This window comes from Mercenaria mercenaria, chromosome 12 (genome assembly GCF_021730395.1).
Source record: "Mercenaria mercenaria strain notata chromosome 12, MADL_Memer_1, whole genome shotgun sequence".
NCBI classification, from domain to species: Eukaryota; Metazoa; Mollusca; class Bivalvia; order Venerida; family Veneridae; genus Mercenaria; species Mercenaria mercenaria.
This window is the reverse complement of record NC_069372.1, coordinates 31,669,947-32,214,200: the sequence shown is the minus strand read 5'-3', so window position 1 is coordinate 32,214,200 and position 544,254 is coordinate 31,669,947. Positions and strand designations below refer to the sequence as shown.

General features: G+C 36.3%; 6 protein-coding genes across 16 annotated transcripts; 2 read left to right on the top strand and 4 right to left on the bottom strand.

Annotated features, from left to right (window-relative positions):
• Positions 1-26,811: 26,811 nt before the first annotated feature.
• On the bottom strand, positions 26,812-36,647 carry LOC123535067 (heparan sulfate glucosamine 3-O-sulfotransferase 2-like). Its single transcript, XM_045317598.2, has 2 exons — positions 35,875-36,647; positions 26,812-27,602 (listed from the first exon to the last, which is right to left on the bottom strand). The coding sequence occupies exons 1-2, from the start codon at positions 36,321-36,323 to the stop codon at positions 26,987-26,989; spliced, it is 1,065 nt and encodes a 354-aa protein (XP_045173533.2). The 5' UTR covers positions 36,324-36,647; the 3' UTR covers positions 26,812-26,986.
• A 23,120-nt stretch (positions 36,648-59,767) lies between these two features.
• On the top strand, positions 59,768-304,194 carry LOC123535409 (apoptosis-inducing factor 3-like). 5 transcript variants are annotated; one of them, XM_053519560.1, is made up of 17 exons: positions 59,768-59,836; positions 171,707-171,884; positions 208,650-208,770; positions 216,110-216,222; positions 219,525-219,634; positions 221,921-222,157; positions 229,805-229,891; positions 232,687-232,778; positions 250,106-250,236; positions 254,566-254,681; positions 278,310-278,445; positions 283,549-283,625; positions 287,134-287,251; positions 291,344-291,442; positions 299,161-299,236; positions 299,578-299,682; positions 302,740-304,194. In XM_053519560.1, the coding sequence occupies exons 2-17, from the start codon at positions 171,743-171,745 to the stop codon at positions 302,771-302,773; spliced, it is 1,794 nt and encodes a 597-aa protein (XP_053375535.1). In that variant the 5' UTR covers positions 59,768-59,836; positions 171,707-171,742; the 3' UTR covers positions 302,774-304,194. The 5 variants fall into 5 exon arrangements, with proteins under 5 accessions (XP_053375535.1, XP_053375536.1, XP_045173995.2 ...); XM_053519561.1 differs by having other exon boundaries at positions 59,780-59,816; XM_045318060.2 differs by lacking the exons at positions 59,768-59,836; positions 254,566-254,681 and adding an exon at positions 251,654-251,769.
• A 22,864-nt stretch (positions 304,195-327,058) lies between these two features.
• LOC123533927 (39S ribosomal protein L18, mitochondrial-like) lies at positions 327,059-381,586 on the bottom strand. 3 transcript variants are annotated; one of them, XM_053519558.1, is made up of 7 exons: positions 381,526-381,586; positions 381,252-381,327; positions 366,258-366,357; positions 348,853-348,930; positions 348,547-348,654; positions 343,220-343,337; positions 327,059-327,542 (listed from the first exon to the last, which is right to left on the bottom strand). In XM_053519558.1, the coding sequence occupies exons 1-7, from the start codon at positions 381,562-381,564 to the stop codon at positions 327,357-327,359; spliced, it is 705 nt and encodes a 234-aa protein (XP_053375533.1). In that variant the 5' UTR covers positions 381,565-381,586; the 3' UTR covers positions 327,059-327,356. The 3 variants fall into 3 exon arrangements, with proteins under 3 accessions (XP_053375533.1, XP_053375532.1, XP_053375534.1); XM_053519557.1 differs by lacking the exons at positions 381,252-381,327; positions 381,526-381,586 and adding an exon at positions 374,366-374,524; XM_053519559.1 differs by lacking the exons at positions 327,059-327,542; positions 343,220-343,337; positions 348,547-348,654; positions 348,853-348,930; positions 366,258-366,357 and adding exons at positions 377,407-379,281; positions 380,297-380,995 and having other exon boundaries at positions 381,526-381,571.
• Positions 381,587-388,964: 7,378 nt separating this feature from the next.
• On the top strand, positions 388,965-543,633 carry LOC123533603 (notchless protein homolog 1-like). Of its 2 annotated transcripts, none has more exons than XM_045315317.2 (13): positions 388,965-389,141; positions 394,984-395,140; positions 397,720-397,940; positions 411,638-411,794; positions 417,943-418,040; positions 431,759-431,795; positions 438,328-438,480; positions 440,709-440,844; positions 522,917-522,963; positions 532,612-532,814; positions 536,836-536,995; positions 541,618-541,688; positions 543,363-543,633. In XM_045315317.2, the coding sequence occupies exons 1-13, from the start codon at positions 389,053-389,055 to the stop codon at positions 543,373-543,375; spliced, it is 1,542 nt and encodes a 513-aa protein (XP_045171252.2). In that variant the 5' UTR covers positions 388,965-389,052; the 3' UTR covers positions 543,376-543,633. The 2 variants fall into 2 exon arrangements, with proteins under 2 accessions (XP_045171252.2, XP_045171254.2); XM_045315319.2 differs by lacking the exon at positions 388,965-389,141 and adding an exon at positions 389,234-389,352.
• Positions 450,185-460,004, bottom strand: LOC128547303 (uncharacterized). Of its 2 annotated transcripts, XM_053519550.1 has the most exons (3): positions 459,884-460,004; positions 459,111-459,239; positions 450,185-453,999 (listed from the first exon to the last, which is right to left on the bottom strand). In XM_053519550.1, the coding sequence occupies exon 3, from the start codon at positions 453,943-453,945 to the stop codon at positions 452,521-452,523; it is 1,425 nt and encodes a 474-aa protein (XP_053375525.1). In that variant the 5' UTR covers positions 453,946-453,999; positions 459,111-459,239; positions 459,884-460,004; the 3' UTR covers positions 450,185-452,520. The 2 variants fall into 2 exon arrangements, with proteins under 2 accessions (XP_053375525.1, XP_053375524.1); XM_053519549.1 differs by lacking the exons at positions 459,111-459,239; positions 459,884-460,004 and adding an exon at positions 454,125-454,202.
• LOC123533606 (uncharacterized) lies at positions 498,165-520,575 on the bottom strand. 3 transcript variants are annotated; one of them, XM_053519551.1, is made up of 3 exons: positions 520,241-520,575; positions 501,490-501,617; positions 498,165-501,058 (listed from the first exon to the last, which is right to left on the bottom strand). In XM_053519551.1, exon 3 carries the CDS (start codon positions 501,005-501,007, stop codon positions 499,625-499,627), a length of 1,383 nt encoding a protein of 460 aa, XP_053375526.1. In that variant the 5' UTR covers positions 501,008-501,058; positions 501,490-501,617; positions 520,241-520,575; the 3' UTR covers positions 498,165-499,624. The 3 variants fall into 3 exon arrangements, with proteins under 3 accessions (XP_053375526.1, XP_053375527.1, XP_053375528.1); XM_053519552.1 differs by lacking the exon at positions 501,490-501,617; XM_053519553.1 differs by lacking the exons at positions 501,490-501,617; positions 520,241-520,575 and adding an exon at positions 501,168-501,438.
• Positions 543,634-544,254: the final 621 nt, after the last annotated feature.

Genomic DNA, 544,254 nt, shown 5'->3' with positions numbered 1-544,254 from the left:
CATGAGCATGCCAATGCAACATTACAAAATGTCATTAATCAGCCACCTTATTTATAACTCCTTGATTCATGTAAAAATAATATGTTAGAAGGATCAAGAAAATAAAAAATTATCTATTTTTGATGCATAGAAAGTTTCAGCTGTAACATTTAGATGTTGAAGTACATTTCAAAGATATTCAACATGAAAAGGAAAAAGGTATTAATTTGGCATATTAAAATTGTTTAGTAAAGATCTCATCAATAATGGGCACAACAGCCATGCATATCTCGATATTTGATCCAGAGTCATCAAATCTCACAGCATTGTTATTCAGCAAGTGAAGTTGTGCACCTGATGTTTAAACATTATGAAACATTACAGTGTTTGAAGCATGAAATATTCAGCAGATGAAGTTATGCACGTTGGGTTTTGTTAGAGATGTCATTACCTTTGTGCTTTGATAATTTGGTGATATGAGATAGTAGGATTCTTTATTTTGTGCCCTCTAAATTGTGTTCATCCATTTTATTTAACTTCAAATAAACATTTAATAGATATTCTCATTTGAATACGTCAAGAGGGTGGCAAAGACTTTTGCAATAAATGCATAAATAGAAATTTAATGAAACACACCTGTAATCTTTATCTGTCTGTATTTGGTAGACAAATTTAATGTTGAACAAAAAAGAAATGATTACTATTCAGCAATTACCAATCTTTGAGCAAAGTTTTTAATTAGTAACTTTGTTTCCAGGAAATATTAGAGCATTTGTTAACACATATGACATTTATTTTGTTAACAATAAATTAATGATTAACACATTTGACATTTATTTTGTTAACAATAAATTAATGAATTTAGCATTCAGAATTTGAGTATATTTAGCATCTTGTGTTTTAGTTATTAGCATAAAAACAGTCAAATTTATAAGACAACAGCACAGTGTACGGGATCTTTTGAAAGAAAATATATGTGTATATGTACATTTACCTTAATTTTAGCTTTATCGATATTTAGTTTTAAGCTGATTTGTAATAGTTATAGTATGTGTGAGAGTGTGTTACCAGGATATATCAGAGCTAGGGGTACATCGAGGGTATTTTTCTCTGCACATATCGTCGAGGCCGGTAGGCCAAGACAGATATGTGAAGAGAAAAATAACGAGATGTACCCCTAGCTCTGATATATCCTGGTAACACACGAGCACTACATATTATAACTGTTTTATCACATAGTTTATCATTAAAATTTATATATTATTTTCATTTAAATTTGTTTATTATTATTTTTACTATTTTGATTCCCTTTCTGCGCCTCGCTGACTGAAACACTAAAACTTCTGTTTTAGAAAATGTGTTCCCCAGATAAAAGTACCCAACAAATTTCTGCATTGGTTTTAAATATTTGTATTTCATTGGCCAGACATTTTGTAAAACTTGTTGTTTTGTTTGTAAAAAAATCAAAGAAAAAGAAACATTTGAGAAATCTCAGAATTTCATATATTTCATGTATTTCTGAATTTGGCAATAACTATCAAGTTTTTGAAATATTCTAGTTTATTTATTCTTTTACTTTATAAATGTAGGTGTTTGTGACAATTCTTTCTCTGTGAACTGTAAATTGGAGCTAAAATCATCTTTTCTTTGAAAGGAAAAAATTATACTCCCTTGATAGGACCTCACTAGAGAAAAAGTGTTCCGATATATATCGGAACAGTTTTACTGTGCTGATATATATCGGAACGCTTTTTTTCTTATGAGATTTCCGTGTTGATATATATCGCAACAGTTTTGTAAGATATCAGCACAGTTTTGTAGTAATAATGTGTGTTACTATGTATAACATGCTGCAAAGATCAAAGGAAAATTGCCGCACTATGCGATAACATTGGTTATTACACCTTGAATATTGTAATGCTGCTATTCTCAAACAAAAAGTTGAACATATATCTAAGCCTTTGCAACAAGAGAAACACTATTTAGGGCCAAAACAGCACATACTGTGAATTAGGAACTACATTTCATTGACAACCACCTCTCCTATCAGATACAATCAGAAAGGAAAGAGTATCATCCAACAGTTTTGGGACTGAACGTGGTGTGTTTCTCAAAACAAATTGGTTTAAACCTTTAAATGAAATGTTTTATAATCTTACCTAGTACAATAGGAAAATTGCCATGACATAGTTGGTAAATGTCTAACCCATGAAACACAGGTAGTGACATCACTTATCAAAGACATTTCTTTAATTTATTTAGACTAAATTACTTATTAAAGTTATTTCAGGATAATTTTTATTATGGTATACTTTACCTAAATATTTACATAGTTTTTCTTAACGGTCTTTCTGCTTAAAGAATCATTTTTGTTTATATTGGTTAATGTTATTATTATATACAGTCAGTTAATTACCTGCATTTGTTTGTAGATCATCATCACACACTTGTTACAATTTATAGGCATGCATTTTTCCCCCAAAACTTTAAAACTGATTGTCTTAATTCCATGGATAGGGCTCCTGTCTTGGTAGGCTACATTAATTGGCTTTGCCCATAGTACTTGGCAATGCTGTACAATGATGCGGGTTGAGGTTTTTATTCATGCGCTGAGGCTAGATAGCAACAGATAGAATCTTTAATTCGGCAGCCATTTGTGGTTTGGACACTGCGTTTTTGCATTGCGTTGGTATGATATTGTTTGGGGTGTAGTTGCCACTGAGACTGATACAGATAGTTGTTAGCAAAATAATCATTTTTTGGCATTTGCAACACGTCTATCCTCCTTTCGCTCGGCTTATACTAATGGTTGGAATGAACTAGCTTCTGAAATTTAACAGGGTTAAGAGTGATTGTAAGGTCTTCTCCCAGTTTTAATGTTGGCGCTTGGCCCCCCTTTTAAGGGCCTTTAGAGCTGAGAATATAAATACATTTAGACAACTTCTTCTCATGAACCACTGGATATAGATGGCCATGATGACTTCCCAAAACACATTCGGTGTGCTCCAGTGATCTGTGTGTATTTTTCCATCTAGTTTTAAAGACCCAAGAAGCTTATAGTATTTGAACTGTTGGTCATCTGTCACACTAATTTTTGTAATCCACTTCTACTGCTTCTGGAACTTTGGACACCTGGAGCATATTATGCTTCTCTTCCCAAAGCTGCACATTCTATCTGAAACTGAGGTAGCACTCTAGGGCCATCATGATCATCTTGTTAGATTAAGCTGTGTTATTGAACTTCAGGTTTGCATCCTATCAGTCTGTCCGTCCTTACAACAACAATAAAAATATGTGAGGTATCTTCACAAAACTGTATGCAGCTTAAAGGCAATAAGGAGATAAAGTAATCTTATCTCATTGATAAAACAAAATTTGTATTACCTACAAGGCAAAGAGTAAAGAAAAGTGACACTTAAATTTCATCATGAAACCTGGTGTGTGAGACGCATGCTATAAGGATATCATTTACACAGAGTATTGAGAAGTTGGACATGCAAACTTTGTAACAAAATTTGATTTTTAAAAGAATTTTGACAAGTTCCTCTCACACATAAAGCGAAACAAGTTTCAGCAACGGTTACACCTGAAGGATTATTTCAATACAAAGGCATGCCGTTTGGAATGAAAAATTCACTTGCAACGTTTCAACCAATTGTAAATTCCATTATTTCTGGACTTAAAAAATGTGTTGGATACATTGATGATGTCATCATATACCATGATACTTGGCAAAATCTTCTTTCTTCAAAAGTGTCAGTGAGGCAAAGTTGACAATTAATGTATCAAAATGAATTTTGTAAAGCTTGTGTTATTTTCTTAGGTCATGTTGTGGGACAGAGTCAAGTAAAATCCATTGATGCTAAGTTGACTTTCCCTTTTCCTACTAGTAAAAGACAACTTAGTTTTCTCGGTTTGGATGGATATTACAGAACAATTTTGTCAACATTTTTCTTCAGTTTCTGAACCCTTAATAAGTTTACTAACTGAAAATTCAAAATTGGTCTGGAATGATAGATGTCAAAAATCATTTGAGAAATTGAAGGCCATACTCTAGAGATAGAACCTAAAAAATTCAAATTCATCTTTACAGGTTTTTTTCAGAGTGAAATGATAGCTAAGTGCACCAATTTTCTAAATATAGTTATGATTTTCCTCTTCTCCATGTCAAAAATAGAAATATTTGACATCTAAAAAATGACTTTCTCAAACTATCTGAAGCAAAATGGACAACTCTTGTATTGACAGTTTTTCAAAGATTTTAGGACTTCCCCAATTATAGTCTATATCAAAAGCTCCCACAGCTAATAAATTCAATAGAGTATAATGTAAGTTTACTCTACTTACAACATTTTGAAAGAGCCTATACTGAACTTCCTTTTGTCTTTTAATAAAGTCAAATTCCAAGACTAGCCAAGAGTCTAAACGCTTGAAAAATCCTGAGTGAAAGAGAATGACATGCTCTTTATTATAAGCTTACCAAAACCATACCAAAAATGTACCCTAAAGAAGTTATTAAAGATTTTATATTGTAAACAAACCCCTACACCATTTTACCATCAATATTTTCAACTCATGAATGCACTTAATTCAGGTGATAATCGTTGATATATTTGTAAATGAGAGGTCCCAACAAAAATCTTTTTTCAAGTTTTGTAAACAGTAAAAGTTTTAAATTAATGTGATATCTGAAATTAGAATCTATCCTATTACTTTGTTTTCAACAATAAATAAAACACCTTTTAGTTTGTTTAGGGTAGTTGACCTCTAACGAAAATCATCAAATAGAGTAATCTCCATATGCTTTTTCAGCATTTATTCGTTTTTCAAGGAAAGCAAATGATTGTGCTAGTTCCCTCCAGAGAATGTTTAAATTGAGAATTGCTTAAAATACATTACATAGAGTATCAGCTACCTTAACATGTAGTAATTACAACCACTACCTTAAACTATTGTAATTATATTTGACAATGAATTTTTGTTTTACCAATTTAACTTCTTTTGTTATTTCTCATTGTTGGATATATACATTTTACATTTTGATATATAAATGTTGTGTAAAGCGATGTATCACCATTGAGAACAATAAATAAATAATTTGGCTAAAAGATCAAAACTTAATAACGTTTCTTAATGTCGTTAGTTTTCTTCAAAGGAATGTATGCATTATTCTATATAATCTTCATGCATTACTAAACTTTCTGTCAGGGCCTCACTACAACTTACTAAATAACTGTCAGTGTAAGTCATGAGAAAAGCGTGCATATTGTATATTGAATACAAAGGGATTTTAAAAAAATGTAGGTCAGATTTTGTCTGTCTGATAAGTTGTTTGAAAAAGGACCTATCTGATTTTTCTTTCACTTTTGATAAATATTTAATGTTGGCTTCAGTTTATTGGTCAATTCAGAGTTGTCCCCCTTTGATTTATTTGGGAAGGTACCATCTCTACATACTCTAGAGTGATCCAGTACTTTTGGCACCAAATTTTAAAAGAAGCAGTAAAGTTAGCAGTAGATGCTAGTGATATTGGTGCTGGTGTGGTATTGCTACAAGAAGACAACTCTTGAATTAATAATCCTGCGTGTTATTTGTTAAAGAAGTTCAATAAAAATCATAGCAATTACTCTGCTATTGAAAAAGAGTGTGTAGCTCTTATTTTGGCAATTCAGCACTTCGAAGTGTATTTAAGTGTGGTCAATAACAAAATGAAAATTAACAATCAGAGATTGTTAAGATGGAGTCTTTTCATCCAAGAGTATAATTTGGATATTAATCATATCAAGGGCAAAGATAACATTTTACCAGATTCCCTATCCAGAATTTAAACAAAGTGCTCTGCACTTTATAAAAGATGAATGTAATTTAGTATATGTGTTATAACTGTAAATATGATATATTGAAGCATTCAATTTTTCTTCATGCTATATTTGTGTTTCATTTGTATTATGTAGTAAAATTAAAAGAAAGTTTTATTACATTAAAAGTTCTTTCCTTCAGGTGGGGAGGTGTTAATTACATGTAATTCCCCCTTAGGCTTTGCTTTATTGATGACTCATTGTTTACTGACCTAGTTTTGAAACATCATGTATGTCAATAAGTTATTTTTAGACTGTGGTTCTATAAACATTGTGTTTACACTATTTTAAATTCTGGATTTTTCTGAATTTTTCCCGATTCTTCATTTTATTCTTGTTCAACCTCCACGCAGGAATATTGTCAAATAACCATCCCTGCCTCAAAGCAAATCACGTGATGATGGTTCAACCATGTGATCCCAAAATGGCGACATGCTTGGCAACGCCTGGTAAATCAAATGCTTGCCATAATCTAAAGGCAAATTATGTCTCCCCCACCCCTGGGGGGAGACATTGTTTTTGCCCTGTCCGTCCGTATGTCACACTTCATTTCCGATCAATAACTGGAGAACCATTTGATCTAGAACCTTCAAACTTCATAGGGTTGTAGGGCTGCTGGAGTAGACGACCCCTATTGTTTTTGGGGTCACTCCGTCAAAGGTCACAGGGGCCTGAACATTGAAAACCATTTCCGATCAATAACACTTGACCCAGAATGTTGAAACTTCATAGGATGATTGGTCATGTAGAGTAGATGACCCCTATTGTATTTGGGGACACTCCGCCAAAGGTCAAGGTCACAGGGGCCTGAACATTGAAAACCATTTCCGATCAATAACTTGAGTACCACTTGACCCAGAATGTTGAAACTTGATAAGATGATTGGTCATGAAGAGTAGATGACCCCTATTGATTTTGGGATCACTCTGTTAAAGGTCAAGGTCACAGGGGCCTGAACATTGAAAACCATTTCCAATCAGTAACTTGAGAACCACTTGACCCAGAATGTTGAAACTTCATAGGATGATTGATCATGTAAAGTAGATGACCCCTATCGATTTTGGGGTCACTCTGTTAAAGGTCTAGGTCACAGGGGCCTGAACATTGAAAACCATTTCCAGTCAGTAACTTGAGAACCACTTGACCCAGAAAGTTGAAACTTAATAGGATGATTGGTCATGCAGAGTAGATGACCCCTATTGTTTTTGGGGTCACTCTGTTAAAGGTCAAGGTCACAGGGGCCTGAACATCGAAAACTATTTCTGATCAATCACTTGAGAACCTCTTGATCCAGAATGTTGAAACTTCATAGGATGATTGAACATGCAGAGTAGACGACCCCTATCGATTTTGGGCTCACTCTGTTAAAGATCAAGGTCACAGGAGCCTGAACATGGAAAACACTTTCCGATCAATAACTTGAGAACCACTTGACCCAGAATGTTGAAACTTCATAGGATGGTTGAACATGTAGAGTAGATGACCCCTATTGATTTTTTGGTCAGTCTGTTAAAGGTCAAGGTCACAGGGGCCTGGTCATGTAAAATCATTTCCGGAAACTTAATAGGATGATTGCACATGCAGAGTAGATGACCCCTTTTATTTTGGGGTCACTTGATCAAAGGAGAAGGTCACAGGAGCCTGAACAGTGACTTGAGAACCACTAGGCCAAGAGTGTTGAAACTTAGTGGGATTACTGGACATGCCAAGTAGATGATCCCTATTGCAGCCAACCATCAGTGTCTCTTTGACTTTCGCTCCTGACCCCTATTGACTTCTTGCCTATAGGACTTTGCATTGGGGGAGACATGCGCTTTTTTTACAAAAGCTATTTCTAGTTGACATTTATGTCACAACCTTTAAGAACATAATTAAAGTATTTAATGTATCTATATTTTGCAGTATGCCATTCGTTAAATTCTGTTACCGTCAGATAATTTCATTGTTTACATCTTTAGCTGGTGCGCGTCACAACACCAGAAAAAGAAGTAATTTTAGTATTACTCAAAGAAGTATAAAATAATAATACTGCATTATTTTATTTCTTTATATTTTTTTTGGCCCGTTTTATGAGCAAAATATATAATATTTAACTACTGAAGTAAAAACTTTGTGCAACAAAATTAAAACAATGAAAAATATAACTCGGCTGAAATTCTACTGTACCGATAAGGGGAAGTAACACTGCGTTGCAGTTTGATTCTTGGTGATACATGAAAGTGCTTGAACCTCCTATGATGCTGATTGGATTTAAATTTGAACAAGACAGGATTTAGACTACTCTTTCATATTATATTTGACTTTACGGCTAGTTAACATTTTTAAGGTATTGTTTCTTTTTCATAATAAACGTTTTTATTGTTAATAGTTGCCGGTTTGTTTTTCTGTTACCTTTAGTATTTTAAGTAACGAGCAATTGTTACACTTGGTAGTAAGTCGTAACACATGCATTTCATATAGTTTAAATTATCAAAACTAGATAGCTGTTGAAATCTAGTAGTAGATCTATAATGTAAAGCCTGTTTTAAAAGGGTTTTCTCTGAAAAATATACATAATATAAATTGCTTATACTATCTACGTATATTTAACAGTGAAAGTGCAGGCAAAATCATATTCATTGTTCGAGTCTGCTTTCAGATTATCAAGGTAGATAAAAATCAATTTTCTTTAGAGCATAGGTCAAAGTTATTGGTTATGAAAGAAATGTCCATTTATATACAGTGTCATTAAATAATTTGAACAGTTGTACACAAAATGCTTTTCGTACATTAACTGTAGTTATGAATGAGTAAAGTAGGGATAATCAAAAAATAAAAATGAAAAAGTACATGAGAAATTAAGTATTTCTTGGATGTTATATTTCAGATATCAGTATATATTTGTAAGATAAAAACATCTTCAAAAACTGCAGTGGAGCTAATAAGATATACACGGCTGATATTGTTATCCGCATATAAATGTATTTTCTTAGTCACTGCAGCACTCTACTTCGCAGTTCGAAATTAAAACATTTTCTGCAAGTAGGACTTAGGATTTATAGCTGATACAGTTAACATGTTGACATGCCAAAATTGCAACTGAATTCTCCTTTAATTTGTTTTTAATATTCATTGGGGGAAGTGCAAGAATGGCTGTCCCGATTACTGAAAACTTTGGCTGCCATCTTTTGGCCTTTTAGGTATATATAGGACACATTGAAAATTATCTTCCTTGAAACTGTTCGATTCTAGAATAATTTCACATTTTTTTTCTTTGGTGACCCTCTACCAAAGTTATTAAATTACATCACGATAACCCCAAAGAAACGTTTGATCTGTGAACTCAAGTGATAAGATCTGTACCTGTACCTTTGGAAGCATAGAATGCAACCAAGAAGAATAATAGCGGACTCGGTTTGATTGAGTCTGTTTGTGAGAGGTAATGAAATTTGCAACACCCCTCACGCCCCCTAGCACCGGCTTAGCTTAGGCGGAACTCTGTTACACTCCATCATCCCAAAGGACCAGAAAATGTAACAACACTGAAACAAAGGCCCAATGTGGCCCTCTTGCTGTAAAAACCCTGCCTCTATCGTCGTCCTTTGCGTCAACTTTTTATTTAAACATTTTCTGCTCTGAAACTACTGGTCATGATTACGCCCTGTATCTGTATCTAGCAAGGTCCCCTCATTTATACTAATGGTTACGCTTGATTGATTGTAGCGGCTGTCATAGCTAAACATAGAAAACCATCTTTAAGGGCTGTCACCAAACTTGATTTGAAGGATTTCTATAAAACATGGTAGAAATATTACCTGCTACAGGGAAATACGATCCTGTAAGTTTCTGTCAGATTGGTTGAGGAAAACAAGATTTATGGAGAACGAAGCACTATTTACCTTATATACATAGAGAATTAGTGTTTTCAATGTTCTGTTCGTCCAGAGTCTTATCTCAGACATGTTTCGAAAGATTTCAAAAAAAACAAAGTGGAAATGTTAACTGCCATAGAGAAATGCGGCCTGGCAAGTTTCAGGTGTTTGTAGAAGGTAAGATTTATGACCCTTTGTACTTTTTATATATCGAATAGAATAGTGTTTATTTCCTATCAATTAACCCTTTGGGCATAAAATATATGTATAACCATCATTTTCATATTACTAGTATATTAAACATATCACCATTCAAAAGTTAATTGTACATACTGTAAATATCAATTAGTTTATCTAACATACCATTAATCAACAGTTAATGGATATAGTACATACTGTAAATAACAATTAGTTTATCTAACATATAACCAATCAACAGGTAATGGATATAGTACATACTGTAATAACAGTTAGTTTATCTAACATATCATCAATCAACAGTTAATGGATATAGTACATACTGTAAATAACAGTTAGTTTATCTAACATATAACCAATCTACAGGTTATGGATATACAGAGAATAATAGGTTAGTGCCGTAGATGAGAAAATTTATCTGGCGAGGTGGAGGAGGTTATCGGGTGAGCCGAAGGCGAACCTGATAATGTCCGGAGCCGAGCCAGATAAACTTTCTCCATCTTAGGCTTATCAGTTTAGTTTATTGAATAAATCAAGGCCCAACTGGGCATGTGATATGACAATAAACAACAAACAGAATAGCACATACGAATGGCAAGAAAACAAAACAATAATGATCATAAAAAAAAGAAACAACTTATTTGCATGATATAATATGACAAAATACACAGTTGAATGGATGACAGTAAAACAAAGGACGAATATTGGAGAATGAGAGTCTGTATTACTGGTTAAAAAAAGAAATAATTTTCTTACAAAATATTGACAGATTTAACAATTTTGCCTTATCATCTATGTTCATTAACTGAGAGAACTTATAAGTATTAGGATATGAAAAATATTCACTATCAATATATTTATTTCTAAAATTATTAAAAAAAGGACAACATAATAGATAATGATACTCATCGCCTAATTGCTCAAGATCGCATAATTCACAGATTCTATTATTCCGATGCAAGTTATAAAAACGACCAGATTCAATAGGCATCTTGTGATTGTTACAACGAAATTTTAGAAAGGAAATAGCTAAATCCTGAGGCAAAATATTAAAATAACTTTCAAATCCAAACTAATTTTTATACAGCCGATAATTTAAACATTTACTAGATTCATGTACAAAAGAGCTCCAGTTTTGCATAAACTGGTCTTTAATTCTTGTTTTACATATATTTCTGAACTGATTAACAGAAACAGTATCTAATGGAAAATTATTCCAAAAGTTTGTAAGACCCAAACTATCTAAAGTAGTATGAATATATTTTAGCCATGGACATTTCAAGTTATGGACATCATATAATTTCTAGTTGTGGAATACAATACATGACAAATTTTATCAGATTTAGAATGCAACAGTTTACAACCAAAAATTTAATGCACGACTTTTTATTTGTAGAGATATAGGTAAAATACCCAGCTCCCCAAAAATCATAAAAGTAGGAGTAGATTGTTTAAGATTGAGGATTAATTTTATATACTTTAATTGAAAACGGTCAATATATCAATATTTTTCACAGCCCCAAACTTCAGACCCATACATGAGAATAGGGGCAACCATGGTATCAAATAAACTTAGCTGCATGTCAACTGGTAAGTTGAGCTTTCGACTTTTTGAAATCACAGCAAACATTGCTTTACGAGCTTGATCAACAATATCTTTTTTATTAACATCAAACCTACCATTATAAGAAAATTTAGTACCAAGATAGGAAAAATAATCTACAAATTCAAGTTCGTTACCTTCAAAAACAAAGAAGGTAGATTATTGAAACCTCTTTGGATTTTGCAAAAACAACAACTTTAGTCTTGTCGTATTAACTTTAAACACCAGGTTTCACAATAATGAGACATCGCATCTAAAGCTAATTGTAAATCAGAGGTACTTTCCGCCAAGATTACAGTGTCATCAGCATACAAGAGCATGAACAATTATAAATACACATCAACAACATCATCACTTAACATTTCTCTAACATTATCACATAAATATTGAAGACCATTGATTTTTTGTGACAAGAAATTGTTAAGGTCATTTAAAAACATAGAAGAAAGAATCGGTGATAAGTTTTCACCTTGTCTTACTCCGGTAGAGCTTGAAAAAAAGGCTGACAAATTATTATTCACTCTTACACATGACTTGATATTGGAATACATACTGTGTATTATTTTAAAACATTTACCATCAATATTTGAATTAAGAAGTTTTTGCCAAAGGGCTAATCTATTTACAGAGTCGAAAGCTTTTCGATAGTCCACAAAAGCACAGAATAGTTTCTTGTTTTTACTCAAATACAAATCTATTATACATTTAAAAGAAAATATATGATCAACTGTACTATAGCCTTTTCTAAATCCAGCTTGTTCTTCGCATAAAATATTTGAAGATTCGAGGAAAGTATTAATTCTAGCATTGAGTAAGGCAGTAAACAATTTACCAAAACAACTAAGTATTGTAATACCTCTGTAATTATCAGGATCGTTACATCACCCTTATTTTTATATAATGTAATATGACACCTTTGCTCCTTTCTTCTGGAAAAATACCAGAGTCAAGAATGATATAAATAATTTACAACAATAGGTAACATACAATCAGGCATGAACTTGAGATATTCATTCAAAATGTTATCAAAAGGAGATGAGGATTTATTATTCTTCAATGACTTAATAATTTTACATAACTCTGGCTCGGAAACAGGAACATTAATAATATGATTATCATCATTAACATTTTGCAGTACCGTAGGCAAAAACTGTGCATCATCCTGATCAGACACTACATTGAGTTTACTAAAGTGTTCCAAAAAGGTTTCTCTAGTAATATTGTTAACAACAGTCTTCTTCTCATCTGTATATTTATTAAGCATCTTCCAATAGGACTTTGGATCATTACTCTTAAGCTTTTTTAATTTCAAAACAATGATTCTTTGAAATTCATTCATCTTCTTATTTATTTCTTTTTTATATGATTTACTCTTATCCAACATATTGTTAAAATTTTCTTGACATCTATTTTTACGAAACTTATTCTTTGATGCAAAATAATCCTTCTTATGTGAACTACAGACATCATCAAACCATGGTTTATTAATTTTGTTATTACAACTCTTGTTGCCCTGACTAACAAAAGTCTTTATCATACCAGCTTGATTAGCTGCTTTGATAAAAATATCACTGACTTTCCCTGTCAAATTGTTAATCTTAAATATATTAAACTCATTACTTGAGATTACATTATCCAACTCAACTGAGATATCACTTATTTCTTGTTCATTAAAATGAGACAAAAATATGTTTTTATCACTTAAGTTCCAACAAGCACGAACAGATTCATTTTTATCATCATTGTACAAATTTATATTTTCAGCATCTGTATTCTCCTTTACACATAATATCTTGTAACTTAAATCAATAGCTCTATGCACATCTGATAACAAGGGATCAAATTCAAAAACTTTAAAATTTGAGATTTTTGGAAAATTACAATGCGACAAGAGAACATAATCAATAAGACTGTCATGAATTGTTGTAGGATTACCAACATATGTATCAAGACCACATCTACCGTTCCCGATTAAAAGACCTGTAAATTTGCACAACTCAATTAATCGTCTCCCATAATTGTCAGCTCTGTGCGTATCAGTGGAATAGCGCTCGGTTGGAAAACCAAGAACAGATAAAGCATTTATACCAACATTACGATAAGCAACATCATCAAAGTTAACATCAGCTATATACTTGTCAATATTTGTAAAATCCATAAGTTTACTAGTCTTAGCATTAAAGTCACCAAGAATACAAAAAGTAGCATCATCAAACTTACTTGAAAAATCTAAAATACATTCTTCAAGTTTATCAAATAAGCTTAGTGAGCTATACACAGAACATTCTATGGGTAAGTACACAAACCAAAAATACAATTATCATTTTTAAACTTAAACCACAACCAGTTTTCACAACATTGATCAAGTATTTGTATTTGATCATCAAGAGTGGACTTAACAAATAATCCAACACCTCCAGATTTACGTTTAGTAATACCTGGAACAACTGATACGGGGACTGGAAACCGGCATTTATCTTATCTCATGCTGTCGTCCAATCGAAGCGTATGCCGTAGGTTATTCTGCTATTACTCAAACACCCTTACGCCTTACAGTTTAACTCGTCCTTTCAGTGAAAATCTGGGAAAGCATTTGTTGAATTTTTTGTTGAAAACAAAAGTTCTGCCATGAAATTATTGCCTGCATCTGTTTTTAAATGGAAAATATCTACATTAATGTTACTTTTCGCCCTGTGAAAATGGCTAAATCTAGACTTGTCTTACCCAGAGAGAAAGATGTCGTTTTTTACATGATATTTGCCTTGTTGATTCGGAGTATTTAGAACAAAAAAATTTGGACATATTTTAATGAAAATAGCAAGTCAAAACTGTAAACTGTTGCCTGAAAATATTTGTTTATGATATGCTCTGTTCTTCACCATTTAAATGCGTGTTAAACTAGATGATTTTCTGCAGTTTTATCTAAAAGTTCGGAATACTAAATGTAACTTCGTTGTCGGCCTTTTTTTAAAAAAAAATATTGTTATTTTAATTTAAATACATTGTATTTTTCACACATCAGTTTTAAGATTAAATTTATTAAACTAAATTTTGGAGTTTAAACAACAACATTCCCTACGTTCAAGAAGAATGTTTGTTTCTGTATGTAGAAATCTGGCATTATAAACAGTAATTATAATTATGGCTCTACAAGATTAAGAAAAGTGTCAGCTTTCTGTTATTTTCCATTTTTTTATTCAAATCCAACAAAAATCGACCCTTTGATAAAGGTTTGAAGTTACGTGGTAAAATATTTCTTAAGGGAAATGAGCTCGAGTTAGTTCATAATAATTAAGCATATCACCACATGCAGTCGCATGCTGTTTTCGCTTCAGAATCCCTTTAGATCAATCTCTGATCATCTAATTATCGCCACTTAACATGTGACTGGTAAACCCTTTGAACAATAAGTGTTATAGCTCCATGATTAACATGAGGTAATATGCTAATTACACGCTAATCGATAGTGGCGAAAACAAAATATCGATCGCTAACGACTGGTCGATATTTACAGGTATGGACGACAGCATAATACAGATAAATGTATTGATTTATACGGAGTTTCTACTCCCCGTATTAGACCTTCCTGGTAATATCACGATTAACATTGTAAAAAGTATAACCACTAACCTATTATTCTATTTATCTTGTCATTACTTCATTTTCCGATATTTGGCAATTTATTTTACAAAAATAAGTGTGCGACAACCGCTTTAATCAAATTAATGACGTCATATTCGTAATGACGTCACTTATATAATGACGTGTTTACCGGCAAAATGGCAATAACTTCTTCGTTTTTGAATAAAAACTCATTATTTGACCACTCATTTTCTTAGTTCGGACATTTCCAACACAATGATGATGGTTTCGTTGCAAAATTTCTTATGACAACAATATCGATCATAAGGTCACATGATCAATTGACCGTATATCACTGGTCACATGATCAACTGACGGTATATCAAGAAAGATATACGGCACCCTGATATCGGGTCGAAAATACTGCAAGTGACAGGATAAAGTACATACTGTAAATAACAATTAGTTTATCTAACATATAACCAATCAACAGGTAATGGATATAGTGCATACTGTAAATAACAGTTAGTTTATCTAACATATAACCAATCAACAGTTAATGGATATAGTACATACTGTAAATAACAGTTAGTTTATCTAACATATAACCAATCAACAGTTAATGGATATAGTACATAGTTTATCTAACATATCATCAATCAACAGGTAATGGATATAATACGTACTGTAAATAACAGTTAGTTTATCTAACATATAACCAATCAACAGTTTATGGATATAGTACGTACTGTAAATAACAATTAGTTTATCTATCATATCACCAATCAACAGTTAATGGATACCGATATAGTACATACTGTAAATAACAGTTAGTTTATCTATCATATAACCAATCAACAGTTAACGGATATAGAACATACTGTAAATAACAGTTAGTTTATCTAACATATAACCAATCGACAGTTAACGGATATAGTACGTACTGTAAATAACAATTAGTTTATGTAACATATCATCAGCAGTTAATGGATATAGTACGTACTGTAAATAACAATTAGTTTATCTATCATATGAATCAACTGTATTTATAGAGTACATACAGGAAGATAACAACCAGTTCATTTTTAAACTGGCGAGTCTGCTGTCAAAACATTTAGCTAAAAGCGAAGATTGATCTCCTAAAATGTATTTTCTTGTGTCATAATCTAATAAGACATTTGTTCAGGTTTGTACAATGATATCATTATTATTGAACATTTGTGCCGACTGAATACGACTTTCTCGAATGTCATTGTTTACAATGCAGCTGGAAATGAAATTAACCTCATCTTCAATATCGTTACATATAAGCATACACTGTCTTTACATGCTATGTTGGTGTATCTGCCAGTTTTTTGGTGAGTGCATGCACTGATTCTGATGTTTCTCTCTAAAAATTATCAAAGAAAGATATTTCTCTTTACAATACAATTTTTAAAACTGAAATGTAAATGAAGTTCAAGTATAAAGTTTTTTCTCTTTTCCACGACTGTATATATTGCACTAAATACCATATTATTGAGGTTGGTTAGTTTGCTAACTTTTGCAAATGTTTCAACACAGATATAATAATACAAATGTACAATGGAAAGAAACTGATACTTTTGCGTAGTTCTAACGGCAGTTCATTCCAAAGTTTTGGACCAATAGTACAAAAACTTCTATCATTGAATGTTTTGCACTTGTTGTATGGAACAGCATAACGACATTCAGAATTTTCTGACGATCTCGAACCTTGTCTACTAGGAATATACTCTGTAAGCAATTCTGTTAAATACATAGATGCTCTGCCAGTGTGACAGTTATACATGAAACAAAGTATCTTAAACTCAATTCTTGCTTTCACCGGCAACCAATGTAAGTGATATAATGCTTGTTTAGAACGTATTGTCAAGTTTCCTCCTATTAAGGTCAAGATTTGCGCACATGTTTTGAATACGTTGCATCTTGCGCACCTCACAGTTAGCCACTAGTACACCATACAGTATGACATTGCAATAATCCAGATGTAAAATAACTAGATACAAAACTAAAATTTCAGTGGCTGCTTTTGTTAAATATTTTCGGATGTTCTCAATTCGTAGGTAATTCAACACGGCTGTACGACATTTGCGATTTACATGATCTGTAAAGTTCAAGGTTTCGTGCACCGAGATATCTAATTGTGCTTTCACGTTTGACATCATCACCAGCAATGTTAATGGAATTTGTAAAACATTCGTTCAACTGAGGTCTGCTACCAAACATAATAAATTCTGTTTTCGAAGTGTTCATTTTCAGTATGTTTCTATTCATCCAGTTATTGATTATAACTGCGCACCTTTCAAGGTCTCCGATCGCTTGTCATCAGCAAAACCGTAGACTGATATGGATTTTGGAATGACATCAAAAAGAGTTCCATCATAGGCGAGATACAGCCAAGGACCATTTTAGGCAGCTGCCTTGGGGCACACTGCATTCAAGATGGCGGTCTGATGAATATACATTGTTGATATTGATCTTACAAGTACGAGGCCTTAAATAGGAGTCTACCCATTGAAGAGCTGTATAACATTTTTTTATTATTATTATATTATTATAACAATAATTGTGCTTTTAGGACATCTAGAAGAATGTCGTGGTCGACAGTGTCGAATGCCACACTTAAGTAAGTCGCAATAAGGGCCTGACTTCCTTTTTCTTCGGCATACCACTTAGAAGATCATTGACCAACCGAAGCAGCGCAGACTGACAGGAGTGGTATTTCCTATATGCAGACTTGTTCTTAGGCAAAAGACTGTTTTGATTTACATGTTTGTTTAATCTGTAAAGAACAGCTTTCTTAATAGTTTTGATAGAAATGATAAATTACTCACAGGACGATAATTTGAAAGGTGTAGTTCAAGACCTGCTTTTAGCAAAGGTCTAACTGCTTGAAACACCTTGTTGTAATGAGAGATTCACCAATTTAGTGATACTAGAGAGAAGTTCATCTACATGTGATTCCAGAATATGTATTGGCAAAATATCTAACTCTGAGGACGTAGTATTCAATTCATTGATGAGCTTTTTCACTTCATCTTGTGTCAGTTCAGTAAATTTGATTAAATTTTGTATATCCTTGAATGAGGTTCAAAGTTTTGGTACTTACTTAACGTATTTCTGAGATTTTTGCCATGAAAAGTCAGCAATTTTTTCGGCCAGTGAATTATTAGACTCCTTGAGGCAGTGGGTTAATTTTCAGATTTGGTACCAGTTAGTTCATTTAGTTCAGATACCAATCCATACAGAGTCTTGGAATCACCTTTAGCTTTCTCTGTCTTTTCACTGAGTGTGTTTCTCTTTCGACGTTTGATTTCAAAATTGTATTCATTTCTTACTTGTTTATACGACTCAAACTGATCTGTTTTACCATAACGCCTCCCGTTGATGTACGCTCGGACTTTCTAACATGTTGTTTTAGATGTTGCATTTTTTTTTTATTAAACTACGGTTTGGGTGCTCTCTGAATTATAGTGTTGTTTTTTTTTCTTCTTTTAGGGGAGTGTGCTTATTCAGGACAGCCTCTATTTCCGATTCAAACTCTTTCACAAACTTGTTGATATTCTGTGAATCAACGTTTCAAGTTGCACTTAGGTGGCTGGAAAATTCTGATTCGTTCAAATCTTTGAAGCTTTCTAAATGACACGCTCCTACTAGTAATAGTCTCTTTTTTAACATCTAAGAGAACCTTAACAACACAGTGATCAGATAAAAATGGTCCAGGCTCACAGTTCTCTACATGAACACCATTAAGTGATTCAGTTATGATTAGATCCAAGCTATGTCCTCCTGTATGAGTACTGAAATCAACGTGTTGTTCCAGGCCCATTGCTACTAGGGAGTCCTTGAAATGTGTAATAGAACTGTTGTCATCGTTTATATGCAAGTTGAAATCACCCTTGATAAGTAAATTGTCATAATGTGATAAAATATTTTCGATGAAATAAAAAAAAAATCAGCAATGAACTGGTTACCAGTCGATAGAGCCGGGGGTCTATACCCACCCATTACGTGTGTGGTCAAATTTTTGAAAACGAGTTGCCAAATACCATATTCAAAGGTTCGAACAGTACCGTGAGTTACCCTTCGCATATTGATCTTGTTTCTACACGTGATCACAACACCGCCACCTTTTTGATTTTTTCTATTATTTACACTTAATTTATATCAATTCTGGTTCAAGTCAGAAGTTTCAAACTGATGCTGTTTCTCGTCCGAGTACCAAGTTTCAGTCAAAAGAGCGAAATCTATTCTCTCATCCCTGAGGTATTGGCCCACACAATCATCTTTGTTCACAACAGATCTGCAGTTCAGAGTAATGTAGGATACATGTTCGCGTATATTTTTGTTCTGGTTGCATTTCTTAGGGTATATCAACTTTTTTTAAAGTTTGCACCATTTTGTTTAGGAATTACTTTACTTTTACCACCTCGTTTACTTCTATGCTTATTTATATTTACTGAAACTACCATAACATAGAAGCACACACAGATGCAAAGTACATTCATATCCATTATATTCAATTTTCAGCACAATCTCAACACAAATAACAGAATTATTATGGTAAGGTTCAAGAGCAAAGAAAACACATCTGCCTCATACGACTACAGTGTAATTCTGCAAGTTTCAGATAAAAGAGCAATACTTGATCTATTTTTGAACACCTAAAATATACGTACCTAAAAAATTTCAAATGAACTTTGTCTGCAATGTTATCTTTATACATCGACTGTACATTCTCACTCTGTTTGCGTTTCGCTGTTTACATGTCCCCCAAAATTTCAGAAACACATGATAAAATAGGTTTCACCATTGAGTAAAATAAATGTAAATTAGTTCTAACCGGTGGTATGATCTGCGTTAAGTTTGAAATCTTAAAGAAACTTTTTAAAATCTTTCGCCTTAGAGAAAGTGCCGCACATTGTGAATATTACTCCAAGGTAGCTGTAATACTGCACAAATTCTAATTGCTCATCTTATGAACGTTACCCTGCTTGTTACAATCATAACATCAGATTTGTCGAACTCTTACAGTAGCAGTCTGATAAGGTTCCATCAATTGGATGTACATTCATGTACAGTAGTAGTCTGATAAGGTTCCATCAATTGGATGTACATTCATGTAAACAATATATTTTAATAAATCTTTTATTTATTACGCTACATACTTCTGGTTTAAAACATGTCAATTTCTCATTTTAAATCACCAAGAGTTTTGCCGTTCAGTAATCGCATTTGTGATGATATATGCATTGTTCTATCAATGTATAGAACATAGTGTTTTTATTTCATTTTCGGTCCGTCCGGAGTCACATCTTCGACATATGGTTTTAAGCATTTAAATAAAATGTGGTTTTTAAAACTATTATTGCGAAACTTGGCCTTGCAAGTTTGAGGAACACAAGTGTTCTTATCTAATGATATATCCTTTCCGCAGCCTTAACGTACTAAAACGTATTAGCGTCTGATGGCCCTTTCACGCTTTCGTAGAAACAACATTTATTACACGAAACTTATTTTGAAAATATTTCTGAAATGTCTGTGTCTGCAGCTCTCAAATACGGTTATATCTTACATCTGAGGCATATACTGACACTCTCAGACAACATATATATAGATAATATTCATAGATTAAAAGTTGACATGCTGTACTAAAGCCCAGGTAATTTCAATTCGTAATAAAGTGCTGAACATTGGCTCACCAATAGCAAAAAAAAAAAAAAAAAAAAAAAAGAAGTCCACGCGCATACATTTAGACGGGGTGACCCCTGCGCGCGTGACCCCTGACTATCTACGAATCAAAATGCGGCTTTCGTTTTCAAGTTTAGCATTTCTACTTTCATTTTATTTACTTCATGAAATAGCTGAAGGTCGAGTGACGTCATTTTCTGTGTTGTCAAAAACATACATATGCCTGGCGAGATTGCATAAATATGTGCTGGCCGTCCTAAGGTTATAGGATATTTCTTTGCAAATTGCATAGGTTCATTTTTTGCTATTGAATATTATGACCATGCTTAGTACATTTGTAACTTTCCTGGAGACTTAGGTACCGCATGCGTTTTGGTCACTGGGGTCAAGATCAAGGTCACTGTTCCTAAATACAGACAAATGTTTCTGTTCAGTAACTTCAGTAAAGAATATGGTAATGCGACCTTACTTGGAATTTAGGAACTTTGTTTGGAGACTATGGTTTTAGTTGTATTTTGGGTTGTTTGGGTTCAGGTCAAGATTATTGTCTATAGACACAGAAAAGTGTTTTTCTCAAAATAACTTCTCCGTGGCTGAGTGGTTAAGGTCGCTGACTTCAAATTACTTGCCCCACACCAGTGTGGATTCGAGCCTCACTCGGGGCGTTGAATTCTTCATGTGAGGAAGCCATCCAGCTGGCTTACGGAAGTTCGGTAATTCTACCCAGGTGATGAAATAATGCACGGAGGGGCATCTGGGGACTTCCTCCACCATCAAAGCTGGGAAGTCGCCATATGAGCTATAGTTGTAATTCTACCCAGGTGATGAAATAATGCACGGAGGGGCATCTGGGGACTTCCTCCACCATCAAAGCTGCGAAGTCGCCATATGATCTATAGTTGTTTCGGTGCGACGTTAAACCAAACAAATAAACCATATTTTCGGTTGTTTGTCTGTACTAAATATGGAAAATTGGTTTTCAATGGAATAGAAATTGCGACCAAAAATTTGGTATAATCTGTAGCTTTCATGGAGATCAAAATTCAGTTGCATTTTGGTTTGTTTTGTCAAGGTGTGATAGTGTTACTTTAAATAGAACAAAACATGTTTGTTAGTAACTTCAGTTTCACGGTGAGGATGCGTACACCGGATATTGCCATTAAGTGATAAGGTATTTTCCGAAAACGTGATTATTTTTCGTCAACAAGGTAAGTAAAACCCCGATTTACTATTGTATTATACTACTACAGAAGAAAAGAGCATTACTTTTCATAACTAGATACTGTGTATATGCTCTTACAAGCTTAAAATGAATCAATCATAAGTAGAAATGCTAAAATTTGTGATAAAATGACAAGTTTATCATTTGATAAATGCATGCCGTAAACACATTTGTCCCGATACCATAACCTATTTGCATTGTGGGGAAAATCTGAATCGTACGATTTATTTAGTTACATACAAAGAAAAAATGTGCAAAATTTCAGCTTTGTACATGTTCAAATCACGGAGAAATCGGTATTAAATGATCGTCGATGGTGTACTGTGTATTGAGCTTTCAAAGTAATATTTGTACTGTGTATTGCAGTTTGGTGTACTGAGTATTGATATTGAAAAACGTGCATATTTTCAGCATTTATGGTCATGAGATAGACATAGCATGTAATTCCATTGACCCAAATGATGGAATTTCTTTTTCTGTTTGCAGATGGCATTAGACTTCACAGCGAAAATAACAAGCACCAGTTTGAACACTGATATTACAACTTACAATTACAGCGGGATGCCAATAGTCACTCCGAGAAACTGTCTAAAGACTAGCCATTGCCGATAAAAGGCCCAGCCACAAGTTCAGCCGTGAAGTTTTATAATAATGTAACACAGGATATGATGACGATAAGAGTGGAAAAGGTCTCTCCTTATAAGAAGAGCAAACATGAAAGTATGTTATCCTTTTGCCTTCATACTACAAAGAGACGTAAGCCTTGGTCAATAGACGACCTTTATCGATTATGGTGTCAATAGTTCAAAGGTCAAGGTCGTAGGGGCTTTGAACTTTTAAAGTGGTTTCTTCTCAATAACCTTAGACTCATTTGACGTAGAACCCTCGAACTAGTTTCACTTGAAATTTTCTTAAAATAATGTAGTCAGAGCTATTTTTATTGCTTTAAATGCATTGTTCTGAAAGGTAATTAGCTCACCACTTGCTTCATACGAAACAAAATGGGTGCCATATGCACTGAGCAATTTGTTTTAGAAGTAGGAGGAAACAGTGCCATGTGTTATTCTTGCACACTTCATTTGCAAGATATATGTCATTTCTATGCAAACAATTCGTTATCATTGTTATGTGATCAGTTTCCCTGTTAACCAAAATAGTATATTTGTTGTCAAGGTCAACTTCGAACTATAACAAACGATCGGGAACGACTTGAAGATCATTCCGATTTGTTTTCTTCATGTATTCAAACTGTTGAATGTAAAATGTTTATGATCTTTGGTTTAAACATATTTATTCCCAACAATATACATAACTATTTTTATATACTAACATTACAAGTACAGTTGGTGGAAAGGATTAGAAAGAAAGTGTGTCTAGGTTTCAAGTCTGTTTAATAAATATTTCAATGTACATGACTATTTGTTCTTTATCAAAGTAAACCATACCTTTTACAATATTGCTTGTCAAATAATGTTTGGTAAAATAAATCTGTCACAAAAGAACCTATTTCAGTATCAATGCCCAGTCTTGTGTGGAAGTAATGTATCCGGTGTACGCATCCTCACCGTGCTTGTTGAAGAAGCTTATTTGTAATGTATTGATTACGTTCATTGAAAACACGCTCTTGCAAACAATTAATTGAGGTTATATATCCCAAAAGATGTTGCCTGGTGTACATCCCTATTCAAATGGAGGAAATTTACAATACTAAATTTGAAATCAAGTCATTTAGCTAAAACAGCTTAAGTATTTTAATAACAGTTTCTAACAGATGTTATAGAATTAAACACGTCTTATATTTTAAGCTCCACTATGACCTTGACCCAAGAAAACCAACATACAACAGAAACTTGGTCTCTGTGCAAGATACCTAAGTACCAAGATTAGTGTTGAGATTTATGTTTAATTCCAAACTCACGGTGAGGATGCGTACACCGGATATTGCCATTTAGTGATAAGGTATTTTTCGAAAACGTGTTTATTTTTCGTCAACAAGGTAAGTAAAACACCTATTTACTATTATATTATACTGTTATGGAAGAAAAGAGCATTACTTTTAATAACTAGATTCTGTGTATATGCTCTCACAAGCGTAAAATGAGCCAATCTTATGAAGGAACGCTAAAATTTGTGATAAAATGGCAACTTTATCATCTGATAAATGCAGGTCGGGGACACATTTCTCCCGATATCGTCACTTATTGTCTTGTGATAAAAATTCTGAATCGTATGATTTATTTAGTTACATACAAAGAAAACATGTGCAAAATTTCAGCTTTGTAAATGTTCAAATGACAGAGAAATCGATGATAAATGTGCGTCGTTGGTGTACTGTGTATTGCAAATATATGTACTGTGTATTGACCTGTATCACATTTTACTGTACTGTGTATTGTTTACATTATCGCTGATTTCTTTTAGAATAAATCTTACAAAATGGTTTACTTTGATAAAGAACAAATAGTCATGTACATTGAAATATTTATTAAACAGACTTGAAACCTAGACACACTTTCTTTCTAATCCTTTCCACCAACTGTACTTGTAATGTTAGTATATAAAAATAGTTATGTATATTGTTGGGAATAAATATGTTTAAACCAAAGATCATAAACATTTTACATTCAACAGTTTGAATACATGAAGAAAACAAATCGGAATGATCTTCAAGTCGTTCCCGATCGTTTGTTATAGTTCGAAGTTGACCTTGACAACAAATATACTATTTTGGTTAACAGGGAAACTGATCACATAACAATGATAACGAATTGTTTGCATAGAAATGACATATATCTTGCAAATGAAGTGTGCAAGAATAACACATGGCACTGTTTCCTCCTACTTCTAAAACAAATTGCTCAGTGCATATGGCACCCATTTTGTTTCGTATGAAGCAAGTGGTGAGCTAATTACCTTTCAGAACAATGCATTTAAAGCAATAAAAATAGCTCTGACTACATTATTTTAAGAAAATTTCAAGTGAAACTAGTTCGAGGGTTCTACGTCAAATGAGTCTAATGTTATTGAGAAGAAACCACTTTAAAAGTTCAAAGCCCCTACGACCTTGACCTTTGAACTATTGACACCATAATCGATAAAGGTCGTCTATTGACCAAGGCTTACGTCTCTTTGTAGTATGAAGGCAAAAGGATAACATACTTTCATGTTTGCTCTTCTTATAAGGAGAGACCTTTTCCACTCTTATCGTCATCATATCCTGTGTTACATTATTATAAAACTTCACGGCTGAACTTGTGGCTGGGCCTTTTATCGGCAATGGCTAGTCTTTAGACAGTTTCTCGGAGTGACTATTGGCATCCCGCTGTAATTGTAAGTTGTAATATCAGTGTTCAAACTGGTGCTTGTTATTTTCGCTGTGAAGTCTAATGCCATCTGCAAACAGAAAAAGAAATTCCATCATTTGGGTCAATGGAATTACATGCTATGTCTATCTCATGACCATAAATGCTGAAAATATGCACGTTTTTCAATATCAATACTCAGTACACCAAACTGCAATACACAGTACAAATATTACTTTGAAAACTCAATACACAGTACACCATCGACGATCATTTATCACCGATTTCTCCGTGATTTGAACATGTACAAAGCTGAAATTTTGCACATTTTTTCTTTGTATGTAACTAAATAAATCGTACGATTCAGATTTCCCACAATGCAAATAGGTTATGGTATCGGGACAAATGTGTTTACGGCATGCATTTATCAAATGATAAACTTGTCATTTTATCACAAATTTTAGCATTTCTACTTATGATTGATTCATTTTAAGCTCGTAAGAGCATATACACAGTATCTAGTTATGAAAAGTAATGCTCTTTTCTTCTGTAGTAGTATAATACAATAGTAAATCGGGGTTTTACTTACCTTGTTGACGAAAAATAATCACGTTTTCGGAAAATACCTTATCACTTAATGGGAATATCCGGTGTACGCATCCTCACCGTGATATATAGTATATCAAAACCCGATTTTTTATGGGGATGTGGTTTACAAACTCTGTAAGATTTTGGGTCATGGCAATTTTCCAGTTGTATTTAGTAAAGTTATTAAACGTTTTAATAAAAGAGGTTAGGACTCAACTATTTTGAGACATACCGCATGTTTGGTGTTCTTGGATGCTACGCTTGCCTCTTTGATTGTTTCTGACGGAACTGGTGGAGGATTGTATGACAGGTAGTTCTTAATTAAATCCCACCGGGACTGAGCTATTTTAATTTCTGTCTTCTGGCCTGTTTCGTCGGACCCTTAAGGGATTTTCCCTTGTTGCTCTATCTTCTGCAAAGACATTGAGTACATGCGTTTTAAGTTCATAAGGGTTGCTTTTTATATAAATATACATGAGTGTTTTGTGTTCTACGTAACATGTCTTCTGTTGCCATTGCATATGTAAGGGTTTCTTTGGCGGGGATAACTTATATTTACACTTTCCTGTGACTTCGGAACATGGTGGGTTTTGTGTGTGTATGTGTGGGGGGGGGGGGGGGGGGGGGTGCGGGAGTGGGGTAAGAGTGAGGTTAGGTGCACCATAAACCGGTGGTGGTTTTGCCACTTACCGTTCCATGCCGTTTTGAAAATATAAGTCTTTTTGTAGATAGAAAATGCTTTCTTCGGATGAAAAAAATTTATCCCGTTCGGCGGGCGATATCAGTTCACTTATTAAACTTAGTTGACCCTGCCAAACATTTAGCGTCAGGATGCCTGGTAAGCCTTTGTGGCCACTTGCAAATAGGTCGAAACAAAGTAACTGAAACGTTTTTACACATTGATTGCATTGAAAATTATTGAACTACAACATGTAATTGGTAAAAATCACCAAATTTCAATTAATATTCGAAAGATTAAGAAATGTAATTGAATTGCAATTAATTACAATTACATTTTTAAGCATCCAGGTCTGCCCAGAAGTATGATCACAATGAATAAATCCCTTTTAGAAATTTAAAGCAAAATGCGATTACCAGAAAAACTGCCTTTTTATCATTCGATAGAAGTCAATATTATATGGTTCATAAAAATTACGCAACAATGTTAGAGTCTTCTTATCAGCATAAGAATGTTGTCTCCCTTTGGAACTTCGGAAACATCTAAAAGGGGGTGTCTTTTGTTGCTGTAGGATACATGGAAAGCCCTTGGTAGCATTCATATAAATGATTTCTGCTGGAATTTGTATGTCTATACCTAAGAAATTTTGCACCACATTTAATTCCTGAACTGGGTTTCGGATTAAATTTTCACCGTCTACCACATGTATACTTTCCAAAGGAAAAATATCTAACCAACGTTTTAAATGATAAGCATAAAGACCAATGTTGACTGCAGACCACTTGATGTTAATGGCGCCGTCACGGCGAATAGCCCTGCTTTGGAATGTTACGCTGCTATTATATTCTCCTTTGCTAACAGCTTGAGTGAAATCCGATAGTGCACGTGTTACTGGATTTCTCACCACAAGTATGAGTTTGATAGTTTTAGACATGTTATAGATCCTTTCTGGTACTACCTCTGTGACAAAGTACCTGGGCGTCTTTTCAATTGTTAATTGGTCTACACCTGACCTTGGCATTTTTTGTCTGAAGTAAAATATACTAGAAATTGAATAAATAAATCAAAGTAATTAAAAATAATGCATCAAACGAATATAAGTAACTTTAATTAACAAGATAGCTATATGGAACTTTACAGTAAGTATTATAAGTTAAGTTATATCCAGGCTTATGTTTGTAAAGATTTATTTCCTAAATAGTGGTAATTACAACGTCAGTACAAAAGGAACAACCTCTACCTATCTGCCTGTTAGACATTAACCTGTCCAATCGCCATTTAGACATTAACCTGTCCAATCGCCATTTAGACATTAACCTTCCCGTCGCCATTTAGACTTTAACCTGCCCCGTTGTCATTTGTTTTTGAGAAATATTGATACTCTAGTATTATATCAGATTCTATACTTCAGAGATGCAAAAGGCACGACCAGGAGCGAGCTGCGACTTGGCCAATAGATACCTCAATCCACCAGAAACTGTATGGAGGCATTGAGGATCTTAGGCAAACCACAAGTTTCATCAAGGCTACTGGTCTGAAAGTGTAGATGCGAACGACAAGAAGAAGAAGAAGATATTAGATTCTATTTTAGGTTCTATTGCACGTGAACAGGAACTGAATTCGCTGGAAAATATATTACGTTAACAAAAAAAAAAAATGTCGATAACAACGCGCAAAAACAATGAATTCTCTTCATGGTTATTTTGATGTTCTAATTTCATAGCTTTTAACGCTCAGATCGCCAGGCAACTAATTTGAATAAAAAAAAATAATAACCTGCATGCCGTTAGTGTCAATGCAGTAGTTGTAGACCTATGTGGCTGTAGACCTACGTAGCTAACTTTGTAAGTGCCAAAACAGTTGTTGTAGACCTACGAAACTAACTTTGTTAGTGCCAAGACTATGAGCTGACTATGCTACTGTCAAGACTGTTGCTGTAGACCTATGTAGTTAACTATATTAGTGTCAAGACTGTTGTAGCTGTGCTATTGTCAAGACAGTTGTTGTAGACCTATGAGCTATTTATGCTAGTGTCAAGACTGTTGTTGTAAAACTATGCGTTAACAGTGTTAATGTCAAGACTGTTATTGTAAACCTATGAGCTAATTATGTTTGTGTTAAGACTGTTGTTGTAGACCTATGAGCTAACTATGCTAGTATCAAGACAGTTATTGTAAACCTATGAGCTAACTGTGCTAGTGTCAAGACTGTTGTTGTAAACCTATGACCTAACTGTGTTAGTGCCAAGACTGTTGTTGTAAACCTATGCGTTAACTGTGTTAATGCCAAGACTGTTGTTGTAAACCTATGAGCTAACTATGTTAGTGTTAAGACTGTTGTTGTAAACCTATGCGTTAACTGTGCTAGTGACAAGACTTGTTGTAAACCTATGTAGCTAACTGTGTTAGTGTCAAGACTGTTGTTGTAAACCTATGAGCTAACCGTGTCAGTGTCAAGACTGTTGTTGTAAACCTATGACCTAACTGTGTTAGTGCCAGGACTGTTGTTGTAAACCTATGTAGCTAACTGTGTTAGTGTCAAGACTTTTTGCTGTAGACCTATGAGCTAACTATGTTAGTGTCAAGACAGTTGCTGTAAACCTATGAGCTAACGACTGTTCTTGTAGACCTATGAGCTAACTATGTTAGTGTCAAGACTGTTGTTGTAAACCTATGAGCTAATTATGCTAGTGTCAAAACTGTTATTGTAAACCTATGAGCTAACTGTGTTAGTGTCAAGACTGTTGTTGTTAACCTATGAGCTGACTTTGTTAGTGTCAAGGCAGTTTTTGTAGACCAATGAGCTAACTGTGTTAGTTTCAATGATGTTTTTGTAGACCTATGAGCTAACTGTGTTAGTGTCAATAGCTTTGTTGTAAACCTATGTGCTAACTATGTTAGTGTGAATACTGTTGTTGTAAACCTATGAGCTAACTATGCTAGTGACAAGACTCTTATTGTGGACTTATGAGCTAACTGTGTTAGTGTCAAGATTGTTGTTGTAGACCTATGAGCTAACTTTGTTAGTGTGAAGACTGTTGTTGTAAACCTATGAGCTAACTATGCTAGTGTCAAGACTGTTGTTTTAGACCTACAAGCTAACTGTGCTTGTATCAAGACATTTGTTGTAGACCTATAAGCTAACTGTGTTAGTGTCAAGGCTGTTGTTGTATACCTATGAGCTAACTATGTTAGTGTCAAGTCTGTTGTTGTAAACCTATGAGCTAACTATGTTAGTGTCAAGACTGTTGTTGTAAACCTATGAGCTGACTGTGTTAGTGTCAACACTGTTGTTGTAAACCTATGTAGCTACCTGTGTTGGTGTCAACACTGTTGTTGTAAACCTATGTAGCTACCTGTGTTGGTGTCAACACTGTTGTTGTAAACCTATGAGCTAACTATGCTAGTGTCAAGACTGTTGTTGTAAACCTATGAGCTGACTGTGTTAGTGTCAATACTGTTGTTGTAAACCTATGAGCTGACTGTGTTAGTGTCAACACTGTTGTTGTAAACCTATGAGCTAACTGTGTTAGTGTCAAGGCTGTTGTTGTATACCTATAAGCTAACTATGTTAGTGTCAAGTCTGTTGTTGTAAACCTATGAGCTAACTATGCTAGTGTCAAGACTGTTGTTGTAAACCTATGAGCTGACTGTGTTAGTGTCAACACTGTTGTTGTAAACCTATGTAGCTACCTGTGTTGGTATCAACACTGTTGCTGTAGACCTATGATCGAGCTAACGATCTTAGTTTCAAGGAATTTCTTGTAAACCTATGAGCTAACTATGTCAGTGTCAAGACTGTTGTTGTAGACCTATGCAGCTAACTGTGTTAGTGTCAAGACTGTTGTTGTGGACCTATTGCGTAAATGTGTTAGTGTCAAGACAGTTGTTGTAAACATATGAGCTAGTGTCAAGACAGTTATTGTAAACCTATGAGCTAACTATGTTAGTGTCAGGACAGTTCTTGTAAACCTATGCAGATAACTGTGTTAGTGTCAAGACTGTTGTTGTGGACCTATGAGCTGACTGTGTTAGTGTCAATACTGTTGTTGTGGACCTATGAGCTGACTGTGTTAGTGTCAAGACTGTTGTTGTGGACCTATGAGCTAACTGTGTTAGTGTCAAGACTGTTGTTGTGGACCTATGAGCTAACTGTGTTAGTGTCAAGACTGTTGTTGTGGACCTATGAGCTAACTGTGTTAGTGTCAATACTGTTGTTGTGGACCTATGAGCTAACTGTGTAAGTGTCAATACCGTTCTTGTAGACCTATGAGCTAACTGTGTTAGTGTCAATACCGTTGTTGTAGACCTATGAGCTAAATGTGTTAGTGTCAATACCGTTGTTGAAGACCTATGAGCTAACTGTGTTAGTGTCAAGACTGCTGTTGTGGACCTATGAGCTAACTGTGTTAGTGTTAAGACTGTTGCTATAAACCTATGAGCTAACTGTGTTAGTGTCAATACTGTTGTTGTAGACCTATGAGCTAACTTTGTTAGTGTCAATACTGTTGTTGAAGACCTATGAGCTAACTGTGTTAGTGTCAAGACTGTTGTTGTGGACCTATGAGCTAACTGTGTTAGTGTCAATACTGTTGTTGTTGACCTATGAGCTAGCTGTGTTAGTGTCAATACTGTTGCTATAAACCTATGAGCTAACTGTGTTAGTGTCAAGACTGTTGTTGTAGACCTATGAGCTAACTGTGCTTGTATCAAGATAGTTGTTGAGGACGTATGCAGCTAATTGTATGGTAGTGTCAAGACTGTAGTTGTGGACATATGCGCTGACTATGCTATGCTAGTGTCAAAACTGTTGTTGTAAACCTATGAGCTAACTACGCTAGTGTCAAGACTGTTGTTGTACACCTATGCAGGTAATTATGTTAGTGTCAAGACAGTTGTTGTAGTCCTATGTAGCTAAATCTTCATCTCGTGTGCTATCTCGTGTCCACGAAATTCTTATGTAAACTGCTTAATTTCCTTCCTTCTACTTTTATCACTTGCATTTCCAGAGTTTGATAGTAATTTCGTTGTTTTTAAAATGTTTGCAATCAGTGCTAGATCTCTTCAAAGCATTTCATTTTGAGATTGCAATGCGTTCATAATTATGAAAATATTTTCATGTTCGCATTTTACATTTCCTTACATCGACAATAAGGTACCATTGCCAGTTGGCACCGTCATTTAAACTTTGAAATTTCCTGGTATTCGTGCTGTAGCAGTCTTTTAACTAGATAATTTCCTCCGATAAACTAAAACACTAAATTAACGAGTCTGTCTACATTTTACGAGCTTTCCTTAATTTGGACTGCTTTGAAAACTATGCCACAAAATAGCTAGGTAGCTATCACGATAATATTGTGAACATTCCAAGAAATGTGTGAATTTTTCTAAAAACATTTCAGCAAAACACAATATTTTCTATATATCTTATTTGTTTCCTGAAATTAATTTAGCGCAAATTTTCGCTTTAGTGCTTGAAACTGCCACGGGACACTTGGTAACTATCACGATAATATTCTGAACTGTCCAGAAAAGTTGTGCATTTTCATGAAAACATCATTGCAATAAATTATTGTTTTCAATATATGTTTTCTATTTCCAGGAAACTTTATGCTGTTGAGATAAAGTTTTTAGAAAAGTTCGAAATATCAAGATAATTAGTCCCCTACTGGTTGAAAACCAGTTTCGGGGACTATAGGAATGTGCTTTTCCGTCATTCAGTCCGTCTGTCAATCCACAATTTCGTGTCCGATCCATACCTCTGTCATCCATGAAAGGATTTTAATATTACTTGGCACAAGTGTTCCCCATGATGAGAAGACGTGTCATGCGCAAAATACGGACCCCTAGCTCAAAGGTCATGGTCACAATTGGAGGTCAAAGGTCAACAGGGCTTTTTTTCCTGTCCGGTCCATAACTCTCCCATCCATGAAGGATTTTAATATTACTTGGCTCAAATATACCTCATAATTTGACGATGTGTCATGCACAACTTTCAGAACTAGCTCATAGATCAAGGTCACACTTAGCAGTAAAATGTTAACATGGCATCAACAGGGTCTGCTTCGTGTCCGGTCCATAACTCTGTCATTCATTAAAGGATTAATATCACTTGGCACAAATGTTTCCCATGATAAGACGACATGTCAAGCACAAATCCCGGACCCCTGACTTAAAGGTCAAGGTCACAGTTGGGGGTCAAAAGTCAACAGGGCTTTTTTCCTGTCCGGTCCATAACTCTGGCATCTATGAAGGGATTTTAATATTTCTTGACACAAATGTTCCCCATGATGAGATAGCGTGACAAGCGTAAAACCCGGACCCCTAGCTCAGAGGTCAAGGTCACAATTGGAGGTCAAATGTCAATAGGGTTTTTTCCTGTCCGGTCCAGAGCTCTGTCATCTATCAAGGGATAACAATATTACTTGGCATAAATGTTCCCCATGATGAGACGACGTATCATGTGCAAAACACAGAACCCTAGCTTAAAGGTCAAGGTCACACTTGGAGATCAAAGGTCAATAGGATTTTTTCCTGTCCGGTCTTTGTTATGCAAAAAGGATTTGAATATCAGTTGGCACAAATATTCCCCTGGTTGAGACATGTCATGCGCAAAACCCGGGTCTAAGGTCAAGGTCACACCTAGAGGCCAAAGGTCAGATACAAGAATGACTATGTGCGGAGCATTTCTTCTCCATGCTTGGAGGGATTTTGATTAACTTGGCACAAATGTTCATCACCATAAGACAGATTGTCATGCACAAGAACCCTAGGTCTAAGGTCAAGGTCAGACTTAGAGGTCAAAGGTCAAATTCAAGAATGACTTTGTCCGGAGCATTTCTTCTTCATGCATGGAGGGATTTCGATGTAACTTGGCACAAATGTTCACCACCATGAGGCACCATTGTTTTTAGAATTACGTCCCTTTGTTTTACTATAAATATATTATATTATAACTTTTTTTTATAACTGGCCGTATGGAAAAATCAGTATGCATGTTACATCCAATTTTAAGGTGTATTTTGATATATCTCTATCTGGTAAAGAGTTTCTTGTGGACTTAATTATATAGAATATTTTTTTCTTTTTATGCCGACGCCATAAAATGGGGGAGGGGGCATATAGTGTTACCCCGATTTACATTCGGAACCTTTTCACGCGTTTCGGGCTTTATCGTATGGGACTTTTTGAACCGCCCAAATACGGAAAAAATATAGTTTTTTTTGTACGCACGTGCGTCCAATAAGATAATATATTGTACGGTCACGTGTTGCAAATGAACGTTCACGATTGGATAGATAAAATAGATATAGAATAACAAGCTATAATGTCCAGTGAGTATACTATCTTGTCAGAGTGACGTACTGTTTTGTTTAACGACCATCCTATTTGCTCAAAGTAACATTACATCATGTCCAGTGAGTATACTATCTTGTCAGAGTGACGCAGATAGTATTTTCTTTGAAAAAATAAGATGGTCGTTTAACAAAATAGTACTTCACTTTGACAAGATAGTATGTTGACTGGACACAATAGCATTTTACTTTGAGCAAATAGGACGGTCGTTAAACAAAACAGTACGTCACTCTGACAAGATAGTGTATACACTGGACAAGATAGTATGTTACTTTGAGCAAAATAGGATGGTCGTTAAACAAAACAGTGCGTCACTCTGACAAGAAAGTATACTCACTGGATATATAATGTTACTTTGAGCAAATAGGACGGTCGTTAAACAAAACAGTACGTCACTCTGACAAGATAGTATACTCACTGGACATGATATAATGTTACTTTGAGCAAATAGGATGGTCGTTAAACAAAACAGTGCGTCACTCTGACAAGATAGTATACTCACTGGACATGATATAATGTTACTTTGAGCAAATAGGATGGTCGTTAAACAAAATAGTACGTCACTCTGACAAGATTGTATACACACTGGACATGATAGCACATACTGTAAAGCACCAATATACGGGACTCTTATCCCAATGTTAGTTTTTTGTTTTTATATATTTCAATATCTTAATTGCAAACTTATTGCCGAAAACGCCTTTGATTTTTTATAGAGTAGTAGAGTAGATCTAATAGAAAATCATTCTAAAAAGGAATAGCAGATATTGTACACAAAAGGCCGTCTACTTTATAATAGTGTCCGGTGCTTGAAAATGCAGTACAGCGTATATGATATCCAGCGATATAAAGACTGTTCCTTTACACACTAATGCGATTGGACAGAAATTTGCGGCAAAATCTAATATTGACACAAGTGATTAATGTACGCTTAATATTAACAAACCGTAGATATCCACCATCAGAGAGAAAATTTGTTATTCAGACGATAATATAAAATATGTTTAATGTAAATCGTTATAATTAGTGTTTAGTCAGACAGAAAACGTATAGTAGATTCTATTTCAAAGCTCATTAAATGACAATGTTTTCACTGCTAACATACTTTAATCAACAGGTCCAGTCAGTTTGTGATCGGTAATAATCGGGTGTTTTTCAATGAATGCATTTCGATTGATTCTTTCTGCTTTAATTATATGCAAATAATGCGCAGATATTCGGGTAGATCTCATCAATACACATTTCAGGAGCGGATCCAAGATTTGGTTGGGAGAAGGCGATGACCTTCTAGACGTCCCTTGGAAATACTGTTCGCAAATATTCTCCAAATGGCTCAAACTGACGTTTATTTGACAAACATTAGGCCTAAATATTTGACACAATGTCATTTTTTAAATGTGTTAACTTAAAAATCAATTTGATCCAAAGGCTAGTTTTTAAATTCAACTGTCGTCCCGTCCGTCCGCTTAAGCAGTTATAAATACTTTTTGCGAGCAAGCCGAAGATTTTATATGTTGAATGACGGATGTTTCAACTTTAAGCTTTAAAACGGCATTCCCGCTAGGTTTTAAAGAGGCACGCGCCGGATGCGCACCTCTTCTGCTTCGCCCTTGAAATGGAAATTGTTTTGGAAAGCTTAGACACTAAATTCTCTACGAGACAAGGCGGTAAAGGTAGATGAATTAGATAGATTCACATGTCCCCATCCGCCGTGGCTTCAAACCCCACTTGGGACTTGCATGTACCTCGGCTGTTCTGCCCAGGTGCATGTGTGTGTCTGAGTGCTCGTAGCGGCACCGTTGGGCTTTACGCCTAATATCAAAAGCTGGAGAAAATCTACATTTTGCATATCATAACAGGTGGAAAAAATTCTTTCAAAAAGAAAGTTATTGGTCGGTCGGGTAGGTCCTAATTTATTGAAATGAAACAAACAGAAACTTGTTACCTGTACCACTCGAGGCCCATGTGATAATATCTGTCAAAGAAATGCGGTTCCGGTCCTGCTGCTTTAATGTTTGGATGAAGTCTAAGGTACTCGAGCAATGCACGTGTGCCACATTTTTTCACGCCGATAATGATTGCATTTGGCAACTTTCGAGTTATAGAAGAAATATTAAAATTGCTCGTACCGTCCAAAGCTTTACTGTTTTTATTTTTCAGCACCCGCGAGTGCCCCATTCGTAAGTCCAGATATTCAACATTACCTAAAGATGCATCTGTTTCTTCTCGAAGTAAAGTTTCGTTTTCAAATCTTGTCCATTCTGAAAGTTCTGTTTTAAAATCATTTGCCAAATAAGTTAGAAATAAACAAATAATCAAAAATACAAGAACCGCATTACGGAGAAATAAATTTCTTTGTTTTTTAGCTCTACCTTTCATATCTCCACTTCGCATTCAAATGCGCTTTGAAACTATAACAAATGGTATACACTCTCACGTAAAAGTTGTTAACATTGAGAAGCTTTCAAACGAAGGAAATACCACCCTTAAGATTTCCTTTTACACAACAAACATCGCGTTTCAAGTTCAATTTCAAAGGAAAATATCAGTCATCTGAGAAACTCGTCATCCTTTTCGGAAAAAGAATCGATTATAGAGCATGTCACGAAGATCAATTTTCTTTTATCTGAATTATGGTACAAGCGTATTATTTCAACCTAACATCACTCTATTTTATACAATAAAAGACTCCTTCGTTTAAGACAATGTTCCGGGCTATTTTACATATTACTCAGTTAAGTTCCACAATACTTCTATTGGAAATTGCTTCAGTTTGTCAAAGAGCTCGTTAGGAAAGCCGTAATGGCTTTCAATGATTTCCAATAAATGTTGACAGTCAGGTGTTTTGGGAAGCACGCTAGGCAATCAGTATCTGTTGCAACTACATAATACAGACAAATTCCTGATATAATAGCAGAAACGACATCCCAGTACGCAAATAAGCTAGCTAACATAAAGGTCCCAGATTACTCGCATTTACCAACATTTAAGCTTTGCTACGTTTTGATTATTAGAAGCGTTGTTTAAGTGGGAGAGTGGTACCTTTGAGTGATAATGGCCCTGGCAAGGCTATTATCTTCTTCCAGGGCCATTATCTCTCAAAGGCACTGCTCTCCCATGTATTTACCTGTTTATTACATGTGTACATATAATATAGTGAGAACAGTTAAGCGTGTCATTTCCATGGCTACTAGCATCTACTGGCATACATTTTTCAGCTTTTCAGTTTCTATTTATATCATATACTGTATGAAATCAAATGTCTTTATAATTGTACTTTGTTTCTTATAGTACAAATCGTGATTGAAGATTAGGAATTATTTTACGAAAAATAATCACGACGTTATACTCCAGAAAAGAAAACTAAATCTGAACTATTTGCTGTTTTGCCTTTATGAAACGTCATAACGTCACGTTAATTTCCCGTGCTATCGTCAGGGCCATTATCGATAATGGCCCCGGGACCCAATTATGATTTTACATTGTATAGGTTATTAGATTTGTATCGAGAAATATGCACGAGTTCTGCAGCGGAAATATTGCGCGACTTAAGGAGCGCAATATTATTCCGCGAAGAACGAGATGGAAATCTAATAATCTTTTTATTGCATACACATACTACACTTGTAATTATTATATAAATGGTATAAGTTTGTTCTTTAGCCTAGTCAGTGTGCCCAACCACGTGATCACGCTTCGTCATTTTGAGCTCGAAAGTGAAAGTAGAAAGGTAAACAAAAATTATAAATCAGGGCGTAAGATTTTTATTCAATATATAGAGGATAATTGTTGGTTTCGGTGTAATATCACGTTATAATTTCACCGAGTGTGCACCAAAAGTGATATTTTCACGAGTGGCGCAGCCACGAGTGAAAATAACAACTTTTGGTGTTCACGAGTGAAATTACCGTGATATTACATCGATACCAACAATTTTTCTGTTTATTTTATGTCTAAAACTCTACTTTTGTTGTGTTTATTTCAATAAAATGTCGAAATTTGCGGGAAATTTTATCAGGAAGCATCGCAAAGATGACGTCATTTTAACGACGTCATCGTCATATTGTTTCCGGCTTTCAGTATGCTCGGTAAACTTTTTGACGTTAATCCGGGTATCAGATTTGATAATTTTCACTGAGTGGCCAGTGAGTTTATCAGGATATAATTCACCGTTATATTTCGATAAACCACCGAAAAACATAAAATAAATTGTGTTAATAACATGCACATGATTCGAAACCTATTTGAAAGTGCTACCCCCGGAACTACGATTTCCCCACCAAAACCTTTTCGTTTAAACGCTATTCCTGTTCAATTGACTTGCAGTGAGAACACATCAGAGCGCACAATGTCGAAAGTGGTTGAACAGGAATAGCGTTAAACCGGGGTTTTGGTGGGGAACTTCGTTTCGGTGTAGTGAACATTTGTGTCAAGTTTCTTTGAAATCCTTTAAAATTAAAACTTTTGTACGCAGCCAGTCTTTTCAGACTTATAAATGACTATCATAAATAAGTATCAAAATTATCTATTAAATATTAAAAAGCATTTATATAGACCGTACTCTAAAAGTGATACGTATTTATTATCACAGTTGGTCAGGGCGGGTGATCACGTGACTTTTGTTTATGATCACATTGTGTCCACCTTAATGGCTGCCTCATGTACTGGAAGGATTTTTTGTATTTTTCTGCAATTTCTCATTACATTTGAATATATTTTACCGGCCATGTTCCAGCCAACATCTTTCCTGTTCCAACATTGTATCATGTTGCTATGTGAGTGTTGCCGTTTTTCCATTTACCTTGCAGAGATTTTCGAAGTGGTGATTTTTCTCTTGAAAAAGTATGGTCACATTGAGTCCCAAATTCCAATCTGGTTGTACTAAGAACCATACTTATAGACACAAGATAAATTTGTGAAGCTGGCATTAATCCTGACTTGTTCGTGCCTAAGAAAAATTCTAAGAAACTATGAAGACTAAAAATAAAAGTAGGGCACACAAGTGCATTAAAATATCTAAGAGAATGGATAATACTTCAGATCAGATCTGGAGCAACCTGATTAATACCAACTTCTCAAAGAAATTTACCATCATAGTAATCCTGAAAGTTATTAAAACTAATCAAATGTTGTAAAAAGTCTAAAATTCTATGTAAGATTATTTACACAAATACAATTTGCGACGGTCTAAAATTTTGCAACAGGTTTTGGCAACAGATCTTATTAACATTGGGTTTGTAAATAGGTATTTCAGCTGTTCATGTTCTGACAAATTCTTGAGGATCCCTTAAATCATTATAGATCTACATGGAACATTTCAAAATAACATGTTTCTCATCTTCCACATTATTTGGACAGAATGGGCAAATTCTATTTTCAACTTGTAAATTTTCATATCTACCACTTTCTATACGTATTGGTATAGCACCGAAATTCACATAAGGCAGATATGTTTTCTTTGCAAAATAATTTTACAATATTCCTCAACAATATATTCTGATTTAAATGTACAGTATGTCTTTAATTTATTGTTACCTTTACCACTATTTCTAGCTTTTCTATTGATACCGCTAAACCAGTCTTGAACACATTTTTTCCAAAATACATTTCTCAGTGTTTCCAACAACGTTTGACTTGTCATATAACTCTGTATATTGAATGTAATATTACACTCTTGAAATTTCTGTTTCAGATAGTAAAACCAATTCTTACACCGAAGTTTAGAACTAGCCCAGACTGCTATCCGTTTATTAACTGCGGTGTTACACAGACGGCAAACAAAGCCCGCGACAGTTTTCCATTGACGGACCATTGTAGAAGCCCAGGCGATCTCCCCAGCAAGAGCCAAGTTTTGAGTATACCTCCCTACTCCCAGATAGAACCGCATGGCTCTATTGTGAACAGCATCAATACAGGAAAATGACCTGTACCTCCAAATATCCGAACCATAACTAATAACTGGCCATACTACAGTATCGTAGAGCTTTGTGAACACGTCATATGGAACCCCGCTCATCACTTTACATTTGGCTATGACCAGACCAAGAGCACGGCTTGCACTTTATGCCACAGCTTTAACCATAACATTTAAATCTAGATGCTCATGCATTAATAATCCAAGGTAAGTATATCTATCGGCTATTTCAAGTGTGTCATTACCACATGTAAAAACCTGATCTGTTCTTGAACAACTAGGTGGTCTCAAATGTATGATCTTACTTTTAGAGATATTAATGTTCAAATCATTTAAAATGCACCAATCATGTAACGCATTCAACAGCTTGTGTAGATCAGCAGCATTTTCTGCTAGTAATACAATGTCATCTGCATATAGTAAGATCCATAAAAGTTCATCACCAATCGTAACACCTATGTCTAAAGATTTAAGAAAAACGGCGAGATCACAACTGAATAATAAAGGCGACAAAAATACAAGCCTGATTAAACAGCAAACCAAATCAGTAGAAAAACAATTTACTCTGATTGAAGCAGAGTATGTCGAGTATAGACATTTTATAGCATTTAACATTTTTTCCATATATACCAGTATTACATAATCTATTCCATAATTTACTTCTATTTATAAAATTGTACGCTTTACGAAAATCTATAAAGGCTGCAAAAGTTGATTGTTTTAATTTTTTCCTGGTATCTATTACATTATACAAAGATGAAGCTTGGTCTATTGTACTACACTATTTCCTAAATCCATTTTGTTTATCCACCAAAGTTCCATTGTGTTCTACCCAATTATTTAAGCTTTCATTTAAAAACATAACAATATAACATATACATTGCTGACGCAAGTGCTATTCCTCTATAAGACATAGGATCCCTAGGATCAGAAGCTGAAGATTTTTGTATAGGGTTTACAATACTTTTACCCCATACCGTTGGTACAGTACCATTATTAAAACAAGTATTAAAAAGTGCATGTAAAAATAAAATAGTAGTATCATTTTACAAAACTTCCCTTGGGATACCATCTATACCAATTGCTTTGCCACGTTTTGCTTTATCCACTGCCTTTGTAACGTCAAAAATAGAAATACTATCATTGAAAGCATTAACATGTACATTATTATGACTGTGTTCGTTGTCAAATCGGACAGCATCGTCAGTATCAAGATTGTTATACAATAATCTAAAACCATTTTCCCACTTACATATAACATCCTGTAGATTAGTAGAAATTGAACCATCTTCAAGAATAACTTCCATTGGAATCTTGTTAGACTTACTAAAACAAACACCAATTTTACCAATGGACTTCCAAAATTGTTATTATCAACATTACATTCCTACAAAAGTTCGTTTTGAACATTATACCAGTAAAAACGTTTAGATTTCTGCACTTCTCTATCAAAAATTTTGCGAGATTGTACATACTCAGATTTGCATTTCTTTTTACTAGCAACATTTTTACAGCTAAGCCGTATTGTTTCTTTTATACAAACATCTGGCCATAAATCAGTCAATTGTTGAGACCACCAAGGCTTGCCGGGTCTACGCCTCATTTTTGACACCAAAGGCAACAGTTTTAAAAGGAATCTTATCATACATATCCATTCTAATCAGTTCACACCAATTCTGATACACATTGTCAACATTTTCCTGATTAAAAACATTAGATTCCAATGTATTTATCAAATCAGTGACATTATTTAACAAAACTGAATCGTTCAAAAAACCTGTTGGTACATTGCTAACATCACATTTATCAAAGGAACACTGTTTTTAAGAATCAGCATCATCAGAATACAAAAACACGTCAGAATTGCTTTTAGATAATATACTCAAATTACATAGTACCATAGAAGGGTCGGGTATACTATATCTCATAAACGGACATGCGACACAAACGTTTATGCCCTTTATGCATATTTTTGAAAATCAAGGGCATCTGACTGATAGTAATCCAAAACAAAATCAAAGGTGCACAACTTCACATGCGTAATAATATTCCTATGACGTTTCGTGTCCCTAGGTCAAATACGTTTTGCGATATACATGTGCGACACAAACTTTTATGCCCCTTTTATACATATTTTTGAGTAAGTCAAGGGCCATAACTCTGGTCTGGCTGAGCGATATCTCTAAAAAAAAACACCAGGTGCACAACTTCACATGCAGAATTATATTCTTTTCATGTTTCTTAATCCTAGGTCAAATACTTGTTGAGATACATGCGGCACAAATTTAGGACCTTTTTATGCATGCTAGTATTTTGACTAAGTCAAGAGTCAAAACTCTGGTCTGGCTGTATGAGATCCAAATCAAAACATCAGTTGCACAACTTCCCGTGCTGAATAAAATTTCTTGGTTACTCTGGGTCAAATACTTTTTGAGAAATGCACGACACAAAGTCGGACGAACGAAAGGACGGACAAGGACAACACTAACAAAAATCTTTTGGATCAATAAATGTCTTCGTATATACTTTAAACAAGTGTCAATGATGAAAAGGTATCAATACAGAATGTATCTTAACGTCTAGTTAGGAAGGTCATAAATTAATAATGGGAAAGTAATTAAGAACAGGTGAAAATTTAATATTGTCACAAATTGACCTACGGGCCTTATTTTATCTGTAGTGTAAATGCAGGTATTGCATCATCTTTTTGTAAATTTTTGAGTTATTGAGGTTAATGTTAGATTTCACGCATGAAATACCTCTAATGTTTTTCTGTATTTCATAACTTAAATTTCCATGTAAATTTCCTTAAATTCGGTTCAGTAATAAGAAAGTTGATATTTTATAAACTTCAGTAATTCATGTTTTTATCCCCAAAACCACTATAATGGGCCTCAAATTGTCAATTTCAATCCGCGCCAAAGTAGTTAGATTCCCGGCTATATCGTGAATCCCGTGGAAATAAAATAGTCAAGAGTTTACGCATAGGCCGTGAATCCCATGAAATTTAGTATTTGGCGGGACATTACCCTTTATATAGACTGGACTAGATATGCCTTGCGCACACCACCTTCCGACATTATAGACGAATCTATGTCTGAATTATTTTCGTGCTAGAAATTTATGCTCGATCGAGCTTCTTCCGCCAGACGATTTTCCTGGTGATGTCATAACCCGGAAGTACAATGCCCGAGGTTCACTTGTCTTCACTCGCCTGGATGTGATATTCCCAGCGCAGAGCTTACGTCCCATGGTTGTGCCGTAAACCGCAAAGACGCTGATTTTTGTTATCCTCTGAAGTCAGCTCAGAGATGCAATCACCTACCACCATAGGGAGCCAATACGGAATCAACGTACTCACGGTTTAAAGGGACTTTATTTCAAGATACGTTTTGATATTGTTTGTGCTACTTAAAGTTCGCAATTAAATTAAAGAACTGTGACACGTCACTTTAGAATGGAACTGTAAGATCTTTTGTATCCGGAGATACTGAACTTTGATTTTTTTTTTCTTTCTTATAATCAGTTTTTTTTTATTTCATCTATTCATTGTAAATAATCATCTTATGTAAATAAATTTGTAAATATTGTAAAGGGTGTTGATTTGTTCTGATGGTTACTGTCGCCGGTACGGCCATTCCTGTCACAAATATGGCCCCAGACACACTTTTCTTCTACAATGTTGTTTTAACAGTTTAAATTGCATTTTTTTTTTCTAATTTGGAGTAAAATCCTAAACAGGTCTAATAATATAGGCGAGTTAAAAAAATATGGAATACAATACCTTTTCTTTTTGCGGTCAATTTTTCGCAGCCGCTGTCTGTTTTCAAAGCGACGCTGTGGCTCATTACAGTAACCCGGGCTCATCTCCAGCTAGAAGCTGAGACATTGTCCGATTATCTAAATCTCATAACTTTTTCAGCGTTTATTTAAATCACATTTGACCATAATGGCCTTTTTCTCCTCGGTTAACCTATCAGGCACGCACCGGGCACAAGTGCTTGGTGAGATTCTCATGAGTTCTCCCCGTCGACAGTTATCTCGGACACCGTGTACCTGGCGTCTTCATCAATTAGGTGGCTTACAGCAGCAATGTTCTTTGACGTCACTGCTGAATTTGGCCTGCCAGGACAAACCCTGTCTTTAAGGACTGCCTGGCCATTTTTAAATTTACGTACCCATCTGTAAGCAGTTTTCTTTGATACTGCAGACTTTCCATTTGAAGTATGCAGTTCACCCAGTAACTGCTTTGCAGGTATTTCTAAAGAACAACGTGCTTAAATGTACGCTCTAATTTCAGATTTTTATTTTGCTTAGTGTATATAACTACACCTCATACAAAACAAAAAGTCTTCGAAACCGTACGATAGTTTTCAATAAAACTTTGTAGGATTATCATCTATGAAAAACACAAGTTTCTTGCATGTCAAACTTCTACGTGTATGCGATTGTCATTACTTTTAGAATGGCCCTCTTATATGCACTCTATTTAAACTTTATTTGCCTTGCCTATGATATTTAGACAGCGAGATTATTCTTTGACAGTATAAAATTAGTGATATATGTATGTTGCATCCTTTTTTAAAACTGCGAGACAATGTGGAACCCCACCATTTTTACTGTAGATTCAGTTTCATTGGAACTCGAGACTTTTAAACCAAACTGCTTCCAGACCAGAGTTTAAAGGTGTTTTGCCAGTAAAAGAGCGAACAAAAGGTATATAATTATCTGGTTTACTAATAGTAGTTACTTCAAAAATAACAACATTAAGCTTTTATGTATCAATTGGAGTGAATTCAAGTAATCGCGATAGAAGGCATAATATTTGTTGATATATGGAAGTTTGGTCTGTAAAAGTTGTTTAGTTCAGGAGGTTGAAAGGTATTGTTCTTAAAATGAGAAGGAAATTCGGGTGTTTTTGAAGGGGTTTCAGGGGTTCTTGTTTGGATGGTTTTCCAGGGGTTCTGGTTTGGACGATTTTCCAGAAGTTACGGTTTGGGTGATTTTCCAGGGGTTCTACCATGGTATGACTGGTTTTCCAGGGATTCGGGTATGACTGGATGTCCAGAGCTTCGGGTATGACTAATTTTTCCAGGGTTCGAGTATGACTTGTTTTCCAAAGGTTCTGGTATGACTGATTTTCCAGGGGTTCGGGTAAGACTGGTTTTCCAGGCGTTCGGGTAAGGCTGGTTTTCCAGGTATTCTGGTAAGACTGATTTTCCAGGGGTTCAGGTAAGACTAGTTTTCCAGGTACATTATATTTTGGTATGACTGCTTTTCCAGGGGTTCTGGTATGACTGGTTTTCCAGGGGCTTGGGAATGACTGGTTTTCCAGCGGTTTGAGAATGACTGGTTTTCCAGGGGTTTAGGAATGACTGATTTTCCAGGGGATGAGTATGACTGGTTTTCCAGGGGTTTGGAAATTTGGTTGTGATGGTTATACAGGGGTTCTGGTTTGGATGGTTTTCAAGGGTTCTGGTTTGGATGGTTTTCCAGGGGTTCTGGTTTGGATGGTTTTCCAGGGGTTCTGGTTTGACTGGTTTTCCAGAGGTTCTGGTTTGGGGGGTTTTCCAAGGATTCTGGTTCTGATAGTATTCCAAGGGTTCTTATTGGATAGGTTTTCCAGGGGTTCTGGTTTGGATGGTTTTCCAGGGATTCTGGTTTGCAAGGGTATTAGTATCTGCTTAAATGTTACTAATGAAGTAACCCTTTCAAAAAGAGTTGTTCAGGAGTTCTGATTAGGACCGTTTGGTTTTCCAAGGGTTCTTGTTTGGATGGTATTCCAAGGGTTCTGGTTTGGATAGTATTCCAATGTTCTGGTTTGGATGGTATTCCAAGGGTTCTGGTTTGGATGGTATTCCAATGTTCTGGTTTGGATGGTATTCCAAAGGTTCTGGTTTGGATGGTATTCCAAGGGTTCTGGTTTGGATGGTATTCCAAGGGTTCTGGTTTGCATGGTACTCCTAGGGTTCTGGTTTGGATGGTATTCCAAGGGTTCTGGTTTGGATGGTATTCCAAGGGTTATGGTTTGGATAGTATTCCAAGGGTTCTGGTTTGCATGGTACTCCAGGGGTTCTTGTTTGAATGGTACTCCATGGGTTCTAGCTTTGAAGGGTATTAGTATTTTCTTAAATGTTACCCTTTCAAGAAGAGTTGAATGAGAGTGAAAAGGTGGCTACTGAAGTATTAGATAAAGCTACTGCTTATTGGATAATGAAAGAAGAACTACCAAACCATAAGATCAAATCGTTATTACAAAGTTTAGAAGAGGTGGCATAAAGGAAATGCAGCATTACCTGCCTAGATCCCAGCGTGTTTTACGAGAGATCTTTTTACCACTTGGCGGTACAGTGGACTACATTGATTGATGAAGCAAGACATGCAGTTCATTTTGGTCTCATGGCTGATTAGGTGACTGATATTGCAGTTATGGAGCAGATGTTAATTTTCATCCAGTTTAATAACAAGACAAGTGTTGAAGTTAAGGCAGCATTCCTGTCTGTAGTCAACCTATTAGGAGCGGGAACATCGACCGATTCAGCCAACATAACGGAAATAATATTGAAAACTTTGAAGCAGTTTGAACTCAATAAAATCAAACTGTGTGCCTTTGTTTCAGATAGGGCATCAGTGATGACAGGCAAGAGATCTAGAGTAAATACTATACTAAAAAAAAGTTAATCCAGAGTTAATAAAGGTGCGCTGCATTTGCAACAGGCTAGCACATTCCTGCGCTGATATGCTAGATAGTTTATCCTATATAAAAAGTGTTCATATCTGGCTGATGCAGCTCCGGAGAATGTATGAGAACTCTCCAAAGAAACTTTTCTGTGTTTCTCTAAACACCACTGGTGATGAAAAATCTAAAACTGACGTCTGAAGAAGTCACAACCCAAACTCACCTACTGCTTTGCTGCAAACCATGAGATCTTCAGAGGAAAAGGATGTTACTGCATAATGTCTCTTCATGAAAGTACATGAAATGAGGTTCTATTGCCACTATATATCTTCTCAGAGAGATTTTATCCCATTTGTTTAAACTCAGTCAAGTATTCCAAAAGGGACCTGCAATAGAGTACACAAAGGAACAACTAGATGTTACTGGAGAATTTTTGGCCAGTTTTCGAAAGGAACTGAGCTATTATGCCAATACAAGTTGTGTGCAAGTTTAATTAAAGCTGATTGCAAAATGTGGTCTCTGTCGTGTTCACAAGCCAAAAATAGCAACTTTTTGCCCTTTAAGAGGCCATAACTCTGGAACCCATGACAGGATCTGGCCAGTTTTTGAAAGGAACCGAGATATTATGCCAATATAAGTTGTGTGCTAGTTTGATTAAAGTTGATTGCAAAATGTGGTCTCTATCGTGTTCACAAGCCAAAAAATATCACATTTTGACCCTTTAAGGGGCCATAACTCTGGAACCCATAATGGGATCTGGCCAGTTTTCGAAAGGAGCTGAGATATTATGTCAATACAAGTTTGATTAAAGCTGATTGCAAAATGTGGTCACTATCGTGTCCACAAGCCAAAAATAGCAAATGTTGGCCCTTTAAGGGGCCATAACTCCTATATATGGCCCATTTTCTGTCCAGTTTGCCAGGAACCTACGTATTGTAAGAAATACGTACAATCTCTTTCAGTATGTGCACGAGTTGTAAGATCTTTTTAAGTATGCATGAACATTCATCATTTTTACATTTCATCACTAACAAAATTATATTCTTACAAAACATCCTTACTGCGAAGAGTGGGGACTAATGCCCTTCCAGCTCCAACTTCCCTTATATTCCCCTTATGCTATTGACAATGATTACACATTTTTCAGATGTCACCACTGACAATTCTTACTGTAAAAAGGCCGTGGACTAACCCCCTTTCACCTCTTAACTCCTCACTATCCTCCCCGTATATACCCCTTGTTTTATGATCTATTATTATTATTATTATTATACCAGATTTATATAGCGTCCTTTTTCATGATCAATTTCACGTTCAAAAGCGCTTTACATAGTTCAAATGCAGCCACACAGGGCGCATAATTCATCCTCTACTAGTACAGACACAGGGCGATCTGACCAGAGGGACAGAGTGAGACAAAGCCCCCCATGACAGATGGATCAGAAATCAGATAAAGGCTTGTCCGGCTAACTTAGCCTAGCTCGTTGCGAATAGACAGCCTGGTTCATTAACGTGCCCAGTGTATAGCACTGATACTGGCAAAGATTGTCTGGGTTCCTGACCAGTACACCTCTAGTTAGGTGAGAAACACTGAAAAGCGTTTCTGAAAATTCCCGAGTAGCTGCCGGGGATCGAACCCACGACCTCAGTATTGGAAGGCCAGTGTGCAAACCACTGAGCTATCTGTCCAATTTATCTACGATAAAATTTCATATTTTTTTAATTTCGCCACTTACAAAATTACATTCTTGCAAAATAACTCTTACTATGAAAATGCCTGGGACTTAGCTCCTTTCACCTCTAACTTCTCGCTATCTTCCCCGTATATACCCCTTATTTTATGATCTATGATAAAATTTCCTATTTTTTAAAGTTCGCCGCTTACAAAATTACATTCTTACAAATTAATTTTAACTGCGAAAAGGCCGGGGAATTAGCTCCTTTGATCGATTTAAATTTCCTATTTCCCCCGTATGTTCCCCTACTTCTATGATCTATGATAAAATTTCATTTCTTTTTTAATTTCGCCAGTTACAAAATTACATTCTTACAAAAAATTCTAAGTAGGAAAATACCAGGGACTTTGCCCCTTTCAGCTTCTACTACCTCCGCTCTTCCCTAATATTCCCCTTAAAATTGTTTTATGATCCTTGAAAAAATTTCATATTTTTCAAATTTCGCCACGTACAAAATTACATTCTGACAAAATGATTCTAACTATGAAAAGGCCGGGGCGGGGAATTAGCCCCTTTCATCTCTTTCTGTCTCCTATCTTCCCCGTATCTTCCCATTTTTTTCTGATCTGTGATAGAGTTTCATCTTTTTCAATTTTCGCCACTTACAAAATTACATTCTTACAAAATAATTCAACTTATCAAAAGGCTGGGAAATTAGCCGTTTCAGCTCCTCCTACCTCCGCGCTTCCCTAATATTGCCCCTGTTTTATGATCTTTGATAAAAGTTCATATTTTTCAGATTTCGCCTCTTGCAAAATTACATTCTTACAAAATAATTCTTACTATGAAAATGTCTGGGACTTAGCTGCTTTCATCTCTTACTATCTCCTGTCTTCCCCGTATGTTTCTCTCTTTTATGATCTATGATGAAATTTCATCTTTTTTAATTTTCGCCACTTATAAACTTACATTCTAACAAATTCATTTTAACTGCGAAAAGGCCGGGGACTTAGACCCTTTCATCGCTAACAATCTCCTATCTTCCCCGTACGTTCCCCCAATTACTTCTATGATGTATGATAAAATTTCATATTTTTCAAATTTCGCCACTTACAAAATTATATTCTTACAAAATAATTCTAACTATTAAAAGACAGGGAACTTAGCCCCTTTCAGCTCCTCCTACTTCCGCTCTTCCCTAATATTCCCCTTCTTTATGGTCAATAATAAAATTTAATATTTTTCAAATTTCGCCACTTACAAAATTACATTCTTACAAAATAATTCTAAGTACGAAAATGCCTGGGACTTAGTTCGTTTCATCGCTTACAAACTCCTATCTTCCCCCATACGTGGCAAAATGTGGTCTCTATCGTGTTCACAAGAAATTGTGAACGGACGACGGGCGGACGACGGACGGACGGACGACGGACAAAATGCGATCACAAAAGATAACCGGCTGTGACTAAAAAACGATCTGGTGCGCCTGTGATATATTACAGACTCCGGTATATACCGGATTCAAGCAATTTGAACAAAACATATCTTAAATCTATATATTTTGTAACCATGGTGATACTAATCCTAACATTTAGTCAGTATATTACGCATATTATACACTAAATGCGTGCGGACATGCAAAAAGAAATGCGTAATTTTGCCATGCGCTCCAATTAATCATTCCGGGCATGCACAGAACGGCTGCACCAGATCTGTAAGGTCATTCTCCGTTCAAAACCGATTGTTTCCACGATACGGGTACGGTACGGGGATTAGGAACAACGCCGAACCCCGTCCGTCCACTTTCCACTAAATAGATTTGGTGGTATTTAACCCTTCAAAATTCACAAAGTAAGTAAGTTTTGTCACTGCTGACTCTCACAGATTTGAAATATTTATCAGTACAATATGTATCTCACTGTGACTCAGTAAACATATCAAGACTCTCGAGCCCGTGCACGTCCCCCACCAAAAATCACAATTTCTTTTCACCTCTTTCACAAAGTAGTCAGGTCCCACCAGGTTATGTATCTGAACTGCCAATCTATAGTCAACAAAAAAAACACACACGAATTCTTTGTCCTACTCGACACTCAAAATCCAGACATTGTCATAGGAACCGAACCTTGGCTCACCAAAGACCACCTCACAAGTGTAACGATTACTGAATGCATAAAGGGAAGTAATTCCATTAATATGCAAATTTGTAAACCTGTCAATTGTCATTGGAGTAAAATGATAGTATAAGGCGCAATAAATCATCTTTGGTGATGAGCTAGCTTTTCACCGACGGGATTTGTGTGGCATTAAAACGTTACAAATGGTGGCAGCGGTGGGATGAAGTCAACTGCCGGACTGGAGTTGCCTTACCCATGCATTTCCTAGGCCAAATCTCGAGACGAGATTTCTCGGAGGGGAAAGTAATGTAACGATTACTGAATGCATAAAGGGAAGAAATTCCATTAATATGCAAATTTGTAAACCTGTCAATTGTCATTTGAGTAAAATGACAGTATACAGGCGCAATAAATCACCTTTGGTGATGAGCTATCTTTTCACCGACGGGATTTGTGTGGCATTAGAACGTTACACAAGTGAGATATTCCCCTCTTCATTAGGTTACACCCCATTTCGCAAAGATAGGCTTTCAGGTAAAGGAGGTGGCGTCTTCATTCTGGTCAAAAACAAATATACTTCGTCAGTACAGCAACAACTCAGTACACAGTGCGAACTGCTATGGGTTAAAATTAACATGAATGCTTCTCGGCCTCTATATGCTGCTGCCTACTACAGACCATGGAAAACGATCTCATGAGTCTAATTGAGTTCGAAAGGTCACTTGAACTTTCCAGACCCCTTAAGGGCACTAAATAGATTTTTGGTGATTTTAACACCCGCAACCTCACCTGGGACCCATAATACAGCCATACAGTACAAACACCCAATCCTATAATAAATTCCTTGAAATTATTGACGACTTCAACTTTACACAAATGGTCAACACTCCCACACGAAATGAAAACACATTGGACCTATTCCTTACAGCAAACCCAACATTAGTCGCCACAGTATCTGTCCTAGCAGGCATCTCAGACCACAACATAGTCATTACCCAGGGCCCGACTTAAACCATATATAAGCAAGCAAGTCCCCAGAAACATTCCATTATTCAAGAAAGCTGAATGGGATGTTTTCAAACAATTTATAAACAGCTCTAAGGTCAATCTCTTAAAAGATACAGAGGCTATTTTAGTCGAAGACCTCTGGATCAGGTTTAAACTCCTAATACAAGAAGGTATATCTAAGTTTGTCCCAATAAAAAAATAGGCACAAAGCAGCTCCTCCCACGTGTCACCCAAGATATAAAACGACTAATCAGAAAAAGGGACAAACTCTATCAAAAGGTCAAGTTGCACAGAGGTCAAAATCAGTATTGCAGGCAATTCAAAACCATCAAACACCTCATCCAATAAAAAATTAGGTTATCTTATGAAACGTACATGGAGAACATTCTTGTCATCCAACATACAGACAACTCGCACTCTTCTAAATTCAACACTAAGAAACTTTATCCACTCATAAAAAATGCCAGACAGGACAACCAAGGTATTGCCCCGCTAAAAGATCAGACAACTGGTAAAATTAACTCAGAAAACATTGGCAAAGCAAACATCCTGAATAAACAGTTTCAGTTTGGATTTTTTCCCGGAGTTTCTGCACTCTCATTGACCAAACTATGTAAGAATGCCCTTGGAAAAACCAAATACCCAATTATGGCTAATATCGTCATTGACCCCAGAGGTGTCCTGAAACTTCTCCAAAATCTAAAGGTGGATAAGGCTGCTGGCCCAGATTTGATTAAGCCCATTGTCCTGAAGGAGCTCCGATATGAGATCCTTGACATAGCATCACTGATTTTCCAAAGATCCCTAAATACTGGTCAACTCCCATCGGAATGTGTGTGTTTGTTTGTTTTGGGTTTAACACCATTTTTTCAACAGTATTTCGGAATGGACGAAGGCAAATGTTGTCCCACAGTTTAAAAAAATGTGATACTAGTGACCCCGCAAACTATATGCCCATATCTCTAACATGTGTTCTATATAAACTCTTGGAAGATATTATTGCTTCTCTAGCCTATCCTCACACTTCTCAAAACACAACATTCTATATGAGCTACAACACGGGTTCCGGGAAAAACGGTCCTGTGAGACCAAGCTAATAGAACTTGTTGATGAAATATCAAGGAATCTTTCCTAGGGTAAACAAACCGACCTTATCCTATTAGACTTCAGTAAAGCCTTCGATAAGGTCAACCACCTTAAATTATTATTCAAACTCCAAGAACATGGTGTCCCCAAACAAATCGTGTCTTGGATCAGGTCCTTCCTAATAGGTTAAAGATCAGTAATTCAAATCCTTCTTTGTTTCATATAAAAAACGAAAACTTCAGGTCGTCTTTACGTATCTTTAGAGAACATCTCTTTTTCCTACACCTATTTTTCATGAAAGTTCTGTCACAAATTAAAGAAAAAATGAAAAGGAAATAGGGGGTCATGTAGTTCCTAGTGAAATGCCAATCAGTTGTGGTCTGCTACCCTAAAAGAGGCGCATATTTGCTCTCATCCGCGCAACACCTACTTCCGGTTTCGATCTGCAAAACTTGCCATGTGGGACATGAAAACCGTCTCATTTCATGCAGAATGTATTCTAGTAGTGAAAAATGGTGATTAAAGCACTCTTTCTACACGAATTTGCGCAAAAAATGGGAAAATTAGGATCTATTTATTATGGACTTCTTTCGACTACACCACGGAAGCACATATACTGACCTTATTCCTAATAGGCAGATCCCAGTCTATCATGGTCAACGGTCATATGTCTGATCAAGTCCCTGTCACATCAAGGGTCCCCCAGGACTCTGTCCTGGAGCCCCTGCTCTTCCTACTGTACATAAACGATCTCCCTGATACAGTCACCTCTCAGGTACGGCTATTTGCAGATGACACAGCCGTGTACCTTGCAGTTTCCTCCCTCACAGATTGCCAAAGGTTACAAAATGAGTTTTTAAACTTAGAAACTTGTGAAAAAATGTTGGACATGGAATGTAACCCCAGCAAGTGCCAGGTCCTTCACATCACACGTAGCAGAAAGCCCATCCAGTTCCCCTATAAGCTACATGGTCAAACACTGTCCCCGGTTAAGGATGCAAAATACCTTGGTCTCGACATCAGCCACGACCTCAACTGGAACACACATATCAACAGAATAACAACAAATGCAAACAGAACACTAGGTTTCCTTAAACGCAACATCAGAACAAAACACGAAAACGTCAAAGCACTATCATACAAAACACTGGTGAGACCACAATTAGAATACGCTTCATCTGTATGGTCGCCCCACACACAGGTTAACATATGTAAGCTGGAAATGGTCCAGTCAGATGGGTTAAAAACGATTATTCACGATACACTAGTGTAACGGACCTACAGAACACCTTATGCTGTAGCACACTTGAGAAGAGACGCCTAGACTCCAAACTGGTCATGTTCTACAAGATTTATCACCATCTTGTAGCCATCCTGCTTCCAACTTACTTAGAAGTCCCAACCAGGTTAACCAGACAGATGCACCCCCTAAGTCTCCGCCAAATTCATGTCAACTCGGACTTCTTTAAATTCTGCTTCTTCCCTCACACCACAGTCCTGTGGAACAGGTTACCCCCGCATATTGCGACTCTTTCTGATCTTGAATCCTTCAAGCAGGCAGTGGCCCTGTTTCAGTATTAAATATAGCAATTGTTTTTAACCTTCTTTTACTCTATTACTGTTTTTAACATTTTAACAATCATGCTATGTCCCATAGTCTCACTATGTCTGGAAGACTTCTTCCAGTTTTACTTTTATTCTCACTAATACCCGGCGTGCACCCTGCCCATAATACTCGCCAGAGGCATGAGGTAGTAACCATAGATAGATAGATAGATAGATAGATAGATAGATAGATAGATGTAGGCTGATCACTACCAAATCAAATGTAAGCCTCTGCTGATCAAGTCACAAGTAGTCCAAATATAAATAGTGCTAATCTTTTTACATTTCCTAGTGCCTTTACTCAACAGCAACGTGTTTACTTTTACCCTACCGCGTTTCAGATACAGACTATTATTTACAATATGGCCGACGCTGGCAAAAATTTACTTCCGGTTTTGATTATCGTCCTAACTCTTGACGTATACCAGTACTATCCTACACATTGTATTAACAAAAATGATGTTTTTGGACTCTTTGACCAATATACACCAATTTCTCCACTTACTGAGACTCACCCGAACCAATATACATCGGCGTCGCGTAATTGTGACCAGCAATATAGACTGTCTCAAAATTTTGACTTACAAAGTCTGGAATTTAACATTGGAATTTATACTACCTTATACTATCATATAAAATACACTAAAAGACATATATGCCATTGTTTCAACTTGAAGCATGTCTGTAACTTGTATTTACTCACCCTGTGCGAGACATTGCACTTAACCCAGGCCCGGTGAGGTTCCCATGTGGAAACTGTAAAAAAAGCTGCTGCGAAAAATCATAGAGCAATCCTGTGTGATGAATGCGAGAAATGGCTCCATATTAAATGTGCTTTAGTGACACCCAAGGAATATGAAACACTAACAAACTCTGAGGAACCATGGTGTGTCAGTTTTGCAAGTTGCAAGCAGAAAGCTCAGTATTTAATTTTTCTGATTTTTTCTTTAATTCACGAGATGAAGACGGAATCAGTAAAAACTCGCCAAACTCATCTATTGGCTCCACAATGTCTGAGGAGGAGAATGGGACACTAGATTACCACCTGAGCGACAGCAGTGACCTAAACGAAAGTGAAAACAACTTTGACTTTTTGAGAAGTTAAGAAATCTTCGAAAAGGTAATCCAAAGAGACCATTAATTAATTGCACATTTAAATATAAACAGTCTTAGTTAGTCGATATGCTAATACTTTCTGAAACCAAACTTGATGATTCGTATAACAGTAACCTTATTGCTTTTAATGGATATAAAATGGAACGGAAAGACCGTAACAAACACGGAGGAGGTCTTCTAGTGTATGTCCGAGATGACTTACCCTTTAGACGAAGCAAAGAAGTGGAGTGCGATGGTTTGGAATCTATATGTTTTGAACTTTCTCTAAATAGGAGGAAATGGGGTATTTTAGCACTATACAAACCACCAAATTTTAAAAAGCAACAGTTTACTGATTCTATGATTGGTTTACTTGATAAACTTTTCCTTAACTTTGACCATGTTATGACAATTGGAGATTTGAACTTTGACCTTAGTAAAACTGAAAAATCATTGCCATTGCAGAATTTATGTGATACTTATAATCTTACAAATGTAGTTTCAGGTTTCACATGTCAAATGAAAAATGCTGCTCCCTCTTGTCTAGATGTAATATTAACAAATAGTACTCTTTTAGTCTGCAATACTATTAATTTTGACTGTGGACTCAGTGACTGTCATAATATGATTGCTACTACTATTAAAGAACAATGTGAAATCACTAAGCACAAATATGTACAATTTAGATCTTATAAATATTTTGACCAAAATAGTTTTAATGAAGATGTAAATAGAGTCCCATTCCATGTGTCCCATATTTTTGATGATATTGATGACATATATTGAGCAAACGAACTGCTGTTAAAAGAAATTATAGATGAGCATGCACCTTTTAAAGAAAGTAAAGTTAAACCACAAAATATACCCTTTATGAATGGAAATCTAAAACGGGCAATATACAAAAAAACGTCAGTATAGAAACCAATATTTTAGATATAGAAGTAGATCAAACTGGAACCTATATAGAAAACAAAGAAACTTATTTACTAAGATTAAAAGGGAGTATATGAAAATTTATTTCCAGGAACGTTGTGGTGGAGGTCCGAAATCTAAACATTTTTGGAATACTCTTAAACCTTTTCTTTCCAGCAAAAACACTAATAAATCAGATGCCAAAATAATCTTAAGTGAAAATGGTAATATCTTGTCATCCCAGGAGGAGGTAGGCAATATCCTGAATGACTTTTATGTCAACATTGCGAGAGATATTGGCATAAACAGTACAGCTGAAGTTGATATGTCCCATCCTAGTATTCGAAATATATGTGAAAACAATTCCTCCGCAGAAAATTTTGGTTTTACACCTATCACAAAAGAATATGTACATAAACTTTTGAGTAAGGTAAACCCCAAGAAAGCTATTGGGGTTGATAATTTGCCACCAAGGGTTATTAAAGCAGGTGCCGGATCTTTGGCTGGTCCAGTAAGTAATATTATAAACAAAAGTTTTGAAATGGCCCGTTTTCCAGACAGACTTAAAATGGCGCAGGTTACCCCGATTTACAAAAAAAGATGACCCGTTTCAAAAGAAAAACTACAGACCAGTCAGTATCTTATCTACTTTATCCAAAGTTTTTGAACAATCAATTAATGACCAGCTCTGCTCTTATTTTAGTAACATTTTCCATGATTTTTTCATCAGCTTTTAGACCAAAATTTGGTTGCCAGACAACCTTAAATAGATTAATTGAGGACTGGAAGAGTGCCCTGGACAAGCATGAGTATGTTGCTGCGATACTCATGGATTTGTCCAAGGCATTCGACTGCCTCCCACATAACTTGATTGTTCTTAAGCTACACGCCTATGGCCTTAATAACTCTGCAGCAGACCTCATGTTGGATTATCTCTCAAACCGCAAACAGCAAGTCAGACTTGGAGACACCTATAGTACTTGGCTAAATATTACTAAGGGCGTTCCCCAAGGCTCTATTTTAGGACCTTTGATTTTTAACGTTTTTATTAATGATATCTTTTACTCCATTAAAAGAGGCACTATTTATAACAACGCAGACGACAATACTCTTTCGTATAACAGTAACAATGTTCAAGAACTAAAACATACTCTAGAATCAGAACGTGAGTTGATGATAAAGTGGTTTGAGGATAATCATATGCAGGCAAATCCTGACAAATTCCAGTCTATTTGTATAGGTAAACAAACTTCTGAATGTATTAAACAATTTTCAATAGCTGGTAAAAACATAAATTGTGATAATCATGTTAAATTACTCGGCATAGAGATTGACTCACTGTTAAATTTTAATAAACATGTAACAAACATCTGTACCAAAGCAGCTAGACAATTAAATGTTTTATACAGATTAGGCAAATTTCTTCCTACCGAAACCAAATTACTTATATATAATGTTTCATACGATCTAACTTTAATTATTGTCATATAGTATGGCATTTTTGCAGTAAAGAGAATACCTCTAAGCTAGTAAAACTTCAATATAGAGCCCTGAAAATAGTGTTTATAGACTTTGAGGCAGATTATGAGATCCTTCTTGCCAGAGTAAATATGCCCACATTGCATGTTAGCAGATAAAGACAAATTGCTATAGAAGTTTTTAAGATTCTAAATAATATTTCACCTGTTTACATTCAAGAATTAATCCCTGTTAAATCAAGTAATTATAATTTCAAAAATATGAATACACTGGACGTACCAAGGGTAAATACCACTACGTATGGTAAGAAAAGTTTTCGCTTTGCAGCCACCCAGGTCTAGAACAGTCTTCCTAATGAACTGCGCTCAACCACAGATTATTCTGAATGCAAGAGACTTATCCAGGCCTGGAGCGGCTCAAAGTGTGCCTGCGCTATGTGTGTTTGAGTTTTATCTGTTGTACATAATTTTTTATCAGTTTTTGCCATTTAGTTGCTTTCTGTGCTTTTATTTTATTTTCTGGCATTTTAGTTTGCTTAATCATAACCATGTCATATGTTGCACTTACAGGCATCAATTGCATCTTGTTCTTTTTTCCTGTTATATCATATTTTTAAATTTATACTTTGTCTTAAGTATGTGCTTGAAAGCTTATATATAAATTTCTATTTGTTTAATGTTGCAAGCCTATTTTTTTTATATATGCTTATTTCTTTTAATACTATAGGTTCTTAACTTGTGCTTTTTTGCCTTTAACAGTATTATTGTGCTCTAATGAGGAACATGAGCTTGTTACTTCCCTTGAAAGGTTATATGATAAAGCACAAGGATAACCAAATATTACATTGGTCCCTTTCAGTTGGATTCCTCTGACTTTTTTTGTTATAACCTTTATCCAAGATGTTGCGGTTGGTCAAAATAAATATGCTTTTTATGTGTAGGTTTCTAAATAAGAATGATTATTCAAACTATATTTAGCAGAAGGCCACTAAAAGAAAACCTGTCCTTAATCATTTTCCAATCCAATGAAATTTAGTAAAGATATTGCTTTTGAAAATTACAAAGAAGTCAACGATAAAAACAGAGGAAGGACCAATCTACTTCTTGGACATAATCAGGGGAAGTAACTGACTAATGTTCCCCATTCTTAATCATGTGTATTATTATGTGCTACTTATGTGCTTTCTTATCCTTAGGCTGTTTGTTTGTATATTAATGGATAATCGGTTTATGTCAGATACAAGCTTCTAAGCTTATGTTAATTTTGTTATATAGGGCCGACTATAAATAAAGATTATCTTATCTTATCTTATCTTATCTTATCTTATCTTATCTTATCTTCAGTATGTATCACTTTGCATTCTGTCGAAATTGGCATGTTCCTATCGCATGCTAGGTAAAATTGGCGGCGTAAGAATTTAATGTCTCGAAAAGAGAAATTGAAAGAAGCGAAAAGTAGTAAATTAAGCGGGTTGTATTTAACAAACTATAGTTTATATAAAAGTTAACACCCCCTTTTCCTGTTGTTATATAGTTCTTTATGGGAATATAAGTCTCTGAAAATCTGATATGCTAGAAAATGTCGAAAACCCGTTATGAAGTAAGTGGATTTTATATGAAATAAAGAACAGCCGATTTTAGTGGTGTTCAGCCTGTAACACAAATAACTACCTGCGGGTGTTTTAAACAGAGTACGGGACCGTACGAATAGCAATCGTGCAGCATCGGGCATTTCCGTATACTCCGGTAAATATGCTATTGCGTAGCATAAAGGCCGAGGTGATCAGATTGTACGAATAGCTGAAGGCTATATACCAATAAAAGAAATTGTTCTTTGTTTCATATAAAATTCAGCTACTTCAGAACAATTTTGTTACAGTTTCTAGATTTTCACTCCGTCGTAGACCTATTTCCACAAGATATCCATACATTTGCTTCAAGAAAACGAAAAGAAAAAGGGATGTTGAATAGTATGCAGTGAAATGCAAGTCAACTGAAGTCAGGTACCCTCATATTGCCGCATTTCAGAAAGCGGTCCGCAGAATAAACACCCTACTTTCGTTTTCAAGTAAACAATTCAAAAACATGCAAATATGAGCATGAAAAGTGTCCTGTTTTATGTAAAATTCATTCCACGAGTGAAATAATGCCCATTTGGTCCCCGATTTACGCGCAAATGCGCGAAAAATGGAAAAAATAGGATCTATTTATTAGGGACTTCTTTCGATACACCACGGAAGCACATTTTGGACCGAATTACTGCATAATAATTACCTCCCCTTTTTTATGCCTCCCCATTTGCACAGATTTTTGCGTAGTCAGTATTTCAATTTGAGGGTAATATTTTAGAAATTGTTGACCACTTTTCATACATGGGTATTCAGTTTTCATCCAGTGGCAAGTACGGTAGAACTAAGGCTCATTTAGTTAATCAAGCACGTAAAACTATGTTCGCAGTTATTTGTATAAAATTTCCAGGAAGTTGTTTGTACCATGTTTCTGGACATAGTCGACCTAACAGCGAGGTGTCACTTTATTGATTTTCAGTTTACTTTTAACACTGAATTAAACTTTTATTATCAACCAAGGTAAAGTAATCGTACAGTGTTTGAGTCATTGAATTGTACGAACTACCTCTCTTGAATTGATAATTTGATCGTACCTCTTTTGACTAAATCTTTTAAAATTTCTCTTTTCGAAGTGGATATTTTGATATGAAAATGTGTGTTAGGGTATATTAAAATCATGCCCTAAATTATCAAAGCTGTATTTCCCAGATTTAAGTGTTTACTAAGTGTCTCGTCTGTTAGGCCTAAAAAACAAATTCCTTGTTTCCGGTAATATGCTCAAAAAATTAGGGTAGGTAGGTCGCAAAAATTTTTTTTTTGATTTTTTTTTTATTAAGGGAGACTTTTCGGAAATTATTTTTGTGTCAAAAAATGAATGTAAATAAGGGGGTAATTCAGTGCTCCAGCTAGCTATTTACAGCAGGGCGCATCGCCCGTTCCGAAATTCGTTCTGCCCTGTTGCCCCGCCAGGCACCCTGCCTGTTTTACAACCATTCATTTCCTTTTTAGCCAAACTTCCCTTTTTTGCCTCAGTGATTATAATAAACTGCATTATTGCCCCCTTTTTATCGAGTGATACACACCGGGGGGCATTGACATAATTAGCAAACAATTGCCTGCTGTGTAATCATGCTCCAGGCAGACCGTGATATATATTTTAGACTGCTCCACTAGCATTAAAATCACTGAACCTTGTTGTTAAAACAGTAAAGCAAACCAGTCTGAAGTTATTATTTTCGCGCCACCTGTCAAAGTGTACTTTCGTTTTCATTAACATAGTCGTAAATATCCGTTCATACACAACTGAAACTTAAGTCAAGACAACAGACATTTAAATCTAATTAATTGAAATCGATCAAAATCAAATTTAGGTAAGAAAATATTTTAATTCTACTGTTTTACAAGATTTTAAAATCGAAAGTAGGTTGTCTGCAGTTTGAAAATCGCTGATTTTTCACCAAGATTTCTTTGAAATTAGTTTAATAAGATGTAATGACAGGGTGCACTTTAATGTCAGATACTGTAAAATGCTGTTAATCTGTCTCTGCATTATAATATTTTTTCGAAAATACTGTTTACACTGGACATTAGGCAACTTTTAGAAAAGTGTAACCATACCGGGATACAAAATTTTGGATACCCAAAATATGTTCTATTAGAAGAGCTAAACTAGCTTTTAAACTGTCGTAAGTTATAAACTATGCCTTATTTTATTTATTTAAGTGGAAGTTTAAACTTTATCTTCTGTATGTTGCACTTATAAATTTATAAATATCAAGTACATGGAGAAGATGTGTACAGAAATTGTAACAAGTGAAATAGGCCTAAACACATAGATATTGTTTATTCAATATGCAATTACAAAAAAAAATGTTACAAGTTGATAATCAGTGCCAAGTAAACTACAAATAGCAGAATTTTTAGTTAATAAATAGGGGTATTAGAGATGACAAACATAGCCTATCAAAAGACAAAGTATGCCTTATACCATGCCTGAAGTGTGCAAAATATCATGCCTAAATTATGCCAAATTCCATGCCTAAAGTATGTTAAAATGCACTGAATGCATGGACCAGTTTTAAAATGCACTGAATGCATGGACCAGTTACAATTTTCAATTTTTTTCGCAGGGGGGTGGGGGTGGGGGGGTTGCATGTTCTCAGACCGACTCCCCTAGAAGTGCCCCCTTTCAGTTCCAGCACCCTGCCCTTTTTAGCATGCTCTCGGACCGACTACCCTAGAAGTGCCCTTTTCAGTTCCAGCACCCTGCCCTTTTTGAATCCTAGCTGGAGCACAGGGGTAATGCCTTCAGAGCATCAGTAAGTTGATTTCTAACATCACTGGACATGTTTAAAGCATAAAAAGTGCAGTTTTGCAACATTTTGTTAAAAATTTGAAAAAAATATTCTCCAAGGCCATAAAAACATTTAGGGTCGGGCCAAAAATTTAGGGTAGGTCGGGATACCGGAAACAAACATTTTTTTTTTTTACGCCTTTAATACCTCAAATTTGCATGGGTCCTTTAGATTTAATGGCAGGACCCTATGGAAATAATGCGCATGCGCATCGCGCCACTTCCAACTTCTCCTGACATGTAAATATGCTTTGTGTGTGCAGACGAAATGAAATATAGCATTTCTTGTAAAATACTTAAATTTAACTTTCGTACAGGGGTTCCATTTGACCCGGGACCCCGGGTCCGGACCTGGGAGATTTTCAAAAGACGCTCAAAGGACCCGGCATGATACTTGCCTGTGCGTCCTTCGGGACCCGGGGGCATTTTCCTTTGATGATCCTTTCTCTTATCGTTCATTTCCTTCAGTAAAACTATTTCCACAATAGACACGTGTATTCAAAATAAGGCCAGAGTTTTTTTATCTTTCGTTTTACGGGAGATTTTTTAAAAATGAGCAGGGGGAGGAGGGAATAAAAATAAAAATAAAAAGCTTGAAAGTGAGCATCTCGGAAAAAAATAAAAATAAAATAGATTTTTTTAAGATTTTTTTTATTTTGATGAACTTTCTTTTCAAGTTTTGTTTACTTGTGTTTGTGTCCAGTATTTAATATTGTGATGTATTGTTATGTTTTAAGACTATAAAAGCCATTTATACAGGTTGAACATTTAATAAAATTTTCATGCATGCTTGTGAATAAACTGCTTCAGGCACTGTAACTCACACTGGCAAGTCTTTAAAATTCAGAAAGCTTGTTTTACTTAATTTAAGTGGAAGACAAAAATTATTTTATCTGTTACAACAGCCACAGTAAATTTCAGTGACAGCAAGTAGAGACTAAACACGTCTGGTATAAAGTGGCTTAGTAGTGTAGTAGTTTTGGTGGTTTGGTTTGCTTGCATCTTCTGCTGTGTAACCTCTGCTTTTTATACATAATATTTACTTATTGTATCTTTCACCCATATCATCTTTAACGTGCTAACTTTACAGTTTATGCCAGCTCATAATATACTGGATTTTATCAGCAAAATAAAGTATTTAATAACTTTGAGTAACAGTCACAGTGCAGAGGGCAAGATTTTTTTTTCAGTGATGAAAAACGAAAGATAATCTAGCAAAAAGTAATCTGAAAATTTACCTCATTTAACTCTGTAATTTGCACCTTTTTATAATACACTTAGTTCAAGTACTGAAGTTGCTTCTGTAATTTGCACCTTTTTATACTACACTAAGTTCAAGTACTGAAGTTGCATCACTTTTTGTCAAAATATTGTCTCCAATAAAAAGTATTCTTTATTATTCTTTATACACTTATGAATTCTATTGAAGTTACAAAAGAAATGGACCATCTGTCTGAGATTTTGCCAACACTACCAGCTGCTTTATGCCAGACAGTCCCAAGCCTGTGTAAAGTGTGAGGGGTCACCATTGAAATAAAAATGTAAAAAAAATCTGCTGTTACAAACATTTATTTGTTCTGCAAACAACTAATGTTTGAATAAAATTTAATGTCAAAGCACCTTTGATATTGTATTACCTTTCTACAGCAGCTTTCTATGGCAAACTTGTAAGTTGAATCTATTGAAAACAAAATGTGAGTAAGACAATCTTTAGACAATTTAATACTTTTAATACTGTCACTTTTATGAAAGGAGTATTATGTACAATAGTATTATTCCCGAAAAATATATATTTGAAAAGTGTCTAAAAAAATCTGGACACAATCATCGTCCATCCACCCGTGTAGAAAGAGAGAAAAAAAACGTTAAAGATTATCGGTAATTATTCAGTGATAAACTAAGTAATGTTGACCTTGTTTTCATGATCAATTTACACCCCCTCTAAGAGCTAAAAGAAGTGTGTCAGTATCTTGACATCTGAAGCGGAGATCAAAGCGGTATTTTTGCTCGAGATTGTCATGGCATTACGTCATGTTTTCGCGCCATGTGACATATCACTGTCTGATCGTACCGCATCGGTTCTTAAAATTGCTGAGAAATAGAAATCAATAAAAAAATTCTTCTTTAATTTGTTATCAAAAGCGAATGTGCTATATCCCGTATAAAGGTAAATGTCTCAAACGATAGTTGCTATAGTGGATATCCTACCTCTGTGACCTATTTGCCCTCAAGGAATTTACATTATTGTTTGACAAGAAAAACTTTTAAATTGTTGGTCAAAAAATACATGTAGATCTACAAAGATTCATTTAAAACTTGTTAAAAACCGCTGTGACATCACATTGCTTTATTTTAAAATCGCAATTCTGTTTACGTTCACGAGGTCACGTAACCTATTCTGGCGCACTAACAGAAATCTGTTTGCCAAAAATCGTTTTACTCCATGTATTGTAATCGCAGCCTCTTTTTCATTATCTAAGATTTTTTTATTCTGTTTTTTGTACTTTCTGGTCAAAAGTCTGAATTTTAAGCCCATAGTATTCATCATTTATTTACTTTTAGAAAGAAATAAGTAACTAAGATCGCGCTGTTTGAATTTTTACAAATGATTATATGAAAATTCGACCTTTTTTATAGAATTTTGCCTACATTTCTGTCGATATCTTATTAAAATCATTATAGAATTCAAAAAGTATTATTTCTCAAGGGGAGATGAAAACTTGAAGCGAAAATATTAAAAAATGAATGCACTACGCACGGTTTTTGTGTACGTGTCGATGTAAATTAAATGTTACGATAGGTTACACGTGCTTGTGGAATGGAAAATTACCGGCATGACGTTTTGATATCTTTACGATTCGCGGGTAAATTCCAGTCAATCCAGGTAGCGACTGAACCATCTCAAAGTTTGTTGACGTTTTGTAGATGTAAATTCTGAATTTTGGTAAAGTAAGGACGTAAAAAATCCACTCGCCCGATCGGCCGAGTACACAGCGAGGTCCACTCGTCCTACTCAGACTTAACTCGCCAATGCGAGCAGGCGAGTGGAATTTTACACCCTGTTAATGCCGATAAATGTACGGCAAAACACGATATTTTGCACGCGTTAAACTCCCTTCCTGTGAAATTACGTCCAGGTGAAAATACACTTATTTTATTAACCAGGTTTTCAACGAAAACCTGAGTTATTAGATTGGGGTAGATGTCGGTCGGGCGGGCCGGCGGCGGTGGCGGCGGTGGCGGCGGCGGCGTCAAACTGGTGTTTCCGGTCAATAACTTTTGTTTCGGTAAAGATATTTGAATAAAACTTGGTATGTATGTAGCTTATATCAAGACAAAGGCTGGGATTGATTTTGGGGTTTCTGGGGTCAAGGTCAAGGTCACTGTTACTTAAAATAGAAAAAGGGTTTCCGGTCAATAACTTTTGTTTCGGTAAAGATATTTGAATAAAACTTGGTATGTATGTAGCTTATATCAAGACAAAGGCTGGGATTGATTTTGGGGTTTCTGGGGTCAAGGTCAAGGTCACTGTTACTTAAAATAGAAAAAGGGTTTCCGGTCAATAACTTTTGTTTCGGTAAAGATATTTGAATAAAACTTGGTATGTATGTAGCTTATATCAAGACAAAGGCTGGGATTGATTTTGGGGTTTCTGGGGTCAAGGTCAAGGTCATTGTTACTTAAAATAGAAAAAGGGTTTCTGGTCAATAACTTTTGTTTCGGTAAAGATATTTGAATAAAACTTGGTATGTATGTAGCTTATATCAAGACAAAGGCTGGGATTGATTTTGGGGTTTCTGGGGTCAAGGTCAAGGTCACTGTTACTTTAAATAGAAAAAGGGTTTCCGGTCAATAACTTAACTTAGGAATGAGCTATCATGATGAAACTTGGTGTATAGCAAACTTATATAAAGTTGTAGCTTGGGATTGATTTTGGGGTTTCTGGGATCAAGGTCAAGGTCATTGTTACTAAAAATAGGGTTAGGGTTAGGTTAGGGTTAGGGTTAGCATATCTTCTACATGCATGGAGGGATTTTGATGAAAGTTGGCACAATTGTTCACCATCATGAGACGGAGTGTCATGCGCAAGAACCAGGTCCCTAGGTCTAAGGTCAAGGTCACACTTAGAGGTCAAAGGATACAAGAATGAAAAGTTTGTCCGGAGCATATTTTCTTCATGCATAGAGGGATTTTGATGTAACTTGGCACAATTATACACCATCATGAGACGAAGTGTCTTGCGCAGTTCCATTCTTTAGAATTACTTCCCTTTGTTGTTACTATAAATAGCTTATATTGTAACTTTTTCATTACTAGACGTAGGGAAAAATCGAGACCACTTTTCTGTAGTACAACATGCATGTTACATCCAATTTTGAGGTGTATTTTGACCAATCTCTACCTGGTAAGGATTTCTGTGTGGACTTAAAATTATTTTTTTTGTATTTTTTTTTTTTTTTAAGATTAACTTCCCTTAGTTGTTACTATAAATAACTTATATTGTAACTTTTTTATAATTGACCGTAGGGAAAAACCAAGACCACTTTTCTGTGGTACAACATAGTTGTTACTTTCTAATTTTAGGTGAATTTTAAGGTATCTCTACCTGGTAAGGAGTTTTTTTGTGGACTTAGAAAAACAAAAGAATTACAGTGATTACTAAACAATCACAAAATTAAAATTACATCTGCAAATACAGGTGCTAGAGTAAAGAAATTTGCTGTGACGGGCGTATATTGTGACATTCTGGCACTCTTGTTTATTCTTATGAAAAGTGTTGAAAACCTGGTTTCGTGGCATTGCCGCGTTTCTTGTTTTCTTTGGGGCTGTAAACAACCGACCGGCGGAAAAAATAAAATAAAACTCGGGGAAAATGAATTTTAATTTTATTCCACTTTTGCAATATTTAGGACCGGCGCTCCCGTAAAACGAAAAATAAAAAAACTCTGGCCTAAACACTCGCGGTCATGCCCTCCTGCCTTTGATCTGCTAAATCCCGCCCTTTCTCCTGTAGACACGCCTCGCTGATTTTTTATCTGCAAGTTACGTTATGGCGAGTGCACATAGGTAAGAAGAATCAGTGAAGTGTTGAAATTAATTGATAAAGAGTATTGATCCTGTGTACTGTCAAAAAAGGCGCCAATTACTAAGTTATCCTAAGCAGCTGATTATCGAGCATGTGAAAAGTGCCCTGCAAGATTTTTTTCATGCCAACTTTAAATTAGACCATTGTTTAGTGATCATATCCTAATTTCAACAAGAAAATTCACAAATTTTGATGAATTTCGAAAGCAAAAATAAGTTTAGAATGTGCGTTCACGAGGCTTATTACACCCGATGTCATATGCATATTTCCAAAATTCCTTAAAAAAACTGACTTTCAATGCAGGTTTTAATGATATAAAATAGCATCATTATTTGTGGAACTATCTCTGATTTAGCTTAGATGGCCAAGTAAACTAAGCAAAAACTACTTTCCGATGACATTCCGAAAGTGTACCAGTATCCGGATAGTACATTTTGGATACATTTTTATAGAGTGTTATAGCACTGTTCTGTTATTAAAAATTAAATGAAATATTGAAGAAAAACCTAATTAAAATAACATGAATTTTGATAAATATTAGTTTACAATATGAGACTATATGATCTGAAACTGACATTTTTATTATGCTGTAACATGATCTTGGGTTTATTGTTTTCTTAGGTGAAGATCTATATGCGTATTACTAAATAAAAAAAAATATAGTAAATTATATGGACGTGTTGAGACAGGACTCCTGTATTTTGGAAAAGGACCCTTCAAAATTTAGGCCCAAGGGTCCTGGGACTCTTGGGTTTTCAGGTCTAGTGGAACCCCTGGTTGTATTTCGCTCTGTTGTTGAAAATCAAGCGTCCATTTGATCGTAAACAGATAAGCAAGGTTAAAGACTGAAATAAAGCGACTGTCTGATTTGGTGGTCGTCCGGATTTGGTGGTCGCTAGCCAGTATAGCGATTTCAATGACATTTTATAAAAAATACATTTTCCGTTTTAATAATATTACTTCATTTCTTAAGGCAATATCTTTCTAAAAATGTTAAGAAATTAGTTAAATTTATTACAAAAAACATTCTGTTCCATACGAGACTTAGTGTTTCTCCTACTTTTTCTCTCTTGGTGCAAGAAAAATTGTAAACAAAAGGGAGACCACTACTTCCAACAAGGGGATATAATTTTCAGAAATGCATAATTAGCAATTAATGTTTTAGTTACTTCCCCTTTTTTAGCCCACCATCATCAGATGGTGGACTATTCAAATCACTCTGCATCCGTGGTCCGTCGTCCTTACGTCCGTCCTTCCGTCCATTAACAGTTTCTCGTTATTGCATCTCCTCAGAAGCTACTGGGGGGATTTTAACCAAACTTTGTCAGAATGATGTATTGGTACCCTAGTTGTGATCCCCTGAAAATCAGACTGGTTCAACAATTTTTGAGTGAGTTATGGCTCTTTGTTTATTTTTATAATTTACATAGATTTATATAGGGAAAAACTTTGAAAATCTTCTTGTCCAAAACCACAGATTGATATTTGGTGCGTAGCATTATCTAGTGGTCCTTTACCAAGGTGATTCAAATTATTTCACTGGGGTCAAATATGGCCCCGCCCTGGGGGTCACATGGTTTATATAGACTTGTATGGGGGAAAAACTTTGAAAAACTTTTTGTCCAAAACCGGGGGTTTCCACTAGACCCGAAAACCCAAGAGTCCCAGGCCCCTTTGGGGCCCAATTTTTGAAGGGCCCCTTTTCCAAAATACAGGAGTCCTGTCCCAAACGTCAATATAATTTATATATTTTTTTATTCAGTAATACGTAGATTTTTTTCCCTAAGAAAACAATAAACCCAAGATCATTTAAACAGCATAAAAAAAATGTCAGTCTCAGATCACATAGTCTCATATTGTAAACTAATTTTATCAAAATTCATTTATTTTAATTAGGTTTTTCTTCAATATTTCATTTCATATTTAATAAAGAACAGTGCTATAACCTCTAGAAAAATGTATCCAAAATTACTATCCGAATACTGTTAACTTTCAGAATGTCATCGGAAAAAAAGTTTTTGTCAGTCTATTTGGCAAACTAAGCTAAATCAGGGGATAGTTCCTCAATAATGATGCTACTTATCATAAAAAAACGGCATCATTGAAAGTCAGGTTTTTTTTAGGAATTTTGGAAATATGCATAAAATTATGACTTCGGGTGTAATAAGACCCGTGAACGGACATTCTAAACTTACTTTTGCTTTCGAAATTCATCAAAATTTTTGAAGTTTCTTGTTGAAATTTCGATATGATCAATAAACAATGGTCTAATTTAAAGTTTTGGGATGAAAAAATCTTGCAGGGCACTTTTCACATGCTCGGTAATCAGCTGCTTACGATAAATTTTAAAAATTGGGCCTTTTTTGACAGTACACAGGATTTGCTTTCAATAATTTCAACACTTCATTGATTTCTTGTTACCTATGTGCCCCTCACCGTGACGTAACTTGCTGATAAAAAAACAGTGAGGCATGTCTACAGGAGAAAGGGCGGGATTTAGCAGAGATCAAAGGCAGGAGAGCATGACCGCGGTGTTTATTTTGAATACCGTGTCTATCGTGGAAATAGTTTTACTGAAGGAAATTAATGATATGAGAAAGGATTATCAAAGGAAAATGCCCCCTGGTCCCGAAGGACGCACAGGCAAGTATTCTGCCGGGTCCTTTGAGCGTCTTTTGAAAATCTCCCGGGTCCGGACCCGGGGTCCCGGGTCAAATGGAACCCCTGCAAAACCACAGGGCATAGGGCTTTGATATTTTGTATGCAACATCATCTAGTGGTCTTCTACTAAGACTGTTCAAATTATACCCCTAGGGTCAAATATGGCCCCGCCCTGGGGGTCACATGGTTTACTTAGACTTATATAGGGAAAAACTTTGAAAATCTTCTTGTCCAAACCACAATGCCTAGGGCTTTGATATTTGTAATGTAGCATCATCTAGTGGTTCTCTACCAAGTTTGTTCAAATTATACCCCTAGGGTCAAATATGGCCCCGCCCAGGGGGTCACATGGTTCATATAGACTTATATAGCGAAAAGCTTTTAAAATTTTATCAATAACCTACAATATTCAAATTCGGACCACATGTATATTTTGAGTGGAAAGATGAACCTTGACATATGTTGACCTTGATTTTGACCTAGTGACCTACTTCCACATTTCTGTAGCTACAGCCTTCAAATTTGGACCACATGCATAGTTTTGTGCACTGAAAAAAACTTTGACCTTGACATTGACCTAGTGACCTACTTTCACATTTTTGAAGGTACAGGCTTCACATTTGGACCACATGCATAGTTTTGTGTTCAGAAATGAAATTTGACCTTGATTTTGACCTAGTGACCTACTTTCACATAGCTACAGCCTTCAAATTTGGACCACATGCATAGTTTTGTGTACCGAAATGAACTTTGATCTTGAGATTGACCTAGTGACCTACTTCCACATTTTTGAAGGTACAGTCTTCAAATTTGGACCACATGCATATTTTTGTGTTTCTAAATTGAAATTTGACATTGATTTTTACCTAGTACCTACTTACACATTTCTCAAGCTACAGCCTTCAAATTTGAAGCACATGCATAGTTTTGTATACTGAAATGAACTTTGACCTTGAAATTGATCTAGTGACCTACTTCCACATTTCTCAAGCTACAGCTTTCAAATTTGGACCACATGCATGGACCACATGCACGGTGTTGTGTACCAAAATAAAATTTACCTTGATTTTGACCTTGAGCTAATCTTGAAATTTGGAACATTCAAAAATGGCTCAATGGTGGGCGCCAAGATCACTCTGTGATCTCTTGCTGGTGAAAGTAACAGAAAGTGAATAATTACTTCTCCCTTAGAATTTCATAACTTCCGTTGCGCATGCGCAGTAAATTCGAAGTTTTGGAGGCTGATCGCTTGTAAATGTGAGTTGATAATGATTTTATTTCTACAATAATGAAATACTTGCAAGGTAATCCATCATCTATAGAAATTTCTTATTTGCTGCTGTATTTATGAAGATTCAAAATCATATTCAGCATTCTTTGTTACTAAATAAAAGCAAAGTTTCACTGACGAATTTGTTCTTAAAGAACATGTCTTTTCCACCGAAAAAATCACAAGTGTATTCATGAATTTTCAAGCGAGCGGCACTTTGTACTTGCAATCGGCGGCTGCCATACAGTGAAACACCGCTCGCTCGAGCATCAATGACTGGAGCATCCAGGCTCGCTCGAGCAATTCATGTGGTCCCGGCCGATTTTCTTCTATTTTCTATCTGAAATTACCATGGCTGGGTCGAGCATCGATAACTCGATCGCTCGAGCATGACACCTGGTCCCTGTGTATTAATTTACTCTTTGTTGCTTCTGGCTAACTCGAGCAGAGGTGTCAAATTTTTTTGCAGCTTCGGCGATCAGAATGTATCGGTTAATTAAAAATTTTCGCACGTCGTGAAAATTGCGTTGTCTATTCCCCGACTATCTTAAATGTTTGTTTGTCGGTATATTTGATTTGATAATGAGATTAATTATTAATGAAAGGTTAAAGAAAAGTTTTATTGATCAAATATTGATCAATTACTGTTTGCTTTAGATTAAAGCAAGCATGTAGTTACTTATTACATCATAGATAACGTTTGTGATATGTTTTTTTAGCTCACCTGTCACAAAGTGACAAGGTGAGCTTTTATGATCGCGCGGTGTCCGTCGTCCGTCGTCCGTGCGTCAGTGCGTCCGTGCGTCCGTAAACTTTTGCTTGTGACCACTCTAGAGGTCACATTTTTCATGGGATCTTTATGAAAGTTGGTCAGAATGTTCATCTTGATGATATCTAGGTCAAGTTTGAAACTGGGTCACGTGCCGTCAAAAACTAGGTCAGTAGGTCTAAAAATAGAAAAACCTTGTGACCTCTCTAGAGGCCATATATTTCACAAGATCTTCATGAAAATTGGTCAGAATGTTCACCTTGATGATATCTAGGTGAAGTTCGAAACTGGGTCACGTGCCTTCTAAAACTAGGTCAGTAGGTCTAAAAATAGAAAAACCTTGTGACCTCTCTAGAGGCCATATATTACACAAGATCTTCATGAAAATTGGTCAGAACGTTCACCTTGATGATATCTAGGTCAAGTTTGAAACTGGGTCATGTGCCTCCAAAAACTAGGTCTGTAGGTCAATTAATAGAAAAACCTTGTGACCTCTCTAAAGGCAATATTTTTCATGGGATCTGTATGAAAATTAGTCTGAGTGTTCATCTTGATGATATCTAGGTCAAGTTTGAAACTGGGTCACGTGCGGTCAAAAACTAGGTCAGTAGGTCTAAAAATAGAAAAACCTTGTGACCTCTCTAGAGGCCATATATTTCATGAGATCTTCATGAAAATTGGTCAGAATGTTCATCTTGATGATATCTAGGTCAGGTTCGAAAGTGGGTCACGTGGCTTCAAAAACTAGGTCAGTAGGTCAAATAATAGAAAAAACTTGTGACCTCTCTAGAGGCCATATTTTTCATGGGATCTGTATGAAAGTTGGTCTGAATGTTCATCTTGATGATATCTAGGTCAAGTTCGAAAGTGGGTCACGTGCCTTCAAAAACTAGGTCAGTAGGTCAAATAATAGAAAATCTTGTGACCTCTCTAAAGGCCATATTTTTCACGGGATCTGTATGAAAATTGGTCTGAGTGTTCGTCTTGATGATATCTAGGTCAAGTTCGAAACTGGGTCAACTGCGGTCAAAAACTAGGTCAGTAGGTCTAAAAATAGAAAAACATTGTGACCTCTCTAGAGGCCATACTTTTGAATGGATCTTTGTGAAAATTGGTCAGAATGTTCACCTTGATGATATCTAGGTCAGGTTTGAAACTGGGTCACGTGCCTTAAAAAACTAGGTCAGTAGGTCAAATAATAAAAAAAACCTTGTGACCTCTCGAGAGGCCATACTTTTCATGGGATCTGTATGGAAGTTGGTCTGAATGTTCATCTTGATGATATCTAGGTCAAGTTTGAAACTGGGTCACGTGCGGTCAAAAACTAGGTCAGTAGGTCTAAAAATAGAAAAACCTTGTGACCTCTCTAGAGGCCATATATTTCATGAGATCTTCATGAAAATTAGTCAGAATGTTCACCTTGATGATATCTAGGTCAGGTTCGAAAGTGGGTCACGTGCCGTCAAAAACTAGGTCAGTAGGTCAAATAATAGAAAAAACTTGTGACCTCTCTAGAGGCCATATTTTTCATGGGATCTGTATGAAAGTTGGTCTGAATGTTCATCTTGATGATATCTAGGTCAAGTGCGAAAGTGGGTCACATGCCTTCAAAAACTAGGTCAGTAGGTCAAATAATAGAAAAACCTTATGACCTCTCTAAAGGCCATATTTTTCACGGGATCTGTATGAAAATTGGTCTGAGTGTTCATCTTGATGATATCTAGGTCAAGTTCGAAACTGGGTCAACTGCGGTCAAAAACTAGGTCAGTAGGTCTAAAAATAGAAAAACCTTGTGACCTCTCTAGAGGCCATACTTTTGAATGGATCTTCGTGAAAATTGGTCAGAATGTTCACCTTGATGATATCTAGGTCAGGTTTGAAACTGGGTCACGTGCCTTAAAAAACTAGGTCAGTAGGTCAAATAATAAAAAAAACCTTGTGACCTCTCGAGAGGCCATACTTTTCATGGGATCTGTATGGAAGTTGGTCTGAATGTTCATCTTGATGATATCTAGGTCAAGTTTGAAACTGGGTCAACTGCGGTCAAAAACTAGGTCAGTAGGTCTAAAATTATTAAAATCTTTTGACCTCTCTAGAGGCCATATTTTTCAATGGATCTTCATGAAAATTGATCTGAATGTTCACCTTGATGATATCTAGGTCAGCTTCGAAACCGGGTCACGTGCGGTCAAAAACTAGGCCAGTAGGTATAAAAAAAGAAAAACCTTGTGACCGCTCTAGAGGCCATATTTTTCATGAGATCTTCATGAAAATTAGTGAGAATGTTCACCTTGATGATATCTGGGTAAAGTTCAAAACAGGGTCACGTACCTTCAAAAACTAGGTCAGTAGGTCAAATAATAGAAAAACCTTGTTACCTCTCTAGAGACCATATTTTTAAATTGATCTTCATGAAAATTGGTCAGAATTTTTATCTTGATAATACCTAGGTCAAGTTCAAAACTAAGTCACTATGTCAAATAATAGAAAAAACGACGTCATACTCAAAACTGGGTCATGTGGGAAGAGGTGAGCGATTCAGGACCATCATGGTCCTCTTGTTTTTTAATGTCACGGGTTTGTTATTATCATGTATCACCGTTTCCTCTGCAAATGGTACCGATGACACTTGATACAATAAAACTTCAATTTTCCTTCGTATGTTGGTCAATGTTTGGATCGCTCGAAACGATGGATAACTCGAGCATTTTGCTCATCCCCTTGCGACGTCGAGCGAGCGGTGTTTCACTGTATTTGTTTGCATTTAAGGTCAAGGTCATTGAAATACCTAGTGTATAGGATAGCTTTGGTCATTTGTGATCGCGCGGTGTCCGTCGTCCGTGCGTGCTTGCGTCCGTAAACTTTTGCTTGTGACCACTCTAGAGGTCACATTTTTCATGGGATCTTTATGAAAGTTGGTCAGAATGTTCATCTTGATGATATCTAGGTCAAGTTTGAAACTGGGTCACGTGCCGTCAAAAACTAGGTCAGTAGGTCTAAAAATAGAAAAACCTTGTGACCTCTCTAGAGGCCATATATTTCACAAGATCTTCATGAAAATTGGTCAGAATGTTCACCTTGATGATATCTAGGTGAAGTTCGAAACTGGGTTACGTGCCTTCTAAAACTAGGTCAGTAGGTCTAAAAATAGAAAAACCTTGTGACCTCTCTAGAGGCCATATATTACACAAGATCTTCATGAAAATTGGTCAGAACGTTCACCTTGATGATATCTAGGTCAAGTTTGAAACTGGGTCATGTGCCTCCAAAAACTAGGTCTGTAGGTCAATTAATAGAAAAACCTTGTGACCTCTCTAAAGGCAATATTTTTCATGGGATCTGTATGAAAATTAGTCTGAGTGTTCATCTTGATGATATCTAGGTCAAGTTTGAAACTGGGTCACGTGCGGTCAAAAACTAGGTCAGTAGGTCTAAAAATAGAAAAACCTTGTGACCTCTCTAGAGGCCATATATTTCATGAGATCTTCATGAAAATTGGTCAGAATGTTCATCTTGATGATATCTAGGTCAGGTTCGAAAGTGGGTCACGTGGCATCAAAAACTAGGTCAGTAGGTCAAATAATAGAAAAAACTTGTGACCTCTCTAGAGGCCATATTTTTCATGGGATCTGTATGAAAGTTGGTCTGAATGTTCATCTTGATGATATCTAGGTCAAGTTCGAAAGTGGGTCACGTGCCTTCAAAAACTAGGTCAGTAGGTCAAATAATAGAAAATATTGTGACCTCTCTAAAGGCCATATTTTTCACGGGATCTGTATGAAAATTGGTCTGAGTGTTCGTCTTGATGATATCTAGGTCAAGTTCGAAACTGGGTCAACTGCGGTCAAAAACTAGGTCAGTAGGTCTAAAAATAGAAAAACATTGTGACCTCTCTAGGCCATACTTTTGAATGGATCTTTGTGAAAATTGGTCAGAATGTTCACCTTGATGATATCTAGGTCAGGTTTGAAACTGGGTCACGTGCCTTAAAAAACTAGGTCAGTAGGTCAAATAATAAAAAAAACCTTGTGACCTCTCGAGAGGCCATACTTTTCATGGGATCTGTATGGAAGTTGGTCTGAATGTTCATCTTGATGATATCTAGGTCAAGTTTGAAACTGGGTCACGTGCGGTCAAAAAATAGGTCAGTAGGTCTAAAAATAGAAAAAAACCTTGTGACCTCTCTAGAGGCCATATATTTCATGAGATCTTCATGAAAATTAGTCAGAATGTTCACCTTGATGATATCTAGGTCAGGTTCGAAAGTGGGTCACGTGCCGTCAAAAACTAGGTCAGTAGGTCAAATAATAGAAAAAAACTTGTGACCTCTCTAGAGGCCATATTTTTCATGGGATCTGTATGAAAGTTGGTCTGAATGTTCATCTTGATGATATCTAGGTGAAGTGCGAAAGTGGGTCACATGCCTTCAAAAACTAGGTCAGTAGGTCAAATAATAGAAAAACCTTATGACCTCTCTAAAGGCCATATTTTTCACGGGATCTGTATGAAAATTGGTCTGAGTGTTCATCTTGATGATATCTAGGTCAAGTTCGAAACTGGGTCAACTGCGGTCAAAAACTAGGTCAGTAGGTCTAAAAATAGAAAAACCTTGTGACCTCTCTAGAGGCCATACTTTTGAATGGATCTTCGTGAAAATTGGTCAGAATGTTCACCTTGATGATATCTAGGTCAGGTTTGAAACTGGGTCACGTGCCTTAAAAAACTAGGTCAGTAGGTCAAATAATAAAAAAAACCTTGTGACCTCTCGAGAGGCCATACTTTTCATGGGATCTGTATGGAAGTTGGTCTGAATGTTCATCTTGATGATATCTAGGTCAAGTTTGAAACTGGGTCAACTGCGGTCAAAAACTAGGTCAGTAGGTCTAAAATTATTAAAATCTTTTGACCTCTCTAGAGGCCATATTTTTCAATGGATCTTCATGAAAATTGATCTGAATGTTCACCTTGATGATATCTAGGTCAGCTTCAAAACCGGGTCACGTGCGGTCAAAAACTAGGCCAGTAGGTATGAAAAAAGAAAAACCTTGTGACCGCTCTAGAGGCCATATTTTTCATGAGATCTTCATGAAAATTAGTGAGAATGTTCACCTTGATGATATCTGGGTAAAGTTCAAAACAGGGTCACGTACCTTCGAAAACTAGGTCAGTAGGTCAAATAATAGAAAAACCTTGTTACCTCTCTAGAGACCATATTTTTAAATTGATCTTCATGAAAATTGGTCAGAATTTTTATCTTGATAATACCTAGGTCAAGTTCAAAACTAAGTCACTATGTCAAATAATAGAAAAAACGACGTCATACTCAAAACTGGGTCATGTGGGAAGAGGTGAGCGATTCAGGACCATCATGGTCCTCTTGTTTTTTAATGTCACGGGTTTGTTATTATCATGTATCACCGTTTCCTCTGCAAATGGTACCGATGACACTTGATACAATAAAACTTCAATTTTCCTTCGTATGTTGGTCAATGTTTGGATCGCTCGAAACGATGGATAACTCGAGCATTTTGCTCATCCCCTTGCGACGTCGAGCGAGCGGTGTTTCACTGTATTTGTTTGCATTTAAGGTCAAGGTCATTGAAATACCTAGTGTATAGGATAGCTTTGGTCATTTGTGATCGCGCGGTGTCCGTCGTCCGTGCGTGCTTGCGTCCGTAAACTTTTGCTTGTGACCACTCTAGAGGTCACATTTTTCATCGGATCTTTATGAAAATTGGTCAGAATGTTCATCTTGATGATATCTAGGTCAAGTTCGAAACTGGGTCACGTGCGGTCAAAAACTAGGTCAGTAGGTCTAAAAATAGAAAAACCTTGTGACCTCTCTAGAGGCCATATTTTTCATGGGATCCGTATGAAAATTGGTCTGAATGTTCATCTTGATGATATCTAGGTGAAGTTCGAAAGTGGGTCACGTGCCATCAAAACTAGGTCAGTAGGTCAAATAATAGAAAAACATTGTGACCTCTCTAAAGGCCATATTTTTCATGGGATCTGTATGAAAGTTGGTCTGAATGTTCATCTTGATGATATCTAGGTCAAGTTCGAAACAGGGTCATGTGCGGTCAAAAACTAGGTCAGTAGGTCTAAAAATAGAAAAACTTTGTAACCTCTCTAGAGGCCATACTTATAAATGGATCTGTATAAAAATTGGTCAGAATGTTCACCTTGATGATATCTAGGTCAAGTTTGAAACAGGGTCACGTGCCTTAAAAAACTAGGTCAGTAGGTCAAATAATGAAAAAAACTTGTGACCTCTCTAGAGGCCATACTTTTCATGGGAACTGTATGAAAGTTGGTCTGAATGTTCATCTTGATGATATCTATGTCAAATTTTAAACTGGGTCAACTGCGGTCAAAAACTAGGTCAGTAGGTCTAAAATTATTAAAATCTTTTGACCTCTCTAGAGGCCATATTTTTCAGTTGATCTTCATGAAAATTGATCTAAATGTTCACCTTGATGATATCTAGATCAGTTTCGAAACTGGGTCACGTGCGGTCAAAAACTAGGCCAGTAGGTATAAAAATAGAAAAACCTTGTGACCTCTCTAGAGGCCATATTTTTCATGAGATCTTCATGAAAATAAGTGAGAATGTTCACCTTGATGATATCTAGGTCAGTTTCAAAACAGGGTCACGTACCTTCGAAAACTAGGTCAATAGGTCAAATAATAGAAAAACCTTGTGACCTCTCTAGAGACCATATTTTTCAATGGATCTTCATGAAAATTGGTCAGAATTTTTATCTTGATAATATCTAGGTCAAGTTCAAAACTGGGTCACATGAGCTCAAAAACTAGGTCACTATGTCAAATAATAGATAAAACGACGTCATACTCAAAACTGGGTCATGTGGGAAGAGGTGAGCGATTCAGAACCATCATGGTCCTCTTGTTTTCATTATTAGTTTAAAATCCACATCTAAACAAACTTCCCAAGATTTTTTTACTATAAATCAGAATAATAAAGTATTCCCTTTTCAAAAACATTCAGCTTTATAAATTTCTATCAAATACTTTTCATTCACTGATGATTTTTAGCTCGACTATTCAAAGAATAGTAGAGCTATTGGACTCACCCATGCGTCGGCGTCCCAACTTGGTTAAGGTTTTGTATGTAAGCTGGTATCTCAGTAACGGTGACTAAGCGCCACCTGCCAAAAGTGTACTTTCGGTTTCGCTGACCTCAATATTTATCAAGCGATCAGAAAGAACAGATATTTAATTTTGAGGCAGTTTTGTGCTTACACTGATTGTTTATGCTTTTAAGTTTAAATACTTGCCTAACATGCAAAAAAAAATCGACCATGTTTTTAGCAAAAAATCAGAATGTATACAAAATTTTTGGACAAAAAAAATTTTCGATAAGGAATACCAGTCCCCAAGAAATGAGAGATTAAAATAGCGGTTCTAGTCCGTTTTTTAAACCCAGACAGATTTTAGAATCAACAAATCAGTTTTAAATTTTTTTTTGAAAATTTACATTTCATCACTGTAGTAGGTAAGTTCAAAGGGAAATTTTTGCAATTTAAAAAAATTTGATTTGCTTTCCCTTTTTTTGTTTTCCCCTGTTCCCAATAACATGGGAGTCCCCTTTGATAATATTTCAGTTAAAAACATGTAGTTTATCTTTTAAAATGAAAAAAAAAGGAAAGTAAGATAATTGCTATTTAAGAGAAAAAAATTTATAACCCAATTTTGCAAGTAAAATTATGAAAATTAATAATTTAATCATTCCCTCACCCGTAGTATAGAACAATAGTAAAAAACCAAAATGGGCCTTCCCCCAAAAAACTCAAATGCGGGGTACCAATAAATTTGCAGATTTCTGAAACCCCGGGTTAAGGTTTTGTATGTAACTGGTACTCAGTAAACCCCCTTTTTGGGGAAGGATTTAAACTTTACCATTTTTCATATGATAAAATGACCCACATTGCACAGGTTTCCTAACTCTAATTTGCTTTTTTTTCAAAAAATTATGCCCCTTTTTCGACTCAGAAATTTTGGTTTAAAGGTTTTTTTTTGTAAGCTGGTATCTCAGAACCATTTTTGGAAGGGTTGAAACTTCACCACTTATTCACTGTGATAAACGACCTAATTGCACAGGTTCCAAACTCTTTTTGCTTTTTTACAAAATTTTGTCTCTTTTCATAGAAATTCTTGGAAAGGGTTTTTGTATGTAAGCGGGTATCTCAGAAACCATTTGGGGGGAATGGATTAAAATTCACACACCTTTTTCACTGTGAAAAATGACCTACATTGCACGGGTTCCTAACTCATTTTTTTTTACAAATTATGCCCTTTTTGACTTATAAATTTTTGGTTTAAAGGTTTTGTATGTAAGCGGTACTCAAAACCACTTGTGGGAAGGTTTTGAAACTTCACACCCTTTTCACTTGATAAAAACCAATGCACAGTTCCCCCTAATCTAATTCTTTTTTAAAAAATTATGCCCCTTTTTTTGACTAGAAATTCTTGTTGGGTTTTTTGTAGCTGGTATTTCAGTATCCCCTTAGGGGAAAGGATTAAAACTTCACGCATTGTTCCTTTAAGCTGAAAAAAGCACTGTGAAATTTTCCAAAACCCCTTTTTCCCTTTTTTAAAAAATTTGGGCCCCCTTTTTTGATTTTTTATTCATTCAATTGAAAAGGGTTTTGAATAGTCCACTTTGCTGTCCTCCGACGCTCTTGTTACATACACCTGATTTAGTTAAAAAAGGGATACCCAAAATTTTTTAATTTGATCCCTTAAATATAACACAAAAAGCAAGATTTAAAATGTTTCAGAATGTCTTCGCATCCCAGTAAAAAAGAATAAATTTTATACAAAAATTCAAGCTAAAGTAAAATATTTATCAACCTATCCTCTATACCCAAATCCACTATACCCAAAGGGCCTGTATTGATTTGCGTTGCCCTTTTTCGATACATGGTTACTCCTATTGTCTTGACTTTTCGAGTAGGGGGGTTGAAAATTTAGATATTGATAAATTTCGTTGAAAAATTTAAAAATTATTATGCCCCCCCCCCTGGGGGGGGAAAATATTTTTTTTGCCCTGTCCGCCCCCCATCGTCCCACTTCATTTCCGAGCAAAAACTGGAGAACCATTTGACCTAGAACCTTTAAACTTCAACTGGTGTAGGGCGCCGGGGTAGAAAAACCCTTATTGTTTTTGGGGGTAATTTTCCCAAAAGGGCAAGGTCACCGGGGGCCCGAACATTAAAACCATTTCCGTCAATACTAAGAACCCCTTGACCCAGAATTTTAAAATTTATGTGAGATTGGGCATGAAATTTAATACCCCCCTTGATATTGGGCACTCCGCAAAGGGCAAGGGCACAGGGGGCCTGAAATTAAAAAACATTTGACAAAAAAAGGGGAAACCACTTGACCCCAATGTTGAAACTTCGTAGGAGATTTGGGCAGAAATAGAGATCCCTTTTTTTTTTTTTGTAATAATTTTATTTTCCCAAAACATACAGCACATTTACAACAAATACATTTGTGACAGTTTATTCTTTCATATTGATTATAAAACAAAATACGTCAATTATCTTCAAATATTTATTTGTGTTTATATATATGTCATATTATGGAAAAAATGTGATGGAAAAAAAGGAGAGAGTAAAAAAACAACAATAAAGGAGAAAAGGAATAGAAATGATAAATAAATAAAGAAAAATGAAGGTTGAGTTCTCGATAGAATTTATCATGTATGATAAAAAAGAGAAAAAATGCATCTTTTAAGCTCATACAAGGTATTAAAAGACAGCGATATTATTTCTGCAATAACTATCAAAAACTGACCAGTTTGACTGTGGTGTTAGAGGTTGTTATGTATTGTGCTATTCATGTTCTATTTTAATTCGTAGTTTCAAATATTAAAATAAAGTTGCAAAGACAGGTAAGAGTTTCTATTTTCACGGGAAAAATATAGGATTTCAGTAAAAAGTTATTAGAAAGTTTAGTACATTTCTAGTTGTCCGCTTACTAAATGGACCAAAACTGATTATTTTTAGATTAAAGTATGCTGAGAGTTTAAGGCACTTCTTAGGTAATCAGTTAATTATTCCAATATGTTGAGCATGTTGGCATTCCCAAAAAAAATGCTCTTGACTTCATACATGCATGTTACAAAAATGCATAGACTTGAATTGCTTAGTTTTACTTTGTTAACAGATACTATAGGGATATAAGGACAGTGAATATATTTGTATTGGAACGTTCTCAGTTTTGAGTCTCTAGTGATTTTTGAATAATTGCTGGTTATATAATTGTTCCATTTTATTTCTTCTTATCTATAAAACATCTCCCATTTGGCTTCATTTTTTAATTTTGTTTCCATTTTGTCTTCATTTGCAATTCATAAAAAAACTTATTTGGTGCTTTGTTTTAGACAGTGCTGAAGTTAAAGATTCATTTCTTCTATATATACGGTAGTTATTCTCTCATCTGTACTTTATATTTGTGGTAGGCATTTAATAGGCTGATGATACTTTAAATAATCTGTATTTTCCAAATCATAAATATACTCAAATTTGGAAGGAATAAAAACTCTTTGACCTTAGTCAAAGAAGGTTGTATTACTTAATGCTTTTTCTACACGCTTTAGAAAAATGTTTTTTGTTGAATTTATTTTATATATGAGTTGTCCATATGATTTGGACTTACTTGTTTCATTTATATTTTATGGATCATGCTAATAATATGGTCTTTTAAGAAAGTATTTTCTTTGCATATCATTCCCAAGTTCCATTTTTGTTAGATTACTTTCAAATATTAACGATCCTCCATTGTACATAGTATTTTTCGTAAAACAGTTCCATGCTCCTTTGTTGTTTTCTTCATTTATGCGTTTAACCCAACAGATTTGATGCATTCAGAAATACTTGAATCCGTCATTTTTAACCTCCTTCATCAAATGTGTTAAATGTAGCTCTCTTGAGTTTTCGGTTTATCATTTCCATATAAATTGAAACATTGCTTTTTTTTTCATTACTTTACTTGGGTGTGTTCGGTTAGCACTGTAAGCGGGTATATTAATTTAGGTAGGCAAAGTCTTTATAACTGTTCCTTTGCCGATATTTTAGTGTAATTTCTATGTTTGCCATTGTTTAAGACAGTTTTTTCAAACTATATTATCCGTAGGTTCCAGAGATTATTACCAAGTTTTGTCATTAGTCATTCGAAAAGATCATTCCTAGCCGTTTTTGCCTGATTCCGATGTCAAATAAATCTCTTGTATGATTAGTTGAAATTTTATGTTTTTTAATGATCACTTTAAAAACAGTAGATTTATCAGTAGTTAATTTTAAACCCGATACATGTCAAAATCTGTTATAACCATCAGTTTAGCGTTCAAGGAAGTCTGTTCCACTATTATCGAAGGTTTGCATCGTCTGCAAAGAGTGACTGTGTTTAATCTCTGCCCAGGATTTCTATACCTTTTATATCCCCGCCGATGAAAGCGGGGGAGGGGGGTATTGAAATGGCGTTGTCCGTCCGTCAGTCCGTCAGTATGTAGTCAGTCCGTCCGTTCCGTCTGTCCGTCGCAGCCATTTCTCAGTTAGTAAACTACTTGGTAGAAGAATTTCATGAAATTGAAATTAAACATGAACCAAACATACGCCGATGATGCCCGTCAGTTTTTTTTGATTGGTTCAATTTCCCTCAGAGTTAATGCCCTTGATTTAATAAAAAATGTCAATCTTGCAGCATTTCTCAGTAAACTAACAGGTAGAATTTCATCAAATTGAAATTAGACATGAACCAAGATACTGCAGCTGATGCCCGTCAAGTTTTTTTTGATAGGTCAATTTCCCTCAGAGTCATTGCCCTGGATTAATAAAAATGTACCGTACTGCAGCCATTTTCAGTAACTAGCGGGAGATTTCATCCCAACTTGGAAATAGACATGAACCAAGTACTGCGACGATGCCTTCAAGTTTTTTTCGATGGGTCAATTTTCCCAATAGTGATGCCCTTTAATTGTTTAAAATCCACAGATCTGAACATAACACCAACAAACCAATTGGAAGAATTTCATTAAAATTCTTTCATTCTTTTCCCATGAACATTATTGAAACATGTGATGTTGTCTACCTTAAACATGGTCACCACCTACCTTGGCCACCCCCGTCCCCATCACCCCCCCCAACCCCCCCCCAATTTTTTTTTTTTTTTTTTTTCATTTTTCGTTTTCTATCACATATTTTCTAATCAACATTAAACTGTTGTATCTTCACCCCACACCCCACCCAAAACAAACCATTAATGTTCTTTTAATTGATTTTGACTAAGAAATTATTTGCTGCTTGTAACATTCTTAACTTTTGCGGGATATTATTTTTTTGCCGTTCCTCAACTCTGACCCATTTCGGGGGGGGGGGGGGGGGGGGGGGGGGGGGGGCTCCCAATTCATCGCATTGATTGTTAGTTGTCTTGCGCATGCTTAATATTTCCATACAAATTATAAATCGCAGAGATGACAGTGGACATCCTTGTTCTTACGCCATATTTCGATTTGAAAAGATTAGACATGTAGCCGTTATAAATCACTACACTTGAAAATCAGTATAAAAAAGGTTTTACCCATTTTAAGAAGATTGCACCGCAGTTCAAGTGCTTCAGGATTTTAAAAATAAGTTAGGATCTAAAATGTCAAGGCCTTTAAAGTCAGCAAATAGGAGAAGCCCTGGTAATTCTTTTTGTTCAAATATTCAATATTTCAGATATTTATCTGACATTTTCACTACTATACCGTCCCTTGATGAAACCTGTTTGTGTACTTCTATTAATTGTTTGAATAATTGTTTAATCTGATTGAAAATTGCTTTGTTGCAATTTTGTAATCCACATTTAGCAAACTATTGGTCGCCAGTTGATAAGGTTTATAAATCCTTTTCATTTTTTGGTGATTAGTGAGAATTATCCCTCCGGTTCTGCATAATGAAATTTTACCATTGGTAAGAGTAGTTTATGGAACTGATGAGTTATTTTTTACGTTCCTGCCAGAAAGTTGTAAAATTGATTGTAATGCCATCTGATCCTGGACTTTTTGAGTTTCATTTCACTAAGGCATTGTAAACATTTTCCTCTGTCAGGATACCTTCACACACTGTTTTATTCATTGTCACTTTAATTTATTAATCATTGTGTTGGAAGAAGTCTGAACCATCATAGAAATTATCTTATTCTTATTTAAAGTTTATAAAATTTTTATTCCGTCTCTAAGTATCCTTTTTTGAGTCTGTTAGTTAATTCCTTTATTTTTAGCTTAAAAATTGTTTTTCTCTCTGCATTTTTCTTTTACAGACATTGCAAAAAATATTTACATTTTTTTCGGTTCCTTCAATATTGATAGCGTTACTCCTTAATATTGCTCGTTTATTCTTTTATCATATATATTTCAAGTTCTTGTTTTTTTCTTTTAATTTCTAGGGATATTTCCATCGCTATCGAACTGCCACTATGCATTAGATTCTAGAGTATTTTCTTTGACTAAAACTGCTCATTCTTTATCTTTAGTTTTTGATAGGTTGCAATTTTATTGTCTGATTGCTATTTCCCTTTATAAGGTCCCATAATATTGGGTTTAGCATCTTATATTTCAGTCAAGGTACATATATTTCTTTTTATTTTATTTTGATATTTATTTATCAGGAGTAGACTATTATTATTTTAAATATCCTGGTCCCTTTTATTTTCTAAAAATTTTACTGATTTTCGACCAATGATATGATCTGATTATAACTCGGTTTGCATTACAGTTATCATCAGGGTTACGCGGTTATAGAGATGAGAAAGTAGTTAATCTGCTAAATAACGTGGTTTGTATTTGAGTTGCCATGTGAATTGTGGTTGATGTGGCTTAAAAAATCTCCCAAATATCAATCGATTACGTACTCACTTATTCATTTATGATTTTTCTGCATTTTATGTTGTTTCCAAGTTGTCCATCATTTTTAGTACATGTCACCAAAGGACAAGGTGAGCTTTTGTGATAGCGCGGTGACGTCTCTCGTCGTATCCCGTGCGTCCGTAAACTTTTGCTGTGACAACTCTGAGGTCACATTTTTCATGGGATTCTTAGAAAGTTGGTCAGAATGTTCATATTGATGAATATAGGTCAAGTTCGAACTGGGTCACGTCCATTTCAAAAATAGGTCATAGAGCTAAAAATAGAACAAACTTGTGACCTCTCAAGGCCATATATTTCACAAGATCTTCATGAAAATGGTCAGAACAGAATGTTAACCTTGATGATGGATATCTGTCACGTTCGAAAGGGGAAGTGGGTCAAAAAACTAGCGTCAGAGATCTAAAAATAGAAAAAAAACCTTGTGACCTCTCTAGAGGCCATACTTTTTCATGAGATCTCATGAAATTGGTCCGAGGTTTATCTTGATGATATCTAGGTCAGTTCGAAACTGGGTCATGTAGGGTCACAAACTAGGTCATTGGTCTAAAATAGAAAAACTTCGTGAACCTCTCTAGGTCCATATTTCTCAAGCATCTTCATGAAATGGTCAAGAATGTTCACCTTGATGATATCTAGGTCAAGTCGAAAGGGGGTCAGGCGGATTAAAAACTAGGGTCAGGTGATATAAAAAATGAAAAAACCTTTATGACCTCTCTAGACGGCCATATTTTTATGAGATCTTCATGATATTGGTCAGAAGGTCATCTTGATGATATCTAGCAAGTTCGAAAAGGGGTAATGGGGGTGCAAAAACAGTCAGTAGATCTAAAATAGAAAACCTTTGACCTCTTCTAGTGGCCATATTTTCTCAATGGATCTTAATGAAAATTGTCGAATTGGTTTCACCTTGATGATAATCTAGGTCAGGTTCGAAAAATGGGTCATGTGCGGTTCAAAAACTAGGTCAGTAGGTTAAAAATAGAAAAAACCTTGTGACCTCTCTAGAGGCGATTTTTTCAAGGATCGTCATGAAAATTGGTCAGAAGGTTTACCTTAAAGATACTCTAGGTTCAAGGTCGAAAGGGTCATGTGAGGGTTAAAAACTAGGTCCGTCAGTAGATCTAAAAATCGAAAAACCTGTTGTGACTGCTCTAGAGGCCTATTTTCATGAGAGCTTCCAGAATTGGTTCAGACTGTTCATCTTGATGATATCAAGTCAGATTACAAAACGGGTCACGGGGGTCAAAAAACTAGGTCAGTAGGTCTAAAAATAGAAAAAACCTTTGTGACCTCTCTAGAGGCCAATTCTCAATGGATCTTTCATGAAAAATGGTGAGCAATGTTCAGCTTGATGATATCAGGTCGGTTTGTAACTGGGTCATGTGCGGTCAAAAAACTAGGTCAGTAGTCGAAGAATAGAAAAACCTTGTGACTCTCTTGAGGCCATATTTTTCACGAGATCTTCATGAAAATGGGTGAGGAATGTTCACCTGTGATGATATTCTAGGTCTTAGTTTAAAGTGGGTACGGCGTTCAAAAAATAGGGCATTAGGTCAAATAATAGAAAAAAACCTTGTGAACTATCTAGAGGCCATAATTTTCATGAGCTCTTCCTGAAAATTGGTCAGGAATTTTTGTCTTGATGATATCTAGGAGTCACTGTGCTCCAAAACTCAGGTCACTATGTCACAAAATAGAAAAACGATGTCATACTTAGTTGAACACTGGAGGTCATGGGGAATAGGAGAGTATAGGTGAGCGATTCAGGACCATCATGTCCCTCTTTGTATCTTTAGATTGATCGATAACTGTGTGAAGTCTCCTCGATTCGTAAATTGATGTCATCCATTTTAGATTTGGACTCATTTCTTTTCAAAAAGTTTTTGTTATTCTTCGTGTGGACGTATTAAAATTAAATAATGACTATTTTTGTTCATTTACAACAATGTTACAAATATCCCTCGTCCAATAATTTTCCTCATGACTAGTATCTTACCATTAAATGTACTATAAAAAGCAGTTGCCACTCCCTCAATCGTGATACTAGTTCCACTAAAATAGCTCTCCACCCCATTACGGTTACCAATGTATCAGTTGTGAAGGGGGTTGAATGTTGTTTCTGCAGGCGACAAATAAGGAATACTTTCTACCTGCAACCATGAAACTTTGTGTGCGGCCTTTTTTTGTGTTTCCTAACCCTTTTCATTAAAGTGCATATACTAACTGCCTCATGCGAATTTATTAAATCTAACAGTAGTTGCTTCTACAGGAACTCACAATTGCATTAAAGATATCATTATGACAAAAAAAGAGATTGAGAAGGAGGAAGGAAATATATATTTTTATATATATCTATATATGGGTCTGCCAAGCTTTCTTATATTTTGTCAATAACCAAAAAAAACTTAACAGCTAATAGTACAACATCTTTACTACTAATTTGTTTAATGCAAATGTTATCGACTTTTTAATTTCTTTTTTATACAACTAAAAGTGGTTTTAACACTTTTACTAGTCTTAAATCACATAGTACCTTATGTTCAATAACACTATTTATCAATTCAGCTGAATAGTAACAAAAAGTTTCCTTTCCTTTCTTTTCTTTACTACCAATTTGTGGCATTAAAATGCAGTTATAGACTGTTAGATTCAATCCGACGTGCTTTTCTGTTTAATCAACTTTTACTAGTCTTAAATCCTGTAGACTCAAATGCCATAGACTTCTCAATTTGAAACCTTATAACTGGTAACCTTCTTATTTCTCCTTTACCCCATCCACAATGTTGAGGGGCGTATCGTCATAGGAGTCAGTTTTGTCCGTTCCGTCCAGTTCCTCCCTCGCGTCCCGAAATCGATTTAATCTAGGCATACATAGGGATTTGATTCGCATTACATACATGCTTCATGCCACCTTATCATCCCACATCATGTGACACCGGTGCATAACTCTCTGGACACAAGCTTTTCATGAAATTATTGTACCCTTTTACTTAGGTATCTAAGGTTATATTTGTTTGTATTTTCCACTATCATCTCAGGGATACTAAATGGATTTGATTCAAATTAAACTAGATGGGTCCACCTCATCACACAACATATGTGACATAAGGGGCATAACCTCTGACACATTTTTTTATGAATCTATGCCCCTTCCTTTACTTTAGAATCTTACAGGCCGATTGTGAGTGTAATTTAAACTTTATCTCCGTTTACTACTGAATGGATTTTCGATTCAACTGAAGATAGATGTTCCCACCTCATCACCCACATCATGTGCCCCACATCTCGTGACCCAAGCGCAAACTTCTGGCACCAAGTTTTTATGAATTGGTATGTTCCCTTTTTGCTTAGAATTTAGGTTAATTTTGTGGATTTTCACCTATATCTCAGTTATTAATAAAATAGGAGTTGATCAAACTTAAAATAGTGTTCCCACCTCATCACCAGAGGATGTGACATTAAGGTGCTTTCACTCTGACATAAATTTTTTATGAATTAGTCCCCTTTGTACTTTAAATTTAAAGTTGATTTTGATGTATTTTACATATTCAATCAATTAACAAAATGGAATTTGATTAAACTTAAAATAGATGTCCACCCTCATCACCACAATCATGTGAACAAGGTTGCATAAATCTGACACCAAATGTTTTTCCATTGAATTGATTTGGCCCCTTTTATTAGAATTTAAGGGTAATTTTTGATTTTGGTATTTTCACATATCTCAATTACTAATGAATGGATTGATTCAGACTTAAATAGGATGTATCCCCAACCTCATCACCCACATCATTGACACAAGGTGCATACTCTGACATCGATTTTTCTTGAATGTGTCCCCTTTACCTAGCCATATTAAGGTACTTTTGATGTTGTATTTTCATATATCTCATTCGTGATTGTCTTAGAGCCAAAGGGATGTAACTTTTTTTAACCTTTCATTGTACTGAGTTTCTTCCCCGTGAAATCGGAATAGTCTAGTTTTAGAAATCCTATTTAGATTGTACAATATTTTAGGTGTTTCTAAATTTTTATTATGAAGTTATAGATGTAAAAAAGTAAAAACATGTTTCCGTGGTAAATGGTGGTATTTAAAGACACTTTTGTATTCCTTTTAGTTATTCTATACGTAAGAGATTTAATTATATTACTAGATTACTATACTGTATTACTATATGTGGAAGCCCAGGATGAGTAATCAAATAGTATTTTTAAGATTCCTTAGGGGTGGCCACGCTATTTGTGAACAGACGGTATGGTGGGCGGTTGGCAGTCAATCCTGTGACAGTTCTAGTTAATACTGAAATCATAACAAATAAGCTACCTATAGTGACTAAATGTTTAAGACACTTCTATTATTAATATTTTTAAAATCATACTATCTAATAGTTGTCCTTTTAATTGGTAGATTTGGTTGCTATTGGGTATCTAATTATTAATTATAGTCCTTAACTAATATGACCCCTATCTATAAACATAGGTTTACAAAGGGAGGTCTGTTTTAAAATTTATAAACACAAAAAAAAAGGACCCCTTCATAGTTATAATTGGTAGACTTGTTAATATTGTTTACTTTTTTCTTGATACTGAATTATAACACCCTTTCCAACAATAGTCTATTTTTAGTTTCAAAAACATTGCATTATATAATAGTTCCAATTATATTGTAGCTTTCTAAAAGAAATAGATCTTTTTGTCAGGCTGGTAGAAAAAGAAAACTTAAATTGTTTGAATATACGGGGAAAATAGAAGTCACAGTTATATACTGATAGACTTTTTTTAAAAATTAGTTTCCTTATTGTTAAGAGATGATTCATAACGATAAGAAACAACAATATGTGTCATAGATATACAAATTTAGTATATCGTAATTTTAAAATACATTACAAAAGAAGATGCTAATTTGTTTCATAAAATTTAAGTTATGTACTACTAAGAATATATTATAGCTTTCTAAAAAATGAATTTTTTCGAAGATGGCAAAAAAAAAACGTGAATAAGTATATTTTTTACTAAAATCCTTTATATACCTTTTTTTTAAAACATATTTTTACAACAAATCAGAAAAAAGAGTCAATTATACTGTCGAAATAGAAATGAGCATAAAATATGCTCCTTACTCACAATGTGTAACGAATATATATCTATTTTCTATCTTCAGGGTTCGCACAGGCCTTGAAAAGTCCTTGAATTCGATGGTAGTCCTTGGAAAAAACCTTGAAAAATGACAAAACCCCCAAAAAATCTGGAAAAGTACTTGAATTTTGAAAAATCCTTGTCCTTGAAAATATTCTTCCGTAACTTTGCTTTGCAAAAAGAATTAAGGCTTAAAATAAATCGGAGAAGGGAAAAAGAAAATAAATTCGTGAAATTGCAGGATCGGGTCACTCGTAGCTGTTATAGTGGTCTACCAGCCACACATTTTCGATATTTACAGAGTGCTATTTTACTATATCACCGTTGCATGTTTCCCTTTCCGTTTAAAAAATACGGGGAATAATAACTCGCAATTTTTAGCTATTTGCGAGTGTTTCCAGTGAATTAAAATGAGTAAGAAAAATAAACATTTTTACTCAAATAAGCGGGAGACAAAAGACGAATAAAACAGTGGCTGAAGCCCCATAGAGCAGACAGAACGAAGTGTATTTGTACGTCCCTGTGACAAAATTTTTTAGGTTATCATTAGTAGGAGTGCGTAAAAAATCACAAGAATAGTGAATAAACCCCAGCAAAATAGTGAATTACATCAATTCTAATAATCGAATTACGTCATTTTCAAAGGTGTGACAAGTGATGGTTGTTTTATTTTTGCATTACATTATAAAAGTTCTTCAGATTAGGTCGTGGTTTTGAAAAAAAATAGTGCTTGAAAAATTGTAAGAAGTCCTTGAAAAGTCCTTGAAAAGTACTTGAATTTTGTCTCTGATATTCTGTATGAACCATGATTATTCTTATATATACCAATTTTATGATAACTATTTTTTACCTAGACGTTTTCATTATCTATTTAAAATTAGTAATGTAGAACCTAGCGCTCTAAAAAATGTTTCTGTACTGTCAAAATTAAATGTTGAGCATCAAATTTGCTTTGCAAGTATCTTACTTTTACTGCTTTTCAGATATGTTCTTTATAGCAAATCAAAAATGTTAATGTATTGTTGAAATAAAAAATCGAGCATCCTATCGATTTTAGGGTCACTCTGTCAAAGGTAAAGGTCACAGGGGCCTGAACATTGAAGATCATTTCCGATCAATAATTAGAGAACCACTTGACCCAGAATGTTGAAACTTCATAGGATGATTTGTCATGAAGAGTAGATGACCCGTATCGATTTTGGGGTCACTCCATCAGAGGTCAAGGTCACAGGGGCCTGAACATTGAAAACCATTTCCGATCAATAACTAGAGAACCACTTGACCCAGAATGTTGAAACTTCATAGGATGAGTGTACATGCAGAGTAGATGACCCCTATTGATTTTGGGGGCACTCTGTTAAAGGTCAAGGTCACAGGAGCCTGAACATTGAAAACCATTTCCAATCAGTAACTTGAGTACCACTTGACCCAGAATGTTGAAACTTCATAGGATGAGTGTACATGCAGAGTAGATGACCCCTATCGATTTTGAGGTCACTCTGTTAAAGGTCAAGGTCACAGGGTCCTGAACATTGAAAACCATTTCTGGTCAGTAACTTGAGAACCACTTGACCCAGAATGTTGAAACTTAATAGGATGATTGGTCATGCAGAGTAGATGACCCCTAACGATTTTGGGGTCACTCTGTTAAAGGTCAAGGTCACAGGGGCCTGAACATTGAAAACCATTTCCAGTCAGTAACTTGAGAACCACTTGACCCAGAATGATGAAATTTCATAGGATGATTGGTCATGCAGAGTAGATGACCCCTAACGATTTTGGGGTCACTCTATTTAAGGTCAAGGTCACAGGGGCCTGAACATGGAAAACCATTTCCAATCAATAACTTGAGAACCTCTCGACCCAGAATGTTGATACTTCATAGGATGATTGTTCATGCAGAGTAAATGACCCCTATTGTATTTGAGGGCATTCCGTTAAAGGTCAGTGTCACAGGGGCCTGAACATTGATAACCAGTTCCGATAAATTACTTGAGAACCACTTGACCCAGAATGTTGAAACTTCATAGGATGATTGAACATGCACAGTAGATGACCCCTATTGATTTTGGGGTCAGTCTATTAAAGGTCATGGTCACAGGGGCCTGGTCATGTAAAATCATTTTTTTAAAAATAACTTGAGAACCACTTGACCTAGAATGTTGAAACTTAATAGGATGATTGGACATGCAGAGTAGATGACCCCTAATGATTTTGGGGTCACTTGATCAAAGGTCAAGGTCACAGGAGCCTGAACAGTGACTTGAGAACCACTAGGCCAAGAGTGTTGAAATTTAGCGGGATGACTGGACATGCCAAGTAGATGATCCCTATTGCAGCCAACCATCAGTGTCTCTTTGACTTCCGCTCTTGACCCCTATTGACTTCTTACCTATAGGACTTTGCATTGGGGGAGACATGCCCATTTACAAAAGCAATTTCTATTTTTTTAATTTGAAGCAGAGTACCCTAATAATATGCTGTATGGTGGTCTTAGTATTTTACCACTTTCAAGTCGTATTAAAGGTAGAGTGTTAACTTTTTGGAGCAAGGTAATAAACTCCAAAGAAGATAAAATTTGTAATATTTTGTACAGAACTTGTCTCTCACTCAGTCACTGTCTCAGAGGCAAAACAAGAAATTTAACTGGTTATGTTATGTAAAAGATAGTTTGGGTTCTCTTGGTATATCTAATTATTGGTTTGATCAGAAGATTCATTCTCTTAACTCCTTCAAAAATGTTGTTAACACTAGAATTAAAGATCAGTTTATACAAAATTGGAACCTTTCAGTTAATAACTCAAGCATTTGTTTAAATTATAGAATGTATAAACACAAACTTGTATTTGAAAAATATTTTAAGCTTTTACCTTTTGACCTTAGCATTTCACTTTGTAAATTCAGATGCATGAATCATCTGTTGCCAGTAGAAAAAGGTTGATTTGAAAACATTGCAAGAGAACAAAGAACTTGTCATCTGTGTAACAGTAACATTTTAGGAGATGAATTTCATTATCTTTTTAATTGCAAATACTTCAATGTTGATAGAAAAAAAAATGTAGATGAATATTATTATAAATATTCAAATACTGTCAAATTTTTTAACCTTATGAACAATGATAATAAGAATGCTTTGTTAAAACTGACTGTCTTCTGTAAGAAAATTTTGTCTGCTTTTAGATAAATAGTTAGTTCTTATCCTCCACATTATCAGTTACTCAATTTGTCATGTTTTACATGCCATTCTGATTTTGTTACTATGGCTTGTTATTGTTAGCTCACCTGTCACAAAGTGACAAGGTGAGCTTTTGTGATCGCGCGTCGTCCGTCGTCCGTCCGTCCGTCCGTGCGTGCGTGCGTCCGTAAACTTTTGCTTGTGACCACTCTAGAGGTCACATTTTTCATGGGATTTTTATGAAAGTTGGTCAGAATGTTCATCTTGATGATATCTAGGTCAAGTTCGAAACTGGGTCACGTGCCCTCAAAATCTAGGTCAGTAGGTCTAAAAATAGAAAAACCTTGTGACCTCTCTAGAGGCCATATTTTTCATAAGATCTTCATGAAAATTGGTTAGAATGTTCACCTTGATGATATCTAGGTCAAATTCGAAACTGGGTCATGTGGGGTCAAAAACTAGGTCAGTAGGTCTAAAAATAGAAAAACCTTGCAGGGGTTCCATTTGACCCGGGACCCCGGGTCCGAACCCGGGAGATTTTCAAAAGACGCTCAAAGGACCCGGCAGAATACTTGCCTGTGCGTCCTTCGGGACCCGGGGGCATTTTCCTTTGATAATCCTTTCTCTTATCATTAATTTCCTTCAGTAAAACTATTTCAACGATAGACACGTGTATTCAAAATAAACACTTGCGGTCATGCCCTCCTGCCTTTGATCTCTGCTAAATCCCGCCCTTTCTCCTGTAGACATGCCTTGCTGATTTTTTTATCAGCAAGTTACGTCACGGCGAGGGCACATAGGTAACAAGAATCAATGAAGTGTTGAAATTAATTGATAAAGCGAAATCCTGTGTACTGTCAAAAAAGGCGCCAATTATTAAATTATTGTAAGCAGCTGATTACCGAGCATGTGAAAAGTGCCCTGCAAGATTTTTTCATGCCATCTTTAAATTAGACCATTGTTTAGTGATCATATCGTAATTCCAACAAGAAACTTCACAAATTTTGATGAATTTCGAAAGCAAAAATAAGTTTAGAATGTCCGTTCACGGGTCTAATTACACCCGAAGTCATATGCATATTTCCAAAATTCCTTAAAAAAACTGACTTTCAATGCAGTTTTTAACGATAAGTAGCATCATTATTTGAGGAACTATCGCTGATTTAGCTTAGTTTGCCAAGTAACCTGAGCAAAAACTACTTTCCGATGACTTTCTGAAAGTGTACCAGTATCCGGATAGTACATTTTGGATACATTTTTATAGAGTGTTATATAGAGATAGGCCCTAAAATTTTCAATGATAGAATTACATTAAATAAAGTCTAGAAATTAATTTCCAAGTCCTTGAAATAACCAAAAATGATTTCACAAATGTGAAGTTTATGATAGTTTTGTTAATATCAATAACAGAAGTTTTAATTTTTAATTTAAAGTTGTGATCCAAAGACACAAAGTGACAAGGTGAGCTTTTGTGATCACGCGGTTTCCGTCGTCTGTCCGTGCATGCGTGCCTCCGTAAACTTTTGCTTCTGACCACTCTAGAGGTTACATTTTTCATGGGATCTTTATGAAAGTTGGTCAGAATGTTTATCTTGATGATATCTATGTCAAGTTCGAAACTGGGTCACGTGCCGTCAACAACTAGGTCAGTAGGTCTAAAAATAGAAAAACCTTGTGACCTCTCTAGAGGCCATATATTTCACAAGATCTTCATGAAAATTGGTCAGAATGTTCACCTTGATGATATCTAGGCCAAATTCGAAACTGGGTCACGTGCCTTCAAAAACTAGGTCAGTAGGTCAAATAATAGAAAAACCTTGTGACCTCTCTAAAGGCCATATTTTTCATGGTATCTGTATGAAAGTTGGTCAGAATGTTCATCTGGATGATATCTAGGTCAAGTTCGAAACTGGGACACGTGCGGTCAAAAACTAGGTCAGTAGGTCTAAAAATAGAAAAACCTTGTGACCTCTCTAGAGGCCATATATTTCATGAGATCTTCATGAAAATTGGTCTGAATGTTCATCTTGATAATATCTAGGTCAAGTTCGAAAGTGGGTCACGTGCCATCAAAAACTAGGTCAGTAGGTCAAATAATAGAAAAACATTGTGACCTCTCTAAAGGCCATATTTTTCATGGGATCTGTATGAAAATTGGTGAGAATGTTCAGCTTGATGATATCTAGGTCAGGTTTGAAACAGGGTCATGTGCGTTTAAAAACTAGGTCAGTAGGTCTAAAAATAGAAAAACCTTGTGACCTCTCTAGAGGCCATACTTGTGAATGGATCTCCATAAAAATTGGTCAGAATGTTCACCTTGATGATATCTAGGTCAAGGTTGAAACTGGGTCATTTGCCTTAAAAAACTAGGTTGGTAGGTCAAATAATTAAAAAACCTTGTGACCTCTCCAGAGGCCATACTTTTCATGGGATCTGTATGAAAGTTGGTCTGAATGTTCATCTTGATGATACCTAGGTCAAGTTTGAAACTGGGTCAACTGCCATCAAAAACTAGGTCAGTAGGTCTAAAATTATTAAAATCTTTTGACCTCTCTAGAGGCCATATTTTTCAATGGATCTTCATGAAAATTGATCTGAATTTTCACCTTGATGATATCTAGAATATCTATAAAGTTTAAAACAGGGTCACGTACCTTTGAAAACTAGGTCAGTATGTCAAATAATAGAAAAACCTTGTGACCTCTCTAGAGACCATATTTTTCAATGGATCTGCATGAAAATTGGTCAGAATTTGTATCTTGATAATATCTAGGTCAAGTTCAAAACTGGGTCACTTGAGCTCAAAAACTAGGTCACTATGTCAAATAATAGAAAAAACGACGTCATACTCAATCTCTTCTCAAAAACCAGAAGCCCTAGAGCTTAGATATTTGACATGTAACATTGCCTATTGGACCTCTACTAAAATTGTTCAAATCATGACCCCAGGGTCAAAATTGACCCCGCCCCAGGGGTCACTTGATTTTACATAGGAAAATCTTCAAAAATTTTGTAAAAATAAACAAGAAGGCCTAGAGCTTAGATATTTCACATGTAGCATTGCCCAGTGGACCTCTACAAAATTTATTCAAATCATGACCCATGGGGTCAAAATTGACCCCGCCCTAGGGGTCAGTTGATTTTACATAGGAAAATCTTCAAAAAATTTCTAGAAATAAAGCAGAAGGCCTAGATCTTAGATATTTGACATGTAGCATTGCCTAGTAGACTTCTACAAAATTTGTTCAAATCATGACCCCCCGGGGTCAAATTGACCCCGCCCCTTTGGGTTACTTGATTGTACATAGAAAAATCTTTAAAATTTTCTAAAAATAAACCAGAAGGCCTAGAGCTTAAATATTTGACATGTAGCATTGCCTAGAGGACCTCTACAAAATTTGTTCAAATCATGATCCCTGGGGTCAAAATTGACCCCGCCCCAGGGGTCACTTGAATTTACATAGGAAAATCTTCAAAAAATTTCTAAAAATAAACCAGAAGGCCTAGAGCTTAGATATTTCACATGTAGGATTGCCTAGTAGACCTCTACAAAATTTGTTCAAATCATGACCCCTGGGGTCAAAATTGACCCCACCCCACGGGTCACTTTATTTTACATAGGAAATTCTTCAAAAATTTTCTAAAAATAAACCAGAAGGCCTAGAGCTTAGATATTTGACATGTAGCATTGCCTAGTAGACTCCTACAAAATGTTTTCAAATCATGACCCCAGGGGTCAAATTTACCCCGCCCCATGGGGTTACTTGACTGTACATAGAAAAAATCTTCAAAATTTTCTAAAAATAAACCAGAAAGCCTAGAGCTTCGATATTTCACATGTAGCATTGCCTAGAGGACCTCTACAAAATTTGTTCAAATTGACCCCCCCCCCCCCCCCCCCAGGGTCAAATTGTCCCAGCCCCAGGGGTTGCATGATTGTACATAGGGAAATCTTCATAAATTTGCTAAAAATAAACCAGAAGGCCTAGATCTTAGATATTTGATATGTAACATTGCCTAGTAGACTTCTACAAACTTTGTTCAAATCATGACCCTCGGGGTAAAATTGGCCCCGTCCCAGGGGTTACTTGATTGTACATCGGAAAATCTTCCAAAAAAATTTCTAAAAATCATCAGTTTGACATTTGAAACATGTAGCTCATATTACTCAGGTGAGCGATCCAGGGTCATCATAACCCTCTTGTTGATTTTGATTACTAGATGAAAGTTATGTTTTTGGACTCTTACATGTATATTAAAGACAAATCAATTATTATGTTTTTGAACATAAAATTTACTGTAAGGTTTTATTGGGTGTTAAAGTCATGTCCTAGATTTTGACACATAACTATTTTTTCAGTTTTTGACCGCAGCTATTTGCATATTTTCTCCTATGCTGGTTCGGAACCAGTAGCCGGACAATTTTCATATTTCAGCTCCATTATTTCCTAAGAAAATATTTGACATATAAATGATCCCCCACACTGCACAAACTTCAGCTCCTTCTGCATTCGATGTAACAGCATCACGTTGTGACATAAAAATATGGGTTCCATGGGGCCTCAAATGGAGTCACAAAAATATAATATTTTTTCTATGAGGTAAACCGGAAGCCGGACAAATTTTTAGCCCACCATCATCAGATGGTGGGCTATTAAAATCACTCTGCGTCCGTGGTCCGTCCGTCCGTCATTCTGTCCGTCCGTCAGTCCGTCCGTCCGTCAGTTAACAATTTCTCGTTATCGCATCTCCTCAGAAACTACTGGGGGGATTTTGACCAAAATTTGTCAGAATGATGTATTGGTACCCTAGTTGTGTCCCCCTGAAAATCAGACTGGTTCAACAATTTATGAGTGAGTTATGGCCCTTTGTTTATTTCTACAATTTACATAGATTTATATAGGGAAAAACTTTGAAAACCTTCTTGTCCAAAACCACAGGGCCTAGGGCTTTGATATTTGGTATGAAGCATCATCTAGTAGTCCTTTACCAAGATGATTCAAATTATTTCTCTGGGGTCAAATATTGCCCTGCCCTGGGGGTCACATGGTTTATATAGACTTATATAGGGAAAAACTTTGAAAAACCTCTTGTCCAAAACCACAGGGCCTAGGGCTTTGATATTTTGTATGTGACATCATCTAGTGGTCTTCGACTAAGATTGTTCAAATAATACCCCTAGGGTCAAATATGGCCCCGCCCAGGGGGTCATATGGTTTACATAGACTTATATAGGGAAAAACTTTGAAAATCTTCTTGTCCAAACCACAAAGCCTAGGGCTTTGATATTTGTAATGTAGCATCACCTAGTGGTTCTCTACCAAGTTTGTTCAAATTATCCCCCTAGGGTCAAATAGGCCCCGCCCCGGGGTCACATGCTTCATATAGACTTATATAGGGAAAAGCTTTTAAAATCTTCTTGTCAATAACTACAACATTCAAACTTGGACCACATGTATATTTTTGAGTGGCAGATGAACCTTGACATGAGTTGACCTTGATTTTGACCTAGTGACCTACTTTCACATTTCTGTAGCTACAGCCTTCAAATTTGGACCACATGCATAGTTTTGTGCACCGGAAAAAACTTTGACCTTGATTTTGACCTAGTGACCTACTTTCACATTTTTGAAGGGACAGGCGTCAAATTTGGACCATATGCATAGTTCCGTGTTTCAAAATGAAATTTGACATTGATTTTGACCTAGTGACCTACTTTCACATTTCTCAAGCTAGAGCCTTCAAATTTTGACCACCTGCATAGTTTGATGTACCGAAAAAAACTTTAACCTTGACATTGACCTGGTGACCTACTTTCACATTTTTGAAGGTACAGTCTTCAAATTTGGACCACATGCATAATTTTGGTTTCGAAATGAAATTTGACCTTGATTTTGACCTAGTGACCTACTTTCACATTTTCTCAAGCTATACAGCCTTCAAATTTGGACCACATGCATAGTTTTGTGCACCAGAAAACACTTTGACCTTGACATTGACCAAGTGACCTACTTTCACATTTTGTTGTTGGTATAGGCTTCAAATTTGGACCACATGCATAGTTTCATGTTCAGAAATGAAATTTGACCTTGATTTTGACCTAGTGACCTACTTCCACATTTCTCAAGCTACAGCCTTCAAATTTTGACCACATGCATAGTTTTGTGTATCGAAAAAACTTTGACCTTGACATTGACCTAGTGACCTACTTTCACAGTTTTGAAGGTACAGGCTTCAAATTTGGACCACATGCTTAGTTTTGTGTTCCGAAATGAAATTTGACCTTGATTTTGACCCAGTGACCTACTTTCACATTTCTCAAGCTACAGCCTTCAAATTTGGACCACATGCATGGTTTTATTTACCGAAACAAACTTTGACCTTGAAATTGATCTAGTGACCTACTTTCACATTTCTCAAGCTACAGCTTTCGAATTTGAACCACATGCACAGTGTTGTGTATGGAAATGAAATTTGACCTTGAGCTTGTCAATAAGTCTTGAAATTTGGAACACTCAAAAATGGCACATTGGTGGGCGCCAAGATCACTCTGTGATCTCTTGTTTGATGATGTTTTGCTGTTATTTTGATATCGAAATAAGTTATTAAACTATTTTTACACATTTCTTTATCATTAATCTATTTAAAAATGAACATGAAAGATAACTCGACTTTCAACAGCAGCTACAAAAGCAATGAGAGGCTAACTATAAAAAAAACTCGAATTTCGTCCAACATTCTTGATAATTCTAATAGATATAGAATAAAACTAGTGCAAAAATCAACAGCCCTGCATTTATGTAACTATTACCGTGAAATTAAAAGTAGCACATAATATTAGCAGGTAATCAATATGTAGTCATTATTCCAGTCTATATAACATGCTTATCATTAATAAATACATCCAGTTTGTTTTATGTTTGCATTCATTATTTTTGTCTTGCAAGTTTTCTTGATTAGAAATACCGTTCTGCATAAAGATTGTATTGCACAATCTACAATGTAGTAACTTGCAGTGCAGACCTTATAATCTAAAACCGTGAAAATCTACCTTTAATATGAAAATTTTGTAGACAAAAGTGTGCAATGCGCAAAATGCACCCTGCACCTTTTTAGCAGCACCCTGTCCTTTTTAGCTCGACTGTTCGAAGAATAAGTAGAGCTATCCTACTCACCACGGCGTCGGCGTCACACCCTGGTTAAGTTTTTCGTACCAGTCCACATTTTGACAAAGTCTTTTGAGATAAAGCTTTGAAACTTTCAACACTTGTTTACCATCACCATGTCCAGTTATCGGCAAGAGTACATAACTCTGTCAAGCATTTTGACTGAATTATGGCCCCTTTTGACTTAGAAATCTTGGTTAAGTTTTTCGTACTTGTTCATATTTTGACAAAGTCTTTTGAGATAAGGCTTTGAAACTTTCAACACTTGTTTACCATCACCATGTCCAGTTGTAGGCAAGAGTACATAACTCCATCAAGCATTTTGGTTGAATTATGGCCCCTTTTTTGACTTAGAAATCTTGGTTAAGTTTTTCGTACCAGTCCACATTTTGACAAAGTCTTTTGAGATAAAGCTTTGAAACTTTCAACACTTGTTTACCATCACAATGTCCAGTTGTAGGCAAGGAGTACATAACTCCATAAAGAAATTTTTGACTGTTTATCCCCCCTTTTGGGGACTTGAAATCTTGGGTTTTAAGGGTTTTTCTTTACCAGTTATTTTTTGGGGAAAAAGTGTTTGACTTTGGTTTTGGGGAAGCTTTTATATCTTTTTTTTCGTTTAATAGTCTCTATTTTTTTAAAATAGGCAAAAAAGGTACGTAACTCGCTTGTCTTTTTTGGCTAAATTTAGGGCCCTTTTTGAATTTGGGAAATTTGGGGTTTCTGTTTTTTTATAGGTCCATTTTGGAAAGGATTTATCGACATAGGGCTTTTAAATTTTTTTAAAACCCTTTTTTATCTTAGGGTTTCCCCTTGTAGGCAAGGAGTACTTTCCCCTTCTGACAATATTTTGACGGTTTTTTGGCCCCTTTTTGGACTTTAAAATTTGTTCAGTTTTTTCTTACAAGTCGGGGTTTTGTAAAAAACCTTTTTGAACTGTCCCCTTTGAAACTTTTAACACTGGGTTTATAAAATTTGGTTTGTCCATTGTAGGCAACAGTACAAAATTTTGGGTCAACAAATTTGACTGAATTTATGGCTCTTTTTGGATTTGGGGAAAAATTATTTAAAATTTTTTAAAAAAGCCCAAATGTTGTGCCAACAATAACAAACATATTCCCCCATCAGGGTTTCACATTTTTCCCCTTTTAGTGCAAAAACTAATCGAAACCCCCAAATCCCGGGAAATTTTTTTTTTTTTTAACCATTTTGGGCTCCCCGGGTCACAAAGGGGACAAGGTGATTGCTTTGTGACGCGCGGGGGCCCCGGTTGTCCGTTTGGGGTCCGTCCTTTGCGTCCCCTTTGCGTGGTGCTTTCCGCTCCGTAAACTTTTTGCCTTGGGGACCACTTTTGAGGTACTTTTCCCAGGGGGATCTTGATAAAAGGGTTGGGTCAAAATGTTCACCTTGAGATATCTGGGTCAGGTTCAAAACCGGGGTCACGTGCCTTAAAACGGGGGCCAGGGGGTTTTTAAAAATGGGAAAAAACCTTTTGGGTTTTTTTTTTCCTCTCTGAGGCCACTTTTTTTCTTTGAGTTTCTTCATGAAAATTGGCCCAAAAAAACGTTCACCTGATGATTTTCAAAGGTAAAGTTTAAAAGGGGTCAGTGCCTTCAAAACTAGGTCAGTGGGTTTCAAAAAATAAAAAAACCCCTTTGTGACCTCTTCCTTTTAAATTCTAAAAATTTGGAAAAACCTTGTTCTGGTCCTCAAAGGCCCTTATTTTAAAAACGGGTCTTTAAAATTAAAAAAAACTTGGTCCCAAAAGGAATTTTTAAACCTGGCCCCCCTTTTTTTAATTTTGGTTTTTTCCAATTTTTTTGGGGAAACGGTTTTTTTATTTTTGGCCTGCAAAACCCCTTTCGATTTTTTTGGGTTTTTCTTTTGGGAAAACCCTTTTTGCGGGCCTTTTTCCTTTTCTTGGTTTTTTTTTTCCTGGGTTTTTTTTTGTTTTTGGGTTTTGGGTTTCCTGAATGTTCATCTTGATATATCTAGGTCAAGTTTAAATTAAAAAACGGGGGGTCCCCGTGGGGGTAAAAAAATAGGTATTGGTCTAAAAAAAAAAAAAAACCCTTGTAAATCTCTAGGGGCCTTTATATTTCATGGGTTTATAAAAAGGGTCCCCGAATGTCTTTTTTTGATGATTCTGGGTTTCAAGTTCGAAAGGGGGGTTATTTCCCATAAAAAACAAAGGGAAGTTAGGTCAAATAATAGAAAAACCTTGTGACCTCTTTGACCCCTTTTTTTTCAGGGGAATCTGTATGAAAGTTGGCGAATGTTCATCTTGAGATTTTCAAAGGTAAAGTTCGCGAAAGTGGGTCACGTGCCACAAAAACTAGGTCGTGGGGCAAATAATAAAAAAAAAACCTTTTGTGCCCTTTTAAAAGGGCCCCTTGCTTTTAATGGGATCGTATGAAATTTTGGTTGAATTTTCCCTTTTTATGATATTGGGTTTCAATTTTTCCAAAAATGGATAAGGTGGGGTTTCCAAAAAACAGCCCGTAGGTCTAAAAATAAAAAAAAAAAAAAATTTTGTGACCTCCCCAAAGGGCCATTTTATTTTTTAGGGGTCTTCATAAAAATTTGGGGTCCGGGAAAAAACCGTCACCCATGTTTGTATTTTAGGTCAAGTTCAAAAAAATGGGTCGTGCCTTAAAAAAACTAGGGGGGGAAAAATTTCTAAAAATGGGAAAAACCTTTTTTTGGCCCCTCTCTAGGGGCCCATATATTTACAAGATCTTCATAAAAAATTGGGGTCAGACGTTCACCTTGATGATACTGGGGTTCAATTTTCAAAAAGGGGGGGTTCCTTGTTTTAAAAAAAAGGGCAGTGGTCTTTAATAAAAAAAACCTTTGGGCCTTCTAGAGGCCAAAATTTTCAGGGGGATCTGTAGGGAAAGGGTTGGTCTAAAATTTTAAATCCTGTTGTTTATCTGGGGAAATTTTTTAAAAAAACGGGGGTCAAAGCGGTCAAAAATTATGTCAGTGGGGTCTAAAATTAAAAAAAATTCTTTTGACCTCTTAGGGGCCCCAAATTTTTCAATGGTCTTCATAAAAAATTGATCGGGAATTTTCCCCCTTGTTTGAATTGGGTTTCTTTTTGGGGAAAACCTGGGTTAGGTGGGTCAAAAAATGGGGCCCAGTAGGTATAAAAAAAAAAAAAACCCTTTTGTGACCTCCCTAGAGGCCATATTTTTTCCTGAAAATTCTTCATGAAATTTGTGAGAATGTTAAATTTGATGATTTTCTGGGGGAAAGTTAAAAAAACAGGGCAGTCCCTTTTCAAAAAACAGGTAAATGGGGTCAAAAAATTTAAAAAAAAAACCTTGGGGACCTCTTAGAAAACCATTTTTTTTCAATGGATCTTCATAAAAAGGGGTCAGAATTTTTTTTTAATTTTTTTTTGATAATATTAGGTCAAGTTAAAAAACGGGGGTCCATGGCTAAAAAAAAACTAGGTCACTTAGTAAGGTAATAAAAAAAAAAACCCCCTCATACTAAAAAACGGGGGTCATGGGGGAAAAGAGGTGAGCGATTTTCAGGACCTTCATGGCCCTTTCTTTTTTAATTTTTTTAGCTCACGGGAACGTAGTGAAGGGGGGGTAGACCCATTCACAATTTTTGGGGAACACAATAGAGACCACATTTTTGAAAATAAATTTTTTAATTCAAACTTCCCAACACAACCTTTTTCTGGCATAATTCTCAGTTTTTTTCGACCCGGGTCATGTGTTCCAGAGTTAGGCCCCCTTTTTTTAAAAGGCCAAAATTGTATTTTGGCTTGTAAACACGATAGAGACCACTTTTTGCAATGGTTTTTAAATCAAACTTGCACCAAATTTATTTTGGGCTTTAAACTCTAAAATTTTTCTTTAAAAAACGGGGCCATTTCCCCGTCATGGGTTTTTGGGGAATTAGGGCCCCCTTGGGGATTGACCCCGGGGGAAAGACCCAAAAAAAATTTGTTTTTTTTTTAATTGGAAAAAGATAAAAGAAAATTTTTTACATTTGTTTTTTAACCACTTCCCACACCCCTTAAAGTCACAAAAAGAGCTCTTTTTCCCTTTAAAAAAAACCGGCATAGTTTCCCGTCATGGGTTCTAGATTTTTACCCCCCTTAAAATTTTGGGTTTTAAAAATTTTTCTTTTTTGGGGCCCCTTTTCACCCCATATAGGGGGTTTTTTATTTATTTTTGATTTGATACAAGAATTTTTTCCTTGATGACCTCTGGGCCCAAATTTCCCGTTAACGGGGCCCAATGGATAAAAAAACTGGGGTCCCCCGGTCAAATCAAAGGAAAAAAAAGGTTTCTTAAATTTTGAGGCCACATTTAGCCCCATCTTCATGAAATTGGGGTAAAAGGTTTTTCGGGGATGTTTCCTAGGCCAAGTTCAAAAAGGGGTCTTTGGGGGCCAAAAAACTAGGTCACCCCCCCCAAAAATAAAAGGGGAAAGGGGCATTTTTAAAACACTCTATGGGCCCTTTTTTAAAATCCTTTTTTCATGAAATTTTGGTAAAATATTTTTTTTGTTTTGTTCCCTTTGCTAATTTCGAAACTGGGTCTTTTGTGGGGTAAAAAAAACTAGGTCACCGGGTTCCAAAAAAAGGGAAAAAGTTTGAAAACATTTGTAGAGGCCACATTTATGACCCTAGTTCCCAAAAAGGGGTTTCCGAATGCATCTTGATGTTTCCAAGGCAAAGTTTAACGGTGAGCGTTTTTAAGGGCCCATCATGACCTCTTTTTTTGGTTTTGTCTGAAATCTATGGAAATATTTTGACCCCATTCTAAAATCAATTCTCCCAATGGGTCAAGCATGCTGTCATCCAAAGTTTTGTTAGGGGTTTTAGAAAAACCCCCAAAATTAGTAAATTTAAATTTTTTCCCCGATTTTAGATGGTTTTTCCCGGAAACCCGGCCCAGAACGGGGTAGTAGGGGTTTACATTTCAAGGGAAGAGTTCCAAAATTAGGCATTAAAAATTCTACTGCTTCGAAAGACCTTTTTATCCAATTTGGGGGTTGGGGGGGGGTTTTTAATTAAGGGGGAATATTTGGGAATACAAAAAAATTTATTTAAAATTGTTTTAGGTTTTTTGAGATAGGAATATTTTGGTAAATTTTTTCTTGGAGTAGGGGTAGATCTAATTTCAAAATCAAAAATTTAGGAAAATGAGGAAAATTGATATTTTTTAAATTTTGGGAAATCAAAGGCAAAGGGGAAAAAGAGTTTCTAAAAAAGCTTATTATTTATTACCCCGATCCCTTGCTTTTGAAAAAAAATGTTTGTTTTGTAATAAAATTTGGGAAATTTGTTAGCCCACCTCACCCGGGGGGTTTGGGCTATTCACCCCACTCTGCGCCCGTGGTGGCCCCCCCCCGGGTTCCTTTCCTTCCCGGGTCCGTCCTTTCCCTTCCCTTTTTTAACCCAATTTCTCTTTTTATGCATCCCCCCAAAAAACTACCGGGGGGATTTTGACCAAATTTTGGGCAAAATAAAAATGGTTTTGGGTTTACCCTGTTGTGTCCCCGGGAAAAAATGGGGACGGTTTTTCAAAAATTTTTTAGTAAGTTAGGGCCCCTTTTGTTTTTTTCAAAATTTTACAAGTTTTTAAAAGGGAAAAATTTTAAAAATTTCTTCTTGTAAAAAAACCACAGACCCTGGGGCCCCTTTGGTTATTTGGTATGAAAGAATCATCTAGGGGGTCCTTTTCCCCAAGAGTTTTCAAAATTTTTCCTTGGGGCTTTTAATATGGCCCCCCCCCCAGGGGGTAGGGGTTTTTTTAATAGACTTTTTGGGGGAAAAAAAATTTGGAAAAAACTCTTTTTCCCAAAAACCCAGGGGCCTAGGGCTTTGTTTATTTTGTATATGACTTAATTTAGTGGTCTTCTATTTAAGATTTTTCCCAAATTACCCCCCTGGGGGGCAAAATGGCTCCCCCCGGGGGGGGTCGGGGGGGGGGGTTTTTCCCCACACCTGGGACAAACATAGGGAAAAATTTGAAAATCTTTTGGCCCCAAACCACAAAGCCTGGGGGCTTTGGCTTTTTGAAATGGGCTTCACTAGGGGGTTCTCTCCCAAGTTTTTTAAAATTTTTTTCCCCCTGGGTCAAATATGGCCCCCCCCTGGGGGGGGGGCCCAGGGGGTTTTATATGGGAATAGGGGGAAAAGTTTTTAAAATTTTTTGGCCCAAAAACCCAACTTTAAAATTTTGGCCCAAACATGAGGGTTTTTGGGGGTTGGGCAAGATGAACCTTGACATGAGTGACCGGGTTTTTTTACCTGTGCCTAAATTTTAATTTCTGTAGCTACAGCCCTTCAAATTTTGGGCCCCCTTGCCCTAGTTTTGTGTTACTGAAAAAAAATTGGGCCTTCTTTAAATTTTCCTAAATGACCCCCCTTTAAAATTTTTGAAGGGACAGGCCCCTTTAAAAATTTTGGAAACCCAAAAACCCAAAAGTTTGTTTTTCTTTAATTTTAAATTTTTCCTTTATTTTGGCCCCCCCCTATGACCTACTTTCCCATTTCTCAAGGAAAAGGCTTTTAAATTTGGACCCCAAAAGGGGGTAGTTTGGTCCCCCAAACAAACTTTGAACCCCTTTTCATTGCCTAAATGCCATTTTACATTTTTTAAAGGGGACAGGGGTTTTTAATTTTTAAAACATGCTTTTTTTCTGTGTTTGAAAATAAAAAAAATTTTTTCTTGATTTTTTAACCCAAATGACCTTTTTTCACATTTCTCGGCTACAGCCCTTTAAAAATTTTGGGCCCCATGCATAGTTTTTTGGGACCGGAAAAAAAAACTTTGCCTTTAAAATTGACCCCCGTGACCCCTTTCACATTTTTGTTGCACAGGCTTCCCAAAAAAGAAACCCCCCGGGATAGGATTTTTGGGGGCCCAAAACAAATTTTTTACCTTGGGCATTGACCCCAGGACCTATTCCATTTTTGAAGGGGGCAGGCTTTTTTTTTAAATTTTGGAAAACATGCATTAAAATTTTTGGTTTGAAGGAAAAAAGACCTTTATTTTTTAAACCCAGTTGACCTACTTTCCCCAATTTTGTCCTTGAAAAATTTATTTTAGGGGCAACTTTCACATTTTCAAGCTACAGCTTTCGAATTTGACCAACCCTGCAAAAAGGGTTTTGGGAGGAAATGAAATTTGACCCCTTTAGTTGTCAGGAAGTCTTGAAAAAATTTTGGGAAACTCAAAAGGGGACATTTTGGGGGGCGCCCAAAAACCTCTGTGATTTTGTGTGGAAATTAAAAATTATTTTTTTTTTTAAAAAAAAACGCCCGGAAAAAACCCCTAAATGTGGGGGGGGCTTTAGGGTTTCCTTTTTGGACACAATTTTTTTTTTAAAAAAAGGGGTGTAAATTTTCGTTTTTCTCGTGCCCTTTTGTCCCTCTATCCGTAAAAATTTTTTGTCAGGGTAAATTTTTAACCATTAAAGTTATTGACTTTTTAAAATTTGCAATAGGGAAAATGGCCCAAAGAGATGAATTTTGCAAATGTTTTGAACTGGGCTTTTGTAGGTCAAAGGTCAAAAGGGCCAAAGTTTAAAATATAAAAAGCTTTTTATTTGTGTCCGAAACAAACTTTTAAAAACCATGCAAGTATTGACTTAAACTTTGTTTTAGGTAAGGGCAAAATGAGAAGATGTGCAGAGCCAAAAACTGGGTCGGCCGGAAAGGGGGGGAAAAGGGCAAGATCACAAATTGAGCTTTAAATTTCAAATCGTTTTGTTACTTTCATGTCCGGGAAACATAACTTTTTAACCCTTCAAATTTATTCAGACCTGACTTTTTTGGTAGAAAAAAACTAATTTTGTCAGCCCTTTTTTTATCTTTAAAAACCCCAAAAAAAAAATTTTTTCCCGCACATGTTTTTATATAGGTATTGTGACTTTTCGACTACAATAGGTTTTTAAAGGTTTTTTCACTAATTTTAGCTCCCCTGGCAAATTTTGGGTCGCCCGAATTCCCAATTTTTCTGTTTTTTCCCGTTTCAGTAGGGGGCTTTCAGTTTTAATGGATGAAATTTTTTTGGGATAAAATTTCCACGGGTGAAAAATCTATTGAAGTTTGGGGAAAGGTTAAACTTGGGCAAAAATAGGTCACTAGGTCAAACAGTGATTTTTTTTTTTCAAGGGGGTGGAAAGGGGGCCCCCCGGTACAGAAAAAATTTTTTTAAAAAAAAAACCTCGTTTTTCTCAAAAAATTTTGAAATTTTTTCCCCTAATGTGTTTTTTGTCACCGTCACAAAATGGGCAAGGGGGAGGGTTTTGTGGGTCGCCCTGGGCCCTTTGGTCCGTGCGTCCCCCTTGGGCCCCTGCGTTGCGGGTTTTGCGGCTTTTAAAATTTTTTTTCTTGTGACCAACGTAGGGGTCACATTTTTAAAGGGAAACTTTAGAAGTTGGGGGTTTTTGATGTTCAAACTTTTTAAGTTTAGGTTTTAAGTTCCGGGAAAATGGGTCAAGTTTCCCGGTTTTAAAAACAAGGGGCAGTAGATTAAAAAGGAAAAAAACCCCCTTTGGGGGACCCCCTCTAGAGGCCCCTATTTTTTCAAGGATCTTCATGAAAATTTTGGGCAGCAAGTTTTGATGATATTCCTTTGGTCAAGTTCCCAAAATGGGTCACGTGGGGGGCCCCCAAAATAGGTCAGTAGGTTTAAAAATAGAAAAAAACCCTTTTGACCTCCCCTTTGAGGCCCCTTTTTTCTCAATGGAATTTTTCATGAAAATTGGTTTAGAATGTTTACCCTTTATGATTATTATCAAATTTAAGTTGAAAAAAAGGGGAAGGGGTGGGCAAAAAAAAAAGGGGTCAAGATCTAAAAAATTAAAAAAAACCGTCCCCCTTAAAAAGGGCCCCCAAGGGCCCCTTAAATTTTTTTTTTTTTTTTTTTTTTAGAGATCTTCATGAAAATTGGTCAGAAGTTCACCCTGATGATTTCTAGGTCGGGGTTCCCCAAAACAGGGTCACGGGGTTCAAAAACTAGGTCAGAAAAATCTAAAAAAAAGAAAAAACCCTTTTTTTTTACCCCCTTTTAGAGGCCATTTTTTTCCCAAAGGAAACCCTTTATGAAAAAAGGGGCAGAAATTTACCTTTGGGGATAGTAGGTCAAGTTGAAAATGGGTCACGTGGGGTCAAAAAACAGGCAGTAGAATATCAAAATAGAAAAAAATTTTGACCCTTTTCTAGAGGCCTATTTTTCACGAGACTTCATGGGAAAATTTGGGCGGGAAAGTTCCCTTGATATATTAAAATCAAATTTGCAACTGGGGGGCACGTGGGGTCAAAAACTAGGGGCAGTAGGTTCCCCAAAAATAAAAAAAAAACCTTTGGACTCTCTAAAAGGCCCTATTTCTCAATGGAAAATTTTTATGAAAAAATTTGGTTTAGAATGTTTTACCCTTGGGGGATTCTAAGTTTAAGTTTCGAAAACTGGGTCCACGTTGGGGGGGCAAAAACAGGGCAGAGGGGGTTTTAAAAAAAGAAAAAAAAAGTTTTTTTTTGACCTCTCGAGGGGGGCCATATTTTCAATGGTCTTTCATGAAAATTGGTCAGAATTCACCTTTTTGATTTGGGTCAAGTTTTTGAAATGGGCCACGTGCGGTTTAAAAAATAGGTAGTAGGTCTGGAAAAAAGAAAAACTTTTTTTACCTCTTAGAGGCCATTATTTTTTATGGGATCTTTACGAAAATTTTGGGCGAAAAAGTTTACCTTGTTTTTAAAACTAAAGGGCAATTTTAAACTTGGCCCCCTTCCAACCCCCCCCGCGGTCAATAATAGGGCAGTAGTCTAAAAATAAAAAAAAAACCTTTTGGGGCCCCTCCAGAGGCCCTTTTTCAAGGGGATTTCATTTAAAATTGGTCAGAATGTTTTTATCTTTTTGATATCTAGGGTGAAATTTTTTGGGGGAAACTGGGATCCACGGGGTGGTCAAAAAACTGGGGCAGTAGGGGTTTAAAAAAAGAAAAAAAACCCCTTTTGGTTTTCTTAGAGGCCAAAATTTTCAATGGATTTCATGAAAATTGGGGGAGGGAAATTTCCCGCTTGGGGGATATCTAGGTAAAAATTTGTAACTGGGTATGTTTCGGGGCAAAAAAAATAGGGGCCGTAGGTTTGGGAAAAAAAAAAAACCTTGTTTGGGGACCTCCCCTTAGGGCCCCCTATTTCTCAAGGGATCTTCAAAAGAAAAAAATTGGGGTAAAATGTTCACCTTTTATTATTAGGTAAATTTTAAAAAGGGGGGTTTCCCGTTTTCCCCCTTTAAAAAAAGGTCATTTGGTCAAAATAATAGAAAAACCTTTTGACCTCTCTAGAGGTCATATTTTTCAAAGGACTTCATGAAAATTTTGGGCAGAATTTTTTATCTTATGATATTTTAGGTAAAATTTGTCAAAAAAATAGGTCACTTTTTTCAAAAAATAGAAATTTTTTTAGTTAAAATTTCTCAGTTCAACGCTGGGTCATTTGGGGGAAGGGGGGCGATTTAAAGGGCCCTCATGGTCCTCGGGGGAAATTTCAGGTAAATATAAAGTACTTTAAAAATTACATTTTAAAATTTATTAAAAACAATGAGGTTTCCTTTTTTCCAAAAAAAAATGGGGGATTTCCTTTAAAAAATTGGGTTTCATAAATTTTTTATTCCAAAAAAAAATGAGGGTGCATTTTTAAAAGATTTGGCCCCCAAATGGGGTTTCACATTTCGATTGTTTTTTACATTTTTTTGGGTTTTAAAAACCCAAAGTGAATGGGGGCCAGAAAACCCCAATTTTTAAAATTGGGGGAAAAAGACAGTTTTTCAAATTTTTGAAAAAAAAGTCATTTTCCCGGTACCCCCTTTTATAAGGGAAAAAAAAATTTGCCCGTTCCAAAAACAAAGAAAAAAATTTTTGTAGCAATACGTTCGTAATCCATTTTTCGCCCAAAGGGGCGGGCATGGGCCTTCGTTAAGCTTTCCATTGTTCAGTCCGGGGCCCCTCTTTTTTCCTTACACCCCTGAAGCTGGTCTTTTTGCAAAAGGGTTTTGGGAAAAGGGCCCCTTTTCCCCGGGTCATGGGCCTGGTTTAACCCTTTCTTTCTCCGACCTTTTTGGGGTTTCCAAAAACCCTATGCTTGCGGGGTGGGGGGGGGTTTTGGGGTTTCCCCTCTTTGCAAATATGCACCAAACCACCTCCATTTGTGCAAGCTTTATTTTCCGCCAAAACTCAAGGTTTGGGGAAACCCTTTCCGGTTTTGGCCAGGGGTTTTTCTTCAGAATTTTTGGGATAGACAGGGGTTTGAGGAATATCTTTTTGGTCAGGTTTCCCCAAATTTTCTTGTTCGGGTTTTAAACCCAAAACAACCCGAGCTCAGTCTTTTTAATTGGGGTTTGGAGGTGAAGAGCTTTATCCCTTTTTTCGATGCTTTTGGGCTGTTTTTGCCCCCAGATATTCATGAAATTTGATGAGGGTTGTTTTTTCTTGATGAAATCTAGGTCGAGTTGGGGGAAAAGGTCATTGGGTTCAAAAACTTGGTTACCGGTTCAACAAAAAAAAATTTTTTCCCTTTTGGGATTTTTTCCCCAAACTCATGGAAAATTTTTATCAGGCCTTTATTTTTTTGAGGGAAAACTAGGGCCCGGTGGGATTAATTTTTATCTGGAGTCAAAAACAAGGGGGCCCCCCAATCAAATTTTAAAAAAAGCTCTGTGTATGCAAAGGGCCCTATTTCCAGAGTTTGGCCCCCTTTAAAGGGAAATTTTGTTAAAAAAAAAGACATTTTTTACCCCTTTTGGGGCGGCCTTTGTCAAAGATATGAATTAATGAAACCTTGATGGTTTTTTTATTCTGGTATAAACTTTTTGCAAATCCTTTCTTTTGTCTGGGCCCCCGCACCCTTTTCTTTGGGAAAAAACATGTAGTCAAAAAAAGCCCCTTTTTTCACTTTTCGACGCGCCTAGCTCAAAAAGTATTTCATATAAATTGATGAAACCTTGCATGATGACCTATGATGTTTTGGTCACTTCTCTTATACTTGTGGACCAAACATACAGGAGTGATAAGTGCCAAGCCTCATTATACATCTTATTGGCATGTTCTGGTTCAGGGATTTTCCATGGAGTTATTGATTTGTGTATCTTACAGTTTTTACACGACTTGATATATACATTGGGCTGGAGTTCACCAAACCTGAAGTGATCAGTGTGAAGCGTAGTTATACCCCCACAAACCAAGTACATGTATATAGGAGTGAGCTTGTTGGTCTGTCGATCCGTTGGTTTTTATGGGTTCTGGACAATAACTCATGAAAGGCTTGACAGATTAAAACAATTTTTGGTACACAGGTGTATCAGCATAAATTACAGGTCAAGTTCGACTTTGAGGTTAGTAGGTGAACTCCAGCCCAATGTATATATCAAGTAGTGTAAAAACTGTAAGATACACAAATCAATAACTCCATGGAAAATCCCTGAACCAGAGCATGAAGTCTAGCAGTTCACTGAAACGTTCCTCTGCATAATTACTTATATTTTCAGGATTTTATCATGGCAAGTGCTGTGTTGTGTGAGTTACATGGACATTTCAAGTTTCTACTACACCATAGATGTATTGCTTCACCAGATCTCAGATATATACTGAGGCACCGACCAGTTTGGTCTTGTGTAGCCAATTTTAGTACCTGCATGTATAGAAAAAGGGTTAAAACATCCTACAAATCACACACCATTGTCTCACAACAACACATGTTGAGGATAAATACTTCTTCTTTTACACATCTCACACAACAACAGAATTTGAAGTTAATCAAACATAAATGTATGCTTTTAACTTTGCCATGTCTACAGTTAATGAGATATTCTTCTGGGAACTCACACAGTGATACAGATGGAATTGTTACTGATATAAATGATGAGTATTTTGCAGAAGAAATGGAAAGTGAAAACAAGATAGAGAATGAAAATGGTATGCAGAAGTATAATGATGATGATATGATGGTGATAGAAGGGAATATAGACTATTTAACAGGATTCGAAACAGATTGGGTAAATGAGTGGGAGGAGATTAAAACCATGTTTTCTTGTTCAGATGAAAAGATGTTAAAACTACTTATGTGCTATCCAAGAATGAAAAATGTTGAACTTGTTAAGAGAGTTAAAGTTAATATGAGAATTCTGCTAGAAAAAGGTGTGTCAGAACGCAAGGCTTTTTCTTTGTTATTGTCATCCAAGGGCACCTTTCTGCAAGTGTCTCCATATGAATTGAGTACTCTCTTTCCTGAAGGTAGAATAAGAAAAACCTGGTACCATGATTTAAGATCTCACATGGAGTCAAGTTTAAAATTCTATGAGGATATAGATAACATAAAGTTTATTTGCGAGTTACTTGATGTTAAACATGACCTTATTGTAAAACTGACACCATTCTATGGATTGAAATATATAGAGGCTGAATGTAGGACAGTTTTATTGAAAGAGAAAGTAGATTTTCTTCTATCTGAGGGCCTCTCATCCAAAGATATTGCTTATAACTTGGAAATTTTGATAATCCCCATGACTTTTATGGGAAGAACAATAGATGAAATGAAGGCAACAGTTGGACAAGTATCAATACAGATATTAAAGTCAAAATACGAAACAAAATTAAATCAGAGGTATCGTTCCACGTTAAGCAAGGCTCCAATTCTTTTGGATTGTTCTATAAACACCTTCAGCAAACTGCAGAGAAAGTTTTTGAACAACATCAACCAGACTGATGCTATAAACGTGATAGATTATTTGTTAGACAGAGATATAGTTAAAGTAGAAATTGTGAAAAATCCTTACGTGCTTGGCTATAGACTAGAGCGTGTGAGAGAGTGTTTTGAGAAACATGTGAATACTTGTGATGCGGCAACACTTGATGGACAGAAAAAACTGTTAAACTTGATAGTATATAACCTGGACTATGGAGACAGTACAGTGTAAAATGTCTGTAGGTTCCTCATGACACTTGTATCCAATAGATGACACAAATCAAATTCTAATATGCTTGTCTTTGTTAAAACACTCTAACGCTAGAATGACGTCACGTTAACATGTGGTGACGTCAAAGTTTTTGTTGAGACCAAGAAAGACACTTCTATATTTTATCTACTTTTTTAGATTAAGGATAACATGGTGTAATAGGCCTCAGTTTCACCAAAAGCGTACATACAACTTAATAATTTAAGCTTTAAAAATGTCAAACGATAGAAATAAGGTGCATATTGACAAGTTATATAGTGACAGAAGTTCTCAAAAATTTCCTTTAGATTATCTCCCCTGATAATTCTGGTTTTTCATGAGTTATCTCCCCTGAAAATTAGAAAAAAACGATTTTCTCCTTTTCCCTACGGGGAATTTTAGATTTCTTTTTGATATTTGTATCATAATCATATAATGCAGCTTTCTACCGCGAAATTTTCTCGAAACTCAAGTTAGATTCTCATAATCAAAGAAATTACTGTAGGCGTACATTTATTAGCGCGGCAAAAATTTAGCGCAAACGCAATTTTTGGTGAAATATCTAATTAATGCATGGACGTGAATTAGCGCTCTTGCGAAACCGCTAATTTCTAATTTTAGCGCTGTCCGAGATGAAGATCTCAGAGATTTACGAAATTCACGAATTTTTTTGGAATAAACTTAATCGTCGAAAATTTTTTTTGTAATGTTTTTTCTGCCTTTAATTTTTGTAATACGAGTTTTGACTGTCTACCCCTTTAAAAACCGGAACTGTCCCGGGTTATGATTTTTAAGAAAGTGTCCCGACGTGATTTTATTTGACAATGAAATTTTTTAAATATACTTTAAAATGTTTATATAGCTTATGTTTACGCCCATTATAAAAAATTTTAAAAAGCGACATGACAAAACCCAAAGGGACAAAACATAAACACGCCCCAAAAACCCCGTTTGCGAAAATTGATCGATGCGCCCAAAAATCGCATGCGTAGTGTCGTGTCGGTTTTTTTGTCCTTTTTTTGGTCAAAAAAATTTTTGATCATACGATTTTGTTTTGATCAAAACTTTTTAATCTTTCAAAAAAGGGCTTTTACGTACTCAAAATGCCCAAAAAGTTTCGGAAATTGAACATCTTTACAAAAAATTTGACCGAAAAAAAAAATGATAAAAATTTAAAAATTTTCATTTTTTAATCAAAACGATTAAAATTTTAAAAAGTTTTTTACGTTCTTTAAGAATTAGTTAAGAGCCTTAAAAACGAACGATGGAATGCTCCAAGTTTTTGACTTTTTTTATCTCACCATAGAATAAAATACAATTGAATGAAAGTCCCAAAAAGAGGGGAAAAAACACTTTCATCTTTTTCCATAGTGAGGAGTTTGTTACTTCAAAAAAAGAAAAGTTACAATTGTGTTTGTTGGATATTTTTTAAATAAGGACAGAAGTCGAAAGGTTTAAAGTAGAAAGCGTTTTGGGGGATTTTGATACAAAAATGTTCGGTCAAACTGTAACCAGGGGGGGAACCCAAAAAAACCCCGAAAAATGCCGGGGGAAAAAAAATCCCTACACCATCATAGGGGCCCTTAGAATTACCATATCTAATAAACAAACTGAAAAAGAAACCCAAAAACCCTTCTCAAAAGAAAAACATAAGGGGCCAATAAGCACGTTATTATTGAAATTTTTTTTTACCGCGATCTTTTTTAAAGGCCCTTTTACCCCCAATAAAAAACCGCCCCGAGCAAATTTAGTTTTTTAAAATGTGTTTATATATTTTTGGATTAAATGATCATAAACACCCAAAATACATGGATGATTTTTTAAATTACATAATATTTTAATAAGTCCCACTAACTGAATTACATCTGTTAAAAAAGTTTTTACCTGTGAGATTCGTGTTCGGGGACTAAATTTTAAAAACCCTTTCCCAAAAACCCTTTCAAAGAACAATAAGGAAGGCATAAAAAAAAAAATAAAAAGGGTTTAAAATTTTATATAAGCCTTAAAAAAGAATACGTCGTTTAAAAAAAGCAATGAATCCCTTTTCCTAGGAGAAAAAAAGGGGGTTTTAAATTCCCGCCATGACAAGGTCCAAATTTTTTTATGAATTATCAAACCATCAGGTATGATGATAAAAAATTAAACGTTTTTTTTGAGACAATGGGGCCCCAGGGGTTTGTAAAAATTCTATAGTTTAAAACTACAGTAAGTGATGGGTTTGTTATTTTTTGACAACTCTTAAAAAAAAGGTTATGGGGGGTTGATTTTTTTACAATAACTCTTAGGCAAAATGTTTCCTTCTAAATAATCAAAATTTAAAAGGCCGATAGTATTTTTATACGGGGTTTGGGTCAAATTATCTCTGTTTTAAATTGTTTTAATTTGTTCATAATTACTAAAGGTTTTAAAAGTTCAACAACTTATGAATGACAAATACTTGGGTTTAAAAAGGGAAAAATAAAACCAGTCTATTATTTAAAAGTTTGCTATGATCAAACGAAATTGCATAATTTGAGTTGATACTGACTTAATAATCCACTAAATAACTTTTTTGTTAGCTGGGAATATTCTTAAATAGTGAGCTATTGCACTGCCCATGCGTCGGCGCCGAAAACCGCGCCGCCCCCGTTTTTGGGTTAAGGTTTTGTAAAAAAGTTGGAAACTCAGAAACCCATTATGGGAATGGTTTGAAACTTCACACACTTATTCACGTGACAAACTGATTACTTTTGCAAGGTTATAACTCTATTTTGCTTTTTTAAAAAATTTTCCCCTTTTTTTGGGACTTAAAAAAATTTTTTTTTTAAAGGTTTTTGTATGAAAAGGGTGGTAATCAGTAACCACTTGTGGGGGGAAATTAAAACTTCCATATTTAAATTAAATGTGAAAACTATCTCCCCTTGCACAGGTTCCAAAACCCCTTTTTGTTTTTTTTACAAAATTATCCCCCTTTTTTCGACTTAAAATTTTTTTGGTTTAAATTTTTTGTATTTTAAGGGCGGGAACTCTGTACTTAAAATTTGGGAATGGTTTGGGAAACTTAAAAAAATTTGTTCACTATCAAAATTTTACAGCACTAAGCAAGCCCCAAAACCCCCTACCTTTTTTTTTTTCAAAAAAATCCCCCTTTTTTTCGACTTAGCTTTTTTTTGGTTTAAAAATTTTTGTATGAAACCCTAAATTTCCAGTATCCACTAAAAAATTTGGTTTAAAAATTTTCAAACATTGTTCACCGCCTGATCTAACTTTACACTGTGAAGGCCCAAATTTAATTGGGCATTTTTACAAAATTAGGCCCCTTTGACTTAGCATTTTTTTGTTAAGTTTGTATGAAGCTGGAATTAAGTACCACTTTTTGGGAAAAGGAAATTGAAATTTCACACACTTGTTCACTGAATGATATGACATGTAGTACGGGTTAAATACCTTACGTTGCTTTTTAAACAAAATTACCCCCTTTTTTAAAACTTTTGAAATTAAATTAAATTTTGCCCAAGGCGTTAAAATGTCGACGTTGTGTCCTCCGACGGGCTTTTGGTTGTTTTGCCAATTTTTTAAACCTTCCCAAAATAATGTTTTTAAAAATTTTAGAAAAGGGGAAAACGTATCTTTTTTTTTGTCTTACTTAAATTTAAATTTTGAATAAAATTAAAAACCAAATATTGTTTAATTTTTTTTTCATTTTTTAAAAACAAAATTTTAAGAAAAAAAACAGAAATGCAGAAATGAGTGTTATCTGTGACAAAGAATAAATATTATTTGACTTTGAAACTTGTCTAGTTTTTGCCCTATATGCCCAAACTAACTCTTTGCCCATCAAAATTAAAATTTGGGTTGTAAACATAAAAGATACCAGGGGTTTGCACTTAATCGAACGGGGAAAAATTTTGTGTAAAGCTGTGTAAGTTTGGTCTGTACCTGACAACAGTTTTCACAAATGACTTTTTAAAAATACCACCCCCCTTTTAACGGAACCTTAACCAAAAATTTGTTGGGAGTCTTAATTTTGGGATGTTTTGAAGATTTTGACCAAAACCTTTGATATGTGAAAAAATTTTAAAGGGTAATTTTTTTCCCCTGAAAAGAAGAAAAGTGAAAATTAAATTATGTGCCCGTTTTAAATTTGTCGGGGCTTTTTGGTCAGCGTTTTTTTTCTGTCGGCTTTTTGGGTCAGTCGATGTTTTGTCTTTTCCGAGGTTTTGCGGCTCCCAAAAAAAATTTTATTGCCTACTTAACAGTATTGCCCTTTTTTAAATTTAATTATAATATTCTGGTGTTTTATTTTAAATTATGTTATTTAATAATTGCTGAAATAAAAGGGATTGTCCACATTTTAATCATTAAATTTCCCTTTTGGTCCTCCCTGCTTTTGGGGTTTTTAATACAAACTTCAAAACCTTTCCAAAAATGACGACGGGCAAAAAAGGGAAAAAGCCTAAGGTTTAGGAAAAAGGGAAAAACAATTTGATCAAATGAGAAAAAACACAAACAAAAGCTTTAAATATTTCATTTTGGGGATCATATTTTAAAAATTTAATAATATGAAAAATATCCCAAGGGAATATCTTTAAAAATTTTAAAAAAATTAAAAGCATGTAACTAGTGCAAACTCTCAAGAGAAATTTATTTGAAAAATTTCGAAAAAAACCTCATCAAATAAAAAATATGCCTAAAAAAGCGGGGACAAATTAAACGCGGACGGGAATTTTAGCGCACATTGATAGCGCAAAAAGCCCCTGTTTTTAGTACACCACTAAAATAATTGGGCCTACAGTATATTTTTCCCCAAGGGGCATCAATGTTAATTTCCCAATCCCGATTATCCCCCCAAAAAAAAGAAAAAATTTAAAAAATTTCTCTCGGGGGAAAATTTTTTTAATTTTTAAAATTGTCTTTAAAAGTGACCAATTGACATTAACCACCCACCCTGCAAAAATGTGTGAAAAGCACTCTTTTGCTAAAAAATTTTTTTCCCCTTAAGTAAAACTCAAAAAATTAAAAAAGGGGAATATTTATGATTGTTGGGTAAGAGAATCAAACCTTTTCAGGTCTGACAACTGAATTCTGGGGAAAATAATTTTAATTTCCCCCAATATTTTTTTTAAAAACCAATTGATAGAATGAAAAAAAAGGGGGGAAAGATAAAATGGTTTTTTTTTTGTAATTTTATGATGTATCATGGGATTCCCGGTGGTGAAAGGAGGGCCCTTGGGGCTGTATCCAAAAAAAAGTTTTTTTGCTCTGTAACTTGAAAATTTTTTCCCCCATAAATAAACCAAAAACTTGGTAAAAATTTTTAGGCAAAATACCCTTGTTTTTAGTAACCAGTTTAAAAACCTTAAAAAACCTTCAATTACATAAAATTTTGCAACATTTGCCCTTTTAAGCCTTTTAAACCCTAATTTTAATCAAAAGGTTGATGGGATAATTTTTTGGGCCAAGTTCAATAACCTATTTGGGATAGTCTTAATCACTTTTTGAGCATGGCCCAAAAATTTTTTATACCCCCGTTTGAAAAACGGGATGTTTTTAATGGAATCCCCCCCGGCCCATGCGGCGCCCAAAAACTTTTTTGGGAAAGCTTTTATTTCCTTCATGCATGGGGGGGATTTAGCACAAATTTTTCCACCATCATGAGAAGGAGGCCATGCGCAAGAACTAGGTCAGTGGGGGGAAGGTCACATTTAAGAGGTCAAAGGTCAAATTTCAGGAATGTTTTGTCTGGAGCTTTTTCTTTTTAAGCAAAAAGGGATTTTGATGAAAAACTCGGCACAATTTTCCCCACATGAGACGGAGTGTCAGGCGCAAAAAAAAAGGCCCCTGGGTTCAAAAGTAAAGATCACACTTAGGGGCAAAGGTCAAAACATTTCCGGGAGAAATTTCTTCTTCTGCATGGGGGGTTTTTGATGTTACTTGGCACAAATTTTCCCACCCCCCTGCCCCCCAGAGTGTCATGCACAAGAAAAGGTCCCTGGGGGTCTAAGGGTAGGTAACATTTTGAGGCCAAAGGTCATATACAAGAATGACTTTGCCAAACATTTCTTTTTTAAAGATGGGGTTTTTTTAGCCCAACTTAAAAATTTATGGAGAGTTTAACCGGCAAGAACCCTTCGCTGCACAAAGGGGCCGCAAGAGTTAAAACTAGAAAAATTTTTTTGCCCTGCTTTCCCCGATCAAACTGCAGGCTGGTTTCGTCTAATCTTCACAGGAGTGATCAGTACCAAGCCTATTGTCTTATTGCCAACACGTTCCGTTCCCCTTTGGACAAAAATGGCTGCAAGGGGCCAAAAAATGAAAAATTTTGCCCGCTTTCCAGGTCAAACTGCTGCCCAAATCTCATGATGGGGTATCAGTACCAAAGCCTGTTTGCAAATGGCAACACGTTCGTTTTTGGCTGCACAAAATGGCTGCCAGGGGCAAAAATTTAAAAAATTTCTTAGCCGGTTTCCAGGTCAAAACTGCTGGACAAAATTTTGAAAAAATTTTTAAAGGATTTGTTCGTCCAAGCCTAGAAATTGCCCCATCGCCGACATTTTCCCGCTTCAAAGCAAAAAAATGGCTGCCAGAGTAAAGTTAAAAAAAATCTTATCCTGCCCACAGGCCCAAATGTGGTGGATTTTGACAAAACTTAAACAGGAGCATCAGTACCAAACCCCTAGTTGTAAATATCTGGGCCCACGTTCTGCTTCGCTGCACAAAATGGCTCCCAGAGCTAAAGTTAAAAAAAATTTTTATCTGGCTGTAAAAGGGTTAAAACTGCGGCGGGAAATTTGACGAAATTTACAGGAGTATCAGTACCCCCCCCTAGTTATGCTTATCTTTTGGCACGTTCCGCTTCGCTGCAAAAAAGTGGCCACAAGAAAAAAAATAGAAAAATTTTTAAGCGGGCTTTCACAGGTCAAAACTGCCGGGAACAGATTTTGACAAAACATCCCAGGGTGTTCAGTAAAAAGCCAAGTTTTTATATCGCGGGACAAAAATTCCGTTTTCGATGCAAAAAAAGGGTTCAAAGTGGGGAAAACATATGTTTTTATGCCCAAAAAAAAACCTTTCCCTTACTTATTTAAATTTTTGTTTGTTTTAAAAATTTAAAAATTGTTATTCCTCATCATCACCCACAAAAATGGCACAAGGGTAAAAAACTCCCAACCATTTTTTAATAAATTTAAATCCTCCCTGTTTACTTAAAAGGGGTTCGGGTTATTTTTTTGGGTTTGCACTTTACTTTTGGGGCTTTAATTAAATGGATTTGATTTAAACTTAAAATTTTTGTGTGACATGATATCACCCACATCCCATGACACAAGGTTTATAGCTCTGGCCCCTTTTTTTTTCCATAAAATTTTTCCCCCCTTTTAAAATTTTTAATGTTTTTTTTGACGCATTTTCACAAAATCTCTTTTGGTTACAAAAGGGATTTGTTTTCTAAATTAAAAAAAATTGTCCAGCATTATCACCTACATCTTTTTGACATATGGGAAAAAAACGATACCTTTTTTTAATGAGTTATCCCCTTTTTTTATTTTAAAATTCGGGTTTAAAATTTTTTTGATGCATTTTCCCACCTTTCAATTTTCCCAAAAAAAATTTGTTTTAAAAACTACAAAACTAGTTGACTCCCTCATCCCCCACATCAAATGACACAATGATAATACGTAGAATTTTGGTTTAAATAAGCCCCCATATTTGAATATAAGCGCATATCAAAAGTAAGCGCCAGGGCCTTACCTTTTTTTTTTTTTTTCCGTTTTGGGGTTAATAAGCACATTAATCCCCTTCCCAAAATTTTTCTCAAAAATAGGCGCATATTCTTTTAATGGAAACAAAAACCAAAATCAGCAAAAAGACGTAATAAACGGAAATTTAAAACCAATTGTTTTTCATAAATACAGGAGCGGTGTTTTTACCTTTTGAATAGCTGAGGGGGTTTTAAAAAAGTTTTTTAACATCTTTTTTCCCTTGATAAAATACCCAATTTCGTTTTAAGATAATCATGTTTTTTGGGAATAGAAAATGTTCTCATTTTAAATGAAAATATAAGTTTGAATCCCAAAAAAGTTTTTTTGGTGTTGTCATTCCCGTTTGTCTTTTTTTTTTGAAAACGGTGAAAACAGAAGGGTTTAAAAATGCTACAGTTTAGCATTGAAAGTAAATTGAATTGTCCGAGGGGATTGAACATTTTTTGCAAATTATATATGACCCATTATGCTTTCATTATTTTATAAATACGAAGTTTAAAAGGAAGTAATAAACTCCCGAAAGTCCATGGCCATCTTTACTTTTTTTTTAAACCGGGGTAAGCAGCCCAATTTTTTCCAAAATATATCAAAAAATGGGCACACATGGCTTGTCTTTTAAGGGGGCATAGTTTTGGTTTAAGTATGGGGGCCTAAAAAAAATTAGGTGCAAAAAAAGTGTCACAAAAAATTATTATAAGGGGTTTTCGCTTTTTTAAAACCCAAATTTTTTTTACAGAAATTTCCTAAACCAATATCTTATGAATTTACCCCCCTTTTTGTTTAAAAATTTTTAGGTTAACTCTTCTCGGTTATTCCCCCTAACTTTTTGGGTTTCCAAACTTAAATAGTTGACCACATCTTTCATCCGAAATCAATGATTAAAGGCAAAACACTGGAAACCTTTTTTTAGCTAAACCTTTGACCACAATCGGGACAAAAGTACTTGATCTTCTAAACAAAGATCTGAAATGACCCTTTTCACATTCGTTTTCTGTATATTTTGGTTTTCCCGATTTGCGGTTTTTATTTTCGCAAATCTGTTTTTTTTTTAAACCCAATCAACGACTTTTTTTCAAAAGGCATTTGGCTAAACCCAAAAAAACCCGTCAAATGTAAAAGGGTGAGAAAAATGTGCAGTCAGGGGGGGAAATCAAACCCCGGGAAACCCCCGTTTTCAGGGTGGCCCTACCGACTGAGCAAACCCGGGCTGTTGACCCCCTTTAAATGTGAACAAGTCCATACCTGACAATGTTTTCCCCTAAAAAAACACAGGGTTTAGTCGCAATTTGGTCATCTTAAGAATTGAAAAATTATGAAAAACCCAGGCTAAATTATAGGTTTTTAGCTCACCTGTAAAAAGGACAAGGGGGAGCTTTTTTTGATGGCGGGGTGTCCTTTCCCCGTCCCCGTGCGTGGTGCGTCCTTTCCCGTAATCTTTTTGCTTGTGACCACTCTAGAGGCACTTTTTTCATGGGACCTTTTATGAAAGTTGGTAGAATGTTCATCTTGATAAATTTTCGGGGAAAAGTTCGAAACGGGCCCATGTCCCTTTTCCAAAATAGGTCAGGGGTTCTAAAAAAGAAAAACCTTGTGACCTCTCTAGGGGCCATATTTTTCAAAAGATCTTCATAAAAAATTGGTCAGAAGTTCCCCTTTGATGAATCAAGGTAAAGGGTTCGAAGGGGGTAAAACGTGCCAAAAAAAAATTTAGGTCAGTGGGTTAAAAAAAAAAAAAAACCTTTGTAAACCCTCCCCAAGGCCATATATTTCTTTAAGACCCTTTTTAATTTTTGGGTCAAAATTGTTCATCTTGATGATATCAAGCTCAATTTCCCCGAAACGGGGGTCACGTCCCTTAAAAAAACTAGGGTCGAGGTAAAATTAATAAAAAAACCCTTTGGACCTCTCAAAAGGGCCCACTTTTTTTCAGGGGAAATCTGTTTAAAAAGTTGATCTGAATGTTTTTTTGATAAAATATCTGGGGCTATTTCAAACTGGGTCCGTGGGGTTCAAAAAACAAGGTCATTGGGCAAAAAAATTAAAAAAAAAACCTTGTGCCCTTTCCCCTAGGGCCCATATTTTTCCAAGAATCTTAAAAAAAAATTGGGTTTCAAAGTTAACCTAAAGAATCTGGGTTTTAAAGTTGGAAAGTGGGTCAGGGCCCCTTAAAAAACTAGGTCGTAGGTCAAATAAAAAAAAACCCTTGTGACCCCCTAAGGCCATTTTTTTTCAGGGGATCGTAAAAAAAATTGGTCTAAATTTTTTTTTTTTTAAATGATACTAGGTCTTTTTCAAAAAGGGGGGTCACGGCCGAAAAAACCCCGGGGGTTTCATTTAGGTCAAATAATAGAAAAACCTTGTGACCTCTCAAAAGGCCATTTTTTTCCCATGGGATCTGTAAGAAATTTGGGTTGGGAAAGTTCCTTGATGATATCTGGGTCAATTTGAAACAGGGTCTGTCCCGGAAAAAAAACGGGTCAGTAGGTCAAAAAATTTAAAAAAACCTTGGGGACCCTCAAAGGGCCAAATTTTGTAAAAAGGAAATCTCCAAAAAAAAATTGGTCAGAATGCACCTTGATGATATCGGGGCAATTTTAAAACGGGGTCAGGGCCCTTTAAAAAATTTGGGTTTCAGTAGGTAAAATAAAAAAAAAAACCCTTTGTCCCTCCTAGGGGGCCTACTTTTCATGGGATTGTATGAAATTTGGTCTAAAATTTTTCATCTTGATGATATCTGGGCCAAGTTTAAAACGGGGTAAAATGCGGTAAAAAACAGGTCAGTAGGTCTAAAATTAGAAAAATCTTTTGCCCTCTCTAGGGCCATTTTTCAAGGGATCTTCATAAAAATTTTATCTGAATTTCACCTTGAGATTCTAGGTCAGTTCCCCGAAACTGGGCACTGCGGTCAAAATTGGGCCGAAGGAAAAAAATAAAAAAACCTTGTGACCTCTCAGAGGCCTTTTTTCCCATAACTTCTGAAAATTAGTGAAAAAGGGACCCCTTGATGATATCTGGGTTTAAAATTCAAAACGGGGTCACGTACCTTCAAAAAACAGGCAATAGGCCCAAATAATAGAAAAACCTTGTGACCCCCTAGAGACCATTTTTTCAAGGGGATTTTTTTGAAAATTGGTCAAAATTTTTTAAAATTTGAAAATTTATCTAGGTATGTTCAAAACGGGGTCCCATGAGTAAAAAAAACTAGGTCACATTAAAAATAATAAAAAAAAATGACTTCATCCCTAAAAAACGGGGTCATGTGGAAGGGGTGAGCGATTGGGCCACCCTGGCCTCTTGTTTAAAACTTCTCCCTTTCGATAAAAAATTTTGAAAGTAAGGCCCTGTTTTGGCTGGGGAAAAAGGTTCGCCAGAACGAGGCAATCAAAAGCCCCTCTTCGATCCAATTTATTGAGAAAAACTTATAAAAATTGCCCTTTGTGATCGGGGAAGCTATTGTGATCCCCTCACCGTCCTGCGTCGGGGCCCGCCGGGTTGTTGCCCACATTTTCCCTTTAAAACAAAAACCTTCCTAAACCATAGGCCGTTTTGAAAAAATTTCCCACGGGTGTTCCTTGGATGGTCTTTTTAAAAAAATTGTTAAAAAAGTTTTTAAAATTCCAAATAGAACTCTTTTTCCCATTGAGGCAACTGAAAGTTTTTAAGAGTATTTACATCTCAAGAGGAACATCAACATCTCATTTTTTTAAAACCCTTGTAAACAAATAAAAAGGGGGTTTAATTAAAGAAAAAAAAGTTCAGCTGCGATCCTTAAAATACACAAATATATCAGCAAAAATTTTGGTTTAGAATTAAAAATGATTTTTGTTTTGGTTTTTAAAAATTTCAATTCGGATTTCACATCCAGTTTTTAAAACATGGAAATTTAAATTCGAATGTGTGTTACAACATTTAAATTATTTCAGGCATTTAAGAAGAAAAAAAATTTCAATAACAAAAAATTTGTTGTAAAATTACACTTTATCCCGAAAGCAGTAGGTTTTGTTTACAAACTGCCAATTTCTTACCCTAAAAAAAGGCTCCTTTAAAAATTTTTTCTGAATATCCTCACTTTATTGTCCATTCAAAAATTTTTTCCCCCTTTTACTTAGAATTAGGTTATTTTTTTGGGTATTTTCACTATATCTCAGTTATTACTAAATGGATTTGATTCAAACTTAAATAGATGTTCCACCTCATCACCCACATCATGTGACATAAGGTGCATAACTCTGACACCATTTTTTTTATGAATTATGCCCCTTTTTACTTAGAATTTAAGGCTGATTTTGATGTATTTTCACTTTATCTCAGTTACTACTGAATGGATTTGATTCAAACTTAAAATAGATGTTCCACCTCATCACCCACATCACCCACATCATGTGACACAAGGTGCATAACTCTGGCACCAAGTTTTTATGAATTATGTCCCCTTTTTGCTTAGAATTTAAGGTTAATTTTGTTGTATTTTCACTATATCTCAGTTATTACTAAATGGATTTGATTCAAACTTAAAATAGTTGTTCCACCTCATCACCCAGATGATGTGACATGAAGGTGCTTAACTCTGACAAAAAATTTTTTATGAATTATGTCCCCTTTTACTTTAAATTTAAAGTTGATTTTGATGTATTTTCACTATATCTCAATAATTACAAAATGGATTTGATTCAAACTTAAAATAGATGTTCCACCTCATCACCCACATCATGTGACACAAGGTGCATAACTCTGACACCAATTTTTCATGAATTATGCCCCTTTTTACTTAGAATTTAAGGTTAATTTTGATGTATTTTCACTATATCTCAATTACTACTGAATGGATTGATTCAGACTTAAAATAGATTTCCACCTCATCACCCACATCATGTGACACAAGGTGCATAACTCTGACACTATTTTTCTTGATTTGTGTCCCCTTTTACCTAGAATTTAAGGTTAATTTTGATGTATTTTCACTATATCTCATTCTGATTGGCTTAGAGCCAAAGGGAAGTAACCTTTTTTTAACCTTTGTACTGAGTTTCTTCCCCTTAAATTCCAGGAATTAGTCTAGTTTTAGAAATCCTATTTTTAGATTTTCAATATTTTAGGTGTTTTTCTAACTTTTTTATTATAAGTCCTATGTAAAAAGTAAAAACATTTTTCCATGGTAACATGGGTCGGTAAGACACTTTTTTGTATTCACTTTTAGTGTATCTCTAATATTAGAGATTTAATATATTTACTAGTATTACTATACTAGTATTACTTATATGTGGAAGCCCAGGATGAAGTACTCCAAAGTATTTTTAAGATTCCTTATGGTTGCCATTCTTCTGTGACAAGACGGTATGGTGGGGGTATGAGTCACTCCTGTGACAGTTCTAGTTAATACTGAAATCATAACAAATAAGCTACCTATATGTGACATAAATGTTTTAAGACACATTCTATTATTAATATATTTAATCATACTATCTAATAGTTGTCCTATAATGGTAGATTTGGTTGCTATTTGGTATCTAATTATTAATTACTAGTTCTTAACTAATATGACACCTATCTATAAACATAGGTTATACAAAGGGAGGTCTGTTTTCAAATATAAACACAAATAAAAAGACCCCTTCATAGTTATAATTGGTAGACTTAGTTAATATTGTTTACTTTTTTCTTGATACTGAATTATAACATCCTCCAACAATAGTCTATTATTAGTTTCAAAAACATTGCATTATATAATAGTACCAAATTATATTGTAGCTTTCTAAAAGAAATAGATCTTTTTGTCAGGCTGGTAGAAAAAGAAAACTTAAATTGTTTGAATATACTGGGAAATAGAAGTCACAGTTATATACTGATAGACTTTGTTAAAAATTAGTTTCCTTATTGTTAAGAGATGATTCATAACGATAAGAAACAACAATATGTGTCATAGATATACAAAATTTAGTATATCGTAATTTTCAAATACATCTACAAAAGACAGACTGCTAATTTGTTTCATAACTTTAAGTTATGTACTACTAAGAAATCATATTATAGCTTTCTAAAAAATGAATTTTTGCGAAGATGGCAAAAAAAAAACGTGAATAAGTATATTTCTTTACTAATATCCTTTATATACCTTTTTTAAGACATATTTTTACAACAAATCAGAAAAAAGAGTCAATTATACTGTCGAAATAGAAATGAGCATAAAATATGCTCCCTTACTCACAATGTGTAACGAATATATCTATTTTCTATCTTCAGGGTTCGCACAGGCCTTGAAAAGTCCTTGAATTCGATGGTAGTCCTTGAAAACTCCTTGAAAATGACAAAACCCCTAAAAAATCTGGAAAAGTACTTGAATTTTGAAAAAACTCCTTGTCCTTGAAAATATTCTTTCCGTAACTTTGCTTTGCAAAAAGAATTTAAGGCTTAAAAATCGGAGAAAATGAAAATAAATTCGTGAAATTGCAGGATCGGGTCACTCGTATGCTGTTATAGTGGTCTACAGCCACACATTTTCGATATTTACAGAGTGCTATTTCTACTATATCACCGTTTGCATGTTTCCGTTTCCGTTTGAAAAAGTACGGGGAATAATAACTCGCAATTTTTAGCTATTTGCGAGTGTTTCCAGTGAATTAAAATGAGTAAGAAAAATAAACATGTTTACTCAAGTAAGCGGGAGACAAAAGACGAATATAAACAGTGGCTGAAGCCCTATAGAGCAGACAGAACGAAGTGTATTTGTACGTCGTGTGACAAAATTTTGAGGTATCATTAGTAGGAGTGCGCTAAAAAATCACAAGAATAGTGATAAACCTCAGCAAAATAGTGAATTACATCAATCTAATAATCGAATTACGTCATTTTCAAAGGTGTGACAAGTGATGGTTGTTTTATTTTTGCATTACATTATAAAAGTTCTTCAGATTAGGTCGTGGTTTTGAAAAAAAATAGTGCTTGAAAAATTGTAAGAAGTCCTTGAAAAGCGGTGAATAGAATGACCGGAAAGCACCGGATAGCACCGAAACACCGGAAAGCACTCAAATTTCTTATAAAAAACATATAAGGGATGTTCTGGGCGAGTTTTCAATGTTTTAAATCGATTTATTATTGAAAAAAACGTATAATTTGATTAAATTTGGACCAATTAACTTGCTTGTATCAGGATAGTATGATAATTGACAATTAGCGAGTGCTTTCCGGTCAGTGAAAAAAGAAGAAATATATATATTTCTGTTTGAAATATACTGCAATTTTATCTTTCTACATGCTTTTAAGTGGTTTTACTTATTTATTAAGTAATCTGTTTCACATAGATTTATATTTGATCAAACAAACACAAATAATAGTTTTGTTATTATCTCCCTTTATTTTTGAGTTTTGACGCTGAACCTGAAAAGCAAGCGAATGATTATATAGTTTTATTTCATAAAAGTATGACAACAACTGAAGATATTTCTTTCATGATAAATGTGTGGTCCTTAAAAGGACCGTTGTGTGGTCCTTAAAAGGACCGTTGGTTTTTATGCACTACACAATATTCTGCGTAGGCGGCACTGGTATTTGTGCATTCCATTGTTTCCCGGTTTTCTGCTTTCTAAATGCACGAGATCTTTGGCGTAATCTGCCGGAAATTTGACGTCTGGAAATCTTATGAAATTGTTTTTTTGCCAAACATTTATTGATTTCACCCGTTTCTGTCAAAACAAAGTTTAGTAGGCCCGACTCTTAAAAAATCCCCACGTGTCATTATTTCCGAAATGAACACGTGCTTACACCCTTTTTCTTTTAGATTATCAACAATTTCACAAATTCTCCCGACTATCTCTTTGGGGCTTGATGTGACGGTGATGTCATTTCCACCAATTGCTACTACCACGACCTCTGCTTTTTCTTCCAGCATTCTACCGTACAAGTCTGTATCCATTCTGTCTGTTCTCAGACCGCCTTTTCCATACCAACGTATATTGTAAGGAACATGTAAGCCTATTCGATCTTCGCAAAAAAATCGTAGACGTTTGATATAGCTATCGCCGAATAATACAACTTTAGCCATTGTTGTCATAAAGTAGACTGTCTGTAAAATATTTTTAAAACCTTATATATTATCTTGTCAGTGATATGAGTGATTAAATTAAAATTTGACATAAATCAAACTGTTTGAGTGAATACTTTTTAACCCTACAAATTGCTAGTGTCAGTTTAAAAAAAAAGCTGTTGTCTTTAATTACATTGTGTTGCTTGTTTTGATACTTAATTGCTGAATGAGTGATTTGAGTCGAATCCAACAATTAGCGGGTGAAAATCTCGGTTTTCATATATTCTGTTACAGAGTTATTATTAAGAAAAGTATCTATTAAAATTTAAATATGTTAAAAAGCGGTATAATTTGCGTTTCGATATAATCAAAAACAACACTGCGCATACCGTGACAGAAAAGGGAAGTAATAATAATAATATTATTTTAAAGTTTAAAAATTATGCGGCAGAAAAAAAAATCCTAAAAATTAATTAATAAATTAATAGATTATACATAATAACTTAATAAATATCTAACAGAATATATGACATCTGAAATGATCATAAGATATGGATAATGACAAAAACAGCAAAATATTTAAAAACATTTGGAAATAATTTCAGGTTTAGCGTCAAATACTTATTTGAGCCGCGTCATGTGAAAACCAACCTACTGGCTTTGCGACCAGTACAGATACATGGATCTGTACTGGTCGCAAAGCCACTAGGTAGGTTTTTCACATGGCGCGGCTATTTTATTGATTTATGAGTAATTCAGCGTACTTATTTACAAGGCATATTTTCTTACAGACTTGAGTCTGCTATGCAGTCAAAAAAGAAAACTGCCCTTAACCAAGTCGCAAAGTCTGAAAGGAAACTGCTACAAAGTTACAACATAGCTTTTTAGACAGATTGATGTTAAGTACCCATCAAGCAGCGAGGATCAAACCTCGACTGACATTCTTAGAATGTTTCATCCATCAAAAGTAGGGAACAGTGTCCCGATTAAAACCATAGGTGACGGCAATTGTCTTTATAGAGCAGTGTCTCTATGTTTAAATGGCTCAGAAGATCAACACGCATTGTTAAGATTGTTGTCTGCTTTAGAATTGATAGAAAACAAAAGTTACTACACTTCCAATGAATTCTTGCCAGACAACAGAATAGTCAAACATGAATTTTCAAAACTCCTACATGATGATAGTGATAAATAGTTTTTCTGGCATAAGACCAAATGTTTTGTTTTAAGTGCAGTGCTAAATCAAACCATTAAATCATATTATCCACCCTCAAAACTTCTCTGATTACACATCGGAAACCACTAACTTGTCGGGTAATAGGTTGAGGCTGATAGAGATATGGCACCAGATTGTGCATCATGTGGACACAGATGACAATGCCACATCACAGTTAGTTACCAAACCACTTTGTACCGCTCGGCCAAGTTCAAAAATAAGAACTGTTGAAAATGATGGAAGTACATGCTCGCTCAAAATTGACAGTCATTGGACGAACAATAATTGTGAATCCATGAACCATGTCCTTAAACAGGCCATTGACTGAAAGTCTCAACCATTGACAGACCTAGTCGACATTCTACATACCCTTGTTAAAGGTCAATTGGAGGACTTGCGCGGTGCCCTTATTGGGTCCGGCGAGTTCCGCTTGTCCCAAACCCATGCCCAGTTTCAGGTCACTAAAACTGAGTATGTCCAAATGACGACTCAGCAAAGACAGAAACTTTTCAATCGATTTAGGCGCCATCATATCCAAAAACAAGGTTACATGACATCGACAAATGGACAGTCTACCATTGTTGCTCCTCGCACACATGGTAAAAAACCAGGTCAACAAAAACGAAAAATCAACACCCGTACTGTGACTGTGGAAAAAACAAAAAGGGATAAAAGCAATGTACATATTATTAATAACTACTGATTAGGCTCTAGTGTGAATTACGATATCACTCTGGTGATCATCAGGCTACGGTATAGCCCTCACTACGGCTGAAATCAAAAATTATTTAATAACAACTGATTAGGCTCTAGTGTGAATTTACGATATCACTCTGGTGATCATCAGGCTACGGTATAGCCCTCACTACGGCTGAAATCAAAAATTCAGCAGAATGATTCTCGAGTGAGTATAACGATATCACTCTGTGATCATCAGGCTACAGTATGGCCCTCACTCGAGCTCATTTCCAGCTACTTCATTGCTAGTTATCCTTTCTGTCGGATTTGAGTCCGAATTGCCAATACATAATTTGTGTACATTTGTATATACAATGTAATAATATTTAAGTAGTAATAAGGAAATGTGCTTTACACATCTATTTTAAGTCTCAATCTGATCAAGTTTATATTAAATCAAGAAGGAGCTCGAGTGTGGCCCTCACTCGAGCTGTGATATGAAAAATATTATGTGTACATGTACAAAATACACCAATGCTGATGCAAATGCTATAGATCTACCATGAAAAAACGGATTAAAAATGAAATAAAACCAAGCAACTCTATGAAATGGATAATGAAATGTCATTCTATTACATAATAAATTAATAACTTTAATAACTTATCATTTTGAATAGTTAAATTAAGTCTGCCTCATATTCGATGTCTGTATTTGTTTTGTGTACATAATTTAAGACAATGTATTGTTTATATTGTGTGACTATTAATATTTCTGACACATGTGGTTGTTTTTATTCTGTGAATAATCATTATAATGTGTTCTTTTATATGTATGTTTTATGTATTAACTTTATTAACTTTGTATATAGAAATTGTGATCCGGAATTACTGACACTTAAGAAAAATAATAAAACTAATATAACATGTTATTTTTATCCTCTCTTCCGATAAGACCACCGTGATGAATTGGATTAACGCCTATTTAATTATCGCTAATATACAATCGCTGTGATTAAATTAGCACCTCGTTAACTATAGATGTACAATACACGATGTGACAAGTGCTTTCCGGTAACCTTGAATTTGCTTTTCGGTACACAAATACATATAATATTGAACGTAAACAAATGTAAACATGTCATATCATAAAATAGTTAAAGAAAAAAAATGTTTAGTAATTCTGGATCATCGTATTTTAATGTTTTTAATGTTTTTATATGTAAGTCTTGTCTTCAATTTGTGATCATAAAAGTTCAACAACTACGATGAATTTTACAGACCGTCATCTGCTTTACGTTTGTATGTATATTATATTCGTAGTGCTTGTACATGTTTGTATGTTATTTTGACAGTTTCACAAAAAAAATATGAAAATTGTTTTCAGATATGCTTTTTTTTTTTTCTGTTTAACAAGTTTATTTATTTTTAACACAGTTTTCTCAAAACCGGAAAGCTCTATTGAAATAAATATTATCAAATGAACGTAAATTATGAGACTTAATTTGACCAAATATTTATCACTTTTTATTACTTTTTCAATCATTACAAGTTAAACAGATTCAACGCTATGATTAAAGATTGCTTTCCGGTCGTGTTGATATATTCACGAAGTGAATGGACATGTGCGTCGGACATTTAGTTTTCATGTAGACATTGATAAATTCGCTTATAATCAATTAATATAATAAAACTTTAAATAATTATCTGAATTTCTGCTGCTCTTATAAATTCCAATTTCCTTCAAATATTATTAATCTCTTATAATTTAACAGGATCGCAGAACCGGAAAGCACTCGCGAAATGTCAATTATCATACTATCCTGATACAAGCAAGTTAATTGGTCAACATTTCATCAAATTATATCTTTTTTTCAATAATAAATCGATTTAAACCATTGAAAACTCGCCCAGAACATCCCTTATATGTTTTTTATAAGAAATTTGAGTGCTTTCCGGTGTTTCGGTGCTATCCGGTGCTTTCCGGTCATTCTATTTACCCCTTGAAAAGTACTTGAATTTTGTCTCTGATATTCTGTATGAACCATGATTATTCTTATATATACCAATTTTATGATAACTATTTTTTACCTAGACGTTTTCATTATCTATTTAAAATTAGTAATGTAGAACCTAGCGCTCTAAAAAATGTTTCTGTACTGTCAAAATTAAATGTTGAGCATCAAATTTGCTTTGCAAGTATCTTACTTTTACTGCTTTTCAGATATGTTCTTTATAGCAAATCAAAAATGTTAATGTATTGTTGAAATAAAAAATCGAGCATCCTATCGATTTTAGGTCACTCTGTCAAAGGTAAAGGTCACAGGGCCTGAACATTGAAGATCATTCCGATCAATAATTAGAGAACCACTTGACCCAGAATGTGAAACTCATAGGATGATTTGTCATGAAGAGTAGATGACCCTATCGATTTTGGGGTCACTCCATCAGAGGTCAAGGTCACAGGGGCCTGAACATTGAAAACCATTTCCGATCAATAACTAGAGAACCACTTGACCCAGAATGTTGAAACTTCATAGGATGAGTGTACATGCAGAGTAGATGACCCCTATTGATTTTGGGGGCACTCTGTTAAAGGTCAAGGTCACAGGAGCCTGAACATTGAAAACCATTTCCAATCAGTAACTTGAGTACCACTTGACCCAGAATGTTGAAACTTCATAGGATGAGTGTACATGCAGAGTAGATGACCCCTATCGATTTTGAGGTCACTCTGTTAAAGGTCAAGGTCACAGGGTCCTGAACATTGAAACCATTTCTGGTCAGTAACTTGAGAACCACTTGACCCAGAATGTTGAAACTTAATAGGATTGATTGGTCATGCAGAGTAGATGACCCCTAACGATTTTGGGGTCACTCTGTTAAAGGTCAAGGTCACAGGGGCCTGAACATTGAAAACCATTTCCAGTCAGTAACTTGAGAACCACTTGACCCAGAATGATGAAATTTCATAGGATGATTGGTCATGCAGAGTAGATGACTCCTAACGATTTTGGGGTCACTCTATTTAAGGTCAAGGTCACAGGGGCCTGAACATGGAAAACCATTTCCAATCAATAACTTGAGAACCTCTCGACCCAGAATGTTGATACTTCATAGGATGATTGTTCATGCAGAGTAAATGACCCCTATTGTATTTGAGGGCATTCCGTTAAAGGTCAGTGTCACAGGGGCCTGAACATTGATAACCAGTTCCGATAAATAACTTGAGAACCACTTGACCCAGAATGTTGAAACTTCATAGGATGATTGAACATGCACAGTAGATGACCCCTATTGATTTTGGGGTCAGTCTATTAAAGGTCATGGTCACAGGGGCCTGGTCATGTAAAATCATTTTTTTAAAAATAACTTGAGAACCACTTGACCTAGAATGTTGAAACTTAATAGGATGATTGGACATGCAGAGTAGATGACCCCTAATGATTTTGGGGTCACTTGATCAAAGGTCAAGGTCACAGGAGCCTGAACAGTGACTTGAGAACCACTAGGCCAAGAGTGTTGAAATTTAGCGGGATGACTGGACATGCCAAGTAGATGATCCCTATTGCAGCCAACCATCAGTGTCTCCTTTTGACTTCCGCTCTTGACCCCTATTGACTTCTTACCTATAGGACTTTGCATTGGGGAGACATGCCATTTACAAAAGCAATTTCTATTTTTTTAATTTGAAGCAGAGTACCCTAATAATATGCTGTATGGTGGTCTTAGTATTTTACCACTTTCAAGTCGTATTAAAGGTAGAGTGTTAACTTTTTGGAGCAAGGTAATAAACTCCAAAGAAGATAAAATTTGTAATATTTTGTACAGAACTTGTCTCTCACTCAGTCACTGTCTCAGAGGCAAAAACAAAGAAATTTAACTGGTTATGTTATGTAAAAGATAGTTTTGGGTTCTCTTGGTATATCTAATTATTGGTTTGATCAGAAGATTCATTCTCTTAACTCCTTCAAAAATGTTGTTAACACTAGAATTAAAGATCAGTTTATACAAAATTGGAACCTTTCAGTTAATAACTCAAGCATTTGTTTAAATTATAGAATGTATAAACACAAACTTGTATTTGAAAAATATTTTAAGCTTTTACCTTTTGACCTTAGCATTTCACTTTGTAAATTCAGATGCATGAATCATCTGTTGCCAGTAGAAAAAGGTTGATTTGAAAACATTGCAAGAGAACAAAGAACTTGTCATCTGTGTAACAGTAACATTTTAGGAGATGAATTTCATTATCTTTTTAATTGCAAATACTTCAATGTTGATAGAAAAAAAAATGTAGATGAATATTATTATAAATATTCAAATACTGTCAAATTTTTTAACCTTATGAACAATGATAATAAGAATGCTTTGTTAAAACTGGCTGTCTTCTGTAAGAAAATTTTGTCTGCTTTTAGATAAATACAATATGTCTGTAAATCTTCCGAAGGGAAGTATAGTACAAATCTGTGTTGAAATTTTACTCTTTATTTCGAATTTTCGGACACTTGTCCTTTTTCAAGAATATGGAAATATTTTTCTGACTAAGTAATATCCATGTAACATTTATATCACAGGAAATGAATAATGTTGACGTCCTGTCACTAAGACAGGACGTCAACATTATTCATTTCCTGTGATATAAATGTTACATAGATATTACTTAGTCAGAAAAATATTTCCATATTCTTGAAAAAGGACAAGTGTCCGAAAATTCGAAATAAAGAGTAAAATTTCAACACAGATTTAGATAAATAGTTAGTTCTTATCCTCCACATTATCAGTTACTCAATTTGTCATGTTTTACATGCCATTCTGATTTTGTTACTATGGCTTGTTATTGTTAGCTCACCTGTCACAAAGTGACAAGGTGAGCTTTTGTGATCGCGCGTCGTCCGTCGTCCGTCCGTCCGTCCGTGCGTGCGTCCGTAAACTTTTGCTTGTGACCACTCTAGAGGTCACATTTTTCATGGGATTTTTATGAAAGTTGGTCAGAATGTTCATCTTGATGATATCTAGGTCAAGTTCGAAACTGGGTCACGTGCCCTCAAAATCTAGGTCAGTAGGTCTAAAAATAGAAAAACCTTGTGACCTCTCTAGAGGCCATATTTTTCATAAGATCTTCATGAAAATTGGTTAGAATGTTCACCTTGATGATATCTAGGTCAAATTCGAAACTGGGTCATGTGGGGTCAAAAACTAGGTCAGTAGGTCTAAAAATAGAACAACCTTGCAGGGGTTCCATTTGACCCGGGACCCCGGGTCCGAACCCGGGAGATTTTCAAAAGACGCTCAAAGGACCCGGCAGAATACTTGCCTGTGTGTCCTTCGGGACCCGGGGGCATTTTCCTTTGATAATCCTTTCTCTTATCATTAATTTCCTTCAGTAAAACTATTTCAACGATAGACACGTGTATTCAAAATAAACACTTGCGGTCATGCCCTCCTGCCTTTGATCTCTGCTAAATCCCGCCCTTTCTCCTGTAGACATGCCTTGCTGATTTTTTTATCAGCAAGTTACGTCACGGCGAGGGCACATAGGTAACAAGAATCAATGAAGTGTTGAAATTAATTGATAAAGCGAAATCCTGTGTACTGTCAAAAAAGGCGCCAATTATTAAATTATTGTAAGCAGCTGATTACCGAGCATGTGAAAAGTGCCCTGCAAGATTTTTTCATGCCATCTTTAAATTAGACCATTGTTTAGTGATCATATCGTAATTCCAACAAGAAACTTCACAAATTTTGATGAATTTCGAAAGCAAAAATAAGTTTAGAATGTCCGTTCACGGGTCTAATTACACCCGAAGTCATATGCATATTTCCAAAATTCCTTAAAAAAACTGACTTTCAATGCCGTTTTTAACGATAAGTAGCATCATTATTTGAGGAACTATCGCTGATTTAGCTTAGTTTGCCAAGTAACCTGAGCAAAAACTACTTTCCGATGACTTTCTGAAAGTGTACCAGTATCCGGATAGTACATTTTGGATACATTTTTATAGAGTGTTATATAGAGATAGGCCCTAAAATTTTCAATGATAGAATTACATTAAATAAAGTCTAGAAATTAATTTCAAAGTCCTTGAAATAACCAAAAATGATTTCACAAATGTGAAGTTTATGATAGTTTTGTTAATATCAATAACAGAAGTTTTAATTTTTAATTTAAAGTTGTGATCCACAAAGAATGACAACTCTTGCCTTGGGCTAGTACTTATAAGTAGAGATCTATTAGTTAACTTCCCTTGCAATTACACAATTGAGTGGAAAATGAAAACTGTTTAAGACACAATATCATACTTTTTTGCACAACAAAATCATTAAGGATTTATTCATTTGTGTTTGATTTACCCCTCAAGACATGGTTCCTATGATTCTGTCAACTTACATATGGTAAAAAATTAACTTTTAACAAGCCAATAGTAAAACGAAGTACCAGTAGGTAAATAATAGTGCAGATAATACAGTTTTGCTTGTATCAAAATGTCACAATAGATCCACTTTTGTAATACAGAACACCTGGTAGGATTAGTAAAGGTGCAATTATATTGATCTCTATTTCCTATGCCTATGTTATAGCAGTGTTATAGCACAGTTCTGTTATTAAAAATGAAATATTGAAGAAAAACCTTATCAAAATAACATGAATTTTGATAAATATTAGTTTACAATATGAGACTATATGACCTGAAACTGGTATTTTTATTATGCTGTAACATGATCTTGGATTTATTGTTTTCTTAGGAAAAGATCTACGTATTAATAATTACTGTATAAAAATATAGTCAATTATATGGATGTGTTGGGACAGGACTCCTGTATTTTGGAAAAGGATCCTTCAATATTTGGGCCCAAGGGTCCTAGGACTCTTAGGTTTTCGGGTCTAGTGGAACCCCTGACCTTGTGACCTCTCTAAAGGCCATATTTCTCAATGGATCTTCATGAAAATTGGTCAGAATGTTCATCTTGATGATATCTAGGTCAAGTTCGAAACTGGGTCACGTGGGTTTAAAAACTAGGTCAGTAGATCTAAAAATAGAAAAACCTTGTGACCTCTCTAGAGGCCATATTTTTCATGAGATCTTCATGAATATTGGTCAGATAGTTTATCTTGATGATATCTAGGTCAAGTTTGAAACTGGGTCACGTAGGGTCAAAAACTAGGTCATTAGGTCTAAAAATAGAAAAACCTTGTGACCTCTCTAGAGGCCATATTTCTCAATGGATCTTCATGAAAATTGGTCAGAATGTTCATCTTGATGATATCTAGGTCAAGTTCGAAACTGGGTCACATGGGGTTAAAAACTAGGTCAGTAGATCTAAAAATAGAAAAACCTTGTGACCTCTCTAGAGGCCATATTTTCATGAGATCTTCATGAATATTGGTCAGAATGTTCACCTTGATGATATCTAGGTCAAGTTCGAAACTGGGTCATGTGGGGTCAAAAATCTAGGTCAGTAGATCTAAAAATAGAAAAACCTTGTGACCTCTCTAGAGGCCATATTTCTCAATGGATCTTCATGAAAATTGGTCAGAATGTTCACCTTGATGATATCTAGGTCAAGTTTGAAACTGGGTCACGTGCAGTCAAAAACTAGGTCAGTAGGTCTAAAAATAGGAAAACCTTGTGACCTCTCTAGAGGCGATATTTTTCAATGGATCTTCATGAAAATTGGTCAGAATGTTTACCTTGAAGATATCTAGGTCAAGTTTGAAACTGGGTCACGTGGGGTTAAAAACTAGGGCAGTAGATCTAAAAATAGAAAAACCTTGTGACCTCTCTAGAGGCCAAATTTTTCATGAGATCTTCATGAATATTGGTCAGAATGTTCATCTTGATGATATCTAAGTCAAATTCGAAACTGGGTCACGTGGGGTCAAAAACTAGGTCAGTAGGTCTAAAAATAGAAAAAACCTTGTGACCTCTCTAGAGGCCATATTTCTCAATGGATCTTCATGAAAATTGGTGAGAATGTTCAACTTGATGATATCTTGGTCAGGTTCATAACTGGGTCATGTGCGGTCAAAAACTAGGTCAGTAGGTCAAAAAATAGAAAAACCTTGTGACCTCTCTAGAGGCCATATTTTTCACGAGATCTTCATGAAAATTGGTGAGAATGTTCACCTTGATGATATCTAGGTCAAGTTTAAAAGTGGGTCACGTGCCTTCAAAAACTAGGTCATTAGATCAAATAATAGAAAAACCTTGTGACCTCTCTAGAGGCCATATTTTTCAATGGATCTTCATGAAAATTGGTCAGAATTTTTATGCGCCCGTTTGAAAAACGGGACTTATTATGGGAACGCCCCTGGTGGGCGGGCGGGCCGGTTGGCGGGCGGGCGGGCGGCGTCCACAGACCTTGTCCGGAGCATATCTTCTACATGCATGAAGGGATTTTGATGAAACTTGGCACAGTTGTTCACCATCACGAGACGGAGTGTCATGCGCAAGAACCAGGTCAAAGGTCAAGGTCACACTTAGAGGTCAAAGGTCAAATTCAAGAATGACTTTGTCCGGAGCATATCTTCTTCATGCATAGAGGGATTTTGATGAAAGTTGGAACAATTGTTCATCATCATGAGAAGGAGTGTCATGCGCAAGAACCAGGTCCCTAGGTCTAAGGTCAAGGTGACACTTAGAGGTCAAAGGATACAAGAATGAAAACTTTGTCCGGAACATTTCTTCTTCATGCATAGAGGCATTTTGATATAACTTAGCACAAATGTTCACCACCATGAGGCGGAGTGTCATGCGCAAGAACCAGGTCTCTAGGTCTAAGGTCAAGGTCACACTTAGAGGTCAAAGGATACAAGAATGAAAACCTTGTCCGGAGCATGTCTTCTTCATGCATAGAGGGATTTTGATATAACTTGGCACAAATGTTCACCACCACGAGACGTAGTGTCATGCGCAAGAACCAGTCCCTAGGTCTAAGGTCAAGGTCACACTTAAGGCCAAATGTCAGATACAAGAATGACTTTGTCCGAAGCATTTCTTCTTCATGCATGGAGGGATTTTGATGTAACTTGACACAATTATACACCATCATGAGACGAAGTGTCATGCGCAGTTCCCTTCTTCGAATTACTTCCCTTTGTTGTTACTATAAATAGCTTATATTGTAACTTTTTCATTACTAGTCATAAGGAAAAATCGAGACCACTTTTCTGTAGTACAATATGCATGCTACATCCAATTTTGAGGTGTATTTTGACCAGTCTCTACCTGGTTAAGATTTTTGTGAGGACTTACAATTTTTTTTTTGATTTTTTTTTTTTTTTTTTTTTTTTTTTTTAAGATTAACTTCCCTTAGTTGTTACTATAAATAACTTATATTGTAACTTTTTTATAATTGACTGTAGGGAAAAACCAAGACCACTTTTCTGTGGTACAACATAGATGTTACTTTCCAATTTTAGGTGTATTTTAAGGTATCTCTACCTGGTAAGGAGTTTTTTTGTGGACTTAGAAAAACAAAACACTTAGTTATTACTAAACAACCACAAAGTTAAAATTCCATTTGCAAATACAGGTGCTAGAGTAAAGAAATTTGCTGTGACGGGCGTATATTGTGACATTCTTGCACTCTTGTTTATCTTGATGATATCTAGGTCACATGTGCTCAAAAACTAGGTCACTATGTCAAATAATAGAAATAACGACGTCATACTCAGTTGAACACTGGGTCATGTGGGGATAGGTGAGCGATTCAGGACCATCATGGTCCTCTTGTTATAATTGTTGTCAGATGCCCTTATGGGCCTTGACTTGATTAATAAACTGTTAAACTGTATCATGCAATTTAACGATTTTATTAAATGTTTTAATATGGGTATGTTTTAATGTTTTTAGCCCACCTGTCACAAAGTAACAAGGTGAGCTTTTGTGATCGTGCGTCTTCCGTGCGTCCGTAAACTTTTGCTTGTGACCACTCTAGAGGTCACAATTTTCATGGGATATTTATGAAAGTTGGTCAGTATGTTCACCCTGATGATATCTAGGTCAGGTTCGAAACTGGGTCGCATGCGGTCCAAAACTAGGTCAGTAGGTCTAAAAATAGAAAAACCTTGTGACCTCTCTAGAGGCCATACTTTTCAATGGATCTTCATGAAAATTAGTCAGAATGTTCACCTTGATGATATCTAAGTCAAGTTCGAAACTGGGTCACGTGTCCACAATAACTAGGTCAGTAGGTCAAATAATGAAAAAACCTTGTGACCTCTCTAGAGGCCATATTTTTCATGGGATCTATATGAAAGTTGGTCAGAATGTTTATCTTGATGATATCTAGGTCAAATTCGCAACTTGATCAACTGCGGTCAAAAACTAAATCAGTAGGTCTAAAAATAGAAAAACCTTGTGACCTCTCTAGAGGCCATATTTTGAAATGGATCTTCATGAAAATTGGTCAGAATATTCATCTTGATGATGTCTAGGTCAGTTTTGAAACTGGGTTACGGCCATCAATAACTAGGTCAGTAGGTTAAATAACGAAAAATCCTTGTGACCTCTCTAGAGGCCATATTTTTCATGGGATCTGTATGAAAGTTGGTCTGAATATTCATCTTGATCATGTATAGGTCAGATTCGAAACTGGGTCAATTGCGGTCAAAAACTAGGTCAGTAGGTCTAAAAATAGAAAAACCTTGTGACCTCTAGAGGGCATACTTTTGAATGGATCTTCGTGAAAATTGGTAAGAATGTTCACCTTGATGATATCTAAGTCAAGTTCGAAACTGGGTCACATGCCTTCAATAACTAGGTCAGTAGGTCAAATAATAGAAAAACCTGCATGACCTCTCTAGAGGCCATATTTTTCATGGGATCTGTATGAAAGTTGGTCTGAATGTTCATCTTGGTGATTTCTAGGTCAAGTTCGAAACTGGGTCAACTGCTGTCAAAAACTAGGTCAGTAGGTCTAAAAATAGAAAAACCTTTTGACCTCTCTAGAGGGCATATGTTTCAATGGATCTTCATGAAAATTGGTCTGAATGTTCACCTTGATGATATCTAGTTAAAATTTGAAACTGGGTCACTTGCAGTCAAAAACTAGGTCAGTAGGTATAAAAATAGAAAAACCTTGTGACCTCTCTAGAGGTCATATTTTTTCATGAGATCTTCATGAAAATTGGTGAGAATGTTCACCTTGATGATATCTAGGTCAGATTTGAAACTGGGTCGCGTGCCTTCAAAAACTAGGTCATTAGGTCATATAATAGAAAAACCTTGTGACCTCTCTAGAGGCCATATTTTTCAATGGATCTTCATGAAAATTGGTCAGAATTTTTATCTTGATGATATCTAGGTCAAGTTCAAAACTGGTTCACACGAGCTCAAAAACTAGGTCACTACGTCAAATAATAAAAAAAAACGACGTCATACTCAGTTCAAAACTGGGTCATGTGGGGACAGGTGAGCGATTCAGGACCATCATGGTCCTCTTCTTGTGTGTCTCTATAGGTAGATGCGCATGAAATTCTACTCAAATTAATAGGATATTTAGGACAGTGTGATAACTTTTGACTGTCGCTGTCTCCAACAACCACCACTTTTTAGCTCACCTGTCACAAAGTGACAAGGTGAGCTTTTGTGATCACGCGGTTTCCGTCGTCTGTCGTCTGTCCGTGCATGCGTGCGTCCGTAAACTTTTGCTTCTGACCACTCTAGAGGTCACATTTTTCATGGGATCTTTATGAAAGTTGGTCAGAATGTTTATCTTGATGATATCTATGTCAAGTTCGAAACTGGGTCACGTGCCGTCAACAACTAGGTCAGTAGGTCTAAAAATAGAAAAACCTTGTGACCTCTCTAGAGGCCATATATTTCACAAGATCTTCATGAAAATTGGTCAGAATGTTCACCTTGATGATATCTAGGCCAAATTCGAAACTGGGTCACGTGCCTTCAAAAACTAGGTCAGTAGGTCAAATAATAGAAAAACCTTGTGACCTCTCTAAAGGCCATATTTTTCATGGTATCTGTATGAAAGTTGGTCAGAATGTTCATCTTGATGATATCTAGGTCAAGTTCGAAACTGGGACACGTGCGGTCAAAAACTAGGTCAGTAGGTCTAAAAAAAAAAAACCCTTTGTGACCTCTCTAGAGGCCATATATTTCATGAGATCTTCATGAAAATTGGTCTGAATGTTCATCTTGAAAATATCTAGGTCAAGTTCGAAAGTGGGTCACGTGCCATCAAAAACTAGGTCAGTAGGTCAAATAATAGAAAACATGTGACCTCTCTAAAGGCCATATTTTTCATGGGATTTGTATGAAAATTGGTGAGAATGTTCAGCTTGATGATATCTAGGTCAGGTTTGAAACAGGTCATGTGCGTTTAAAAACTAGGTCAGTAGGTCTAAAAATAGAAAAACCTTGTGACCTCTCTAGAGGCCATACTTGTGAATGATCTCCATAAAAATGGTCAGAAGTTCACCTTGATGATATCTAGGTCAAGGTTGAAACTGGGTCATTTGCCTTAAAAAACTAGTCAGTAGGTCAAATAATTAAAAAACCTTGTGACCTCTCCAGAGGCCATACTTTTCATGGGATCTGTATGAAAGTTGGTCTGAATGTTCATCTTGATGATACCTAGGTCAAGTTTGAAACTGGGTCAACTGCAATAAAAAAACTAGGTCAGTAGGTCTAAAATTATTAAAATCTTTTGACCTCTCTAGAGGCCATATTTTTCAATGGATCTTCATGAAAATTGATCTGAATTTTCACCTTGATGATATCTAGAATATCTATAAATTTAAAACAGGGTCACGTACCTTTGAAAACTAGGTCAGTATGTCAAATAATAGAAAAACCTTGTGACCTCTCTAGAGACCATTTTTTTCAATGGATCTGCATGAAAATTGGTCAGAATTTGTATCTTGATAATATCTAGGTCAAGTTCAAAACTGGGTCACTTGAGCTCAAAAACTAGGTCACTATGTCAAATAATAGAAAAACGACGTCATACTCAATCTCTTCTCAAAAACCAGAAGCCCTAGAGCTTAGATATTTGACATGTAACATTGCCTATTGGACCTCTACTAAAATTGTTCAAATCATGACCCCAGGTCAAAATTGACCCCGCCCCAGGGGTCACTTGATTTTACATAGGAAATCTTAAAAAAATTTTGTAAAAATAAACAAGAAGGCCTAGAGCTTAGATATTTCACATGTAGCATTGCCCAGTGGACCTCTACAAAATTTATTCAAATCATGACCCATGGGGTCAAAATTGACCCCGCCCTAGGGTTCACTTGATTTTACATAGGAAAATCTTCAAAAAATTTCTAGAAATAAAGCAGAAGGCCCAGATCTTAGATATTTGACATGTAGCATTGCCTAGTAGACTTCTACAAAATTTGTTCAAATCATTGACCCCCCGGGTCAAATTGACCCCGCCCCTTTGGGTTACTTTATTGTACATAGAAAAAATCTTTAAAATTTTCTAAAAAATAAACCAGAAGGCCTAGAGCTTAAATATTTGACATGTAGCATTGCCTAGAGGACCTCTAAAAAAATTTGTTCAAATCATGACCCCTGGGGTCAAAATTGACCCCGCCCCAGGGGTCACTTGAATTACATAGGAAAATCTTCAAAAAATTTCTAAATAAACCAGAAGGCCTAGAGCTTAGATATTTCACAAAGTAGGATTGCCTAGTAGACCTCTACAAATTTGTTCAAATCATGACCCCTGGGTCAAAATTGACCCCACCCCACGGGTCACTTTATTTTACATAGGAATTCTTCAAAATTTTCTAAAAATAAACCAGAAGCCTAGAGCTTAGATATTTGACATGTAGCATTGCCTAGTAGACTCCTACAAAATGTTTTCAAATCATGACCCCAGGGTCAAATTTACCCCGCCCCATGGGGTTACTTGACTGTACATAGAAAAATCTTCAAAATTTTCTAAAAAAACCAAAAGCCTAGAGCTTCGATATTTCACATGTAGCATTGCCTAGAGGACCTCTACAAAATTTGTTCAAATTGACCCCCCCCCCCCCCCCCCCCCCCCCAGGTCAAATTGTCCCAGCCCCAGGGGTTGCATGATTGTACATAGGGAAATCTTCATAAATTTTCTAAAAATAAACCAGAAGGCCTAGATCTTAGATATTTGATATGTAACATTGCCTAGTAGACTTCTACAAACTTTGTTCAAATCATGACCCTCGGGGTAAAATTGGCCCCGTCCCAGGGGTTACTTGATTGTACATCGGAAAATCTTCCAAAAAAATTTCTAAAAATCATCAGTTTGACATTTGAAACATTAGCTCATTTTACCAGGTGAGCATCCGGTCATCAAAACCCCCTTTTTTTGATTTTATTATAGATGAAATTTATGTTTTGGGGCTCTTAATGTATTTAAAGACAAATCAAATTATTTTTTTGAACAAAAAATTTATGAAGGTTTTATTGGGTTTAAAGTCATGCCTAGTTTTTACAATAACTTTTTTTTCATTTTTGCCCGCAGCTTTGCATTTTTCTCCAGTGTTGGGGAACCAGTAGCCGAAATTTCATATTTCAGCCTTTTTTCCTAAAAAAATTTGCATTAAATGTCCCCACACTGCAAAACTTCACCCTTCTCTTTTCGATGTAACGCACACGTAAAAAAAAATTTGGTTTTCCAGGGGGCCCCCTCAATGTTTTCACAAAAAAATATTTTTTCTAAGGTAAACCGGAACCCGGGAAAATTTTTTAGCCCACCATCATAGATGGTGGGCTATTAAAATCCTCGGCCCGTGGTCCGCCCCGTCCGTCTTCCGTCCTCCTCCGTCCTCCGTTTTTAAAATTTTCTCGTTATCGCATCCCCTCAGAATTTGGGGGGGATTTTGACCAAAATTTTCAGAATGAGTATTGGTACCCTAGTTGGTCCCTCAAAATCAGATGGTTAAACAATTTAGGAGTGAGTTAGGGCCCCTTTGTTTATTTCTAAAATTTAATAGATTTTTTAAGGGAAAAACTTTGAAACCTTTTTTCCCAAAACCAAGGGGCCCTGGGGCTTTGATATTGGGTAGCCATCTAGTAGCTTTCCCAAAGATGTTTCCAAATTTTTTCTCTGGGGAAAAATTTGCCCTCCCCTGGGGGTACATTTTTTATATAACTTAATGGGGAAAAACTTTAAAACTTTTGCCCAAAACCAAAAGGGCCTAGGCTTTGATATTTGTATGTGACCATTAGTGGTCTTCGACTAAGATTGTTAAAATAATACCCCTAGGTAAAATTTGGGCCCCCCCAGGGTCATAGGGTTTAATAGACTTAAAATGGGGAAAAATTTTAAAAAACTTTGTCCAAACCCAAACCCTAGGGCTTTGATTTGTAAAAACATAAACCTAGTGGTTCCCTTACCAGTTTTTTTTTTTTAAAATTTATCCCCCAGGGTCAATAGGGCCCCCCCCCGGGGGCCCACATCTTCATTAACTTTATATAGGGAAAATTTTGTTTTTTTTTTTTGGTTTAACCCTTTTTTCCAACAATTTCAGTCATTAACGGCGAGCAGTTAACCAAACCATTTTCCCGGGGTTTGTCCCATACAAACCTTTCCAGCAAGAAATCCCAAAATTTCCCCCCACATGAATTATAGAGGGGAGGACTAAGATTCAACACAAGTCTTTATAAAATAGTCGGGGAAACATACGCCCCGCCCGAGGATCGAACTCGTGCCCGCGACCCCGTGACCAACGCTTTTACTACTGAGCTAAGGGGGCGGCTATAGGGGGAAAAGTTTTTAAAATCTTTTGCAATAACTACAACATTAAATGGACCAATGTTTTTTTGAGGGGCAATGAACCTTGTATTGAACCTTGTTTTTGACCTAGTGACCTCTTCCATTTCTGTAGCTAAAAACCTTCAAATTGGACCAATGAAAAGTTTTGTGCACCGGAAAAATTTTGACCTTAAATTTTGACCTATACCTCTTTCACTTTTGAAGGAAGGCGTAAATTTTGGCCATAGCATATTCCGTGTTTCAAAATAAAAATTTGACAGATTTGCCTGTGCTACTTTCCATTCTCAAGCAGAGCCTTCAAATTTTTTGACCACCGCATAGTTTTATGTACCAAAAAAAACTTTGACCTTGCATTGCCCGGGGTGACCTATTCACATTTTGAAGGTACAGTCTTCAAATTTGGACCCTGCAAAATTTTGGTTTTTCGAAAGAAATTTGACCTTTGATTTTATTTTCCTTTTTTCACATTTTCCCCAAGCTATACAGCCTTCAAATTTGGACCACATCATAGTTTTTGGCCCCAAAAAACCTTTTTGACCTTGACTTCCCAAGGACCTACTTTCACTTTTGTTTTTGGGTTAGCTTAAAATTTTGGACCACATGCTATTTTCATGTTCAGAAAAAAAATTTGCCCTTTGATTTTGACCAGTGACCTATTCCACTTTCTCAAGCACCCTTAAAATTTGACCACAGCATATTTTGTGTATCGAAAAATTTTGACCTTACATTGACCTAGTGACCACTTTCACATTTTTTGAAGGAAAGGGTTCAAATTTGGCCCACATTTTTATTTTTGTGTTCCGAAATGAATTTGATTTGATTTTCCCCCCGTGACCTATTTTCCCCCTTTTTCTCAAGCTACACCCTTTAAAATTGGACCCAGCGGTTTTTTTTACCGAAACAAATTTTGATTAAAATTTGACTAGTGCCCTACTTTCACATTTCCAAAGCTCAGCTTTCGTTTTTGACCACATGCACATTTTTGGTATGGAAAGAAATTTGCCCTTTTAGCTTGTCAATGTTTTGAATTTGGGAAAACTCAAAAATGGCACTTTTTGGGGGGCCCCAAGTCATCTTTTCTCTTTTTTGATATGTTTTGCTGTTTTTTTGATATCGAAATATTATAAACTTTTTTAAAATTTTCTTTTCATTAATCTATTAAAAAAAACTAAAATAACCGATTTACACAGCTACAAAAAAATAGAGGCAAACTATAAAAAAACTGAATTTGCCCAACATTTTTGAAATTCAATAGAATAAAAAACTATGAAAAAATCAACAGCCCCATTATGTAACTTTACGGAAAATTAAAAGTAGCAAAAATTACGGGTAATAAATTGTAGTCTTTTTCCCAGTCTATATAACCCTTTCTTTAATAAATACATCCATTTTTTTTATGTTTGCTTTTTTTTTGTTTTAAAGTTTTCTTGATTAAAATCCCTTTTCTGATAAAGATTGTATTGCACAATCACAATTTAATTTGCAGTAGCCCTTATAATCAAAAAACCCATGAAAATCTCCTTTAATATAAAATTTTTGTAGAAAAAAAGGGGGGCAATGCGCAAATGCACCCTCACCTTTTAGCAGCACCCTGTCCTTTTTAGCCGACTGTTCAAAAGAATGGGGAAAGCACCCAACTCCCCACGGCGTCGGCGACACCCGGGTTTAAAATTTTTTCGTACCAGCCCACTTTTGGGAAAAAGTTTTTGAAAAAAGTTTTGAAACTTCAACACTTTTTTTCCCCATCACCGTCCGTTACGGCAAAGTACAAAAACCGTCAAGCTTTTGACTAAATTTAGGGCCCCCTTTTTTGATTAAAATTTTTGGAAAGTTTTTCGTACTTTTCTATTTTGACAAAGTTTTTGAGAAAGGTTTTGAAATTTTCAACACTTTTTACCAACCAGTCCTTTTGTAGGCAAAGTACAAACTCCACAAGCTTTTGGTTAAATTATGGCCCCTTTTTTAGCTCGTATTTGAAGAATAGTCGCTATTTTACTCACCCTGGCGTCGGCGCGGCGTCGGGGTCACCCTGGTTATTTTTTTCATGCAAGTACATACATAAACAATGAAAGGCATAAGCTTTTTAAATTATTTCTTTTTTCTGGTCAATTACCAAATTCCCGGGCCCCTAACTCGACATTTTTTGACAAAATTTTTGCCCCTTTTGGGCTTAGAAAAATTTGGGTTAAAGTTTTACATGCAAGTACAAACTCCAAAACTAAAGCAGATTGATTTGAAACTTCACAGTGTCTTGTTATAAACTAGTTTATAGCAGCAAGCCCATAACTCTGACTTTTATTTTTGCCAAATTAGCCCCCCTTTTTACTTAGAAAATTCTGGTTTAAAATTTTTTCTGCAAGTCATACAACATTTCTAAAAGCTATAGATTGAAACTTTTTTTTTTTTTTTTCACATCAAATTACCAACCCACTGGGCAAGTCCCCAAACTCGACATGTTTTTTTAGCAAATTTTGCCCCTTTTAGACTTTGAAAATTTGGTTTTTAAAATTTTACATGCAAGTTTTATCTCCAAAACTAATACAATATTTATTTAAAATCACATTGGGCTTCGGGGGGGATAAAACTAGTTTATAGGATCAAATCCCAAAATCGACCCTTTATTTTGGCCAAAATTTTGCCCCCTTTTTCTTTGCAAATTTTGGTTAAAGTTTTTCGTGCAAGTACATAAGCTATTTCTAAAAAAGCATAAGATTTTTAAAATATTTTTTTTTTTTTCTAGATCAAATTTTAAAATCACTGGATCAAGTCCCATAAAACCCCGGGAGTATTTTGGGGAAAATTTGCCCCCTTTTTGACTTTGAAAATTTTGGTTAAAATTTTTTCATGCAAGTTTCTATCTCCAAAACTAAAGCAGATATTGAAATTGAAATTCCAGTGCCTTCGGGGGGATAAAAATATTTTATAGCAGCAAGTCCCATAAGATAGCATTTTGGTCAAAAAAATTTCCCCCTTTTAACTTAAAACTCTTTTTATATTTTAAATTTTTTTGGGTAAAATTTTTTCTTCTGGTCAAATTTTGAAAGCCCACTTTGGGTTCTTACGACAGCCTTTTTGACTTGAAAAACTTGTTTTGTTTTTTTTGACCCTCCCAATTTGACAAGTCTTTTTAGTAAGCTTTAAACTTTAACACTTTTTACCCCCCCCAATGCCCGTTGAGGAAAAAGTACATAAATCCCTCAAGCATTTTGACTGAATTTGCCCCTTTTGACTTAGAAATCTTGGTTAAGTTTTTTGTACCAGTTATATTTTTTGGGAAATGTTTTTAAAATGGCTTGAAGTTTTTAAACTTGTTCAGTTAAAAAGCTTATAATAGGCAAGAGTACGAATCTTGTTTTTTTTGGGTGAATTGGCCCTTTTTTAATTTGGAAAATTTTTTCTGTTTTGTATATTCCATGTTTTGCAAAACATCTGACAAAATTTGGGTTTTAAAAATTAAACACCGTTTCATTATGATTTCCCTTGTAGGCAAAAGTACAAAAAATCGAAAATTTTTACTGAATTTGCCCTTTTGGGCTTTGAAATTTGTTCAGTTTTTTCTTACAATCATGTTTTGTCAAAAAATTTGAATGGCTTTGAAAATTTAACACTATTTTTCAAAATGATTTTTATCGTGGGAACAAAATAAAATCTGTCAAAATTTTGGGGAAATTTTGGCCCTTTTTGGACTTTGGGAAAAAAGTTAAATTTTTTTATATGTCCCTGTTTTCCTAAATATAACTTAAATATTTCCATCATGGTCAACTTTTCCATTAGGCAAAGACTAATCGAAATCCACAAAAAACAGGAAAATTTTTTGTTTAATCCATTTTTTTTTAGTCTGAAAATCAAAGGAAATATTTTTTACCCCATTCTCAATCAAAACTCGAAAAGCAAGCATGCGTCACCGACGCTTTGTTAGAGGGGCAAAAAACCCCCAATAGTGAATAAACTATTTTCAAAAGAGATGGTTTTCCGCAATGTCAATAATGTATAGTTGATTTCATTTACTAAATTTCAGAGATCTCAGATTTTGGCATTACAAATATTCTACGCTTCAAAGACCTTTATACAAAGTAGTGGTTTGGGATTGATTTTTTTTAAGAGGAATTTTTTGGGGAAAACAAAAAAAAAAACTTAATGTTTTAGGCTTTTTGAGATAGGAATATTTGGTAAAAAGTTTCGGGGGGTATGGATAACTAATTTCGAAAACAAAGTTGGAAACCTGAGGAAAAGATTATTAAAAAAATTTTAATCAAACGGAAAGGGGAAAAATTTTAAAAACTATTAGTTTTTACTCATCCCCTTTCTTTGTAAAAATGGGATTGTATTTTAATCCCTGCTTTGTTAGCCCCCCAATCAGATGGGGGCTTTCAAACACCGGTCCGTGGTCCCCGTCCCCTTCCGTCCGCGTCCCTCCCTCCGTCCCTTAAAAATTTTTCCCTTTTTCGCATCTCCTCAAAACTACTGGGGGGTTTTTACCAAACTTTTTTCAAATGATGTATTTGGACCCAGTTTGTGCCCCCCTGAAAATCGGATGGGTTTAAAAATTTTTTTTAAGTTATGGCCCCTTTTTTTATTTCAAAATTTCATAGATTTTAGGGAAAAAACTTTAAATCTTTGTCCAAAACCCCAGACCTAGGGCTTTGAATTTGGTATAAGCTCATCCGTTGGGCCCTACCAAAGATTCAAAAAAATTTCCTTGGGGTCTAATATGGCCCCGCCCCAGGGGGACGGGTTTTATATAACATAAAAAGGGAAAAACTTTGGAAAAAAATTTGTCAAAACCCCACCCGGGCTTTTTAATTTTGTATATGAAACATCATGGTCTTTACAAAAATTTTTTCAATTATCCCCCCAGGTCAAATATGCTGCCCCCCGGGGGCACATGGTTTTTCATAAATTACTAGGGGAAAAAAGTTTAAAACTTCTTTTCCCAAACCCCAAAACCTAGGGCTTTGGGATTTTTTAATTCATCATCTATGGTTTCTACCAAGTTTGTTCAAATTAAACCCCAGGGTCAAAGGCCCCCCTGGGGGGTCACAGTTATATAGACTTTTATAGGGGAAAAAATTTTTAAAACTTTTTTGTCAAAAAACCCTTTACATTCAAAATTTTGGGCCCCATGTTGGTTTTTAGTGGGAAGATGAACCTTTACATATTTACCTTTATTTTGACCCAGGGCCCTTTTCCCCATTTCTGTAGTACAGCCTTTAAATTTGGGCCACTTGCATAGTTTTGTGTACTGAAAAAAACTTTGACCTTACTTTGACCTAGTGACCTACTTTAATTTTTTAAGGGACAGCTCAATTTGGACAAAATGCATAGTTTTTTTGTCTGAATTGGGGAATTTTCCTTGTTTTGACCTCTGACCTACTTTCACATTTCCAAGTTTCAGCCTTTAAATTTGGGCCACATCTAGTTTTGTGACCGAAAAAAAACTTTGACCTTTATGACCTGGACCTACTTCACATTTTTGAAGGGACAGGCTTCAAATTTTTAAAACAAGCTAGTTCCTTTGGTTCTGAAAAAAATTTGACCTTGATTTTGACCTGTGCCTACTTTCAAAATTCTCGAGCTACACCTTCAACTTGGACCACATGCTAGTTTTTTGGGACCGAAAGAACTTTACCTTAAGAGACCTAGTGACCCCTTTTTACATTTTGTAGCTACAGGGTTCAAAATTTTGACCACATCAAGGTGTGACCGAAAAAAAACTTTTTCCTCATTTACCTAGTGACCTACTTCCCATTTTTTTAAGGGACAGGCTTAAATTTGGGCCACATGCATAAATTGTGTTTGAAGTGAAAATTTACCTTTATTTTTACCAGTACTATTTCACATTTTCCTTGAATTTATCTAGGACCTACTTTCACATTTCCAAACTAAGCTTTGAATTTGACCCCAGCAAAGTGTTGTGTACGGAAAAAAAATTTGACCTTTAGCTGTCAGTAAACTTGAAATTTGGAAAAATCAAAAAGGGACTTGGGGGGCGCCAAGCACTCTGTGATCTTTGTTGAAAAATATTTTTTTAAACCAAACGCGGAAAAATCCGTAAAAGTGGGAGCTTAGTGGTCCCTTTTGGACACATTTTTTTTTAAAACGGAGTATTTGCGAGGCTCGCGTTGTCCGTCTATCCTCATATTTCTTCGGAGAAAACTATAACCATAAATTATTTCTTTAAAAAATTTTCTATGGTAGATGGGGATGAATGATGTGCAGGGTTTTAACGGCTTGTAGGTCAAAGGGCAAGGTCACAATTAAAGTAAAAAGTCATCATTTTTTGTGTCCGAAACAAATTAATAACCCTGCAAGATATGACTTCAAACTTACTTGTAGGAAGGGGCAAGAGACTTGCGAGCACAAGAACGGTCTGAAGGCAAAAGGTCAAGACACAAATTGAGCTAAAATTTCAAATCATAGTTCTTTTCATTCCGGGCATAATTTTTTAACCTTCAAATTGCCCAACCTACATGTAGTAAAAACTATTATGTCACTCTTTTACATAACCTAACAACATTTTTTTTCTTGCACCTGATATTTATATGGTATTCTATTTTCAACACATATTTTAAGGTTGCACTATTTTGTGCTCCCCTGACAATTGTGATCGCTCGATGTCCTTTGTCTGTCTCTGTGCAGTAGGGGCGCATTTTTTCACTGGATGAAATTTTTTTTGGGGATTTTTTGCCACGATAAATCATTGAAGTTTTGATTATGGTCACTTGGGTCAAAAACTGGTTTCCTAGGTCAAACAGTGTTTTTTTTTTCCCTCAAATTTGTAAAGGGCCCGGGTCCCCAAAAAAAATTTTTGAAAATTACCTCGTTTTTCTCAAAATTGTAAATTTTTTTTTCCCCTTAATTGTTTTTTTTTTTAATACTAGTAAAATAATGACTTAAAACTTCCATTCATATATTTTTTTCCAAAAAATGGGGAAATTCATTTATCCAAAAAACAAATGAGAACCCTTTTTTAAAAACTTGCATTCATTAATTATTTTTTCCCAAAAACAAATGAGGATGCAATTTAAATGATTTGTACCTAAATGGGGTTACACATTACGATTGTTTTTCTACTATTTTTAGAGGTTTTCACACCAAATGTGAATGGGTCCAGCAGACCCAATTTGAAAATTGTGAAGACAGTTTGCAATTGTGAACAAGTCATATATTCGGTACCACTTTTATAAGGAAAAAAAAATCGCTGTCAAATCAAAGAAAAATCTTGTGTATGCAATACGTACGTAATCCTCTTCGCCCATGGTCGGGCATAGGGCCTTCGTTAAGCTTTCCTCTGTCTCAGCCGACCCTCTTTTTACTTAAACCAGTAAGCTGGATCTTTCCCAGTTCTGCATGAAGAGTCCTCTCCAGGTCATGACTGGAAACCTCTCTTTCTCTGACCTTGTGGGTTCCAATCCAGTGCTTGCCGGGTGATGTTGGATTACACTCTTTGAAATATATGCCCCATCCACCTCCATTTTTGCCTGTTTTGTTTTTCTCCCCAAAGCTCGGTTTGAAACTCGTCTGCCATATACTTCAAAAATTTCTGCATAACAGCGGTTGGGGAAATATCTTCTTGGTCAGCTTCCAGGTCTCTGTTCCGTGTAGCAACAGCAGCTCAGTCTTTATGTTGGAGTTGAAGAGCTTGATCTTTGTTCGTATGCAATAGGAGCTGTATTTTGCACCAGATATTCATGAAATTTGATGAGATTGTTTGTCTTGATGAAATCTAGGTCGAGTTGGAATATGGGCACCCGGGTTCAAAAACTAGGTTACAGGGGGCAAATCAAAAAAAAATTTTATCTTGTGCTTTTTTCACTCAATACTCATGAAATTTGATCAGACTGATTGTTTTGATGAAATCTAGGTCTGGTTGGATTATTATTCATCTGGAGTCAAAAACAAGGCCACCCAGTCAATTTAAAGAAAAGCTCTGTGTATGCAATAGGGCCCTATTTCCAGAGTTGTGGCCCCTGAAATAGTAAAAAATCACTTTTTTCCCCTTTGGACCCCTAGCTCAAATAGTATGAATTAATAAAAACCTTGCATGGTCAATTCATGGAAAAACTTGTGCAACTCCATCTTTGTCTGGCTCCCACCCTATTTTTTTGAAAAAATGTAGTCAAAAATGCCTTTTTTTTCATTTTGCGACCGCCTACCCAAAAAAGTATTTCATAAAATTGATAAACCCTTTGCATATGACCTATGATTTTTGGTCCTTCTCTAATTTGTGGACCAAACATACAGGATGATAAGTGCCAAGCCTCTTTTAACATCTTATTGGCATTTTCGGGGTTTGGGTTTTTCCTGGAGTTTTGATTTGTGTATTTTACAGTTTTTACACGATTTGATATATACTTGGGGGGCTGGAGTTACCAACTGAAGTGATCATGTGAAGCGTATTATACCCCCAAAACCCCAAGACATGAAAAATGGGAGTGAGCTTTTTGGTCTTCGACCTTTTGGTTTTTAGGGTTCGGACAATCCCATGAAAGGCTTGCCCGATTAAAAAAATTTTTGGTACACAGGGTATCACAAAAATTACAGGTCAAGTTCGACTTGAGGTTAGTAGGTAACCCAGCCCAATGTAATACAATAGTGAAAAAAACGTAAGATACAAAAATCAATAACCCATGGAAAATCCCTGAACCAGAGCAGAACTACATTCACTAAAGGGGTTCCTCTCATAATTACTTAATTTTCGGGTTTTATCAGGGCAATGCTGTTTGTGTGATTCATGGACATTTCAAGTTTCTTCCCAACCATAGATGTATTGCTTCACCCAGATCTAGATTATACTAGGCACCGACCAGTTTGGTTTTGTGTGGGCCAATTTTAGTACCTGCATGTATAAAAAAGGGTTTAAAACACCTAAAAATCACACACCATTGTCTCACAAAACACTTTGGGGAAAAATATTTCTTCTTTTACAATCTCACCCAACCAGAATTTGAATTTAATCAAACATAAATGTATGCTTTTTTAAAACTTTGCCAGTCTACAGTTAAAATTTTTTCGGGGAACTCACACCGTAACAGAGGGAATTGTTTGATATAAAATGATATTTTGCAGAAAAAGGGAAAGTGAAAACAAGATAGAGAATGAAATGGTATGCAAAGTAAATGAGATGAATAGGTGTAGAAGGGAATATAGACTATTTAAAAAATTCAAAAACAGTTTGGGGTAAATGAGTGGGGGGAGATTAAAACCTGTTTTCTTGTTCAATAAAAGATTTAAAAACATTTTAGTGCTATCCAAGAAAAAAAATTTAAACTTGTTAAGAGAGTTAAATTTAAATATGAAATTCTGCTAAAAAAAGGTGTGTCAGAACGAAGGCTTTTTTTTTTTGTTTTGTCACCCAAAGGGGAAACCTTCTGAAAGGTCTCCATAAATTGAGTACTCTCTTTCCTAAGGTAGAATAAAAAAAACCGGTCCCAAAGTTAAGATCTCACAGGGATAAAATTTTTTAAAATTCTAGAGGTATAGTAAAAAAAAATTTTAAATTTGCGTTATTTTGATGTTAAACAGACCTTATTGAAACTGACCCTTTCTATGGTTGAAATTATAACTGAATTGGACATTTTTTATTGAAAGAAAAGAATTTTTTCTTCTGAGGGCCTCTAAAACCAAAGATTTTTTGCTTATAATTTGGGAAAATTTTTGATAATCCCCATACTTTTAGGGGAAAAAACAATAGATGAAATGAAGAAACCCGTTGGACAAGTATCAATACAGATATTAAGTCAAAATACGAAACAAAATTAATCAGAGGATCGTTCCACTTTAAAGCAAGGCCCAATTCTTTTGATTTTCTAAAAACACCTCACAAACGCAGAGAAAGTTTTGAAAAACATAAACCAGACTGATGCATAAACGGATAATTATTTTTTAGACAGAGAATTTAAAGTAGAAATTGTAAAAATCTTACTGTTTGGCTATAACTAGAGCGTGTGAAGAGTTTTTAGAAACATGTAATCCCTTTGGCGGCAACATTGATGGACGAAAAACTGTTAACTTGATAGTATATAACCTGGAAATGGGACATACAGTGAAAAATGTCTGTTTCCTCATGCCCTTTGTACCCCAATGTGACCAATCAAATTCTAATAGCTTGTTTTTGTTAAAACCTCTAACGCAGAATGAGTCACGTTAACATTGGTGCGTCAAAGTTTTTGTTGAGCCCAAAGAAAGACATTTCTATATTTTATCTTTTTTTTAAATTTAAAGGAAAACATGGTTAATGGGCCCTTTTTTCCCAAAAAGCGTACAACAACTTATAATTTAATTTTAAAAATGCAAACGATAGAAAAAAGGTGCATATTGACAATTATAATGACAAATTTCCAAAAAATTTCCCTTTGTTACTCCCTGATAATTCGGTTTTTTCATGAGTTATCCCCCCTGAAAATTAAAAAAAACGATTTTCTCCTTTTCCCTAGGGGGAAATTTTTAGTTTCTTTTGTTTTTGAAATAAAAATCAATAATGCAGCTTTCTCCCCAAATTTTTTCTCGAACTCATTTAGATTCTCATAATAAAAGAATTACTGAACGACATTTATTAGCGCGGAAAAAATTTTAGCGCAAACGAAATTTTTGGGGTAAAATATCTAATTAAACATGGACGTGATTAGCGCTCTTTGCGAAACCGCTAATTTCTATTTTAGCGTTCCAATAAAGATCTCAGAGTTTTACGAAGTTTCCAATATTTTTGGGAAAATAAACTTAACTCGACTTTTTTTATGTAATGTTTTCTGCCGTAATTATTGTAAAACGATTTTACTGTCTACCCCCATACAACCTGAACATGTACCGGGGTATGACTTTAAGAAAATGGCCGACGTTGATCTTGACAAAGTTTTTTTCAATGATACTTTTAACGTTTTATAGCTTTAAGTTTTACGACTTTATAAAGTATAATGCGACTATGACAAAACTCGACAAAAAAACATCAACACGACAAAAAAAGCCGATGCGACAATTGATCGAGCACAAAAAATCGACAGTCGCATATGTCGGTCGTGTTTTTGGGCACATTTATGGCGAAAATAAATTTTTATCATACATTAATTTTGATCAACGATATCATTCATAACATTTACGTACTCTAAATGCCCCCAAATGATTCGAGTATTGAAACATCTTTACAATAAATTTTACCGAAAAAAAAAAATGATCAAATTTTAAAAATTCATAATTTTGATCATAAAATTTAAAATTTTTAAATATTTACTTCTTGTAGAATTAGTCTAAAGCACGATAATCGAACGATGAATGCTCCAATATTTTACTTTTTTATCGCACCATAGAAAGAAACAAATTTAATGCATGTAAAAAAGGCGAAAAAACACTTCATCTTTGCCAAGTGATGGATTTGTTACTCACAAAAACAAATTACAACTTTGTTTGATGGATATATTTTTTTAAAAAGGGCAGAACGTAAGGATAAAGTATAAAGACGTATTGGGATGTGTCTACAAAAGTTCAGTCGAGCTGTAACCATCGGGGAAACCCCCAATACCGAAGATGCCGGAGGAAAAAAAGCTACAAACCTCATAGGGCCCTTAGAATTCCAAAAACTAATAAAAAAACTGAAAAAGAAAGCAAGAACTTACTCTGAAAGTAAAACAAATGGCAAAAGCACGTTATTATTTAATTTTTTTTTAAAAAACCATCTTTTTTAGGCCCGTACCCCGGGCCCAAAAAAAACCGACCATGAGCGAATATTAGTTATTTAAATGGTTATTATAATTTTTTTATTAAATTGATCATAAACATCAAAAAACATGGGGATCTTTCTTAATACATAATATTTTAATAAATAACTAACTGAATTACATCTGTTGAAAGTTTTTTTCCCGGAATTCGGTTCTTTGGGCTAATAAAAACTTTGCAACAAGCTTTCAAAGAACAATAAGTGAAGCATAAAACAAAACTGAAAAGGTATATAATATAATGCTCTTTAAAAAAAATACGTCGATTATTTTGCAATGATACCCTTCCTAGGAGATAAAAAAAGTGTTTTACGCCCTGACAAGGTCCAAATTTTCTACTTGAAAATCTAAACTATCCTCATGGAGATATCAAAATTAAAGATGTTTTTGGGCAATGTGGGGCATGTTTTGGAAATTCTTATTTAACTACAGTAAATGATCGGGAGTTATTTTTTGCAACTCGTGAAAAAAGGTTTTTTGGCGTTTATTTATTACAATAATCTTTGGCTAATGTTTCCTTCAAATAAACAAAATTTAAAAAAGGGGGTATTGTATACAGGGTTTCAAATTTTCTCTGTGTTATTGTTTTATGCTTTTGTTCATAATTACTAAGGGATTAAATTCCAATTTTAATGACAAAAATCGGTTTTAAAAAGGGACAATGAAAACCAGTCAAATTTTTATAAAAATTTGCTTGATCAAAAAGAAATTGCTAAATTGAGTTGATCTGCATTTATAAACCACTAAATAGCGTTTTTTTTTAGCTCGACTATTTATAAATATACTATTGCCCCCCATGGTCGCGTCCGCATCCGCGTCCCGTCCCGATTTTGGGTTAAAGGTTTTGTATGAAAATTGGATCCAGTAAACCCCTTTGGGTGGTTGAAACTTCACACACTTATTCATGTGACAAAATGACTTACATTGCCAGTTTCCATAACTCATTTTGCTTTTTACAAAAATTATGCCCCTTTTTTTTTCGCTTGAAATTTTTTTTTAAGGTTTTTGTATTAAGCTGGGGGTAACTCAGAAACCAGTGGGAATGGATTGAAACTTTAATACTTTTCACTGTGATGAACTGATCTACATTGCACAGGTTCCATAACTCTATTTTGCTTTTTTTTCAAAATTATGCCCCCTTTTCCTAGAAAATTTTGGTTAAGGTTTTTATGTAACTGTATCTCAGTACTTACTAATGGAAGGTTGAAACTTCACATACTTGTTCACATCAAACTGCATGCACAAGCAAAGTCCCATAACCCACTCTCTTTTTTTTAAAATTATGCCCCTTTTTCGACTTAGCATTTTTTTGGTTTAAAATTTTTTTATGTAATCGATATCTCATACCACAATTGAATGGATGAAACTTCACACACTGTTCCCGTCATGATCTAACATACACGTGAAGGGCCCAAACCTACTTGGGGTTTTACAAAATTATGCCCCTTTGACTTACATTTTTTGTTAAATTTTTATGTAAGCTGTATCTCAGATCCAAAATTGGGGAAAAGGGTTAAATTTTCACACACTTTTCACTGTCAGATTGACATTGTAAAAGAGGTTCAATACCTCTACTTGCATTTTTCAAAATTATGCCCCTTTTTTTTAAATTTTGTATTTATTCAATTTACAAGGCTGTTGAATGTCACGTTTCTGGGCCTCCACAGCTCTTTTGTTTTGGGGCCCAAAACTTAAACCTTACCCAAAAAAAGTCTTAATTTATAAGGGAAAGTATATCATTTTTTTTCTTACTTTAATTAATTTAATGAATTTAAACCTATTGTTAACTTTTTTTCATTATTTACGAATATAACTACAGAAATCAGAAATGAGCTGTTTTTCTGTGACAAAGAAAGATATTATTTGACATGAAACTTGTCTATATCCCTATATTCCAAACTAAGCCTTTGTCATCAAAAAATTTAAATTGGTTGCACATAAAAATACCAGTGTTTTTCACTTAAATCAACTGGTGTTAAATTTTGTTCAGCTGTGTAAATTTGGTCGTACCTACAACATTTTTTACAAATGCACTTTTAATACCACCACCCATTAAAATGAACTTAACCGTAAATGTTCGAGTCTTAATCTTGACTGTAGAGATTTGACCGAACCTTTCAGATATGGAAAAATTCAAGGTAATTTTTCCCCCGAAAAAGAAAAAAAGTTAAATAAATTATTGTCATGTTATTTTTCGGCTTTTTTCGCGCAGCGTTTTGTCTGTCGGCGTTTTGCGAGTCGATGTTTTGTCTGTCGATGTTTTTTTCGCGCTCCCCCGTATAATATTGCCTACTAACTGTATTGTCTTCTTTAATTTAATTAAAAGTTGCGTGTTTTATATTTTGTATGTATTATAATTGCGAAATAAAGGGGTTGTCCACATTTTAAACCTTGAATTTCCCCCTTTTTCCTACATGCATTTGTCTTAAAACAAACGTTCACCCTTTCCCTTAAAAACCTGCAAACAAACGGAAATGCCTGAAGGGGATACGGAAAAGGTAAACTTTTGATCAAATGAGAAAAAACACAAAAAACAACTTAAAAATTTCATTTTGCGTGATCATATATTTAAAATAATAATATGAACAATATACAAGAATATCATACGAACCTTAAAATATTAGCAAGCAGTGTAACTAGTGCAAACTCTCAAGAGTATTTATTTGCAAAAGTTCGAAGAAAACCTCATCAAATGAAAATGTACCTGAAAATGCTTGGACAAATTAATGCGCGGACATGAATTAGCGCACATGTGATAGCGCTAAAAGCGCTGTTATTAGTACACCACTAAAATAAGTAAGCCTACAGTATATATTTCCCATAGGCATCAATGTTAACTTCAATACCGATTATCTCCCCAAAAAAAGAAAAAATTTGAAAAATCTCTCGGTGAAAAGTTTTTAATTTTGAATGTCTTTAAAGTGACCAAATTGACATATAACCACCCATCCTGCATAAATAGTGTGAAAGCACTCTTTTGCTATAAATTATTTCTTAAGTACACTCAGATAATTCAAAAATGAGTAATATTTATGATTGTTAGGTAAGAGAATCAAATGCTTTCAGGTCTGACAGACTGAATTCTGTGGAATAAGTTTTAATTTACCCCAATATGTTTTCAAACCAAGTTAGATAGAATGAAAAAAAAGTGGGAAAGATAAAATGTGTTATATTTTGTAATTTCTATGATGTATCATGGGATTACCGGTGGTGAAAGGATGGCTTGGGGCTGTATCCACAAAAGTTGTTTGCTCTGTAACTTGAGCAGTTTTTGCCCACTGATCACCAAACTTGGTGAAAATGTTTATGGGCATAATATCTTGTGTTAGTAACCAGCTTGATTCCTTATGAACCTTCAATTACATAAAATTGCAACATTTGACCTTAAGCCTGTTAAATCTAATCTTAATCAGAAGGTTGATGGGCATAATATTTTGGCCAAGTTCAATAACCTACTTGGATAGTCTTAATCACTGTTGAGTCATGGCCCTTTAATTTTTATACGCCCGTTTGAAAAACGGGATGTATTATGGGAATGCCCCCGGCATGCGGCGACCAAAAACTTTGTCTGGAGCATATCTTCTTCATGCATGGAGGGATTTAGCACAAATGTTCACCATCATGAGAAGGAGTGCCATGCGCAAGAACTAGGTCAGTGGTGAAGGTCACACTTAAGAGGTCAAAGGTCAAATTCAGGAATGATTTTGTCTGGAGCATTTCTTCTTTAAGCATAAAGGGATTTTGATGTAACTCGGCACAATTGTTCACCATCATGAGACGGAGTGTCAGGCGCAAGAACAAGGTCCCTAGGTCTAAAGTCAAGATCACACTTAGAGGTCAAAGGTCGATACATTGTCCAGAGCATTTCTTCTTCATGCATGGAGGGATTTTGATGTTACTTGGCACAAATGTTCATCACCATGAAACAGAGTGTCATGCACAAGAACCAGGTCCCTAGGTCTAAGGGCTAGGTAACACTTAGAGGCCAAAGGTCATATACAAGAATGACTTTGTCCAAAGCATTTCTTCTTCATGCATGGAGGGATTTTTAGCCCAACTATATGAAGTATGGAGAGCTAACCTGGCAAGTTCCGCTTCGCTGCACAAAGTGGCCGCAAGAGTTCAAACTAGAGAAATCTTGTCCTGCTTTCACAGATCAAACTGCAGGCTGGATTTCGTCTCATCTTCACAGGAGTGATCAGTACCAAGCCTAGTTGTGCATATTGCCAACACGTTCCGCTTCCCTGGACAAAATGGCTGCAAGAGCTAAAAATAGAAAAATCTTGTCCTGCTTTCACAGGTCAAACTGCTGACCAAATCTCGATGATGGGGTGATCAGTACCAAGCCTAGTTGTGCATATGGCAGACACGTTACGCTTTGCTGCACAAAATGGCTGCCAGTGCTAAAAGTAGAAAAATCTTAGCCGGCTTTCACAGGTCAAAACTGCTGGACAGATTTTGACAAAACTTCACAGGAGTGTTCAGTACCAAGCCTAGTTATGCACATCGCCGACATGTTCCGCTTCGATGCACAAAATGGCTGCCAGAGCTAAAGTTAGAAAAATCTTATCTGACTGTCACAGGTCAAACTGCTGGCTGGATTTTGACAAAACTTCACAGGAGTCATCAGTACCAACCCTAGTTGTGCATATCTGTGGCACGTTCTGCTTCGCTGCACAAAATGGCTGCCAGAGCTAAAGATAGAAAAATCTTATCTGGCTGTCACAGGTCAAACTGCTGGCTGGATTTTGACGAAACTTCACAGGAGTCATCAGTACCAACCCTAGTTATGCTTATCTCTGGCACGTTCCGCTTCGCTGCACAAAGTGGCCACAAGAGCTAAAAATAGAAAAATCTTAGCTGGCTTTCACAGGTCAAAACTGCCAGACAGATTTTGACAAAACATCACAGGAGTGTTCAGTACAAAGCCTAGTTGTGCATATCGCTGACACATTCCGCTTCGATGCACAAAAAGGTATACATAGTGGGGAGACATATGTTTTTATGACAAAAACACCTTCTTACTTACTTAATTGGTTTGCTTCAAACTTAAAATTGTTATTCCTCATCATCACCCACATCATATGGCACAAGGGTCATAACTCTCACACCACTGTTTCATGAATTATCCTCCCTGTTTACTTAGAAGGGTTCAGGTTAGAGTTTTGGTGCACTTTCACTCTTGGGCATTATTAAATGGATTTGATTTAAACTTAAAATAGTTGTGTGACATGATATCACCCACATCACATGACACAAGGTTTATAGCTCTGGCACCAATTTTTCATGAATTATTCCCCCTTTTAGAATTTTATGTTAATTTTGACGCATTTTCACAATATCTCTATTGTTACAAAAGGGATTTGATTCTGACTTAAAAGAATTGTCCAGCATTATCACCTACATCATTTGACATATGGGCAATAAATCTGATACCTATATTTAATGAGTTATCCCCATTTTTACTTTAAATTTCAGGTTAAAGTTTTGATGCACTTTCACTCTGTCTCAATTATTACCAAACAGATTTGATTCAAACTACAAATACTAGTTGTACTACATCATCACCCACATCAAATGACACAATGATAATACTGTAGAATCTGGTAAATAAGCGCATATTTGAATATAAGCGCATATCAAAAGTAAGCGCCTACGGCCTTACCGTTATTCCGTATGGGATAATAAGCACATGTCATGCCCTTACCATAATTTTGTCTCGAAAATAGGCGCATATTCTATTACTGGTAAACAAACAACAGATGCAGCAAAAAGACGTAATAAACGGTATTACACCAATTGTTTATCATGAATACAGGAGACAGGTGTTCTTACCTGTTGAATAGCTGATGGGTGTTAAAAGATTTTAACATCTATTGCCTGATAAAATATCAATCGATTACGATAATCATGCTTTTTGAATAGAAAATGTTCTCAGTAAATGAAAATATAAGTTTGAATACCAGAAAAGTTGTTTGTGTTGTCATTACAGTTTGTCATTCTTTTGTAAATCTGTGAAAACAGTATGGATAAAATGCTACAGTCTTAGCATTGAACAGTGATTGAATTGTCCGAGAGATTGAACATTATTTGCAAATTATATATGATCATTATGCTTTCATTATGTATAAATACTGTATGTATTAAAAGGAAGTAGATCACTGCGCATGTCCATGTCCATCTTTTACTTTCGTTTTTTAAACCGAGGTAAGCAGTCAATTTTCCAAATATATCAATAATAGGCACACATGGCTTGTCTATAAGTGCATAGTTTTGGTTTAAGTATAGGGGCATATCAAAATTAGGTGCATAAAAGTGTCACTAAAATTATTATAAGTGTATACGCTTATTTAACAGATTTTACAGTAACTCTCACACCAATATCTTATGAATTACCCCCCTTTTTGCTTAAAATTTCAGGTTAACTCTATCTCGGTTATTACCTAACAGATTTGATTCAAACTTAAAATAGTTGTACCACATCATCATCCGCATCATATGATATAAGGGCAAAACACTGGCACCAATTTTTAGCTCACCTGAGCCACAATCTGACTAAAGTACTTGATCTTCTAAACAAAGATCTGAGAATGACCCATTCACATTCGTCTTCTGTATATTTTGGATTTCCGATATTGCTGTTTTTATTTTCGCAAATCTGTTTTTATTTGAACCAATCAGACGACTTGTTTCAACAAGCATTTGGCTGAACCATCAAAATAGCGTCAAATGTCAAAGGGTGAGAAAAATGTGCAGTCAGTCTGGGACTCAAACCCGGGACCCCTCGCTTACAGGTCGAGTGCCCTACCGACTGAGCTAACCGGCTGTCTGACACCTTATGTGAACAAGTCCATACCATGACATATGATTTCTCTCAAAACACGAGGGCGTAGTCGCAATTTGGTCATCATAAGAATTGTAAATATGAAAAACCCAGGCTAAATTATAGGTTTTTAGCTCACCTGTCACAAAGTGACAAGGTGAGCTTTTGTGATCGCGCGGTGTCCGTCGTCCGTCGTCCGTGCGTGCGTGCGTCCGTCCGTAAACTTTTTGCTTGTGACCACTCTAGAGGTCACATTTTTCATGGGATCTTTATGAAAGTTGGTCAGAATGTTCATCTTGATGATATCTAGGTCAAGTTCGAAACTGGGTCATGTGCCTTCAAAAACTAGGTCAGTAGGTCTAAAAATAGAAAAACCTTGTGACCTCTCTAGAGGCCATATATTTCACAAGATCTTCATGAAAATTGGTCAGAATGTTCACCTTGATGATATCAAGGTCAAGTTCGAAACTGGGTCACGTGCCGTCAAAAACTAGGTCAGTAGGTCTAAAAAAAGAAAAACCTTGTGACCTCTCTAGAGGCCATATATTTCATAAGATCTTCATGAAAATTGGTCAGAATGTTCATCTTGATGATATCTAGCTCAAGTTCGAAACTGGGTCACGTGCCTTCAAAAACTAGGTCAGTAGGTCAAATAATAGAAAAACCTTGTGACCTCTCTAAAGGCCACATTTTTCATGGGATCTGTATGAAAGTTGATCTGAATGTTCATCTTGATGATATCTAGGTCTAGTTCGAAACTGGGTCACGTGCGGTCAAAAACTAGGTCAGTAGGTCTAAAAATAGAAAAACCTTGTGACCTCTCTAGAGGCCATATATTTCATGAGATCTTCATAAAATTGGTCAGAATGTTAACCTTGATGATATCTAGGTCAAGTTCGAAAGTGGGTCACGTGCCCTCAAAAACTAGGTCAGTAGGTCAAATAATAGAAAAACCTTGTGACCTCTCTAGAGGCCATATTTTTCATGGGATCTGTATAAAAGTTGGTCTGAATGTTCATCTTTATGATATCTAGGTCATTTTCGAAAGTGGGTCACGTGCCGTCAAAAACTAGGTCAGTAGGTCAAATAATAGAAAAACCTTGTGACCTCTCTAAAGGCCATATTTTTCATGGGATCTGTATGAAAGTTGGTCTGAATGTTCATCTTGATGATATCTAGGTCAAGTTCGAAACAGGGTCATGTGCGGTCAAAACTAGGTCAGTAGGTCTAAAAATAGAAAAACCTTGTGACCTCTCTAGAGGCCATACTTGTGAATGGATCTCCATAAAAATTGGTCAGAATGTCACCTTGATGATATCTAGGTCAAGTTTGAAACTGGGTCACGTACCTTAAAAAACTAGGTCAGTAGGTCAAATAATAAAAAAAACTTTGTGACCTCTCTAGAGGCCATACTTTTCATGGGATCTGTATGAAAGTTGGTCTGAATGTTCATCTTGATGATATCTAGGCCAAGTTTGAAACTGGGTCAACTGCGGTCAAAAACTAGGTCAGTAGGTCTAAAATTAGAAAAATCTTTTGACCTCTCTAGAGGCCATATTTTTCAATGGATCTTCATGAAAATTAATCTGAATGTTCACCTTGATGATATCTAGGTCAGTTTCGAAACTGGGTCACGTGCGGTCAAAAACTAGGCCAGTAGGTATAAAAATAGAAAAACCTTGTGACCTCTCTAGAGGCCATATTTTTCATGAGATCTTCATGAAAATTAGTGAGAATGTACACCTTGATGATATCTAGGTAAAATTCAAAACAGGGTCACGTACCTTCGAAAACTAGGTCAATAGGTCAAATAATAGAAAAACCTTGTGACCTCTCTAGAGACCATATTTTTCAATGGATCTTCTTGAAAATTGGTCAGAATTTTTATCTTGATAATATCTAGGTCATGTTCAAAACTGGGTCACATGAGCTCAAAAACTAGGTCACTATGTCAAATAATAGAAAAAATGACTTCATACTCAAAACTGGGTCATGTGGGAAGAGGTGAGCGATTCAGGACCATCATGGTCCTCTTGTTTAAACTTCTACTTTCGCATACAAAATGTTGTAAGTAAGGCCCTGATTGGCTAGCGGAAGGTTCGTCAGAACGAGGCTATCAATAGCACATCTTCAGATCCAATGTTATTGGAGAAGAACTTAGTCAAATTGACCTGTGCTCGGGGAGAGCTATTGTGATCGCTCACCGTCCTGCGTCTGGCATCCGTCCGGTGTTCGTCCACACTTTCCTTTAAACAACATCTCTTCCTAAACCACTAGGCCAGTTTTGATAAAACTTCACAGGGATGTTCCTTGGATGGTCTTCTTTAAAAATTGTTCAAAGAATTTTAATTCCATATAGAACTCTGTTTGCCATGAGGCAACTGAAAGTTTTTAAGAGTCATTTACATCTCAAGAGGAACATCAACATCTCATTATTTAAAACAGTGTCATCAAATAATAATTGGTGATATTAAAGAACAAAAGTTCAGCTGCGATCCTTAAAATACACATATATATCAGCAATAATTGGGTAGCAGTTAAATGATATTGTATAGGTGGTATAATTCAATTCGGACTACACATCCAGTGTTACATCATGGAAATTTAAATCTGTATGTGTGATACAACAGTTATTATTTCAGGCAGTTATAGTAGTAACAATTCTATCATCAGAAATTTGTTGTGATTACACATTATCCCCTGAAAGCAGTAGGTATTGTTTACAAACTGCCAATTTCTTAGTCGTAAAAAAAGGCTCCTATCAAATAGTTTCTGAATATCCTCACATGATTTGTCCATTCTAAAATGTTGATCAGATTGCCCATAAAAGTTATATTGGATTCGAGTGAATTTCAATTTTGGCAATTTTAATACTTTTTGTACACATGGGAAGAATTAAGTTCTCTTACCTACCCAGTCCATGAATCCATAATATGCATACCTTACCTTGAGGCCAAAAATGGGTAAAACATGTGATTAAAATTTAGCAAGTCTGTTGTCTAGTCTGTTTGTGCATTTTTAGGACAAATATAGTAAGGGCAATGGAACTACATACATGTGTTTGTGTAATACAATCTGACATTTGTAAAATACATGCTTTTGAGTTTATTAATAAGGGTTCAAGTCTTTGACATCCACACATTCACCTGTTCCGAAAGTTATGTAGAACCAGAGGCATAAAATATTTTATGCTTGTCCTGCTGTTTACCCTCATAACTTGTAAGAAATAAAGTATTGTTGACATGAATTTGATTTTAAGGAATGGTACATGTATATTGCTTCTATCAGTTATGGATAATGAAAACAATTTTCCGGCAGAGAAGGGGTACGTACATGGAACTTAATTAGGGCAAAAGAATCCTAAAGAGCTTACAAACTCTCAATCCAAGAAAACATGCATTAAAGGCTTACTTTTTATTTTCAAATAAAGTTGAAATACAAGAATATTATGGTACTGTTTATAGATCTTTTTTACTGATTGGTTTAATTGGTATCATCAGATCTATTTATTAAAAAGAAACTGAACATGGTAATGCATTTATTGTTATAAGATCCTCTCCCCATTTTGTTCAAATGAGGGCACTTGGGCACTTGGCTCCTTTTTGGGGCCACTAGAGCTAAAAAAAAAGAAAAACAAAACATTTAAGACTTCTTCTCATGAAACAAGTGATGGGTCTTCATCAAACTTGGTCTGTGGCACCTTTAGAAGGTTCTTTCCCAAATTTCTTCAAATGAGGGTACTTGGCCCCTTTTAGGGTCCATTAGAGCTAAAAATAGAAATACCTTTAAAAAGACTTCTCATGAACTGCTTGATGGATCTCTAAGAAACTTGGTCTGTAGCATCATTATATTAAGGTCCTATCTCAATTTCTTTCAAATGAGGGCACTTAGCCCCTTTTAAAGGCACTTGGCTACTGCATCAGGAATCGAACCCAGACCGCCGCCACAGTAAAGAATTTTTCCGCTGTCTTTACCAGTATACCGCTGTGGAGGATTTAGTGTTTGATACTCCTTAAATATACATAGTTATAATCAAAGCAGTTTACCTCAAGTAAAGTGTTACAAACGCTTTTCGATTTTCATTGTAAAAAGTAGTAAAAACTAGCAATTCTCATGTGTTTCCATAACATATAGTCTTCAGTAATTAAGTTTCAAAGCATATTAAAGAAATATAGCATTAATTGCCAGATATTTAAAAATATCTTTTTTTGTTGTGGAATGATCTGGAGGCCAGTGCCTTTAAGGGCCGCTAGTGCTAAGATTAGTGATACCTTTAAACGATATCTCATGAACCACAAGATGGATCTTCATCAAACTTGGTGTGTAGCATCATTATAAGGTCCTCTCCCAATTTTGTTCAAATGGGGGCACTTGGCCCCATTTTGGGGCCGCTAGAGCTGAAAATAGAAAAAAAACATTTAAAAGACTTCTTCTCATGAATCGCTTGATGGACTTTCATCAAAATTGGTCTGTAAGCAAGGTCCTCTATATAAGGTCCTCTCCCACTGTGCTGAATCTCTTGCTATTCACCACTGTTCAAGCTCCATCCAAACTCCTTCATGAACTGGAGCCAGTCAGCTATCTTGCATCCACTTTAAAGATTTAATGCCAAAATGTGTATTTCACTCTGACACAAACAGCAGTAACTTAACTGAAAAAGTAAAATGGACATTGTGTAAAATATCTTTTGATATTTATTTCAGGTTTGAGAGTGTGTAGAGATTAATGAAGGAAGATTGATGGCTATCTCAGGACACTGTGTTAGACAATACCTCAAAGCTGTTACAACTTCCTCTAACCCCAAAACACTTGCATTTAATTTACTCAACTTTACACAAACTTTATCTGCCAGTTGTTGGAGTAAAAGATACATATTTAAAGGTAAATATTCATGATTAATATCATTGCAGCCTTAAATAAGATCAAACCTGTCAGTGGGGAATATTATATTATTCATAAGTTATTTTTTTGAGGATGAGCTAATTGGTTTAAGTCTGGCTTTATCCAGCCGTCAGTCTGTCTGTTCATATCCTAAATTATATCTACAAAGTGATTTTAATATTATTGGATACATAATGTTCCCCATAATGAAAAAAACATGTTGTTTGCAAGGCTTAGCCCCTGTTTTCAAGGTCAAGGTCAAAGTTGAAGGCAAAGGTCAACGGTCTGTTTATTGTCTAGTCCATTTCTCTTCAATCCATTGAGAGATTTTTTTATATGACTTGGCACTTATGTTCCCTATAATGACTTGTCTGGTGCAAAGTTTATGGCCAAACATGCAGGTCAAATTCTTTTCCAGTAAATAATAAAGTACTAATGAATATTCTAATAACTTTGCCTAAACATTTATCATGATGGGTCAATGTGTATAATGCAAGGTCCAGACCTCTAATCATCATCATATCCTGTGTTTATTTGTTGACTGCTGCGGGTGTCCCAGTAACTAGGGTAGGCAGCAGGTGGCTAGATTGTTTAACACCCAGTCTCCATGCTTCTCTGTCATGTGGGTCAAAGCTGCCAAGGTTATAAGCCTTCAAGTCCCGCTTGACACATTCCAACCAGGTCTTTTAAGGTCTCCCACGTCCTTTGGAGTTTGGTATGGACATACTCAAGATTGAGTTGATGCATGAGGATGCACGAATGACATGGCCATACCACCTCAGGCGTCTGGTACGAATAGCCTCTGTCACCTCCTGTAACCCCAGCTTTGCGTACAGTGCTGCTATGGGTACGTCGTCATTGGGTTTGATGCCACAGATCCATCGGATCATTGACCTGTCGTTTCGACGGAGCCGCTGTAAATCTGGAGCAGAAAGCGCTCACGTTTCACTACCATGCAGTAGGGCAGAACGGACACAGGCATTGAACACTTTTCCACGAGTCTCTAACTCTAAAAATAACTTCACAGAAATGTTTCTTTGGTGACCTTCTACCAACTTCTTTCAGATCATTTCACTACAGTAAAAAAGATGGTCAACAGAGGGCATAGCCTTAGTATGACTATTGTGAAAACTTTGGAAGTCTTCTCACAATAATCTGCTGGCTTGATTTCAAAATAATTAAACACACGTTCCTGATGTGATCCACAGAACTCCTTCACTCCTTCATATTATTTTGTTTCTTTGAAAAACATAGCCACCAGGTAAGGGGGCAGTGCAGGTTTTCTTTTATTAGCTCACTTGAACTTTGTTTAGGGTGAGTTGCTAGTACAGGTGGATGCTCTTTCATCCTGGGTACATTGTTTTCTGTCAATATTTTTAGCTCATCTGTCACAAAGTGACAAGGTGAGCTTTTGTGATCGCACGGTGTCCGTCGTCCGTCCGTGCGTGCGTGCGTCTGTGCGTCCGTAAACTTTTGCTTGTGACCACTCTAGAGGTCACATTTTTCATGGGATCTTTATGAAAGTTGGTCAGAATGTTCATCTTGATGATATCTAGGTCAGGTTTGAAACTGGGTCACGTGCCTTCAGAAACTAGGTCAGTAGGTCTAAAAATAGAAAAACCTTGTGACCTCTCTAGAGGCCATATATTTCACAAGATCTTCATGAAAATTGGTCAGAATGTTCACCTTGATGATATCTAGGTCAAGTTCGAAACTGGGTCACGTGCCATCAAAAACTAGGTCAGTAGGTCTAAAAATAGAAAAACCTTGTGACTTCTCTAGAGGCCATATATTTCAACAGATCTTCATGAAAATTGGTCAGAAATTCACCTTGATGATATCTAGGTCAAGTTCGAAACTGGGTCACATGCCTTCAAAAACTAGGTCAGTAGGTCAGATAATAGAAAAACTTTGTGACCTCTCTAAAGGCCATATTTTTCATGGGATCTGTATGAAAATTGGTCTGAATGTTCATCTTGATGATATCTAGGTCAAAATCAAAACTGGGCTGTGTGCCATCAAAAACTAGGTCAGTAGGTCTAAAAATAGAAAAACCTTGTGACTTCTCTAGAGGCCATATTTTTCATGGGATCTGTATGAAAGTTGGTCTGAATGTTCATCTTGATGATATCCAGGTCAGATTCGAAAGTAGGTCACGTGCCATCAAAAACTAGGTCAGTAGGTCAAATAATAGAAAAACCTTGTGACCTCTCTAAAGGCCATATTTTTTATGGGATCTGTATGAAAATTGGTCTGAATGTTCATTTTGATGATATCTAGGTCAAGTTCAAAACAGTGTCATGTGCGGTCAAAAACTAGGTCAGTAGGTCTAAAAATAGAAAAACCTTGTGACCTCTCTAGAGGCCATACTTGTGAATGGATCTCCATAAAAATTGGTCAGAATGTTCACCTTGATGATATCTAGGTAAAATTTGAAACTGGGTCACATGCCTTAAAAAACTAGGTCAGTAAGTCAAATAATAAAAAAAACCTTGTGACCTCTCTAGAGGACACACTTTTCATGGGATCTGTATGAAAGTTGGTCTGAATGTTCATCTTGATGATATCTAGGTCAAGTTCAAAACTGGGTCAACTGCGGTCAAAAACTAGGTCAGTAGGTCTAAAATTATTAAAATCTTTTGACCTCTCTAGAAGCCATATTTTTTAACGGATCTTCATGAAAATTGATCTGAATGTTCACCTTGATGATATCTAGGTCAGTTTCGAAACTGGGTCCCATGCGGTCAAAAACTAGGCCAGTAGGTATAAAAATAGAAAAACCTTGTGAATTCTCTAGAGGCCATATTTTTCATGAGATCTTCATGAAAATTAGTGAGAATGTTCACCTTGATGATATCTAGGTAAAGTTCAAGTGGTTCAGCTTTGCCCCTTTTAGGGGTCTCTGAAGCTAGAAATAGAAATACCTTTAAACAATTTCTTCTCATGAAGTGATAGAATGTTCTGTTTTAAATTATAGAAAATGATTCATTATAAACTACAACAGATGGTCCATTATAAACTGGACAAGATTATCCATTTTAAAGTGGAGCAGATGTTTCTTTTTAAACTAAAAAAGGCGTTTTGTTATAAAAAGAGCAGGTGTTCCATTATAAACTAAAGAAGATGTTCCATTATAACATGGAGCAGATGTTTATTTATAAACAGGAGAAGGTGTTTCATTATAAAAAGGGCAGGTATTCCATTATAAACTAAAGATGTTCCATTATAAAATGGGTAGATGTTTATTTATAAACAGGAGAAGGTGTTTCATTATAAAAAAAAGAGCAGATGTTCCATTATAAACTAAAGATGTTCCATTATAAAATGGGTCAGATGTTTATTTATAAACAGGAGAAGGTGTTTCATTATAAAAAAAAAGAGCAGATGTTCCATTATAAAGTGGAGCAGATGTTTATTTATAAACAGGAGAAGGTGTTTCATTATGAAAAAAAGAGCAGATGTTCCATTATAAAGTGGAGCAGATGTTTATTTATAAACAGGAGAAGGTGTTCCATTATAAAAGAAGAGCAGATGTTCCATTATAAAGTGGAGCAGATGTTTATAAACAGGAGAAGGTGTTCCATTATAAAATGGGTCAGATGTTTATTTATAAACAGGAGAAGGTGTTCCATTATAAAATGGGTCAGATGTTTATTTATAAACAGGAGAAGGTGTTTCATTTTCAAAAAAGAGCAGATGTTCCATTATAAACTAAAGATGTTCCATTATAAAGTGGAGCAGATGTTTATTTATTAACAGGAGAAGGTGTTTCATTATAAAAAAAGAGCAGATGTTCCATTATAAACTAAAGATGTTCCATTATAAAATGGGTCAGATGTTTATTTATAAACAGGAGAAGGTGTTTCATTATAAAAAAAGAGCAGATGTTCCATTATAAACTAAAGATGTTCCATTATAAAATGTGTCGTGTTTATTTATAAACAGGAGAAGGTGTTTCATTATAAAAAAAGAGCAGATGTTCCATTATAAACTAAAGATGTTCCATTATAAAATGGGTCAGATGTTTATTTATAAACAGGAGAAGTTGTTTCATTATAAAAAAAGAGCAGATGTTCCATAATAAAGTGGAGCAGATGTTTATTTATAAACAGGAGAAGGTGTTTCATTATAAAAGAAGAACAGATGTTCCATTATAAAGTGGAGCAGATGTTTATTTATAAACAGGAGAAGGTGTTTCATTATAAAAAAGCAGATGTTTATTTATAAACAGGAGAAGATGTTCCATTATAAAAAGGGCAGATGTTTATTTATAAACAGGAGAAGGTGTTTCATTATAAAAAAAGCAGAATAATGTTTATTTATAATAAAAAAGCAGAATAATGTTTATTTATAATAAAAAAAAAGAAGAATAATGTTTATTTATAAACATGAGAAGGTGTTTCATTATAAAATGGAGATGTTTCGTTATAAAGTGGAGTAGGTGTTTCTTTATGAAACAAGAGAATGTGTTTCATTATGACCTGTTCCATTTTAAACTATAGAAGATGTTCAGTAATAAACTAGAGAAGATATTTCATTATAAACTAGAGAAGGGGTACTCTTATGTTACCTTTTTCAGTCCATTTTTGGCAAAAAAGTTGCACTCATAATTACTACAAAATGGACACTCCTATGTTACCTTTTTCAGTCCTTACGGTGAAAGAGTTACACTAGTAACTTGTATCACAATTGACTGTGCACTCTTGGTTATGTTATGTTTCAGTCACCATAATTTGAACTCCCAATATGTAAGTGATTTCTGTACCAGAGAATTTAGGTAATAAAATTCTTCATTATTATCAGCACAGCAGTAAATTTGACCAGTTATATAGTGCATTACTGGCCTGTATGGCTATTTATGATGTTACTGTAAATACTAGGGGACATGAACCAACATACCCTATAGTAACGATTTCATTTTGTTGATGTTCTTGATATTTAGTTCAACATCAAAAGGAACAAATATTTTATTTTGTATAAATTTATATATAGTTGTTGCAAAAAAGGGAGAAATTGTACTGGTACATGCGATTTGTTTTGCCTAATGAAATCTGTCATATTTTTATGAGAGGTGGTTGAATGAGCTTTGAATTCAGTATGGGATCTGGATTGGCAAAAAGTTGTAGAAAAGGTTTGCTATACATTTCTGTTTTACTATTTTACCTGTTTAGTATGTATGATACAGAGTCTGGTTTACTCACTCTGTAATTTCTTTTTAAACTAGGAAAAACACTATACTGACCTTCATAAATTAACAGTAAAACAATTAAACTTGAAGTTTTTGGTTTCTGATTTCATGGAATAAAGGTGTTAGATAAAAATCTTTAGTATCCCCCATCTCGCTGTCAGTCACACCTTTTCTTGTGGACAATCTACTACATGTACTACTGAATTTAACAAAACTTTATACAATGGTAGATAGCAATAATAGGAAGAGGAATCATAATCTCCCGGTTGAGTGAAAAAAGTAATAGTTAAAAGAGTACAAAGTGAGGTCTTGAGATTGTCCTCTGTCCTTCACTGTGTGTTGTCATATCACGTGCCGTCAACAGTTTTTTTAGCTCACCTGATCACGAATGGCCCAGTTTTGAAATAAATTGACAGCAGTTTTCCTAGGGTGAGGCCTTACCAAATCCCTTCAAATCATAAATGGATAAGGCTACCGTAGTTTTCCCAATATGACTATACCAAAAAATTTTGAATGATCAAATTGCTGGCTAGATTTCAAAATAGTTTCAAAGCAATGTTCCTTGTGTAACCATCTACTAAATTTCTTCAAATAATTCTGTTGCAATAAAAATATTGCTGCCTGTGGTCGGGGTTTGTTTTTCCAACATGATTTTGTTGAAAACTTTGAAAATCTTTTTTTCTTTCAAACCACTAGTCCGATTCAAAAAAATTTGGCAGCAGTATTCCTTTGCTGACTCTCTACCAAACTCCTGCAAGCTCTGTTGATGGCAGGGCTATTTCTCCATATGAAAGACTTTAAAAATCTTCTTTGAAACTACTCAATTTGAAAATAAGTTCGGAGTAACCTTATACTAATTTCCTTCAAATAATTCTCTTTCATTAAAAAACATGGCAGCCTTTGGACTGGGCTAGTTTCTTCTATGTGGTTGCCCGGAAATTTACTTTGAAAATCTCCGCTTAAAGTGCTGAAACAGCGTTGTTCCTTGTTCCCAAGCCATCATGACCCTCTTGTTTACTGTTTTACACTCTAAATGTGACAGTTTTAGTCCAGTCGTATTGAAACATAACCAGAATTTTTTCCCTCAGTAACTTAAACACATTGGTCATCTTTCTGTGGACAAATCAGAGGTCTTTGGTGAAATCATGAAAGAACTTTTGTACATTTCCTGCTTGATCTACATAAAACTTGGTCAGAATGTTTGTCTTGGTTAAATTTTGGTCCAGTTTGAAACAGTGTCATCTGGGGTAAAAAAAGGTAACTGAGTTAGATCCTAGATAAATCATGTTAACATTCAAGAGCCAACATTCTTGTACCCCAAAAGCATTTGGGGCAGTCTTTAGATTTGTCTGTCTATCTGACAAAATCTGTGTCACACATATCTCAAAATGTATTTTGTTCTACAGTCATGACACTTAATAGAAATGTTATTCAGCATGAGAGGTTATGCACTTGGGCTGCCCAAAGAACCTAAAAGTTTATCACACAAATCTTCAAACATATTTGACCTTAAGTCATGAAACTTTAAAGAAATGTTACTCATCATTTTAAACCTGTTTTTTTGTGAATTTCACTCAATAAGACCAGAGTTATGGTCCTTGACTTAGTCAAAAATGTGCATTAAGGAGCTGAAACTTTTTGTTGCAGATATCTCAAAAAGTATTTAACCAAAAATCATAAAATATGAAAGAATTTTTATTCAGCGAGTGATTGGATTCACTCGGCCAGACCAGAGTTATGGCCCTTGATTTAGTCAAAAATATGCATAAAAGGGCATAAAAAGTTTGTGTTGCACATACCTTAAAACAGCATAGGAATATTATTCAGCATGTAAAGTTGCACACCTGGGATTTTGTTCTAGGTTTCTGTTGGCCAGGTCTGAGTGATGGCCCTTGATTATATCAAAAATATGCATAAAAGGCATGGAAGTTTGTGTCCCATGTACTTCAAAATGTATTTGACTGAGAGTCATTAAACATTAGAGGATTAGAATGGCATGTGAAGTTGCACACCTAGAGTTCTATTTGGGATTTGTCTCAACCGGACTAGATATATGATCCTTGACTTAGTGAAAAATACACATTAAGTGCTTAAAAGTTTGTGTTGCATATTTTTTAGAAAATATTTTACCTAGGAATATTATTATTCATGTGAATTTGTGCACCTGAGTTTATTTCGGATTTCACACTACAGACCAGTAAATGACAAGTGTTTTCAAAGGGCCAAGACTATAGATCATAACTTAGGTTTCGAGATTCCTGGTGTCGTGACTCCAACCAGAGTATTTTATTTTTCATTTTTTTTTGTTATCTTACGATGATTTTAGTTTTCCACTTTACCACATAATACACACATCAAAAAGGTTTATGTTAAAGTGGCAATAACCAAAAAATTTTTCATTCAGTTTAAAGTTGTGGAAAATTTTCGCCCATCTCATATACAGGGAATTCTAGCATACGCCTTTAAAGATATTTCACCTAGGGTTATGAAACCATGTACAGTGGCATGACGTGGGGGCATCAGTGACCTATGACCTTCTTGTGTTTCTTGATAGGATGTTTTGAAGTATTAGGCTGGTCATTTTAACTTTTGGTGTTGAACTAATTCCAACAGACATTTTGGTGTGGAATAAGTAGTATGTAAGAAAATGAAACAAAGTCCTCAGAAATATCATGGCATTTTTTTTTGAGATATTGCATCTGAGATTCTGAAGTAACGTCTATTATGTATTGTGACTGTTCCTGTGTACCATATATTGTATTGTCCGCTACTGAAACGTCTGCTTTGAATATCAGAAAAAATCAGATATAAAAGATATTTTAAGATTTCTGGCCAGTACTGGTAGACTATATATTTTGTAATGCTTTATGATGTAAAGGAAGCTGTCCTTGAATATCACCTGATTTTCAGAGTTTGACTCGGACTTCTCTTGAGGACTTTTTTTCTGTATAGCCCATTTCACAGGAACTTCGGAATCTATCGGAAATTTTCGTAAAGTCATACCACGTGGAGGCTTATCAGCTGATTGGCTTGACCAATGAAATACTGGTTCTTAATTGTACATGACTGTTTTGTAATGGCGAGTGCTTCAGCAGCAGACGAGCGTCCTTTTATTGAATTAAAAGACGCTTATTCTACTGGAAAACTGCCTCAGTCAGAAAATTCAATATTTCTACTATTATTAGGTATTTCCTTCACACGCATTCGGATTATCGCTCTATTTGGGAAGTTTCTTTCGAGCTGTACACGACTGGACACGTCCGAGTAAGTATATACATGTATATTGGTACTGTAGCGTATTTAGGTCAAGTTCCGAGACAAAGAAAAGGTAGAAATCTAGTTGTGATTTTTTTTCCTGCTGGACTTCTGTCCTTGTATTTTCATGTCACTGCTCTCTGGTTAAACATACTGAATGATAAAATATAGAATAAATAGGTTTTAGATGACGTTCATGTTTTAAAAACAGAATTACGCGCCGTTGTTTACAAGTTTCATACCCACAATGTTTAGATTTATGTTACTATTTATAGCATATTACGACTGTATTTTGTACATGTATCCTCCAGCATTTAATTGGTCAGACGAATATGTGTTCGGATCATAATCGTTGATTTCCGTGGAATCTCGTTCAAAGCCGTAGTGAAATGGGCTATTGCATAAGGAACTAAAGATTATGAATCATCAATAAAACTTTAATATAACCTATATATAGCTAGGTATTTATAAGATTTGTCATTTCGTTCACTAAGTATTGGTCTTATTACTCAAACAACATTGGAAACACCTGATTTGATAAAACTATAGTCAGTGTTGTAATACATTTATAAAATGAGAAAGCAAAAAAAAAAAACAAAAAAAGAAAGAAAGAAAAAAAAGCAGTCATATGTTAATATTACATTTCATTGCTGGAGGGTAAAATTTAATTGCATAACAACATTTATTTTGTTACAGTTTTTAGAACATGACATTTTGTAGGATGATGATATCTTAATGATTAGGTTCAAATCAGCTTGAGGCTATATGAAATTTATTATATGGTTTTATCACTTATTATAAGCTTATATATTTCGGTGTAATTTTTCTGTCAGGATAAAACTCTGGGAAAAAAGATGTGTATAGAAACAAGGTAGAGTTTGGTTACTACTACTAGTGTTTGCAGATCAGATTGCCCTTTCGCCTTTTTTTAAATCGATAGAATGGCGATGCTGAAGCTATTTTTGGACCTAGTCTATACAGTTAACTCCGCCCTTCCAGTAAACATTTTTCTGATAAGGTAAGATTAATTTACGCATACACTGAATGAACTTGTTTACGTTGGCTGCATGACCGAGAATTTTACAAGATTAAAGGTTGATTTACGGTTATTTATCTGAAAAGTAAAAGATATAATAATCATCATTTAAATCTTAAATGAATGCACACTACATTAAGGACATAAATTATGTCACAGACTACATTTAGGTGGCGTGGATGTGAAAATAAAAATGGAACCCTCTAATACATTACAGGCATTGTCCTGCCTAAATTTCAGATAATGTATTGATTGTCAAAGGTAAAAAAGTCAGTAATTTCTTACGAAATATACGAGTCTAGAAATGGTTCTTCCCAAGAACAAAGACAAGGCTTATCAACTGCCTGTCTGTAAATAACTGAGATATTGTTTAAATAACGGGCATTAAACCCTTCAAATAAATAGTAGATAAATTACACACACAAAAAAAGAAACAAAAACAATAATCTAGGTATGAACTAAAAAACATAATATGGACTTAGATTTGCGATAGTTAAATTTAGACGAATCAGCAGATACAATATACTTTAATAGTGTGTGCTGGAAAGGTTGATACTGTAATCGGACCAAAGCATTGACATAAAGCGATATCCAAGATTTTATGATGCATTCTGCAGAATCAGACTTTTATGGATATCACAATTACACTCAGTGTTGTGTAGCTCAATGATTGTTTTACATTAAATATCTGTTATAAGGTCACTTACTAATTATTATTACGCAACAAAAACTAGTTCTGTACAACTACGCCGTGGCAGGAAATTACTATAGACGCAAATATTTTTCCTTCGTTGATAATAATTGTCAAAACAAACAAAAAATGCTGTTCCCATTTGGACATAGTTGAAATAGGAGTATTTTACTTTTTAAACAATGTATGCTGGATATGATTATATTCAGGTTATTGTACCTCTTTTCAATCAATAAAGTTACAGTGTATACAAGGACGGGGATACTGGGCCTATTTTTAGACATGTTGTAGAGTCAGAGCACGTGCTTTGTGTACACGTGTGTCATAGATAAGAAAGGATACATTCAACTCTTTCAAGCGACAAGGTGAGTACTGTAAAAAGCTTAGCGAATGGGGCGGGGTTAACCTGTCAGGATTACTCTTAAAATAGCTTCAGCTTTGTCGTTTTTGTGACGTAAACTTATAATTCTATCGACTTCAAAAAAATGTGAAAGGGCAACTTGATCTGCAAACAGTAGTAAAGAGTCAATAGAAGCATTTTTTATGTAGTGCAGAACAAACAGTTAAGGACTATGCTATTTCGACAATGCAAAATTCGTTTGTAAAACTGAGATTGTCGTAACAACGCGAGAAATGCACGGGGATCAAAAAGAAACTAATAATTATAAGAAAATGTATCTCTGAATAAATTATAAAGTATCAATGACACTCAAAAACATGTCCCAACAGTGCACTAGAAGAAAATGCATAGACATTTTCGGGGTAAGTATTTGGTACCGTAAGTATCTCATATATATACAATATATATATTCTTCAATCAAGGATATGTCGGTGTAAATGAGCTGAGCGTTAGCTTTCTAAGAAAACGTCGTTAAACTATGTTACACGAATCACACGTGCACCGCTCTTTTACAAAACTGTGTCCGCCACGTTTTCTTCAGTGAACGAAATAAAAGGAGTATTTTACCTTATATTTCCTTATTGTAGAGTACGATTGACTTTCTAATCTAAATAAAACATCACTTTTTTTATAACATCCCACTGTCCGATCTTTCTGATCACTTAACGATCACTCACAATTACAAAATAAAACCAACGTGTCATCAAAATTATCACTTTACACGGCTTCATGGACATCACGGCCTACTAACATTAAATTTGTAATCATGCGCCAACCAAACAAATGATGAAAGATCGGTACTTTTTCAAAGACATGTTTTATTTCCTGTAATTTTCTGATATTCTAACCTTCAAACAACCGAATTGTATGCACAGAAATAACGAAACATTTATGCAATATAGCTTTTAGTATAAATTTTGGATCTATCTTTTTCCAGCCCAACAACAGACATGTTTATGTCACAAACCCGGTCTGTCCTCGAAATCAGTGTCAAAGGTTACTAGAAAATAAATACAATAAATAAACAACCGCTTACTATGTTCTTGTAAGTCCTGTAAGATGAAACGGCTCGTGTTTATACATTCATATATATTCCGTATAGGGAACATTGACAATCACAAGTCGATCCTTACCACGAACATGAAAACAGTTACTTTTATGCCTTTGTTTACATTTCAAAAGTAACTATTCACATATACGTTCAAGAACGTAAATTTCGTGCTTTCCGACCCACATGGTGTGTAAACTTCTGTATTTAAAAGTATGGTGTATTCGGCAAACCATTTGTAACTTCTGACGTGGTAAATGTCATTGTCAGTTATGTTTACGAAATTTAATTGAATATTTATGTTTTATACTTGCAAAAGAAAAACTTGATGGCCATGGCCGCTGGCTTCGAATTCCTCGCCCATCACCGACGTGGGATCAAAAACCCACTTGAGGTGTGAAACTTTTCATGTAAGGAAGCCATCCAACTGAGGTTAGTGTCTCAATCTAGGTACTAGTCTGAGCCTCAAAAAATGTCTGGAGGGACCCCTGGAGCCTTTCACCACCAACAAAACCTAGGAAAAGTTCATTGTGTTGTTTCGGTGTTACTCACAATCAAACAAAATAAACATTGTTCCCGTTTTTGTTTGTTTGTTTTATATAAATGAATATGCAAAAAGGGTTTGTTTGTTTCAGTGTAACGTCAAAATATAATATTACAATTATATATCAACAGTGAACGCCACATGCATTATTTGTTCACGAGGGGTTATGCTTTAATCTTACAGGTAAAACAAATATATTCCTATTGTATAAAGGGTAAAGGTAAATATATATGTATATGTGTGTGTGTACTCGTGGAATTAAATGTTAAGTGTAAAAAGTATATATTCACAGTTCAAGTCATCCATGCTAAATAATACGTACGATAAGTTTGCTTTCTCACTGTCTAACATGTTCAAAATGATTTATTCGATTTTTATCATAGAGTTCTAGTTTATTTTTCACCTTAAATTAAAGCAAACGTGTTCAATATAATTTTAAACAAACTCTGAAGTTCAGTAGGTTGTAGCATTCTCTAGGTCAATGGTATTTTATTACCTTCTGTAGTCAGTCATTATCTATTGTAAAAAAAACTCTTTTTAACCAAAGTGGAAAAATTCAGGTACTTGAAAATGCAGCTTTCTAAAGTTAGAATTCTCGATGTCATTTGTCAGACATACCTTGTAAATAAATAATATTATTACAAAATTAATACTGCTATTTCTTTTGTTGCACTTTGCGGACTTATGATAAAGTTATTTATGTGCATCTGTTCACAACGAAGCACTGACCCTGAGGACTATGTATGGGAAAATATAAGAGTGAACTAAGTGTTGACTGAAAAAGGGCAATATTTATTTTGCCGAACAATACCTTAACAAATATATATTTTCACATATCTGGGCGAAAAATACCGCTTAACAAATATATATTTTCACATATCTGGGCGAAAAATGCCGCCATTGCAAAACAATACATTAAAAAATATATATATTTTCACATGTCTGGGCAGAAAATACCGCCGAAAAATACCTTAACAAATTTATATTTTCACATATCTGGGCGAAACATACCGTCCTTAACAAATAGATATGTTCTCATATCTGAATGGAGTTACAGTCCAATACCATAACAAATATATATATATTCACATATTAGGGCGGATATAACCGCCGAAAGCATATCAAGAAATGTAGATGAATTTGCATATTAAGAGAAATCTTTCAAAATTAGAAAATTGTCACTTGAAAGAGGAGGCAGAATGGCATGTGGTGGTAAGATAAAACCAGAAATTAGCCAAAATAAAATTAAAGAAAAAAAAGCGTGCTATTCACTCTTGAATGCTGACGAAGAAGGAAGATGCCGTTTCACGACTGGTTCAACGGTATAAAAGGAATTCATTGATTGGCTTTTACCGTAGTATATAAATTAACATATTTCAGAATAGGACCGATTTGCTCCAAATGTACAACAATGACATAAATAATTTTATCTACCTATAAAATTCATATATATCTGAGCAGTACAATTCCTGTAAATGAGCAATACGTAAGAGGTCAGGCCCCTCTCGCACACCATATCTATAGTTCGGACTTCTTTAATGTGTAAAGGCATGTGCACAAAAATGACAAATTTTGCCAACACCTGGTAAATTGTAATGTGTTTTTTAGAAAAGTAATAAACGGAAATAGAAAAATAGCTCTCAGCTCATTTACACGGATAGTTTAGCTTTATTATGTATGTTATAGTTTTTCGCAGTTATGCACGATGACATAGAATACTTACCCCGAAAATTGTGACACGAACATACTGATAACTTTTCCCACTACTTTTTAAATTAAAGTAAGAGTTCAGCACTTCATGGTTTTGATGTATTGTCACATTGGAATAACGTTTGTTTTACAGTAACTTCGAAATTAATTAGAAATAATATCATGTACCCCACCCACCTAATTCATAATTTCAAAATAGCATAGGCCTTAAAGGTGGTAAATCAATTTTGGTCAGCAAGTGGTCATTTACATTTATTTGTGTTCACCACATTCTTAATACATTTTTATATATATACATAATAATAATAGATTTTCAGTGGAAATATTTCTAAAATTTGATTTTCCTATCCTGGTTGCCCAACCAAGATTGTGTTATTTTAGCATAAGTATAAATTTAATAAACCTGTTATGCCTAAGAAATCATATGAATATAATGACTATTGTATTAAAGTTGACAAAGATGTACATTGACTAGTATATATTTTGCCAAAACCCATGAGAAATGAAAGTTTTAAAAATTATTATTACCTCTCTTTGCCTATATTGGTCGCGCAACCAAGATAGATTAAGAATAGATGAATAAGGAAGCTATACTCTGTTTTAAAACTTACCTTTTGTTTCAGATAGTTCAAATATCCCAATATCTATCACTACATATTATATTGTAAGAAAAAAAAACAGCCTGCTTTTTAAATACTTTTATATGAATAGGAGTTAATTGCATAATTTCATAAAAAATAATAAAATATACATTTGTAATAGGGGTCTAACTCTAGGTAATGGGCTTTTTTGTCCATAAATAAGTCTCTGACAAAATTTGTGAAAACTGATGTTGACCACTACACTTTAAACGCAAGATAAGATTATTTGATTCATATAATATCTATGAGCAGGCAATTTAGAAATTACTGTTTTAGATCTAACTAAATGGTTTAGTTATGCTTAAGATATCTGATGGATGAAGATAACTTTTAAGATGTACTTAGCTCACCAAATATGTGCAAGAGATCAATTGCTTGGCCTTTACACACAGATTGTAGTCATGCTGATAATAAATACTTGTCAGTTTAGAATAACACTTAATTTGGAGGTTTAATGGTAAGTTTTTAATAAAATCTTTTAGGACCTGTCTTTACTTGGATATACTGTGAGCAGTCCTCTTTCAGATTCTTTCAAGTCTTTAATATATTGTCGTTTGCCATGGTAACTGGCTGGAAAATCCTTAAAAATCTTTTCAGAAACTGCCAGCCTGTTTTCAAAATAATATCACAGACTTTTTTGTGGTGATGGGGGATGAGAGTGACCTAAAAGTTACTCAGGTGTAAAAAGTGTTCACAATTTTCCACTGTCAGAGTGAATTGGCAAACAGATGTTATGAAAATTAAAGTCATGATGTTCTCTTCACTTATGTCTATGTTTGTTTGCCGATACAGATAAAACACAATCATTTGATTTTAGCCCATTATTTTATTTTCCCCCACATTTTTCGAAGGAAAAATGGGAGTCATTAGAAATGGGCTGCATCCATCCGTCCATCCATCCTTCTGTCCTTCCTTTTCATTTTGTGTCTGGTCCATAACTCTGACATCCATGAAGGAATTTTGAACTACCGGTAACTTGACACAAATGTTCCCCATTATGAGAGAACAGGTCATGTGCAAGAACCAGGACACTGTTTGTGTCGACCAAGTTCGATAACTAGCCAAATCGGCCAAGGCACTTCGGAATTATGGCCCTTGAATTACCGAAAATAGGCCTTTTGAGCTGCTCGGGTGAGTTTTTGTGATCGCTCGATGTCTGGCTTCAGTCGTCTGTCTGTCGTCTGTCTGTCAACATTTAGCTTGTGTATGGGATAGAGGCTGTATTTTTCAACTGATCTTCATGAAATTTTGTCAGAATGATTACCTTGATGAAATCTAGGCTAAGTTCGAAAATGGGTCATCTTGGGTCAAAAAGTAGGTCACTAGGTCAAATCAAAGAAAAACCTTGTGTATGCGATAGAAACTTTATTTTTCAGTTGATCTTCATGAAATTTGGTCAGAATGATTGCCTTGATGAAATTTAGGTTGAGATTGAATATGGGTCATTTGGGGTCAAAAACTAGGTCATTAGGTCAAATCAAAGAAGAACCTTGTGTATGCGATAGAAGCTGTATTTTTCAGTTGGTCTTCGTTAAATTTGGTCAGAATGTTTGCCTTGATGAAATCTAGGCAGAGTTGGAATATGGGTCATCTATGGTCAAAAACTAGGTCACTAGGTAAAATCAAAGAAAAACCTTGTGTATGCGATAGAGGCTGTATTTTTCAACAGATCTTCATGAAATTTCGTCAGAATGATTACCTTGATGAAATCGAGGCCAAGTTTGAAAATGGGTAATCTGGGGTCAAAAAACCAAGACACTAGGTCAAATCAAAGAAAAACCTTGTGTATGCGATAGAGGCTGTATTTTTCAATTGACCTTCATGAATTTTGGTCAGAATGATTACCTTGATGAAATCTAGGCCATGTTTGAAAATGGGTCGTCTTGGTTCAAACTAGGTCACTAGGTCAAATCAAAGAAAAACCTTGTGTATGCGATAGAGGCTGTATTTTTTAAGTGGTCTTCATGAATTTCGGTCAGAATGATTGCCTTGATGAAATCTAGGTCAGGTTCGAATATGGGTCATCTGGAGTCAAAATACTAGGTCAATAGGTCGAATCAAAGAAAAACCTTGTGTATGCAATAGGGGCTGCATTTTACGCTGGATCTTCATGAAATTTGATCAGAATGTTTGTCTAGATGAAATCTAGTTGGAATTTGAATATGGGTAATCTGGGTCAAAAACTAGGTCACCCGGTCAAATTAAAGAAAAACCTTGTGTATGCAATAGGGGCTGCATTTTACACTTGATATTCATAAAATTTAGTCGGAATGATTGCCTTGATGAAATCTAGGTCAAGTTAGAATATGGGTCATCTATGGTCAAAAACTAGGTCACTAGATCAAATCAAAGAAAATCCTTGTGTAAGCAATAGAGACTGTATTTTTCAATTGATCTTCATGAAATTTGGTCAGAATGATAGCTTTGATGAAATTAAGGTCGATTTTGAATATGGGTCATCTGGGGTCAAAACTGGGTCGCTAGGACAAATCAAAGAAAAAAGTTTTGTATGCGATAGAGGCTGTATTTTTCAATTGAGGTTGATGAATTTTTTTCAGAATGATTGCCTTGATCAAATCTAGGTCAAGTTCGAATGTAGGTCATCTTGGCTCAAAAACTAGGTCAAATTGAAGAAAATACTTGTTTACACTTAAGAGACCACATTTTGGTCCAATCTTAGGCCAGCATTTTTTTATTTTCTGGTTTACGGGAGGTTTTTCAAAAAAAAATGGGTTGGGGGGGGGGGGACAAATAAAAATAAAACCCCCAATTTTGAGCAGTCGAGCAAATAAATAAAAATAAAATGTCAAAAAGGATACAATTTTTTTTATTTTTTGTACACCACAGAAGAAAGCCCGCAAGCTTAAATTGCATACACACTCACAAATAACTATTCTGAACTGGTTTATATTTCTTCATCTCAATATACTGTTGTTTTCTTTATGTGTAGCTTGTATGAATAATGCCATTTTCAAAGTCCCCAAGGATATGTATTATTTGTGCTTTTGTATGTTATCTATTTTGTAGTAAAAATAGACTTGTGGAAACATTTTTTCATAATAAAATATACAGATACCACAGTTAACATAAGAACACTGCATAATGTTTATCATATAAACACGAATAAAAACTGCTATTAAAATGGGGATATGCAATGACTACTTTAGGTCATGACCCTGCATACATGCATATTAATTGAATGGAGATGCAAAGTCTTAAAAAACAGGCATTGTCATACTAGAAAGCAAAAATTGCGAATTGATAAATATTATGCACACTGGCTTTAATATTAAATGGCATCTGATTCATCATATGCAGTAATTTAACCAACAACATCAATATTGTTGTAGCTTTGGTTAAGTTTCAGTGGCTTGAATATTGTTTTATATTTTGCCGACTGTAAATGGCACCTATATTGTACGACAAGACAAAACAATCTAAGTTTCGGTTCAGCTAAAATGTGTAAAATAATAACCTTATTGGCTGATGTTCAAACAACAGTTTCGGAGATAAGACTCTTCACTGAGAGGGAACTTGGACTTAGTAGGTTATGAGTCCGAAAAAACCCATTTATTACTGGATATGTCATTATGTGTTACTCAGTGTCAAAGGCACATGTGGCATATAGTGTCTGAATATTTATTCTTTCAGAGGGTCTTCTTACAGATTTTATTGGTATACTTCAAGTGGACATGAGAATATTGCTGTGGGAGTTTCATGTTTGATAATTATCTTTTGAGTTACAGTACCTGGCTAGAACTTAAGTCAAACTAATTTGACGCAATCCTAGGAACTACTGAGATAATCTTTTCATATGGGCAATATCTCCACTCGGTTAGATTGCCTGTCACAAATATTAAACAACCATTAATCTGACTGTCCAATTATTTTGACTAGTTTGAATTTTTTATCACATGTATCATTGTCAAGCATTTGCAGGGACATGTATCATTTTTAGCTCACCTGAGCACAAAGTGCTCAAAGGTGAGCTTTTGTGATCACCCTGTGTCCGTCATCCGTCCGTCGTCAACAATTTGACTGTTAACACTCTAGAGGTCACATTTTTGGCCCAATCTTAATGAAACTTGGTCAGAATGTTACCCTCAATAAAATCTTGGATGAGTTCGATATTGGGTCATCTGGGGTCAAAAACTAGGTCACCAGGTCAAATCAAATGAAAAGCTTGTTAACACTCTAGAGGTCACATTTTTGGCCCAATCTTAATGAAACTTGGTCAGAATGCTACCCTCAATAAAATCTTGGACGAGTTTGATATTGGGTCATCCGGACTCAAAAACTAGGTCACCAGGTCAGATCAAAGGAAAAGCTTGTTAACACTCTAGAGGTCACAATTTTGGCCTAATCTTAATGAAACTTGGTCAGAATGTTACACTCAATAAAATCTTGGATGTATTCGATATTGGATCATCTGGGGTCAAAAACTAGGTCACCAGGTCAAATTAAAGGAAAAGCTTGTTAACACTCTAGAGGTCACATTTTTGGCCCAATCTTAATGAAACTTGGTCAGAATGTTACCCTCAATAAAATCCTGGACGAGTTTGATATTGGGTCATCTGGGGTCAAAAACTAGGTCACCAGGTCAAATCAAAGGAAAAGCTTGTTAACACTATAGAGGTCACAATTTTGGCCCAGTCTTAATGAAACTTGGTCAGAATGTTACCCTTAATAAAATCTTGGACAAATTCCATATTGGGTCATGTGGGGTCAAAAACTAGGTCACCAGGTCAAATTAAAGGAAAAGCTTGATAACACTCTAGACGTCACAGTTGTGTCCCAATCTTAATGAAACTTGGTCAGAATGTTAATATTGATGATCTTAAGGTCCAGTTTGAATCTGGGTCATATAGGGTCAAAAACTAGGTCACCGGGTCAAATCAAAGGAAAAGCTGGTTAACACTTTAGCAGAGTTCTGCTGAGGCTGCGTTTTTGCGCCATTGGCGCAAAAAAAATATGAATGGCGCAGCAAATTTCGCGTTGGTGGGCCTTTGGCGCGCCAGAAAATCTGAAACTCGAATCCGATAACAATCGCTAGTTTGCCGGTCTTGCACGGTAGATAGACATACCTCCAGGGGAGATCACTGTGACGGATTTGAAAAAATAATGTGTCGTGATAATTGCACCATTATTGTATCAAAATGGCGGCCGCACCGAAAGGAAAAGCGATTTTGCACAATTTTTTCAGTCCTCCTGCCTCTAAGAAAATAAACCAGACTTTAGTTACACTGGGGAAAGATACAAATAGAAATGATACATTGAACAAAAGCGACGATTCAACTACATATGTCGCTGAACATTAAACAACAACCCCAGAATCACAGAGTGATCCGACCCCACCCAGTCAAGTAATTTGAGTAGAGCGAAAAAGTAAGAGTAAAACATCTGACAAACAGAGCTTTCAGAAGAAGTTATTGGTTGAGTATACATGGTTAAGTTATAAGGAAAAGAGAATAAATGGCATGAACTTTGTGTATAATTTTACATTTAAAAAAAAAAATACACTTCTTAAATGCATAAGAAATGTAAAGTCTTTTTAATGTAAAACTGGTTCTTTTTGAATGGCCCCAAAAGTTTCAGAATGGCCTCATGTTTTCAGGGTAGATGGGCCATGGGCCCATCATGCTGAAATCCTCGGCAGAACTCTGCTTTAGAGGCCACATTTAAGACCATATCTTAATGAAACTTGGTCAGAATGTTAATCTTGATGATCTTTAGGTCAAGTTTAAATCTGGGTCAGGTGGGGTCAAAAACTAGGTCACTAGGTCAAATCAAAGGAAAAGCTTATTAACACTCTAGAGGCCACAGTTATGACTGTATCTTCATGAAACTTAGTCAGGACGTTAAACTTTATGATCTTTAGGTCAAGTTCAGATCTGGGTCATGTTGGGTCAAAAACTAGGTCATGGGGTTAAATCAAGGGAATAACTAGTTAACACTTCAGAGGCCACATTATGACCATTAAGATAACTTGGTCAGAATATTAATCTTGATGATCTTTAGGTCAATAGGTCAGGTGAGCGATACACGGCCTTCATGGCCGTCTTGTTATATTGAAATTTCACTTTGTTTTGAACAGAACTACTGAAAATTGTGGTATTAGTTATTTTTTCTACTCTAACCCTCAAGACTTCAAAGTAAAAAAAAATGTGTTAGCAAGTTGATACTCACTTTTGCTCTTCCATTTTACCATTTCTTTGGTTTCTTTCCTTTTTATCAATTTTAGTCTTTTTCTGACAGTCCCACATGAATTTGACTGTTGTCCAATTATAATATACAGACAACAAATCTCGTACATTTCATACGCCAGATTTTACGCCAGATTTTTCAACATCTGGACAGCATTGATAGTGAAGGTCATTTTTTGTGATTATTTCTAATGTTGAGCTTTAGGTGCTGTAGTTTCTACTCAGATCCAATTTGTTTAAAATACTTGTTATCTGTGCCAAATTATTCCAAAGATTATTGTCTGTTAACTTGTATATATTTCTTATTTAACTTCACACAATTTACATTCACGGAGGCCGCCATTTTTCATGCGTCTTCTGATCATGATCGAAAACCTCTACCATACAGTTAAACTTTTATTTTTGGCAGCAGCAATTATGGATGGTCAGCGGGTAAAATGAAAATAAAAGTACTGAAAATGACTTTTATTTTTATTTTATTTTGTCAAAAAATAGGTTCGGCGCTCCCGTAGACCAGAAAATTAAAAAATGCTGCCCTTAATGAAAATTGGTCAGAATATTTGTTTCAATGAAATCACTAGGTCAAACATGTTTACAGTTACGGTGTGTTCCTCAGGTGAGCGACCTAGGGCCATCTTGGCCCTCTTGTTTAAAAAAGGTTTTATAAAGTTTTTACTGGCAAAGCTCTAATTCAGAGTCAAGCACTGAGAATAGTCGAGTGCACTGTCTTACAGACAGCTCTAGTTATCATAATAGGCACTAAGGTAATATACTAGTTTAAACTGTGTCATCTGATGGAAGCACTGGATATATTAGATGGTACTATAAAGGTAAAATCACAAACTAGACCTTGACTTTTCAAAGAAAAAGTAGAGCTATTGCACTTGTCCCGATGCCGCCATCAGCGCCGCCGTTGCCGTTGGTTAAAGTTTTTGATAAAGTCAAATATCTCGGATACCATCAAAGCTATTGATTTGAAACTTAAAGTACTTATTTACTATCAAAGTCTACACCAGGAGAAACAATCCTCATAACTCTGGTTTGAATTTTTACAGAGTTATGCCCCTTTTTTACTTAGAATATTTTGGTTCAAGTTTTTGATAATGTCAAATATCTCTGTTACTATCAAAGCTATTGACTTGAAACTTAAAATAGTTATTTAATATCAAAGGCTACACCAGGAGAAACAACCTCATAACTCTGATTAAATTTTGATGGAGTTATGCCCCTTTTTAACTTAGAATTTTTTGGTTACAGTTTTATATAACGTCCTATATCTCTGTTACTTTCAAAGCTATTGATTTGAAACTTAGAATAGTTATTTACTGTAAAAGGCTAAAAGAAGCAATCCCCATCACTCTGATTTGAATTTTGACAGAGTTAGGACCCTTTTACTGGCAAAGCTCTAATTCAGAGCACTGAGAAAAGTCGAGTTGTTAGATTTGTTTTGGATTTTAGCTCAACTGTTGAAAGAACTATAGGACTCACCTGTGTGTTGGTGTCCCGATTTGGTTAAGTTTTTATATAAGCTGGTATCTCAGTAACCACTTGTGGGAATGGATTGAAACTTCACACACTTATTCACTGTGTTAAACTGACTTACACTACACAGGTTCCATAAATCTGTTTTGCTTTTTTGCCAAATTACCCCACTTCTTGGACTTTTGTTTGACTAAGTTTTTGTTACCGTATTTTCCCGAATAAACGCCCCCGGGGGGGCGTTACATTTTCCAAAGAGGGGGCGTTCATTTGAGGTAAAAAAATAAAAAATGAAAATTTTTACAAAACTTAAAAACATTGTTCAAACCAACTGTAAAGTGTTTCTGTGTTGTTTAATTCCCCCAAAACGTAATTATTTGGCATCCAATTTAATGCAGTGTGTCTTAAAATTATGCATTTAAATACGGTACCTCATGTATTCCTTGACACACTCGCGACATTACAGTAACACATTACGTCATCATACCCAAACAGCTGTGTACTCCGATAACATTTTCCTTAGTACATGCGGGTAGCAATACACAATGTCAGTGGTTTGACACGCTGCTTATGTGCCAGCTTTTAAATTAAAAGTTATTAAAACTGCCGAAAAAAGGGTTAAAACTTTGCAGCAAATTTGTTTAAAGTCGACAGGAAGTTTGTGCGCGGGTGGTGCAAAAACAAATCAAAAATGGATTTACCATTTAATTTTCTATTTGATGATTGGATACGTACCGTACTTAGTATAAACGTTTTGGATTTAAGGTACATGGACTGTTTAAAAGTGTGTTTAATTCTTAATACATTGGATACATACTGTAAATTACTTATTATGTTGACTTATAAAAATGAGGTAGGTGAATTTTTTTTCGTTCTTGTTGACTTTTTCCCCTCCAAAACGGGTGGGGGGGGGGGCGTTAATTAGAGGGGGGCCTTAATACGGGAAAATACGGTATGTATATTTCAACTTTTATATTCATTCAATTGACAAGGCTGTTTAATTGTCAAGCATTGCTGTTCTAGGACTGATCTTGTTGAACTGATTGGTTTTATATTCCAGATAGCTTACAATAAACTGATGCTGTTGAGTGGGAAAGTGCATGAAAAATAAATAAATACTGATTCCTGCAGATCAAATAGGGACTGTTAAACAGACTGTGAAGTTGACATTTCAAATTATTCAGGGACAGATACAGCTGTACTATAGAAACTTGTTACTTGTTATGGGTAATTGAACTGAAATGCCATATAGAAATAATTACTGAAAAAATGAAAAAGAAATTACAAGTTCTGATTGGAAAAATACTCTATAAATTAAAATTGTTATAAACAGAAAATGTTAAATAAAATTCATCAGGGCGGATTAATACTAGTACACGTTTTGTATAAATTCAGATCCTGTTCATAATTATTAAGCTATTAATAAAGACTCTACGTGGCTACCCGCTCAAAATAAACTATTCTTAAGGTCAGGACAAACTTTACATTATATACAGTGTTTACATTGGAATCCACTGAAGTGTATTCTATATATATATCTGAAATACCTTTAAGGTAATTGTAAATCAATAAGTAAGGATCATATATGACTATAGAGAAGTAGGGTCCTAGTTTTACTCTCCAGTTGAAAAATATATGATCCTATGTTTGGTGTTTTCTTCAGTTGAAAGTGTAATTTTGTAAAGGAAGATATATAGATAATAATTTGTTGTATAGGAACAGCTCACCATGTACAGAAAGACTTATAGAGAGAAGGAAAAAGGTATCAGACTGTTCTTTATTGAATTGTGATGTGTATTAGAGTTTTATGTCATAGAAGTGATTTTAAAGAGGAAAAGTTTAAAATTGGTGAAGACGAGTGTCAGAAGTGGAAATATTTTTTTAGCTCACCTGTCACAAAGTGACAAGGTGAGTTTTTGTGATCGCGCGGTGTCCGTTGTCCGTCCGTGCATGCGTCCGTAAACTTTTGCTTGTGACCACTCTAGAGGTCACATTTTTCATGGGATCTTTATGAAATTTGATCAGAATGTTCATCTTGATGATATCTAGGTCAAGGTCGAAACTGGGTCACGTGTGGTCAAAAACTAGATCAGTAGGTCTAAAAATAGAAAAACCTTGTGCCTCTGTAGAGGCCATATTTTTCATGGGATCTGTATGAAAGTTGGTCTGAATGTTCATCTTGATGATATCTAGGTCAAGTTTGAAACTGGGTCACGTACCATTAAAAACTAGGTCAGTAGGTCTAAAAATAGAAAAACCTTGTGACCTCTCTAGAGGCCATATATTTCATGAGATCTTCATGAAAATTGGTCAGAATGTTCATCTTGATGATATCTAGATCAAGTTCGAAACTGGGTCATGTGCCTAGGTCAGTAGGTCTAAAAATGGAAAAACCTTGTGACCTCTCTAGAGGCCATATATGTCATGAGATCTTCATGAAAATTGGTCAGAATGTTCAACTTGATGATATCTAGGTCAAGCTTGAAAGTGGGTCACGTGCCATCAAAAACTAGGTCAGTAGGACAAATAATAGAAAAACCTTGTGACCTCTCTAGAGGCCATATTTTTCATGGGATCTGTATGAAATTTGGTCTGAATGTTCATCTTGATGATATCTAGGTCAAGTTCGAAAGTGGGTCACGTGCCGTCAAAAACTAGGTCAGTGGGTCAAATAATAGAAAAACCTTGTGACCTCTCTAAAGGCCATATTTTTCATGGGATCTGTATGAAAATTGGTCTGAATGTTCATCTTGATGATATCTAGGTCAGGTTCGAAACAGGGTCATGTGCGGTCAAAAACTAGGCCAGTAGGTCTAAAAATAGAAAAACCTTGTGACCTCTCTAGAGGCCATACTTGTGAATGGATCTCCATAAAAATTGATCTGAATGTTCACTTTGATGATATCTAGGTCAGATTTGAAACTGGGTCACATGCCTTAAAAAAGTAGGTTAGTAGGTCAAATAATAAAAGAACCTTGTGACCTCTCTAGAGGCCATACTTTTCATGGGATCTGTATGAAAATTGGTCTGAATGTTCATCTTGATGATATCTAGGTCAGGTTCGAAAGTGGGTCACGTGCCTTCAAAAACTAGGTCAGTAGGTCTAAAATTATTAAAATCTTTTGACCTCTCTAGAGGCCATATTTTTCAATGGATCTTCATGAATATTGATCTGACTGTTCACCTTGATGATATCTAGGTCAGTTTTGAAACTGGGTCACGTGCAGCCAAAAACTAGGCCAGTAGGTCTAAAAATAGAAAAACCTTGTGACCTCTCTAGAGGCCATATTTTTCATGAGATCTTCATGAAAATTAGTGAGAATATTCACCTTGATGATATCTAGGTAAAGTTCAAAACAGGGTCACGTACCTTCGAAAACTAGGTCAATAGGTCAAATAGTAGAAAAAATTTGTGACCTCTCTAGAGACCATATTTTTCAATGGATCTTCATGAAAATTGGTCAGAATTTTTATCTTGATAATATCTAGGTCAAGTTCAAAACTGGGTCACATGAGCTCAAAAACTAGATCACTGTGTCAAATAATAGAAAAAACGCAGTCATACTCAAAACTGGGTCATGTGGGAAGAGATGAGCGATTTAGGACCATCATGGTCCTCTTGTTTTAGCTCACCTGCTCAGGTGAGTTTTTGTGATCGCCCTATGTCCGTTGTCTGTCTGCGTCAACTTTTTACTTAAACATCTTCTCTGAAACTTCTGGTCAGAATTTCACCAAACTTGGTCTGTAGCATCCTTTTGAGGTCCTCTCTCAGATTTCTTCAAATGGTTCTGCTTGATTGATTGTAGAGGCTGCCAGCTAAAAACAGAAAAACTTTTAAATTGCTTCTTCTCATGAACCGCTTAATGAATCATTACCAAACTTGGTCTGTAGCAATCTAACGTTAGATCATCTTTCAGATTTGTTCAAATAGTTCAGCTTGACTGATTTTAGGGCCCACCAGAGCTTAAAAAGAGAAAAACGTATAACCTTTACCCTGCTAAATTTCTAAAATGGACTGGTCTATCATTCAATTTCGAAAAGGCTATCAGTAGAAAGTTTATAAAATACAAGTGAGATCGGATCAATGGGGGGATTTCTGCTCTAGAGGTGATGAAGTTAATGAGGACAATCCTGCCAAAGATCTAGTTGGGGAAACCAAGTAGAACATGAGAAAACAATTTTTTTTCGTCCCTGGTCCGAAGATAGATGCGCGCCGCACATGACCTTGACCTTGATTGGTTAAACCACTTCTGCTCTTGAACCACTAGATGGATCTTCACCAAACTTAAAGTGTTCAAAACTGGACCAATTTCCAAGTCCTAAAAGGGCCATAATTCAGCCAAAATATTTGACAGAGTTATGTAGAGACTGTTATAACAAACAAGTGATAAAAGTTTCAAAACCTTATGTCAAACAGTTCAGTACTAGTCCATGTCTTGTCAAAACTATTTGACATGTGGCTTTGAAACTTTGAACACTTGTTCATCTTGATGATCTCCATCTGTTTTCAAGGGTATGTAACTATGCTAAAGACATTTGGCTGAATGTTGGCCCTTTTTGGACTTAGAAATCAGGTATGTTTTTCATACCAGTCCATATTTTGTTCGGTAAAAAAAAAAAAAAAAAATGGGCATGAATAGTTTTCTCTATATGGCTACATGGAAATTTTTATTAATTTTTCTCTTCTGAAATCCCTGGTTAGATTTGAATATAATTTGATAGAACTTTTACAAAATTCCTTAAAATCATTCTGTTTCATCTAAAAACATTACCACAAGGTTTCACACAGGTTTTTTCTAATTGTAATGTGGAAAACTTTGAAAATCTTGACTTTTGAAACCACTGTCTTATATCAAATTTGACATCATAATTTTGGGTGATATTAAATAACTCAACAAAATGTTTTCAAATCATTATATTTAGTTAAAAGACATGGCAGCCTTTGGATGAGGCTAGTTTTCTCTATATGGCTATATGCTGTGGAAAACTTTAAAAAAATTCTGTCTGTCCGTTAGCAATTTTGTGTCTGGTCTGTAACTCATGAACCCCTTGAAGGATTTCAAAGAAACGACACAAATGTTCACCACATCAGTACAACGTGCAGAGTGCATGTTCTGGATGGCTTGCTTCAAGGTCAAGGTCACACTAAAGGGTTCAAAGGTCATATGAGTGTTTCGTGTCCGCTCTGTAACTCTTGACCCCCTTGAAGGATTTCAAAGAAACTTGACACAAATGTCCACCACATCAAGATGACGTGCAGAGCACATGTTCTGGATGGCTCGCTTCAAGGTCAAGGTCACACTTAGGGGCCAAAAGTCATATGAGTGTGTTTCTTGTCCGCTCTGTAACTCTTGCACTGCTTAAAGGATTGTAAAGAAACATGGCACAAATGTTCACCACATCAATATGACATGTAGAGTGTATGTTCTAGATGGCTTGTTCAAGGTCAAGGTCACACTTAGGGGTCAAAGGTCATTGCTCTGTAACTCTTGAACCCCTTGAAGGATTTCGAAGAAACTTGACACAAATGTTACACAAATGTTCACCACATTGAGATGATGTACAGAGTACATGTTTTGAATGGCTAGCTACAAGGTCAAGTTCACCCTTAGTGGTCAAAGGTCATACCTTTGGATGTACATTGTTCTGCATTGCGGTGCTCTTGTTTTAGTATTGAATCAATTTTATGGTAACAATTTTAAAAAATGTTCAGGTTTAGAAAAATCCATTCACTGGTAAATATGAGAAGAAACTGGCTCAATGCAAGTGGAACTTGCAGTAGTAGACTCTTCATACATGCCATTGTAGCAAAACTTTAATTTAATCAATGAAAATGGAGCTGAGGAAAAGGCAGAAGCCTTGTTAATGATCATGACAGAAGTTGATTTATTGTTAATCTGTCCTGTTCTGTTACAGTTCCACATTATGATTGTGTAAGCCAGCCGCTAGACAGTCTATGATTCAGGTTAACATGTACTGTTTTAACAAGACTTAAAACAGATGCAGTAAAATGGATATTAAACATTTTGTCTGTAGTGAAGTGCAGGACAAGTACAAATTGCAGGACAAGTGAAAGTTTCCAGCTATCTCTTTCCTGCAAAGAATTTATTAGGCGCTGATGTTAAATGTGTTTTCTTCAAGAGATGATGTGTTTTGTTTTCAGACCAGGAGGTCAAAAATCTGTCAGGATTGATTCTGTAGTTTATTTAGACATTCACACATGCTCATGTTGTAAAACATCTTACAGGGAAGTCAAAATGAAAAGGAACTTGACAGAAAACTAACCCCATTATTGTTTCCTGTCACACTGACCTGGCATGGAGCGCATTGGGTAATAAAAAGTATAATGCTTTGACCTTGAAGTGTAAGACTATATAAGGTGATTGCCTTTGGCAAACTTTTGATCCATATTGCTTAGGGGATCTGTAGGTCAAAGACCGCAGTGGCCAATAGCTGGGAAATTAATTGGGCATACAGCTGTTAAATTTCATAGCCTAGTGATTAATTGTCAGATGACGCATATTGTTGTTAGGGTAATTAGAACAAAGGTTAAGGTCACAGCATTATTGGGACTGAAAATTACATGCCAAGTTACCTCCAACAGGTCAGTATTGGGGGCATGTGTATTTAAAAGATAGCTCTTGTTTTATTGTCCCCAGCCTTTTCTGAGAAAAAAGAGGGGCGCATAGAAATTTGTTGCTCCGGTCCTTAACGTTGGTCTGTCCATCTGTATGTCACACTGCCTGTCTGGTGCATAACTGCCATCCTTGAAGGGATTTTGAAGGAACTTGGCACAAATGTTCTTCATAATAAGATGACCTGTCATGCAGAAGACCCAGACCAAGGTCACACTTAGAGGTCAAAGTTAAACAGGCCTCTTATGTGTCTGCCATTCGTCAAGGGATTTTGAAATTACTTGAGACGATAATAAGAAGACCCAAACACCTAGCTCCAAGGTCAAGGTCACAGGTTTAGAGCATTAGTTTCAGGTCCAGTCAATAACTCTACCATCAATCAAGGGATTTCTAGATCACTTTGCACAAATGTTCCCAATAATGTGACTATGTGTTGTGTATAATACCCAGGCCTCAGTCTCAAACATCAAGGTCACACTTAGAGGTCAAAGATAATATATCCTTTCTTTTGGTCTGGTCAATAAGTTTACTTAGCATGGATGGATACTAGTAACTTGACACAAACAATCACCATATTAAATTAATTTGTTGCATGTAAAAGACTTGGACCTCTAGCTTAGGACCCAGTTCAGCTTTAGAGATAAAACAGTTTTGGTATTTTTTTTGTCTGGTCTGTAACTCTTTTATGCATAGATGTGTATTTAAGTATTTGAATAACTTGCTTTAAATATTCACCATTACAAGACTATGTGTCATATGCAAAGGTCAAGGTCACAGGCACCCTTTTTAGGTTGGTACATAAATTACTTCCCTTTTTAGCTCACCTGTCACATAGTGACAGGGTGAGCTTTTGTGATCGCCCTTCGTCTGTCTTCCGTCCACAATTTCTTGTCTGCATGATAGTGGTTTCATTTATGATTTTTTTTTAACCAAACTTGCACACAACTTGTATCACCATAAGATCTTGGTTCTTTTCTTGAACTGGCCAGATCCCAATATCGGTTCCAGAGTTATGGCCCCTGAAAGGGCCAAAATTAGCTATTTTGACCTTGTCTGCACAATATCAGCTTCATTTATGATTTGAATTTAATCAAACTTGCACAAAAACTTGTGTCACCATAAGATCTTGGTTCCTTTCTTGAACTGGCCAGATCCCATAATGGGTTCCAGAGTTATGGCCCCTGAAATGGCCAAAATTAGCTATTTTGACTTTGTCTGCACAGTAGCAGCTTCATTTATGATTTGATTTTAACCAAACTTGCACACAACTTGTATCACCATAAGATCTCGATTCCTTTTTATGTGCCCTAGGAGACGTACACTGTATTATGTTATCGCCTTGGTGTCCATCTGTCTGTCTTTCTGTCTGCTGGTTAGCAATTTCCCTTCCGCTCTGTAACTCTTGAACCCATTGAAGAATTTCAAAGAAACCTGACACAAACGTTCACCTCAACGAAACGATGTGCAGAGCGCATGTTTTGGATGGCTCACTTCAAGGTCAAGGTCACACTTAAGGGTCAAAGGTCATTTTACTTTGTTTTGTGTGTATATTGCTCTGCATTTGCATTGCATTGCAGTGCTCTTGTTTTTATTAGCTCACCTGTCACATAGTGACAAGGTGAGCTTTTGTGATCACCCTTAGTCCGTCGTCAGTCCGTGCGTCCCTCTGTCAACAATTTCTTGTCTGCACAACTTGTATCACCATAAGATCACGGTTCCTTTCTTGAACTGGCCAGATCCCACTATGGGTCCCAGAGTTATGGCCCCTGAAAGGGCCAAAATTAGCTATTTTGACCTTGTCTGCACAATAGCAGCTTTATTTATGATTTGATTTTTATCAAACTGGCACACAACTTGTATCACCGTGAGATCTTGGTTCCTTTCTTGAACTGGCCAGATTCCTTTATGGGTTCCAGAGTTATGGCCCCTGAAAGGGCCAGAATTAGCTATTTTGACCTTGTCTGCACAATAGCAGCTTCATTTATGATTTGATTTTAACCAAACTTGCACACAACTTGTATCACCATAAGATCTCGGTTCCTTTCTTGAACTGGCAAGATTCCATTATGGGTTCCAGAGTGATGGCCCCTGAAAGGGCCAGAATTAGCTATTTTGACCTTGTCTGCACAATAGCAGCTTCATTTGTGATTTGAATTTAATCAAACTTGCACAAAACTTGTGTCACCATAAGATCTCGGTTCCTTTCTTGAATCGGCCAGATCCCTTAATGGGTTCCAGAGTTATGGCCCCTGAAAGGGTGGAAATTAGCTATTTTGACCTTGTCTGCACAATAGCAGCTTCATTTACGATTTGATTTTAACCAAATTTGCCTACAACTTGTATCACCACAAGATCTTGTTTCTTTTCTTCAACTGGCCAGATTCATTCATGGGTTCCAGAGTTATGGCCCCTTAAAGGTCCAAAATTGGCCATTTTGGCTTTTGCAGCCATATATAGACTTCATTTATGGTTTTATTTGATACAAACTTCCAAAATGTCTTCAACAACAATAAATCTTGGATTCCATGACAAATCAGATCCAATCATAGGTTCCAGAGTTATTTTATATCTGATTACCTCCCCTGATTGTAATCAAAATGGATTTATATCAGTAAGTACTTACAGGACTTATTTGAAATTTCATTATTGTTATTAGTTGGACTGAGACAATCAGGGTAGATAACTATGGACTGATTTTATGTCAAATTACCGCCCTTTATTTCATATTAAAATTGTTATATCTCCATAACTACTGAAGATACTGAACTGAAATTTCATTTATGTCAACAGATTTGGCAGATCCTTCTTTTGTCCACTTACAATATTTTTTTTTAATTACTTCTTTTTTATGTTACTATAAATAGCTTATTTTTAGTAACCTTTTTATTATTGGCTGTAGGGAAAACAAGAGACCAGTTTTCTGTGGTACAACATGGATGGTACCTCCAATTTTTAGGTGTATTTTAACATATCTATACCTTGTAAGATTTTTTTTTCTTTTTGGTTAAATTTCTTCCCATTGTTGTTCCTGTCTTTTGGACTTAGATATTTTTTCTGAGAACCTTCTTGTCCTCAAGTGCAATGATAACAGGTGAGCGATATAGGGCCATCATGGCCCTCTTGTTTATGATTAAGTAGTCATGTGTTCTTAGATCAGTTTTCCCACTAATTTGAAAATGAAATTATGTTTTAAGTAAGACAATTGATATTAATAGATATAAAAAGCTATTAACAATTGTAGAAAACCCAGGCACAACTTACGTCATTTTTATGATTTGCAATACAGGAAGTTGAAATGTAGATTGACCATTACCAGTATTAAACTTCTCTGGTGTGTAAATTTTAAAAAGTTAGTGCATTTTATTTGTTCATAAATTACCTCCTTTAATATGATAAAATAATTCATTATATTTTAAAATAGAATTATATTAAATCTTTTAGATACAGATATTAACCTTTGAAAGCATTCAAATGTTAACATGGCATGAACAGGGTCTGTTTCGTGTCCAGTCCATAACTCTGTCATTATGTCTCCCACCACACAGTGGTGTGGGAGACATATTTATTTAATCCAGTCTGTGTGTACGTGTGTGTATGTCTTTGTGTCTGTTACAAAGCTTGTCCACGCTCTAAGTCGAACATTTCTTATCCGATCTTCACCAAACTTGAACAAAATGTGTTTGCCAACAAGTGCTCGGCCAAGTTTGATCACTAGCCAAATCGGCCCAGGCACTTCAGAATTATGGCCCTTGAATAAGCAAAAAACACTCAGATTTTCTTGTGCATTTTTGCCCCCAAACCGGCACCTATACTACTTTTAAAAGTAGTATAGAGGTCCTTTTGGTGTCAAAAAAGCGCATGCACATGTGCTCTAAGTAAACAGTATATGAAGACTGACTTACTATTTAGATGATTAGGCAGTTGTGGGAGACATGCGCTTTTCTCAAAAGCATCTCTAGTTTATTAAGGGATTTAAATATTACTTGGCACAAATGTTCCCCATGATAAGACGACCTGTCATGCACAAAACCTGGACCCCTGGCTTAAAAGTCAATGTCACAATTAGAGGTTAAAGGTCAGTAGGTTTTTTAGCTCACCTGAGCACAAAGTGCTCAAAGGTGAGCTTTTGTGATCGCCCTGTGTCCGTTGTCGACCGTCCGTCAGTCGTACGTCGTCAACAATTTGACTGTTAACACTCTAGAGGTCACAATTTTGGCCCAATCTTAATGAAACTTGGTCAGAATGTTACCCTCAATAAAATCTTGGATGAGTTTGATATTGGGTTGTCTGGGCTCAAAAACTAGGTCACCAGGTCAAATTAATGGAAAAGCTTGTTAACACTCTAGAGGACACAATTTTGGCCCAATCTTAATGAAACTTGGTCAGAATGTTACCCTCAATAAAATCTTGGACAAGTTCGATATTGGGTCATCTTGGGTCAAAAACTAGGTCACCAGGTCAGATCAAAGGAAAAGCTTGTTAACACTGTAGTGGCCATATTTATGACCATACCTTAATGAAAATTGGTCAGAATGTTAATCTTGATGATCTGTATGTCAAGTTCAGATCTGGGTCAGGTGGGGTCAAAAACTAGGTCACTAGGTCAAATCAAAGGAAAAGCTTGTTAACACTGTAGTGGCCACATTTATGACCATACCTTAATGAAACTTTGTCAGAATGTTAATCTTGATCATCTATAGGTAAAGTTCAAATCTGGGTCAGGTGGGATCAAAACTAGGTCACTAGGTCAAATCAAAGGAAAAGCTTGTTAACACTCTAGAGGCCACTTTTATGACTATATCTTTATGAAACTTAATCAGGATGTTAATCTTGATGATCTTTAGGTCAAGTTTGAATCTGGGTCATGTGGGGTCAAAAACTAGGTCACCAGGTCAAGTTAAAGTTAAAGTTAGTTAACACTTTAGAGGCTACATCTATGATCATATGTTAATAAAACTTGGTCAGAATGTTGATCTTGATGATCTTTAGGTCAGTAGGTCAGGTGAGCGATACAGGGCCTTCATGGCCCTCTTGTTTCCTGTCAGGTCCAGAACTCTGTCATCCATCAAGGGATTACAATATTACTTGGCATAAATGTTCCCCATGATGAGACGATGTGTCATACGCAAAACCCACATCCCTAGCTTAAAGGTCAAGGTCACAATTGGAGGTCAAAGGTCAACAGGGTTTTTTTTTCTGTCCGGTCCATAACTCTGCCATCCATGAAGGGATTTTAATATTACTTGACACAGATGTTCCCCAAGATGAGTCAATGTGTCATGCACAAAACCTGGAGCCCTAACTCAAAGGTCAAGGTCACAGTTGGAGGTCAAAGGTCAATAGGGTTTTTTTTCCTTTCCGGTCCAGAACTCTGTCATCCATCAAGGGATTACAATATTACTTGGCATAAATGTTCCCCTGCATGAGACAACGTGTCATGCGCAAAACCCGGGCCCTTCGCTCAAAGGTCAAGGTCACAGAGGCCAAAGGTCAAATTCAAGAATGACTTTGTCTGCAGCATTTCTTCTTCATGCATGGAGGGATTTTAATTTAACTTGCCACAAATGTTCACCACCATGAGACACCCTTGATTTTAGAATTACTTCCCTTTGTTTTACTATAAATAGCTTATATTGTAATTTTTTTATTACTGGCCGTAAGGAAAAAATCAAAACCACTTTTCTGTGGTACAACATGCATGTTACATCCAATTTTTGGTGTATTTTGACCTATCTCTACCTGACAAAGAGATATTACATAGATTATTTTTATACACCCGTTTGAAAAACAGGACATATTATGAGAACGCCCCTGGCGGGCGGATGGGCGGGCGGGCGGCGTCCACAGACTTTGTCCGGAGCATATCTTCTTCATGCATGGAGGGATTTTTATGAAACTTGGCACAGTTGTTCACCATCATGAGACAGAGTGTCATGCGCAAGAACCAGGTCCCTAGGTCTAAGGTCAAGGACACACTTTGAGGTCAAAGGTCAAATTCAAGAATGATTTTGTCCGGAGCATATCTTCTTCATGCGTGGAGGGATTTTGATGAAACTTGGCACAGTTGTTCACCATCATGAGACAGAGTGTCCTGCGCAAGAACCAGGTCCCTAGGTCTAAGGTCAAGGTCACACTTAGAGATCAAAGGTCAAATTCAAGAATGACTTTGTCCGGAGCATATCTTCTTCATGCATGGAGGGATTTTGATGAAACTTGGCACAGTTGTTCACCATCATGAGACGGAGTGTCATGCGCAAGAACCAGGTCCCTAGGTCTAAGGTCAAGGTCACACTTCGAGATCAAAGGTCAGATTCAAGAATGACTGTCCGGAGCATATCTTCTTCATGCATGGAGGGATTTTGATGTAACTTGGCACAAATGTTCACCACCACGAGATGGAGTGTCTTGCGCCAGAACCAGGTCCCTAGGTCTAAGGTCAAGGTCACACTTAGAGGCCAAAGGTCAGATACAAGAATGACTTTGTCCGAAGCATTTCTTCTTCATGCATGGAGGGATTTTGATGTTACTTGGCACAATTGTACACCATCATGAGACGAAGTGTCATGCGCAGGTCCCTTCTTTAGAATTACTTCCCTTTGTTCTTACTATAAATAGCTTATATTGCAACTTTTTCATTACTAGTCGTAGGGAAAAATCGAGACCACTTTTCTGTAGTACAACATGCATATTACATCCAATGTTGAGGTGTATTTTGACCTATCTCTACAGGGTAAGGATTTTTGTGTGGACTTACAAATTTTTTTTGGATTTTTTTTTTTTTTAAGATTAACTTCCCTTAGTTGTTACTATAAATAACCTATACTGTAACTTTTTTATAATTGACCGTAGGAAAAAACCAAGATCACTTTTCTGTGGTACAACATAGATGTTACTTTCAAATTTTAGGTGTATTTTAAGGTATCTCTACTTGGTAAGGAGTTTTTTTGTGGACATAGAAAAACAAAAGAATTACAATAATTACTAAACAACCACAAAGTTAAGATTCCATTTGCAAACACAGCTGCTATTTGCTAATTTGCTGCGACGGGCGTATATTGTGACATTCTTGCACTCTTGTTTTAGGATTAACTTCACTTTGTTGATACTATAAATAACTTATATTATAACTTTTTTATAATTGGCCAAAAAACCGCCTCGGTAGCCTAGTGTTAGAGCGTCCGCTTTGAGTGCAGAAGGTCGTGGGTTCGATCCCTGGCCACGTCATACCAAAGACGTAAAAAATGGTACTAGTAGCTTCCTTGCTTGGCGCTCAGCATTAAGAGGATAGTACTAGGACTGGTCAGCCCGGTGTCAGTATAATGTGACTGGGTGGGGTATCATGTCATGTGTCTACGGCGTGATATTCCAGTGAGGCAGCACTATAAAGTTGGGCATTGTGCTCACTGCTACAAGTAGACACCGTCGTTCATATGACTGAAAAACAGTTGAGAAAATGTTAAACCCGAACACACACACATAATTGGCCAAAAAGATTCCATATGAAAATACAGGTGCTAGTGTAAAGAAATTTGCTATGATGTCCGTATATTGTGACATTCTAGAATGCTTGTTTATATTTATAGATGTTATGAAACAATCAACAACTGTAGGTTTTTGTATATGCAAATTTTAATCCAAGTGTTTTGTTATAACATATTGATTATATAGTACAATATTGTTTATACATCATTGACAGATATGTTCATTATGTTATTCTGCAGTAGAGAAAATTAGGTGCCTTCCAGTAGGGAACTTTGTATTGCATGGCAATACTTCATTCACTGGTTCATATTGGTTGGCAGCATCTTCTTTCAAAAAAGTAAAAATGACAGAATGAATACAGGTTTATTCATTGCAGGATCTTTTTGCTTTTGATGGAAGGGCCTTCAGTGTATTTAAAGTAAAAAACAATTAAAACTTGCTTTAACATCATAGCTGATGTTCAACCTGCAGGAAGTATACAGCAACAAAAACCAGTCTCTACAACAACCATCACCATGGCAACAGATATGATTGAAGCAGTTGTCTGTGATGCTGATGAGCTCAAGTCTGGAGAGTAAGTAATGCATACCTTTGAGGAACTTCTTTTTTTTATACGCCTGTTTGAAAAACAGGACGAATTATGGGAACACCCCTGGCGGGCGGGCGGGCGGTGTCCACAGACTTTGCCTGGAGCATATCTTCTTCATGCATGGAGGGATTTTGATGAAACTTGGCACAATTGTTCACCCTCATGAGACGGAGTGACCTGCACAAGAACCAGGTCCCTAGGTCTATGGTCAAGGTCACACTTAGAGGTCAAAGGTCAAATTCAAGAATGACTGTCCGGAGAATATCTTCTTCATGCATGGAGGGATTTTGATGTAACTTGGCACAATTGTTCATCATCATGAGACGGAGTGTCTTGCGCAAGAACCAGTTCCCTAGGTCTAAGGTCAAGGTCACACTTAGAGGTCAAAGGATACAAGAATGAAAACTGACGGAGTGACCTGCACAAGAACCAGGTCCCTAGGTCTATGGTCAATGTCACACTTAGAGGTCAAAGGTCAAATTCAAGAATGACTGTCCGGAGAATATCTTCTTCATGCATGGAGGGATTTTGATGTAACTTGGCACAATTGTTCACCCTCATGAGACGGAGTGACCTGCACAAGAACCAGGTCCCTAGGTCTATGGTCAAGGTCACACTTAGAGGTCAAAGGTCAAATTCAAGAATGACTGTCCGGAGAATATCTTCTTCATGCATGGAGGGATTTTGATGTAACTTGGCACAATTGTTCATCATCATGAGACGGAGTGTCTTGCGCAAGAACCAGGTCCCTAGGTCTATGGTCAAGGTCACACTTAGAGGTCAAAGGTCAAATTCAAGAATGACTGTCCGGAGAATATCTTCTTCATGCATGGAGGGATTTTGATGTAACTTGGCACAATTGTTCATCATCATGAGACGGAGTGTCTTGCGCAAGAACCAGTTCCCTAGGTCTAAGGTCAAGGTCACACTTAGAGGTCAAAGGATACAAGAATGAAAACTGTCAGAGCATTTCTTTTTCATGCAACTTGGCACAATTGTACACCATCATGAGACAGAGTGTCATGCGCAGATCCCTTCTTTAGAATAACTTCCCTTTGTTATTACTATAATGTTGTATTTTGACCAAGGATTTTTGTGTGGACTTTGAATTTTTATGCCCCCGAAGGGAGGCATATAGTTTTTGAACCGTCTGTCTGTCTGTCGGTCTGTCAGTCTGTCGGTCTGTCGGTCTGTCGGTCTGTCCGCAATTTTCGTGTCCAGTCCATATCTTTGTCATCCATGGATGGATTTTCAAATAACTTGGCATGAATGTGTACCACAGTAAGACGACGTGCAGTGCGCAAGACCCAGGTCCGTAGCTCAAAGGTCAAGGTCACACTTAGACGTTAACGGATAGTGCATTGATGGGCGTGTCCGGTCCATATCTTTGTCATCGATGGATGGATTTTCAAATAACTTGGCATGAATGTGTACCACAGTAAGACGACATGCAGTGCGCAAGACCCAGGTCCGTAGCTCAAAGGTCAAGGTCACACTTAGACGTTAAAGGATAGTGCATTGATGGGCGTGTCCGGTCCATATCTTTGTCATCCATGGATGGATTTTCAAATAACTTGGCATGAATGTGTACCACAGTAAGAAGACGTGCAGTGCGCAAGACCCAGGTCCATAGCTCAAAGGTCAAGGTCACACTTAGACATTAAAGGATAGTGCATTGATGGGCGTGTCCGGTCCATATCTTTGTCATCCATGGATGGATTTTCAAATAACTTGGCATGAATGTCTACCACAGTAAGACGACGTGTCACACGCAAGACCCAGGTCCGTAGCTCAAAGGTCAAGGTCACACTTAGACGTTAAAGATCATTTTTCATGATAGTGCATTGATGGGCATGTCCGGTCCATATCTTTGGCATTCATGCATGGATTTTAAAATAACTATGCATGAATGTGTGACACAGTAAGACGATGTGTCGCGCGCAAGACCCAGCTCTGTAGGTCAAAGGTCCTAAACTCTAACATCGGCCATAACTATTCATTCAAAGTGCCATCGGGGGCATGTGTCATCCTACGGAGACAGCTCTTGTTTTTTTTTTTTTTTTGTAAGATTAACTTCCCTTAGTTGTTACTATAAATAACTTATATTGTAACTTTTTTTATACGCCCGTTTGAAAAACGGGACGTATTATGAGAACGCCCCTGGCGGGCGGGCGGCGTCCACAGACTTTGTCCGGAGCATATCGCATATCTTCTACATGCATGAAGGGATTTTGATGAAACTTGGCAGAGTTGTTCACCATCATGAGTCGGAGTGTCATGCACAAAAACCAGGTCCCTAGGTCTAAGGTCAAGGTCACACTTAGAGGTAAAAGGATACAAGAATGAAAACTTTGTCAGGAGCATATCTTCTTCATGCATGGAGGGATTTTGATATAACTTGGCACAAATGTTCACCACCATGAGGCGGAGTGTCATGCGCAAGAACCAGGTCCCTAGGTATTTCATTAGTTTGTTCATCACAAATTTGTGTCCAGTCTGTAACTTTGTCATTCATCAGGGTCTACAAATGTTCTCTATAATGAGAAGATGTGTCATGCGCAAGACCCAGACCACTACCTTAAAGGTCAAGGTCACACTGTGGTCAAAGGTCAACAGATCTAGTCTGTAACTCAACCATCCATCAAGAGATATTAATATTTTCTGACACAAATGTTTCCAATAATCAACTGATATGTCATGTGCAACACCCAGAATCCTAGCTCAAAGTTCAAAATTACATTTGAAGGTTTAAGGTCCATAATGTTTTTTCCTCTTCAGTCCATAAAACTATCACCCTTTTAACATTACCTGGCATAAATGTACATGATAATGAGACTACGTGTCATGCATAACACATGGACCCCTAGGCCAAAGGTCAAGGTCAAGGTCACACCCGGAGGTCAAAGGAAATACTGTTTTTTTCCTGTCAAGTTCATAACTCTGTCATCCTTAAAGCAATTCTAATGTTACATGGAACAAATGTATCCCATAATAAGATGATATCATGCACAACACCCTAACCCCTAGCCCAATGGTACAAGTCACACTGAGAGGTCAAAGGTCAATAGTCTTTTTTCCCGTCCAGCCCATATCAAAGGATTTTGATGTTACTTGATGCAGATTTTCCCCATAATGATATGATGTGACTTGCACACACCCAGATCTCTAACTCAAAGGTGAAGTTCACACTTTGAGGTCAAAGTTCAATAGGGTTTTTGTCCTGTATAGTCCATAACTCTGCAATCCATTAAAGGATTTTAATATTTTTTGGCGAAAATGTTTCCCAGAATGAGACAACTTGTCATGCACAACACACAAACCTCAACCACAAAGTGCTCATGGTGAGCTATTGTGATCAGGCTGTATCCGTCGTCTGATTTGCGTGCATCCGTCAAGTCTTTCGTTGTCAACAATTGTGTTTAAACGACATCTCCTCCTGAAACTTGGCAGGGATGTTCCTTGGATGGTCCTCTACCAAAGTTGTTCAAACATTTCTGCTTGAATGCACATAGGGTCGGCCAAAGCTAAAAATAGAAAAATCTTCTAACAATATCTTTTCCTAAACTGATGGTCCGATTTTAAAATAATTTTACACAAATGGTCCTTGTGTGACCCTCTATTAAGATTGTTCAAATTATTCCGATTTGTCAAAAAACGTGGCCACCAAAGGATGTGGTTACTTTTCCCTATATGTATATGGTGGAAACTTTAAAAATCTTCTTGTGTGAAACTGCTGGCCTGATTTTAAAATAATTTTACACAAATGGTCCTTGTATGACCCTTTACCAACATTATTCAAATTATTCTGATTCGTCAAGAAACATGGCTGCCAGGGGGCGTGGTCACTTTTCCCTATATGTATATTGTAGAAACTTAGAAAATCTTCTTGTATAAAACTGTTAGCTCAATTTTAAAATAATATCACACAAATGGTCCATGTGTGACCTTCTACAAATATTTTTAAAACAATTTTGATTCGTTAAAAAACATGGCCGCCAGAGGGCGTGGTCACTTTTCATCAACAGTTTCTTTAAACAATATCTCCTCCAAAACCACTGAATGGATTTTGATGAAACTTTACACAAATGATCTCTGGGTAGCCCTCTTTCAAAGTTGTTCAAATGGTTTAAGTTCATTGAACATATGGGTCTTTTTGGTAAGAAATAGATTTCAGTTATCAGACTTTAAAAATCCTTTTCTCTAGAGCTTTGATATTTAGCATGTGATATAAGGGTTTGACTCTCTACCATAATTGTCCAAATTATTGCCCTAAGGTCAAAAATGGCCATGCCCCTGTGTATGACATGTACTTACTATAGACTTATATATTAAAAACTTGGAAAATCTTCTTCTCTGAATCAATAATAGCTAGAGCCTTGATATTTGGCATGTGATATCAGAGTTGTACTGTCTACCATAATTATTCACATTATTGCCCTAAGTTCAAAAATGTTTGTGACATGTATGAAATATAGGCTAACTTTGTATTTGTACCATTACGTTACACAAGCACACTTGAAGCCTTGTACACAGATGAGCACTTTAGTGTCAGTGACTCTCTTGTTTCAAAAGTAGTTTCTTGTTTATCTTTACTTTTAGCTAATACTTGTTATCCCCCGACGAAACTCGGAGGGATATAGTTTTGGCGTTGTCCGTCCGTCCGTCTTTTCGTCCGGAGCCATATCTAGGAAATGGTTGGGAATATTTATATATATCTTCATACACATGTTCACCACTATGAGTTTTTGCGGCCCGCCAAGTTTCAGTCAGATTGCCCTAGTAACACCAGAGTTATGGCCCTTAGAAGTTTCTAGTGTTAACTATATAGGCTACTATAAATATGGCAATTTCTGCATCATAACTTTTGATATATTTGACCTAGAACTATGAAACTTAAACAGACTTTAGATCACCATAATGTGGTTGTGTACACACAATTTCGTTCAGATTTATTTTGTAAATTAAGAGTTATTGCCCTTTAATTGTATTAAAATCCACATATTTGTACATAACAAACTTACCATTTGGTAGAATTTCATTAAATTTCTTTCATTCTTTTCCATGAACATTTATTGTAAACATATGAAGTTGTGTACCCACACCTGGTCACCCCCTTACATTGATCACCCCCCCCCCCCCCCCCCCCCCCCCCCCCCCCCCCACCAAAAAAAAAAAAAATTCCTTATTTTAGATTTTTTTCAAACAAACGCCATATACATGTTCACCACTATGAGGTTATGGGGCCCATCAAGTTTCAGTCAGATTGCCCAAGTAACACCAGAGTTATGGCCCTTAGAAGTTTCTAGTGTTAACTATATAGGGTACTATAAATATGGCAATTTCTGCATCATTACCTTTGATATATTTGACCTAGAACTAGAACTTAAAAATTATGAGCACTATAAGTGGTTGTTCACACATTCCGTGGGATTTCTTTGTAACTTCAGAGTATGCCCTTTAATTGTCTATAATCCATCACATTTTGTACAAATAAACTTACCGTTTGCAGAATTTCATTAAAATTTCTTCATTCTTTTCCTGAACATTAGTTATTAACATGTAAGTTGTTCACACAACTGGTCACAAATTGCCTTTTTATTGCCCACTTTGAAGGGGGCATATAGAATTTGCTCTAATCGTCCGTACGTCTGTCGAGTCACATTTGCATACTAGGTGGCTATAGGTAACAATGAGTACTCTATTTTTCTTGATGTCATTCATTGCTAAGGCTTTTATGTGGATTATTTTTCTCTTACGTGTGCTATAAAGAACAATAGAGGAACAAAAGAGTAGCCACATAAGTATCCATATGTAGGAACGTCCATCCGTCCGTCCGTCCTTCCGAGAATGTTGTGTCGCGCCTAGCTCCAAAAGTATTTGACGTAGAGTCACAAAACTTTACAGGAATGTTGTCAGCATGTGTATTGTGCACTGGTTTCGCGTCCGGATTCATGCAGTCATGTAGAAGTTTATGCCCTGACTTTGTACAAATTGGTCATTTTAGTGTTGTGTCGCGCCTAGCTCCAAAGTATATGATTAGAGTCACAAAACTTACAGGAATGTTGGTCAGCATGTTAGTTTGCACCTGTGGTTCGCGTCCAGATTCACCAGTATCGTAGATTATACCCCTGACTTAGTTAAAAATTGTCATTTTAAAGTTGTGTCGTGCTAGCTCCAAAAGTATTTGACCTAAATCACCAAAGTTTACAGGAATGTTGGTCAGCATGTGCAGTTGTGCACCTGGGGTTTCACATCCGGATTCATTCAGTCGTGTAGGAGTTATGACGCCTGACTTAGTTAAAAATTGGTCATTTTAATGTTGTGTTGCGCGTAGCTCCAAAAGTATTTAACCTACAGTCACCAAAGTTTACAGGAATGTTGGTCAGCATGTGCAGTTGTGCACCTGGGGGTTCGCGTCCAGATTAATTAAGTATTGAAGGAGTTATGGCCCCTGACCTGGGAAAAAATTGTCATTTTAATGTCATGTAGTGGGGGCATCTGTGTCCCATGGACACATTTCTAGTTTTTCATGACTTATTTGAGATTTTTTTCATACCTTCCTTGAATACTTGTCAACATGCAAGTTGTACCATTCCCCCCCACCTCGCATTTCAATTAAGTGCATTTAATTTTAAAAGCTAAGCTTATTACAGTAAGCATATCCTATTCAAAATAAATTCTTTAGTCAGGATCAAAGTATCATACATTTATTATGTACTCTTTAATTAAACATTTGTTTTCTGTTAAATTGATTTTGACTAATGAAATTATTTGCTTCTTATTAACATCCTTAACTTTTTGCCGGATATATTTTTTTGCCATTCTTCACCACAGACCCTTTCGGCGGGGGATAACAATTCATCAAATTTGTTTGTTCTTTTTTTTTTACATATATGACTTTTAACAGAAATGATGCTTGTGAAAAAATGAAAAGCTTTTTTCACATTTTGAATTTAATAAGTTTGGTTCAAGTTTTGTTTGTAAGATAGCATTTCTGCACTAGCTAGGGTAATGCATTGTTCTAGCAAAGTCTGAGAGCAAATTTCAGAACTTTAGCATTATACACTTCACATTATTATCTTATTTAAAAGATATGTGCCAAATTTTTGTCATTGGGTAAAATAGTTGTTTGTAGTTCAGATGAATTTGTCGCAAGGGCTCAGCTCAGATAATATAGTAAAACCCATATTGAGACAGAAAACAGTCTTCAGTTTTGAAGAATGTACGCTTCCGTTTTGGATGGCGTTAACTGTATAAACTTCTAAAAATGTCTGGGATTATGTTTTCATTTAGAATTTGATAGAGTTATGTATTGCCTATGTAGGATGAAGGAGGTAGATGTGGGAGGAGCAGGGACAGCACTGCTTGTTAGAGAAGGAGCAGACTATTTCGCCATTGGCCCTAAATGTTCACACTATGGTGCTCCACTGTCTAAAGGTAACATATTTTCCATTCTTTCAGTTTTGTCACAGATTTAACAGATTTAAGATGTGTTGCTATGCTTACAACAAAATTTGACAAAAACATTGGTGTTTAAGGATCATGAGGTAATAGTTCAATGTCATAGTGGCCTCTTTAGACTGAAAAGGACAAATATGGAAGTCAAACATTATAGGATGATTAGCTCAATAGGGAGAGCTTTGGTCTACGGATCGCGGGGTCGCAAGTTCGATCCCTGGGCATGGCGTATGTTTTTCTTGACGATTTGATAAAAGACATTGTGTCTGAAATCATTAGTCCTCCACCTCTGATTCATGTGGGGTCGTGAGTTCGATCCCCGGGCGTGGTGTATGTTTTTCATGACAATTTAATAAAAGACATTGTGTCTGAAATCATTAGTCCTCGACCTCCGATTCATGTGTGGAAGTTGGCAGTTACTTGTGGAGAACAGGTTTGTACTGGTGCAGAAACCAGGAACACTGGTAAGGTTAACTGCCCGCCATTACATGACTGAAATACTGTTGAAAAACGGCGTTAAACCCAAAGCAAAAACAAACAAAAAATCTGACAACTATTGCTTTGATTTATTTGGTCACAGATTAAACATATTTCATCAGTTATAGGATAGTAATTGTGGAATTGCACAGAAAGGTATACTATGTAAGGGGAGTCAGTTGTACAGTGGTAAGCATATTGACTTACAGTTACAGTTGTTGCTGATATCCCAACTAATGTTCAGTCCTTGATGATTTACTTAAATTGGTATCGTTCGCATGCAGTTGGTTCTGGTGAGGTAAATATGACACCTGCCATGGGCTTGTTGTGAAATAAGTTGTTCTAAATGTGGGGACATCTGTTGACTACCAATGCTAAATTATCAACCTTTAGCCCTTTTCATGATAGACACGTTCAAAGGCGCTTTACATGTAGCAAACGCAGCCACACAGGGCGTGAAATTCATCCTCTACTAGTACAGACACAGACCGATCTGACCAGATGGACAGAGTGAGATAAAGCCCCCAGAACAGATAGAGAGAAATCTTTTTTAGATACAGGCCTGTCCGGCTAACTTAGCCTAGCTCTTTGCAAATAGACTGTCTGGTTCTTTAACGTACCCGGTGTATAGCACCGATACATGCGAAGCCATCTTTCCTGGGAAGAACCAGTACAGGCCTCTTAGTTAGATGGGAGACACTCAAGAGAATCTCAGAAATTTCCAGTGCCTGGACTGGGATTCGAACCCTGGACCTCTGGATTGACTGTCAGGTTACCACTAGACCACCAGCCCACTATATGTCATCTGTCGGTCCAAACACACTTTTCTTTGAATGACATCTCCTCTGAAACCATTGTTGGAAGCTGATGAAACTTGGCCTGGATGTTCCTTGGATTGTCCTCTACAAAATTGTTCAAAGAATTTTATTCCATGCATATTGACACAGCAATGAAAAAGTAAAGAAAATCAAAATCTTCTCAGAAACAACTCACTGGATTTTAAATAATTTGACAGAAATGTTTAATTGGTGTCCTGCTAACAATATATTTTAAAATTATTCACATTTGTCAAAAAGATGGCTGCTAAATGAGAATGGTCATTATAAATCTATAAAATCTTGTCAGAAACTGGTTGCCGGATATCATAATAATTTCACAGACATGTTCCTTGTTCAACTCTCTGCCAGGACTGTTCAGATTTCCATTTTGTCAGAAAACATGGTTGCCTGGGGATGTGGTCATTTTTATCCCTTCCGTTCAAATGAAGCAGTATGAGGGGCATGCACTTTCTCAAAAGTAGTCTCTTGTTCTGAATATATTCAGAATCTCCCTGTCAGAAACTGTCAGATCCAATTTAAAATAATTTCACAAAAATGTTTCTTGGTTGACACACTACCAAGATTGTTATTATGTTTCATCAAAAAACAAGAAGCATGGTCAATATTTTAGCTCACCTGAGCACGAAGTACTGTTGGTGAACATTAAGGATCATTGGACGTAACTATGCCCTCTGTTGTCCACAACTCTTTAAAGAACATGCCGTTCTTAAGCAACAAGGCAACTTCAACCAAACTTCACATGAATGTTCCTAGGTCATCCTTACAGAATTTTGTTTGCCATGGCAACCAAATGGATTTTTTTTTTCTCAGAAACTCCTGCCTTGACTTTGAAGTAATTTCACAGAATTTCTTTTTTGTTGATCCTCTACAAAATTTCTTCAGGTAATTCTGTATCATTTAAAAATGGCCACCAGAGGGCCAGGCTAGTTTTCCCTATATGGTGTTTTCAAAGTAATTTAATAGTGCTCAGTATTCCTTGGGTGACCCTCTACCACATTCCCTGAAGCTCCCACCTGAATTTACTGCCAAACTCTACCACACCTCACCCAACATTTTTTGTTTAAATTTTATTTCAGTAACTTCCAAGACAATAATCTGTTCAAAGGTTTTAATAATTGTCTACATCCTTTTTAAGCTTTTGTGATCTGTCTGTGTTAAACAGAAGTCTCAAATCTTGTGGCAGATTTACAAAGTTTTTCCCCATTGATTATTCAACTTTAGTGAATAATAGCGAGATCCTTGTTTAGAGTACTTCTCAGGAATCCCAAGAGAAAATGTGCATATCTTGTGCATGCAATTTCACATCAACTGCTTGCTAGAGATCTAAGAAACTTCTCTGGAAGCTTCACTTCTAAGACGAAGCTTTTAATATACAAAAAACATAGTTTATGGAGCATCCATCGGTTTAACTGATATTTTCTTGTTTCTGAAATTAAAATTTACACTTCTGATGAAATTCAGGATATATAACTGATACATTTAACAGTTATCATGCAAACATGCCAAATTGCAGTCATGTAGGTCTGTGTAATTTCTCATTATGATCCATTTGTGAACATGTATCAAGGATATCAGTCCTAAATCCTAAAGATCATGGTGATCCTGTGCTGGGCTTGTAAGTATATAGAGGACACTTTGAAAATTATCTTTTTTTTTGAACTAATTAATTCCAGAACAGCCCTTGCTTCCAAAATTGTTAACTTATAACAAAAATATACCAAAGCACCAAAGAAACATGTCTTTAGATGTTTAATTCAGGTGAGCGATCATCATTGCTCTCTTGTTGAATAAATATTTTATTAATGATTAAAATCTTACACCATAGCAAAATAGTAAAATTACCTATAGATAATTGATTCTCCAATGTGGTTTCTATCCAGTACTGAGAAAGGAAAATTAATAAGTCACACCATCACCAAGACAGAACACCCAGTAAAATTAATGATATCCTGTTTCTGTTTGTAGGTGTTTTATGTAATGGAAAAGTTCGCTGCCCTTGGCACGGTGCCTGCTTTAATGTAAAAACTGGAGATATTGAAGACTTTCCTGGCTTGGACAGTATCCCATCATACCAGGTATAACTTTATTATAAACTCACTTGAGCACAAAGTGCTCAAGGTGAGCTATTGTGACTGGTCATTGTCCGTCGTCCGTCAACATTTGCCTTGTTAACACTCTAGAGGCCACAGTTTTGACCCAATATTTATGAAACTTAGTCAGAATGTTTGTCTTGATGATCTATAGGTCGAGTTAGAAACTGAGTCATGTGGGGTGAAAAACTAGGTCACCCGGTCAAATGAAAGGAAAAACTTGTTAACACTCTAGAGGCTTGTTCATGAAACCTGGTAGGAATGTTTATTTTGATGATTTTTAGGCCAAGTTTGAAACTGAATCATGTGGGGTCAAAAACTAGGTAACCCGGTCAAATCAAAGGAAACACTCTAGAGGCCACATTTATGACCCTATCTTCATGAAACTTAGTCAGAATGTTTATCTTAGGGGAAATAGGGGCTGCCTTTTTCACTGGATCTTCATGAAATTTGATCAGAATGTTTGTCTTGATGAAATCTATGTCAAGTTTGAATATGGGTCATATGGGGTCAGAAATAGCAAATTAAAGAAAACCTTTGTGTGTGCTATAGAGGCTGCATTCTTCTCTAGATATTTGTGAAATTTGTTTAGAATGATCCTCTTGATGAAATCTAGGTCAAGTTTGAATATGGGTCATCTTGGGTCAAAATCAAAGCCACCTGGTCAGATCAAAGAAAAACCTTGAGTATGCAGTAGGGGCTACATTTTTCACTGGATATTTGTGGAATTTGAACAGATTGTCTTGATCAAATCTAGACCAAATTTGAATATAGGTCATCTGGGATCAAAAACTAGGTCACTCTGTCAAATCAAAGAAAAACTTTGTATGTGCAATAAGGGCTGCATTTTTAATCTGATGTGCATGAAACTTGGTCAGAATGTTTGTCTCTGAATGAGTTTTTATCGGGGTCATGTGGGGTCTAAAACTAGGTCACCAGGTAAAATCAAAGAAAAAGCTTGTTTACTCTGTAGGGGCCACATTTTCAATTCAATCTTCATAAAACCTGGTCAGAATGTTATCAGGAAGTCTTTGGTGGTTTTGAATCTGGGTCATGTGGGATCAAAAACTAGGTCTCTAGGTCAAATCAAAGGAAAAGCTTGTTTACACACTAGAAGCCACTGTTTTGCTCTAATCTTAATGAATGAAAATTGGTCAGAATATATGTCTATGGATTAAAAATTGGGTCAGGTTGGGTCAAAAACTAGGTCACTAGGCCAAATCGAAGAAAAATCTTGTGTACACTCTAGAGGCCACACTTTTGCTCCAATCTTCATGAAACTTGAACAGAATGTTTATCTCCTTGAAAATCGAATGAGTTTGAAACTTTGTCATATGATGTCAATAACTGGGTCACTAGGTCAAACATGTTTACACTGTTATGGTGTGTTACTCAGGTGAGTGACCTAGGGCCATTTTGGCCCTCTTGTTTAATTTTGATGAAGATTTGTAAGTATAGGATTCCGGCTATAAACTTAATACTTTCCCTGGAGAAGATAGCAAAATGTATCTGTATGTATATTACATTTTCCAGCTAACATAATCTAACCAGTGCTCGATTGATGTTCCTACATGCAATTGACAAGTTCATGCATTATTCAGAAATGGAGGACAAATGACTTTAGATGTATATTGGTTATAGTCAATCAGATGACTTTAGATGTATATTGGTTATAGTCAATCAGATGACTTTAGATGTATATTGGTTAGAGTCAATCAAATGACTTTAGATGTATATTGGTTAGAGTCAATCAGATGACTTTAGATGTATATTGGTTATAGTTAATCAGATGACTTTAGATGTATGTTGGTTATAGTCAATCAAGATGACTTTAGATGTATATTGGTTATAGTCAATCAAATGACTTTAGATGTATATTGGTTATAGTCAGTCAAATGACTTGAGATATATATTGGTTATAGTCAATCAAATGACTTTAGATGTATATTGGTTAGAGTCAATCAAATGAATTTAGATGTATATTGGTTATAGTCAATCAGATGACTTTAGATGTATATTGGTTATAGTCAGTCAAATGACTTTAGATATATATTGGTTATAGTCAATCAAATGACTTTAGATGTATATTGGTTAGAGTCAATCAAATGACTTTAGATGTATATTGTTTATAGTCAATCACAACCTGGGATTCAATCCTATGATCTCCAGATTGGAACTCCTTCACTGTACTTACTGAGCTATTCATACTGGTTCTACTTTGTACATATTGAGTATTTTAAATGGTTTTACCATGTCAGTATCTAATTTTAGGTAGAGGTTTCTGATGGCAAAGTGAGGATTCGAGCAGACAAGGCCTTGCTTGCCAACACGCGGAGACAGAGGTCCATGTGTAAGGCAGCAGCTGGCAACAAAAATGTTGTGATTATTGGAGGTGGTCCAGCTTCAGTGGCATGTGCAGAGACCCTGAGACAAGAGGGGTTCCAAGGAACTGTCACAATCTATACAAAGGATAAATATATTCCTTATGATAGAATTAAGTTAAGTAAGGTAAGCATTTTGTTAACATAGCTTCCTCTTAGTTTAGGATTCATTCCCTGAAAATATAAATTGTAACCAGTTTGTGTGTCCAACACTAAGTCATTTTCCAAATGATTTGAAGAAGTTTGGCTCAAACTTTTGAAGTGTATCATTTGCACATATTGTTAGGATAAGTAAATGAATCATGCCTGTGTGAGTTATGACCCTTTAAAATTTTACAAAACACTATTTTGCTGTCAGAATAGGCGTCACACCTGGCTTCCTTGAAGTTTTACATGCATGTATGTTTAGCTGTCATTTAAAAGCATATATCTTTGAAACTTGTTTTATCTTTTTCTAGGTCAATTACCAACCTCAGTGGGTGAAGTCCCATAACTCTGACATGTATTTTGGCCAAATTAGGCCCACTCCGGACTAAGTAAATTCTGGTTAAAGTTTTGCATGTCAGTACATATAGGTATTATTTCAAGGCATATAGCTTTAAAACTTATTTTTCTTTTTTCTGTGTCAACAGCCAACTTCACAGGATCAAGCCCCATAACTCTGACATGTATTTTGGCCAGATTATGCCCACTTTTATACATGCAAGTTACTGTCTCCAAAACTAATACAGATATTGATTCGAAACTTCACATGTGTCTTTGGGACTATAAAACTAGTTAATAGCATCAAGTTCCATAACTCTGACATGTATTTTGCAAAATTATGTCCCCTTTTGAACTTAAAATCTTCTGATTAAAGTTTTGTTTGTAAGTTACTTTCTCCAAAACTAATGCAGATACTGGATTGAAACTATATAGATATTTTAACTTTAAGGATAATATTCCTTTGGCTATCTTACGAACAGGTCTTTTTAAAGGATATAGTCTTTTCTTTCTCTATGCATCTTAGAATTATTTATGTACCAAGCCAACAAGAACCATAACTTTTTATACGCCTGAAGGGACATATTATGTTATACCCCTGGTATCCGTCCGTCCATCTGTCCATCCGTTAGCAATTTCGTGTCCACTCTGAAACTCTTCAACCCCTTGAATGATTGATAAAACTTTACACAAATGTTCACCACATCAAGATGACATGCAGAGTGCGTGTTCCGGATGGCTTGCTTCAAGGTCAAAGTTACACTTAGGGGTCAAAGGTCATATGAGTTTGTTTCGTTCCGCTCTGTAACTCTTGAACTGCTTGGAGGATTTTAAGGAAACTTGGCACAAATGTTCACCATATCGAGACAGTATACAGAGTGCATGTTTCGGATGACTCGCTTCAAGGTCAAGGTTACACTTAGGGGTCAAAGGTCATATGACTTTGTTTTGTATGTATATTACTCTGCATTCCGATGCTCTTGTTAGCTCACCTGAGCACGAAGTGCTCAAAGGTGAGCTTTTGTGATCGCCCTGTGTCCGTCCGTCCATCGTCAACAATTTGACTGTTAACACTCTAGAGGTAACAATTTTGGCCCAGTCTTAATGAAACTTGGTCAGAATGTTACCCTCAATAAAATCTTGGACAAGTTCGATATTGGGTCATCTGGGGTTAAAAACTAGGTCACCAGGTCAAATCAAATGAAAAGCTTGTTAACACAAGAGGTCACAATTTTGGTCCAATCTTAATGAAACTTAGTCAGAATGTTACCCTCAATAAAATCTTGGACGAGTTCAATATTGGGTCATCTGGGATCAAAAACTAGGTCACCAGGTCAAATCAATTGAAAAGCTTGTTAACACTCTAGAGGTCACAATTTTGGCCCAATCTTATGAAACTTGGTCAGAATGTTACCCTCGATAAAATCTTGGATGAGTTCAATATTGGGTCATCTGAGGTCAAAAACTAGGTCACCGGGTCAAATCAAAGGAAAAGCTAGTTAACACTCTAGAGGTCACAATATTGGCCCAATCTTAATGATACTTGGTCAGAATGTTACCCTTAGTAAAATCTTGGACGAGTTTGATATCAGGTCATCTGGGATCAAAAACTAGGTCACCAGGTCAAATCAAAGGAAAAGCTTATTAACACTGTAGAGGCCACATTTGTGACTGTTTCTTCATGAAACTTGGTCAGAATGTTAATCTTGATGATCTCAAAGTCCAGTTTGAATCTGGGTCATGTAGGGTCAAAAACTAGGTCACCAGGTCATATCAAAGGAAAAGCTAGTTAACACTCTAGAGGCACATTCATGACCATAATTATCGTAATGAAATTTGGTCAGGATGTTAATCTTGATGATTCCTAGGTCAGGTGAGCGATACAGGGCCTTCATGGCCCTCTTGTTTTTAAAAAAGTAGAGCTTTTATTGTCTCCGCTTTCGTGTCATAAAAGTTTCACATGTAAGCAGGTTTCTCATAAACTACAAGGTCAAATGAATAACTTCACAGGTGAAAGTTTTACTTCTAAGCAATAATTTTTTATACTGAATGCTTTCAAACTCTTCATAAGTTATCATTAAATAACCATTCTCAGCATTCTGTTTAAATATATTAACTGTAGCTTATCTGTAGTAATTTCTTAGTTACATGTATCTCCCCTTTTATCGTTTTGTTGCCCCCGCCAAACTTTGCTGGGTGGAAGGTGGGCTGTACAGGAATCAGTGTCACTCGTGTCCCTGTCCTTGAAATACCTCTATAACCTATAAATATATCGTTTTGAAATTTGTAGTATGTTTAGGCTCATAAGATAAATTCATATTCCAGGTCCCATAAGGAATAAGGTCAGTAATTCGGTCGAAAATGTACTTCCGTGGTGTAGTCGAAAGAAGTCCATAATAAATAGATCCTAATTTTCCCATTTTTTGCGCAAATTCGTGTAGAACGAGTGCTTTGATCACCATTTTTCGCTACTAGAATACATTCTGCATGAAATGAGACGGTTTTCATGTTCATACACCCCACATGGCAAGTTTTGCAGATCGAAACCGGAAGTAGGTGTTTATTGCGCGGACGAGAGCAAATATGCGCCATTTTTAGGGTAGCAGACCACAACTGACTGGCATTTCACTAGGAACTACATAACCCCCTATTTTCTTTTCATTTTTTCGTTTATTTGTGATAGAACTTTCATGAAAAATAGGTGTAGGAAAAAGTGATATTCTCTAAAGATACGTAAAGATGACCTGAAGTTGTCGTTTTTTATATGAAACAAAGAAGGATTTGAATTACTGACCTTTAACCATAACTGACTTTTGTTTTGATAAAATTATTTCCCTTTTTCAGTTGGAAAATATCCAAAAATTGACATTCTTTTCAAACTCTGAAACTTAATCATGGCGCACAATCCCTGACAATATAGTCAAGTTTACACATCCAGTTCCATAATTCTCGCTTTTGTTTTGACAAAATGTTCATCTTATTTTTTATCTTAGAAAAATGTTGCAAAATTGTTTTAATTAATCTATGAAGGTATAGTAGTAAAACTTTTAGGTATCATAAATCAAGTTCAAATAGTAGGTCCAGTGTTCTTTCAAAATTATTTCTCTTTTTGCACTTGGCTAAATGTTCTATAAATGCAGTTTCCTTAAATACTTCTTATAACTATACATACATTGTAATCATAACAGGTTGTAATGCAGTTATACACATCAACTTAAATGTTTTATTAATCCCCTATTAGTCAAAAGACAGATTTTTTGGGACTATAATTATGATTGTGTTTTTCCATCAGTCAGTCTGTCAGATTTAAAACTAAAACAAGCAAGAAATTTTAATATTACTTGGCACATATACTTCCCGTAATGATGTGTTATGCACTAGCTTATAGGTTATGGTCACACTTTGAGGTCAAAGATTAACAATGTTGTATATACACCATTGACAGATATCAGAACATTAGCTTGAGCTACAGTTAAGATAATTACACAGATGTCAGTTAGAAGGGGTTTTTCCACTGTACATACAAAAGTTAAGAAAATATATAATGTAACACAGATTAACTCTATACACCAATAATCACAATAGAAGACAAGAACTTTAGCTGCCACCTTTCATCTATTTGATTGTGATTTTACCCCCACAAACAAAGTTTGTGGGGTGTGGGGGGGCAGGAGGGATATGTAGAAGTAATCATTTGACTGGTCAGTTTATGGTGCAGACTAGTAGAAGTAATCATTTGATTGGTCAGTTTATGGTGCAGACTAGTAGAAGTAATCATTTGATTGGTCAGTTTATGGTGCAGACTAGTAGAAGTAATCATTTGATTGGTCAGTCTATGGTGCAAACTACTCCAGGAAGGATTGCAAGGGATTACAGTGAAACTTTATGCATATGATCACCATCAAGTGTAGATGTATGTAACATATTTTTATCTAGGATGGACAAATATGGGGGCATCCATAACCCCATACCCACTCAAGGTTGTAGCACCAACTACTTGCACAGTTTAGAGTGAGTACATGTCATACAGCAGTATCATTATCCCACAACATGTTGGGGTGGATAATAGAGTCGTTTTGGCTCACGCGGTCAGCCCTGTTCACAAAACATTTTTCGGTCTCCTGAGTTGGTTGATTTATTCGTTTACTAACATGTATTCAAGAGACTGACATTATAACAGCATTGAATAGTTTATCATATTAACTGTTTTAGTTAATGACAAATAGTTCTATCAACTCGCTGGCTGAATGTTTGAACCGGCCTGAAATCTATATCTCAGTTATTACAAAATGGATTTGATTCCGACTTAAAATAGTGTTCCACCTTATCACCCACATCATGTGACACAAGGTGCATAACTCTGATGCCAATTTTTCGTGAATTATGCCCCCTTTTACTTAGAATTTAAGGTTAATTTTGATGCATTTTCACTATATCTCAGTTATTACAAAAACTTAAAATAGATGTTCCACCTTATCACCCACATCATGTGAGACAAGATGCATGACTGACACCAATTTTTCATGAATTAAGCCCCCTTTTACTTAGAATTTAAGGTTAATTTTGATGCATTTTCACTATATCTCAGTTATTACTAAATGGATTTGATTCAAACTTAAAACAGATGTTCCACCTTATCACCCACATCATGTGACACAAGGTGCATAACTCTGACACCAATTTTTCATGAATTATGCCCCCTTTTACTTAGAATTTAAGGTTAATTTTGATGCATTTTCACTATATCTCAGTTATTACGAAATGCATTTGTTTCAAAGTTCGACTTTGGCTACAAACCACCAATTTTTAGCTCACCTGTCACATAGTGACAAGGTGAGCTTTTGTGATCACCCTTCGTCCGTCGTCCGTCGTCAGTCCGTGCATCCGTGCGTGCGTCAACAATTTTGTGTCTGCACGATAGTGGTTTCATTTATGATTTTATTTTAACCAAACTTGCACACAACTTGTATCACCATGAGATCTTGGTTCCTTTCTTGAACTGGCCAGATCCTATTATGGGTTCCAGAGTTATGGCCCCTGAAAGGGCCAAAATTAGCTATTTTGACCTTGTCTGCACAATAGCAGCTTCATTTATGATTTGAATTTAACCAAACTTGCACAAAACTTGTGTCACCATAAGATCTCGGTTCCTTTCTTGAACCAGCCAGATCCCATGATGGGTTCCAGAGTTATGGCCCCTGAAAGGGCCAAAATTAGCTATTTTAACCTTGTCTGCACAATAGCAGCTTCATTTATGATTTGATTTTAACCAAACTTGCACACAACTTGTATTACCACAAGATCTTGGTTCCTTTCTTGAACTTGCCAGATTCCATCATGGGTTCTAGAGTTATGGCCCCTTAAAGGTCCAAAATTGGCTATTTTGGCTTTTGCAGCCATTTAGATACTTCATTTATGGTTTTATTTGATACAAACTTCCAAAATATCTTCAACAACAATAAATCTTGGATTCCATGGCAAATCAGATCCAATCGTAGGTTCCAGAGTTATTTTATATCTGATTACCTCCCCTGATTGTAATCAAAATGGATTTATATCAGTAAGTACTTATAGGACTTATTTGAAATTTCATTATTGTCATTAGTTGGACTGAGCCAATCAGGGTAGTTAACTATGGACTGATTTTATGTCAAATTACCTCCCTTTATTTCAAATTAAAATGGGTATATCTCCGTAACTAATGAAGATACTGATCTGAAATTTAATTTTTTTTATGCCCCCGAAGGGAGGCATAGAGTTTTTGAACCGTCTGTCAGTCTGTCGGTCTGTCAGTCTGTCAGTCTGTCCGCAATTTTCGTGTCCGGTCCATATCTTTGTCATCGATGGATGGATTTTCAAATAATTTGGCATGAATGTGAACCACAGTAAGACGACGTGTCGCGCGCAAGACCCAGGTCCGTAGCTCAAAGGTCAAGGTCACACTTAGACATTAAAGGAGAGTGCATTGATGGGCGTGTCCGGTCCATATCTTTGTCATCGATGGATGGATTTTCAAATAACTTGGCATGAATGTGTACCACAGTTAGACGACATGTCGCGCGCAAGACCCAAGTCCGTAGCTCAAAGGTCAAGGTCACACTTAGACATTAAAGGATAGTGCATTGATTGGCGTGTCCGGTCCATATCTTTGTCATCGATGGATGGATTTTCAAATAACTTGGCATGAATGTGTACCACAGTAAGACAACTTGTCGCGCGCAAGACCCAGGTCCGTAGCTCAAAGGTCAAGGTCACACTTAGACATTAAAGGATAGTGCATTGATGGGCGTGTCCGGTCCATATCTTTGTCAACCATGGATGGATTTTCAAATAACTTGGCATGAATGTGTACCACAGTAAGACGACATGTCGCGCGCAAGACCCAGGTCCGTAGCTCAAAGGTCAAGGTCACACTTAGACGTTAAAGGTCATTTTTCATGATAGTGCATTGATGGGCGTGTCCGGTCCATATCTTTGTCATTCATGCATGGATTTTAAAATAACTACGCATGAATGTGTGGCACAGTAAGACGACGTGTCGCGCGCAAGACCCAGCTCCGTAGGTCAAAGGTCCTAAACTCTAACATCGGCCATAACTACTTATTCAAAGTGCCATCGGGGGCATATGTCATCCTATGGAGACAGCTCTTGTTTTTAATTACTTCCCTTTTACGTTACTATAAATAGCTTATTTTTAGTAACTTTTTTTTATTGGCCGTAGGGAAAAACCTAGACCACTTTTCTGTGGTACAACATGGATGGTACCTCCAATTTTTAGGTGTATTTTGACATATCTGTACCTTGTAAGAATATTTTTTTCTTTTTGGTTAAATTTCTTCCCTTTGTTGTTCCTGTCCTTTGGACTTAGATATTTTTTCTGAGGACCTTCTTGTCCTCAAGTGCAATGATAACAGGTGAGCAATATAGGGCCATCATGGCCCTCTTGTATATATGTAGTTATGGCCCCTTTCCAACTTAAAATTTTGTCAAACTCATGGTTGCCAGACATTAACTCACAAAAGGCTTGACAGATTTAGATAAATTTTGGTACACATGTGTAACATCATAAAATACAGGTCAAGTTCCATTTAAATTGCACCTTCTTGCGGCCATGTCTTTCTTATGGTTGCCATTCTTCTGTGACAAGACCGTATTGTGGGGGTATTCGTCACTCCTGTGACAGTTCTAGTTTATAATTAAATCAACTTGATATCCTTACTTGCAGGTGTGAGTCATCACACAAAATATCATGATATTGTTATTGTGTGAAGTAAGTATGTTGATTTTTCAGGCAATGGATATCAAGCCAGAGACGATTGCACTAAGACCAGCAGAATTTTACCAGTGTTATGATATCACTGTGAAAACTGACACTGAAGTGAGTACCTTCCCTTACTTGCTACTATATAAATTACAATATGTATATACATACATGTTGTAAATCTGGCATGTACATTATATTATTATATACAAACTACGAAATACTGGAAAATATTGATGAAATATAATTCATATTTTCACTGTATTTATTTTTCACTGCAGTGAAACATATTTTTTAGCTCAAGGTGAGCTTTTGTGATCGCCCTGTGTCCGTCGTCGTCGTCGGCGTCGGCGTCAACAATTTGACTGTTAACACTCTAGAGGTCACAATTTTGGCCCAATCTTAATGAAACTTGGTCAGAATGTTACCCTCAATAATATCTTGGACGAGTTTGATATTGGGTCATCTGGGGACAAAAACTAGGTCACTAGGTCAAATCAAAGGAAAAGCTTGTTAACACTTTAGAGGTCACATATTTGGCCCAATCTTAATGAAACTTGATCAGAATGTTACCCTAAATAAAATCTTGGATGTGTTCAATATTGGGTCATGTGGGGTCAAAAACTAGGTCACCAGGTCAAATCAAAGGACACATTTATGACTGTATCTTCATGAAACTTAGTCAGAAGTTCAAATCTGGGTCAGGTGGGGTTAAAAACTAGGTCACTAGGTCATTTCAAAGGAAAAGCTTGTTAACACTCTAGAAGCCACATTTATAACTGTATCTTCATGAAACTTAGTTAGAATGTTAATCTTGATGATCTTTAGGTCAAGTTCGAATCTGGGTCATGTGGGGTCAAAAACTAGGTCACAGGGTCAAATCAAAGGAAAAACTAGTTTACACTGTAGAGGCCACATTTATGACCATATGTTAATGAAACTTGGTCAGAATGTTAAGCTTGATTATCTGTAGGTCAAGTTCAAATCTGGGTCAGGTGGGGCCAAAAACTAGGTCACTAGGTCAATTCAAAGGAAAAGCTTGTGAACACTCTAGAGGCCACATTTATGACTGTATCTTCATGAAACTTAGTCAGAATGTTAATCTTGGTGATCTTTAGGTCAACTTCGAATCTGGGTCATGTGGGGTCAAAAACTAGGTCACTAGGTCAAATCAAAGAAATAGCTATTTAACACTTTAGACGCCACATTTATGACCATATCTTAATGAAACTTGGTCAGAATGTTAATCTTGATGATCTTTAGGTCAAATAGGTCAGGTGAGCGATACAGGGCCTTCATGGCCCTCTTGTTTTCTACATTTTCACTGGTTTTCTGGAACTACTTTGGTATTCTTGGGCAGTTACTTTGGTAGATCTACCATTTGAAGGGGAAAGATGTATATGGATAGTGAAGCAAACTATTTCAAGTCAAAATATATAATTTACAATGATAACATTAGAGAAACGACAGGAAAAAAAACACAACAATATGTCGAATTTATCGGGAACTGCGAGTTGTATGCAACTCGTACAACTACACTTTCATATTTAATGTCTTTGCGGATGCTGTAAAGGTAACGTTTTTTGTTAATTTCTAAAATAAGACTAATTTTCGGCTGTACGAAAAATGCATTGTTGTTGTTGTCGCTCGTTCTTACTTCTAAATGTAAACAAACAACATTTAAATCTTTTGTGTATATAATAAACAGAAAATTCAAATTATCAGCCAAAAAATTGTACCATGAAGTAATCAGTTTGATTGCTACAAACAAATGTAAAAATGTTTGAGTGGCAAACTTAAGTTATATGAGTGTAATCTCAACCTCTTTAACTTTGTTTTGTTCTGCCTGGGCTTTGGCAGAAACTGTTATTACCTCACCTAAGCACAAAGTGCTCAAGATGAGCAATTTTGATCACCCTGTGTCCTGCATTGTCCGTCGCCAACAATTTGACTGTTAACACTCTGCTGGTCACTATTTTTGAAAAGTGTGTGTTCGATTTATGATAGGAAATAGAAAGTTGTTTTTCATTGATATGCCTTAATTATCAGGAATATACTTCAAATTTCTCCCTTTCAGAACATACCTTCTTTATACAATTATATAATAAAATGTGTAGCACTTTTTCCATGTATATACAGTTGAAACTTTACAGTCTGCTTGTCAGAAAATGTGTGCCTGATTTCAAAATATCTTCACACAGACCTTGTACAGAAGTTGTTCAGATTATTCTGATTGGTGAAAAATCTTGGCCATGGCATGGTCACTTTTCCCTATATGTTTATCATGGCAACTTTATAAAGTTGTGTTGTCAGAAACTGATAGTTTAATTTTAAAGTAATTAAAAAAATCTTCCACAGGGTATCCTTAACCTGGGTTGTTCTAATAAATCTCATTCATCAAAAAATAGCCGTTGCTAGATGGCATGGTCACTTCCACATACATTTGTATGTATAAAGTGGAAAATTTTAAAATCTTGTCAGATTCTGCTTGAATTTTACACAGATATTTTTTGTTTGACCCTTTACAAAGATAGATGGATCTTCATCTAACTTGGTCTGTAACATCATTATAAAGTCTTATGCCAAATGTATTGAATTGGGGGCACTTGGGCCTTTTTAAGGGCCACTAGAGTCAAAATAGAAATACCTTTGAATGATTTCTTCTGATGGTTCTGCATTTTTGTTGCATGACAGCAAATATAGAAAAAAACAACTTTAAATAAATTTTATTTCAATGAACAGATTAAAGGATTTTCACCAAACCTAGTTAGAAGCAAAGTCATATGGTTAAGGTTTTCTTCAGGTAAGTGACTCAGGCCCATTGGGGCAAATTGTTTAACTGATTTTTAGATAAGTCTTTACCGTAAGTGTTAGCTATCAGAGCTGTTAAACCCTCTTGTTTATTTGTTTAGGTGAAGTCTGTAGATACATCCAGTAAAAGTGTGAAGTTTGCGGATGATAGTACAGCCAAGTATGATTCATTGATGATAGCAACAGGGGGACAGTAAGTGTATCAAGCATACTGTATCATATTGAGCATTATTGTAAAGCATTCAGGTAACAGTAATATTTACCGGACACTAATTTCTATGGATTACTTGGTTTTATTAGTCCACAATGCCCAACATAGAGTTAAAATTCCCATTATTTTCTGGAATAACTTCTACAGTACCTCGAGAATAGCATTTGTCAGTTATGCGCCCCCCCCCCCCCCCCCCCCCCCCCCCCCCCCCCCCCCATTTTGTTTTTGCCCAGTTCGTCCTTCCATCACATTTCATTTCCGATCAATAACTGGAGAACCATTTGACCTAGAACCTTCAAACTTCATAAGATGGTGGGGCTTATGGAGCAGATGACCCCTATTGTTTTTGGGGTCACTCCATCAAAGGTCACAGGGGCCTGAACATGGAAAACCGTTTCCTATCAATAACCTCAGAACCACTTGACCCAGAATACTGAAACTTCTTAGGATGATTGGTCATGCAGAGTAGATGACCCCTATTGATTTTGGGGTCACTCTGTTAAGGTCAAGGTCACAGGGGCCTGAACATGGAAAACCATTTCCAATCAATAACTTTAGAACCACTAGAGACCCAGAATGTTGAAACTTAATAGGATGATTGGACATGCAGAGTAGATGACCCCTATCGATTTTGGGATTACTCTATTAAAGGTCAAGGTCACAGGGGCCTGAACATAGAAAACCATTTCTGGTCAGTAACTTGAGAACGACTTGACCCAGAATGTTGAAACTTAATAGGATGATTGTTCATGCAGAGGAGATATTCCCTATTGATTTTTGGGTTACTCTGTTAAGGGTCAAGGTCACAGGGGCCTGAACATGGAAAACCATTTCCGATCAATAACTTGAGAACCACTTGACCCAGAATGTTGAAACTTCATAGGATGATTGGATATGCAGAGTATTTATTGATTATTAATTATTGATTTTGGGGTTACTCTATGAAAGGTCAAGGACACAGGGGCCTGAACATGGAAAACCATTTCCAGTCAGTAACTTGAGAACCACTTGCCCCAGAATGTTGAAACTTTATAGGATGATTGAACATGCAGAGAAGATGATCCATATTGATTTTGGGGTCACTATTAAAAGTCAAGGAAATGGATTTCCATTTTCAATATGGATCATCATCTCTGCATGTTCCATCATCCTATAAAGTTTCAGCATGCAGAGAAGATGATCCATATTGATTTTGGGGTCACTATTAAAGGTCAAGGTCACAGCAGACAGAAAATGGAAATCCATTTCCGATCAATAACTTGAGAACCATTTGACCTAGAACCTTGCAAGCTTCATAGGGTTTTAGGACTTACAGAGTAGATGACCCCTATATTTTTGGGGTTACTCCATCAAAGGTCAAGGTCACAGAGGCTTAACATAGAAAACTCTTTAAAATCAATAACTTGAGAACTGCTTGACCTGTAACTCAACATTCCATGAAGGAATTTCAATAATTCTTGGCACAAATTTGCCCCATAATAAGATGTGTCATATGCAACTTTCAGATGCCTAGATCAAAGGTCAAGGTTACACTTGGCAATCAGATATTTCCATGGCATGAACAGGGTGCGTTCCATAAGTCTGTCATCCATCAAGAGATTACAATTATATATATATATATATATATTTGTCATAAATATTAGTAATCAGACAAGGTTATGCGCAACATCCAGAACCCTAGCTCAAATGTTAAGGTCACACTTTTAGGTCTTGTTTGGTCCATAAATTGTCATGCAAAATAGGATTTAAATGTTGGTTGGCACAAAATATTTCCCTGGATGAAACAACATGTCATGCACAAAATTCAGACCCCTAGCTCAAAGGTCAAGGTCACACTTGGAGGCCAACAGGGCTTTTTTGCCTGTCTTGTCTGTAACTCAACAATACATATATTGATTTTAATATTACTTGGGACAAATGTACCCCATAATTAGAATTATGTCCATTTGAAACAGATGCCCTCACATACTGTGCCATCCTCTAAATAGCAAAGTTTTTAGTAAAGACCATCTTCACATGAAGGATGTTCTGAAAGTTTGAATCAAATTGTTTACAGATAAGGTTGTGCATCTGATCAATCTTGAATCCATTCCTTAAAAAAATGTATGAGGGATTGAATACACCAATTTCTTCACTATGGCCTATTTTGTGAAATTAAGAAAGGGCCATAATTCTAGACAAAATAGCAATAGAAAAAGTCTAATGAAGGTCCTTCATCTCTGAAACTTGCAAGCATATCCTTTCAGTAGTGTTTGAGGAGTTGGACACACAAGATTTTATTCTATATTCTATATTGCAAAACTATCAAAGGGCCATAACTGCAGTAAAAATAATCACAGAAAAAATCCCTCCTTTATGATAATCTGCACATTAAGCTTGTTCCTTTGATACAGTTTGAAGCAAATCAGGATAAAAGTGTGGAAGGAGTTGGACACAAGATTTCGGGACATATGTACGGACAGCAGCAACGCTATATGCCTCCCCCCTCCCTCCCCCCCACAAACCCCACAACAGATAAATGTGTGGGGGCATAAAAAGATGATGCGCAACATTCAGACCCCTATCTCAAAGGTCAAGATCACACTTGGAGGTCCAAGGTCAAAAGTTTTTTCTCCTCTTCGGCCAATTACTCTGCCATCCATTAAGGGATTTTTACTCGGCACAAATGTATCACATAATGAGACAAGATGTCTTATGCACCACCCATATTCCTAACTCAAAGGTCAAGGTCATGGAGGTTGAAGGTTAGTTTGTTGTCGAGCCCGCTTGCGGTGAGCTCGACTTAGTCGTCACTTTTGGCAGGTTTGGTGTATGTGTGTGCGTGCATATGTAGCATGCATGGACCAATCTTGTTTATATTTGGCATGAATGTTAACCTCAATGAGAAGGAATGTCATGCATAAGCCCCATGTTCCTATCTCAAAGGTCAAGGTCACAGTTGGAGGTCAGATGTCAAATTGAAGTTTGTCCGGAGCATTTCTTCTTCATGCATGGTGGGATTTTGATATAACTTGGCATGAATTATGAAACAGAGTATCATGTGGACCAGATCCACAGGTCAAAGGGCAAGGTCACATTTGACAGCTGGCAAGCTTGACATTCTGCCCGTGGGTTGTTTTTTTTTTTTTTCTGGTCCATAACTTTTATCATTTTAGGGATTTAATATTACTTGTCAAAAATGTTCCCTATATTGAGACAATGTGTCATGCACAATACCAAGACCCCTAGCTCAAAGGCCAAGGTCACACTCTAAGGTCAAGAATGCTCTTTTCCTATCCAGTCTGTGATATATTTTGATTAAGCTCATGTGTCAGATGGACCCTCTTGAAATGATTATTTGTGTATTTTCTTCAGAATAACTTCCCTTTTAGCTATGCATATAAGTTACTCAATCTTGTACTTTATAGTAGAGACAAACTATGAACATAAAATGATTGAAGGTTATGTCAAATAGAAATCTGGATATGGAACACTAACTTTTTGCATTTCCTCTTGTCAGGGGCAGACAACTCATATTATAGATATTTTCAGTAAATTTCATTTTAAATCGTCCTATTTCGCTCAGTTTTAAATAAAAAATAATGATTTTTGGGATTTAAGTGTTTTGTGTTAATATCTTTCAATTTATAGTAATAAATGTGTGTTTGCTCTCAAGTTTATTCATGCACAATGACTTTCGTTATTTTAACAAAAACGGTCATAGTAGTTATATTTTTTGATGAAACCTGACAAAATTGTTATATAATTTATCTTTATAGGAATGCAGAATTGAAACAATATAAATAAATCATATATTTCAGGAAAAGACAAAAATCTTTCATTGTGATTTATGTAAAGCTATCGATCCTTCCTTTTTATCATAATTACCCTAAAATGTATTATAATAATAATGTAATATAATATTCATTTTTCAATACAAAACCCTTAAGACAATACTTTTTACAATTTTGTAATATTATCCGTGATCACGTACATCATTTTTCTGAAAAACATCAGTAAACTCAATTAAAAGGGAGGTAATCGGTACATGGAAATAGATTGTGCATATTTGTCACATAACTGTGTAAATGTGTTATTATACTGGTTAGTTATGAGTATCCGGGTGCTTATTTAGATTAAAATGTTCGTGGGCACAAAAAGAATACATGAGGGGAATCTTTCATAGAAAAATACAAACATAATTACATCGTACATGTTTTCACAAAGTCTTGCTAGTCTAGTTTTGCTAGTCTAGTTGCAGTTAATAAATCGATCACATATATGTAAAAAAATGAGCGATTTACCATTAAGTATATTTAAGAAATAATTTATAGCAAAAGAGTGCTTTAACACTATTAATGCACAATGGGCGGTTATATGTCGGGCGTAATAATTGCACGAGGGCGCAGCCCAAGTGAAATTATTTGTACGACGTATTACCGCCCAAGTGTAAAAAGTGTTAAAACACTCTTTTGCTATAAATTATTTCGATTCTAATATGCCCTTAATCTAAAACAGTAGATAAAATATAGGAAGCCCGCCTGCTTAGCTCAGTAGGTAAGAGCATTGGTCTACGGATCGCGGGGTCGTGAGTTCGATCCTCGGGCGGGGCGTATGTTCTCCGTGACTATTTGATAAACGACATTGTGTCTGAAATCATAAGTCCTCCACCTCTGGTTCATGTGAGGAAGTTGGCAGTTACTTGCAGAGAACAGGTTTGTACTGGTACAGAATCCAGGAACACTGGTTAGGTTAACTGCCCGCCGTTACATGACCGAAATACTGTTGAAAAATGGCGTTAAACCCAAAACAAACAAACAAAGTATAGGAGCACTCTTTCTTGGTCGCAACAAAAACTTTGATGTCACCGCACGTTAACGTGACGTCATTTTAGCGTAAGAGTGTTTTAACAGAGACAAGCATATTAGAATGCACATTCTATCATGGCTGGATTTGGGTGCCAGTTAAACAAAGAAGAAAGTAGTGAATCTTTGTATATTCAAGAAATAAGGGGCGCGGCTTGAGTGATATAATAATACGCATCTGAACGACATACACTACAATGATTTTATTCAAGAGCAAATCACTAAGTAAGATATATTATTTTGATTCTAACACGTTACGAACGGCTTTAAAGTGCATCCTTGACTACATCCATCAAATAATGGCCTGTTTTCAGTTGGTATCTTTCCCTGCTCGATTGTATGCGGTCTAACGCTTTGACGTATTAATTGTGACGTCAGGAAAATATATTGTTGTATAATAACACATGATATTCAGCTAGAAAATGTGAATCAGGCTGTGTTAGAATCTGCGATAAACAACGGTTGACGCACGAACCGGTAAAAGAGCATTATGAAGTCCATTATGACGTCAAATTGTCGCATGACATCCGGTTTATTACTACTTGGATAAATGAAGCAAAGCAAAATTTTATCAAAACATTTCAACGACCATGTAAGAATAAATATAATCTAGGCCTTCGAATGGTTTGTCTCCTGATTATCATGGTTCAGAGCTCAGATGTTTAGGAATTGAACCAAAATGTTTTAATATATCTTACTAAAGTGCGATATATTTAACATATAGACATGGGTGTAATTTTTTCAGTGAAAAAGTATCTATAAATCTAGCAAAACTATTTCACTCTTTGTAACGTCATGATGTGTGTTTCATTCTGCAAGGAAGTTTATGTCCTTAATACCATTGAAATCTGTGTATTTTTGCAAACTAACGTAACACAAGATTAACAAATCAAATTATAAGCCAACACAGAATGTGCCCGAATATGATTTTTGTGAGTTGAATTTTATTTACACTATGGTCATAGACCTTTGAGATGATAGGTCAATAATTACTGTGTAAGATATTTTCTTGCTTTGTATGACTAAATCATTTTCTAATGTCCATTTTCATTCAATTTATAAATATGCACACAGTTTGATAAACTTAAGAAATAAATCGCGACTTAGTACTGTTCATTTGAGTATGAGTTTTTTTTACTTGTTTTAAGTGTTTAGGGGTGTGTATTTCAAACGCGCCCATGTATTACATACCAAAATGGAATCTTCTAAACCGCTATTAATATCATATACATTGTAGATACATTTTTGTTCGGACTTTCTTTAACATTGTTTACACTGATTCAGTTTTGCATACTTCGACGTCTTGTTAACAAAAAACTTTTCAACTTACAGAAATTATTGGAACAGCATACGTACTATCATGCATCATCATGAAAGTGTCTAATGACTAAATGTCTAGTGTAATCTAAAAGAATGACGACGCGACGTCTGTAAACAATTATACATCTAAGCACTGTGGTATTTGTAGCCCCGTTTTGGAAAAGCGAACTAACTCCGGTAGAACTATTAATTTCATTTCATCAAATGCAATCATTTTAGAGTAAGAAATGCTTATGTCCACCTTACATTCATCTTGATTAAGAACAAAACCGCGGTTTAGTAGTTCACATTTGGGTATGAAACATATGGGCGTGTCTAGTTTGTAGAGGCGCACTTTAAACAAAAACCATGTATTTCATACCAAATATAAATTTCTAAACCAGGATGATTATGTATATCTTATAACTACTTCTTGCAATTTTCATATAGATCAATGTTACATATTTTGGAAGTTCTACTTCTCTGAAACAATGCAGTGGCTGTTAGAATGGCAAGCATTCTAATGTTGTGTCACAATGGTAGCCTGTCCAGGTATCAATGCACTCTTGCACACAAACAAATGCTGACTTTGGACCCTATGTAAATTGTACATTTATAAATATTTTGTCCACAGTCATACGACAGACTAGCACATTATACCATCTGACTTGGGAAATACAGTTTGATATAAATAGGTTAAACAAAAGTCGCCACACTATAATAAAAACATTATACATTTCAAGCATTTCTGAATCAAATACAACTTTACATATTCATTTTAGACCTATAATTGTGCATGAAAAACATGTAATGGTAATACAGCAATGTTCTGTGATTATGTGGGCATGTTTTAAGGCATCGAGATACTAATACATCTAACAAAGCTTTTATTTCAAGTTATTCGAAATAAAATAAGAACATGTAACATTCATTGTTTTATTTACCTCATTACTATATACACATACTATTACATATTTAAAGAGCATATAATGTAATACATGCATAAGAAATTTATGATGAACCAATATAATGACTTAAAAAGTTAGTTTTGAAGGAACATTTGCTAAAAGTAAATGCATCAATAGATATGAGAGAAACTTTACATTTCCAAAGTAAATGCATCAACAGATATGTGTGAGAGAAACTTGAAAGATTAAGTTGGCATGTTTTGGCCGCTCTAAAAATCTTCGAGCGAGAGGAGACCAGGCGTAAACATGAAACAATACACGATACGATAATCCTGAAAAACCTGCAAATGGTATATAGTAGCCTTTATGGACCACACCCGAATGCATGACCGTAGACCTCGGCTTACTCCGGCTTCGTACCAAAGTGGTACCTCGAAATAAATCAAGAGCTACTGCCAAACATCTAGTGCTTATAAGTAAATGTTCGACCAGCGCCCGGCACCCAATCTCCTCCAGGTCGATTGATTTTTTTTCGCCACAATAAATTTTGCAAAAAATTTATCCCCCAAAAATCAACCGACTGAAGATTAACATTTACAAATTTTTTAATAAAGCATCTCTTAAGTAATCGAGGTAAAACTCTAGCCCAACTTCGTTCAGATGGACGCCATCCGTGCAAAAGAAATTAGTTTCTACATCTATATCAGGGAGAACCCAGTCACTTTTGTCTGACCTAGTAACAAGAGAACGACCGAAACGGTTTACTCTCTTACGTTTTTCATCTATTACTTTAGGTGAAAAATCCCCTCTCCAAATTCTCCTCGGTAGGATATCAATCCAAATTAGAACGGTGTCAGGAAAGGCCTCTCTTAAGTACCGTATTTCGGATCTAATGCTCTTCTTTATTTTTATAATAGAAAGATCATGTAAATCATTCCCACCTAAGTGTATGACAATGGCAGAAGGAGGAGGAGACAGCAACACCTGGCTTTGGACTGTGCATCGAAAACCACTCCATCGCAGACCCCTCACGCCCCACCAGGCGATCGTCCTGCCATCTAGACGCAGATTAGCCTTCCCTGTTGTTTTGGCCCGCTCGCCAGCCCAAAACGGGATTGAATCCCCAACTATCCATATATCTGAGATATTAAAATGCAAATGCTAAAATAAGATTTAAATTTCATATATAGAAAGAAATTATAGTGTTCCACAATCGGTAACTATAACAAGAAAATATGTAGTTCTTTCAAGCTACGCTCATGATCAGATCGGTTTTCCCAAAAGTAGTTCCTGTTCTAAATAAAGAACTGATTCTAACTACGGTAAAGGTCAAACTAAATATAGTCCACATATACTGTGTACAAGTTCCACGACGAAATATTTGTAAGTACAATATGATATTTTGATTTTACCTATAAACTTTTGGAACGTAATTTAGCTATTGCTAAGGTCAGAATTATCACGTGATAGTATCAATCAAATTTTACTACAGATTCTGTAATATTTCAGACACGAATGTACAATTTATACGAGTCTGACGTCCATCTGCCGAGTTTCATAATGGCTTCTGAATGAAGGCCAGCTGTTGCTAAGTCTGTAGCCCTACCGATTCGAAAACTGTGATCGGTACATACCGGACAAGCCCAATTTATTGATGCATTTATTTAAAATGGCAGAAACCTGAGCCCTAGTTACTGGAGAGCAATCGCCGTGACAGAAAAACATGCGGTTATGGCTTGGCCTAACTATTAAAAACTCCAACATTTTGTTCACTTGACAAATTGGACCGGTTTCTCCCGGTATTTTCAACAAAATAGGATTCCCTCTCTGACATGTTTTAGAGTGTCTTAGACATATAATTAATTTGCTATTACTGAAAGAGACGTCTGCCCGTTCAATAGGATATCCGACCTGGCCAGCGCTTGAAGCTACCAATTCACTTATTCTAAACAGGCCAAAATAGGCCAACGTGAAAATAGCCGTAAATAGTCTTGTTTCGTAGATGTTGTAACAAACTTGAGACAAAACATTGCATACCGCCATTAACGTAGATTTAGTTAAAGGGGCCCTAACATCCTGGGTGATTCGACTTCTACGACAACCCTCTAATAGTTTGCTTATAACAAACACGTGAGTTATGTTATAAAATCCACCTAGCTTGTGAAAATAGTTCAAACCAGCAATATAAGTTGTGATAGACTTAGGAGAAAACCCCTTCTCAAAGCAATACGTCATGAATAAAATGACGTGTTCACTACGTATAGGCCATACTTTCGGAAGATTATATGACTGTCTAAATATTTCAAATGCTCTGAGAGTGGTGTTATAAGTCATAAGTGAGTTGGTAGCAATTCCTGACTGAAGAAACTGTCCAGCTCTATATCGAAGATGTTCCAAAGAAAATCTGGAACTGGGGTAGGCGTTGGGTCTGCCTCTGGCGCCAGCCTCCTGAACCTTGCCAGCTGAAAGCGAGACAAGGCATCACAAATCTCATTAAATCGACCGGGCACATGATTGGCTTTGATAAGAATATTTAAATGAAGGCATCTTAAAGTCAATACTCTAACCAGGCACATGACCTGACTCGATTTAGAAGACAGTTTGTTTAAAATTTGAATAGCAGACATTTTATCACAATTGAACTTGATTTTATTGTTCGTCAATTCAGTACCCCAAATGTATAACGCAACTAAAATGGGGAATAGTTCCAGTAACGTTATATCAGAGGTTATGCCACGTGCATGCCACGTGTCCGGCCATCTTGCATTACACCAGTGACCTTTAAAATAAATTCCGAAGCCCAAACCTTTACCCCCAGCACTATCAGAAAACAACTGTACATCCTCATTGACAACCCAGAAACGGTCATGAAAAACGGATACACCATTGTGATTTCGCAAAAATCCTAACCACATTCTTAAATCTAAACAAATTTCCTTCTTAACCCTTACGTGGTAATAAGGCTTGGTAAGCCCGCAGACTAAGTCAATTAAGCGATGACAAAATGGTCTACCCACAGCAATAGCCCTACAGCAAAAATTCAGTGAACCAATCAAGGATTGCATTTTTTTTCAAAGTTGTTTTTTCATGAGACAGAATTTCCTCTATTTTTTTAATTACTTCCTGAATTTTAGCAGGCGGAATTCGGACCACCATCTGAATAGAATCAAGTTCTAAACCCAAAAATACAAGAATCTCGGTCGGGCCTTCTGTTTTCTCATCTGCCAACGGTACGCCTAATTCCGACATTGTATCCTTAAATATCTTTAAAGCCACTGTACAAGATTTTGTTGTAGAACCGCCTCCAATGAAGTCGTCAAGATAATATTTTAATTTGTCGGATTTCAGATTTGATTTAACGCAGAATTCTAAAAATCTAGCAAATCTTTCAAATGTGATGCAACTTATCGAGGCCCCAAAAGGGAGTGCTTTATCGAAATAAAACTTTTCATTATAACAGAAACCTAATAGTTCAAAATCTGATGGTTGTATTGGTATCAAACGATATGCGCTTTGATGTCAGATTTGAACAATTTGCAGCCTTGACCTAGATCTTGAACTAATTTAACAGCTTCATCGAAACTGGTGTATTTGACAGAACAAACTGCTGGGTCGATATAACTATTGACAGACTCATTCTCCGGGTAACTCAGGTGATGTATCATACGAAATTCGCCCAGCGTTTTTTTCGGAACTAAACCAATCGGAGAAACTATCAAATTGGGAAGCGGGCGCTCTGAAAACGGACCAGCTACTCTACCCTTTTCTACTTCCTTATTTATCTGAGATTTAATTATATCCAGGTTCAGAGAGGTAGAGCGTAAATTTTTTGAATCACGTGGTAACCTAGGCCTCGTATACTGAATTGGAAAACCTTGAGTGAAACCACGAATTAAAAAATCAGCCTCTTCTTTATCATAATTGTGAGCGTAGCGTTTCAAAGCTTCTACATTGACCGGTGAATTTGCTAGATTATTGATATCTAAGTTTATAGGCTCTGGAGGCAAAATTTTTGCTGAGGTACTGTTTTGCGGCTCTTGTGCTGGGTTTTCGTTTTTGCTTTTATCTTTGGGCGCGACCACGGCCTTGACGCCTGAAAGGTCTCCGAAATGCCCTACTTCGAAAATTACCCCGGGACCGTGGGTTTTGGTACTTCACTGAAGAGTTGTACTGATTACAAGACACCTCTGGATGTGGAGCGAAGCATGTGTTACATACATGAGAAAATTTACAATTTGGCCAAATACAATTGCCGCTATTGAAGTCATTGCACGTGTAATAACGTGTGTTCGCTTGAACCGTTTTCGGCGTGTCGTTAACCTGCATACATCGCCACCACAGATCATTATTCATTTGTGACCAGGATGCGGGCGATATTGCCTGACGTAACCGAAACTGCTCGTCATACACACGCCATGCAAAACCTCCCTGGCGCATAGCGCACTCCCTAATATTGTACATAAAATGGAGCATCTCATGAATTTTATCACTATGATTCAGTAAATAAATTGACGTGTAAATAATGAACGCGTTCGTCCACTGTTCTATAGAATTAATCTTGTCCTTCCACTCTTTTTGAGCAGATTCGATGTGACCATCAGCAGACAACTTCATAAGGCCCCCTGTACAAAAACTTGACAGCTCGACCGCCCCTTTCAGCAATAACGCCAAATTTATATATTCGCCTTTACATATTTGTTGCTTAAGAGGTGAAGGCACATGTGCCGCCATATCGTCATTGGCTAGACGAATAGAAGGTACGTTTTGTGTATTTTGCCATGAGCTGTGAACTGTTTTGTTTGATAATAGACTCAACGGCCAGATAGACGAACTACTAGAATTGCCCTGTACGTTTACCTCGCCACACCCCACTGAATTTCTACTTTGATTCGTTGTATCAACTACATTATTTTGTAAAATACCAGAACCATGCAGAACAGTTTCAAAATCAATAACATTATTATTGCACCCACCGGCATCATCCTGTAGGAGTCTGTTTCCCCCTGTCTCTAATTCGTCTGCCCTTGTCTCAAGGTCATGTGGTTGTGGGTTCTGAACCTCGTCTCTAGCCATTTCATCCGCCTGACGTTTCTGACCCCTCGTCCTTGGGCGGTTTTCCTGTTGCTGGTCATCATGGCGATTCGCTCTGGCATTCTGCCTTTGAACACCATGGTTCCTCTCCCGGCCTCGCTTTCTATGCCTAACCCTTTCACGTGGCATCTCCAAGACGTTTCTAATTACGGTGTATTGACGACGTGTAGAACAGTGTAAGTTAAACTTTACTGAACGATGTGTAGAAATACAGTGAAGATTTTGCACGGGATTTTTGCTTTTATATCGAACAGCAAGCCATGTTCTCGGCTCACTACACATACACAGTTCTGCATTGATAAGACGGGAACCAGTTTAACTCGGGGATAAAAGCAAATTAATCCCAATTCCTTAGCAACGGACAAACCTTATTTCTCAATAAATAAATAAAATTATTTTAAGGAAATAATTTATATTAACGTAACAGTTATTTTTAGCAGATATCTTAAACATTACTTAAAGATGGCAAACGTTTAAACAATAGTTTTGTTAATGCCATACAGAAATTTCAATACATTTAAAAAATGTAGTTCTAATCAAATGTTTTAAATAACTACAATGTACAATAAAATGCAAACCAGCTACTCAAATGGAAGTTCTTTATTGATTCGTTATTTTGCAGCAGCTTCTAAATGGGTTGAGGTATTGATGTGAATAAAAGTATATGAGACTGCATATTTTATTCAGCTGTAATTTTGACATTTTATTAAAAATAAAATATATCTTCTAAATGAGTAAAAAAAAATGTGTATGAAGTAATTTGAAAGGTATTTGAAAAACTCTTAAGTATTACGCTAGAAGATTTGGTAAGTGCATATTGTCATACAGTTTACAGCTGTATGCAACATCGCAGTACAAATAAAACTGCTCTGAAATATCCCTACAAGTATTCTTTAACTTAAGGGACTATTTTTTCTTTACAGTTTAATCTACCTTTCCTCTTTTTAGCTCACCTGTCACATAGTGACAAGGTGAGCTTTTGTGATCACCCTTCGTCTGTCGTCTGTGCGTGCATGCGTGCATCAACAAATTCTTGTCTGCAGGACAGGGGTTTCATTTATGATTTTATTTTAACCAAACTTGCACACAACTTGTATCACTATAAGATCTCGGTTCCTTTCTTGAACTGATCCGCTTATGGGTTCCAGAGTTATGGTTCTTGAAAGGGCCAGAATTAGCTATTTTGACCTTGTCTGCACAATAGCAGCTTCATTTAAGATTTGAATTTAATCAAACTTACACAAAACTTGTGTCACCATAAGAACTCGATTCCTTTCTTGAACTGGCCAGATCCCTTAATGGGTTCCAGAGTTATGGCCCCTGAAAGGGCCAAAATTAGCTATTTTGACCTTGTCTGCACAATAGCAGCTTCATTTTTGATTTGATTTTAACCAAACTTGCACACAACATGTATCACCATAAAATCTTGGTTCCTTTCTTGAACTGGCCAGATTCCATCATAGGTTCCAGAGTTATAGCCCCTTAAAGGTCCAAAATTTGCTATTTTGGCTTTTGCAGCCATATAGAGACTTCATTTATGGTTTGATTTGATACAAACTTCCAAAATATCTTCAACAACAATAAATCTTGGATTCCATGACAAATCTGTCAGATCCAATCATAGGTTCCAGAGTTATTTATATCTGATTACCTCCCCTGATTGTAATCAAAATGGATTTATATCAGTAAGTACTTATAGGACTTATTTGATTATTTCATTATTGACATTAGTTGAACTGAGACAATCAAGGTAGATAACTATGGACTGATTTTATGTCAAATTACCTCCCTTTATTTCAAATTAAAATGGGTATATCTCCATAACTAATGAAGATACTGATCTGAAATTTCATTTATGTCAACAGATGGACTTGGACAATCAGTGAAGATACATATTGACTGAATTTATGACAAATTACCTCCTTTATTTTTTATCTAAATGAATACACCTTAGCAGCTTCTAATGAGATTGGTTTGAAACGATCATATCAAATTGAGCAATGGTACTCAAGTGAGCGATACAGGGCCATCATGGCCCTCTTGTTTAACAATTAGAAAGGGTCTGCTTTTCTTTATATTTTATATGTCATCCCATAGTTCTAGCTCTGTTGCAAAGTAGTCGTGGAATTAACCAGACTCCATTGTTATTCATTATTTTATATCAATTAACATATCGCTGCAAAAGTTTAGAGAAGTATTTAATTTGAATTAAAATCTACGTATTTATTGATTATTACATAGATACGAGCTTTGGTTTGTATCCACAACAAAGAAATAGGCAACTTTAAGAATGTGCAAAAAAAAAAAGCATCTCTCCCATATGCATGGACAAGTTTAAAATGACTCAAAAAGGGATTTATAGTCAGAAGAATTTTAAATCGATATAATCTAGTTATAAAGCCATGCTTCTTATTTTTAGCTCACCTGACACATAGTGACAAGGTGAGCTTTTGTGATCACCCTTCGTCCGTCGTCTGTACGTCCGTGCGTGCGTCAACAATTTCTTGTCTGCACGATAGTGGTTTCATTTATGATTTTATTTTAACCAAACTTGCACACAACTTGTATCACCATAAGATCTCGGATCCTTTCTTGAACCGGCCAGATCCCATTATGGGTTCCAGAGTTATGGCCCCTGAAAGGGCCAAAATTAGCTATTTTGACCTTGTCTGCTCAATAGCAACTTTATTTATGATTTGATTTTTACCGAACTTGCACACAACTTGTATCACCATAAGATCTTGGTTCCTTTCTTGAACCGGCCAGATTCCATTATGGGTTCCACAGTTATGGCCCCTGAAAGGGCCAGAATTAGCTATATTGACCTTGTCTGCACAATAGCAGCTTCATTTATGATTTTATTTTAACCAATCTTGTGCACAACTTGTATAACCATAAGATCTCTGTTCCTTTCTTGAACTGGCCAGATTCCATTTTTGGTTCCAGAGTGATGGCCCCTGAAAGGGCCAGAATCAGCTATTTTGACCTTGTCTGCACAATAGCAGCTTCATTTATGATTGAATTCAATCAAACTTGCACAAAACTTGTGTCACCATAAGATCTTGGTTCCTTTCTTGAACCGGCCAGATCCCTTAATGGGTTCCAGAGTTATGGCCCCTGAAAGGGTCAAAATTAGCTATTTTGACAGTGTCTGCACAATAGCAGCTTCATTTATGATTTGATTTTAACCAAACTTGCACACAACTTGCATCACCACAAGATATTGGTTCCTTTTTTGAACTGGCCAGATCCCATCATTGGTTCTGTAGTTATGGCCCCTGATAGGGGGTGGGGCCTGTTTTCCCTATATGGCTTTATAGAAAACTTTGAAAATCTTCTTCTCAAAAGCTACTGGTCTGTTTTCAAAATAATTTTACACAAATGTGCCTTGGATGACCTTCTACCAAATTCCTTGAGATAATTTTGATTCTTCGAAAAACATGGCGGCCTGCAGGAGACACTCATTATCCCTATATGGCCATATAGAAAACTTTAAAATTAAATCTTCTTGTATGAAACTTCTGGCCTTATTTGAGAATAATTTTATTTAAAGTTACTTTAAGAAAATTTCAACTATATTTTCTCATAATTCTTTTGATTGATCTTTATTATGATCTTTTGACCTTGAAAACTTGTCCTTAAGTGCAATGATAACAGGTGAGCGATATAGGGCCATTATGGCCCTCTTGTTTATGACACTATTTTTATTAAAAGTTTGTCTTTGTTTGAAAACAGAATGTAAAGTTTACGATTTGTGTTTCGTAGTTTTAGATGATTTATCCCTTTCCATACAAATTATTCACAAAGTAATCTTTCTTTAACATTTCTTAAAATAATGTTACTTTGAGAAGCTCTACATAGCCCAACTGTTTTGTCACCAGATTATCAGAAATTTAGGAAAGGGCGATGAAATTTTATACGTTGCTGAACATAATCAAATTTATTTACGAATTTAAATGTCCTAATGATGACGTCATAAAATAGTTTGCCCCGGCTTTCATGGTTGACTGATTCGAGTGTTCCATATCCAGAAATTATCTTCTGATATTGTTCTTTAAGAAATGCATTATCTTAAGTCTCTACTAAAATTTGCAAGGTTCGGCCATATTTTAGGATTTACAAGCTGGGCTATTTAATATGATGATTTCTTACATTTTTAGCTTGCCTGAGCACGAAGTGTTATGGTGAGCTATTGTGATCATGCTATGTCCGTCCTCAGTCGTGCATGCTCGTGTCTGTCTGTCTGTCCGTCCGTCCGTCCATTGACAACAAATTTCTTTAAATGACATCTCCAAAACCACTGAATGGATTTTGATATCGGGGTCAAAATTTGTTAATGGATTTTGATTTTGATTTTGTTCCTTGGGTGGTCTACAAACTTTTCTGCTTGGTTGCGCATAGCGGCAACCAGAGCTAAAATTAGAAAAATCTTCAAACAACATCTCCTAAACAGCTGGTCTGATTTTGAAATAATTTCACACAAATAGTCTGTATGTAACCTTCTTCCAAGATATTTAGCTAACTTGAGAACCACTTGACCCAGAATGTTGAAACTTTATAGGATGATTGGACATGCAGAATAGATGACTTCTATTTATTTTGGGATCATTCCATCAAAGGTCAAGGTCACCGGGGCCTGAACATGGAAAACTATTTCTGATCAATAACTTGAGAACCACCTGACCCAAAATGTTGAAACTTCATAGGATAACTACATGGACATGATTTTGAAATAATATCACACAAGTTGTCCTTCAAATTATTATGATTTATGAAAAAACAATACTGCCAGAGGGTATAGTCACTTTTCCCTACTTGTATATAGAGACTTAAAAGATTTTCTTGTATGAAACTGCTGGCCTGATTTTGAAATAATTTCACATAAATGGTCCTTGTGTGGCCTTTTACCATACTTAAACTATTGTCCAATATCTTCAACCACATTGACGTTATTAGATACTCCAGTGACAGCTCCAGCTTCCTCAGATGTGCCCTATCTTACTAGCCAGAGGCAAAATAGTAGAGTGTGCTGTCTCCTGTTACAGCAGCTCTTATTTAGTGTTCCATTTGCAAATACAGGTACTAGTGTAAAGTAATTTGCTAAGAGAGGTATATATTGTGACATTCTAGCACTCTATTTGTATGTGTAATTTGTTTTCATTTTCAGACCGCGAGTTCTGCCAATTCCAGGTGTTAATCTAGAGAATGTGTTCAGTTTACGAACACCTGATGATGCTAACAAAATTGCAGAGGCAGCTACCGGGAAAACGGTGGTCATTATTGGATCTTCTTTCATTGGTCAGTATTGTATTTCTTTTTAAGAGATAAACTGTGCTCTTAAGCTAAACTGAGTCACTACGTCAGTTAGTAAGAAAACCTTGTTAACACTGTAGAGGCCACATTTTCTACCTCATCTTCATAAACCCATTTTAGAATGATTGTCCCTATTAAATTTACCTCCAGGTTGAAACTGGGATATAGTCAAAAACTGGATCACTAGGTCAAATCAAAGAAAATCCTTGTTAACTCTGTATGCTAAATTTTCAACTTGAAGATTGTCTTAATAATGATAGTTCCAAGTTGAAAATCATGTTACCTAAGATATTAAACTAGGTCACTACATCAGATCATAGGGGCCTCCGTGGCCGAGTGGTTAAATTTGCTGACTTCAAACCACTTGCCCCTCACCAATGTGGGTTTGAGCCTCACTTAGGGCACTGAATTCTTCATGTGAGGAAGCCATCCAGCTGGCTTATGGAAGGTCAGTGGCTTTACCATGGTACTCGCTTGTGATTAAATAATGCATGGACAGGCACCTTGACCTTAGGTCTTCCTCCACCATCAGAGCTGTGTTGGTACAACGTTAAACCCAAAAACATTAGATTTCTACTTTATCATTATAAATCTGTTACTATAAAATATAGGTCAATATCAAAGTAAGGTTACCTATTTTTCTAGGTAAAATCATACAAAAATCCTTTTTGTCTCTCTAGAATCCACATTTTCTTCTTGATCTTCATAAAACTCTGTCAGAAAGTTTTTCTCTATGAAATCTAGATCAAGAACAAAATTGGACTGCAAGTTTTCTAGGTCAAACAATAGAAAAACCTTATTAACACTCAGAGGGCACATTTTCAAATTGACCATTGTAAATCTTTGTTTGAATATTTGTCTCTATGAAATGTAGGTCAAGTTCAAAACTGAATTAATTGAGTGCTTTAACTAGGTCATTAAGTCAGACCAGGCATTCTCTATATGATTTCTTTCAGCTATGGCAGAGTTATGGCCCTTGACTTAGTGAAAAACACACAAAATGTGCTTAAAAGTTTGTGTTGCATTTATCTTTTTTAAAAAATCACCTACAGTCATGAAACCATGTGCAGTGACAGGAGTGCCGGGGGAGGGTGGGGGGGAGTGGGGGTGAGGGGGGCGGGCTCCTGTGTTCTATCGACAAACATCTACTTTGTTCAAACAATGGTGTTTTTTGCCTAAACTATGTTGAAACTGCTGAAAGAAATGAGATGATTCTTAATGATGGGTATAACCTTTTCAGTGACTGAAGGAGTAAAGTGTTTCATCAGTACATAATGCCTGAATTTGCCATAAATTAACTTCCTCCTTAATTACTGATTTAACCCCTGTTTTACTATAAAACACAGATGAGGCTGTCTGTGAGACTGCTGTTGTTGTTTTAATGTTGTTGGTAACATTGTAGGTATGGAAGTTGCAGCATATCTTGCTGACAAGGCGAAATCTGTATCTGTTGTTGATATAATAAAAGTTCCATTCCAACTTGCTCTCGGAGAAAAAGTTGGACGAGTTTTACAGAAGGTACTATCTGCAGTTATGCCCCCTTGTTCTGGTATCTGGAACTGTTTTCCTTTGCTTATAGCTACATGTTCAATGTGCTTATTGTCTAGTCTTGTTGTTACACACAGTAAAATCATTGACCCTACTTTTTTGGCGCCTATTGCTCACTATAAATTGAAAGAAATTCAATTTAAGTTCTTCTCAAAATTGAATGCAATACAGGTTAAATGATTTTACTGTATCAGGAAATATAAGCTGTGTTTTCTTGAAAAAGTTGTCACAATCAAAACTATCTGAATACCTAGCATTGCAGACACATCCAATAGAAACTGTTTAAATACCTGCCACAGTAGACACATCAACTAGAAACTGTCCGAATACCTATCACTGTAGACACATCAACTAGAAACTGTCTGAATTAACCTAGCACTGTTGACACATCAGCTAGAACCTGTTTGAATACCTAGCACTGTAGACACATCAACTAGAAACTGTCTGAATACCTAGCACAGTAGACACATCAACTAGAAACTGTCTGAATACCTGCCACAGTAGACATATCAACTAGAAACTGTCTGAATTAACCTAGCACTGTAGACACATCAGCTAGAAACTGTTCGAATACCTAGCACTGTAGACACATCAGCTAGAAACTGTCTGAATACCTAGCACAGTAGACACATCAACTAGAAACTGTCTGAATACCTAGCATAGTAGACACATCAACTAGAAACAGTCTGAATTAACCTAACACTGTTGACACATCAGCTTGAAACTGTTTAAATACCTAGCACTGTAGACACATCAGCTAGAAACTGTTTGAATACCTAGCGTAGTAGACACATCAGCTAGAAACTATTTGAATACCTGGCATGGTATACACATCAACTAGAAACTGTCTGAATAAACCTAATACTTTTGACACATCAGCTAGAAACCATTTGAATACCTAGCACTGTAGACACATCAACTAGAAACTGTCTGAATACCTAGCACAGTAGACATATCAACTAGAAACTGTCTGAATTAACCTAGCACTGTAGACACATCAGCTAGAAACTATCTGAATACCTAGCACTGTTGACACATCAGCTAGAAACTGTCTGAATACTTAGCACAGTAGACACATCTACTAGAAACTGTCTGAATACCTAGCACTGTAGACACATCAGCTAGAAACTGTCTGAATTAACCTAACACTGTAGACACATCAGCTAGAAACTGTTTGGATACCTAGCACAGTAGACACATCAACTAGAAACTGTCTGAATTAACCTAGCACTGTAGACACATCAGCTAGAATCTATTTGAATACCTAGCACTGTAGACACATCAACTAGAAACTGTCTGAATTAACTTAGCACTGTTGACACATCAGCTAGAAACTGTTTAAATACCTAGCACAGTAGACACATCAACTAGAAATTGTCTGAATACCTAGCACAATAGAGTCATCAACTAGAAACTGTCTGAATTAAACTAGCACTGTAGTCAGCTAGAAACTGTTTGAATACTTAGCACAGTAGACACATCTACTAGAAACTGTCTGAATACCTAGCACTGTAGACACATCAGCTAGAAACTGTCTGAATACCTAGCACTTCTACTAGAAACTGTCTGAAAAGCTAGCACAGTAGACAGTAGACATATCAACTAGAAACTGTCTGAATACCTAGCACTGTAGACACATCAGCTAGAAACTGTCTGAAAACCTAGCACAGTAGACTCATCAACTAGAAACTGTCTGAATTAATCTAGCACTGTAGACACATCAGCTAGAAACAGTTTGAATACCTAACACAGTAGACACATCAACTAGAAACTGTCTAAATACCTTGCACAGTAGACACATCAACTAGAAACTGTTTGAATACCTAGCAGAGTAAACACGTCAAGTAGAAACTGTCTGAATACCTGCCACAGTAGAATTATCAGCTATAAACTATTTGAATACCTAACACAGTAGACAAATCAACTAGAAACTGTTTGAATACCTGCTACAGTAGACACATCAGCTAGAAACTGTCTGAATTAACCTAGCATTTGAATACTTAGCACTGTAGACACTTCAACTAGAAACTGTCTGAAAACACATTCAAGATTCTTATTTTCAGACCTCCTATATGATGCCATTATAAGTCACCAGAGGTACAATACATGACTGTCAATTGAGGTCAGGGTTTTGATCCCAAAGTGAGGGAAATGTTTTGCATGACAATACGATAGAAAATAATATATCTGACATCTCTGATTCATGTAGGGTAGTTGTCAGTTTCTTGTAGAGAACAGTCAGTGTATGTACAAAATTCAGGTTTCTGCCAGTTATGCTGTATGAACATTTTGATCTTCACAATATTTGTGGATTTTAAAAATAGGCAAATTCAAAACCCATGTTTTGATTATGTACCATACAAAAAAAAAGGTTTTTTTTGTATGTTTGTTGTTATATATCAGGAAATTTTGATATTATCATTTTGAGTATTGATATTGAGGATATAACACGAGTGTCTTTTCATATATAATTTATTAGGAGTTGAAAAATGAAATAAAATGTGAGGCTGTGCTGAGCATTTCATCTTTTTTATTCAACAAATGTGGAAATACACAAATGCTATATCTCATGTTAGCTTTCCCTGCTGTAACATCGAAATTTTATATATCTTGACCAATTATAGATCCGGTTAGTTCCACCAACAGGTTCTATACCTCAAACAGCATCATGTTAAAAGTGTGATACCAAATGTATGTAATGGCTGAATTTCACTCAAGCTATGTCAAATGTGATAAACAAATAAAAGTATCTTTGTATTTCTATAGGGCTAGAAGTTGCTTCGTATATGTCTGGCAAAGCCGTCTATATTCATGTTTTGTGTCGTGGTGAGTGTCCGTTAGAGAATGTGTTTGGAAAAAAAGTTGGGAAAGTGTTTAAAAAGGTAAACCTGTTGTGGACTTCAGAAATAAATTGTTGTTTAGTAGTTTTGGAAGTGTAATACATTAGCATGATTGCAAGTGTGTGGAGGCCAATGCTTGCATGCTTTAAACACAATCGTGTATTTCATACCAAAATGGAAATTCATATCTAAAATTTAAGAGTTTTGTTTCCTTTTTAGCTCACCTGTCACAAAGTGACAAGGTGAGCTTTTGTGATTGTGCGGTGTCCGTCGTCCGTCCATGCGTGCGTGCGTCCGTAAACTTTTGCTTGTGACCACTCTAGAGGTCACATTTTTTATGGGATCTTTATGAAAGTTGGTCAGAATGTTCATCTTGATGATATCTAGGTCAAGTTCGAAACTGGGTCATGTGCCGTCAAAAACTAGGTCAGTAGGTCTAAAAATAGAAAAACCTTGTGACCTCTCTAGAGGCCATATATTTCACAAGATCTTCATGAAAATTGGTCGGAATGTTCACCTTGATGATATCTAGGTCAAGTTCGAAACAGGGTCACATGCCTTTAAAAACTAGGTCAGTAGGTCTAAAAATAGAAAAACCTTGTGACCTCTCTAGAGGCCATCTATTTCACAAGATCTTCATGAATGTTGGTCAGAACGTTCACCTTAATGATATCTAGGTCAAGTTCGAAGCTGGGTCACATGCCATCAAAAACTAGGTCAGTAGGTCAAATAATAGAAAAACCTTGTGACGTCTCTAAAGGCCAAATTTTTCATGGGATCTGTATGAAAGTTGGTCTGAATGTTCATCTTGATGATATCTAGGTCAAGTTCGAAATTGGGTCACGTGCCATCAAAAACTAGGTCAGTAGGTCAAATAATAGAAAAACCTTGTGACCTCTATAAAGGCCATATTTTTCGTGGGATCTGTATGAAAATTGGTCTCAATGTTCATCTTGATGATATCTAGGTCAAGTTTGAAACTGGGTCACGTGCCATCAAAAACTAGGTCAGTAGGTCAAATAATAGAAAAACCTTGCGACCTCTCTAAAGGCCATATTTTTCATGGGATCTGTATGAAAATTGGTCTGAATGTTCATCTTGATGATATCTAGGTCAAGTTTGAGTCAGGGTCATGTGCCTTAAAAAACTAGGTCAGTAGGTCTAAAAATAGAAAAACCTTGTGACCTCTCTAGAGGCCATACTTATGAATGGATCTCCATAAAAATTTGTCAAAATGTTCAACTTGATGATATCTAGGTCAAGTTTGAAACTTGGTCACGTGCCTTAAAAAACTAGGTCAGTAGGTCAAATAATGAAAAAACCTTGTGACCTCTCTAGAGGCCATACTTTTCATGGGATCTGTATGAAAGTTGGTCTGAATGTTCATCTTGATGATATCTAGGTCAAGTTTGAAACTGGGTCAACTGTGGTCAAAAACTAGGTCAGTAGGTCTAAAATTATTAAAATCTTTTGACCTCTCTAGAGGCCATATTTTTCAATGGATCTTCATAAAAATTGATCTGAATGTTCACCTTGATGATATCTAGGTCAGTTTCGAAACTGGGTCACGTGCGGTCAAAAACTAGGCCAGCAGGTATAAAAATAGAAAAACCTTGTGACCTCTCTAGAGGCCATATTTTTCATGAGATCTTCATGAAAATTAGTGAGAATGTTCACCTTGATGATATCTAGGTAAAGTTCAAAACAGGGTCATGTACCTTCGAAAACTAGGTCAATAGGTCAAATAATAGAAAAACCTTTTGACCTCTCTTAGAGACCATATTTTTTAATGGATCTTGATGAAAATTGGTCAGACTTTTTAAATTGATAATATCTAGGCCAAGTTCAAAACTGGGTCACATGAGCTCAAAAACTAGGTCACTATGTCAAATAATAGAAAAAACGACATCATACTCAAAACTGGGTCATGTGGGAAGAGGTGAGCGATTCAGGACCATCATGGTCCTCTTGTTTTATGCTCCCCATTATACTCCCCACAGGGGGGGAGCAGGGGGGAGCATATAGTCGCCACCTTGTCCATCTGTCAAACTTCTTGTCCGGAGGATTATTCAAAAGGTATTAAAGATACCAACTTGTAGCTTTATACAATGATAGAACTCATTGAGAGGAAGATCATTGACAAGGAACCGTAACTCAAGGTGGTCCCATTTTTTGAATTATCTCCCTTCTTTTGAAAAACCGTGTTTGGGGTGTAACTCAAATACATTGTAAGATATTGACTTGATACTTATACATATTGATAGAGGTCAGTGAGAGGGAGTGCACTGACAAGGAACTATAACTCTAAGTGGTCCCATTTTTAATTATCTCCCTTTTTTGTTGAGTCTGCTTGCGGAAAGCAAAGGCATAGTCATCCGAATGACTGTTTGGTGTATGAGCGTTAGTGCGTGCGTGTGATCGTTCTTCTGGATTTTTTTGTCCGGACAATAACTTTGACATGCATTGAGCAATCTTGTTTATATTTGGCATGAATTTTTACCTCCATGAGACAGAGTGTCATGCACAAACCCCAGGTTCCAATCTCAATGGTCAAGGTCACACTTAGTGGTCAAATGTCATTTTAGAGCTTATCAAGGCCACAAGTTTGATAAGTACGGAGCAATCTTTTTAGCTCACCTGTCACAAAGTGACAAGGTGAGCTTTTGTGATCGCGCGGTGTCCGTCGTCCGTGTGTGCGTGCGTCCGTCCGTAAACGTTTGCTTGTGACCACTCTAGAGGTCACATTTTTCATTGGATCTTTATGAAAGTTGGTCAGAATGTTTGTCTTGATGATATCTAGGTCAAGTTCGAAACTGGGTCACGTGCCTTCAAAAACTAGGTCAGTAGGTCTAAAAATAGAAAAACCTTGTGACCTCTCTAGAGGCCATATATTTTACAAGATCTTCATGAAAATTGGTCAGAATGTTCACCTTGATGATATCTAGATCAAGTTTGAAACTGGGTCACGTGCCATCAAAAACTAGGTCAGTAGGTCTAAAAATAGAAAAACCTTGTGACCTCTTTAGAGGCCATATATTTCACAAGATCTTCATGAAAATTGGTCAGAACGTTCACCTTGATGATATCTAGGTCAGGTTCGAAACTGGGTCACGTGCCATCAAAAACTAGGTCAGTAGGTCAAATAATAGAAAAACCTTGTGACCTCTCTAAAGGCCATATTTTTCATGGGATCTATATGAAAGTTGGTCTGAATGTTCATCTTGATGATATCTAGGTCAAGTTCGAAACTTGGTCACGTGCGGTCAAAAACTAGGTCAGTAGGTCGAAAAATAGAAAAACCTTGTGACCTCTCTAGAGTCCATATATTTCACAAGATCTTCATGAAAATTGGTCAGAACGTTTACCTTGATGATATCTAGGACAAGTTCGAAACTGGGTCACGTGGCATCAAAAACTAGTTGGTCTGAATGTTCATCTTGATGATATCTAGGTCAAGTTCGAAACTGGGTCACATGCGGTCAAAAACTAGGTCAGTAGGTCTAAAAATATAAAAACCTTGTGACCTCTCTAGAGGCCATATATTTCATGAAATCTTCATGAAAATTAGTCAGAATGTTCACCTTAATGATATCTAGGTCAAGTTCGAAAGTGGGTCATGAGTCTTCAAAAACTATGTCAGTAGGTCAAATAATAGAAAAACCTTGTGACCTCTCTAGAGGCCATATTTTTCATGGGATCTGTATGAAAGTTGGTCTGAATGTTCATCTTGATGATATCTAGGTCAAGTTCGAAACAGGGTCATGTGCCATCAAAAACTAGGTCAGCAGGTCTAAAAATAGAAAAACCTTGTGACCTCTCTGGAGGCCATACTTGTGAATGGATTTCCATTAAAATTGGTCAGAATGTTCACCTTGATGATATCTAGGTCAAGTTTGAAACTGGGTCACGTGTCTTCAAAAACTAGGTCAGTAGGTCAAATAATAAAAGAACCTTGTGACCTCTCTAGAGGCCATACTTTTCATGGGATCTGTATGAAAGTTGGTCTGAATGTTCATCTTGATGATATCTAGGTCAAGTTTGAAACTGGGTCAACTGCGGTGAAAAACTAGGTCAGTAGATCTAAAATTATTAAAATCTTTTGACCTCTCTTAGAGGCCATATTTTTGAATGGATCTTCATGAAAATTGATCTGAATGTTCACCTTGATGATATCTAGGTCAGTTTCGAAACTGGGTCACATGCGGTCAAAAACTAGACTTTTGCTTGTGACCACTCTAGAGGTCACATTTTTCATGGGATCTTTATGAAAGTTGGTCAGAATGTTCATTTTGATGATATCTAGGTCAAGTTCGAAACTGGGTGACATGCCTTTAGAAACTAGGTCAGTAGGTCTAAAAATAGAAAAACCTTGTGACCTCTCTAGAGGCCATATATTTCACAAGATCTTCATGAAAATTGGTCAGAATGTTCACCTTGATGATATCTAGGTCAAGTTCGAAACTGGGTCACGTGCCATCAAAAACTAGGTCAGTAGGTCAAATAATAGAAAAACCTTGTGACCTCTCTAAAGGCCATATTTTTCATGGGATCTGTATGAAAATTGGTCTGAATGTTCATCTTGATGATACCTAGGTCAAGTTCGAAACTGGGTCACATGCGGTCAAAAACTAGGTCAGTAGGTCTAAAAATAGAAAAACCTTGTGACCTCTCTAGAGGCCATATATTTCAAGAGATCTTCATGAAAAGTGGTCAGAATGTTCACCTTGATGGTATCTAGGTCAAGTTCGAAAGTGGGTCACATGCCATCAAAAACTAGGTCAATAGGTCAAATAATAGAAAAACCTTGTGACCTCTCTAGAGGCCATATTTTTCATGGGATCTGTATGAAAGTTGGTCTGAATGTTCATCTTGATGATATCTAGGTCAAGTTTGAAAGTGGATTACGTGCGGTCAAAAACTAGGTCAGTAGGTCAAATAATAGAAAAATCTTGTGACCTCTTTAAAGGCCATATTTTTCAAGGGATCTGTATGAAAGTTGGTCTGAATGTTCATCTTGATGATATCCAGGTCAAGTTTGAAACTTGGTCACGTGCCTTAAAAAACTAGGTCAGTAGGTCACAAAATAGAAAAACCTTGTGACCTCTCTAGAGGCCATACGTGTGAATGGATCTCCATAAAAATTGGTCAGAATGTTCACCTTGATGATATCCAGGTCAAATTTGAAACTGGGTCACGTGCCTTAAAAAACTAGGTCAGTAGGTCAAATAATAAAAAAACCTTGTGACCTCTCTAGAGGCCATACTTTTCATGGGAACTGTATGAAAGTTGGTCTGAATGTTCATCTTAATGATATCTAGGTCAAGTTTGAAACTGGGTCAACTGCGGTCAAAAACTAGGTCAGTAGGTCTAAAATTTTTAAAATCTTTTGACCTCTCTAGAGGCCATATTTTTCAATGGATCTTCATGAAAATTGATCGGAATGTTCACCTTGATGATATCTAGGTCAGCTTCGAAACTGGGTCACGTGCGGTCAAAAACTAGGCCAGTAGGTATAAAAATAGAAAAACCTTTTGACCTCTATAGAGGCCATTTTTTTTCATGATATCTTCATGAAAATTAGTGAGAATGTTCACCTTGATGATATCTAGTTTAAATTCAAAACAGGGTCACGTACCTTCGAAAACTAGGTCAATAGGTCAAATAATAGAAAAACCTTGTGACCTCGCTAGAGACCATATTTTTCAATGGATCTTCATGAAAATTGGTCAGAATTTTATCTTGATAATATCTAGGTCAAATTCAAAACTGGGTCACATGAGCTCAAAAACTAGGTCACTATGTCAAATAATAAAAAAAACGAAGTCATACTCAAAACTGGGTCATGTGGGAAGAGGTGAGCGATTCAGGACCATCATGGTCCTCTTGTTCTTTTTATGTGACTGTTAGAACAATAGAGAGAACAATGGGGGTGTCACATAAATACCGTTTCGTTAGAACGTGCGTCCGTCCGTACATCACACTTCATTTCCAAGCAATAACTGGAGAACCATTTGACCTAGAACCTTCAAACTTCATAGGGTTGTAGGGCTGCTGGAGTAGACGACCCCTATTGTTTTTGGGGTTACTCTGTCAAAGGTCAAGGTCACAGGGGCCTGAACATTGAAAACCATTTCCGATCAATAACTAGAGAACCACTTGACCCAGAATGTTGAAACTTAATAGGATGATTGGTCATGAAGAGAAGATGACCCCTATTAATTTTGGAGTCACTCTATCAAAGGTCAAGGTCACAGGGGCTGAACATTGAAAACCATTTCAGATCAATAACTAGAGAACCACTTGACCCAGAATGTTGAAACTTCATAGGATGACTGGTCATGTAGAGTAGATGACCCCTATTGTTTTTGGGATCACTCTGTCAAAGGTCAAGGTCACAGGGGCTTGAACATTGAAAACCATTTCCAATCAATAACTTGAGTACCACTTGACCCAGAATGTTGAAACTTCATAGGATGATTGTACATGCAAAGTAGATGACCCCTATCTATTTTGGGATCATTCTGTTAAAGGTCAAGGTCACAGGGGCCTGAACATTGAAAAACATTTCCGGTCAGTAACTCGAGAACAACTTGACCCAGAATGTTGAAACTTAATAGGATGATTGAACATGCAGAGTAGATGACCCCTATCGATTTTGGGGTCAGTGTTAAAGGTCAAAGTCACAGGGGCCTGAACATGGAAAACCGTTTCTGATCAATAACTTGAGAACCTCTTGACCCAGAATGTTAAAACTTTATAGGATAATTGGACATACAGAGTAAATGACCCCAATTAATTTCTGGGTCACTCTATTAAAGGTCAAGGTCACAGGGGCCTGAACATGGAAAACAATTTCCGATCAGTAACTTGAGAATCACTCAACCCAGAATGTTGAAACTTCATAGGATGATTGCTCATGCAGAGTAGATGACCCCTATTGATTTTGGGGTCACTCCTTTAAAGGTCAAGGTCACAGGGGCCTGAACATTGATAACCATTTCCGATCAATAACTTGAGAACCTCTTGATCCAGAATGTTGAAACTTCAGAGGATAATTGAACATGCAGAGTAGATGACCCCAATTGATTTTTGGGTAAGTCTATTAAAGGTCAAGGTCACAGGGGACTGGTCATGTGAAATCATTTCCGGAAAATAACTTGAGAACCACTTGACCTAGAATGTTGAAACTTAATAGGATGATTGGACATGCAGAGTAGATGACCCCTATTTATTTTGGGGTCACTTGATCAAAGGTCAAGGTCACAGGAGCCTGAACAGTGACTTGAGAACCACTAGGCCAAGAGTGTTGAAACTTAGCAGGATGACTGGACATGCCAAGTACATGATCCCTATTGCAGCCAACCATCAGTGTCTCTTTGACTTTTGCTCCTGACTCCTATTGACTTCTTGCCTATACCACTTTGCATTGGGGGAGACATGCGCTTTTTTGCAAAAGCATCTTCTAGTTTATCTATGTAATTGAGTGTCTGCGCTGCTGTGGTTTACATTGTAGGGTAACTGTGATTAAGGAACATAGCACTCCCTTTTGAATATTCATCCATGTTCCTCTTTCCCCTTCTACCCCCCCCCCCCCCCCCCCCCTCTCCTCCGCTCTCTGCCCCCACCCCCTTTTTCTATACTTTGCATAAAATTAAAATGTACTTGATGGATTTTTGAAGCAACCCGTCTATAATGTTTTTCCGTTACAGTTCTTTTTGTTGTGGGCCTACTTTGCAAATGTGTGGCTCTGTGGCTGTGTTTTTGGTGCTCTGTGCTTCTGAGAAATCTATGCTTACCTTTTATTAGCTCGACTATTCAAAGAATAGGTAGAGCTATTGAACTCTCCTATGCATCGGCGTCCGCGTCCCAATTTTTTTTTAAGTTTTTGTATATAAGCTGGTATATCAGTAACCACTTGTGGGAAAGGATTGAAACTTCACACACTTATTCACTGTGATAAACTGACTTACATTGCACAGGTTCCATAACTCTTTTTTGCTTTTTATGCCCCTCTTTGAAGAAGGAGGAGTATATTGTTTTGCAGATGTCAGTTGGTCGGTCGGTCAGTCTGTCGGTATGTAGACCAATTGGTTTCCGGATGATAAGTCAATAATGCTTGAGTCTAGGATCATTTATTTATATGGGTTTTACGGCACACCAACACGGTATAGGTTATATGGCGCCAAACAGGACTACAAATTTTGGTTCCACATCTCATTTACATCGAAATAAAAGCATAAGGTATGGAATCAAAAGAGTCTAGGATCATGAAAGTTGTTATGGAGGTTGTTCATGATCAGCAAATGACCCCTATTGATTTTGAAGTCAGTTGGTCAAAGGTCAAGGTCACAGTGACCTTGAACAGTTGAACGGTTTACGGATGATAACTCAAGAACGCTTGTGCCAAGGATCATGAAATTTGATAGGGATGTTGCTGATGACCGGCAGATGACCCCTTTTGATTTTGAGTTCAGTTGGTCAAAGGTCAAGGTCACAGAGACCTTGAATAGTTAAACAGTTTCCAGATGATAACTCAAGTACACTTGGGCCAAGGATCATGAAAGTTGATAAGGAGGTTGATCATGACCACTAGATGATCCCTATTGATTTTGAGGCCATTAGGTCAAAGGTCAAGGTCACAGTGTTCCAGAACAGTTAAACAGTTTCCGGATGCTAACTCAAGAATGCTTGCACCTAGGATTATTAAACTTGATACGGAGGTTGGTCATCACCAGCAGATGACCCCTATTGATTTTGCGGTCAGTAGGTCAAAGGTCAAGGACACAGTGACCCGGAACAGTTTTACGATTTCCGGATGATAACTCAAGAACTCTTGGGTCTAAGATCATGAAAGTTGATAGGGAGGTTGGTCATGACCAGCAGATGACCCCTATTGATTTTTGGGTCTGTAGGTAAAGGCTAATGTCAGAGTGACCAGAAACAATTAAACCATTTCCGGACGTTAACTTGAGAATGCTTGGGCCTATGATTATGAAACTTGATAGAGAGGACCAGCAGATGACCACTATTGATCTTGAGGTCAGTAAGTCAAAGGTCAGGTCAAAGTGACCCAGAACAGTTAAACCATTTCAGGACGATAACTTGAGAATGCTTGGGCTTAGGATCACGAAACTTAATAGGGAGGTTGATCATGACCAGCAGATTACCCCTATTGATTTTGAGGTCAGTAGGTCAAAGGTCAAGGTCACATTGACCCAGAATAGTAGAACTTTTATGTACAGTGACCAAATAATTTCTGTTCCTTGTGCAATTACTGAATGCATCAAGGGGGGCATTTCGTGTTCTATGAGCTCTTGTTTACAAAATTATGCCCCCTTTTTGGTTAAGGTTTTATATGTAAGCTAGTATCTCAGTACCCAGTAATGGGAATGGATTGAACCTTCACATGCTTGTTCACTGTGATGATCTGACATGCAATGCACAGGTTCCATAACTCTACTTCGCATGTTTACAAAATTATGCCCCATTTTCGACTTAGCTGTTTTTTGGTTAAAGTTTTGTATGTAAGCTTGAATCTCAGTACCCACTAATGGGAATGGATTGAAACTTTACACACTTGTTCACTATGATGATATGACATTCAGTTTACAGGTTTCATAATTCTACTTTGCATTTTTACAAAATTATGCCCCTTTTTTGACTTAGCAGTTTTTGGTTAAGTTTTTGTATGTAAGCTGGTATCTCAGTACCCACTAATGGGAATGGTTTTAAACTTCACACAATTGTCCATTGTCATGTGCTGATTTGCTTTGTACAGGCTCCATAGCCTTGTATTGCAATTTTACAAAATTATGCCCCTTTTCCAACTTTAATATTCATTCAGTTGACAAGACTGTTGAATAGTCAAGCGTTGCTGTCCTCCGACAGCTCTTGTCTTGTCCGGGGCATAACTAGAATACTATGAAAGGTATTGACTTGATACTTTACATATTCATAGAGGTCAGTGAGAGTGAGTGCAGAGTTAAAGAACCACAACTCTTGCTGACCACATTTCTCCTTAACACAACCTCCACAACTGAAAAGTCCCTTTTGCTACAGTAATTTTGGAAAGCATCCATCGGTGTTACCAATCGCCTTGTTTGCATTGTGTAAGTGTTAAATACCTTTGAAGTTATAAATCGCTGAAATGAAAAAATGTTCATGATTATTTTAATTATCAAACATCTGTCCATAGAACATATTGTTTGAGTGTTCTGTTTTAGCATTTTGGCCCTTATTGTGCTTATTGGCAACATGATCATTCGCAATATTACAAAGCGTCTTTTAACAACTTGAACATTGTCATATACATGTCTTTGTTTTCAACCCATTTGTCATCAGCTCTTTTGCAACCTGCTCTTTGGCATTCAAACATTTTGTTCTGGCATTAGGTTCACATAAAATACCACATTCATTTGGTTCACCACAGTGCCATTTACCCACTTGCTACCAAACAAGGTGTTCATACATTTGTGTTCATACATTTTGTTCACCTACATAAAGTGTCTTTTAACAACTTATGCATTGTCATACCAATTTATATGTCATTTAAAAAAAACTCATTTGTCATGTACTCACTTGCATACTCCTCATCCTTAAATTAACAACTACTTTATCCCAAAATTAAATTGGTTTCTTTCAAGATGAGTAATGTGTTTTTTCCAGCAGAAATTTTGCTAAAATTGCCAAAAATATTTTGAGCTGCTCACCTGAACTTTGTTTAGGCTGAGCTATTAGTATAGATGGATAGTCTGGCATCCAGTGTCCATCATCCATCATCCTGTGTCCTGTGTCAACATTTTTACTTAAACATCTTCTCTGAAACTACTGGTCAGAATTACGCTAAACTTGGTCATTAGCATCCTGGCATGGACCTCTATCAAGTTTGTTCAAATGGTTCACCATGGCCCCTTTTGGGGGCCACTAAAGCTAGAAATAGAAAAACCTTCTCATGAACCACTTGATGGATCTTCATCAAACTTGGTCTGTAGCATTTTTAGAAGGTCCTCTCCCAAATATTTTCAAATGGGGGCACTTGGTCCCTTTTATGGGTCACTAGAGCTAAAAATAGAAATACCTTTAAAAGATTTCTTCTCATGAACTGCTTGATGGTTTTCTAAGAAACTTGGTCTGTAGCATCATTATAAGGTCGTCTGTTAATTTCTTTCAAATTGGGGCACTTGGCATCTTTTAAGGGCTGCTAGTGCTAAAATTAGAAATACTGTTAAAGGACATCTTCTCATCAACAGCTGAATGGATCTTCATCAGACGTTTATTTAGGCCCTCTCCCTGTATAACCAAAAACTACGGGGTCATATTTAGGCCATGTCCCAGTATAACCAAGAACTATAGGATCCTGTTTTGGCCCTGTATAACCGAGAACTTGGAGGCCCAATATAGGCTCTGTCCTTGTGCATCTGAGAACTATGGGGCCCTATATAGGCCCTGTCTCTGTATAACTGAGATTTGTGGGTCCTGTTGAGGCTCCAGTCCCTGTGTAACCACAAACAAGGGGTCCTATATAGGCCCTGTGCCTTTATAACTGAGAACTAGCAGGGATCCTATATTGGCCCTGTCCTCCTGTAACCGAGAACCATGTTGTTCTGTTGAGGCTGTTCCTGTGTAACAAAGAATTATGGGTGAACCCATGTGGGCCTTGTCCTCTTGTTCTGGAAAACTATCAGAATCCAAACAATATGGGGGTTTCTTGTCTACTCAAGAACTAGGGGGATACTAAAACTATGGGGATTCCCTGTATACTAGAGAACAACGGGCATCCTATAACTAGGGGAGTCCTATATTGACCCTATTCCATGTAACTGATAACTATGGGGTCCTATATATGCCCATTGCCTGGGTACTTGAAAACTATGGAGTCCTATTTTGGCCATGTTCCAATATAATGGGGTACCATAGGGGAGGAGTTTTCCTTATGAATCTGAGGATTAGGGATCCTATATATGCGCAGTCCCTGTGCACTCAAGAAGTACCTGAATCCTATATAGGCCCTGTCCCTGTTATTATTATATTGTACTAGATTTATATAGCACCCTTTTTATGATAAACACATACAATAGGGTTATTATAACAGTAGCTCGATCTGGGATGCTGTATTTGGCTTGAGTGGATTTTGCTAGATCGGATCTCACGAGGCACGCATGGGCCAAGTGTGATCCGTCCTTGCAAAATCCACGAGAGCCGAATACAAAATCCCAGATCTAGCTACCGTTGTAATGACTCTTTTATTATATACCTCCATCTTTGTGTTTAGTTTCTTTGTAAACAAACGAAGTCTTAAATGTTTGTTGATGTTAAAATGAAATGAGTGATGTTTGTGTGTGTGCTATTTATATCACTGTGTCAGCTCATGCATATTAATGAAAGTAGTCCGGCGACATACAATACGGAAGGTACAATACGGGATTTGGTTATGTTTTTGTATGTAAGCTAGTATCTCAGTAACCACTTGTGGGAATGGATTGAAATTTCACACACTTATTCACTGTGATAAACTGACTTACATTGCATAGGTTCCATAACTCTAGTTTGCTTTTTGACAAAATTATGCCCCTTTTTCGACTTAGAAATTTTTGGTTAAGGTTTTGTATGTAAGCTGGTATCTCAGTACTCACTAATGGGAATGGATTGAAACTTCACACACTTGTTCACTGTCATAAGCTGATATGCACTGTGCAGGTTCCATAATCCTGTTTTGCATTTTTACAAGATTATTCCCCTTTTTCGACTTGTCTTCATTCAATTGACAAGGCTGTTGAATAGTCGAGCGTTGCTGTCTTCCGACAGCTCTTGTTTTCAGCCTGTTTATATTTCCATGTAAAATACAAGCTGTATTTTTGACAGAATTTATATAGGTGTATAATAAAAAGGTGTTTTACATACAAAGGCAGCCACTCAGAGTGCCAAATTTATCCACTATCAGTACAGGTACAGAGCAATCTTACTGGAGGGATAAAGCAAAAGAAAGCCATCAGAACAGTGAAAGAGAAATCTTTTAGATACAGGCTAAATTAGCATATTCTTTGTGAACATCGTGGTTTGTTAATGTGTTCAGCATAAAGCACCAGGGCATGTGAAGCTCTCTTTCCTGGGAAGAACCAGTACTGGCTTCTTAGTTGGTTGGGAGTCACTCAAGAGTATCTACGAAATTTCCTATCCTGGCCTGGAGTTTGAACCCTTGACCTCTATATTGACAGTCAGACTTCTTACCTCTATTCCACTATGCAATACAGAGCATTGAAGGCAGGACTACCATGATCAATAAAAGTGTGTTTCTACTGCAATTTCTTGCTTAATATTCCTTTTTTTTCTGCTTTTTAGCTCACCGGAGCCAAAGGCTCATGGTGAGCTTTTGTGACCGCTCAATGTCTGTCGTCTGTCATGCATCGTGTGTCGTCTGTCATGCGTCCATCAACATTTTCTAAAACAATCTTCTTCTTGAAAACCACTGAGCAGAATTACACCAAACTTCATAGGAATGATCCTTGGATGATCCCCTTTCAAAATTTTTCAAAGAATTGAATTCCATGCAGAACTCTGGTTGCCATGGCAACCGAAAGGAAAAACTTTAAAAATCTTCTTGTCCAAAACCGCAAGGCCTAGAGCCTTGATATTTGGCATGTGACATCATCTAATGGTCCTCTAAGAGGATTATTCAAATTATGCCCCTGAGGTGAAAAGAGGCCCTGCCCCGGGGGGACCCAACTTTTGCATAGACTTATATAGGAAATATTTTTTTAAATCTTCTTGTCTAAAACCACAAGACCTAGGCCTTTGATATTTGGTATGTAGCATTGCCTTGTGGTCCTCTACCAAATTATTACCCTGGAGTGAAAAAAGGCCCTGACCCGGGGGGTCTCAAGTTTTACATAGACTTATATAGGAAATTTTTTAGAAAATCTTCTTGTCTGAAACTGCATGGCCTAGACTTTTGATATTTGGTATGTTGCATTGCCTTGTGGTCCTCTACCAAAATTGTTCAAATTATTACCCTGGGGTGAAAAGAGGCCCTGCCCCGGGGGTTCTCAAGTTTTACATAGACTTATATAGGAAAAACTTTAAAAATCTTCTTGCTGGAAACTTCAAAGCATAGGCATTTGATATTTGGTATGTTGCCTTGCCTGGTGTTCCTCTACCAAAATTTTTCAAATTATGACCCCTGGGGTGAAAAGAGGCCCTGCCCTTGGGGTCCCAAGTTTAACATAGACTTATATAGGAAAAAAAAACAACCTTCTTGTCCTGAAGTTCAAGGCCTAGGCCTTTGATATTTGGTGTGTAGCATTGCCTAGTGGATCTCTTATAAGATTGTTCAAATCATACCCCTGGGGAGAAAAGAGGCCCCAATCTGAGGTCACTTGTTATATGAGTTATATAGGAAAAAGTACCTAAAAATTATTAGATCATAGTTCATAGACAGTTTAATTATAATTACCTTCTGACCTCAAGTGATTAGGGGTCACCTGACTGTGACCTTTACCTACTGACCTACTTTCTTGTTTTTTAAGATACAGCCTTGTAATTTGGATGACATGTACAGTTTCGCACACCAATCTTAAAACAGACTTTCAATGACCATGAATTTGACCTACTGACCTACTTTCTTTATGTTTAAGCATCAGTTTGACATTTGAAACAGGTGGATCATATTACTCAGGTGAGCGATTCAGGGTCATCATGACCCTCTTGTTTAGCATTGTAATGTTGTGTGCATGTTACATTCTCTTCAGTTCTGTTCATAGTTTTGTCTCTAATATAACAGTTGTCAGATATTAAATACAGTGGTGCAAAGCAGGATTAACACCATGGTTATGCCCCCTTTCGAAGAAGAGAGGGTGTATTGTTTTGCTAGGTGTCCGTTGGTAGACCAAATTGTTCAAAGTATGTTTCTTGTGGTTGGTAGATATCTCCTATTGTTTTGGGCATCACTAGGTCAAAGGTCAGGGTCACAGTAACCTAGACAAAAAATGGTTTCCACTTTAATACTTAAAGAATGTTTTGCCTGTCAGTCTTCATAGGATTGTTGATTGTAATGCATAGATGACCCCCTGTTGCTTTTTGTGCCCCCCCATGAGTGGTGGGGGCATATAGATTTGGTCTTGTCTGGCATCCATGCGTCCGTCCATCCGTGCGTCCGTCCGAGCTCACATTTGCATACTTAGGTGGCTATAGGAACAATAGGTAACTGTACTTTTTCTTTGATGTCATTCATTCCGTAAGGCTTTTATGTGGCTATTTTTCTCTTACGTGGCTAAAAGAACAATAGAGAGAACAAAAGAGTATAAGATTCTTTCACTGCTTATAGGTACAGATGGGAATTTCCGGCCTCGAGGGTAACTGTTTAGGCAGTAACGAGGTTCCTACCGATTTACCGCCTAAACAGTTACCCGAGAGCCGGATATTCCCATCTGTACCTATAACCAGTGACAGAAGAATCTTTTTCTTGCATACCGGTATCAAGATATAATAATAAAAATAAAATCAGTCGAATGGCTTTCTTTTTAGAACTATTTCTTATAGCAGCGTATTTAAACAAAGCGTGGGAAATCAACATCCGTAAACAGGAAAGACGTCATGACGTTTCAAAGACAAACAACAATGTTTAGTTCCGGTTTTGTTTTATCAGTTCCAGCGTAACGTTATGAATATTTGATAAAATAACGTATTTTGAATCGAGAAATATACTATCAGGAACAAACAAACTGTCAATGTATTGGATTTTTATTCCGTTTTTTTCGAAATAAAGTATAAATAACTACATAAATCTTCTGCATATATGTAGTTCGTAATACGTCATTTAAAGCACGAGAGTCATCTTACACCCCGGGGTGAAAGATGGATTTTTCCAGCACCGGTAGAAATACCGGAAATCCCCGTCTGGTATGCAAGAATAGCCACATAAGTATCCATATGTAGGAACATCCGTGCATCCGTCCGTCCGTCCGAAGTTTGTGATGCGCCTAGCTCAAAAATATAAATTGATGAAACCTCGATGAGTCTTTATCATGATATGAACTTGCGCACCTCCTATTTTTCGTCTGGCTCTGCCCCCAATTTTCAGAGTTATGGCCCCTGAAATAGTCAAAAATGCACATTTTTACCTTGTGACACGCCTAGCTCAAAAAGTATTTGATATAGATTCATGAAACCTTGCATGAGTCTTAATCATGATATGAACTTGCGCACCTCCTATTTTTCATTTGGCTCTGCCCCCTATTTTCAGAGTTATGGCCCCTGAAATAGTCAAAAATGCACATTTTCACCTTGTGATATGCCTAGCTCAAAAAGTATTTGATATAGATTCATGAAACCTTGCAACAATCTTAATCATGATATGAACTTGCGCACCTCCTATTTTTCATTTGGGTCCGCCCCCTATTTTCAGAGTTATGGCCCCTGAAATAGTTAAAAATGCACATTTTCACCTTGTGACATGCCTAGCTCAAAAAATATTTGATATAGATTCATGAAACCTTGCATGAGTCTTAATCATGATATGAACTTGCGCACCTCCTATTTTTCATTGGCTCCGCCCCCTATTTTTAGAGTTATGGCCCCTGAAATAGTCAAAAATGTACATTTTCACCTTGTGACGCACCTAGCTGAAAAAGTATTTAATATAAATGGTTGAAAACTTGCATAAGTCTTTATCATGATATAAACTTGCACACATTTAATTTTTTGGCTGGCTTCACCACCTATTTTTAAAGTAATGGCCCCTGAAAAAATGCACTTTTTCACCTAATTAAATGCCTAGCTCAAAAAGTATTAGATGTAAATTCAGGAAACCTTGCTGGAGTCTTTAATGTGATGTGACCTTGCACACTTGGCATTCTTCTTGAGAATCTTAGCTCTTATTACAGAGTTATGGTCCTTGAAATAGCCAAAATAGTGGATTTTTTGTTTGTGATGCTCATAGCTCAAAAAGTATAGGGCCTAGGATAATGAATCCTTTTCATAAAATGTTTGTTGAGGCTATACCCCATTAAGACTGCAAACATTTGAATTATTGCCCCTTATTTGTGACAAATGTACCAGTGGGGGGCACACCCTGTGTCCTACAGACACATTCTAGTTATGTCATTTACTTGAAGGTCATCAAGGTCAAAGCATACCAAATTACATACCAACTTGCCTCAGATCGGCATATGTATTTTACAAACAGATCTTGTTAGCTCATCTGAACCAAAAGTTCAGGGTGTGTTAAAAGTATAGGTGGGTGGTCCGGTGTCTGTTGTCTGTCATCCATCATCCACAATTTATATCAACATCTTGTCTGAAACTACTGGTAAGAATTACATCAAACTTTATCTCAATTTTTTTTCCAATGGATCCACTTGACCCGATTTAGGGGTCACAAAAGCTAAAAATAGAAATACTCTGAAACAACTTCTTCTCATAAACTGCTTGGATATTTTTAGTGTCCTCTCCCAAATTTGTCCAAACTCGGCTCCTTTTGGGGGGCTGCTTGAACTAAGAAATATTTTTAAATGACTTCTTATAAACCGCTTGATAGATCTTCAGATTTTGCTGTAGCATTACAAGATCCTCCCTCACTTTGCTATCATCGTTCATATGACTGAAAAATTGTTGAGAAAGAAGTTAAACCCAAACACACACACTCACTTTGCTAAGATGGTGGCTCACAGCCCCTTTTAGAGGCCACTAGAGCTGATGAAAGAAATACATTGAAATGACTTTTTCTCATGAACAACTGGATGAAAAATTTGGTCTGTAGCATTATGATAAAGTCCTCTACCATTTTATTCAAATGGGGGTACTTGGCCCCTAAAATAAATGACTTCTTCTCATGAACTGCTTATTGAATCTTCATCAATCTTGATCTGTAGTACTATCATTAAGTCCTCTCCAAAATTTCTTGAAATGGGCGCACTAGAGCTAAATAGTAGAAATGCTTAAAAAAGACTTCTTATCATGAACCATTTTATGGATCTTCATCATGCCTTGTCTGTATTATCACTTTTAAGATCCACTCCCGATTTTGTTCAAATGGGATACTTGGCCCATAAAAGAGCTAAATATTGATCCCCATCAGATTTGATCTGTACCATCCTTATAAGGTCCTTCCTCATATTAATTAAAATGGCAGCACTGGGTCTCTTTTAGGAGCAGTTAGAGCTAATAATAGAAATAGAAATAGAATAGACTTGGTCTGTAGCATCATTGTAAAATCATCTCCAAATTCTTTTCAAATGGTAGTACTTGACCCCTTTTAGGGGCCACTAGTTTATTGTCAAGCCCGCTTATGGTGAGCTCGACATAGTCTTCACTTTTGGCGGGTCGGTGTATGTGCATGCATCCGTCCGATTTTGTCCGGACATGCTTAGACCAATCTTGTTTATATTTGGCATGAATGTTTACTTAGAAGGAGTGTCATGCGCAAACCCCATGTTCCTATCTCAAAAGTCAAGGTCACAGTTGGAGGTCAAAGGTCAAAATGAAGCTTATCCGGAGCATTTCTTCTTCATGCATGCTGGGATTTTGATGTAACTTGGCATGAATGTTCACCTTTATGAGACGGAGTGTCATGCATAAGAACCAGGTCCCTAGGTCTAAGGTCAAGGTCACACTTAGAGGCCAAAGGTCAGATACAAGAAGACATTGTCTGGAGCATTTCTTCTTCATGCATAAGGGAATTTTGATGTAACTTGGCACATGAGGCAACCTTGTTTTTAGAATTACTTCCCTGTGTTGTTACTGTAAATAGCTTATATTGTAACTTTTTTTATTACTGGCTGTCGGGAAAAATTGAGACCACTTTTGTGTGGTACAACATGCATGTTACATCCAATTTTTAGGTGTATTTTGACCTATCTCTACCTGGTTAGGAGTTTTATGTAGACTTATATTAATTATATAGATTTTTTTTATAATTGGTCAAAAAATTCCATATGCAAATACAGGTGCTAGTGTAAATCAGTTCTGACACCGCCAAATAGTATAAATGTTACTTTTTAGACAGCTGGCAGGCTTGACATTCTGCCTATGGGCATGTAGAATGTATTTCTAGTATTAAACACAGTTGAAACCATTTATAATTCAGTGAATCTCGATCAGTCAAGGTCAGGTAAGCGACTTATTTCCACAATGACCCTCCTGTTTTAATCAAAAATTATTTTCGCTGTAATAAATTGTTTCAGAGTCAAAATTTTCTATTTTGGCCCTTTCAGCCATATAGAGGTTTCATTTATGCTTTGATTTGATACAAACTTGCACAGAATGATTATCTTACTTATCTCTAGGCCTAGATTGAAACTGGGTCATGTTGTGTCTAAAACTTGGTCTTCAGGTCAAATCAAAGAAAAAGCTTGTTAACAACCTAGAGGCCACATTTATGACCCTATCTTCATGAAACTTGGTCAGAACATTTATCTTGATGATTTCTAGGTTCTAGGCCAGGTTCAAAACTGGGTCATGTTGGGTCAAAAACTAGGTCACCTGGTCAAATCAAAGGAAAAGCTTGTTAACACTCTTGAGGCCTCATTTATGACCCTATCTTCATGAAACTTGGTCAGAATGTTTATCTTGATGATTCCTAGGCCAAGTTTCAAACTGGATCATATGGGGTCAACAAGGTCACCCAGTCAAATCAAAGGGAAAGCTTGTTAACACTCTTGTTCATTTGATGTGCATGAAACTTGGTCAGAATGTTTGTCTGCATGAAATATCGAATGAATTTTTATCTTGGTCATGTAGGGTCAAAAACTAGGTCACTAGGTCAAATCAGAGAATATTTGACCTAGAACTATGAAACTTAAATTGAATTTAGATCACCATAATATGGTATTGCACACAAAATTTCGTCAGGATCTCTTTAGTAACCAGAGTTATTGCCCTTTAATTGTTTAAAAATCCACAGATTTGTACATAACAAACGAACCCTCCCACATCCCGCCCCCCCCCCCCCCCAAACAAAAAATTTGCTTTTTCATTCTTTATTAGCTCACCTGTCACAAAGTGACAAGGTGAGCTTTTGTGATCGCGCGGTGTCCGTCGTGCGTGCGTGCGTGCGTCAGTCCGTAAACTTTTGCTTGTGACCACTCTAGAGGTCACATTTTTCATGGGATCTTTATGAAAGTTGGTCAGAATGTTCACCTTGATGATATCTAGGTCAAGTTCGAAACTGGGTCTCGTGCCATCAAAAACTAGGTCAGTAGGTCTAAAAATAGAAAAACCTTGTGACCTCTCTAGAGGCCATATATTTCACAAGATCTTCATGAAAATTGGTCAGAACGTTCACCTTGATGATATCTAGGTCAGGTTCGAAACTGGGTCACTGCCATCAAAAACTAGGTCAGTAGGTCAAATAATAGAAAAACCTTGTGACCTCTCTAAAGGCCATATTTTTCATGGGATCTGTATGAAAGTTGGTCTGAATGTTCATCTTGATGATATCTAGGTCAAGTTCGAAACTGGGTCACGTGCGGTCAAAAACTAGGTCAGTAGGTCTAAAAATAGAAAAACCTTGTGACCTCTCTAGAGGCCATATATTTCATGAGATCTTCATGAAAATTGGTCAGAATGTTCACCTTGATGATATCTAGGTCAAGTTCGAAAGTGGGTCACGTGCCTTCAAAAACTAGGTCAGTAGGTCAAATAATAGAAAAACTTTGTGACCTCTCTAGAGGCCATATTTTTCATGGGATCTGTATGAAAGTTGGTCTGAATGTTCATCTTGATGATATCTAGGTCGAGTTCGAAAGTGGGTCACGTGCCGTCAAAAACTAGGTCAGTAGGTCAAATAATAGAAAAACCTTGTGACCTCTCTAAAGGCCATATTTTTCATGGGATCTGTATGAAAGTTGGTCTGAATGTTCACCTTGATGATATCTAGGTCAAGTTCGAAACTGGGTCACGTGCGGTCAAAAACTAGGTCAGTAGGTCTAAAAATAGAAAAACCTTGTGACCTCTCTAGAGGCCATATATTTCATGAGATCTTCATGAAAATTGGTCAGAATGTTCACCTTGATGATATCTAGGTCAAGTTCGAAAGTGGGTCACGTGCCATCAAAAAGTAGGTCAGTAGGTCAAATAATAGAAAAACCTTGTGACCTCTCTAAAGGCCATATTTTTCATGGGATCTGTATGAAAGTTGGTCTGAATGTTCATCTTGATGATATCTAGGTCAAGTTCGAAAGTGGGTCACGTGCCGTCAAAAACTAGGTCAGTAGGTCAAATAATAGAAAAACCTTGTGACCTCTCTAAAGGCCATATTTTTCATGGGATCTATATGAAAGTTGGTCTGAATGTTCATCTTGATGATATCTAGGTCAAATTCGAAACAGGGTCATGTGCGGTCAAAAACTAGGTCAGTAGGTCTAAAAATAGAAAAACCTTGTGACCTCTCTAGAGGCCATACTTGTGAATGGATCTCCATAAAAATTGGTCAGAATGTTCACCTTGATGATATCTAGGTCAAGTTCGAAAGTGGGTCACGTGCCATCAAAAACTAGGTCAGTAGGTCAAATAATGAAAAAACGTTATGACCTCTCTAGAGGCCATATTTTTCATGGGATCTGTATGAAAGTTGGTCTGAATGTTTATCTTGATGATATATAGGTAAAGTTTGAAACTGGGTCAACTGCGATCAAAAACTAGGTCAGTAGGTCTTGAAATAGAAAAACCTTGTGACCTCTCTAGAGGCCATACCCTTGAAAGGATCTTCATGAAAATTGGTCAGAATGTTTACCTTGATGATATCTAGGTCAAGTTTGAAACTGGGTCACATACCATAAAAAACTAGGTCAGTAGGTCAAATAATAAAAAAACCTTGTGACCTCTCTAGAGGCCATACTTTTCATGGGATCTGTATGAAAGTTGGTCTGAATGTTCATCTTGATGATATCTAGGTCAGGTTTGAAACTGGGTCAACTGCGGTCAAAAACTAGGTCAGTAGGTTTAAAATTAGAAAAATCTTTTGACCTCTCTAGAGGCCATATTTTTCAATGGATCTTCATGAAAATTGATCTGAATGTTCACCTTGATGATATCTAGGTCAAGTTTTGAAACTGGGTCACGTGCGGTCAAAAACTAGGCCAGTAGGTATAAAAATAGAAAAACCTTGTGACTTCTCTAGAGGCCATATTTTTCATGAGATCTTCATGAAAATTAGTGAGAATGTTCACCTTGATATCTAGGTAAAGTTCAAAACAGGGTCACGTACCTTTGAAAACTAGGTCAATAGGTCAAATAATAGAAAAACCTTGTGACCTCTCTAGAGACCATATTTTTCAATGGATCTTCATGAAAATTGGTCAGAATGTTTATCTTGATAATATCTAGGTCAGGTTCAAAACTGGGTCACATGAGCTCAAAAACTAGGTCACTATGTCAAATAATAGAAAAAACGACGTCATACTCAAAACTGGGTCATGTGGGAAGAGGTGAGCGATTCAGGACCATCATGGTCCTCTTGTTTTTTTTTAATTTTTCGAACATTCCATGAATATTTATCAACTTGCAAAGTTGTACCATTCCCCCACCTGGCTCCTCCACCCAGTTACCCCCCTCCTCACCGACGTGCCATCTGCACACCCCCCCCCCCCCCCCCCCCCCCCCACCCCCAAAATTTTTTTTTTTCCATCCATATTTATTATCAACATGTAAAGTTTTATACCCTCACCCTGACACGCACCATCCCACCACACCTAGTTAGGGTCAAAACATAACATACATTTATTATGTACACTTAAAACATTTGTTTTCTGTTAAATTGATCCTGACTAATGAAATTATTTTCTTCTTAGTCACATTCTTAACTTTTTGCCAGATATATTTCTTTGCCATTCCTCACCACAAACCCATTCAGCGGGGATACCAATTCATCGGATTTGCTTGTTTATTCTATCTTTATAAAACTTGATCAGAATGTTTGTTATCATGAAGTCTTGGATGATTTCAAATCTGGTCACGTGGGGTCAAAAACTAGGTCACTAGGTCAAATCAAAGGAAACGCTTGTATACACTCTAGAGGTCACTTTTTTGCTCCAATCTTCCCAAAACTTTGTCAGAATGCTTGTTTTCATGAAATTTTGGACAAGTTTGAATCTTGGTCATGTGGGTTAAAAAACTAGGTCACTAGGTCAAATCAAAGAAAATGCACAAGAGGCCACGTTTTTTTGTCCAATCTTAATGAAAATTGGTCAGAATATTTGTCTCAATGAAATCACTAGGTAAAATATGTTTACACTGTGATGGTGTGTTATTCAGGTGAGCGACCTAGGGCAATCTTGGCCCTCTTGTCAGACTTTTACTCTTGATAATTGTGAGTCAAGGATTACATGCCACTGCAATACTCAGTCACTTGTTAACTTAGAAATTTTGTTGATAATATTGGTAAATATCTAAGTCTATGGACCTGACCAATGTTATTTTTATCTTAGGTTAATATCTCAGTCTATTAACCTCAGTGGATATCTCAGTCTATTAACCTCAGTGGATATCTCAGTCTATTAACCTCAGTGGATATCATCTTGGTCAGGTCCACAAAAGGTCTATTTGTGTCACTATTATACAATAACTGTTGAATATTGTATATACATTAATCATTAGGTTATACTGAGACAATTAGTCCCTTTCTGATATGAGACTCATGGCAATACTTCATTCACTTGTTAATTTTATTTTGGCTCATAGATGCATGAAGAGAAAGGGATCAAATTCCACTTTCAAGCAGGAATTAAGGAGTTTATGGGAGTAGATGGTAAATTGACAGAGGCTGTGCTGTCTACAGGGACCAAAATACCCGCAGATATTGCCATACTTGGTGTAGGTAAGAAATTCCAGTGGTCTTCTTTTTGAATTGTGAAACCAGTCCTGTCAACAGAATTCAGTAACACTCCGGGAGAACTACGTTCCGACGTAAGTCATGTCTCAACGATATCATGTGACATATCTCAACGATTTCGTTGCGGTGTCGCTCCGTATGACCTTGTCGATTCATTTAATATTATGTGCAATGAAGCATTGATTCTACGTTTTCATAACTGAAAAGATGAATTTGAAGTGTGGAAGCTATATTAGCTTTATGGAGCATTTTGGAAGATACAACGAGCTAGTTAAAAATAAACTTATATAAGCTACATAAATGTTGCAAGGCCGCAACGATAACAGACAATATGTGACAACGTCTCACATACAGTGTTGCGAAGTCTGAACAATATACTTACCGTTTTAACTTTTAGAAAATTCTTATGTACATCTTATCTTTACGTTGAGAACATTTCTTGACACTTTCATAAATGACTGGATGACGTCTGAGCAAGGTACAACAATTTAATCAGTATGACATATGTATTTGTCGTTATCATTTTACACATTAATTATAGCCATACGCAGGCTGGAGTAAATTTGAAATGGATGCATAAATTCATATAAAGTTTCAGCATGAAATTTAAAACGTAAAGTTATTGCTGTACAATAGAAACAATTATGTTTAGCTGCTCGCTATAGAAATACTTTCATTTATATCAAAGTCCATGGAATGTTGTAAGCATTGTCGGTGGCTCCTTCACAATAGTTGTGCTCTGCTGAACCATTACTCATACATTCAGTTTTGAAAAAAGTGCATACATGTTATGCATTTCAATGTTTACATTCTACGTTAAAAGCGGATAGAGAACCTGTCATGTTTTAATACTTTGAAAAACATTACAATTTAATTATTTATACTTTACTGCATGTCTTTCTTCCTCGTCCTTTTTAAACAAGCACATTTCCTGAAAATTTTATTAATTCGATTTGTTTTCATCACCCAATTTCCTTTTTAGATTCACAAAACTTGTGCATTTACTAAGATATGCCAAACTTATGCAGCTTAGTGCATTACCTTTTAACTTTTCTTTTTCAAACTCAATTCATAAAAGTCGTTCTGTAACTCGAATATCTTTCATTTTGTCGTTTTAGTGAATCGCCCTTTTCCTTTCTTAATTGGAACCACTGCCTTACCCTTGCATGATCGTAAGAGGCGACTAATAGGGTTTTAACACTTGGTTTTGCTGTAACTCTGTGATTCCAGCAGGTATGCAAATTTTGATTCCATACCTCATGTTTTTATTTCGATGTAAATGAGATGTGAAACCAAAATTTGTAGTCCTGTTTGGCGCCATATAACCTATACTGTGTTGGTGCGCCGTAAAACCCAAATAAATAAATAAATCTTCCTTTCTTAAATTGAAAGTCATGCAAAAATAAGCATTTATTTTAATCTCAGATAGATTTGAAAAAACAACAAACATTTAAAATGGCATTGTATATTCTGTGCACCCACAGTAAGTTAAAACGTGAAAAGCCTCCGCAGTCAATGGTCGCTGACTTCGAACCACTTGCCATCACAACTATGTGCTTGAACTTAAGCTTTAAGTGTGGGATTTTCATGTAAGATATCCATCCAGTACGCTTGCAGTAGGTCGTTTGCTCTACAAAGATGCCCGTCCGTATATGAAATAATGTTCAGAAGGGCACCTAAGTCTTTCCATCACCATGAACCTTAATATATTTAATTGTCTCGGACACTGGTAATCAAAACTGTATAGATAATCAGGATCGTGAAGCATTACTTCCAGAACTTTGCACATAAATTAGCTATTTCGCAACAAATGTTTTCGTCACTTGGCGCAGGCGTATTGCAAATACTATTTACTATTACGTGCGAATGTATTAGGAAGCTGAGACGCCATAACTCGTAACCGCCCACGGCGCAAGTGCCCTCAGGACAGATATTTCTATCCAGTTCGTAAACACATGACTGAAGTTTTTCTTGCATATCGTATACAAATAAGCGTTTCATTTCTGACAGATAATTTTTGTTGTATACCGTATTTTACAAATAATAATAGAAATTTAAAGCAAATAGTACATTTTTGTAGCACTCCCTCTTATTGTAAAGTATTAACGCACAGCACATGAAATTAACGTCCGAAAGCTGAAGTGACGTCATGACGTTTCAGTGAAACTTTAGTTTGTTTGTTTGTAGCGTAACGTTATGTTCTTTCCGTAAAATAACGTATTTTGGACCAAAAAATATACTATATATATAAAACGGACGGAGAGAAGGTCTCAAGGTACCTGATAATGTCTTAGTTTGCATATACAATACCATATATAATCAATGCATGAAGCGCTAGTTGTCATTACCAGCACGAGAGCCATCTGGCATGGGGGTGCCAGATGGGTTTTACATGCATGGGTAAAATAAACGGAAACGCCAGTCCGGTGTGCAAGAATCTTTTTCCTTATTGCATACCAAAAATTATTTTCCATTGAGTTTCAATGGATCGGGATCGTGCAGTATTTTTCCTTATTATATACGTTACTATAAATAGTAACAAAAAAGCCGTTTAAAACGGTCATTGCGGCTTCTGTTTATGCATCAATAATGGCGCAGTGTGCCTCACGCGCCATAATTAGAATGGCCCCGGGTAACCGGTTGCCAGTGTGTTCTAATGTTGACGTCATGTGGCAACATTATTATGGCGATTGAAAGGGCGCTGAATCATTTTCAGATAGATTGTCAAATATTTATGGCACTAATGATAAAAAGCAATACAAATAATGCTTTTGAGTTTTTGAAAATATGTGAAATGAAAATACCAAGATATACATGAAGCGAAGGTTTATAATAAAAAGGTCAATAAACGGCTGATTGTGCCTTATAGCCATACTGGTACACATAGTTTCATAATAGCCCTCGGGCTAAAGCCATATAGGCGTGCCATTATGGCAAGAAAGCACAACCCAGTCATACATTAACCTCTTAGTAATTCTTCGTGAAATGTTTTTTTCCCAACCCTAAACTATGCTTTATGTAAGAAAGGAAAACTATCAAGGCATTTGATTTTATACAATGTATAGCCTCTTATACAAATAATTTAGTAACTGAAAAGCTGCAGTAAATGCTAGTACCAATAAACATTGCACTTTAAACTTTTCTTACAATATTATAGGTACACATGTAATAAACAGGTAATTACACTGATTAACCGATACATATTGACATGGAACGCTTTCATATCAGACGTGGATGTTTTCTAAACGTTGTAATAGAAAGAATCGTGTGACGTCCATGGTGTCCACGCGCACGTTGCGACAACAAGCTGAGGTCAATTTCGCGGAAAATATTAATGCACGTCAGTTTGAATTATTTGTTACATTTTCGAAGAAATTCTGGTATTTTCCGTTTTTCGTAACAAAACGATAATTAAGACATAAAGTAATCATTTGGAAGTGGGTATATAATAAAAAGGTTATCAATTTTGTATGTACGTATATGCACTTGTTCTTTCACGGATAATATTGCCTTCCTAAAGTACCGCTGCAGAACAAGGCATATATTCACATACAAAGTTAATAACCTATAAATATTGATATTCCAGTTTCATATCGGATGTGTGTTGCCAATTGTGAAGTCAGTTTCATGGATTTCGTCACGTTTTTAAGTTCTTTAACTAGGACATTTTCAGTTCCACTCGGGCTAAAGAACAAAATTTATATCATTGATATAATGAATAATACACGTGTAGTTATTGTAAAAGGTTTTTAGATTTGCATCGAGAAATATGCATTCATTCTTCATTAAGTCGCGCAATATTCTTATATGTCTGCTGCAGAACACGTTCATATTTCAATATACAAATTTAATAACCTACAATTACATACATCATGTTGCTTAGTTGCCTCCTGTGCTTCAAAAGAATCGTTTTACAGACTTTATAATAATTAAGGTGTGCGCATTCGATAGTATAAGTGAACCCCGCGCCACCTCGTACATATTGCTTTCATTTGGACAAAGATATCTTGGTTTCTGGTATATTTTACTCGAAAAGCAATGTTTTAAGCCGCAAGACTTCGATGAGTGTCAGTAACGCTTACTTGTGTCGCGTTTAGAGTTAGTAACATCATCGGTTAGAGTGAGGAACATGATATTAAATAAATATTGCGTGTTTATGATAAAGCAGTTGCAGAAATACATTTATAAGCTTAAAACTGGCACTGCTTTTAATCGACTCACTGACTGTCTGTAATTATTGCTTTTGTAAAAAGTGTAGTATATATTTTTTTATTCTGTTAAATAGCAAAATGCTTCCTTTTTCTCAATAACAGACGACTGTTTATTAAATCTAAATGTTTTATTCAATTTATGCGATTACTTTTAGAATCTGAAAACATGTTCATGTCAAGACACAGGTAAATATAATCAAAGTAGTTATTATATATGAAAATTATGTAAGCCCTGTCATATAGAGTGATACCGTAACCAAACGTCGTTGAGATATGTCACTTGATATCGTTGAGACATGACTTACGTTGGAACGTAGTTCTCCCGGAGTGAGTAAACTGTCTGTAAACATGATAGAGAATGTTGTATTGCTATAGGTATCCTGTGGCATTTGTAAACAATTGATATGAATTGTACATACACGTGAACAAAGGAAAGAGACAGACAACTAGAAATAAAAACTTTTGCATCAAAGTATAACTAAGCACTGAGTTCATCATTGTGAAATGTAAGTATAACTGTGTATGCTGCAGGAGTTGCAGTGACAAGATCAGTGTTTAACAGGTAAATGACAATTAAATATATTATACCAAATTTAAATAGCACCCTTTTCATGATTAACACAGTAAAATGAGCTTTACCTAGCACAAAGGCAGCCACTCAGGGCACCAAATTCATTCTCTACTAGTACAGAAACAGAGCAATCTGACCAGAGGGACAGTGAGACAAAGCTCCCAGAACAGAGAGAAAGAAATCCTGTTTAGCTAATGTGTCTGTAAATGTAGATTACATTTAATTATATTTTTGATGGCACATAGAGTCTGTTATTTCTTACATTTTCCTCAGATATATTGGTATAAAGATATTTGTTATATATAGGTGTGGTACCAGCTACTGGTTTCCTGAAAGATTCTGGTATAAAGATGACAGACAGAGGGTTTATACCTGTTAATGAGGTAAACTACTTTTACACCTTTTAGTACTGCTACTTTCTATAGATTTTTTAAGGTAACTGGTCTACAAAATGTCTCATTATGTTTTATATATCAAAATGTTTGTGAAGGTTGGCAGATTTTGGAAGTGCTTGTTGCAGTTTTCAAATCTGTGGTACAACACAAATATTCAAGATGGCGTCCAAGATGGCCACCAAAATATTAAAATAAAAATAATAGCATATGTATCTGAAAATATGCCAATTTTAACTAAAGTTTGAATCGAAATAACAATTCATTTTATCACATATATCTTCTATGCTGTAGCTCCTTTAAAGACAATTTCTAGCAATATTTAAAATTAAAATGTTATTTGCCAAGGGAGTTGATTTATATATTTTGAATCTGTAACATTCAAAATATTTGGTATCTGATTGGAGATATCGAGATCTTTGTGCAAGTCTTGTACATATTGGTCCATTGTCATTATCAATGCTCTGTAGTGTGCATATGCATGCGAGAGAGCAAGGCTTGGAGCTTAGAAAGACAGTGTTTGTTTAACTACTCTAGGCCTGTTATTGGATGTTTCATTAGGACTTGTTTCAGAAAACACATAATTTTCATATCATATATGTATTAGTGGTATGAAAAATGCAAACTCAAGTAGAATATTAATATTATCTTTATTCATGATACAAAATAACATTGATTGATGCTGTTAAAACAACAGAGTTGACTTTATTACGTTACTGGAATTGTGTTACATAAATAACTTTTGTATCAGATATTGTACACACTATCTAAACCGATTATTATTGTACACACTAACTAAACCGATTATTATTGTACACACTATCAAAACCGATTATTATTGTTCACACTATCTAAACCGATTATTATTGTACACACTATCAAAACTGATTATTATTGTTCACACTATCTAAACCGATTATTATTGTACACACTATCTAAACCGATTATTATTGTACACACTATCTAAACCGATTATTATTGTTCACACTATCAAAACCGATTATTATTGTACACACTATCTAAACCGATTATTATTGTACACACTATCTAAACCGATTATTATTGTACACACTATCTAAACCGATTATTATTGTACACACTATCTAAACCAATTATTATTGTTCACACTATCTAAACCGATTATTATTGTACACACTATCTAAACCGATTATTATTGTACACACTATCTAAACCGATTATTATTGTACACACTATCTAAACCGATTATTATTGTACACACTATCTAAACCGATTATTATTGTTCACACTATCTAAACGGATTATTATTGTACACACTATCTAAACGGATTATTATTGTACACACTATCTAAACCGATTATTATTGTACACACTATCTAAACCGATTATTATTGTTCACACTATCTAAACCGATTATTATTGTTCACACTATCTAAACCGATTATTATTGTACACACTATCTAAACCGATTATTATTGTTCACACTATCTAAACCGATTATTATTGTACACACTATCTAAACCGATTATTATTGTACACACTATCTAAACCGATTAATGCAATATCTTAAGGTGTCATCACAAGGTTACATCATGATTGTGTTATTTTCTAAGTGAGAAAAAACTCAAGAGAAAAGAAGTTATATTTTCCGTAATTGTGATGATTACGCAAGCGTAATTTAAGATACACTTGGTGATATATTACAATACATATATATTACTTAAATAAATTGACATCAATAAATTGTTGTTTAAGTGAAGTGTTCTTTACAAAATATAGAGTTAACACATTGTTGATATAGGAATCAGAAGGTAACATACACTACATAAGATACATTACTATTTCATTTAACTTTTATGAATAGAAATGTTTTGTTACTAAATTACTATAAAGTTAACTTCACTATCAAGTATGTTACTATTTGAATTCTTTGACTGAATTTTGAAAACTGTGATTTAACTCAGAAGAAATTGATACCATGGGGAATCAAAAAGTTGATTATTTGTTTAAGTTAAAATTTAAAATATGTCTTTTAATAATGAAATGCATTTTTGTAGTGATTTATTTGACTACTTAAACATAATTATTATATAGAAATATTTTATTTTGCAGACATAAATACAATAGACCTATAATTTACAAATTATTAAATGTTTAAAATTCATGAAACTGCATTAGGCTGCTAGAAACATATGTTACCAAGATGAATACAAGTTTAAGGAAATAAAGAGATTATTTAGAAACATAGAAAATTTACTGAATATCACCAACAGTTACTGCATTATACAAAATTTGGAATGCACATAGATATTGTAGAACATAAGAACACTCAGGGACACACAAAGAGATATAAAATGCACCAATACGCGGTTATTATTTTGGTAGAAATGTACTCAATAAGCTCTCAAAGAGCTAGTAACATTTCTTGTAAACTTAAATGTCTGGTTTGGTATAGATTTGGGTTACAGCTCAGCCTGATGAAGGCTAAAAGTAAAAAAAAATCCCAGTGGACTAAAGGTCTACGAAGTCCAAAAGGCCCACCAGTTCAAAAATCCAAATTGAAGACTGCACTAACCTTACCCTAACCCTAAACTGAAATTGAACAATAAACTGACTATTCTTTCAGACCAGTAGGTATTCTGAATAGGGATCTGTTGGACAGATATGCATTCCAACAACTGGGCGAATCTGCTATGAATGTTGTCTCTCGGACAGGCCATCAGTTGAGTAGATCTGCTGTGAATATTGACTTTTGGACCAGGAGCAGTCACCTAGTATTGACATATAACCTTTAAATGTGAAGCGTATGTGCTTCACAGTAGGTTGCCGCTTTTCCAGCTGTGCCTGTATATGTACCAACATCATACTCTTACCGCTTCTCCAGCTGTGACTGTATATATACCAACATCATACTCTACCGCTTCTCAAGCTGTGACTGTATATATACCAACATCACACTCCTACCGCTTCACCAGCTGTGACTGTATATATACCAACATCACACTCCTACCACTTCTCCAGCTGTGACTGTATATATACCAACATCATACTCCTACCGCTTCTCCAGCTGTGACTGTATATATACCAACATCACACTCCTACCGCTTCTCCAGCTGTGACTGTATATATACCAACATCATACTCCAAATGCTTCTCCAGCTGTGACTGTATATATACCAACATCATACTCCTAATGCTTCTCCAGCTGTGACTGTATATATACCAACATCATACTCCTAATGCTTCTCCAGCTGTGACTGTATATATACCAACATCATACTCTACCGCTTCTCCAGCTGTGACTGTATATATACCAACATCATACTCCTAATGCTTCCCCAGCTGTGACTGTATATGTACCAACATCATACTCTACCGCTTCTCCAGCTGTGACTGTATATATACCAACATCATACTCCTAATGCTTCTCCAGCTGTGACTGTATATATACACCAACATCTTACTCCTAATGCTTTGCATTTGCATAAAACATTTTTAATGAATCATGGTACTCTTTCAGTTAATGGCAACAGATAAGGCAGATGTTTATGCTGCAGGGGATATTGTGGAGTTCCCTCTCTTCAGTAGTGGAGGAACAAATGTCAATATACAACATTGGCAGATGGCTCATGCACATGGTTTGTGATAAATTGTTCCATATGACAGCAACATAATTCTTAATGTTTGGAAGTTATCCTGCCAGTTTGAGGAAGGTTTGTGGTTCTACCCAGGTTCTTGCCTATCAATGCATCAGTGATTGGCTGGTTTGAGGAAGGTTTGTGGTTCCTCCCAGGTTCTTGCCTATCAATGCATCAGTGAGTGGCCCGTTTGAGGAAGGTTTGTGGTTCCTCCCAGGTTCTTGCTTATCTATGCATCAGTGAGTGGCTGGTTTAAGGAAGGTTTGTGGTTCTACCCAGGTTCTTGCCTATCAGTGCATCAGTGAGTGGCTGGTTTGAGGAAGGTTTGTGGTTCTACCCAGGTTCTTGCCTATCAATGCATCAGTGAGTGGCTGGTTTGAGGAAGGTTTGTGGTTCTACCCACGTTCTTGCCTATCTATGCATCAATGAGTGGCAGCTCTAGTCTACCTCATGGTTTATCCATATGCAGAAATCTAAGCATATTTAATTTCATACATGGTGGAGAGAAGGGATGTATTGATTTTGCATGAACATCTTATGCACCATATCTGAACACTACAAATATATTTTGCAAGGAAGATATGTTCTGTTCATGAATTAACACAGATTTTAGTGCTTAATTCCAGAATCAAGATATATTTCAGACTAAAAGGAAAATTCCTGATAATGTTAAAAAAAATTGTAGAGTGGATACCATAATTTTCCTATTACATCTTTTAATGCTACAGTTTTGGGGAAAAAGCAACTTTCCTACCAAGCTCATATTTGTAGCTCACCTGAAGCAAAGGTTTAGGGTGAGCTGTTAGTATAGGTTGATGGTTCGGCATCTGTAGCATCCTTGCAAGGTTTGCTTTTAAGTTTGTTCAAATCGTTGTGTTTGACCCCTCTTAGCAGCCGCAAGAGCTAAAAATAGCAAAAAAATTAAACGGCTTCCTCCAACTGCTTGATGGATCTTCGTCAGACCTGATATTTAGCATCATTAGAAGGTTCTCTCCCATTTTTGTTCAGATTTGGACACTTGGCCCTTTTAAGGGACTCCTAGAGCTAAAATTAGGAATACCTTTAAATGACTTCATTTCACGAACTGCTTGATGTATCTTCATAAAACGTAGTCTGTAGCCTTTCCCAGATTTGTACAGATGGGAGCACTCATCCCCTTATAGGGGCTGTTAGAGCTAAATATGAACTACATTTCAATGATTGCTCCTCAGTAACCACTTGATGAATTTTAATCAAACTTGATCTATAGCATCATTATAAATGTGTTCATTTGGGGCAGTTGGCCATTTTGAGTGCCCCTTGATGTTGAAATAGAAATACCTTCTGTTGTTGTCTTTTTATGAACCGCTTGATGGATCTTCATCCAACTTGGTCTGTAGCATTATGGCAAGATCCTCTCCCTATTTTATTCAAATTGGGGCGCCTGGCCTCTTGTAGGGGCCCTATCCAAAATTTGTTCATTTGGGGCACTTGGCCATCTTAAGGGACCCTAGATGTTGAAATAGAGATACCTTCTATCGTTGTCTTCTCATGAACCACTTGATGAATTTTCATCAAACTTGGTCAGTAGCATCATTGTAAGATCTTTTTCAAATTTTATTCAAATGGGGCATTTGGTTCCTTTAAGGGGCCACTAGAGCTAAAAATAGAAATATCTTTAAACAATTTATCTCATAAACAGCTTGATTGATCATCATCAAAACTTGGTCTATAGGATCGTAATGAGGTCCTCTCAAAACATTTTTCCAGTGGGGGCACCCGTTTCCTTTTAGGGGCTAATAGAACTAAAAATAGAAATACTTTCCAACAACTTCTTCTGAAGATTTTCATCAAACTTTGTATCATTAATACAAGTTATAATATAATATTATAATTCAGATTGGGCCTCTAGAGCTAAATACAGTCATCCTACGAATATAAGACGCACATTTTTTTACGAGATTCTGGTCTCGAAGGACCGATGCATTCTATATATGGAGATAGAAAAGACCAAACATTTCCCCCGACTCAAAAATTAAGAAAATCGATCTTTGTTTACACTGCATTCCACTATATTGAAGAGAATTCAAGGGGAGTAAATACCAATGACTCGGGCATAGCTAATAGCCAGTATCAGGACCCAGTATCTTAAATTACTTTTGTATAAAATGTAAAATTTAGAGCTCACGTAAAATCTTAAGATAAATAAATGCTGTTTTTCATTAAAATATCTTTTTACAACGCATTTCTGTAACTGATCATTAAGTTTTTAACAAGACCTGTGTAAAACTTTCCCGGCGTGTTTTCACACATTTTTTTGAAACTCCGTATCAGGTAGCCCGGAAATCGATTATCTAATCTTCAAACATAATTTTGGTAGTTGTCTATGAGCTGAATACAGATGTACCAGGCCAGTTGGTGTTCTCTAACAAACCATGGTACAATGCGTTTACTACACCATTGCAGTGAATGCCAAGAAGAAGAAGATAGTTGTCTATAATCCTCTTGTTCATCGAGAAATTCACGCCTGAGGCATTACTTATCTTACACCTACTGTCACAATCTGCAAACAATTAACCGTTTAATCATACCCGGAGGCAATTGTAAACATGTGCATGCGAGATTTTAGACTGATACAATATGATCATGGTTGTTGGTCTGTAATGTTCAAAACAATTTGCAAACCAGTCTTAAAATTATGTCATTTTACCGCCACGTGCCAAAGTGTACTTTCGTTTTCACTGGCGTCAATATTCATGGAGTGATCAGAGGATGTGGCAGTTTAGTGCTTACACAAGAGTTTATGCTTTTCAATTTAAATACTTGTACAACATGCAAAAACATCGACAAAAATTTAGCAAAAACCGGCAAGTTCTTAGAAACTATAGCGAATTTCAGACAAACATAAATTCAGATAGGTGATAAGTGGGTATAAGCATTTTTCCAGAATTCTGCTGAGATTTTTTCACTGCGTCCTTTACACGAGAGCGACCTATATTCAGCCGATTACGGTATGGAAATACAACTGCTTCTAATGAACCACTAGATGGATCTTCAAATCAAATTTGATTTGTTTAATCATTATAAGGTCCTCTCTAAAGTTTATTAAAGTAGGGTGCTCAGCCCGTCTTAGAGGTCGCTGTAGCTAAAAATAGAAATATCTTTAAACGCCTAGTTTTCCTGAATTGCTTGATCGATCCCCATCAAACTTGGTCTGTAGAGTCTTTGTAAGGTCCTCTCCCAAAGTTGTTCTAATGGGGGTGCCTGGCCCCTTTTTGGGGCTGTTAGAGCTAAACAAGGAAACACCTTGTATAAGGACTTCTGTTGTATAGCTTCATTAATCTTTATCGCACTTGGTCTGAAGTATTGTCATGAGGTTCTCTCCCACATTTGATCAAATGGGGGCCCTCAGCCCCTTTAAGGTGCAGCTAGAACTAAAAACTAAAAATAAAAAACCTTTAAACAGCTTCTCATCACAAACTTCATGAAGGATTTTGTTCAGATTTGGTCTGTAGCATCATAAGGTCCTTGCACAAGCTTGTTCAAATGGTGGCACTTGACCCCTTTTAGTTTATACTAAAGACAGTTGTTACAATTCATAATTAAGTCTGTCATGACTATATTCAAGGTCAAAAGTCAAGGTCAGGTGAGTGACTTAGGGCCACTATGGCTTTCTAGTTCTTTTCAGTTAGACTGCTAGTTTATTTGTAAATTCGCCTAGTGGAGAGTCAGAAAGTCTTTACCATAAACAACAGATGTGGCGCTACTAATGTTGCATGGTAATTAATGCAGGTTTGCTGTGTGTACTGAAGCTTATTTATAGTTGCTACCAGTTACCCAAATAGGAGACTCCTGAAAAAGAATGTTAGTTATATTAATGTGAGGATTTGGGCAAGACAGAGAAGATGCTTTAATTCGAGAAACTTTCCTGGTTCTTTAGTGTGCTGTGTGTTAAGACCCATTCACAGGATTCTTATCTGAACGCTGATAATGTTTATATAGTTGGAGGAGTGGCATCTTGAACTCATTAGCCTTTTCATAGTCTGGCATATTACCACTTGAACATTGTGTCTGCTCTTGAAGGTTTGCTGAAATGTTTTTTTCTTTTTATAGGAAGAAATGCAGCATACAGCATTATGGGAAGAAAACAGCCAATCAGGAGTGTCCCATATTTTTGGACAGTCCAGTATGGCAAAAGTATAAGATACACAGGTAAAACGCGATTGCCATATTGTGTGTGAATTACCATATTTTCCCCAAGTGTTGAGACACCCTTAAAGTTAGGACACTCTCAAAATTTGCAAAAATAATTATTTTCATCGTACCTAACATTTGGTACAGAAAATTTCAGGCAGCATTTGTTTTACCAACAAAAAAGTGAGAAAAATCAAGGGGAAATGTAATTATATTCCTGTTATATTGAACTTGTCAAACTGTAGTATTTTTCAATAATTTGATTGATTGTAAAATGATATCATTCTGCCAATTGCGTATATGTCACAATCGTAAATTTATTACAATCATCATTTCTCAAACAATTATTCAAACAAATATTAAATTCTATTTTGTTCAGAAAATAAAATTTGGTCTAAAATGAGTATGAATTTGTCACAGGGTGATAAAAATGTACAGACAGACTTGGACTCGAACCCCGGGCCTCGGAATACTGTTACAATACTGTACTGACTGAGCTACCCGGCTGCCTACACATTTTCTCCCCATTTTAATATTTAAGTCTTATACCGTGACATATTTCCCCAACATTTTTGAAATTCATCCTCGAATTTCAGCAGGTACTTTTTAAATATAAGCAGTTACAGGCATCGGAGACTAACTAGTAATGCTGTCACGGTCCCATGTTGGGCGCCAAATGTCACAGGGTGAGAAAAAGTATTGCCAGACCGGGACTCGAACCCGGGGCCTCGGAATACCGTTCCAATGCTCTACCAACTGGGCTACCCGGCTGCCTACACATTTTCTCCCCATTTTGATATTCAAGTCGTATACCGTGACAGATTCAAATTATACTTCAACTTATCAGGCTTAATCTTGTCTAATTTTATAATTCAGTTTCAATCTTTTGTCACTGTATAATCTTTTTAATCTGCCCTGAAGGTATAAGTGCAGTGACACTTCACAAGTCACATGGAAAGAGCACAATAAACAAGTCAAATTATTAGACAAACAAAATTATCTTACCTGAAAATTTATTTATAAAAGGTAAACATTTTGTCTTTGTCAAAGCTGAGTAACATATCAGTTTTCCCTATGCCTAGGTCATGATCAAAGCTATGTAACATATTATTTCTAGCTCATTTGAACCAAGGGTTCAGGGTGAGGTATTAGTATAGGTGGATGGTCCGGCAACTGTCATCTGGCATCTGTTTTCAACATGTTTACATGTTCTCTTCTGAAACTACTGGTCAGAATTAAACCAAACTTGGTTTGTATTATCCTGGCAAGGTCCCCTCTCAAGTTTGTTCAGATGGAGGCACTTTGTCCGTTTTAGAGCTCGCTAGAGCTAAAAATAAAAATTCATTTAAACAACTTCTCATGAACCACTCGATGGATCTTTATGAAACTTGGTCTGTAGCATCAGTGTAAGTTCCTCTCTCAAGTTTGTTCAGTTTGGGGCACTTGACCCCTTTAGGGGCTCTTTGAGCTAAAAATAGAAATAACCACTTCTTCTGATAAACTGCTTGATGGATCCTCATCAAACTAGGTCTGTAGCATCACCGTAAGGTCCTGTCTCAAGTTTGCTTAAATGGGGGCATTTTACCACTAGAGCTTTTATCTGTGTCAGGGTCATGGTCTAGGACATACTATGTTTTCACCCTTTATTGGCATGGGGGTTTGGTGGATGGGTGAATTTGGTGTCCTGTCAATAACTACAGTATTTTTCTCTGTACTAAACCATACTGATATAAGTAACTCTATAAAATCTTGGTCAAGTTCTATTACAAACCAGTTCAGTTTGACTCACAATTTTGTTCAATCTTAATGAAATTTTGTGAACGTTACTTAAAAAAAAAATCTCGCAAGAGTTTGTAACTTTGTCATCTGGGTCAAAAACTAGGTCATAAGGTCAAGTTATAGGAAAACCTTGTAAACTTTCTATGTGCAGCATTTTAAGCTCGATTATACAAAGTGTAGTCTCGACCTCGCGGAGTCGTCTTTCCACGTCTGCAACTTCATTAAAGTTTTGATGCACTTTCTCTTTATCTCTGTAATTACTAGATGGATTTGCTTCAAACTTAAAATAGTTATTCCTCATCATCACCCACGTCATATGGCACACGGGACATAACTCTTGCACCAATGATTCATTAATTATCTCCCTTTTACTTAGAATTTCATTTTGGTGCACTTTCACTCTATCTCAGTTATTGATAAACGGATTTGATTAAAACTTAAAATAGCTGTTCCACATCATCACTCACATCATATGACACAAGGTTCATAACTCTGACACCAATTTTTCATGAATTATGCCCCTTCTTTACTTAGAATTTTAGGTCAATTTTGGTGCACTTTTACTCTATCTCAGTTATTGATACATGGATTTTTTTCAAACTTAAAATAGTTATTCCTCATCATCACCTGCATCATATGGCACAACTCTCATGCCAATATTTCATGAATTATGCCCCCTTTTTACTTGAAATTTTGGGTTTTTAAGTTTTGATGCACTTTCACTCTATCTCAGTAATTATGTCTCCCCCCCCTCTGGGGGAGACATATTGTTTTTGCCCTGTCTGTCCGTCAATGCGTCCGTCCGTATGTCACACTTCATTTCCGAGCAATAACTGGAGAACCATTTGACCTAGAACCTTCAGACTTCATAGGGTTGTAGGGCTGCTGGAGTAGACGACCCCTATTGTTTTTGGGGTCACTCCGTGAAAGGTCAAGGTCACAGGGGCCTGAACATTGAAAACCATTTCCGATCAATAACTAGAGAACCACACCAAGAATGTTGAAACTTCATAGGATGATTGATCATGAAGAGTAGATAACCCCTATTGATTTTGGGGTCACTCCCTCAAAGGTCAAGGTCACAGGGGCCTGAACATTGAAAACCATTTCCTATCAATAACTAGAGAACCACTTGACCCAGAATGTTGAAACTTCATCGGATGATTGTACATGCAAAGTAGATGACCCCTATCGATTTTGGGGTCACTCCGTTAAAGGTCAAGGTCACAGGGGCCTGAACATTGAAAACCATTTCTGGTCAGTAACTTGAGAACCACTTGACCCAGAATGTTGAAACTTAATAGGGTGATTGGTCATGCAGAGTAGATGACCCCTAACGATTTTAGGGGTCACTCTGTTAAAGGTCAAGGTCACAGGGGCCCGAACATTGAAAACCATTTCCGGTCAGTAACTTGAGAACCACTTGACCCAGAATGATGAAACTTCATAGGATGATTGGTCATGCAGAGTAGATGACCCCTAACAATTTTGGGGTCACTCTGTTAAAGGTCAAGGTCACAGGGGCCTGAACATGGAAAACCATTTCCAATCAATAACTTGAGAACCTCTCGACCCAGAATGTTGAAACTTCATAGGATGATTGTTCATGACCCCTATTGTTTTTGAGGTCACTCCGTTAAAGGTCAAGGTCACAGGGGCCTGAACATTGAAAACCAGTTCCGATCAATAACTTGAGAACCACTTGATCCAGAATGTTGAAACTTCATAGGATGATTGAACATGCAGAGTAGATGACCCCTATTGATTTTTGGGTAAGTCTATTAAAGGTCAAGGTCACAGGGGCCCGGTCATGTGAAATCATTTCCGGAAAATAACTTGAGAACCACTTGACCTAGAATGTTGAAACTTAATAGGATGCTCCACGCGTCCCCACCTTGGTTAAAGTTTTGGTGCACTTTATCTTTTTTCAACATATCTCTGTAATTACTTGATGGATTTGATTCAAACTTGAAATACTTATTCCTCATCATCATCCACATCATCTGACATAAGATGCATAACTCTGGCACCAGTATTTCATGAATTATCCCCCCTTTTCACTTAGATTTTCAGGTTAAAGTTTTGATGCACTTTCACTCTATCTCTGTTATTACTGAATGGATTTGATTCAAACTTAAAATAGTTGTTCAACATCATCACCCACATCATATGACATAAGATGCATAACTCTGGCACCATTTTTTCATGAATTATTCCCCCTTTTTACTTAGAATTTCAGGTTAAAGTTTTGGTGCACTTTCACTCTACCTCTGTTATTACTGAATGGATTTGATTCAGACTTAAAATAGTTGTTCAGCATCATCACCCACATCATATGACACAAGATGCATAACTCTGGCACCATTTTTTCATGAATTATTCCCCCTTTTTACTTAGAATTTCAGGTTAAAGTTTTGGTGCACTTTCACTCTACCTCTGTTATTACTGAATGGATTTGATTCAAACTTAAAATAGTTGTTCAGCATCATCACCCACATCATATCACACAAGATGCATAACTCTGGCACAATTTTTCATGAATTATTCCCCTTTTTACTTAGAATTTCAGGTTAAAGTTTTATGCACTTTCACTCTATCTCTGTTATTACTGAATGGATCTGATTCAAACTTAAACAATTGTTCAACATCATTATCCTTATCATATGATGCAAGGTGCATAACTCTGGGACCATTTTTTCATGAATTATTTCCCCTTTTTACTTAGAATTTCAGGTTAAAGTTTTGATGCACTTTCACTCTGTCTCTGTTACTACTGAATGGTTTTGATTCAAACTTAAAATAGTTGTTCAACATCATCACCCACACCATATGATGCAAGGGGCATAACTCTGGCACCAATTTTTTATTAATTATTCCCCCTTTTTACTTAGAATTTTAGGTTAAAGTTTTGATGCACTTTCACTCTGTCTCTGTTATTACTGAATGGATTTGATTCAAAATTAAAATAGTTTTTCAACATCATCACCCACACTATATGACACAAGCTGCACAACTCTGGCACCAATATTTAATGAATTATGCCCCTTTTTGCTTAGGATATACTTATATAGTGTTTTGATACATTTTATCATTACCTCTCTTATTACTTGAAGTTGATATTTTTGACATAGACTCAGGCTATTGTGCAATATCTTCATCCACAACTGGAGTCATTAAACACTCCAGTGACAGCTCTACTTTCCTCAGATGTGCCCAGTTTCACTATCCAGCATCGAAATAGTCGAGCACACTGTCTCCTGTGACAGCTCTTGTTAGCTCACCTGTCACGTAGGGTGAGTTTTTGTGATCGCAATTTGTCCTACGTCCGTTCACAATTTCTTGTGAACACGATAGAGACCACATTTTGCAATCAATTTTAATCAAACTTGCACACAACTTGTATTGGCATAATATCTCGGTTCCTTTCGAAAACTGGCCAGATCCCATCATGGGTTGCAGAGTTATGGCCCCTTAAAGGGCCAAAATTTGCTTTTTTTGGCTTGTGAACATGATAGAGACCACATTTTGCAATCAACTTTAATCAAACTTGCACACAACTTGTGTTGACATAATATCTCGGTTCCTGTCGAAAACTGGCCAGATCCCATCATGGGTTCTAGAGTTATGGGCCCTTAAAATGCCAAAATTTGCTATTTTTGGCCTGTGAACACGATAGAGACCACATTTTGCAGTCAACTTTAATTGAACTTGCACACAACTTAAACTGGCATAATATCTCGATTCCTTTTGAAAACTGGCCAGATCCCATCATGGGTTCCAGAGTTATGGGCCCTTAAAGGGCCAAAAGTTGCTATTTTTGGCTTGTGAACACGATAGAGACCACATTTTGCAATCAACTTAAATCAGACTTGCACAAGACTTGTATTGGCATAATATCTCGGTTCCTTTCAAAAACTGGCCAGATGCCATCAAGGGTTTTAGAGTTATGGTCCCCTTAAACGGCCAAAATTTGCTATTTTTGGCTTGTGAACACGATAGAGACCACATTTTGCAATCAACTTTAATCAAACTTGCACACAACTTGGATTGGCATAATATCTCAGTTCCTTTCGAAAACTGGCCAGATCCCATCATGGGTTGCAGAGTTATGGCCCCTTAAAGGGCAAAAATTTGCTATTTTGGCTTTTGCAGCCATATAGAGACTTTATTTACAGTTTGATTTGATACAGACTTGCAAAATATCTTCAGCAACAATAAATTTTGGATTCCATGATGAATCTGTCAGATCCAGTCATAGGTTCCGGAGTTACGGCCCCTGATTGACCCCTGAAAGAGCCAAAATTTGTTAATTTTTACCTTGTGAACACGATAGAAGTTACACTTTATATTTGATTTTAACCACACTTACAACTTAAGTCACAACAACATCTCAGTTCCTTTCGAAAACCGGCTAGATTCCATCATTGGTTCTGGAGTTACTGCCCCTAGAAGGGGCAAAATTTTCTAGTTTGGCCCTTTCAGCCATATAGAGGTTTCATTTATGCTTTGATTTGATACAAACATGCACAGAATGATTATCTTGATGATTTCTAGGCCTTGATCGAAACTGGGTCATGTTGGGTTAAAAACTAGGTCATCAGGCCAAATCAAAGGAAGAGCTTGTAAACAACCTAGAGGCCACATTTATGACCCTATCTTCATGAAACTTATTCAGAATGTTTATCTTGATGATTTCTAGGCCAAGTTCGAAACTGGGTCATATGGGGTCAAAAACCAGGTCACCCAGTCAAATCAAAGGAAAAGCTTGTTAACACTCTTGAGGCCACATTTATGATCCTATCTTCATGAAACTTGGTCAAAATGTTTATCTTGATGATTCCTAGGCTGTTTTTGAAAGTGGGTCAAATGGGGTTAAAAACTAGGTCACTCGGTCAAATCAAAGGAAAAGCTTGTTACACTCTTGTTCATTTGATGTGCATGAAATTTGGTCAGAATGTTTGTGTGCATGAAATATCTTATGAATTTTCATCTGGGTCATGTAGGGTCAGAAACTAGGTCACCAGGTTAAATCAAAGAATAAGCTTGTTTACACTCAGAGGCCACGTTTTTTGGTCTAATCTTAATGAAAATTAGTCAGAATATTTGTCTCCATGAAGTCACTAGGTAAAACATGTTTACACTGTTATTGTGTGTTACTCAGGAGAGTGACTTAGGGCAATCTTGGCCCTCTTGTTTTATGAATTATCCTCTTTTATACCTAGACTTTCAGGATAATTATGATGCATTTTCATTGTATCTCAGTTATTACAGAAAGGATTTGATTCAAACCTAAAGTAGTTGTTCCACATCATCATGCATATCATATAACATAAGGGCCATAAGTATTGCACCAATACTTCATGAATTATCCCCATTTTTACTGAGAATTTTCAGGTTAAATTTTGGTGCACTTTCACTCTATCTCAGTTATTACAAAATGGATCTGATTCAAACTTAAAATGATTTTCCCCACACCATCACCTGCATAATTTGACACAAGGGCCATAACTCTGGCACCAATAGTTTATCATTTATGTCCCTTTTTACTAAAAATTTCAGAATAAAGTTTTGATGCACTTTCACTCTGTCTCTATTATTACCAGATGGATTTGATACAAACATAAAAGTTATTGTTCCACATCATCATGCACATCATATGACACAAGGGCCATAACTCTTACACCGAAATGTTATGAATTATGCCCCATTTTTACTCAGAATTTCATTTTAATTTTCATGCTGTTCAATTTTATCTCTGTTATTACTAAATGGATTTGATTCAAGCATAAATTCCATGGATTTGTGCTGGTAAATTCTGGCGGGGGATCTAGGGCCATCATTGCCGTCTTGTTTTTGTTTGGTAAAGTTGAATATGGGTTGTATCAGTCTTTTATTGGTTCAGTAATCTGCCTGTCAGTGTTTTGTGTGTACATGCAAATTGTTTTTCATCATTGCAGGCTATGGTGTAGGCTATGATGATGTTGTTGTACATGGAGACCTTGAAGAGCAGAAATTTGTGGCTTTTTACACAAAGTGAGTGACTTTGAGGAGTATGATATCAAATAAGATAATGTAATGTTTGAAGTTGTTTCTAAGTCTCACTACATGTATTGTTATAGATAAGGCAGATGATTTGTTTTCAGTAGACTGTTGTCTCACTACATGTATTGTTATAGATAAGGCAGATGATTTGTTTTCAGTAGACTGTTGTCTCTAGGACTCTTACTACATGTATTGTTATAGATAAGGCAGATGATTTGTTTTCAGTAGACTGTTGTCTCTAGAACTCTTTCAGATGCACTTTATTTTGTGTACTCAAAGACCTCAAAATATGCTAAATACAACCCAGAAATATGTCAAACTTTTATTTACAGAGGCAAGGATGTGGTTGCAGTTGCCAGTTTGAACTTTGACCCTATTGTATCACAGGCAGCAGAAATGTTCCTGGCAGGAAAGAAGATATCCAAAGATGAAATCATGTATGTGCTATGTATTTCGTACAAGTATACTGTATACAGTTGAACTTTGTTCGCTGGAACTTGGATACTTAAAACACCACCCTTTTTCAAACTCAGTCAGTTCCCAGCAAAATCCCTATATATATCTTGTTGGATTGCTTGAACTATCAATAACTTGAACAAATTTTGCTAGTCCTGTAGAGGTCGAGATAACCAAGTTCGACTGTAAATGGTTAATTAACTTTGTGACTTGGAAAATTTAAAGAGTTTTGCAAACAGTAGATTTCCTAGAAAATTAAAATCAGGCAAAATTTGATGTTAAATACTATGTACTAATAAATATTTTGATATTAAATACTATATACATTGTACTAATAAATATAGTTGCCAAGGGTAACCTGTATTGGGGACTAAGAAGAGATTTGTAATGTTGTGGGAGGATAGTGCAAGATACAGAAGATACTATAATTCCAGAAAGCTTCCTCAAGTATTTAGCATGCCAGGTGTAAAGCACCCATACCCGGAATTCTTATCCCAATGTTAGTAATTTTTTGTAGGAGGAGCAGGGGTTCAACCTCACAACCCCTGGTTTTGTAGTCGGGCAGTGTTACCGCTGGACCACTTTGATTACTGCCCTTGAACTTAATGTTTGTTTTTTATGCACAGACAAAAAACTATCATATAATCATTTCACAGTGCCTAGGATTAAATTTAGGTACAGGTAAACATTTGAAATAATTGATTTTTTTGAACTAGTTTTTCACACCTAAACAAAATGGCTAGATAGTTTAGCTGTAAGACTGAACAGCTTGATTGCTCAAACCTTTTAACCCTTACCCTGCTGAATTTCTATAATGAACTTGTCCATTTTTCAATTTGGACAGTACCATTAACTGTTAAAAGGGATGCTTACCAAAAATATACTGATTGAATGGCGAACAGTGCTGATCATCATGAGACTGCATGGATGTGCAGGCTGATCATGATCTACACTGGTCGCAAAGACAGAATAAATCATGTTCAGCATGATAAGGGTTAACTAAAGGAAGAAACTTGGGCCTAGTTTGATCACTTACTATTAAACTATAGTTTAACTTAAACTATAGTTTAACTATAGTGTCATCCCGCTGCCTCCAGTTAAGAGATATGACATAGTTTTTAGTTCGACTATTCAAAGATTGTTGCAGTCTGCACATTGTCTCATCAAAACTTGCCTATATTACAAGTTTCAAGTCAATACCTTTAATACTTTTTAAGTTACGCTCTTGACAAGAAATATGATGGGCAGATTTGACCTTGAATGGTTAATAAGCTATGCTCTGGACACAAAATATGAAAGACAGGTTTGACCTTTGAGTGCAATTTATGACCTTGACCTTGGACCTACAGACTGGTTCATGTGCTCTGCACATTGTCTTATCGCCACCTACCTACATGCCAAGTTTGAAGTCAATACCTTGCATGGTTATTTAGTTATGTTCCGGACAAGAAATATGATGGACAGTTTTTACCTTTTAGCTCAATTTGTGACCTTGAAATTTGACCTACAGAGCCAGTTAATGGTTATAAAGTTACGCTCTGGACACAAATTGTGACAGACCAACTGATGGATGGAGGGACTGACCCACGCATGCACTGTCACATAATACATCCGTTTTTTCAAAATGGGCTTATAACTAGATCATAGTACCATATTCCATAACTCTGACATGTATTTGGCAAAATTATGTCCCCTTTCGAGCTTAAAAACTTCTGGTTAAAGTTTTGTATGCAAGTTACTATCTACAAAACTAATGCAGATACTGGATTGAAACTCTATAGATATTTTAAGCCTATATGATTTTTGAAAAAAATCTTAATGAGATAATTGTTGTCACTTGATTGTTGGTGTTGGTTAACATTTTGTTTAGGTCTGCCTTTTTTAGCTCACCTGTCACATAGTGACAGGGTGAGGTTTTGTGATCACCCTTCGCCCTTCGTCCATCCGTCCGTCCGTCCTTCCACAATTTCCTTTTGAACACAATAGAGACCACATTTTGTATTTGATTTTAATCAAATTTGCACTCTACTTGTACGGGCGTAATATCTTGGTTCCTTTCGAAAACTGGCCAAATCCCATCATGGGTTCCAGAGTTATGGCCCCTTAAAGGGCCAAAATTTGCCATTTTTGGCTTGTGAACATGATAGAGACCACATTTTCCAATCAACTTAAATAAAACTTGCACACAACTTGTATTGGCATAATATCTCGGTTCCTTTCAAAAACTGGCCAGATGCCATCAAGGGTTTTAGAGTTATGGTCCCCTTAAAGGGCCAAAATTTGCTATTTTTGGCTTGTGAACACGATAGAGACCACATTTTGCAATCAACTTTAATCAAACTTGCACACAACTTGGATTGGCATAATATCTCAGTTCCTTTCGAAAACTGGCAAGGTCCAATCATGGGTTTCAGAGTTATGGCCCCTGAAAGGGCCAAAATTTGCTATTTTTGGTTTGTGAACATAATAGAGACCACATTTCACAATCAACTTTAATCAGATTTGCACACAATTTGTATTGACATAATATCTCGGTTCCTTTTGAAAACTGGCCAGATCCCATCAAGGGTTTTAGAGTTATGGTCCCCTTAAAGGGCCAAAATTTGCTATTTTTTGCTTGAGAACACAATAGACACCACATTTTGTAATCCACTTCTATCAAACTTGCACACAACTTGTACTGGCATAATATCTTGGTTCCTTTCCAAAACTGGCCAGATCCCATCATGGGTTCCAGAGTTATGGCCTTTTAAAGGCCCCAAAATTGATATTTTTGGCTTGTGAACACAATAGAGACCACATTTTGCAGTCAGCTTTATCAAACTTGCACACAAGTTATATTGGCATAATATCTAACAGTCAAACTGTTGATGACGCATGACGGACAAATGCACAGCGGACACAGGGTGATCACTATAGCTCACCTGAGTACTTTATGCATAGGTTTGTGTTCATGTGAGCTAAGATGCTATATTCTCTATATCATTAAATCACTGGAAAGCATGAAATTGATAACTTTTTATATTTTCTGTTTTCAGGAATGATCCAAAATCATGGGGGTCAAGGCTGTAAAAGTGGACAGCTATTTCTGAGGAATGATGCACCCATATGCAGTGGAAAATTCTTAATTATGCAAATAAATATATTCTACTTGTAATTCAGAAAACAAAATTATCATTTTACTGCTTATATATATATATATATATATATATATATATATATATATATATATATATTCCATTTTGACTTTAAACCAGTGCATCAAACATTTACAGGCAAGGCTAAAAATGTTTCTTTAAAGTAACATTTCATTTATGTGAAAAAAAAGAAAATTGTTGATTGGACATCAGAAGTATCAATGCTGCAAGAAATTAGAAATGCTAGTGTAAGGGAATATTACATTCTTGCATAAAAACTACTTTTTTCACTGGATCCGCCCATGTATTAACGGGAGAAAAATCGTGTGCAAACGAGGCAATTCACGTGCTGTTTATACCAGATTTTTATTTTTGAAATGCTTTGCCAGGGACATATATATGTATTTCTGCGCAGACTGATATTTGGCATCTGCATCTTGTTTCTTCCAGAATAACCTCTTCTTGTAGCATTATAGACACAATGTAATTCATAGTATGTTTAGCTGTATCAGTTTCCAACCCCAAACGTACTGCCCCCATCAATGTACGCACTAGCTTCTCTTAGAGTTTACTCCCTTTACAAAGCGTCTGTTCAGTTATTGTAAATAACTGTGAATAAATAAGTATCGCGTGTAACTTGTGCTATTTCCCGTTTTTAGGTATTATATTAATGACTTTTGTTAGTATCAGTCTGTTTGTTTTTACTTGATTGTTCGCAGAATTCATATAATAAACCTCGAAAGCTAGTCACTAGCTTCGTACTCATCCGTACTCTGTTTGTTCGTACTCAAAATAATTCGAATGTAAAGTTGTTATTCTTAAAATAATTGTGTTCCTGTTTATCAAATTTTTAAGTTATATGCAAAATTATGTGTAATGTAACGTTTGTAATAACTAAAAATAAAAATAAGATGCTCAAAAACCTCCAAATCACGCTTTTAGTAGTGTTGTTGTTATGTGTGCCCCGGTTATGGATATTTAAAACATGTTTACCGTTTCCAAGAACAACAAGAATGGTAAATAAAAAATGTACCGGAATCGTCAAGTCATCACATATGAAAACAATGCATTTAGTCGTCGTGTAATGTTTTTTATGCAAGAATAGCGACAATGTTTGTTTTGTGTATTAACGCCTGCAGAAGCCCTTGGGGTATGTTTGTGACCTCGACCTTCGGTCTCGGTCACAAACAATCCCGCGGGCTTCTGCAGACGTTAATACACAATAAAACATGTATTATCCTTACATTCACAAGTGAAATATTTATTGGAGAATTATTATTCAGTTGAACTTACAGCAATAAAACAAGGCTCATTGTTCAAATTGTTACAGAACTGAAAACAAAGTATTTTAAGTACTGCACAGTGTTCTGGTTTTTTTAGCTCACCTGTCACATAGTGACAAGGTGAGCTTTTGTGATCACGCAGCGTCCGTCGTCCGTCCGTAAACTTTTGCTTGTGACCACTCTAGAGGTCACATTTTTCGTGGGATCTTTATGAAAGTTGGTCAGAATGTTCATCTTGATGATATCCAGGTCAAGTTCGAAACTGGGTCACATGCCATCAAAAACTAGGTCAGTAGATCTAAAAATAGAAAAACCTTGTGACCTCTCTAGAGGCCATATATTTCAAAAGATCTTCATGAAAGTTGGTCAGAATGTTCACCTTGATGATATCTAGGTCAAGTTCGAAACAGGGTCACGTGCCATCAAAAACTAGGTCAGTAGGTCTAAAAATAAAAAAACCTTGTAACCTCTCTAGAGGCCATATATTTCAAAAGATCTTCATGAAAGTTGGTCAGAATGTTCACCTTGATGATATCTAGGTCAAGTTCGAAACAGGGTCACGTGCCATCAAATACTAGGTCAGTAGGTCTAAAAATAGAAAAACCTTGTGACCTCTCTAGAGGCCATATTTTTCATGAGATCTTCATGAATATTGGTCAGAATGTTCATCTTGATGATATGTAGGTCAATTTCGAAACTGGGTCAAGTGGGGTCAAAAACTAGGTCATTAGGTCTAAAAATAGAAAAACCTTGTGACCTCTCTAGAGGCCATATTTCTCAATGGATCTTCATGAAAATTGGTCAGAATGTTCACCTTGATGATATCTTGGTCAAGTTCGAAACTGGGTTACGTGCAGTCAAAAACTAGGTCAGTAGGTCTAAAAATAGAAAAACCTTGTGACCTCTCTGGAGGCCATATTTTTCAATGGATCTTCATGAAAATTGGTCAGAATGTTTACCTTGATGATATCTAGGTCAAGTTCGTAACTGGGTCATGTGCGGTCAAAAACTAGGTCAGTAGGTCGAAAAATAGAAAAACCTTGTGACCTCTCTGGAGGCCATATTTTTCAAGAGATCTTCATGAAAATTGGTGAGAATGTTCATCTTGATGATATCTAGGTCAAGTTTAAAAGTGGGTCACGTGCCTTCAAAAACTAGGTCATTAGGTCAAATAATAGAAAAACCTTGTGACCTCTCTAGAGGCCATATTTTTCAATGGATCTTCATGAAAATTGGTCAGAATTTTTTATCTTGATGATATCTAGGTCACGTGTGCTCAAAAAACAGGTCACTATATCAAATAATAGAAATAACGACGTCATTCTCAGTTCAACACTGGGTCATGTGGGGATAGGTGAGCGATTCAGGACCATCATGGTCCTCTTGTTTTTTTTTAGCAGTATGTAAATGCTAACTTTTTTAGCCCACCATCATCAGATGGTGGGCTATTAAAATCACTCTGCATCCGTGGTCCATCGTCCTTCCGTCTGTTAACAATTTCTCATTATCGCATCTCCTCAGAAACTACTGGGGGGATTTTGACCAAACTTTGTCAGAATGATGTATTGGTACCCTAGTTGTGTCCCCACGAAAATCCGACTGGTTCAACAATTTTTGAGCGAGTTATGGCCCTTTGTTTATTTTTATCATTTACATAGATTTATATAGGGAAAAACTTTGAAAATCTTCTTGTCCAAAACCACAGGGCCTAGGGTTTTGATATTTGATATGTAGCATCATCTAGTGGTCCTCTACCAAGATTGTTCAAATTATTTCCCTGAAGTCAAATATGGCCCTGCCCCGGGGGTCACATGGTTTATATAGACTTATATAGGGAAAAACTTTGAAAAACCTCCTGTCCAAAACCACAGGGCCTAGGGCTTTGATATTTTGTATGTGACATCAACTAGTGGTCCTCTACTGTAAAGATTGTTCAAATTATTCCCCTAGGGTCAAATATGGCCCTGCCCTTGAGGTCACATGGTTTACATGGACTTATATAGGGAAAAACTTTGAAAATCTTCTTGTCCAAACCACAAAGCCTAGGGCTTTGATATTTGTAATGTAGCATCATCTAGTGGTTCTCTACCAAGTTTGTTCAAATTATCCCCCTAGGGTCGAATGTGGCTCTGCACCAGGGGTCACATGGTTCAGATAGACTTATATAGGTAAAAACTTTTAAAATCTTCTTGTCCATAACCTACAACATTAAAATTTGGACCACATATATAGTTTTGAGTGGCAAGATGAACCTTGACATAAGTTGACCTTGATCTTGACCTAGTGATCTACTTTCACATTTCTGTAGCTACAGCCTTCAAATTTGGACCACATGCATAGGTTTGTGTACCGAAACCTGACCTACTTTCACATTTTTTAAGGTACAGGCTTCAAATTTGGACCACATGCATAGTTTTGTGTACTGAATTGAACTTTGACCTTGAGATTGACCTAGTGACCTACTTTCACATTTGTGAAGCTACAGGCTTCAAATTTGGACCACATGCATAGTTTTGTGTTCTAAATTGAAATTTGACATTGATTTTTACCTAGTACCTACTTTCACATTTCTTAAGCTACAGCCTTCAAATTTGAAGCACATGCATAGTTTTGTGTACCGAAATGAACTTTGACCTTGAAATTGATCTAGTGACATTTCTCAAGCTACAGCTTTCAAATTTGGACCACATGCATGGAACACATGCACAGTGTTGTGTAACGAAATGAAATTTGACCTTGAGCTAGTCTTGAAATTTGGAACATTCAAATATTGCTCATTGGTGGGCGCCAAGATCACTCTGTGATCTCTTGTTATGCCCCCATATATTTATGTAGGGCGCATATAGCCTTGCCGAAATGTTATGTCCAACTCCTCCCACATTTCTTAGCCTGATTTGCTTTAAACTTTAACAGATGAACAAGCTTGACGTGCAGATGATCATAAAGGAAGCAACTTTTGCTGTGACTATTTTTACCACAGTTATGGACCTTTGATAGTTTTGCTATATAGAATAAAGAGAAAAATCTTGTGTGTCCAACTCATCCCACACTGTTAGCTGGATTTGCTTGAAACTTTCACAGATGAAAGGAAGCAACTTTTGCTTTGATAGTAACAAGAGATATTTGACATAAAATAATTTTAACAATCTTGGTAAAAGGTCACCAAAGAAACATTTGTGTAAAATTATTTTAAAATCTTGCCAGCAGTTTCACACAAGATTTGTAAAGTTTCCACTATATACACACCGGTAAAGATGACCACGCCCCCTGGCAGCTATGTATTTAGCTCACCTGTCACATAGTAACGGGGTGAGCTTTTGTCCTTTTTTACCTTGTGAATACAATAGAAGTGACATTTTATATTTGATTTTACCACACTTACATGCAACTCGAGTCACAATAAGATCTCGGTTCCTTTCGAAAACCGGCTAGATTCCATCGTGGGTTCTAGAGTTACTGCCCCTGAAAGCAGCAAAATTTTCTATTTTGGCCCTTCAGCCATATAGAGGTTTCATTTATGCTTTGATTTGATACAAACTTGCACAGAATGATTATCTTGATGATCTGTAGGCCTGGACTGACACTGGGTCATGTGTCAAAAACTAGGTCATCAGGTCAAATCAAAGGAAAAGCTTGTTAACACTCCTTAGGCCACATTTATGACTATCTTGATGATTCCTAGGTTTATCCTGACCTAGGCCACATTTATGACTATCTTGATGATTCTGAGGTTTATCCTGACCTAGGCCACATTTATGACTATCTTGATGATTCTGAGGTTTATCCTGACCTAGGCCACATTTATGACTATCTTGATGATTCCTAGGTTTATCCTGACCTACGTTCTTATTTTTAAAGCTACAGCAAAGAGATTTGGACCACCTGTGTAATTTTTTAACAGATTTCAGTAGTTATCTTTAATAATCTTTACCATAGCCTCCTCACCTAGTTGTTTGTTTCTGAAGCATTAGCAAAGAAATTTGTTCAAACAAGCAACTAAACTCAGGTGAGGGATATAGGGCCATCAAGGCCCTCTTGTTTAACGCATCAGAATAATTTGAACAATCTTGGTAGAACGTTACATAAAGACCATTTGTGTGAAATTATTTCAAAATGAGACCAGTGATTTAGGAGATGTCATGATTTTTCTATTTTTAGCTCTTGCAACCAAGTGGAATCATTTGCATAACTTTGGTAGAGGACCACCCAAGGATTATCCAGGCCAAGTTTCATCAAAATCCATCTAGTTGTTTTTGAGAACATGTGGTTTAAAGAAAATTGTTGACGACGGATGTACAGACAGACATACAACGGACAATGGACACAGCATGATCACAATAGTTCACAATCACCCCTATTTTACAATTTTGGGAGAAGAATTTACAATGATGCTACAAAATTTGATGACGATACATTGAGCAGTTCATGAGAAGAAATGGTTAAAATATATTTTTATATTCAGCCCTGGCAGGCCCCCACCCCCCAAAAAGTGCCAACTGCCCCCAAACAATTGCTATTTTTAGTAACTTTGACTTTGACCTTACAGTGACATTGACTGACCATTATGGCTAATAAGACAATCCCCCAATCTTCCTTTGCAATTAAGCCACCTACATACAAAGTTCCATTGCAATATCTCGTTCCTAACTACAGCTATTGAGCAAAAATAGTTTTTCTTCGACCCCAAATACAATCCAAAGCTAGTTCTTCAAAACAAGCTTGCTGTACACCAAGTTTGGTGTCTGTATATCAATCATAACTAAAGTTATAAACCAGAAACTACTTACTTGATGAATCTAGCCAAAAAAAACCTAATATCTGTTTAGTAACTGTGACCTTGACCCTACTGACCAAGTTTGGTGAACAGTTCACACGCCATGTACCCGGATAATCCTAACTCTGTTCAGCGACCTTAAGTCAGTGCCAACATGGCTGAAAGAAAGACGATGTATGTAGTTAATTTCCTTGTCTTTTTTCATGTTTTTATGTGAGAATGCAATGTTAGCGTAAAACTTTTGATAGTCATAATATCCTGTATTGATAAAATGTCTTGTGTACTAAATATTCCAATCGAAGTGTCACATTATGTGGCCGGAATTCATTAAAATGTACTCAAAAAAGTCTTCAAAATGAACATGTTTTATGTTTCTAACTGTTTTAAAGTACCAGAAATTGCAGTAAGACTTTACTTATTAAATGTATTAGTTCCATAAATATCTCTTTGACAATGTTTAACAGTATCAAAGTTTGAAATTGATTTTTATAGCTTAAAAAATGTATTGATTATGAGGTGGGTTTAAATTTGAGGATAATTTCTAACTGGTATAGGAAACAGTGCTGGATAAATATGAACTTAGAATGGATAAACACCTAACCAAACGAAAACGGCTGTTCGTCTGTGCTTTTTTATGGACTGCTTATGATCGAAGTTCTTCGATCTACCCACCCCTGCAGGGATGTGGTATTCCTATGTCCAACTTATCCGACTCTTGTTTTTTTGCCGGCGGACAAGTGCATTTTTCATTCTGTGTGTCCGTGGACAAGCATACTTTTTCAGGTATAAAATAAGAAAACATAAAATATCATTTAGAGTGTGTGTTGCTTCAAGTGTATGGAGGTGATAAAGATAATGGGTTCTTTGACTTGGTCCCGAGCACACTGTAACTCGGTAACTATGATAAAATATCAGAGAAGATTTAGATACAAGAAGATTTATTTAACGTCGGAAAAGTATAAACATATAACCCTAGCTTAAAGCTATTTTCCGACAAACTCATGTAAATAAGCTCAACATAAGTAAAACAGCTGTGATAAAATGCAAATATGTTAAAGCACATTAAAGCAAATAAAGCATCTGGCTCTAAGTAGATAAGTATCAAATCACAAATCATACATGTTACAGCGCATTAAAACAAAATAGCACATATGTACTAGCAGATAAAAGGAAAAAGGTAATTTACCACATACAGATTTAGCACATTTAAAGCAACATAGAAAATTATCTGACACTACACAAAAATAAGAAGTGTCACATTGTACAACATGCATTAAAAAAAACATAAAAGAAGAATTCATATACATGCTAAAGGGAACATAAGAACTACTTAAAGTAGCCGAAGAACAATATTTGCATCATCAGCATATAGCATTCTGTAACTAAAACTAAAAAAGGAAAACAAGGGTTACACACAGAGAACTAAAAGGACATTTAAAGACATCAGAAATGTAAACAACTTAAAAAAAGCATTATGACAAGTTTGTAAGTAGAATTCTAACTGCTGAGACAATAAGTCACTGTCAAAGGAAATATTTGACCCAGTAGTCAGCCAAATTAAAATCAAAAGCACACAGAGATCGCAAGTATGACTAAAACAAGTCGGAATGTTTTAAGAGTCTTTCTCTGAATCTGGCTTTGCAGAATTGCGTGGGCAGTGTTTCGGGCATGACCTCAAAAGATCCCGAACACTGCTTACGCGATTTCAGACTTTTATAAACGTTAAAAGGCAAATATTTCAACAGCTTATTTTTTACCACAGTTTCAACAGCTTATTTTTTACCACAGTTACTGTGATATGCTTTTCTTTTCATTGTCCTAAATAAAGAACTCTATCTCTAGTCTATTTGCGCTTTCATGAAGGTTTAATATTACAAATCAGAGCAAATGAAATTTGACAATGGACAAGTAGATTTTTAAGTGTCTGTGGACAAGTGAAAAATGTAAGGTTACCCACACCCCTGTCCCGTCAGTCCATGCATCACCCCTACCACACAACACATACACACTTTTCTTCCCTATTTACTGTCTGAAAAATATCATATTTAATAATTAATCATAAATCTAATCCCATTTAAACAATATCAAAAATATTCCATTAGCACCTCTATAAAAATCTCTTACACTATACGATATACAAGATTTGAAACAAACACAATTCTTCTGAAACAGTGTGGGTGGGGGGGAAAGAGAGAGAGAGGGTTGGGTACTACAGAACTTCGAACATCGGTGGTATTAAATAATTTCTTATGTAAATATAATAATTTTGACTTTTATTCTGAGTTATTTTTTAGGGTTTATCCAGACTATTCCAAACATTGCTATTTGCATAATATTAAAATTATGAAAATGTATTTGACTGTAGTGGGCATACATATAACATCTTGTAAAATTAATGACAAAGTTTGAAGACAATACCGCTTAAAATGTTTACAATAATCAGACCATGTACATGTCAACTCATTCATTTCTATAGAATTTTAGTCAGTTAGGTGTTTATCCGTCACACATTTTCGTGTAAGTTAGGTTTTTAGCCATTCCTCATGTAAACTGAGTTCGGTTTTTATCAAATCAAAGTTAGGTTTTTATCCCTTTTCTCGCTGTCAGTACATTTGAACATGTATTGTGTCAGCATGCAGTGGGTTAACAACATAGTGTAAACGGGCCTATAAAGCAGTATATCTTTGCTTTCAAACAACAAAATAGTCGAGGCATCAAAAGCATAGAAGTATTTTTAAAGATTTTTTGTAAAAGTTTTCATTGAAAAAGTTGCCTTGTTCGTCGTTCTTCCACCTGAAATCACAAGGGTTGATATATTTAACATGATACATTTTGAAATAAATATACACTTGATCAATGTATATAGATTTAACAACAGAAACATTCCTTTATACATCATAATTACACAGAAAACAAAGTTGTATCGGCTTTACATCCGCCATGTTGGCACTGAGTTAGGGTCGCTGAACAGAGTTAAGATTATCCGGGTACATGGCGTGGTTCATTAACATTAAAGTTTTCTATGTTTTGCTGTGGCAGCCCAAAAATGCATAAACATAAGAACAAACTTGATGATAAGAAGTTGTTTAAATAATTTTCTGCCTCTAGTGTATCCCTAAAAGGAATAAAGCACCCCCAGTAATATGTTTGGCATAGAACCTTCTAATGATGCCACCGACAGCTTGATGAAGGTCCTTTTTAAATGCTTACCCTGCTAAATTTCTATAATGAACTTGTCCAGCTTTCAATTTGGGCAGTACCATTAACTGTTAAAAGGGGTGCTTACTAAAATGATACTGACTGAATAGCGAACAGTGCAGATCATGATCAGACTGCACAGATGTGCACTGGTCACAAAGGCAGAATCGGTCTTGTCCAGCATGATAAGGGTTAAAGGTTTTTCTATTTTTAGTTCTAGTGGCCCTAAAAGGGGCCAAGTGCCTCCATTTGAAAAAAAAATTGGAGAGGACTTTATAATGATGCTACAGACAAAGTTTGATGAAAATCCATCAAGCGGTTCATGAGAAGTTGTTTTAAGGCATTTCCATGTTTAGCCCTTGTGATCCCTAAAAGAGGCAGAGTGCCCTCTTTTGAGAAAATTTGGGAGAGGATCTTGTAATGATGCTACAAAGCAAGTTTGATGAAGATTCATCCAATGGTTCAAGAGTAGTAGTTGGTTAAAGGTACTTTTATGTTAAGGCCTTTAGGCCCCTAAAAGGTGCCAAGTGCCCCATTTGAACAAAATTGGGAGAGGGCCTTACAATGATGCTACCAACCAAGACTGATGAAAATCCATCAAATTTTTCATGAGAATAAGTCATAAAATTTCTATTTTTAGCTCCAGAGTAGAAGGGCCGACTATCTTTATTTGTACAATGTTTGGAGAGGATCTTATAATAATGCTAGTTTGATGAAGATCAAGCAAGCAGTTCACGAGAAGGTGTTTAAAGATATTTATATTACTAACTCTAGTGGCCCCTAAAAGGGAGCATGTGCCCCCATAGGTACAATGTTGGGAGAGAATCTTATAATGAAGCTACAATTGATCCATCAAACAGTTCATAAGCAGAAGTTCTGTAAAGGTTTTTCTATAGGGGCCAAGTGCCCCAATTTGAACACAATATGGAAAAGGACTTACCAACAATGCTACAGACTAAGTTTGATGAAGCTTCATCCAGCAGTTCATGAGGTCTTTTGTTTTTAGCTCACCAGAGCACAAAGTGCTCAAGGTGAGCTATTGTGACTGGTCAGTCCGGCGTCCGGCAACATTTGCGTTGTGAACACTCTAGAGGCCACATTTGTGACCCAATCTTTATGAAACTTGGTCAGAAAGTCTTGATGATCTCTAGGTCAAGTTCGAAAATGGGTCATGTTGGGTCAAAAACTAGGTCAGATCAAAGGAAAAGCTTGTGAACACTCTAGAGACCACATTTTTGACCCAATCTTTATGAAACATGATCAGAATGTTAGTATTGATGACCTCTAGGTCAAGTTCGAAACTGGGTCATGTGGGGTCAAAAACTAGGTCAGTAGGTCAGATCAAAGGAAAAGCTTGTGAACACTCTAGAGACCACATTTGTGACCCAATCTTTATGAAACTTAGTCAGAATGTTTGTCTCGATGATCTTTAGGTCAATTTTGAATCTGGGTCATGTTGGGTCAAAAACTAGGTCAGTAGGTCAGATGAATGGAAAAGCTTGTGAACGCTCTAAAGACCACATTTGTGACCCTATCTTTATGAAATTTGGTCAGAATGTTAGTCTTGATGATCTCTAGGTCAAGTTCGAAACTGGGTCATGTACGATTAAAAACTAGGTCACCTGGTCAAATCAAAGGAAAAGCTTGTGAACACTCTAGAGGCCACAGTTGTGACCCAATCTTTATGAAACTTAGAAAGTTTGGCTTGATGATCTCTAGGTCAAGTTTGAATCTGCGTCATGTGGGGTCAAAAACTAGGTCACCTGGTCAAATCAAAGGAAAAGCTTGTGAACACTTTAGAGGCCACATTTGTGACTCAATCTTTATGAAACTGGGTCAGAATGTTTGTCTTAATCATTTCTAGGTCAAGTTTGAATCTGGGTCATGTGGGGTCAAAAACTAGGTCACTAGGCCAGATCAAAGGAAAATCTTTTCAACACTAGAGACCACAATTTAAGTTTGAAACTCATGAGAATTTTTCAGAATGTTTGTTTTGATAATCTATAGGTCAAGTTAGAATCTGGGTCATGTGGGGTTAAAAACTAGGTCACCGGTGAAATCAAAGGAAAAGCATGTGAACACTCTAGAAGTCACAGTTGTAACCAAATCTTTATGAAATTTAGTCATAATGTTTGTCTTGATGATCTTTAGGTCAAGTTCAATTCTTTGTCATGTGGGGTCAAAAACTAGGTTAGTACGCCAGATCAACTCTGGTGAGCGATGTATAGGGCCATCATGGCCCTCTTGTTCTATTTTTAGCTCGGTGATCCCATTTGAACAATGGGGAGAGGACCTCATAATAATACGACAAAGTTTGAAGATCCATCCACTGGTTCATGAGAAGTTGTTTAAGTGTATTTCTATTTATAGCTCTAGAGTGCCTAAAAGGGGCCAAGCGCTTCCTTTGAACAATGTTCAAGTGTGCTAAATAAGCCCTGACCAGGATTAGAGGCACTACTTGTCCATCACAAAATGTTGCCGCAGACCAAGGACACTGGTTTGAAACTAAAAATTGTGACCTTGACCTTTGATCTGGACTTGTGAACTACGGGGTCTAAGTCTTGCATGGGGCATGAGTTTATACCAAGCTATTTAAATATTCATCTATGTATAAAGAAAATGAAGAGTGTATTATATTCTATTTATTTTACAAGATTTGTGTAGCACCCTTTTGATGATTAACACATTCAAAGGTGTTTTACATAGTGCAAAAGCAGCCACTCAATGTGTCGTATTTATCCTCTACAAGTAATGAGTGATTTGATCAGAGGGACAGAGCAAGAAAAAGCCCCAATAATAGAAAGAGAGAGAAGTCCATTTAGATACAGGCCTGTTTGACTAACTTCGTCTAGCTCTTTTGCGATCTGTCAGTCTGGTTCTTTAACGTTCCCAATGTATAGCACTGATACCTGAAGCCTTCTTTCCTGGGAATATTCAGTACTGACCTCTTAGGTGAGAGACAGGAGCATCTCAGAAATTTCCAGTGCCTGGACCAGGATTTGAACCCCAAACCTCTGGACTGACAGTCAAGCTGAAACTTTGCTATATTACATGAACACACCACAAAGAATGAAATTTCATATTACATGAATTACCACTAAGCGTGAATTGCTATATTATATGAACAAACACTAAGTATGAAATTCTACATTACATGAATTCTTCACTGAGTGTGAAACTGCTGTATTACATGAACTCGCCACTAAATGTGAAATGCCATATCACATGAACTCGCCACTAAATGTGAAATGCCATATCACATGAACTCACCACTAAGAGTGAAATGCCATATCACATGAACTCACCACTAAGTGTTAAATGCCATATCACATGAACTCACCACTAAGAGTGAAATGCCTTTTCACATGAACTCGCCACTAAGAGTGAAATGCCATATCACATGAACTCACCACTAAGAGTGAAATCACATGAACTCGCAAACAAGTGTGAAATGCCATTTCAGATGAACTCGCCACTAAGAGTGAAATGCCATATCACATGAACTCACCACTAAGAGTGAAATGCCATATCACATGAACTTGCCACTAAGAGTGAAATGCCATATCACATGAACTCACCACTAAGAGTGAAATCACATGAACTCGCAAACAAGTGTGAAATGCCATTTCAAATGAACTCACCACTAAGAGTGAAATGCCATATCACATGAACTCGCCACTAAGAGCAAAATGCAATATTACATGAACTCACCACTAAGTGTGAAATGCCATACTACATGAACTCGTCATTAAGTGCGAGATTGCTATATCACATGAACTCACCACTAAGAGCAAAATGCCATATTACATGAACTCATCATTGGAAATTGCCATATTATATGAACACATCACAAAGAATGAAATTCCATATTACATGAATATGTCACTAAGTGTGAAATTGCTATATTACATGAACACACAACAAAGAATGAAATTCCATATTACATGAACTCACCACTATATTTCATGAACTCTCCACTAAGAACAAAATCTGCCATATTACATGAACTCACCACTAAGAACAAAAATTGCCATATTACATGAACTCGCCACTAAGTGTGAACTTCCATATTACATGAAGTCAGGTGATGCAACTTTAAACACTACAAAATGAAAAAATTACCTATAATGCATTAAAGTGTACAACAGAAATATTAATTCTAATCAGGGTTGTAAAATTCCTCACGCCCGCTCGCACTGGTGAGTTAAAGTCAGAATAGGACAAGTGGACCTCACTGTATACTCGGCCAATCAGTTTGAGTGTTTTTTATGTCATAACTTAACCAAAATGTAACAAAAAATGTTCTGAATTACCACACAAAAAATGATAACAATCTTTGAGCTGATAGACGTTTTAAAATTCAATCGCACAATGATAATGATTAACAGGTGCGCACTAGGCTGTGATTATTATTATTATTGATGCAGTCATTACAGTAAAAACATGTACTGTAAGGAAGTCAAGATAAAACTTATTTAAAACCTATTTTATCCAAGTTAATGTTATTATCATCACCGTTAATCTTCTCGTACTTTGTCAAAGCGCGACTTCAACGTCCAAACAAACAACATCTGTAGTTCATTTGGAAAGCAACCGAGTGGTGCAGACGATGAGGAACGGGAGAAAGGAAAAGAAAAACGTCTTGCCTTGAAAATGAAATTCAAGAAACATGATTCTTGCACACCGTACTGGTATTTCCGGTGATTTTACACATGCCGGCAAAACCCATCTGGCACCCCCAATGCCTAAAGACTCAATTGCTGTTAATGACAACTAGCAATTCATGCGTTGATTATATATATTGTTTATGTAAAATACGAAAAATCAGGTACCTTAATAGTTTCTCTCCATTCCTTTTAGTATATTTCTCAATTTTAAATACGTTATTTTATGGTAAAAACATACCGGTACGTTACAAACGATAAAACTAAGGTAGAACTAAGTTAGTGTGCATCTCTGAAACGTCACTTCAACTTACACAAGTTAATTTCCCACACTTTATGTATGTACTCAGAAGAAAGAGTTCTATATAGAAAATATTTCTATTTGCTCTATCTATTCTACTATTTGCAAAATATGGTATGCAAGAAAAATGATCCGTTAGAAGAAAAAGCGTATACACAGACAATATGCAAGAAAAAATATCAGCCATGTGTTTACAAATTGGATAGAAATATTCAAGGACCATTTGTGTGAAATTATTTTAGGTCAGCGGTTTCATACAAGAAATTTTTTAAAGATTTCTCTATATACATATAGGGAAAAGTGACCAAGCCCTCTGGTGGCCATTTTTTGACAAATCCGGATGATTTGAGCTATCTTAGTAAAGGGTTACATAAGGACCATTGCTATAATTTTTCAAGACATTTCCAGGATTCCGTGTTAAACTTTCTGGGACTTTTACCCTTTGTCCGGGACATACACCGTGACATTGGTATTAGTCTTTTTCATGCATAAATATCACAAAATTACATGTAGTTTCCTGAGATAAACATTGTTCACTTGCTTATAACAAATTTGCTGCAAATGTCGTCTAACTTTCTAAGGGAGGTAATACGGGCACTACACATCTATAGTTCAGCAAGTGAATTGATTGCATTCCCGAGGTGAACAGAATTACGAGAATTACTATATACGAAGAATTAACCTGGTCATTGTGATTTAGAATCTAGCTAGATGTCTCTGTTTAAGTCTTTCATTTCCATTTATAAAAACAAGAGGACCATGATGGTCCTGAATCGCTCACCTCTTCCCACATGACCCAGTTTTGAGAATGACGTCGTTTTTTCTATTATTTGACATAGTGACCTAGTTTTTGAGCTCATGTGACCAAGTTTTGAACTTGACCTAGATATTATCAAGATAAAAATTCTGACCAATTTTCAAGAAGATCCTTGAAAAATATGGTCTCTAGAGAGGTCACAAGGTTTTTCTATTATTTGACCTATTGACCTAGTTTTCGAAGGTACGTGACCCTGTTTTGAATTTTACCTAGATATCATCAAGGTGAACATTCTCACTTATTTTCATGAAGATCTCATGAAAAATATGGCCTCTAGAGAGGTTACAAGGTTTTTCTATTTTTATACCTACTGGCCTAGTTTTTGACCGCACGTGACCCAGTTTCGAAACTGACCTAGATATCATCAAGGTGAACACTCAGATCAATTTTCATGATGATCCATGGAAAAATATGGCCTCTAGAGAGGTCAAAAGATTTTAATAATTTTAGACCTACTGACCCAATTTTTGACCGCAGTTGACCCAGTTTCAAACTTGACCTAGATATCATCAAGACGAACATTCAGACCAACTTTCATACAGATCCCATGAAAAGTATGGCCTCTAGAGAGGTCAAAAGGTTTTTTTATTATTTGACCTACTGACCTAGTTTTTTAAGGCACGTGACCCAGTTTCAAACTTCACCTAGATATCATCAAGGTGAACATTCAGACCAATTTTTATGGAGATCCATTCACAAGTATGGCCTCTAGAGAGGTCACAAGGTTTTTCTATTTTTAGACCTACTGACCTAGTTTTTGACCGCACATGACCCTGTTTCGAACATGATCTAGATATCATCAAGATGAACATTCAGACCAACTTTCATACAGATCCCATGAAAAATATGGCCTTTAGAGAGGTCACAAGGTTTATCTATTATTTGACCTACTGACCTAGTTTTTGACGGCACGTGACCCACTTTCGAACTTGACCTAGATATCATCAAGATGAACATTCAGACCAATTTTCATACAGATCCCATGAAAAATATGACCTCTAGAGAGGTCACAAGGTTTTTCTATTATTTGACCTACTGACCTAGTTTTTGAAGGCACATAACCCACTTTCGAACCTGACCTAGATATCATCAAGGTGAACATTCTGACAAATTTTCATGAAGATCTCATGAAATATATGGCCTCTAGAGAGGTCACAATGTTTTTCTATTTTTAGACCTACTGACCTAGTTTTTGACCGCACGTGACCCAGTTTCGAACTTGACCTAGATATCATCAAGATGAACATTCAGACCAACTTTCATACAGATCCCATGAAAAATGTGGCCTTTAGAGAGGTCACAAGGTTTTTCTATTATTTGACCTACTGACCTAGTTTTTGAAGGCACGTGACCCACTTTCGAACTTGACCTAGATATCATCAAGATGAACATTCAGACCAACTTTCATACAGATCCTATGAAAAATGTGGCCTTTAGAGAGGTCACAAGGTTTTTCTATTATTTGACCTACTGACCTAGTTTTTGAAGGCACGTGACCCACTTTCGAACTTGACCTAGGTATCATCAAGATGAACATTCAGACCAACTTTCATGAAGATCTCATGAAATATATGGCCTCTAGAGAGGTCACAAGGTTTTTCTATTTTTAGACCTACTGACCTAGTTTTTGACCGCACGTGACCCTGTTTCGAACTTGACCTAGATATCATCAAGATGAACATTCAGATCAACTTTCATTCAGATCCCATGAAAAATGTGGCCTTTAGAGAGGTCACAAGGTTTTTCTATTATCTGACCTACTGACCTAGTTTTTGATGGCACGTGACCCAGTTTCGAACTTGACCTAGATATCATAAAGATGAACGTTCTGACCAACTTTCATACAGATCCCATGAAAAATGTGGCTTTAGAGAGGTCACAAGGTTTTTCTATTATTTGACCTACTGACCTAGTTTTTGAAGGCACGTGACCCACTTTCGAACCTGACCTAGATATCATCAAGGTGAACATTCAGACCAATTTTCATGAAGATCTCTTGAAATATATGGCCTCTAGAGAGGTCACAAGGTTTTTCTATTTTTAGACCTACTTACCTAGTTTTTGACCGCACGTGACCCAGTTTCGAACTTGACCTAGATATCATCAAGATGAACATTCAGACCAACTTTCATACAGATCCCATGAAAAATGTGGCCTTTAGAGAGGTCACAAGGTTTTTCTATTATTTGACCTACTGACCTAGTTTTTGATGGCATGTGACCCAGTTTCGAACTTGACCTAGATATCATCAAGATAAACGTTCTGACCAATTTTCATGAAGATCTTGTGAAATATATGGCCTCTAGAGAGGTCAAAAGGTTTTTCTATTTTTAGACCTACTGACCTAGTTTTTGAAGGCACGTGACCCAGTTTCGAACTTGACCTAGATATCATCAAAATGAACATTCTGACCAACTTTCATAAAGATCCCATGAAAAATGTGACCTCTAGAGTGGTCACAAGCAAAAGTTTACGGAATGACAACGGACACCGCGCGATCACAAAAGCTCACCTTGTCACTTTGTGACAGGTGAGCTAAAAAAGAAGAGAGAACTAACAGTTTTTTCAACTACATAATGAAAGTCCACAAAGAGTATTCATTTAAAGTAGATTTTTATACACTCGGAAATATCTTAAGTGGAATTAGGTCAAATTACACCAGTCACCTCGCTATGTCAAACACATTTATATCAAAGAGTAATGCCGAAAATCAATAAGGGAAAAGTTGCTGACACTTGCCCTTTGAAGTTTAGCTGCTACATCATCAAATGTGTGTACCAGTTATGTAACCTAATAGGAGGACAATATTCTTTCTTACTTATTGTAAGCAGGATATACGAAAATCAAAAGTAAGTAGCTTTATTACTGACTGGAAAAAATGCTTTAATTAATATTGGATTTGAAATGTTTGTTTCTGCAAAAATAGAGTTATTTACTGAAATGACAAGATATTGTTTCCCAGGATAAACAATTAGAATGTCACCATTAACTGTTTACAATATTATAATCAAAATTTTGCGAAGTGGCAGAGAGATCAATGGTTTATTCAACATGTGTCATGTGTTTTCATGAAACTGATATTGGATAATTAGGAATAAACAATGTGACAAAGGGTACTGTTTATTGTGTTTTATTTGTGTAAAATTAAAAAAATTATTTTTGGGGGTTATTTTTGTCTGTGTCCTGTATTTTCATTTTTTCGGGACATTTCAACACTGTCCGGGACACAGGGACGAGCATGTCATTTCCGGGACAATCCCTGACAATCCGGGACATATCACATGTACTTACTGCTTAGTGCTCATGTCAGCTTAAAAGCAAAACAGAGTTATGGAACCTGTGCAATGTAAGTCAGTTTATCACAGTGAATTAGAGTGTAAAGTTTCAATTCATTCCCACATGTGGTTACTGAGATACCAGTTTACATAAACAAGAGGACCATGATGGTCCTGAATCGCTCACCTCTTCCCATATGACCCAGTTTTGAGTATGACGTCATTTTTTCTATTATCTGACATAGTGACCTAGTTTTTGAGCTCATGTGACCCAGTTTTGAACTTGACCTAGATATTATCAAGATAAAAATTCTGACCAATTTTCATGAAGATCCATTGAAAAATATGGTCTCTAGAGAGGTCAAAAGATTTTAATAATTTTAGACCTACTGACCTAGTTTTTGACCGCAGTTGACCAGTTTCAAATTTGACTTAGATATCATCAAGATGAACATTTAGACCAACTTTCATACAGATCCCATGAAAAGTATGGCCTCTAGAGAGGTCACAAGGTTTTTTTATTATTTGACCTACTGACCTAGTTTTTTATGGCATGTGACCCAGTTTCAAACTTGACCTAGATATCATCAAGATGAACATTCTGACCAATTTTTATGGAGATCAATTCACAAGTATGGTCTCTAGAGAGGTCACAAGGTTTTTCTATTTTTAGACCTAATGTCCTAGTTTTTGACCGCACATGACCCTGTTTCGAACTTGATCTAGATATCATTAAGATGAACATTCAGACCACATTTCATACAGATCCCATGAAAAATATGGCCTTAAGAGAGGTCACAAGGTTTTTCTATTATTTGACCTACTGACCTAGTTTTTGATGGCACATGACCCACTTTCAAACTTGACCTAGATATCATCAAGATGAACATTCAGACCAATTTTCATACAGATCCCATGAAAACTAGAAAATGCTTTTGTAAACAAGAGGACCATGATGGTCCTGAATCGCTCACCTCTTCCCACATGACCCAGTTTTGAGTATGACGTCGTTTTTTCTATTATTTGACATAGTGACCTAGTTTTTCAGCTCATGTGACCCAGTTTTGAACTTGACCTAGATATTACCAAGATAAAAATTCTGACCAATTTTCATGAAGATCCATTGAAAAATATGGTCTCTAGAGAGGTCACAAGGTTTTTCTATTATTTGACCTATTGACCTAGTTTTCGAAGGTACGTGACCCTGTTTTGACCTTTATCTAGATATCATCAAGATGAACATTCTCACTATTTTCATGAAGATCTCATGAAAAACATGGCCTCTAAAGAGGTCACAATGTTTTTCTATCTTTATACCTACTGGCCTAGTTTTTGACCGCACATGACCCAGTTTCGAAACTGACCTAGATATCATCAAGGTGAACATTCAGATCAATTTTCATGAAGATCCATTGAAAAATATGGCCTCTAGAGAGGTCAAAAGATTTTAATAATTTTAGACCTACTGACCTAGTTTTTGACCGCAGTTGACCCAGTTTCAAACTTGACCTAGATATCATCAAGATGAACATTCAGACTAATTTTCATACAGATCCCATGAAAAGTATGGCCTCTAGAGAGGTCACAAGGTTTTTTTATAATTTGACCTACTGACCTAGTTTTTTAAGGCACGTGACCCAGTTTCAAACTTGACCTAGATATCATCAAGGTGAACATTATGACCAATTTTTATGGAGATCCATTCACAAGTATGGCCTGTAGAGGGGTCACAAGGTTTTTCTATTTTTAGACCTACTGACCTAGTTTTTGACCGCACATGACCCTGTTTCGAACTTGACCTAGATATCATCAAGATGAACATTCAGACCAATTTTCATACAGATCCCATGAAAAATACAGCCTTTAGAGAGGTCTCAAAGTTTTTCCATTATCTGACCTACTGACCTAGTTTTTGACGGCACGTGACCCACTTTCGAACTTGACCTAGATATCATCAAGACGAACATTCAGACCAACTTTCATACAGTTCCCATGAAAAATATGGCCTTTAGAGAGGTCAAAAGGTTTTTCTATTATTTGACCTACTGACCTAGCTTTTGAAGGCACGTGACCCACTTTCGAACTTGACCTAGATATCATCAAGGTGAACATTCTGACCAATTTTCATGAAGATCTCATGAAATATATGGTCTCTAGAGAGGTCACAAACTTTTTCTATTTTTAGACTTACTGACCTAGTTTTTGACCGGACGTGACCCAGTTTAAAACTTTACCTAGATATCATCAAGATGAACATTCAGACCAACTTTCATACAGATCCCATGAAAAATATGGCCTTTAGAGAGGTCACAAGGTTTTTCTATTATTTGACCTACTGACCTAGTTTTTGATGGCACGTGATCCAGTTTCAAACTTGATTTAGATATCATCATGGTGAATGTTCTGATCAATTTTCATGAAGATCCCATGAAAAATATGGCCTCTAGAGAGGTCACAAGGTTTTTCTATTTTTAGACCTACTGACCTAGTTTTTGATGGCACGTGATCCAGTTTCGAACTTGACCTAGATATCATCAAGGTGAATGTTCTGACCAATTTTCATGAAGATCTTGTGAAATATATGGCTTCTAGAGAGGTCACAAGGTTTTTCTATTTTTAGACCTACTGACCTAGTTTTTTATGGCACGTGACCCAGTTTCAAACTTGACCTAGATATCATCAAGGTGAACATTCTGACCAATTTTCATGAAGATCTTGTGGAATATATGGCCTCTAGAGAGGTCACAAGGTTTTTCTATTTTTAGATCTACTGACCTAGTTTTTGATGGCACGTGACCCAGTTTCGAACTTGACCTAGATATCATCAAGATGAACATTCTGACCAATTTTCATAAAGATCCCATGAAAAATGTGACCTCTAGAGTGGTCACAAGCTAAAGTTTACGGACGGACGCACGCACGGACGGACGGACGACAGACACCGCGCGATCACAAAAGCTCACCTTGTCACTTTGTGACAGGTGAGCTAAAAAGCGCATGTCTCCCCAAATGCAAAGTCCTATAGGCAAGAAGTCAATAGGGGTCAGGAGCGAAAGTCAAAGAGACACTGATGGTTGGCTGCAATAGGGATCATCTACTTGGCATGTCCAGTCATCCCGCTAAATTTCAACACTCTGGGCCTAGTGGTTCTCAAGTCACTGTTCAGGCTCCTGTGACCTTGACCTTTGATCAAGTGACCTCAAAATAAATAGGGGTCATCTACTCAGAATGTCCAATCATCCTATTAAGTTTCAACATTGTAGGTCAAGTGGTTCTCAAGTTATTTCCAAAAAATGATTTTACATGAACAGGCCACTGTGACCTTGACCTTTAATTGACTGACTCCAAAATCAATAGGGGTCATCTACTCTGCATGTTCAATCATCTTATGAAGTTTCAACATTCTGGGTCAAGTGGTTCTCAAGTTATTGATCGGAACTGGTTATCAATGTTCAGGGCCCTGTGACCTTGACCTTTAACGGAGTGACCCCAAAAACAATAGGGATCATTTACTCTGTATGAACAATCATCCTATGAAGTTTCAACATTCTGGGTTGAGAGGTTCTCAAGTTATTGATTGGAAATGGTTTTCCATGTTTAGGCCCCTGTGGCCTTGACCTTTAATAGAGTGACCCCAAAATCGTTAGGGGTCATCTACTCTGCATGACCAATCATCCTATGAAGTTTCATCATTCTGGGTCAAGTGGTTCTCAAGTTACTGACCGGAAATGGTTTTCAATGTTCAGGCCCCTGTGGCCTTGACCTTTCACAGAGTGACCCCAAAATCATTAGGGGTCATCTACTCTGCATGACCAATCATCCTATTAAGTTTCAACATTCTGGGTCCAGTGGTTCTCAAGTTACTGACCGGAAATGGTTTTCAATGTTCAGGCCCCTGTGACCTTGACCTTTAATGGAGTGACCCCAAAATCGATAGGGGTCATCTACTTTGCATGTACAATCATCCTATGAAGTTTCAACATTCTGGGTGAAGTGGTTCTCCAGTTATTGATCAGAAATGGTTTTCCATGTTCAGGCCCCTGTGACCTTGACCTTTCACAGAGTGACCCCAAAATCGTTAGGGCTCTTCTACTCTGCATGACCAATCATCCTATTAAGTTTCAACATTCTGGGTCCAGTGGTTCTCAAGTTACTGACCGGAAATGGTTTTCAATGTTCAGGCCCCTGTGACCTTGACCTTTGACGGAGTGACCCCAAAATCAATAGGGATCATCTACTCTTCATGATCAATCATCCTATGAAGTTTCAAGATTCTGGGTCAAGTGGTTCTCTAGTTATTGATCGGAAATGGTTTTCAATGTTCAGGCCCCTGTGACCTTGACCTTTGACGGAGTGACCCCAAAATCAATAGGGATCATTTACTCTTCATGACCAATCATCCTATGAAGTTTCAACATTCTGGGTCAAGTGGTTCTCTAGTTATTGATCGGAAATGGTTTTCAATGTTCAGGCCCCTGTGACCTTGACCTTTGACAGAGTGACCCCACAAACAATAGGGGTCGTCTACTCCAGCAGCCCTACAACCCTATAAAGTTTGAAGGTTCTAGGTCAAATGGTTCTCCAGTTATTGCTCGGAAATGAAGTGTGACGTACGGACGGACGGACGGAAGGACGGACGGACAGATGGACAGGGCAAAAACAATATGTCTCCTGGGGGAGACATAAATATGGCCTTTAGAGAGGTCACAAGGTTTTTCTATTATTTGACCTACTGACCTAGTTTTTGATGGCACATGACCCACTTTCAAACTTGACCTAGATATCATCAAGATGAACATTCAGACCAATTTTCATACAGATCCCATGAAAAATTTGGCCTCTAGAGAGGTCACAAGGTTTTTCTATTATTTGACCTTCTGACCTAGTTTTTGACCGCACATGACCCACTTTCGAACTTGCCCTAGATATCATCAAGGTGAACATTCTGACCAATTTTCATGAAGATCTCATGAAATATATGGCCTCTAGAGAGGTCACAAGGTTTTTCTATTTTTAGACCTACTGACCTTGTTTTTGACCGCACATGACCCAGTTTCGAACTTGACCTAGATATCATCAAGATGAACATTCAGACCAACTTTCATATATATCCCATGAAAAATATGGCCTTTAGAGAGGTCACAAGGTTTTTCTATTATTTCGCCTACTGACCTAGTTTTTGATGGCACGTGACCCAGTTTCGAACTTGACCTAGATATTATCAAGGTGAACGTTCTCACTAATTTTCATGAAGATCTTGTGAAATATATGGCCTCTAGAGAGGTCACAAGGTTTTTCTATTTTTAGACCTACTGACCTAGTTTTTGATGGCACGTGACCCAGTTTCGAACTTGACCTAGATATCATCAAGGTGAACATTCTGACCAAGTTTCATGAAGATCTTGTGAAATATATGGCCTCTAGGGAGGTCACAAGGTTTTTCTATTTTTAGACCTACTGACCTAGTTTCTGAAGGCACGTGACCCAGTTTCGAACTTGACCTAGATATTATCAAGGTGAACATTCTGACCAACTTTCATAAAGATCCCATGAAAAATGTGACCTCTAGAGTGGTCACAAGCGAAAGTTTACGGACGGACGCACGCACGCATGGACGGACGCACGGACGGACGACAGACGACGGACACCGCGCGATCACAAATGCTGACCTTGTCACTTTGTGACAGGTGAGCTAAAAACTTAACCGAATCAGGATTCAGATGCTGACGCAGATGCATTGGTGAGTCCAATAGCTCTGCTCATTCTTTGAATAGTTGGGCTAAAAAGAAATAAAGTACCAGTAGTTGTAATTTTATTGGAGTGAGTGACTGTTCTCTAAGGGTGAGGAGTTTTACTGGCTACTAGTCCTGGAGGGCAAGTGGTGGGAAAAAATATTTTACATCTCTGCTAATATTCCAAATTCTTTATTTCACATCAACAACTATCATCACAAAAAGATGTTTTCATCAGGCAAAGTTAGTCCTGATACAGAAACTATGGAGTGGTTGGAAGTTTTTCTCTACCACACAGAAATATGCTTTACTGTGACCATGTTATGATGCATATTGTTCTTCTTCTGTTCTCACTAAACTAAAGGTTTTGACACTTTGTCTGCATGCATGCATGGGCCAAAAACTTTTCATTAGAATGTATATAACATCTTCAGGTACATAGTGTAAATGACACTTGATCACTTCTAGACATCTCTATTTCTCTACTTTCTGGTAATCCTTAGACTTCTGTAGTTTCTGGTAATCCTTCTGGTACTTTTTTTTTTCACCAAGCCTATTATAACCATCATAGTTGATTCCTGGGATATTTTCATGTTGAATTTCCTCTGGTTCTTTCAGCTGTATCTCATTTTCCTTTAGAGCTGACAGGAATGCTGCTTTCTGTAATAGATGTTGTACTGTTTTAATAGACAAACTACATTAAATCACACTGTAATTAAACTAATGGAGGGCTATTAGTAAACTTAATAGAAAACCATACCAACTTTTCTTTCAGGTGCAAAAGTCTTGACTGTTATTCATTTTGAGCAAAACTTTTGGTAAATTTTAATTTAGGCTAAAATAACAAGATTTTAAGGATCTTAAATGCCTGCCTGCTTAGAACAGGGTTTTCACAACCCGAGGGAGACAAGAGGGGAAATGAGAAATCAAGCCCTAGCAAGATTTCTTATCTACACTGTCCTGAGGGTTGTGAAAACATCTTCTCTCACATAGGCAGACATATCAGATCATTTTGTTGCCTACAAATGCAAATTTTTCAAAGATATTGTAAATTATGTAATCCCTACTGTAGTTAATTTGTCAACATTATGATGTCTTAATATGTGCATGTACAGTGTAACTTCCGAAAACCGGACCTTCTGAAAACCGGAAACCTTTGAAAACCGCACGAAACTCAAAGTCCCGTTTTTTTCTATTCTTATTTCTATATATTTTTAACCTCTGAAAACCGGAACTTCCGTATTCTGAAAACCGGACGATTTTTGAAGCACCGTTTATATTTTAACACTAAAATTGACTTCTGAAAACCGAACAGCAAAATATTTGCTTGTTTAAAAGTGTCACCTGATAATCCAGAAAACGCTGTCAACATGTTCTTTTGTTTATTTATTAGCAGTGTGGGTTTATTTTGACACGCTATATAATCACAATGATCATTTGATACAAAAGTAAGGAAGTAATTAGCGATTATTTTCATTTGTATTCAATTTATGAAAACGTGATGAATTAAATATCGTTTGTGTTAAAAACTTTCTTAATGTTTGAACGAAAGAAAGATGGATGTTTTAAATGATTTAGTTACATCGATTAAACTATGCATTATCAACATTAATTAAAATTTAATGTTGACGAACTTGGGTCCAAAGATGGTAAAATGTAAGCGAAATATGTTTTCGTAAATGCTATTGTATTAAAGTTATGTTGTTTCTTTTTATATTTGTTATTTATGTATTTATTATCCTTAATGTTTGTAAATAATTAATTAATTATCTAATTAATTTATAAATTAATATGAAATTGTAAAATTAAAAAGGATAAAAATCTCCTTCATCCTACGTTTTTATGAAACATAACTCTTGTGCACCACGTCCACTTTGCCTACAAACTTTCAAACTTCTGAATTCCGGAAACTTCCAAAAACCGAACTTTTAGGCTGGTCCGGAGGTCGTTCGGTTTTCGGAAGTTACACTGTAGTTTGTCTTTACCCTAGGGGACATGAAGATAATATGTGCATAAAGATTTGCTTAAGGAGGTAGGTTACCTTCATATTTGTATATGCGCATGTCCAACCGGAAGCTAACGTGACGATTTACGACGACGTTTACGACAAACCAAATGTGTTTGTATATTCATTTTTCTGAAAACAAATCATGAACCTGTCTTCGATCTGATGCTTTATGGCTTAATAATGCAGAAATAATGAATAAATTGCTGCAGAAACGCTTCAAAACAATTTTGTCTTAAAATGACGTCATTGACGTCATGACGTTACGTGTCAGTTACCCCGCAAAATTAATAGTTTTTATCTTGAAAGTACGTAATTCTATGCATTTTCTTTATTTTAACTATTTTCAAATAACCATTATTTGCTTGAATATTTCTTATGGGTCTATTGCTCTGAATGATACTCAATATTTTGCTTCTTTTATGTAGTTATATTGAAATGTTATGCAGAATGTAAGAAAATGGACAAAGATAGCCAATGTTATTTGGAATATAGTTGGGTGAAAGGTTACTTATTACGGCCATTTTCAAAAAAAATCTAGCAGTTTGATTTGTAATACCTGTTTTTCAGGTTCCGTTGATAATTTGTTACTTATATACTAGAATTTAGATCTAAAATTGTTCAAATTCCGGTAGAAAACTGTGGTTTCTTGAATTAAATTTATGTTACCATGGAAACGAAGCCCGTGACCTATGTATCTAAATGGACAAGAGGACCATGATGGTCCTGAATTGCTCACCTGTCCCAACATGACCCAGTTTTGAACCTAGTATGACGTCGTTTTTTTTCTATTATTTGACATAGTGACCTAGTTTTTGAGCTCATGTGACCCAGTTTTGAACCTGACCTAGATATCATCAAGAACATTCAGACCAACTTTCATACAGATCCCATGAAAAATATGGCCTCTAGAGAGGTCACAAGGTTTTTTCATTATTTGACCTACTGACCTAGTTATTGATGGCATGTGACCCAGTTTCAAACTTGACTTAGATATCATCAAGGTGAACATTCTGACCAATTTTCATGAAGATCTTGTCAAAAATATGGCTTCTAGAGAGGTCACAAGGTTTTTCTATTTTAAGACCTACTGACCTAGTTTTAAACCACAGTTGACCCAGTTTCGAACTTGGCCTAGATGTCATCAAGATGAACATTCAGACCAACCTTCATACAGATCCCATGAAAAATATGGCCTCAAGAGAGGTCACAAGGTTTTTTCATTATTTGACCTACTGACATATTTATTGAAGGCACGTGACCCAGTTTCAAACCTGACCTAGATATCATCAAGGTGAACATTCTGACCAATTTTCATGAAGATCCATTTAAAAGTATGACCTCTAGAGAGGTCACAAGGTTTTTCTATTTTTAGATCTAATGACCTAGTTTTTGACCGCAGCTGACCCAGTTTCAAATTTAAACTAGATATCATCAAGATGAACATTCAGACCAACTTTCATACAGATCCCATGAAAAACATGGCCTCTAGAGAGGTCACAAGGTTTTTCTATTATTTGACCTACTGACCTAGTTTTTGAAGGCACGTGACCCAGTTTCGAACTTGATCTAGACATCATCAAGGTGAACATTCTGACCAATTTTCATGAAGATCTTGTGAAAAATATGGCCTCTAGAGAGGTCACAAGGTTTTTCTATTATTTGACCTACTGACCTAGTTTTTGAAGGCACGTGACCCAGTTTCGAACTTGACCTAGATATCATCAAGGTGAACATTCTGACAAATTTTCATGAAGATCTTGTCAAAAATATGGCCTCTAGAGAGGTCACAAGGTTTTTCTATTTTTAGACCTACTGACCTAGTTTTTGATCGCACGTGACCCAGTTTCGAACTTGACCTAGATATCATCAAGATGAACATTCTGACCAATTTTCATAAAGATCCCATGAAAAATGTGACCTCCAGAGAGGTCACAAGCAAAAGTTTACGCACGGACGGACGGACACACGGACGACGGACGCTGCGCGATCACAAAAGCTCACACTGTCACTCTGTGACATGTGAGCTAAAAATTCAAAAGCGTTGACACTGGTCTATTTAAGAAACACAGCTTCGGCTTTTTATTTTCATTTCAACAATATCCATGAGAATAATAGCAGCATGCTGAATGATTTTTCCATAAAAAATACCAGACGAGTGGTACTGCTGTAAGTATTCTAAGCTGTGAAATTTGTTTGAATAAATGCAAATAACACGAAAATATAACTTACGTTAGAAATAATGTGTTTTAAAGATACATTAATTAGAAAGATAATCTTATTCAATATCTTTTTATATGAAATTACGTCAAAAAGCAAGATATAAGCTATTTTAAACGCCTCTGTTGCCATGGTTACTTTAAACTTTAAGAAAAATAGGGTACCATGTAAAGTGCTTGTTATTTTGCTGATAATATTACCTAAATATTCCATGCCGGTCACTAACAGAATGGCACTGAAGCCGTCGAAAACCCGTATTTTTATTCATAGTTGTTTAAAAATGAGAGAAAATGCGTTACCATGGAAACACGAGCCCCGCGACATATACATTTTAAGCTGATATTAGAAAGCTAACGTGCATTCTAGTAAAATTATCAATTATGCAGACTTCTACGGATATCATTGAAACTAAAATGCACGGAAAAGTGTTAAATATCCGTATTTTCCTTCTTCTTTCAATATGAAATACCTTTTGAGGGTCATGTTCTTCAAACCTTGATAAAAACTGAACTTGAAGGGACAGAGACAAAAGAAATTGAGATTGTAGTAGTTAAAACTTCATATTAGATGAAATTAAAAAAAATGCTGCGGTTCAACTAATTTGAATTTACCCTTGTAACAAGGTAACCTACCTCCTTAATTCCAGTGAGAGGTTGCTGAGAAAAAATAAGGACAAGAACTATGGGATGAGAGACGATGTGGCACATAGTTTTATATGCTTTCCCTTCAAAGAGATGCTGTCTCATAATGAGAATATAAGTGCAAAATATAACAAGAGCTGTCCGTAAGACAGCCAATGCTCAACTATTCCAATTATTGTCCCAGAAGCAGGAAAATACTACCCTAAATGTTAAAATATCTATAGTGTTTCAATCCAGTATCTGCATTACTTTTTGGAGATAGTAACTTGCATGAAAAACTTTAACCAAAAGTTTTATGTTCAAACGGGGACATAATTTGAACAAAAGTCATGTCAGAGTTATGGCACTTGATGCAATCAACTAGTTTTATAACCCCGGAGGTACATGTGAAGTTTCAATTTAATATCTGCATTTGTTCTGCAGATAGTAACTTGCACGCAAAACTTTAACCAGAATTTTCTAAGTCTAAAATGGGGCATAATTTGCCCAAAATACCTGTTAGAGTTATGGGACTTGACCCAGTGAGGTTGGTAATTGATCTAGAGAAAGAAAAAATTAGTTTCAAATCTATATGCCTTTAAGTAATAGCTGTATGTACTTGCACGCAAAACTTTAACCAGGATTTTTTAAGTCCAAAAGGGGGCATAATTTGGCCAAAATGCAGGTAAGAGTTATGGGACTTGAGCTATCAGCTAGTTTTATAACCCCGAAGACACAGGTGAAGTTTCAATTCAATATCTGCATTAGTTTTGGAGATAGTAACTTGCATGTAAAACTATAACCAGGATTTTCTAAGTCCAAAAGGGGGCATAATTGCTCAAAATACATGTCAGAGTTATGGAACTTGACCCAGTGAGGTTGGTAATTGACCTAGAAAAAGAAAAAATAAGTTTCAAAGCTATATGCCTTTAAATGATAGCCATATGTACTTGCATGCAAAACTTTAACCAAGGTATGACGCTGACGCCGTCACCAGGGTGAGTAGAATAGCTAAACTATTCTTCGAAAAGTTGAGCTAAAAATCCCTTGGTGGATGGTCTAGTAACCGAAAAACAAGAGGGCCATGATGGCCCTATATCGCTCATCTGAGTTTAATTGCTTGTTTGAACAAATTTCTTTGCTAAAGCTTCAAAAACAAAAAAAAAACTAGGTGAGAAGGTCATGGTAAGAATCTTTAAGATAAGTACTGAAATCTGTTGAAAAATTATATAGGTGGTCCAAATCTCTTTGCTGTAGCTTCAAAAACAAGAAAGTAGGCCAGTAAGTCAGGGTTAATAATACTGAAGATGAGTATTGAAATCCGTATCAGAAGTTCTACATGTGGTCCAAATTTCCATGCTGTATCTTCAAAAAAAAGAAAGTAGGTCAGAAGGTCACGATTAAGACTATTCAAGATGAGTATTGAAATCTGTATAAAAAATCATACAGTTGGTCCAAATTTCTATAATGTAACTTCAAAAACGAACAAGAGTGCCAGAATGTCACAATATACGCCCGTCACAGCAAATTTCTTTACACCAGCACCTGTATTTGCAAATGGAATTTTAATTTTGTGGTTGTTTAGTAATTCATTTGTTTTTCTAAGTCCACAAAAAAACTCCTTACCAGGTAGAGATACCTTAAAATACACCTAAAATTTGAAAGTAACATCTATGTTGTACCACAGAAAAGTGGTCTTGGTTTTTCCCTACGGTCAATTATAAAGTAAAATAAAATTGTAAGTCCACACAAAAATCCTTACCAGGTAGAGATAGGTCAAAATACACCTCATTTTCTTTACACTAGCACCTGTATTTGCAAATGGAATTTTAATTCTGTGGTTCTGTAGTAATTATTGTAATTCTTTTATTTTTCTAAATCCACAAAAAAACTCCTTACCAGGTAGATACCTTAAAATACACCTAAAATTTGAAAGTAACATCTATGTTGTACCACAGAAAAGTGGTCTTGGTTTTTCCCTATGGTCAATTATAAAAAAAAGTTACAATATACTAAAGTAAGTTATTTATAGTAAAAACTAAGGGAAGTTAATCTTGAAAAAAAAGAAAAAACTAAGTCCACATAGACTAGTAATGAAAAAGTTACAATATAAGCTATTTATAGTAATGACAAAGGGAAGTAATTCTAAAGAAGAGACCTACGCAGGACACTTCGTCTCATGATGGTGTACAATTGTGCCAAGTTACATCAAAATCCCTCCTTGCATGATGGAAAAATGCTTTGGACAAAGTCATTCTTGTATCTGACCTTTGGCCTCTGTGACCTTGACCTTAGACCTAGAAGAAATGCTCCGGACAGTTTTCATTCTTGTATCCTTTGACCTCTAAGTGTGACCTTGACCTTAGACCTAGGGACCTGGTTCTTGCGCATACACTCCGTCACATGATGGTGAACAATTGTGCCAAGTTACATCAAAATCCCTCAATGCATGAAGAAGATATGCTCCGGACAGTCATTCCTGAATTTGACCTTTGACCTCTGTGACCTTGACCTTAGACCAAGGGAACTGATTCTTGCACATGACACTCATGATGGTGAACAATTGTGCCAAGTTACATCAAAATCCCTCCATGCATGAAGAAGATATGCTCCGGACAAAGTCATTCTTGAATTTGACCTTTGACCTCTACGTGTGACCTTGACCTTAGACCTAGGGACCTGGTTCTTGCGCACGACACTCCGTCTCATGATGGTGAACAACTGTGCCAAGTTTCATCAAAATCCCTCCATGCATGAAGAAGATATGCTCCGGACAAAGCCTGTGGACTATCCCATCCGCCCGCCCGCCAGGGACGTTTCCATAATACATCCTGTTTTTCAAACGGGCATATAAAAAGTAGGTCAGTAGGTCATGATTAAGACTATTCAAGATGAGTATTGAAATCTGTATCAAACATTATATATGTGGTCCAAATCTTTTTGCTGTAGCTTCAGAAACAAGAAAATAGGTCAGTAGGTCAGGGCTAAGAACATTAAAGATGAGTATTGAAATCGTTATCGAAAGTTATTGATGTGGTCCAAATTTCTATGCTGTTAAGATCGGTGTGCAAAACTCTATTTGTCATCCAAATTTCAAGGCTCTATCTTAAACAAGAGGATCAAGATGACCCTGAATCGCTCACCTGAGTAATATGAGCCACATGTTTCAAATGGCAAACTGATGCTAAAACATTAGAAAGTAGGTCAGTAGGTCACAATCATGGTCACTGAAAGTCAGTTTTAAGATCGGTGTGCAAAACTGTACATGTCATCCAAATTTCAAGGCTGTAACTTAAAAAACAAGAAAGTAGGTCAGTAGGTCAAGGTCGTAGTCAAGTGACCCCTAATCACTTCGGGTCATCAGGTAATTATAATTAAACAGTTTAGGAAATATGATCTGATAATTTTTTTAAGTATTTTTTCCTATATAACTCATAACAAGTGACCCCCGGGGCAGGGCCTCTTTTCACCCCAGGGTCATAATTTGAACAATATTGTTAGAGATCCACTAGGCAATGCTACATACAAAATATCAAAGGCCTAGGCCTTGCAGTTTCAGGCTAGAAGATTTTAAATTTTTTTCCTATAAAGTCTATATAAAACTTGAGACCCCCTGGGGCAAGGCCTCTTTTCAACCCTGGGGCATAAGTTGAACTATTTTGGTAGAGGACCACAAGGCAATGCTACATACCAAATATCAAAGGCCTAGGTCTTGTGGTTTTAGACAAGAAGATTTTTAAAGTTTTTTCCTATACAAGTCTATGTAAAACTTGTGACCCCCATGACGGGGCCTCTTTTCACCCCAGGGGCACAATTTGAACAATCTTCATAGAGGACCATTAGATGATGTCACAAGCCAAATATCAAGTCTTTACGCCTTGCGGTTTTGGACAAGAAGATTTTTAAAGTTATTTCTTTCGGTTGCCATGGCAACCAGAGTTCTGCAAGGAATTCAATTTTCAAAGGGGACCACCCAAGGATCATTCCTGTGAAGTTTGGGGTAATTCTGCCCAGTGGTTTCCAAGAAGAAGATTTTTTTTAGAAAATGTTGCCGGACGGACGCCGAACGACAGACGCCGGACATTAAGCGGTCACAAAGCTCAACATGAGCCTTTGGCTCAGGTGAGCTAAAACAAAAAAGTAGGTCAAGGTCAAAGTCAAGTGATGACCCCAAGTAATAATTATAATACTAAATGTTGTGCATGATATGTTGTCTCATTATGACAAACGTAGTAAATAATATTATAAACCCACGATGGATGGCAGAGATGTGGACCAGACACTAAACAGACCCTGTCAATAACATGTTATCTTTTAACCTATAGAACTGGGGCCATATTCACAACTGATCTTTACATTTAAGCGCAAGGTCTTGAATTTGCAAATAAAATTTTGTCGCATTATGGGGAACATTTATGCAAAGTAATATTAAATCCAGAAGTTTTTTTCAGCTTGGCAATGATCACTTCTGTGAAGTTTGGTGAAAATCCGCCATTTGGTGTCAGGATTTGCACAGACACTCTTGCTGACATCTGACAGGCAGATGAACAGTCAGACATACAGCATAAAATCAATATATCTCCACACCAGCAGTGAGAGTCAATAGTTCCTATGGATGTTTCAGTTACATATCGTACAGGAAAACAAGAGCACCGCCTTGCGGGTGCTGACGCTCATCTGATTTTTTTTGTGTAATAGAAATATTGTCCTACCCATGATTTTCTAAGTCTAAAAAGGGCCATCATTCTTGCAAAAAGCAGGATAGAGTTATGTTTCTTGATGTACAGTGTCCACTTATGATGGTGAAAAACTGTTGCAAGTTTTAAAGCAATAGCTTTGATAGTTAATGAGAAAAGTTGACTTAAACATAATACTCAACCAAGAAAATGATTTTCTAAGTCCAAAAGGGGCAATAATTATTGCAAAAAGCAGGATGGAGTTACGCTGCTTGCTGTACAGGGTCAGCTTATGATGGTGAACAAGTGTTGCAAGTTTCAAAGCAATAGCTTTGATAGTTTAAGAGAAAAAGTTGACCTAAACATAAAACTTAACCAAGAAATCTGATATTTTCTAAGTCCAAAAGGGGCCATAAATCTAGCAAAAAGCAGGAGGGAGTTATGTTTCTTGCTGTACAGGGTCAACTTATGCTGGTGAACAAGTGTTGCAAGTTTTAAAGCAAAAGCTTTGATAGTTTAGGATAAAAGCTGACCTAAACATAAAACTTAACCAAGAAAACTGATTTTCTAAGTCCAAAAGGGGCAATAAATCTTGCAAAAGCAAGATGGAGTTATGTTTCTTGATGTACAGGGTCTGCTATGATGGTGAACAAGTATTCCAAGTTTCAAAGCAATAGCTTTGATAGTTTGGGAGAAAAGTTGACCTAAACATAAAACTTAACCAAGAAATCTGATATTTTCTAAGTACAAAAGGGGCCATAAATCTTGCAAAAAGCAAGATGGAGTTATGTTTCTTGCTATACAGGGTCAGCTTATGATGGTGAACAAGTATTCCAAGTTTCAAAGCAATAGCTTTGATAGTTTAGGAGAAAAGCTGACCTAAACATAAAACTTAACCAGGCAACGCCGACGCAGACACCGACGCCGACGCCGACAACCGCTCAAGTGATGACAATAACTCATCATTTTTTTTCCAAAAAATCAGATGAGCTGAAAACCTCTGTTGGCGTTAATCTTGTGCTCAGTGTGACCTTGACCTCTGAGCTAGGGGCCTAGGTTTTGTGCAAGACATGTCACCTAGGAGGAACATTTGCGCCAAGTAATATCAAAATCCTTTCTGGGATGTCAATGTTATCAACTGGACATGAAAGTATGGATGGACAGAATGAAGGACAACTAGCGTAACTCTCTAGTCCACGGAACTGGTTTTCAATCAGTAGGGGACTAATAATAAATATAACATACTTCCTAATTTGCAATTTACACACATTCCTGCATCATAACTAAACATGTTAGATTTTATTTAAGCATCATGTAAATGGCGAAAATGTACTAAATGACAAGATGGCCATGATGGCCCTATATCACTCCCATAAGTTCTAAAGAAGAACATATTTGCTAAATTCCTTTCAAAAGAGGCCAGAAGATTTAGAAAAGAAGATTTTCACTGTTTTCCATAGAGCAATATTTACGGAAAACCGGATCATCCTCCATGAATACATGATTAAACAAGAGGACCAAATGGGCCTAAGTTGATCATCTGACCTTGCTTCTGACCAAGTTTGGTGAACATCCTTTAAAACATTTAGTAAAATAAAAGTTATTTAAATCCATAGTTTATATTTTGCTGTGACGGCCAAAAAATGCGCTTCCATTAGAACAGACTTCAAGATAACAAGTTGGTGAACTTTATTTTCTATTTTTAGCTCTAGTAGCCCCTAAAAGGGACCAAGCACAACCCTTTGAATAAATTTGGAAGAGGACTATACAATGACACTACAGACCAAGTTTAAAAAAGATCCATCAAGTAGTTCATGAGACATTTTTCTATTTCTAGCTAAAGAGGCCACTAAAAGGGGCCAAGTGCTCCCATTTGAACAAGTTTGGGACAGGACCTAACAATGTAGTGACCAAGTTTAATGAAGATCCACCCAGAGTTTCAAGAGAAGATGTCATTTAATTTTATTTCCATATTTAAATCTGGGGGCCCCTAAAAGGGCCAAACACCCACATTTTAACAAATTTAAGAGAGGACCATACACTGATGTTACAAGGTTGATGAAGATCCATCAGGCAGTTTATGAGAAAAAGTCATTTAAAGGTATTTCTAATTTTAGCACCAGTGGTCCCTACATGTAGTGAGCCAAGCATCCCCATTTGAACAAAATTGGCAGCAGACCTTACAATGATGCTACACACAAAATTTGATGAAAATTCATCAGTGCTTTAAGAGAAGAAGTCATTTAAAAAAAATGGTCCAAGTGTCCCCATTTTAACACCTTTCGTAGAGGACCTTTTAATGATGCTCCAGACCAAGTTTGATAAAAGAACATCAAGCAGATCATCAGAAGAATAGCTGAAAGGAGCTTTTGCAGCCCCTAAAAAGGAGCTAAGTGCCAACAAAATTAGTTGAGGACCTTATAATGAGTTTAATGATGATCCATCAGGAGATTCATGCTGAAGTCATTAGTTTTAGTTATAGCGGCCCCTTAAAGGGGCCAAGTGCCCTCACTTTAACAAAATTTGAGGAGGACCTTATAATAATGTTACAGACCCAATTTTGATAAGATCCATCAAGCAGTTCATAAGAAAAAATATTTCTATTTTTCGCTCTAGCAGCCCGTAACTATGAATTAACTTTGGAGAAGACCTTATAATGATGCTACAGACCAAATTTGATGAAGATCCATTGTGCAGTTCATGTGAAGAAGTTGTTTAACAGTATTTCTATTTTTAGCCCTAGCAGCCCCTAAAAGGGGCCAAGTGCCCCCACCTGAACAAGTGAATGAAGTATTGCCATGCAATACAAAGTCCCCTACTGGAAGGCATCTAATTTTCTCTACTGCAGTATATTACATATTGATCTGACATCTGTCAATGATGTTTGTTTGTTTGTTTGTAAGCTTATTTATAGCTGCCACCTGTAACCCATACGGGCGACTCCTCCAGAAGACTGTTAGTAATGTTAGTGAGAGTGTAGCAAGATACAGAAGACGCTCCGATTCCAGTAGCTTTCCTGGTTCTTTAGCGTGCCAGGTGTAAAGCACCCATACATGGGACGCTTATCCCAGTGTTAGTAATTTTTAGTTGGAGCAGCGGGGGCTCGAACTCACGACTACTGGTTTCAAAGTCAGACAGTGTTACCACTGGACCACTGCATTCGCTTCTTGTCAATAATGTGTACTATATATACAATATGTTATAACACAACATTTCGATTAAAATTTGAATATACAAAAATCTACAGTTGTTGTTGATTGTTTCACAACATCTATAAATATAGAAAAGTATTTATTTTCAATTTGAACTTGGTGGTAAAATATGAGAAACACATGCCCCCGATGGCACTTTGAATGAATAGTTATGGCCGATGTTACAGTTTAGGACCTTTGACCTACGGACCTGGGTCTTGCGCGCGACACATGGTCTTACTGTGCCACACATTCATGCGTAGTTATTTTAAAATCCATGCATGAATGGCAAAGATATGGACCGGACACGCCCATCAATGCACTATCATGAAATATGACCTTTAACGTCTAAGTGTGACCTTGACCTTTGAGCTACAGACCTGGGTCTTGCGTGCGCACGACACGTCGTCTTCCTGTGGTACACATTCATGCCCAATAATTTTAAAATCCATGCATGAATGACAAAGATATGGACCGGACACGCCCAACTATCATGAACAAGAGTGCAAGAATGTCACAATATACGCCCGTCACAGCAAATTTCTTTACTCCTAGCACCTGTATTTGCAAATGGAATTTTAATTTTGTGGTTGTTTAGTAATAACTGTAAGTGTTTTGTTTTTCTAAGTCCACAAAAAAACTCCTTACCAGGTAGAGATACCTTAAAATACACCTAAAATTGGAAAGTAACATCTATGTTGTACCACAGAAAAGTGGTCTTGGTTTTTCCCTACGGTCAATTATAAAAAAAGTTACAATATAAGTTATTTATAGTAACAACTAAGGGAAGTTATTCTTAAAAAAAAAAAAAAATAAATAAAATAAAAATAAAAATTGTAAGTCCTCACAAAAATCTTTACCATGTAGAGACTGGTCAAAATACACCTCAAAATTGGATGTAGCATGCATGTTGTACTACAGAAAAGTGGTCTCGATTTTTCCCTACTAATGAAAAAGTTACAATATAAGCTATTTATAGTAACAACAAAGGGAAGTAATTCTAAAAAAGGGAACTGCACATGACACTTCGTCTCATGATGGTGTATAATTGTGTCAAGTTACATCAAAATCCCTCCATGCATGAAGAAGAAATGCTTCGGACAAAGTCATCCTTGTATCTGACCTTTGGCCTCTAAGTGTGACCTTGACCTTAGACCTAGGGACCTGGTTCTTGCGCATGACACTACATCTCGTGGTGGTGAACATTTGTGCCAAGTTATATCAAAATCCCTCTATGCATGAAGAAGAAATGCTCCGGAAAAGGTTTTCATTCTTGTATCCTTTGACCTCTAAGTGTGACCTTGACCTTAGACCTAGAGACCTGTTTCTTGCACAAGACACTCCACCTCATGGTGGTGAACATTTGTGCCAAGTTGTATCAAAATCCCTCTATGCATGAAGAAGAAATGCTCCGGACAAAGTTTTCATTCTTGTATACTTTGACCTCTAAGTGTGACCTTGACCTTAGACCTAGGGACCTGGTTCTTGCGCATGACACTCCGTCTCATGATGGTGAACAACTGTGCCAAGTTTCATCAAAATCCCTTCATGCATGTAGAAGATATGCTCCGGACAAAGTCTGTGGACGCCGCCCGCCCACCCGCCAGGGGCGTTCCCATAATACGTCCCGTTTTTCAAACGGGCGTATAAAAATGACCTTTAACGTCTAAGTGTGACCTTGACCTTTGAGCTACGGACCTGGGTCTTGCGGGCGACACGTCGTCTTACTGTGGTACACATTCATGCCAAGTTATTTGAAAATCCATCCATCGATGACAAAGATATGGACCGGACACGAAAATTGCGGACAGACTGACAGACCGACAGACTGACAGACCGTTCAAAAACTATATGCCTCCCTTCGGGGGCATAAAAATGTAAGAAATCATCATATTAAAGGTAAGTAATTCTGAAGAAAATACACAAACAATTTTTTTAATTGGGTCCATATGACACAATATTTTACCGACTGGACAGGAAAAGATCAATGTTGACTTTTGACCTTCAGGTTGACCTTGACCTTTGCACTAGGAGTCTTGGTACTGCACATTACACATTGTCTCATTGTGGTGAACATTTGTGTCAAGTAGTATTACAAGAGGCCCCAAGAGGCCCAATGGGCCTAAGTCACTCACCTGAGGCAGACCTTGACCTAATTAGACTAGATCAAAGTATTAAATCTAAAAAATAATTTAAAACCTTTTTCTCTTTAATTTTAAAATAAAACAAGAAGCTGCGTTCAATAAACGCTTGATGCCCCTGGTGGCATCCTTGTCAATACAAAGCAACATAAGTTCAAAATGAGGTCAAGGTCAAGCTCAAACTGAGGTCAGGTGATGTCTGAAGATGAGGAATGGTCACAGGTTACATCTGCATTAGTATCAAGTCATTCTAGTAAGGGGTATTGATGCTAGACAAAACGGTCCCATTTGGTTAACCAAGAGATGGCCCATATAAAGCAACCTAAGTCCAAAATGAGGTCAAGGTCAAACTGAGGTCAGGTGATGTCTGAAGATGAGGAATGGTCACAGGTTACATCTGCATTAGTATCAAGTCATTCTAGTAAGGGGTATTGATGCTAGATGAAACAGTCCCATTTGGTTAACCTCGTACGGACGTACAAACAGATGGACAGGACAATCACTATATGCTTCCCGCATCAGTAGATGCCGGGGGCATAAAAAGACTTAAAGGTATTTCTATTTTTAGCTCTAGTGGCCCCTAAAAGTGGCCAAGTGTCCCCATTTGAACAAACTTGGGAGAGGACCATATAATTATGTTACAGACCAAGTTTGATGAAGATCTATCAAGCGGTTGAAGAGAAGAAGTTGTTTAAAAGGTATTTCTATTTTTAGCTGTAGCAGCCCCTAAAAAGGGCCAATTGCCCCCATTTGAAAAAAAACTTTGGAGAGGACCAGATAACATGACCAGGAACTGAACATAAGGAACATTTGTGTGAAATTATTTCAAATGGAGATGTAGTTAGAAGTTTTTTCTATTATTGGCTCTTGTGGCCACTTCGTACTGCAAACAGGAAATACTTCACCAATATCAAATAGGATCATCCAATTCATTTGAAATTTGGCTGATATTCGCTAAGTGATTTAAAAGATGTAGTCTGAAGTGTCAATGAACAGATGGATGGCGAGTGGTCACAATAGCTCACCCTTACCATATGGTTTGGAGTGAGCTAATAATTCTAACTCTAAGTATTTGTTTATTCCTTTGTAAAGCTCAGAAAGGTCATCCAGGTGCTGTCACATGGTGTGTAAACCTGTCACATGCATGCATTTATTTGAATGTTGCATATCAACAAATGCGGAAATCATCATCTAAAACATACAAAATGTATCCAATATTTTCAAATATTTTTGTTTCAATGTGAATCTGAAGCAAATTATTTGTCCACACAGTTGCTGAATCATGTTCATAACTTGAACATTCTCGTCATGAGAGGAAAGAAATGTCTGATAGGCAATCATTGTTAGGCAATCATTGTTCTCTAAGGAATCTGCGAGATCTGAACAATCACTGCAGTTGAGTGTTGATTCTCCATATTAACCTACATATTAACCGGAACACTAAGCTGCTGTAAATATTTTCTACAAACAAAACCATACCATACCCTTTGTGAGGTAATATCCTTGTCTGCCTCATCATAGAACACACTAGTAATTCCTGCCTCCAACATTCTACGGGCAAGAACACGTCCTATATTCCTGTTTGCACTCACATCATGCAAACTGTAAATATTGAGAAAACAAGAACTGTCACTGTAAGCAACATATGCCCCTTAGCAGTATTTTACACATTTGAGTAAAACTGAGAAGCAAACAAATATAAGTGTTAATGAACATCATGGAGAGAAATCTTGAACACATGGGTTCTTTGGTCATCAAACTATCAAACTAACTTTTAAAGTTTAACAAGAGCTGTCTCCATAGGATGACACATGCCCCCGATGGCACTTTGAATGAATAGTTATGGCCAATGTTAGAGTTTAGGACCTTTGACCTACGGACCTGGGTCTTGCGCGTGACACATCGTCTTACTGTGCCACACATTCATGCATAGTTATTTTAAAATCCAAGCATGAATGACAAAGATATGGACCGGACACGCCCATCAATGCACTATCATGAAATATGACCTTTAACGTCTAAGTGTGACCTTGACCTTTGAGCTACAGACCTGGGTCTTGCGTGCAACACGTCATCTTACTGTGCCACACATTCATGCGTAGTTACTTGAAAATCCATCCATGGATGAATGGACCGGACACGCCCATCAATGCACTATCATGAAAAATGACCTTTAACGTCTAAGTGTGACCTTGACCTTTGAGCTACGGACCTGGGTCTTGCGCACGACACGTCTTCTTACTGTGGTACACATTCATGCCAAGTTATTTAAAATCCATCCATGGATGACAAAGATATGGACCGGACACGCCCAACTATCATGAAAAATGACCTTTAATGTCTAAGTGTGACCTTGACCTTTGAGCTATGGACCTGGGTCTTGCGCGCGACACGTCGTCTTACTGTGGTACACATTCATGCCAAGTTATTTGAAAATCCATCAAAATCGATCCATCGATGACAAAGATATGGACCGGACACGAAAATTGTGGACAGACCGACAGACGGTTCAAAAACAATATGCCTCCCTTCGGGGGCATAAAAATAGCCTAACTGATAATATTATGGTCATTCATTTTCAAATATTAAAATATTGCAATACATTAAATACAGGTATATTCAACCAACAACCAGAAGTACTCAAAAGTATAATCGTATGTAACCGGCACCACCAATGAGAGGCGAACACATAGTGATATTTGGACCAAAATCATAATTTTGTCACTTAAAACAAGAGGGTCCTGTATCATTCACCTTACCTAGTTCTAACCCAAGATAGCATAGTTTCTAATTTGGCCTAAATTTCATAAAGATAAACATTTTAACCATGCTTTGTGAAAATCAACCTGGTCATTATCTAAGTTTTTCAATGATTTGACATAGTTTTAGACCTCAGGCACCCAATTTTTGAACTTGACCAAGATTTCATAAAGACAAAACAAAAATGATTTATGATGATCAAGTTGAAAAAGTTGCCTTTAAGGTGTTTACAAAGTTCTATGATTTGACCTAATGACCTAGATTTTCCCAAGTGACACAGTTACAAATTTCATCCTACAAATTAAACAGGCAAACGTTTCAACCAACCCTCATGAAGATCAGGTAGAAAATGTGGTCTTTTGAGCGCTAACAATGTCTTTCTATATCTGAACTAGATAACCCAGTTTTGAAGCTGACCTATATTTCATAAAGATAAACATTCTGACAAAGTTTTATGAAGAATAATTAGAAAATGTGGTCTCTAGAGTGTTAACAACTTTTAACAAGATTTCATAGAGACAAGAGCATGTCGAACACGAAATGCCCCCCTTGATGCATTTAGTAATTGCACAAGGAACAGGAATTATACGCTCACTGTAAACGAAAGTTCTACCATTCTGGTTTAATCTGACCTTGACCTTTTACCTATTAACCTAACAAGAGATTACAGAGTGATCTTGGCGCCACCCACTGAGCCATTTTTGAATGTTCCAAATTTCAAGACTAGCTCAAGGTCAAATTTCATTTCGGTACAAAACAATGTGTATGTGGTCCAAATTTGAAAGCTGTGGCTTGAGAAATGTGAAAGTAGGTCACTAGATCAATTCAATGTCAAAGTTCATTTCAGTAGACAGAACTATGCATGTGCTTCAAATTTGGAGGCTGTAGCTTGAGAAATGTGAAAGTAGGTAATAGTTAAAAATCAATGTCAAATTTCAATTCAGAACACAAAAATATGCATGCCGTCCAAATTTGGAGCCTGTAGCTTCAGAAATGTGAAAGTAATCTCAAGATCAAAATTCATTTCGGTACACAAAACTACGCATGTGGTTCAAATTTGAAGGCTGCAGCTTGAGAAATGTGGAAGTAGGTCACTAGGTCAAAATCAAGGTCAAATTTTATTTTGGAACAAAAAGCTACGCCTATGGTCCAAATTTGAAGCCTGTACCTTCAAAAATGTGAAAGTAGGTCACTAGGTCAATAACAAGGTCAAAGTTTGTTTCAGTACACAAACCTATGCATGTGGCCCAAATATGAAGGCTGTAGGTACAGAAATGTGAAAGTAGGTCACTAGGTCAAGATCAAGGTCAACTCATCTTGCCACTCAGAACTATACATGTGGTCCAAATTTGAATGATGTAAGTTATGGACATGAAGATTCTAAGTTTTTCCCTATATAAGTCTATAAGTGACCCAGTTTCGAACTTGACCTAGATATCATCAAGGTGAACATTCTGACCCATTTTCATGAAGATCCGTTGAAAAGTATGGCCTCTAGAGAGGTCAAAAGGTTTTTCTATTTTTAGACCTACTGACCTAGTTTTTGATCGCAGTTGACCCAGTTTCGAACTTGACCTAGATATCATCAAGATGAACATTCAGACCAACTTTCATACAGATCCCATGAAAAATATGGCCTCTAGAGAGGTCACAAGGTTGTTTTTTTTTATTTGACCTATTATTTGACTTACTGACCTAGTTTTTGATGGCACATGACCCAGTTTCAAACCTGACCTAGATATCATCAAGATGAACATTCAGACCAACTTTCATACAGATCCCATGGAAAATATGGCCTCTAGAGAGGTCAAAAGGTTTTTTTATTATTTGACCTACTGACCTAGTTTTTGAACTTGACCTAGATATCATCAAGATGAACATTCTGACCAATTTTCATGAAGATCCATTGAAAAGTATGGCCTCTAGAGAGGTCACAAGGTTTTTCTATTTTTACACCTACTGACCTAGTTTATGACCGCACGTAACCCAGTTTCTAACTTGACCTAGATATCATCAGACGACGGACGCCACGCCATCACAAAAGCTCATCTTGTCACTTTGTGACAGGTGAGCTAACTAGATGCCCACAAGCAACATGTCGAGCCCGCCAGCTGTCAAAAGGACTGGGAGTTGCACATTACACTTGTCTCATTGAGGCAAACATTTATGCCAAATAAAAAAGAGATTGCAAAAAGTTACAATATAAGTTATTTAAAGTAACAACAAAGGGACGTAAATCTTAAAAAAAAATGTTTAACAAGAGCTGTCTCCATAGGATGACACATGCCCCCGATGGCACTTTGAATGAATAGTTATGGCCGATGTTAGAGTTTAGGACCTTTGACCTACGGAGCTGGGTCTTGCGCGCGACACCTCGTCTAACTGTGCCACACATTCATACGTAGTTATTTTAAAATCCATGCATGAATGGCAAAGATATGGACCGGACACGCCCATCAATGCACTTTCATGAAAAATGACCTTTAACGTCTAAGTGTGACCTTGACCTTTGAGCTACAGACCTAGGTCTTGCGCGCGACACGTCGTCTTACTGTGGTACACATTCATGCCAAGTTATTTGAAAATCCATCAATGGATGACAAAGATATGGACCGGACACGCCCATCAATGCACTATCCTTTAACGTGTTAGTGTGACCTTAACCTTTGAGCTACAGACCTGGGTCTTGCGCGCGACATGTCGTCTTACTGTTGTACACATTCATGCCAAGATATTTGAAAATCCATCCATCGATGACAAAGATATGGACCGGACACGCCCATCAATGAACTATCCTTTAACGTCTAAGTGTGACCTTGACCTTTGAGCTACGGACCTGGGTCTTGCGTGCGACATGTCGTCTTACTGTGGTACACATTCATGCCAAGTTATTTGAAAATCAATCCATCGATGACAAAGATATGGACCGGACACGAAAAATGCGGACAGACTGACAGACGGTTCAAAAACTATATGCCTCCCTTCAGGGGCATAAAAGTCCACATAAAAATCCTCACCAGTAGAGATAGGTAAAAATACACCTGAAAATTGGATATAACAGGTATGTTGTACTACAGAAAAGTGGTCTTGATTTTTCCCTACAACCAGTAATAAAAAAGTTATGAATATAAGCTATTTATAGTAACAACAAAGGGAAGTAATTCTAGGATCTTGCGCATGACACTCCGTCTCATGATGATGAACAATTGTGCCAAGTTACATCAAAATCCCTCTATGCATCAAAAAGAAATGCTCCAGACAAAGTCATCCTTGTATCTGACTTTTGACCTTAGACCTAGGGACCTGGTTTTTGCGCAAGACACTCCGTCTCATGGTGGTGAACATTTGTGCAAATTTACATCAAAATCCCTCCATGCATGAAGAAGAAATGCTCCGGACAAAGTTGTCATTCTTGTATCCTTTGACCTCTAAGTGTGACCTTGACCTTAGGCCTAGGGACCTGGTTCTTGCGCAAGACACTCGGTCTCATGATGGTGAACAATTGTGCCAAGTTACATCAAAATCCCTCCATGCATGAAGAAGAAATGCTTCGGACAGTCATTTTTGAATTTGACCTTTGACCTGTAAGTGTGACCTTGACCTTTGAGATAGGAACCTGAGGTTTGCGCATGACACTCTGTCTCACTGAGGTTAACATTCATGACAAATATAAACAAGATTGCTCCATGCATGTCTAAGTTATGGTCCGGACAAACAAATCCAGACGGATGGACAGACGCACGGACGGACGGATGCATGCACGCACACACACGCACGCACATACACCGAACAGCCATTTGGACGCATAAAATTTTTAGGAAAGGCAAGTTAAGGGATATTACTAGCATGTGGTCTACATCTTCCATTGCCATGGCCAGAGTGTATTACATCACTTCCCAATCAACAACTAAAGGGCCACTAAATCATTCTTCAATTTTCTAAATTTAGCAATGAAAAGCAAAGAGAATTTGAACTTTTTATTTTCATTTTTCTCTCAAAAGTAGGTAGTACATGAACTATGTTGTATAAATGTTTCAAGAGTAAAACTTACTTATATAGATACATAGCAAGATGAGGTTCTCTAGATGAGGCCTCTAGCACAATTTTCCCTGTCCAATGCTCGATGTAAGCTCTTGTATCATTTCTGTCATACACTAGCCTAAAATACAAATAAGTACACAAACACAGCCTTTGTGTGCAACAAAACTGGATATGAGTATCAAGTATTCATGTAAGTTTCACTGTACATCAATGCCAAGTTTTCAAGTAAATCTTGTAACTGAATAATTCAGTAAGACACTGTCATTTTATTAGAACTAGAAATATTTTTAATGTAAAATGACCTTGAAAATGTTACCTGTGGTAGTAATCTTTTCTAGGTGCCTGAAATCTCCATCCTTTTCTTTTTGGCGCCAGTCCCATAAACTCCAAAGCTCTAAAAAAATTAAAAGCGAAGAAAAATTTAAAAATATGGTATTCCTGAAAAAGCTTGAATTATGAGCAAGTCGTAGGGAAACAAGTGAATGAAGTATTGCCATGCATTACAAAATCCCTTACTGGAAGGCACCTAATTTTCTCTACTGTTATTTATAGTGACAACAAAGGGAAGTAAATCCTAAAAAAAATCTATATAATAAAGGTCTCTACAGAACTCTTTACCAGGTAGAGATAGGTCAAAATACACCTAAAAATTGGATGTAACATGCATGTTGTACCACAGACAAGTGGTCTCGATTTTTCCCTATCGCCAGTAATAAAACAAGAGTGCCAGAATGTCACAATATACGCCCGTCACAGCAACTTTCTTTACATAAGCACCTGTATTTGCAAATGGAATTTTAATTTTGTGGTAGTAATTATTGTAATTCTTTTGTTTTTCTAAATCCACATAAAAACTCCATACCAGGTAGAGATACCTTAAAATACACCTAAAATTTGAAAGTAGCATCTATGTTGTACCACAGCAAAGTGGTCTTAGTTTTTACCTACGGTCAATTATAAAAAAAGTTACAATATAAGTTATTTATAGTAACAACTAAGGGAAGTTAATCTTAAAAAAAAAAAAAAAAAAAAAAAAAATCCCCCCCACCCCCCCCCAAAAAAAACAAAAAAAACTTGCAAGTCCACACAAAAACCCTTAGGCGTAAAAAAAAATTTGTTTGTTTCCGGTATCCCAACCTACCCTAAATTTTTGGCCCGACCCTAAATGTTTTTATGACCTTGGAGAATATTTTTTTCAACTTTTTAACAAAAAGATGCAAAACTGCACTTTTTATTTTTTAAACATGGCCAGTGATGTTAGAAATCAACTTACTGATGCTCTAAAGGCATAACCCCCTTATTTGTAATCATTTTTTGACAAAAAAATAATTTCCGAAAAGTCTCCCTTAATAAAAAAAAAATTCCAAAAAAAAAAAAAATTTCCGACCTACCCACCCTAATTTTTTTTAGCAAGTTACCGGAAACAAAGAATTTTTTTTTTAGGCCTTACCAGGTAGAGATAGGTCAAAATACACCTCAGAATTGGATGTAACATGCATGTTGTACTACAGAAAAGTGGTCTCGATTTTTTCCCTACGACTAGTAATGAAAAAGTTACAATACAAGCTATTTATAGTAACAAGAAAGGGAAGTAATTCTAAAGAAGGGACCTGTGCATGACACTTCGTCTCATGATGGATGGTGTACAATTGTGCCAAGTTATATCAAAATCCCTCCATGCATGAAGAAGAAATGCTCCGGACAAAGTTTTCATTCTTGTATCCTTTGACCTCTAAGTGTGACCTTGACCTAAGACCTAGGGACCTGGTTCTTGCGCATGACACTCCGTCTCATGATGGTGAACAATTGTGCCAAGTTAAATCAAAATCTCTCCATGCATGAAAAAGATATGCTCCGGATAAAGTCATTCCTTAATTTGACCTTTGATCTCCAAGTGCGACCTTGACCTTAGAACTAGGGACCTGGTTCTTGCGCAGGACACTCCGACTCACGATGGTGAACAACTGTGCCAAGTTTCATCAAAATCCCTCCATGCATAAAGAAGATATGCTCCGGACAAAGTCATTCTTGAATTTGACATTTGACCTCAAAGTGTGACCTTGACCTTAGACCTAGGGACCTGGTTCTTGCCAATGACACTACATCTCATGATGGTGAACAACTGTGCCAAGTTTCATCAAAATCCCTCCATGCATGAAGAAGATATGCTCCGGACAAAATCTGTGGATGCCGCCCGCCAGGGGCGTTCCCATAATACGTCCCGTTTTTCAAATGGGCGTATAAAAAGTTACAATATAAGCTATTTATAGTAAAACAGTAATTCTAAAAACAAGAGGGCCATGATGGCCCTATATCGCTCACCTGTTATCATTGCACTTGAGGACAAGAAGGTCCTCAGAAAAAATATCTAAGTCCAAAGGACAGTAACAACAAAGGGAAGAAATTTAAACGAAAAGAAAAAAAAATTCTTACAAGGTATAGATACGTCAAAAAACACCTAAAAATTGGAGGTATCATCCATATTGTACCATAGAAAAGTGGTCTCGGTTTTTCGCGGCCAATAATAAAAAAGTTACTAAAAATAAGCTATTTATAGTAACGTAAAAGGGAAGTTATTAAAAAAAAAAATTTATTGTAAGTGAACAAAAGAAGGATCTGCCAAATAAATCTGTTGACATAAATGAAATTTCAGATCAGTATCTTCATTAGGTACGGAGATATACCCATTTTAATTTGAAATAAAGGCAGGTAATTTGACATAAAATCAGCCATAGTTATCTACTCTGATTGGCTCAGTCCAACTAATGACAATAATGAAATTTCAAATAAGTCCTATAAGTACTAATTGATATAAATCCATTTTGATATTAATCAGGGGAGGTAATCAGATCTATATAAAATAACTCTGGAACCTACGATTGGATCTGATTTGTCATGGAATCCAAGATTTATTGTTGTTGAAGATATTTTGGAAGTTTGTATCAAATAAAACCATAAATGAAGTCTCTATATGGCTGCAAAAACCAAAATAGCCAATTCTGAACCTTTAAGGGGCCATAACTCTGGAACCCATGATGGAATCTGGCCAGTTCAAAAAAGGAACCAAGATCCTGTGGTGATACAAGTTGTATGCAAGTTTGGTTAAAATCAAATCATACAAGAAGCTGCTATTGTGCAGACAAGGTAAAAATAGCTAATTCTGGCCCTTTCAGGGGCCATAACTCTAGAACTCATAATGGGATCTGGCCAGTTCAAGAAAGGAACCGAGATCTTATGGTGATACAAGTTGTGTGCAAGTTTGGTTAAAATAAAATCATAAATGAAACCACTATCGTGCAGACAAGAAATTGTTGACGCACGGACTGACGCACGGATGGACTGGCGACGGACGACGGACGAAGGGTGATCACAAAAGCTCACCTTGTCACTATGTGACAGGAGAGCTAACAACGGTGCCTCATGATGGTGAACATTTGTGCCAAGTTACATCAAAATCCCTCAATGCATTAAGAAGAAATGCTCCAGACAAAGTCGTTCTTGTATCTGATTCTGACCTTTGGCCTCTAAGCGTGACCTTGACCTTAGATCTAGGGACCTGGTTCTTGCGCATGACACTCTGTCTCATGGTGGTGAACATTTGTGCCAAGTAATATTAAAAGTTATAGACTGGACAGGAAACTAAAATGTTTCTGTAGGACACAGGGTGTGCCCCCACTGGTACATTTGTCACAAATAAGGGGCAGTAATTCAAATGTTTGCAGTCTTAAGGGGTATAGCCTCAACAAACATTTTATGAAAAGGATTCATTATTCTAGGCCATATACTTTTTGAGCTATGAGCATCACAAATAAAAAATGCACTATTTTGGCTATTTCAAGGGCCATAACTCTGTAATAAGCACTAAAATTCTCAAGAATAATGCCAAGTGTGCAAGGTCACATCATCATAAAAACTCAAGCAAGGATTCATGAATTTACATCAAATACTTTTTGAGCTAGGCACATTATTAGGTGAAAATGTGCATTTTTGACTATTTCAGGGGCCATAACTTTAAAAATAGGGGGTGGAGCCAGCCAAAAAATAAGAGGTGCTCAAATTCATATCATGATAAAGACTCATGCAAGTTTTCATCCATTTATATATATACATACTCTTTTTGAGCTAGATGTGTCACAAGGTGAAAATGTGTATTTTTGACTATTTCATGGAAAATTACTCTGGAAATAGGGGACGGAGGCAGACACAAAATAGGTGGTGCACCAGTTCATATCATGATAAAGACTCATGCAAGGTTTAATCAATTTATATGAAATACTTTTTGAGTTAGGTGTGTCACAAGGTGAAAATGTGCATTTTTGACTATTTCAGGGGCAATAACTCTAGAAATAGAGGGTGGAGCCAGATGAAAGATAGGAGGTGCGCAAGTTCATATCATGATTAAAACACATGCAAGGTTTTATCAATTTATATTAAATACTTTTTGAGCTAGGCACGTCACAAGGTGAAAATGTATATTTTTGACTATTTCAGGGGCCATTACTCTGGCTATAGGGGGCAGAGCCAGATGAAAAATAGGAGGTGCGCAAGTTCATATCATGATTCAGACTCCTGCAAGGTTTCATGAATCTTTATCAAATACTTTTTGAGCTAGGCGTGTCACAAGGTGAAAATGTGCATTTTTGACTATTTCAGGGGCCGTAACTCTGGAAATGTGGGGTGGAGCCAGACAAAAAATAGGAGGTGCGCAAGTTCATATCAAGATAAAGACACATGCAAGGTTTCATCAATTTATATCAAATACTTTTTGAGCTAGGCGCGTCTTGAACTTCGGACGGATGCACACACTCACGCACGCATAGACAAGACCTAATCTATATGCCCCCACCACTCATGGGGGGGGGGGGGGGGGGGGGGGGGGCACAAAAAGCCATTTTGGCCTTTGACTTCCAAGTGTGACCCAGCTAAGGGCCTGAGTTTTGTGCATGTTACGTTGTCTCATCCAGGGAAATATTTGTGCTAACTGATATTTAAATCCTGTTTTGCATGACAAAGTTACAGACCGGACAAGAAAAAAGTTCTGTTGACCTTTGATCTCCAAGTGTAACCTTGACCTTTAAGCTAGGGTTCTGGGTGTTGTGCATGACATATCATCTCATCATGGGGAACATTTATGCCAAGTAATATTGTAATCCCTAAATGGATGACTGAGTTATGGAATGGACAGGAAAAAAACACTGGTGTCCTTTGACCTCCAATTGTGACCTTAACCTTTGAGCTAGGGGTCCGAGTTTTGTATATGACATGTCATCTCATCATGGGGAATACTTGTGCCAAGTACTGGTAATATCAAAATCCCTTTATGAATGACAAGAGTTATGAACCCGACACGAAACAGACCCTGCTCATGCCATGTAAACATCTGACTGCCAAGTGTGACCTTGACCTTTGAGCTAGGGGTCTGAAAGTTGTGCATGACATATTGTCTTATTACGAGGTGTATTTGTGCCAAGTAATATTAAATTCCCTTCATGGATGGCAGAGTTATGGCCCGGACAGGGAAAAAGCCCTGTTGACCTTTGACCTCCAATTATTGTGACCTTGACTTTTGAGCCCGGGGTCCTGGTTTGTGCATGACACGTTGTCTCATCATGGGAAACATTTGTGCCTAGTAATATTAAAACCCCTTCATGAAAGACAGAGTTGCTGTAATTTACAAGTACTAACAATGGCAGAAATTTTTATTTACACAGTAAGTACACCCTTAGCATAGCTTTGTAGTCTCAATCCAATAGTCGATTTTAAGTTGCATGGAAAACTTCAGTATGAGCTAAGCAGACAAAGGCATCTAATTCCGTTAAATTGTAATTCAGAGTTATTGGACATAGCCCAATGACCGTATGCAATGACCCCAAGACATGCGTGAAGTTTCAATACAATAGCCCCCCAAGTACTTGCATATTAACACATGAATTTTCTTAGTATAAAAAAGCACATAATTTTGTTAAAATAAGAGTTAAGACTTCTAGGACCTGGACCTGTGACTATATTAACTGATCCTGAAGACATGTAAAGTTTTAATCCAATGTATCAATGCATTGCTGAGGTAGTTAATATTAATCAAATTTCTAAGTTAAAAAGGGTCACAACTCTGAAAATATTGATGCCAAAGTAATGTCTCTTGTCATACATGAACAAACTCTCTCTACTGTAAAATCATTTAAATTCCCTGGCATCAAATTTCGCGGAAACAGCAAAACAGACAGTTTTGCACGTGCTTTAATTTGCGCATTTTCAATTTAAAATGGACTTTTTTAAATGTTCTTTTTTTTCCAGAAATCACCAGCATCACATCTGTCAATAAAAGCGGCCCATTTATGACCTTGATAAAAAACAAGAGCTGTCGGAGGACAGCAATGCTCGACTATTCAACAGCCTTGTCAAGTGAATTAATACAAAAGTCGAAAAAGGGGCATAATTTTGTAAAAATGTAAAACAGGGTTATGGAACCTGCACAGTGCTTATCAGCTCATGACAGTGAACAAGTGTGTGAAGTTTCAATCCATTCCCATTAGTGGGTACTGAGATACCAGCTTACACATAAGAATTTAATCAAAAACTGCTAAGTTGAAAAAGGGGCATAATTAAAATTGTAAAATGCAAAGTAGAGTTATTGAACCTTTGCACTGCATGTCATATCATGACAGTGAACAAGTGTGTGAAGTTTCAATCCTTTCCCATTAGTGGATACTGAGATACCAGCTTACATACAAAAACTTAACCAAAAACTGCTAAGTCGAAAAAGGGGCAAACTTTTGAAAAAAACAACAAAAAAAACAAGTAGAGTTATGGGACCTGCTTAGTGCATGTCAGATCATGACAGTGAACAAGTGTGTGAAGTTTATATCCATTCCCATTTGTGAGTACTGAGATACCAGCTTACATACAAAGCCTTAACCAAAAATTTCTAAGTCAAAAAAGGGGCATAATTTTGTAAAAAAGCAAAACAGAGTTATGGAACCTGTGCAATGTAAGTCAGTTTATCACAGTGAATAAGTGTGTAAAGTTTCAATCCATTCCCACAAGTGGTTACTGAGATACCAGCTTACATACAAAACCTTAACCAAATCGGGACGCTGACGCAGATGCAGATGCCGAAGCACGGGCGAGTCCAATAGCTCTACTATTCTATGAATAGTTGAGCTAACAATAAGACAATCCAACTGATAATTGTTGTAAACTGACACTATGTGAAAGAGCATCAAAGGACCATTAAAACAAAAGGAGTTTGAAGTCTTATTATGAATGGCGCTTGTCCAATTACTCTAAAACAACAATGGCAGGTGTGAATAATTACGAAGCTGTGCTGTTTCAGTCAATAACGCAGTGTGACAAACTTGAAATTTGTGGACGACGTATAAATTTATACACATATGGATTCAAATATTTACATAGTTTTCTGTCGAGGATTAAATGATAAATAAAAAGAAATATTTCATAGCATTCGTAAGATGATGACAACGATATAAAACTAGCGTAAGTAACTGAAGCGTTCATAAACAAGACCCAATTAGTATCAATAACTTAATCAGATTTCATAAATCATTTTGGTAAAAACACATCAGTTCCTATCAAGACAAGCTTTAATTAACTGCCGATAAACTGTGACATTATGATAAAATTTGAAATAACATGCATATATTTCGGACAGGAAATAGATGCGGATAACTATTTACTAAATGGTTAAATAATAGCGCGGTCTTAAATTCGTGCATCGTTTGTTGCGCCAAAACCTCAAAATTCCTCCTGCACAAACAAAAATGATTTCACAGTATATGCAAGTATTCAAAGTCTCAGCTGAATATCACTGATAGTGTTTAAGATATTTGACTTCATCAAAATTTTTAACCAAAGTTAAAGGGGGCATAGGGTAACTCTGAAAATATTGCTGACAGACTAATTTCCCTTGTCATACATGTGCACATTGTTGCTATTATGCAAGAATTCCAAGTCTCAGTTGAATACCTTGATAGTGTTCTTAACTGTTCAAGATATATTTGACATTATAAAAAACTTTAAACAATGCCGACGCCGAGATGACTAGTATAGCTCTCCATATTCTTTGAACAGTCGAGCTAGAAATATATCAAGGCCATCCACCATTGTTTATTCTACTGAGCTACCCAATTTCGATAGTCATCTAGAGATCATTTCTACAAAATATTTTTGAAATCCAGACAACAGTTTCTGAGAAGAGTTTAAAAGGTTTTCCTTTCGGTTGCCATGGCAACCACAGTTCTGAATGGATTTTAATTCTTTGGGCGATTTTGAAAGGGGGCCACCAAAGGATAATTTCTGTGAAGTTTGGTGTAAATCTGCCCAGTGATTTTGAAGAAGACGACTTTTTAAATTTACAATAAAGCCATATAGGGTAAATAAGGCCTGAACTCAGGTGGCCATGTTTTTTACCAAAATAGATAGGCATAAGCTATTTTGGTAGAGGGTCACCTAGAGATTACTTCTACAGAATGTTTTTGAAATGTTGCTAACATTTTTTGAAAAGATTTTTAAAGAAATAAAAACATCTGGTGCACAATTTCCCATGCTGAATATCAATCCTGCGAGGTTTGATACTCTGGGTCAAATACTTTTTGAGATATGCACAACACTAATTCAGACGGACAGTTTGTTTTGTTTGTTTGTTTTGGGTTTAACGCCGTTTTTCAACAGTATTTCAGTTATGTAACGCGGGCAGTTAACCTAACCAGTGTTCCTGGATTCTGTACCAGTACAAACCTGTTCTCTGCAAGTAACTGCCAACTTCCCCACATGAATCAGAGGTGGAGGACTAATGATTTCAGACACAATGTTGTTTATCAAATAGTCACGGAGAACACACGCCCGCCCAAGGATCGAACTCGCGACCCCGCGATCCGTAGACCGAGACGTCTTTACAAACAGATAACTAGAGCTATCACTGAAGGCGATGAATGTACCCCCTGCATGAACTGACACAGTACATTGTAATTTGATGCACACAAGATTGCATAATCATGCAGACTGTATGTAAATAGACTCTGTATATAGTATAGTAACAACTAGTGCCAAGCAACATCAAGCCGCCAGTGTCAAAAAACAGGAGTTGCAATGACCCTTCTTACTGAGGCTATCATATTATCCAAATAAAAAAGGGATTGCAAAAGTGACAATGCTAGTTTATATATAGTACAACAAAGGAAATAAATCTTTAAACATAGGTCACCGCTTAGCGGTGCTGCAGGATATAAAATCATGAATTTTTTTGTGTAATAGATATATTAGTCTACATGATTTCTAAGCTAAAAGGCCTAATCGTTGCAAAAGCAGGATAGAGTTATGTTTCTTAATTTCAGTGTCACTAATCATTGGTGAAAAAACTGTTGCAGTTTTAAAGCAATAGCTGATGTAATTAATGGAAAAGTTGACATTAAATAAATATTAACAGAAAATGATTTTCTAAGTCCAAAAGTGGGATAATAATTACAAATGGAAAAATAGCGCGGTATGGATGTATGTTGCGCTAACTAATTCTCCTGGCACTAAATGATGGTTAACAAGTTTGCAAGTTTTAAATCAGCAATCACTTTGATAGTTTAGATAAATAGTGACTCAACAAAACTTTAACCAAAAATAAAGTTTCTAGGTAACCAAAAAGGGCAATAAATCTTGCAACAAGGCAAGATGATTTGTTTCTTGATGATCCAGGTCTGCGTTGATGATGAACAAGTATTCCTAAGTTCAAAGAATACTTTGATCATTATAGGAAACTAAAGAGGAATAAGTTGACCTTTTTAACATAAAACTTAACAAGGAAATCTGATTATTTCTAAGTCCAAAAGGGGCATAAATACAATTGCAAAAAGCAGGATGAGTTTATGTTTCTTGCTGGTTCCAGGGTCAACCTTTGATGGATTTAAAGTGTTTGGCATTTTTAAAGCAAAGGATTATTTGTAAGTTTGGATAAATGCTGATTTAAAAACATAAATTAACCAAAAAAATAAGTTTATAAGTCCTAATAGGGGCATATAATTTACAAAAAGCAAGACGGAGTTATGTTTTTGGTAGTCACTAGGTCTCTTAGATGTGAATGTTGCTAACATTGAAAGATTTCAAGTAATTCAAATGCAAATTCATTGATTATGTTTATGGAGTAAATATTTGACCTAACAAAACTAACCAGAACATTGATTGTTTTTTAGTTAAAAGGGCCATATTTCAAAAAGCAAGAGCGGAGTTAATAGTTTCTTGGATGTACAGGTCACCTGTTATGCAAGTTGCAACAACTGTATTCAATGTTTCAAAGCAATGTTTTGTATATTAGGAGAAAAGTTCGACCTAAACTAAAACATTAACCAGAATCGTTTTTCTAAAGTAAAAGGGCCATAATCTTGCAAGAGCGAGATGAGTCTGTTCATGCTAACAGGTCAGTTATTTGATGCAACAAGTATTGCAAGTTTCAATGTATGTAATAGCTTGTATAGTTTAGGAGAAAGCTGACCTAAAACATTAAGACACTTAACAGGCAACGGCGTTGCATGACCCCGTCACGACGCGACTCTAGCCACATCAAGTGATGCAAAATCATAATTTTTTTTCAACAAAATCAGATGAGCTAAAAACTCTAAGTCCACACAAAAATCCTTACCAGTAGAGACAGGTCAAAATACACCTCAAAATTGGATGTAACATGCATATTGTACTACAGAAAAGTGGTCTTGATTTTTCCCTACGATCAGTAATAAAAAAGTTACAATATAAGCTATTTATAGTAACAACAAAGGGAAGAAATTCTAGGTTCTTGCATTCCGTCTCATGATGGTGAACAATTGTGCCAAGTTAAATCAAAATCCCTCCATGCATGAAAAAGAAATGCTCTGGACAAAGTCATTCTTGTATCTGACCTTTGACCTCTTAATGTGACCTTGACCTTAGACCTAGGGTCTTGATTCTTGCACATGACACTCGGTCACATGGTTGTGAACATTTGTGCCAAGTTACATCAAAATCCCTCCAAGCATGAAATGCTCCGGACAAAGTAGTTATTGAATTTACCCTTTGATCTCTAAGTGTGACCTTGACCTTTGAGATAGTAACCCGCGCTTTGCGCATGACACTCCATCTCACTGAGGTTAACATTCATGCCAAATATAAACGAGATTGCTCCATGCATGTCAAAGTTATGGTCCGGACAAACAAATCCGGACAGATGCACGCACGCACATACACCGAACAGCCATTTGGACAACTATGTCTTCTCATCCGCAAGCGGGTGAACAATTGTGCCAAGTTACATCAAAATCCCTCCATGCATGCAAAAGAAATGCTCTGGACAGTCATTTCTGTATCTGATCTTTGACCTCTTAATGTGACCTTGACCTTAGACCTAGGGTCTTGGTTCTTGCGCATGACACTCGGTCACATGGTTGTGAACATTTGTGCCAAGTTACATCAAAATCTCTCCATGCATGAAGAAGAAATGCTCTGGACAAAGCAATTATTGAATTTAACCTTTGACATGGTTCATACAGACCTTCCCAAACAAGAGCTGTCGGAGGACAGCAACGCTCGGCTATTCAGGGGCATAATTTTGTAAAATGCCAAGTAGAGGTATTGAACCTCTGTACTGCATGTCATATCATGACAGTGAACAAGTGTGTGAAGTTTCGATCCTTTCCAATTTGTGGATACTGAGATACCAGCTTACATACAAAAACTTAACCAAAAACTGCTAAGTCAAAAAAAGGGACATAATTTTGAAAAAAAAAAGAGTAGAGTTATGGGACTTGCTTAGTGCATGTCAGATCATGACAGTGAACAAGTATGTGAAGTTTCAATCCATTCCCATTATTAAGTACTGAGATACCAGCTTACATACAAAACCTTAATCAAAAATTTCTAAGTCGAAAAAGGGGCATAATTTTGTAAAAAAGTAAAATAGAGTTATGGAACCTGTGCAATGTAGGTCAGTTTATCACAGTGAATAAATGTGTGAAGTTTCAATCCATTCCCACAAGTGGTTACTGAGATACCAGCTTACATACAAAACCTTAACTAAAAATTTCTAAGTCGAAAAAGGGGCATAATTTTGAAAAAAAAAAGAGCAGAGTTATGGGACTTGCTTAGTGCATGTCAGATCACGACAGTGAACAAGTATGTGAAGTTTCAATCCATTCCCATTAGTAAGTACTGAGATACCAGCTTACATACAAAACCTTAACCAAAAATTTCTAAGACGAAAAAGGGGCATAATTTTGTAAAAAAGCAAAATAGAGTTATGGAACCTGTGCAGTGTAGGTCAGTTTATCACAGTGAATAAGTGTGTGAAGTTTCAATCCATTCCCACAAGTGGTTATTGAGATACCAGCTTACATACAAAACCTTAACCAAATCGGGACGCGGACGCGGACGCGGACGCCGACGCATGGGCGAGTCCAATAGCTCTACTATTCTATGAATAGTCGAGCTAAAAATTCAAGTAGTTTTCAAGGAATTTTCAAGTAGTTTTCCTCCATTTTCAAGGACTAAAATGGGCGCAATGTCACTGTTGCTGAGACATGAAATAACCAATTTAAATCCAATTTAGGACAAAATTAAACAATGTAACACAAGATTTACCTTCAACGCATCGCGGATAAATTACACAGTGTGAAAATTGCTTGAAAGAGCATAAAATCCATAAAGTACAGTACCGTACCGTACTATCGCCGACTCCGTGGCAGGCCCTCATGGCGGTAACGGTTGTTTTTTTTTTGTCGTTTTTTAGTTTATTTTGGTCCGTTTATAATGTTTGTCCATTTTCACTTCGCACCCAACGAATTTAAGGACTATTTGCCATCTTTTGTAAGTTTTTTCCTAAATTCAAGTAGTTTTCAAGTAGTTTCTGACTATTACAAAATTCAAGTAGTTTTCAAGGAGTAGGCATCAAATTCAAGGACTTTTCATGGCCTGTGCGAACCATGTTTGATCTCCAAGTGTGACCTTGACCTTTGAGATAGGAACCCACAAAGTCCCCTAACTCTGCTGAACATTTTTCTGAAAGAACCTAACATGCACCATGCACAAGTAAGGTTGGTATTGTTTACTTGTGTGACGTTTCATTAAACTGTGTGCAATGGTTTGGGAGAAAAGGCTCACACAAGATTGCATATGCAGACTGTATGTATATAGTATATTAACAAAACAAGAGGGCCATGAAGGCCCTGTATCGCTCACCTGACCTATTGACCTAAAGACCATCAAGATTAACATTCTGACCAAGTTTCATTAAGATATGGTATAAATGTGGCCTCTAAAGTGTAAACTAGCTTTTCTTTTAATTTGACCTAGTGACCTATTTTTTGACCCAACATGACCCAGATTCAAACTGGATCTTGAAATCATCAAGATTACCATTCTGACCAAGTTTCATGAAGATACAGTCATAAATGTGGCCTCCAGAGTGTTAACAAGCTTTTCCTTTGATTTGACCTAGTGACCTAGTTTTTGACCCCACCTGACCCAGATTTGAATTTGACCTATAGATTATCAAGATTAACATTCTGACCTAGTTTCATTAAGATATGGTCATAAATTTGGCCTCTACAGTGTAAACTAGCTTTTCCTTTGATTTGACCTGGTGACCTAGTTTTTGATCCTACATGACCCAGATTCAAACTGGACCTTGAGAATACCAAGATTACCATTTTGACCAAGCTTCATAAAGATGCAGTCATAAATGAGGCCTCTACAGTGTTTGTGCTGGATTGAAATTTAGTATTGTGTAACCTAATAGCCGACTTGGATATTTTCCACTGCATAGTCATTCTGGTTTTAGGCACATCACGTGACTTGCATTTCGTACCATGCTGCAACAGTAAAATTTTGTTAGAAACCAGCCTGTAATTACTCTTAGATGCCTTCTCAGTCGCATCGATGTAGGTATTTTATGAAAACACTATCCCTTACTGTTATTCTGCTTGTAATTTGTAACTATGAGAGTTGTATGAACATTTTATTCAAGAATGTTGAATTGGCGGTTCGTACTTAGACTTTTCATACACAAGTAAATCTGGGAAATTTATATTTTAAACACCGTAAATGTTACTTAAATGGGTAAATTTATTTATTTGTCAGGTTTATAAACTACATATAAAATATTCAAAAGGTTTTTTATTGAAAAGAGAAATTTGCAGAATATAATATTAACAAGAGTGCCAGAATATCACAATATACGCCCGTCACAGCAAATTTCTTTACTCTAGCACCTGTATTTGCAAATGGAATTTTAATTTTGTGGTTGTTTAGTAATCATTGTAAGTCATTTGTTTTTCTAAGTCCACAAAAAAAACTCCTTACCAGGTAGAGATACCTTAAAATACACCTAAAATTTGAAAGTAACATCTATGTTGTACCACAGAAAAGTGGTCTTGTTTTTTCCCTAAGGTCAATTATAAAAAAGTTACAATATAAGTTATTTATAGTAACAAGGAAAAAAAAAAAAAAAATCCAAAAGATTTTTTTAAGTCCACACAAAAATCTGTACCAGGTAGAGATTGGTCAAAATACACCTCATAATTGGATGTAGCATGCATTTTGTACTACAGAAAAGTGGTCTCGATTTTTCCCTACAACTAGTAATGAAAAGTTACAATATAAGCTATTTATAGTAACAACAAAGGGAAGTAATTCTAAAGAAGGGAACTGCACATGACACTTCATCTCATGATGGTGTATAATTGTGCCAAGTTACATCAAAATCCCTCCATGCATGAAGAAGAAATGCTTCGGACAAAGTCATTCTTGTATCTGACCTTTGGCCTCTAAGTGTGACCTTGACCTTTGACCTAGGGACCTGGTTCTTGCGCATGACACTCCGCCTCATGGTGGTGAACATTTGTGCAAAGTTATATCAAAATCCCTCTATGCATGAAAAAGAAATGCTCCGGACAAGGTTTTCATTCTTGTATCCTTTGACCTCTAAGTGTGACCTTGACCTTAGACCTAGGGACCTGGTTTTTGCGCAAGACACTTCGTCTCATGATGGTGAACAACTGTGCCAAGTTTCATCAAAATCCCTTCATGCATGTAAAAGATATGCTCCGGACAAAGTCTGTGGACGCCGCCCGCCCGCCCACCCGCAAGCCAGGGGCGTTCCCATAATACGTCCCGTTTTTCAAACGGGCGTATAAAAAGGCTATGTCATTGTAAAACTGTATAACTTTGGTAAGGTCTTAGTTTACAAAAGTATTACTGTTAACAGTAAGACATTCCTTTGTATTGTTTCAGCTTTTACCACACACACGGCAATATTCACACACATGAGTACATACACATATGTTCCGTGAATAAATGGGTTTAATACTAGCTGTTCGTTGTTGACTTTCGTTTGTCCTGGGTCCGCGGTCCAATAATGAGGCAGCATAGTGTTAACAAGCTTTACCTTTGATTTGACTCGGTGATCTAGTTTTTGACCTGACATGACCCAGGTTCGAACTTGACCTAAAGATTATCAAGATTAACATTCTAACTAAGTTTCATAAAGATACAGTCATAAATGTGGCCTCTAGAGTGTTAACAAGCTTTTCCTTTGATTTGACCTGGTAACCTAGTTTTTGATCCCACATAACCCAGATTCAAACTGGACCTTGAGATCATCAAGATTAACATTCTGACCAAGTTTCATGAAGATACAGACATAAATGTGGCCTCTACAGTGTTAACAAGTTTTTCCTTTGATTTGACCTGGTGACCTTGTTTTTGACCCCAGATGACCCAATATCAAATCTGTTCAAGACTTTATTGAGGGTAACATTCTGACCAAGTTTCATTAAGATTGGGCCCAAATTGTCACCTCTACAGTGTTAACAAGCTTTTTCTTTGATTTGACCTGGTGACCTAGTTTTTGACCCCAGATGACCCAATATCGAACTCATCCAAGATTTTATTGAGAGTTACATTCTGACCAAGTTTCATTAAGATTGGGCCAAAAATGTATCCTCTAGAGTGTTAATAAGCTTTTCCTTTGATTTGACCTGGTGACCTAGTTTTTAACCCCAGATGAGCCAATATCGAACTCATTCAAGATTTTATTAAGGGTAACATTCTGACCAAGTTTCATTAAGATTGGCTCAAATTTGTGACCTCTAGAGTGTTAACAGTCAAATTGTTGACGCTGATGACGACGACGGACACAGGGTGATCACAAAAGCTCACCTTTGAGCACTTCGTGCTCAGGTGAGCTAAAAAGATAACTGTGCAGAATTTGTTCTGAAAGAACCTAACATGCTCCATGCACAACTAAGGTTACTACTGATCACTTGTGTTAAGTTTCATTAAATTGTGTGCATGGGTTTTGGAGATCAGGTGAACACAAGCTTGCATATGTAGACTCTATGTATATAGTATAGTAATAAAAAACAAAGTACCGTAAAAACATTTTCTCAAAGAATGCACAACTACTGCTGTTACTGATCACTTATATGAAGTTTCATTAAATTGTGTCAAGGGGATGAGGAGTGTTGTTGCGCACAAGATAGTGTCTACGGACAGACAGATGGACAGACCTATGTTTATAGTACAGTAATAAACAAGAGCTGTCTCCATAGGATAACACATGCCCCCGATGGCACTTTGAATGAATAGTTATGGCCGATGTTAGAGTTTAGGACCTTTGACCTACGGAGCTGGGTCTTGCGCGCGACACGTCGTCTTACTGTGTCACACATTCATGCATAGTTATTTTAAAATCCATGCATGAATGACAAAGATATGGACCAGACATGCCCATCAATGCACTTTTATGAAAAATGACCTTTAATGTCTAAGTGTGACCTTGACCTTTGAGCTACGGACCTGGGTCTTGCATGTAACACGTCGTCTTACTGTGGTAAACTTTCATGCCAAGTTATTTGAAAATCCATCCATCGATGACAAAGATATGGACCGGACATGCCCATCAATGCACTATCCTTTAACATCTAAGTGTGACCTTGACCTTTGAGCTACGGACCTGGGTCTTGCGCGCAACATGTCGTCTTACTGTGGTACACATTCATGCCAAGTTACTTGAAAATCCATCCATCGATGACAAAGATATGGACCGGACACGCCCATCAATGCACTATCCTTTAATGTCTAAGTGTGACCTTGACCTTTGAGCTACGGACCTGGGTCTTGCGCGCGACACGTCGTCTTACTGTGGTACACATTCATGCCAAGTTATTTGAAAATCCACCCATCGATGACAAAGATATGGACCGGACACGAAAATTGCGGACAGACCGACAGACGGTTCAAAAACTATATGCCTCCCTTCGGGGGCATAAAAACAAAGTCCCATAACTCTGCAATTTTTTTTTCTGAAAGAACCTTACATGCACCATGCACAACAGTTGTTACTGATCACTTGTGTGAAGTTTCATTAACTTGTGTCAAGGGGATGAGGAGAGAGAGTTGGTGCGCACAAGATTGTGTCTACAGACGGATGGACAGAAAACCTGAAACCAGTTTACCTCCTTACAACTCTGTTGTTCGGGGATTACAATTATGTGGCTATCCTTTTGTTCTCTCTATTCTTCTTTTAGACATGTAAGAGAAAAAAAAGCCAGAAAGTGCTTACAGAATGACATCAAAGAAAACGTATAGTTACAGTGTGGATGGATGGTGAGAGATCACAATAACTCACCCCGAGCACTTTGTATTCAAGTGAGCTGAAAAGTAACATGAAAGAGAAAGTACGATTTTTACCTAGGATTTCTGTTTGTGAACAGGGGATTCACTTTGATGTTCTTGTTGTCCGAATTATTCCTTGGAGAACTTGAACTTAAACACCTGCTGCTACATGTAACTGAAAAAGAGGTGAAACATTACAAGAGCTGTCAGAGGAGACAGTAATTAAAACCTATAATCTAAAGCTTTTTTAACATCAGGCCAGCAGTTTCTGAGAAGATTTTTTATTTCTACAGTAAAAGTTTAGTGCTGTTTCTTTTTGTTGGAAGGAAATACCACCTGTGGTCAGATTTAGGTTGTAAATTTTCAGAAAGTGCGAGACAAATTATAAACCAAAGATTTACAAAACTGGACAGAAAACTTGTTAAGCGGTCGAAAACTGGTTGTGCCGGGATACCCCAGCTTACCTTTACCTTTTGTTACCTTTTTGTTGACAGGGGAATTTCAAATGCCCTGGTATGGCTTATATTCCCCGTTCGATTTCACAGACACTTGGGGGTCAGCACCCCTCCCCCCTCCGAGGCCGCCCCTGACAACCCTCAGTCAATATATTGTTTTTTAAAACAAACTGCGCAAATGTCTCAATCATCCAACGACTTCTCTCTATTCTCCTATTCCTTGGACAAGCTATTTTGTGTTGAAAACACTCGAAGTGAGTTGTCTTTAGTTTTTCTGAGCATTGATAGAATACTGGTACTGATGATAAACCTGAACAGAAAATGAGGTTTTTTACCTGTAACTTTTTTATTTCTGCAAATTGAGATCAGTGGTCGGTATCAAAATAAAGCTTAACCTTTGCTGAAAACTTTACATAATTCAAATTTATATTTAGTAAGCAAACTCACACGAAGTGAGGGCCTGAAAGAGGTATGTAAAAAGGGGACTTTATGAACGTTGACTGATGATAAATTCGAACCCTTTGTCATTTACAAAATTTTCTTGGTATTATTATATTGAAACTCCCCAAAAAGCTGCAACAGTCATTCCTGATCAAGCAATGAAAAGTTAACAAATGTCAGGCCTTCATGTTTCGACAGTGAGCATGCGCAAAAAAACACCCTCTTCCCCAGTAATTTTGGATAAATATTTTTTATACAAATTTATGTAAGTCATTTATTTATACAGAATATTTACCAATTTTGTTTTTGTTTACACCAGTTGGTATTGTAAGTGGAAACTATTAGATGGTGTGTTCAATTTTATAAATAACCGATTGCAATTGAATATTTCCAGGGTGTTCGACTTTATCATCTGTCCGGGTTTATCATCAGTATCCCAGACTCACCAGTTTCGACGCACATAACAAGCAACATGGCCGCGCTTTTTCATTCAGTAACATACGTGACTCTATTAGATGTTGCATGTGCACTAACCTTTTATGCATTGAATCATACCAATAACATGTTCTTCTAAACAACTGACTGCCAGAAATCAAAAGGTAAACAACAACTAGTGTGGTCGGTCATACTTTTTTCTAGGGGTGGGCGATATACCGCGGTAGACCGGTTATTGTGATGTTTTTTCCGACGATACGATATTGCGATATGATTTTCGAATACCGGTTATTTTATAACATTAAGTAACACTAACGTAAACCAAGAAGATTCACAAAAAAAAACACCTTTTCTTGCCAGCATGATTCAACTTTGTTTTCATTTTTCTCCTTTCATTTCCGGTGCAGGTAGCAGACTGGATTACAGCTATTTTACGGACCCAATTCAACATAATAAAACCAATAAGAAAATTTAGATAAATATAATTTCGTATTTGTCAGCGACTCTTTAGTAATTTTTCTATCAACTAGAATTTATTATTCATACAACAGTTATACCACTTTCCTCGTTTATAATCGGTGATTTGAGCAACCTGTGTTATATGACTGTATCCGTAAACCGAATGTAGTGCCGCACAATAAACTAAATAACATTTTGACGCAGTCTACTTTCGCTTTTGAATATCCGGTAATCAGCGTTCTTTGTTTACTGGTATTTTTATTTATTGCGAAAGTCGAGCAAACACTTGTGTTGTTGATACTAGTCATTTTACTCATTTTTAATTGAATAAATTTGAAAAAAAAAACACATAATGATTCGTCATGTTTTTGTTCATAAAATAACTGGTACAATATATCGTAGTATATTGCAATATTCACATACAATATTGCAATATATCGCAATACCAATTTTCGTGGCAATACCCACCCCTACTTTTTTCTAACACACCTATTTTGACGCATCTTACATGATACTTGTTACGAAGCGTTTGATTGGCTTAAATATTTGTGCAATCACTGTAAGTAATGTGCTAAACCATAACTATCATAGATGCTGCAATAAAACTTGACACAAAAGCAGATGCAAGTAGATAATCAATATTAACGCCAAATGATATAAATAAATCTGAAAACAGTTTAACATTCATGAACATAAGGGGCTAAGAACATAAATAATCACTCTGCTTTTTTAATACACACTGTCTGATGTTTTTTCTTTCATTTTTCTGGACTGCAGTGTTTACAGAGGAATTTAGCACATTTTGTTTTATACAAAACTTTAGATGAACCCAGTGTTCGCAGCCTACTTGACAAGAGAAAAAAATGAAGTGTGTAGTAATGATCGCATTGATATATAATGCGTACACCTTCCAAAACAGTGCATAAAATAGTGCGACTACATATGTCACATGGCAGTGATGTGACCTTGATAGCACCATAGTCGGCTGCAGACGTACAACAAAATTTCCAGTAACTTTTTTAATCTAAGCTTCCACAGGGACGTTTTTAATATGGATGAAAATTTGCATTAGTAGAAACATTAAAAATCATGTATAGGGTAAATTTAAGGGGACGCATATTGCTACATTCACAGTTCATACAGAAATGCGGAAGGGGTGCATATTCAAGAAATCGATGGTGGGAAAATAAAAAACATATTCCTAACTGATATAATACTGATGGACACCTGTAATATTCATATTTGTGGATAAGGATGTGGTACTATGAATGTAATAGGAAACAGAGGTCTTGTGGAGTACATTCACACAAATATTAGCTTTGTATAAGGAAAAAAACAGGTTTTTTACAATAACATGTTCCAAATAATGTTGAAGGGATGAGATTTTTTTCTAACATACCAGGTTTGCTTAACATGTACAAATTTTAAACGCCACGTCATTCATTTCGGGATGGACGCCATATTTTCATTGATAAAAATGTAAACAAAAAAATCAGAGTGGGATTAGCATTGCAAGGGCATAATTCGACATTCTACACAATGAATTTCTTAGAACAGATATCTAAGATGCTACACGCAGCGGGTTAAATGCATAATGTCGATCACTTGAAATTCATCTGAAAGGTGTTAATTTTAGTCTATTTACATGGTTTTTAATTTTCCCACAACTTCTCGCGATTCACTGCAAATGTATTACTGCGCGACGAAAGGTAACTCTATAAACAACGAGAGACAACTTAGGTGTCAGCACGTTAGACTGGTCCCGTGTTTACTCTTACGTTCCATAAATGATTCATCGATATACAGTCTGGTACCAGGCTATCACACGTGTACGATTTTTAAAAAAAACATGTCTGATGATTATAATTTCTCATCAAATTAATGAATCCTATTCAGATATGTCTTTAATATTAGAAAATTATGAATTTCTGTAGACATTTGTCAAAAAATTTACTTACAGTGGACTACTTTGGCATCAAACGGTTCCGCTTCAGTGGAGGCCACTTCCGTTATACTTTTGACAACAATAACAAACACAAAATGAATCAATAAGTCACTTATAAACCACTGCTACTTAAATCAGTGTAGTAAAGTTGTTGTACAACATTATATATGTCGTTACATATGAGATAAAGTTTATCTTGGACAGCATAAATCCATAATATGTAGATGATATTGCATTTCAACTTTTTGACCCCGTTTTTTACGTGAATGACAGCATTCTCGTGCACTTCATGCAAACAGAGTTATGAAAAGTATGGTGGAAGATTCAAGACAAATTTAAATGACATTAAAGTGAGGTAACTGTATATATTCGTCCATTTTGATCATGACATTCTGCCCGTGTATTAGTAACTTTAGTGAACAAGATTAGAATGTTACTTTGCACATATACACATTGATGGACTCTCAAACCCAAATTTCATACCTTATTTAGGATTTTTAGACAATAATTTTCAAAAGTTGTTGAATGTGTTTTGATATTTAATGCATTGTAGTCATAATACCAAGTTAAAAATTAATAATGGCAACATTTCTAGCCTTATTGTAAGCTCACTAGACATTCTGTACGTAAATGTTTAATGTATTAAGGAATATACTCTTTTAGTTTTGAAGTGGCATTCCTTGACCACCGTATCTTTTCTTATGCACTACTTTGTAAACAAACTAAATAATGTGTTTTAGCTCACATATGCGAAATGAAGAAAGCAAGACATGAACTTATTTCACATTCTTTCTTTAAATTAGAATCTGTAGACATTGATAAATGTTTGGACAAGGTGAAGCATATATTTTCGCACCAAAGTCTTAATTGTTGATTTTGATTACACAGAAGTCTTATGTAATCAACAATAACTTCTTGTTCGTTTTTCTCATTTATTTTAGTGAGCAATCCTTTGGTACTATAACAGTTGAAACAGTATTTAAATTCATTTACCAAAACCTGTACTTTTGCAGGTAAAATTCTTAAATTCCACCCACTTTTTTCTAATTTCAAAGTATGCGTCCCCTTAGTTGATAAATTGATCAGGTCGGATATCCGGGCACTTTAGCGTATCGCGTTGCGTAGCAACAAGCCGAGGTGACAGCAAACGCTAAATTGTAATTGAAAAGCGTTTCTGTTTCATAGTGCTGGTTGTTTTTCTTTGCTTAAAGTTAAATTTTTGGCAATATAATAAGTCAGTGAATTTATATGTAGCATGATGTTTCCAGAAATCATACTGTGAAAGAAACTTTCTTTTTTAGGTTTCAGCGTGATATTCATCATGATCCGTAATAAGCTGCGAGTCTCATATTTGTGACGACGTGAAAATCACAATTTAAAAATTGGAGGTCTTTTAAAAATAATAAAATAGAGAATCTAGCTCACCTAATTAGGTTAATCCATGAACACTTTTCTCGTTCTATTTTGTAGCTGCCATTAAATAGTTCTGAAAGCCTGATAGCTTGAACTGTGGTGTCAAAAGTGATTCAGTCACGCAATTTAACTAAATCAACACCTTTTCTAAATTCTGATTCGTGTGAGATTTAAGGAGAGGTGTCAAAATTTAAAGCTTATAGTGCATTAATTATGGTAAATACTGAGAAGGATTTTTTCCCTCCAAGCGTATCAGGATCACAAAAATAAGATCTTTTGCATTAATAAACAAAGGGTTTTTTTTATATGTTACACGTGGAGATAAAATGATATATAATAACTGCATGCTAGCTCGTTTTACGAAAAGCCCGGACGTATCAATAAATTGATGACTTCTATTTACGAAAATACTGTCTGCTTTGTATAAATTGTCAATTATTAAAATGTGAACATAATTTGCATCATATTTTTTTGTATTGTTATAGACTGTCCAATTGACTGCTTCCACATACCATAAAATTAAAGCATAACATTCAGTCATAATCTAAATCACTATGGAAACCAATCAGTATGTGGTATATTAATGAAAATCAGTTTCGACCAGTTCCTAATGACTATCACTAATTAATAGATTGATTTCCTGTTTGTTTTATTCCTCTGATGTACCCCTTCGGGGCCTTATGGTAATTTCCTGTCTTATCCGTTTGATGTATGCCTTCAGGGTCTTATGATATTTGGAAGATGCACATTATTGTTATTTGCATGTCAATTATTGACAAAGGGATTAAGAGAGCTACTACATAAAAAACCTTAATTAATACACATAGATAGATTTATTTCGATAATTGAGCAAACATAACATAGTTACAATACATGCATATAATAAAATTTATAATCACATATAAAAGTTGTCATATGAAGTAATGTGTTATGAACTATGTCAGTCACATCAATATCAAGGATGACACAAGAAAGAGAAAAAAAATCTCTTATTTCCATTGTGGTCCTTGGTACCAATGGTCTGACATAGAGAGGCATGAAACATTAACATGAATATATATAAAAAAATTACCGAGTTCATTATTATAAAATAACGTATATGTTATGCATATGTAATTATAATTGCTCAATTTATGATTCTTAATTAAATGAAAGACATATAGGTATATAGTTCATTTGAAATTTTAAAATCAATTCACCAAACTAATTTTTGACTGGAAGGACATTTCACATTTCTTCAAAAAAAAAAATAAAAAAATAAAAAAATGAAAAAATAAAAAAAATACTGCAATCAGATTACATAGAATAAAGTATAAGTTTTCAACTTTATTTAAATGACTTTCATACTTAATGTACTTCAACATTATAGTATTTTACATAAAACAAAATAAAATATATCGCACAAAATACATTTCAAAATGGCAACAATATAATTATTTCAGAGCATTAAAACATTTAGAAAATCAGCTTATTTTAAAAAGACATAAAAAATCAGAAAATTAATTTACTTATTTATTTGATCTGTTCATTCTTGAAAAGAAAAAAACATTCTCTGAAAGATGAAAGAAACAACTGCTACGATTTTAAACAAAGAAGTTGAATAAAAAAATTGTTATGTTCTCAGATATTTAGTTTAGTTTAATATTTATATGCAAACTGAGAAAATGTTGAATAAATTTGGAAACTTGTTTTAATTATTATAACTTATCCGTAGCGCCTAAGAGCTGACAATACATAATCTGTCACTTTTTCCAGACCGTTTTAAAATGCCACAAAATCAATTATTACAAAAACCTTACTTTTTTTGAAAAATATACAGATTGTACCACAGCGTAAGGACTGTAGATAATAAAAAAAATTACTCTTGATTTGTTTTATTTGAAAATAAAAACATCACAACCCACACCGCTAGTTAATTCGCTACGAATTGCCGGGTCCTGCTTTCACCTCCAAGGTGATTTGCATAATCGACTGCTCCGGATGTGACGTCATGCCGACCTGATCAATATCTTCAAATCCTGAACTTCCCAACTTTTTTATCGGTAAAAGTAACCATGATGTTTTCTGTCATTACACCGAGTAACTACGTCATCGGAAACCGAGTTAATCGAGAACGAGGTCAAAACAAAAATGGCGTCGAAATAGGTGTGCGTGAAATTATGCCTGTTTCTCGTCGATTCGAGCTTTCTCATCGATTCGAGCCCTTGTATTTTGGTAAAAATCATGCTCAAGTAGTATGTTCTTCCATCAGAAACTTGTGTCATTTACATTTTAAAATGCCTTGGGAAATATTAGTCATGAAACCACTGGGAAATTGAGCAAATACCTCTTTTAATATTTTACATCAAAAATTGCTTATTTCAAAAGGAAAATACACAGTGGGCAATATTGTGACCCAAAATTCCAAATTAAAAGCATCCTGAGCATATTTTGACTGTTGTAACAAGTGAAAAAAAAGTCAATCTTTATAGAAATTTGCTTTATGGAAATAGACTGTGCAAACATTAACACTTATTGACCTACCAAACAAAGGGCTCGAATCGATGAGAAAGGTTTAAAATGATGTGGAGTTTGACCTCCTTCAGTCTTTTGCAAAAAAGTTCATATAAAAGATGAGTAACATTGTAATTCTTATTGTCCATTGTTAAATGCAAATATTTTTGTACCTAAAAACAAAAAATATTTAATTGAACAGGTTTACAAAAATATGCACAACCCTAAAAGATTTAAGAGGCTCGAATCAAGGAGAAAACAGCATACACGGTGCGACGATACCAGTATGGGGATTTTTTAAACATGTTGAAATGGTAACAGAAGTTGTTGTATGATCGAGACATGTGCTCAGTTTGATTTAAAAGGCGAAAATATATTGGCTGAAGGTTGGCTGGGGCGGATTGGGAGGGGAACAGGTTCTGACCGCCAAGTGTCTGTGTTCGATTTCTGTATTTTCTCGTGTCGACGGTAGCTTGAACAACTTTGTCTTTCTACTTCAATAAATAATTGATCATTTATAATGAAATATCTTATGAAAATACCTGAACGTGACAAAGCATTGCATGAAAATGCTGACGTGTCTAAAAATGCTGGTGAAATCAACCGCAAAGATACGATTTTATTCATTTTTTCTCTTCTTGCAGTGAAATATAACTGGATAATCCCCGTACCATACCCGTACCCGTACCGTACGTCTTTCCATGGAACAGGGTAAAACGCAGACGACATACAGATAGACCACATACTTTCCCTTAATATGCAGGCCATATAGGTAAACTAAAGAAGGAATTGGAAAACGCAGACGACACAGAATATGAATATAATAAAAATGTATGGGTTTAAGTGATAATTGGAGTATTTTAATGTTTGAAGAGACAAGATGTATTTGATCAGTTTATGACATAAAAGATGTACATGAAATGAATAGTGAAAAATAAATAAATGAACTCCATAATTAACTTGTTGTTGTTATTCAAAGTAAATTTTAAATAAAAAAATGAAGTAGAGCAAGTATATGTATTCTACATTTTTGAAGTAGCTCCATTCTTCTTGGTGAGTACTATTATAGCTGATAGATAGTTTTTATCGTGACCATTTCGTGATGGATAATAATGTAGTTTTATAGAGATTACTCTTTTAAATATTTACTTATGTATAAGAATATAAAATTCATATATATATATTTGCATTTAATTGAAATTTAAATCAGAACAGATGAGAATGTTTAACATGTGTTGTGATCTTTATAATATTAGTATAAAATACCTAAGTAAGCTTCTGTGAACTTGTGGCATGAAAAATTATCAAACTGAGTCAGAAGGCCTATATTTGCATTACAAGATGCAAGTAACGATGTTAAGTAAAAAAAGGTGTGGCAATCTCTTTCTAATGCACATGAAACTAAGGAAAATATTTAGACTAACTTTCAGTAACACAGATTTTACATTAGCCATTCCCTTGCTAAATTTCTAAAATGGACTGCCCCATCTTTCAACATGGACAATACCATTTATAGTTCATAGGGGTTTTCTTGAAATATTTACGGACCAAAAAGCAAACAGTGCAGATCATGATCAGCCTGGTAATACTCTGAGATATAGATCTAATAAAACCCAGCGCTATTGATTTATTCTTATTTCATATGTTATAAAATTACTTTTCTCATAAATATTAACAACTGGTCAAGAAAAATATATTTCAATGCATGATTTCTATTAATCAATAAGGGCATTATACGCCTTTAACTTTCACCTATAGAAGAAGACACTTCACAGGATATGTACATGTATACTGATTTAAGAAGAGTTGAAAAGATTTAATCAACACCTTTTGACTGACAGTAATAAACATATAATCATGTTATATTTCACTAAATGGATTATAAAATCAATCACCTTGTATATTATATACTATAATTAAGCTGGCACAGTCTATCAACACCTCCACACATGACAAAACAACTGTTAGAAGTTTTCTTGCACATTAAAAAAATCGCAGTAAAGACATCTATCATCAATAGATTAAGTGTCTCATCTTACAAATGATGATGCAAACTGGTTGCCGTGCGAATGCTGGGTACATATAAATTGTGCCTGTGCTGTTCTAGTATTTATTTACAATTTGTTTAATTTAATAGTTACTTACTTTTTGGTATCATATACCTTAATTTCTTCGTGTAGATTTTCTGGATATGTTTTATATTTTCTGGCAAAAGATAATGTTCTTTTTTTTTATTTCAGAATTCTTTTAGTTTACTCTTTGTTTATAGTTGTTATTGCTTCCCTTTAAAGGCCTAGATTTTGGTAGTACGACAAGGCATTTTTGTCTTCACCAGCACAGTTGGGGGCTAATGACCATCACAGTACGGCTCCAATAAACAAGGGTCATTGTTTATTGGAGAGTCAGTCTACCTTACAAGTGTATCTATTAGTGAGAAGGGGAAACAATGTAATTTATTTTAAATTAATAAATAATTGATAACTTTTAAAGTTATACTAGGTTTTTTTGGCATTTCTATGTAAAGAAAAATATTTGTTGATCAAACACAATAATAAAATAATCAGAAACTTATTTTCACAATAATGAAATAATGAGAAACTTACTTAAAGAAACATGCAAGTTTTTATTTTTTCAAATTCTGTTGGAGAATTGTGATATTTCTGAAAAAATGTGACTTTCACTCATCTAAAGCTTGCAGAATACTGTAAATAACATTTGTCTAAATTGAAAACAGAATGTGAATTTCAAAGTTACAAAGCAAAGCATGAAAAAAGTCCCTTTTGGCAACATACTGAAAATGAAAATTGAGTATAGATGGAACACAATAACTTCACATTCAAATAATGTTTATTACATGAATAAATGAAAATCAATTTCCAAATCGAAATTATTATTTTGATATTATGTAGATGATAATAACTATTACTTTAATGTTATAATAATGATAATAATAATAATAATAATAGAAATAATCATAATCATAATTATTATCATTATTATTTTCAATATTATTACTGTATCTTTTATCATCCTATATGTAATATAATAATAATAATGATAATAATATACCAATGATATATAGGATGATAAAAGATACAGTAATGATATTGAAAATAATAATGATAATAATTATGATTATGATTATTTCTATTATTATTATTATCATTATTATAACATTAAAGTAATAGTTATTATCATCTACATAATATCAAAATAATAATTATTATTATTATCATTCCACATTTACATTACTACATTTTCTTTCAACTCCACTGCACACATCTTCATGGTCTAGTTGGGGTCCCTGCTGTGCTAATTGCCCTCTAATCAGTTGCTATTACATAATCGCTGATAAGCAGCAGATAAGATGGGAGTTCTATATTGATTTTTTTTTTTTTTGGGGGGGGGGGGTGCAATTATATAGTAGTGAATCTAGGCCTTTAATAATTTTCTTCGTTTCTTGATTTGATTCTCATGTCGATCGCAACTACTCTTTCTATGTTGTAGATTTTTTTCTGAAGTAATATCCTAACTTATTGTATTGATACCCCTAAAAACGAAGTTTAGGGGGTATACTGGAGTCACCTTGTCCGTCCGTCTGGTTGGCCGTCCGTCCGTTCGTGCGTAACAAATCTTGTTCGGAGCATAATTTCCAAAGTATAAAAGCTATTGACTTCATATACAGATAGATCTTATTGAGGGGAAATGCAGTGCTATTTTTTATTTTAGTTTATGCATGTTTTTTTGCATATACATACATGTGAAATGTGAACATACAATTAGGGTCAAAAGTTCTACAAACATAATAAGTCGGCCCTTCCCAAACACAGTGTACTTACATACAATGTGTAACAAATAATTTACATAAAATTACTGAAATGTCTATACTTGTGTATATGTAACTGTTATAATTTGATTGCTATGCTATGCAATTGAATTGTATGAATTATTCGCATTTCTAAAATGTGACATTATTTCAAATAATATAGTATTATAGTTATTATATATGTCATGTCATGTCATGTGGTTATTTATTTATAATGTATAAATTATAACATTTAGTGTTGTTTTCATTGCTTCTTTATGTCCGTTCCATGTCCATCTGGCTGCGGGTTTTTGAGTTTCACCAACTGACAAACTTCTGACTAAGAATTACTTAGAATTGCCATATTAAACAGAAGACAAGAGAAGACACAGACTTCCACTTACCCTGTTTAAGACGGCCTTTAAACATATCACCCCGCTTTTCTATGCAGTCTTATAACTCTATTTCTTATTTTTTACGGCAATATGCCTTCTTCAAAGAAACAGATTTTGACAATTAATAGATGTAACTAAAACAAATTTTGTGCAAGATCATTTTTTTCTCTGAATAAGGCATATTGCTGAAAAATGTAGGAAACAGAGTTTAAAAGTATCAAGTGATTTAATTTCCTCCACGACTAATGTGACATCCTTTTTTCGATTGACGATTGAAGCGTTGTGACAAATTTGTTACTGTAATCATGCTGGACACTGTTCAGATGTTGCTTTAGACCCAATGTGACAGGTATGGTCATACTGGCACTAGCAGTCCTCTCTGTTTGTAACATAATGGTTGCTTTTTCAAAAGGTTCCAGGATGCTGCTAAGTTCATTTAAGATCTTTCTGTCATAAGCAGAAAACTGTATAGCTAGGCCAAGCTCGCAAAGCTTTTCTTCAGGAACAGCCATTACTGAACGGATCATTGTCAACTGACTATTCCATCAGTTTGCATTAGCTACTTGTAAGCGCTTTTCATCTTCCAGAATTTCTGAGGCGAATAGATTTCCTTACATGTGCAACAATCTTTGAGACCTTTGCTATGACCTTTTTTTAAGTTGGCACCACATTCATCTAATCCATCGTTGGTGACAAGCTGTAAGCTGTGTGCATAACATCTCTCATGTTAAGGAAATGTTGATTCAATGTTTTTAAGCAGACTTGCCTTGCTTGATACAACCTCGCGTTCGTGGCATGAGTCATGATAAGAATCGCTGTCTTCGCAAGATTCATCATCATCATCATCATCATCATCATCACACTCCTCATCTTTGCTGCCCTGTCTAGGGGAGGAGAATCCAGGAACTGCACATTTGAAGGCCTTTATCATGTTAGAGGCATTATCATTTATTACACAAAATATCTTATCATTTATGTCAAAACTTGAAATAGTGTCTTCATACTCGTGAAGATTGTTTTCAGCGGTGTGTTTTCCTTTGAATCGTTTACACGCAATCATAGCAGACTTCATTTCCCAGTCCAGTATATAATGTGCAGTTATTCCTAGAAATCCTTTCATAGATCTATTGGACCAAAGGTCAATAGTCAAACAAATGTTTTCAGCTCGCTTTTGTTGTGACTTCACGGTATTACTTATAAGCCTAGCTTTTTCATGAATAACCTTTGATGAGAGGTGTCTTCTACTGGAAACCTGAAACTTTGAATCCAGACTTGCAACATAACACTTGATGTACTGACTGTCTACAGTAGATAATGGTAGAAGATCACCAGCTATAAAATTCAGAAGTGCATTCATTGATTCCTTCTGTTTCGGGTCGCTATGACTGTATTTGGTTCCGACCTGCTTTATAAAACCTGTTATCTTCGGACTCAATAGACTGTCCTGGAATTTTCGGCCAACAGAGTCCAAATGAATTTCTCTGTGCTTTCTCTGAAAATATTATCATTATGTTTTAATCATTATGTATAGGTTAATATAAGGAAGAGCGGTGCCTTTGAGTGATAATGGCCCTGGCAAGGTGGCTATTATCTTCTTCCAGGGCCATTATCACTCAAAGGCACCGCTCTCCCATGATTTACCTGTTTATTACATGTTTACTTATAATATGGTAAGAAAAGTTTAGTGTGTCATTTTTATGAGTACTGGCATCTACTGGCATAATAATTTTCAATTTTTCAGTTTCTATATTATATGTATAAGAGACTATATGCTGTATAAAATCAAATGCCTTGATAGTTGTACTATGTTGCTTATAGCATTATTTAGGGTTGAAAAAAGTTATATCATGAATATACGACGTTACGCTCAAGATAGTAAAACTAAAAACTGAAATGTTTGCTTTTTTTACCTCCATGAAACGTCATTATCGATAATGGCCCCGGGGCTAATTATGATAATGTGATAATGCATGACGCAATGCGATAATGGAAGAATTTTCAGCACAAATTTGTTACTATTTATAGGTACTCATGTAATAATGTCGGTTTATGGTAAATGTTAAATTTTGTAGTAAAATGATATGTCTATAACATACAGTCGAACATGGGTTAAAGACCATCTGCTGCTTACAAATACCATTATTTTAAATATTTATCATTCTTACCGATAATGTTTAGGTAACACGAACATAAATGTAAGGTTTTGATAAAAATATACACAGTACTTTAAATACAAATTTGATTATTGTATCAAATAAATATTCAATAATTACCTTCAAGTGTGTGACGAAGTTTGATGTTGTCCGGTAGCTTCCTGATATAACAGATGAACAGTGACGGCACATTGCCTTAAACGTCTCATTTTTGTCAAATACATTTTGTGGAATATCGAACTGATCAAGGCTGTTCATTTTTGTAAAATGAAGTTTTGGCTCTATTTGAACGCGATAAAACAGGTATTTTTCACCTGATGGACATGACCAATTAACACTGAATTGTTAACACCTCTCAGCAAGCATTTGCATACAAAGCTCCATGGTCAGTGGTTAGATGATGTTCTTACAGTGCACAATAGATGGATTAATTAAGATAAAGTCTTAATTGATAGCTTTTGACGACTGTGATTGTCACTTTTACAGTTATAAGCAGGTAATTGGGTATGGTAAAATTTTACTCAGTTAACTGAATAGGCAAATAAGATATTTTCTTATAATGATGATGATTTCTTTTTAATATAAAGCTTTGTTAAAAATGCAATATTTCCTGGTATTAATTTGCTTTATCGGTGCTATATTAATAATAATAATAATAGTCCGAACCCCTAAGGGTCTATGAGTTCGATTAAGAGTCCACTTGTGTAACTGGATGGTAGATCTACTAATAGATCTAATATGATAATATGTAACGACTAGGTCAAACTCTTCTATATCCAATTTATTCAACCGTTTACTTAAGTAGTACAGCAACACATTCTGAAAGCAAAGGTTAAATGATATTCAATACATGGTCAATCATATTAAAAGCAATACACAATACATAATACATATATTCTCGTAAGTACCGTACATTCACATTTAGAACATATCAACAAACGCGTCTAGTGGCCAAATAACCTATTTGTCGTATAACGTAAACAATACTTATAAACATATATAGTTACATATACAACACATTTAGTTATACATCCAGTTACACATAGAGTTACACATAACACATCTTGTAACTTACCATCTAAGGGATGAATGCTCTGTAACTGTACAATTCTCAAACAGGCTTTATTCTCACCAGTGACTGTTACTTGATACTGCAAAGTTAAATGTTAGCAGTGGATAAAAGACAGAAATGTGATTGCAGAAATACAAGTGTCACTCTGAATCTCACTTCTTTATAAATCATGAAATTCACAATTCCAAAGTTACTAAACTCAAAGTGAACCCAATACAAAGATTTAATTCCCTGTACAATAAATCAATCAATAAGCAACAACAGGACAAATACAAACCATTGGAAATACATTTTCTGGCCACTGGTAAAAACACATCTTTCCAACAAAGACTAAAATGGCTGACTGACCAGTATTTTCAAAAAGGTCACAGGTCAATTGAAAACCACCAAACCGCGGTAAAACAGATAACTCCTGATAGGGTAGAGATACAAGGTGGACAAGGTTGACGGAGTTGTCTCCCTTATGAACTCTTAAGTTTTAATAGAAAACTGACCCCGTTACATACTTCCCTGGCCTGATAAATGACGTCTCGTCATTTGTCTTATAAGTCTCAGGTCTGTCGATACCTAAGTACATAAGTGTACATAACTACCCTACTCTAGTCTCTAACTCATAGCTTGTATGAGAAATACTTTGACTTACACTTATACTTTAATTACTAACTCATAGCTTGTATGAGAAATACACTACTTACATGTTAAATTACACCTATTGTAAAACATGCTTTTCTATAATCTCTACTACCCTTGTTTGAAATGCGACTTCGCATTTAGATAAAAACAACATCATTTTTATTTAAAATTTCATAAAATACAGTTTTATTTAAAATATCACATTTCATAATTCAATGTCATTTCATAACAGTAATGTTTATCGTTTCATTACAGCTTGTAAAAGTCGATGTGCCACTTCTGTATTTACCTGATTCAATATACCTGATTCCATAAGGACATTCATGGCTTGTATTTTGGAATCATAGGGTCTTGGTATCATGGAGTACATCTGGTAATCTTCAAGATGCGCTGGTAGTTTCTTGTCTCTACCTGAGCGTCTGGGGGCTGGTTTAGGGGGTGGCTGTGGATCTGGTCTAACTTCGGTATCTTCTATGAGTTGGGCTTTATCATCTTCGTGGTCAACATTGTCTGTCTTCTGTTCTACAAAGTTCTCATCTGTTGATTCTTCTTCCTTATCTATAGGCTCATCATTCCTGTCGTCTGTTATCTCTGCTGTTTCTATTTCTGTTACATCTCCATCAATTGCTCCTTCGGCAATAACCTTTTCATGATCGTCCGAGTGACTCTCATCTGCTGTTCCTTCTGTATCTGGTAATTCATCCAGAATAACATTTGCATCTCCGTCTTCTGTTACACTATCTTCTAATATTTCTTCTGCCTTATCTGAAGATTCTGATTCAGAGGGAATATGGGCGTCCCCAATTTTATTTGTACTTTCTACAAATAATTCTTCCTAATCTGATTCATCCTCTGAATCTTCTCCGACGTCGGTATGAATTCTGTTATCTTCACTTCTCTCAATGGATGCATCCTCTTTCATATCTTTTGTCATAGAAATCTTTTCCAACTCATCCTCGAGTTCATCTTCTTCTACTCTGTGTTTAACAGGGTGAAGGTGATTTCTATGCAAAGTTTTCTCCCTCTTTGTCTTTAATGATCTCAACTTGAAGACAGGAATGTCTGCTCTAGGTTGCTCTATTACCTCATATATTTCTTCTTCGAATTTGTCTGAGATCTTATGTTTGCCCTCGAATTTCATGATTTTCACCAGAACTTGATCGCCAACATTCACTTTTGCTGCTTTAGCTTTAATATCGTAATCTTTCTTTTGTTTTGCTCTTGCTTTGTCGTTGTGTTCTTTTACTATACATCTTGTCTTCTTCATGCGATCTTTCAAGTCTTCTAAATATTCCTGGGTGCTCTTTTTGGTGTTGCTATCTTCAGTTGCCTGTTCAAACATTGCATCAATTGGTAACTTTGCCTTCCGGCCGAACATAAGTTCGAATGGTGCAACATCTGTTGACTCATGTGGAGTGCAATTGTAAGCATACACTAGGGAAGGTACATATCTCTTCCAATCATGTTTCTGTGAGGTTTCTAGTGTGCCTAACATGTTTAGTAGACTTCTATTGAAGCGCTCTGGTGTCGAATTTCCCATCGGATGGTATATTGTTGTATGGCTCTTTTTCGTGTTTAAGAGTTGGCAAAGTTCTTTGATTATTTCTGATTCGAAGTTGGCCCCTTGGTCTGAATGCAGTCTAGTAGGTATCCCATAGTGTATGATGAAATTGTTGTAAAGTGTTTCTGCCGTTGTCTTTGCAGTTTGGTTTCTGGTTGGAATTACTAGTGCGTACTTTGTGAAATGGTCTGTTATTACGAGGATGTTTGAAATTCCACCTTTAGATTCTTCTAAGGTCAAAAAGTCCATGCAGACCAACTCTAGAGGATATGTCGTTGTTACGTTTACCAGAGGCGCTCTACTGTTCACGTTGCTCTTCCTTCTCATGCATCTTCCACACTTGTCTATGTATGTTTCCACATCTGTATACATCCCTGGCCAAAAATATCTTTCTCTTAGTAGCCGGTTCTTTCTCGACCAGGGTGTCCAACATCTGTGTGTAGTCCTTTTAGCACGTCTTTTCTTGGAATAACTAGTTGTTCTTTAATGTTTTCGCCATCCTCTACTTTGCGATATAATATGCCCCTCTTCATGATAAAATTCTTGAAATATCTCCTCATAACTATGTCTTCTTTTGTAAGGTTCTTTGTTGGTATCTTGTCGTCGAGAACAGCACGTCTCCATCTATCTATCACTCTATCTTCTCTTTGGCTTCTTCTTATTTCCCTGAATTCAACTTGGGAAGTGACTTGACTTGGGTCTTCTGTAGCTTCTACGATGTCAATATTTTCACACGGTACTGTTTCTATGTAAGCTGGAATGGTTATGGTGCTACATATGGCTCTAACTGTATCATTCTCTATCTTTGTATTCTCAATGTCTTCTTGTTTGTCTTCAACCAATTCTTTGTCAAACGGGTATCTGCTTAAGCCGTCTGCATCTCTATTCTTGATTCCGGCTCGATAAAATATGTGGAAGTCATATTGACCTAGTGCTGATGCCCATCGTTGACCTGTGGCGTCCAGCTTGGCAGAAGTAAGAATGTAGGTCAACGGATTATTGTCAGTGAGGACTGTGAAGTGGTTAATTTGAAGATAATCGGAAAACTTCTCTGTAATGGCCCATTTTAATGCCAAGAATTCTAATTTGTAAGCGCTGTAGTTTTTCTCCGATTTTGTTAGCGATCTGCTTGTGTAAGCTACTACACAGATGAACCTGCCATCTTTCTGATAGAGAACTGCTCCTAAGCTCTTGGTCGAAGCGTCAGTGTGGAGTTCAAATGGCTTTGTAAAATCTGGGTAGGCTAATATGGGAGGTTCTGAAAGTGTTTTCTTGAGGTTTTCGAATATGTGTTGTTCATTTTCTGTCCATGTCCATTCTTTGGTATTCTTCTTTGAGCCTTTCTTGGTTGATGTCGGTGGTAATAGGTCGGCCAATGGTCTGGTAATCTTGCTGAAGTCTCGTATAAATCTACGGTAATAGCCCGCAAACGCCAGGAAGGATCTCAATTCATCTGAATTTGATGGAGTAGGCCAGTTTCTGACTTTATCGATCTTTTCTGGATCGGTTTCTATTCCGTCTTCAGAGACAACATGCCCAAGGAAGTTTACTCTTTTCTGAATGAAGAAACATTTCTCTGGTGATAATTTCAGTTTGCACTCTTCAAGCCGTGTTAATATGAGATCTAGTCTTTTGACGTAATCTTCAAATGTTTCGGCAAAGACTATTAAGTCGTCAAGGTAAATTACACAAATGGTCATATTGTAGTCCCCTAGGCATTCCTCCATCAGTCTCTGGTAAGTTGCTGGCGAGTTGCTTAGTCCAAATGGCATCTTAAGGTATTCAAAAAGACCGAGACGCCCCATCGTAAATGCTGTTCTTTCTTTATGACTTTTTTTCTATTTCGACCTGATGGTAACCAGCTTTCATGTCTATGGTGGTAAAGTATTTACTTCCTTTTAAAATATCAAACACTTCTTCGATGCGGGGGAGTGCGTATGCATCTTTAATGCTCCTATCATTAAGTAAACGATAATCGACGCACATGCGAAGCTTCTTGTTCTTTTTCCGTACCAGAACTACATTGCTTGCCCATGGTGATTTGGACTTTCTTATAATCCCTGCTGTAAGAAGTTGGTCCAGATGTTGTCGCACTTCTTCTATCATTGCTGGTGGAATTCTACGGTGTCTTTGTTTGGATGGTGCTTCATATCCAGGAAGAAGGTCAATTCTGTGCTTTATCTTGTCGCACTGCCCAATATCAGCATCTCTAACTGAGAATATACTTCTGTGTTTCTCTTGTAGTTCCTTAATTTCAAGTTTTTGTTGTTGGTTAAGGGCATCACTTGTATCAATGTGTATCTTATTGAGTACATCTTCTTTGTCTATTTCTTCTTGTACCTTTCTCATACTATCATGATCTATTGTAACTGGTTGAAGTTCACAAAGTATCGACTTTGGTGGAATTATAACTGTGTTGGTGGTTAAGTTTGAAAGGTTTACTGTGACACCAGGGTTCTTTCTGTATTTGTAGTTCACTACCGCAGGTGCTATATCAATGTATGAAGGCAGGTTAGATTCTTCAGACTCGTGTATAATGGCTGATGTGTCGTGGTATTCCATCTCTCTATCTGTATATGCGTTGACATTTATTGTTTCATTTGGTTTCAGTATTATTCTTTCAGGTACAGCACTTCTGACAATGGCAATCTTCTGTTTATTTTTCTTAAGTTCTCTTTCCCTAGTCACTATACATCTGAATGCCAAATACCAAGGCGTTTTCATACCATGTCTCTGGGCCTTTTGTAAAAATTGAATCCCAAATTTGTCTTTGTAGTCTGAGATAAGCTGATTTAATGCGTTGGTACCAAGTATTACTGGTGTTCTTGCAGAATAACTGGTGTATGGACTGATTAAAAATAAGCATGAATGTTTGTTGGAATCTGGAAGACTCTCTGCACTGTTAATTTCCAGTTCAATGTAACCTTCATATGGAAGCTTCTGTCCATCAGCACATTCAATATCAATAAAATCTTTCAGTGGTTCTACTTCAATGTCTGAAAATTTGTCCTCATAAAGTGATTTGGATATAACACTCACACAACTGCCAGTATCAATCAATGCTGTAACTTTTATATCGTTCAAGGAAATTTCTGTTTCATTTGTGTCGCCTACAAGTTTGGGATCTTTGATGGTGCCCTTGTCCGATCCCACAACAGGAGCACTTAAGCGTTTTTTGGACAGTTTCTTGCTATATGGCCTTTCTGGTGGCAACTGTAGCATTCAATGGTCATTGTTGTTGATCCTAATGGTCTTCTAGGTCTAAAACTACCTCGACCTCTTCCTCTGTTGTCGCCTCTACCTCGACTCCTTCCTTGTGCCCTGTTATATCCATACCCATGACTCCATGGTGGTGGGTAATAGCTGTCATAACTCTTTTTTTTTGTTCTTCTTTGTCTTTCTCTAAATGGTCTATTCTATCATTTAGTTTCTTCAGGAGCTCTTTGACCTCTGCCATATCATTATTCTCTTTCTTGTCTATGTTCGCTGCTGCACTGCACTTCTTTGTTTCTTTATCAGACTCTTTCATTTCGGCCTCTATCTTTCGCAATCTTGAAGCGGTCATAATCTGAGATCATATCATTCTTATAAGCTGCCTAATGTTTTATTTCTGGTCTAAGTCCTTCAAGCAAAACTCTCTTTAGTTGTTCATCATCTGTGCTGCTAAAACCTTTCAGTGTTGCAGCCTGTGAAAATAGTTCTTCTAATCTAGAAGTGTATGTTGTGATGGATTCGTTTGGTTTCTGTTAACATGAGAAGAATTTACAAAGTATGCTTTCTTTTGTCTCTATATTGCCAAATGTGCTTTCTAATTTGTCAATTATTTGTCTGACAGTCACTCCTGTTCCTAATCTCCGGACAACATCACTGGCATTCCCCTTTAAAGCTCTCCTGATTCCCTGTAATATCTGTTCTTCGCTAAACACTTTCTCTACTATCAGTGCCTCAACTTCAAATTTGAATGTAGCCCAACTAACTTCCCCTTTATTTTCTTCTCCATAGAAACTAGGGAGTTTTGGGAAGTGATATGATCCTCCATATTTTGGGGTATCACTACTACTGGCTGAAGGCAGATGAGGTGCAGTACTTGTTTCTCCTAAATGTGGCTTTAAGCTGAATGCTGAGGGCTTTGTTTCACTAGGTGGTTTTGCTTTCGAAACTCCTAATGCCTTAGCCTGGGCTTTGTTAAATTTCTCTAATGCGTCCGAGTTTTCAACTCCTAATATTTTCAGTGCTTGCAGCAACTGATCCTCCTCTTCTGTCACATGCTTTGGTCCTCCCGTTGCCTCACTAAGTTTATCTTCCTCTCCGTCCATCTTTTATTTCAATTATACAAAGTTCACTTCAATACAATATCACCACTTTTTATTTCACTTCAACACGAATGTAACACTATTTCAAGTGTCTATGTATCTATGTTTTATTCAAAATGCACAACAGTGTCCCTTTAACTTTTCTTCATTAAAGTTGTACTATTCACAGTGTCCCTTTAACTTTAATTGATTCAAGTTGAACTTTTCACAGTGTCCCTTTAACTTTTATTCATTTAAGTTGCACTTATCACAGTGTCCCTTTAACTTTCAATTATTCAGTGTCTCTTTCACTTTTATTCCTTCACAGTGTTATTTTAATTTTCATTCACTCTTGTTTCACTTTCAAGTTTTCACAGTGTCCCTTTAACTATAATTTAGTTAAAATGTCCCTTTAACTTCAATTTATACACAGTGTACCTTTAACTTTCATTTTTTTGCAGTGTCCCTTTAACTATGACTCTATGAGTATGGTTTGTTTTTAATTTGATACATTTCTATACACAACCAACACCAGTCCATTTTTTAACACATACATTTTTTCTAACTATTTTTACTAATGTAATGTAAAGTGCATTACACATATTTTTGAAACTGTAATGCATTAAAATTACAATTACATGTAATGCAAAAATGCATTACACATTACATTTAATTACTTACAAAATTGTAATGCATTGTAATGCATTAAAATTACATTTTTGCATTACCCCATGTCTGCTCCACGTATGAGTCAAAAATATTTTTAAAGGTAGTCAATTCTGAAATATTTACTTATTTGATTCATGAAAATATCAGAACACAGTGAATCTGAATTAAAAAGCACAGTATTGAAATAAATGTGAATTGATCAAATTATAGAAATGGATAGTTTTTTCTTGTATTTTGTTTTTTTTAATATTGAAAATTTATACTTTTACAACTTCAAATGCATAGTTAAAAATATTTAAATTATTTAAATCAAAGTAATTGGGAATATTATTTCTAATTCAAATGTTTTAATTAAGTGTCCTTTATGAAAGAATGACATACTGTCAGTTTTTCACACCTTAACACATTCTATGTTGTCTGCGTTTTCCAATATCCTTCTTTACCTATATGGTCTGCATAAGAGAAAACCCTTCTTTGTGTATGTGGTCTGCAGTCACTCTATCTGTATGTCATCGTTTTACCTTGTCCCTGCGGTCACGTCGTCCATAACATCAACCTGGAACTAAGTTTTACTGAAATGAATATTGTTCGTCTTCGGCTGTACTAGTTATTCCGAAACATAAAAAAACATGTAGTACACGACAACTATATGACAGGTCATTCTGAAACGCGTTCCGGGTTGTCCCATGGCTGTATCGTCAGCGGTTTAGGACATGCCCGGAAACACGTGAAAATGAGGTAAACAATAAAATTATGTCAAAATAGATGCTTTGCTAATTTTAATTAATCTAGCTTAAATGACTCGATTCCACTTCATAGCACTGTGACTATGTATTATTAGATTTCATAGGACATGCTATGATGATTTGACGATTGTTTAATTTCTTACTAACATGATTGTTTATACAAAGTGTATACGTATTCGGAAATCTCCTTTTTCGGATGGACGGTAAACTTTTAGAAGATTATTTCGCAATTGTCGACACAGTGTTTGTTGGTGTTAAAGTAATTTTGTATAGATAAGACCTATTGTTGTTAGTTAGTGTTGGTATTGTATTGCACAAGGCTAGTCAAAATAATGCGACGTTCAGATTGTTTTTTTTATTTGTGACCGGGCAATCTAAACGTCAAAGTTTTGAAGGACCAAAATAATAGAGTATAAATCACAGTACACAGTCATGTAAAGTTATTGGTTTTATCCCTTGCGCATATTGGCGTGTAGACACGGTAAACTTTATAAATCGTGTACAGTACATACATGGGTTTAAATCACCCAATTCAAAAATTCGTAATTTTGGATATTATTTGATAACTTTTACATAAATCAATGATGAATTGAATCCCCTTTTGATACATGTAAGTTTTATTTGAATTTATGGCCAATTCGTGACATAATTGGCATTTAAACCTATAGCATACATGTAAAGGGTAGGCAGCGATGAAAATTTCTTCCATGAAATTACTTCCACTATTTCGGTCTTTCGAGTGATTGACGCGAGTGGGGATATTGCTCATATGAAAAAATTATCTCAATGTTTCCTAGGATCGCATCAATTTTGTTGGACTAGCACAAGGCTAACCCCTATCTCTTTAAGGTTATCGGCGTACTTATTCTTTTCTCAGTGACTGCTCAATTTACATATTACTGTTTCAAATATACAACTCGCTGGGCATAAAATGACCTGTAAACTATCTTTTGAGAACAAATATTTTCAGTTCTACAATCTAGGTCAATGAAAATAATGACACTGATACATGCTGGTAAAGAGTACTTCCTCCAAGGGAGAGCACCATATTATCAACGTAATCGAACTATGGAACAGTTTTCAGACAATAAAAACTCTACATTGCTCTTACCGTCATTTATAGAACTTTTAGGCATTCTGGCTACCAACCAAGCTGGAAAGCCATATAAATCTCGCTGCTAAAATTTACATATTGTGAAATTCAAGTCTATGAATGCAACACAACCAGATATTGTTTTAAATAGTTTCAAGTCCAATTTAAAATCTACAGTTGATCTAGAATAAAACAGTTAACAGTCACAACTATGAAAAAGAACCAGAACAGTACTTAACAACAATGTATTTATCTTTTTGTAACTACTGGCAATGTGGGCACAGATATTAACTATGCCTTCTAACAACACTTTTATCAGTACAAAATGACAGATCTATGGGTTCAGTGCTCACATTTGTCACACTGTGCCCACTTAACAATCACCAAGTTTATACAATTTTTCAGAGCAGGTGGTGAAAACTTTCCAGCATCATACTGCCTTTTAAATTTGACTGGTCTGGACTGACAAAAAGACAGCTGTCTCCTAACGGAACCAGTGCGTTGATTCTGAAATACAATAAAATGAACTCATAAGACCTAGAAATAACTTTATAAAGTCTGTGAGCTGGACAACCATAGCGCAGAAAATATACAGGTACTGAACTACTTGTGCATTTAAAATCAGTGTTGGATGTGGGCAGCATTGCATTTTTAGCTCACCTGTCACAAAGTGACAAGGTGAGCTTTTGTGATCGCGCAGCGTCCGTCGTCCGTCCGTGCGTCCGTCAGTCCGTGCGTGCGTGCGTAAACTTTTGCTTGTGACCACTCTAGAGGTCACATTTTTCATGGGATCTTTATGAAAATTGGTCATAATGTTCCCCTTGATGATATCTAGGTCAAGTTCGAAACTGGGTCACGTGCCATCAAAAACTAGGTCAGTAGGTCTAAAAATAGAAAAACCTTGTGACCTCTCTAGAGGCCATATATTTCACAAGATCTTCATGAAAATTGGTCAGAATGTTCACCTTGATGATATCTAGGTCAAGTTCGAAACTGGGTCACATGGCATCAAAAACTAGGTCAAATAATAGAAATACCTTGTGACCTCTCTAAAGGCCATATTTTTTATGGGATCTGTATGAAAGTTGGTCTGAATGTTCATCTCGATGATATCTAGGTCAGTTTTGAAACTGGGTCACGTGCGGTCAAAAACTAGGTCAGTAGGTCTAAAAATAGAAAAACCTTGTGACCTCTCTAGAGGCCGTACTTGTGAATGGATCTTCATAAAAATTGGTCAGAATGTTCACCTTGATGATATCTAGGTCAAGTTCGAAACTGGGTCACGTGCGGTCAAAAACTAGGTCAGTAGGTCTAAAAATAGAAAAACCTTGTGACCTCTCTAGAGGCCATATATTTCATGAGATCTTCATGAAAATTGGTCAGAATGTTCACCTTGATGATATGTAGGTCAAGTTCGAAAGTGGGTCACGTGCCATCAAAAACTAGGTCAGTAGGTCAAATAATAGAAAAACCTTGTGACCTCTCTAGAGGCCATATTTTTCATGGGATCTGTATGAAAGTTGGTCTGAATGTTCATCTTGATGATATCTAGGTCAAGTTCGAAAGTGGGTCACGTGCCATCAAAAACTAGGTCAGTAGGTCAAATAATAGAAAAACCTTGTGACCTCTCTAGAGGCCATATTTTTCATGGGGTCTGTATGAAAGTTGGTCTGAATGTTCATCTTGATGATATCTAGATCAAGTTCGAAACAGGGTCATGTGGGGTCAAAAACTAGGTCAGTAGGTCTAAAAATAGAAAAACCTTGTGACCTCTCTAGAGGCCATACTTGTGAATGGATCTCCATAAAAATTGGTCAGAATGTTTATCTTGATGATATCTAGGTCAAGTTCGAAAGTGGGTCATGTGCCATCAAGAAGTGGGTCAGTAGGTCAAATAATGAAAAAACGTTGTGACCTCTCTAAAGGCCATATTTTTCATGGGATCTGTATGAAAGTTGGTCTGAATGTTTATCTTGATGATATATAGGTCAAGTTTGAAACTGGGTCAACTGCGATCAAAAACTAGGTCAGTAGGTCTTAAAATAGAAAAACCTTGTGACCTCTCTAGAGGCCATACCCTTGAATGGATCTTCATGAAAATTGGTCAGAATGTTCACCTTGATGATATCTAGGTCAAATTTGAAACTTGGTCACGTGCCTTAAAAAACTAGGTCAGTAGGTCAAATAATAAAAAAACCTTGTGACCTCTTTAGAGGCCATACTTTTCATGGGATCTGTATGAAAGTTGGTCTGAATGTTCATCTTGATGATATCTAGGTCAGGTTTGAAACTGGGTCAACTGCGGTCAAAAACTAGGTCAGTAGGTCTAAAATTAGAAAAATCTTTTGACCTCTCTAGAGGCCATATTTTTCAATGGATCTTCATGAAAATTGATCTGAATGTTCACCTTGCTGATATCTAGGTCAGTTTAGAAACTGGGTCACGTGCGGTCAAAAACTAGGCCAGTAGGTATAAAAATAGAAAAACCTTGTGACCTCTCTAGAGGCCATATTTTTCATGAGATCTTCATGAAAATTAGTGAGAATGTTCACCTTGATGATATCTAGATAAATTTCAAAACAAGGTCACGTACCTTCGAAAACTAGGTCAATAGGTCAAATAATAGAAAAACCTTGTGACCTCTCTGGAGACCATATTTTTCAATGGATCTTCATGAAAATTGGTCAGAATTTTTATCTTGATAATATCTAGGTCAAGTTCAAAACTGGGTCACATGAGCTCAAAAACTAGGTCACTATGTCAAATAATAGAAAAAACGACGTCATACTCAAAACTGGATCATGTGGGAAGAGGTGAGCGATTCAGGACCATCATGGTCCTCTTGTTCATTAATGCTCAAGGGCAGACTCAAGCAAACAGTTCTTCAGTCACTGCATTACTGTTCAGAATGTGCACAGTCTTTCAGCATTTAGCATTCTCTGTTATCCATGAACAGTATTACGCTTGAAACAGAAGATGGTACCGGCATTCCAAGAAAAAAAATTGAGCAGAGTGACGTCATACCAAACGTCTTTATTGCACTGGAGCAGCTAATATTGGTTTTTGGGTAAAAACAGCTATTTTGGGGAATAAAAAGTTAGGTTACAAAGGAAAAACATTATTTGTAAGTATTAAAATACTGAATATAAACAAACTTACCAGTAGACCAGACATTTTTGCAAAAATATAGCGGCTCATTCAAGCGTGAACCTCCGGTCACTGATTTGCATACTGTACTCACCAATAGGGGGCGCAAAACTTGGGAAATTCCGTGAAAGGGGATTATGCCGATAATATGGATGCGCCAATAATATGGAGTTCGAGTATAACTATGTTCCTGATCAGGAGATAGGTACACCGAAATTTGCCGAGACATATTGATCAGGCTATTCAGCATGTCCTGCATGTGTACTGGCAACCAGTTCAACTGAAACATGTATAAATTTGGCAAAATTGGTGTACTAGGTGAAAATGGGGAACACAGCTGAGTCCACCTATTGATGAGCATGCCTGTGTGATTCTAGAGGTATGGACCCCAATCCCTAGAAACCACTGTTAGGAATTGTCTAGAAGTTTTTTCATATAGTGTGGGTTATTTACATACTGAATTTGCATGACTACAAATGAAATAGCAAAAAAGATTCAAGCAATATTTATCTAAAACTTGAATCTAAATGGTTCAAAGAAACCAGCATTCAGTCAGTTGTTTACATTTTTTCTAAATGTGAATAATCTAAGAACATCACATTAATCACATGGAATTGAACATGTACAAATAGATTAAAGAAGGTGTAGGTAAAAAAATTCAGCTCCAGAGATGTTTATAATAATGCTGTTACGGATCGCTTGAATTGAAATGAACCCCGTAATTTATGTATAGAATGAAATGCCATATTAAAAATGAAATGCCATGGACTCACCTTTTACTTTAAAATCTTTTTAATCCATTTTTCTTTTCATCAGACATAAAATAAGCCATATAACACAATATGACGATGAGTTACACACAAGTTTAAAATGGGTACTGCTTTCTGCAATATTTTGCCTGCCATTACAGTTGTGATGTGTTCGAGGTACTCTTCATTTTGAAAACGAATAGGCGATTAGAATTGTTATTTATTGAACTTTTCATGAATTTTAAACGTTGAAAGGTATGTTTTTTCATGACTTTTGTTGAAAATGGTTTCAGTTAAATTCATAAATATACAAAATGATATTCAAAAACTGTATATAAACTATAACCATGTGCTATGAACTTGCGAATCAGTTTCTCACGAGAGTCAGTGCACAGATGTTGTGGTTTGACACTGGTTAGGTAACGAAATGGGGTTACGGTATAACTTAATGGATGCGACCATCACAAAAAAATTGCGTCAGTTAAAGACACATCTGACAGTTTTCTATATGTATATAGGCTAAAATTTTCCTACAGACAGAATTTCTTTAAACTTTGTGTACTGACTGAAAATCAAGTTTAAAACAGTGCTCAAACTGAATATTTTACCAATTCAGATACCAGTTTACCGGTAAGTACAAGATTGGTAACAGTACCCAAGTGCAGATTTCTCTTTCTTGCTAGGGTCCTGTCTATTATATTTTAGGATGAAAGTTTTTCAATGCACTTAATGATGCTTTGTTTTGTGATGATATATTGAAGGTCAAAAGGTTATGGTCAGGTAAGCATTCTCACCAAAAAGTGTGATAAGTCAAAATGTACAGTAATGCTTATATTGTATTACAGCAGTGATATAAAAGAATGTGAGGCTGAGCCAGCAGGTCGCCGAATCTTGGCACAGTTAAAGAGTGAGACTGGCGAAATTACTGGCAGTGCATTTGATCTTCCTGTCGATATCACAGTAGACAAATTACAGCTGATTTGTAATGCTCTCCTTCAGAAGGTATGCTAGAAGGACAGTCAAGTATTGCTTGAATTATTAAACACTCTGGTTATATTGATCTGGATTGCCATGCTAATAAATTTGTTCTTACTAACTCATTGTCTTTTAGCTCATGTTAGCTATCTACTTAAAAGTAATGACTTTCAGTTGACATATGGTAACTCAAGAATTCTTTGGTCTAGGATCATGAAAGTTGATAGGGAGGTTGTTCATGACAAGTCAATGACCCCTATTGATTTTGAGGTCAGTAGGCCAAAGGTCAAGGTCACATTGACCTGGAACAGTTAAACCATTTCCGGATAATAACTTGAGAACGCTTGGGCCTAGGATCATGAAACTTAAGAGGGAGGTTGATCATGACCAACAGATGACTCCTACTGATTTTGAGGTCAGTAGGTCAAGGTCACATTGACACAGAACAGTAGAACTTTATTTGCTAAATAACTAGAGAATGCTTTGGTTTAAGATCACACTTAATACAGAGGTCACTTATGACTGGTAAATGACCCGTAATTATTGATTTGAGGTCAGTGCATCAAATGTCTAGTGCACAGTGACCAAATAATTTCTGTTCCATGAGCAGTTACTGAATGCGTCAAGGGGGGCATTTTGTGTTCTATTGCATGTACTGAACTACTACTACTATGATTTAGTTATATGTTAAAGTAATACTGTAAAACACTTATTTTTCACAAGAGCTTTTATTTTTATGCCCCGAAGGAAGGCATATAGTTTTTGAACCGTCTGTCTGTCAGTCTGTCGGTCTGTCCGCATTTTTCGTGTCCGGTCCATATCTTTGTCATCGATGGATGGATTTTCAAATAACTTGGCATGAATGTGTACCACAGTAAGACGACGTGTCGCGCGCAAGACCCAGGTCCGTAGCTCAGAGGTCAAGGTCACACTTAGACATTAAAGGTTATTGCATTGATGGGCGTGTCCGGTCCATATCTTTGTCATCAATGGATGGATTTTCAAATAACTTGGCATGAATGTGTACCACAGTAAGACGATATGTCGCGCGCAAGACCCAGGTCCGTATCTCAAAGGTCAAGGTCACACTTAGACATTAAGGGATAGTGCATTGATGGGCGTGTCCGGTCCATATCTTTGTCATGGATAGATGGATTTTCAAATAACTTGGCATGAATGTGTACCACAGTAAGACGACGTGTCGCGGGCAAGACCCAGGTCCGTATCTCAAAGGTCAAGGTCACACTTAGACATTAAGGGATAGTGCATTGATGGGCGTGTCCGGTCCATATCTTTGTCATCGATGGATGGATTTTCAAATAACTTGGCATGAATGTGTACCACAGTAAGACGACATGTCATGCGCAAGACCCAGGTCCGTAGCTCAAAGGTCAAGGTCACACTTAGATGTTAAAGGTCTTTTTTCATGATAGTGCATTGATGGGCGTCTCCGGTCCATATCTTTGTCATTCATGCATGGATTTTAAAATAACTACGCATAAATGTGTGACACAGTAAGACGACGTGTCGCGCGCAAGACCCAGCTCCGTAGGTCAAAGGTCCTAAACTCGAACATCGGCCATAACTATTCATTTAAAGTGCCATCGGGGGCATGTGTCATCCTATGGAGACAGCTCTTGTTGCTAATATTTTTGAATTTCATCCAAAGTAAATTCAAAGTTTTTGTGAAAAAGTTGACAGTATATTCATGACATATTCAAAATTTTGCAAATAAATAGAACAGGACAAATAAAAACAGATGTGTTATATATAGTTCATGCAGATATATAAGTAGGTAAATTTTGTTTTTGTGTACTACAAATTTTTTTTGTAGTGGGGTTACTTAGATTTACTGGTATATACCATTGTTCATACATCTGTCAGTCCAAATTCATGTTGTGTATATCTCAAAAACTATTTTACCTAGAGTCATCAGGTGTCATAGGGAATTTTTATACAGCACATGAAGTTGTGCACCTGAGGTTTTGTTTTGGATTTTACTCAATAAAGCCACATTTATGGCACTGAAAAGTCAAAAATATACATAAAGGGCCTAAAATTTGTGTCACATATCTAAAACAGTGGTTAATAGTGAGTCATGAAACATTATAGGGTTGTTATTCAGCATGAAATATAACTTAGTCTTAGTTTATTTTAGGTCGATTGTGAAGGAAGTTCTACAACTTAAATTAATCACTCTCGACACCTCATTCCTAATGGAATCCATCACCACGAGGGTATGAGAGAAGAGCCCAGTTTCCCTTTTAATGCTGAGCGCCAAGCAAGGGAGCTACTGGTACCATTTTTCACATCTTTGGTATGACGCGACTGGGGATCGAACCCATGACCTCCCACACTCGAAGTGGATGCTCTACCACTAGGCTTAGTGTCTTGCATTGTTAGCAAGTGGAATAGGGCCATACAGTTACAGGAGGCACTAGTGTATAGTAGAATGTGTTTGTTGTATAAATGAAGTAATGTTTTGATTGTATGCCTTTTATAAGTAAGGGTGATAGATGTACACTCTGTTAGGTAAAGAAAGATATTAAGTTTCTTGATAACTAAATGTAAACACAATATTTATGTATTGGAGATGTGTATTTTAGGAGGAAAAAGTTCCATATTCATTCTTTGTACATGATAAAGAAATAACAGAGAAGCTTGATGCTACCCTAGATGAGAAGATATTAGAAAGTTCAGAACAGGTGTTAGATATCATATACCAGCCACAGGCAGTGTTTCGAGTACGGGCTGTTACACGATGTACCAGTTCTATACCTGGCCATGCAGAGGCAGTCATTGCTGCACAGTTCAGTCCAGATGGCAGGTTTGTGTTTCTTATGTTCATGCTATTAAAGTGTTAGCCCTGTCTATGTGTGCAGTGTTCATACATGCCTGTGTTCTGTGTGTATGTTTATGTGTGCACAAGATCATGCTTGGCAGATAACTTTGTTATGCATTGTCAGATTTTGAAGAAAAGCACAAAATTTACTACAGTATTAAGATGACACTGGGCAAGCAAATCCAGACCACTACCTGAGAGGTCAAGGTTACACTTAAGAGTTCAAAGATTAAAGGTAATTTTTGTTCTCTGCATTGCAACTTTTTAATGCCGCTTGGATTTTCATAAAATTTTCACCCAACTTTTTTAATGATATGAAATGCAGTTTAAGGTAGTACGCTAATGGATATCAAAAAACTTGGCCATAGCTTGAGGGTGCAAGAGCAAAAAAAGAAAATCTGAACAGTCTCCCCTTTAAACCTTTATGGGTCTTCTCCGACGGGCCATAGCATTGCTTTAAGTTTTTTTATGCAGAAAGGGCGTATTATGTTTTAACGTGGGTCCAATTTTCCCTCCGTCCCCCGTCGTCCGTTTGTCCGTTAGCAATTTGTGTCCCGGTCTTTTAACCGAACCCCTTTAAGGATTTCAAGGAAATTTACACAAATGTTCACCACACCGAGACGTTTTGCAGGGCTGTTTTGGGTTGTTTTGTTTAAAGGTAAGGTACACTGGGAGCAAAGGTCATTCCTTTGTTTCGGTCCGCTCTGAAACTCTTGAACCCCTTGAAGGTTTAAAAAGAAAATTGCAAAATGTTCCCCCCAAAAAAGGACGTGAGGCGCATGTTTGGATGATTGTGAAAGGTAAAGGGTCACTTGGGGGTCAATCAGTCATTTTTGTGCCCACTCTGAAACTCTTGCGCGGAAAAGGTTTCAAAGAAATTAGCAAATGTTCACCACATGAAACCTTGCAGCCCAAATTTGGGGAACTGCTTCAAGGTCAGGTCACCAAAAGGGTGGGGTAAAATTGTTTCTTTGTGTTTTGCTTGATTGCAGTGCTTTTTTTTTTTTGGCAGATCTTTTTTTGTACTTCAATAATTTTTTTTTTTTTTTTTTTCCCCTTTTTTTACTAAAAAAGCTTTTTTTAAATTTTTTTTTGCCGTAAAAAAAACCCGGCCCCCTTTTTTCTTGGGGCAACTTGGTCCCCCCCAATTTTTTTTTTTCTCCTTTCCTAAAAAATTTTTTTTGGGAAATTTTTTTTTGATTTTTTTTTTTGGACTTAGTTTGTTTTTTTAAAGTTTCCGGCCAGTTTTGGGGTACCGCATCGAAAATTTTCCCCCTCCACAGGAAAAAGCCTGGGCGATTTTCCCGCTCGGCGCTCGTTTAAAGTTTTCCCGGGCTTTTTGCCTCCTAAAAATTGAAAAATGGTTTAGGGCATTTTGGTGGTCAAATCATGAAAAATAAAAACAAGAGGGGAACCCCTACCTAAATTTTTTTCCGGGTTTATTTAAAAAGGCACCTTGTTCCAAAAAATTAAATCGTGCATCACAAAAAATTTTGAAAATTGTTGCGTTAGGTAAACCCAAAAAAGAAAAGCTTTTCAAGGGACATTTTTTTTTTCCCCTGCAGATTAGGGGGGGGGTTTGGGGGGAAAAGGTTGTGCCCCTTGGCGGGGCCAAAATTGGGGGAAAATTTTCCAAAGGAAGGGGCGGGGGTAAAAAACCCCAAAAAGCGAGGCGCCAGGTCGCAGGGGTAAAAGGTGGTCAAACCCTCATGGAAAGGTTTACCGCCCATTTGGGGTTGCCTCTATCTCTAAACCCCCTTGGGGAAATTTTGAAATTTGGGGTCAAATGTCACTATCCAGTGATGGGAGAAACCAATAAATCGCCGGCCCCCAAGTCGGGGTCACAATTGGGTCAAGGTTTTGGCCCCCTTTCAGGGCCCGCCCGCCTCCAAAACCCCTTGAGGTTTTCCAAAAACTTTTGTCAAATGATCACCCTCAAGACGGTGCAAATTTGGTCAGCATTTTGGCTCAAGGTAAAGTCAAACTCAGGGTTTCAAAGGTTTGGGGCCTTCCTTTTGGTGTCCGTGTGTACCCCTAACCCCCCTTGAAGGATTAGTTAAAAATGTGTCAAAGAAATTATCCCGACGGTGCAAAACTATGAGTCAGCCTGCGGTAAAAGGTCAAGGTCACACCAAAGGTCAAAAGGTTTACCTTTCTTTCGGCCCCGCTTAAATTCTCTAAACCCCTAAAGGGAAATTTTTATCAAACTTGGGCCCAATGTCCCTCTCAGGGATGTCGAACTCAAAAGCAGCCATGTCGGCTAAGGTCAAGGTCAAATTGGGGGTAAAAGGTTGAGCCTTCCTTTTGGCCCCCTTCGTATCTCCACAAGATGTGTGAGAAAACCCCATGATCAGCCGGGCCGCCTAAAGGTTTAAGGTAAAACTTGGGAAAAAGGTTTGAGCCTTTCATTTTGTGTCGGCTCTGTACCCCCCAACCCTAAAGGTTTTTTCTTTAAAATTGGGCAAATGTTTCACCTCCTAAAGAACATTGAGTCACCCTGTCAACCAAGGTCAAAGGTTTTGAGCTCTGTTCCCCTAAACCCCTTGAAGGATTTTTCATGAAACTTTGCTAAAATTTCCCCTATCAAGCGATTGCAAAAACCCATGAGTCAGCCATGTCAGTCAGGTCAAGGCCAAACTAAGTTTAAAGGGTTTTAACCCCTTTCAATTTCCAAACAGTGGGGGGGATTTAGTGTTTTTCGACTCCCTTTTAAATAAGTTATTGTAGGAGTTTTTTCCAGACATGTATAATTAAAATATTGGGATTACCCAAAGGTAAAAAACTAGAAACGGGTCAAGTTCAACAGGCACTGAAGAAACTAAAAAAGCCTTTTTGGCCCCCAGGTGGGTGGGGGCTATGTTTGGCATGTCCGGCTCTGTGGTCCCTCCATCCCCCGCCCAAATTCGTGACCGCCTAGCTCGAAAATGTTTGATGCAAATTTATGAACTTGCTGGTGTTGGATATATGAACTTTTCAAAATCCCCATTTTTTCAGGCTCGCCCCCCTTTTTCAGAGTTTTGGGCCCGGAAAATAGTCAAAAATGACATTTTACTGTGAACCCCCTAGTCAAAAGTATTTAAAAAATGATGAAACCCTTTCATGAGTTTAATCATGATAGAATTTCGCCCTCTTTTTTTTTCGGTCCCCCCCCCTATTTTTTGAGTTTGGGGCCCTGAAATAGTCAAAAATGCACATTTTCACCTTTGGGGGCATGCCCAGCTCAAAAAAGTATTGTAGATACAGAAACCTGGAGGCTTGTTTGATAGATTTTGCACCTCCATTTATTGGGTTTTCTGAATTTCAAGTTATGGCCCTTTTGAAATAGTAAAAAAGTGCTTTTACCCGTGCAACCCAGCTCAAAAAGCATTGGGTATGATTGAACCTTGCATGGTCTTAAACAGGAAAGGGAATTTCGCCCCCCCTTTTTTTTCATTCGGGCCCGGCCCCCCTTTTTAGATTAGGGGCCTTGAAATAGTAAAAATGCCATTTTTACCTTTTGGGCATGCCTAGCCAAAAAGTATTATAAGATTCATGAAAAACTTGCATGAGTCAATATGATATGAACGCACACCTTCTATTTTTATTTTGGGTCGCCCCCTTTAGGTTTTGGCCCCCGAAAAGTCAAAAAAAAACACATTTTTACGTTGTGCGCACCCAGCTCAAAAAAATTTTAAAATTTAAAAGGTTGAAAACTTGATAAATCTTTTTCATGATATAAATTGCCACCTCAATTTTTTTGGGGATCCCCCCCTATTTTTTAAAATTTTGGCCCCGAAAAAGTAAAAAAAAAACATTTTTCCCAATTATGGCCTAGTCAAAAATTCAGAGTAATTAGGAAACCTGCTGGGTCTTTTTGTGAGTGAACTTTACACTTTGGATTCCTCTTTGGGAAACTTAGTTTATCGAGTATGGCCCGTGAAAAACCAAAATGTTTTTTTTGTTGTGATGCTCTAGCTCAAAAGTAAAGGGGTAGAATTGAATCCTTTTCATAAATGGTTTGGGGGTTACCCCCTTAAGACGAAAAATTTAATTTGGGCCCCATTTGACAAAATTACCCGGGGGGGCACCCTGGTCTACAGAAATTTAGTTTTCTCTCAGATGGCATTATCCTTTTTTCTTTGTCAGAAGTTTTTTTAATCTAGAAAAATTGGGGATGGTTTTCTTGGATAAAAAAACCGGTACTTGGTAAATGATCTACTTGATTTCACAAACTGGTGGATTTTTGTCTGTAAAAGTTTTGGGGTAAATAGATACTAGATTCTGGGGTGAAAGTAGGTAATGGCTTACAGGGGGGCCCCGGGGGGCCCTGCGTTAGGGAGCCATACGGGGGTTCCAGGGGAAGGGGCTTAAACCCGGGCTCCGGGCTCTTTGTTAGGGGAGTATACAGGGGGGTTCCCGGGGGCTCTTTTTTAGGTGAGATACAGGGTTCCCGGGGGCTTTGTTAGGGAGCATCAGGGGTTCCCCCGGGGGGTCTTGTTAGGTGAGCTTACAGGGCCCGGGGGTCTTTTTAGGTGAGCTACGGGTTCCGGGGGTTTTATTAGGTAGTATCGGGCCTAGGGCTTCGGGTTTGAATACTCCCGTTTGTCAAAAAAAAAAGGGGTTTAGAGGGGGGGGTTTTTTTCCCAAAAATTTGCCCCCTTCGAAGAAAGGGGGGGGTATTTTTTTTGCAGAAATCCGCGGCGGCGGTGGAATGTGACAAACCTTTCGGATGATAACTCGAGAACTTTGGGCCCAGGTATGAAGTTGTAGGGGGTGGTCACACCAGCAGATGACCCCCATGGATTTGAGGCTGTTGTCAAAGGTCAAGGTCCGGGACCGAATAGTAAAAAAAGTTTCCGGATGATTGGGCCCAGGATATGAAAGTGATAGGGGGTTGGCAGACCAGTAGAGACCCTATTTATTTTGGGGTCAGTATGTTTAAAAGGTCAAGGGGGGGACAGTGACCTGAACAGTTTAAAAGGTTTTCCCGGGGTTTAAACTCAAGAACGCTTAGGTAGGGGCCAAAGTTTATAGGGAGAAATTTGGGCATGACCAGAAGATGATGTTTTTAAAGGGCAAGGTCACAGTGACCCTGAAACGGGAAAAGGTTTTGGATGATAACTTTAAGGGAAGCTAAGGCCCAGGGGGCAAACCCAAAAATTGATAGGGGGATTGGTCTGACCAGCAGAGACCCCATTGATTTTTTAGGGCAGATGTCAAGGTCAAGGGCACAGTGACCAAAAACAGTTAAAAGGTTTGGGGGAATAACCAAGAATGCTTGGGCCCGTGTCAGGAAAAATTTATAGTTTGGTTGGCCATGACCCCCCCATTGATTTGGGGGGGGTCATTTGGTCAAAAGGGCAAGGGGCCATTGGCCCGGAAAAGTTTTAAAAGGGGTTCTGCTTTTGTCCAAAAAATTGGGCCCCAGGGGGTTTTATATTGGGTTTTAAAACAAAAATCTAGGGTCCCTAGCAAATTTGTTTAGATTATTTTCCCGGGACAGTATGGCCCCACCCGGGGGGTCAACTGGTTTTTATAGGGCTTTTAAGGGGAAAAAAAAATTTAAAAAACCCCTTGTCCCAAAACCACGAACTAGGGCTTTGATATTTGTAATGAAATATTAGTGGTCCTCTCTAAGATTTTTCAAAATTTTTCCCCCGGGTCAAAAAATTGTCCGCCCCCGGGGGTAAAAAGGGGGACATAGACTTTAAAAGGGAGAAAAATTTGAAAATTTCTTTTTGAAACCCAAAAACTATGGCCCTTTTTATTTTGTAATGTAAACTCATCAGTGCCCTTTTTACCAAGTTTGTTCAAATTATCCCAAGGGGCCCTTTTGGCCCGCCCCAGGGGTCACATGGTTCTTGGGGCTTATAAGGGAAAAAATTAGAATTTTCATGTCCAAACTTTCTCCCTTTTAAAATTTTGGGGCCCCCATGTTTTAGTTTTGGTTTTCAAGAAACTGACATGAGTTGACCTTGATCTTGACCCAGTGACCCAATTTCACCTTTCTGTAGCTTTCAGCCTTCAAAATTTGGACCAATGGGATAGGGTTTTTGTTTCCGAAAAAAAATTTACCTTGTTATTGACCTAGTGGGCCACTTTTAAAATTTTTTAAGGGGAATTCTTCAAAATTTGGGAAATAAAAACATAGTTTTTTTTTCCAAAATAAAAATTTTACCTTTATTTTGACCTAAATGACCCCCCTTTCAATTTCCAAACTAAAGCCTTCAAATTTTAACCACGTTATGAAAAGGGCTTTGATCTTGGGATTTACATTTGGACCTACTTTTTACCCTTTCTGAAGGTACAAAACTTCAAATTTTGACCCCTTGCATAGTTTTGTTTCCCAAATAAAAATATGTCTCCCCCCGGAGACATATTTTTGCCCGGGTTGTCCCCCGTCCGTCCCTCCTTCCGTCGTTCCCCTACGTCACACTTATTTTGGGGGCAATTTAAGGGGGAAACCCTTTGACCCAAAAAACCTTCCAAAATTTATGGGTTTTTTAGGGCTGCTGGAGTAGACCCGGCCCCTATTGTTTTTGGGGGGGACTCCTCAAAAGGGCAAGGTCACAGGGGCCCTGAAAATTGGAAAAAAAATTTCCCAAACCAAAAAACTATTGGGAAACCCCTTTACCCGAATGTGAAAATTCAGGGTGATTTATCCCGGGAAAAGTAGATAAAAACCCATTGAATTTTGGGGGGAAATCCGTCAAAAGGGAGGGGGCAGGGGCCCTGAACTTGAAAACCAAATTTCCCATCAATAAATAGGAAACCCCTTTACCCCCGAAGGGGTTTAACGTTTTATAGGTTTATTGGGGCATGAAGGAAAAATGACCCCCATGATTTTGGGGGCCCCTCCAAAAAAGGTTCAAGGGAAAAGGGGGGCCCGAAAATTTGGGAAACCCTTTCCCATCAATAAAATTGGAAAACCCCTTTACCGGGGAAAGTTTAAATTCATGGGGGGGGATTTTACATGCAAAGTAAAAGACCCCCACGATTTTGGGGGGGCACTCCATTTTAAAAGGGCAAAGGGCACAGGGGTAAAAATTGAAAATTTTTGGGCAGTAACTGAGAAAACCCCTTTTTCCCCCGAAGATTGAAAATTCATAGGATGATTGGTTTTGGGAGAGGGAGAAGGCCCCTAAAGATTTTGGGGTCACTCGTGAAAAAGGGCAAGGTCACAGGGGCCCAAACATTGAAAACCCTTTCCCATCAAAACAGAGGGAACCCCTTGAACCCCGAATGATGAAACTTAAAGGATGATTTGGGCAAGGGGAAAAGGGAGTGACCCCCAACGATTTTGGGTCACTTGTTAAAGGTCAAGGCCCCGGGGCCCCGAACCCTGGAAAACCCTTTCCAATCAATAACTTTAGAACCCCTTTGACCCCGAAAGTTTAAAAATTCCTAGGAGATTGTTCAGGGAGAGTAAAGCCCCCATTTTTTTTGGGGGTCCCTTCCCTTTTTAAAAAAAAGGTCACAGGGGCCCTTAACATTGAAAAAACAGTTCGATCAAAAATTGAGAACCCCTTTACCCAGTTTTTGAAAATTGATAGAATGGGTTTTAAAATGCAGAAGTAGAGGCCCCCATGGGTGGGGGGTCAGTCTATAAAAGGTTCCAAGGCCCCCCAGGGGCTTTTTCATGTAAAACATTTTTTTTTGGAAAAACTTGGGGAAAACCCCTTGAAACCCCAATGTTTTAAACTTTAAAAGGATGATTGGCATGGGAGAGTAGATGGGCCCCTATTTATTTTAGGCCCTTTTCAAAGGTCCAAAAGGGCACCCGAAAAACCCGAACAGGGATTTGGGAAACCCCTAGGGGCCAAAAGTGTTGAAATTTTGGGGATGGGCTGACATGCCCCAAATAGATGATCCCAAAAACCCCGGGGTCTCTTTGACTTTCGCTCCTGGGCCCCTTTGACTTTTGCCCCATAGGACTTTTCTTGGGGGGGGGGAATGCGCTTTTTAAAAAAGCATTTTTTTGTGTTTACCCCCGAAATTTGAACCCAGTGACCTTCTTTCACATTTCAAGTACAGCCTTCAAATTTTAACCGCAGATGTTTTGTTACCGAAATGAACTTTTATCTGAGATTGACCTTGTGAAACCCACTTTCACCATTTTTCAAACTACAGGCTCCAAAATTTTTTTCGAAAGCCCTATTTATTTTTTGTTCTGAATTGAAAATTGGGCATTGATTTTTTTCCTATTTCCCAATTTCACATTTTTCAAGTAAAAGCCTCCCGATTTGGGAAACAAAAAGGCCCTAGGGTTTGTCTACCAAAAAGAACTTTTTCCTTTGAAATTTTTAAGTGACCCACTTACATTTTTGCCAGTCACAGCTTTCAAATTTTGGGCCCGAAAACCGTGTTTTTTACCCCAAATGAAATTTTACTGATTTAGACCTTTGGCCGTCTTGAAAATTTGGGAAAAATTCAAAAAAAAAGGCTCAGTGGGGTGGTGCCAAGGGTTTTCTCTTTTAATTTCTTTTTAGGTTAATAGGTTAAGGTCCAAAGGGCAGATTTAAAAAAAGGGAAGGGTTTGAACTTTTGGGGTTTTCAGTGAGCATTTATTTTTTGTTTCCCTTTTGCAATTTCTGAATGCTTCAAGGGGGGCATTTTTTGTTGGAAAGAGCTCTTGTTTTTTTTATGGTAGGGTATCCATTGCAGGATTGGAAATTTCTTGCTTTAAAAAAGATTTTTTTCAGCCCCACATGTTTCCGCGGTATATTTTTAACTTTAAAGATAGTATTGTTTTTCACAAAAAACTTTGGGTTTCTTATTGCCCCCCAACCCCATTGTGGTGTGGGAGATATATTGATTTTCTTTCTGTCTTGTGGTCCTGTGTGTCGGTTTTGGGCACAAATCTTGTCCCCTTTCTCTAAGTTGAAAAAAGTTCTCATCCGATCTTCACCAAATTTAACAAAAGGGGTTTTCCCCTAATCCTAGCCCAAATTCGATAAAGGCCAAGGGGCGCCCAAAAGGGACTTTAGGGGAATTTGGCTCTTGAATTACCAAAAATTGGCCCCTTTTTCTCTTGTCCCCATTTTAAGTGAACAGTTTTTATCCGATCTCAACCCCAAAATTTAACCCAAAAAGGTTTTCCCCAAAAAGTTCAGCCCAAAATCCGTAACGAGTCCCGATCGCCCCAGGCACTTTGAATTTTTGGCCCCGGGAATTTTCCGAAAATTTGGCCCTTTTACTTCATCCAAGTTTAAGTTTAAAAGTTCTCACCCGGTCTCACCAAACTTGAAAAAAATGTGTTTCCCAAAAAGTCCTTTGGCCCGTTTTATAACTAGCCCCAAATTTGGCCCCCGGCACTAAAAAAATTTTAGCCCCTTTAAATTTCCGAAAATCGCTATGTACACATTTGGGGGCGGGGGCCCAAATTTGAACATTTTCATTCGATTTTTTTTCCAAACTTGAACAAAAAGTTTTTTGCCAATAAATCCCAGCCAAACTCAATAAAAAAAGGGCCCAAAACGGCCCCGGGACTTCAGAATTTAGGCTCTTGGGAATTTCCGAAAATTCCTTTGTATACGAGCCAGGTTTAAAGTTTGGGGCATGGTTACTCAGATACATTTTAATTTTAGATGATTAGGGAGTTGGGGGGGGAATGCGCTTTTCTCAAAAACAGCTCTAGTTTTTCTGTAGTATTTGTATATGTTTTCAAATTAGAACATTTTGGTCTAATATACCTTTAAATAACTTTTAATGAACTGAATAGATGTTTTCCAAAAATTTTTCAGAAAGCCCGGTTTTTAAAGGGCGCAGGTTCCCCCCGGGTTTGGAAAAAAATAAAGGGCCCAAATTTTTCCCCCTTTTTTTTAATTACTTTAAGGACGTAATCTGCAAAAAGGGTTTTTTTCCAAATCCTTTTACTTTCGTCACCCCCAAATAGTACGGAAAACTTTAGAAATTGTTTTAAGATATTTAAAGTATTTCTGTTTATCAAAAAACAATCTCTGCGTTAAACTAATTACAAATAATATGAGAGAAAACTAGGCCATTAGGTAAAATCAGAGAAATACTTCATTAACCCAGTAGAGGTCACTTTTTCAACATGATCATCATATATCTCTGTCAGCTCAAGTTCAAAACTGGAATACATGTCACAGGGTTAAATCATTTAAAACCTTGCTTAATGATCTTCCTGATTTACAGAAAACATGGTCAGAATATTGTCTCCATGAAATCTAGGCCAGATTAGATACTTGGTTATGTGGGTTAAAATAGTTCAGGTGAGCAATACAGGGCCTTCAGGGCTCTCTTGTTAGCTCACCTGTCACATAGTGACAAGGTGAGCTTTTGTGATCACCCTTCGTCCGTCGTCCGTCGTCAGTGCATCCGTGCGTGAACAATTTCTTGTCTGCACGATAGTGGTTTCATTTATGATTTTATTTTAACCAAACTTGCACACAACTTGTATCACCATATGATCTCGGTTTCTTTCTTGAACTGGCCAGATCCCATTACAGGTTCAAGAGTTATGGCCCCTGAAAGGGCCAAAATTAGCTATTTTGACCTTGTCTGCACAATAGCAGCTTTATTTATAATTTGATTTTTACTAAACTGGCACACAACTTGTATCACCATAAGATCCACGTTCCTTTCTTGAACTGGTCAGATTCCATTATGGGTTCCAGAGTTATGGCCCCTGAAAGGGCCAGAATTAGCTATTTTGACCTTGTCTGCACAATAGCAGCTTCATTTATGATTTTATTTTAACCAAACTTGCACACAACTTGTATCACCATATGATCTTTGTTCCTTTCTTGAACTGGCCAGATTCCATTATGGGTTCCAGAGTGATGGCCCCTGAATTGGCCAGAATTAGCTATTTTGACCTTGTCTGCACAATAGCAGCTTCATTTATGATTCAAATTTAATCAAACTTGCACAAAACTTGTGTCACTATAAGATCTTGGTTCCTTTCTTGAACCAGCCAGATCCCATAATGGATTGCAGAGTTATGGCCCCTGAAAGAGCCAAAATTAATTATTTTGACCTTGTCTGCACAATAGCAGCTTCTTTTATGATTTGATTTTAACCAAACTTGCACAAAACTTGTATCACCACAAGATCTTGGTTCCTTACTTGAACTGGCCAGATTCCTTCATGGGTTCCAGAGTTATGGCCCCTTAAAGGTCCAAAATTGGCTATTTTGGCTTTTGCAGCCATATAGAGACTTCATTTATGGTTTTATTTGATACAAACTTCCAAAATATCTTCAACAACAATAAATCTTGGATTCCATGACAAATCAGATCCATTTGTAGGTTCCAGAGTTATTTTATATCTGATTACCTCCCCTGATTGTAATCAAAATGGATTTATATCAGTAAGTACTTATAGGACTTATTTGAAATTTCATTTTTGTCATTAGTTGGACTGAGCCAATGAGGGTAGATAACTATGGACTGATTTTATGTCAAATTACCTCCCTTTATTTCAAATTAAAATGGGTATATCTCCGTAACTAATGAAGATACTGATCTGAAATTTCATTTATGTCAACAGATTTATTTGGCAGATCCTTCTTTTGTTAACTTACAATCAGTTTTTAGCTCACCTGTCACAAAGTGACAAGGTGAGCTATTGTGATCGCGCGGCGTCCGTCGTCAGTCGTCCGTCCGTCCGTGCGTGCGTGCGTCCGTAAACTTTTGCTTGTGACCACTCTAGAGGTCACATTTTTCATGGGATCTTTATGAAAGTTGGTCAGAATGTTCACCTTGATGATATCTAGGTCAAGTTCGAAACTGGGTCACGTGCCATCAAAAACTAGGTCAGTAGGTCTAAAAATAGAAAAACCTTTTGACCTCTCTAGAAGCCATATATTTCACAAGATCTTCATGAAAATTGGTCAGAATGTTCAGCTTGATGATATCTAGGTCAAGTTCGAAACTGGGTCATGTGGGATCAAAAACTAGGTCAGTAGGTCTAAAAATAGAAAAACCTTGTGACCTCTCTAGAGGCCATATTTTTCATGAGATCTTCATGAATATTGGTCAGAATGTTCACCTTGATGATATCTAGGTCAAGTTCGAAACTGGGTCACGTGGGGTCAAAAACTAGGTTATTAGGTCTAAAAATAGAAAAAGCTTGTGACCTCTCTAGAGGCCATATTTCTCAATGGATCTTCATGAAAATTGGTCAGAATGTTCAGCTTGATGATATCTAGGTCAAGTTCGAAACTGGGTCACGTGCCATCAAAAACTAGGTCAGTAGATCTAAAAATAGAAAAACCTTGTGACCTCTCTAGAGGCCATATTTTTCATGAGATCCTCATGAATGTTGGTCAGAATGTTCACCTTGATGATATCTAGGTCAAATTCGATACTGGGTCATGTGGGATCAAAAACTAGGTCAGTAGGTCTAAAAATAGAAAAACCTTGTGACCTCTCTAGAGGCCATATTTCTCAATGGATCTTCATGAAAATTGGTTAGAATGTTCACCTTGATGATATCTAGGTCAAGTTCGAAACTGGGTCACGTGCGGTCAAAAACTAGGTCAGTAGGTCAAAAAATAGAAAAACCTTGTGACCTCTCTAGAGGCCATATTTTTCAATGGATCTTCATGAAAATTGGTCAGAATGTTTACCTTGATGATATCTAGATCAAATTCGAAACTGGGTCACGTGGGGTTAAAAACTAGGTCAGTAGATCTAAAAATAGAAAAACCTTGTGACCTCTCTAGAGGCCATATTTTTCATGAGATCTTCATGAATATTGGTCAGAATGTTCACCTTTATGATATCTAGGTCAGGTTCGAAACTGGGTCACGTGGGGTCAAAAACTAGGTCAGTAGGTCTAAAAATAGAAAAACCTTGTGACCTCTCTAGAGGCCATATTTCTCAATGGATCTTCATGAAAATTGGTGAGAATGTTCAGCTTGATGATATCTAGGTCAGGTTCGTAACTGGGTCATGTGCGGTCAAAAACTAGGTCAGTAGGTCGAAAAATAGAAAAACGTTGTGACCTCTCTAGAGGCCATATTTTTCACGAGATCTTCATGAAAATTGGTGAGAATGTTCACCTTGATGATATCTAGGTCAAATTTAAAAGTGGGTCACGTGCCTTCAAAAACTAGGTCATTAGGTCAAATAATAGAAAAACCTTGTGACCTCTCTAGAGGCCATATTTTTCAATGGATCTTGATGAAAATTGGTCAGAATTTTTTATCTTGATGATATCTAGGTCACATGTGCTCAAAAACTAGGTCACTATGTCAAATAATAGAAATAACGACGTCATACTCAGTTCAACACTGGGTCATGTGGGGATAGGTGAGCGATTCAGGACCATCATGGTCCTCTTGTTTTAATTACTTCCCTTTACTTTACTATAAATAGTTTGTTTTTAGTAACTTTTTTATTATTGGCCGTAGAGAAAAACCGAGACCACTTTTCTGTGGTACAACATGGATGGTACCTCCAATTTTTAGGTGTATTTTGACATATCTATACCTTGTAAGAATTTTTTTTTCTTTTTGGTTTAATTTCTTCCCTTTGTTGTTCCTGTCCTTTGGACTTAGATATTTTTTCTGAGGACCTTCTTGTCCTCAAGTGCAATGATAACAGGTGAGCGATATAGGGCCATCATGGCCGTCTTGTTTTATAAAACTAGGTACATGTACAAAATGTTCTATGAAGCTTTTCACCTACAGATTTAAGTACATGTATTTAACAAAAGTTGTATTGATATAACAGGTACTTGGCTAGCGGTTCAGGTGACACAACTGTACGATTTTGGGATGTAAACACAGAAACTCCACAGTTTACATGTAAAGGACACAAACATTGGATACTTGCTATAGCCTGGTCACCAGATGGTAAGAAATTGGCTTCAGGATGTAAAAATAGTCAGGTATGAATCTAAAGTCATACATTCATAGCCTGTTAAAGGGAATTAAGGTGCTTTTCATAATCATACATTATGTAGTTGTAAGATATAGTAATCTCACCAGAACAGAAACTTTAGAGAAAGCTATTAATATAGGCAGATGGTTCACCTTCCATCATTGATCTTCCATCACCCTAAACATTTTGCTTAAAAATCTCCTCCACTGAAGAAACTGGTCAGAATGACTAAAAACCGAGTATGTTGCATCCTGACCTGGGCGGGTTTCAAGTTTGTTTAAGTGGCTCTGCTTTACGGCATAAGGGACCACAAAAACTTAAATGAAACTTTGCTACACCCAAAAATATTTGGGAGGGGGCCCTGAGAGTTGCCCTTGTCCGTCTGTCCATCCATCCGAAATTTTGTGTTGTGCATTATGTCAAAAAGTATTTGACCCAGAGATATCAAAACCCCACAGAAATGTTACTCAGCATGTGAAATTGTGCACCAGATGTATGAATGGAGAATCTCCAGGATATTGTTAGAGATTCCATTAAGCCAGAGGCCCCATGTTCACAAAACACTTTCAGTCTCAGCTGAGTTTGATAATGAAACTTTATATGTCATTTATATCTAAACAGCATGCTTCCAACAAAATTTTAAGTTAATAGCTATTTTCAAGTGGCTGTTCAATATTAATGGTCAGTCTCCATTGGAATTTAACCTTGAAGTTTTAGTATTAATATCAAAATTTCAAGCTCAAACTCAGCTGAGACCGAAAAATGTTTTGAAAACACGGGCCAGAGTTATGACCCTTGACTTTGTCAAAAATATGCATAAAAGGGCAAACATTTGAGGTGCATATGTCTTAAAAAGTATTTTAAACTAGGGTCATGAAACTTCATTAGAATATTATTCAGCATTTGAAGTTTTGTTTTGGATTTCTATTGGTCAGACCAGATATATGGCCCTTGATTAAGTAAAAAATATGTATAAGGGCACACACGTTTTTGTCACATGTGTCTCAAAAAGTATTTAGATTAGAGTCATAAAACATTAGGGGATTGTTATATAGCATTGGAAGCACCTGGTGTTCTGTTTGGAATTCCATTCAGCCTGACCAGAGTTATGGTCCTTGACTTAGGAAAAATACACATATACACATATAGAGCTTGAAGGTTTGTTTTGCACATATCTTAAAAGTTATTTCACCAGGAGTCCTGAGACCATGTAAGAATATTATTCAGCACGTGAATTTGTGCACCTGAGGTTTTTTTTGGTGGTGGGGGTGAGGGGCAAGACCAGAAAGTTTGTGTCACATGTATCTTAAAATGTTCTTGACCAAGAGTCGTAGAACATTAGGGGATTGTTATGTAGCTTGTAAAGCTGTGCATATGGTGTTCTCTTTAGGATTTCTCTCAGCCAGACCAGAGTTATGGTCCTTAACTTTGTGAAAAATACACATAAAGTGCTTAAAAGTGTGTTGCATATATTTTAAGAAAAATATTTCTACTAGTCATGAAACCATGTACAGTGACAGGAATCTGGGGCACCTGTACCCTATGGACACATATCAGTGGGTAAGTGCAACATGGGACATAACTCAGTTTTTGAAAACAAAAAATATCCTTATGTTCAAATGAAGTAATGAGAAATATCATATACATATTTTTAGCCCACCATCATCAGATGGTGGGCTATTCAAATCACTCTGCCTCCGTGGTCCGTCGTCCTTCCGTCCGTACGTCCGTCCTTCCGTCCGTTAACAATTTCTCGTTATCGCATCTCCTCAGAAACTACCAAGGGGATTTTGACCAAACTTTGTTAGAATGATGTATTGGTATCCTAGTTGTGTCCCCCTGAAAATCAGACTGGTTCAACAATTTTTGAGTGAGTTATGGCGCTTTGTTTATTTTTATAATTTACATAGATTTATATAGGGAAAAACTTCAAAAATCCTTTTGTTCAAAACAACAGGGCCTAGGGCTTTGATATTTGGTATGAAGCATCATCTAGTGGTCCTCTACCAAGATTGTTCAGATTATTTCCCTGGGGTCTAAGTATGGCCCCGCCCTGGGGGTCACATGGTTCATATAGACTTACATAGGGAAAAGCTTTTTAAATCTTCTTGTCAATAACCCACAACATTCTAATTTGGACCACATGTATGGTTTTGAGTGGCAAGATGAACCTTGACATGAGTTAACCTTGATATTGACGTAGTGACCTACTTTCACATTTCTTTAGCTACAGCCTTCAAATTTGGACCACATGCATAGTTTTGTGCACCGAAAAAAACTTTGACCTTGACATTGACCTAGTGACCAACTTTCACATTTTTGAAGGTACAGGCTTCAAATTTGGACCACATGCATTGTTCTGTGTTCCAAAATAAAATTATGTCTCCCCCAGGAGACATATTGTTTTTGCCCTGTCCGTCCGTCCGTCCTTTCGTCCGTCCGTCCGTCCGTCCGTCCGTACGTCACACTTCATTTCCGAGCAATAACTGGAGAACCATTTGACCTAGAACCTTCAAACTTCATAGGGTTGTAGTGCTGCTGGAGTAGACGACCCCTATTGATTTTGGGGTCACTCCATCAAAGGTCAAGGTCACAGGGGCCCGAACATTGAAAACCATTTCCGATTAATAACTAGAGAACCACTTGACCCAGAATGTTGAAACTTCATAGGATGATTGGTCATAAAGAGTAGATGACCCCTATTGATTTTGGGGTCACTCCATCAAAGGTCAAGGTCACAGGGGCCTGAACATGGAAAACCATTTCCGGTCAGTAACTTGAGAACAACTTGACCCAGAATGTTGAAACTTCATAGGATGATTGGTCATGAAGAGTAGATGACCCCTATTGATTTTGGGTTCACTCTGTCAAAGGTCAAGGTCACAGGGCCCTGAACATGGAAAACCATTTCCGATCAATAACTAGAGAACCACTTGACCCAGAATGTTGAAACCTCATAGGATGATTGTACATGCAAAGTAGATGACCCCCATCGATTTTGGGGTCACTCCATTAAAAGTCAAGGTCACAGGGGCCTGAACATTGAAAACCATTTCCGGTCAGTAACATGAGAACCACTTGACCCAGAATGTTGAAACTTCATAGGATGATTGGTCATGAAGAGTAGATGACCCCTATTGATTTTGGGTTCACTCTGTCAAAGGTCAAGGTCACAGGGGCCTGAACATTGAAAACCATTTCCGATCAATAACTAGAGAACCACTTGACCCAGAATGTTGAAACCTCATAGGATGATTGTACATGCAAAGTAGATGACCCCTATCGATTTTTGGGTCACTCCATTAAAGGTCAAGGTCACAGGGGCCTGAACATTGAAAACCATTTCCGGTCAGTAACTTGAGAACCACTTGACCCAGAATGTTGAAACTTCATAGGATGATTGGTCATGAAGAGTAGATGACCCCTAACGATTTTGGGGTCACTCTGTGAAAGGTCAAGGTCACAGGGGCCTGAACATTGAAAACCATTTCCGGTTAGTAACTTGAGAACCACTTGACCCAGAATGATGAAACTTCATAGGATGATTGGTCATGCAGAGTAGATGACCCCTAACGATTTTAGAGTCACTCTGTTAAAGGTCAAGGCCACAGGGGCCTGAACATTGGAAAACAATTTCCAGTCAATAACTTGAGAACCTCTCGACCCAGAATGTTGAAACTTCATAGGATGATTGTTCATGCAGAGTAAATGACCCCTATTGTTTTTGGGGTCACTCAGTTAAAGGTCAAGGTCACAGGGGCCAGAACATTGAAAACCATTTCCGATCAATTACTTGAGAACCACTTGACCCAGAATGTTGAAACTTCATAGGATGATTGTACATGCAAAGTAGATGACCCCTATCGATTTTTGGGTCACTCCATTAAAGGTCAAGGTCACAGGGGCCTGAACATTGAAAACCATTTCCGGTCAGTAACTTGAGAACCACTTGACCCAGAATGTTGAAACTTCATAGGATGATTGGTCATGAAGAGTAGATGACCCCTAACGATTTTGGGGTCACTCTGTGAAAGGTCAAGGTCACAGGGGCCTGAACATTGAAAACCATTTCCGGTTAGTAACTTGAGAACCACTTGACCCAGAATGATGAAACTTCATAGGATGATTGGTCATGCAGAGTAGATGACCCCTAACGATTTTAGAGTCACTCTGTTAAAGGTCAAGGCCACAGGGGCCTGAACATTGGAAAACAATTTCCAGTCAATAACTTGAGAACCTCTCGACCCAGAATGTTGAAACTTCATAGGATGATTGTTCATGCAGAGTAAATGACCCCTATTGTTTTTGGGGTCACTCAGTTAAAGGTCAAGGTCACAGGGGCCAGAACATTGAAAACCATTTCCGATCAGTTACTTGAGAACCACTTGACCCAGAATGTTGAAACTTCATAGGATGATTGAACATGCAAAGTAGATGACCCCTATTGATTTTGGGGTCAGTCTATTAAAGGTCAAGGTCACAGTGGCCTGTTCATGTAAAATCATTTTTTGGAAATAACTTGAGAACCACTTGACCTACAATGTTGAAACTTAATAGGATGATTGGACATGCAGAGTAGATGACCCCTATTTATTTTGAGGTCACTTGATCAAAGGTCAAGGTCACAGAAGCCTGAACAGTGACTTGAGAACCACTAGGCCAAGAGTGTTGAAATTTAGCGGGATGATTGGACATGCAAAGTAGATGATCCCTATTGCAGCCAACCATCAGTGTCTCTTTGACTTCGCTCCTGACCCCTATTGACTTCTTGTCTATAGGACTTTGCATTGGGGGAGACATGCGCTTTTTTATAAAAGCATTTTCTAGTTTGACCTTGATTTTGACCTAGTGACCTACTTTCACATTTCTCAAGCTACAGCCTTCAAATTTTGACCACTTGCATAGTTTTGTGTACTGAAATGAACTTTGACCTTAAGATTGACCTAGTGACCTACTTTCAAATTTCTGTAGCTACAGGCTTCAAATTTAGACCACATGCATAGGATGTACCGAAACAAACTTTGACATTGACCTAGTGACCTACTTTCACATTTTTGAAGGTACAGGCTTCAAATTTGGACCACATGCATAGATTTGTGTTTTGAAGTGAAATTTTACCTTGATTTTGACCTAGTGACCTACTTTCACATTTCTCAAGCTACAGCCTTCAAATTTGGACCACTTGCATAGTTTTGTGTACCGAAATAAATTTGACCTAAAGATTGACCTAGTGACCTACTTTCAAATTTCTCAAACTACAGCCTTCTAAGTTGATGCACATGCATAATTTTGTGTACAAAGAACTTTGTCCTTGAAATTGATCTAGTGACCTACTTTCACATTTCTCAAGCTACAGCTTTCAAATTTGGACCACATGCATGGACCACATGCACAGTGTTGTGTACGGAAATGAAATTTGACCTTGAGCTAGTCAATAAGTCTTGAAATTTGGAACACTCAAAAATGGCACATTGGTGGGCGCCAAGATCACTCTGTGATCTCTTGTTATTAGATAGAAGTAATAACTACAAAAGTGTGGAAAAAAGTAAAAAAAAAAAAAACACACAGCAACAATGTGTTAGCAGAGGGTCATTTCATTCACAAGAAAATTACTTAAATAAAGTATCACTATTCATGTTTTTCGTCTGATGTTTTGATGGAATTAAGATAGTTCTTGAAAAAAATGTGATTAGATATACAAGTTTCCATTTATGGAAGGCTGTACATACCATAATGTTATAATGGAAGACTATGGGAAAACAATTGGTGGTCTCTAACCAAGTGGTCGTTCTTTTTTCCTGGTGAAAGAATAAATCATTTGTTTTTTTCCCTGGAAGAAAATTAGCTGGTTGGTTCTTCCCACAGGGAATAAACTAACTGGGGAAAATTCTGACCATTCCATAGGTATGTCTGAAATCATTTAGGGAGATCAGGTTGGTACTGGTATAGAATCTAGGATAACTATTTATAAGCAAAATACTGTTGAAAATAGGATTTAAAACAAACAAGCAAGTCCTGTATGATGTTATCCAATGTAATGACATTATCAGGGCAAAAAGATATAATTCAGTGTAAATGAGGGATTGCTGTGTTATTGATATTGCTTTGTTGAAATGGAATGGCATTTTCTACTACAAATATGTTTTACCCAGTAGGTTTGTATATGGGATCCAGTGACTGGAAAACAGATAGGAAAAACTTTATCACTTCACAAACAATGGATAACTTGGTTGGCATGGAAACCATTACATCTGTAAGTACATATTTTCCTTATGCAAATATTGATGTTTAAGTATTGAAGTAACATCTGTAAGTACTAATGTGGCATTTGTAAGTATTGATGTGACATCTGTAAGTACCAATGTGGCATTTGTAAGTGTTGATCTATAAGTACTGATGCGACATCTTTAAGTATTAATGCGGCATCTGTAAGTATTGGTGTGACATTTGTAAGTACTAATGTGACATTTGTAAGTATTGATCTGTAAGTACTGATATGACATCTGTAAGTACTAATGTGGCATCTGTAAGTATTGATAAGTACTAATGTGGCATCTGTAAGTAATGGTGTGACATATGTAAGTACTAATGTGACATTTGTAAGTATTGATCTGTAAGTACTGATGTGTCATATGTAAGTACTAATGTGGCATCTGTAAAGTATTGATCAGGAAGTATTGATGTGACATCTGTAAGTACTAAAGTGGCATCTGTAAGTATTGATAAGTACTAATGTGGCATCTGTAAGTACTGATGTGACATCTGTAAGTACTAATGTGGCATCTGTTAGTGTTGGTGTGGCCTCTGTTTATACAAATGATTTCTATGCTATGATTGACTTCTTTTGAAGTCACTAGTTTCTTGCAGCTTGCTATACCTAGCTTACTGTATTATTATAAAAGACCCAGGGTCTTTATTACTTACTGATGAGTTGTTAAGGTCACTGACATGCCCCTCATTGATGAGGGATCGGAATCTACTTGGAGTTTAGATTTTTCAGTTCAATGAAGCTTCAGGGTGAGCTGTTAGTATACCTGGATGGTCTTGCTTCCATTGTCCATTGTTCACAATTTACATAAATATCTTCTCCTCTGAAACTACTGGTCAGAATTACACCAAACTTGGCCTGTAGCATCATGGCAGGGTTCTCTTTCAAGTTATCGGATGAGCATTTGTGATTACCCACCGTTCATCAGTGGTCCGTCCACCTGTTCTTACTTTTTAGCTCAACTGAGTGCAAAGTTCTCTGGGTGAGCTATTGTCATCCATCCATCCACACTTTTTTAGCTCACCTGTCACAAAGCGACAAGGTGAGCTTTTGTGATCGCGTCGTCCGTCGTCCATGCGTGTGTGCGTCCGTAAACTTTTGCTTGTGACCACTCTAGAGGTCACATTTTTCATTGGATCTTTATGAAAGTTGGTCAGAATGTTCATCTTGATGATATCTAGGTCAAGTTCGAAACTGGGTCAAGTGCCTTCAAAAACTAGGTCAGTAGGTCTAAAAATAGAAAAACCTTGTGACCTCTCTAGAGGCCATATATTTCACAAGATCTTCATGAAAATTGGTCAGAATGTTCACCTTGATGATATCTAGATCAAGTTCGAAACTGGGTCATGTGCCATCAAAAACTAGGTCAGTAGGTCTAAAAATAGAAAAACCTTGTGACATCTCTAGAGGCCATATATTTCAAAAGATCTTCATGAAAATTGGTCAGAATGTTCACCTTGATGATATCTAGGTCAAGTTCGAAACTGGGTCACGTGCCATCAAAAACTAGGTCAGTAGGTCAAAGAATAGAAAAACCTTGTGACCTCTCTAAAGGCCATATTTTTCATGGGATCTGTATGAAAGTTGGTCTGAATGTTCATCTTGATGATATCTAGGTCAGGTTTGAAACTGGGTCACGTGCGGTCAAAAACTAGGTCAGTAGGTCTAAAAATAGAAAAACCTTGTGACCTCTCTAGAGGCCATATATTTCACAAGATCTTCATGAAAATTGGTCAGAACGTTCACCTTGATGATATCTAGGTCAAGTTCAAAACTGGGTCACGTGCCATCAAAAACTAGGTCAGTAGGTCAAATAATAGAAAAACCTTGTTACCTCTCTAAAGGCCATATTTTTCATGGGATCTGTATGAAAGTTGGTCTGAATGTTCATCTTGATGATATCTAGGTCAAGTTCGAAACTGGGTCACGTGCCATCAAAAACTAGGTCAGTAGGTCTTAAAATAGAAAAACCTTGTGACCTCTCTAGAGGCCATATATTTCATGAGATCTTCATGAAAATTGGTCAGAATGTTCAACTTGATGATATTTAGGTCAAGTTTGAAAGTGGGTCATGTGTCTTCAAAAACTAGGGCAGTAGGTCAAATAATAGAAAAACCTTGTGACCTCTCTAAAGGCCATATTTTTCATGGGATCTGTATGAAAGTTGGTCTGAATGTTCATCTTGATGATATCTAGGTCAAGTTCGAAACTGGGTCACGTGCCATCAAAAACTAGGTCAGTAGGTCAAATAATAGAAAAACCTTGTGACCTCTCTAAAGGCCATATTTTTCATGGGATCTGTATGAAAATTGGTCTGAATGTTCATCTTGATGATATCTAGGTCAAGTTCGAAACAGGGTCATGTGGGGACAAAAACTAGGTCAGCAGGTCTAAAAATAGAAAAACCTTGTGACCTCTCTAGAGGCCATACTTGGGAATGGATCTCCATTAAAATTGGTCAGAATGTTCACCTTGATGATATCTAGGTCAAGTTTGAAACTTGGTCACGTGCCTTATAAAACTAGGTCAGTAGGTCAAATAATAAAAAAACCTTTTGACCACTTTAGAGGCCATACTTTTCATGGGATCTGTATGAATGTTGGTCTGAATGTTCATCTTGATGATATCTAGGTCAAGTTTGAAACTGGGTCAACTGCGGTCAAAAACTAGGACAGTAGGTCTAAAATTATTAAAATCTTTTGACCTCTCTAGAGGCCATATTTTTCAATGGATCTTCATGAAAATTGATCTGAATGTTCATCTTGATGATATCTAGGTCAAGTTCGAAACTGGGTCACATGCGGTCAAAAACTAGGCCAGTAGGTATAAAAATAGAAAAACCTTGTGACCTCTCTAGAGGCCATATTTTTCATGAGATCTTCATGAAAATTAGTGAGAATGTTCACCTTGATGATACCTAGATAAAGTTTAAAACAGGGTCACGTACCTTCGAAAACTAGGTCAATAGGTCAAATAATAGAAAAACCTTGTGACCTCTGTAGAGACCATATTTTTCAATGGATCTTTATGAAAATTGGTCAGAATTTTTATCTTGATAATATCTAGGTCAAGTTCAAAACTGGGTCACATGAGCTCAAAAACTAGGTCACTATGTCAAATAATGACGTCATACTCAAAACTGGGTCATGTGGGAAGAGGTGAGCGATTCAGGACCATCATGGTCCTCTTGTTTCAAAAGACATTTTCTTTGAAACCATTTTGGGACAGTTAATGAAACTTGGCCTGGATATTCCTTGGGTGGTCTTCTTCCAAAATTGTTCATAGGCGCCTGAAATAGTCAAAAATGCTCATTTTCACCTTGTGACACGCCTAGCTCAAAAAGTATTTGATATAGATTCATGAAACCTTGCGTGAGTCTTAATCATGATATGAACTTGTGCAACTCCTATTTTTCATCTGGCTACGCCCCCTATTTTCAGAGTTATGGCCCCTGAAATTGTCAAAAATACACATTTTCACCTTGTGATGCGCCTAGCTCAGGAAGTGTTTAATATAAATTGATTAAACCTTGCATGAGTCTTTATCATGATATGAACTTGCGCACCTCCTATTTTTTATCTGGGTGCACCCCTTTTTCCAGAGTTATGGCCCCTGAAATAGTAAAAAATGCACATTTTAACCTTGTGACGCGCCTAACTCAAGAAGTATTTCATAAAAATTGATTAAACCTTGCAGGAGTCTTTATAATGATATGAACTTGCGCACCTTCTATTTTTTTGTCTGTCTCCGCCCCCTATTTCCAGAGTTATTGCCCCTGAAATAGTATAAAATGCACATTTTCACCTTGTGACGTACCTAGCTCAAAAAGTATATGACATAAATGGATGAAAACTTGCATGAGTCTTTATCATGATATAAACTTGCGCATCTCTTATTTTTTTGGCTGGCTCCACCCCCTATTTTTTAAAGTTATGGCCGCTGAAACAGTCAAAAATGCACATTTTCACCTAATAATGTGCCTAACTCAAAAAGTATTTGATGTAAATTCATGAAAACTTGCTTGAGTCTTTATTATGATGTGACCTTGCCCACTTGGCATTCTTTTTGAGAATCTTAGCGCTTATTACAGAGTTGTGGCCCTTGAAATAGTCAAAATTGTGGATTTTTTGTTTGTGATGCTCATAGCTCAACAAGTATATGGCCTAGAATAATGACTCCTTTTCATAAAATGTTTGTTGAGGCTATATCCCCTTAAGACTGCAAACATTTGAATTATTGCCCCTTATTTGTGACAAATGTACCATTGGGGGCACACCCTGTGTCCTACAGACACATTCTAGTTTTGAAAATAGTTTCACACAAATTACCCTTATTTTATCTTCACAGACCAGTTCCAAATGATAAATCACAAAAATAAGCCCTCATAAATTTCAAGCAATTTACATTAGCTAAAATTATTGCCCTGATGTGAAAAACAACTAAACTCTTGAATCAAACTTGTATACTTTTGATATACAATGTCATGTATATATGGCACTTCAAAGTTTGGCCTTTTACTCTGGTTCAAATCTTTCTTTTGCTATTCATTCATACTCTTATGTCCTACATGTTTTTCAGATGCTATAATAAATCATAAATCATTGTATATAAAACTAACTCTGTAATGTACATTATACAAACACACTTGAAGCCTTTTACACATGTGAGTGCTTTAGGATCAATGTCCATCTTGTTTTTATAAGCAAATTTATTAAGGTCCTCCCTCGAATTTGTTTAAATGGGGGCACTTGCCTTTCTTAAATTTTAACTCACCTGAGCACTTTCTAAGCACAAAGATCTCAAGGTGAGCTATTGTGGTCGCTCACCATTTTTCCATCCATTATCCATCGATACTTTTTAGCTCCCCTGAGCATGAAGTGCTCGAGGGTGAACTATTGTGGTCAGTGATTGTCCGTCGTCCATCGTCCGACAACATTTTCCTTTAAACAATATCTCCTAAAGCACCATGCCAATTATAATGAAACTTCACAGGGTGTTCCTTGGATGGTCTTCTTTAAAAAGTGTTCAAAGAATTGAATTCCATACAGAACTCTGGTTGCCATGGCAACCAAAAGGAAAAACTTTAAAAATATTCTTGTCCAAACCCATAGGTCCTAGGACCTTGATATTTGGTAAGTAGCATCATCTAGTGGTCCTCTACCAAGTTTTTCAAATTTTCAACCTAGGGCCTAATATGGCCCCACCCTGGGGGGCCATATGGTTTATACAGACTTATATAGGGAAAACTTGGAAAATCTTCTTCTACAAAACCACATGGCCTAGGGCTTTGATATTTGGTATGTAGCATCATCTAGTGATCCTCTACAAAGACTGTTCAAATTATCCCCTAGGGCCAAATATGGCCCCACCTTGGGGTCCCATACTTCATATAGACTTATATAGAAAATCTTCTTGTACAAAACCACATGGCCAAGGGCTTTGATATTAAGTTTGTAGCATTGTGTAATAGTCCTTTACCAAGATTGTTCAAATTCCCCCCCTGTAGTTAAGACTGGCCCGCCCCGGGGGGAACATGTTTTAAATAGACTTGTATAGGGAAAACATTTTTAGCTCACCTGTCACATAGTGACAGGGTGAGCTTTTGTGATCGCCCTTCATCGGTCATCCGTCCGTGTTTACATTTAGATACATAAAAATTATGTGGCTATAATTACGTATTTTTATACGCCCGAAGGGACGTATTATGTTATGGTCCCGGTGTCCGTCCGTGCGTCCGTCTGTTAGCAATTTTGTGTCCGCTCTGTAACTTTTGAACCCCTTGAAGGATTTCGAAGAAACTTGACACAAATGTTCACCACACTGAGACGACGTGCAGAGCACATGTTTTGGATGTCTCATTTCAAGGTCAAGGTCACACTTAGGGGTCAAAGGTCATATGAGGTTGTTTCGTGTCCGCTCTGTAACTCTAGAACTGCTTGAAAAGAAACTTGGCACAAATGTTCACCACACTGAGACGACATGCAGAGCACTTGTTTCGGATGACTAGCTTCAAGGTCAAGGTCACACTTAGGAGTGAAAGGTCATATATGACTTTGCTGTGTCCGCTCCGAAACTCTTGAACTGCTTGAAGGATTTCAAAGAAACTTGGCACAAGTGTTCACCACACTGAGGCAACATGCAGAGGGCATGTTTTGGATGACTTGCTTCAAGGTCAAGGTCAAACTTAGGGGTCGAAGGTCATATATGATTTTGCTTTGTGTATATTGCTATGCACTGCAGTGCTCTTGTTTTTATTTGGCAGATCCCTTTTTAGCTCACCTGTCACATAGTGACAAGGTGAGCTTTTGAGATCACCCTTCGTCCGTCGTCCGTGGTCAGTCCGTGCATCTCGTGCCTCCGTGCGTCCGTCAACAATTTCTTGTCTGCACGATAGTGGTTTCATTTATGATTTTATTTTAACCAAACTTGCACACAACTTGTATCACCATAAGATCACGGTTCCTTTCTTGAACTGGCCAGATCCCATTATGGGTTCCAGAGTTATGGCCCCTGAAAGGGCCAGAATTAGCTATTGTGACCTTGTCTGCACAATAGCAGCTTTATTTATGATTTGAATTTTACCAAACTTGCACACAACTTGTATCACCATAAGATCTTGGTTCCCTTCTTGAACTGGCCAGATTCCATTATGGGTTCCAGAGTTATGGCCCCTGAATTGGCCAGAATTAGCTATTTTGACCTTGTCTGCACAATAGCAGCTTCATTTATGATTTGATTTTAACCAAACTTGCACACAACTTGTATCACCATAAGATCTCGGCTCTTTTCTTGAACTGGCAAGATTCCTTTGTGGGTTCCAGAGTTATGGCCCCTGAAAGGGCCAGAATTAGCTATTTTGACCTTGTCTGCACAATAGCAGCTTCATTTATGATTTGAATTTAATCAAACTTGCACAAAACTTGTGTCACCATAAGATCTCGGTTGCTTTCTTGAACCGGCCAGAGCCCGTAATGGATTCTAGAGTTATGGCCCCTGAAAGGGCCAAAATTAGCTATTTTGACCTTGTCTGCACAATAGCAGCTTCATTTATGATTTGATTTTAACCAGACTTGCACACAACTTGTATCACCACTAGATCTTGCTTCCTTGTTTTCAACTGGCCAGATTCCATCTTGGGTTCCAGAGTTATGGCCCCTTAAATGTCCAAAATTGGCTATTTTGGCTTTTGCAGCCATATAGAGACTTCATTAATGGTTTTATTTGATACAAACTTCCAAAATATCTTCAGCAACAATAAATCTTGGATTCCATGACAAATCAGATCCAATCATATGTTCCAGAGTTATTTTATATCTGATTACCTCCCCTGATTGTAATCAAAATGGATTTATATCAGTAATTACTTAAGGACTTATTTGAAATTTCATTATTGTAATTAGTTGGACTGAGACAATCAGGGTAGATAACTATAAACTGATTTTATGTCAAATTACCTCCCTTTATTTCAAATTTAAATTGTTATATCTCCATAACTTATGAAGATACTGATCTGAAATTTCATTTATGTCAACAGATTTATTTGGTAGATCCTTCTTTTGTCCACTTACAATATTTATTTTTTTTAATTACTTCCCTTTTACGTTACTATAAATAGCTTATTTTAGTACCTTTTTTATTATTGGCCGTAGGGAAAACACTAGACCAGTTTTCTGTGGTACAACATGGATGGTACCTCCAATTTTTAGGTGTATTTTAACATATCTATACCTTGTGATATGATAACAGGTGAGCGATATAGGGCCATCATGGCCCTCTTGTTTTTTCTTACAATATTTTTTTTTTGAATTACTTCCCTTTTTTTGTTACAATAAATAACTTATTTTGAAACTTTTTTATTATTGGCAGTAGGGAAAAACTATGACCACTTTTCTGTGGTACAACATGGATGGTACATCTAATTTTTAGATGTTTTTTTACATAACTTTACCTGGTAAGAATTTTTTAATTTTTTTGTGGACTTACAAATTTTTTATTTTTTTTTTAATTTCTTTTTTTTGTTGTTCCTGTCCTTTGGGCTTCAACAGTCAAGTTCTTTTAAATTTTACTCCCATCCTCTGATGTAACCCTTTGGGCATATATTGCCCCGCTTGGCGGCGCTCTTGTTAACACTTGTGTGGCTATATTCTCTTAGGTGTCTAGCCACATAAGAGACATATACAAACTGTATAAAACAATAAGAATTTAGCCTCTTTATGTTATGGAGTTAATGTTTGGATGTCCAAAGTGTCCTTCAGTCATTATGTGGCTGTCTGTCTAAATATTCTGAGGCTAGCTAGCGAAATAATGACAGTGGCCATAGGAAAACAGCATTTCATTCAGTGCAAACCTGCATTATCTACTAACCGTCACCATAACAACATAAGTTCTTCTAATAGCAATAACCCTAATCTTAATTGGGGTACTAAAGCTTAATTTTGAGTTGAACAGCCACATAAAATATTTCTATTGATGGACTTTTTGGCCACTTAAGAGATATGGACAGTGGGATCCACTAATACATGGATGGTTTAGCCACATAAAAATAGTAGCCACATGATATCTTTTAGACACATAATGTTTTAGATGCTTTAGCCACGTAAATACCTATTTGTTAGTTCGTCCGTCCGTCCTCAATTTCTTGTGAACACGAAAGAGACCACATTTTGCAAGCAATTTTGATCAAACTTGTACAAATCTTGTATTGTCATGATATCTCAGTTCCTTTCGAAAACTGGCCAGATCCCATCATGGGTTCTAGAGTTATTGCCCCTTGAAGGGTCAGAATTTGCTATTGTGCAGTCAACAATTTCTTGTCTGCACGATAGTGGTTTCATTTATGATTTTATTTTAACCAAACTTGCACACAACTTGTATCATCATAAGATCTTGGTTCCTTTCTTGAACTGGCCAGATCCCATTATGGGTTCTAGAGTTATGGCCCCTGAAAGGTCCAGAATTAGCTTTTTTGACCTTGTCTGCACATTAGCAGCTTTATTTATGGTTTGATTTTTACCAAACTTGCACACAACTTGTATCACCATAAGATCTTGGTTCCTTTCTTGAACTGGCTAGATTCCTTTATGGGTTCTAGAGTTATGGCCCCTGAATTGGCCAGAATTAGCTGTTTTGACCTTGTCTGCACAATAGCAGCTTCATTTATGATTTTATTTTATACCCCAGTCACATATACGGCGCGGATAGCTACGTCTAGCTACGGATAGAAACGTAGTAATCCATATCGATCCGCACCTGAGCCGTACGGATTGATAGGGATTACTACTTTAAGGTTCGGATCAGGTACGGATCAATACGGATTACTACATTTCTTTCCGTGGCTAGACGTAGCTATTCGCGCTGTATATGTGACTGTGGTATTAACCAAACTTGCACAAAATTTGTATCACCATAAGATCTTGGTTCCTTTCTTGAACTGGCCAGATTCCATTATGGGTTCCAGAGTGATGGCCCCTGAAAGGGCCAGAATTAGCTATTTTGACCTTGTCTGCACAATTGCAGCTTCATTTATGGTTTGAATTTGATCAAACTTGCACAAAACTTGTGTCACCTTAAGATCTTGGTTCCTTTCTTGAAACGGCCAGATCTCTTAATGGGTTCCAGAGTTATGGCCCCTGAAAGGGCCAAAATTAGCTATTTTGACCTTGTCTGCACAATAGCAGCTTCATTTATAATTTGATTTTAACCAAACTTGCACACAACTTGTATCACCACAAGATCTTGGTTCATTTCTTCAACTGGCCAGATTCCATTATGGGTTCCAGAATTATGGACCTTGATAGGGCCAGAATTAGCTATTTTGACCTTGTCTCCACAATAGCAGCTTCATTTATGATTTGAATTTAATCAAACTTGCACAAAACTTGTGTCACCGTAAGATCTTGGTTCCTTTCTTGAACCGGCCAGATCCCATAATGGGTTCTAGAGTTATGGCCCCTGAAAGGGCCAAAATTAGCTATTTTGACCTTGTCTGCACAATAGCAGCTTCATTTATGATTTGATTTTAACCAAACTTGCACAAAACTTGTATCACCATAAGATCTCGATTCCTTTTTATACGCCCGAAGGGACGTATTATGTTATCACTTCGATGTTCGTCTGTCTATCTGTCTGTCTGTTGGTTAGCAGTTTCCCTTCCGCTCTGTAACTCTTGAACCCCTTGAAGGATTTCAAAGAAACCTGACACAAATGTTCACCTCATCAAAACGACGTGCAGAGCACATGTTTCGGATGGCTCACTTCAAGGTCAAGGTCATACTTAGGGGTCAAAGGTCATATGACTTTGTTTTGTGTGTATATTGCTCTGCATTTGTGTTGCATTGCAGTGCTCTTGTTTTTATTTGGCAGATCCTTTTTTTGTTCACTTACAATAACAATTTTTTTAATTACTTCCCTTTTATGTTACTATAAATAGCTTATTTAGTAACTTTTTTATTATTGGCCGTAGGGAAAACCAGAGACCACTTTTCTGTGGTACAACATGGATGGTACCTCCAATTTTTAGGTGTATTTTGACATATCTGTACCTTGTAAGAATTTTTTTTTTCTTTTTGGTTAAATTTCTTCCCTTTGTTGTTCCTGTCCTTTGGACTTATGGCTATATAGAAAACTGATTTCAAAACAATTTTACACAAGACTAGTGTTCCTTGGGTGACCTTCTACTATATTCCTTCAAATAATTTTGATTCATCTAAAAACATGGCCTCTAAGGGGTTTTGCTTATTTTCCCTATATGCCTAGTATATGGAACTTTGAAAATCTTTTTGTCAGAAACTGCTGGTCCGTTTTCAAAATAATTTTACACAAATGTTTCTTGGGTGACCCTCTACCAAATTCCTTCAAATAATTTTGATTCATTGAAAAAGTGGCCGCCTGGGGGAGGGGCCCATTTTCGCATATGGCTATACAGAAAACTTCTTGTATGAAACTACTGGCCTGATTTGAAAATAATTTTATTTGAAGTAACTTTAAGAAAATTTCAACTATATTTTCTCATAATTCTTTTGATTGATCTTGATTATGATTTTTTGACCTTCTTGTCCTTAAGTGCAATGATAACAGGTGAGCGATATAGGGTCATGATGGCCCTCCCGGAGGGGAGTGTGTCCCTTGTTTTGCATTGACTTATAAAGTAAAAATATTTAAAAATCTTCTTGTGCAGAACCATAAGGCCAAGACCTTAGATATTTGGTACTTAGTATTGTCTAGGGGTCAACTGTCAAGACCCTGGGGTCTATTGACATACTCTTTAGTTTTTAAATTTACAGCATAGAAATTTGGACCACATCTATAATTTTTATACCCCGCGAACAACAAAGTTGTAAGGGGGAGTATACTGGTTTCAGGTTGTCTGTCTGTCCGTCCGTCCGTCTGTCTGTAGACACAATCTTGTGCGCACCATATCTCCTCACCCCTTGACACAATTTAACGAAACTTCACACAAGTGATCTGTAACAACAGTAGTTGTGCATGGTGCATGTTAGGTTCTTTCAGAAATAAAAGCAGAGTTACGGGACTTTCTTTTTTGTTACTATACTATATACATAGAGTCTGCATATGCAGTCTTGTGCACGCTAAATCTCTTGAACCCATGCACACAATTTAATGAAACTTCACACAAGTGATCAGTAGTAACCCTAGTTGTGCATGGTGCATGTTAGGTTCTTTCAGAAAAAAATTCTGCACATTAATGGGACTTTGTTTTTTGCTAATCAATATAATATATACATAGAGTCTGAATATGCAATCTTGTTCGTGCCTAATCTCCTGAACCCTTGCACACAATTTATTTAAACTTCACACAAGTGATCAGTACCAACCCTAGTTGTGTATGGTGCATGTTATGTTCTTTTAGATACATATTCTTCAGAGTTATGGGACTTTGTTTTTTGTTATATACTATATGGGCCATAGGCCCCCTCAGGCCTCTGTGTTTTAGCAATCATTGAGTTATTATGATGATACGCATAAGACTAGGTGCTTAACTGTCTGCAGCTTGTAACTTAATTGGGCAAAATATGTATTGTTTTTATCAAGTGTGCCACTTTTTTACATTCTTCTTTTGAAGCCCTGGACATGCAATAAAATAGCGCTTATTTGTCTAATTGTGATATAAAGTTGTGGAAGTATCATTTCCCTTGAATTGACAATGAAAAACGTAAATACATAACGTTTACATACGTAAACATGTTAAATACTTACATCGTTTTTGCAGACGCTCAAACCGGAACTGTAGTGATTGCGCTCAATATTATATTCTTTTTATAAAATGTAATCAAACAATCCTCGGTGCGTATAGGTTTTCAATACACATCTTATGGAAAGAGAGAAGTCAGTCAGAATGCAAGGAAAGGCCAATTGCAAATCAGAAATCAGGTTGTAAACAGTTATATGATACAAAGTAAATGTTATAATAGACTGCAAGTTATATCTCTTTTCCAAAATATTGGAGGGGCCAAACTATAGTTCGGCCCACCCTATCCTAACTTTGGGGGGGCCTGGCCCCCGCTGGCCCCCCCGGCTCCGACGCCTATGCACCCATGCTTAATAAGCTGTTATTTTTATTTTATCTCAATTTGGCAATTTACAAAATGCCTACAAATATTTTCAGGCATTCTACAAAATGCCTTGAAAATTCAGTCATTTTGTAAAATGACTAAAACACACAGTCATTTTACAAAATGCCTAAAAGTTTCAGGCATTATATAAAATGCCTAAATTCAGAAAATGCCTGTAACATATACATAGTCTGCATATGAAATATTGTGCGTGCCTAATCTCCCGAACCATTGCACACAATTTAATGAAACTTCACTCAAGTGATCAGTACCAACCTTACTTGTGCATGGCGCATGTAAAGTTCTTTTAGAAAAATATTCTGAAAAGTTATGGGGCTTTTGTTACTATACTATATACATAGAGTCTATAATATATTTTAACTGTTCAAGCAAGCAACTCAGGTGAGCGATATAGGGCCATTATGGCCCTCTTGTCTTCAAATGACATCTCCTTTGAACTGTATGGTGGAAGCTGATGAAACGTGGCCTGGGTGTTCCTTGTTTGGTCTTCTTCCAAACTTTTTATAATGGATCTGCTTGGCTGCACATTGGGACAGCCAGAGCTAAAAATAGAAAAATCATCAAATAACATCTTCTCCTTAACTGCTAATCAGGTTTTTCAATATTTTCACACAAATAGTCTTTGTGTGACCTTCTACCAAGATACTTCAAAGTATTCTGATTTGTCATAGATGACCACCAGAAAACATGGCCATTTTTTGCTATATCTGTATAGTTGAAAATTTAAAAATCTTTTTTTTTGTGAAACTGTTGGCCATTATTTAAAATAATTTCATTCAGATGGTCTTTGTATAACCATCTACCAAGATTGTTCAGATTATATTGATTCTTCAAAAAAGGTGACTGTAAGGGGGCTTAGTCACTTTTTGGTATATGTTTATAGTGGAATTTGTTTGATATTGTGTCTTGTCAGATGAGCAACATTGGGCCACTATGGTACTTTCGTTCTTCTTAATTCCCAATGTTTTTGTCTGTACAATAACTTTGCAACTATGGAATAAAATTCTTCTGTTATTTTGAGTAATCCCTCTGTCATCACTAAAGCAGCAAAGGTGAAAATGTACTTTTTAAGGTGGATTTAATTAGTGAAACATGTCTTATTTATTACAGAGATACAGAATGCAGATTTTTAGCAAGCTCATCAAAGGTAGGTGGACAATCGTTTACACAAAATACTGCAGTGATGCATAGAAACACATGAATTTCCAGTAAAACATAGATACATAGAGCCTTGCAGTGAGATATAGATTCATATAGAGCCTTGTAATGATATATAGATACATATAGAGCCTTGCAGTGATATATAGATTCATATAGAGCCTTGTAATGATATATGGATACATATAGAGCCTTGCAGTGATATATAGATTCATATAGAGCCTTGCAGTGATATATAGATTAATATAGAGCCTTGTAGTGATTATATAGATTCATATAGAGCCTTGCAGTGATATATATATAGATTCAGAGATTCATATAGAGCCTTGCAATGATATATAGATACATATAGAGCCTTGCAGTGATATATAGATTCATATAGAGCCTTGCAGTGATATATAGATTCATATAGAGCCTTGCAGTGATATATATAGATACATATAGAGCCTTGCAGTGATATATAGATTCATATAGAGCCTTGCAGCGATATATATAGATTCAGAGATTCATATAGAGCCTTGTAATGATATATAGATACCTATAGAGCCTTGCAGTGATATATAGATTCATATAGAGCCTTCCAGTGAAATATAGATTCATATAGAGCCCAGCAGTGATATATATAGATACATATAGAGCCTTGCAGTGATATATAGATTCATGTAGGGCCTTGCAATGATATATAAATTCATATACAGACCTTGCAATCATATATAGATTCATATAGAGCCTAACAGTGATGTATAGATACATATAGAGCCTTGCAGTGATATATAGGGCCTTGCAGTGATTTTATAGATTCATATAGAGCCTTGCAATGATATATAGATTCATATAGAGCCTTTCGATCATATATAGATTCATATAAAGCCTTACAATGATATATAGATTTATATAGAGCTTTTCAATTATACAATGATTCATATAGAGCCTTGCAATGATATATAGATACATATATAGCCTTGCAGTGATATATAGATTCATATAAAGCCTTGCAGTGATATATAGATTCATATAGAGCCTGGCAGTGATATAGCCTTGCAGTGATACATAGATTCATATGGAGCCTTGCAATGATATATAGATTCCTAGATTCATATAGAGCCTTGCAGTGATATATAGTTCATATAGAGCCTGGCAGTGATATAGCCTTGCAGTGATATATAGATTCATATAGAGCCTTGCAGTGATATATAGATTCATATAGAGCCTGGCAGTGATATAGCCTTGCAGTGATATATAGATTCATAGATTCATATAAAGCCTTGCAGTGATATATAGTTTCATTAATTCATATAGAGCCTTGCAATGATATATAGATTCCTAGATTCATATAGAGCCTTGCAGTGATATATAGATTCATATACAGCCTGGCAGTGATATAGCCTTGCAGTGATATATAGATTCATATAGAGCCTTGCAGTGATATATAAATTCATATGGAGCCTTGTAATGATATAAAGATTCATATAGAGCCTTGCATTGATATAAAGATTCCTATAGAGCCTTGCAGTGATATAAAGATTCATATAGAGCCTTGCAATGATGTATAGATTCATATAGAGCCTTGCAGTGATATATATATTCATATAGAGCCTTGCAGTGATATATAGATTCATGTAGGGCCTTGCAATGATATATAAATTCATATACAGACCTTGCAATCATATATAGATTCATATAGAGCCTAACAGTGATGTATAGATACATATAGAGCCTTGCAGTGATATATAGGGCCTTGCAGTGATTTTATAGATTCATATAGAGCCTTGCAATGATATATAGATTCATATAGAGCCTTTCGATCATATATAGATTCATATAAAGCCTTACAATGATATATAGATTTATATAGAGCTTTTCAATTATACAATGATTCATATAGAGCCTTGCAATGATATATAGATACATATAGAGCCTTGCAGTGATAACATAGATTCATATAAAGCCTTGCAGTGATATATAGTTTCATTGATTCATATAGAGCCTTGCAATGATATATAGATTCCTAGATTCATATAGAGCCTTGCAGTGATATATAGATTCATAAAGAGCCTTGCAGTGATATATAGATTCATATAGAGCCTGGCAGTGATATAGCCTTGCAGTGATATATAGATTCATAGATTCATATAGAGCCTTGCAGTGATATATAAATTCATATAGAGCCTTGCATTGATACAAAGATTCATATAGAGCCTTGCAGTGATATAAAGATTCATATAGAGCCTTGCAGTGATATATAGATTCATATAGAGCCTTGCAGTGGTATATAGATTCATATAGAGCCTTGCAGTGATATATAGATTCATATAGATCCTTGCAGTGATATATAGATTCCTATAGAGCCTTGCAGTTATATATATATTCATATAGAGCCTTGCAGTGATATATATAGATAATGATAGAGCCTTGCAGTGATATATAGATTCATGTAGAGCCTTGCAGTGATATATAGATTCATATAGAGCCTGGCAATGATATATAAATTCATATTGACCTTGCAATGATATATAAATTCATATTGACCTTGCAATGATATATAGATTCATATAGAGCCTTGCAGTGATTATATAGATTCATATAGCGTCTTGCAGTGATATATAGATTCATATAGAGCCTTGCAGTGATAAATATATACATATAGAGCCTTGCAGTGATATATAGATACATATAGAGCCGTGCAGTGATATATAGATTTATATAGGGCCTTGCAGTGATTTTATGGATTCATATAGAGCCTTGCAGTGATATATAGATAATACTGAGCCTTGCTTGGATATATGGATACATATAGAGCCTTGCAGTTATATATAGATACATATAGAGCCTAGCAGTGATATATATAGATACATATAGAGACTTGCAGTGATATATAGATTCATATAGAGCCTTGTGTTGATTATATAGATTCATATAGAGTCTTGCAGTGATATATAGATTCATATAGAGCCTTGCAGTGATATATAGATTTATATAGGGCCTTGCAGTGATTTTATGGATTCATATAGAGCCTTGCAGTGATATATAGATAATACTGAGCCTTGCATGGATATATGGATACATATAGAGCCTTGCAGTTATATATAGATACATATAGAGCCTAGCAGTGATATATTTAGATACATATAGAGACTTGCAGTGATATATAAATTCATATAGAGCCTTGTGTTGATTATATAGATTTATATAGAGCCTTGCAATGATATAAACATACATAAAGAGCCTTGCAGTGATATATAGATTCATACAGAGGCTTGCAGTGATACATAGATTCGTAGATTCATAGAAATTCTTGCAATGATATATAGATACAATTAGAGCCTTGCAGTTATTATATAGATTCATATAGAGCCTTGCAGTGATATATACCGTATAGTGGGTTATTTCTGCGGTCAAAATATTCTGCATTTTGGTCCCAAAAATTATGAAAGAAATTTCTGCGTGTTTAATTTTTGCGTTTTCACATAAAAGGAAGTGAAAGTTCTGCGTTTTCGATACCAAGGAGGAGGTAGTTCCCCGCATGATCGGACGTCGTGAGAATGATAGTGTATGAAAACAATAAACTAAATTACCGGTAACTGCTGTTAAGTAGCTTTTCTTTTAATGAATACATTGTAGAATATAATAACATGTGAATTGGACAAATATAAGTCCAACAACTGCAAACTGCGGTATATCGGCATAACGGTTACATAAGTATAAAGGTTACTAAGGTATAGTTCGGAAGATGTTAATAAGAACAACTCAAGTGAAATTCACTCAGTTTATTACATTCACAAAAAAATCAAACAAACAACAAAAAAAAGAAGAAACATTTTCTGGGGGATTAACAGTTAGGACTTTGATTGACCATCACACCTAATTATACCATTATCGGTAATTGTTAGATGACGACGGTAATTTCAAATAACTAGACCATGCCATTGTGAACTTTGGATTACCTCGGGTAATATATCCTGAAACAACATTGATGAAAAAATGCAGATTTTTTTGCGTTTTAAATTTTTGCTGGATGAATATTCTGCTGGAAATATTTTTGCGATTCTACTGAGAGACCGCAGAAACGCAGAAATATTGCCCCCGTAGAAATAACCCGCTATACGGTAGATTCATATAGAGCCTTTCAATCATATATAGATTCATATAAAGCCTTGCAATGATATATAGATTTATATAGAGCTTTTCAATTATATATAGATTCATATAGAGCCTTGCAATGATATATAGGTACATATAGAGCCTTGCAGTGATTACATAGATTCATATAAAGCCTTGCAGTGATATATAGTTTCATTAATTCATATAGAGCCTTGCAATGATATATAGATTCCTAGATTCATATAGAGCCTTGCAGTGATATATAGATTCATATAAAGCCTGGCAGTGATATAGCCTTGCAGTGATATATAGATTCATATAGAGCCTTGCAGTGATATATAGATTCATATAGAGCCTGGCAGTGATATAGCCTTGCAGTGATACATAGATTCATATGGAGCCTTGCAATGATATATAGATTCCTAGATTCATATAGAGCCTTGCAGTGATATATAGTTCATATAGAGCCTGGCAGTGATATAGCCTTGCAGTGATATATAGATTCATATAGAGCCTTGCAGTGATATATAGATTCATATAGAGCCTGGCAGTGATATAGCCTTGCAGTGATATATAGATTCATAGATTCATATAAAGCCTTGCAGTGATATATAGTTTCATTAATTCATATAGAGCCTTGCAATGATATATAGATTCCTAGATTCATATAGAGCCTTGCAGTGATATATAGATTCATATACAGCCTGGCAGTGATATAGCCTTGCAGTGATATATAGATTCATATAGAGCCTTGCAGTGATATATAAATTCATATGGAGCCTTGTAATGATATAAAGATTCATATAGAGCCTTGCATTGATATAAAGATTCCTATAGAGCCTTGCAGTGATATAAAGATTCATATAGAGCCTTGCAATGATGTATAGATTCATATAGAGCCTTGCAGTGATATATAGATTCATATAGAGCCTTGCAGTGATATATAGATTCATATAGAGCCTTGCAATAATATGTAGATTTATAGATTCATCTAGAACCTTGCAATGATGTATAGATTCATATAGAGCCTTGCAGTGATACATAGATTCATCTAGAGCCTTGCAATGATATGTAGACTTTTTACATAGCTGCATGGGATATATGCATTAAAAGTTTCCACAGTCTCTTGTTAAGAATTTAATACTCATAGTCTGATAACGATTGAATATGAGCACGTATTTCTATTCTTCAAATTAAAGGGTTTTGCAATAAGGAAAAAGTCCTAAAAAAACATATCCTCATTTTTTAAAGGTTTTACTACATATATCAAGTCTGCGCTACAGCTATTTTAACTCCGCAAATATTTTCTTAAATTCACAACTTCGGACAATTGTCGCAAATTCAGAACTGTCGTGAAACAGCTTTTTTATAGTACAGAATGAGTAAGAAGTTTGAACGATAAAAATCTATCATAAAAGTTTTGTCAAACAGGCCCCTGGTCTGTAGGTTTAAGGTCAAGGTCACAAATTGAGCTCAAAGGTCAAATCTGTCTGTCATGTTTAGTGTCCGGAGCGTAATTTATTGACCATACATATCAATACACAAAAGTTGGGTCTTTCTTTACCATTATGTGACTGTATTATTACATGGAAGGGCTCCTGGGGTCTTTCTTTACCATATTTGTCTGTGTTAATACATGGAGGAGCTCCTAGCGTCTTTCTTTACCAAATGTGACTGTATCAATACATGGAGGAGCTCCTGGGTCTTTATCATATGTGACTGTATCAATACACAGAGGAACTCTTGGGTCTTTCTTTATCATATGTGACTGTATCAATACATGGAGGAGCTCCTGTGTCTTTCTTTATCATATGTGACTGTATCAATACACGGAAGAGCTCCTGGGTCTTTCTTTATCATATGTGACTGTATCAATACACGGAGGAGCTCCTGGGTCTTTCTTTATCATATGTGACTGTATCAATACACGGAGGAGCTCCTGTGTCTTTCTTTATCATATGTGACTGTATCAATACACGGAGGAGCTCCTGTGTCTTTCTTTATCATATGTGACTGTATCAATACACGGAGGAGCTCCTGGGTCTTTCTTTATCATATGTGACTGTATCAATACACGGAGGAGCTCCTGTGTCTTTCTTTATCATATGTGACTGTATCAATACACGGAGGAGCTCCTGTGTCTTTCTTTATCATATGTGACTGTATCAATACATGGAGGAGCTCCTGGGTCTTTCTTTATCATGTGTGACTGTATCAATACATGGAGGAACTCCTGGGGTCGTTCTTTACCATCTAAAACATTGTTCACATTTATCCTTATAGCTTACAACAAAGTTTCCTCTTAGGCTATGTAATTTGAATATGATATCAGACTTGCTTGGGTCACACTTGTGCTAGTGGCCTTTCACAACCTAATTAAATTGGATGTTAAAAAAATTGATGTATGTATATTATTTCAGGATGCAACCGTACGAATTTGGGACACAGTTTTATCCCAATGTACAGTTTGCATATCAGGACATTTACAGTGTGTAACTTGTGTGAAATGGGGCGGTACAGACCTTCTATATACAGCTTCACAAGACAGGACAATAAAAGTTTGGACATGTGATGTAAGAAGTCTTTTCTTTAAGTTGCAGCTTCTGTCTCTTTAACAACAATTTTAATGGGTTGTTTTATGTTACTACTGGAGAAATTAGTTTCAAAGGATGGTACTCATATAGACACAACAGGAGTATTGGCAGATGAATTGGTGTCCACTCAATAACATTGAGTTTTTTTCTCAAAACTAAGCCAAACAGTGAGTATTTATGTGTAAAATCTAGGTCAAGGTCAGTAAGCAGCCAGGTAATACTTGTATACTTAGAAGATAAAAGGTAAGTGTAGATTTCTCGGAAGCCACAGAGCACCCCAAAAACAGCCATAGAGCCATGCATTACTTAGTGGGCCCGCAACAAAAAAAGCTGTAACAGAAAAATATTGCTTCAAAAATCCAACAAGTACATTTTAATTATATGCAAAATACAGAAAAAAGGTGGGAAGAGAAAATCAAGTATCTGGGAACCATACCAGACTTACACAGAATGTTTATCTCTACAAAATGTAAGGCAAGTTCAGTTAAGGATTTAACTTCCAGTTGAATTAACCTTTCATAATATATTGTGCTTATAATGTAGTCTTTATGTGATAAATGAAAACTATTTCTGTTCAATTTCTGGATAGTTACCAATATTGAAATAAATTTGCATCTTTGATTCTTAACCAGATTTGATTTTATTGTGACAATGTGGCACTGTTGTTGTGCCTTCCAAAATTGTTTGCTCTTGTCAGTCTGTCTATCAGATCGTCTGATTTTTTGTCATGCAATTCTTAAAAAAGTATTTGACCAAAGTCATCAAGCTGCACAGGATTCTGATTCAGCGTGTGAAGTTGTGAACCTGTTGTTGTAATTGGGATTTCATACATTCAGATCAAGAATTATGGCCCTTGATTAAGTAAAACAAGTACGATAAAAAGGGCCTAGGAGATTGTGTGGCATGTATCTCAAAAAGTACTTGACCTAGGATTATGAAACATTATTTGAATACTATTCAGCATGTGAAGTTGTGCACTTGGGGTTTTGTTTCAGATTTAATTCAGCTAAACCAATGTAATGGCCCTCAAGTTAGTAGAAATATGCATAAAATCTCAAAACATATTTGACCTAGGGTCATGAAACATGATAGAGATATTATTATGTCTCTCACATGTAGTGGGGGATGACATATTGATGCAGTGTTGTCTGTCCATCTGCCACAAAGTTTGTCCAAGCAACTCCTCGGGCACCACAGGGCAGATTTACACCAAACTTAACAGGAGTGATCATTGTCATGCCTTAAATTATCAGCGGCATGTTCCTGTTTGATGTTTTTATGCCCCCAAAGGTGGGCATATTAAAATCGCACTGTCTGTCTGTGCGTCTGGTTAATTCTTGTCTGGGCTGTAACTCTTTCATCCATAAAGGGATTTTGAAATTACTTGGCATAAATGTTCACCATAATGAGACAACGTGTCCTGCGCAAGACCCAGACCCGTAGCTCCAAGGTCAAGGTCACACTTAGAGGTCAAAGGTTATCATGGTCTGTTTCGTGTCCGGTCCATAACTCTGCCATCCATGAAGGGATTTTCAAATAACTTGGCATAAATGTTTACCATAATGAGACGACGTGTCATGCGCAAGATCCAGACCCCTACCTCCAAGGTCAAAGTTACACTTAGAAGTCAAAGGTTAACAGGGTCTGTTTCGTGTCCGGTCTATAACTCTGCCATTCATCAAGGGATTTTGAAATTACTTGGCATAAATGTTCCTCATAATGAGATGACATGTCATGTGCAACATCCGGACCCATAGTTCTAAGGTCAAGGTCACACTTAGAGGTTAAAGGTTAACAGGGTCTGTTGCTTGTACGGTCCACAACTTTATACCGACGAAGGGATTTTGAAATTACTTGGCATAAATGTTCCCTATAATGAGATGAGGTGTCATGCACAAGACCCAGACCCCTAGCTCCAAGGTCAAGGTCACACTGAAAAGTCAAAGGTTTTTCTTGTCTGGTTCTTAACACATGGTGGGGGGACACCAGTGTTCTGTAGCCACACATGGTGGGGGGACATCAGTGTTCTGTAGCCACACATGGTGGTTTTGGAAAGTACAGAGATAAAAATAGAGAAATACTGACACTTTGGCGAGAAACTAATTGAGTAATAATTATGATTTTGTGTATTATGAAGAAATTTGAGGGTTTATTAATACTTCATTGGTGAAAGTTTTACTTGAATTTATGTAAATTGGCTTTTTCAGGGTATGTTATGTAGGACATTACAAGGGCATGGTCACTGGGTAAACATTCTAGCACTGAGCACAGATTATGTAATGAGAACAGGGGCTTTTGACCCAAGGAATGCTGATTTAGTGTATAGAGAACAAACTACAACCAGTAAGTTCTTTCTTTTATAACCATTCTTCCAGATACAAAGTATATGAATGCTGTATTGGAGTATCTATTGATTCATCCATCCTGCCGTCTATCTGTCCATTATTTCTATCTGGGGGCATGGCTCAGAAAATGTTTAATGGATTTTCAAATAACTACATGTAAATGTTTATCAACATAACTTGGCAAGAATCACACAAGACCCAGGTAACTAGGTCAAAGTTCAAGGTAACACTGAGGTCAAAGGTATAATGACAAAATTTTGTGTCTGCTTCATATTTTCTAAACCACTGGAAAGATTTTGATAAAATCTAGCATTAATTGCTAACCTCATCAAGGTGAGTATCAACCCAGGTGCCTACGTTGAAGGTAACATAGGTCTGTATGAAGTCTTATAAAGTCCTCTGTTAAATTTCTTCCAATAGGAACACTTTAATTGGACACTGGAATAGAAATATCTTTAATTGACATTTTGTAATGAACTGTTTGAAGACCTTCATTAAACTATGTCTGAAGCAGCCTTGTATAACCTTCCCAAAAATTTTCTCTGATGAGGGCACTTGACCTATTTTTAGCTCACCTGAGTACAAAGTGCTCCAGGTTAGCTATTATGATATCTCGCCATCCAACTCTTTTCTTGATATACCCTCTGAAACTACTGGTCAGAATTCCATCTGTAGCATCCATGCTTTGCCCTCTATCAAGTTTGTTGAACTGTTCCAGGTTGGCCCCTTTTACGGACCGCAAGAGCTGAAAATCGAAAAGCATTGAAACTACTTCTCATGAATGTTCATCTAACTTGTTCTGTAGAAACATTATAAAGTCTTCTACCAGATTTTTGTACCCCTCAAACAACGAAGCTGTAAGGGGGGGGAGGGGTATACTGGTTTCAAGTTGTCTGTCCGTCTGTCTGTAGACAAAATCTTGTGGGCACCAACTCTTCTCATCCCCTTGACACAATTTAATGAAACTTCACACAAGTGATCAGTATCAACATTAGTTGTGCATGGTGCATGTAAGGTTCTTTCAGAAAAAAAAATTTGCAGAGTTACGAGACTTCGTTTTTTTGTTACTATACTATATACATAGAGTCTGCATATGCAGTCTTGTGCACGCTTAATCTCCTAAACCCATGTACACAATTTAATGAAACTTCACATAAGTGATCAGTAGTGCACGCATGTTAGGTTCTTTCAGAAAAAAATTCTGCACATTTATGGGACTTTGTTTATTGTTAATATACTATATAGCCTGTTATATATTGTTAATATACTAGTACCGCAGGTACTAGTGACAATAAATACAGTAAGCAAGCAAATAAAAAATAACAGTTATTTTGTTTAATAAACAATTTCAAATAATTCATTATCTATCAAAACGTACAAAGTTTTGACACAAATACTCCCGACAGTTACGTACACTTTTTACCATTTTGATTTGGTATGTCCTTGGTATTTTTAGCTCACCTGAGCACAAAGTGCTCATGGTGAGGTATTGTGATCACGCTGTGCCCATCGTCCGTCCGTCAAGTCGTCCGTTGTCAACAATTATGTTTAAACGACATCTCCTCCAAAACTACTGAATGTATTTTGATGAAACTGGGCCTGGATATACAAATGGTCCTTCTGTCACCCTCTACCAAGATTGTTCAAATTATACTGATTTGTCAAAAAACATAGCCGCCAGGGGGGCATGGTCACTTTCCCTTTATGTATATAGTGGAAATTAAAAAAATCTTCTTGTGTGAAACTGCTGGCCCAATTTTAAAATAATTTCACACAAATGGTCCTTGTGTGACCCTCTACCAAGATTGTTCAAATTATTCCGTTTTCTCAAAAAACATGGCTGCCAGGGGGCGTGGTCACTTTTCCCTATAATGTATTTAGTGGAAATTTAAAAAGTCTTCTTGTGTGAAACTGCTGGCCCAATTTTAAAATAACTTTGCACAAATGGTCCTTGTGTGACCCTTTACCAATATTGTTCAAATTAATCCGATTTTTTAAAAAAACATGGCCGCCATGGTCACTTTTTATTCACAATTTCTTTAAACAACATCTTTTCCAAAACCACTGAATGGATTTTGATGAAACTTTACACAAACAATGTCTGGATACCCCTCTTTCAATTTTTAGCTCACCTGTCACAAAGTGACAAGGTGAGCTTTTGTGATCGTGCGGTGTCCGTCGTCCGTCGTCCGTCCGTGCGTCCGTGCGTCCGTGCGTAAACTTTTGCTTGTGACCACTCTAGAGGTCACCTTTTTCATGGGATCTTTATGAAAGTTGGTCAGAATGTTCATCTTGATAATATCTAGGTCAAGTTCGAAACTGGGTCACGTGCCATCAAGAACTAGGTCAGTAGGTCTAAAAATAGAAAAACCTTGTGACCTCTCTAGAGGCCATATATTTCACAAGATCTTCATGAAAATTGGTCAGAATGTTCACCTTGATGATATCTAGGTCAAGTTCGAAACTGGGTCACGTGCCATCAAAAACTAGGTCAGTAGGTCTAAAAATAGAAAAACCTTGTGACCTCTCTAGAGGCCATATATTTCACAAGATCTTCATGGAAATTCATCAGAATGTTCACCTTGATGATATTTAGGTCAAGTTCGAAACTGGGTCACATGCCTTCAAAAACTAGGTCAGTAGGTCTAAAAATAGAAAAACCTTGTGACCTCTCTAGAAGCCATATATTTCACAAGATCTTCATGAAAATTGGTCAGAACGTTCACCTTGATGATATCTAGGTCAAGTTCGAAACTGGGTCACGTGCCATCAAAAACTAGGTCAGTAGGTCAAATAATAGAAAAACATTGTGACCTCTCTAAAGGCCATATTTTTCATGGGATCTGTATGAAAGTTGGTCTGAATGTTCATCTTGATGATATCTAGGTTAGATTCGAAACTGGGTCACGTGTGGTCAAAAACTAGGTCAGTAGGTCTAAAAATAGAAAAAAATTGTGACCTCTCTAGAGGCCATATATTTCATGAGATCTTCATGAAAATTGGTCAGAATGTTCACCTTGATGATATCTAGGTCAAGTTCGAAAGTGGGTCATATGCCATCAAAAACTAGGTCAGTAGGTCAAATAATAGAAAAACCTTGTGACCTCTCTAGAGGCCATATTTTTCATGGGATCTGTATGAAAGCTGGTCTGAATGTTCATCTTGATGATATCTAGGTGAAGTTCGAAACTGGGTCATGTGCCATCAAAAACTAGGTCAGTAGGTCAAATAATAGAAAAACATTGTGACCTTTCTAAAGGCCATATTTTTCATGGGATCTGTATGAAAATTGGTCTGAATGTTCATCTTGATGATATCTAGGTCAAGTTTTGAAACAGGGTCATGTGCGATCAAAAACTAGGTCAGTAGGTCTAAAAATAGAAAAACCTTGTGACCTCTCTAGAGGCCATACTTGTGAATGGATCTCCATAAAAATTGGTCAGAATGTTCACCTTGATGATATCTAGATCAAGTTTGAAACTGGGTCACGTGCCTTAAAAAACTAGGTCAGTAGGTCAAATAATAAAAAAACCTTGTGACCTCTCTAGAGGCCATACTTTTCATGGGATCTGTATGAAAGTTGGTCTGAATGTTCATCATGATGATATCTAGTTCAAGTTTGAAACTGGGTCAACTGCGATCAAAAACTAGGTCAGTAGGTCTAAAATTATTAAAATCTTTTGACCTCTCTAGAGGCCATATTTTTCAATGGATCTTCATGAAAATTGATCTGAATGTTCACCTCGATGATATCTAGGTCATTTTCGAAACTGGGTCACATGCAATCAAAAACTAGGCCAGTAGGTATAAAAATAGAAAAACCTTGTGACCTCTCTAGAGGCCATATTTTTCATGAGATCTTCATGAAAATTAGTGAGAATGTTCACCTTGATGATATCTAGGCAAAGTTCAAAACAGGGTCACGTACCTTCGAAAACTAGGTCAATAGGTCAGATAATAAAAAAACCTTGTGACCTCTCTAGAGACCATATTTTTCAATGGATCTTCATGAAAATTGGTCAGAATTTTTATCTTGATAATATTTAGGTCAAGTTCAAAACTGGGTCACATGAGCTCAAAAACTAGGTCACTATGTCAAATAATAGAAAAAACGACGTCATACTCAAAACTGGGTCATGTGGGAAGAGGTGAGCGATTCAGGACCATCATGGTCCTCTTGTTTTTCAAATGGTTCTGGTTCATTGGACATATGGGTCTTTTTGGTTAAAAATAGGTTTTCAGCTATCACACTTTAAAAATCTTTTTCTCTTGAGTTTTGATAGTTTGCTTGTGATATAAGGTTTAACTCTCTACCATAATTGACCAAATTATTGCCCTAAGGTCAAAAATGGCCATACCCCTGTATGTGACATGTACTTACTATAGGCTTTTATATAAGAAACTTCGAAAATTTTCTTCTCTGAATCAATAATAGCTAGAGCCTTGATTTTTGACATATGATATCAGAGTTGTACTGTCTAACTACTGCCCTAGGTTAAAGAATGTGTGTGACGGCTAACATAGAAGAAACCTATTAATACTTGTACCATTACGTTATACAAACACACTTAAAGCCTTAAACTCAGGTGAGCGCTTTAGGGTCAATGACCCTCTTGTTTTGTTGTAGTTGTAGAATTATTACTACTATATTTGTTTAAAAATATTACTTATTTGTTTATTCTGGTACACTAAGAAAAACTGTTTGTAAAAACAGTTTAATTATAACAATATTGGTAAAATTATGTGAACTGTTCCACACCCAGTACTTTACAATTAACAATTGACAATTAAGTGTCCGTTTCGCGAAATGGAATGTCAGTGTTTACTTTCACGGTATGTGGCCATTAAACCCAGTCTGTTTCGGAAATTATGGTACCAAGGCCGGAATTAAATGGAAGCAGGGCATTTTGGGATCGTCATTCATCCAAATCGGGCCTATTTATACAGAGGACATTAACAAAACATTGGAGAAAACGTTAACATGTGAAAAATACAGGATTTTGGTTTAATTGGATAGAAATTTTAAGTATGTCAACTATTTTGGAAGTATACTCACCAAAATTCTATGCATTCTGGATAAATTGAGTAAAATTTGAACTGAAAATGAAAGTAGTTTGTTTGTAAACAATGTCCAGATGATGCTGCAGTGCAAAATGGAAATAACATCAAATTACCAATGATGCAAGAATACCACTGATGACTATACATAGTCTGCATATGCAATTATCTGCATGCCTAATCTCCCGAACCCTTGCACACAGTTTAATGGGACTTCACACAAAGTGATCAGAACCAACCCTAGTTGTGCTTGGTGCATGTTATGTTCTTTTAGATAAATACTCTGCAGAGTTATTGGACTTTTTGTTACTACACTATGTACATAGAGTCTGCATATGCAAATTTGTGCACGCCTAATCTCCCAAACCATTGCACACAATTTGATGAAACTTCACAAAAGTGATCAATACCAACCTTACTTGTGCATGGTGCATGTTAGGTTTGTTCAGAAAAATATTCTGCAGAGTTATTGGACTTTGTTTTTTGCTACTATACTATATACATACAGTCTATATACATATAGTCCACATAATTATGCAACCTTGTATGTTTCAAATTGCAATGTACTGTGTCAGTGCGTGCAGGAAGTACATTCATCACCTTCAGTGATAGCTCTATTTCATACAGGAGTGCTTGGCTCATTTTAAAGGCCACTACAACTAAAAGTAGAAATACCTTTAAACACTTTTTCTTTTGAACCACTTGATGGATTGTCATCAGACTTGATTTTTTGCATTATTATAAGGTCCACTTCCCAATTTGTTCAATTGAGAGAATTAGGCCCCTTTATGGGGGCTGCAAAAACTAGAATAGAAATACCTTTTAATGACTTCTTCATATAAATCACTTGATTGATCATTGTCAGACTTGATCTTTTGCATCATTATAATGTCCACGCCCAAATTGGTTCAAATGGGTGCTCTGGGCACCTTTTATGGGCCACAACAGCTAGAATAGAAATATCTGACTTCTACCCATTAGCTGCTGGATGGATCTTCATTAAACTTGATCTCTAGCATAATTATAAGGTCCAGGGCTCCGGAAATTTTGATAACACAATCGGTCCGAAACGAAAATCCTGACATCGGCGCTACCCCACCCACCGCATTCCCAATATTACATATTTTGTAAAACGTGATAGGGTAAAGAAATAAGCATGTCATGCATTAAAACTGAGTTACCAGTCACCACGCGTTACCATGCAATGAAGACGGTTATTCAGTGTTATGTGTGATCGTTACTTTGTTTAAATTTTGATGTTTTTCCGAGATAATACGAGGCATTGACACCGTGTGCGTAACTAGTCTAAAAGCCAACGCACGTGACTTTGCTACCGTATACACGGCAGATACTTTGTGATGTTTCCTCATTCTTTGACGGAATTCTATAAAATACAATGCGTCAAAGTGAGTTACACGACACATATTCTCTTCTAAACAGCCTCAGTATTTAAAGAATACTCTGCCGCGGACCGAATGTGTACGTTATTTGAACGCTGAGATCGAATTTCCCACATGTATAGTACCAAAACGTCACGCGGGTTGGCCACGGATATTTCATTTCACTTACGTTGTACTTCAATAAGCAACTACATTTTATAAAGTTATATGCTCTTCTGATGTAAACAAAATTTCATTTTGAAACGTTTTTTAAAAGACCGATTTGATAAAGAGTGCCACTCCGGTTTTCTTTATCATTCGTGGTTGCCCGTCCATATTTTTCTTTTGTACAGTCGGGTTGCAAAGACGATTTTCTGCATTTGTTTCAACTGGAGCCCCAACAAATGAATCATGTAATTTTTTCAAATCAAGTAATTATAAAAATTATTTTTATCGATTTTCCGTGTGATGTCTCATTAAATCAAAGACCTATAATGTACAATTATAGCTCCTTGATTAAATGCAGCGACCATTTGTTTGTTACCGTGATCAAACATAGCTTTTTGAAATAAACCATCCGTCGGATTCTAAATAAAAGAAGTGGATCCCCGTTGAAATGATTTGGATCCAGTCAGAAACGTTAGGAAACCAGTAAAAAATGTTTAATACACCGCAGTCGGCTGTCTGCAAACATTAAAGGATGTGCCGCGCGAGCACTGATTGCGTCATGCGCTAATTACGGACCGATTATCAAAGTGACAATCAGACCGATTGACACGTTTATTGATTATCTGAAGGTGCGACCAACAATTTCCTACTTGGCAGGTGATCGTGTATTGAGATATCAGACCGAAATTTATACTTTTCTCCATTTTTACGGGACCGATTTTTTTTGTTTTTTCACTTCACGAATCGGTCTGAAAAGTCAAAATTCGGTCCAAAACCGACAAACCGGCAAATTTCCGAAGCCCTGATAAGGTCTCCTCCCAAACTTGTTCAAATAAAGATAATTTTGGCAACTGTTATGGGCATAGAGCTCAAAATAGAAATACCTTTAAATGTTGTCTACTCATGAACCGCTTGATGAATATTCATCAAACCTGGTCTCTTGTATCATTATAAGGTCGTTTCTGCGATTGGGGGCACTTGGCCCTTTTAGGGGCCACTAGAGCTAAAAATAGAAAGGTGAGCTTTTGTGATCACTTAATGTCCATCGTCCGTTGGGTGTCGTGCGTCTGTCAACAATTTCTTATCTGCACAATAGTGGTTTCATTATGATTTCATTTTAACCAGACTTGCACAATCTTGTATCACCATAAGATCTTGTTTCCTTTCTTGAACCAGCCATATCCCACCATGGCTTCTAGAGTGACAGAGTTGTCTTGCACAGTGTAAGTGTGTGATACATGTATAGAGTTGGCTTGCACAGTGTAAGCTTGTGAAACCTTGCTTCGGTCTTTATCATGATGTGTCCTTGCACACTTGGCATTCTTCCTGAGAATCTTGGCATTTATTACAAAGTTATGGCCCTTGAAATAGCCAAAATAGTGGATTTTTTGTTTGTGATGCTCATAGCTCAAAAAGTATATGGCCTAGAATAATGGATCCTTTTCATAAAATATTTGTTGAGGCTATACCCCATTAAGACTGCAAACATTTGAATTATTATACCCCCACAAAACAAAGTTTGGGGGGGTATATAGGAGTGAGCTTGGCGGTCGGTCGGTCTGTCGGTCTGTTGGTTTTGCATGGTTTCTGGATGATAACTCACGAAAGGCTTGATCGATTTAAATAATATTTGGTACACAGGTGTAACATCAGAAAATACAGGTCAAGTTTGAATTTGGGGTCAGTAGGTCAAAGGTCAAGGTCACAGTGGCCCTGAACAGTTTAACGGTTTCCGGATGATAACTTGAGAACGCTTGGGCCTAGGATCATAAATTTTGGTAAACAGGTGTAACATCATGAAATGTAGATCAATTTCGACTTTGAGGTCTGTAGGTCAAAGGTCAAGGTAACAGTGACTCGGAACAGTTAAATGGTTTCCGGATGAAAACTTGAGAACGCTTGGGCCTAGGATCATAAATTTTGGTACACAGGTGTAACATCATAAAATACAGGTCAAGTTTTACTTTGAGGTCAGTAGATCAAAGGTCAAGGTCATAGTGATCCAGAACAGTTAAATGGTTTCCGGATGATAACTTGAGAACGCTTCAGCCTAGGATCATAAATTTTGGTACACAGGTGTAACATCATCAAAAACAGGTCAAGTTCTACTTTGAGGTCAGTAGATCAAAGGTCAAGGTCACAGTGACTTGGAACAGTTAAACGGTTTCCGGATGATAACTTGAGAATGCTTGGGCCTAGGATCATGAAAATTGATAGGGAGGTTGGTTATGACTAGCAGATGACCCCTAGTGATTTTGAGGTCAGTAGGTCACAGGTCAAGGTCACAGTGACCCGGAACATTTAAACAGTTTTCGGACAATAACTTGAGAATGCTTGGGACTAGGATCAGGAAACTTAATCTGGAGGTTGGTCATGTCAAGCAGATGACCCATATTGATTTTGAGTTCCAAAGGTCAGAGGTCATTTAAAACTTTTACCGACAATAACTTGAGAATGCTTGGGTGGAGGATCATGAAACTTCATAGGGAGGTTGATCATGACTAGCAGATGACCTCTATTGATCTTGTCAAGCAAGTTCAGCTTTGACATTGGCTTAGCTCTGTGACAAGGCCATATTGTGGGGGTATAATTCGTCACTCCTGTGACAACTCTAGTTTCCCCTTATTTGTGACAAATGTACCAGTGGGGGGCACACCCTGTGTCCTACAGACACATTCTAGCTATGAAAAACTCTTTGCTACCGTTTTAGTACCAGAAAAAACAAACAGTAAGCAATTTGCAGCACCATTTTATTAAGTAGGAAAAGTAGGTCTGTACCCAACAAAGATTCCCTTACTGAAATACAAACATAAGTCTGAGATATTTCCTGAAAGAATTTCATTATAGTACTCCAAAGATGGCTGTTGTAATACTTCAGTTATCAGAAGTTAGGAAAATACAAAATTACAGTCACAGATTAAAACTAATTTAGCACATCTAAATTAACTGGAGGTGATGAAAGAATTTTCATTAACAATGCAGAATGTTATACTTGAATTACGGTAAACTCATGTTGCACAGTTTAAGTGTTTGATAAATGTATAGAGTTATTCTGCACAGATTAAGTGCATGATACAAGTATGCAGTGATCTTGCACAGTGCAAGTGTGTGATATGTGCCTGCATAATTTTCTTGCGAAGTACAAGTGTGTGATATACATATAGAGTTGTCTTGCACAGTGTGATCGTGTGATACATGTATAGAGTTGTCTTGCACAGTGTAAGTGTGTGATATACATATAGAGTTGTCTTGCACAGTGTAATCGTGTGATACATGTATAGAGTTGTCTTGCATAGTGTGATCGTGTGATACATGTATAGAGTTGTCTTGCACAGTGTAAGTGTGTGATATACATATAGAGTTGTCTTACACAGTGTAATCGTGTGATACATGTATAGAGTTGTCTTGCATAGTGTGATCGTGTGATACATGTATAAAGTTGTCTTGCACAGTGTAAGTGTGTGATATACATATAGAGTTGTCTTGCACAGTGTGATCGTGTGATACATGTATAGAGTTGTCTTGCACAGTGTAAGTGTGTGATATACATATAGAGTTGTCTTACACAGTGTAAGCGTGTGATACATGTATAGAGTTGTCTTGCACAGTGTAAGCGTGTGATACATGTATAGAGTTGTCTTGCACAGTGTGATCATGTGATACATGTATAGAGTTGTCTTGCACAGTGTAAGCTTGTGATACATGTATAGAGTTGTCTTGCACAGTGTAAGCTTGTGATACATGAATAGGGTTTTCTTACACAGTGTAAGCTTGTGATACATGTATAGAGTTGTCTTGCACAGTGTAAGCTTGTGATACATGTATAGGGTTTTCTTACACAGTGTAAGCGTGTGATACATGTATAGAGTTGTCTTGCACAGTGTTAGCGTGTGATACATGTATAGAGTTGTCTTGCACAGTGTAAGCTTGTGATACATGTAAAGGGTTTTCTTACACAGTGTAAGCGTGTGATACATGTATAGAGTTGTCTTGCACAGTGTTAGCGTGTGATACATGTATAGAGTTGTCTTGCACAATGTAAGCGTGTGATACATGTATAGAGTCGTCTTGCACAGTGTAAGCGTGTGATACATGTATAGAGTTGTCTTGTACAGAGAGTTGTCTTGTACAGTGTAAGCGTGTAATACATGTATAGAGTTGTCTTGCACAATGTAAGCGTGTGATACATGTATAGAGTTGTCTTGTACAGTGTAAGCGTGTGATACATGTATAGAGTTGTCCTGTACAGTGTAAGCGTGTGATACATGTATAGAGTTGTCCTGTACAGTGTAAGCGTGTGATACATGTATAGAGTTGTCCTGTACAGCGTAAGGATGTGATACATGTATAGAGTTGTCTTGTACAGCGTAAGCGTGTGATACATGTATAGAGTTGTCTTGCACAGCGTAAGCATGTGATACATGTATAGAGTTGTCTTGTACAGTGTAAGGGTGTGATACATGTATAGAGTTGCCTTGCACAGTGTAAGCGTGTGATACATGTATAGAGTTGTCTTGCGCATTGTAAGGGTGTGATACATGTATAGAGTAAGCTGTGTGATACATGTATAGAGTTACCTTGCACAGTGTAGTGTGTGATACATGTATAGAGTAAGCTGTGTAAAACATGTATAGAGTTATCTTGCACAGTGTAGTGTGTGAAACATATATAGAGTTATCTTGCACAGTGTAGTGTGTGATACATGTATAGAGTAAGCTGTGTGATACATATATAGAGTTATCTTGCACAGTGTAAGCATGGATATATGTATAGAATTATCTTGCACAGTGTAGTGTGTGATACATGTATAGAGTAAGCTGTGTGATACATGTATAGAGTTACCTTGCACAGTGAAAGTGTGTGATATATGTATAGAGTTATCTTGCACAGTGTAGTGTGTGATACATGTATAGAGTTATCTTGCAAATTGTAGTGTGTGATACATGTATAGAGTAAGCTGTGTGATACATGTATAGAGTTATCTTGCACAGTGAAAGCGTGTGATATATGTATAGACTTATCTTGCACAGTGTAATGTGTGATGTGTCTCAAGAAATATCTTGCACATTTTAACTACATGATACATCTATGAAGTTATCTAGGTGTGGTGCAAGACTTCCACTACTCTTGCAATATGCAAATCCTGTTTTCCAAACATCAATGATGTCCTCCAAGTCCGCAGAGTGGTAAAATGTTCCTTCTGTTGCTGATTTATGTACTATGTGGTTTGTCTCAGTAGAATCACCCTTTGTTCGGTAGTAGTGAAGAGCTGCTACTTTTCTGTTGTCAGAATGATCTTTTATGTCATTATTGATAGCAAATTCTGGTGTTTTACATGTGGCAGGGCTGACTTGGACTTTGATATTGTATTTTATGTCACCAAATATAAGTCTTGGAATGGAGGGCTTTATGTAGCGAAATTTCAGCACATACTGGTTAACTTTTGGTGAAATAAAACTTGCACAGTTAGGTCCAATGGTTAACTTCTGATTGGTTTTATCCATTTGAAAACACTCCTTTGCTTTCATAGTCCCATGTATGTCTCTTTCCCAAATAATTATTTTGGTTGGCCCTGTTTGTTGGTCATATTGTACTTTAATTGTTCTGTCAACCTTTTCTCGTCTTATGTCATTAATTCTGAACAATCTGACAAGATTAAGATTTTCAGGAGACACCTTTGAAGTTGTGTCCCAGTCAAATAGCTTGTGGCTGAAGTAGATACTGACGTTATGGAAGTATTTCTGATCATCATATTCACCCTCGATAACACTATGTGGGACTTTAAAATTCAAACTTCCATCAGGGTTTCGCTCTGACTGTGTAAACATGAAAATTGTTATAGCACCACCTAGTGTTATTATCAGCCCAATCATGATAAATACTCTGTAAACAACATGACGCCTTGATTCAGGATTAACCTTTGCACACTGAAGGTCATGTCTAGCCTTTTTGTTGCAGTATCGTATCAGAGATACAATAATTCTTATGACAGCACCAATGATTATCACGGAGGCCTTAACCAGCTGAAAGTAACTTATAGCCTCCTCACGGCAAGCAACAATAACAACGTTGATTGTGATTTGTGGAACATCTTCTATCCACACTGTAATGGCTGATAGTAGGTCAGCATCGAGCCAGGGATCATTTCTAAAAACATCCCACCATAGATTTACTATTTCAAAGGTAAATGTAAAAGAACCGATGATAGAGAAAGCAAGAAGTGAGTACCGGAGAATGTCTTCTGGTGGTCCGTAAACCAAGCCTTCTTCAGCACCTGCAACATCTACATATAGCAGCCAGTCACTGACAAGGTCCACAGCATCAAGCAGAAACACAGCAAGGAATACAAACAGTTTGAAACACAATTTATCATGGAGATGGCCACAGCATGGTATACTAGACATCATTCCACCAGACTTTGGTCTGTAGGCACACGTATCTTGTATCTCCATTGTCTCTACAGCTGTTATTTTCCTGTTCTTCTGTCTTGACATTTCTGTTGGATTTGTTTAATCGTCTTACATGCATGAACTTGATGCGGGTGTGGTCTGTAATAAAACAAAATGATAATCAGCACAGCAAAGTAAAGCATAATTTTCTTCAGTGAAATGAACAAATTGATATGTTGTTTCTTTTAGCAAACATGAAAAGAAAATTAGAATGTCAGCCTTACCTCTGCATAGCTTGAAACTGTCATTTCATTAAGTCAGTTTCTAAAATTACCAAGTTTGTTTATCAGTAAATCAAGGCCAAAAGAAAAAAAAACAGTTTTGTTTTGTTCCTGTCTTTTGTGTACCAGAACACTGAAAAAATATATAATAAAGTAACTGCTGACTGAAGAGCTTGTCATAGCTGTTGTGTTACTTTTATGTTGCTCATTTTTAGCTCAGGTGAGTTATTGTGATTGCTCGATGTCCGGCATCGGGCATCTGTCGTCTGTCTGTCAACATTTAGCTTGTGTATGTGATAGAGGCTGTATTTTTCAACTGATCTTCATGAAATTTGGTCAGAATGATTACCTTGATGAAATCTAGGCCAAGTACGAAAATGGGTCATCTGGGGTCAAAAACTAGATCACTAGGTCAAGTAAAAGAAAAACCTTTTGTATGTGATAGAGGCTGTATTTTTCAATTGATCTTCATGAAATTTGGTCAGAATGATTGCCTTGATAAAATCTAGATCAAATTCAAATATGGGTCATCTTGGGTCAAAAACTAGGTCACTAGGTCAAATCAAAGACAAACATTGTGTATGCGATAGAGGCTGTATTTTTTAATTGATCTTCATGAAATTTGGTCAAAATGATTGCCTTGATGAAGTCTAGGTCCATTTTGAATATGGGTCATCTGGGGTCAAAAAGTAGGTCACTAGGTTAAATCAAAGAAAAACCTTGTGTATGCGATAGAGGCTGTTGATCTTCATGAAATTTTGTCAGAATGATTGCCTTGAAGAAGTCTAGGTCAAGTTCGAATATGGGTCATCTGGGGTCAAAAAGTAGGTCACTAGGTCAAATCAAAGAAAAACCTTTTGTATGCGATAGAAGCTGTATTTTTCAATTGATCTTCATAAAATTTGGTTAGAATGATTGTTTTGATGAAATCTAGGTTGAATTCGAATATGGATCATCTGGGGTTAAAAAGTAGGTCCCTAGGTCAAATCAAAGGAAAACCTTGTGTATGGGATAGAGGCTGTATTTTTCAATTGATATTCATGAAATTTGGTCAAGATGATTGCCTTGATGAAATCTAGTTTAAGTTTGGTAATGGGTCATCTGGGGTAAAAAACTATGTCACTAGGTCATATCTAAGAAAATACTTGTTTAAACTCAAGAGACCACATTTTTGGTCCAATCCTAATGAAAATTAGCCAGAATATTTGTTTCCTTGAAATCACTAGGTCAAACATGTTTACACTGTTATGGTGTGTTTCTCAGGTGAGCGACCTAGGGCTATCTTGGCCCTCTTGTTGTCATTAAGCTTTGATCAATTGATCTTTGATCTATTCAGCTTTGATCTTTTGGTATTTTTGGGCAAGAAGGTTATTTTTATAAGTTGTTTGAGACTCTTTTACTATCTTTATAGTAACACCTCACAGATGATTTTGCAATTATCACAATTTGATAAATAAATGTAACTGCCAGATACAGTGATCTGAGACATCAGAATAGAGAAGTAGGTATTATCTCCCCTTAATTGACTTATTAGTAACATGTCAATTTTTAGTAGCTTCTAGGGTTTAAAATTTTATTCTCTTTTAGGATTTGTTTTATTTTCTGTTTCAGTATATCAACAGTCAAGTTCAGCTGTATCTTTTCATTTCTGCCCTGGATATTTCTTTTTTTATATAGATCACCAGCCTGCTAATGTAAAGGTTGCCTGTTTGAACCCTAGAACTTGTTTTGCCAAATAACTAGAGAATGCTTTGGTCTAAGATCACATTTGATACTTGTAAATGACCCATAATTATTGATTTGAGGTCAGTATGTCAAACGTCCAGGGCACAGTGACCAAATAATTTCTGTTCCTTGTGCAGTTTTATTGCAATTCCTATATAATGTTTCAAAAGTCACGTGCCTATGTTGTAACTGTTCCTGTTCAAACCAACTAAATACTTGACTGTAATATGTAATATAGTAGATACTTGACTGTAATATGTAATATACTAGATACTTGACTGTAATATGTAATATAGAATTTTTTTAAAAATAATTATTAAAGAAGTTCCTTAAACATGTTGATTAAGTTGATTAAGTTGATTGAATATATGTTATCTTTAAAAATCTGTTGAAAAGTAATCTGCTGAATTAAGTTATGAGAAATAATAATTTTAAAGAAGTTAAATGAAAACCAAACAATAAATTTAGTAGAATATTTTGTATAAATGTCCAAGATGTAAAAGCCCTTTTTGTAACTTAAATTTAGGTAGTTTTGCATGCTTTGGCTGCGCTGATTTGAAATATTTGGACCTCGAGCAGGTATTCATACTGAGAGACTTTGGGAAAATCATTTTTGAACATAGAAAAATTTCTGCAATGTACTGGTTGGCAACCCAGATTCGGAAAATTTTACAACCTCTTCAGCTGTCATATTTTCATTTTTAATGCAAGATCCATGAAATGTTACCTGAATTAAGTTCAGTTCTGCGGTGTTACAAAACGTGAATTTGATTGTATCTAAACATAAATTGAACACATCACTGAGGCCCGACAAAGCGTGTTGCAGGATCCAGAAATCGGACAATAGGAAAACACTAATTATTGTCATTTCTGTCTCACAGAACCACTGTTATGTCGGTGTTAATGATAAAAAGACATGTTTGAACAGTAACCTTGTTTACATTCAAATATTAATGTTTGATATTAAGCCTGTCGAGAGTTTAAAAAATTCAGATGGCCTATATACGACACAAAATTTTTGGTAAAAAAGAACTTGTGTTTTTAATGGGAAAACCTTGACACTTGTTTTGAGCATTTTAAAACATGCAGTTTTCTTGTCTGCATTTAGCAGATTGTAGATGAGTACCCCTTGAATAATGTTGGGGCCTCAAAACAGGTATAAGCATGCGCACTGAAAGCACATGAACTTTTCCTAGCCAGAGCTGTCGCAACATCTTGTGAACAAATGTAAATTTTCCAATTTTGTAAGTTTTACTTACCGATTTTGCAATTGTTTGATGTTGCACATAAAGCAAGCATCTGTATACTTGTCAGCAAATGATCAAAAAGAACACCGAAGTAAGCATTTACGCGACTGTCCAGGTTTCTGGGTTGTCCGAAATTCTGGGTCACCAACCAGTAATTGCAAGGAACTTCTCACAGTTGTATAGAAACATATTGTCTACCATCTAGACTAGTAAAATAAAGTATTTAGATCTATGTGCTTATTTTTGAAATATTTGTTTTTTAATTCAAGAGATCTGCAACTTTCAAACTGATTTTAAGACATTATTTGAAATTTAATCATGTGGCAATATTTTATTGACACATAAAATATTGGGGGATGGGGTTAAGGGCACCGAGATACGCCATTTTTGTATTCTGTCCATCCATATCCAAATTCAAGTTTTGCATATTGAAAAATGTATTTGACCTAGAGTCAAGAAACTATAATAGGATTATTATTCAGCCTGTGAAGGTGTTCACCTTGGGTTTTGGTTGGGAATCTTCACAGCCAGGTTAGAGTTATGGCCTCAGGCTTAAGTAAAAAATGTGCATCAAGGGCCTAAAGTTTGTGTTGCTTAGAAAGTATTTGACTAGAATCATGAAACTTTATAAGAATGTTGTTCAGCATGTGACGTTTTATTTGAGGTTTAAATCCTCTCCCCCTTTCTATCCCCTCCACCAATATTCATTTGCTTTTATCTTGTGTTTCATGATGATGTCTTGACATCTAGTAAGGGTTGTATGTTATCTTTAGTAAGGTTGTTAAAGATGCATATTATTTTTATAAATTAACTCAGGGGTTGCTATTAATTTGTAGGACATATGCCAGGTCCAAGCATGCTGGATCGAGACTTTATTCTAAGTTTTGTAGATAAATGATGTTACGCCATTACTTACAGTTTATCAAATGTGCAAAACTACCTTAAATGGTTGCTATTTATCTGAAATTTGTTTGGCTTCTTAAATATTGACAAAGTTGTCATGTCTTATCTCATTAGATTAGAATACATTGATTTGTAGGGTATTAACTGCACAGACTTCAACTTTGAAATTGTCACACCACTCAGTTTTAAAAGCAGGTCAGATGATAAAAAAGAGCCCAACTTTGCCTTAACATATCTTTATGGTAATAGAAAACAAGAAATCTTCTTTATAAAAAAGTGTCATGAAACTATTCTCTACCTTAAAGATTGTCAATCTTTTTTTTGTCAAATAAATTAAATTAAATGTATTTATTTGAAACTATAACACATATTTACAGGTTGTACAATCATTGATAGTAGATGATTAACCAGGGCTTGTTCATTGCAATGTGCATAATATTTGTAAGATTTTCACTTAAGGTATTTTTAATTTTTTCAATAAGTAAAAATGTATTTACATACTTTGTCTAAGGAATGACATGAACATAAGAACAATTTAAGAAAGATTTATATTGACAAATACATATTTAGCCGAATTCACTAGTAATACAACTTTGTCAAATTATTGTTACCTCCCTTTATATGATAACCTTCCTTTTGCCTATCTCATTTGCACAACCAAGATCAATTGGAAATAAACGAATTCAAAATCGCCACACAGTATATTTAAACTTGCCTTTAAAATTTGTTTCAGATTATTGTAATAACATAATATCTGTCAAATATATATATGTAAAACTAGAAATTGTACTGAAACCAAAAGAAACACTCACCTTTTTGAATATTTTACAAATAAATGAGAGGTAGTTTCTAAACTTTATAATCACCCCAAATGAAAGTTAGATTTGCATTTAATTATGTTTAGTGGATTTTTTTGTTTCTTAAATAAATCCCTTACAAAAAAAATACAAAAAGTGAAAAAAGTCATAAATGGTGCTTAAATGAGATCGACCACCTCTTTTTTCTCTGGAAAAAATGTTGCCTTGCTGACAATAATAAGATCTAATTCAGCTTGCAGGAATAATTATTACATGCATTTACTGTTGCTAAGATATAATCATCATAGATGGCATACCTGACACTAGTACGCCATGTGCCTGGTGTAATTATCATTTCAGTGTTGTATTATGTTCAGCTCAGCCACATCCAAAACTGGGCAAGTGATTCACTTATGGTGGAACATAAATTGTAAGCATCAGACAATCTGAAACATAAAAACCTTTCAGTTTGCTGTAACTTGCACAGATAAGAATTGCATGTGCACATACTGTCACAGATGAACTTGATTAGTGCATGTAAGATCATTTTGGGGCATTCATAAAAGAACATGCAAATGAAATAGAGAATGAGATAGATCTCTCTGAAAAAAAGTCTTGTGTAATTCAATAGATGATTATCTCTAGTGACTCTGGAAAGTAATGTCAGGGGAGGTAACTGGAGTCACAGGTAGAAATAACTTGACATGACTTAAACAGAAAGTGAAGAACTTTAAATACACTTCAGTGGAATTGTACTGGTAATATGAGTTTTAGATTGGAGAATCACTGAGATGGAAAAAGTTCTGAAAGATATTTTCTGGGATGCAACATTCTTGACATTCACCTGCTTATACTTCTCATGGGAGCATAGCCATGGACCTCTTTAACGAATCTACCCCATGTAACCAAAAATCCCAGATCCACCCCTCCATCTGTAGTGCAGGTTGTGATGGAAGTGGAAAAGACACAAAATTTCTCATTTTATACTCCTTAAATAGGTCTCCCTTTAACTTTAATTAATTTACTACTTGTTCTGAAATCTAGATGTTTTGTAGAGTTTACTTGTTGCATAAGAAATGCATATACTCACTGTTATAACTAAACCAAAACAAACATGATTTTTTTACAAAATCCTCACCGATATATTGTATGTTAATGTAAAATTAAGCAAAGAACAAAGCAAGGTATATTATGCATTGTGTTAAACAAATTATTGCTTCAGGCCATGCAGCATACATCATTTTCTAATTTTTTATATTTAAGAAGATGTAATTCTAAACAACAGTTATTATCATTGCCAAAGATAGTGTAATCAACTGATAAAAAAAAACACCGAAATAAAGAGCTATACCTGTCTATAACTGTCCTCTTCATAAATGTAAATTTATCATTATTTACGATTTGATATGTGCATATTACGGTATTAATTGCTAATTAAGTGTAGTTGTTACAATATATATATTTAGATGAGATGAGCTAATTATATCTTCCACCACACAGTGTAGTGGGAGACATATTGATTTACTCCTGTCTGTTTATGTGTGTGTGTGTCTGTCAGTCTGTCTGTGTGTCTGTCACAAATCTTGTCCGCCCTCTAAGTCGAACATTTCTCATCTGATCTTCACCAAACTTGAACAAAATGTGTTTGACCATAAGTCCTCAGCCAGTTTCCATAACTAGCCAAATTGGACCAAGCACTTCGGAATTATGGTCCTTGAGTTATTGAAAGTCGGCTTTTTTACTCTTGTCCACGTTTTAAGTCGAACATTTCTCATCCAACCTTCACCAAACTTGAACAAAATGTGTTTGACCATAAGTCCTTGGCCAAGTTCGATAACTAGCCAAATCAGCCCAGGCACTTCGGAATTATGGCCCTTGAATTACCGAAGATCGGCCTTTTTACTCTTGTCCGTGCTCTAGACTTGTTTTACCTATGCTCGACCAGATTTACATGTATATTTCTCGAAACAAATTAAAAACTGACAAGGTTGTGGAAAACGTTTAGTTTCTGAATTGACCTACTTTATTGGTTAATTTCCACTCAAGCGTTTGGCTGGCATTGATCAGGATAAAATATTGCGCGGTTCAAACTATAGGGTGTAAAACACTAAATTTTAAAGTGACATTTTCCTATGCTCAACCAGACCGATTTCTTTTTTCAGAGGTAATCAGAGAATAAAAAAAACCGAATATTTTTAACGTCAAAACGAATATTTTCTAGTTTTGTTTGCAGATTTGAAAACTAATAAGTTTCAGACTTTCAAACAAGAGATAAAAACACCTACCTGAAAAGCGGGCAAAAGGAACACTGGTAAATGGTGTGTCTGCAGTATCCATCAAGTAATTTAACAAGAAATCGAACTGTTTTAACAATCAAACAAACCTAAAAACTTCAAAAAGTCAGATGTCCATAATCATGTTATCGAACTTGTCTTATGGCGCGGTGAATCTCTTTATCTCAAGCGTCTACATGACGCAACTAATGAAGGCGCCATTTGTGTTTTCACCCGTTGAGAGGTGGGCGTGTTTGTTTACATCTTAAATTTTACTTTCAAGTCGATAGTTTACAGATATAAGCTTATGTCAAATTATCAATAAAGGTTAGAAGACTATAAAATACGTTGTTCCAGTACTCTTCTTAAAGAATTCGGGAAAGACGCATCATTTTCTAAAGGAGATTCACGGTAAGTATTTTGACAGATGCAAAGAAGCTGTCGTCTGTAAACAAACAAGCCCCTTAAAGATCTAGATCAAATGTGTATGATGTCATACAAGGATGCTGGGAAGGAAATAAATGAACAACAATTGTAAGTTCAAAGGTTTATTTCAATAAACATGTACATTTATATTTATTATTGCGGTCGAGCACTTGGCTGGTCGAGCATAGGTAAAATGACTCTAAGTCGAACATGTTTCATCCGGTCTTCACCAAACTTGAACAAAATGCGTTTGACCATAAGTCCAGTCAGCCAAGTTCAACAACTAGCCAACTCTGCCCAGGCACTTCAGAATTATGGCCCTTGAATTACGAAAAATAGGCCTTTTTACTGTTGTCTGCGCTCTAAGTTGAACAGTTCTCATCTGATCTTCACCAAACTTGAACCAAATGTTTTTGACCTTAACTCCTGGGCCAAGTTTATTAACTAGCCAAATTGCTCGAGGCACTTCAGAATTATGGCCCTTGAATTACCCAAAATCAACCTTTTTTCTCTTCAAAGGTATATTTGTAGCGAGTAAACAGTATATAAAGACTGACTTTCTTATATAGATGATTAGGCAGTTGTGGGAGACATGCGCTTTTCTCAAAAGCATCTCTAGTTTTATATAATATGTATACAGCGTTTAAGAGTTCTTTGTAATTACCTGACACAGTGCAGTATATCAGTACAGTTTCACTGATCATTTGATGTTTTTCTGTATTTTTCCTAAATCAGTGTAACGAAGCTTATTATATGGATTGTTTTATGGAATACTAACTTAGTAAATTATGTATTCATCTATCTCCTCATACATAATTTGATTGTTAGATATTAAAGTTTGTTATCAAATATATCCAGCAAAGTTCTCACATGGGCACTTCAAAATGTACAGATTAGAAGAATTGACTTTATAAAGCCTAAATTAAAAAATGGTTTGTTTGTAGTGCTCCGACCGACCCATCAAAATAGTCCCGACCCCAAATTTTTTTTAGGCAGTCCAGGGGGCATTTTTTTTTTTAATTGTTTTCATCCTTTTTGATGCAAAATGCAATTTCAGCATCTGTATCTTAATATACAACAGATCATTCAGCATTTAGTTTCTAAAGTAGTATGCGACCACAGACCGCCGACTTCTTGCGCGTTTCGGAAGTCACAAGTTACGATCTCAGACTGACAGGGGTGTAAAATTCCACTCACTGGCTCGAGTTAAAGTCTGGATAGGACGAGTGGACTTCGCTGTATACTCGACCGATCGGGCGAGTGATTTTTACGTCGTAACTTTACCAAATTCAGAAATTACATCACGAATAAATACCTGGATTGACAGGAATTTACCCGCGAATCGTAAAGATATTAAAACGTCATGCCGGTAATTTTCCATTCCACGAGCACGTGCGACTTACATCGCCGTTATGTTTATCAACACCTACACAGAAAACGCGCGTAGTGCATTCATTTTCAATATAATCGCTTCAAATTTTCAACATCGTTTGAGAAGTAATACAGTTTGAATTCTATAATAATTTTGGTAAGATATCGACAGAAATGTAGGCAAATTTCCATAAAAACGATCAAATTTTCATATAATTATTTGTAAAATTTCAAACAGCGCGAATTTTATTATTTCTTTCTTTCTAAAAGAAAATAAATGAAACATACTATGGTCATAAAATTCAAACTTATGACCAGCAAGTACAAAAAAATAGAATTAAAAAGTCTTAAATAATGAAAAAGCGGCAGCAATTTAAATACATGGAGTAAAACTATTTTTGGCAAATGGATTTCTGTTAGTGCGGTTACGTGACCTCGTGAACGTAAATGGAAATGTGGTTTTAAAATAAAGCAGTATGATGTCGTTGCGTTTTTTTGTGCCCCCCCATGAGTGGTTGGGGCATATAGATTTGGTCTTGTCCGTCCGTGCGTGCGTGTGTCCGTCCGTCCGAAGCTCGTGATGCGCCTAGCTCGAAAAGTATTTGATATAAATTGATGAAACCTTGCATGAGTTTTTATCATGATATGAACTTGCGCACCTCCTATTTTTCTTCTGGCTCCGCCCCCTATTTTCAGAGTTATGGCCCCTGAAATAGTCAAAAATGCACATTTTTACCTTGTGACACGCCTAGCTCAAAAAGTATTTGATATAGATTCATGAAACCTTGCATAAGTCTTAATCATGATATGAACTTGCGCACCTCCTATTTTTCATCTGGCTCCGCCCCCTATTTTCAGAGTTATGGCCCCTGAAATAGTCAAAAATGCGCATTTTCATCTTGTGACACGCCTAGCTCAAAAAGTATTTGATATAGGTTCATGAAACCTTGCACAAGTCTTAATCATGATATGAACTTGCTCACCTCCTATTTTTTATTTGGCTCCGCCCCCTATATTCAGAGTTATGGCCCCTGAAATAGTCAAAAATGCACATTTTCACCTTGTGACATGCCTAGCTCAAAAAGTATTTGATATAGATTCATGAAACCTTGCATGAGTCTTAATCATGATATAAATTTGCGCACCTCCTATTTTTCATTTGGCTCCGCCTCCTATTTTTAGAGTTATGGCCTCTGAAATAGTCAAAAATGTACATTTTCACCTTGTGACGCACCTAGCTCAAAAAGTATTTAATATAAATGGTTAAAAACATGCATAAGTCTTTATCATGATATAAACTTGCACACCTCTAATTTTTTGGCTGACTCCACCTCTAGTTTTTAAAGTTATGTCCCCTGAAATAGTAAAAATATGCACTTTTTCACCTAATTATGTGCCTAGAATACAGAGTTTTAGCCCTTGAAATAGCCAAAATAGTGGATTTTTTGTTTGTGATGCTCATAGCTCAAAAAGTATAGGGCCTAGTATAGGGCCTAGAATAATGAATCCTTTTCATAAAATGTTTGTTGAGGCTATACCCCATTAAGACTGCAAACATTTGAATTATTGCCCCTTATTTGTGACAAATGTACCAGTGGGGGGCACACCCTGTGTCCTACAGACACATTCTAGTAATAAGTTTTAAATTAATCTTTGTACATTTATTTTTTAACATGACACTTTGTAAGATATTCTTCTCTAAAAAAGATGTAAATTCCATGATGGATAGGTCACAGAGGTAGGATATCCACTATCATCGTTTGACACAATTACTTGTCAGTTTATTCGTGATATTGCACTTTAGCTTCTAAAAAAAAGAAGATTACTTTTTTAGTCAGTATTGATTTCTTCTCAATAATTTGAAGAATTGAGGCGGTATGATCAAACAGTGATGTTTCACATGGCGCGAAAACATGACGTAATGCCATGACAATCTCGGGCAACTATACCGCTTTGATCTCCACTTAGATGCCATGATACCGACATACTTCTTTTAGCTCTTTGAGGGGGTTTTAATTGATGATGAAAACAAGGTCAATTACTTAGTTTATCAACGGAAAAATTACCGATAATTGTTTTTCTCGCTTTCAATACAAGTGGGTGATGTTTATTGTGTCTATATTTTTGGGACATTTTTCAAAATAATTATTTTTTCGGGAAATAAGTCTTGAGAAAGTGAAAATAACTAACTATTTTATGCTGTCTTAACACTTTAGGAAAATACGGTAGGGATTATAAGTACTATCGATGCAGTTATTATAGAGAGCAACTGGGTGGTGGAAACGACTAACCAGAGTGAAAGAAAAAAAAGAATGTCTGCTGTAAAAAGGAAATTTAAGAAGAACAAATATGCTTCTTTAAAAAGGAAGTGTAGTGTACAAGACAATATTATTTTCTACATTTGAAATTTACTTACTGAACAAGTAAAATACTCCTTTCATAAAAATGACAATATTTTGTATTGTTAGGGCAAGTGACTGTTCACTAAGGGCGAGTAGATTTTACTGGCTACTAGTCCTGCAGGGCGGGTGGTGCGAAAATTTTTTTACACCCTACTGAGTACTGCCAAATGTTGTATCCAGATTAATGATATTGGGTACACGGAATTTAGACAAAAGATGTAACAGTTGCCACCATTTCATTCCTAGCAAAGATATAACAGAGGCCACCATTTTGTTCCCATCAAAAGATGTAGCTGAGGCCACAATTTCATACCTGTCACAAGATATAACAGAGGCCACCATTTCATTTCTATCATTAAAAATGTAAAACTGTGTACTATTTCATTGATACCAGGGGAAGGACAACAAACATTTTTCAATACCTACCTCTTTCCCCACCCCACCCCCACCACCACCAGGTTGAACAGCTTTGGAGGTCTGCAGTGAGGTCATTATAAACTTTCTGTCTCTACCTGTGTCCAGATTAATGACATTTGAATACTCAAAACTCATAACAGAGGCCACTCTTTCATTACTGTCAAAAGATGTAACAGAGGCCACCCTTTCATTCCTATCAGAGATGTACCAGAGGCCACCATTTCATTCCAATCAAAAAATGTAACAGAAGACACTATTTCATTCCTGTTAAAAGCTGTAACAGAGGACACTATTTCATTCATATATTTCTAACATTTCCAGGGGGAGGACAGCGAACTTTCTTCCTTACCTACCTCTTCCCACCCAAACTCACAACTAACAGGTTGGACAGTTGGAGTTCAGTAGTGGGTCATTATAAACCTTCTGTTTCTTCCTGTGTCCAGATAAATGACATTTGAATACTCAAAACTTAGACCAAAAATGCATCAGAGGCCATAATTTCATACACAAAGGGTATGACAGCATCTGTAGTGAGAACAACTGTCCTGTAAAAGGTTTTAGGGAATGAGGGTTGGGAGTGTCGAGTTTGGTGCATCCTAGTCTATATATCCACAGTAGTGTCATTCAGTTCTACAAAAAAATTGACTGATTATATAATGTAAGATCTGGTTAAAAATGTCTGCATGCAAGCATGTGCAAGTTTGTGCTTTATGAAATTACTGGTAGAATTGTCAGCCATGCATGTTCTAACTTAAAAAAAAAAAAATCCCTACCTACCTACCCACTCCTAAAAATCTGGGTCGGAGCACTACAAACAAACAATTTTTTAATTTAGGCCTAATCTAAGAGTATATTCATCTCTTTATCATTTTCTTTTTCTCTTTTCAGTCTAAAAATACTCTTGTTGAGTATTTACATTCTTAAAGTTCTCTTGTTGAGTATTTACAGTCTTAAAGTTCTCTTGTTGAGTGTTTACAGTCTTAAAGTTCTCTAGTTGAGTATTTACAGTCTTAAAGTTCTCTTGTTGAGTATTTACAGTCTTAAAGTTCTCTTGTTGAGTGTTTTCATTCCTGGAATACTCTTGTTGAGTGTTTTTATGCCCCCACACATTTATGTGGGGAATATACTTGTTGAGTAGTGTTTTTATGCCCCTACACATGTATGTGGGGAATACTCCTGTTGAGTGTTTTTATGCCCCCACACATTTATGTGGGGAATACTCCTGTTGAGTGTTTTTATGCCCCCACACATTTATGTGGGGAATACTCTTTGTTGACTGTTTTATGCCCCCACACATTTATGTGGGGAATACTCTTGTTGAGTGTTTTTATGGGCTCCACATTTTTGTGGGGGCATATAGCGCTGCTGCTGTCCATAAGCACATACATCCCGAAATCTTGAGTGTCCGACCTCTCCCACACTATTAGCCTTATTTGCTTCAAACTTTTACAGATGAACTAGCTAGATGTGTAGATGACCATAAAGGAAGGAATTTTTGCTTCGACTATTTTTACTGCAGTTATGGTCCTTTGATAGTCTTGCTATATAGAATATAAAGAAAAATCTTGTGTATCCAACTCCTCCCACACTATTAGCCTGTTTTGCTTCAAACTTTCACAGATGAGCAAGCTTTATGTGCAAGATGACCATAAAGGAAGGAATTTTTTCTTTGACTATTTTTATGGCAGTTATAGCCATTTGAGGTTTTAAGGTTGAGACCTATAACTACCGCATTTTGGAGCTTACAAGAATATCAAACTGACAGTTTTCACTGAAGGCAAATTAATCCGCCGTCCGAGAAACATAAAGGCTTTTACCCATTTTTCAGGCTTATCAACAGATATTTGTTATTGATAAACTGTTCTCCGAACCTTGTTCTACAGTCTGAGGTATTTTATACAAATGTGAATACAATAGTGTTAAAGAATGTGTAATTTCGCATGAGAAAATATGTTTTTATGTCTGTTGATCCATCATGGCTAACTAGAAAAGTGAAGGTATATTCCTTTAAAACATGTCAGAAAACCCTGGATGTGACCGAAGTACATGAAAAAATGCTGGTAAAAATAGTTTAAAACGTATTATAAAAATTTCTCTTATTTATCTTTAATATTACATATTGCACTCGTGAGTAGTGAGACAGCGTAAGATCCAAATTATTTTGTACTTGTATAGACATGTGGTTCTGTCTACCTGTCCCCGTCTATGTAGGCTAAGAAACCGTTTGATTTCATCTAAAAATAGATTAGTTCTTATGTTAAAAATATTTTAAAAAAAAAAAAAAAAAAAAAAAAAACAGATCTATAAGTTTTTCCGCCATTCAACGTAACGTATCCTTCATGACGTCACGTCCGTTGTTTTATTATGTATTTATCCTGATGAAGGCGTAAGCGCCGAAACGTTGATAAAAGATAAATATTCACGTGTTGTTGTTGAATTTTACCATCGTAAATATATTTTTAGAAGTACTTCCCTTTATTCATAAACTTTTCTTATGATAGATCTCATTATTTATTTCCTATAATATTATTTAATATTATTTTATAATAATTTTTTGACGACTGATGTAAAATTGAGTCAAAATATTTGTTTAAGTTCATCTAATTTTTGGCTCACCTGAGCATGAGCAATGCTCAGGTAAGTTTTTCTGATTGCTCGATGTCCGGCGTCCGGCGTCTGTCTGTCGTCCGTCTGTCGTCTGTCTGTCGTCTGTCAACATTTAGCTTGTGTATGCGATAGAGGCTGTATTTTTCAACTGATCTTCATGAATTTTGGTCAGAATGATTACCTTGATGAAATCTAGGTCGAGTTTGAAAATGTGTCATCTGGGATCAAAAACTAGGTCACTAGGTCAAATCAAAGAAAAACCTTGTGTATGCGATAGAGGCTGTATTTTTCAATTGATCTTTATGAAATTTTGTCAGAATGATCACCTTGATGAAATCTAGGCCAAGTTCTAAAATGGGTCACTCGGGGTCAAAAACTAGGTCACTAGGTCAAATAAGGGAAAAACCTTGTGTATGCAATAGAAGCTGTATTTTTCAACTTATCTTCATGAATTTTGGCCAGAGTGATAACCTTGATGATATCTAGGCCGAGTTCGAAAATGGGTTATCTGGCATTAAAAAGTAGGTCACTAGGTTAAATCAAAGAAAAACTTTGTGTATGCGTTAGAGGCTGTATTTTTCAGCTGATCTTCATGAAATTTTGTCAGAATGATCACCATGATGAAATCTAGGCTGAGTTCGAAAATGGGTCATCTGGGGTCAAAAACTAGGTCAAATCAAAGAAAAACCTTGTGTATGCGATAGAGGCTGTATTTTTCGAATGATCTTCATGAATTTTTGTCAGAATGATTGCTTTGATAAGATCTAGGTCAAGTTTGAATATGGGTCATCGGGGATCAAAAACTAGGTCACTAGCTTAAATCAAATAAAAACCTTGTGTATGCAATAGGGGCTGCATTTTACACCGGATCTTTATGAAATTTAATCAGAATGTTTGTCTATATGAAATCTAGGTGGAGTTTGAATATGGGTCATCTAGGGTCAAAAACTAGGTCACCCGGTCAAATTAAAGAAAAACCTTGAGTACGCAATAGGGGCTGCATTTTACACTGGATATTCATAAAATTTAGTCTGAATGATTGCCTTGACGAAATCTAGGTCAAGTTAGAATATGGGTCATCTGTGGTCAAAAACTAGGTCACTAGGTCAAATAAAAAAAAAACTTGTGTATGCAATAGAGACTGTATTTTTCAATTGATCTTCATGAAATATGGTCAGAATGCTAGCCTTGATGAAATTAAGGTAAAGTTTGAATATGGGTCATCTGGGGTCAAAAACTAGGTCGCTAGGATATATCAAAGAAAAACATTTTGTATGCGATATAGGCTGTATTTTTCAATCGAGGTTGATGAAATTTAGTCAGAATGATTGCCTTGATCAAATCTAGGTCAAGAATGTAGGTTATCTTAGCTCAAAAACTAGGTCAGTAGGTCAAATTGAAGAAAATGCTTGTTTACACTTAAGAGACCACATATTTGATGCAATCTTAATGAAAATTGGTCAGAATATTTGTTTCCATGAAATCACTATGTCAAACATGTTTACACTGTTATGGTGTGTTTCTCAGGTGAGTGACCTAGGGCCATCTTGGCCCTCTTGTTGTAAATGTAACTATAGTATATATTGCTACATTACCCTGTTGTAGCAGTATACTGCCCAACTATTGTGTATAACATGGGATGTTTTACATGCAATCATCGTGCATCTGCAAACATTTATGTTACATATTTGTTCCTAATAATTACACCATTTAATATATAAAATTAAATAGAGCTATTTTAATATTTACAAGATAGATACTGACATTCCCTTTGAATCTTAAATATGTTTGGACTTTTAGCAGGACTTGACGGTGACGTTTAACAACGTTACGTCAGTTCCAGATTTGTATTTCAATTGTTGTTGAATGGAAAGAACGCCATGATGTAGAAATTTACTCGAAATTTGTCATTTTGATAAAGCCATAAGGCCAAAACGTAAATGAAATAGAGTGAAAACTATAGAGTCTTTAAAAATAGATTGTTATGCAAAATAGAATCATAGCAGTAACGGGTGATTAGGTATGTAGAATATCACATGGGGGCGTTTGCATGATGTGAAGTTTCTTGATGTAGGCCTACATACATGTGTACCCGATTAATGAAACTGTTCCATTTCCTTTAAGCAAAGTAGAATCAAAGCATATCACATTAGGGGGCATTTGCGTGATGTGCAGTTTCTTGATGTAACCCTATATTCATGTGCCCTGCCAGAGCTTTGCTTAGTGACTTGCAGCTATATAAGTACAATATAAATATATCTTCTGAAAAAAAAAGAGAAAAACAAAGAAGAGATCCATGTTCCTGAATTGTCAAAACATAACATATTTAGCTCTACAGTAACAAGATTTTTGTGTGCACAGTTCATTCCTTTTCTGAAAACTGTGTGGAAGTCGAAACAGCAGGATTTTGGGGTTACTATCGCTGTTAGATACATCTAGTTCCTAGTTTGGTGGACCTCACTGACTTCTACTGTTGTTTTAGCAGGGTCGGTTGTTTGTAGAAACTGTTTTTACAAGGGTCAAGGTCACAGGGACCCCCCCCCACCCCATATTCCCCCTCTAGGGTAGACATATTGTTTTTGCCCTGTCTGTCTGTCACACTTTGTTTCCAATCAATAACTAGAGAAACGTTAGACCTAGAACCTTCAAACTTCATAGGGTGATAGGACTTACAGAATAGATAACCCCTATTGTTTTTTGGGTCACTCCATAAAAGGTGAAGGTCACAAGGGCCTGATCATCGAAAACCATTTCCGATCAATAACTTGAGAACCACTTGACCCAGAATGTTGATACTTCATAGGGTGATTGGACATCACACTACATTTCCGATCAATAACTAGAGAACCGTTTGACCTTAGAGAACCTTCAAACTTCATAGGATGGCAGAGCTTATGGAGAACACGACCCCTATTGTTTTTGGGGCCACTACATCAAAGGTCATGGTCACAGGGTCCATCCGTCTGTCACACTTCATTTCTATTAATAACTGAAGAACCATTTGACCTAGAACCTTCAAACTTAATGTTGAAAATCTTATCCAATTCATTACTTGAGAACCACTAAGCCCAGAATGTTGAAACTTAGTGGAATGATTAGACATGCCAAGTATATGATCCCTATTGCAGCCAACCATCAGTGTCTCTTTGACTTTCGCTCCTGTCCCCTATTGACTTCATGCCTATACAACTATGCATTGGTGGACATGCGCTTTTCTACAAAAGCATCTTCTAGTTTATGTATATTCTTAGTAGGTTGCCCAATTACTTAGAAGATGTTGTATTTGCATATTAAATTGTAATATGTTCTCTGAAAAATGTGCCTAGGCAGGGGACATAGGTAACTCTGTTACAAATTTTTGTTAAATTTGTACTTATTTTAAAATAACACTATCAGGATAGGAAAATCAAATTTTGAAAATACTTCTCAGTGATCACAAATAAGTGTAAATGATCAGAACAAATCACATAGTTGATCAAAATCTGATTAACCACCTTTAAAATACTAGTGTTCATTGTGTTACAGTCAGTCGTATTTGTTATCAAAATGACATTGATGAATCGGGAATATTATAATGTACAATGTATTTATTTTACAATGCTTCATGATTGAGCATTGTTTTACTTTTATAAGGGTTCAGGGTGAGCTGTTAGTGTAGGTGGATGATATGACTTCCATCGTCTGTTGTCAACAATTTTACTTAAATATCTTCTTCTCTGAAACTACTGGTCAGAATTACACCAAACTTGGCCTATATAGCATCCTTGCAAGGTCTTCTCTCAAATTTGTTCAAATGGGTGCACTTGGTCCCTTTTAGAGCTAAATATAGAAAAACCTTTAAACAACTTCTCATGAACCACTTGATGGATCTTTGCTGAACTTGGTCTGTAGCATCACTGTAAGGTCCTTTCTTAAATTATTTCAGACAGGTGCTGAGACTTGGCCCCCTGTTAGGGGCTGCTAGAGCTAAAAATAGAAATACCTTTAAAATACTTCTCCTCATTAACTGTTTGATGGATCTTCAGCTATCTTTTTCTATAGCATCATTGTAAGGTCTTCTGTCAGATTTGATCAAATAGGGACACTTGGCCCCTTTTATGGGCCACTAGAGCAAAAAGTAGAAATACCTTTAAGCAACATCTACTTATGAACCAGTCAAACTTGGTCTGTAGCATTAGTGTAAGGTCCTCTCTCAGATTTGTTCAAATGGGGGTACTTAGTTCCTTTTAGGGGACGCTAGAGCTAAAAATAGAAATACTTTTAAACAACTTCTTCTCATGAACAACTTGATGGATCAGGCGCCTACCTGGGCATATGCACTGAAGCACATGCATATGTTTTATTTTCAAAAGTGAAAAAAATAGAAAAGGTGGTGTGTTTTTTTTTAAATGCAATAAAATATTAGACCTAAGAGCACTACTGGATGCACATGCCATTAAAGGGGTCATGAAATTGCCCTTAATTTTTTCAAACATTTTTAACAGAGTTTTAACAGGTCACCATTAAAATTCACCCATTATTTCTTACTATATAATGTTATTTTCATGACCATAGTTTTAATGCCATACATTAAAAATGACTGATGGCCATGAAAAGCTGCATAAAATAAACCATTAAAATAAGTTAACAGGCTTCTTAAAACTCCATGAAAAATTTTAATTGGCATGAAATTAATGTGTCATTAAAAAAGTACCCCTTAATTTCACATTAATTAGTAAGAACTGATGGGGCCATTAATTTTTTAATACCCTGTTAATGGCCGTTAATTATTAAAAAATTGATTAATGGTCTCATTAAATACCTCAAATTCAATTTTAATAGGTTCATAATATTTTAATTGCTATCGAATTAAGGGCCATGAAAATGTGCCATCAGAATTAGACATCTTAAGATAATCAACTTCATATTAATATCTGCCATATTGATTTAAAGTGGCGTTATGCGCATCTAATACTGCATATAGTGTGTTTTGGGTGAGTGTTCTATAAAAGCAATTTTCGGTTGCTGTGCATTTAGATGTGTTAAATTAACGATAATGCCGCATTAGTATTTGAAGTTGATGCTTTAAAAATAAAGAAATCGGACAGATAAAATAATAGATATTTTTTTCAATCTTCTGCGCAATGACCTCCCTTACTTCTGAAGTAGAAGGGAAGCAACTCCTGCTTGCAGTTTGACGTTTTTTAAAAAGACTGCCCCAGTCAAAATAAGAAAAGTCATATTTGGAAACTTATTATTTTGTACTGGTAACAGGAAGAGTTTGGTATGTTAGGTTAAAAGCTATAATTTCCTCCATCCTTTTTACATGCACATCTATTTAAGCTTGACTTTTACTTGAAAAATGCATATAATTCAACTTTAAACTACGTATTACTACACATGTAATAGTATCTATACATATGTACTGTTTTGTAAAATGCTAGAAGAATATTTGTTTCTTCTTTTTTTCTCTTATTACAAAAAATGTAGTTTGTAATGTAAACACATGTAACAGCCTCGTACAAACATTAAATTTTGTTATATTGTATCATTATTCTGTAATATGTTCATATGAAATGAAAAGAATTAATGGGGTTAATTAACAGTTTTTCCTATTTTAATGGATATTTTACAGGGTTTTAAAGCATGTTTAATGGTATGTACATCCAGTAGTGGAGGGTAGGAGTAAACAGACCTATTCTGACTAGTGTACAAAATATCAAATAAAAAGCAATCCTAATAGAGGTTGAAATATACAAATTTTAATGTTGGAGGTTATATAGTTACAAGATTTAGCTTAGCAAAGGGTTCCTTCTAGCACATATGCAATATTCTGTCTTTTAAGAAAATCTGATTAAATTTTAGCATCTGATGTTTAATATGACAGTGATGAAAATCTGATAGTATACTTTTGACCGCAGTATTTAAACCTTCTGAATTCTGTGCAGAAGTACAGTCAACTTGCCAAATCAGTTAACAATTCTTAGACAAAAGATGGATCTAATCTAATGAGTTTGAGCTCCATGAGTACTGTAGATAACTCTTGTATGTTTCCTGACTTGGATTTTAGAGGTCTTGAATTCTTCAAAGTAGAATATTTTTGAGCATACCTCACAGTTTCTTAGATAAAACTACACAGTACCATTTTGAAGAGTGAAACACACACTTTGAAATGTAGATGTACAGATTCTCATTATATTCTGCCTTGAAATGTTTATTTCTAATACTTGTCAGAAAAAATCTATTTTTAAATGGATAGAAAATATGATAAACTAGGTGATCCCCTATTGGCAAAAGTGATCCCCTAGGCTATTGGTGAATAGGACAGGTTTAAATATTTCTTCAAAACTTCAGACATAAAAGTTCGATTCAAATAAATAAAACATTTATATGAATGCAAGCAATAGTTGTAAGTGTTATTAAGTTTAGATATCATGAAAGTCTAAACATTCTTCACTACATGCTAAAAGTGTAGATAGTGATCAGCTATTGGTGAGTTATCTGTAGCCCTCCCTCATATGTTTTAGTTACATGGCTAACACACGCGAGCACCTGAATAGATATACACAAAAATATTTCCCATATGCATTTACGAAATACAAGAAAAAGATAAAAAAATGAAAGCAAGCATCTGCAAACCTGACCTTTAGCATTTGCAAATTGCACAGATATATTTGAAGCTGACCAGCAACTATTTTATTACATGATTATTTGGCAGGAGTCTATTCTTAGATCGTACATATTCATTATATTAATCTCTATTCTACAGTATCAAACATTCAGTTCATGGGTTAATGTTGAGCGCAAATAACCAATCTATGCTATTTACCAAACGCGCAGCGCATATAACAAATTTTTGTACGTTGGTTATATGCGCAACAATTTACCAATTGTTGCGCAGGATAAATTTACCCTGCGCGATTTACCAAATGCGCAGCACAAATAACAAATGTAACTTTATATATCAGAAATTTGCATTTCGTGTTTGATAAATCATGCAGTTGGTCAATTTATTAATAAATATAGATGTCAAAAAATGCTGAATATCTTGGTACTTAAATTATGTGTCATAAATTTGTTTCTACATCAGTAAATTCACGACAGTTGGTCACCAGGTTTCAATACCTACGATCTTATACAAGATGCAATAAAACCCAAACATGCGTGAAGGTGTGATTTCCTCCAGCTTGCACACGTCGTCCTCTGGTATGTTTTAGGCTATTTTTATCATTTTCTACTTCACCCGAGCACACACTTAGCAAAATATCATTTTTATTATATTGAAATATCTTGAAATTTCACAATAATATTCTTTTTACCAACGGGAGCATATCTCTCAACATGTCTAAGATAAAAGATAAAAATAAAAAAGTCACTGAATTAAAAGAAATTTCTTACAGATCTTATCTATATTATTATTAGTAGTTTGTTTGTTTGTTTGTTTTGGGTTTAACGCCGTTTTTCAACAGTATTTCAGTCATGTAACGGCGGCCAGTTAACCTAACCAGTGTTCCTGGATTCTGTACCAGTACAAACCTGTTCTCCGCAAGTAACTGCCAACTTCCCCACATGAATCAGAGGTGGAGGACTAATGATTTCAGACACAATGTCGTTTATCAAATAGTCACAGAGAACATACGCCCCGCCCGAGGATCGAACTCACGACCCCGCGATCCGTAGACCGACGCTCTACCTACTGAGCTAAGCGGGCGGGCATTATTAGTAGTAGTAGTATTAGTATTATTATTTTATAGTACAAAATCAATTGAATAAAGAGTAGGCCTAATTTTCATCAAAACGTAAACGAAATTTTATATTTTGTAGCTGCACAAGATATGTGTTCGGTGCCCTGCGCTAAATGAAAATCTGGAAATTACTCTGATAACTTTAATATCTTTTATAAATCATATTAACTTTTACTTAGATTTCCGATTACAGACTAAAACTATAGTTTTTTTTACAAATCTAAATGGATCTATAATGTTGCACTTGTAACTTGCGTGGGAGGTCGGTCCTGCGCTAATAGCAAAGTTTGAAATTACACTGTATTTCAAATATATTTCATTCATAAAACATACTATTTATGTAACTTTCAAATGAATACTGTAAAAAAAATCAATATAAAAAGAGTGATTTTGTCATAACGAGAACGAAATATTACATTTTTTATCTGCGCAAGATGTGTTGTCTGCGCTAATAATAAATCAAGAAATTACTCTGAAACTAGAATATCTTTTATAAATCATATTAACTTTACTTTGATTTACGATTACAGACTAAAACTGTAGTTTTTTTACAAATCTAAGTGGATCTGTAATGTTACACCTGTAACTTGCGTGGGAGGTCGGTCCTGCGCTAATAGCAAAGTTTGAAATTACACTATATTTCAAATATATTTCATTCATAAAACATACTATTTATGTAACTTTCAAATGAATACTGTCAAGAAAATGATTAGAAAAAGGGTGATTTCTGTCATAACGAGAACGAAATATTACATTTTTTATCTGCGCAAGATGTGTGTCTGCGCTAATAATAAATCTGGACATTACTCTAATAGCTTGAACATCTTTTATAAATCATATTAACTTTTACTTTGATTTACGATTACAAACTAGAACTATAATTTTTCTAAATGGATCTATAATGTTACACCTGTAACTTGCGTGGGAGGTCGGTCCTGCGCTAATAGCAAAGTTGGAAATTACACTGTATTTCAAATATATTTCATTCATAAAACATACTATTTATGTAACTTTCAAATGAATACTTTAAAAAATCAATATAAAAAGAGTGATTTTTGTCATAACGAGAACGAAATATTACATTTTTTATCTGCGCAAGATGTGTGTCTGCGCTAATAATATATCTGGAAATTACTCTAATAACTTGAATATCTTTTATAAACCATATTAACTTTTACTTTGATTTACGATTACAGACTAAAACAATAGTTTTTTTTTACAAATCTAAATGGATCTATAATGTTACACCTGTAACTTGCGTGGGAGGTCGGCCCTGCGCTAATAGCAAAGTTTTCATTTATCAAAAGCTACAATTTCAGCCTGTAATCACAAAACAATGATAAAGTTAGCATGGTTTATGAAAGATATCCAAGTTATCAGGATTATTTCCAGATTTTTTTTACTAGCGCAGGGCAAACACATCTTGCGCAGATAACAAATGTAATATTTCATTCTCGTTATGACGGAAATCAGGATTCTCTCTATTTTTTTCTACTCCGAAAACATTTTTTATGAAGTTACATAAATAGCATCCTTTAGAATTGAAATATGTTTGAAATATCGGCGTCAGTTCAGAATTTGCTATTAGCTCAGGAACAACATCCTGTGCAGGCTACGATGAAACATTATATTCAGATTTTCAAAAACTACATTTTTAGATTGTAATCGAAAAACGAAGTAAAGATTAAAATGGTTTGAAAAAGATATTCAAGTTATTGGAGTAATTTTCAGAGTTCTATTAACGCAGGACACACATCTTGCGCACCTACAAAATGTAAAATTTCGTTCACATTTTGACGAAACTTATTAGTTATTTTATCTGTCTCACTATAAAACATTAAAAATGATGTAAGTATAAAAGATCTGTAAGAATCGTCTTTTAATTCTGCTTATTTTTGTTTATTTTTAATCTTGGCCATGTCAAGAGATATGCATTGGTATGATGAAAAAAGCGATATGGTGAATTGTGGTAAGTGTGTGGCAATTCAGTCTTTTATGTAAGTCTTCTTTATGTCCTATATCCGGTATAAAATGACTGCGTGTGATCGAATCGGTTATGAAATGAATAGAGAGGACGATGTGGCTATCCGAAGGAAATCACACCTTCACTCATGTTTGAGTTTTATTGCATATTGTATCATACTGCAGATATTGAAACCTGGTGACCGACTTCCATGAATTTACTGATGTTGAAATAAATTTATGACACATTTTTAAAACCAAGATTTGCAATATCAGTCTGTAATTGTTAAACAATGTAAAAGTTAGCACGGTTTATGGCAGTTATTCATATTATCAGAGTAATTTCCGGATTTTCTATTAGCGCAGGACACATCTTGCGCAGCAACAAAGATCCGTTCACGTTCTGGCGAAAATTACTCTTTTGTACTACAAAACATTAAAAAATATCAATACGATCTGTAAGGCCAGAGTTTTTTTATTTTTCGTTTTACGGGAGCGCCGGTCCTAAATATTGCAAAAGTGGAATAAAATTAAAATTCAATTTCCCGAGTTTTATTTTATTTTTTCCGCCGGTCGGCTGTTTACAGCCCCAAAGAAAATAAAATTAGTGTATTCACCTGGACGTAATTTCACAGGAAGGGAGTTTAACGCGTGCAAAATGTCGTGTTTTGCCGCACATTTATCGGCATTAACAGGGTGTAAAATTCCACTCGCCTGCTCGCATTGGCGAGTTAAGTCTGAGTAGGACGAGTGGACCTCGCTGTGTATTCGGACGATCGGGCGAGTGGTTTTTTTACGTCCTTACTTTACCAAAATTCAGAAATTACATCTACAAAACGTCAACAAACTTTCAGATGGTTCAGTCGCTACCCGGATTGACTGGAATTTACCCGCGAATCGTAAAGATATCAAAACGTCATGCCGGTAATTTTCCATTCCACAAGCACGTGTGACCTTAGTATCGTAACATCTAATTTACATCGACACGTACACAAAAACCGTGCGTAGTGCATTCATTATTTAATATTTTCGCTTCAAGTTTTCAACACCCCTTGAGAAATAATACTTTTTGATTTCTATAATGATTTTAATAAGATATCGACAGAAATGTAGGCAAAATTCTATAAAAACGGTCGAATTTTCATATTATCATTTGTAAAAATTCAAACAGCGCGTTTTTTGTTACTTATTTCTTTCTAAAAGTAAATAAATGATGAATACTATGGGCTTAAAATTCAGACTTTTGACCAGAAAGTACAAAAAAACAGAATAAAAAAATCTTAAATAATGAAAAAGCGGCTGCGATTACAATACATGGAGTAAGACGATTTTTGGCAAACAGATTTCTGTTAGTGCGGCAGAATAGGTTACGTGACCTCGTGAACGTAAGTAGAAATGCGATTTTAAAATAAAGCAATGTGATGTCACTGCGGGTTTTAAGAAGTTTTAAATGAATCTTTGTACATGTATTTTTGACCAACAATTTAAAAGTTTTTCTTGTCAAACAATAATGTAAATTCCTCGAGGGCAAATAGGTCACAGAGGTAGGATATCCACTATAGTAACTATCGTTTGAGACATTTACCTTTTATACGGGATATAGCACATTCGCTTTTGATAACAAATTAAAGAAGAAATTTTTTATTGATTTTTATTTCTCATCAATTTTAAGAACCGATGTGGTACGATCAGACAGTGATACATGCACATGGCGCGAAAACATGACGTAATGCCATGACAATCTCGAGCAAAAATACCGCTTTGATCTCCGCTTCAGATGTCAAGATACTGACACACTTCTTTTAGCTCTTAGAGGGGGTGTAAATTGATCATGAAAACAAGGTCAACATTACTTAGTTTATCACTGAATAATTACCGACAATCTTTAACGTTTTTTTCTCTCTCTTTCTACACGGGTGGATGGACGATGATTGTGTCCAAAATTTTTTAGACACTTTTCAAAATATATATTTTTCGGGAAATAATACTATTGTACATAATACTCTAAATTAAATTGTCTAAAGATTGTCTTACTCACATTTTGTTTTCAATAGATTCAACGTACAAGTTTGCCATAGAAAGGTAATACAATATCAAAGGTGCTTTGACATTAAATTTTATTCAAAACATTAATTAGTTGTTTGCAGAACAAATAAATGTTTGTAACAGCAGATTTTTTTTACATTTTTATTTCAATGGTGACCCCTCACACTTTACACAGGCTTGGGACTGTCTGGCATAAAGCAGCTGGTAGTGTTGGCAAAATCTCAGACAGATGGTCCATTTCTTTTGTAACTTCAATAGAATTCATAAGTGTATAAAGAATAATAAAGAATACTTTTTATTGGAGACAATATTTTGACAAAAAGTGATGTAACTTCAGTACTTGAACTTAGTGTAGTATAAAAAGGTGCAAATTACAGAAGCAACTTCAGTACTTGAACTAAGTGTATTATAAAAAGGTGCAAATGAGTTAAATGAGGTAAATTTTCAGATTACTTTTTGCTAGATTATCTTTCGTTTTTCATCACTGAAAAAAAAATCTTGCCCTCTGCACTGTGACTGTTATTCAAAGTTATTAAATACTTTATTTTGCTGATAAAATCCAGTATATTATGAGCTGGCATAAACTGTAAAGTTAGCTCTTTAAAGATGATATTGGTGAAAGATACAATAAGTAAATATTATGTATAAAAAGCAGAGGTTACACAGCAGAAGATGCAAGCAAACCAAACCACCAAAACTACTATACTACTAAGCCACTTTATACCAGACCTGTTTAGTCTCTACTTGCTGTCACTGAAATTTACTGTGGCTGTTGTAACAGATAAAATAATTTTTGTCTTCCACTTAAATTAAGTAAAACAAGCTTTCTGAATTTTAAAGACTTGCCAGTGTGAGTTACAGTGCCTGAAGCAGTTTATTCACAAGTATGCATGAAACTTTTATTCAATGTTCATCCTGTATAAATGGCTTTTATAGTCTTAAAACATAACAATACATCACAATATTAAATACTGGACACAAACACAAGTAAACAAAACTTGAAACGAAAGTTCATCAAAATAAAAAAATCTTAAAAAATTCTATTTTATTTTTATTTTTTTCCGAGATGCTGACTTTCAAGCTTTTTATTTTTATTTTTATTCCCTCCTCCCCCTGCTCATTTTTCAAAAATCTCCCGTAAAACGAAAGATAAAAAAACTCTGGCCTAAGTAATGATCAATATATATTTGAAATATCGGTGTCATTTCAGGATTTGATATTAGCGCTGGATCGACATCCTGCACAGGCTACGGCGTTCAAAAGTTTAAAAAAATAAATAAAAAAACTTGTGTTATTAAATATACTTTGGATATTTTGTATCATTTTAAAGTTTTTTAACACCTATGACAAATGACTCTTAATACTGTCGTTAACAGAAATTTTTAGTCCATAAACTACCAGGGACGTGAGCATCTCATTGAAATTACCGCATAAATACGCTCATTTACTTTAAAAAAAAGTTTTTCTTGTTCTTTACAAATAAAGCACAGTCAATTCACATCTTTACGCGTGCCTGATCACCGTCAGTTTTAAAATTAAACAGTTTTATATAGGCCTAGAAATCTAACCCTCTAATGATATTCAATTTTATCGGGAGATATCATCCATATGTTAAAAGCGCAGACTCATTTACCAAACGCGCAAGACAGTTACTCTGCGCATATAAGAAATATATAAGGTTGCCCGATTTACAAATCGTTGCGCAGATAACAAATTGGTTATTTGCGCTGCGCGATTTACCAAATGCGCAGATTGGCTATATGCACGTAACATTAATACTCTTTACCAATTATTGTTCTTTGTCAGCCTGCTGTTAATAACATGCATTTCACAATAGATGTATGTAACTTTAGACACATGAACATACATTGGCATAGAGACTTAATCTGTAATGGGGTCGATAATATAGGGTGACGAATGTAACAAATCTTGATTTCCTCACAAAAGTTGATAACAAACTTCTTCAACTCTCACCGTTCTATAGACCGATTGATCCGCCTTCCAGATTATGGCCCTATCTTGTGAGTGGCGGAAAATTTTGCTCTCTTTGGTACCCCATTACATCATACTCTACTGGTCCAGTGCCTAAATCCGGACGGTGGTTAATAAATCGGACACCGTTAAAACCCGCTTTTCGATCGTGATTTTTTACTGGAATGAACATGATCGACGCAGATGAACGCTTTGATGACAAGTTGTCAACAACAGTGTGTGAATGTAAGTATTTCCAGAGAAAATTACCTTCAAATATCCGCACCGCTAAATGTAAACATTGTGTGTTGTGGGGGATGACGTCATACAGCGCACGCCAGTTATTTGAGGTGCGACGAGGTACAAATTTAATTGCAGACGACTCTTTCTTAGCTGATCAAAACTGATGTAAAAACATGTTTTCAGTTCTGGGTACTACCCTCAATATTTATTTAAGAAATTATGTCTCCCACCACACAGTGGTGTGGGAGACATATTGATTTACTCCTCTGTGTGTGTGTGTGTGTGTGTATGTGTGTCTGTGTCTGTCACAAAGCTTGTCCGCACTCTAAGTCGAACATTTCTCACCCGATCTTCACCAAACTTGAACAAAATGTGTCTGACCATAAGACCTCGGCCAAGTTCGATAACTAGCCAAATCGGCTCAGGCACTTTGGAATTATGGCCCTTGAATTACCGAAAAATCCTCATTTCACATGCGCTTTCATACAGGCAAAACGTACCCTATACTACTAATTAGTAGTAGGGTGCGTTTTGCCTGCACAAATGCGCATGCGAAATTAGTAGTATAGGATACGTTTTGGGTGCACGAAAGCGCATGCGCAAGATGATTAGGCAGTTGTGGGAGACATGCGCTTTTTTCAAAAGCATCTCTAGTTTAACCTATTTCTGTTATATAAAATTAATTCAATAGAGAAGATAATGCCAGCATTTTGCAGACAAGGGAAGCAATTCATAAGATAAAATCGGCGCGGCGTCATTATAGTGCATAGTTGCGTCAAAAAGTATAACGACACCAACAGATCCTGCATGTGGGTAAAAATAGTTGTAAACAATAACATTTGCTAAGATAGATTTTATTGCGTATTATATTATTGTTATATTTGGAAGTTATACATTAAAATAGAGACTAGTCCACATGATCACGTGATTAACAGGTAATAAAACTTCAATCGAACAGAGATGTCGGTATACATTACAGGACTGAATCTGACTTCTTTGCTTCAAACAAAGTCGTGTTCATTGTTATTTTTTGGTGCACTGATTCGTTGCAATTTATACTGAAATAGTGTCCGAACATTAAAGCACTGAAGGTCGATTTTGACAGCTTTTACTGGCCCACTTCGGATGACTTTTTCATGATGAAGTCAGCAATATACAATTTTGTTGTTTTGCATAGAGATTTATAAAGAACCTAAAAGTATACATTTGAAATGTGATGCACTTGAGGTTTCGGAATGCAAAGTTATCACCATAAAACCACCAAAAGTGTCCGGATTTAGGCACTGGACCAGTAATCTAAGTAACAGTGTTTCTCATTGCATATGCGCGGTAGGATTACTACCAGCAAGCATTGCAAAAATGGCAGCCTCCATGAAATAATGCTTTTTTGTCGAGCCTGCTTGCAGAAGCGAAGACATAGTTGTCCAAATGGCTGTTCCGTGTATGTGCATGCGTCCGTCCGGATTTGTTTGTCAGGACCATAACTTTGACATGCATGGAGCAATCTCGTTTATATTTGGCCTGAATGTTAACCTCAGTGAGACGGAGTGTCATGCGCAAACCGCAGGTTCCTATTTCAAAGGTCAAGGTCACAGGTTAAATTCAATAATGACTTTGTCCGGAGCATTTCTTCTTCATGCATGGAGGGATTTTGATGTAACTTGGCACAAATGTTCACAACCATGTGACGGAGTGTCATGCGCAAGAACCAGGACCCTAGGTCTAAGGTCAAGGTCACACTTAGAGGTCAAAGGTCAGATACAAGAATGACTTTGTCCGGAGCATTTCTTTTTCATGCATGGAGGGATTTTGATGTAACATGGCACAGTTGTTCACCACAATGAGACGGAGTGTCATGTGCAAGAACCTAGAATTACTTCCCTTTGTTGTAACTATAAATAGCTTATATTGTAACTTTTTTATTACTGGTCCTAGGGAAAAATCAAGACCACTTTTCTAGAGTACAATATGCATGTTACATCCAATTTTGAGGTGTATTTTGACCTATCTCTTCTGGTAAGGATTTTTGTGTGGACTTAGATTTTTTAGCTCACCTGTCACATAGTGACAAGGTGAGCTTTTGTGATCACCCTTCGTCCGTCTTCCGTCGTCAGTCCGTCCGTCAACAATTTCTTGTCTGCACGATAGAGGTTTCATTTATGATTTTATTTTAATCAAACTTGCACACAACTTGTATCACCATAAGATCACAGTTCTTTTCTTGAACTGACCAGATCCCATTATGGGTTCCAGAGTTATGGCCCCTGAAAGGGCCAAAATTAGCTATTTTGACCTTGTCTGCACAATAGCAGCTTTATTTATGTTACGATTTTTACCAAAGTTAATATGGCACACAACTTGTATCACCATAAGATCTTGCTTCCTTTCTTGAACTGGCCACATTCCATTATGGGTTCCAGAGTTATGGCCCCTGAAGGGGCCAGAATTAGCTATTTTGACCTTGTCTGCACAATAGCAGCTTCATTTATGATTTGAATTTAATCAAACTTGCACAAAACTTGTGTCACCATAAGATCTCGGTTCCATTCTTGAACTGGCCAGGTCCTGTAATGGGTTCCAGAGTTATGGCCCCTGAAAGGTCCAAAATTAGCTATTTTGACCTTGTCTGCACAATAGCAGCTTCATTTATGATTTGATTTTAACCAAACTGGCACACAACTTGTACCACCACAAGATCTTGCTTCCTTTCTTCAACTGGCCAGATTCCATCATGGGTTCCAGAGTTATGGCCCCTTAAAGGTCCAAAATTGGCTATTTTGGCTTTTGCAGCCATATAGAGACTTCATTTATGGTTTTATTAGCTCACCTGTCACACTCACCTGTCACATAGTGACAAGGTGAACTTTTGTGATCACCCTTCGTCCGTCGTTCGTCGTCAGTCCGTCCGTCCGTCCGCCTGTCCGTGCGTCAACAATTCCTTGTCTGCACGATAGTGGTTTCATTTATGATTTTATTTTAACCAAACTTGCACACAACTTGTATCACCATAAGGTCACAGTTCCTTTCTTGAGCTGGCCAGATCCCATTATAGGTTCCAGAGTTATGGCCCCTGAAAGGGCCAAAATTAGCTATTTTGACCTTGTCTGCACAATAGCAGCTGTATTTATGATTTTATTTTAACCAAACTTGCACACAACTTGTATCACCATAAGGTCACAATTCCTTTCTTGAGCTGGCCAGATCCCATTATGGGTTCCAGAGTTATGGTCCCTTAAAGGGCCAGAATTAGCTATTTTGACCTTGTCTGCATAATAGCAGCTTCATTTATGATTTGAATTTAACCAAACTTGCACACAACTTGTATCACCATAAAATCTTGGTTCCTTTCTTGAACTGGCAAGATTCCATTATGGGTTCCAGAGTGATGGCCCCTGAAAGGGCCAAAATTAGCTATTTTGACCTTGTCTGCACAATAGCAGCTTCATTTATGATTTGAATTTAATCAAACTTGCACAAAACTTGTGTCACCATAAAATCTTGGTTCCTTTCTTGATCCGGCCAGATCCCACAATGGGTTCCAGAGTTATGGCCCCTGAAAGGGCCAAAATTAGCTATTTTGACCTTGTCTGCACAATAGAAGCTTCATTTATGATTTGATTTTAACCAAACTTGCACACAACTTGTATCACCATGAGATCTTGCTTCCTTTCTTCAACTGGCCAGATTCCATCATGGGTTCCAGAGTGATGGCCCCTTAAAGGTCCAAAATTGGCTATTTTGGCTTTTGCAGCAATATAGAGACTTCATTTATGGTTTTATTTGATACAAACTTCCAAAATATCTTCAACAACAATAAATCTTGGATTCCATGACAAATCAGATCCAATCGTAGGTTCCAGAGTTATTTTATATCTCGATTACCTCCCCTGATTGTAATCAAAATGGATTTATATCAGTAAGTACTTATAGGACTTATTTGAAATTTCATTATTGTTATTAGTTGGACAGAGACAATCAGGGTAGATAACTAGGACTGGTTTTATGTCAAATTACCTCCCTTTATTTCAAATTAAAATTGGTATATCTCCATAACTAATGAAGATACTGATCTGAAATTTCATTAATGTCAACAGATTTATTTGGCAGATCCTTCTTTTGTTCACTTACAATATTTATTTTTTTAATTACTTCCCTTTTACGTTACTATAAATAGCTTATTTTTAGTAACTTTTTTATTATTGGCCGTAGGGAAAAACCGAGACCACTTTTCTGTGGTACAACATGGATGGTACCTCCAATTTTTAGGTGTATTTTGACATATCTATACCTTGTAATTTTTTTGTTTTTCTTTTTGGTTAAATTTCTTCCCTTTGTTGTTCCTGTCCTTTGGACTTTGATATTTTACTGAGGACCTTCTTGTCCTCAAGTGCAATGATAACAGGTGAGCGATATAGGGCCATCATGGCCCTCTTGTTTAAAGATTTACTTCTCTTTGTTGTTACTATAAATAACTTATATTGTATCTTTTTGCAATCATTTTTTATTTGGCATAAATGTTTGCCTCAATGAGACAAGGTGTCATGTGCAACTCCTAGTCCTTTTGACAGCTGGCGGGCTCGACATGTTGCCCGTGGGCATCTAGTTTAGAGGTTTTCACACCAATTGTGAATGGGTCCAGTGGACCCAATTTGAAAATTATGAAAGACTATTTGCAATTGTGAACATGTTCGATATTCGGTAACTAGGGATGGGAACGAACGTTCGAATATTCGAAAATCTTTCGAATATTCCAATATGAAAATCAAATTCGAATATTCGTAAATTATTGTATATTTTTTTTTTACAAAATAAGTATCATTGATTTTGGGCAATATGAGCATGCTTATTCTACAGAATAAAACCATGTCATGTTAGTTTATCACGTATCAAAAGATTAATTAACAATTAACAAGAAAATAGCAATGCATAATTGGCAGGGGCCATCGTTACTTATTAACAGTTTGCAACAGGCGTCAATGTGTCAGATGCATGTCAAAAGATGTCGAATTAACAAGAAAATTGCAATGCATAATTACCTGGGGTCATCGCTACGGATTAACAGTTTGTATTAGGCGTAAATGTGATATCTTTTTATCTTTTGTTCATTTTTATTGGCGCCTGTTTTATGTAACAAGTTGTAGAAATTTTTTTTCGAAAACAATACCAAACTTATAGATATTGTCGATCTTTTCACAATATTTTGTACGACGTTTCAGACCATCAGCAGAATCGGTTTTCATCCGCAGTCGGCCGTATTCAAATTAAATTTTGAAGTAGTTAATAATAAAATCAAGAAAAACATAGGATTGATGCACAAGATCATGTTGAAGGAGGTTTAAGTCTGCCTTACTTGCATTTTACACGACGATTTTTACACGCTGATTGAAATTTTTCAAAATGGCGGCGGTAATACAACAGCGCCTCACGTGTTTAAATGGGATGACCTGCTATTTTTAGATAAAATTGCAACGGTTTAAATTATAATCGTTTTGATTTTTTGTATCATTTTGAAGCTAAAACACTGGTAGTTAAATATGTTCATGATTATACTGACAGAAACATGAAATAAAACGCTAGGATCGACAGGTTTCGCTATGTAGGATCGGGTTACCCGAAACAAAAATTTTTTTGACCTTATTTACAATGATCCACACTTTAAACAAATGAATACGTTGTGTATATGCCAATCACTTAATAAGAATTTAAAGCTTCCATTAAAACTAACCAAATATTCGAATATATTCGAATATGGCAAACCGAATATTTGAATATTGATTTCAGTATTCGTTCCCATCCCTATCGGTAACACTTGTCTAAGGAAAAAAATTACTGAAGATGGTGGCTGAAACAGTAGCTGAACTAGAAGAATGTGCTTTGAACGCACCAGTATCAATAGCTGACAAAGCAAAAACATGTTTTAGCTCTCTAGCAATGGTACTAGTAGTTATACTTTTGTAAGTCACAAAAGAAATTAATGATTGTTTACTTTTCTTAACACACTGTCCTGCTCAAGTAACTCAATAATGCACTCAATAAGGTACTCACAACACACTGTTTCCTATCTAGGTGTCTCTCCAAAACTAAAGAATAAACACTGTGTCCCACCTTACTAGTTGTCAATAAAGATGGAATATAAAAAGTAATCTTGTCATTTTTGTACCCCCACTATGAGTGGTGGGGACATATAGATTTGGTATTGTCAAATCATGATATGAACTTGCGCACCTTCTATTTTTATCTCGACTATTAGAAGAATAAGAAGTAGAGCTATCCTACGCACCACGGTGTCGGCGTCACCCCTTGGTTAAGTTTTTCGTACCAGTCCACATTTTGACAAAGTCTTTTGAGATAAAGCTTTGAAACTTTCAACACTTATGTACCATCACTATGTCCAGTTTTAGGCAAGAGTAGATAACGCTATTAAGGATTTTGGGTGAATTATGGCCCCTTTTAACTTTCAAATCTTGGTTAAGTTTTTCGTATCAGTTCACATTTTGTGTTAAGTGTTTGACATAGGGCTTGAAACTTTTATCACTTATTTATTACAACAGTCTCTATCCGTAGGCAAGAATACATAACTCTGTCCATGTTTTGTCAGAACTATTTGACGTGGCTTTGAAACAATTGTTTATCATCATTATTTCTATCTATAGGCAAGAGTTCATTACTCTGTCGACTGTTTTGGCTGAATTATGGCCCTTTGTACTTGGAAATTGGTTCAGTTTTCGTACAAGTCCACGTTTTGTCTATTTTACAAAAGAAATCTGACTCTTGAAAAAGATACCAGCTTGAAGTGTTCCTGTTAGAAATGTTCATACAAAATTATAGGACTAAATTTTGCCACAAGTATTTAAAAACAAGAGCTGTCGGATGACAGCGCGCTCGACTATTCGAAGAATTGATTGAAGAATGGGGTCAAAATATTTCCATAGATTTTCAGACAAAAGAAAAAAATGGATTAAACAAAAAATGTTCCTGTATTTGCGGATTTCGATTAGTCTTGCATTAAATGGCAATGTGTGACCATGATGGCAAATATGTTAAGTTATATGTTAGGCAAAATATGGACTTGTATGAAAAATTTAACTAATTTCCAAGTCCAAAAAGGGTCATAATTCAGTCAAAATAGTTGACAGAGTTATGTACACTTGCCTACAGATGGAAATCATGTTGATAAACTAGTGTTAAAAGTTTCAAAGCCACAGTTCAAATAGTTTTGACAAAAATTTCAAAGTCCAAAAAGGGCCATAATTCAGCCAAAATAGTTGTCAGAGTTATGTACTCTTGCCTACAGATGGAAATCATAATGATAAACAAGTGTTTAAAAGTTTAAAAGCCATATGTCAAATAGTCTTGACAAAACATGGACATATACGAAAACAAAACCAATTTCAAGTTCAAAAAGGGCCATAATTCAGCCAAAAAGATGACAGAGTTATGTACTCTTGCCTATTGATAGAGACTATAATACTGAACAAGATATAAAAGTTTCAAAAGCCATATGTCAAACACTTTACACAAAATATAAACTGGTATGAAAAACTTAGCCAAGATTTCTAAGTCAGAAGGCCCATAATTCAGCCAAAATGCTTATGTACTCTTGCCTACAACTGGACATGTGATGGTAAACAAGTGTTGAAAGTTTCAAAGCTTTATCTCAAAAGACTTTGTCAAAATGTAGACTGGTACGAAAAAACCAAGATTTCTAAGTTCAAAAGGGGCAATAATTCAACCAAAATGCTTGATGGAGTTATGTACTCTTGCCTACAACTGGACATGGTGATGGTAAACAAGTGTTGAAAGTTTCAAAGCTTTATCTCAAAAGACTTTGTCAAAATATGAACTGGTACGAAAAACTTAACCAAGATTTCTAAGTCAAAAGGGGCCATAATTCAGTCAAAATGCTTGAAAGAGTTATGTACTCTTGCCTATAACTGGACATGGTCAAAATGTGGACTGGTACGAAAAACTTAACCAGGGTGTGACGCCGACGCCGATGCCGACGCCGACGCCGACGCCGACGCCGTGGTGAGTAGGATAGCTCTACTTATTCTTCGAATAGTCGAGCTAATAAATAGTAATAATAGTAGAAATAAAAAGTCCGAGGTCTAGTTTTGAAAACACAATTGCACTTCTGTAAAAGTTCCTGTCCTTCCTTGTTTACAATTTCTTTTTAGCTCACCTGTCACAAAGTGACAAGGTGAGCATTTGTGATCGCGCGGTGTCCGTCGTCCGTGCATCCGTCCGTCCGTAAACTTTTCCTTGTGACATCACTAGAGGTCACATTTTTTGTGGGATCTTTATGAAAGTTGGTCAGAATGTTCATCTTGATGATATCTAGGTCAAGTTCAAAACTGGGTCAAGTGCCATCAAAAACTAGGTCAGTAGGTCTAAAAATAGAAAAACCTTGTGACCTCTCTAGAGGCCATATATTTCAAAGATCTTCATGAAAATTGGTCAGAATGTTCACCTTGATGATATCTAGGTCAAGTTCGAAACTGGGTCACGTGCCCTCAAAAACTAGGTCAGTAGGTCTAAAAATAGAAAAACCTTGTGACCTCTCTAGAGGCCATATTTTTCATGAGATCTTCATAAATATTGTCAGAATGTTCACCTTGATGATATCTAGACCAAGTTCGAAACTGGGTCACTTGGGGTCAAAAACTAGGTCATTAGGTCTAAAAATAGAAATACCTTGTGACCTCTCTAGAGGCCATACTTCTCAATGGATCTTCATGAAATTTGGTCAGAATGTTCACCTTGATGATATCTAGGTAAATTTTGAAACTGGGTCACGTTGGGTTAAAAACTAGGTCGGTAGATCTAAAAATAGAAAAACCTTGTGACCTCTCTAGAGGCCATATTTTTCATGAGATCTTCATGAATATTGGTCAGAATGTTCACCATGATGATATCTAGGTCAAGTTCGAAACTGGGTCATGTGGGGTCAAAAACTAGGTCAGTAGGTCTAAAAATAGAAAAACCTTGTGACCTCTCTAGAGGCCATATTTCTCAATGGATCTTCATGAAAATTGGTCAGAATGTTCAACTTGATGATATCTAGGTCAGTTTCGAAACTGGGTCATGTGCGGTCAAAAACTATGTCAGTAGGTCTAAAAATAGAAAAACCTTGTGACCTCTCTAGAGGCCATATTTTTCAATGGATCTTCATGAAAATTGGTCAGAATGTTCACCTTGATGATATCTAGGTCAGTTTCAAAACTGGGTCATGTGCTGTCAAAAACTAGGTCAGTAGGTCTATAAATAGAAAAACCTTGTGACCTCTCTAAAGGCCATATTTTTCAATGGATCTTCATGAAAATTGGTCAGAATGTTCATCTTGATGATATCTAGGTCAAGTTCAAAACTGGGTCACGTGGGATTAAAAACTAGGTCAGTAGATCTAACAAGAGGACCATGATGGTCCTGAATCGCTCACCTATCCCCATATGACCCAGTGTTGAACTGAGTATGACGTCGTTATTTCTATTATTTGACAAAGTGACCTAGTTTTTGAGCACCTGACCTAGATATCATCAAATAAAAAAATTCTGACCAATTTTCATGAAGATTCATTGAAAAATATGGCCTCTAGAGAGGTCACAAGTTTTTCTATTATTTGACCTAATGACCTAGTTTTTGAAGGCACGTGACCCACTTATAAACTTTACCTAGATATCATCATGGTGAACATTCTCACCAATTTTCATGAAGATCCGTGAAAAATATGGCCTCTAGAGAGGTCACAAGGTTTTCTATTTTTTGACCTACTGACCAGTTTTTGACCGCACATGACCCAATTTCGAACCTGATCTAGATATCATCAAACTGAACATTCTCACCAATTTTCATGAAGAGCATTGAGAAATATGGCCTCTAGAGAGGTCACAAGGTTTTTCTATTTTTAGACCTACTGACCTAGTTTTTGACCCCACGTGACCCAGTTTCGAACTTGACCTAGATATCATCAAGGTGAACATTCTGACCAATATTCATGAAGATCTCATGTAAAATATGGCCTCTAGAGAGGTCAAAAGGTTTTTTTTCCATTTTTAGATCTACTGACCTAGTTTTTAACCCCACGTGACCCAGTTTCGAACATGACCTAGATATCATCAAGGTTAACATTCTGACCAATTTTCATGAAGATCCATTGAAAAATATGGCCTCTAGAGAGGTCACAAGGTTTTTCTATTTTTAGACCTACTGACCTAGTTTTTGACCGCATGTGACTCAGTTTCGAACCTGACCTAGATATCATCAGGATGAACATTCTGACCGATTTTCATGAAGATCCATTGAGAAATATGGCCTCTAGAGAGGTCACAAGGTTTTTCTATTTTCAGACCTACTGACCTAGTTTTTGACCCCACATGACCCAGTTTCGAACTTGACCTAGATATCATCAAGGTGAACATTCTGACCAATATTCATGAAGATCTCATGAAAAATATGGCCTCTAGAGAGGTCACAAGGTTTTTTAATTTTTAGATCTACTGACCTAGTTTTTAACCCCACGTGACCCAGTTTCGAACTTGACCTAGATATCATCAAGGTGAACATTCTGAACAATTTTCATGAAGATCCATTGAGAAATATGGCCTCTAGAGAGGTCACAAGGTTTTTCTATTTTTAAACCTAATGACCTAGTTTTTGACCGCACGTGACCCAGTTTCGAACTTGACCTAGATATCATCAAGGTGAACATTCTGACCAATTTTCATGAAGATCTTGTGAAATATATAGCCTCTAGAGAGGTCACAAGGTTTTTCTATTTTTAGACCTAATGACCTAGTTTTTGACTGCACGTGACCCAGTTTCGAACTTGACCTAGATATCATCAAGGGGAACATTCTGACCAATTTTCATAAAGATCCCATGAAAAACGTGACCTCTAGAGTGGTCACAAGCAAAAGTTTACGCACGCACGCACGGACGGACGCACGGACGACGGACGCTGCGTGATCACAAAAGCTCACCTTGTCACTTTGTGACAGGTGAGCTAAAAATAGAAAAACCTTGTGAACTCTCTAGAGGCCATATTTTTCATGAGATCTTCATGAATATTGGTCAGAATGTTCACCTTGATGATATTTAGGTCAGGTTCGAAACTGGGTCACGTGGGGTCAAAAACTAGGTCAGTATGTCTAAAAATAGAAAAACCTTTGTGACCTCTCTAGAGGCCATATTTCTCAATGGATCTTCATGAAAATTGGTGAGAATGTTCAGCTTGATGATATCTAGGTCAGGTTCGAAACTGGGTCACTTGGGGTCAAAAACTAGGTCAGTAGGTCTAAAAATAGAAAAACCTTGTGACCTCTCTAGAGGCCATATTTCTCAATGGATCTTCATGAAAATTGGTGAGAATGTTCAGCTTGATGATATCTAGGTCAGGTTCGTAACTGGGTCATGTGCGGTCAAAAACTAGGTCATTAGGTCTAAAAATAGAAAAACCTTGTGACCTCTCTAGAGGCCATATTTCTCAATGGATCTTCATGAAAATTGGTCAGAATTTTTTATCTTGATGATATCTAGGTCACTTTTGCTCAAAAACTAGGTCACTATGTCAAATAATAGAAATAACGACGTCATACTCAGTTCAACACTGGGTCATGTGGGGATAGGTGAGCGATTCAGGACCATCATGGTCCTCTTGTTGTTCCATGTTAAACTGAATATGTCTAGGAATCATATTTGGAAAGGAATTGAGTGAAAATCAATACAGTATCCTGTGATTGTAAAATCCATGGATTGTTAATAAAATGTTTCCATACATTTAAACAAAACTTAAGCCTACCTACATGAGAGGTTGTGTCCAGTAGCTGAGGTCCTTGCTCTACCTCTCCTGAAAGTTGCTGGCCAAACTGCTGCTGGTTATACTGATATCTCCCATACTGTTGCCTATATGGATGAAATCTATTTGGTTTTCTTGTCCCGAAGTTTGAGTTCCAACCCTGGAAAGGTCTATAAGGGCATCTAGAACCTAAAAGGCTCTACTCTTGAAAAACCAGCTTTGCAATTCTTTACTTCTTTTACGATGTCATCACCAAATAATTTCATGGTAATTGGCATATTAACATTGCAAAGATTGCTATATTTCCTGTTCAAAAAGGGTCTAACACTGAGGTCTTGGTGAAATATTGTACAGAACCTGACCTGTTGACATACTGGTAATCAAATTGGTCAAAATACCCTATGGCTAGTACTACCAGTGATATGTTGTTTGAGTACAGAGGCCAACTTTACAGCTGCAGCCATTTCAGCAACAACAATACTCAACCATACAATGATTAGATGCACAATAACCTTCCAAACATCTATATTAACTGAAGGTGTTGCCAGCATATTACAATTTTCAGGCCAATTATATTTATCCCCCCCCCCCCACACCCCCTGTTTGAAGAAGGTGGGGTATATTGTTTTGCAGATGTCGGTAGGTCAGTCCGTTTCCGGATGATAACTCAAGAACGTTTGGGCCTAGGATAATGAAAGTTGATAGGGAGGTTGGTCATGAACAGCAGATGACTCCTATTGATTTAGAGGTCAGTAGGTCAAAGGTCAAGGTCACAGTGACCCAGAACAGTTGAATGTTTTCCGGATGATAACTCAAGAAGGCTTGGGCCTAGGATCATGAAAGTTGACAGGAAGGTTGGTCATGACCAGCAGATGACCCCTATTGATTTTGAGGTCAGTAGGTGAAAGGTCAAGGTCACAGTGACCCAGAACAGTTGAACTGTTTCCGGATGATAACTCAAGAACGTTTGGGCCTAGGATCATGAAAGTTGATAGGGAAGTTGGTTATGACCAGCAGATGGCCCCTATTGATTTTGAGGTTAGTAGGCCAAGTGAACTGGAACATTTAAATGGAATCCGGTCGATACTCATGAAGGCTTGGGGTAGGACCATGAAAGTCAATAGGGAGGTTGGTCATGACCAGCAGATGACCCCTATTGATTTTGAGGTCAGTAGGTCAAGGTAACAGTGACCCGGAACAGTTAAACTGTTTCTGGATGATAACTTGAGAATGCTCAAGCCTAGGGTCATGAAAGTTAATAGGGAGGTTGATCATGACCAGCAGATGACCCCTATTTATTTTGAGATCAGTTGGTCAAAGATCAAGGTCACAGTGACCCGGAACAATTAAACCATTTCCAGACGATAACTTGAGAATGCTTGGGCCTAGGATCAGGAAACTTTATAGGGATGTTGATCTTGACTAGCAGATGACCCCTATTAATTTTGAGGTCAAAGGTCAAGGTCACAGAGACCCGAAACAGTTGAACCGTTTTCGGATGATAACTTGAGAATGATTGGGCCTAAGATCACAAAACTTAATAGGGAGGTTGATCATGACCAGCAGATGCCCCTATTGATTTTGAGGTCAGAAGGTCATAGGTCAAGGTCACATTGACCCAGAACAGTTGAACTTTTTTGGCCAAATAACTAGAGAATGCTTTGGTCTAAGATCACATTTGATACAGACTTTACTTACGACTGGTAAATTACCAATACTTATTTATTTGACATCAGTATGTCAAACGTCCAGTGCACAATGACCAAATAATTTCTGTTCCTTGTGCAATTACTGAATGCATCAAGGGGGTCATTTCGTATTCTACGTGTTCTTGTTTTGCAGATGTTGGTTGTTCTGTCTGTCGGTCGGTCTGTATGTAGACCAATCGGTTTCCGGATGATAACTCAAGAACGTTTGGGCATAGGATCAAGAAAGTTGGTAGGGTGGTTGGTCATAACCAGCAAATGACCCCTATTATTTTTGAGATCAGTAGGTCAAAGGTCAAGGTCACAGTGACCCAGAACATGTAAATGGTTTCCGGATGATAACTCAAGAACCCTTGGGTCTAGGATCATGAAAGTAGATAGGGAAGTTGGTCATGACCAGCAAATGAGCCCTATTGATTTTGAGATCAGTAGGGCAAAGGTCTAGGTCACAGTGACCAGGAACAGTTAAACGGTTTCCGGATGATAACTCAAGAATGCTTTGGCCAAGGAACATGAAAGTTGATAGGGTGGTTAGTCATAACCAACAGATGACCCCCATTGATTTTGAGATCAGTAGGTCAAAGGTCAAGGTCACACTGACCCAGAACAGTTAAATGGTTTCCAGATGATAACTCAAGAACGCTTGGGCCTAGGATCATGAAAGTTAATAGGTAGGTTGATCAGGACCAGCAGATGACCCCTATTGATTGTGAGATCAGTAGGTCAAAGGTCACGGTCACAGTGACCAGGAACAGTTAAACGGTTTCCAGATGATAACTCAAGAACGCTTAGGGCTAGGATCTTGAAAGTTGATAGGGAGGTTGTTCATGACCAGCAAATTACCCATATTGATTTTGAGGTCAGTAGGCCAATGGTCAAGGACACAGTGATCCCGGAACAGTAAAACCGTTTCCAGACAATAACTTGAAAACACTTGGGCCAAGGATCACGAAAGTTGATAGGGAGGTTGGTCATGACCAGCAGATTACCAATATTGATTTTGAGGTCAGTAGGCCAAAGGTCAAGGACACAGTGATCCGGAACAGTAAAACCATTTCCAGACGATAACTTGAGAATGCTTCGGCCTAGGATCACGAAACTTAATAGGAGATTAACCATGACCAGCAGATGACCCCTGTTGATTTTGAGGTCAATAGGTCAAAGGTCAAGGTCACTTTGACCAAGAACAGTAGAACTTTTGTGCACAGTGACCAAATAATTTCTGTTCCTTGTGCAATTACTGAATGCATCAAGGGGGGACATTTCGTGTTCTACGAGCTCTTGTTTTACAAAATATCAGAAATATTGCACTGTGAAGTACAGGTCAAATTTACCAATTTAGCCAAGGCTTTATCAGTACTAGGATCAGAATCATCATCAGACACATTAGGATCATCCCTAAACAAAGCATTTTCAGTGTCTATTTAGCATTATCTGGTGGGAAACTTTAATTGTAACCAAAGCTCTCTGAATCAAAAATATCATTGGGATCAACCTCTACTAAACTATGTCTACCAGCTTTCTTCATTATTAAATCCTAATTTGCAGTTTTATGCCCTCCTTCATAGAAGGTGGGGTATATTGTTTTGCCAATTGGTTTCTGGGGTTGTTCATGACAAGCAGATGACCGCTATTGATTTTTAAGTCAGTTGCTCAAAGGTCAAGGTCACAGTGACCCTGAACAGTTAAACGGTTTCCGGATGTTAACTCAAGAATGCTTGGGCCTAGGATCATGAAAGTTTTTATAGAGGTTGGTCATGACCAGCAGATAACCCCTATTGGTTTTGAAATCAGTTGCTCAAAGGTCAAGGTCACAGTGACCTGGAACAGTTAAACAATTTCCCAGATGATAACCCAAGAACACTTGGGCTTAGGGTCATGAAATTTAATAGGGAAGTTGGTTATGAACAGTAAATGACCCCTATTGATTTTGAGATCAGTAAGTCAAAGGTCAAAGTCACAGTGACCAGGACCAGTTAAACAGTTTCTGGATGATAACTCAAGAACGCTTGGGCCGAGGATCATGAAAGTTGATAGGGAGGTTTGTCATGACCAACAGATGACCCCTATTGATTTTGAGGACAGTAGGTCATAGGTCAAGGTCACAGTGACCAGGAACACTTAAACGGTTTCCAGATGATAACGCTTGGACCTAGGATCATAAAACAAAACAGAAGTATGTGCAATAATCCCTTATCATATTAAATACGACACTAGTCTTGCTGATGACAGCGACATAACACTAGCGTAAGTATCTGAGGTGTTCGTAAATAAAAAAAATGGTAAACAAAGTATAACCAATTAAATTAATGTAAGTAATTGAATAAGTTTACATATTGATTTTTGTAAAAAAACACTTTTGTATCAAAACAGCCTTTAATTGACTCCCAATAAAGTGTGATGTTTTAAAAAAAATTGAAACACACAAGCTTAAAACATACATTTATTTCTGTCAGGAAACAAACTGGGATAACTATTTATGTTCTTAAAGAATAAATGATAGTGCGGTCTTAAATTCGCGCATCGTTCCTAGTGTGAAATTTGCAAAAATTCATCCTACACAAACAAAAATAATATCACAGTATCAAAACATAACAGTTTTCATATAATGTTTTTTTAAACTTCCAGATAGTTTCAATTATCACGACAAAATAACAGTTGAATTCTAGTGCAAAATCATGTTTACCTACAGATAGGTTCCTACAGTGCAGATAAGAAATCAATTTTCTGCAGAGTTAATTAGTTACCAAGAAAATGTACATTGAATATAGTGTCATAAAAGATTGAACAGTTGTATACAGTTATCAAAAGAAGAGGGGATAACAATCAAGATATTTAAAGAAAAAAAAATAAAATGAAAAAGGATATGAGAAATTAGGTAGTTCTTGGATGTCATATATCAGATATTAATATATATATATATATATCAATACATTAACAGGATAGAACATCTTGAAAAACAACAGTACAGTTAATAAGATATGTTATTCACATGTAAATGTATTCTTTTAGTTGACTGGGCAATTTAAAATTATTTAAAAACTTTTTTCCGAAAATAGGACTTATAATTAAATTCTCAGGATATATAGCATGCCAACATTGCAGTCAAATTTTTTATATAATATATTTTAATGTTCCTTTCGTGAAGTTCAAGCAAGGATGACTGTCTAATTTGCTAAAAATTATGGCCACTATCTGCAGGACTGTTTTCTTGTTTGAAACGGTTCAATTTTAGAGTAATTTCACACAATATTTCCTTTGCTGACCCTAAAATTGTTGAATCATCACCATAGCCCTAAAGAAACATGTTTGAGCTGTAAAACTCAGGTGAGTGATCTAGGGCCATCATGGCCTTCTTGTTACTTTAAAATGCAGTCCCTCTCTCATGATGCTTGATAGACATGCTATTTGTATACATGTGCAAAGTCATAGGCTTAACAGAAAATAATGTCTTTAATATTCTGCTTTGAAATAGCAAAGATATATTCTTAGAAAAGTACTGTCTTACTTAACTGACCAGTCATTCTATACTAGATTGGTCCATCTCGCAGCTCTACAGCTCAGATAGTCCTGCATAATATGTTTTGAAATGATCTGATCCTCAGCTTGTACAGAATGTTGACAAAATTCTCTGTTTGCTTCATTTTTCTTGTCCACCTGAACAAAATTGAATAGAAAGTATTTTTTGAGGATTGTTGTGTATTCAGTTTGATATAAAGATGTGCATACTGTGTTTGCTCAAAGATTGATTGTTATGGTTGCTTTTGACAAGACTTAGTGTGCTTTGGGTTGTCTGCTCTTAGATTCATTTCTTCTCTGGATTTAACAAATCCTTTCCAATATTTCAGTCAGGCAAGTTACATGAATACAATCTAGTTTTGTTTGGTTATTAACACATCACTGTTATGTTTTCATCCATTGTTGGTCCATGTTTTCCTGTGCATTCGCAGCCATACATTCCTGTTTTCCAGATTTCATCTGCTGTTTTCATGTAATGATCTGCTTCATAAAGAAGGCTGCTTGTAGACTGGTTTGATGACATATTTTTGTGAACCAGTCTATGGCTTGCATGCAGTCTGGTTTCCTGCTTCATGTAGAGTAATTGGCCAAGCACTGTGGGCTTGCTACCAATATTGTCATACAAAAATGTATCATTTCCAGCAACATTGTAACACACAAAATTCTTTAAGTATTTCACCTTATAAGAAATGTCTCCAAGTAAAAGATGCATTTGAGGGCGATGAAAAACAAATTTAAATATAAGTTTCTCTGAGTTTTCTTCTGAGGTAATATAAGTAAAACTACAGTTACCAATATACAAATAATTTAGAGTTCCATTTTCTGATTCAGCAAGATTATAGCATTCACGAAATCGTTCCTTAGATGAATTGTAGCTATTCATTACCAGCTTTTCGATTTTGTTTTCATAAGAAATTGTGTAGGTTACCTTGACATTCATACTATCTATTGTGTAAAACTCATCAATATCTGCTAGCTTGAGCCAAATTTCATCATTCTTAAACGATTTCAAGTTTCTGTGGTGTAAATATATCCCAACATCAGAAAAGTACTCGTCAAAAACAGATTTTCCTGCCCAGATTTCATGTGGCATTCGGAACTTAAATTGTTTCTCACCCAATGCAATAACATGAGTAAATATGAATATTGTTACAGAACCACACAGTGCAAGACATAAACCGATATTTGTCACAAATTTATAAATAGATTTGCGAAATGGTTTTCTTGATGAATCTTCATCTTGGGCTAAATATAGACGAATAAGTGGAACAACAATACGCAAGAAAACAGATAATATTACTATTAGACATTTTGTTAGTTGGAAATAACTCACAGGCTCACTGTGACAAAGACTTATTGCAAAATTCACTGAGAGTATCGGTATCTCATTAAGCCAAACAACCAAAGCAGAATCTAGGTCAAGGTCAACCCAAGGTTTTCCGCTGCATATGTCACGAGTAATATTCAGAATTTCAAACACAATAGCCAGTGATCCAACTGCAGTTGCTAAGAGCAATATCATAACAAGAGTTGGGCTCAGTGGTCCATAGACAAGTCCCTCCTCCAAATATGACACGTCTTTGAAGAGAAAACAGTCATTGATGACTTCCGCAATGTCAAGTACCAGAATACTGATGAAAACAAAACCATACAAAAATGGATGAATTGTTAAGACTTTGTGTAAGTGGTCACAACATTTTCTGTCTGGGGGCTGGCAACTGTCTGGAAGAAGTTCAAAACTATCTGTGGTCATAGTTTCTATGCTGTCTGCTTTCACATGTGTGTCAGTTGTTTATGGTTGCATCTGCAATAAAAGTACACCATACTGTAATTCTTTGTTTTTGAAAACATTTCACTCAGATAGAGACAGAAACATAGAATTGATGAACCTCTGGTACATTTTGTTAACTCACCTGAAGTTTGTTATTAATATGGTCTCGCATTTGGTATCCGTCATCCTGCATCAACATTTTTACTTAAACATCTTCTCCTCTAATGCACTGGTCAGATTTACACCAAAAGACCTCTGTCAAGTTTTTTTCCCCCAAATGATTCACCTTGACCCCTTTAAAAGGCACCAGAGCTAAAAATAGAAAAAATGACTTCTTCTCATGAACTGCTTGATGGATCATCATCAAACTTGGTCTGTAGCATCTTTATAAGGACCTTTCCAAAGTTTGTTCAACTTGGGCACTTGACCCCATTTAGTGGCAGCTAGAGCTAAAAATAAAATACCTTTAAGCAACTTCTTCCAATGAACTGCTGGACAGATCTTCATGAAACTTGGTCTGTAAAATCATTATAAGGTGCTCTTCCAAGTTTGTTTGAATTGGGGTGATTGACCCCTGTAGGTGCCGCCAGATCTGAAATAGAAATACCTTTAAAGACAACTTCTTCTCATGGCCTGCTTGATGATCTTTATCAAGCATTGTCAGCTGCAGTTCAAATGGGGGTGGGGGAGGGGGGTGCAGAATTGGCACCTTTTAGGGGCCTCTAGAACTAAAAATAGAAATACCTGTAAATGTCCTCTTCTCTTGAACTAATAGATGGATCTTCATCAAACCTAATCAGTAGCATCATTATAAAGTCCTCTCAGATTTATTAGGGGCCGATAGAGCTAAAAATACAAATGCTTCAAGTGACTTTTTACATGAACTGCTTGTTCCATTTTGGCCACTTAGCCTCCTGTAGGGGCTGCTAGAGATAAAAATAGGTAAAACTTAAAAAAGCAAACAAACTTTCTTCTCATGAACCATCAGATGATCTTCATCAAACTTGGTCTATAATATCATTATAAAGTCCTCTTCCAAAATCATTCAAATGGAAGCACTTGGATCCTTTTAAGGGCCACTAGAGCTAAATATAGAAATGTTTTTAATGACATTTTCACATGAACTGCTAGATGGATCTTCATCAAACTTGATTTGTAGTACCATTAAAAAGTCTTAAACCCATTTTGTCAAATTTGGGGCACTTGGCCTTTTAAGGGACTGCTAAAGCTAAAAATAGAAATACACTGGGACCCCGTTATAATGCTGTCATCGGGGTCCAAGGTTTGAGACCCGCGGATCCAGCGGGGTTAGATTTATAACACGGGTTGATCGTATCAGCGGTATATGCAATACCCCACCCACCGGTAATGTATTAGACGTATTTTGGACGCTGTTTTATGTTAATAAGAAATAAGAATCGTATAAACGGGACATTTATTTACCTTAAATGCTACTAAAAAATACATTAAAAGAATTATAATGCTGTGTCATCTTCTCATTTTGTCGTGATTCTAAAAGAAAATTGGAATTGTGTATCCCGGAAGTAAACATATATAACGCTATGTGAGGAGTGCGCGGTCGTGAGAATTACATATGCAATGCAATTGCACTGGGGGTTTATGTAACTAAAATTCTGATGAACTGAGTGTGATGATTACCAAAAACAGCTGCATTTTATTACAAAACTGGGCCTGTTGTTCGATTTTTTATTCACTCAAGTGATCATGTCATCCGCTTAATTGGTGCAAACTTAAACGGTTTGATAGTTGACTGACCAATGTTACATGCTGGTTATGCAAACAATCTAATTTTGACACGGTACTGATTGCCTAATTGTCACATGTCTACATGCATTCAAACTTTAACAAAGGTGATACCCAAACAAGTAAGCTAGCAGACAATTATTGATTTTTGTTACAGTTGTCATGGCAAAGGTGTTAAAGTACAAAGTATACAGGTGCATGTAGTTTTAACCTGGTTATGATCAAATTAAATAACATCCGCGGACTCGTTTTTTTTTTTTTTTTTTTTTTTTTTTTACCCCCGAAAATTCCGGAGCCAAGAGCCTACCATGTTATAACGAATACCGTGGTATATCGAGTAGCACTATAACGGGTTTCGAGTGTACTTCTCATGAGCTGCTTGCTGGATTGTCATCAAAATGAATTTGTAGGGTCATTAAAAGGTCTTCAACCAATTTTGTTCAGTTTGGGGTACTTGCGTCCTGATGGGCCGCTATAGCTAGAAATAGAAATGCTTGTCATGAACTGCTTGATGGATCTTCATCAAACTAGGTCTGAAGCGTCGTTATAAGGTCGTCTTCTAAATTTGTTCAAATGGAGGAACTTGGCCCCTTTTAGGGTCCATGTTATGTACATGTCATACCCCATTATGCTTCATTTTATTATCATATCTTGGAAGTGGTATGGAATATTTAAATAAAATTTCATTTACATGTTCGCCGCTACAGGGAAATGTGGCCTGTCAAGTTTCAGCCAGATTGCCCAAGTAACACCAGAGTTATGGCCCTTAGTAGTTTCTAGTGTTTACTATGTAGGGTATTACACTGGGACCCCTTTATATCGCTGTCGTTGGGGTCCAAAGTTCGAGACCTGCAGATCTAGCAGGGTTAAATTTATAATGCGAGTTCGCAGTGTAAAATGTATATGCAAAACACCACCCACCCACCCGTCCGTCAGTCTGCTAACAATTTCTCGTTATCGCATCTCCTCAGAAACTACCGGGGGAATTTGACCAAACTTTATCAGAATGATGTATTCGTACCCTAGTTGTGTCCCCTTGAAAATCAGACTTGTTCAACAATTTTTGAGTGAGTTATGGCCCTTTGTTTATTTTGATTTCTAATATAATTTTATATCAAATGGCCCTCCAAGTAGTTAACTGGTTTTTTATGGCCTTACCTGTAGAAGGGTCATAAAGTCTGCAGACACTAATGAGATAATGATTCAAGTTGTTCATTATTTTCCTATTAAAGATTTTCAATTTACTTCGACAAAGGCTGCGACACAGACTGCGGACAGCCGACTTACAGCAGGGGTTTTCTCAAAATATTTAAGGTTCGCAAGAAAAAATATTTATGGTATATATGTTCTTTTACCTGTATGTGTAGTTACTTTTGCCTTCATTGTAGAAATTAGTGTTTTGTGATATAATTACCTGCTAATATAATACATACTGAACAAGCTACATTCAACACGTGTAATCGCAATTTTTAGATATCATACTCTATTATTTTTAGTTCATGCACAAAAAAGGAGTCGGCTATAAATGTCGACATGTAGGATGCCTCTAGATTCAGCTAAATACTCTGTCGCATTTTACTTGCCTTTAGCATGTTCTTCAAATATCCGTATGCTTTAACATTTTATTTTGATACATTTCTTCCGCGCGACTCGAACAACTTCGAACCTACAGTGCAACGATATAATACTTCACCTTAATATGTTCGTGCATTAAAAAAGTGCAACTTGAAACATGGATTTCAAGATAATGGCGATTCTTATAAAAAAAAAAAAAACCAGTTTGGTTTTAATTTGTGTCCATCCATACAATTCCTAGACTTGTATTTCCTAGCAACAAGATAAGAAAAATAGCAGTACAAAATATTATTGTGAAAGTTCATTTTATTTTTGTTTTAGAGTATAAATACTGTGTTCTTGTAGACTTCTGTACGGAAAAAGTCATTGTTTTTCATTAACTTTGATAACTATAGAATGTTCCATAAAATCATGAAAAGTTTTATTGAAATATCTTAAATGATTTAGTTTTTGTCTAAACATACGGGAAGTTCTCACACATGCATCTTTCACCCCCGTCGAAACATGATCCGATATATTACCATAATTTAGCCGCAACATCCTGAATTAGTTATGTATCAGCATGTGTGAACATTTTTGAAAAAAGAATATCCACTTCATATTAACATAACCTGATATCAGATTTTGAAAAAAAATGATCAAAACAGGCTCGATCTTGATATCTGAGATCACGCCAAGACTGAATTCCTGGGCCTCTGTTTTCAAAACATTTTGAGTGTCAGCTGAGTTTGATAATGAAACATTGTCATTGATATAAAAATCGCATGTAAAATTTAAGTTTTAAATTTATGACTATTTTCAAGTGACCATTCAGTATTAATTGTCAGTCTCAACTGGAATTTAATCTTTAAGTACCATTAAAACTAGCTGTCAACATTTCAATCTAAACCCGAGATGAGACCGAAAATTGTGTTGTGCAAAAAGGGCCTGGGAAGAGTCCAAGGTCAAAATTCCAATCATATTCCAAAAATGTTTTATGGCCAGTATAGGAAAATAGTATAGAATTGTCAATGAAAATATATTTTTGACTGCGTTTACACTTAGCCACGATGTCCACGATTTGAGAGAAGCGTGGTGAGCGTGGGGGCTCGTGGGATCGAATCGTGGTGATCTTGAGGGAACTAGGTGGAATCTTGATGATCGTAAGGATCGTGACAAAATTTTTGGCAGTCAAAAATTTTGCCACGATTATCCCGATTTATCTTAAATCTTGAGAGAGCGTGATAGAACTTTGAAATCGTTGTAAAGCGTAATGCAGCTTAACAGACCTTGATGCTCCATCGTATGGGGATCTTGGTGAACTTGGAAACATGATTCTAAGTTCCACTAGATATGCAGGCATCCTTACATAGTTGACATTGGAGCCGACATCTTCACGCCTGAGTTCTGTGAAAAGTTGAGAGTATTGTCCCAGTTGGTGCCTTCGGTTTCCACTTAACCATGGTATCACCCACCAGGTCTTAGGCTTTCTATTTCTTCTTCTCATTTCTCTCTTTTATATCCTGCCCTATTCTGTCCCTTGTTGCTGCTGCCGACGAGTATCTATTATAGGCATACACGAAAAATGCAAATTCAGCATTTTGTTCAGCTCTTTGATGCATAGCTCGTTCCTCTTTGAAATCTCTGGAGAGAATGAGAGGATGACCCTTGACTCCTATTTACACTCCAGTCGTGCTCAAAACGTGACATTCTCTACTTCCAGGCTGGTTGTATCAAATGACCACACAGAATTGCTCAAATGGCGTCATAGGAGTTGACTAATGCTGTATGGGGATCTTGGTGAACTTGGAAAAACGATTCTAAGTTCCACTAGATATGCAGGCATCCTTACATAGTTAACGTTGGAGCCGACATCTTCACGCCCGAGTTCTGTGAAAAGTTGAGAATATTGTCCCAGTTGGTGCCTTCGGTTTCCACTTAATCATGGTCTCACCCACCAGGTCTTAGGCTTTCTATTTCTTCTTCTCATTTCTCTCTTTTATATCCTGCCCTATTCCGTCCCTTGTTGCTGCTGCTGTCAGCATTTTGTTCAGCTCTTTGATGCATAGCTCGTTCCTCTTTGAAATCTCTGGAGAGAATGAGAGGATGACCCTTGACTCCTATTTATACTCCAATCATGCTCAAAACGTGACATTCTTGATCAAATCGTGACCATAAATCGTAGTAGAGCTTAACAAAACTTGATAACGTGAGGGATCTAAACAGAACGTGTCAGCATATCGTGGTAATCGTAAGAGAACTTGAGAGAACGTGATGAAAATCGTGGCAGATCTCGACCAGAATCGTGTTGGTTTCGACATTTTTTTACCACGGTGCATGAAATTTCACGCATCGTACCTTGCATATTCAAAATTGTGCATCGTACAAAAGTATTTCAGCATCGCAAGTCCTATAATACGAAACTCCATGTTTCCATATACACTATATATATTTTTGATACCAAAAATGTTGTTGTGATCCCCTACGCATAGGGGTCGGGTGAACCTCTTGCAGTGCAGGGGAAAAGTGTCTGTCTCCTCACCAGAAGTTCATTGGTTCAAATTCTGGATTATAAAGTATGTTGATCATTGAATCAACAGCCGTTTTCACTGCTAGCGGATACTGGCTAGAACCTCACGAAATTGACAACAAGCATATACACACTGGTTATTCGGGTACCTACTCGTGTGAGCGATACCGCCCTCGTGTGATTAATGTACATGTTGGTGAACAGGAAATTCACACCTATAACAGGTAATTATTCCATATTTTACTGAAGATTTGAAAAGTTTTAGTATTAAATGTGTTAGATCATACTTTAACTATATCCATGTCAAATATCTATCTCATATGATCTGAATAACTGTGAAAAAATACGTTTTTTGTCGTGGAAATGAAGATATTTTAAGGCGATGGTATATATTTTCACGATTAATGGTATTAATTCGGACTATATTAGGAACTTTTTGTTAGGAAAATGAAAAGCAGTCATTCTGTGTATTAGCCATTGCTTTCATTTCACAAAAACTTGAAGCATAGTAAAATTAGATCGATTTTTTCGAACACAGTGTCTAGAAAATAAGATACCTCTGACGATGTACCATGGTACCATCCTCGTTGTTTCTGTCAATCCAGCGGATACCGCCCTCGTTATTGAAATGAACATTACATTGACGCAGACCCCTTTTTTAAAATTTAGCGATAATATGCAATGACCAGCTAGGATGAAGGTAAAACTTTGGTCTTTTATACCCTCCAGCTACTGGAAGCAGCCTATCCGAAGAAAAACTTCTCACATAATTTCTTCAAGTTCTCTTTCAAGATCCATCTATATAGACACATTCTTAGGTGTATTTTCAATTGAATATTGCGACCGTACGTTTTGTCTTGTTATTTAAGTTGTTATGGGGTACAAAATGTTTGCAACAAAAAATTGTTCAGAAATGATATGATTTTTGTCAAATATTGTATTGCGATCGACCCACGTTTAACTTCATTTTGAGGAATAAAGCCAATTATTCGGTCGAAAATGTGCTTCGTTTGAGTAGTCGAAAGAAGTCAGTAGTAAACAGATCCTTGTTTCACATTTTTTTGTGTGCGAAAATTCGTGTAGAACAAGTGCATTAATCACACCTTTTTATTGCTGGAATACATAATGCATGAAATGAGATGAGATATGTTTATAGACTTCACATACAAGTTTTGCAGATCGAATCCGAAAGAAGGGGGTTTATTGTGCGGACAGGAGCATATACGCGCCATTTTAGGGTAGCAGACCACTGACCGGCATTTTACTAGGAACTATTCAGCTCCCTCTTTATTTTTATCGTTACTTTAACTTATGATAGAACTTTCATGAAAAATAGGTGTTGGAAAAAGTGATGTTCTATTAAGGTAGGTAAAGAGGGCATGAAGTTTAGTAGGTTTGCAGGTTTGTCGATCAATTCAAGCCCCGAGCAATTTGCTTATCATCCAACTGTTGAAAGCAGACCTAAAATGGTGGGGAAATGAAATGAAAAAAAGGAAGCAACGAGAAATTTTGCTTGTTCTTGGTAACCATTTGTACATTATTTCAAAGTCATTACAGCTCGTCTATTCTTAAACTTTAACAAAATATAATCTTACCTGTCTTATAGTCTGTTGCTAATTCTGTATTGCAAATGATGATAATGAATCTAAAAGCAGTAAATTAAAGTATAACAAGAGCCATGTCAGACATGGCTAATCCCCCCACTGGGCATATCATAATTGAAGGATGTGGTCCGCATCAGGGGTTTTAAGATGTGGAAGAAAGAATAAGTCAGTAGTGAGGTGGTTTACTGCTAAATTTTATTAATTTTCATGAAGAGTATAACTATGATGTTTTTCTATATGGCTACTGTAAAAAGAAGGAATGGAAAGCTAACAGGGAACAAGAGTGCCAGAATGTCACAATATATGCCCGTCAAAGCAAATTTCTTTACTCTAGCAGCTGTATTTGCAAATGGAATGTTAATTTTGTGGTTGTTTAGTAATCATTGTAAGTCTTTTGTTTTTAAAGTCCACAAAAAAACTCCTTACTAGGTAGAGATACCTTATATATAATAAAATACACCTAAAACTGGAGAGTAACATCTATGCTGTACCACAGAAAAGTGGTCTTGTTTTTTCCCTAGGGTCAATTATAAAAATGTTACAATATAAGTTATTTATAGTAACAACTAAGGGAAGTTAATCTTTATAAAAAAAAAAAAAAAAAAAAAAAAATTGCAAGTCCACACAAAAATCTTTATCAGGAAGAGACTGGTCAAAATACACCTCAAAATTGGATTTAGCATGTTTGTTGTACTACAGAAAAGTGGTCTCGATTTTTCCCTACGACTAGTAATGAAAAAGTTACAATAAAAGCTATTTAAAGTAACAACAAAGGGAAGTAATTCTAAAGAAGGGAACTGCGCATGACACTTCGTCTCATGATGGTGTATAATTGTGCCAAGTTACATCAAAATCCCTCCATGCATGAAGAAGAAATGCTTCGGACAAAGTCATTCTTGTATCTGACCTTTGGCCTCTAAGTGTGACCTTGACCTTAGGCCTAGTGACCTGGATCTTGCGCATGACACTCCGTCTCGTGGTGGTAAACATTTGTGCCAAGTTATATCAAAATCCCTCAATGCATGAAGAAGAAATGCTCCGGACAAGGTTTTTATTCTTGTATCCTTTGACCTCTAAGTGTGACCTTGACCTTAGACCTAGGGACCTAGTTCTTGCGTATGACACTCCGCATCGTGGTGGTAAACATTTGTGCCAAGATATATCAAAATCCCTCCATGCATGAAGAAGATATGCTCCGGACAAAGTTCTTTAAGAAAATATGATAAAGGGGAATAACTAAAAAAATAGGCAAGGTAGAGTTATTGTTCTTGCACACTGCACTTCCTCCCAATGTGTTCTATCAGTGTATGAAGTTTGAAGAAAATCCCTCCAGTACTTTTGGGGTTATGCTCCGGACAAAATGTTTTAAGAAAATATGATAAAGGGGAATAACTCAAAAAATAGGCAAGGTAGAGTTATTGTTCTTGCACACTGCACTTCCTCCCAATGTGTTCTATCAGTGTATGAAGTTTGAAGAAAATCCCTCCAGTACTTTTGGAGTTATGCTCCGGACAATTTTTTTTAAGAAAATAAGATAAAGGGGAATAACTCAAAAAAATAGGCAAGGTAGAGTTATTGTTCTTGCACACTGCACTTCCTCCCAATGTGTTCTATCAGTGTATGAAGTTTGAAGAAAATCCCTCCAGTACTTTTGGAGTTATGCTCCGGACAATTTTTTTAAGAAAATAAGATAAAGGGGAATAACTCAAAAAATAGGCAAGGTAGAGTTATTGTTCTTGCACACTGCACTTCCTCCCAATGTGTTCTATCAGTGTATGAAGTTTGAAGAAAATCCCTCAAGTACTTTTGGAGTTATGCTCCGGACAAATATCGTTGCGGACGCACGGACGGACGGACGGACGGACGCACGGACGGAGAGCATTTCTAATATCCCCTTCACCTTTGGTGGGGGGATAAAAAATACAATCTGCTCTTATATTGTGCCATTGTAGATAACAAGAAAGTGTTTGATTCTGTGGATCGTATGTTTTTATGGAATAAATTACTACAGCATAGCATTGATGAGAAAGTCTTTAAGGCTGTATATTGTGCAATATATGATAAAGCCAGATCTTGTGTAAAGAGTAGCTAAAGTCTATCAAATTTCTTTATTAACTTAACTGGTGTAAGACACGGTGAACATTTATCTCCATATTATTTCCTGTTTTCTACAATGATTTAGTCTCATATATGTCTAACTATTGTTCAGGACTAGTGGAAATATCAAACAATGTATAGGACCTGCTAAGTGATGTTATTTACAGAATCGTAAAATGATTTAAAATCTGCATTAACTTTGGAAACTTACAGTTAATTCAAATAAAACTAAGGTTGTTCTTTTTTAACGTGGAAAAGTACATTTTAGTAAGTCTACCTATTATTATAATAATGTGGCACTTGAAGTAGTAGATGACTTCATTTATATAGGAATTAAATTTAACTACAATGGTAACTTCAATAAAACTAAAATATATTTGGTTGACCAAGCTAGAAAGGCTACGCATGCTCTGTTGGAAAAAAATGTATGAAGTTGCAGCTTAGTATTGATTCACAGTTACATTTATTTGAGTCTGAGGTTCAACCAATATTATTTTATGGATCAGAGGTATGGGGATGTGGTGATGTAAGCATTGTTAAACAGCTTAATTTTTTGAAAAACATTACTGAAGGTTAAAAAGTCAACACCTTATATCATGGTTTTTGGTGAGCTTGGGGTATTACCAATAGATATTATAATTAGAAATAGAATATTGAACTACTAGACTATAAGTGTACAATTTATTAAATGGTTAACAAGAAAAGATAAACTGTATACTTTACAGGTTCATGTATAGACTCCATCAGCAAAATGTAAATTATTGTTCTTGGATTTCATATGTAAAAGAATCTTTAGAACAATTTGGATCTGCTGAATCCTGGTTGAATCAGTTAGTACTTTCACCAGTGTATTTCCGCAATATTTTTATTTTAGAATGTCCCTACATTGATTTGGACAGAGTAAAATATATACCAAATGACTTTCAACTGTTAAATGTAATGTCATTTCAACGTTTATTTCAAAGTAATGATAGTACTCTTTTTAAGTTAGCATTGTTTATACAGAAAATACTTCAAATTTTTAGGTAGGGATAGGTTTTTGTCACTGGCAGTTATTTGCTGACCAGTTAAAACAATGTTTTCCACCTGGTTAATTCTAAATGTATACCATCTTCTACTTTTTAGCTTACAAAATATTTGTATTAGATCTATTATGACCGTAAAACTACTGTTTTATTTTATGTATTAGTGTCTGTTTTGTTAAATATGTTGTTATTATAATGCTGATACCGTATGGGTCTAGTTGTAAATAAAATCTTGAAATCTTGAATCTCACAGATTTCCTCCCTAGACGTACATTTAACGTTTTCAACCACTGTGAGGAATGTGTGAACAAACAAATCAAAGAGATAGAATCTGATACCCAGACTTCCATATCTGCTTCTTCAGTTAGTCACCTGTAAGACACTTATACAGTCGTGTATATTGTATGTACTTGTAAACAAGTCACCTAATTAGCACTACCTTAATAGAGGGTGCGCCTATGAACAGACGCGAATATTACAAGATACGATAAAAGGCAGATTTATGAAGCCGGAGCATCTCCCTAAATGAATACATGCCCAGAGAGAGGGTCCACTTGCCCTTTCAGGAAGAAAAAATGGTTTTTATATTTAAGCACTTTTGCTCGGTGTGCGACAAATTTGGTCGTTTTCATTATGAGACTGAAGGAGAAAAAGAAGAACTTCAAGAAGGCAAGATGATAGAATGCGTAGAATAGAGGGTGGTTGTGAGGGAAAATTTAATTTTGGTGAAATACTGCTAACACGATCCTATCCCATTCTTTACATCTTTAAAGTTAAAATTCTAATCAAATAGATCAACTAAAGGTTGGGTTTCACATTTCCAGTTCTTATTTCAAGATCCTCAAAGCAGTTACCTTCAGTTGCGTTTATTTAGTGTACCGTATACGGAAGCAATCGCTGCAGGGAGTTTTATAAATGTTCATTGACATAACGAGGACGGTACCCATGTGCAAACGGGTAGGTATCTTTGTTTATTTTCAACCATCGTCAGAGGTACCATCAAAAACAGCAACAGGATGCATATAATTGAAATTTTATCAACAAAAAGAACTTATAGGTACATGATTCAAACGTGTTGTAGTTGAGTATGTATAGTTCTACCAAGGTGAGTGGCAAATTCAGTTATCTCAACTTTGAACAAAGAAAAATACATCTCAAAACGTCAAAATACGTAATTTTCGCTACATTTCTTCAAATTTTATAGTCATATCAATATTATTGAGAACTGATATTTTCACCAGTGCGAATTAATGCATTGCCTCGGACGAATCTGTCTTTAAAATGTTTAACATTCTTAAATATGTGTCATACGTTGGCATTGTTTTTATATACCCTAAACAACCTACATGTACATTAATCACACGAGGGCGGTATCGCTCACACGAGTAGGTACCCGAATAACCAGTGTGATATAAATAAGTTGCAGAACTTAAAAGAAAAAAGAACATGTTTGCGATACAGATCCTCTAGCTTCTTGTTCATAAATTCGGTAGACAAAATCTATTGGTAACTCATATACAATAAAACGGAAAAATCTTATAGCTGTCTTTTCTCAGATATTTTAAATCAGTATTACGGCATCAGAACTGAATGCTAAACATGCGTCTGTTCAGTTCTGCATAACTTCCTCATATACAGTTTGAGAAAACCCCTATAGTAAGTCCGCAGTCCATGGTCCGCAGTACGGTCGAAGTAAGCTGAAAATCTCTAACACACCTCAGCAGTGAATGAACTACCCTAGTAGATTGATGATTAATTTGTTTAGTACTCATATTTCTGGATTTAATTATTAGTTTGCTTTGATGAAATCTAGGTCGAGTTTGAATATGGGTCATCTTAGGTCAAAAAGTAGGTCACTAGGTCAAATCAAAGAAAATCATTGTGTATAAGAAAGAGACCACATTTTTGGTCCAATCCTAATGAAAATTGGCCAGAATATTTATTTCCATGAAATCACTAGGGCAGACATGTTTACACTGTTATGGTGTGTTTTTCAAGTGAGCGACCTAGGGCCATATTGGCCCTCTTGCTATTAAGGTCATTTTTCTTTATTTCTATAAATGCTATATGTACGTCGCATGCTATTTTGCACAAATGCGTAACGTTATTTTGACGTCAGTTTGACGTACAAATTACTAATTTAGAAAATAAATAGCAAAAAATGCGTTGAGATAAATCTGCATATTCTTTGATGGTATCGTAATTTACAGTTATTGCTTTGAACACATTGTTATTGTTATTTATCTTTTTTTGTTATTTATGTTTTTTATCATTAATTATTACCGCCCGTTTCTTCAAATTAAATATATATGCATTTTAAACTGCAATTAATTTTATCATGCTGTACCGTGTTGATCGCAAACATAAATATCAACTTCCGGACGTTAACAAACCTAGCATCAACAGTGATCAGGATGATTATAACCGACAAAGAGGCAGTGCTGTCGCACGAAAATATTTGAAAAAGAAAATAGTTTCATTAAACCGTAAAGCAGTTAATTTTAGAACTTTTTATGCATTTAAGAATATAACAGGTCCTGTGGATTTAAATCTTTTTTCATGCTAAATTCAGTTTTGTACTCTGACTTTTGTTTAAAACAACACCAAAAATTTAATTCTAACACGACCAACAAATAACCCTACAAATAGAAGAAACTCAGACAACGGTTATTTTGCGATAATACTGTGCGTGCAGTGATGTCATCCGATCCAGGTGCGTAGCACGGTCGTAAAACGTAGTTACTTTTTTTTCTAACACTGTTAATACTAGTATGTCTTGTTAGAATCGAAATAACAAATTCGCAAGTGTGATTTATCATAGGATAACCAGATTTTTTCTTTCTTATGCGAACAAATATATCACTCAGTATGAACTGTGCCATGAGAAAACCAGCATAGTGCGTTTGCGACCAGCATGAATCCAGACCAGCCTGCACCTCCGCTCAGTCTGGTTGGGATCCATACTCTTCGCTTTCAAAGCCTATTGGAATTAGAGAAACTGTTAGTGAACAGAATGGATCCTGATGCGCAGGCTGGTCTGGATTCATGCTGGTTGCAACCGCACTATGTTTGTTTTTCTCGTGGCGCGGCTCTTATATTCTTATGCATAAGAAATCAAAAGACGTGTTATCTTACGTTAAACAACGATTGGGAAGTTATTATTTCATAAAGAAATTATTTAGGCCCTATAACCAGTTCTCAACCAGCTTAAGTACTGTTTAAATAACACCTTTTTTATTCACATCATGTGCGACACTACAAATGAAAAATGTTTCGTGCTCAAAATGAAATAAAATGTTAAAAAAAAAGTTAAATAATCTCAATGCTTTGGGCAAACTTACTTAGATCTATAGACATAGTGTGCACTATCATAATAAATAAATAAATAACGGCGTTATCGATTAAATTTTGTTTATTGTCTTTATTTGGACCGCGTATTATAAGCAGGAAAAAAACATTAGTTCGGTATCTAAGTATGATGATTTCTTTATATCTATTCAAAATACATGTAAAGCATCAAAATGTCAAATCAGCTTTTATATTTTATATTTGTGTGGAAAACTTGAAACTTCACATCCGATATTAGTCACAGTTCTGCATCTGGCGTTCACGTTTCTGTTCAAGTGGCTGTTTTTTTTTTTCTTTTGGCGGTACCACTCTCGCCTCTCCGCATGCTCAGACAAGGGTGGGGTGGGGATGTGGGGAGGGTGTATCGCACTTCATTTGTGTAAATATCAATAAGATAGAGTAATCATTGACAAAATTCATAACATTTGAATATCAACTACGTACAGACACTGACCGACATAATCTCTAGTAAGACAGACAGATAAACAGACATGCTGAAGGAACAAATCTTTCAGGCTGACTAAATGAATGATCAAGTAAATAATTACCAACTGGTCATGAATTCATGCATACTTATAGGCTATTCGACTGCCAAAAGACACGCGGATGGATTGAATGGTCGATTGAATGTTGCATTTCATTATTTGTTATGTATATTCATTTATATCTATTATTATTACCGCAGTAAATAATACACAATTTGCACATTTATTCGGGAAAAATAGAGCAAAAAAAAACGAAACACTAAAAATTGGACGGCTATAGTTAAAATTCGGACACTAAGCTGTGTACGAACTTTTTCGAATTTTATATTAGCAAACGAAATATACAACAATGGAATGATATATAAAGATAAGTATGTCAAAACATACATTAATCTAGGTTATATGCTTATGAAAGAAATTTAATATACAATTTAGCTGCTTCAGGTCCTTTTTGATACTGTTTCTAGTTTTTCACTCCGTTATAGACCTATTTCCAAAAAGACATGTATGAATATGCTTTAAGAAAGCGAAAAAGAAAAAAGGGTGTTGAGAAGTTTGCAGTGGAATACAAGTCAACTGAAGATAAGTACCCTCATATTGCCGCATTTCAGAAAGCGATCCGCAGAATAAACACCGTACTTTCATTTTTGGGGTAATAAAAAATTAAAAAGAAAAAAAAAACAATAATGAAAGGTATCCTCTGTTTTGTTCCCGGGATTACGCGCAAATGCGCTAAAATGAAAAAAACAAAAACAAAAAAAACCCTCCATTTATTAGAGATCTTTACGACTACGCTACACTGCGGAAGCGTATTTTTGACCCGGAATTACTGCTGTATAACATAAAAAAAAAAATAACCCCAGCAAAACGACCTACGCGAGGGAGCAGTTATTGTGTGACTATGTGAGTGAGGGACTGCGGACGAAGCAGACTTCTTTTCATTTGAAATTTATCAATTAAGAACCATGACTGTGCCTATGATTTTTATTCTTTTTGTGTGCTCATTAGAACATAAAAGTATATTTTCCCCTCTTTGATTTATTATATTAGAAAAGTATCCAGAGTGACTGTTCTACTTTTGAAAGCTGTATATTATGATACATACATGCATATGCATTATGATATGATAAATCATGTAAATTCGACTCCGAGCAAACTGCAAAATTGTCCTAAGTGTAGATAAAAAGTATTACTTTTATTTATTTAAACTTCGTAGGCTAACTGATCGCCTTAATTTTATCACGGTATTAAAATTCCTCGAATGTAATGCATTCATATAGACCTGTAACACTGGTTTTTATGAAAAACTAAACGGGAAATGGAACATTTGATTAGTTCATAGATGTTAGGTCTGTATGAATATGTAATATAAATTCGTTGAGAAAGTAATTTAAAAATACTTCCATTTTCGTGGCACATCAAATAAAATGACGCTTGCCATGCAATTTTCTTTCTTTATAGGTCCAGTACAATTTTCTTACAGAACACTTTTTTTTTTGGTGGGGCGGGGGGTGTGGACTAGACCTTAGATTTAAATGTAAAAGTGATTTGTTCAAATTATCATAGATGAGACGTTCATACTTTAAGTTTACTTCTAGGTACAATGTTCAGAATAAATTATTTCGAAGATACTGAAAATATAGAAGAAAGATAATAAATATCTATAATATGCGTCACAAATTTGTAAAATGAACCAAATACTTTAAAGTTATTTAATGGAAATCGAGCTAATAAAATTATCAAAAACGTTGCGTTTTTATGTACAGCAAAGCGAAATTATACGACGTAACGTTATGCAATCTAATATTTGCAGCTTTACTGTAAACGATGTAATTTTTTTCACATAATGATGGTTCATGAAAGTTTTATACTAACAAGATAAGTCAGATATCTTTAGAAAGTCCATACAATGCACTTTTAGCCATCTATAAAGATCAGTGCCAACTTTCAATAATAACTCGCATAAAATGGGGAAACTCACTTTTGAAATGGACTTTTTGACGTAACATTTTCAGTATGTATTTTTTTAAAATATACCGTAGTCGTTTAATACTTGTTAATGATTATTGATTTTAAACATGTACATACTTGTTATGTATGCATTTTATGAAAGTATAAGTTTTGTATTTTTTCCGATAAATTATTACGGTATAATTGAATAAATACGCACTAGGATGACGAGCGTAACGCTTGTAGGAAAAGCCGTCAAGGTTTTGTTAAAGCGAATAAATACGGAATTGACGTGAAATAAACGCATTGAATGATGCGCGGCAAAATTCAATGTCGTCTGCTGGTTATTTTGTCCAGATATCTTTAAAATTGACAGATTTATCGTCAAAAAACCGACTGCCGTACTAACATCTTGTTACGCGTAACGTTTTTTTATGTATTTTACGATTATAAATTCTCTAAAAATTAAACGGGGAAAATTGTAATTAAAATTTTTTAATCACTGTAGTAAAAACATACACGGACGTCAGTTACTCATAATTTAAATAGCTGCATAAACATCAACATGTATCTCGAAATCGCCTATGTGTAAAATAGCGTGCGACATACGTATAGCATTTAAACTTTGTACACTTGTTTATTATCATTAGATTAGTATGTAGTCAAGAACAATAACTCTCTTGTGTTTTGTTAGAAATCTGTGCAGGCTGATTATGGTCTGCATTGCTCGCCATTCAGTCAGTAAATTTTTGATAAGCACCCCTTTTAACCATTAATAGTACTGTCCAAATTGAGAGATGGACAAGTTCATTATAGAAATTTTCAGGTGAGCGACCTAGGGCCATATTGGCCCTCTTGCTATTAAGGTCACTTTTCTTTATTTCTATAATTTAAAATTTAAGCAAGAAAAGTCAAATTTTCTAAGCATAAAAAGGGCCAATATTCTGACAAAATGCAGGGTAAGGGTTAATATCATTATAACATTCTGGGATTTATTATGTCTCCCACCACACAGTGGTGTGTAGGGAGACATATTGATTTACTCCAGTCTGTGTGTGTGTGTGTGTGTGTCTGTGTGTGTGTGTCTGTCACAAAGCTTGTCCGCACTCTAAATCGAACATTTCTCATCCGATTTTCACCAAACTTGAACAAAATGTGTTTGACCATAAGACCTTGGCCAGATTCGATAACTAGCCAAATCGGTCCAGGCGTCTTGGAGTTAGGCCCTTGAATTACCAAAAATGGGTCTTTTTACTCTTGTCTGCACTCTAATTTGAATATTTCTCATCCAATCTTCACCACACTTAAACAAAATATGTTTGACCATGAGACCTCGGCCAAGTTCGATAACTAGCCAAATCGGTCCAGGCATTTTGGAGTAACAGCCCTTGAATTATCGAAAAATTGGCCTTTTTACTCATGTCTGCACTCTTAATCAAACATTTCTCATCCGATCTTCACCAAACTTGAACAAAATGTGTTTGACCATGAGACCTCGGCCAAGTTCAATAACTAGCCAAATCGGTCCAGGCATTTTAGAGTTACAGCCCTTGAATTACCGGAAAAATCCGTCTGTTTACTCTTGTCCACTCTCTAAGTCGAACATTTCTCATCCGATTTTCATCAAACTTGAAGAAAATGTGTTTGGCCATAAGACCTTACCCAAGTTCGATAACTAGCCAAATTCGTCCAGGCACTTTTGATTTATGGCCCTTGAATTACTGATTGGATCCACTCATCCAGACCATCTAATTGGATCCACTCGTCTAAAACATCTAGAGAAACTAACATTTTTAGCTCGACTATTCGAAGAATAGTCTAGCTATTCTACTCACCCTGGCGTCGGCGTTGGCGTCGGCGTCGGCGTCGGCGTCACACCTTGGTTAAGTTTTTGCATGCAAGTACATACAGCTATCATTTAAAGGCATATAGCTTTGAAACTTATTTATTCTTTTTCTAGGTCAATTACCAACCTCACTGGGTCAAGTTCCATAACTCTAACATGTATTTTGAGCAAATTATGCCCCTTTTGGACTTAGAAATTCTGGTTAAAGTTTACATGCAAGTTACTATCTCCAAAACTAATGCAGATATTGAATTGAAACTTCACATGTGTCTTCGGGGTTTAAAACTAGTTGATAGCACCAAGTCCATAACTCTGACCTTCATTTTGGCCAAATTATGCCCCCTTTTGGACTTAGAAAATTCTGGTTAAAGTTTTGCGTGCAAGTACATACAGCTATTACTAAAAGGCATATAGATTTGAAACTTATTTTTTCTTTTCTAGATCAATTACCTACCTCACTGGGTCAAGTCCCATAACTCTGGCATGTATTTTGGCCAAATTATGCCCCCTTTTGGACTTAGAAAATTCTGGTTAAAGTTTTGCGTGCAAGTACATACAGCTATTACTAAAAGGCATATAGATTTGGAACTTATTTATTCTTTTTCTAGATCAATTACCTACCTCACTGGGTCAAGTTCCATAACTCTTAACATGTATTTTGAGCAAATTATGCCCCCTTTTGGACTTAGAAAATTCTGGTTAAAGTTTTACATGCAAGTTACTATCCCCAAAACTAATGCAGATATTGAATTGAAACTTAACATGTTTCTTCGGGGTTATAAAACTAGTTGATAGCATCAAGTCCCATAACTCTGATATGTCCCCTTTTGAACTTAAAACTCTTTTGATATTTAACATTTTGGGTAATAATTTCCAGCTTCTGTGACAATATTTCGAATAGTCGAGCTTGGCTGTCTTATGGACAGCTCTTGTTCATAGGGGCAGTTGTGGGAGACATGCGCTTTTCTCAAAAGCATCTCTAGTTTTATCAGCTTTTTAAAGAGTGACTTACCTTTTTCTTTTGCATATATCCTTTTATGTTTCAGAATTAGACTGGAAGCTTGTTGACTTGGTTTTCCATTATTGATTGTTGGCAGCTATTAAAATGTTGAAAACTCCAATCTTAATGACACTTCCGTTTAAATTAAAGTCTTAAAAATCTATAAAAATGTTTGATCTTTCTGAAATCTTTAGAAGAGACACATTTGACTTGTGAGGAACCTCCATAGAAAAGCGGAGTAATAATTGTGACAGCTTGTGCAGCTGTTACTGTGGGAAATTGATTCTTATTCTTAAGAACAGCAGTTGTTCTCTGTGTTACAGTGTTATTACCAGCAGCTTGAAAGCAAGGGTATATATTCTCTATATTGCATATACATATTTTGAAATCTTCCAGGTTTATGTTATGGGTTATGTCTGGAATTTACTGTTTGTTATAGTACATGTACATCAATTTATGCTAAATAATATAATTACATATTTGATTTCCTAAAGAGACTCTGGTTCAGTTGCTAGAGCGTCCTTTAATGCAGTGAAATTTCCATGGATATTCTAGAATTCTTGGTGGCAGTCTCTGTCTCAAATGGACCTCAAAGGTCAGATTTGACCTTCATATTTTGTGTTCAGAGCATAATTTATTAACCTTTCAAGGTATTGACTTCAATCTTGGCATATAGGTAGGTGGCAATAAGATGGTTGGTAGGTCAAAGGTCATAGTCACAAATTGATTTCAAATAATTAGGTCTTTTGTATTTTGTGCCCAGAGCACAGCTTCAAAACTAGGTGAACTTGGAATAAAGGTGGATGGTGATGAAGTGATTCAAGGATTGCAACAAACCACATTACTCACCTGCACCCCACACACACACACTTACAAATATATACACCTAGCCACCAAAAGAAATTTACTTTCAGTGTCTTGTTTTTAGTTCATCTCCTTAACCGCTAATTCAGTTTTGAAATAATTTCACACAAATGGTCCTTATGTAACCTTCTACCAGGATTGAATTATTCTGGTTGCAAAAAACATGGCTATCAGAGGGCATGGTCACTTTTCCCTATACATATAGTGGAAACTTTAATCTTCTTGTGTGAAACTGCTGGTATGATTTTAAAATAATCTCACACAAATGGTCCTTTAGTAACCATCTACCAAGATTGTTCAAATTATTCTGATTCATTTAAAAACATGGCCGCCAGAGGGCATGGCCACCTTCCCTATATGTATATAGTGGAAACTTTTAAAATCTTCGTGTGAAACTGCTGGTCTGATTTTAAAGTGGTTTTACACAAATAGTCCTTGAGTGAGCCTCAACCAAGATTGTTCAAATTTATTATATTCTGATTCATTTAAAATTGTGGCCGCTCCTTCCCTATATATAGTGGAAAACTTGGTATGAAACTTCTGGCCTGATTTTAAATAATTTTACACAAATGGTCCTTTTGTGACAATTTCTACCAAGATTGTTAAAATTATTTTGATTTGACATAAAACATGGCCGCCAGGTGGAGTTGTTACTTTTTCCCTATATGTATATATTGGAAACTAAAATGTTCTTGTCAGAAACTGCAGGCCCAATTTTAAATCAATTTTACACAAATATTTCTTGGGTAACCTTTTACAAAGATTGTACAAACTATTATATTTTGTTAAAAAACGGCTGCTGGGGTGTGTGGTCACTATTCCTTATAAATATTGTGTATGTAATGGAAAAATCTTCTTGTTTGTTATGTAGTGGACAAACCTTCTTGATATTGTCATATCACATCATTCCCCCAACTTCTTACCCACCTCCCCCAATTAAACACACACATAAAAATTACCTGCCTATATTTATTTAGTAGAAACTTAAAAAAATAATTCTTATGAGAAAACATTGGGCTAGCCAGCACTATTTCAAAATAATTTCACAGACATTTTCCTTGCATAACCATCTGCCAAAACTGTACCTGCAAGCAGCATAACTCAGGTAAGTGATCATGGCCCATTTGTTGAGTTTTCCATCACTACTGCCCCACAAAATGCCCCAATCCCCCACCCACTGCCACATTACATTCTCCCCCCACCTCACAAAAAAAAAAATCTTTAAATTTAATTTCCCGCTCCTGTGATCTAGAACTACGGGTGTATATTGTTCTGCTTTGCAGAGCTCTTGTTTAGTTAGGAATGAGAAATAGCGACAAAATTGGTAGAATAGGCAGCTTTCATGAAGACTAGAATTCAGATACATTTTAAGTTGCTTTAGTGAAGGTCTAGAACAGTGTTTCTAAAAAATGAAAAGAAAAAAAATAATTGTTAGGAATTAGACAGAACTTAACACTAAACTTTAGGTATCTTGCTCAGGGACCAGGAGGTTTTCTTTGGTTAAGGTCATTGTTACAATATGCATTTAAAATATTAAATGTTTTTACCCGATAACTTCTGTTAGAAATAAAGTACTTTTACTAAAAATATTTAAGCTGTTACATCTGAATGAATTAGGTAAGGAATGACACATTGGGACCAAAGTGACAAACATATTGAAAATATGAGTGCTTTTTGTAGGCAGAAAATGCTTTTTGAAAAGTGAAACCTTTATCCCGTTCAACATGGATAATATTGCATTGAAATTACTTGTTTGTTGTATGATCTTGAGTAAGTGTAATTATGTTGTCGCATCCTTGTCCAGTGTCTTGTTTGTCTTTTCAGGTGAAGCAGTACAGCAGAATGCATTGCAGAGATACAATGATGCTAATGTAAGTATTTGCATAATCTTACTTTAGTCAGTTAAATGGGGCTCACCTGAACCAAAATAAAAAAAACCTTTAAACAACTTCCTTCTTATGAACTGGTTGGTCTGCAGCATCATTGGATGGACCTTTCTCAAGTTTGTTCATTAACTTTGCTTCTGCTTGACTGCATTTAGGGGTCACCATAGCTAAAAATAGAGAGGAAAAAAACACCACTGAAATATCTTCTTGTGAGTCCCTGGTGGAATCTTCTCAAAACTAGGAGGGGCCTCCGTGGCCGAGTGGTTAAGGTCGCTGACTTCAAATCACTTGCCCCTCATCGATGTGGGTTCGAGCCTCACTCAGGGCCTTGAATTCTTCATGTGAGGAAGTCATCCGGCTGGCTTACGGAAGGTCGGTGGTTCTACCCGGGTACCCGTTCGTGATGAAATAATGCTCGGAGGGGCACCTGGGGTCTTCCTCCACCATTAAAGCTGGGAAGTCACCATATGACCTATCATGTGTCGGTGCGACGTTAAATCCAACAAAATAAATAAATAAATAACAAAACTAGGAATGTATCATTCCTGGATGAACTTGTCTCTATTTGTTATACCCCTTCTTCTGAAGACTTGATTGCACTGAGGGAACACAAATAAAAGACCAAGTAAAACTTAATAAAATGCATACAATCCATCCCGGCTATCAGTAAACAGACGAGCAAGCATACATAGACATTGAACCAACATTGGATATTGGCATTGCGATATCGGCAACCTAAAGCCAAAGTGCAACAGATGTAGAAACTATGTTTGTGGTAGACATCATAGCAACATTGAATATATTGAACTGTATTAAAATTTGATTATCATGTAACTGGGGCTTGGTTTGTAATCTTTAAAACCAACACTGTCGATTTCAAACTCTCGTTTATTCTGTCTATATCGACAAAGTCTAAAGTAAATGATAACATCTATTTTACAAATTGTTCAACATCAACATATAAAATTACAAATTGTATCAATATCAGTATTCAAAAGACAATACAAATTATGATATAATTTCATGAAAAGAATAAATAATTCTTACCAGGATCACTTCAAAAATATCTAAACAGAGATTGGTGTAGCATATGATAGTATACATAGACAGTACTGCAAAAAAAGTACAGTCTTACTTGTACAGAACAAACAAGTGAAGTGCCCAGATAATAGAAAGGTACTGAAAAATCATTTAATTGTAGGGCCATGAAATTTCGTGGTTTCATTCAAACCGGCAATTTCATGGGGATATGAATTCGTGGATTTTAACTTTCAAACGTAAAATGAATGGGAATTTTACTTGTTGGGATTAAATTTCGTTGATTGATTCAACCACAAAATCCACGAAAGTATTCAAGTTTAAACTCGGAATATAGGTGGTGATGAGGTGTTTAAGGGAGTGCAACAATCCACATTACTCACGACCCCTAACCCACCCCCTCTCAATTTAAAAAAAAAATATTTTTGTACCTTAGTATTGGAGTGCATGAACTAGGTAAGTAGGTCAAAGGTCAAGGTTTCAGCAAGGTTGAATCTGTCCATCATATTTTGTGTCCAGAGCATTACTTAACAAACATTTAAGGTATTGACTTCAAATTTGGCATATGGGTAGGTGGCAGTGAGATGATGTGCAGAGTGCATGAACTTGGTTCATAGGTCAAAGGTCAAGCTCACAAGTTAAGTTAAAATCTGTCCTTTGTATTTGTGTTTAGAGCAACACATAGAAGGGAATAAAGGTGGATGGTGATGAAATGATTTGAAGAGTTTGTTTGTTTGTTTTGGGTTTAACGCCGTTTTTCAACAGTATTTCAGTCATGTAACGGCGGGCAGTTAACCTAACCAGTGTTCCTGGATTCTGTACCAGTGCAAACCTGTTCTCCCCAAGTAACTGCCAACTTCCCCACATGAATCAGAGGTGGAGGACTAATGGGATTTAAAGAGTACAAGAATCGACAATACTAGCCCCTCCTACACAGTACACACATTAAACAGTACACACATTAAGCCCCTCCTGAAAAGTTTATTTTCATTTTTTTTTTTGTGCCCAAGTATTCCATCACTGCTTCCACACAAAACCCCAAAAACCCCAGACACCACCATATTACGTCCCAGCTGTCCCATTTTACTTCCTCCTTCCTGGTGTATACCCCACTTTGCAGAGCTCTTGTTTTGAATTCATGTTGCATCAGAGCTGAATCAGATAACAATAATTTTTGAAAAATGGCAATAACTTTCTTATTTCTGAAGGAGGCGAGGTCTTATTTTGTTAGATCATTTCCTGTTTGATGAATATGGTTTTGAATCAAAATGTGACAAGAAGCTGTTCTGAAATTTTTGGTGTGGAGAGCAAAATCATCTTTTAACCATTTAAATATATTTAATAAAAGAGAAAATACACAGCTCATATTGCGCAATTTCCACACCATTTGTACTCTGCTTTAATGGAATCGTGGCACTCTTGGTGAATGATTCGCACACAAAAAATAGACGTGTTTCTTGAACGACTAATGAACGGCTAATATAGTCTGAAACTAGTTGGAGTAAATAAAATTACAGTCATTTACATTAGATGTTTAGTCATTTATTTCACTTTTCCTTCTTATGGTTTAAATTTCATTTTTGTCCATGTTTCGTTATTTATGGTATGTCCACAGTTCCTGGGGAGAGTCCAGAATACAACACAAGATTCTACTCTATACTCTACTACAACGACTGTCAAGGGCGGGAGGCGCTCTCAGAATTTGTAGGGGCATTCGCGCATGCGCATTTAACATTAACAAATGTCCATGTTTCGTTATTTATAGTATGTCCACAGTTCCTGGGGAGAGTCCAGAACACAACACAAGATTCTACTCTATACTCTTTACTACAACGACTGACAAGGGCGGGAGGCACTCTCAGAATTTGTAGGGGCATTCACGCATGCGCATTTAACATTAACAAATGTAACGTCCCCTTTGTTTTGAAGAAAATCAACATTAACAAATTATGACAAATAAAACAGAAAAAATCATATTAAACAGAATACTGAAAATGTAGTATTAATATATATGTGTAATGTCAAGAAATTGTTATAAATCAAGGATAATGTTCCTAACATAGTAACTAGAGTAAATTATAAGAAAAATAAAGTTGAAACAGTTTCTATGCATGTTCTATGTATCCAATGCAGTTTCTCGACTCAGAGAGTTAAACTTTATCATCAATGATGATTGTTTATTTGATCTTACACTACCCAATCACTACTTGGGAAAGCTCTGAGTGACTTTCTCACACTCCGACCAGATCGTGTTGCATAGTTGAGTGCATCTCAAGATTTTTCCTTGATGCTGGACAAAGCGGTATCAGGGATTCCCAAAGGGGAACTATTGTGGGTGTTATTTTTGTGCAAATCCCTTGCATTATTTGATTTACACTTTCTAATGAACATGCGATTGCGCCTGTAGCTCACGTCATCGGACGCCTGAAATTTGTATGACCTTTTGTTGTGCTGCTCAAGCACTTTCCCTGGTTCCCATTTTTCTTGCGGGGTTTTCTGAAATGTGATTTCCCCCGAAGGGAGTGATCATGTGGATCTGTCATAATAAAATATTGCTTGTTGTTTGTGCATACCCTTACAGAAGAAAAAGGCCTGCTGCGTACTCTTGCTGTGTACATACAGCGTATATGATGCGTACATGATGTGTACTGAAATCAATAGTACGCAGGATATACACCACACATACACCGATAGTACGTTTGTAGTACACTTTTGACATGCAAATGAGCTCTGCCGCGTACTACTTGCTGCGTACATGCTGTGGACTACATAGTACACAGGATGTACGCTGGAGGAATTTAGTATGCGGGAAATAGTACGCAGCATGTACGCGGCACATACACTTTTCACATGCAAATGAGCTTGCGGTGTACTACCCCTGCGGCGTACATGCTGTGTACTCCTGCAGCGTACATGCTGTGTACTCCTGCGGCGTACATGCTGTGTACTCCTGGCCCGAGTCCTGTGGCGTACATGCTGTGTACTCCTGCTGCATACATGCTGTGTACTCGTGTGGCGAAACTGCTGTGATAATGTAAATTCCTTACCCCACCAACTTTCGTATGCAAATGCTGATCATTTGGACAGAAAAAAAACAGAAAAAAGATAAGTGACATGCATCAATAAGTATTTACCCTTACCAAAATAATGTAGATTGATGTTATCAAATAAATTAGTATGCTTTTCTCCATCCACTTTTCAATGAAATAAATCAATTTTTGTAGCATGTAATTTGGTAAACATTTGAAGAAAATGGCGTAACTGCATCAAGGGGAAACAACTTTAATGCAACTAAATATAAGTGTTATGATTTATTATAGACGATGTGTGCGTAGTATGTATTTATTTTGATTAAAATCCATCTGAGAACAATCTAGGACTGGAATTATATAAGCATTTATACACTTTTACGTCCGTAAAAGTAGCGCACCAAAAAATTTTGGATTGATTTTTTCCAATGGGGCGAGCGCAATTAGCCAAAAACGTTCTGAAAATATATGAGCGGCAAATCCGATGAATAACTTTTTAATTTGGTGAGGCCTTAATGAGTTAACATAATGAGCATTAAAGCCTTTATAAAACATGATAGAATGGTGTTTTGCTTAAGAGTATTCAAATAACAGTGAGAGCTATTAATTCTTCTGATTGAGGCATTATTTGGTAATTATTTCATGTATTACAAAATGTAATGCAACAAAGTTCAAATAAGGCTTTTCAATTATCCAAGTTAGAAAGCTCCAGGATTAATTCAAAATGAAAAAGAATATATTTTTACACTGCATGCAAGGTGCAGCTCAGAAATCACTAAGATGTAAGCTTCACAAATGAACATTGCAAATAGTTTGGCAAATTTTCATTGTTCAGAATACCGGTAATCTGAACTATTCTATGCTATTAAGATAAAAGTTACACGGAAATCAAGTTCTTGCTTCCAAAAAAAAAAAAAAAATGTACAAATCCTTCCTGCATGAAGTGTACTTCAGACTTTTACCTAAAAAATTCAAAGTATAAACACCAAAAGAAAATGAACAAGTCCCTCCCGCATATATGAAGTTTACTTCCGACTTTAACTTATAAAAAAAAAACTAAGTATAAATGCCAAAAGAAATTGTACAAGTCTTTCCCGCGTATATGAAGTGTACTGCACAAATTTCAAAGTATCTGCGGTGTACATGCAGTGTACTGCTTTCTTGTACAAGTCCCTCCTGCGTACATGCAGTGTACTCCTTAAATTTTCAGAGTCTGTGCTGCGTACTTGAAGTGTACTAGTGACCTCCTGCGTACATGCTGTGTACTCGTCGAAATAGTACGCGGCATGTACGCGGCATGCGGTGTATGTAAAATGTACTCCTCTGGCGTACTACTGTGTTCGCGGCATATACACAGCAAATACGCAGCATGTACGCCACAGAGGCTTGCTTCTGTAAGGGTATTTTCCCGAGCTTTCTTTGCATTGACAGGCTTTGGAGATAACTGTTCATGGGTCACTGGGAGAATTGATCTTGACCTACGTCCTTGTAAGAGTTGGCTTGGGCTATAACCAAGGGCAGGTAATGGGGAATTTCTGTTCGAGAAGGGGCAAGTAGGGGCCACAGTTAACATCCCTTGCTTTTTGCAGTGTGCGTTTTGCAAATTTAAGGTATATCTCACTCAGTCCATTTGAACTTTGGTGATGCGGGCTTGATGCGACATGCGTAAAATGCTAGTCTCAATTGCTAAATGGCTCAAATGTGAATTGTGGTCCATTGTCAGATTGAAGTTGTTCAGGTATGCTAAACCGACTGAAGTGTACCTTAATTTGCAAATCACCGTGTTACTTTTGGTGTCTGGTATAACTCGATTTCGAAGAATCTGCATAATGCCCATACAGTAATTAGTTACTGTTTGTTATCAAATACGAAAATGTCACATGTTACGTTTTGCCACGGCCTCAGGGGCACCTCATGGGGAAGGAGTGGCTCTTTTGGGTTTGCAGGGTGGTATTTCTCACATAACGAGCATGCTTGCAAGTATTTTAATATTTGATTATTCATACCTGGCCAGAACATGATATCTCTGGCATGCCACGTTGCTTGGTGGCAGCACTGATGGCTGTTATCTCGGACAGCTTTTATCATGTCAAAGCATTCTGACCTTGGAATGATACCCTTTTGCCCTTTAAATATTAGGCCATTTGCCGCAGACTTTACCCTCGTACTGGATAGTCATTTTATAACATCACTTCTGATTGGTTCTCGGTATGATTTCTCACCATTCATTGCAGCTCTAATGTATTTCTGCAGTAAATCACTATACAGTGTACAGATAAACAAACACCACAGTAACATAATGCCTCCGAAATGAAATTATATTACTCCAAGTAACGGGTGTTACATAATAATGTTTCTATACCAAATAATGAATTTTGAACACAGTTTCAATCATTGTTTTATTTTAATATGTTTATCCAGGGTATTAAAAAGGTTGACACAGTGCATTAATATTGAAATCTGTCTTAGGCTAGTTCAACTGAGTGAAGCTCAGTGTGAGCTGTTGGGGTCACTGTTGTCATCATCGAGTCTGGACTCATTGCTTTGTAGCTCAATTAGTCCTGAATCTTTTACAAAATCGCTATATATATAGGGTTAGGGTTATATATGCCACACCCACTTGCAGCCATGTTTTTAATCCCCCGCCATGGCGGAGGGATTATAGGAATGGTCTGCGTCCGTCCTTCCGTCCGTCCGTCCTTCCGTTCGTAACACTTTCGTGTCCGCTCCATATCTCCTAAACCCCTTGAAGGATTTTCATCAAACTTGGGTCAAATGATCACCTTATCAAGACGATGTGCAGAACCCATGAGTCAGCCATACCACTTCAAGGTCAAGGTCACAACTCAGGGTCAAAGGTTTGAGCCTTCCATTTTGTGTCCACTCTATCTCTTAAACCCCTGGAAGGAATTTTATAAAACTTGGGTCAAATGATCACCTCATCAAGACGATGTGCAGAACCCATGAGTCAGTCATGCCGGCTCAAGGTCAAGGTCACAACTTAGGGTCAAAGGTTTGAGCCTTCCATTTTGTGTTCGCTCTATATCTCCTAAACCCCTTGAAGGATTTTCATCAAACTTGGGTCAAACGATCACCTCATCAAGGCGATGTGCAGAACTTATGAGTCAGCCATGTCGGCTCAAGGTCAAGGTCACAACTGAAGGGCAAAGGTTTGAGCCTTCCATTTCGTGTCCGCTCTATATCTCCTAAACCCCTTGAAGGAATTTTATAAAACTTGGGTCAAATGATTACCTCATCAGAACGATGTGCAGAAATTATGAGTCAACTATGCCAGCTCAAGGTCAAAGTCACAACTAAGGGTCGAAGATTTGAGCCTTCCATTTGCTGTCCACTCTGTATCTCCTAAACCCCTTGAAAGATTTTCATCAAACTTGGGTCAAATGATCACCTCATCAAGAACTCATGAGTCAGCTATGTCAACTCAAGGTCAAGGTCACAACTGAAGGTCAAAGGTTTCAGCTCTGTATCTCCTAAACCCCTTGAAGGATTTTCATGAAACTTGGGTCAAATGATCACCTCATCAAGACGTTGTGCAGAATTCATGAGTCAGCCATGTCAGTTCAAGGTCAAGGTCACAGCTAAAATCAAAGGTTTACCCTTTCACTATCCATAGCAGTGGTGGGGGATTTAGCTGTCTTTCAGACTGCCTTGTTAGACAAATCAAAATAATCTTAATAATCGTGTTAGAGGGTCACACAAGGACAGTTTGTGTGAAATCATTTTTACATCTGGCCAACAGTTTCATACAAGAATTTTTTTTAAGTTTCTATTATATACATATATTATATACATATGTATACCACCTCCTGGAATTCATTGAAACTTCATGGGAAGCTTTATTCCAAGAGGAGATACGCATATTTTCTTCATGTTCTGGTAGAATGATTTTAACTGAGTTATTGCCCTTTTCACTGAGTTTATTGCCCTTTAGTATTCAATATAGTATACTAAAGAACCATTTCTTGTTCGGAATATTCCTCAGCAACCACTATTTAGAAGTCATCAGAACTTCATGGGAAGCTTTACTTCCAAGAGGAGATGCGCTTATTGTCTTCATGTTCTGGGTTGGATGATTTTGACTGAGTTATTGTCCTTAAATTATTCAACATTAGTAAACTATAGCGCCAGACTGGTTGAGGTATTTCTGTTTTAATGCCTCTTTAAATTGTTCTTTTAATATGCAGTAATCATATTTCAGGGAGCATCCATTGGTTTTTATGCCCCCTCACAGTTATGTGGGGGGCATATAGCTTTACTGCTGTCTGTACGTACATATGTTCTATGTCTTACCCCTCCCGCAGTATTAGCCTGATTTGCTTCAAACTTTCACAGATGAACATGCTTAGATGTGCAGATGACAAAAAGGAAAGGAATTTTTTCTGTGAATATTTTTATCGCAGTTATGGCCCTTTGATAGTTTTGCTATATAGAATATTGACAAAATTCTAAGCCTGATTTGCTTCAAACTTTCACAGATGAACATGCTAGATGTGCAGATGACCAAACAAGGAAGGATTTTTTTCTGTGGCTATTTTTACCACAGTTATGGCCCTTTGATAGTTTTGCAATAGTCTTGTGTGTCCAACTTCTCCCGAACTATTGACCAGATTTGCTTCAAACTTTCAAAGATGAACAAGTTGATGTGCAGATGACCATACAGGAAGGAATGTTCCTTTGAGTATTTTTATAGTTTTTATGCCCCCACTTTTGGGGGGGGGGAGCATATAGATTTGCCCTTGTCCGTCCGTCCGTCCTTCCGAGAATGTTGTGTTGCGCCTAGCTCCAAAAGTATTTGACGTAGAGTCACAAAACTTTACAGGAATGTTGGTCAGCATGTGTAGTTGTGCACCTGGGGTTTCGCATCCGGATTCATTCAGTCATGTAGGAGTTACGGCCCCTGACTTAGTAAAAAATTGGTCATTTTAATGTTGTGTCGCGCATAGCTCCAAAAGTATTTGACCTAGTCACCAAAGTTTACAGGAATGTTGGTCAGCATGTGCAGTTGTGCATCAGGGGTTTCACGTCCGGATTCATTTAGTCGTGTAGGAGTTATGGCCCCTGACTTAGTTAAAAACTGATCATTTTAATGTTGTGTCGTTCGTATCTCCAAAAGTATTTGACCTAGAGTCACCAAAGTTTACAGGAATGTTGGTCAGCATGTGCAGTTGTGCACCTGGGGTTTCTACATTAGACCTGGTGTATGTACGCAATGGTATACAGCAGCCAAGAACTTCATGCCTGATACTTCTCAGACCACAGCATAGTCATCGTTGAGTTCAAGCAACATTAAAATGCGGTGATGGACAGGTATCTAAAAATCTCAAGAAAGCATATATGTTTATATGTACATTATATATGGTTATTTTTTTGCATTTTTCTTTAAATAGCAACATATTGTTTTCCCAAAGTTGATCTGTGTCCTTTATCATGTAGTGGGGGCATCTGTGTCCCATGGACACATTTCTAGTTGCTATATAGAGGATGGCACAATATGTTGGGCATTCATGTCCTATGCACACAATTCTAGTTTTATTTTCTATGAAAGGGTGCTGGACCCGAGCGGCTTGTTTCTGGCTCAGACGATTTCACACTGTTTCTATGGTCACCAGAGAAAGATAAGAAACCGGTAGCAAGAATGACGGGACACCAGCAACTTATAAATGATGTACGGTTCTCTCCAGACACTCGGTTACTTGCTAGTGCTTCATTTGATAAATCAGTAAAACTATGGGATGGACGAACAGGGAAGTAAGTTGAAGAACCGAGATTAACATTTCCTTACATACTTAATTGCTAGATAAGTTTTAGTAGCTGTTGAAGATTCCTTACATAACTAACTGTTAAATAGGTTTTAGTAACTGTTGAAGAACTGAGATTAAAGATTAACACTTTCTTTCATACCTAACTGTTAGATAATTTTAGTAACTATTGAAGAACTGAGATAAACACTTCCTTTCATACCTAACAGTTAGCTAAGTTTTAGCAGCTGTTGAAGAACTGAGATTAACATTTCCTTTTATACCTAAGTGTAAGGTAAGTTTTAGTAGCTGTTGAAGAACTGAGATTAACATTTCCTTTTATACCTAAGTGTAAGGTAAGTTTTAGTAGCTGTTGAAGAACTGAGATTAACATTTCCTTTTATACCTAAGTGTAAGGTAAGTTTTAGTAGCTGTTGAAGAACTGAGATTAACATTTCCTTTTATACCTAAGTGTAAGGTAAGTTTTAGTAGCTGTTGAAGAACTGAGATTAACATTTCCTTTTATACCTAACTGCTAGATAAGTTTTAGTAGCTGTTGAAGAACTGAGATTAACATTTCCTTTTATACCTAACTGCTAGACAAGTTTTAGTAGCTGTTGAAGAACTGAGATTAACATTTCCTTTTATACCCAACTGCTAGATAAGTTTTAGTAGCTGTTGAAGAACTGAGATTAACATTTCCTTACATACCTACCGGTAACTGTAAGATAGGTTTTAGTAACTGTTGAAGAACTGAGATTAAAGATTAACACTTTCTTTCATACCTAACTGTTAGATAATTTTAGTAACTATTAAAGAACTGAGATTAACACTTCCTTTCATACCTAACAGTTAGCTATGTTTTAGCAGCTGTTGAACAAATGATATTAACATTTCCTTTCATACCTAAGTGCAAGATAAGTTTTAGTAGCTGTTGAAGAATTGAGATTAATATTTCCTTACATACCTAACAGTAAGGTAAGTTTTAGCAACTGTTGAAGAACCTGAGATTAACATTTCCTTACATACCTTACTGTTAGTTAAGTTTAAGTAAATTCTTGCATACTCACAACTGTCTTTACACAAATGAGAGGTGGAGTGATTAAAAAAAACAGCTGTTCATTTGTTGTCCTTGTGTCTTTAGAGTATGATAAGCAACTTCTCCATTAAAACCTGACCAGAGAATTGAGTTGGAGCAAAGATAAATTTTTAGCAATCCTATTTGAGCAAACCAATTTAAGTCAGAACTGATCCAAAGCAATTGTTTTAATAGGTTGATTTAAAATAATCTAGAAAGGCCTACTGTGTTTGTATATAAGTGCCCGATGTATACATTGTTAGAAATGTGAATACATCGTAGATGTTAGTCTATACATGAGCTTTAGTTTGTAACTTTATGATATTCTAAAAATAGGGCTGTTTTTAGCTCATCTGATTTTTAAAAAAAAAATGATGAGTTATTGTCATCACTTGATTGGTGTCGGCGTCGGCGTCTGCGTCAGCGTTGCCTGGTTAAGTTTTATGTTTAGGTCAGCTTTTCTCCTAAACTATCAAAGGTATTGCTTTGAAACTTGGAACACTTGTTCACCATCAATAGCTGACCCTGTACAGCAAGATACATAACTCCATCCTGCTTTTTGCAAGAATTATGGCCCCTTTTGGACTTTGAAAATATCAGATTTCTTGGTTAAGTTTTATGTTTAGGTCAACTTTTCTCCTGAACTATCAAAGCTATTGCTTTGAAACTTGCAACACTTGTTCACCATCATAAGCTGACCCTGTACATCAAGAATTGTAACTCTGTCATGCTTTTTTCAAGAATTATTGCCCCTTTTGGACTTAGAAAATCAGATTTCTTGGTTAAGTTTTATGTTTAGGCAAGCTTTTCTCCTAAACTATCAAAGCTATTGCTTTGAAACTTGCAAGACTTTCTCACCATCAGAAGATGACCCTGTTCAGCAAGAAACATAACTCCATTCTGCTTTTTGCAAGATTTATGGCCCCTTTTGTACTTAGAAAATATCGGATTTCTTGGTTAAGTTTTATGTTTAGGTCAACTTTTCTCCTAAACTATCAAAGCTATTGCTTTGAAACTTGCAACACTTGTTCACCATCATAAGCTGACCCTGTACATCAAGAAACATAACTCCATCCTGCTTTTTGCAAGAATTATTGCCTCTTTTGGACTTAAAAAATCAGTTTTCTTGGGTAAGTTTTATGTTTAGGTCAGCTTTTCTCCTAAACTATCAAAGCTATTGCTTTAAAACTTGCAACACTTGTTCACCATCATAAGCTGACCATGTACATCAAGAAACATAACTCCATCCTGCTTTTTGCAAGATTAATGGCCCCTTTTGGACTTAGAAAATATCAGATTTTTTGGTTAAGTTTTATGTTTAGGTCAACTTTTTCTCTTAAACTATCAAAGCTATTGCTTTGAAACTTGCAACACTTGTTCATCATCATAAGCTGACCCTGTACATCAAGAAACATAACTCCATCCTGCTTTTTGCAATAATTATTGCCCCTTTTGGACTTAGAAAATCAGTTTTCTTGGTTGAGTATTATGTTTAAGTCAGCTTTTCTCATAAACTATCAAAGCTATTGCTTTAAAACTTGCAACAGCTTTTCACCATCATAAGTGGACGCTGTACTTCAAGAAACATAACTCTATCCTGCTTTTTGCAAGAATGATGGCCCTTTTTAGACTTAGAAAATCATGGGTAGGACAATATTTCTATTATACAAAAAAATCAGATGAGCATCAGCACCCACAAGGTGGTGCTCTTGTTTAACCCTTACCCTTACTAAATTTCTATAATGAACTTGTCCATATTTTAATTTGGACAGTACCATTAACTGTTAAAAGAGGTGCTTATCAAATAGATACTGACTGAACGGCAAACGGTGCAGATCATGATCAGACTGCACGGATGGTCAGGCTGATCTCGGTTTGCACTGGTCACAAAGGCAGAATCACTTGCCGCCAGCATGCTAAAGGTTAACATACATCAGCATTGTCAGCATAATCAAAGATTTTTGTAGGATTGATTTAAAACTTTAATAAACCCTTTATGCCTGTGTACTCCTTTTTGGTAACTTTAGCATAATTATCTTTGAAAACTAACTATGACTAGGACTTGCTTCTCTCTCAAACAAAATTTCCATTGGTCAGTCAGCTTCAAGCAAATAAAGTTGGATTGTAATTATTTTTAGACAGTGAAAAATATCTACTTATTTTAAACAATATACTAATGTCATTTAGTAGTTAATGGACTACTCCTACTTATTTCCTTAATCTGATAATACCCGAAGCAACTTCTTTCATGTACATTGTTACGTCAAAGGCTATCAATTGCTTGAATACTGAAGGTAACAGAAAAACAAACCAGCAACTATTATCAATAACAAAATTTATTTTGAAAAGTAACAATTCAAATACCTTTAAAATGTTAACTAGCCGTAAAGTCAAATCTTACATGCAAAAATAGTCCAAATCCTGTCCTGGTCAAATTTAAATCCAATCCGTATTAATTTCAAATACTTCACACAATCCAAACTGAATTTAGTATATCCAAAGAATCCTCTCTTTAAAGATGAGTTTTTGAATCCACAATGTTACTGGAAAGAGGTTAAATGTTTAATATCAAAACTGGTAATATTTTGTTATTAAGAAATACAGAAAAGTTTTTCAATAAGATTTTGCTTAGGTTCTACCTATCCTCAAACAGATTCCTATTTAAATCATCATTGAAGATTCCAGCACTTTTGTGTATCACTTAGAATAAAAAAGATTCCAGAAAAAACCCCCAGAATAACCCAGACTTCAAAATAATGTTAACACCCTGTTAATATCAGTATTTGTGATGGAACCTTCTGTAAAACAATAGAATGTAAAAAACTTATTGACATACATGATGTCTCATAACTAGTACAGGCCCTACAGTAAACAGTGTCATCAATTTAGAGAAAATAATAAAGTGATGCACAATGGGGAATGACATGTACATGAATTAAAAAAACTATTTCAGATTTTTGACAACATTGCGTGGGCATGTGAGTCGTGTATACCAGGTGTCATGGTCGGCAGATAGCAGACTGTTATGTAGTGGCAGCTCAGATTCCACATTGAAAGTGTGGGAAGTGAAATCTAAAAAACTTCTGTTTGATCTTCCTGGACATGCTGATGAGGTATAGTCTTTTTAGCCCACCATCATCAGATGTTCAAATCACTCTGCGTCCGTGGTCCATCCGTCCGTCTGTCCGTCCGTTAACAATTTCTCGTTATCGCATCTCCTCAGAAACTACTGGGGGGGGGGGGGGGGGGGAATTTTGACCAAACTTTGTCAGAATGATGTATTGGTACCCTAGTTGTGTCCCCCTGAAAATCAGACTGGTTCAACAATTTTTGAGTGAGTAATGGCCCTTTGTTTATTTTCATAATTTACATAGATTTATATAGGGAAAAACTTTGAAACACTTCTTGTTCAAAACCACAGGGTCTAGGCCTTTGATATTTTGTATGTGACATCACCTAGTGGTCCTCTATTAATATTGTTCAAATTATTCCCCTAGGGTGAAATATAACCCCACCCTAGGGGTTACATGATTTACATAGACTTATATATGGAAAAAGTTTGAAAAACCTCTTGTCCAAACCACAAAGCCTAGAGCTTTGATGTTTGTAATGTAGCATCATCTAGTGGTTCTCTACCAAGTTTGTTCAAATTATCCCCTAGGGTCAAATATGGCCCCGCCCCGGGGGTCACATGGTTATATAGGGAAAAACTTTTTAATTCTTCTTGTCCATAACCTACAACATTCAAATTTAGACCACATGTATAGTTTTGAGTGGCAAGATGAACCTTGACATGAGTTGACCTTGATCTTGACCTAGTGACCTACTTTCACATTTCTGTAGCTACAGCCTTCAAATTTGGACCACATGCATAGATTTGTGTACCAAAACAAACTTTGACCTTGACATTGACATAGTGACCTACTTTCACATTTTTGAAGTACAGGCTTCAGATTTGCATAGTTTTGTGTTCCGAAATGAAATTTGACTTTAATTTTGACCTAGTGACCTACTTTTACATTTCTCAAGCTACAGCCTTCAATTTTGACTACTTGCATAGTTTTATGTACCGAAACGAACTTTGATCTTGAGATTGACCTAGTGACCTACTTTCACATTTCTGAAGCTACATGCTTCAAATTTGGAACACTTGGATAGTTTTGTGTTCTGAATTGAAATTTGACCTTTATTTTTACCTAGTACCTACTTTCACATTTCTCAAGCTACAGTCTTCAAATTTGAAGCACTTGCATAGTCTTGTGTACCAAAATGAACTTTGACCTTGAAATTGATCTAGTGACCTACTTTCACTTTTCTCAAGCTACAGCTTTCAAATTTGGATCACATGCATAGACCACATGCACAGTTTTGTGTACTGAAATGAACTTTGACCTTGATTTTGACCTTGAGCTAGTCTTGAAATTTGGAACATTCAAAAATGGCTCACTGGTGGGCGCCAAGATCACTCTGTGATCTCTTGTTTATTGTGAAAGAGATATAGCTGCCCTATGATCTTCTTTGACATGTATTTAGGTAAAATGTCTTTTGTCTTTGTGAAAGGGATATCTCAGTCCTTTAATCTTCTTTGACATGCTGATACAGTTATATGGTGAAGTGTCTTTTGTCAGTGTAAAAGGAAGATAACTTCTCTTTGATATTTATTAGCACACTTTAAAGGGACCTTACTTCTCTTTGATATTCCTTGGCAAGCTGATGATGTTTTTATGCACCCCGTACCATTTCAAAGAAGAGGGATGTCTATCCAACTTCAAAGAAAAGGGAGTATATTGTTTTGCGCAATGTTTGTCCCATCAGTAACTAGAGATACATTGGATCTACAGTCAAACTTCATGGATAATTGCCTGCTGTTACTTGATGACTATTGTTTTTGGTGTCTGCTGTTCTAAGGTTTAAGGTCACACTGACCTCGAGATTTAAAACAGTTTCAAATCATTAACTTAAGAATGCTTTCCGGCCAGGATGTTTTAATTTGAATCCCTATTGTTTAGGGAGTCAGTAGGTCAAATATATTTATACCCCACTCACCCCTTTGACACAGAGGGTTGTATCGTTTTGCTCATTGTTTGCCTGTGACTAGGTTGGTAGTCCATTTGGTGTCTGATCAGTAACTAGAGATTACTTGGTCTTACAATCATCAAACTTCATAGGATGATTATTTGTGGTCAGTAGATGAACCCTATTAATTTTAGGATCAGTAGGTCAAAGGTAAAGGTTACAGTGACTTGAGACAGAAAACAGCTTCCACACAATAACTAAAGCACAAAACTTACAATAATTATTGTCAAACTTCATAGGATGATTGCTGTGGTCAGTAGAAGAATCCTGTTGCTTCGGGGGTCTGTAGGTCAAAGGTCAAGGTCACAGTGACATTGAGACTGAAAAAGGTTTTTGCTCAGGGAGTAATAAAAGCTTTGCCCTATGGTTTTAAAACTTGATAGGATGATTGCCTGTGGTCAGTAGATGACAACATTTGCTTTAGGGGGTCAGTAGGCCAAAAGTTCTGGTCACATTGACCTTGAGATTAAAAATGGTTTCTGTTCAGTAACTTAAGAATGCTTGGGCCTACTGCCTTTAAACTTCATAGGATGAATGTGTATGGTCATAGGCCAAAAGTCAAACACTGTGACCTTGAGACTTAAAATTGGTTTCTGCACATTAAGTAAAGAACACTGGCCTATAGTTGTCAAATTCCATAGGATGATTGCCTGTGGTTAGTAAAAGAATCATATTGCTTTGGGTGTTAGTAGGTCTAAAGTCAAGGTCACAGGGTCCACTAGGTTGAAAACAATTTTACTCAGTAACTAAAAAACACATTGACCTACAGTTGTCAAACTTTAATGGATGATTGCCTGTGATTAGTAAATGGCCCTTCAGTAGGTCAAAAGTCAAGGTCACAGTGACCTCTAGACTTTCAGCTCAATAATTAAAGAATGCTTTATTATTATGATGTTTAGCTGTATGACCCCTCATGTTTTTGAGATTATTTGGACAAAGGTCAAGGTCACAGCATACAATATTACATATCCACTTGCCTCAGACAGGCCATTATGGGGGACATATATGTGCTTTACAAACAGTGTTCGTTCGATAAGAATTTGACTTGCGGCCCACAGACTTTGCAGGCATATTGCCTGTGAGCAGTAGATGATCCCTATTGATTTATGAGACAAAGGTCAAGGTCATAACTGTTGTATAAAATTTATTTCCACTCAATAACTTAAGAATGCTTTGGCCTATGATCCTCAAACTTCATATGAACTAATGGCTAATGGCTTTTTATGACCCATATAGATTTTGAAGTGAATGGGTCAAAGGTAAAGGTCATACTAAAAGTAATTGTTAATACAAAAACAGTTTCTGCTTAATCTCTTATTTTAAGCTTGACTATTCAAAGAATTCAATGTTGAACTTGCCCTGTTGCTGTTGCATTCAAATTAAAAGTTTTATGGCAAGCCGCTCAGTTTCACCTTAACTGCTGCCCTTACTATTATCCAGCTTCATATAATGGTTAACCTTGGTATGGGTGCTATAGCAACAAAACTCATTCCAGCAGGAGAATGATTACTTGGCAATAGTTTAAAACTTGTCCTTTGCCAAAATTAAACAAATGTTATTCATGTTTTATAAAAATCGTCTAAGATTATATAATTATGCCACTTTCATTGCTGGGCTATAGTCTTTTTAATGACATTGTTCTTTTTGACATTATCAAATGAAAGTATTTATGCCCCTTGGCATATAGCAATTCAATTTGTCTATCCGTCTGTCTATTTGTCTGTCCGAGCTCACATTTGCATACTTAGGTGGCTATAGGAACAATAGGTAACTGTACTTTTTCTTTGATGTCATTCATTCCATAAGGCTTTTATGTGGCTATTTTTCTCTTACATGGCTAAAAGAACAATAGAGAGAACAAAAGAGTAGCCACATAAGTATCCATATGTAGGAACGTCAGTTTGAACCAGATTGCCTATAGCCCACATTAATGACCTGATTTAGTTCATACTCACACTCAACAACCCTTGTGGCAAGACCTACAAACTGATCTATATATAAATTACCTTGACCCTCATGACCTTCACCTTCAAATTTTAATTAACAAAATTTTTGGTCCTACAGCCCTCAAAAAAGACCCAATTTAGTTCATGCTCACACTTAACAAACGTTAAGGCAAGACCTACAAACTGACCTTTATCTTAATCATGTGTACAAACCAGATCGCCTACATCCCACATCAGTGAACAGATTTAGTTTATACTCACACTCAACAATCCTTGTGGCAAGACTTACAAACTGACCAATATTTATGACCTTGACCTTCATCCGTACAAACCTGATGGCCTGCAGCCCACATTAACCAACATTCCTTGTAGCAAGACCTACAAACTGACCCTCATATGACCTTCAAGCTTAAAACCTTAATAAACAACCTTTTTGGTCCTACAGCCCACATAAATGATACAATTTAGTTCATATGCACACTCAATAATTGTGGCAAGACCTATATGTAAGTTACCTTGACCTTTGCATTATCTTCACCTTAAACTTAAAACCTCAAAAAACAACTTCTTTGGCCATATACTCAGGGGCATGATTTTGCATTTTAAAAACGCAGCTCCTTGTTTAGGCAATGAAATTAATTAGTATGTAAAGTTTTACAAACTGACACCACAGTTACAGAATATCATTGTTGTTTTATCTAAAATATTTACAGGTATATGCGGTAGACTGGAGTCCAGATGGACAGAGGGTTGTTAGTGGTGGAAAAGACAAGGTTCTGAAAATGTAAGTTCATCTTATCAGTTATATGATGAGGGGAAGTACACACTTTTAAGGCACCAAAGCTATTGCGATACTCCCGGCATTGACATCATGTTGGACGCCTTGCTAAAAGTTCATTCAGCTCAACCACGAAATTAAGTCCCAACGAACAAATTATGCCCACAGTAATGTAAATTGTACTCAATGTCGGCAAAAGAGACACCATAACCGTCCGATCTGGTCCATAGTTGTGTGCATGTGGCAGTACTGACCTGCAGCTTTCATGTAGTTTATGGAGGCTCCATCAACAATAAATATATAGGTATGCGTCGGAACAAAACCGACTACTTCATTCAGACATTTACCCGTGGTTTGTTTACGACATGCTCGTCAAATTAAAAGTAGATACTAGTAGATACTAAAAATAGAAGTTTGACATAGCGTCACATGCCAACCGCACTATGTTGCGATTGTTACTTGAATTTTTTCTGCCCCGCTCTGCAATGTTTATATTTACTGACATGTAGTAAACTACTACTACTTTGGGACTGTTAAATATTATAATTTAATTGCTAGATTTGCATTCGATGCATTATTACCCAATTCACATTACACGTTTCTCAGCAGGAAATAACACATGCACAAGTTACAATTACAAGCAGCTGGTAACTTTAGATGCAGACGCGCATTCATATTGCAAACAAAACAGTTGGATGAAAGCAGTTGTGTGCTAAATCATAAAACTCTTCTGTGCCATGTTAATATCAAATGAATGACAAAGGTGTCATAGCCCTTGATTCATTTTGGTGAAATTATGCCCCTATTTGTACTCGGCCCTTTTTAGCTCATTTAAACTTGTTTCAGGGTGAGATATTAGTAGAGATAAAATTAATGGTCCTGCTTCCATTATCCTGCTGAACATTTTTACTTAAACATCTCTTGTGAAACTACTGGTCAGAATTACACCATACTTATTCAGTAGCATCCTGGCATTGATCAATTTGATCAGCTTGTCCCCTTTTAGGGGCTTCCAGAGATAAAGATAGAACAAGAGCTCCGCCTTGCGGGTGTAGATGCTCGTCAGATCTTTTTGTCTCTGTATAATAGAAATATTGTCCTACCCATGTGTTTTTATGATATTTTCTAAGTCCAAAAGGGGCCATGCAGGATGGAGTTATGTTTCTTGCTGTACAGAGTCAGCTTATGATGATGAACAAGTGTTGCAAGTTTTAAAGCAATAGCTTTGATAGTTTAGGAGAAAAGTTGACCTTAACATAAAACTTAACCTGGCAACCCTGACGCTGACCAAGTGATGACAATAACTCATCTTTTTTTTTTCTCCAAAAAATCAGAAGAGCTAAAAACGGTTCTTTTCTGTCATTCTGTCATGCTTTTATGGAAAAGTTACTTAGGAAAGCTTATACACACCGTTCTGACATGTTTATCTTTTTATCACTCAAATTACTGCTTACAGATTGTAATGTGCAAAACATTTGCTATAAATACTGTGTTGGACTGTATTTATTTTGTATTTAAATACAAATCAGCCCTTAAGTAGATCACCATATTGGAGCTCTAAGAAAAAATAATGGTATAAAAGCTTCATCTGTTACAGAAGAATTGTGGTGACAGTGATTACTCTGTAAACAGAGGTTTAAGATTATTGTAAGCTAATGTTACAATTGATTTTTATTTCAGATGGAGAAAGTGAAGGGGAATAGACTTTTGTAGATGCAATAAAGGCCCGGATGTTACTACGCTGAACTTTCAGTTTACATCAACTTATTTTACAGTCAGCATCTGAAAGCTGTTAAATGACTTTAGTTCTGGTGGTGTGACTTCAAATGCAAATAACAAACATACAAACGGCAAAATTGAGAATAATTTGTACCATGTCAAAAACTGAAACATTGAAATAGTCTTGTCATTTTCAGCTGGCATTTTTGAGATGACACAACCTGTTATGTGACTACATTGTTTGTCAACCTTTTTGGCTTCAAGACCCTCTAGATAATTTGATAGCCACCACTTTCAAACTTTACACAATGATTACTAGCCACTAGAGGAAGATCCCTGTTGTTTTTTGGATCAGTGGTTGAAAGTTCAAGATCCCGGGTACCCAAACTAACTTGGTTTCCAGACTGTAAGTCGGAAAGTCTAACGACAACAGTTCTCAAACTTAACACAAACTTTCCATTAGTGGAAGATGCCTATTGTTCCTTTGAGTCACTCAGGCACCAACTCTATCTTGAACAATTTTTAGAGATACATCTCTTTTTTTTGGACTTAATTTTTTCACATTTTGTACATGTAAGACAATAAATATGACTCCAATGAAGAAACTTGAAGTAGCTTCTTTTTGGCAAAAGTCATTTGAGACAAGACTTTAAAGATGTAGGACTCGCTTTCAGTGATAGCTTTAGTTCAGTATGAAAAGGCACTCTGAATACAAGAAACTCTGAATTCTGAAACAGGGACAATTTTGCAAGGTCACAAAGGAATAATTCTGCATAATATTTTCTAAGCAGGCGTGAAAATCTCTCCAGTGTGTTTGTAATTTATATGTGGGCAAATTAATAAACAAGAAGGC

Bases quoted from the DNA above. Each gene is read 5' to 3' on its own strand.
- LOC123535067 (XM_045317598.2), bottom strand. From the start codon at position 36,323: ATGCGAAGTGGAGATATGAAAGGTAGAGCTAAAAAACAAAGAAATTTA. The intron at 27,603-35,874 runs GTAACAAGTTTC...ATTTTACTTCAG, and splicing joins ATGGGCCTCGAGTGGTACAG to ACAAAAAATGCCAAGGTCAG.
- LOC123535409 (XM_053519560.1), top strand. From the start codon at position 171,743: ATGGCTATCTCAGGACACTGTGTTAGACAATACCTCAAAGCTGTTACA. The intron at 278,446-283,548 runs GTAAGAAATTCC...TGTTATATATAG, and splicing joins TATTGCCATACTTGGTGTAG to GTGTGGTACCAGCTACTGGT. The intron at 291,443-299,160 runs GTAAAACGCGAT...TCATCATTGCAG, and splicing joins CAAAAGTATAAGATACACAG to GCTATGGTGTAGGCTATGAT.
- LOC123533927 (XM_053519558.1), bottom strand. From the start codon at position 381,564: ATGTGTTTTTACCAGTGGCCAGAAAATGTATTTCCAATG. The intron at 381,328-381,525 runs GTTTGTATTTGT...TTAACTTTGCAG, and splicing joins CAGAAAATGTATTTCCAATG to TATCAAGTAACAGTCACTGG. The intron at 343,338-348,546 runs GTAAGTTTTACT...CAATATTTACAG, and splicing joins CTTGCTATGTATCTATATAA to TTTGCATGATGTGAGTGCAA.
- LOC123533603 (XM_045315317.2), top strand. From the start codon at position 389,053: ATGACAGGTCATTCTGAAACGCGTTCCGGGTTGTCCCATGGCTGTATC. The intron at 389,142-394,983 runs GTAAACAATAAA...ATTGTATTACAG, and splicing joins CGGAAACACGTGAAAATGAG to CAGTGATATAAAAGAATGTG. The intron at 532,815-536,835 runs GTAAGTTGAAGA...AAACTATTTCAG, and splicing joins TGGGATGGACGAACAGGGAA to ATTTTTGACAACATTGCGTG.
- LOC128547303 (XM_053519550.1), bottom strand. From the start codon at position 453,945: ATGTCAAGACAGAAGAACAGGAAAATAACAGCTGTAGAGACAATGGAG.
- LOC123533606 (XM_053519551.1), bottom strand. From the start codon at position 501,007: ATGACCACAGATAGTTTTGAACTTCTTCCAGACAGTTGCCAGCCCCCA.